Below are 576,716 nucleotides of genomic sequence, written 5' to 3'. Positions count from 1 at the left end.
GTTATAAAACTCTAGTTTCCTCATGGTTGAGGTAGATGACTTACTCAAAATTTTAGGGTACAATTATTTGTCATGCACTTTTCTGTGTAATTATAAGTTTCCATTCAAAGACCCCATTAGGAATTTGAATGTTTTGCAAGCTTCTTAAAGGAAAAAGTTTAACCAAATACAGTAGAGCACTCCTCTCCACACAGAATGCAGTCTGACTTTCTGATGGTCATAACAGCATGTGAAACTTAAAGGCTCTCATCTGAATCAATAAGAGCACTCAATTAAATGGAACTAATTAAGTGCCATATTTGCATTCAATCTTAGCTTGAAGCCTATGGTTGTCTCTATTTTTACCTCCATTTTGTAGAAGAGAATACTTAAGCACTAAATTCTTGCAACTGAAACAGGAAGAATCTTAGAAAATTGTATCTATAGCTGTATCTCATACTGCTGCACTAAACTTCTGAAGGATAAACATTTTATGGCAGAATGTCAGTGCTAGCCACTGTAGAAACACATGGTTCTCACAAGTCTTGAATCTCAGGATTTGGTCTAACAGTGACTACTCACGCATGGCATGCTACCATTGTATTGCTTCCCACATAAGTTTAAGTGCGACAGCCAAACAATAAATTGAGAGGGGACCTATTGCTCAAGACTGACACATTCTAGGAACCTGGAAACTGTTAATAACCACAAGTTAATAGAGACTGGGGACACCCTCCCAACTTGTGTGTGGGACATGGCTACAGAGACAGTCTTAGAGAAGAGGGGCATTGGATACAGACCCACTGAGAAGTTTCAAGTTGTGGGCAAACAAGGCTTTCAAGGATGCAGTGATCAGTGGTCCTGCCTTCTGTGTCGATAAGTGGGATTTCTGCAAGATCTGAGCCCAGAGACAATGGCCAGCAGATTACTCAGGCTCCAGAACTACCACCCAACCATGTGTGGTTTCTCACCATGCAGTATGAGGGCTCTGAGTCCAGGTTCATCAGATCATTTGATTTCCCCAGTCTTGTCTCTCCCACAGGTTGGCTTAATGCTGAGTAGAGTCTAAAAGTACTCATACAGATAGGAACAGTTCCTGACTCTGCCTCAGTTCAGCACCAACAGTGCAGAACTTAATGCTCTGTTTACTTCCTCCACTGTCTGATGCATTTAGGGGAACACCCCTTGACGTGGACACTTGCCACTCCTAGGAGCCACTGAAGTAAATGGGAACCTACCATTCCACAGGCTACGAAGTTCACTGGGTCCAACAACATCTCCAAATATGAAATGTAGGAAAGCATCTAAACACATACATGTCCTTGCCAGCCTAGCCCTCAACCCACAGACAGAAGTAACCCATACTGTGGCAACAGAGAAATATAACAGACTCCAGATATGAACCATCATCACCCCTACTCCTGACAGATTGTAATATTTAAAGACCCCAAAAGAACCTTTAAATATTCTTATTTTCTTTGACTTTTTTACTGCATTTTGGGTATTTTAATTTTATTTTTTAAATATTTCATTTCTCTTCTTACCGCTCTTTAATTTTATTTATGTATTTTTTTCTTTATTTTGTAATTGAATCTTTTTCCTTTTCTCTTTCTATTCCCCACATTTTTTCCTTTTTCTTATTTTTCTTCTATTTAACCTTGCTTCTCTGTCTTCTCCCTTCTTCCTCCATTCTTTTATATCATTCTTTCATTATTGTTACTAGTGCCTTCATTAATATTCAACTTCATAATATATTGTACATTATGTATGACATTTTCTCTTATATGGTTATTAGTAGTACAATAGTTGTATTTAAATGATCTTTATTGTATCTGGTTTGTTTTGGTGTTGCTGCTGTTACAGTAGTATATTTTTTTCTCTCTGAGTACTGGGGATTGAGCCCTCAAGAGAAGGGTGCTCATAAAAAGACCCATACATAAAATCAGAAGAGATATCCATTCCAACAGATTCACAAATTGCAGAATGGAAATACAAGGAATATGAAAAACCACGGCCACATGACTTTTCAAATGCTCCTAACTCTTCAGTAGCTTTTTCTAAATATATTGAAATGGTTGAAATGCCAAAAATTCAAATCTCTATTTTTAAAATGATCTGTAACCTCAAAGAGGATTCAAATAAACAGATAAATGAAGTAAATTCAAGAAATGATGTTGCTATGGAAATGGATTGTTCCTGCATATATTGCTGTTGGCGGTATTCAGTCTTGTGTTCTTTTTCTTAAAAAATGAAAGAAAAACAAACAAAAAAACACAGCCAAAAAAAAAGACAAAAGAAAAAAAAAAACAACTGTACAGGTTTGTAACTGCCAAAATTTGATGGTCAAAACAAGTTTTCAAGTAAAAAAAAAAATGAAAAAAAAAAAAAGAAATGAGTGAGAAACTCAACAATCTGAATTAGAAAGTCAATAAAGAGTTAATGATTCTAAAGAAAACCATCATAAACCTCAGAAATGAAAATGTTCAATACAGAAATTTTTTTAAAAAAATCAGTGGTAAAGAAAATGTAATATATATCATAGACGATTACACAACTATAAAGAAAAATAAAAGTATGTTATTTGCAAGAAATGGATAGAACTGGATCACTAGGCTGAGCAACATAAGCCAAGCTCAAAAGGCCAAATATTGCATGTTCTCACTCATTTGTGGAATTTAGACCTAAAATAATGATGATGGTGGTGATGATGATGGCATATGAATGTATTTGAGGGACTGTCTGGAGTAGATTCAGCAAGGGGGAGTAGGAAAGGATACTCAAGAGTGAAGAGGATGGAAGAGTGATGCATATATATGTACAGATATGCAACATAATGAATCCCACCAAATACTGTTTGAAAGATGGGAGACTATGGAGAAGGCAATGGGAATACAATGAAGAGAATGAACTTGTTAGAGGTACACTGTACGCATGTACGCAGTTATAACAATGAAATCTCCTCATATTATTGATGTATGAAAAATAAAAAGTAACTTTATTTTTTAAAAAATCAACAGAAAATGTCATCTATAGAATAAATCAGGTGGAAGAAAAATCTGAGAATGTGGACTAGATTGAAGAATTATAACATTAAGATAGCAATAAAGAAAACAAAAAGGTAATTATGACACTATTCAAGACCACTGGGACACAATTGAGAGACTATCCTATAAATCTATGGTGTAGAAAAGGGAATAAGGACAGAATGAAGGCATAAAAAGCCTATTTAGTGAAATTTTCCTTTCTAGGAAAATATATGGCCATCCAATACAACAGGCATTTAGACATGACCTGAAAAGAACATCTCTATGTCAATTAAAATTCCAATAGTACAGACAAAGAAATACCAACTTACTTACAAAGGCAAACCTAAACAACAAACCTCTCAACATAATCCCTAAAGTCCAGGAAAACATGGAGTCGTGTATTTCTAGCCCTGAAATAAAGTAACTGCCAACAAAGATTACTATGTGCAATAAAGATATCCTTTCAAATCAGAAGAGAAATAAAGACCTAAATGAGGATAAACTAAAAGAAATCCATGACCACTAATCCACCATTACAGAAAATACTACACAGAGAAGAGAAAGAAATATAGTCACAAGCATGAGAACTTGGGAAAGAACCAATCTCACTGAAGAATCAATAAATGATAATTAAGAAAGAATCAAATACTATTAACTTACTAAATCAGCAACACTCTAAGATGTAAAGGGGAGAAATTGCCACTGTACAGTTTACAATAATAACCCTAAATTAAATGGTCTTAACTCTTCAATAAAAAGACATAGAGTGTCTGAATGAGTTAAAAAAAAAAAAAAAGAACCAACTGTTGGCTGTCTGAGTGAAACTTGCCTTACTGTCAAAGGAACACAGACTGCAAGTGAGAGAACAGAAAATGATATTCCAAGCAAATTAAAGCAAAAGGTACATAGGAGTATCTATAATCATATTTGAAAAAGCAGACTTTAAACAAAAAAATAGAAGAGATAAAGAAGTCACTACATATTAATAAAGTGAACAATCCATCAAAAAGATACAACCATTGTAAATATATATGTGCTAAAAATTGGTGCACTCAATTTCATAAAACAAACAGTAATGGACATAAAGGGGCAGACAGGTCCACATGCAATATTAGTGGGTTACTTCAATACTCCACTCTCATCAATAGGGCATCCAGATAAAATATCAGCAAAGAAACATCATAGTTATGCCACATCACAGATCAAATGGACTTAATGGACATCTACAGAATATTCCATTCAACAACTACAGAATGCTCATTCTTCTCAACATCCCATGGATCTTTTTCCAATATAAATCACATTTTAGACACAAAGCAAGTTTGAACAAATTCAAAATATGGAAATAATTTTTGTATCTTATCAGACCATAATTGAATAAAATTTCGAATCAATGGCAAGAGAAACTGTACAAATATACAGAGACTGAATAATACAACTTTGAATGATCAGTGGGTTATTGAATAAATCAAGAGAGAAATTTAACAATTCCTAGAACCAAAGGGAATTGAAAATGCACCTTACTAAGACTTTTGAGATACAGTGAAGTCATTTCTAAAAGGAAAGTTTATAGCTATGTGTGCCTACACTAAAAAATCAGAAAGATTTCAAATAAATATCCTAAAGACGCACCTCATGGTCTTAGAAAAACGAGAACAAATCAAACACAAAATTAGCAGATAGAAAGAAATAATAAAGATCAAGGTAGAAATTAATGAAATGGAGATTAAAATAATAATTCAAATATTCAATGAAACAAAGAGTTGCTTTGTAAGAGAAACAAGATCGACAAACCTTAACCAAACTATCCAGGAGAGAGAGGAGGCACATATTAATAAAATAAAGATGAAAAGGAGAATATTGCAATAGATATCTCCGAAATTCAAATGATCATTAGGGAATATTCTGAAATTGTATATTCTAATAAATTGGAAAATCTATATGAAATGAATAACTTTCTAGACACATTTGACCTATCAAAATTGAACCAAGAACATATAAACAACATTAACATATCTATAACAAGCAATGAGATTAAAGCAGTAATTAAAAGTGTCTGTACAAAGATAAGTCCAGGGCCAAATGAATTCACTGATGAATTATTCCAGGGCTTTAAAGAAAGTGAAGGAATGTTCCCAAACTCTTTCCACATAGGCAGTATTACCCTGACACCAAGGCTAAACAGAATGGAAAAAAATAAAATCATAGACCATTATGCTTGATGAACATAGATGCAAAAATCCACAAACTGAATTCAGCAATATATTAAAAAGATAATGCACAATAATCAAGTTGTATTCAACTTGAAACACAGTCAATAAACATTACATGATCCATAAATAAAATCAGTGACAAAAGTCACACGATCATCTCAATAAATTCAGAAAAAAATCCAATATCACGACATGATAAAAATCCCTGAATAAACTAGGAATGGATTAATCAACCTCAACACAATAAAGGTAATATATGACAAATCTGTAGCCAGTATTATAATGAATGGGAGAAAAAAGGAGAGCATTTCCATGAAAATCAAGAACAAGACAAGGCTTCCACTCTCTCATATTCAATACAGTATTTGAATTCTTCAAGCAATAAGGCAAAAGAAAGAAATAAAAGGGATTCAAATTGGAAAGGAAGAAGTTAAATTATCCCTATTTGTAAATGATAACATCCTATACTTAATCCCTGAAAGACTGCATCAGAAACTTCTTAGAGATATTATACACTTTCAGCAAAGTAGCAGTATAAAAAGTCAATATAAAAAACTGGTAGCATTTCTGTATACCAATAACAAACAGGCTGAAAAAAAAACCGGATAAAATAATTCAATTTATATTAGCCTCAAATAATGAAATACCTAAGATTAAACCTAAGCAAGGGCATAAAATACCTCTAGAATAAAAACTATAAAACACTGAAGAAACTGAAGATGATACTATGGGGTGGAAAGCCTTTTCATACTCATGGATCAGCAGAATTAATATTGTGCAAATGGTCAAATTACAGAACGCCTTCTGCAGATTCAATGTGATCCCCATCAAAATTCCAGTGGCATTCTTTGCAGAAATATAAACAACAATCCTAAAAAAAATGATACTATCGAAGTTTAGTAACAAAACAGCATGTTATTGGCACAAGAATGGACATGTAGATCAATGGAATAGAACAGAGGACCCAACATACACCACCCAGTTACAGCTCTCTGATTCTTAATGAGGAAGCCAAAAACATACATTCAGAAAAGAAAACAAATTGTGCTCAGGAAACTGGAAATCCACATGTAGCATACTAAAACTAAATTTCTATATCTCACCTTGTATAAAAATCAATTCAAAATTAATAAGACATTAATGTAAGACCTGAAACTTTTAAACTACTGGAGGAAAATTTGGGGAAAATACATGAAGATACAGGCATAAGCAATGACTTTCTGAATAGGACTCCAATAGCTCAGGAAATAATAACAAGGAAATAATAAGATTGCATCAAGTTATTGTGCTTTGGGGGAGAGGTTTTTTGTTTTGTTTTGATGGGATTGGGGTTTTAACTCAAAGCCTTGTGCTTGCTTAGGCAAGTGTTCTACCTCTTGAGCCAAGTAACCAGCCTCAAATTATTGAAGTAAAACTTTCAAAATATTCCCTAATGAGCCTCTGAATTTCAGCAATACCTGTTGCAATATTCATTTTATCAACTTAATTTTATTAATTTGGGTCTTCTCTCTCTTCTAGCTACTTTGGCTAAGGGTTTATCAGAAAGGAAACAATTACTAGAATGACGAGACAGCCTGCAGAATGGGAGAAAAATCTCTTCCAGCTGATCATGTGACAGGAGATTAAACTGTAAAATATATAAAAAACTCAAAAACTTAAGACATAAGAATGAATAATCCAGTCAATACATGGGAAATAAACTAAGCAGATGCTTCTCAATAAAAGAAGTACAAATGACCAGTAAATCCATGGAATTATTGAGATTACATATCACCCTATCACCCCAGTCAGAATGGCTATGATCAAAAATAAATAAATAAGTAAACAATAAGCAAAGCAACCAATGCTGGCAAGAATATGGAGGAAGGAATTTTTTTTTAATGGGACTGGGGTTTGAACTCAGGGATTTAAGCTTGCAAAACGGTCTCTCCAGTGCTTGAGCCACACCTTCAGTCAAGGGAAAGGAATTTTTAAGTACAGTTGGCGGGAATGTAAATTAGTGCACACATTAAGGAAATCAGTATGGAGGTTCCTTTAAAACTTAAAAATGATCATATGATAATACATTCAAGCTATACCACTATTAGGTATATACTCAAAAAGGTCAAAGTTGGCATACAATAGAGATACCTGCATACTCATGTCATCATGGCACTATTTACAGTAGCTGAGTTATGGAATCATCTTAATAGCTCATCAGTGGATGAACAGGTAAAGAAAATGTGAATAAAGCCATAAAAATGAACAAAATCATGTCATTTCGAGGGAAAGGGATGCAACTAGTCACCATGATGTTAAGCAAATTAAGGTAGACTAAGAAAGACAAATATGACATGTTTTCTCTCAAATACAAAATCTACATGTTTAAAAAGACATAAAAGTATAAGGGGAACTGTTTGGGAAAAGGAAGGGGATCAGCAAGAGAGGGACAGAGGGACAAAAGAGGATAATGGGTATGGATGTGATAAAAATATATATGAAAATGTCATAAAGAAACACATTATTTTGTATAATTAATGCATGTTAATAAAAAGGTATGACTACCACTAGATAATATCAACATGTTTATTCAATGTCCCTTACATATGTTTCTTTTTTTAGAATTAAGTAACCAATAACATCTGCATTTGAAAAAGTAATCTATATCTTTTATAAGAGAATGAGTTATGAAGTCCATCCTCCTTTCCTTGTTTTTGGCTGCCAAGAATTTCTGAGTGAAGTGTAAGGCTTAATCATAGTTAATATATTTCCTTCTATAATAGTCTATATTCTACTCCTTAACAATAAGTCTTTATCTAATTTAAGAGCATTTTTTGTACATATCTCTGTTTATAAATTTTCCTAAATCCATTTTAGAAATAAGTAGATGGGATTTTTAATATAATTTTGAGAAGCATCTTCCTCATGATTAGGATTTTTAAAATATACTTGCTTTCTTATAGACTAATGCTGAAATTTTTAAAAAGCCATTTCACATACAAGAGAGAAGGTACAATATTTGTCATCCTCAATATGGCTTATTTTGCCTAACATGATGAATTCCAGTTCCAACCATTTTCCTGTAAACAACAGAATATCATTTTTCTTTATTGATGAACAACACTTCATTTATGTATATATACTACATTTTCTTTATCCATTCATTTTTCTAGACACTTAGTTTAATTCCATAGTTTGGCAATTGTGAATAGTGCTACTATAAACAACATTGATAAGTTTGAAAATCTCATTTACTGTTAAAATATCAACAAAACTAGAAGTAGGAATGATAAATTCAAGACTTACTACTTTGTTAAACACTTCTCTCAGTGTCATAAAGAAAGTAATAGCTTTGTCTTGTTCTTTGCATTTGTCTTCCATTGGACCTCAAGTAGCATACTATCAATGAGTTTTATATTTGAGTATTCCACAGCCTGAAGGTTCTTCTCATCAAATTGAATTAGAAATACCTCCCTCATGGTACCTGATTGTGTGGAGATTGCATGTGTCATATAAATTAACCTAAAATATATATGCTTTGGCTCATCTTAAATACTGGAAATTTGTATATTGCATTTTCTTTGTGTATTTATGTGGATGCCTTTAAGGATAGGGAGAGAAACTATCTTCAGTTTAATTACCCTTAACATTTGGAAAATAAATAAGAATTTAATTAACTTAAATTCTTATACTTTTTGTCCTTGTCAAACTTGTTGTTGCTTTTTAAAAACACACCCTTGGCTTGGGGATGCAGTGCTACCAGGGATAGAGCTTTTGTAACAAGAGTGAGACCCAGATTTCAATTCCCAGCGCCACTGTAAAATCTTCTGATTATTGTTAAATATGCATGTTATCTCAATTCTTATGTTAGACACTCAATATTTATTGCTTTATTTCTCTCCTCTGTTACTTTCACAACCTCAGGTTAGAATCTTTATGACTTTCCCTTGCTATCAAAATAGTTTGCTTGTAAGTCTATTTCTGAGCATATCCATCTTTCCCTCATAGTATCTAGATTTCTTTAGGACAAAGACCATCTAGCTGCGTCATTCCAGAACCTGGCTCTAAGTCTTGTACACAGTAGATCTTCAGTAAATACAAATAGCTGTTACTTCCTAGGACTATTAATAGAAGGATTTTATTAAGAGGATTATACAATGTCATTTTCCTTATTTAATATAAATGGTTAGGCTGACCTTGTCCTTAACTAGGAAATAAGTTACTAGCAGGTGTATGGTATAGCAATGAAGAGCTCAAAGCTAGAGCTAGACTGTCTGATTTCCTAATCCTGACAAATTATTACCTGTTCTCATATTCTCATTTCTAAAATGGGATAATAATTGTATGTAACTTATATAAAAAATTAATTGTTTAATACATACAAAGTACTTAGCACTAGGCATAAACTAAACTTCAGCAGTGAAAATGAATGGGAAACACAGAAATTCTGACTTGAGACTCAAGAAAGTATTGAAAGAATAATTTACAAGTGGTGTCCAGAATTTTGTTAAATCACAGTTCAATGAAATATTGTTATACCTTAGCATAGATCTTATATTGACTTTTCAGGAACACTATAGGTTATAGTATCAGTATTAAAACACTATCTAATATACTGACAATAAAGGGACATCTGAAAAGAAGGATGGAGACAGGAAGAATATAAAAAACGAAAATAGCCTATTTAGCATTAGAGCAAATGATTTACTGTTTCAATTCAGAATTCCCTAAAGTATTCTCAGTATTTTGTGATATAGTATGATAGGTATTACTAGTAATAGTAAGTCATCAAGAATAATTTAAAGTATTTCACTCATTTCTATTTAAGTTAGGTTTTTTTGTTTTTTTGGGGGGTGGAGGGGCAGCCCTGGGGTCTGAACTCAGGGCCTCACACTTGCTAAGCAGGCACTCTGTCACTTGAGCCACTACATCAGCCTCATTTCTATTTAAAAAGGCACATGGGTAACTAGTCAATCTTAAAAATATTTCTTTAAAAAAACTTTTTAAAATAAACAAAAGGTATAAGATTTGGTTGACTGAAAGTTTATGAATACAGGATAACTCACTTGTCTGAAGTAATGGGGGACTTAAATATTGCTATAGTGCCTATTTGGTGTGAAATACATCTAATTTTAACTATCCTCTTTGGGAAATATTCAGGAATTAATTTTAAAACAAATTAGAAAACTTCTGTACTTCTGATCTTGAATTATTCTTTGTAGACCTTAGATGATACCAATTGCTATAGGTGTTTTTTTCTCTTCTTGTCAAAAAAAGAATTATTAAATGAATTAAATTCTGAAAAAAAAAAACACTATCTAATTATATTATCAAAAATTCATTTATCATTAATTGTGCAAACTATGCAAAAGTTTTGGATTATTTTATTTTCTAATTGAAACTAAATGTAAATCAGTATTTTTAAAATTCAGAAAAAGAAAACAAATTTTTATTTCCAAAATTATATTTATCCTTCTTTATTACTCATCCAAACATTTTAGCCAACTAAAAGTTATTTGTTTTCATGTCCTTGGCTTTTTTACAGATCTTTTGTAAAAAGTTTTTTCATCACTACAGAAAGAAGGAATTTTTGAATTTATATTCTCCCATTCTTAGTCTAAGAGTGGAAGAACTCAGTCTAAATCTTGGTAATGAAAACACAAGTTACCTATTTATTTGCTTGTATTTTTTGTTTGTTAAAACTACTATGATTAAGAAATTAATTGTAGTTTTATCAATCATAATTTCTTATGATTAAGAAATTCTTAAGAGGAAGATAAATGAAACTATGAGAAATAATCAACTTTGCTAGATGAGTAGTTGAGAAAATTCTGAATAAGATCAAACATTACAAAACCAATAAAGTGACAGGAATTACTTTACACCTTTAAATTATAACTCTGAATGTTAATGGTCCCAATTCTCAAATCAAAAGCACAGAGTGTCAGATTGGAGTTTTTAAAAACAGAGTATTTTTTGCCTACAAGAAATGTACTTCGCAGGAAAAGACAGACACAGACTTAGAATGAAGTATGGGAAAAGATTTTCTAAGCAAATGGAGCCCAAAAGTAAACAGTGGTAACTAAATCATATCTGATAAAGCAAACCTTAAGTTAAAATTATGCAGTTGTACACAGAAGGAGACTTCATAATAATAAAAGAACAATCCACCAAGAGGATATAACAATTATAAACACATATGCATTGAACACTGCCACACCCAAGCAAACATTACTGAGCACACAAAAAAAACACATAGACCCTAATACAATAATAGTGTGTGACTTCAGTACCACACTCTCACAAATAAGTAGGTCATCCACACAAATATTAACAAGAAAATGTCAGAATTAAATAACATGACAGATCAAATGGACTTCTCATAATCACAGCTAACATAATACACATTTCTATCAGCAGCCCATGGAAATTTCTGCAAAATAGATCAGATCTTAGGACATAAAACAAGTCTTAACAAATGCAAAAACTTTGAAATAACTTCCTGTATTTTATTGGCCACAAAGGAATAAAAGTAGAAATCTATAACAAGAGATACTATAGAAAATATACAAACACAAGAAGACAAACAGTTCACTCTTGAATGATCAGTGGGTCATCCAAAAATAAGCATGAAATTTTTTTAAATTCCTAGAAATGAAAGGAAATGAAAACACAACCTGCCATAATCTTTACGACATGAAAGGGAGTGCTAAAATTTATAGTTCTGAGTATACTCATTTAAAAATAAGAAATATCCCAAATAAATAATCTCAAGCTCTTGGGGGGAAAAAGCCAAACCCAAAGACTGTAGATGGAACAAAATAACAAAGATCAGGGCAGAAATTAATAAAACAGAGTCTAAAAGAGCAAAACAGAGAATCAATGGAACAGATGGTTGGTCCTACGAAAAGATGAATAGTATTAAAAACCCCTTAGCAAAACTAACTAAAAGAGGAGGTAAAGACTAAAATTAATGGACATGAACAAGGGGACAGCACAATAAATAGAAAAGAAATCCAAAGGATCATTAGGGAATACTTCAAAAACTTATATTCTAATAAACTGAAACATCTGGAAGAAATGGATAAATTTATAGATGTGGATGAGTTATCAAAATCAAACCAGGGAGGATATAAACCACTCAAATAGAAGAATAAAAAGCAATGAAATTGAAGCAGTAATAGTCTTCCACAAAGAAAAGTCCAGGACTGGATACATTCACTGCTGAATGCTAAAGATCTTTAAAGAAGAGCTAACACCAAAGCTCCTCAAACTATCCCATAAAACAGAAACAGAACGAAGGTTACTAAAATCATTCTGTGATTTCCCAGCCTTTGACAGAATTCAACATATCTATATAGTCAACACCATGCTAAGGGGAGAAAAACTGAAACCATTTGCTCTAACATCAGGAGTAAGACAAGAGTGTCCAGTCTAATTCAGTATAGTACCTGACTTCTTAGTAGAACAATAAGGCATAGAAAAGAAATACGATGGATACAGATAAGAAAGGAAAAAATCAAATTATCCCTATTTGCAAATGATATATCCTATACATAAAAACCCCGAAAGACTCCACTAAACAAACCTGATAAAGACTTTCAGCAAAGTAGCAGTATATAACATCAACATATATAAATAAGTGATATTCTCTATATCAATAATGAATATGCTGAGGAGGAAATAAGGAAAATAGCTACCTAGCAAGTGTGAGGCCCTGAGTTCAAATGTAGAAGAAGCCATGGCAGCAGAAGACCCCATTCACAATAATCTCAAAAAAATTAAATACTTAGGAATAAACCTAACAATGGAGATGAAATACCTCTACAACTAATATTATAAAACACTGAAGAAGCAATTTGAAGAAGACACCAGAAGATGGAAAGATACATATTCATGGATCATCAGAATCAACACTATGAAAACGACTCCACTATCAAAAGCAATCTACAGACTCAATGCAATACTTACCAAGATTCTAATGTTACTTTTTTCGCAGAAATAGAAAAATCAATAGTAAAATTCATTTGTAAGCACAAAAGACCATGAATAGTCAAAACAATCCAGTGCAGAAAAAGCAATGCTGGAGGTATCACAATACTAGTCTTCAAATTACACTACAGAGTCATAGCAACAAAAACTGCATGCTACTGGGATGAAAGCAAACACACAGACTAATGGAACAGAGTAGATGACGAGAAATAAGACCACATGGCTATGCTATCTGATTTTCTACAAAGGCATCCAAAAATATGTTGGAGGAAAAGCAGTCACTTCCACAAATGGTATTAGGAAAACTTGATATCCACAAATAGAAGACTGAAAGTAGATCTGAATCTTTTACCCTCTACCAAAATTAATTCAAACTGGATGAAAGATCTAAATGTAAGGTCTAAAACTTTGAAATTACTATAGGAAAGCATAAGGAACACCCTTAAAAATATAGGCATAGGCAATGGTATTCTGAATAGGATTCCCTTACTCAAAAAGTAAAAGCAAGAATTGAAAAATGAGATTTTATCAAATTAAAAAGCCTCTGCACAATAAAGAAAACAATTACCAGAATGAAGAGACAACCTATAGAATGGGAGAAAAATCTTTGTCAGCTGTCCATCAGATTAAGGATTAATATACAGAATATATAATATACAGAGCTTGAAAAATTAAACACAGAAGAACAATCCAATTAATAAGTGGACAAACAAATTGAACAGAAAACGTTCTCAGAAGAGGAAATAGAAATGGACAATAAACACATAAAGAAATGTTCAACATTCTTTTTTTTTCTTTTATTATTCATATGTGCATACAAGTCTTGGGTCATTTCTCCCCCCTGCCCCCACCCCCTCCCTTACCACCCACTCCGCCCCCTCCCTCTCTCCCCCACCCCCTCAATACCCAGCAGAAACTATTTTGCCCTTATCTCTAATTTTGTTGAAGAGAGAGTATAAGCAATAATAGGAAGGAACAAGGGTTTTTGCTGGTTGAGATAAGGATATCTATACAGGTAGTTGACTCACATTGATTTCCTGTGCCTGTGTGTTACCTTCTAGATTAATTCTTTTTGATCTCACCTTTTCTCTAGTTCCTGGTCCCCTTTTCCTATTGGCCTCAGTTGCTTTTAAGGTATCTGCTTTAGTTTCTCTGCGTTAAGGGCAACAAATGCTAGCTAATTTTTTAGGTGTCTTACCTATCCTCACCCCTCCCTTGTGTGCTCTAGCTTTTATCATGTGCTTAAAGTCCAATCCCCTTGTTGTGTTTGCCCTTGATCTAATGTCCACATATGAGGGAGAACATACGATTTTTGGTCTTTTGAGCCAGGCTAACCTCACTCAGAATGATGTTCTCCAATTCCATCCATTTACCAGCGAATGATAACATTTCGTTCTTCTTCATGGCTGCATAAAATTCCATTGTGTATAGATACCACATTTTCTTAATCCATTTGTCAGTGGTGGGGCATCTTGGCTGTTTCCATAACTTGCCTATTGTGAAGAGTGCCGCAATAAACATGGGTGTGCAGGTGCCTCTGGAGTAACCTGTGTCACAGTCTTTTGGGTATATCCCCAAGAGTAGTATTGCTGATTCAAATGGTAGATCAATGTCTAGCTTTTCAAGTAGCCTCCAAATTTTTTTCCAGAGTGGTTGTACTAGTTTACATTCCCACCAACAGTGTAAGAGGGTTCCTTTTTCCCCGGCATCCTCGCCAACACCTGTTGTAGGTGGTGTTGCTGATGATGGCTATTCTAACAGGGGTGAGGTGGAATCTTAGCATAGTTTTAATTTGCATTTCCTTTATTGCTAGAGATGGTGAGCATTTTTTCATGTGTTTTTTGGCCATTTGAATTTCTTTTTTTTTTTTTTTTTTTCTGAATGCTGTAAACTGTTTTATTTTCTTTTATTTTTTTTTTCATTTTTCTTTTATTATTCATATGTGCATACAAGGCTTGGTTTATTTCTCCCCCCTGCCCCCACCCCCTCCCTTACCACCCACTCCACCCCCTCCCGCTCCCCCACTCAATACCCAGCAGAAACTATTTTGCCCTTATCTCTAATTTTGTTGTAGAGAGAGTATAAGCAATAATAGAAAGGAACAAGGGGTTTTGCTGGTTGAGATAAGGATAGCTATACAGGGCATTGACTCACATTGATTTCCTGAGCGTGGGTGTTACCTTCTAGGTTAATTCTTTTTAATCTAACCTTTTCTCTAGTTCCTGGTCCCCTTTTCCTATTGGCCTCAGTTGCTTTAAGGTATCTGCTTTAGTTTCTCTGCATTAAGGGCAACAAATGCTAGCTAATTTTTTAGGTGTCTTACCTATCCTCACCCCTCCCTTGTGTGCTCTCGCTTTTATCATGTGCTCATAGTCCAATCCCCTTGTTGTGTTTGCCCTTGATCTAATGTCCACATATGAGGGAGAACATACGATTTTTGGTCTTTTGAGCCAGGCTAACCTCACTCAGAATGATGTTCTCCAATTCCATCCATTTACCAGCGAATGATAACATTTCGTTCTTCTTCATGGCTGCATAAAATTCCATTGTGTATAGATACCACATTTTCTTAATCCATTCATCAGTGCTGGGGCATCTTGGCTGTTTCCATAACTTGGCTATTGTGAATAGTGCCGCAATAAACATGGATGTGCAGGTGCCTCTGGAGTAACAGTCTTTTGGGTATATCCCCAAGAGTGGTATTGCTGGATCAAATGGTAGATCCATGTCCAGCTTTTTAAGTAGCCTCCAAATTTTTTTCCAGAGTGGTTGTACTAGTCTACATTCCCACCAACAGTGTAAGAGGGTTCCTTTTTCCCCGCATCCTCGCCAACACCTGTTGTTGGTGGTGTTGCTGATGATGGCTATTCTAACAGGGGTGAGGTGGAATCTTAGTGTGGTTTTAATTTGCATTTCCTTTATTGCTAGAGATGGTGAGCATTTTTTCATGTGTTTTCTGGCCATTTGAATTTCTTCTTTTGAGAAAGTTCTGTTTAGTTCACATGCCCATTTCTTTATTGGTTCATTAGTTTTGGGAGAATTTAGTTTTTTAAGCTCCCTGTATATTCTGGTTATCAGTCCTTTGTCTGATGTATAATTGGCAAATATTTTCTCCCACTCTATGGGTGTTCTCTTCAGTTTAGAGACCATTTCTTTTGATGAACAGAAGCTTTTTAGTTTTATGAGGTCCCATTTGTCTATGCTATCTCTTAGTTGCTGTGCTGCTGGGGTTTCATTGAGAAAGTTCTTACCTATACCTACTAACTCCAGAGTATTTCCTACTCTTTCTTGTATCAACTTAAGAGTTTGGGGTCTGATATTAAGATCCTTGATCCATTTTGAGTTAATCTTGGTATAGGGTGATATACATGGATCTAGTTTCAGTTTTTTGCAGACTGCTAACCAGTTTTCTTCTTTCAAGAAAGTTCTGTTTAGTTCACTTGCCCATTTCTTTATTGGTTCATTAGTTTTGGGAGAATTTAGTTTTTTAAGTTCCCTATATATTCTGGTTGTCAGTCCTTTGTCTGGCTGATATATATATATATCAGCTGGCAAATATTTTCTCCCACTCTGTGGGTGTTCTCTTCAGTTTAGAGACCATTTCTTTTGATGACCAGAAGCTGTTTAGTTTTATGAGGTCCCACTTATCTATGCTATCTCTTAGTTGCTGTGCTGCTGGGGTTTCGTTGAGAAAGTTCTTACCTATACCTACTAATTCCAGAGTATTTCCTACTCTTTCCTGTATCAACTTTAGAGTTTGTGGTCTGATATTAAGATCCTTGATCCATTTTGAGTTAATCTTGGTATAGGGTGATATACATGGATCTAGTTTCAGTTTTTTGCAAACTGCTAACCAGTTTTCCCAGCAGTTTTTGTTGAAGAGGCTGCTATTTCTCCATTGTATATTTTTAGCTCCTTTGTCAAAGACAAGTTGGTTATAGTTGTGTGGCTTCATATCTGGGTCCTCTATTCTGTTCCACTGCTCTTCATGTCTGTTTTTGTGCCAGTACCATGCTGTTTTTATTGTTATTGCTTTGTAATATAGTTTGAAGTCAGGTATTGTGATACCTCCTGCATTGTTCTTTTGACTGAGTATTGCCTTGGCTATTCGTGGCTTCCTGTGTTTCCATATAAATTTCATGGTAGATTTTTCAACCTCTTTAATGAATGTCATTGGAATTTTGATGGGAATTGCATTAAACATGTAGATTACTTTAGGGAGTATGGACATTTTTACTATGTTGATTCTACCAATCCATGAGCATGGGAGATCTCTCCACTTTCTATAGTCTTCCTCAGTCTCTTTCTTCAGAAGTGTATAGTTTTCCTTGTAGAGGTCATTCACATCTTTTGTTAGGTTTACACCTAGGTATTTGATTTTTTTTGAGGCTATTGTAAATGGAATTATTTTCATGTATTCTTTTTCAGCTTGCTCATTATTAGTGTATAGAAATGCTAATGATTTTTCTATGTTGATTTTATATCCTGTTACCTTGCTATAGCTATTGATGATGTCTAGAAGCTTCTGAGTAGAGTTTTTTGGGTCTTTAAGGTATAGGATCATGTCATCTGCAAATAGGGATATTTTGACCATTTCTTTACCTAATTGTATTCCTTTTATTCCTTCTTCTTCCCTAATTGCTTTGGCTAGGAATTCCAGTACTATGTTGAATAGGAGTGGAGATAGTGGGCATCCTTGTCTGGTTCCTGATTTTACAGGGAATGGTTTCAGTTTTTCTCCGCTAAGTATAATGCTGGCTGTAGGTTTGTCATATACAGCTTTTATAATGTTGAGGTACTTTCCTTCTATTCCTAATTTTCTCAGAGCTTTTATCATGAAATGGTGTTGGATCTTATCAAAGGCTTTTTCTGCACCTATTGAGATGATCAAGTGGTTTTTGTCTTTGCTTCTGTTAATGTGGTTTATTACGTTTATTGATTTTCATATGTTGAACCACCCCTGCATCCCTGGGATGAAGCCTACTTGGTCATGGTGAATAATCTTTTTGATGTGTTGTTGAATTCAGTTTGCCATTATTTTGTTGAGGATTTTTGCGTCAATGTTCATTAAGAAGATTGGCCTATAGTTCTCCTTTTTGGAAGTGTCTTTGCCTGGTTTTGGGATAAGTGTAATACTGGCTTCATAAAATGTGTTCAGCAGTTTTCCTTCCCTTTCTATTTCATGGAACAGTTGGCGAAGCTATGGTATCAGTTCTTCTTTAAAGGTCTGATAGAATTCAGCAGAGAATCCATCAGGTCCTGTACTTTTCTTTTTGGGGAGACTCTTGATTGCTGCTTCAATTTCATTTTGTGTTATAGATCTATTCAGGTGATTAATTTCCTCTTTGTTCAGTTTTGGATGGTCATATGTATCTAGAAATCTGTCCATTTCTTTAAGATTTTCAAATTTATTTAATATAGGTTCTCAAAGTAGTCTCTGATGATTTCCTGGACTCCATGGTGTTTGTTGTTATCTCCTCTTTTGCATTCCTGATTCTACTAATGGGTTTTTTCTCTCCTCATTTTAGTCAGGTTTGCCAGGGTCTATCGATCTTGTTTATTTTTTCAAAGAACAAACTTTTTGTTTCATTAATTCTTTGTGTGGTTTTTTTGGTTTCTATTTCGTTGATTTCAGCTCTTATTTTTATTATTTCTCTCCTTCTATTTGTTTTAGGATTTGCTTGTTCTTGTTTTTCTAGGAGTTTGAGATGTATCATTAGGTCATTGATTTGGGATCTTTCAGTCTTTTTAATATATGCACTCATGGCTATAAACTTTCCTCTCAGGACTGCCTTAGCTGTGTCCCATAGGTTCCGGTAGGTTGTGTTTTCATTTTCATTGACTTCCAGGAACTTTTTAATTTCCTCTTTTATTTCATCGATGATCCATTGTTCATTAAGTAATGTGTTATTCAGTTTCCAGCTGTTTGCATGTTTTTTGTCTTTTGTTGTTGAGTTCTACTTTTACTACATTGTGATCAGATAATATGCATGGTATAATTTCTATTTTCTTGTATTTGCTGAGACTTGCTTTGTGCCCTAGGATATGATCTATTTTGGAGAAGGTTCCATGGGCTGCTAAGAAGAATGTATATTGTGTAGAAGTTGGATGAAATGTTCTGTAGACATCTACTAGGTCCATTTGATCTATTGCATATTTTAGATCTTGGATTTCTTTATTGATTTTTTGTTTGGATGACCTATCTATTGATGATAATGGGGTGTTAAAGTCTCCCACAACCACTGTGTTGGCGTTTATATATGCTTTTAGGTCTTTCAGGGTATGTTTGATGAAATTGGGTGCGTTGACATTGGGTGCATACAGGTTGATAATTATTATTTCCTTTTGGTCTATTTCCCCTTTTATTAGTATGGAATGTCCTTCTTTATCTCATTTGATCAATGTAAGTTTGAAGTCTACTTTGTCAGAGATAAGTATTGCTACTCCTGCCTGTTTTCAGGGGTTATTGGCTTGGTAGATCTTCTTCCAGCCTTTCATCCTTAGCCTATGCTTCAATATTCTTAAGCACAAAGAAAATACCAATTAAATGTCACTGAGATTCCAGTCAGAATGGCAGTCATTGGGGGAAGGGGGGAGAAATGACCCGAACATTGTATGCACATATAAATAAAAGAAAAAATATTAAAAAAAAAAGAACATTGTTCTGAGAATGGCAGTCATCAAGAAAACAATAAAGGGGGTGAGGATGTGAGGGAAAAGAAACCTTTAAATGTTATTGGTGGGAATATAAATTAATCCACCTAAAACAGAAATCAATATGGAGGTTCTTCAAAAAAACTAAAAATAGAACTGCAAAATGGTTCTGCTACTTCACTACTGGTCATACATACATACAAGTCAGAACACATTAGACATACCTGCATACCTGTGTTTATACCAGCATCATTCACAGTGGCAAAGCTATGGAATCAGCTTACATATCAATTAACAGATAATTGGATAAAGAAAATGTGTTATATATAAACAATGGAGTATTATTCAGCAGTAAAGAAGAATGAAATTATGTCACTTGCAGGAAGATGGATAGAACTGGAGATCACCATGTTATGAAACATAAGGCAAATTGAGAAAGAAACATCATTTCTTCTGCCTTATAAGCATAAAAGAGAATGACATGAGTGTAAAGCAGGGACTTTTGGAGAGTAGGAACCAGCTGGAGCAGGAAGGTGAAAAGCGAAGGTGAACAAGGGTGAAGACGATTGAAGTACTTCATACATTTGTATGAAAATAGCATAATGAAATCAATTTTAAAATTTTTAAAAAGGGAGGTGAAGGGGAGCAAGAAAAGTCAGTGGAGGAGGTGCATCTAACCAATGTACATTATTTGAACGTGTGGAAATGTAATCACAATGAATCATCTCTTTGTAATTTCTATGCACTAATAAAAAGTGCTAAAAGAAATTCTTGTTTCAAAGATTTATTTATTTTTTATTTTATCATTTTCACTTTTATTCACATGTGTATACTTTGTTTGGGCCACACACCCCCCCCCCAATTTTTTTGTCATTTTGTTTTGTTTCTTTTGGCAGTACAGGGGTTTGAACTCAGGACCTTATACTTGTTAGGCAGGTGCTCTACCTCTTGAGCCACTACATCAGTCCAGGAAATTCTTATTATTTTTGAATAGATTTGAGATATTTTCCCCTTTACTTTGCAAAGTGATAACTTTTTGTGCGTAATATTGGGGATTGAGCTCAGGGCATCATATAGCTAGGCAAGTGCTCTACACTTGAGTACTATGTTCCCAGACCTCTGTTTTCAAGTTAGGGTCTCACTACCTTTTTGCTGGGGCTGGCCTTGAACTCATGATCCCCCCTGCCTCTACCTCCCAAACCACCAGGCCTGGCTCTAAATTTGCTAATTAGTTTGATAGGGGTAATCATTTCTCAACATTCACATACATCAAAATATCACCTCGTATACTTAAATACCCTGCAATTTTTTTCAGTTGTATCTCAATAAAATTTGAAAAGTATATTGGTTTGAGTAAAATAAAAATTCTTATACAGTATGGCATTTAAAATGCATTAATTTTTACACAAAAACAATTATTTTTATCTTTAGCATAAACATATCACTATTTGTTTTAGTTTATGTTTGCTAACTAAGCATGAAGATGATGGAAAGGGAGATAATTTCACAATTTAAAAACTCATAGCAATGACAATTTTTCTTTCAATACTTTACTTCACATCAGCATGTATAAAGCCTCAGACTAGACAATGTATTATTTTATCCATTTTCTACAGCACCCTCAGTCAGAACATTTAATATGGAGCTTTTGTCATTGTCACAATGGTCAAAAAAGTTTTTGAAATTTGACTGGACTTTGTACATTGATAGTAGATGTTCCTATATTCTTTTATAAATAGTAAAACTATTATTTCTTATAATTCCCTTTAGTAATTGTGGAAAATGCAAACCTATTAGTTGCTGTGAATTTAATGACATGCTATTTTAATGTGCACTTCTTAACCAAAGATTTCAAAAGACTAGAAGATTGTCAGATATGAAAGGAAATTAAGGGATGGATTTCAAAAGGCATTCAAATTAACAACAAATAGAAACTTTTCCTTTAAACCCTTTTAAATAGCTGGGTACCACTAGAAAAGAAATACTAAACACAAAAGGAAGTTTATTTTCCATATTAATATTAGAGATTAAAAACCAGATGATACTGAGTTCTAAAAAAGTATGCTAATTCTAAATTATAAAATGTTAAGTGGACAGGCTTGATTAGTGAATTGGTTAGCTAATTTCTTTATGTTTTTAGCTCTCTCACAAATATGTCAAAATCCAAGAGTAGTCTGGCGACAATAAGCTAGAAATGTTTGAAGAGTGACAATTTCAATCTGAACAAAGGTCTATCATTTAGTTACAAGGCAGACAACAGTAAGAAATTGAAATGAAAATGCTAAGACTTGAGATATGACTAAGGATACCTCAGGAATATGTATAAATGTGTACGTAAGCATCTGTTAAAATAATGATGTGTGTTTTCAAAAATAGTAAAGGTTATTTAAAATACTGACATGTCAACTTATAAAAGTTTAAGATAAATATTATACTACATTTTAAATAGTCCATCAACAATAAAAAAGTAAAAAATAATTTATTTTATAATGCTTTATTCTAGAGCTTTTGCATATTAAGGCAAAAAGGCTTCATTATTGCCACAGGGAAAAAAATTACATAGACCCAAAGTTGAGATATATGTGCTTATAATACATTCAGTATACATTATTATACATATAATATATAGTATATATAACAAATTATCCAGTAAACAATTAAATGATGGACTACAAAATCATTATTGTAAGATAAGAAATACTTCTGTTAACATCTTGAGGTCATTTCTGATGCTGTCATTTCCCTAAGTACTCATGTTCTTTGAGTATGAGATGCAACATTTACTTGAAGCATTTCACTTTAAACATGGCAGCATCGATTATTCATGACAGTAGGTATTGAGATAGTACTGTCCTAATGACAGTAAAATGCCCTTATCCATACCTACCTCCTCACAAAGCACCAACTTTAAAGAAACAAAATTCAGAATTTAGAAATCTGACTATGTAGCCATTAGTTATTATGGAAGGTGATTACTACCTTCCAGTGGAAAACTTAGCTTCCAAATATTGCAGACATTCACATATTCTCTGATCCAGTTCACATGCCCAGTTGATACTAAGGATGACTTAACTCTTGTAGGTATGAAGTTTGCGTTATACTCTTGGAGTAGTGAAAAGCCATTAGAAAGTATTAAGCAGGTGGTGAGATGAGACATTTAAAAGTCCTCTCCTCAAGCCCTGTGAGGATAAGGATGAAGAGATAAGTATGAGCATAGAGAGTAAGGACTCTGTTTAATTCTAGATGAGACATGCGGATGGATTTACCAAAAGTGAACAGCAGCAAAGATGGTGAAAGGTGAAAAAATTCTGGATTTTTAGAACTCATGCTATAGAGACTTTCCAGGGGGTTAAATTGTAGAGTTAGAGAATGAGAAATACTTTATTCTTTATTTGAGCACCTATGTCATAAGGTAAGGAAGATTAGAACACAAATAAAAGCTATCAAAAGCTGTGCTTCAGACATGACAACTTACATACCTTTTAACCATCCCTGTGAGGTATGAGAGGTGGTCAGTAACACAGGCCTGGATTTCATGGCTGGAGAAGTCCAGCAGCAGGTTATCATTTTAAGATCATCAACATATAAGCAATATTTATACTTTAAGTCTGAAGTCATTCATTCATTCACCTATTCAACAAATTTTTTTGAGCACCTGATGAGAACCAGGTACTGTTCTCAGTTTTAGGAATACAACTTTGAAAAAATCAGGTAAAAATCCTTGCCCTTATATGACAAGTTCTATGACAAGATTCCCTGGAAAGACGTAGAAGGCAAGAAAATGAGCCAAGATGACATTCCGATGCTGACGGGAGGAGAATGAGGAGGAGCTTGGGAGAATAGAGGGGTAAAGCAATGCAGAATGGAAGATATAAACCAAGAGAGTGTAGAGTAAGCAGAGTCAAGAGAAAAAAGTGATTGTGTATTTTAAATCCTTTTTAAACAACTGTTAATTTGAGACTGCCTATTGAGGATGGAGAAAGAATAGATACATTAAATTATTTTTTCATTTGGTGATCAGGTGATTGTGTCTTAAGACAGTGAAACAGCATACAGAACCTATTCAAATGAGTTGAGGCAAAATGGAGGCAGAATAGTGTACATGGCAGGAGTGTGCTACAATTTTGATCAGTTTTACTATTAGTAGGAGCTGAGAAGTAAGCAAGTGACCAGGGCTTTCCATCCTGCCTGGCAGCAAACATATGCCAAGACTGGAAGATGGCAGATTGCTGACAGATACCACTTCCTGTATCTCCACAAATCTGAAATTAAACCTGAGGTACAACAGCACACACAGAAATGGACAGTTTAGTACACTAAAAAAAGAAGGTGACCACATGAAGGCAGTTAGTTGCTATAAATATTTATTCCTAAATAATTTTCTAAAAGCACAAATCTACCACAGGTGTGAAAGTATAGTACTATACCCATTCCATCCCATGCACTTCCCCTCCCCAAGGTTTTTCTTTTTTTTTTTTTCTCTCAAGACCTGAATTGCTTCCCACAAGAGCCACTCATGAGAACCACCAAGCCAACTGCATGGAGAGCTAACAGCAGATCAGCAAACCTTGCCCAAGCTAACCATCATGTGTGTGTCCGCACCTTAACTAGAAGAACAGGATTGTAGCCCAACTACATGGGTGAGGTGGTTTCAGTCCCAAGGACTAACGCATAAGCCAGCTCAGCATATGGGGGCAAATTTACTTGATCCCCAAGAAAACCTCTGGCTAAGCGGGCTGTCTAAACCCACACGAGGCCTTGGCAAGACAGAAACCAACTGATCCTCATTGTAACACAATGGGTAGGTGGGAATTTAGATATTTTACAGACATTGATTTATACAAGTGCAGTGTGAGAGCCATTTACTACACATGACTAAAGGGCCTGAACAGTAAACTTGGTAGCAGAGGGCAGCATAAATCTTGGGAAGAGGGTGTAACTAATGTTCTGAACCCATGGAATGAGTGATTGTATCCATTCAGATCTGTGCTTTTCAACAGGAAGTTCATCCCCCTATCTACAAAGGCTATGCAATTCCAAAACAACTCCACCTGCCCAGCCTTATACTGAAAGAATTGTCCTACAGCATGTCAGTGATGCAATCCAAACTGATCCCCTCCCAACGACTCCCACCTACACTCTAAGCTGGGAATTTCCTTTCCTTGCATAGACCTCCTTACTGGAAAAGCTGGCTTGGCAGGCTGGAAACTTCCAGAGGTACAATCCAACACTTTTGAGGCTATTTCCACAACAACTACAACAAGAGGGACAAATTTAGGCAAAGTGCATAGAGTATCAGTACTTCAGTGAGAAATATAAACTTTTTTCTTTCACCTAATTTGTTTTCTCCTTTTTTCTTTTTGTTGTCTTATTGTCAGAATATTTTTCCTACTTCATATTTTTTCTCCTTATTTCCCAAATCATTCTCTGTTTCTGTTATAACTATATAGTGCCCCCATACTTTTTCTCTTATGACTACCTCTCCTTCTTCCTATCTTCTTACTTCCTTTCCTTCCCTATCCATGTCCATCCCTTATGTTAAGCAGCCAGATTCTCCCCCTACAAACCAGAGTTTTGCTCCTATACAACCTTTATGGGGAGACAGATAAGGATTCCAATTATTCACTCAAATATATGTCTTACAGCTAAACTGTTGACCTTGTTTCTGCAATAAGTTCTCCACATATGCAAAAAAAGTTAAAGAGAAAGTTAACCCAACAGATTCGCAAATCATAGCATACAAATTTAGATATGAAAAGCCAAGGCAGTCTCTCCCCTCCAAAAACCCACAATGCAACAACTGAATCCAAAGATAGTGAATTGGCTAAAATGTCTGATTAAGAACCCTACTGTTAAAAATAATCAATGACTTCAAAGCAGATTCAAATAAACAGATAAATGAAGTAAGAAAATCAAGACCTTGACCTGAAAGACAGCAACATGGGATGGAATGGAAATGTTGAGGGGCAAAAAGTAGAAGTGTTAGAAATGAAAATCTCAATAAATCAAATAAAACCATAGTGGATAGTATTAGGAGCAGATAGTATCAAGCACAAGAAAGAATATCAGAAATTATGGACAAGATAAAGGAGATATTGCATATAAACAATCACAAAGAAAAAATGAGTACTTATAATAACAACATATAATAACTCTAGGACACTATCTAATAACCAAACCTAAGAATTCACAGAGTAGAAGAAGGGGCTGAAATATTAACTAAAGACATAGGGAGTCTATTCAAAAAATCATAGCAGAAAATTTTCCAGGTCTATTCACTAATATAGACACCCATCTACAGGAGGCATTTTGAACTCCAAATAGACATGAACAGAAAAGAACAATCCCACATCATATCATAATTAAAATGACAAAACTAGAAAACAAAGAAAGGATACTGAAAATCTTAAGAGGAAAATGCCAGCTTACATAGAAAGGTAAACACATGAGAATCGCCCCTGACCTCTCAGCACAAACTGTAAAAGCCATGGAGCAATATAACTCATGTTCTGAGAGAGAATAACTAACAACCAAAAAAACTATATCCAACAAAGCTGTCCTTCAATCTCAGTGGAGAAATGAGGACCTTTCAAAATAAGAATAAACTAAAATATTCATGTTCACCAAGCCTACATTATAGAAGACACTCAAGGGACTATTTCACACAGAAGAGGAAGAAAATCAATCATAAACATGAGATGTCAGGAATAAATAAAACTCAAAAGGGAGTCTGATGAACCCACAAGAGCTAGGAAAGTATCAAGCATGATCAACTCAGTAAACCAGCAAAACACAAAGATAAACAATGACAAAAGTAATGAATAAGCAACACTAGACTCAAACTGGAGAAAAAAGCAACAGAAACAAGGAATCAATACCTCTCAATCATAACCCTAAATGTAAATGGACTTAACTCTCCAATCAAAAGACACAGATTGTCTAATAGGATCAAAAAGTAACATCCAACAATCTATTATTTACAAGAAACATACCTCACAACATAGACACACATAAATTAAAAGATTGGAAAAAGATATACCAGGCCTGCTAAAACTGAAAACAAGCAGGAGTAGTATTCTCATATCAGACAAAGCAAATTCTAAACAAAAATCATTCAGAAGAAATAAAAGTCACTACATTCTAATAAAGGGAACAATCTAACAAGAAGATATAACAATTCTAAATATATGGCAATGAAAATTGTTGTGCCCAAGTTCATAAAACAAATACTTCTGTGCATAAAGGAATAAATAGTTCCAGATATAACAGGAAATCCCAACTTCCCACTCTCATCAATAGAAATAACATCTAGACCAAAAAATTCACAAAGATATCCTGGAACTAAACAGCACCATGGAGGAAATGAACTTAACAGACATTTATAGAGTATTCCATAATCCAACAGCAAATTACACATTTTTCTCAGCAAGCCACAGAACTGATTCCAAAATAGATCATACTCTAAATCATAAAGCAAATCTCAATAAATACAAAAAAATTTAAATAAACTTATTTTTCCAAACATATCATAATGGAATAAGATTACAAATCAATGACAAAGAAAACTACAAAAACTCTTCAGACACATGGAGATTGGACAACATACTCTTAGATGATCAATGGGCCATTGGAAAAAATCAAAGAATTCATAGATTCAAAATGAAAATGAGAACACAACTTACCAGAACCTATGGGACACAGCAGAGGCAGTCTTGAGAGTGAGTTCCCACATCAGAAAATGAAGAGATCTCAAGTGAATGATCTGATGCTGTACTTCAAACTCTAAGAAAAATAAGAACAAGCCAGTTTCAAAAAGCAGTAGACACAAAGAAATTATAAAAATTCAGGCAGAAATTAATGAAATGGAGACCAAATGAATGACATAATAAACGAAACAAAAAGTTGGTTCTTTGAAAAGATAGATAAGATCAAAAAACCTTCACCCAAACTAACAAAAAGAAGAAAGGGGAAGACTAAAATTAATAAAATCAGAAATGAAAAAGGGAATATTATAACAGACAGCAATGAAATTCAGAAGATCATATGGGAATATTTAGAAAACCTAAACCCCAACAAACTGGAAAATCAAGAAGAAACAGACAAATTTCTCAACACACATGGCTGACCAAAATCGAACCAAGAGAACATAAAGAACTTAAGCAGACCTATAGTGAGTAATGAAATCAATAGTTACAAAGACCCTACCAACAAAGAAAAATCAGGCCCAAATAAGTTCATTTCTGAATTCTATCAGACTTTTAAAGACCTAACACCAGTGGCTTTTCAAACTATTCCAAAAAAATACAAAGGGAAGGGATAGTACCAAACTCTTTCTATAAAGCCAGTATCACTTTAATACCAAAACCAGGTAAAGATGCATAGGAAAAAAAGTTACAGACCAATATTCCTGGTAAACATTGATGTGAAAATTCTCAATAAAATACTTGCAAACTGAATTCACAGCACATTAAAAAGATCATGCACCATGATCAAGTTGGTTTCATTCCAGGGATGCAAGGATGATGCAACTTATGCAAATCAATATATATTCAAGGACAAAACCTACACCATCATCTCAATAAATGCAGAGAAAGAAACCTTTGAAAGAATTCAGCATCCTTTCATGATTAAAGCTCTGAAGACTGGGAATAAAAGGAACATACCTCAACATTGTAAAGGCTATGTATGGCAAAACTAGAACGAAATTATACTAAATGAGGAAAAACTGAAACCATTTGTTCTAAAATCAAGAATGAGACAAGTGTGTCCACTTACTACGTTCTTATTCAATATACTACTGGAATTCCAGCCAGAGCAATAAGAGAGGGGAAAGAAATTAAAGGGATTCAAATAGGGAAGGAAGAAATCAAATTATCCCTATTTGCAGATGATATGTTTTTTTTCTGAAAGACACTAACACTCAATCAAAAAACACTTAGATCTTATAAACATAAGCAAAGGAGCAACACACAAGCTCAGTATACCAAAATCAGTAGCATGTGTATACACTATCAATGAACAGACTGAGAAAGAAATCAAGAAAATAATATCATTCACAATAGCATTAAAAAAATTAAATGCCTAGGAATAAATTTTATGAAGGAATTAAAGAACTCTGTAATGAAAAATCTAAATCACTAAGAAATGAATCAAAGAAGACGTTATTAGATGGAAGGACATCCCATGCTATAGATCAGCAGAATCGATATTGTGAAAATGGCTCTACTACCAAAAGCAATCTGTATGTTTAATGCAATCCCCATCAAGATCCCAATGACATTCTTCACAGAGATAGAAAAATCAATCCTACAGTTCATATGAAAGCACTAAAGACTCAAGTAACCAAAACAATCATGAACAAAAGAGCAATGCTAGAGGTATCACAAGTCCTGTCTTCAAACTATGCTATAGAACCATAGTAATAAAAACAGAATGACACTGGCACAAAAACAGATATGAAGACCAATGAAACAGAATAAAAGACCCAGACACAAATCCACAGCTACAGTCATTTGACCTTTCACAAAGGATTCCAAATGATGCTAGGAAAACTAGATATCCACCTGTAGACAATTAAAACTAGATCCTAGTCTTTCACCCTGTACTACTATGAATTCAAAGTGAATGAAAGATTGTAATTTAAGACCTCAAACTGTGAAACTGCTTTAAGAAAGAATAGGGAAACACTGGAACATATAAGCATACATGATAACTTCCTGAATAGGACTTCCAAAGGAAATAGTCACTGGACTGAAAAGAAAGCTTACTGAGTGAGGAAAAAATCTTCCAGCTATACATCTGACAAGGGATTAATAACCAGAATAGAAAGGGAGCTAAAAAAAAAAAACCCCTTAACCTTGTAAAGGATCAACAACCCAATGAATAAATGGGCAAACAAACTGAACACACCGTTCTCAAAAGAAGTACAAATGGCAACAAATACATGAAAAAATGTTCAACAACCTTGGCCAAAAAGGAAATGCTAATCAAAATGACACTGAAATTTCACTTCACTCCAGTCAGAAATTAAAAATGATAACTTACTTTTTATCAAAACACAAACAACAATAAATGCTGGTAAGGATGCAGGGGAAAAGGAACATTTATCCACTTGTTGTGGGAATGTAAATCAGTGCAACCACTATGGAAAACAGTGTGGAGGTTGTTCAAAAAACTAAACATAGACCTACCATAAGATCCAGCTATATTACTAGTGGGCATGAATTTAAGCCAGGATATAATTAATAGAGACACTTGTACACCCATGTTTATTGCAGCGCTATTCACAAGAGCCAAACTTTGGAAACAGATGCTCTACAACTGATAAATAGATTAAGAAAATATACACAATTGAGTATGATTCAGTCATAAAGAAGAATGAAATTATAACTTTTGCAGGTAAATGGATAGAGCAGGAGATCAACATGTTAAGCAAAGTAAATCAGGCCAGAGAGACATGTTTTCTCTCATATATGTAAGCTAGATCTATAAGATAAATGTACACACAGACATATATGATCTTACATACATATACATACACCCACATATATATGTACGTGTATACATACACATATGTGAGTGAGAAAGAGAACATGATTATAATACTGGGTCTCTCTGAGAGGCGATGACAGGAGAAGAAAAGAGAATGATAGAGAGGGAATAATAATAAAACACATTGCATCTGTGTGAGAAGATGGAATAATGACACACACCAAAAGCTATTGAATAATAGGGGTAATAGGGCGACAGATAAAAAGTAAGTTATAAAGAAAGTTAATCTGATTAACGTACAATATAAGCATGTGTGATACCACGGTGAAACATCCTTGAAAAATCAAAACACTTTAAAAAATGAAGGACAAGAAGGTAAAATAGGTCCTTTCTGGAGGTGGGTACCGGGGGGCGGTGGGGGGGGGAGAAAGTAAACAAAGAGGGTAAAGAAGGGTGAATATGGTCAATGTGTTTGCAGATGTGTATAAAAATAGAACAATGTGGAAACTGTTCTAAGGGGGAGGGGATGAATCTAAGTAAGATGCGTATAAGCACACATGTAAATGTCACAACGAACCCCTGTGTACAAGTAGTATATGCTAATAAAATGCTTTTTACAAATCCAAGATCCAACTCCAAGTGGTTGTTTGGTACAGTGCTTTCAGACTGCCCAGTTCACCTCCCAGTAAAGGGAAGAAGTTGTGGAAATAATGTGATTTGAAGGGCCTGGGCTTGTAGCTGTCGTCCCTCCTGTCAAAAACACTCACTAGAATGCAATTCCCAGAGGTGGGTCTCAGTGCTTTTAGACCCTGCTTCACTGTGGAAGTCACATGGTTCAAGGGCCTGGGTTTCAGACTCTCAAAACCATCTATCATCAGCTCCTCACTAGCATGCAATTCCTGGAGTTTGGTCTCAGTGCTTCCAGAACCCATTCAGCAGTTTACCACCACATGTTAGGGGTGAGATGTGAGGTGCCATGGAGGTTACTGTGCTTGGGGCTCCTGGCTGCCAACACACACCCAACCAGAAGGTCAAGCAGTATCCTGGCTACAGGCTTGGTGCTATGTTTCAGCAGTGACTCCCTCCTAGGGTGACCAGGGTTTCTGACCACTGTGCCCTCACTTCACAGGCTCCCTGCTCCCTAAAATTTCCTGCGGCACCATATCAGGCCTTTTATTTCCCCCAGTCCCCTCTTGTGGTCATCTCCCACACTGACACTGTATCAAGTTGTCCCAAGACTTCCTGAGGCTTGATTGCTCCTTGTTTTCAAGTCCCCAGAGTTGCTCACTCTCAACAGGAACCCTCTCATGATGATACCTGATCTGTTCAAAATCAAGGAAACAAGCAGGGCTCAAATAGTAGAGTGCCTGCTTAAGAAGCATGAAGCTCTGAGTTCAAACCCCAGTACAGGCAACAAAATGTCTTTCTTCACTGAAGTTAGCCTTCCACACCAGAGAAGTCACTGTCTCATTAAATCCTAAACTGTGTTTAAGGTCTGTGGGAATTGTGACCTTATTCCTCAGCTAGAATTATCAGTCAGTCACCAGGGCCCTCTGGCTTACCGCATGATTGCGTCTTCAGCTTCCCCTGACCACCTTCCAAAAGAGGCTGGAATGGAGTTTGGGACTGTTCTCTACTTTTCTCTGTCACTGCTCTTTTGCTCTTTCATGATTCCCAGTACTTTTCACTTTCTCTCTCTCTCTCTCTCTCTCTCTCTCTCTCTCTCTCTCTTCCTCTCTTTCTCTTTTTTTTGGGGGGGGGGTTGTAATAGTGTTGAACACAGGGCACCATGCCTGCTAGGCAGGCTAGGCAGACTCTCTATCACTTGAGCCACACCAACAACCTTCTTTCTCTCTGCAAAATATATTCTGTACTTTGTTTCCTTACTCCTCATTCAGAGTCAAAACTGAAAATGCTTCTAATTTGTCATCTTGCTTGATTTTATTGACTGTGTAGAAATGTATTCTTTCTTAAGAGTAAATCCCTATGTCTCAAGAGCCTTTAAATATGTTTACTTTAGTCAGTTTATTTTTCTCAATTTTATTGAGGAGAAAATTATTTTTAAAATAGCAGAAAACTCTGAAATAAAAAAAAGAAACTAGAAATATGCACAATTCCATGAAAAATTCAATGTGATACTATTAGTATAAACTGGTGAAATACCCATCTTTTCAGACTTTTGACACCCCTGTGCTGACTGTTGTAAGGTTCTATACTTCATGCTAACTTTAAGCACTTCCCAGAGTTTCCAGCAGGTGGGACTGCAGTAGAGTTGAGTATCTAGGAGCACAAATACCTGAGTGCCATCTCTGGACTGATTTTGCTTGTGTTTCCTATTTACTGATATAGATCTGGTTTTCCTACGAAGTCTTTGGCTGCTTTTTTTTTTTTTTAGCAATCCTGTTCTTAAAACAATGCAGTTCAAATCCATGGTGACTATTTGAGTCTCAGAGAGCCATAAAAATGATTTTGGTATGTGTAAAATTTAGTGGCCTTGAATAGAGTCACCAAGATGGAATATTAAGTGAAAGATGAAGAATTCCATAAACATAATTCTGTAAACATATTAGTCATTGAAGTGCCATAAAGTCAGTCCAGTATCTTGGAATGCAACAATTCTGTCATTATGGTATGTACTGCTGACCCTAATAGCATATGCAATCTTTTAGTGTCTCATATCACAGCGCAGGGAGGCTGTCATTTCTTCTCAAAAAACAATTATTTTCAATGCTTTGGTTAGAACACAGGGCCTCAGGCATGCTAAGCAAGTGCTGTGCTACTAACATACACCTCCAGTCTGCAAAACTAATTTTTTATATCAGCCACACAATATCTGATATTTAGCACTTCACAAATTTTGAAATCTCTTATTGCATTCAAGCTTTAAAGTAACCTTATCCCCAACTAAAATTTTGAGAACTTCAAATTTCACAGCATTCTTTGTACAGTTATGAGACTTTGCTTCATGAAATTCACTTAAACCTCTGTGAGCATAATTACCAAATGTGGCACAATGAGCCCCAAAAATCTACCAAGTAAGAGTAGGTACAAGAGTGACATGTCAAATTTACCTCTGCCCTTTAAAAGCCATTGGGAATGCACCAACAGAGCTGTCTTTGCACTAGCTCCCTCTTACATATGGCCCAGAACATGCTTTCTGCTCCTGTATTCTTGGGAGAGGTGTGAAAAAGACTTAGCTGTGAGTCCAGGAGAGTGGGCTGTTCGAATCCTCCTGGAGACAAAAGAAAGAATTGGTTCCAGTGCCTTTTTCAATCTTAACAGCTTTCAGATGACACATTGAGAGTCATTTATACAGACTTGAATATACCCAGAAGTATTCCTCGCCAAGCTTTCCCACAGTCTTCATGAGCCAATGCAGATCACTTTATTTTAAAAGGTTACATGTTATATAAAACCCACACAGCTAGCTGTCTTAGATTTTTCTCTACCACTATTGGACTTCTGTGGGGTTCCCTCTAAACTCCCTATATTTAACTACAGAGTAAGTGATTTATTGTCACGCATAGAGCAATGTTCATTTTAGTAAGTCAACATCCAAAAGGTCAGAGTCATTGAAAACCCTGCTCAGTTCATCAGTAAAACCAATTAGTTGTCACCTGCCTGGCCAGTTGACAAGATAACAATTCAAAAGACAACCTTCTTAGGAGTGTATTTTTCTTTTGACTAGTAATCAAACCAATATGCTGTGCAGCTTGTCCCAAATTGCTGTCTTCTTACTAATGAAAACTCTTGAAGTCATCTTTGAATCCTTCCCTCGACCTATGAATCAACTGTCTTTAACCCCTGCTTCAGGTGGATGCTTCAACAGAACGGTTTCCTAGTAGTTCAACTCAGCAACCATGAAGATATATATCTTGAAAGGTGAGGACTTCTTCCATTCACAATGTTTAGCACCAATAGACCTTGGCAGTGATATAATAGAGTGGGGAGATACTGCAGGCTATGTCTAGATTCAATGTCATACCCCCATGAAACCCCTTCTCTCATTTTTAAAAGATTTTGTAATACATAATGAATCTGGAAGATAAGTTTTTATTCCAAAATATCACTATTGTCATCATTTTAACCCTACAAGGTGCCTTTCACTCTGTTATAATAAAGACAAAAATCTATAAATTTCTTGTTCTTTACAACTAAACACCCATTAAGTAATTTTAAATGAGAGTTACATAGATTATAATTTAGAGATAGAGATTATTTCCTTATCATAATACAGCCTCAGCCTGTTTCATGAACAAATTTTTGAGAACTAGCAACAAGGAAACAGGGACAAAGCATTCACTCATGGTCATTTGGTCACCCGTTATAATAAGCTTCTTTTATTTTTTCTGCTTTCTAACATCATTTTTACTCTTGTTTGATTAAACCTATACAATGCTCAAAAATTACAAATTCTTTGAGTGAATAATTCTAGGTTCAATTATTGTTATGCAATTTCAATATCAGGTTGCTGTTGGACCTGAAATCCTATACTTCATCTATGCAAATAGAATTAAAATGTAATTCCTCCATCTTGAAATATATATAGTGAAAATAGGTCTTTATAATACAAATATTTAAAATTTATTAAAGTGACCTATATATACATATATTCATAATTTTTTTAAAACAAAAGTATAAATTTATATCATGAAAAATAAATTTTACAACAGCACAAACCAAATTTTATTTATAACTAAGAATATAAGTTCACATACATAAATATATATATATATATGTGTGTGTGTGTGTTGTGCATATTTTTTTCATAGATTTTTTTAAATGCAGTCTTAGCAAAATATGTATACATATTCAATTTTTAGATTTCATGTTTGAGTCTGCTCCTAAATGCAGTGAGCAATTTTTTCAAATCAGTTTTTATATTATTTATTTGCTAGAAATGAAAACAACATGAAATTATACTTTAATAGTGGATTGCCAATGCAATTATAACTTATTTTCCCCAACCATCTCTATTTTTGGTAGATGATTAGTGCCCCGTGGGATCCAGAGACTTCTCTGATCGAGAGCTGTTTGTTTTCTGCATGCTGCAATTATATATTATACATACACCAATGATGAGTAGCCTCATGTGTTGGGATAAATATGTTATTATAAGTTCAAATGCTTAGATACTTTTTCGATGTTTATTTGAGCTGAGCAAAACATAGTGGTTTGAGTTCACAGGGGGCTTACATAAACCTTTTGGGGGAGAATTTCAGCTCACAGGGGTTTGTAAGCAGATGGCATATGCAAGCAGTCACACTTCTCTCGGGTGGGAGGGATGGCATTCTCAGGGTAATAAAATAAGAGAGGGAGGTGCCATGACAAGTCTGTTCTCAGAGTCTCTACTCGGGCTTTCCCCACAAGGCAGAGACACTTAGTATAAGTTTAAAGGATAATATGGAATCAGAACACAGTGATTTTTTCAACACCTCCACACTGGCCTGCCCCCATTCTCCCTCTGGAATTCTTGGAACCAAGTTAAAGCATCCCACTGTTCAGAACTGAGGTGAGATTTTTGCAGGCATTTGGTAGGATTGTGTTCAGGGGTACTAGAACCCTGGACACCAATTATTGGCCCTCACAGTGTGAAACTGTAGGAAAGAAATACTTTCAAACTGGAAATCAAAGGACTAATTTCATAACCAGCACCCAATTGTCCAATGTACAGAACTCAGGAAAGTCTGAGTTAAAATACATTTGAGAAATGTCCTATACCTGTATCTTGGAAGAGTCATGCTGCCCAGTTTATAAAAACTCAATGGCCAGAAAACTATGGTGAAAAGAGAGGGAAAAATAATCTGGCCTCAAAGAAAGCCTTAAACCTGTTTAAGGTATGTACAAAACCTGTTTGAGGAATGAGTAAGGAGTGGAGTAAGAGGGAAAGAAAGAAAACAAACCATATCAGGCCAATAGATATAAGGAGAAATAAACTTGAAAATAATTTATGAAGCCAGCTGTAGTGACACACACATGAGCACTTGGGAGGCTAAGGCAGGAAGATTGCAAGTTCAAGGCCAGCCTGGGCTACATAGACAGACCTTGTCTCAAAAAAGATTATTAGTAAGTGTCCTAGCATAAAATATTCAACATATCCAATTTGAAATGAATAATTTGACGAAGGTTTAAGCTATTTATAAAGAATGGACAGGGTGCAGGAAAACCAGCCCTAATTATAGCAGGAAATTATTGGTCCCTCTGAGTGGATAAGAGCAGGGAAGTATTACCAGAACCCAGAAACTATAAGGAGAAGGCCATTTGAACAGAGCTGTGACCTCAGTCAAAATCTTCAGGTATGTGGCAACTCTACAAGGAAGAAACCTGCACAATAAGTAGCTCAGGTTCATTCTACCCGCTCCCTGCTCCCTCCCTGGGTCATTCTGCCAGTGCCTCCCTTAGTCAGAAAGAAGGAACACCTCCTGATGTGGCCCATACAAATCAGTATCCAGAAGCACATGAGATAGAAAGGGTAGAGAGTGGATCTGGGGGAGAAACCTTAAGATTTCCAACACATAAAATAACAAAAGATAAAGTAAAATTGCACTTACAATCATTAATAGAAAAAAAGGGAATTTTCTAATGTGAAAAATGTCAAAGATACATAGCCAGAAGTTTTCAAGCATAAACAAGTATATGACTAAAATATACAAATCAAAATATAACAGCTATATAAAAGTAATTTGGTGAAATTCTGATTGTGGAGTGACATAATTAAAAATTCGATTTGACCAGAATGAAAGAGTAATTGACAAATGCATTCAGAAAACATATAGAGAATTTTGTGCCTGAGAAATAAAATTGTTTTCTAAAGATTCAGAAACAAATAATTACCCACTAAGAAATAAAATAAGCCTAAACGAGCTCCAGAAGATAGAACATTTATAGAACACATTCTGTTGTAACAATTCAATAATAACTAGAACTTACTAAGCATGAATTTTATATTCTAATTCAATTCAGATACTACTACAAGAGAAATGTTATTACGTGCATTTCAGAAATAAATTATAAAACTAATGGAAAAATATGCTGCATTTTAAAATGCTGCGAGGATAGTAAGAAAATCAGATATCAGAGATGTATATGTGTGTGTGTGTGTGTGTGTGTGTGTGTGTGTGCGTAGTCTTAGAGCAGAATGAAGTGCTAAAGATAAAAGGGAAAAGAAGATAGTTCCAGAAGATTATGCATATATATGACATATATACAATCATGTATATGTATATATATTTTTTCTAGAAAGATGGAATAGAAGAATCAAATAAAAATGGAATTTCTTGAAACTAAAGATGCAGTTGTTCAAATTGAAAGAGCTTATTTGCTACCAGAAAAAATGAAAGTCATGACCAAACAAACCTTGTGAAACTTGTCTATTTCAAAGGTTGTTAACCTTCTAATCACAAGCCTAAACCTATACAAATCTAATTTTAATCATAGAGATGCCTAACATTTAAACAGAAGAGAATGATCTCCTAAAGGTGACTATTTAAAAGCTCACTATTATCCATTGTCTGAGGCACTTTTTTTCCTGGACAAACTCACCTATGCATTGAGATTGATGGTGAATTTCTTGAGGTCCCCTGCCAATCATATTCAAGCACCCCTATCAAGAGCTACAAATAGGACCACTTGAGCTCTATTACAACCCTGGTCTGAATTCTTATTAGCTATCTTTCAAAACGCATTGATACTGTAAGTGATTATTTACATACATTTTTAAAATTTATCTTTGAGAACAAATTACAGAATGATTATTGTTGCTGTTGGGTAAAAAACTATATGTACACATGCACATGCATCTGCTCAAGTAAGCAGACATGTATGTAAACCAACAGAATGAACCTGGAAGGATTAATAAGTACAGTAAAAGTGTCTACCTGAAGAAGGTTGTCAGCACTACACGATGACTCAAACTGTTGAACTCAAGAACATTCACAACCTTGACTAAGACAATAGTCACAGACACTCATGCTCAGCAATCAACCAACACAATTATACTCAAGTGAAATGTACAAGCACCTGCATTCAAGCCAGAGTAAGTTTGAGGCAGTATCACTGCATAGATCAATGACTGGAAATAGCATTTAAAAGATCACTGCATTCCCCAACTGTGCTGTGGAGTAGAGTGATACACAAATGTCTTCTGAAATTTTTTGAAAAATTTGTTGCAATATTTGCAGTGTCCATGCATTTGTGGTTCAATCAGCAGTAGCAATTGTTCCTGATTCCCTGTGGTTCCTAAGACAGCCCACTGAGTTGAGAGAGTTGTTATTTCTGAGTCCCTGCGGTTCACATAGCTACCTAGAAAGTGATACATGTCAACAATCACATCTTATTCATTTTGCATCCATTCATAAAAACAGCATTTGCCGGGCACATGGGCTTTTAAGGTTTTTTTCCAGCTTTATCATCAATGTATTTCCATTATTGAATCTTACTGTTCTATAAATTCCTTGAAGATAGTGATCAAGTTGTATTTACTGATAACAGAATCTACCTATCTATGTCTGGGATAGGGAGACTGAATTTAAATATTTTATGGCTGAATGAATGATGTGTGGATAGATGGATGGATGGACAGATGAGTAAATGGGTGGGTGGATGGGACATAGTGACTCACAACTTTCAGCTTTGTTTCATCAGAAAAACTACTTCTGTACAGGATTTCCAAAGAGATAATTTGTATACGGCCTTTGCTAACTCTTAGGAAATGTCCTGATTTTATTGTGCTAATACATTATAGTGAGAACATAATTGTATCCCATTCAAAAAATAGTTAATCAAAGTAATTGATAAGCAACCCTATTTGTGAAAAATATAATATATTTCTATGTTTCTGGGCAACCATTTTCCTTGGTTCTTACAATTCCAGTGTATTCCCCAAAAGAGAATTTATCTATTTTCCTTCTAACAGGAGTCAATCAAATACTAGGATTTCTTTTCCAAAAGGTGTTTAAAATTGTGCTTTTAGAAAGCTACTCTAACACAGGCATGGTATGCATGCCACTAATCCTCAGGAGGCAGAAGAATGATAGACAGTTCCAGGCCAGCCCAGGCAAAGTAGGCGAGACTCTCTCTCAAAGACAAAAGCGAAAGGTCTGGGGCCATAGCTCAAGTGGTAGAGCATCTGCCTAGCAAGTACATGATCCTATGTTCAATTTCCAATATCAAAAAACCTACTCTAATCAACATTTACATTAAGAGGTAGAGCCTTCCATAATGCACCATTTCCAGGTGACAATCCATAACCTGACATAGAAAATCCTGCCACTCTCAAGAACCCTTTAATGAAAACTTAAAGTAATTTTTACTTTAGTTCTACATCAACAGCCCAGATATGGATTGAGTATCCGATGACATCTGTTGCTCCCTGAATTACTGCAAGATGACTTCAGTGGGCAAAGCTGAGTAAGAAAAGCACATATATCCCCAAAGTAAGCAGATCATTTCCATTCTGCTCTCAATCTTAGAAAAGGAGAGATGATAGAAGAGTTGTTCCATTAAAATTTTCACATGAAAAATACACTTCTGGCTACTTCCCCATTTTCTTTTGGTCAAATTGTTTCAAATTGACATTAAAAATCAGTAAAAGAAGAGACTGGGGTGTGGCTTAAGTGTTAGAGTACTTGCCTAGCAAGTGCATGGCCCTGAGTTCAAAAGCCAGAATCACCAAAATAGAAAAAAAAAATCAGTGAAAGAATAATGATGAAAGCCCAAATCTAAACCTAGATCTGTGAAATTAGGCTCACTGTCTACTGAGTACACCCTACACCTGTTACATTTTGCCACCGGAATGGGATAAGCATTGTAACTAAATGGATTATGCTGCATTTTACAAGAAACAAATTACCCAATACCACCATTTATGAGTTAAGATTTCCTGTAAGAAAATAGTGCAGGAAAAAAAGAGGGATTATTTCATATCTTTGAAGGGTGTTTTATCACACTGTGCAATTGCATGCAATTTAACACCTAAACTGCTTAAAGTGCAAATGATATCAACTAGTCCACCCTAAGGGCCTGGTAATAGTCCTGCCGTTTGTGCTGCTACAGCTGGTTTTGTCAGCACTTCCATTATAAGCCTGGTCTTTCAGGATTTTTTTCCACTCAACCATGAAAATTTGCTGTAGTTTACAACTTGGCATAGAAGGTTTTAGCTTAACAGCACCTATTTTTCTTCTAGCTATTTTGTTCCAAAAGAAGTCAGCTGGCTATCTCTCTGGATTGTAAAGAAAAGAAGGAAAAAGAGAACTGTATGCCCTAAATAGAAAATAAATTTCAAATTAATAATTAATTCATGAAGAGTTTTATCTAACCTCATTGGTATTCAGGTAATTTTGACTCTCTATTCTCATCACTGTAATATTTGGGGAAGTATAATGAATTATTTCCAAACAAAGCCCAGTCTGCCAAGTTTTGCTCAGTTCATCCATGCTGTAAGCACATACAGTCCTGGACTTAGGATGATTCAACTTAAGATAATTATGATGGTATGAAAGTGACATGCATTCAGTGGAAACCACATTTCGAGTTTCGAAGTTTGATCTTTTTCCCAGGCTAGTGAAACATGGTAAGATACTTTCTCTGAATGCTGGGCAGTGACAGTGAGCCATGGTTCACAGTGAGCCATGGTTCCCAGTCAGCCACAGGATCATTTGTGAGGGTGAACAACTGACACTCCATAGTGTACTATGTTGACAGAAATTTTAGAGATGGTGTTTTTGTTCTTATTCGCCATCCCCATCTGCAAAACACCCACCCATGTCTCCTGCTCCTGGTGATAAGACAAAGAGGAAGATAATTACTCTGGAATGAATTTAAGATAATGGCCCAAAGTAAAGATTCCTAGCCAATAATAGCCATTGCATACAAGGTAGAATGTTTGAAATCAAAGATCTGGACCATATTAAAGTATAAGGGAAGAACCAATGAAATAGTAAGCATCAGCTAAAGCCACAGTCATCATAAAGAAAAGGGATGCACCAATTGATGAAATGGAAAGATTTCTTGCCACACAAGTTTCAGAAGTGCACACTGCATAGTCTACTGATCATTCGGGCTACAGCAAGAAGTCTTTCTGATGTGCTGAAAGAGCACATTAATGACGTAAATGTTTATTGCAAGTCATGGGTGGTTACAATACTTCAAAAGGCATCATAATTTGTTATACAGTCAATACTGAATATATGGAAGATTTAGTAAAGCACTGCATAAGATGATTGTGGAAGAGAAATATTTTGCAGAAGAAATATGCAATGTCAATGAAATATGTTTTTTTTTTCCTGGAGGCAAATACTGAAGCCCACATGTGTTTATCAATATTCCAAGACACCACCAGGATTCAAGCCATTCAAAGACCATGTAACATTGTTTTGGGTTTTGGGAATGTTGCAGGGTTCTAGGTAAAGCCTTTCCTAACCCACCATGTGGAGAACTCTAACATTCAGAATGTGAGTATATATGTTTCCTGTTTATTATTATCATACCAAGAAAGTCTGGATAACTTCAGCATTGCTTAAAGACTGGTTTTTAAATCATTCCATTCCACAAGCAAGAGAATATTATAAGCAAAACAAAATACATTTAAGATTTTTCTGATCTTGGACAATACTCCAAGGTATGCACTGCCTGTGGGTGACATGCATCCTGATATGAATGTCGTGCATTTACCTCCTCATTCAACCAACAGACTAAGGTGTAATGTCTGTGCTCAAAGCACACTGCATTCAAAGGCTGTTGAAGCAACTGATACCAATCAAGCACTCCAAGAATTCCAGAAAGACTTTAACATACTAAATGTTCTCTGGAACATCACTACATTATGAGAAGAAGCTACACAGCAACACATGGAAGAAGTGCAGCTGGAAGAAAGACATGCGATCACATTAAACACTTTAACAAAATGCTGTCACTGATGAAATAGGAAGCAAGAAGATATTATTACTTGGGGAACATCTAGAATTGGACATTGATGATGAGGATATTCAGGAGCTTGCTGACTTTGAGGCTAAAGCTTTCTAGTGAAGAGCTGATCAAATTGGAGGAAGAAAGAAGTACAGAAGTTGAGGCAGAGTAAGAACAAGTTATACCCACAGCACCAAAAAAGTCGACAGCAAAGAAACTGTGACAGCGTTTGCTGCCATCAGATGGATGGCAGAAGAAATGGATGTCAATTTTAAGATCAAGAAGAATTAACCTAGAAGGTAACACACATGCACAGGAAATCAATGCGAGTCACTCCCTGTATAGCTATCCTTATCTCAACTAGCAAAAACCCTTGTTCCTTCCTATTATTGCTTATACTCTCTCTACAACAAAATTAGAGATAAGGGCAAAATAGTTTCTGTCGGGTAGCGAGGGGGTGGGGGGAGAGGTAGGGGAGAGAGGGAGGGGGTGGGAGGGTCAGGGAGGGGGTGGGGGAAGGGGGGAGAAATGACCCAAACATTGTATGCACATATGAATAAATAAATAAATAAATAAGAGACTGGCAATAGCTGAGAGGCATATATAGTATGTTCTCGCTTGCTGTAGATAATAATGAAAAGATAAAAACAAACTGTACAGTAAAAACATGGTATCTTCCTGAAGAACACTGTGCCTAGTAAACCATCAACAAGTGGTAATGCCTCACTGCCTCCACCAGCTATACTCCAGTCCTGGAGCCTCTCCATCATTCAGCAACTAATTTTAATTCGATACTTCAAACTTCCTTCAGACCGTGTGCCTTCACCTGTGCATGTTATTGGTCAGTACCTATATGACTGTTGTGCTTTTCATTTTCAGTGTAGTATTCAATAAATTGTAGGACATATTGAAGACTTTATAAAACAGGCCTTGTATGAGATGATTTTGCCTAACTGTAGGCTAAGGTAAGTGTTCTGAGCCTGTTTTCAGAAGTCAGGGCAAAACTATTATTTTGGTAAGTTAAGTTATGAAATACATTTTTGACTCATGACATTTTCAACTTGGAATGAAATTATTGGGACAAAGACCCACTTTGTCCCAACAGAGGAGCATCTGTAAAATGGAGAAATAGGAAATGTTTGAAAAATTATCAAATGAATTTCAGCAGGTTATTATAGACAGAGGCAGAAGACATAATTACTTCTAGTTATTTTCTATCTTAGACCACAGGTAGGCACACACACACATACACACAAATCCTTAGAACTTTTAAAACCTGGCCACTGAAATCTGATTTCTTAGCTAGCTCTTTCAACTTCCCTCATTCCTCTTACAGATCAAGACCACTCTCTTCAGTGCCTTCCAAGAGAAATCCCCACAATGTGAAAAAAATATATAGTGAGCCCTTTCTGGATTTATTCTCCACAACTAAGCATAACTACACATGCAGTAGTTCAGTCTCATGACTGTAGATGAACAGCTATCATAACTGCTGCGACCAACTCCACTGAGCCATGTCACCTCGTTTCATGCCTTGTTAGGGACTTCATTCCTTTTATTATTTTTTTACTGACTGCATTCCAAAGCCTCTTTTCTGACTCTTTCCCATGAATTTATAAAATAAGCCACATCTTAAAAAAATTTTGGCCAGGCATGGTGGTACACATCTGCAATCCCAGACACTCAAGGTAGAGATTAGGAAGATTGCAGTTGGAGGCCAGCCAGGGGGGAAATGTGAGAACCTATTTGAAAAAAATAATTAAAGTAAAAAGGTCTGGGTATGTAGCTTAAGTGGTAGAGCACTTGAAAGCCCAAGGACCTAGTTCAAACCTCAGTACCATCAAAACAAGGTTTTTTTATTTATTAAAGAAAATATTTGTACTTATTTCAGATACTATATACAAATGTATTTATACAGTTAATGAACCCAGAATTTTAATTTACATATGCAGGAACATAGAGATCCAGGTTCAGTTTCTTCTTCCCAAAGCATTTATTGGGAAAGCTGTCCCTCTTTACTGGACATGAAATCCTCTTACCCATTTACTTATGCCAATAAGTGTGTCTTTCAGGAAAGTTTTGGAATGATAGGCACCCATGTGCAAAGATGTGGATTATGTATAGGTACATATGCATCTTTACATATTATCTATTTTTTACAGAACTTATCCCTGTGTATTTCATAGGTTTTGGTACCAATGTGATTGGGATTTTTTTCTCATGCTTTACTTTCTAGCTCATTTCACTGGTATAAATAAAAAGCTATTCATGTTATGAAAAACAGGTCGTGCTAAAGGGAGGTCATTAACAGGACAGGGAGGGTACAAGAAGGAAGTTAAGAAGATGACTATAGTTGAAATACCTTCTATATAAGAATGCATATAGAATTTTTAAACCAGTTAAAATCACCATAAGAAGTGGACTAAGGTAGAAAGGAGAAAAAGAGAGGGATGAACTAATTTGGGTTATAATACATATATACAAGGAAATGAAACAATGAAACTCCCTGGATAGCTATCTTAAATAAACAAAAATATCTTTTTTTCAAAAACAGAGAACAGGAAGGTAAAACAGGTCCTGTCTGGGGTTGGTACCAGTGGGAGGAGGGACAATATAAGGAAAGGGTGAAGGAGGCTGAATGTAGTGGAAATATTATGTACTCACGTATGAAAGTGGGAAAATGAGACCTGTTGAAACTATTCTAATAATTATACCATTTAAAAATCTTTCACCTTATTAAATTATCTGGAACCTCCAGAGGTGTTAAATATTAGTGATCAAATGATCGTAGTGAATATCTTGTGATGCAAACTAAAGAGGAATGTATTTAATATTCCAGAGTTGAATAATTCCAAGCATTTTATGTTAGGAAATAATACTTTTTTAATTTTTATTTTAAGGTCCATTTATTAATCCCATTTTGCTCATAGGCAATATTTATCAGGATTTAATTTATGAAGATTGTCAAAAGGCCAATTTTATCATGATTTATAAGGAATAACTGAATGTCATCAGATGCTTTTTGGATCATTTTTGTATAATCATGTTTTTTGCCATCAGTGTGTTGATAATTGTAACTGCTAATGCTTGTGGCTTTGTCACTATCTGCCAGACATAATTAAGCATTTCATATTTATGAACTCACTGAGGTATGCCGTACCATTGTCCTCAACTTTGAAATGAGGAAGCTGGCCGTACAGAGGCCACAGCTTTGAATGGAAAAATCAGGACTCACCACCGGACGTCCACATCCTTTGCCTAAGAAATGCTGAAAATATTGCCTCTGAAATTATCTGGAATGTAGCAGTCTATATTCCTGGAATAAACTACACTTTATCGTTATACTTAAACTTTTAACAGTACAGAATATAATTTATAAGCTACATTGGTAGTTCTATATAAGTAAATGATATAGTCTATAGAGTTTGTGTGAAAAGTAAGTGTTTGAGGTTCTTCTATTAATGATAACTCACATTTTCATAAACTTAATTTGAGTATTTTCCATCTTCATCTGTTAATAGAAATAACTGAAACAATCTAGGAGATACTAGCTTCTTAGAAAGTAAATACAATGCAAAGGTAAATCATTTTTCATGTGCAATCTTTTTGTTTATCTTTGATAAGATTTAAAATTTTTCCAGTTAATATTCTGTTCAAATGTACTGATGTGTTTGTAAATCTCTTCATATGACACTGGTAATATCATATTTGTGATAATTATACCTATTTTTACCTCTAATATTGTAAATCTGCCTCCTCTGTCTTGACCTACTGTCTGTTTGATGCAGAAGAGTGATCCACTGCTGAGTCCTCATCCCACATATACTTGTCAATAACTATTGAGGCATGGATCAATGAAGGAAGACCAATTACGCATTTGCACAATGCTGCCATTTTTCAAAGTATCAAAGATCAGATTAACTCAAGTATATTACCTTTTCTCAGAATGCAGTGTTTATAAAGTTAACAACTAGAAAACTTCCAACTTAAAATCAGTAGCTTGTCTCACATCACCTCAGCTGATGACATAATTAAGAATTCATTCCTTTATCAAAAATGCTAACATGTTAGTTGACATTGGTTTTTTGCAGAAACCCTCTCAAATTGTGGATGATGTTGATTTGGGCATTATTGTACTTAGGAATTATTACTCCTATAATCTGATCAAGACAGAGAATAACGAAACAAATAGTGAAAAAATATTTACTAAGTCTCTCTATTGTAGCCATGTTTTGGTATTGTTCTAGGTGCATAGGAAAATCAGTTAACAAAACAAAGTCTTGCCTGTCTGAAAGGAGCATGTAATCTCACAGAATGCTCATGAAAGAGACTGTTGCAATAAAATGGGTGAAATATACATCAATAACTAAATTTAAAAGCCTTACTGAATATTTGTTACAATCAAGACTTTATGCAATAAGAAAGAAAGGTAAGAAAACTAACAAATTTTATTAAACATTACATTTTAAAATAAATTAGAGTAAGAATCAAGATTACCTCTAGAGGTCTGTGATGTTTTGTATCCCATTATTTTTCTGGAATGATACTAGGGCAGCCTACTTGGGACTCCTCCCTTCCTGCAGGAGCTTTTACTCTTTCCCTTAATAAACTTCCTACCTCTATGCTCACCCTTAAAAAAAGATGAAATTAGATTTAGGACATGCATAATATTAAACATGGGTTCTACATGTAAACATTATTAATTGTATCTGTTATAAGAACAATATTGTTGAGGACTAATGTATTAAATGATTAATTCAATCAACAAATAACCATTGCTATGGGAACTTATATATGGCCATGGTCCATTAGAAGGAGGGTTCTTGAATAAGAAACTAATTTTGATTTTTATATATACATGGAGATATATATATATATACACATTAATTTTTCACCCAAGCCTTATTGAGCAAGTATTTTTCAGATAGTCTATTCTTTGATTCACACTGGTGGTTCTCACACAACTACAGCACTTATGAGAACTTTTAAACTATATCCTTGCCAGGAACCCATGTCCAGAGATCCTGTTTCACTTGGCTTGCTTATTCATCCAGTGGCTACCAGTTGCAAGATTAGAAATCACCTAGATGTCTTTTTCAGATATAGATTTCGAATGCCCACTTCCAGAATTTCTGATCCAGTGATTTGGGGTGGAGTATGAGAACTGACATTTATTACTGAAATCGATGGTTTGGATACCATATTTTGAGAATAATGTATTAAACATTGCCACAAAAATTACCAGATAACCATAACACAATAAACAGTCTCATGAAAATGTGGATGCATACTCTTTGATGTAGACTGGGGAAATTTTATCTTGACATTTGTTCTCAGTGATTCTTCTCAAAAAGCAAGTTTGGAGACCTCTACCATTAACGGTCTTTTGCCAGAAAGTAGAAATGGTCAGTAGGAATGACATTCCCATTTTTTACGTAGTGCTGCTTCATGGACTGAAACGATGTAGCCAGTACCATGTGTTATCAGTCCATACTTAGGTAAAGGTCAGGAGAGATTTTGCTCCACCATGACCTATTCTCTGTGGCCTTTCCCTCTCCACGACTTTCTATCTGCTTTGGCTTCCATTCATGGTTGACTCTTCTGTATCTCAACCCTGTGTGAGTCGATTGGTTTTACTAGAAATAGCCCTGTTTTCATCCTGTTTTTCCATTACATTGCTCACAACAACCACTATTTTCTCACAAAAAGCTTTCCTTGTGTGAAAGAAATCTGGATTTCATCCTTATATTTTAAAAAATAAACTCTAAATATTTTTTAATATTTGAGATAAATATTCTTTGACATGGAAGCAATGCCTAGGAATCTCTCTGTATAGCTATACTTATCTCAGTTAGCAAAAACGCTTTGTCTTCCTTATTATGCTTATGTCTTCTCTTCAACAAAATTAGAGATTAGGGCAGAACAGGTTCTGCCTGGAAGTGCTGGAAGTGAGGGCGGTGAGGGAAGAGGGAAGGGAAAGGGGAAATGAATGGCTCAAATAATGTATGCACATGTGAATAAATGAATAAAAAAATTTAAAAAGATACTACAAAAAATTCTTTGAGCAGAATATTTTTCTAACACATTGCACTATTAAATTATTTGTATTTTCATGTTATTTTCATATTTAGAAATATAAATCTAATTTAAGCTTACTAGAATTATTATCAGTTATGATAATATAACCATAATATGATAAATTAAATAAACACTGCAAACCTATAAATTAATAATATGAATTTAATATACTAGCAATATACCTGAGAAATATTTAATTGTGTTTACTAATAAAATCATATAGCACAATATAGGCCTTTATATCTAAACTCTGTCTCTATGTTGCTAAATAATACTTATGCCTAACTTTAGAATATGTATGAATAATATCAAGTCTTTGCATTCAGGTTCGTTATAATTAGACCTTATGCATAATCTATACACTCTGAGAAAACAATGTATTAATGCCAATTTTCATTAGCTCTCCATTGAAGCCTCTGAATTAGATCAGATTATTAGTCAGATTAGGCTGTGTAATGCTGCAATGATAATTTAACACCTAAGCATCAGTGGCATAAGACAACAGATATTTACATTTTGTATGTGCCAAATACTGGTCTACAGGATTGTAGCCTATTGCACCACTCAGTGACCCAGCCAATAAAGACCTGGTTATATCGAGATAACACAATCTCAGAACCACATTCCAAGGAGCACCATGGTAGAAGGAGTGCACCCTTGAGCAATGGTGGACTTTGTAACTTTTAATTGTCTGGGTCTGAAAGCAACATCCATCGATCCTACCATACTCAATTGGTGAGAAATATTCTCATGGTCCAAAGTAATAGCAAGAATGTATGGGGGGAAGGCAGGAAGAAGTGGGAGGTGACCCAAACAATGTATACATATGTAAGTAAATATTAAAAAAAACAAAGAAAAAAAAGAGTGTATGAGAAATGCAAAGGGCCACCCATAATATTTTCTGATCATTTCTACATCTGCCATAATCTCAAATTTCTCAATAGCGATCCTAAAGTCTGTGGCTCTTTAATTTTAGAGACTGACAATTTGCACATGTTAAAACTTACTACCCAGAATCAATCACTGAAATAGGCAACATTATCCCAAATTTTATAGATGAAAAACAAGTTTAAAGAAAACAGTTGTCTCAGAATTCAGGGCTGTTGAATTCAAAGGGCTGACAGTTCTTCCATGTCTGTCTTCCAAGAGCATGGTGTAATGGAAATGACTTCTGGAAGCTTCTGCTTTGGCATAAGTAGAGAAACAGACCTGAAATGTGTTATAATCATGTTATAATGACTGAACAGTTGTATGTTCAAGAGGGGGAGCATCTAAGAAGGAAGTTAAGAAGGTGATTACGGTTGATGTACTCTCTGTATAAGAATGAATATAGAATTTTTAAACCTGTTGAAACCACCATAAGAAGGGGACTAAGGCTGAAAGAAGAAAGATAGAGGAGATGAACCAATTTGGGTTATAATGCCTTTGTACATGGAAATGTCAAAATGAAACACCTTGTATAGCTCTGTCTTAAACAAACAAAAATGTCATTCTTCTTTTCTTTTATAAAATCAGAGAACAGGAGGACAGAACAGGTCTTGCCTAGGGGTGTTGGTACCAGTGGGAGGGGAAGGGAGGGGAGGTGGGGAAAAGCATAGGAGGGTGAATATGGCACAAATATTGTGTGCGCATGTATGTAAATGCAAAAGTGATATCTGTTGAAACTATTCCAGGAATGGGAGGGAGGGTAAAAGAGACTGGTGAAGGGTATAAATTCAAGCATGATAAATTTAATATATTGTAAGAACTTTTGTAGATGCCACACTGTGTACCCCCACTCAGTACAACAATAAAATTTTTTAAAGGAAACTCAGAAAAAAGTAAATAAATCAACCAAATACACAGCTAAAAAAAGAAAAAGTTGCATGTTTTCCTCTAACAAGACTATAGATTATCTGAAATGTCTCATTTCTGTACTTTTGACTTAAAGTATATAAAATCATGTTTGCAATGATAATATAGTGCTTATTAAAAGTCCTAATAGCCCATTACAGGTTTTTTATGAATAAAAAGAAAAGATTATAAAATGTTAGATCAATGGAGTAAAAGCAATAGGGATCCTTCATGATATAAATTGGGTGTTATTGGGATAAATTAGATGATCATAATGGTATACACAGTTCAAGGATACCCAGACTGCAGTATACTTAGAACCTCTTTGTGCTTGCTGACTGAACGTATAGATACCACCACCTTGACTATCCTGGTGTGCTCTTTATATGACAGCAACTCTGCAGCTATTTGGAAACCCTAAGTAATTGAATGATGTTTTCCCTTTGCATTTGAAGATTTGACATCAATTATTGCAATAAAAAAGTCATTAATTAAATTAATAATCACTGAAAATTCTCCCTGTTCCATCACCTCTAAATTTATCGTTAATTAAGGAGATGCTTTCATTTATTCATTTACCTACATTAGCTAAGCACCTACTGTGTGCCTAGAACCACACTGTGATTGGGATTGCACAGATAAATGACTAGGGAGCCTAACCCTTGTAGGGCTCAAGCTATCATGAGCAAAATTATTTTAATGTTTGTTTCACTTTGTTATTTCTTTAATTGTGCACCACACTACTCTCTTTCTAGCAATTTACTTAACCTATTTCCTAATAACTAAGCTTTTCATGGTTGTATTAAGACATTTGTGCTTGTATTGTCTAAATGGCAGCTGTTTTCAAAATACTTCAGAATATTAATTAGCTTGTTTTTCAACACAAAAGAAAAAATTATGTTTTAAAAACACAAATACCTTTTATTAGTTGTAGTAATAAGATTTATTTTACATATTTGTTTTTCAACAGCACATAAACAAATGCAAGAAAATATGAGGGATTTTGCTAATGTTAATTTTTAAGAGCTCAGTATTTTGGAGAAGTTACTGACATCTACAATATAGAAATACATGCCACTTTTCATTTCACAGAAACTCCTGAAAATCTCAGCCTATTTTCTAAAGAAGAATTAATATAAAAGAAAAATCTTAGAGACTTTCTTTTTCTCCCTTTCAATTTTTATTAATTACTTATTTATAGTGTGCTTGTAAGAGTTAGAAATGCTTTGTAGTGTTTTCAAATACAGAAAAAGGTAGTTAATCCATAAACGCCCTCTTGTGGCAGTCTCCAAAAACGCAACTTGTCATGCTTTCATTTTATTTCCAATATAATTTTATATATCTAGACTGCAGCCATTTTGATAAGAAAAATTACCAGTTTTATGCTTTATCCAATTGAAGTAACTTTCTCTTTTGCAATAAACTATATAGTGTCTTTAAACCGAAGCAGAAAAACCTGTGCCAATAGTCTTGCCTGTGCCTGTAGCTCTTGGAAAGCCCTAGGAATTATTCTTGTTTTACTCTCAGCTTACTCTACCCTGAGTACAGGGAGAGAGGATTCTAGATGTGAATCTTTTTTTTCAAACTTTCTTGCAAAGTACCAGGATCATAGAACTACTTTTCCTAGTGTGGTAATTATAACATAATAAATACACTGAGTTATTTCTAGCCTTTCCTTAAATTTCTGATAATTGAAATCAATTATCTAATTTATGTCCTATGGTCATGTTTGGAGTGCCTAAAAGCAGCTGTTATACTTTACATTTTAAAATAAAAGATAATTAATTATTAAAACAATTAAATGATTTGCCCAGAATTAAAATTACCTCTCAATATGGCCCAGGAGTCAACACATGGCCTTAAAAGTCAGATGACTGCAAAATCTTTTTCAAAGGGTTTTAAATGTGTACATCTTAAAATACACTGCTAAAACTTTGTTTTGGGACTGGTATACATAACTTTACTCTAGTTTCAAAACACAAAAAGAATGTTGGAAAGCGTTTTCTTTCCAAGATTCAGTCTGGAATAACACTCCATAAAAAAATAAACCATGGAGTTTCTTCTTAAGAAGATGGCAAAACAGAGCATTGAAGTTAGCCAGACCTATGTTTGGACAAGTTACTTATTTTTTTAAAATGTGTATCACTTTCCTTTTCTGAAAAGTGGGAATAATAGTAACATACCTCATAGAGTTTTAGAGTTTGATAAGATTTATATATCCCTTCCTCTTTGTAGCCATTATTATCAGGAAAAAAGTTTAAACTTACGATGTGGACACAAAAGAAAACGTGCCTGAGATGACCATGTACCAGTTCAGATACATATTTATATAAATTCAATATTTTATTACTTCTTTCTCTTTCAAATTAAAAAATAGTATAATTACATAGATATGCTTAATGTTCAAAGTACATGAGAATAAGGAAAATAATGTGAATCATATTTATATTTATATTAATTTGTTTGAACTAAACATTTTTGATAATAAAACCTACCAATAAGTAACAAATCCACTATTTTTTCTGAGACTGATATAATCCTAAAATATGCAAACTCTTGTCTTCACCAACCAAGGGTAATAGGAGTGGGAGAAAACAAATCAGTGATCTAAGGTAGAACTCAGAGACATACTGGACAAAGGAAGGTCTGAGGAGCAAGAGGGCACAGGGACATTTGCCACTCTTACCCCAAAGAGGAAAAGCTTGGGACCAATGGATCCTGAGTCTCCTGTCATTTACAAAACGTACACAATGCATTTTGGAGAGCTACTAAAGGAATAAAAGATTCTTTCTTAGAAGCCTTTGAAAATAATCATGTCATTTAATTTTATAATCATATAAGAATTTCAAACTAGAGCTCAGGATGATATAAGAAAATGTTGGTATTTTTGTTTTGTTTTGTTTTTGCAGCGCTGGGGCTTGAACTCAGGGCCTACACCTTGAACCACTCCACTAGCCCTTTTTTCTGTGATGTTTTTTAAAGATAAGGTCTCACGAACTGTTTGCCCTGGCTGGCTTTGAACCGCGATCCTCTTGATCTCTGCCTCCTGAGTAGCTAAGATTACAGGTGTGAATCCCAGCACTTGGCGATTGACTTTAAAATTTGAAAGAAATGCTCCATTCCAAGAATAGCCTTTTAGCATCCTCCTTTCCTTCACCTTCTATGCTATCCATTACCATTCTGATAAATTTTATTTCCTGAATATATCTTGAATCTTCCTCTACATATCTTTACCAACACCACCCTAGTGAAATATACCATTTTTTTTGTGATTTTCTTGCAATGCTGGGGATCAAACTCAGGGAATTGTGTATACAGCCAAGCATTCTACCGCTGAGGTACATCCCCAACCATAAGATATCACCATCTTTATCTGTCAATTATAGCTCCCCAATTGGTATTCCTGAATCTACTGTTTCCCACTACCACCACTTGCATTACCAATACACATACTGAATTCTGTCTCCAAACCACAGTCAGGTGGATGCTTGATAACACAAATACAATGATATAACACACTAGTTTGGATTTTTCAATTATTTTTCTATCTCTCATAGGATAAAATGCCTAATACTCACTTCCAAAATCCCTTACTTACACTTCTGTGTGGATTTTTCCAATCTTGTGTCTATCCATTCCCCTTAACAAACTGTGGGCCCCACTAGCCTTTGTCTAGTTCCTCAAATACTTTAGTCCCTTTCTGCCTTAGGGCTTTCCTGTATATTTTCCTACTACCATCTTTTGCCTAGTTAGTATCTACTCATCTAATCTTAGCTCAAACATGACTTTCACAGTGTAGTCTTGCTACTCCAAGAGCAAGTATAGCATGTGTGCTATAAACTAACACAGTTCTGATCTCTCTGCTCACGACGACTTCGCACAGTTTGTACTTAGATTTTTATTGATGGTATGTTAATAAGTCCAGGCTATTAGCTTCGTTAGACTTTCAGTTCCATTCGGGTGCGACTGCGTACTACTTTAATTCCAGGGCGTACAACAGGACTCGATACTTAACTGATATACAAAAATTGTTTGTTGAATGAATTAAATTCCTTATTTTTCTCTCCACCAGAGAAATCATTCTGTGTCTAGTCTTTTTCTGGAACAAATGTGTCCTACACAATATTTTCATTCTTCTTCATTTCTTTCCAAATCTAAACTGATCCCCTGCATTTGCCAAACAAACTAAACTGTCTTAATCCAACGGTGCCACCTCTTGGCTCTTCTCTGTCTCACATATATTGCTCCATCTTTTCCTTTGAGAGGTCTTAGGCCCCTGATGTACACTCCTTATCACTCTCTCTTTAGAACATATAACTAAGTTTATCTTTAATTAGCCTCTTTTTTCACATGTACACAGACATCCTTCTAAACTTCCTGTCTTTTTCCCTTCTTTATTTCAAGTTTTGTTCATTGTTCAGGAAAATTTCCTCCATTTCCTTTCTTGTTCCTACTTCCTCTTCCTTCCTCTCCTTCCTGTCTCTCAGTTTCTTCCTCTTCCTACTTTTTTTACTATAATAATATTTCTGGAGAAAAATACATTCAAATTTCCAGAAGTTTCAAGATTTTAACTTAGAATTTGTACAGTAGAACGTTGCAAAAGATCCTTGGGCTTACCAAACCAAGGTGGTGTTATTTCTCCCAATATTCCTAATAAAGTCTAAAATTCTGGAATTTTTAAGGGGATGTCATGTTCTGTGTCTGCTTTAATGGTAAACTTGTGTGGCCAAGCTTTAGTAAACATATAATCTCAATGACTTATTCTGTTATTAAGCAATGGATGAAAATCATACATCTGTGATATTGTAGTCAGTAAAATACTTCATTATGTATTTAATAGCAGAAAAAGTAAAAGAAAAAAGGTGTTTTATAATTTTGAAAGTAGATATTTTACTTCCTAATCCCAACCATACTGTTCTCAATGTAAAAGTTTAAGATTACAAAATGAAATAATTAATTATATATATTCCAAACCAAAATTTAGAATTTTGGGTTGTATTTAAGTTATAATCTTGACTCAACCATCTAATCTTTCAGAAATTACATATGAAACTCAACAGGCTAGATGCTCTTTTGAGTCAAACTTCTTTAATCTAGGTATTTTACAAACACATTGAAGGAAATTAATAATAAAGAAAATATACTAAGTATGTTTAATGTTAAACACACATGTATGTACACATACTTAAATAATTATCAAATGTCAAATTTAATTTCATCAAAATTATTTCATAGCTGAGGATAGGGTGCCTGTGATACCAGCACTTGGGAGGTAGAGGCTAAAGGATCATAAGTTCAAAACCAGCCTTGGCTACATAGTGAGATACTATCACAAAAATGATAATTACTCATATGAGCATTGGTTTCTTGGCTAATTTTGCATGAGCTATTTGTCATTTTATATTTCTAAAACCTTTAATAAATAATCTATTGTATACTATTTAAAATTTTACATAGGTTGACAGTTCAATAAAGCAATTAGTTTCAAAATTACTCCTCCATTAGATGATAACTAAGAAGAGGAATTAAGTCTTGTCTAGGTTTCGTCTATGAAGTTAGTTGTTTATTATTTCTTTAAATTTCATATATATTCAACTTCAGTTACAGCATCACCTCGTGTAAAGAACTACAAACTCTCCTTCATCAAGTTCTAGTCATAGGACCTTTCGTGAGCAATGGCTTGACTTGTAGGAGGTAACGATACCTAGATGAGGAAGTCAACCTCTCCATTGTCCTGGAATGTGAGAAAACCACACAGGAAAAATGGACATCTATTTTCAAACAAAGAGGGAAAGCAGAAAAAAAGATTTCTTTGCAAATATTACCCTTCCACAAAACAGAGAGCTCACCTCTTAAGATTTTATGATAAGTCTTCAGTGAGGCAATCCTTTCCTCATATTCCAAATCTGAAGTAATTATTTATTGATTTGAGTAGTGTCATCATAATTTGTTCAAAAATTTTTCAGTAAAGAATTATAACCAAAAGTTTGAGAATTAGCTAATAAAATAATCCTGAAAGAACTTGACTAAAGTGGATTTATAGAAAATGTCATGGTAAACATTCTGCAAATCATATGAATCAAGTATTCAAAGTTCCAGTTCTGACATGAATGTAATAGCATATACTCTTTGTGTTTGAAGATGTTTGAGTTTATCAAAATAGGAAGCAGATAGTTTGTGGTAAAATATTTTATTTATATGCCTAATTATTATTTTTCTATAGGAGAATTCAAATTTAGTGTTTTACTTTACTATGTTATTTTCCTCCAAAGTGCTTTTGGTTTGTGTTTTTTGTTTTCTGTTTGTCTTTTGGCAATACTGGGGTTTGGACTCAAGGCCTCATACTTGCTAGGCAGATGCTGTACCACTTGAGCAACACCTTCAGTACTTCAGAGTGTTTTTTAGGCATAAGATTCTTTTTCTGGTCTTGCACGGTGGCTCAAGTGGTAGAGCACCTGCCTCTCAAGCATGACCTCGCGGTATGGAGTTCAAGCCCACATACCACCAAAAACAAACAAAGAAACTAGGAAGTAAAAGCAAAGAGAAGACATATTGGTCTGGTTACAACTTAAGACCTCCACAAGAAAAAAGCCCCTTTTTTAGATTAGATAACTCCATATGACACTTTTTTGAAGTTGGCCTGCTAATCTATTTGTCCAAAAGTTAAAAGGAGTCAAGACTCAAAAAAATACATGGTGACTTTTTTTTAACAATTGTATAGTCAAGTTGGAATCAAATTTCTATCTCCAGTACGTTCTTTTCATGTTCACTTCAAGAAATCCATGAGGTAATATCTTAGGGGCCAATATTTTTAAATAAAGCATGTTTATATACTAGCTATATCTATGAAAGTATAAGTTTTATGTGCTGGAATGTGTCCTATATCATATATGGTAAGATTAGAAAATAAGATCTCAGGACTAGATTCTTTAGAATACCCTAATCATTGGAATAGTTAGAAATAAGTTAATAAATAAGAGCAGCATATTCACAAGAAACAAGATATGGAATCAGCCAAAGTATTCATCAGTTGATGAATGAATAAAGAAAACATGACATATGTACCTAATGTAATACTATTTAGCCTTTAAAATTGAGGAAATCCTGTCATATGCAGCAATATGGATGAACCTAGATAATGTTATTCTAGTGAAATAAGCCAGCCACAGAAGGACAAGTACCATGTGACCTCACTCATATGTTGAATCTAAGAACACTAACTTACAGAAACTGAGAGTAGAAATGTGATTACCAGAGCTTTGCAGGGGGAAGGACGGGAGTTCAGAAGATGTTGGTTAAATGATTCAAGAATTAGTTAGGAAAAAATAAATCCAAAAGATTTGCTATATAACCTGGTGACCATTGTTAACAACAATGTACTCTTGAAATTTGCTATCAGAGTAGCTTTTAAGTGTTCTCACTACAAAAAAAAGACAAGTATGTGAGGCAATGTATATATTAATTAGTTCAATTGAGTCCTATGTCTACATATTTCAAAGAATCATGTTATATACAATAAATATGTACAATTTTTATTTGTGAATTTTAAAAAGGAAATAAGTTAATAACAGTAATCATACATTCACTCATGTAAAAAACAAATGCTATTACATATGCCTTCTAACACATTATAGCATGTTTATTAATTTAATATACATCACTTATTCAGTACATGTTATTCATGCAGGATAAAATAAATAAGAAAATTTAAGACAAGAATCTGAATTATCCCAGAAATCAAGAGCCTGAATCATATCTCATTCTCCTTAACACATTTTTCTGTCTTTCTTCCCATAATACATTAGGCTAGTTTCTTTATTTTGACTATTTAAAGTTTATTCATATCATAGTGTAAATTTTATGTTAAATATATTTTAATACAGCATATCTTTGGTAAAAATACCTTTTAAGGATTTAAATGATAAAATCAAGGAAAATTTTCATTCTCATTGTAATATGTAATTTTGACATAATTTTAAATAATTTTTGATAGAATATAATTTTATGACAAAGTGCATGTGTAAAATTTATTCACACATTATAAGATTATTTCCTATAATATAAGGAATTCACAGTTTAAGGAAATTTACAGTATATTAAATGATATGTCCTGAAATAAAAGTAAAAATAAAGATTGGAGAGGCATAAAGGTGAAGACAAAATTATTTAGTCCTTCCAGTACTGGCATTTTAATCATCCAAATTTTAAAATTCCAAAGGACGTGAGAGTTCATGTCATTCTGTCTCCCCTTCCTTACCACTTAGCAAATTCACATTGAGTTAAACTGGACTGAAACATGATTCCATAAATGTTTAATTACAAAAGCTAAGCCTGATTAGATCCTGTTAAATTTTAAACACAGTCAACACTCAAACATTCAAAATGCTCAATTGATAAGATTATTTATACAATTAATTTGGTGAGTATGTAATGATAGAGAAGGAATGAATGCAAGTATGAGTATATGTGCAATGTTCATTCATTTACTGCCCAAGTCTTTATACAGCATTATTATTTGACATGTATCATTTTAAAAATACTTAATGTTGGCTTATTTTTATCTATTGACTGTCTATTCCTTTGTAGTTATTAAAGTAAATATACTCAAAATAGCTAATTTTCCCTCTTGTGTATTGATATGTATATATAGTAAAGTCTTTTATAATAAATGTTATTATCATTTAAGGACAAAGCCTATTTTATAATATCATGAACAAGTGGGTATGAAACAACATAGTAATGTAATGTTGCCAGAGTTGGCCTCCTTAGACACAGATATGTTAATGTGTGTGTATGGCTGGTCTTGAACAGTGGTCCTCATGATCTTCCTCCTGCAAAAACATGAAAATAAGGTAAAAACAATCAATGCTCCAGCAGAGGAATGATATGACTACCATAATCAATTAGGGGATACAACAGATAAAAATATAATAAATAATTCTCTGAATTTATACACATCTTTGTTTCAAAGTCACATAAGTACAATAATATCTTTCTTTATTTTTAATGTTAAATGTGGGTTTGTGAGATCATGCAAAAATTTACTATGGAAATATTAGCTATAAAATATGTTCTTTATCTATCAAAATGTGACAATGATGACACATTAACAGTAGAAAATATAATCATATGCATATATATGTAGATGAATATATGCATACATCCAAACATTTGTATATTTCCCCTTTTCAAACCTTATTTTCTCCAGTGATTTTTTGATAAAGAGATTGACTTTAAGAACTTTGCCTAACATTTATGAAAATGAATGGACAGGAAACAATTAAACTGTTAATGTAAAAAGAGTTCAAATTTTGAGATTTTTATATACCCCAAGACAATTTTTTCATTTAACTACAGTCACAGCAATATGTATCACATTATTTATAGTAAGCCTAATCAATGAATTTCATTATAAAGCTACCCATAATTTAGTGTACTTAAAACATAAATGTGGTGTCATTTAACTGCTAACAATTCAGTTTTATTGATAGCAATAGCTTGAGCTGAAAGAAGAATCTTGAAAAGTTTATAGCTTTATTTTTTCAAGCACCACAAACTAATAAGCAAAAACATATGAATTAGATAAAATACTTCATTAAGTTACTTTTATTGGGTGAGTCAATGTGGTATGATTACATTTCAGAGACATTTAATTCCCCATCATATAAAATCATATTGATGTTTGGTTATATTTTCTCTTCTGGTGATGTAGCTTTTCAAAGTATTTTATTCGTATCAAAGCAGAGATAATATGAAGTTAAAACTAAAGTCATTTTCATCAAAGCTAATCATAAATTTTATTTTCTTAAGTGTTTCCTGGAGTAATCGCATTGCAGGTCTGTAAAGGAGACTCTTAAAAGTACTCTTGGGTCTTGGGTTCTAATTAGAAAGAATCCCATCAAACTTGGGAACATTGCTATGATGATAGTCAGAAGAGCAAAAACAAAAACACCCACATTTGGTTCATTAGGCTTTGCATAACCCATTGAACATCGATATTTCAGGAAGGTAGATCTTAATGTTGAAAGTATAATTGGCCATTCATTACTTCGCTGGCCAGCTCTGCAGTGGTTCGCACCCATTCGTGTAACTCATGTAAATGCATAAATGCGCCTTTTGAAATGACATAAACCTTGAATCACTACATAAACTAGCAAATGATAGTTGCTCGCTATCTTGCACACAGATTCCTTTTTATTGATTAAAAAAGGTAGGTGAACATCACAGATGCAAAATGTTTGTTGTTAAGAATGTGTGTTTACAGGTGTGGAATACCCTAAGGATGGATAGAACTGATACCCTGCTGCAGGTGCAGACTTTAATAAACAGGAACTTGTTTTTCCTCTAATCACTTCTCTCCTTTATCATGCTTTTGGATTATCTCAATTCACATTAAGTATCACTTGTGCATAAAGCATATACAGTATACTATATTTATTTAGATATACATGTGACTAGATCTTCTGTGAATAAAACCCAAAATGCATTCACATGAGAAAATGGAGTGGTTTAATTTAAATATTTTAGGAGTGCTAGAATACTAATAAACATCTGGAAGAACAGATAAAACTAGATAAATGTTTAGCCTTGTTATGAGTAACACACTAGCATACGATTAGGTTTGTAATGGTTGTAATTGAACAAAACTGTTGTATGAAATATTTTGTTTAGCATTCATTAAAAACTGTTAATGCACTTGTGTTTCTCATGGACTAAATTTTTGTAGCAGACGTACATGATTAGTATAATACAAATATGCTAAAAAGCAAACAGTTTGGTGTTAAAATGTTTTAAGTAGGATTGTGAAAGGGAATTTTACACCAATCTTTATTTTTTTTTCATTTTTACAGGGAAAATTTTACCACAAATTCCATATTTTAATGATATTATACCAACTCTATTTTTTAAACTCATTTTGTCACTGTTTTGTAACAGAAACACTGTAAATATTATAGATGTGGTAAACTATTATACTTGTTTTCTTATAAATGAAATGATCTGTGCCAACACTGACAAAATGAATTAATGTGTTACTAAGGCAACAGCCACATTACATGCTTTCTCTTTCACAGTAGGCAGCAGAGCATATGGTTTTCTCTTAATGGAACGCTAGCTTCTCATTAACATACCAGTAGCAGTGTCAGAACTTACAAACCAGCATAACAGGGAGATGGAAAAACTTATAAATTAGACCCTTTCAGTACTATTGAGAAGGAAATGACTGATGTTCTAAGGTACAATATTTAGCTAATACTCTGCCCTTTTCTGCACCTTCTTTCCACAAAAAACTTTTTTCTTATAATAAATATAAATATAAATATTGGAGTGCAAGTAATTTTTACCCTGCTTCTAAGAGTGATTGGCATCCTGATTTTGATAACTCTTCTTTAAAGTAATATTTCACTGCCTTTCTGTTCACAGTATGTTTTAAACAGCTGTATTTTTACCATCCTGTTTCAATACAGTGAAACAGTTGAAATATAAAGCTAATTTCCTTGTCTTCCTAAATGAAGAAATCCATAAGGTAAACAACAAAAATGAAGATGAGTAGGAAACCATTTTTATTTTCCAGAGGCTAAGGAGAAATATTCCAGTAGCTGCAGTGGAGCCTCCAAGAGGTTATGATTGGTAGTGAAAGGAAGAGAAGAATTACTTTGTTTAGTCCCCATGTCACTGTGTATGAGTTAAACCATATTAAGCTATTGCATAATAATTGTGGTGGTTTGAAACTGTCATCTATTTTTCCTTTATTTCAAGCTCCTCTCACTGAGAACTCAGCTATTTTGTAGAAAGAATATATAAATGTCATGTCTTAAGAGACATTTTAAAATTTAAGCCTATCCATATGGCCTAGAAATTATATTTACATATATATATGTAATCATGATACACTATGTAACCTCACATTCCAGGAATTCCATAAGCTGAACTGGCTTTTTATCATTTGTGTTTTTAATTTTTATAATATTCATCTACAGTTAGATGATTAAGCACTATAAAAGTGAACTCTAAAGTCCTGCCAAAGTGACCAATGCTTAAATGCTGCTGTAGAATAATTGCCTGAAAGAAATCCTCAAATCCTCTGATAACCAAAGATTTTGGTGAAGATAAAGTGGGTTCATGGTCCAGTCCAAAGATTTTAATGTCTATACTAGCCCAATTCACTACAAGGAAAATTTTGCTTCTACCAGTCTAATCATTTATGTGTCCCTTTCTGTAATGATGCCTGCAGATGCATTCTTTAGATTGGCAGATCAAGATAAATGATAGCAATATCTTTTTTAAAATAAGTCAGGAATGTGTTAATAATACAAGTAGCATTTGACTTTTAACCATTAAAAATTTGTACAAAAATTCTAGTCATCTCTATTATCAGGTTTCCATTGATATATGTAGTTTTCGTAAATCATTTTTCTTCTTGAGGGAGTTCTACATTTCACTGAATTTTAATGGCTACCCAATGTTACAATATTTTTAACTGGGCTAATTTTTTGCAAATAATAACATTTGACTTTTAACCATTAAAAATTTATACAAAAACTCTAGTCATCTCTATTATCAGGTTTCCATTGATATATGTAGTTTTTGTAAATCGTTTTTCTTTTTGAGGTTGTTCTACATTTCACTGAATTTTGATGGCTACCCAATGTTACAATATTTTTAACTGGGCTAATTTTTTGGAAATACCTGAAGACAGAGCCAGAAATCAATGATGTATAAAAAGCTATCTACATAATGTCATTGCCAGAGGTGTCATCAGAATGATTTTCTAGAAAGTGACTCCCAGTTTTTAAAATACAAGAACTTAACTTATTTTCCTTTTGCAAATAGAAAGATACTAATCCTTCTCTTTCCCATACACCATAGACATGACAGTGTGTTTATATTGTAATCATTTTCTTTTTCCTCTTGTCCAAAATTTCCCATTATTTCTAGCATGATTGCAAACACTTTCAGAACTAAGTTAATAAGTATAATTGATTCAAGTCCAATGTTATTAATACAAGCTGTTAATTTAAGGGGTTTTTAATCACTTTCTGAGGGGTAAGCAACCAGAGAACCATGGTCTATGCTGGGGATTTAAGAGTGTCAATGGACCCAGATTTGGTAAGCAACTTTTTTAAAATTTCATTTTACCAAAATCCAAGACACTCACAGAGAATACCTGACAACTTGGCATATCCCGTTCAAAAACCATGACAAAGGTGTGTGAAAAGTCGTTGCCTCTCAATGTGGTTTTCAGCATCACTAAATCAGAAACATCTGTATATACAGGTGCTTAAAAAAGCATCCATGTCTAGCATTAAAACTTAAACTGATGGCTGTTATTCAGCTGAAGACAGTATCAGTGTAAAGTGCCACTGATCTGGTCACTATCTCTGGGAGGCTGCCAGAGCTTCTGCGTTGGCTTCATAGTGTTGTCTGTGAAGGAAGCCAATTAAGATCACAAGATAGTGGCTGGTAATAATAAACTTCTAATGATGTTCCTGACTGAAAAGAGGTAATTAAAACGTGTATATGGATGACCCCAGCTTCTGTCAGCTCAGTGTAGCTATTATACTGACAATGTCCCTGTTTTGTTTAGGAAAAGGAGTTAGTGTTGTCTAACAACCATACAATAAGCAATTTAATAATATAGAAAGGAATGCCTTGGAAATCCACAATACTTTCAATTTTGTTGCATTCCTGATAGAATTAAGTTGACTGCTGTCGCTTGATTTGTCAATATTTTGTTGTTTTGATGACTAACTGAAACATCTCCTTCCTCCCTTCTCCATCCTCCTGGGGGTGTACTGCTCTCCCAACCTTCAACCCCAGCCCCAACGTGAGCTCTTTGCTTGTTGTATTTCACTAAGTCTGTCTTACCTTCTTCAGGTGCTTCTTGACTATGTTCTGAAAAGAAAGAAAATTAATTAGATACCAAAGGAAGCCAGTTCCTCTTATCACTCGATCTGGTCATGGACATAAGTGCTTCACACTTTTTCCATTCCCTAACCCTGAAGCCCAAAGCTTTCCTGTACACCTGCTATGCTCAGCTCATCAATTTTCTATGAGCCAGTTAAGTTCCTTTAAGCCTGTCCACTGAGAGGTGGTGATAGCTATCTGAGAAAAAGAAGAAAGAGAAAGAGAAACAGAATGCAGCTTCAGTCCTTTATCTTGATCACACTGTTTGTTTTTGCATTGATGTCTGTAATGAAACAAAGAGGATTTAATCATGTTAAACAAAAGCCTGTTGGTACCCAGAGGAAATTCATTTAACTCTACTTCAAGTCTTGGAGTTTCAGGTTTCTTGTCTTCCTTTTTTGCCGATCCACCAGGCTGAGTTTCTTACCTGGGGCTTAAAATTGTGAGGTGTGAAACTCTTCTTTTGTTTTGACAGGTGCTCTTTGCTAAACATCAGCCTAGCCTTGATGGTGATAATACACAGAAGGAGGAAAAAAACTTCAGAGAAGCTAATGACTGTAGTTACCCAACTTCTGCTTTTAATGGGTTTTATTAGTTTCTCTCCTTGGAGTTCTTTAGTATAAAGCAGGGAAAACAAATTGGGCTGTTGGGAAGAGAGTGTGAAAAGATAGCATCTAAGAGAAGACCCTGGAACCATTCCCATCTTGGAATACCAAGAAGGAAAGAAAGGTGAGGAAAACAGGCCTGAAACAGCTCCTTCTTGATCAAGATGTTAATTGGCAGGGCCAGCACCTTTCATTGTTAATCTGGTGGAAGAAAAAATTCACAAGTTGCACCAACAACTTGACATTTGGCCAAAAAGTATGCAAGCATGATCCTCACTTTAGAGTGCTAGACTAGTTGTCAAGAGGGTGGGAAACACCAAACTGACAGAACCCCTCTCTTTTCCTCAGGAAAGAGTCTCCTGAGGTGGAGAGAGAAGGCATGAGGCTCCCTTCAATAGCTTGAACCCAGGCTAGTGTGTCTAGTGTGTGTTTTTGCTGGCCACTTCCTTGCTGTGGTTCCAAAATGACCAGAGTCCTACATTAGATCGCTACCTGCTGTGACATCTCTCGCTGTGCCTCCCACCCTACCCCCAAATATTTTTTCCTTGGCATCCCTCTGCTGAGACCTGAGATCTTTCTCCCTAGGCAGACAGCAAAGATCTGTTGATCTGATCAAACAATTGGGGTCAAAGACAGCTGAACCCCATTTCTAAATGGTGAATCAATGTAGCAGTTTTGAGCTTTTGACCAACCCAGAAAGTTCCGCTGCCCCAAAATTAATGAAAGAAAAAGCACCATCTTATTTTGCTTTATAAAATTCCAGCATTTCTTCTCCATCTTTGTTTAGACAACAGTGATAGTAGTAGAGTATGGCTTTCTCTCAGAAACAGTTTAGTTCTTATAAAGTTTCTGAACAATCATTAGAGAGATGGTACAGATCAGTGATTACAAGTAGGCCCAGATCACCTGTGTGATTTGGGGTAAAGCTGTTTGTAAGGCAAATCTCTCCACTTTAAAAATGTATGTACTATTGCAACAAGAGCACAACACTGTTGTATTATTTAATCAATTCATGTAGAATGCTTACAAACCCTCCCTTACTTGTTTTCCAAAGCTTTAGTGAAAATGAACTTCCTTCCTGTGAAAGGGCTTTTTCTTTAACAGCCGTACTGTCAGCAAGAGAATCACTCAGATTCCTTGATTTCTCCCTCACCCATCTTATTCCTAAAATAACATTGGGCTGCTCAGTCTTTCTCTATTCTCAATCAAGGTCTTAAAGAAAATGGAATTATATATTTAATTACAGTTCTTCCCATGAGGCCTAGAAGAATTAGGCCTATAGGTAGAGGCCTAAAAGGCAGAGAAAAAACAAGAAAGCTTTTGTAGCTCTAAGGGCCTTTACAACTTGGCCACGTCTTCTTTTGGAAACCAGCTGAACTTAACACTCCAAACTATTGCGCCAGGATATGGACTAGGCCTGAAGGTAGATTTGCTGCTTCCTAATACCTAGACTTTCCAGGTCAGAGAGGATGGTTGCAGATCCTGGCTAGTTTTTATAGCAAAGCTTGCCTTGTTTATTACAGTTCCTTTCATAGTTAATTATAAACTGATATCTTTATAGAAGATAAGAATTATTTCTTTGGAGACTGAAGCAGATGAAAAAGCTTTGTAAGAAAGACTAATAACTTCAGTCTGCTCTTTTCAAAGCTAGAAGAATGTTAGGCAAATTGCAAATCTGGTTGATTTCTTAAATCAAATAACTAGAATTAAGCAAAGGGATGACAAAAGGAAGAAGAAAGAAAAAGTAAAAACTCAGACTCCCTTCCAACCAGAAATACACTCATCCCTATAGTGCCATTTGTTCATGATCTTGACATAATATCCTCTATCTGCTTTAAAAATAACAGCTAACACAGGATAACAAGGGGGAGGGGAACATTCAAACACCAATTACCTCACCGGAATAATTCAAACTGAATAAGTGTGACATTTGAAGTGGGTATTGTGGCAAGTGGCTTCAATGAAAATTTAATGTTTAATTTTTCTCAATTCAACTATTTAAAAAATTCCATATCATCTCTGACATTTGAAGCATTCAATTCAAAAATATTATTGGTTTCTCTAAAGTCCTTTTCTTTGGCTGGAAAATATATGAATCAGTCCAATTCATTCCTTTCAGCAGACTCACATTAATTGTTATAGTTGGATTTTCATGTAGATTTATAGAATTTTATTTCAATAATGGTTCAAGGTTACCTAGGTATTCTTAAAATGAAAAATAACAAAGAAAAATTTTTTTCTACTCTTTTCTCCCCAAATAAAAATCATCTGATTTGAAAAGAAAAAGTCTTATTTTTGGTTTTTCTCTTTTCCACCCTGCATGTCCAGAAACATGGGTTTACCTTGCATTTGAGTGTTCAGCAGGCTGTAAAATGTTAACATATGACACACAAATTATTTTGTTAGGGTGCCATCTGCTGGTGTGAGGCAACTGAGGACTTGAAAACTAAATTTAAGTTATTTGACTCAATTTTCCATCTTTTCTTATTCTGAATTATAACAGAGACAATTTTTAAATGGTCACCTGATGCATAATAATTCTGAAACTGCCAATGAGGTAATATAAATATAACTTTATTCTTAAATTAGATAAATAGAGATACAAGCATTGCTTTGACTTACTGCCTTCTGACTTCTTTGAATTCAAGTTTATTTTTTAGTTTCCATGGCTTCCCTGACTTAAAAAAAAAATTCTGTTAAATTATCCTCTTAGAAGAGCAATCTATTGTACTGTTTGTGATTATATCAATTTCACTGTGAAAAAGGCTTTATATAGCTATTTGTTAAATTTGTTCTCTATGCCATAGTATAAGGACTACATACAATTTGTTGCCTATCTCTAAAGCAAGCTTATCAAGATACTCCTTATCACTCACGTTCAAGATCAATGCTGTTTCTTGGTATTTTTCCCAACCTACCTTCTTTAACAGGTGAGGAAAACAACTACTGCCTCACCTTCTTTTATCTTTAATACTTAGTAGCTACGTGACCTTTAACAAGTCAATCAAACTTCATGTGGCTTTTTCTTTATCTGTAAATTGCAGATAATAATGGTATTCACCTTAATAGATTATCAGGTTATCCTAGTTGTTAAAGCAAATGAAACATATATAAAGTTCTTAGAACAGTATGTGTAACATCACGAATACCCAATACTTGTTAGCTATTTTGTCATAGTTGTTCCAATCATCCATTTTGTGTTACCATAGCAAAATACCTGAGACTGCCAAATTTCATAAAAGAAAAAGTTTATTTAGCTCACAGTTTTGAATATTCAAAGGCAGTAACCCTTGAATATCAGCTGGCATTGACTCAGCTCCTGTGAGTGCCCTCTTGGCTGAACACAATCTGTGTGAAGAAGAGAGAACAAAACAGGAAACCAGAGAGAGAATGGGGTCCTATAATCCCTTCCTAGGCACACTCCAAATTGACCTAATGACTTCCCACTGGCTTTTACTTAATACAGTTTCCTTCATCTCCCACATCACTACAGTGGGACTAAACTTCCAACACATGAATGTTTGGGGAGACACATTCAAACCATAGCAGTTGTTATTTAAGCATGTCAAAGCATATTGGTTAATATCAACTACAGAATCATAGCTTTACAGTAACTCTGGGTACTTAGCTTCTTCCCAACTGGGAGATAAAAATATGTATGTGGTATCTATATTTTGGGGATAGAGGACATAATAATTATTTCCCTTACCTTCCCCCTCTCCGTTCTATGAGTGCTTCACTGGCTTGAGATTCCAAATCTCCAAAAGACTTTTACGGTCTGATATCTAACTTCTCCAATTTCATTTCTCAATATTCTCTTTTTCAAATGCTACATTCTAGGCATATTGAACTTTCTAGTTGCCTAACTGAACCATGCTTTCACTCTTCAAAACTTTGTGTATATGCTTTTTGTCTTACAATACTCTCTTTCCTCTCTGCCTTCTATGTCACCAAGACACAATTTCTTATCTCTCAGCTCCCATTTTAGGAAGTTAAGATATGGATCAGATAATCCTTTCATAAGCTCTCAAAACACTCAGTACTCCATCATGCTCCCTATTTCTAGAATCAGTGCAGAGACTCAGTTGGGACCTGATAAATATTTATCAAACAAGGGACAGTACAAGTAACTTGTTTATTTTGAAAGAGTTGAAAGAAAATCATGAACTATCTCCCTCCTGCAATGTTGAATTATGTCTTTGAGTAATAAGCATCTTTTCTCCAGTTATTTCCTTTAGGGCATTGCCAGTGTCATTCTCCTTCATTAATATCTTTTTATTTATATATTGGCAGCAAAATTCAAGTCGATAAAAAAGGATGTGATTGGGGAGGATTGTATTTAGGTGGAAATTTGCTTTCAATTTCTATGTTGGCAAATTGTATCAGTTATCTTCACTAAACAAGTATAACTTTCATAAAATGTATGCATATAACAATTCATTCAATACATTGAGTCCCACTGTGTGCCAAGCAAGCTAGGTCCTGAGCAAAACAGTCAAAAATTCTTGGCCTCATTTAGTTTAACTAGCTATATGTTTTGCTTAGGTTTTCCTGTATCTATTCAAGGGTCCCAAAGGGAAACCAACTCTCCCTGCTTCTAGAGGCAGAGGGAAGGAGGAGGTAGGTGATTGAATGGGGAAGCAAGTTTGAAGTAAGCCTTGGCCTTCCTCAAAGGCATTCATCAAGTGGTGTCACTTTAAGACAGTGAACCTAGAAAATTATGAGATCTTTCTCTGCCTCCTCCTTCCTTCCTTTTTCTCCTCTTTCCTTCCTTTAGCTGAAGCCAACTGAAGCCAGAGGGAAGAAAGCCCAGGTAATGAGTCCACAAGCTTAGCCTCCTAAAACACAAAATAGGGGCCAAGAGCAGCAGAGTAGCTCTGGAAGGACAAATGGAGAATATCCAACATCAATCCTGATCAAGAACTTTTTAATTATTGTTATTTTTTAGACTCTGAATTTTTTCTAAATGCAGAGTGTTCTTTCAAATAATTGGCAGTTTTTGTGCTAAACAGTGGGTGCCACCTGTTGGAAATTAGGGCTTACTTTTATAAGCCCATGCCTTTTCTGCAAATATTAATGTTCTGTATAGCTGGAGGCATTTTTTTATTTCAAAAAGAGAGATTTAGGCAGTCTGATGTTGAATGAATAAAGTTGTTCTAGATTGTGCCTCTGAAGCTCATGCTAGAATTTTAAAAGTAGGGTGAGAAGATTAGAAATTCTGTCCCCTGTGGAAGAAGTAGTGATGATGCCTGTCATTTCCATCATTTCTGAGCTTCTCCTATAAATGCAACAGATGCAATCATAACTTTGTACAGTAGCTCCAGACCTGAGTGTCAGCCACAGGTAAGTCATGTGCAAACAGAAAGAAGGGTACTGATATCCCACGGACCCTCTGAGGAGCAAGCTGTCTTTGTATCAGTGGAGTTTCAATCTAAATATATTCAAGATCTAAAGCCACAAAAAACGAGAACAATTATTCATTCCTCTCTTTTTTCCATTTGTTATAATATATTTCCTGAAAATCTTATTAGAATTTTATTTGTCAAGTCTTCTATATTTAAGCCATTTATCCCTTTATAGTAAGTGCTGTTTTCATTCATTTGTAACACAGATAGATACCCTTGCTTTTAGGTAAACATTTTCAGAACAACTTATTCACTTCTTTTCAACACCCTGTCTTTGTACTTCCCTGCCACCAATTTAAATGTGAATTAGTTAATCCAATAGTATGATACTTAGCACCAACCATGTGTTCCATGTTGTGGGGATACAAGTTTGTATGACTTCCTTCCTGCTGGCATTTAAAACATACATATATGGGGAGGAATAAGAACATCTTTTAAATTTGGTACTTTGAATTTTCCATAGCATTGTCTTGCTCGTTTTTGAAACTGGACTCTCACAATAGTCTTTGCAGTTGGAATATAACTCTTTAAAAAAAATACATAAGAACTAAATGAAGCCTGAAAACAAATAGATGTATTGATGACCTCTGACATGAACACATTATCTGGTAGGTAAACAATGCTCACACAGATGCCAGAAGCCCTGGATTCTAAACTGGCAACTCCATTCTGAGCAGCTTTCTCTGAATCTCAGTTCCCTGGTCCATACAGTGAAGGGTTGTACCAGATGCTTCAATTCCCTTCTGAGAGTTTTGATATATTGTATCTTTGGATTTTTTAATCTTTTACATCAAAGTCAACATAAGGGCTGAATCCTCACCAGCACAGTGCCTATAAAATGCAGTCAGTAAATTTGTGCAATACTCCACTACAATGTTAATGTTTCCAGCTGCTAACAGTATACAAAGATGCAGGTAACTGTTCTGAATGTTTAAAAAAATTGGTCAGTGTTAGAACTCTCCATTTGATCATATTTCTGGAAAGGGGATTAAGTCTGTTTATCTCAATTGGGTAAGAGAAAATGTTTGTATTTTATATTTTAGTTACAATTTTACCAAAACAAAACAAAAAACCACCAGCTACTTTGACTATCCTTAATACCCTTTTAAAATCTGGTCTCTTTGCAAACAAAATCTAATCTCATGATAAGAAATTTGGGGTTGTTAATGGATTCCTTAATGTGAAATCTAACATTATGATGATGGGGGCATGAAATACTGACGTCAATGGTAAAATGACCATCTCAAGCAACCCACAAGTTCAATGCATGTATCCAGTGACAGAGATATTTCCACACCAAGGAAGACACTTCCAGGGTTTGCTAGACCGTGAACCTCTGCTACTGGACTCAATCTTATTACTGTTCTTCTATAAATCCCTGGAGAATATTGGTTCTTTATAATTTCTATAAACTTTAAAAAGAAGTAATGAAAACACCCTTTGGTGTATCTTGGTTACATCAAATCATACCAACAGAATCCAACTCATGTTTCATCTTTACGCCCTCTAAGAAAATCTACTATGTTTGTTACACAACGCAGGAAAATGATACAATGAATCATTGAAATGAAGTGCCACCAAATGATATGTTACCCAGGACTAGGGCTGAAACCTCTTCATGAATTGGAGCAGTTATTTGTCCATTTGCCTTGGCCTTTCATGTTTACCTTTCTCTCCCATTCTACCTTCTTTCTTTATCATTCTTCCTCTTTTCCCTACCTTTCCCTGATAAGATAAACTACTTAAGTTAAATGCTTGGTTTTATACTGTTATGTTATAAAATGCAAACATTTATCACTGATTTATTTCAAATCTCCAAAAGTATACCCCCAATTTTGTACTGTTGTAGGGGGAAACATTTTTTTGCCAGTCCCCAGAATCTTTACCCATTGACTAGAGCATTCCAGGCCCTGATTTTCATCAGCCCTGTGTCATGAAAGGTCAGGCTTCCAGCCCAACCTCTGAATCATCCTAACTAGAACCAGGGAACCTCCTACACATCCAAGTTCTTTCTAGTAAGGCAAGAGCATCTGGAATTGGAAATTCTTAACCCTTGGGCTCAGTCTTCTGTCCTATTTTATAGACCACTAGAAATTGGAGCATTTTTATTACAAAGTGACAAAAATCATGCCAAGTCAAATAGGTACCGTTCTTCCAGCTCCTCGCTTGTAGTTATCTACCACCTAGCGATTACAGTAGAGTAACAAATCACTTATTATAGACAAAAGATAATGAGCCAGGCATAGTGATTCACCCCTATAATCCCAGCTCTTGAGAGGTCAAGAACATCAGTTCCAGCCCAGCCTTGGTTACATGGTTAGATCCTGTCTCAAAACAAAATAAAACAATAAATAATAATAATAATAAGGAGCACCTTTTAAACAGGTATATGAAAAACTTTCCAAAGTTTTCAAACATCTATTATGTTCCAACTTAAAAGGTCTGCTCCCTGGAATGTTCAGAAACCAATAATGAGTAATTTCAGACTAGCTGGTCACATCTCCAAGGCTCCTAATTCCAAGACAAGGACCTTTAGTCTTAGATGACAGAGACTCAAATTAAAGTAACTCAAAAGAAAAAAGTAATCACGTTAGAGCATAAATTTCCTTAAAATATAAGAAAATTAGAGATGGACTGTAAAGACGCCCTGAGGACATTATCTTACAGATAAGCTCCCTGAGAGAGTCTGTTTTCTGAAATATTCTCATGTTCTTCTCTCCTCTTTGAATACACATGGTCTCTCTCATCTCTTAAGTGTTTTTCTTCCTTTCTAATCTGACCCTTCTGCTTCCATCTGAGCCTATGTTTCCATCAGACTTGTACTGGGGATGACAGGGAAAGCATGAGTCGGACAAAGTCACTGTGAGCTTAGAGAGTAGCAGGAGACAGAAGGTAAATACAGCAGGACAATGCAGATGATTGTCTGTACAGCACTACAAAAAGACTAACGTTCAGGTATGTTCATTTCCCCTTACAAAAATGAAACAATAGATTTCAAAGAGATTATTTATAACAAGAGCTGGAGATTATCAGTGTTATAGAAGGAAAATTATAGAAGCAGGCAAAATTCAGATTATAGATGTCCCTGTATAAGATCCTAGGGAAAACTGAGAGAATTCCATGATCTAATTTGCTTTTCAAAAATTCATTTTAAGAAACAGTGTGGGAGATAAGGTGTAGTCAGATGAGAATGTAGATCAGGAATTCCATGGTTCTGAACAGCAATAATAAAGTGAAAGAAGAGCCCAAATCCAAATATATAGAAAGAAGTAAAAAGAGAAGGAGGAGGTGAAGAGGAACAAGAAGAAGAGAAAGAGGAGGAGGAGAAGGAGGAGGAGGATGGGGAAAAGTTGATGAGCTTTAACTTTCTGTTATTGGTGACTGACCATGAAACCACAGAATGCTAGGTAAGTTTGATCTGTCGGATCATGAACTTCTGATGGTCCCTCACTCTGGCAAGGATGAATGTTTTTATTTGTCTTCTTATTTTCAGACTGTGAGCCTCTCCTCTATACTTTTGGCACCATTTCAGAGTCTCAATAGATAACTTTGAGCCTCTATCTCATTGCCAGTTTCACTGGCTTTTCCCCTTCCCTCTGAGCATCTTACATCTCTACCTTCTTTTTTCTGTGAACAACTTGAACCTGAATTCTAGTTCTCAATTTTCTAATCTTCAGTCTCTAGGTGCCCATAGGCTGGAATAATCATTGTATGGGAAGTCTGTAAATTTAGAATTTAGGTTTCATTAATATGTATAGTTAGATTGTATCAAGTCTACTTCACCTTGGTTTTCATATCTTCAAGTCAAGAGTCTTTCATTAGATAATTTTAGGAGATTTTATAAATATGAAAATGTTAAAACTTAGTAAAGAACTATATTATGCCTGGAATAGAGACCTCAAAATTATTGGGGAAGTGTATGGGAAAGAGAAAAGTTGGAAGCAAAAAGACCTGAGTTCCAAGTCTAGTTCCAGCTAGACTTGAGCTTTACTTTCTTGAGCTTCAGTTTCTTCATTCGTCAAATGAAGCTAACAAGGTGTTGCCTTTTTTGTGTGTGAAGAGGTGAGGTAGAGCACCTACAGAGTATGGATAGAGAAGACAGATAACCAATGGAATCTACTGCTATTATTGGAATTTAATTCAATGAAAAATACTTAATCAAATTTTATGAATGTTTTCATAAGCCTATGAATAGTGTGTTCTATAATCTCTATCATTAAAGAATTAAATGTTTTTATAAGAAATTATTTTAACTATTGAACAATTTACTCTCTTTATGCAAATTTATGTTATATTTTCTATATATGTCTATATTCTTGTTTAATATACAATGAAACATCCACTTTTACATTAAAAATTAGAAAAGGTGATAAAAGTTCAGTCATTTCTTCTATGTCCACTGGACATCAAGTCATAGGAATTTTTGATGTATGGTTTCCAAGTAGCCACTTATTTCTGCAAGATTCATAAGAGGTGATAGTTTATAATTTTCGAAAGTAAAGGGTTTGCTTTGTATTAGTTGTAACAGCTACCTGATTTGAGGTGAGACTAGAGAAAGAAAAGTAAACTTGCCTGAGCTGCAATTTGTTTCAAACAGGAATATAGAATTTATTCAATGCTGCCATTTGACTTACTGCATATACAAATGTCATTAGGAAACCATGAAAAAACACACACTTTAGTTTGGCATCATGAGCAGCCAGGGAAATGCATAACAGATTAAATGGACCTTTGCACTGCTACCTCTTTTGCCAAGGTCTGCAGAGCAAGTATTCTCAGTCTGAATTGGACTCACTGGCTCATGACCTTGGGTAAAGTTGTATCAGAAGTAATCTGCTGACAATTATTACTGAAGTATGTAAATGGTGTGCACTTTAAGGAAATTCAAGCAGATAAGTTTGTTTCTACATTGGCACTTTAGTCCCTAATTAGCATGCTTTTGTTGAGTGAAACATGAGTAGAGTCTCCAAAGAAAAAAGAAACACCACTTATTGAAAATCCACATATGGATCTGTACTTATTTCCAAAAATAAAATCATATTGCTTGTAGTAGAGGTACATTTCCATGTGCTCCTCTGTATTTCTCAGCTCCAGAAGGTCATGTGATACATCTCACCAAGTAAACCTTAGAATACATCATGAGTCACTTCCTATCCTGTCCCAGGCAGCAGAATTGAATGTGCTTCTCACTGTGTATTTTCTACCATTTGTGCTTCTTGAAAACCCAGATCTCTGGGTCTCCATTGGAGAAAAGCTTCATCAGATTTGTATCAGACTATATGAGCAAGATGCAAATCTTTTTTTCTATAAAGCCACTAAGACTTTGGGGTTCATTTGCTACTATGGCTCAGTATTATCCTATCCAATAGATTTGTGTAATTTTTTTTCATCCCATGTTCATAAGTTCAATTGAGGTAAATTATCATTATTTTCATATTACATATGAGAAAGCTTAAACTTGGAGAGACTGAATAACTTCCCTGGATAGAAAATAGTCCAGCTGGGATCAAAATCCAACTTTCATTTGAACCAATATATTTTTAATTATATTATTCCTTTATCATAACATGTATGATGTGATTCACATGTGAATGGAGTCTTTTCATCACATCTTCCCAGAATGTGAACAAAACTGATTCCTTCCATCTCTATTTAGCTTTATGTTTTTCAATATATCCCTGTTATGATCATCCTTGCTGTATAGGTAAAACCTCTTCTTTCTATGAGGGAAAAAACCTTCCTTTCCAATGCAGAGTTTGTCATACAAGAGATTAATGGTTGTTTCCAATATCTAGCAGAGGACAGGCTTTCTCTCCACTCCAATTACCACTGGTGGGTAACTGTGAACAAATAAGTGGTAAAAGCCTGTATGTCTTGGCCACTTCATGATTCTGAAGGGAGTCTAATCCTTTACTGAATTCATGACCCAAAATGTTTCTTGAGAATTACCATTTAGAACAGGCCCAATGGACCAAAGAATGGTAGTATCTATAATTTGGGTTGGTTTTCTGGTAATAGAGATGAAAAGGCAATACTGCCTTTCCATATTTATCTTTTATGGTCAAGACTGTGTATTTTCAAGTTTCATACATGGCTTCTCAGCAATTTTAAAGCAAATCCCTTCAGTTGAGTAACATCTAATAAGCCTAAAGTGTGCAGACTTTGTTAACGAAAAATACGGAAATTTTGTCCAATTATTCACCTTGGTAGATTTGAATTGTGTATTGTGAGAAACAAAATCCAGTTTAAGAATGGCTATTTTGCTAGATGTAGTAGTTCATGCCTATAATCGCAGCTACTCAGGAGGCAGACATCAGGAGGACCACAGTTTGAGGACAGCCTAGGCAAAAAGTTAGTGAAACCCCACTCAACCAACAAGTTGGACATGGTGGCAGGCACCTGTCATCCTAGCTTCATGGGAGGCATAGGTAGGAGGATCACAGTCTGAGTCCTGAGCAAAACCACAAGACCATATGCAAAAAATAACTAAAGCAAAAAAGGCTGGAAGTGTGGCTTAAGTGGTAGAGTGCCTGCCTAGCAAGCACAAAGCCCTGAGTTCAAACTCCAGCTCCAGTATTGCCATAAAAAGAAAGAATGACTATGCATATGAAACTTATTGAAAGTCCAAGGAAAGGAGTTAGTAACTTGCAGTAGCAAAAACCTTTGTTTGTACTTATGAAAAATTACTAAAACCAACATGATGTTCTCTGAGTAGCTTTTAAGACAAATGTTCAAATATTTTGTAGATTTAAAAACATAGAAAATATAAAATCTCATGTGAAAAAGAATCAGAAAATGAAATAAATACATAAAATGCGCAGTAATAATCTTACAAGTGACTGTGACCCTTTAAAAATGCATCTGTACCACCATGGTTATCCTACAACAGTTACTGCACCTCTAGGAACACTTAAAAACTCATTTCTTCAGCACATTTGTTTCTTTGGACTGAATTAGCAAATGCCTTAACTAGGGACTACAGAAAATTCTCTTATTTATTCATACATATGCTTTCCAAGCAAGAAGTCACAACTTTTATTCTGTTTAAAACCAATGGTGAAATGCATTCAAGATTACGCATTTTCTTGTTTTTATGAACATTTATTCTGTGTCAAAATAATTACTGTAGAAATGCATGGGAAGAAAACATTTAGGAAAAGTTAACAATCAGACATATTAGCCCATAATAAATTCATCAGATAGGCATTTATCTTGGGCATGTCATTCTTTTATCATTGTTGTTCAAGCTTTTTCTAACATATTTTTGCTTGAATTGTTAGATATATAAGAACATAAGGCCATTTTAACAGGAAAATCTTCAAGCCACAGCACAGATGGAGTTATGCAAATAATCACAATGACCACAAGGTGGCAAAGCATACAAGTCTACCTCATTTAGATGAGTCTTCCAGAAAGAAAAAGTTGTCTTCCAATAGGGAGGATGAGATGGGGGTGGGCGGGAGGGTATTTTAAGATTGTCTGCTGGCTAGAGAATAGCAAAATTATCCTAATTTCTCAAAATTTGGTACTTACTCTAAATTCCTGGTTCCTGAGATGAGTATATGTATCATGCTACTATTCTAATTTATTACAAATTTTTCTGTTTTAGCATAAAATTGAATTACTTAAATCCCAACTGTATAGTTTAAAGGCAAAATTATTGGTTCTGTCTCCTATAGCATTTAAGTCTGTTTGATATGTATACATGAGTCAGTTGGAAAGTGAGCGTTATTACTACACAAATTCAGAACCATCGTGTGATTATATCATTAGTGCTAGTTATCACAAAATTACAGTTATTTATATTTCAAAATTTTTTGGTTTAGAGAAACTAGAGTATAAGACTTCTCCTTAATATTGTTGTTCTCCACACTAAAGTCTCACTTCTCTTTACCCTATAACAGACTCAAGTGATCAACCAGCTTTCACTGACCTAGTATACAATGATTATCAACTCTGCATCTGACATTCTGAACCTCTGCATTCTAGACCACAAATTCTAAAATATCCATCCAGGTGTGACGTACATAATTTATATTTAAGATATTTAAAATGAAGCTCATTATCTCTCTTTGAAAACACCTACCATTTTCATCTTATTTCTGTTCTGGAAATACAATGGACTATGACATCCAAGTCTGAAACCCAGACTAAATCTACTCTTTGTTCCCACTGTAACTTCCATGACTGCATCCTCTCGACTTCTTTGGTCCCAGCCTCCACTACTCCTCCATTCCCTCTCCCCACATGTACTGTGTTCATGCACCTTTCTGTTCCTTTGCCCATGCTACTTTTTGTTATTTAGCTTGTACTCCTGGGCTTGAAAACTGGCATGAACTTTCTGAAAGCTTTTGAAGTGAAGTATTAAATACCTTAGGAAATTCTTATTTCTATATTTTTTAATTTCACTTCTAAAGAGAAATCATGAAAAAGTTTGCTTAACATTTGTATAAATATCATTTACAATGAAAAAACCCCAGAAAACTCCAACTTTAAGAATGCTGTAAATGGAATTTTTAAATAATTTTGTGGTTTAGAAAAATATTTTAGTAGAATATCAAGTTAAAAAAAAGCATAATAAAACTTCATCTCCCTCATCGTCCCTAAAAAAAAGTCAGTTCAACCTTTATTTCTACACCTCACTCAATACTACGATTGTACTTGGCATTTTCTATTTAATTTGTTTATTGCACTATTGTTTCTCCTGACATGTAGATTATGACCACTTTATCAGAATTATATGCTGTGATTGTTTATTGTATTCAAATTCCAGACTTACAGAATCTAGCCAGATAAAAGATTAAGGTCAGAAATTTTGCTAGGCTTTTTTCTAGCTTTAGTAGCTGATCTCAGGGAGGTCATTTATTCCCATAAAGTACAGCTACTTTGTACATTGTTAGGGTTAAATCATTAGTTACCTATGTAAAGTGGTTAGCACACTGACTAGCCCATTATAATTACACTTGCCTTACCCCCACCCCAACTACTCTATGTCCCTAACCCATTTCTCACTTCTATTTACTCCGTTTTCTCCAAAAATGGAAGAGGGAGGGTAAAGGAGAATGATGGAGGAGGTGAATTCAACTATGATATATTCTAAGAACTTTTGTAAATGTTGCAATATAACCCCAGCACAACGATAATAAAAAATTTTTTTAAACTACCCTGAACCATATTCCCAGATTTATAGGTCTAACTGAATGTATAAATGTACAAAAGTAAGGTGAAGCTAGAGCACAAGATACATTTGTGTTGCGTCTCAGGAGGTGAAAGTCAATGGAATGAGAAAGTATTCTGCTAGAGACCAAGGCCACTGGGTTGAAGCACAAATCCTACCTTGACCCCATCCCAAAGACAACAAGAGGAAAGACCATGCCAGGAAATTTGAAATTGTGCTGACCCCGATTATCCAGAGTGGAGGTGTCCAGAAAAGGACCTCTGGAGGTTCCTAAGCAAAAATGAGACTTTTGATGATATGTGGAGACACTTCCCAGAGATTTCATGAATGGGTTGAGAAGACCCTGGAGCCAGGTCAATAGGTTCATATTTCTGCTCAGATACTTTTCAGTACTAGTTATTCGTTCTCTCTGCTCCTTGGTTTTCTCATGTATAAAAAGGAAATAATAATGTCAGAGCTGTTGTGAATATATGGGAATTAATGCACGTAAAGTACTGATAGTAGCCTGCACATAGTAAGTATTAAATAAAATCATATTAATGTTATTGTTGGGTAGAAGTCAAGACTGGAATCTGATTTTGCTGGGGATTATAAAGGCTAGTCACTTTGCATTGATTATCATCTCTACTTATATCCCTTTACTAGTTCCCTACACTAACGTAGTCTCAGGAAAATGCTAAGGCAAGTTATTAAACTTAGTTAAAATAATTCACCTTTTGTCTAAATAGGATACTTCCTAGAGGATTTGTTTATAATTCCATACAGTAATGTTACTATATTTCCAGAACTAGATCCCTAAAGCACAACGATCTCCTCAGAGAAAAGTCTTGAAAAGACTATCCCCAAACTGAACATTCTAGATAAAAGAAAGATTTAATGCTTCAGCTTTTGTTCTTGAAATAGAAACTATGATATACTTTCCCTAAATGAATATTAATGAATATAATTAAAGGCACATTATGATAGTCTTCTGATTTGCTTTGAGGATGGCTGACAATTCTTTAGACCAAAACTAACTTAGACAAGTAGGGGTGAAAAATTTCATGTTTCTTGTATTAATTATCTTCTGATATTAAAAGTAGTTAATTTTAGATTGATTGGAATATCATTTAGAAGTAACTGACATCCCAATATATGTGTGATGTTATAGGTCAAGATTTAAGACCTTAGTATTCTCTTATCCTTTCTTAAGCTCATTGAGTTATGGATTTCTTCCAGAATATGAAATAACAGTAAACTATAGGAATATGTGTTGAAATAATTCTCCAAGTGAATTCAGGTAAGTTTTAAGTCTCCCACTATGGAGTTTTTCACTCAGTTTTAAAATTTGTGTGTATATTTTTGTAATTAGAATGGAACTAATTTGTGATTATTCAAAAAGGGCTTAACTCATACTGGGTTTACCAGTGATGACAGTATTTGGTAACCAGATCAGCAATGATACATAGTAATATAAAGAATCCCCTTAAGGAAATAAAGTAGTTGCTTTCAAGTTCATAAGGCACCATTTCACTGATACTGGAATTCATTTAATAGATTCTTAGTTTTATCAAAAATATTTTATATACTAAAATACATTCAGGTTTCAGATTTTGTTACTATTTCACACTTAATCTAATTCCATCAAATTGGTGAATTTTACTAGAAAAGGTTACTTTTCCAATTCAGCTTATTCTCCATTTTTGGAATGGTAGTCCATTGATTTGGGGCTCCCAAATCTAACTCCTTGATTCTGTAAATATGGCCTTCTTTGGAAGAATGGTCATTGCAAGTATAATTCCAAATTGTCTCAAGATGAGACATGCGTATTCAATGACACATGTCCTTATAAGAGACACACAGGAGAGAGACACAGAGAAGGCCATGTGAAGATTGAGGCAGAGATTGGAGTTATGTATCATAAGCTAAGGAAATTCACAAGAAGCTGAAAGAAAAGAAAAATTCTCTACAGTCCCCTTCAGAGGGACATCTTGCTTTCAGACTTCTGGCCTCCAGAACTGTGAAAGAATGCATCTCTCCTGCTTAAAAATCACCAAGTTTGTGATAGTTTGCTAAGGAAACCTAGGTGTTATTGTTTGGATCTGGAATTTCCCATCAAAGACCCATGTGTCAAAGAGTTGTTTCCCAGGATGGTGCCTCTGTGAGGTAGTGAAGCCTTTAAGAGGATGGGCCAAATGAGAGGTCTTTAAGTCATAGAATTCTTGAAGTTGTAGAGATTGTGGTTCCCTAACCCTTCCCTCATTGTGTTTGCTTGCTGGCCAAGAGGTAAGAAGTTTTGCTGCACACTTCCTCCTTCCATGATGGTGCTACCTCACAACAGACCCAGAACAATGGAGCCAACTGATCATAGACTAGAAACTCCAAACTATGAGCCAAGATACACCTTTTCTACATAAATGTTAATTATCTCAGGTATTAAGTTATAGTGTCAGAATGCTAACTTAACACACTGTGAAAACTAATACTTGAGCAATCTCAAAAATTAAATTGATGGATTAGTTCTGTTAAATATTTTAAATCTTCTTTTTTCTTAGAGATCTATCAACATCATATTTTATTTCTTTGGAAATGTTGTCAACAAAATGTTAACTGGATAAAACATTAACTAAGTTTATAAGCAAGTAAACAAGGTTTACTCCTTATTCAAATATGCTGCTTATCAGAAGACTGGATGTGGCGCAATGGTGATGTTAATATTCTACATTACCTCATTCTCCTTGCTTCACTATGTCTTCATTTCTAGAAACAGTTTTAGATGAAAGCAAGTTATACTGTGGGAATTTATTGGCCAACCTGACTCTGCTGTTAAGGCAAGAGGGACCTGGCAGAGATACTTCAGTTTTGGAAGATGAGACGCTACTTCAAGAGATTTCTGGCCATATTCTTTTTCTTCCCTTCTCCATGGGACATTGGTTTGCATGAAACAAAGGAGGGATATAGAGAGGAATGAAGAAAATGAGAGAGAACACTGTTATTCTGCCGAAGTAACAAGTTGATGTGGAGATGTGGACAGCTAGATAGAATTGCAGGTTATGGAAGCAAATTTGACCCATGAATGAATAAACTAAAGGAATTTCCAAGGAATTTAATTTTATCTGCTATGATGTAATCTTATATTATTAGCCCTGAATAAATACTAGCAACCAACACTTGGTAGGAATTTATTGCATAGGCAATTCACATGAATAATAATTCACTTTAAACTCTTAACAGTTCTATGTAAAGAACTATTATAAATACTAATCTTTAGGAAAGGCTTATAGAACAAAATGCATGTGCCTAACGGAAGTGATAATTTGGGAAATGAAGATCTGTGTTCCACACTAGGGTAAGCACAAGATAGAGAAAACACAATAATAACCAAAAATACTTTTTTGTAGACAGGAGGAGAGATATTACTGGGAGAAATGTCAGACTACCCCCAAAATCCCCAGAAAATCCTGGATGAGACATTTCATTTCCTACCTTACAAAAAACATTTAATTTTTACTGGGCAGAGTGGTTCAAGTAGACAGAAAGATTTGAATATATTGAGGAACTGCTATCTGAAGGCTATAAAGCAACACCAATGAAATAATTCAAAGAAAATTGTATGTATATATATATATTCATAGAAATTTATATAATGGCTTACATTCCTTTTTTGTGTTTTGGCAAGAGCAGATTGAGACATCTAATCTATGTGTTCCATTTTTTCAGATTCTTTAAAATTTCTTTTTATTTATTTATATTATTGTTGTGTTAGGTGGGGGTACATTGGAGCATTTACAAAGGTTCTTTCAGTATATGAAATCATACTTGAATTCACCACTCCCACTGCTTTCTTCCATCACCAGCCCCCCCCCTCCATTCCTGGACCAGTTTCAACAGGTACCATTTTTGCATTTACATACATGTGTATACATTATTTGCACCATATTCATCTTCCTACCCCTTTCCCCACCACCTCCCCCCTACCACTGGTGCTAACTTTCCAAGTTAGAATGTATCTCTGTTATCAAAGGCATATTAACCAAAGTCAAACAGTTTATTTACATGAACATTACAAATATATATGAAAGACAATCAGAGAATGAGTAATTCTCAAAGAGGTATCTTGAATTTCAGCTTTTATAATATTTTCAACAAAACCAGTTAAATTTTTAAGAGAAATGACAAAACAAAGGAAAAGAACTTTGAGTTTCTCACTTTATCCTCTTAGCAGTTCTATGAACAGAACTTTGAGAAGGCAAATAAATGTCAGATAAAGCTACTTAGTAAAGCTACTTACTACAGCGTCCATTGGTGCCATCTGTAGGCTGTAAGGACATAAAAATGTCTTCAGTGGTTTACCTTTGTTCTTCCTAGTGGAAAAGAGGCAGGATACTTTTTGTCTTTGTAAATGTATGTCCTGCTTTTAGGCAAATAGAAGGAGGGCAGACAGCTTTTGTCTTCAGTTCATATTCCTTTGTATTTGGGGTAGCATATTCAGCTCTTCTACAAACTCAAAGCAGGAAGCTTACCTGGCTTCAGTGATCTATCCCTGCTATAGTAGCTTTCAGGCTCTGCATATGCAAAGAAAAGGCTTACATTAAAGCCTAAAATTAAGGAAAAGAAAGAATAACTACAAACACCAGCTTTAAGGCAACTCAAAGTCAGCTCTAATGATCTTTCTCCTGGATCTTTGACTCTGACAAATACAACCTTAAAATTCCGGGCACTCTTTTTAGAAATGTTAAGAATCCCTGAAGAAAAAGAACCATGGGATCCCATGTGCTAATTAATTTCACCCTTGCTTCTCTTAAAACTAGAAAACAGCTCCTGTGCTTTAATGTAGCATGTCTCAAATAGAAGAATCAGCCTTATGTTTGCTTTTTTTCAAGTTTTAAAAAAATTTTATTTTATTGTTTTTACATTTACTTACATGCATATACATTATTTAGGCTACCTCCTGACCTTATGCACTGCCAGGCAGAACTTTTATTTTTTAAATTTCAAATCCATTGCATAGTTATACTTTAGGAAAATATAATAAAAGCAAATTACTGTAAGAATAAAATAAAAAGAAAATACAATAATAAAATACAAGTCTAATATTGTTTTAGTGTTATACTTTACCACATAAAGTTACTATATAACATTGCTGTTAAAAATTTCTGAACATGGGCTTGTGGAGAAGCTCAAGTGGTAGAGCACCTGTGTAGCAAGCATGAGACCCTGAGTTCAAACCCCAGTGCCACTGATAATAATAATAACCTTTTAAAAATTCCTGAACACTTACTTCCAATTCCTGTACTTATCTTGTGGTGGCTGAGACCAGCCCTAACTCCAGATCTCAATTTGTATAGTGCTACTTTAGTGCCTTGACTGAGATGTTAATTTTATACATAAGAGAAAGTTACTGATTGTTTAAATTTTAAAAACTTTTTGAATACTTACAGAAACTTCCCACTTCATATACCTTGAACAATTAACATTAAAACTCAAAAATCTGGTGGGTAGAGAAAAATATGTGAGTATATTCAGCTGATACACATGTATTTATAAGATGAAGCTTTAACATTGTTTTGATTTCCCAAGACCCATGTCAGAAGTCTCTCTCTCTCTCTCTCTCTCTCTCTCTCTCTCTCTCTCTCTCTCTCTCTCTCTTTTCTTACTTACTCTTATAGGATCTCACTGTGCAGCCCAGGCTGCCTTCTCACTCACCATCCTCCTGCCTCAGACTCATGAGTCTGGAATAATAGGCATGTATCCTATGCCAAGTAATCTGTATTCTCCCTAAAGTCAAGATAAAATCATTTGAACTTGCATCTATAGCAATTATATTTAAAGTTCTCCCGTAAATACACACATCATGTATACTAAAACAAAACAAAAAAAAATAAAAATAGAGAACTAAGGTCACATGTAGTGATCAAGGGCTTGGGTTCTGGAGCGACACTTTGATGGCTGTTATTAGTCCAAGAGTAATTTATTTAATATCTTTAAACTCAGTTCTCTTATCTGAAAATATATAAAAATAGATAACATATAAGTAGAGATTTTAAATATATAAAAAATTACACAAGATCTAAATATGTAGAATCTAAACAAACATAACATAAGGAAAATATATAGGTAAAAATATTTAAAACACCTATTATATAACTCACATAAAGTTATGACAGGGCTAATAAAGTGCTTGAAGTTTTAACATTTTGGCTGCTTAAATATTACATTCTATTATTGTTTGGACATTTGTTTTAGTCACTGTACTGAAGCATACTTTCAAGATTGGTTTCATGACTCAAATTCAAGAAATTTAAACCTTGGTTTCTGGTTCTGATCAAGATGGAATAAACACATTCCACCCTGTCTCAACCCCCAAATACAACTAAAAACCCTGCACATAACATGTAGAACCACTCTCTGAGGACAATAAAAAGTGAATGGTGGCAGACAAATTAGAGAGAGAAAACAGAATTCATATTACCATCAAATCAGCAATTAGTTGTTTTTTGTTTGTTTGCTTTCGTTTTTATTTTGTTATCTCCTGGCAATTGACTCAAAGACAGCCTAAAACTTGGGACTCTGCATTAAATATGAACTTAAAAATCTCTGAGAGAAATGATTTCTTGAGTAAGATTAGTGTATTAGTCACCTTTCCATCATTCTAACAAAATACTTAAGATAATCAACCTAAAAAGAAAAAAGTTTGTTCTGGTTCACCATTTCAGAAATTTTAGTCCTTTGTTGTTTGGCTCTGTTACTTTGGGCCTGTGATGGAACAGTATATTATGGCAGGAGTATGTGGCAGATGAGAACTATTTACTTCCTGTTGGCTGGTTGGGAAGCAAAAAAAAAATAAGGGGCCAAAGTCACTATGTCCCTTTCAAGGGCATACCCTCTATGACATAACTTCTACCACTAGGCCTCACCTCTAAAGGTTGTACAACCTTCCAATAGAGCCATAGACTAGGGACCAACCCTTCAATACATGTGCTTTGGTTTCATGCTGTATAACACATCAACTGTGGGTTTGGGACAAACCTAGGCTTGTATCATTCTCTAGGATTGAAATAGTGACAACTTACCAATAGAAGACTCATCAAACCTAGACTTAGGGTACTATCTAGTGCTGCTATAGTGACTATAGACTCAGTGAAAATAAGTAGCCTGCTTAGAATTTCTGGAAATACAGGCACAAAGCTATATTATAGAAACTGGGCAAAATACTTAATCCTTCAATGCACAGAATGTTGCATAACAACAAGCATCAAAAGCTTTCAGGAAGCCATATCTTCACTTGTCAGTCAAAATAGGGACCCCAAGCTGACAAAACTTTAATTAGTATGGAAAGTTCTTAGAAAGAAAACTTGAAACAGTTTTTTTTTTTTAAAGAAATTCAAAAATCTTCAAGAAAACATGGAGAAATGGATTTTGTTGGTGATACTGGGGGTTTGAACTCGGGACTTCACACTTGTTGGCAGGCACTTTAACACTTGAGCCACTCTACCAGCAACATGGAGAAATAACTCAATAGTCTTACAAAGAAATTTAAAAGAGAGATGGAAGCAACTTGTTTAAAAGTTAGAAATCTTTGGGCAGAAATTTACACAGAAAATTTAAAAATATGCCTGAAGGCATCAATCAGTAGGAGGATTGATAAAACAGAAGAACAGATAAGTGAGCTTAAAGACAAGCTATTGGAAAATACAAGGAGAATAAAAAATAAAAGAGATTGAAAATAAATGAAGAAAGTTTATAATAACTTTGAGAATGTACTTAGAGACAAAATAGGCAAGTTATTGGCATTCAAGAGGGAGTTGAGTATGCCAAAGGGATAGAAAATATATTAAGAGATAATAGTAGCAAATTTCCCAAACGTAGGTAGGGAATATATAAATATACAGGTATAGGAAGGGGGAAGGTCATCAGTTAGATTGAATTCAAGCAAGTCAACCCCAAGATATCTTATAAACAAGCTCTCAAAGGTGAAAGATGAGAATATTCTTAATGGAGCAAGGAGAAAAACAGCAAATGCTTATTTGTGTCCAATTTGCTTAACAACAGACTTCTTGAAAGAAACTATGCAGGCCAGGAGAAAGTGGCATGACATTTCACAATACAGAAAGAAAACAAACTACTACCTAAGAGGACTGTACCCAGCAAAGCTGTCCTTTAATAATAGTGAGTGGCTCGCTACTGTAATCCCAGTCACTGAGGAGCAGAGACAGGGAGGATAGTGGTTTGAAAGCAGTCCAGGCAAAAAGTTAGCAAGAGCCCATATCAAGAAATAAAGAGACCTATGAAAGAAGATTGTGGTTTGAGAGTACAAGGCACCCTAAGTTCAAAAGTTCAGACTCCAGTACTGGAGAGGAGACAGAGAGAGAGAGAGAGGGAGAAAAAGTTTCTATCATTTCAAAATAGTTAATTATAGTTAATCTTCATAGTATCCACATATCAAAAATCTATACTAGAAAAGCCACAAATAATAAGCAAGGAATCTAAACACACTACTAGAGTAAATCACTTTACCACAAAGGAAAACTGTAAGAGGGGGAGAAGAAAAATGGAAAGAAAGGAAATTCAGTAAAACTAGGATACAAGCTATAAAATGGTTGTCATAAGTCATTACCTATAGATAATTACTTGAGTGTTAATTGATCAAATTCTCCAGTGAAAGAGTGACTGAATGGATGAAAAATGCAAATCACCAGTATATGTTTCTCACAAGAAACTCACTTCACTTCTACAGATACACATAAAGTAAAAATGTTGAGATGGAATAAGATATTCTAGGCAAATAATCCCAAAAAAAGCAGTAGTATCCATACTTATATAGGATAAACTTTAAATCAAAATAGGTAAAAGGAAACCACGAAGGTCATTAAATAAGCATAAAAGGATCCATTTAGCCAGTTGGAATACTTCTGAATATATATGCCCATACTATCAGCACTTCAAAATATATAGAGTAAATACTAAATAGACTTAAGGAGAGAGATAGATTCCAATACAGTAATAGTAAGGAACTTTAACATCTCATTTTCAGCAATAGGCAGATCACCCAGACAGAAAACCAATAAGGAAATATAGTGAAATATTACCCTAGACCAAATGGGCCTAACAGATATTCACAGAAAATTCCACCCACCAACTTCAGAAAACACATTCTTCTCATCAATACATTGAATATTCTCAAGAACAGATTACATGATAACCCACAAAAAAGTCTCAAAAAGTTTTAAAAAGGTGAAACTGAGTATATTTTGTAATTGCAATGCAACAAAACTAGAAGTTAATAACAATAAAAACATTGGAAACTACAAAAATGCATGGAAATTAAAGAACATACTCATAAAGACCCAGTTGATTAAGAAAGAAATCAAGAAATAAAATTTAAAATTTCTTGAAACAAATGAAAATCAAAACACAACATGCCAAATCCCATAAAGGGGAGCTTTGAGCAATTTACACCCACATCAAAAAGTAAAATAAATAAATAAAATAAAAAATCTATTGCTGTATCTCAAGAAACTAGAAAAAGAGAAACAAAGCAAACCCAAAATTAGTCAAAGGAAAGAAATAATAAAGATCAGATTAGAAATAAACAGAGATGAAAACAAAAGTACAAAACTTCAATAAGAAAGAGTGGTTTCTTCAAAAAGGTAAACAAAAGAGCAAAGCCTTGCTTGGATTAAGGAAAAGTGGTAGAGCTGACTAAAGTATACAAAATCAGAGATTACTAGGATTAGATTACAAATGACACCACAGCATAACAATGGTCATTAGAGATTATTATGAACAACTAGAGGCCAATGAATTGATAACATACAAGAAACAGAGAAATTCTTGGAAAATACACCTTAGCATGATTGAGTCATGAAGAAATAGAAAACCTGAATGAACCAATAGTAAGTAATGAGATTGAAGCAGTAACAAAACGTCTCCCATCAAGGGAAAGCCAGAACCATATGGCTTTACAGCTGAGCTCTATCAAACATTTAAAGAACAAATACTAGTTCTTCTTAAACTACTCCAAAAATTTGAAGAGGAGAAAATTCTTCCAGCCACATTCTATGAAGCCAGCATTACCAAAGAAGGAAACACAAGAGAAAAACCCACAATCCATTATGCTGGATAAACATAAATGCAAAGAAAAAAAACCCCTTAACATAATGCTTGCAAACCAAGTTCAATAGTACATTAAAAGATTTTTCTTTTTCACTATGATTAAGTGGGATTCATCCCAGTAATTCAAGGATGGCTCACCATATCCAATCAATAAATGAGATATATCCACATCAATAGAATGAAGGACAAGAATCATATGATCCTCTCACTAAATGCAGAAAAGGCTTTTGATAAAATATATTTCATGATAAAATGCTAACTAATTAGGCATAGAAGGAAAGTATCTCAACATAATAAAGGCCATACATACTAAGCAAACAGCTAATAGAATATTGAATGGGGAAAAATTAAAGGCTTTCTTTCTAAAATCTGCAACAAAACAAGGATGTCCACTTTCACCACTTTTATTCAACATAGTTCTGTTAGTCTAAGCCATAGCAATCAGGCAAATAAAGAAACAAAGGGCATCAAATTGAAAAAGAAGAAGTCAAGCTGTCACTGTTTACAAACTGCATGACTTTACATATGGAAAAATCCCCAAAGTTCCACGAAAATACTATTAGAACTAATAAACTAATCCAGCAAATTTTCAGAATACACAATCAACATACAAAAATCAGCAGTATTTCTATATACCAATAGAAAATTATCTGAAATAGAAATCAAGAAAGCAATACTATTTAGAATGCAAAGAGAAAAATTCACCTAGGAATAAATTTAATCAAAGAGATGAAAGATCTCTACAGTAAAAATTGTAAAACATTGATGAATAGCATTAAAGAGGACACACATGCACAGTGGAAAGACAACCCATGTTCATGGATTCAAAGAACTAACATTGTTAAAATATACATACTGTCCAAACCAATCTACAGATTCAGTGCAATCCCTATGAAAATACCACAAAATTCTGCACAAAAGTCCTAAAACTTTGTATGGAACTGCAAAACCCCCACAAGACCAAAAGCCACCTTAAGCAAAAAGAACACAGGAAGAGTTGTTACACTATCTGACTTTAAAATGTCCTACAGAGTGGTAGTAATCAAAACATGCCTAAGAACAGACACATAGACTAATAGCACAGAATAGATAGCTAGAAGGAAACACACACATCTCTAGCCAACAGACTTTCAGCAAAGGTGCTAAGAACATACTGTGAAGGAAGAAAGGCCAGACTTTTGTTTTTGAGACAGGGTCTCACTATGTAGACCAGCTTGCTTCAAACTGTGATTCTCTTGCATAAGCCTCCTGACTGTTGTGATTATAGATGTAAGCCACCACACCTGGCTTTTAAAGTCAGCCTTTTCAATAAATGGTGTGGGAAATCTGGATGCTTGTATGCAGAAGAATAAAACTATAGCTCAACCTCTATCCAGTCATAAAAATCAACTCTAAAAGGATTAAAGAATTAACTATAAGACCTAAAACTATGAAACTACTAGAAGAAAACATAAGGGAAATATTTTAGGACATTAAAATGGGCAAGAAGATTTTAAAAAGATAGGCTTTACAACTAGCACAGAGAACAGAGAAAGAATATTGAAGGCTATAAGAGAGAAAAAAAACAAATAGGGTATAAAGGTAAACCCATCAAATAACAGTAGATTTCTCAACAGAAACTTTCAAAGCAAAAAGGGCATGGAGTGAGATATTCCATGTGAGGTATATAAGAACAAGAAAACCCAAAACAAGCAGAAGAAGAGAAATAATAATAAGGCCCAAAATTAATGAAATAAAGGCCAAAAACACATGATAGAGGAAAGACAGTCTCTTCAACAAACGTGGCTGAGAAAAGTGGTTATCTGCCTGTAGAAAACTGAAACTAGATCCATGCCTGTCACCATGTACTAGTATCAACTCAAAGTGGATAAAAATCAGTGCAACTAAAATTTGGTTGTTTTTGAAAAAGTCAACTGATAAATCTCTCATTAGACCAACAACGGTAAAAGAGGGAAGACACAAATTGCCCAAATCAAGAAGGAAATATGGAGTGTAACTATAGAGTCACCATATTAAAAAGACAACAAAGAAACAATATAAATTATTTTGTACATAATTTTAACAACTTAGAAATAATGGATCTACAAAAATCATATGTTCTCCCTCATATGTGGACATTAGATCAAGGGCAAACACAACAAGGTGATTGGAATTTGATCACAAGAGAAAAGCGAGAGCACACAAGGGAGATATGAGGATAGGTAAGACACCTAAAAAATTAGCTAGCATTTGTTGCCCTTAACGCAGAGAAACTAAAGCAGATACCTTAAAAGCAACTGAGGCCAATAGGAGAAGGGGACCAGGAACTAGAGAGAGGGTTAGATCAAGAAGAATTAACCTAGAAGGTAACACACAGGCACAGGAAATCAATGTGAGTCAACTACCTGTATAGCTATCCTTATCTCAACTAGCAAAAACCCTTGGTCCTTCCTATTATTGCTTATACTCTCTCTTCGACACAATTAGAGTTATGGCAAAATAGTTTCTGCCAGGTTTGGAGGGAGTAGGGGGAAGAGGGAGGGGGCAGGGTGGGTGGTAAAGGAGGGGGTAAGGGAGGGAGGAGGAATGACCCAAACATTGTATGCACATATGAATAAAAAAAATAAAGAAAAAATAAAAGGGGCAATCTTGGTTGCAGCCCTGGAAAAAAAAAAAAGAAAGAATGGGTCTAGATATAAATGTGTAAAGGAATAAATAAAATCGTCTATATACACACAATTGCATGTGTAGCAAGTCCCAAGGAATCTTCAAAATGCAACAAACTCATACAAAAGCAAAATAGTTAACACTTTACCAATGCAGTTTACTGACTGAAAATAAAGATGGAAAAGATACAAATCATACTTAGCCATTATGGAAGAGCAACCCATTACTATACACTGATTAGAATGGGAAAAATATTTTTTTAAAAAATTGGTAATAACACCTATTGCTAAGAATCCAAAAAATCAGGAACATTCATCCCTTACTAGTAGGAATGGTACCATGATTCTGGAAAACAGTTTTTCCAATTTCTTACAAAATTGACATATATTTACTATATACCTTAGCAATCCCACTCAAACATCAGCCTAGAGAAATGAAACTTATTTTCTTGTAAAAACTTGTGCATAAACATATAGCATCTCCATTAATCATCAACCCAAACTGGAAATAACCTAAATGTCCTAAATAGGTTAATGAATAAAGATATTAGACACATTCATACAATGGAATACTACTCAGCAATAAAAGGGAATGAATTATTGATTCAAGCAACAACACAGGTGGCTCTTGAAGACATAATTCTGAGAAAAATGCAGAAAACTTCCAAAGCTGACATATTCTGTGTCAAATTTGTATGATGTTCTAAAGAAGGCAAAATACCCATAATAGAGAATACATCAGCATTTGCCAAGGGCAACGTGGAAGAAAGTTTGATGACAAGAGTAGCATGATTATTTTTAGAGTGATAGAATATGTCTGTATCCAAAGTGTGGAGGTAGTTATACTAACCTAGTTTGTTAAACTGCATAGAAATATACAGCAAAATTTTACAGCATGTAAGTTTTAAAATACTAATAGACTAACATGACTACTTCATTTATTAATAATTCAAGGTGCACCATTAGAAACAAGCTGCAGCATCAATTTCCTTAGCCAAGAGATCTAAGGAATTATTTTTTATGGCAGTAATCATAGGATTAATGAGATAATGTTTGTGAAATGTTTTGAGCTCCTTAAAAGGAAGTTGCTATGAAAATATAAAGTGTTATCATTACCCGGGCACTTTCTTTTGCTTGTAGGATGAAGTTTATGATCATCTTCATTTTTCACATTATTTTTAATGAATTGTAACAATAAAATGTGGTAGCCAAGATATAAAATGAAACCATGTGCTAATGAGGCTAAAATTTGTAATTAGAATTGGAAACATCAGTCTGTCTAAAGATAATTGGCTCTAATGATTATTTCTCTATGTACACAAGCTACAATTTTATGAAGTCCAAGTGTGGCTTATTCTGCAGTTTTTCCTGCAGAGCATACTTCAAGAAGGCATCTCCTCTGAGATGCTCTTAGCTTGGCTGGATGTCTGAATAGAGTGAAAGAAATATGAGGAAGAAATTCATGCTCATAACAAAAGACTATACTGCTTTCACAAAAGGTAATGAAAGTGAAATCAGTTAAATTTGGATTCTGCTCATATTACTTTTCCTTAAAAATCCATTTAACCTCTTTATGAACATAAGCATAATTTCAAGATAACATTTAAATTCTTGGACTCCGAGGAAAAAAATTTATAAATGTTTGTTTTTTCCTTTATTAAACACAAAATAAAGGATTCTACTATTCCTTTTGTCACAAACTGCCAATACTTATTTAGGGACAAAATCTGAAATCATCTGGCATTTAAAGTCTGATAATCAAGCTCTATTGAAACTATTGAATGTTAGCTCCTATATCCACCTCCACATTACCCATTTCTTCATTAGGACTTTTTCCTCCAGTCCTGTCAGGTTCATTCTGCCCTCTGTGATTTCATTTGAGTGATTCCTCCTTGTTTGCCTCAGCTTTGGGTGGGTGAAAACTCCTGCAAAGAATGCAGGTTGTTAGAGATTTGCATGAGACATACAGGTGGAGGTCACACTCATTTTCCTTTAATAATCACTGTCTCTGTGGAAATGAGCAGAATTCAAGAGTCGACCAATACTACAGTTATCTACTGTGTATGCAAAATTATGGGGAAAAAGTAAAAGTGAACCATTTGAACTTCATTGACAACTGAGATCACTCAGTGTTGAAGATTCAAGTAAAACTAGACAACAATCCCCAGAATAAGCCAATCACAATATATGAAAAAGAAAGGTCTGAAATGGCATGAGGTATGAAGAATCTTCCATTCCCAGAAAAAACATCTGATTCAATATTTTACCATTTTTTTCAAGATACAGAAATAAATTTCCAAAAACTGACACTTTTCAGTGAATCTGGTAGCCCAGATTCAATTTATTTTATTTATTTATTTTTTACTCATTTATTCGCATGTGAATACATTGTTAGGGTCATTTCTCCCCCTGCTCTCCACCCCCACCCCCCACCTCCCTCGCTTCCAGGCAGAAACTGTTCTTCCCTTATCTCTAATTTTGTTTAGGAGAAGACATAAGCCTAACAAGGAAGACAAAGCATTTTTGCTAGTTGAGATAAGGATAGCTATATAGAGAGATTCCTAGCATTGCTTTCATGTACAAATGTGTTACAACTTATGTTGATTCATCTCTCACTGATCTTTACACTGGTTCCTAATCCCCTTCTCCTGTTAACCTCTGTTGCTTTAAGGTTTCTGTATTAGTTCCTCTGGAGTGGGGACAAGCCACTTCCTCTCAAGAGTTCTGGGACACAACCCACAAAACAGAAAAGGAACATGGAAAGATGTGACTTCTCTTATTTAAAAACAGCATATGTCTTAGAGAATTAGAAGTTGTAAAGAGCTGATAATGTGCCCCACTAATCCCACTTCTGGGTCTATATTTGAAAAATTAAAATTGATATGCTCAAGAACTACTTGACTCTCATGTTCATTTTGTGTTTATTAACAATAGCCAAGATTTAAAAGCAACTTAAGTGTTCATCAATAAGTGAATGAAAAAAAAAACATGGTATACATCCTCAAAAGAACATTATTGCATATTACTAATACATAATATCATTACTAATATAAATACTGTTACAGTACTAATGCTATTATATAATTCCAATTTTCCTAAAAATATTCTGTCATTTGTGACAAAATGGACAAACCTGGAAGATACTAAGTGAAATAAGTCAGGCATAGAATGACAAATATTGAATGATCTCATATATATGTAGATAGAAAAAGTTGTCTTCATGGAAACAGGGAGTCAAAAGGTAATTACCAGTGAGTAGGGTAGGGAGGTAGAAGGTAAAAAAAAGGGAAGATGCTGAAGAAAGGGTACAAACTTTCAGTTAGGAGGGATAAAGTATGTGATCTATTGCATTTCACAGTGGGCACAGTCAATAACAACATATAGAATGTTTCAAAATTGCTATGATCATGGATTTTAGTGTTCTCTCATACATAAAAATCATAAGTTGTTGAAGTGATGGATATTTTAATTATGTAAGTTCACACAACAAGGCTTGGAGTTGAAATGGACCTATGTCTATCAAGCTCAAAGTTCATGACCTTGCTGGTACCCCATCAAAACAGATGAAGGTTAAGACATTTAATTTTTCTAAAGGTATACTTAGATAAAACAATACATTGTCCCCTATAAAATATATATAATTATTTATTGATTAAAATAGATAAATTTATAAACAATAAGAGTTGATAAAAGATATACATCATTGATACATTATTGATACTCATACTAAACCATGCCTTTCATAAAAACTATGTATTAGAAGACAAGAAGTCATCTCATCCAATTTCTTGTCTTAATATAGAAATAGGAAATGAACTAAAAAGAAGTGAAAATTATTTCTAGGCCCTGTTGTTGATATCTGCAGTCTAGAAATCCACAGTGTACCTAGAATCTTTATTGGCATAGTATTTTCTATGATTTAGATTAGTGTACCCCAAAAGGTTCAAGTGTTAAAAGGTATCAGAGGAGGAAAGCCACAGGGTATGTGGGTAATAATCACATTTGGTTTTTTTCATCTATTTATATCCCAGCACATAGAAAGCATTGGAAGTGTTCTTCCTTTTTCTTTCTTCTCTTTCTTTCTTTCCTTCTTTCTTTCATCTTTCTTTCTTTCTTTTTTCTTTCTCTCTTTCCTTTCTCCTTCCTTCCTTCCTTCTTTCTCTCTCTTTCTTCTTCCCTCTCTCCTTCCATCCTTCCTTTCTCTCTCTCTTTCTTTCTTTTCTGAGGTTTCAGCAATTATTTATTTTAGAATAGCAGAATAAAGTAGGAAGAGACAGGGAAAAAAGGAAAAATATTTCCTGCTCCCCACTCAAAATGGGGGTAAAGACTATGGGGGTTTTATTGATTCCCTAAGTCAACTCTGCTGTAAGAGTTTTATATGCATTATTCTATTGAGTCTCTTACAATATCCATAAAGCAATTTGAGTGATCATACTACATGGGAGATTCATGGGCATCCACAATTCAAGCTTTGTCTGTTTTCAAATCTGGAGTTTTAACTTCTACACTATAAATTTTGAATTAGGGGCCACCGATGAGCTTGTAAGAAGACATAGAAAGGATGTTATTCTATGAAATATAAACATTGATATCAAAGGAAAAAATGTGAGAAATTTGGTAGAAAAAGAAAAGAAACGTATGTTTTCTAGATCAAAAAGCAAAGTCTGACTTGATTTGTGTATTATTTTGTTGTTTTATTCAAGCTAGGAAGATGAGTTTATTATAAGTAAAAGTTTAATTTGTTATTAGTTACCAAACAGAGCACATATAATTCAAGGCTGTAGTGGTAGTCTGCATTGATGGGTAAGAATCAGGAGAACAGTCAGGTAGAAGGGACAAGCAAATTAAGCAGCAACAAGAGCAACAACAAGCCTCATTTCTGTCTTTGAAACTGCTAGAAAAGTTCAGATTGCAGAAAAAGAGAAACACTTCTAAACAGAGGGACAATGGAGCAAAACAGTTCAAAATGCTAAGGAAATTGTACAGTTATCCCTGGGGCCATATTTTTTGCACATGGACAAATAATTTTTTGTATATGGCAGAGTCTGCTCAAGCAGTCTGCTGCCCTTGGCTAAGATGAGCTCTAAGGGATACACACACCCACTCATGTCTCCTTATGGGGATAAGGAATTATTTTATTCTCTTGGATACAGGGAGTCATACTGTTCAGACATTCACAGCCCAAAAGAAGAAATGCATTAAATGTAATTTTTAAATTGTATGTTTCATGCTTACAGAGATAATTAAAGTACTTGATTGTTCAGCAGCTTATCATAAGAAAGTGAAGAATGAGAAAACTTGGAATTCTCAATTTTCCCTGATAATCTTTATATCTTTTATTCATTACATATAAGCTTTGTTTAATGTTCTATGGAAATTCTCCTTCCTCCCTCCTTTCCTCTATCCTTCCTCCCTTTCTTCCTTCCTTCCTCCTTTTTTATACTACTGGAGTTTGAACTCAGAGCCTGGCATTTTGCTAGGCAAGCACTCTACTAATTGAGCCATACCCCTAGCCCTTTTTGCTTTTGGTTTGTTTTTCAGGTAGGGTCTCATACTTTTTGACTGTGGTTAACCTCACACTGATTTTCCTTTTATGCCTCTCATGAGCTGGGGTTATAGGCATGAAACTCCATGTGTATCCCTCTATGGATATAGAATAGTGGTATGAGCAGCTCAAAATATCCCTTCCCAAAAAAACAATGTTACAATTGGAAAAATTATCCAAGACAACCATTTCAGGACTTGAGAAATTGGTGAATGGCTTACAACAAATTCATAAGCATATATTTGAGGATGACTACTAAAACTCAGTGAGAAGAATGATGGAAATATATTGCCTTTTGTGCCACTTTCATCTTCCCTTATCCTTTGCTCCATGGCAAGACAGTTCCACTAGGTTGGGGCAGGCTGGGTTAAACCTCTTTAGTGATGGAGGGAACTGAGAACAGCAATGCCAACAACTGATATTCAGGGAAGGTCAGTGCTTCAGCTCTCCTGAGGTTGTATACTGATTGGAGCAGTGAACAGACTGTAGAGGAATGAAGAAATTAATGTATAGAGAGAAAGTTTCTGCATATCCCTGGTGACTGAAAAGCTATGTGAACGTGCAAGACTGCATGCTACTTCAGGAGATACTGGAAAGCCTTAGGAATCTACTATTCCTTGGCTTAATGTAAGGCCTGACATCTATTTTTACATGACCCAAACAATGTATGCACATGTGAATAAATGAACAACAACAAAAATACCCTCCCCAAATTGAAATAAAAAATTCAGTAAAAAGATTCAACAGCAAATTTTATGTGACAAAAGAAAGAACCAGTCATCCCAAAGACATATCAAATATAGACTATCTTGTCTGAAGAACAGAAAGAAAAAGAATAAAGTAAGATGAACAGACTCAGAAAGTTGTGGCACTCATTCAAAGCATACTAAGTGGTAGGCAGTGGGAGTCCCAGATAAAGAGGAGAGCAATAAAGGGACAGAAAAAAGCACTTAGAAAATATTGCTGTAAACTTTCTCAAATTGGATAGGAAATATTTATCTATATATCCAGGAAAACTCTAGTAAGAAAACCACAGAAATTTCACAACTAGACACATCATAGTCAAACTGTTTAAGACCTAGGGAAAATGTTGAAAGCAGCCAAGAGAAAAATCAATTCATCATGTATAAGGAACCACCATATGATTAAAGGCAATCTCCCATTTGAGACAACAGAGGTTGAAAGAGAGTGGGATGTCATTTTCAAAATACTAAGAGAAAAAAGAAAAACTTGACTAGTCAGTCAAAAGTTTCAGCCAAAGTTTCCTTCAAACATGAAGGTTAAGTAAAGACACTGCTAGATATACAAAGATGGAGAGACTTCATTACTAGAAGGCCTGTCTTGAAGAAATACTAAATAAAGGAAATCATTCAGGCATTAGATGTGAATTCACATGAGGAAATTAAGAGCAATGGATAGAGAATGGATTCCAAGATGGTGGCTAGAAGGAGAAAGCAGAAAGCATGCTTCCTAAAGTAAAATCTTGTAGAGACGCTGGAGATACACCTTACAGGAAAAAACACTGAGAAGAGGCAAAACTTTGACTCCTCCACACCCCCAGCCCATGCATAGCATCCCCACTTCATGTTAAATGGAGAAACCAGGAGGGCTCCCACACTGCCACCAGACACCAGTGGCCAGACCGCTTGGGAAGACGCAGACCACAAGGTGAGCTAAGCAGCACATGGTACTCCCACAGACAACCCTGGGCCAGATCAGCATAGCCCCCTGGACAGACCAATCCCCACCCAGGGAAAAAAGAGAAACTGAAAAATAAGCAATAACAAAAAAACATGTTGCAAAGAGGGCGGGGTGCCCTGAGCACCAAAGGGGGGGAGGGGCAATCCCTCATGGAACTGTAAATAAACAAGCCAGCCAGAGAAGGCAGGAGTAGTGGCACATGCCCAGCAACCAGGAGCGGAAAAGCTTGTAAAAGTGGCGGTAGGAGGAAAACTCCACAGGAGAGGGAGAAGGCCCATTTCCCACATGAACTGTGAAGAAACATGCTGGCCTGAAAAAGTGGGTGCAGTGTCACCTCCCCCAGTGTGCTTGGAAAGGGAAAAGCTTGTAGCAGTGGCGGTCTTGCCCAGGAGAACTCTAAGTAAACAAAGCCTGAGGGACTAGGTGAGTGTTAAGCTCACTCCTGAGATCTGCATAAATAACGCCTCCAGCAACAGCAGGCTGACAGCAACGGGCAGGTGTGCCGCAGCCGCAGATAGCCATTCACAGAACTATCTCCAGACTCTTTTTTTTTTCTCTCTTCCTTTGATGAGACAACAACAGAACTTCACCTGCATGCTGAAAAACTTACTGAAACTGTATTGCATTTGAACTTGGGACACTTTGTGGTGTTTTGTTTTCTTTTGTTTTGTTGGTTATTTTCCCCTTTGATGAGACAATGACAGAACTACTTCTGAGACACCATCTCCAGGATTAGAGGCTGAGGGACTAACACCAAAATTATTAAGACTGAAACTTTATTGCATTTGAACTTGGAGATTTTGTTTTCAATCCTCTCTCTGTCTCTCTAATGCCTGTTTAGCTTACTGTATATTAGCACACTATTTCTCCCTGTTTATATCTTTGAAACTTTTTTGTTTGTTTTTTGCTTGTTTGTTTTATTTGTTTTTCTCTTTTTCTGTAACTTCTTTGCTTTCCCTCTCCTCTCACCCTTCCATCCTAAATATCACCATTGTTAATATTACAAGCTAGAAAATACAAATTGCACAAAGTACAGGGACAACAACACCAAGGGCAATGATGGGAAGACAGAAAAAACAGGGAAACCAGTTTCCCCACAGCAAAAAATTAGTACAGGAACCAGAGGGAAATGAAGAAAACAGATACTCAGATCCAGACTCCAACAAATGAAGATAAACTATTCCAAAGAACCCAATGAAGTCCACAAGAATAATTTAAAAGAAGAAATCCTACAGGTAATCAATGAGAATTTTATAGAGATGATACTGGATATGGTCAACCAAAATGTACAGGAGACACTCAAGAAATTCCAAGACAACAAAAATAGAGAATTTGAGAAGGCACAAGAAGAAATAAAAGAAACCATAGAAGCACCGTATAAACACCAAAGTGAAACAAAGAACATGATTAATAAAGAGACAAATGAACTCAGGGTGAAAATAGACAACATTAAAGAGGAAGAGACTCAGGATATGGAAAACCTCAGAAAAAAGAACGAAACAGAACTGCAAAACAAAATGGAAGGCCAATCCAGCAGAATAGAACAAACAGAAGACAGAATCTCAGAACTTGAAGATGAAATGTAAATTAAAGGAAAAACTGAAGAACTATTAGTTAAACAACTCAAGACCTGTGAAAAGAAAATGCAAGAACTCACTGACACCATCAAAAGACCAAACCTGAGAATCATGGGCATTGAAGAGGAGAAGAGGTGCAAGCAAAGGGAATGCATAATGTATTCAACAAAATAATAACAGAAAATTTCCCAAATCTAGAGAAATATATTCCCATACAGATGCAAGAGGCCTCCAGAACACCAAACAGATCAGACCAAAATAGAAATACCCCATGGCATATTATCATTAAAACAACAAATACAGAGACCTGAGAAAGAATATTGAAGGCCATGAGAGAGAAAAATTAAATAACATACAAAGGTAAACCTATCAAAATCACAGCAGACTTCTCAACAGAAACATTAAAAGCAAGAAGAGCTTGGGGTGAGATCTTCCAGGCACTGAACGAAAATAACTTCAACCCTAGGTTACTCTACCCAATAAAACTATCATTCAAAATAGATGGAGAAATAAAAGTCTTCCATGATAAGCAGAAACTAAAACAATATGTGACCACAAAGCCACCACTACAAAAGATTCTTCAAGGGATTCTGCACAAAGAAAGTGAAACCCAACATAACCAGGAAAGGGCAGGCAGCACCAAACTACAGGAAAAGAAAAAGCAAGAAAGTAGAGAGTAACCTCAACTTAGGTACATACAACCAAACCTTCAAACAACTAAGACAACTAAATGACAGGAATCACCACATACCTATCAGTACTAACACTTAATGTTAATGGACTTAATTCACCCATCAAAAGGCACCATTTGATGAACTGGATTAAAAAGGAAGATCCAACAATTTGTTGCTTGCAGGAGACCCATCTCACTGACAGAAATAAGCATAGGCTTAGAATGAAAGGCTGGAAGAAGTTTTACCAAGCCAATGACCCCCCAAAACAGGCAGAAGTAGCAATACTTATTTCTGACAAAGTAGACTTCAAACCTACATTGATCAAACAAGATAAAGAAGGACATTCCATACTAATAAAAGAAGAAATAGACCAAAAGGAAATAACAATTATCAACCTATATGCACCCAAAGTCAACATATCCAATTTCATCAAACATACCCTGAAAAACCTAAAAGAATATATTATATATATAGGGAACTTAAAAATCTAAATTCTCCCAAAATTAATGAACCATCAAAGAAATGGGCAAGTGAACTAAACAGAACTTTCTCAAAAGAAGAAATTCAAATGGCCAAAAAACACATGAAAAAATGCTCACCATCTCTAGCAATAAAGGAAATGCAAATTAAAACCACACTAAGATTCCACCTCACCCCTGTTAGAATAGCCATCATTGGCAACACCACTGACAACAGGTGTTGGTGAGGATGTGGGGAAAAAGGAACCCTCTTACACTGCTGGTGGGAATGTAAACTAGTACAACCACTCTGGAAAAAAAATTTGGAGTCTACTTAAAAAGCTAGATATTGATCTACCATTTGATCCAGCAATACCACTCTTGGGGATATACCCAAAAGACTGTGACACAGGTTACTCCAGAGGCACCTGCACACCCATGTTTATTGCAGCACTATTCACAATAGCCAAGTTATGGAAACAGCCAAGATGCCCCACTACTGACGAATGGATTAAGAAAATGTATTTATACACAATGGAATTTCATGCAGCCATGAAGAAGAACGAAATGTTATCATTCGCAGGTTAATGGATGGAATTGGAGAACATCATTGTGAGTGAGGTTAGCTTGGCCCAAAAGACCAAAAATCGTATGTTTTCCCTCATATGCGGACATTAGTTCAAGGGCAAACAAAACAAGGGGATTGGACTTTGATCACATGATGAGGCGAGAGCACACAAGGGAGGTATGAGGATAGGTAAGACACCCAAAAAACTAGATAGCATTTGTTGCCCTTAACGCAGAGAAACTAAAGCAGATACTTTAAAGCAACAGAGGCCAATAGGAGAAAGGGACCAAGAACTAGAGAAAAGGTTAGTTTAAGAAGAATTAACTCAGAACGTAACACATATGTACAGGAAATCAATGCGAGTCAACTCCCTGTATAGCTATCCTTATCTCAACTAGCAAAACACTTGGTCCTTCCTATTATTACTTACACTCTCTCTTCAACAAAATTAGTGATAAGGGCAAAATAGTTTCTGCCGGGTAGCAAGGGGGTGGGGGGCAGAGGAAGGGGGCTGGGGGATAAGGAAGGGGGGAGAAATGACCCAAACATTGTATGCACATGTGAATAAAAAAAAATTTTAAAAAAGAGCAATGGAAAGAACAGGCAAAAAAGAAGACAATGTATTTTCTTCTCGACTCAAGGGAAAATTGAATAAATATTGCAACATGTAGTTAGGTTTATATATAAAGCTGTACCATGCATAACAATAATATCACAAGGATGGTGGAGGGAATGGAAGTATAATGGAGCAAAGTTTGTATATTTCACTGGAATTAAATTAGTATTAATTCAAAGTAGACAGTGATAAGTAAAGAGGCAAATTATAATCCCTAGAGCAATCAATAAGAAAAAAACTAAAGTAGTAAAAATCCAACAGAGGAATTAAAGTGTCACACTAAATATATGTATCTAGCACACAAAATAATGTAGTTAAAGAGAATTAGAGAAACAAAAAGAGACAGGAAACATAGGGCAAACAAATGGTAAAAGGATTTTAATAGTTAACGGCAAAGAGGGTGGGATAGAGAGAAGATTGTTTTAGGCAATGTGAAAGGTTCAGAGATATGAAAGGCTCAAAGATGAAAGAGAATGCTGCCTTTTGAGACTAAATGTAGCAGGTTCTTCTCCATGGGCCTCTGCATATCTTCAGGTGAACCAGTATTTGGTTACTTAAGATAGGTCTAAACAAAGAGTACATACTTCACAGAGGTAATCAAAATACTGACAGCATAATGTATGGAGAGAAATGGATGGCTGTAAATTAAATTGATGTACTTATTAAACACATTCAGGAAAAAAGGTTGGCCATACATAACTCAAAATAAGTCAGATGGTAATTTCCTCCTTTGGAATAATGAACATAACAAACGCAGCACTGATGGAAATATTTCTCTATGCACTATCTTTCTCTTGCTTATGGGCAAAGAACAGTGGTAGTTTGCTCTGGTGGCTGAGAGTAGTCAGAGATGAGCAAATTTTTATGACATATTAGGTGGGCAAATACTGTTATTGCTTAAAGATTATTGCTTATGTGACAGAATATCACATCTTTCCTAAAATGGGCATCGTTATTTTTCTTATTTTATCAGGATGATAAAAGATAACTTTTTTGTATCAAAAATGTTAGTCTATCTCTATCTCTTTTATTATACGTAGACTGATGACCTGCCCATGTTATTTGATACTATAATATACCGATGGGAAGTTTGAACAATTTTATTAATATTTAGCAAAAAAGAAGTGAGTGCTGATTCACTGAAATTGGAGTTTTTGCATTTACTGATATTCTGAAAGGAAGAAAGTAGAATGGTTTTTACTGGCCTGCTTTTGCTTCCTGGAAACTGACAATTACTTTCTTTTTCCTATGTTTGATGATAGTACAGAAGAGGTTGCATCCATCAGAAATCCTTTTGACTGGCTACTCTGAGTACAGCAGGAAGAGAATCCTATTTACTACAAACTGCTAACAAGGTTGGTAAAGGGCACCCAAAAAGGCTGAAGCCATTATCTACCCATAGCATTTCCTACTGGCTACCCACTTTATGCTTGAAATTATTTCTTGAGTTTCACAGTATCACTGTGTTTGACTGTCTATAAACTTTCTTGATCAGTTTTTCTTTTATGACTGATCATCCACATGGGTATCTGTCAGGTTTGTGGCTTTCCTTCTTGTAATCTTCATTTCTTTCTAGGGATCAGTCATTCAACATGTTGTCAGCTGCTAACTTCCAACTCCAGAATTCTTCTCCAAGAAGGTAGCTAGATATGAATTCACATCTAACTACCTACAGGATAGCACAAACTTGCAGCCCGATATCCAAATATTTAAATGTGAGCTCACCATTTCTAAATATCTAAACTTGGTCACCCAAGCCAGAACCTATGGTTCATTGTCAACACTTTTAAATTCCTTGTTTAATCAGTAGTCAAATCCCACTGATTCTACATACCAGATTTCTCACACATACTTCTTTACCTGTCTTCTAGTTTACTACTACTTTAGCTCAGGCTCTTACCATCATTTCTGTGTTCTGACAGGAGGCGAGCTGGTCTTGAGATCCTGCACCTTGCCTTGGTACTCATTCAGTCTTGGTGCTGCTAACAGAGTGAACTTGATAGTACTTACTCTTCAGTTTAATGTTTGAATGTTTTCCTGAGATCCGTAAAGAATAAATTTTAAATCCTTGGAATGGAATAGAAGAGTCTCTGGACCTACACTACTACCTGGCTGTACTGGGTGTACCTCTCCAGTTCTCTTTCTTACCTTTGTTCTCCTTCTGTAAAGAACCATTTTTGTGTAATGGTACTCTTTATCTTCATGTTTTAGTCATGTCATTTTCTCCTACTTTTAGCTTGGTGTACACCTATTAGTTTTTCAAGTCCTGCTTAAACATCACCCTGTGGATTTCCTTCATACTTTTACATATAATTTTCTAAATGCAGCAGCAATTTATTTTGCTTCTTTTTTTTCTGGTAGAAAGGAAGTTCCTTTGACAGGAACCATGTCATATTCACTCTTAAAAACCTTTGACATGTAGAGGAGTGATGTAGAACAGAAGTTGAGTAAATATTTTCTGCATGAATAATTAACATCATGTGGTTTTATAACTTAGAATAACTCATATTAGGCTCCTCTTTCCAATCATCAAGGATTCTAGGATCTTCTATAACTTGTGGGTCATATTATCACAGCTTCTCATATTATAATCCTTTTAGGATCATAACAAATGAGAAGTTATTAATTATATTTCATATTGTAATTATAAAAGCATATAAATTTAATGCAAAATAATTATAATTTAAATTATGACCTTCTAGTTTATACTATGTGCATGCTAAGAGGAACAGAATTGTATGTTTTTACTCTGTGCCTCCCTGAAATTGATTACTTAGTCTCTTATATGCCTCGGTTAGCAACAGAATCACTGTCCTACTGGTTAACATATTCTATTCTTTGGTTTGATGATACATCTGTGTGTTTATGTATGCATACTCACTTGGATGTGGGAATGCATACATACATTCATTTCCCATCCTAGGGAAATTGAGGAACTTTTAAATTTTTGGACCTATTTGTATAAAATTCAATAATAATATAAAGCAAAGATTAACAATGGAAATACCAACTATTCATCCCCCTCCCTCCAAGTTGAAATAGTGTACAGTCTTAACACATTAATCTATTCAAGTGTCTCCCCAACACTTATAATATTCCAAAAGTTAATTCCATTTTTCTCTGTTGCTTAATATACCACTGTTGTCTTGCTAGAAAGAAAATTGGCCCTATTTATCTACTCCACACATGAATAAATCTTTTAGGTACAATGTTGTTATCTCTTCACCAGGCTATAGAATCTTACTTGAACTGACTTTCTCTTATGGGATTATTGTTCAGTCTTTGTATGTTTTATAGCTCACCACAGAACCATGTTGCTCAGATCTTATGAAAGGAAACTAGAATCTCTGGTTTATACTGACTAAATCAGGAAGCCACAATGAGATTGCAATGTGCAATATTCCTGTTTATGCCTCAAAGTTCCTGTTTGGCTTAGGTCATTTTTCCCTTTGCAAGTTTCCTTTTCAACTGGAAGCCTGATGACATGCAAGGCAGAAATGCTTCACTATATTTTGAAACATACTTTTACTACTTCAGAGAAGAGCAGGCTAAATTCTAGACGAGACTTTTTCTTTGCTTTTTGACAGATATCTGTGCACCTAATCAGTCTGAAAATTGATCTACAAATAAAAGAATTCAATCATATGGACACATATTTTGTCAAGAATATTTCTTTTTATTGAAAAAATTACACAAAAAGGCAAAAGGTTGCTTAGCTGCTGGTTTTCCACAGTACAGCAGGATATTGTAAGAAAGGACGAAACATATCTGTTGTATATAGCAGTTTACATTTCTAAGGCATTTAGGCTTAAGAGCAGTAGGCTCTGCATACCTAGGTGCACTTACTTGAGATAAATATATTTTGAGGCACACCAGGCAAGCAAAGGGCTTGAATCATACAATAAAACTCTTCCATGCATTTGTATCTTAGGGCTTTATTTCCTTTCTCCCCAATCTTTCATTTTTTTTCCATGTGAGTTTTGAGTTGTTCATAGAACACTGGTAATATTCTACTCTTCAAGAGTTTGCTTACAACAACACGAATGGGACACATAGAACAGAACTGTCTCACGGATAGGTTCAGTCTCTTATCAAACTGAGGTTCCAGTAAGAACAACATTGATTTGCAAAGGCACAGTGGAGACAGGTTTAATGCATTAAATATAACATGAATCATTCACAATAACAAGTTTAGTGTTTCAGGGAACTTTTGTTAATACAACACAGTTGGTCACACAAAATATAAATGCTTCTGTTGATTTGTCTTGGCGACTCAGACACATCAACAGTGCTAACAGTTTAACAGCTTTGTTCTCATCTGACAGAAAATAATGGCAGTTCTGCAAGGCAAATGTTAAACCTGACCGTATGTATTTATTAATTCCACAGTGTTTTGACAGAATAGAGGGGATGGAACTCAGAGGATGCTGACACGTTCACTGAGGGCTTTCATCTCTGTTTCTTCAGTCTCAGGACCATCAGTATGGCTGGTGCTTGGAGTGATCAGGTGTGCCGGGTACTGAAGCCCCTGTTCTCCTGCATACTGCTCCCACCTAGAGTCATCACTTTCGTGGGTGATGTAGCGCTCCCCAATTTTGCATTCCAGCTCTCGTAAATCTAACCAGGTCTGATAGTCCTGAAAAAATTCCAAAGAATTACCACAGAGATCATTATGATTCAATACACTGTTTCATATGGCGTCAGTTCTCAGTCTATGAGACTATTTTCCCCTCTACTCCAACAGTGCTAGTGCTGTATCATTCACCATTTGTCCTCAAGTGACAGCATCAGTACCAGAGCCATCCTATTTGATTAACCTTTGAAAAGGCATACTGCTTGTAGTACCATGGCTGAAAGCATGGGTGACTAATGCCTGTAGTTAAGCAACTAGGAATCATGGTATTTCTTTGGAAATTAATGTCTGCAGATAATCCTTTGATATTTCAGAATACCAATTTTCTACACTTTAACGCCAATGTAACACATATTTAAGAAAATACAAGTATATACTTTCCATATATTTGTCTTTATTTATCTATTTATTTGGTGGCACTGGGGTTTGAACTCAAGGCCTTTGGCTTGCTCAAGCTCTACTACTTGGGCCACTCAACCAGCCCTTTGCCATATATTGTATCCATGAATAATATCCTAAGATTTTAAAATACAGCTTTCAAATGAGCATAGTGCACGATCAGATAGGCCTCTATTTGGACATTTATCAGGATTACACACACAGACCCTTTTGAACTCTGGTCCTTTGAGTTCTGTTATCATCTTTTATTTTTTTATTCAGTGTTTGGTCTGTGTTTGTGTGTATGTGTGTCCATGTCCAATTTCCCTGGTACAAAAAGAGAAATTTAGAAATATTAAACTGGCCAGACACTGGTGGCTCACACCTACAATCTTAACTACTTGGGAAACTGAGATCGGAAGGACAGTGATTCAAAGCCAGCCCCAACAAGTAGTTAGTGAGATTCTGTCTCCAAAATAATCAGACAAAAATGATGGACTGGAGGTGTGGCTCAAGTGCTGGAGTACCTGCTTTGTAAGCGTGAAGCCCTGAGTTCAAACCCTAGTCTCATCCCCCCCACACAAAAAAAGAAATACTAAACTGTTATTAAATCCAAAGAAGCTGCCTGCATTCTGGCAAACAAATTAACATTAGGATAAATGTACTTAAAAATATGACAAAAGATTTTTTTCTTTAGATGTTTTATTTTGTAATCCCAACTTCATATTCTGGCTTGCATTGGTTCAATGTCACATGTCCCTATTTTAGTCTGCCTGTTTTTCCCTTAACAAAAGATTTTCATATTTAGTATTAAAATATAATAAGGATTTTGAAACTCATCAATCCAAAAAAAACCAATGATTGATTGTTTTACCTGCAGCCAAGGGTGACTTAAGGTCTTATCCACGCTGTAGCGCTTTCTCATTTTTACTTGTAGCAAATTATTGATAAGATCAATAGCTGAAAAAAATTTAATTATTGGTAAAACAGATGACAAATATGAAACAAATGCATAATTCACTTAGTTTATATCACATCTGCTATTTTACCAAGTTAAATGCAGCATAGTGGTATGTTACCTGAACCTGAAAAATACTCCACCAGAGTTCTAAAATCTCAGCCTTCATTTTATTTTGGGTGTTAAAAAAATGAGATTGGAAATAATTGAGGATGGGAGGATTAGTGTCTACCATAGGATGATGTGAATTTCCACTGGTTTACTCACTAATACATTTTTTTAGTGTAGTAATTATGTTTAAATATACATCATTTAAGTATGTCTTACACCAATGTCAGGATAAAACTAATATTCAAAAGAAAGTGCATTTACTTATTTTGTTATAAAATGTGCTTACTATTTGATAGACATAATAAGTTTCAGTTTTGAGTTAAACTACAGACGTCTGGACATATTTATATGAAAAAGACAAAGCATAATATAGGTCATGTTTCTCATGATAAATTCACAGCCTAAAAACCAATGTTCCAAGAGAAAAACACTTTCCTCTCTTGTACTTTTAAAAATAAACAATGAATTGGGATTATATTGGCCTTCACTGCCTTCCTAGAAGACAAAAATGTTCTTTGAGCAGTCAGAACTACAGTCTATTCATCCTAGTGCTTTGCCTGTGATGAAATTTAGGAAGAAAAATTGATTTTTCTAGTTATCTTGCCTACAATACAATCTAGTTACCCAGAGTACAAAGTGATAGATTTCTTACCTCTTCTAGAAATTATATTTTCAACTTACACCTTTAATAGTGTATAATTTGTTTACATCATTACCTTGTACTTTTTACTCATAATTTCCATATTTATTGCTTTTATTTTTATCATTTTCTGCACAAAAGGAACTAAATGAAATATGTTGGCACAGTGAAAGCACTTACATTTCAGGGAGTTAGTTAATTCTTACCTTTAACCTACTCTAGGCATTAAATGGTCTGAGAAATGGATTTTTCTACCAAAAATCTTAATCAGAGGCAGCTGATTTTTAGAAACTGAGAATTAAATTCCCAACTTCCAAGTCCTGAATCAGGCTGCCTTGATGATCTCATTGTTCAGCCTACATCAACCTGCGTGGAACCCAAAATACAAACTGCCACATGAGTCCAGAAAAGCACAGCTCCATCCAATCAGAAAGAATCAGAATCCCTTCACTATGAAGCGAAGAGTAGTGATTTCTACAGTCTTTTGGTAATCTAGCTTGTATTTTCTGGTGCTAATATTCCAAGTATTTGCTTGCACCAAAGAGCTATAGAACCAAACATCAAATAATTCTTTGGTTGGGGAAATTAAATTCAACAGCATGCACTTAAATGGCACCTATGTCTGTACAGTCCTGCCTCAGCGAGGATACCCAAGGAAACACAGTACTTAGTACAATTTCATATTCCAGGCATGTGTTCTCAGAGAGCTTTTGACAGTACAGTTCTCTCCATGAGCTGCGTATTGGGCATGTGCTTTAAAACATCCATTCACACGATTTACTCACTGGAGAGTAAAGTGCACCTTCCACTCTTGCTGCTGTGAAGCAGCCCAGCAAAAATGGAGGATGAGGGGCGAAGGTAAAGCTTATGTGCCGCTGTAAGCATGCTGCAGCTTCCCCAAACGCTGCAGGGAATAGATACATGTTATTAATTCACTCATTCTGCTTTGAATTCTGTAATGAGGAAGATAGGAGTACAGGAACTCAACAAAAGATCTGGTTTGTGCTCAGATGGGCCCCAAGAGTGAACCACACTGCCTAAAATACTACCAGAGGAGAAACTAGAAGTGTCTGAGGGGAAATGGAATGTGTGAAGATGAAAAAATTGTTCTTTTGAACGAAGCATACAATCGTAAGTCTGACTATGCTATGGCACCCTTGTGACTTGAATAAGCACAGCAAGGCAATGATGTATCGCCAAGAGAAAATAGTTTAGGACTCAAGGAAAGAATCAGAGGGGATGCGTGTGTATAAATATATTTTGTGGCTCTAGAAGTCAGATTCAGAAATAATTACTATTAAATTAACATGTAGTTAGATGTTAGGAATCTTGGTGTTATTGAGAAAATAGGTCCACCATTAGTATTTGAGATTACCATTCTATTCATTATTATTTCTGAAACTCATAAAACATTCTTTTTATTATTCAAGTCTCATATAATCCAACATTAACTGAACCATCCCCAAAGCACTAAATCCATTTAAAAATAAATCAAAATTCTTTTTGGTTTTACAATATTCTCTTTATTGTCATGTCTAAACTGCTACAATAACCATGTAATAAAGAGTTACTCACATGTATGTGCCAATCACTCACTTATCTGTTCATTCACCAAATCTTACCTGAGTTGTTACTTTTGGTAATTGCTTAGGGAATAAAAGGTTTATTATTATAAAGCCCTGTCCTGAAAATCTGCCAATCTACTCACAAAGGCAAAAGACGGGGATTTATGTCCTCCCCTTCCCCAGAGATTAATCTATAATGCATCATATTAAATCTGATTTTTAATTAATATCCTATCCAAAGAAAAATGTTTTCCTTTTTTATGACTTATCCTCGTTAGTCCTATAAGGGTAACTGGTTAGTAACTAATTAGTCCTATGAGGGTAATTATCCTACAAGGGCAACATGGAAGTATCATGGAGAACTGATTTGACTATTCCACATGAAGTTCTTCACATCTTTGGGCACAGTGATGGTGAGTCCCCCTAACCTTACCTTCTACAGCTCCTTCACTTGTCTTTTACATGCCCCAGTCTTTCCATACAGCCTTATTTTAATATTAACTACCTTTTCTCCATGCCCCTGCTAAAATTCCATGATCATTATTGACCAGAAGTTTGCTCATTATTAATGCCAATGCAACTTATACACACACATGATTTGTATGGCCTAGGACTGAGGGTTTCTCACTTATAGGAACAACTAAAACTTCAAAAAGCCATGTAGATTGGTCAGACATTTTCCAGGCAATGGAGTTGAGGTTGAAATCCAGGCGGACCTGAGTTCAAAGGCTGTACTCTTATACAGTATGGCACACAGGAGCTGTATTATGTCATTAACTTATTATTAACTGATAATGTTAAAATTTAACCTATTTTTTTTTCACTAGTCACAAACATTAAATTATTCTGTTATGTTTGTGCTACATTTTTATGTACTGGAATGAAGAGGTTCATGTGACTAGAGTCCACAATTCAGGTCTCAAAGACAATTCTGAATGTGACATGATTCCCTTCAATCAGAGGGTAAATCCTCTTGGCTTTACACCCCCATCTGTTATATGCAATAATCAAATTATTAGAACCTTTTTCAGGGTAAGGATTATACACAGGGCTGGCTGGCTCTATTAAATACCACACTCCCAACTGCCAGACATATTAATTATGCTTCAAGCAAGGTTTATAAATGAACAATATTCCCTCCCTCCAGGAGAGTTCCCAAACAGTCCATATTTTATCATCTTCTCCAAAGGCTATTGTTGGAGTTTTCTCAAATGTTTTATTATAATAAAGACACATTAATCTTTGATACTACTCGCCTACCAAACTGGTGATCCTACTTAAAAAGGAAGAGCAGTTATTCTGGTATAATATATTTCTAGTAAGCTAAAATAGACTAATACTGAATTTTAATAATTTCCTTCCAAGGACCAGGATGTGTTTTCCAAATTTGCAAACCATCTATTCAATCATCAATTATGTGATTTTGTCAGGAATAAATATTAAGTTTTAATCCTGAGTGATTTCAGGATTCATTCTTTTTTCCCTTTAAGAAAGTCACACAACTTGGGACTGTGTTAAACATTGTAGTATCTGTCTCATTTTCTCCATGATTTATTAAAAACAATAGCTGTAAGAGCCTATCTATTAGCGTCTTCAGTACTCAGTATTTACCCATTTTATGTCTGACACTGAGTGCCATTTCTCCCCAGTGCTAACTTCCAGCAGAGACTACCATGTGTAATTCATCAAGAATAAAGGATCCAACACATGGGAAAGTGGAAGCCATAGTAAAAAGAGTAACACTAGTCTCAGTCATCTTGGAAGGAACCGACTTAAACCTGTTGAAATCACTATTAGAAGGGGACTGGGGTAGAAAGGACAAAAATGGAGGGATGAACCAACTCAGGTTATAATACATATATACATGGAAATGTCATAATGAAATTCCCCGAATAGCTATCTTAAATAAACAAAAAATTGTTTTTTTCAAAAACAGAGAACAGGAAGGTAAAACAGGTCCTGTCTGGGGATGGTACCAGAGAGAGGGGGACGACACACGGAAAGGGTGTAGGAGTGGAAATATTATGCAGTCAGGTATGAAAATGGAAAAATGAGACCTGTTGAAACTATTCAAGGAATGGGGGGGGGGGGAGGGGAAGGAGAATGGTGGAGGGGCGAATTCAACCACGATATATTGTAAGAACTTTTGTAAATGTCACAATATATGTACCCCCAGTACAACAATATTAGGATAATAAAAATGTTGAAAAAAAAAAAGGAAAACAAAGTCCAAATGGGGTCTCAAATCCAGTTCTAAAACTAGAGTCAAAATTCAGAATTGTAACTTACAGGAATTGTGGTAATCTGGAGCTCTGAAGGAGAGATTGGAGAAAGAATTGGTGACACAGATACTAATTGGGCCAGTCTGTGAACTCCTCTCAAAAACACAGCAAAGGAGAGAGGGAACATGGTCTGGCTGTGGGAAATAGGAGCGAAAGAAGAGGGCTGCAGCATAATGGAAGGTCAGATGGAAAGGGGGCATGCTGGTGAAACAGCAGAATAGGATGCTTCTACAAGGATCCTGAGTCTATGAACAATCTGGAGTCCCATGAGAAAAGGGGTACTTGGGGAAGTAGAGAATGCCTCACAAATTCTGGGTATCTAAAACTTTCTTCCAAAAAAATTATAAAAAGACTCTATCCAAATAAATGGATTTCACGGGGTGTGTTCTGCTGTAACACAGACATGGTCTTTCAGCTATTTGGGGCAATAAGCAGATGCCATTTTTAACAGCTGGATTTGGGGTAGTGTCAAAGCAGATGGGAAATGAGAATACTCTGGTCCTTTGGATACCCTTTTTGTTTTACATCCTTCTCCCCTATTCTCTCAGTTAAAAGAATATTTTCTTCCCCAAAAAATCAGGAGCAAAATAAGTAATGGATAGTTCCATCTCTTTGAAATAAATGTGGCACCAACTTTTAAAAAGAGCATTATGATTATTTTCTGATTGTACCTGCCTAGTTATTCCGGGAGTCTGTCTTTCTAATAATATTCTGAGAACTTTGTTCTCTTATTCATCCTTATATTCAATCCTTTCCCTCCATCTTACTACTATATTACCATAATTCTAAACTCTTTAACAATCACGTTTTCCTTTCCTTTTCACAATTTCTAAATCCCTTTTAAATAATTGTATGATACAACGTTCTATCTTTAACATTTTCTTCTAATGAGCAAAGATTTTGGTGCTTTCTAAAATGTCTTAGTCATGGATTCAGTTTCTTATAAATTAAAAAGAAGACTGACAATCTACTATCTTAAGTGTAATATTTCCTCTTTTTTTGTGTGTGCTACAACAAATTCTTGGCTAACAACTACCTACGTAGAAATTTTTCTCCTTACCCCATCAGTTAAGAGAATAAAATGTCAGGAAAGTGCAGAGAAAATTTCACTGCATATTCCCTTTGAGCAGAATGGGGTCTTTGGCACATGTTAGGGCAGCTAAAGTTCTGTGTAGCCTATTTTCCAAGTGCATAAAGAGACCCGAATAAGACAAAATTAAACAGCATATATAGGTGGTGAGAGCTTTATGTTCTAATAGGAAAAGAAATGTTCCACTAGAATATAAATATATAAATTCTATTTTATCCTGGTATCAAAATCCTGAATTATGTTTGAAACTGTACAAACTACATCGCAGTTATCCTCAATTTCAAAACAACTTCCAAGTGTGAAGATGCAACAGTTTTGGGTATGCACAAGGTACATTAGCCAATGCTGTGGCTAAAGTGAAGAGTATCCCAAGCTTGAAGGAAATCCTACAACATGTAACTGGACATGTCGCACGGGCCCCTCAGGTCACACCTCTCAGGCGTACTCCATGTATTATCCAGTATGCCCTTCTTATTATTTCAGTGCATGCTTGTCCCTCCCAACTACCCCTCCCCTCCCACACTAGATTTTAGCTCCTTTTAGGTCACATACATAGGGCATTGATTTTTGCACTAATTTTCATAAAATCTTTACAATAAAAGTTGCATTTAAAATTTAATGCCTTTGAAAATTGCTTAGTAAATAGCATTGGTAGCTTTAATGCATTAATTAGAAATTTAGGTGGCCTTTTAAACAGCTCTGAGTTTTAATATCCATATTGTGTGCATATGGTTTATATACTTTGGCTATAAATATTCTGGGATGGTAGGAGATCACAATTCTGCAGAATATAACAGGTTATAAGATCAGTAGTGACTCCTATCAGAAAATCAGAACGATGCTGAGAATATTTGCAATACAGACTGTTTATTTTATAGAAGGAAAATTATTTAGGACTCCATAGATCTGATCTCTTTTGTCCAGATACACAATTCTTATTTTCATTTTTCCTACCATGTATTTTATCCACCCCCAAATTTTTCAGGTTCATAATTTCAAATTAGGTACCAGATCAGAGTGATTATTGTTTTGACAGAGTCATCACCAATCAACTTCCAGACTATGCCTTCAAGTCAGTGCTTCCTTTTCTTTTTTAATCTCCTTTTCCAATTCTGCTTTACTGCATGCTTCAGTGTAGTGCTTAGTACATCTCTCTCTTTGCTTTGCTTCATGCTGATGGTAAGTTGTGTGTTTATTTTAAAAATCGTTTTGCAACCCTTCACATTCCAGCTCTCAACCCAGCATGCCGTTGCTGAGCAACATTAACTGGGATGCTCCTCTCAGGAGCTGAAACCAGAGGCTGCCAGCAGCAAACAAGGCCACTGGAAATCATCATCTCACTCGTTCCTCAGTCAATTACTGGAATCCAATGAAGTGCAAGACCTTTAGAGACTCAACTCGCTGTCTTTCCGTTTCCAGTTCTTTCCTGGGTGGAAAGTTATTCTATCAATGGTTACTCTTTTGTTTCACATTCAATTTCATTTCCTCCTGAAGACGGCAACACAATCTTGGAAATCATGAATTGTTTCAACACAAGTATATAGATGTCACCAAACTGATGTCCAATTGATTCAAAATTTGAAGTAGAATCCAAAATATATTTATTCTCAGTGTGGACATTTTTTTCCCATTTTCACTGTCATGAAAATTCTTTGAAGAGTTTTATTTTTAAATACTTATACTTAAACCAAAGGTAAAGTGAGTATCTTTAGGGAAGAAACCTCCAGGTATTTATTGATAGTTTTGGAAGTGCTATGGCTGTTCCTAATTTGTGCAGCTGGAGTTACACAACAAAGCTAAGTTGCTTCTCAGATTTTCACATACACATGAATAAAAGTACAGATATCTTAAACTGAAGACTCTGACTCAGTAGGGGATGGAGCCTGACAGTGTGTGTCATTAATGGCTCCTAGTCAGTGCCAATATTGCTGGTCTTTGGACTAGATTTTGAGTAGCAAGGGGTTGGAGGTATGAGAGCTTTGAAAGGGTTAATAACTGGCTTAATATTGCTCAAAAGGGTCTCTAACTAGACAGATCTAAATATACAGAGAGGTATCTAGGCAAAGAGAAAGGTATCTATTCTCAGGCCCATCTAGTTCAGTATTTTGGAATGAAAACTTAGGCAGATTTCAGGATAACTTCTGCTTAGATGATGATGAAAAGAGCAATTATTCGGATCACACAAATAATTTCCAAAAACATAATCACAGGCAGGAGCAATGGGTTACACCAGTAAGATAATATTTAACAGAGACATAGGAAACCAAGTCCTCCTTTTAGGTCTCACTGTCTCAAACTCTGAGTACAGAGTGGGAAAATGTGGCTTATCAATAACATGTATAAGAAAGATTTATGTTTTTAAGTCCACAGTAAACTTATTGTCCACAAATTAAATGTGATGCCACACTAAAAGAATTGTTCTTTATAAAGAAGGAGGTGATGGTTTCACTTAGACACATTTTACCCTGAGTTGGATCCATTCTGAGGTCTAATTTAAAAAAACACAGACAAGGAAGATTGTGTTTGGACCAGAACGAACAGTAGGTTAAAGGAAAACTGACTGTCCGGGAGAGGAGAAGGCTGGGGAGACATGATGGTTTCTTTCAAGCCTTTGAGACCAACCTCTATTTGGAAAAGGCCTTGTTCTATCAGTGAACATAAATACAGGATACTTTTGTTCACTGTGTTTGGGTCAAATGATAAGAAACTGTGTTTTCCATCATAAATAATTTAAGACTATTTTATATAATTGCCCAGTGGGCTGTGAAACAATAAAAGGGTTGGATAATATCTTTAACATCCTGTAATTTGAAATATTATTCACTTTTGTTTTTGTGGAAGAAGTAAACTTATCAGGTATTTAACCTTTGTTGATTTTTTTTTTTTTTTTGGTGGCTCTGGTGTTTTTGGGCTTCGAGCTTGAAAAGCAGGATTTCTACCTCTTAAGCCACACCTTCAGTCTATTTAGCTCCAATTGTTTTGGAAATGTGGTCTCACAAACTGTTTGTCCCAGCTGGCCTCAAACCATGGTCCTCCTTATCCCAGTCATCCAAGTAGCTAGGATTACAGCATGAGACACAGGAACCCAGCTACCACTGCTGATTCTTTAGTCAGGTATCTCCCCATTCCCAAATATTCGGATGACATCTTTCAACCCAATATGATGTATATTCAGTAGTGAAAATTTTACTTTATAATTGAAATATGTAGGCTATATATGCATATATATATGAAATATATAGGATATATATCCTATATATATATAGGAGCTATATATGTATATATAGGATATATATATATAATTTTGGGGGGAGCAAATAAACAACCAACTTTTGAGAATTTACAATGCAAACATTCTTGCTACAATCTGTTAACAGTTTGTCTCTACAGAAGATCAATTATTAGAGAAAAATCTCATTAATTATATTTTACTTGCCATCAAAATAAATGAATCCTTTCCTAGTAGGACATGACATCAGATATTACCTCATTAGATTATGAAATACATACACACACACACACACACACACACACACACACATGCACATACACAAAATTGACTACTGGTACTTTTCAAATCATTATGTGCCTTTGGTTCACAATTATTAAGTTATTAATGAATAAAATGAGTGCTTTTTAAAACACAATTCCAGAATTTTAAGTTGAGATTGTCTAAAATGTTAACACTCCATAGGAGATCTGACCCACAGTTCACCTTACTTCGTCAGTCGTGATTGAATGTTCGGGCCCCAGTCAGCATTTTCAAGCAGTTACTGGCTCATCCCCTCGCCTCTCCTGTGTGCTGTTATGTCTGACAGTGGTGTTAATATGTTGACAAATCAATCTATTCATTAATATTCAGCAGGCTTGCTGGATCTGCAAGCTTCATAAACTGTTACAAACACAGTTTAATTATTAAAATGACAATTGTCTTTCTTTTGTTTCTCATACTATTGGATTTCTGGGTCTCATCTACCAAAGGCTTATTTTCAATGGGGTTATTTTTTGTTTTGAACAATATCTAGTGAAAGAGGGACCTACAGCTGGTTCCTTTTCATGGCAAAGTGCTACTTCCAACTTAAGTGTTTAGCATTCTGGAACACTGTTGGATTATGAAAACATACCACGTGGTAATGGTGCTAGGCTTTTATTTAGCTTTTCTTTGTGTTTGTACTGGCTGTATTTTTCAATCTCCAATTTCTGGGGAAAAAACACACTTGTGACCAATTTTACTTGAATTTGCCAAGTTGAATGGCAAAAAAATTGCTTTTCAAATAAAATTTAGATGCTTTGATAAATTTAGTGGTATATTACAGCAATTTTATGCTTTGATATTGTATATATTCTACACTGGACAGGTGAAGATTGAGACCAACTGGGAGAATAATTTATAGTTGTGCTTATCAGGAGAAAGAGATGTATAAACACAACCTTTGGAGCTGTCAATAGTACACACGTGGAGGAAACCTGTGTCACTGGTCCACCATCTCAATTTGATAATTAATTCTGCACTATAGACAAGGGCATTTCCTTTCTTTTTCTTTTTATCTATGGTATATCAAGGCTTCCTGCTTGATTTTAATTCTTGAGAATACCAATGAACCATGTGACTTTGAAGCTGAGCAGTAACAACACAGCAGGTGGCTTGGGAATAGGTGCTTCTTCAGCTTTCACCTGTGAACACAGAAAATGATCTTGTGTCTGCAGGGGTCAGGGGCTCATTGTGAGACAATTTCCGAGGATTGCCTCTGTGTTGATTACTGCCTGCTTGCCTCCTTAATGGCATATGAAGGAATATCAAAACTCCGATGGGAAAAAAGTAATTTCTTTGGTGATCTTCATGGACTATCGCTAACCTTCCCCAAGTTTACAGTACATCTTTAACTGAACAAATCAATCTGATGATGGAAATGTATTATTATTCTAACAAGTGTTTCCCATCCATGCTGCAGACTGGTCTTCATTCACTTAATGAAGCAACTTGCACTAAAGCAAATTATATCTCACTTCAGCAACTACACAATCCACATATTACCTGTGTTACTTCTCTCCCTTTAAGAATGAACTCTTGGGAAAACAAAAGTTATGTGATATGATCAAGTCATATATACAAAAGAATATGTAAGACGTGTGTTATGATTCTGAGCAAGTGAAGAAATGTAGGAAAAGAAATTTCATTTGACTTTCACACTTAAAAATTCTCCTTTGTGTGGACATGATGGATTTAGAGACTTGAGATAACATCTTCATCTGCTCAGCTACACTGAAGTGACTGGAGTTACAAAAAAGGAAATGGAATCCTATAGCTCTTCAGTGAATAAAATATCTATATAAAATTAGATACATTGTTTACTATTTTGGCAACTTTTAGACCACGCATGGGAGAACATTACACAAAAGCTAGTACTCCATTTATTCCTGGAGTCTTCTTTCACCCCCAAGTATTTTTATGTTAATTATTTTTTTTTACTAAAGTTATCATATGCATCAGGAAAACCCTAAATCAGTAAGAATTCAATATCAAAATTAAAACCTCTCATCTCCCTATCTAGAAAGTACTTATTTTAACAATTTAAAATTTTTCTACAGATTACCTCTATCTCTCTAAATAATGCAGTATCTTTTATGCTTGATTACCTAGTTCTAAACCAGTGCTACACAAAGCATGGGCCACAGATCAGGACTAGTCTATGATCTGTTTGTTATTAGTCTATGTGAGATAAGTACAGAAAGTGAGACTAAGTCTTTGGAAACTTTTATAGGTTTACACTATTGACATATTTTTATTACATTTTATAAAGTACTAGTCCATATTTTTAGAAATTAGAGAAAAACTGATTCCTGGAACCACTTCAAAAATGTGATTCTTTTCCATTGATGATAATGAGTCATTTATGTCAGTTTTATTATTGCTTCCTTCCAATTTACTTTATGTATATTAAGTTATTGCACTGGCCACCTTCGTAACTTAGAGTAGGGGCTGGCACAGAATATGGAGACAAGTATACCTGGATATATGGTATAGTAAATATTGAAAACTATATGCAACATTTATTCCTAATTTTTAATTTTGATTAAATTGTATATTAAATGATCACATATGTATATTACTGCATCCATTCACTCAGGCTGAATCTCACATGCTCTCTGGAAGTTAGGGCTTTTATAGCTCTCTTTACCTCTTTATTCTCAGTGTTATAGAGATTCGATTATTTACACTCTTTTGCATAATTGTAATTAGTCAGAAATGTTTGGTTTAAAGATTATCCAAAATTTAAAATTAACAAGCAATATGTGGAATAATTAACATAATTATGATTAATTGATGAGCTCTAGGTAGTAACTCATAGCCTACTACCTAGAACCACAAACCTCTACACCTATGCCTACTCAAAGAACTCAGTGTTCCAAAGGTTCCCTTTTCCTGTATTTTCTAACTGTTCAAAACCATTGCCCATGTCTTAGTTGCTTCTTTATTATACATCTTTTTATATTGCCCTTGGTTTTATGTATTTTCCTCTTGATGAGTGCTAATCCTAACTGAAATGAGATAAAGCTGGTGGTGATAGTGAGGCTATGTTTAATTATTCATGGGTTGTGACAGACAAACTGGATGATGAAAACAGCCACCCAGATAGCAACAATGAGAAGAAACACAGTGGAACACACAGCACTGCCTCAGAAAGAACTGATAAGCAACTAGACTCTTTCTTCAAGATGACTGACAGTATCTTCTTTTGTAATTGTTTGTAATCTTATGGTTCATGCTGGAGTGTTTAGTTTGCACAGATATATTGTTACATAGATACATATGTACAACTATATATGAAAGATGTATTTAGTTACATATGGATTTATATATATCTTTACATTCTTATTTTATTATATCAGCTATAGTTGAATACCTACAAATGTGCTTAGCTGTATAACTTTATAGGTAATTGTAGTTATAGATGTATATATGTGCGTGTGTGTGTATGCATACATATATAAAATCCAAATATATACATACATGTTTGACAGATAGATAGATAAATGACAGAAGAACCAGCAATGTAAAGTGACTAGGAAAGAAAAAGTGATCAAGATATATTAATTAAGATAGTTATGCAATCACAGTGCTAAGCATTTCTACTGAAATCTTGTTTAATATTTACAATAACCCGGGAGGCAGTAATTAATCTAAGACTACTTTAATCTGTATCTCATATTAGAAAACTGGGACCTAAGAGAATATGAAACTTGAATGAAGTCACTAAGATATTACATGATAGAGCTCTCAACTGTTTTTTTTATCACAATCTAATACTGTTTTCAAGTATTTTTTGAGATTATTAAAAATTGTGTTGTTCCTCTAATAAGATAGAGAAAGCATGTTTAAAATTAATGTGGCAGGTGGGCAGGGGGGAGAAATGACCCAAACAATGTATGCACATGTGAATAAATGAATAATAAAAAAAAGAAAAAAATTAATGTGGCAGGATGGCTGTATCCATTAGAAGGGTAATCAAGGGGTATGTTGTGGGTAACAGCACCTGCCCTGGAGCCAGACTGTTAGAATATGCAACCTTCTCCAACCCAGGCAAATCCTCAACCTCCATGCTTGCATCATTTCACCTTTAATGTGGGAACAATGATAAGATCTACTCAAAGGCTGAAGTGGTGAAATGAGTTCATGCATGTAAAATGTTTAGAGTAGTTCTTGACTATAGGGTAAATGTTTTAGAAGCATTAGTCCTAATATCTTAACTTTTTTTCTTTAAAGTTTTAGTTATTTTTATTATCTCTACTTTACCTTTGCCAAGTTAAATTTTCCATAAATTTTCTCTCGTTTTTTAAAAACCATACGTTGATCCATCACCCCCACAATCTATTTTTTTACTAATGTTTTTTCATTTGTTTCTAGCCTGTTATCTTTTCCCTGCAGGAACTTCCCCTTTCCTTCTTAGGTAGGCACGTCATGGTCTGTAGGGTCAATCAGAGCCAGGCTCTGGGATGATTCCGTGATTGTTCCCAGGGTTTAAACATAGTCAACTGGTGCCCCTTTCAGCATCTTTGGGTATAGAGAAATGGTCATCCTTCTATTCTGAGATCATAGACAACAATAAGAAGCAGGTAAGCCTGCAGCTCCTGGGGATCACTTTGTACCATATGAATAGTCCACCTGAGCAGGAAGTTCTCACAAGGCGAAACTGAGCTGAGATGGAGAAGTGTAACACCTGAACTACAGGATACACCTGAATCTGAGGTTTACCATTTGGATTTGAAAACTGTGTGTGCCAAATTATCCTACTTGTTTGAGGTAGGTTTGTGTTATTTAAACACAAAATCCTGGTTAATTCACTAATATATTATTAGTAAGCATCTTTCTATGATGTCAGTAATTATTATATTAGTAGAGCAAAGATAAATAATGAGTATAAAGCCCCATAGATTTTTAAATATCAACCCATAAGAAATAAACACCTTTTGGTACACAGCAATACATAGTATAAAGGGAGAATAAATGATTTCGTGTCCAAGCCTTAATTTCAAGGTCACTAAGGGACCTCAGGTAAGACATTAAAACTTTCTGGTTTCTCTCTAATGCAGAGACTAAAGTAAATGACTTAGCACAGAATTTTTGTGAGGCTCAAACAGTATAATGACTGCTCAGTCACCATAATATATAGGTATATATTAAGTCTGTGTCTATAATAATAGAAAAAATACATGATATAGGAATTTTTTTCTTCTGACACATTTATGTGTGCTACAAAGACTTTATAACATTTTCTTTTGCCTTTTCATGCCAAAAAAGTTCAACCAGCAATATGTCTGCAGAACACTGAGAAACATGCACATCAGTCTGCATATGATTTCAAAAATTATACAAACGATTCTTGGTTATCAGCAAGATCAGTTTCCTAGCTTAGTGCTCTGTGGTCCTCCTCCTAATTCAAACCCTTTGCTGATCCACACTTGCCTTGATAGAAGCCTCTCACATCCTTCATCTCTTTCAGTCTTTATCACAACCTCATTCTGTAGGAAGGAATCATTACTCCATTTTACAGATGAGGGATTAAAGTCCAATGAAGGTAGGTGGTAACCAATTAGAATGACAGACAGTACTGGACCTCAAACTGCTAGACTATTGACCTTTACCTTGGCTTTAGAATCATTGCAATACCTAGACTTTTATTTCTGGGCATCTGGGTTCTTAATGGTTTAAAATATTCTGACACTACAAAGTGATCCAATTATAGATACTAGTTGTTCTTGCCAGTTCCTATATGCTTAAAATTCTTTATTATTGGCCCCTCTGTACCTTCTACTCAGAGAGTTATCTGTTCTCATGAGACACTGGGATAGAACTGGGCCAGTAACTATTTTAGTAACTTGTCAGGTGATATGATGATATGATTTAATTTCTATATTCAGCATTAGGTAGATAACTCATTTTCCATTCAGAGCTTTAGCAGTGAGCAGTACAGCTCCTGAGCCTGAAGATGAGGGTGAGCCAGAGGTGGCACTGAGTAGAGGCCAGCTAATTCCCAATCAGATATGGAGTCCTTTAGAAAATTCAGAGTTTTATCTTCCACCTGAGCTGTTTTCCATATCACTTTGTGTAAGTGGAAGGAAATTTTCAGTGCTTGGACATTTCCCTAGTCAAGTAAAATGTATATTTCCTGGTCAAATATAAATGGTTTTTGAATTACCATTTATAATTCCCTTTTAGTAAAATGCTGTATCTAGTCTTTTCCTTTCTTCACTGACTGCCATTGTTCCGCATTTTCTGAAAATTCAATTCATACTAGTCAAATTCACAGTGATACACCCTCATCTAAACTAGAAATCCTGGTTTTACATTTAGCTGGCAATTCAAGGAAATAAATTATCACTTTTTCATGTTTTTGAGACACATTGTACGTTCTATCCTTTATTTTCATATTCCTTGTGATGGATATAAATTCTGATTTCCCAACAACAATCTCAAGCCAGTGAAATCTATATGTATGATGTCTGTTACCAGTGACAATAACAGGAAAGTGGTCTGAGTGGCTTTAGGAATATTACCTATTTCCAGTACAGTAACAGAATCAAGTTATTTTTACTGGGTCTGGACTAGAGGTGCCTAGCATAAGGGTTAACTCTATTTAATGGCAAGGTTTACTAACAAGAGTACTGATCACAGGTTACTTGAAAATGCCTTCTCTTCTACGTTCTGGAAAAGAAAAATAATTACACTTTACTTTCATCTTTGTTGAGTTACCCTAAATATTTAATTGTTCTATTGCCATACATTATAGCTCTTTAGTAGACCACAGACTCCGTTAAGATATATGCATTTAGCTATGATTTACAGCTAATTAGAGGATGTTAAAGGTTGTTGCTAATGGTAACTTAAAGCTCTGAAAATGGATAGCTCTTGCCATTTAATATTATCAGTGTCTCACAACTTAATCTACCTTAAGCAGTTTATCCACACTCCTTTCCCATTTCTATACCAGCACAGACTATAGCAGGTATCAATGAGAGGTTAATCTATGAATGTATTAGCCTTTTGAAGTGGTGGAAATCTGAAGAGTTACAATGAACTTCAAACGAGGCACTGTCAGATACTAGCAAGGAAGCAGGGCTCATGTGAACAGATGCGCCCACACTAATGGCCTGTGAGCTCTGGCCCTGCCACTGACCAGTCTGTGATTTTGAGCTGTGCTATCACTTCTTTTGCTTTGGTTTTCTTACCTAAAATACAAGTATAATATTAAAACCTATCTTGGATTTTCATGAGAATTAAATAAGCTCCAAAGTATGTTTACAGATGAAGAATTGATGTCCTTTATTTTGACCTTTTTTTAAAAGCACTGAATAAGTCATTTTTCTTTGGCCTATCAGCCTTTGCTATTTATTTTAAAGCATTTCTTCCACTTTAAGAAGAAGGAAATATTTATTAAGAATATAGATTTAAATATTACAATATTGCCAAAGTAACCTAACCTAAGAAGTTATCATAAGATATATATATAGAAAGCATACACAAGGATGTCCCAGTACTGAACAAACAGAAGCAACATCTAAATTCCAAGGAAATGGTCAAATAAAATACTATACATGCTTTGGTAAACCAATATATGTGATATAATAATTAAAATATCACTGCCATAAAGTTCTTGTGCCAAGTGACACATTAAAAGTGCTTAATACAAAGGGCCCAGCATGTGGCCATACTTGGAATCCCAGCTAGTTCACAGGTAGAAGTAGGAGATGGCAGTCCAAGCAAAAAAGCAGAAAATTCTGTCTGAAAAATAAACTAAGAGCAAAAGAACTGGGGGTGTAGCTTAGTTGTTACAGTACTTGTTTAGCAAGTACCAGGCCCTGAGTTCGATCCTCAGTACCATCCAAAAAAACTGCTTAATGCAAAACCAAGTACATGTTAAGATTACTACTAAAAAGATTCATTGCCACTGCATCAATACATAAATATTTACATACCCCAAGGAAATATACCAACATAGGAACAACTGTCCACTGATTGTCTCATTTACATTTTAATACATAGTTCTCAATTCCTTCAGGTTTTGTTAAAGACAGTATATACAGTATACTGTATATACAATATACTGCTGTGTATTGGTGACATCATTGACAGAGGCATCATTGTGTGATGTATGACATTTATACATATACGTAATATATAAAGTTTCCCAAAACCATACACAAGGTCTGTATTTATTTCTAGTCTATGGTGCATTTTGATTTTTTTTAGGGGTTTTTTGGTTTATTTATTCATATATACATACATTGTTTGGGCCATCTCTCCTCCCTGCCCCCACACCTCCCTCTCTCTCCCAGTCCCCTCACTTCCAGGCAAAAAACTCCTTCGTTTTAAAAATACACACACACATATTTTATCACTAGACATTTTTTGACTCTATTTGTTTTAGTTCCCAACCCACCCCAATCACTTTTTGCTTCCAACCCAGGGGGTACAACTTATCAATTCACAAATAAGTTAAAAACCTAACCTTAAATCATGAAATCACTGTCATTCCTGACGGAGACATTACCTTCATGAGAGATTTCCTTCCAGGGACTGGGCGGGTACATGAAAGCTGCATTCTGGATTTGGTCGTGTATGTCTTCATCTTCGTTGAATGGGAAAGTGCCACTCAGGCTCACGTAGATGATAACCCCCACAGACCACATGTCTAGAGAGCGATTGTAACCCTTGTTCCTTAGAACCTCAGGTGCCAGGTAAGCTGGGGTGCCCACCACAGACCTCCGGAAAGACTTCTCTCCAATGATCCGGGCAAAGCCAAAATCACAAAGTTTCACCTGTTGTTGACAAGAGGCGTTTGAAATAAAGAGCTCACAATTATGTGTCTCTATCTGTGCTAGCTCGTGTCTGCCAGAGACACCTGTAATAGTTTAAGCAGAGTGATGTGTATTTGAAGACCGTGGTTTACGTGTTGACACAAAAGTATTTATTTATTTATTTTTTGGTGGTACTGGGGCTTGAACTCAGGGCCTTCACCTTGAGCCACTCCACAAGCCCTTTTTGTGATGTGTATTTTCAAAAGAGGGTCTTGCAAACTATTTTCCTGGACTGGCTTCGAACCCGCAATCCTCCTGAGTAGCTAGGATTATAGGCCTTCAAAAGTATGTTTTCATTTATAAAAACGTCATCTAAATATTCTCCTCTCCCAGGAAACAAAGAGACAAATGTAACTTAGAGGTGGGTAATATTGTTCACAAGACAGAAGACATGCAAATCAGAATGATGAACTTAACCGCAGCTTATAAGCAGACAATGAAGGATAAGTAGAGAGATGAGTCACCTCATCCACATTAACCCTCAAAATGAGCTCTGCATGGGCAGGTAGGCAGGACCGGAAGGTGTCAGAATAGCAAGGCAAGACAGCCACCTTGTGCAGGTCACTTCAGGTTTATGATTTCCTGGGAAGAACTCCAGTTGTTTTCCACTCTGCTGAGTTAAGGAAAGGAAGAAATCTCTGCCCTTGTCCTTGAGAACAGCATTGAAGTTTAATGTCCTGCCCAATCTTACAAAGCTGGCAGCATCCCTGGAACTTTAAAATGTGCTCAAACTCAAGGGCAGTTCTTTCATGTCTGAGCTAAGGCTGTCAGGTCTGGAGAAGCCAAAAAGCATAATGAGAATTCACAGGTGTGTATTATCAAAACAGCTGAAAGGAGAAGACAGTGAGAGGGCACAGTTGCAAAAATATAAGAATATCACAAATGGATGAAAATGCTCAGTAAAACTTGAAACAAATAGAGGTTTCGAGGGGAAAAAGAAGATGACAGACTGCTACATGGGAACCAGTGGTGCTGTCAGCTGGCTTTTTGCTGAGAGAAGCTTTTATACTTGCCTGAGGGAAAGGATCGGCTGATGCGAGCAACACATTTTCTGGCTTGAGGTCACAGTGAACGATATTTTTAAAATGAAGATGCCGCAAAGCCACAAGTATCTATAAAGGAGGAAATCACCAAAATAATTCCATTTTAGTCTATCAGTATCAATGTGTTTTCTAATAAGACATAAACTTAAAAGGCCAAGAAGAAACCACCAAGGATCAGTCAGTGGGCTAGGTTAACATCGTGGGTTGTTAGGAAAACTCCAGTGGAAGAGTAGTGGATTAAGGTATCCGTATAGCAACCACACAGGTGTAGGCAAAGGAGTTCAGTTTGTGTCAGGGACATGAATTCTTAGTATTTTCATTGAACCAGTACTAAGCCAATGTAATTTTTAAAATTTAACAAGTGGTTTTAATACATGGGCCTGCTTATATGTTACTAATTTAGTATACTTGGACTCTGAATAACACAGATATAAATCAGATAATACAATAAGCTTCTGCAACCTTTTCTAGTGTAGTTTAAAATGGGAAGTAGAGACTAAACAACAAGGCTAGAAAGCTGTAGTTAAACAGTGACAACATTTGATATTAAATATTATTTTTTTCTGCCTCTAATTGATTTCTTACCTGAGTAATTAAAAACTTCGTTATGTGCTCTGGCAACCTGCCCTTTTCACTTGACAAGATCATCTCCAGCATGTCTCCATGGAGTTTTTCCATAACAACAAACACTCTTTCAGGCGTCTCAAACATACACTCCAAATTTACAACACCAGGGTGATGAAGGTTCTATTAAAGATAAATAAAGCACTTGAAGAAAATGAGTTTTTTGATACTGTTTGGCAAGCTTGCTGATTATACAAAACTGTTAAAGCTTAAAGCAATGGAGAAACCCACACTTATGATTTTTAACACCTCTAAATTCCACATGTGCTGCCTTATAGTTTTGAAATTCTAATGTTTCCAAAAAATACATCTTTACTTTCCATGCACAGTGAAATTATTTCTATGCTAAATTCCAAGTTCTAGCACAGTGAATTGCTAATTAGGTTTTAATTAGAATACCATATTTAAAAATGTGCAATTTCTTAGGATCTCTGATATTAAGCATACTGTCCTAAAAATGCATTTGGGCCATCTCATTTAATGCAGAGAAGAAGAAATTCACACATGCAGTACACCTGATTGCACCAAAGGAGCACCTTAGTCAAAACCTTCTGTAATTGTTCTGCGATGGGAACTGTAGTGGTTTGTCACAGAAGCTCTTACATACAGTGAAGATCACTAGAACACAGCAACCATGCTACATGGGTAGACACACAAAGTGTCACAAATGTCAAGTAAAATTACTTAGTGTTTTATGATTCCTTGTAACAATGCTTAATCCCAGTGTTGTTTTGAGTCATCAACAAAAACCTTTAGTCATTTGGCCTTTTTTTTCTGTGCAGAAGAACAAAAAAAGAATCCTAAAACTACACAAAATTATATACTTCAATGATAAAAAATATCTCATAAACAAAAGTCACTTACACCTTAAATACCCAGATAGTAACTTAAATATGCTATTAGCTAACAGAGAAAAAAATGTGTTTTATTTTAGAAAAAAAAACTCAGAGTGACAAAACTGTATTTAAAATGAACTTTTCACAAACTACTTAAAACCTGAAATGGCTTGCTATTGAGCAATTTCACAGATGGATGGGGTTGAAAGCAAAGGGGTTGTGGGTAGATCTACACTGTTGGAGTTGTCCTCCATGATTTTGTTTGGGAGAAAGGCTGGGTATCCACCAACCACACTGTTTATACCAGAACCTGCCATCTTTGTCCTTTTTTCTTATATTCCGTTTCCATGATAGAGGAATGCCACTGAGTGTTCAGATTTCTGGTCCCCAAGGGTCAAAGGTTTTTTTTAGCTTTCCCTTTTAAGCCAATGATAAAACCTTTACAAATCTCAGAAAAGAGTTCTGCTGAAGTTATGATTCTCATGGACAAGGCCATTTGCTAAGACCACCTTTCTCTTTGAACATCTTTGTAACTAATTTTGTTTTTTCTTTTCTTTTTAAAAATCTATTTAATCTAGCTTTAAGCCCCTAGGTAGTGTTCTAGGGAGTCCGTTTTTCTTAGTTGACAAAAGCCTGGTGTCTGGGTGAGGAACAGGGTCAATGAGTAACAAAGGAGACCAAAGGCAATGGGCAGCAAGGCTAGGTGGTCTCCTGTGTGCAGGCAGAGGGAAGAATAGAGTGGAGGGGATAAAGGTAAGGGACAGTGACTTTGGGGCCCAGGAAGGGCAAGGGTGTAGTGCTGTAACTGTTACTTTTGCTGGCCTCATCTTTGACTCAGAAGGTTGGAGAAGAAGGGACAGTCTGCAAATGACCTGGATGCTCTTGTACCTAAGTATCTGATTATATATGCAGTGTCAATCTGTATGTGCCTCTACCTATATTCCTCCAAGCACATGAGTTCTTAAAGGTACTAAATAAAACCCTTTACTCATCATATTCCTTTTTCTTTTTCCCTACTCTACAACATGACTTGAGCAGCCCCTATGCTGGGGTCTCATAGGCTTTTCTGCCTGGACCTCAGTCCTCCCGATCACACCTGCCAAGGATTAGAGCTTGAGCCACTGGGCCTGATTGTGGAGTCTTTCTTTAGCGTAGAGAATATAATATCTGAAGACTAGAAACAGAAAAAAGTAAAACTGTTATCTTTCTGTCTTCATGTATATTTGTTATTATTTTTAACACCTTATGAACAACTTTAAGATAAGGGACAACTGTATGATTTAATCAATCTTAATTTTTTGTATAAAAATATGAAATTGCTTTTTAACCTTTTCCTCCTAATGCCCAAAGTAACTGAATTTTAAAAAATGGGGTGAAGATTGCATCATCAAATATTAACTTAGTAGTGTGCAAAAAGAATCTTTGCTAACATCTCAGGTTTACTGCAGGAATTCAGATAATTTTGTAGCAGAGCAAGCTTCTACAGGACTCTTTGACCATCTGTTTGTTGCATTTAAGTAACTTAATTTTCAGGAAATGAAACATTTGGTCAAGGACAGGAAAGACTAGTGTGCATTCACACATAACAGATTGATGACATATCCATGGGGTGAATATAAGTTGCTTCAAAGGAAATATCATTCAGAGATCAAGAAGAAAATTTTCTTAACCCAAGTTGCCTACAAAATGTTCTAGTGAATGGAAATTAGATACTAGAAACACAAGCTTTTATAAAAGCAATATTTTATTAAAAATGAATTAATAAGTCCTAATTTTTAGTTCATGTGTATGTTCTAGTTTAGTTTTGGTTCATGTCAAACAATATACTTTAACATTGATATATAAGTGCTTATATTACTTAATACTAATGGTGTCACATTATTGTAAATCTGGAGTTATTTTCTTCCATATACTTAATTCTGATAAGTTAAAGTCGCCATGTGTTTTCTTGTTTCTTTCATCTTCTACATTTGGGGCTATTCTATTCAAACACAGGAAAGATGTAAAAGAGGAGAATTCAACATACCTTTTCAATGGGTTTTTAGGAGCAATGTAGCCTAAAGATGAGGACTTTTTTTTTTTAATCAAAGGACTAAATGACTCAGCTCACATCAAGACAGGGAAAACTAAACATAAAAGTGACAAGTTCAGAATCATTCTAACTGGTAAGCCAAGCAGAAGGAAGACTATTTCATGGTATAGCAATATAGATGAAGCATGAGGAGACTTTCTCAAAAGTACAGTAGTGACACAATAGCTTTGTTGATTCACATTTCTGCTAGTATTTCAGAGCTGAGAAAAGAGCACACTATTTTATCTTTTTTATAATTACACTTTCTTACAATTTCTGCTTCATTTAATGGTCCCAGACATCACAATCACCTAATGCCTTATGAAAGGTAAATAGCCTGTAATGAATGCCCTGATAGATGCTAAAATGTCACCTTCCACAGAGCAGATGATTATAAAAATACTTGTTAAAATAATACCAAAATTGATATGGTATGCTCTCCTGAATTCAAGAATTTCATATCTATATCTATGTGTCTTCTCAGCATGTACATTTAAATGAAAAATATCCCACAATGAATCAGTGTCTCTCCATTCAAACTTACTCTTCTGTTTCCTCTCTTGGTGAGTGATGAACTACCTAGGTCAGAGAGCTGACAGTCATCCTAAATATGTACTTCTTCCTCACCCCAACAACCAGCTGGTCTCTAAATCTGGTCCGCCTTCTTAACCTATCTCACACTGACCCCTTCACCTTCATCCTTATCACATGCTTTGGTTTGAGCAATCATGTCCTTCTTTGAGATCTGCTGCAGCCTCCCAATTGATCTTCTTGTCTTAGATTCTATTCTTCTTCAGCCCATCCTTCAAAAGGCTGCCACTGTGATTTTCCCAAAGGTGATTCTGATTATTCATCATGCTTTTAGTCCACAAACAAATCACTACCAACTTCAGGATAAAGTGCCTGCCTTTAGTAAAGCATATGATCAGTTGTTTTTCTTCCTCTCACTCAAATATTTCTCAAATTTCTTCTCTTCTTCCACATATCTGCCCTTCTCTGCTCATAAGCTAAAACATTTTCATAGTAAGCCATATACTTTCTCCTTTCTATGTTTTCATATATACTGTTCCTTCAGCCTGAACCAGGCTGTAGGAATATTCAGCTGTCAGACAGCTTTCACCTCAGTCTACTTGGATTCCTGGCCATTCTCAGTCTTTAGTACACTATTCTTTTATAACATTTATATGATCCTTAGTTATTGAATCTAAAGCTCTTACCTTAAAAGAACAAGCTCCTTAATGTCTATATTTTATCAACTCAATTCCTCATCTAGTGCCTGGCACACATTAGATGTCCACATCAGTTAAATTTTATGGATTGAAAGATGAGGAATCCCTGTACCTCCTTAATTTTCATCAAATGAATAATATTCTGTAAGGTTAAAATGATTTTTGATATGCTAATACATGTTTGACAGTTGTAGCGGTGGCAAATTTTGCATCAAATATGATATATAGTGATAGCCTCTGTTCTGAAAAAAATTTAGTAGTTTTTATTGTGGGTTTAATTGACTCTGCTCGTAAGAAATCTCAGGATTCTCCTGATAAACAGTATGAATATAGCTAGTGGATTTTGAGTATCAGAGATGCCACGATATGAGTTGCAACATGATTTTACCTAATGCTGAGACTATGACATAGTTTCCTTTACTTTCCAGGTACAACCTCTGAATATATACCAGATTTGGCCACTGTTTTGGAAACATTTTGACATCTTTGAGAGGAAGAAATCCATGATTTCCCCCCTATCTGGGTGATTTGTACTGTTTTGTGCCTTATTCTCAGCAAGGAGATATCATTTTACATCATTCTCAAAGGCATTAGGAAGTTATCAGCAAGAGATCAGCTAGGCAGCAAAAGCTAAGGGGACACAGTCAGTATATTCCTTCTAAAGTGCCCTTTTTCCCATCAGGCCAGTGCTCCCTAATATGATGTGTGAAAGTCTTACTATGATTTCATTATTTTCCTGAGGATGAGAAAAAAAATTATTGAAAATGAGCTGTTCAGATGATAATGTTCACTATTCCCTCTTCCCCTTACAAAGAAAAGCCCTTCCTTTCTTTGGATTTTTACTTAGTTCATGTCTACAAGGAAAGTCTCAAGGCCTGAGCATAATTTCAGGAGCTAATCATTTAATACAGTCTGCCTGAGGCTGAATTCTAGCTCTACCCCTTCTAAGCTGTTAACTTCCATGAGTTGGGGTCTCTGAAGTGCTTCTTCCAGTTTTTATATGTAAAGCAGAATAATAAACTAACAATGAAGATTTATTATTTAATGTTTACAAAGTACTTAGAATTGTGTCTAGTACAAATGTTAGTTATTATTATTATTGGGAAAATCTTGACATTAAAAAAGATCTGGGCCAAATTTCCTTCTTTAGTTCGATAACTGAAAGTTTACAGTTAACAGAGAAAAGAAAACGTCTTTTTGCAGTTCTCTTCACAGAGGTTACATCAAATTATGTACCAATTGCCACAAACATACACACCTCACCTTCTAGTTTGTCATCCTATATCAATCCCCTCACTGCTTGTGTATATTAAAAACAACACAAATTCATTATTTCACAGCTCTATGGGTCAGAAGTCTGGTGAGCTCAGCTGTTTTCTCTGATACGGTTTTCCTAGGCGGAATCAAGTTGTTGGCAAGCTTCTGTCTTACCTAGAAGCTTAAGGAGAGAATTTGCTTCCAAGCTGAATTAGATTTTTGTCAGAATCTGATTATTTGGGCTGTAGAGATGAGCTCCCTGTGCTCTTGCTGGCTGTGAGCCAAGAAGTTCTTTCCTGAGGCGCCTGAATTCCTCAGCCTCTTGCGCCTCCATCTTCCACCAAACTATGGTGTGTAGCAACAGGATTTCTGCTGCATCTCTTCTGCTACTAGCTGCTTTTAAGGACTCAACGGGATAGTCTAAACTGATCTTCCTATTTTTAAGGTCCGTAAACTCAGTCACATTTGCAAGTCCCTTTTGCCAGCAAAGTAACATTTATTAGTTCTGGGGGTTGGGAGTGCAGATTTTTGGAGTATCTGCCTACCTCTTTATATAAAGCCTCAATTACTTAGCCAGGTTACCACATTCCTCAATTCTGTATCAGGAATATGAGCTCTTTGGCTTTGGAAACTGAGAGAAAAAGTCCACAAACATCTGTAATAACATTATTTGTTATTTATTTATAAACATATTGAAATATATTGTAAAACAGAGTGAACATTATAAAGAAGTCTGTATATATCACTCAACTTCAATAATTATCAATATTTTGCCAATATTGATATGACTACATTTTACACCCTGATTTTATTTTATTAATTTTTTTTTTGGTGGTACTGGGGTTTGAACTCAGGGTCTCAAGCTTGCTAGCCAGGCACTCTACCACTTGAACCACTCTGCCAGCCCTTTTTTTGTGTGTTATTTATTTTCGAAATAAGGTCTCATGAACTATTTGCCTGGGCTGGCTTTGAACCTAGATGTTCCTGATCTCTGCCTCCTGTGTGGCTAGGATTATTATCATGTGAGCCACAAGTGCCTAACTACACTGATTTTTTATTTTTTTGATGTATCTTCAGATGGAAGAAAATGTCTATCTGTAAAGACTAATAACTGCATAGATTCAGCTTAACACAACTACAGCCATCTTGAAATGTAACTGCCTTGACTGCCCCAGAGTCATTCCACTCAGGTTGTCCTGCATAGTTTCCCAGCACACTATGAATTGGCCAGACCACTAAAGTGGTAAGTGGAGTTTTACAACTGGACCCTGTGACCAATGATGTACCTCACCTTGATATTGGCTTAAGATAAACCAGGTGCATTCTGCCTTAGACACAATCACTTTTGTCCTAATGTATGCATATATAAATATCCCCTAAATATAACTCTCCTTTAGACCCAAACTGCAGGGATCTACTTGGTCTCATTACCATCCAAGTAAGCCTTCAACCTAATGAAACTCAACTCTGCAATCCTGGGTCTGCTGCATGTTGGGGTTGGTCTCATATGCTGGGGCTGAGTCATTCTGAAACAACTGGTGAGTCAGGAGACTGAGGAAATGGGTGAGGAGAAGGAAGTTTACAAGGGTGGAATCGTGGGGCCATCTAACTCTGAGTTGGGATGGATGGTCCATATGTTAAATGCTTATAGATATATGAGTATGAGGATACCCAAAAACACTGGGTTTGGAGCAGCTGTTTGCTGAATACTGTTTATCCAACAGAAGTAAGGAAGGGTGCCATCTGAGGGTAGTTTAATTGGTCATCAATGCCCAGCTAACTGTGGATGATAGGATAATGAAATTGGAAGAGTTACATCTTGAATGAAATTTCAGTTATAATTTGAAAGATATCTGCATCTTTCTACCTCTATGTTAGCCTCTAATCTAAGAAAGTGGGAAGCCCTAGCTTGTTGCTAGGGAGGAGGGGATTAGAAGAATAAACAGGTTATTATCTCGAGATTAGAATAGGATGCTAAAATTGGAATCCTTGTGAGGAAGGAAGTAAGGAAGAAGCTGAGGCTTAGTGCTAGAGAACAGGGAAGGACTCCCTGGCCTAAAAATCTTGCTTTTTTGCTCTACCATTATTGCAATGCAAAATAAAGGTACAGAATATTGAGATGGAGATGGGGGGGCTCCCATTCAGAACACTACAATTGTTCAGGATTATACTGCTGCAGAATTGCTAAGTATGGCAGGAACTTTTAAACAACTGCTACATTAGAGTCTGACTGCCTCATCATGAGACTTTTGGACACAGGAGGGAACGTAATTTCTCTAGTAAGAAACGACCCAATCATTAGGAAGTGCATACATAGTGCCCAGGTCCAAGGAAATCATTCCCTTGTTGACTGGATCATCTTGGGCACAGAAAGAGGCATGGCCAATTGAAGAAGCTCTGTCAGGACTAGTACCCCCATGATATCACCATAACGAACCAGATAATATATACTAAGGACATTTTGCATAAATTTGGCATGCAAAAAGCCATTTATGCCCAGGTGTTCCAAGGACCTTATAAAGCTGTTTTAATGGGCAGAATGAAAACAAACTTAGAAAAAATTCCCTCAGGAATGACATGGCCCTTCTCACTCTGTTCTCAGTATAGCTGACAGAATACTTTTGATTTTGATGTGGGTGAACCTATTGCTGACTTGGGGGAGACTAACATGGCAGGGACAGGATGCAACTTGTCACAAAGTCTGATAGGAAAAATAAGGGGGGCAAAAAATGGGAGAAAGAATAAATGGGGCAGTAAATAAGAAACAGAAGTGGTGTGATTTGCTATATGCTGGTACTCTCAGCAAAAAGGTAAACAACCTAATGAAATCTTGGTGGCACTACAGGAGAGATTTAAGCTGGAACAACAATTCTAACCCTTATTATCTATCCTCCAGCCCCCAATAGGGGAAGGTGGGGAATTTCATGCTCCTCTGGCATTGATGGCTATAGGATGATTTCTCCCACTTCTTCTGATTAGGGGTAGAGCCAAGTAACCCCAGAGTAAGGGGTAGAGAGGGAGACCAGAGGTTCTCCAAGAACAAGACCACTGCTTACTATTTGTTACTAATCTCTCCAGTCCCTGAAAACATTCTAAGGATGGATATTTCACTAGGGAAGAGATTATAGACCTCTGTGGGGGAATCAAAACTCAAGATTCAGGTGGTAAGGGCAATAGGGAAGTGGAAACAAAATAAAACTCTACTACCTTTTCCAATTCTCAGCAGAGAGTAAATCCCAGTTAGTATAAACTGCTAGGTGGACATGGTGAGATTGAAGAGACCATAAAAGAATTAAGCAGGTTGGGATTTTACCACCTGCACATATTCCTATGTAACTGGTAAAAATGACAGATTGGCTGCTAGAATATAGGGAGTTAAATAAGGTTACATCTATTTATGCTGTGGTTCCTGAGATGACCTAAGTACTGAAAAAAAAAATCACATCCTCTCTTGGATATGTGTATACTGTTCTGGATTTAGTTAATGCTGTTTCAATATTCCTTTCCAACCAGACTGGCAAGACCATTTGTTTTCACTTGGGAGATAAGATGATAGACATTCTTCGTATTGCCTCATGGATGTGTTATCTGGTTCCATTATGGCAATGATGTCATGCTAACATAATGGGTGAAGATTATATTATGCTATAGGACACAGTAGAACAACTCTGGACTCACTATATGCATAAAGGGATGAACTGTTAATGCCAAGATTCAAGACCTCAGGCCACCCATGAAATTCCTAGGACTAATTGTCTGGTTGGGTTGGGACATGGTACAAACATTCCCCATCTCTCATAATATGGGGATAGCCCATGCACAGACACTGGGCACTCCTTAACCAGGCATGTCAGCTCACTAGATGTCACCAGTGCAGCAGATGACATGAGTTGGACTCTTTGGCAAGAACCACAATTACAAAGGTACCTTCAGGGTACCTTCACAGCTCTGGAAAGGTGATGAAACTGGATACACCTTCTTTGATCATCAGTTTTCTCACAGTATATGAGGCCCTGCTACAGGTGGAGTCTTTGACCAAGACTTTACTGGTCATAGTGAGAACTGATCTATAAAAGAGCAGGTAGATGACCTGTTTCACTAGTCTCAATCCACCACAGCACAGATCCTTTCTCTGAAGAAGTGGCATGCTATTTACAATAATGCAGTGTTCTTTCCAACAATGTATTGACTCCCAAGCTGCAGACAGTGTTGGGCAAACTTCTCAAGTGGCTGCTCCAGTGTCGGTGATTTCACAAGTACAAGATGGGTTTGGCCCCATACCTGGAAATGCTTGGTATACAGATGGCTCCAGCAGGGACATACTGAGTGTCTGAACTGCTGCTACTGTACTGCCTGCGACAGGTATTATCTGATTTGAGCTAGGAGAAAAATCAAAGGAGCCAATGGTAAGAGCTACAGGCACTATGATTGGTAAGAACTCATGAGCTGTGGCTGCTGGTTGTTTGTATTAACAACTGGGCAGTGTGCCATGGCCATACATTGTGCGTGGTACAATGGCAAGTGCAACAATGGTCCACCAGCCTTATGCAACCTTTTCTAATGAAAGAAAACTAAACTGTCACCATCAAAGGTCTTGAGATGCTAAGTGTGATGTATGGCACCTGCACTGAATTGAAAGTGATCAGGGCACCCACGTCACAGGACATGCTATCCAGAATTGGGCCCAAACACATGAAATATCCTGGCACATTCATCTGCCACATGACCCTCAGGTAGCAAGGCTGATAGGGAGAGAGACAGGCTTATTAAAGCAACACCATGGGCCTTATGAGGCAAACCCATCTTGGCCTACTGGATTAAGTCCTTGGAGAAGCATTAATAAATTTAAGTACTCATATAGGTGTATGCCTGGGAGGCCCTGTCCCAAAGATCATTCATGTTCAAGCTCTACAACCTGATGCTACACTGCCAGCACTGATACTTGGACAGGAACACGCTGTTTTGCATGCAAGCATTAATCCAGAGCAGGGAACAATTCAGTGGGGGATTAACTGGACGGTTCCCCTGCATGGGTCAGCTATTACTTACCAATGTGAGGACTCTCCAGTCCTCCTAATTGGTTCTCATTGATCCTTTTGGACTCTGAACCCATAGTTTTGGTTTATACCTTGAGTGGTACAAGGAAATAAATATTTCAGGGAAAGAGTTGGCCTCCTGGTCTGGCATGCCACTTCATTGCCAGTTCTAGGAGTCACTCATGTACCCCATCCTGTTGGCCATCATGTGTTATGTTCCACCTCACCAATCCATACCTAATGTCACTATGTTGTCTAACCAAGATGATTCTACCAGGAGTATCTTGCTGGATGGTGCAGATATTTTCCCTTTATAAGTCACTATTAAACTTTTTTTTTTTCCTGGCCATAGCTGCAGTCTTTTGCTGTTTTCCCTGGAACCTGTGCTGTTATCATGACAAAATGCTGTGCATATATTCTTGATGTCATACACCTCACGTCACATATAAAAATATAGACTAATGCCTTGTCTTTAATTCTGTCCCTGCTATAAGAGAGATGCTAAGCTCCTAGTTTGGTTCCTGAGCTATCTGGTGGGAAAAATTGGTCATTATTTTCAGTTGCATTAACTGTTTTCTGTCTCTTCATGCAGGTGCCTCAACTCTGCTAGAGATTCCACTTAGAAGCCAAATAGGTTTCACAATGCTAAAATTCCTCACAGGCTCAGGGCTCTCTGTGGAAGAGGGAGGCATGTGAGATCATAAAAGCCAGTTACAAAGGGTGAGATGGACAGGCTCAGCTTCACATGACTGTAGCCATCTTGAGTTGTAACTACCATGATTACCCCACAGTAACCCCAGCTGGGTTTTTGCTGCAGACCTTCCCAGCATACTATAAATAGGCAAGCTATCGGCGTGGAATGTGGAGCTTTACAACCAGAGAAGATCCTGGTCATGAATGTGCCTGACTCTTTGATGTCACTTAAGATAAACCAGGAACATTCTGGCTTGGATGAAGTTACTTGTCTTAACCCATATATATGACTATCCTTGTGACCCAAATTGTGGGGATTCATTTGATTTGGCTGCTGCCCAGGGCCGCACTTTTGTCAGAAAGTTTCTGGATACATTGTGATCTGTGCATTCCTAGGTCTGTCTGCTTTTTTTCTTTGTTCTCATGACACCTTGGGGCCAGTGGTTCTCGCACAGTGGGCTTGGGTAGTTCCAAAATAAAGGCTTCATATTTTATTAGGAATGAGAGTACCTTTAAATGATACAAATTAAAGAACAAAAGGATAATAATTTAACAGAGGGAAGATATTAGTGCTTTCCTTTCATTTAGTAGATGGAAAATAAGCTTTGGGGGTAATAAAATATTGCTTAAGTAATTGTCATGGTAATTCATTGACATTTTGCACTAATGATCTCAAAACATAAGTCTTTTATTTCTTTCTTATGTTGATATGTAAGAGAAAGCTGAATAAACAGGAATGGCAGGGTAGGCTTTTTCTCAGGAAATCTAAGAAATGAAACCCACACTGCAGAGTATTTTTTTCAAGGAAGCTATTTTCCTCTTTTCTTTTGGTATTTGCAAGGTGAGCTATTACTCACTTATTTAAGAAAATATTGCAGGCCAGGAATGGTGGTTCACACCTATAATCCCAGTTGCCTAGAAGGCTGAGGTAGAAGGATCATAGGCTGCCTGGGCAAAAAAGCAAAAAAGAGCTGGAGGCATGGCTCAAGTGGTACGATGTCTGTAAGTCTGAGGTCCTGAGTACAATCCCCAGTACTGTCTCCCACCCAAACAAGATGATGTTATACTATAATGACTACAGTTACTTGCCATCATTGGGTATGCTGCTTTGTTTTCAGACCTGATAACAACACAGGTACTCCTACTCTGAGGTCAGAGGCAAAGGCTATGTGTTGCTCCCTTGTTCTAAGTGAGTATAGAGATTATTTGGTTGTTGCATGTGAACATGTTCCCATTTCATATTTACTTAGAAAAAGTCTACAATTTAAACAGGCTCATATTTCAGTTGTTATCTTTTGGGAGATAGCATATGTTGTGAAATTTCATCTGAAAAATTTTAGAAATTCACATTGATGTTAAACTAAAACAAAATAAAGCTAACATATATTATCAGAAGAATAAATGCATACATTATTACTTTAAACAAGAGTAAGTAAATAATCTAACTATGAATAGGCAGACCTGGCTGATGTCTACATCAATGGAGCCACAATCAACTTTAGCCTATTGAATGCTTGGAACTCAGAAATACTCATAGCATTCCTGCTAAATATGTTTTTTTTGCTTATACCATCCATTAGAATTGAAGAATAATTTTATGTTTGTTCCAGCCATAGTGAGCACAGATTAACCTTGGTTTAATACAGCTCAAAATTTTGTGGAAAAAATAAATTGAAACATCTCTGTTAATTACAAAAAACAATAGACATGTCATACCCTGATATTAAGAAAGGGAACCAACTTTCAAGTAGCTCATGATGAACAATTCATTATTATGCATTTTTTCATGTGCCCAGCTATAAGTTCTGGGCATTCTATTAAGAAAAATTGGCACAGTGATGGGGTCAGGGAGGAGGTAAACCAATTTAATATTTGCATAACAAAAATTAAGTGAGGCCTATATTCATGTATATCCATAAACCTATCCATGTAGGACACATCACTTCATTTCACCAATTCTGGAATGATTCGATATTATTTTAGATTCTAGGGTTGCTACAGATACATGATAACCATGATGATAATCACAATGAAAGGAGAATCAGCTAAATTATAAAGGTTGGAGAACAACATGTTGAAGGCACATTTATGAAAACCCTCCCATTACCTCTCATGTTGTCTCTACCCTGTCTTCACTTTACAACAAGGAGAACTCAAGAAAGATTCCCACACAAGAATCATGTATATTTCACAGTATACACCTCCTATTCCCAACAAAGCTCAGAATTTTTATTGGAATTTAGGCAAATTATGTAATGTTTGTGAACCAGCAACAATGACTACAAAGACAGAAATTAACAACTCACCAATATGTTTTTTTTTTTTTTAAATCTGTGTTAGTGAACAATCCACCAATCAAATATGCCCCTCTTCCATTCACACCATTACTGGGCTTATGCTTTGGGGAACAGCAAGAATTAAAGTGTATCTTGTATAGAAACAAGAATTTGTACATCATTAAGCATCTTATTGCACATACAATTGAAAAACATATCAGCTCTCTAGATTTTTTTCTATTTGATAATAAATTGTACAGAAATGGTGATACATCAGGAAACTTTTTTCATTTTGTGTTAATCTACTTGGCTGCAGACATAAACACATAAATCCAATTTCATCTTGGTGTTAGATTTAAGTGTAATTTTAAACAAATCATATCACTGCTGCCTGGCTTCTATATTTAGATGTCAGCAGCACTAAGGCAAGCAAAACATTCTATTATAATGTTAAATTACCTGTGCAGAATCATAAAGCATAATAGAAACTGGAGTAAGTATATAGGGTTTCCTGAACAAGATTAGAAGAAGAACATTACCTGTCAAATTATAATATCTTACATTTGTATATGGTTCTGTGGCAAAATAAAGTTAACTGGCTTATTCTCAAAATTAGATACGTTCTTAATTATGAGACTTCTCAGAATTTTTAATAAGTGAAATGATGTGTTCACTTTCCAAGATGGATATAGAACAAAATTTCCAAAACTATGTCTATAAGAAAACCATCCACCCCAACCCTCCTTCCATGAAGAAGCTTTTAATATGTTGGAAAACAGTGGTTTAAAATACATTTTATATATTAATTTAATTCCCAAAATATTCTTGTGAAGCAAGCATACTAAGACAGCATGATTTTTAAGTCACAATTAAGAAAATCAAGATTGAAAGAGATTTACTGAACAATGGAATAGCTTTGACTTGAAGCCTGGCCTTTAAACTGTAGTTTTCACTCCAATTAACTTATGCCCTAGCACATAATCTATTTGAACAATATTCCAGATTTGTTTTCATTTTCTTATAATTGATGCTTATTTTCCTTTTGCACTATATTTGATGTATATTTCATGTAATCAAAGGGCTTTATTTGTTAGAACTTGCAGAAGACACAAAGTTTATCATGGGGAGGCAAAATATTTCTTGCTTAAAGTTAATTTCATGAAAAATTCGTCATGCAATAAAATCCAAAGAAAGATTGAAGACATACAGTATACATATTAGATGAGACAGAAATATAAGCTAACTTTTCAATACACACTAAAAAAGAAAGTATCTACATTTTTCTCTAGAAAAAGGATTGATTTCTTAATGATTAAAAAAAAGTCACCAATTTGCAAAACTTTTCATTTTCTCACTCATACTTAGCAATGCTATTCTCTGCTTTTGGGTCATGATTATCTCCTCTCCACCCATCCCTACTTGTTCCATGAGACGAATTATCATTTTTTACACAAAAAAGCAAGGAATATTTTATTTTTTTATTTTCAGGTTCTGTGTATCTGTAGCATTCTGCATTTTGGCTACATAATTCACTCAACAAATATTTGCTGAGTGCCTACAAGGGTCAAACATTATGCTAAGGCATGTTCAGCCCCACCTCAAACTGTCAATCAACCATTATAGAGAAGAAATTTAAAAATATATTTTTATTTTTATTTTTTATTGTTGCTCTACTTGGGGTACATCGTGACATTTATAAAAATTCTCACAATGTGTCATAGTTGAATTCATTGTGAAGAACTACATAAAAACACATTATACTGGAATATAATCTAACCTTTAATATAAGGTAAAGTAGGATAGATTCAAGAAAAACAGAAATCTGTAAAATCTAATATTAAAAAAAAACCCAGTTTGTGTAGTTCTAAAATGGTTGATAAATGATATAAATTGTCTATAATATTTTGATTTTATTATATATACTCAAAGGGGTTCTATAACAGCTTTATCTTCCAATACCAATATTTTTAATACATTTGAATTTTTAATACATTTTTAATACATTTGAAAGTTAAATCTCTTTAAACCTTTGATACAATAGTACTGGGTATTAACTCAAAAATACACAAGTGGGTACAAAGTTTCCAGAATTCTTTTTGGGAGTATGTGAAGAAAACTCCTTGAACATCACTTCTTGAAAGTGATTCAAAGTTTTCTCCTCATTTTCTGTGAATAATTTTGTTGAGGTGGCCGCTCAGTCCAATGTCCCTCTCCACCAGCTCTCTGATTATGGAGCACCTATGAATCTTTCACAGCTCTGCTACTGCTGCCTCCCTTTGAAGCTCTCCCTGATTCTAATGCCCTGGCCATAGTTATAACCTATGACATCTTTAACTGTGCTTTCAACAGCTATTGTGACATGTAGCTCTTTACATCTGACTATCCAAACACCTTAAAGGTTTCATTTTGACATAGTCCAGAAGCCCAGAACAGTGGGCTTCCCACATATTGTTGATTGGCTTAATATTTTCATTAGTTGAAGGACAAAGATTCTTGACTTAGAAGCTGGAAGAATAACAGAAAAATAGAAAAAGTCAGGGAAAGTGTATCTTGCAGGGAAAGACATTAGGATTAAATGTTTGGTGTTAGGCTGGTTGGTTTGGGATGACAGGCTGTTTTTTTGGCACAGAAAAGTGTAAATGGCCTAAGGACAGAAATAAGAGACCAAATTGCCTTTGAAACATCATACCTCAAAAACTAACTGGTGGGACTCATGACGAGGTAATAGATGACTTTTCAAAATGGGAGATCTCATTCTGGCAATGAGTTTCAAATCTACGTAAGACATTTAGATGAACTGAAGGACAAGTTCAGAAAGCTAGTCAGAGGAGATGGCAGGGAAGGAACAGTAGAACCTTGTAAGCACAGGGGTGCAGCAAGCAGGGAGATGCGAACAGGAACAAATGATCAATGCTGTTGAAGGAGTGAAATCAGTCAAGTGGGATAAAAACTAACAAATACTAGAGGGTGATAGTAGGGTAGAGAAAGAAAGCAAAGGAATGGCAAAAAGAGCCATGAATTTACTTTAAGAAAGGTGTGTATATTTTTACTGTGTAGCCATAAAGTCCAAGTACTTTTATACATTCTTTATTCTGTACTCAGTACTTTCATAATTCTAAAATGCTTTCACATATTGTATCATAAACAGAAGTTCTAGTATTATTCCTTATTAATAAAAATTGTACTTTAATAAAAAGAAAAAATAATTATGTCAATTAGAATTATATTCATGTGTAATACACTAAAGATTTTTATGCATTGTGATATTGTAGCATCAGAAAATAAAAACCATTTGATTGAATAAGCTTATGTCAATAACTTAAATTGCATTAAATATATCAAGCCAATATTATTTACATTTGATTTTAAACTTCTTAATGTTCTAAGATACAACTGCATGTCCTTATAAAGATCAGTTTTCAGTAATATCTCTAATAATTATAAAACAACTATCTTCTTATGATCTTGTTGACATGAAAAAAGTCTAAATAACATAAATAAAGTCCGTTGAGGATTTTATAAAATAATTTTATCATCATTAGTTAATATCCTTCAAAATATATAATAGTAGTGAAGAATTTATAGATAATGAAAAGGTACTATCTAAATGATATAAGGAAGATATAAATGCTATGCTTTAGGAGTTGCACTTGCCTAACCTTCAGCTATTCAAGCTCTTTAGCTTGCTTTCCTAATAAATGAATCACATCTTGGAAAGCCTTCATCAGTTACAGACAAAATGATATGGAAAAAGAAAGGAGAATTGTACTTTTTTTCCCATTCTATATTCATGTAACATTGAATTCTTCTATAATCTAAGGTGATTTTTTTTTCTTGTTTTTACAAAAACAGAAACAAACCAAACTTTGATCAGAAGACCCAACAGAGTTGTCCAAGGAGGTTTTTCTCCCACTCCAACCCAGTCTCAAGGGAGCAATGGGCAGAACTTGTCTGCTTCTAGGTACAATCGTAAGCGGGGGCACCCGTTTCAATAAGCTAGAGGACTGTGAGGTAGAGGATTCTAAAGGCCTCTCGGTATTACTTTTATATCCACAGCAACAGAATTTTGTTTCTCAAGATCAGTGACAAAAATGTCTTCCACTCAACTGACTCCAATCGTGGTTCTTTTTCTGAAGTTATCAGAGTAAGTTGAAATTCCAACCCATACTTGTACCCTCATTACCACTTTTGTCTTTTCAGGTCCAAAATTGTGAGCTCTTCTTAATAAGAAATATAAAATAGAGAAAGAAAGGCCTTTTTAGAGCAAACCATGTATAATATTTCTCAATTAACCAACCAATTAACCATTAATAGCAAATCCAGTCTAGCCTTTGGCCTTGGTTGAATATTAAGTATGTCAGCTATGCTATAGGATATTGTTTCTGTGTGATTTTAATTAATTAATTCAACAAGTAGCTAGTAGGCACCTTATATGTATCAGCAATAATTTCTGATACACTAGTAAACAAAAGAATGGTATCTGCACTCTTGATTTGTGTATTTTGGTGGTAGAGGTGAGATTAAGAATAGGAAAAGAAGCCCACAGAAAATATATCAAATAAAAATTTAATTAATAAAATTACATAATAGATTAGAAAATGATATGTGCTATGGAAAAAAGAAAGTGAAACAGAGTGAGAGCAGTGTGGGGCTAGGGATGGGGACACTGATCTCCGTGGATTGCAATTTTAAATAAAGTTCAGACATACAACCAAAGCCTCAGAGAGTGAGCTTGAACTTTAGGTTTTGGAGGGTGAATTACCTTTCCTGAGAGGCTGGTATGTCTGATTCTTTTTTTTTCTTTTGGATTTGTTTCATTTCAGTTGGGGGGGCATGATAAGTTTTCTAATTTTGATGAATACATCTAGAAATGAATGGCTGTTCTATGGTAAAGTAAGAACTACTGAATCTGGTGTCTTAGCCAAGCCTAAAATGTCTGACTGTATGACTACATGATTAAAAATAAAATAAATATGTTGCAAATGTCCCACTAATGCCATACTGATACAACTTAAAAGATGTGCAACGGCAAGGACCTGTGTACCTCAGTCCATGTCGTGTGGACTGAACCTACAGTGCCTCACTCATGATTATTACACTCTACTAAATTAGTATCATTTCATGAATAGGGTGCAGAACGACGTGGGACAAAGGAGCTAAGTAATAAGTGATGAAAGTTAAGCTATTAAAGGGAAAATGTTCATCCTCTTCATATACTCAAGAGGCACAGTTCTGGGTTTCAAATTAACTAAATTCAGTATAGAAAACTAAATCATAAAGAAAAAATTTCCCTGTCTGATTATTACACCTGAGTTGTTGCATCTAATATTTTAAAGAGGAGATAGGAGGCAACCTGTGCTCCAGTGTAGTTATTTTTCTATGTCATTACAAAATAAGCACCTGATACTACCTTGGCACACTCAGAAGAGCCAATAAAAGGTGTAGGCACCAAAAATTAGAGTCTCAACATCTAGTCAGTCTTCTGCAATTGCAACAAAATGTAGAAATCATATCTTTGTTTTCCTTTTTTGAGGCACAGTCTCACTATGCGTCCAGGCTGGTCATGAATGCATGATCCTTCTACCTCAGCCTCTCCACTGCTAGGATTACCAGCTCGCACCATCAACACCCAATTGAGATCATATCTTTTAGCTTATTTATGAAATCCAACGAACAGCAATTAGATGAAGCAATAAATGAAGAAATATACTGTTTTGTTTTGTTAGTAATATTCAAATGAAAATTGTCTAACAAAACTATGATTTAGAAATTAAGATTAGCTTGCATAAATAGAAAATTATAGCAGTCATATAAAATTGGTATATCTCAATGGTCTAAATCATGTGTACTCGATAGCTATGTTGACCACATTTAGGAAATGAGAGCTCAATTTCTCTTTGGTCTGCCAAAAAAATTTAATTATTACACACATAATACATATATACACACACATACACACACACAAACATATATATATGTCACATAGTAACTTCTAATAACAAATTCTGATTAGAAAGGGGACTATTATTAATAAGAGGAGTTAATGCTAAAATGAACATCGTAAAAGCGAGACAAAGAGGACATTAATAAAATCAAGATGATCTGATACTTATATTTACCTTACTCACAGACTTGACATCTTGACAGTTCTGCGACCAATTCATATAATTATCACACTATAAAGGAGCAGTATTTATGAAGGAAAGGCCATTTGTAATGTAAAACAATATGGTCTCAGCATGTCTGCTAGGAGCAAATGCCCACTTAATGAATATTAATAATATATTAAAACCTAGAATTAAATACATAAAAAGGAACAAGTGCTGCCCAGACTCAGGAAAGTACTACTCAAGAAGTAGTTTGATACTTGATCTGCCTTTCCAGTTACTTTAAATTATTCTGAAATATGTATGCTGTAGATATTTGAGTAATTTTTCTTTGTTTTGCAGAAGCAAAGTAGGAGACCTGATAGCCTATAAATAAGAATGGAAGAAGTTACCTGTAGAATGGCAACCTCATTACGAAGCTGGCTTTCTTGTTTTGTGGGAAATCTTAATTTGTCAATGATTTTAATAGCTACATCTCTTCCTGTTTTACGATGTTTTCCTTTAAAATAAAAATATGAAACAGAGCATTGTTAAATATCACCTATATTAATGAGAATCAAAACTTATAAGGATATTTATATGTAAAAATTTATGTATAAAATATTTCACTGAATAAATTCTAAATAATACTAACATATACCCATGAAGATTACATATCTTGGTTCCATTATTCTAAATAGTGTGTGTAAGTTAAAATTAGCCATAATGTAGAACACAAAAGAACTAGGGCATGAAAATCTTTATGTATATTTTCTGATAAAAGATATGCTTTAGAACTAGGATAGTGATCTACTTAATTTAGAAAAATCTTAAACCATCAGTAAAAATGGTTTCCTTAAGAAAACATAATTTTAAAGTTCTGATAAACTAATGTATGTTAGAGGGGAATGCATTGGAGTCTCAGCTCTGTCATTTACTAATTGTGTGATCAAATGATCTAATCTTTCTAATTTGAGGTTCCACATCTTTAAAAGTAGTATTGTTGTGAGGATTAGATGACGGAAAGCACATAAAGCACACAAAGTGCACACCTAACTACACCCATCAAAACATGTCAGTTATCACTGCCACAATCTTCATTATCATCACCATAATAGGTCCTTTGCATACACTAAAACCCACTTAATTCTCACAACAAACCTTTTAGGAGATTTATGGGACACCCCTACGTTCTCAACTTTGTACCACTATATTGTTGTAGGTATAGAATATAGTAGCACTAATTGAATCTGAAAATGAAAAATGAAAATAAAAATGCAGTATAGATCTAATTACTCAAAAGTTTAGTAACATACTAAATGCTGTAGCATTTATTGAAAATTCAGTGTTTCTTACCCTATATACTATTCTCACTGTCTGACTTTTCCAGACTGCCTTCCTTCACTGCCCTATTGCCCATTTTCATGATCTCTGCTTCCTCAACACCATCCCTTACTTTTTTGACTTACTGAAAGTCACTACTTCAACTCAGGAATTTTACCAGAACTACTGTCTACAAGGCCATGGCTTTTTTTAACTCTACTTTCCTGTCACGACAGTAACAGTATGGGACTGTTCTTATCTGTTTCATTCCATGTCTGGTCCTAGTCTTCCTTAGTAGCCTCCTTCCCCCTATTCCCAATGTTTCAGTGTTGGATGTTACAGACCATGTGGCACTTGCTGGTCTTTCTCACATCATTTCTCACCCTGCCTCAACTCTACACTGCATGCAGTGTATATTTACCATGCTTATCGTGAGTGGTTTTTTTTTAATTTTTGCATGAATGGTTACTGATTTAGTAGGATTTCCATCAAAAAATCACTGGTGCATTTTTACAAAAATCAAAATTACCTTATAAAGTAGAATAGAATTTAGTTTTTAAATTAAACAGTATGATATATGAAGATGGGTAAAAATGGGCTTCCATAAGAGTCCTGATGAAAGGTGCTGAAAGAAAATGGAACTAATTTGTTTATGAACTGCAACTTTCTTGTTTTTTCAATATTTTGTCTAACTCACTCAAACTGCTTCAGGATTGTGCAAATTTGTTAGTATTTAAGGTAAAGAAATTCTTTAGGAGGTAGAAAACTTTCTCTTTCAAAACAGAAATTTACCAGTTTTCCAAAGAATGACTATATCAAGATAAATTAAAGGATAAAACTGGTATACACACACACATACATAAATCTTGCTTTTTATGTTTTTCTTGCATTACTTTTCTACACACAGGTTGCTAAGATTTTAAAGAAATAAAAATGCTTAGTATATTAACCTACCTCCATAAACAATCCCAAACTGTCCAGAACCCAGTACTTCATCAGGAAAAATCTGATATACTGTGCTTATGTCCTACGAGTCCAATGAAAAACACAGATGAGAGGTAACAAACTAGCAAATTATATAACTAAAATTATAATTATTAAAAATTTCAATAGTAATTGTGAATGTTAAATAAAATTTCAATGACTATAATGTTCAAATAACATTAATTCACATATTATAAAATCTTGAAAACTGTTCTGATCAAGGTTTTCTAATGTGCTATTAAATATGTTTCAATAAGAGTGAAAGGAGACCTAAAACTGTACAATGTCATTTACTATAAGTATTTGAAAAGAGAGTTGCTGGTTGAAATGGCTATTTAGACATTTTGCTAAATATCCATGGATCCCAGTCACACATCTGTGTGAATCCTGATCCACCCTTTGCCTAGAAGGATGACGCTAACCCTTGTTGGCACCTACATCCAGATGGACTTAAACTGAAAGAAGAGGGGCAGAATCACTATGCATGACCTGTAGACAACTGTGAAAGAAGACAGCCCATAATGAAATTCTCATCTGTGAGGTGAAAGCATTTTTATTTTTAACACTTCTGAAGGCAACAAGGTACAAACGTCTACTCCTTTCTCTTTGAAATAATAGTTGCTGAATAAAGATAGTTTTACTGCCATTTGATGACCACTCATGAAAACCTAACACAGTGCTTTTTTACTTTATGTATTCATATTACAGTTCATCCTACCATAGTTTCTGCCTATCCTCCACTCTTACTCTTTTTGTTTCTTCCAAAAAAGTACTTTTGCATCAAGTCCTACTCTTTCTAAATCCTATCTACCTCCATTCTTTTTCTTTGTCCTTCTGAAAACAGGATAGAATAGGTCTATCCTGTGACCCATTTAAAGGGTGAGTTTAAGGCTATCTGTAGATAAGAAAACACTAATTGGATTCCATTATTCTGAGTCCAACTACTCCATCTTTTTTTTAATTGAAAATGTACAATTTAGTACATAGTAAGGAGTTTCATCATGACATCTCCATACATGCAAATAATGTATTTTGATCTTATTTATCCCCTCTATTACTCTTGTCCCCTCCTGTACCCTACATCTATTAGCAGAATTATTCTTTAGGCTTTCTTTGAAAACCAGTATCAACTTGAAAATTTCAGTGGACAACAATGGCCAAAAAGGATAGAATGATCTCACAGCTATCTGAGACTTTCCAAGAGTCTTTAGAGTAACCTACATTTCCCAAAGTCTTATCTGGCTAAGCAAGAGCAATAGGAATCTGAGGTCTTTAGACACCTTCATGAGTGACAGCCCAAGAATTCATTTAACCTTCATGATGAAGTCGTCTAATTTTCTCTAACTAATCTTTAGCTTTCTCTTTCATTATGTCAATCCAGCAAAGGTTATAATGATGATAGTAGTGGTGAGTACAGTTTCAAGGATTTTTTTTCTTTAAAAAATAAACAGAATAGTGTATTACAACATACTGCTCCCTTTCGGTCATAGTATAGTGAACAAAATAGCAAAAATTCTGTGTCACAAAATAAAGGTGGGAAAGTACTTAGTACTTTAGGCTACTGGCTATCATCACAAAGTATAACAAATAAACATGATAGAGTATAAAATATTTGATAATATATCTGATCTATAACTTCTGAAAATTCTGCTGAAAGGATAAAGTTATATGGCTCAAGACACTAAGGGACTAGAATATGAACCCATAAAATCCAAATTATGCAACTTTATTGAGTTCTTCTTGGTATGTACAAGTGACTAAGGGCAGCTATAATCCTTTTTATTTTACAGCACTCCTAGGTAGCAAGGGATGAGATAAATGGTTTCTATAAGCTACTCATGAACATCAAGGAATTTTTTGTTTCTGCATTTGTTTTGTTGTGTGACATAAACCATTAAAATTCCAGTATTGAGAAGGGTAAATGTATGAGAAATCAGACATCACAGAATACATGCCTATCTGGGATGAAAAAATAGGCTTTTGGCAATCACTATATATTGTAGAATGATTATAGCAAAATTGCTAAACAAACAAGGTAACATCTCTAAAATTTTATGGAACAAAAATATTCAATAGATGCTATCTTATTTTCTTGAAAATACTGAAAAATTATGTTAGGTAAGGTAAATTCCAATAATCATACACCAAGTTTTTATTAGTAAATTCATACTCACCACATTTTCTTGAATCTGGCAATTTGATACTGAAATGCTCACCAAAATATCTTCTGGAAATGTATGTTACACACACACACACACACACACACACACACACACACACACACACACAAAGAGGGAGTCAGTTAGATAGGTAATAACAGCACAAGTGAATACATACTGATCAATCATCCTATAGAACTGGTTTCAAATAAATCATAGTAACTAGATTGGTCTACAAAAATTTCTATTAGAATATTTCCTTTAAAATTACAAATGTAGTCTATAGTTGGTTTTCAAAAAATAATATTCTGTCAGTACATACAAGCTTTGTTACTTGATAGTTCTGATATAAGCTTAGACAACTAAAACTTTCTAGAGACTCACCTATAAAATAAGAAAATCATTAACTTGGGGTTGCTTTAGGAATTAAATTACAGATCTTATGTGAAGTGCTTAGCACCAAAATAAGAATATATATTCCACTGATATGCTGGTTGAAGAGATAAACAAAAATTACGATAGACCAGCAGATATACACTGTAGGTACTTGTAATGTTAAAACCAGGTTAATTCACAGGTTTTATTATTAATAGCCATTATGAATCTTAAAATCAAACTTTTATATAAACATTCCACTAAAATTTCTTTTTAAAATCTTGAATCTGGTATATTTTGGCAAAATCTATCTCGCTTTGCAAATGAACAGATTTTTTTTTTTCTTGGAATAAGATTGTCAAGGCTTTCTAGGGGCTGGGGTGTGGCTCAAGTGACAAAGTGCTTGTCCAGAACATGTGAGGGCCTGAGTTCAATTAGGTGGAGGTTCGGTACACAGGAGGACTGGTACATGTAACATGGTACACAGAATACCATGTTTGATGGTTTGGGGGAAGTATGTTAATTCATGTTTGTAGCATGTCAGGGGAAGCCCAAACTGACTAGATGACTTATTTCATGACCATCAGCTTTAGAGAGCTGTACTTGCTTATACATCAATTTGTAAACATTTTCATATAAAATACAGATAAGGAAATATAACAATCTAATAAATGGAATATTTTAGTGTGCAGTGCAGATTTCAGAGATCCTATGTTCTCCAACGAACTCAGTCCATCACAAGGAGCCTTCTTCGTTCTGTGCTTTGGAAGGAAGTCAGCACGCATGGTTACAGGGCCAGGGGAGGCACTGAGCTCCACGCCACATAGAAAACCAGAGGACTCACTGTGAGAATTGGATCCTGAACCCACAGAGGAGCGCTGGGGAATGACAGGCATGAGAGCATGCTGGATGGCCAGCTGCCACATCCTGGCCACATCTGCACCAGCACCACTGGTGACGACGCTGCTATTCGGCGGGGGGCTGGAAGGACTGCCCATGCTCTCTCCCACGTAATACACCACATTTGCTGTAGTGATTTCAAAACAATGAGGATTAGCTCCACTGGGAATTAATGCTGAAGGTTTTGCTGGTTCCAGAGATAAAATTTCTGATAAAGGAATTTCCTGTGGAAGAAAGAGTGTGTTAAATGTAGTTTACCAAAAGCAAGTAAATTTTTAAACAAAATCTGTGCCAGGAACATGTTGAGAAATGCTCTCAGCTAATCACCATTTAGGGCAGGTGGTGTAGCTCAAGTAGTAGAGACCCTAGCAAGCATGAGGCCCTGAGATCAAACCTGAGTACCATCAAAAAAAAAAAAAAAAAGTAAAGATAATCACCATTTAAATAAAATTTTTTGTAAAATGCAGACTAATAAACAAAATATAAAAAACACTTTTATGATGAAAAATGTCACAATCATCCTTTTCTGGGAAACATGACTTTTTTTTACAATGTTCATGTGGTAGGAATAAGAATGGTTAAGAATAATAGTCTTGAATCTTCACCAAAATCAAAGACTTTTAATATGAATTGTAATCTTTAAAACTGTGAAGTACAATTATACTATTTTTGAAATGCATTTGGGTATGCATGGCTGTTCTTAAATTTCAACTGTTCTTTAAAGTACTACAATGAAACAGGATTTGATTCCGTCAGTACTTGTTAATATAATATAGTAATACAAACTAATGAATAGTTACAGGAAGGAAAACCACAGCAATTAGTTTTAAAGGTAGTTGTTTTAAAGACCATTTAAGTATTGAAAAGATTTATTGCCACATACTCTCCCAAGAAATATGAAATGACCCAAAATGAATAACTTACTGCTAGGCAACAGTGTATACTACTGATAATCCCAGCTACTTGGGAGGCAGAGAATGCGAAGGTCATGGTTCAAGGCCAGCCTGAGAAAAATGTTAGCCATGGTGGCCCATGCCTGTGGTTCCAGTTGTGCTGAAGGCCATAGGTAGGAGGATCGTAGTCTATGACTGCACTGGTCAAAAATACAAGAGCCTATCTGAAAAACAACTAACGCAAAAATGGATTGGAGGTGTTGCTCAAGTAGTAGAGACCCTGATTAGCAAGTGTGAAGCTCTAAGTTCAGACTTCAGTACTGTCAAAATAATAACTTGTATAACAAAATTTTTTCATTTAAAAATTAACGAGGCTTCCTTTTTTGTCACAGCTGTGTAAGTAGCCATAAGTATGAGCTCAAATAGGCTGGATGGAGTCTGCATTCATATTGAAGGAATAATGATCAATTGTTTTCACTATGAATTCTTTGGAGCTATGTTTTCTTGTGAAATATATTATGCCACATCTGTATTATTCAATATAAAGGGATAGAAAGAACATTTCTGCTAAATGTTTCTCTACAGGAAAGTCTTCCTTGGGAATATCAACAAGCATGCAGAAATCATATGATGCTTCTTAACCTCCTGTGACATGCTGGGTACAGAGGCCCTCAGAATTTTCCTTTAGTTCATTGCTATGATGACTAATTTTTAGTTGAATCATACACCTCTGTTAACATATTCAATTAGCCTTCCCCTCCTTTCCACCTCTCAACACCCATTAGGGCCAGAAACATTCTTAAGGAAGATATGAGATTCACAAATAAGTAAGAGGTCATAACCTGATTCCTAACAGATTTGTAAACTACAGAGGAAACAAACCTATCTCTTGTTGAAACTCAGAAACAGCCATGTGGGACCACAACCAAAGGTGCTACCCTTACCTTGTAGTACCTGCTCCCTGTGTCATTTTGAAAGAGCGTAATGCATTTGCTATCCAATCTCCAATAGTGCCGTTTCCGCTGAAATAGAAGTTAAATTAAGGATCTTTAAAAAACTGAAAAAAATACACAAGATTCATAAAATAAGTACATTTTCTCAATGAGAACATCAGATTTGATTGTGGAAGTACATAAGCTTTAGGCCGGGCAGACACAAGCACGCGCGCGCGCGCGCGCACACACACACACACACACACACACAATCTGTCTCGAGAAGTTGACTATTTAGCATACGTCTTGAGATAGAATTCTCCATGGGCATCACAGGGTTATGAATAACAAAGGAGACGATGCATTATCCTCCAGTGAGCGCTCGCATTTAGCATGCACACAGTAAATGGCAAACACCTTTTTAAAATTTAATTGACTGCTTAAAGAGCTAAAGGTGTATTGGTAGACTATAACAAAACCAGGCTTAATAGGAGGTATAATGTTTATACGTGCTCATAATTCTAGAACATAAGAATATCACGCTGATCCAGGTAGGTATTGTGGCTTCCATTAACCATAGAAGAACTCTGAATGTTGTAACAGAACTAAAAAAATATTCATTGGGTGGCAGGTTCAACTCTATGGTACCAAATTGTCGAAGTGGGGAAGGCACGAAATAACTCTACGTTCTCTTAAGCTCACTCCGGAGTGATCAGGCTCTTGCTCACGCTATGTGTATCCCTCAGGGTTTCAGTGGTGGTGGTGTGTGTGTGCGATGCATGCTCATTTTCAACATGTAGGCCCAAACTAACATTATTTTTGTTCTCTTTTATAACTGATCTTGGGCTAGTCAAACACATTAAATATACTTTAAATATTTTATGAATGTCCAAGAAGAAGTGGACAGCATTCAGTTGAGTCCTACAGCAAGTCATGAATGTCTTCTCTCTCCAGGAAGAAGGGTGAGATTACAGATAATCAATTAGGTTATAGGTGTCTAAAAAGCGAGGGGATGAACCAATTTGGGTTAAAACACACATGGAGCTGTCATAATGAAACACCCTGTATAGCTATCTGAAACAAACAAGAATGTCTTTTTTCTTAAAAAAGATGGACAAGAAGGTAAAATAAATCCTGTCTGGGTGTTGGTACCAGTGGGAGCCAGGGGGAGGCCAAAAGGAAGAGGTGAAGGAGAGTGAATAACTTGGAAGTACTGTTTATTCATATGTAAAAATGGAACAATGAGACCTGTTGAAATTAAGGGGAGATAAAGGAAATGACTGACTGACAGAGGGGGTGCTAACTAAGGTATGTTGTGAACACTTTTGTAAATGTCACAATGTACTCCAGTACAACAATATGCTAATAAAATATTTTTAAAATGAATTAAAAAAAGGAAACATGATAATAGTGGTACTTAAGCTTATTGAGCAATTAGTCTGTGTCAAATCCTGTATTAGGCACTTTGTATGCAGTATTTCATTAAATACTCAAATCAAAAAACAAAAAATGTTGAAAAAATAAAGTGCCTTAAATTTAAATTTTTAATTTAATTTCTATTTCAATTAATTAACAGAATAAAATATGTAGCCTTGGAAAAAGCTCATAATTTGTTCAATGAAAACTGAATCTGTAAATCAGTATGGTCCAAATTATATATTGCTTGTGTATATAGAGTCAAGGAAAAGAAAATATACCAAAACATAATTAGTGACTATCTCTGGATGTGGCATTATTATGTGGCTGTATTTTCCTATATGTTACAGTATTTTTATAGTGAGTGTATATTATTTTTAAAACAATAAAAAGGCATTAGGACAAAGAAAAGAAATAATAGGTACCCTACTGATAAGAGGAAATGAGGAAAGTACTACAGATGACCAAAATTCAGCCTGTCACCTATAATCAATTAGTTCAACTTTGAAGTGTTTTTTTTTTTTCTTCCAATCTCTTTCAACAACTACTGTGTAATTCTAAAAAAATGAATAGACTCAAATAAACTGTAGGATTACTATACTCATGATGGGTTATTTTTTAAATGAACATTTAACTGAGAATTTAAGTAGTATGCAATAGTCATCATTATTTTTTTTCTCTCCCTAAAGTACAGTATTTCTTTTAAAATTCTAAGTCACAGAGGAGTGTTTTGGAAGCACCTACTGTGGCTTTCATGACTATTATAAAATGACAGGCAGGCATCCCAGTTGTTTAGAGATCATTTCAAGTAATCAAAGTAAATGATTTTGTTTTCTCGAAATTGCTTTCAACATTTTTTCTAACTCTGTTGCTTGTTCAACTATATCTGACACCCAGATAGTTTAATGTTTCCCACCTGATTCTATGCCATGGCTGAGCCAACATTTATGCCCAGTAACTCACACTTCCCATAGTCCTAACAGGGCATCACAACTCCTCTAATTAAAGAATGACAACAAGAAAATGCTTGCGGCACTCCTTACCAGTGTGTCCTCGCTGGTGTAATGGACCATCCATCCTTCCTTCATCACCGTGCTGCCTTTCCTCTTTGTGTGTTTAACAGACTGCACTACCCTCATGAGTGGGATATTGTTGCTTGTTGATGGACTTGAAAGTCAAAATATTTTAGGAGAGAAATGTTTTCAGATACAGATCTTCTTTTCATGAATAAAACCTAGTTCTACTGTTTCAAAATGTATGTAAAAAAACTCACATCCCATTTTCAGTGAAATGTATTGTCAGAGCCTCATGGTTCTGAGTCTGAAGAGTGACAACACTTCATTTGTACACTTTAAAAACCCCAAGGCAAGGTACTAAAATTTGCATCCCACTTTTTAAGTTGAACTGTATGGTGCTCAGTTTTGAGGTAAACAGCAGACAGATTACTGTCAGTGCACTAAGGCCACAGTATTCAGAATCATACAGAAAAAAGTTTACTTACTAATATATATTATAGGCACAACACTAATCGTTTATAGATGATATTTTTTGACATAAATTTTATTCTTTGAATAACTTAAAAACCAGAATCTTTCTTTTAAACTGCCTTTTCTATAACTATATTTATGGAATTATGCTTTCATGTTTTTAGCATGATTACTGTTTTCATTAGTGTATATTAATTGTGCAAAGGGGTTCCACTGCGATATTTCTATACATGTTCTTTGATCATATTCATCTTCTCTATTACTTTTTCTTACTCCCCTCTTCCACCTTTTTAAAGCAATTTTTAATGGGTTTCATTATTCTATTTTCATACATGTATATAAAGTACTTTACTCATATCCATTCTCCCATCATCCTTTCCTTTATCTCCCCACTTCCGCTGATCCCCCTCCTTATAGTCCTCATTTTACACTCAGGTCATTCACTTTTTTTTTTTTTAGGACTTGATATGACAGAGAACATGTAATATTTGTCTTTCTCAGTCTGACTTATTTCACTTAACATGATGATCTCCAGTTCCATGCATTTTCCTTCAAATGAGATTAATTTCTTTTTCTTCCCACTTTGTCCTTCTCTGTTTCTTCTTCCCTTTTCATCCTTTCCTGCATCCCCATCAAACCTTAGGTACTAAAAAAAAATGTATACTTTTAATGTGAAGGTTGAGTCATAAAACTAATTTTTTTCAGCATTTTAAAAGTGTTCATTGCACCATTAAATTGAAAAAGATAACCATTACATTTCTCTATGCTCATGAACAATTTTGGTTTGTCAATAAATTTGGCATTTGTAAAATGAACATAAAGGTTTCAATATTGCTTATGATACAGTGATTAGGAGGCTTTTTTTGTAAGGGACCAGGTAATAAATATTCTAGGCTTTGCAGAATTCCTAACTCTTTGTGCCATTGTAGAACAAAAGCAGCCAAGGACAATATGAATGGTAATGGCTATATTCCGATAAAACTTAATTACAAAGCAGGCAGCAGTCCAATTTGATCTGGTGATCTTATTGTGCTGATTCCTGACATAAAAAATGAAGGTCATCTAGTGGTTAAAAAAACAAAAAGTATAGACCGTTAGATACCAGATATAACATTATACATTTTTCTGAGATAAAATGAAGAGCAATAGGTGTGGACAGCATGTGTTATCTGTCATGGGGCCAACTGTAAAATAGATGGTGTCTGCTGAGGTGGGTTTGTAATCTTTGTATTTCCACACAATGAACTCTAAATTCATAAATTTAGTAAACTTTTGAGTGGCAAATATGAATACCACTCATATGCGTAAGAAAATGAATGAGGTAATGCTAGGAAAGGATGTAAATCACACTTTTCCCTGGGGAAGCCAAACCTCCTAATTCCAAAGGCTCTCATCTTCAATATGCAGCTTTTTGTTTTTATAATACATTAAAATACCAAAGAGCTCAAGAGGAAATACCCCTTGGGTTCCACTGCTTGGCTAACACTGGGGTTACTGCTCTCACCTGATGGTTCTATTGGAGTCCTCGTGGTCCGGGTCCTGGTCTTGCATTTCCCCGCTGTCATTCTGGCCCTCTGCCATGGCCATCTCTGCATCTTGGACCAGTGCTTCTTCCATATCATCCACAAAACCACTGTTCCTCTCACTGTCATTGTCATCACTCCCTTCTTCCATGACCACGTCAGATTCTGCCCCAGGGCTAAGCAAATCTAGAAAATTGTTTGAGCCATGAAGATAAGCATGGAATCCTGGAGCCAGGGCTTAAGAGAAAGGCAACCCTAAAACAAATCGATTGGAATCCCTAAAAAAAGCAGTCCTCCAAAGAATTTATCATTTTCCTTTTTCATTCTAATTCATATGCATATGATTATATGAGATGGTGAATATATCATTTTTATAGACAGATGCTGGTTTTCCAAATTACTAAGTCTGAAAACATGAAAAGTCATGGAGACCTTTGGGAGGAAGCCAAAGATGGGAGCTCATAGTGCTTAGGCAAAGTGATACCAGGCACAAGTAACCAGGAAACTGATCATAAAAGAAATACATGGTGGGTGGGTGGGGGCGGTTAAGGGAACTTTTCATACAAAAGATGATTCAGGGTTTCTGGTTCTTGATACTGAAGTAACTTTTTAAATCACAGTTTCTAATTATAAAATTGGTTATACAAACAGCAACTTTTAAATATCTACGGTATTTTATATTTTAATATTGAACTCTGTCATCATGAAGCTGATGGTCTTGCAAAGATTTTAATTACTTAACTCATGACAATTACTCATTTTAAAACTAGAAAAACAGTGCCAGGAGCCAGCGGCTCACGCCTGTAATCCTAGCTACTCAGGAGGCAGAGATCAGAAGGAGTGATTGCAGTTTAAAGCCAGCCTGGGCAAATAGTTACCAAAAACCTATCTCGAAAAACCCTTCACATAAAAGCACTGGTGGAATGGTTCAAGGTGTAGGCCCTGAGTTCAAGCCCCAATATTGAAAAAAAAAGATCCCAAAAAAACCTAGAAAAACAGATCCATCAGAAACCCTGGTCTGCCAAGCTTAGAAAATGACCATTTTACCAGATTTCTCTGACTACAGGCAAAAATGAAATTTCAAAGTAAACAACATCAAAAGTTTCCATTTCCCTTCAGTTTTCTTGTACACAATGAAATTCCCCAGGCTGGAACAAAGTATCACATGCTGCAGAAAGTAGGAAAGTTGCCAAACTTTTAGTTTTGACAACTGATTCATGAATTTCCATATAAGCAATCCTTAGGTTGAGAATGTTTTCCTGAAAAGCTCTCCTTCTTCTTCTAGGCATATATGTTTTCTGGAGAAGGAAGCTCTAGAATAAATATAATGATTTATGCTTCCACTCTTTAGTAACAAAGATACTTAACTTGTTCCTCTGGTCTTCTACAGACATTTTTATGGCCAGTGGAACCAGAAAACTGTTACTAGACTGAAAGTATAAAGCAGTTCAATATTTATGGGGAACCCCTCCTAAAATTCTAAGTCAAATATATGGTAGCAATCCATTAGAGTACTTATGGATTGAACATGTCAGCTGGGAAGAACATAGCAATTTTTTGAATGTTAATTTATATGGAATTTTCCCAAGAAAGTATTTCCAAATATAGAAAAGATATATGCCTTTCTTCACAGTTAATTTAAAGTTCCTCTTACTATTAAAAATACAGGTCCACCATCACACATGTAATGGAAATGGGTGACTATTTCCCAGTGGGTCAGTCTCTGTACTCCTTCCCTTCCTCTGCAAACAGGAAAGAAAGTTCTTGTCTCAATGCTTGGAACAAGAAGGACAAAGACCACAAAATGAGAGCTGTCACATATAGGCATTCCAACAAGGTCCATATTTCTGAACAAATAATGATAGGAGTATAAAATAAGAAAGGCAGGAGAGAAATTATGGACACCCACGTTTATTATCTATTTGCCATGTTAAAGATCAAGAAAGCCTCTGCATTTATCAAAACTCAGTGACTTGGGATATATGTTTTTCTATAGTAAAGTAAAACAAATTTTTATTTTGGGCTCAGTTCTAAACATCTTCACTGGATAAACCAAAGTAAAAAAAAAAACACTGCTAGATCATAATTGTCCCCTCTGAATAGGGTAGCAGCCCAGACATGACTGCTGATCTGTTACTCACCTCCATTGATGGTCACTTCGCCCAGGCAGTTGTTGGGTACTTTTGGTGCACAACGTTTATGACAGTTGAATCTGCAATCTAATAGTGATTTTAAGTCAAAACAAACAGAAACCAGAATTTATCAGCAAGAGAGGTTGTGGAAGAAAAATTAGTAGTTTCAGATGAGTGAGGATTCATTTAAGGATAAAGGACTGTCTGGAGCAAAGAATTTGGTGATGGACTTGCCATACCTTTACACTGCAAGCCCTGCCGGAACAGACCCTTGAGGAGCTTCTTGCAGTGCTGACACACCGTGGGCCGTGTGTATGAGTGGATGACGAACGTGTGCGGCACCTTAACCTTGGACATCAAGATCTTGTCCAGCTGAATTGGCCGTCCAATGTATGACTGAGAATTTGACCTTTTCTCTCGACCAATAAATGACTCTGATGGTGACTTTTGCTACATGTTTGAGAAATAAAAAGCAAAAAGAAGACAAGATATAAGAGACTAAGATGAGATTTAAATATTTATGGATTTTAAAATCTCATTGTGTTTTACTATTGTATTTAGATATGAGATAATCAGAGACTAATTTTCTGTTAATCAACATAATTTACTTCCCCCTTATTTCATATCTCAGTTACTTGGTACTGTCTAAAAGGTAGAGAATTGGAAATGAGAATACTTGAAGCTAATAGGTAGGTCTTTTAAGTAATTGTTTACTTTAAAATATTAATTTAATTGCCTTTAACACAGAAATATAAAGTTGAGAGCAAAAAAATTGTTCATAATCCCGTTATACCTCATTGGCATTTTCTAGAGTTCTAGACAGACATGGCTAGAAAATGTAAGCAGTTCAGAAAGACAGAAAACGGCAAGTAAGTCTCTTTGTTTGCCCTATATGGTACTTGTTCTGAAAAAACACATACAATTCTGTTGGAGTCCCTTGGGAAAAATTAGCTTAAGTCATTTTTCAACAATATAAAAAGTAAAGGGTTAAACTTATCATTTTTATAATTGAAAAACATAGCAAGTAATGGACTATGCAAGGCACAGTGGTGCAAACCCACCATAATGGTGGTTTTGGTAATAATTATATCTCTGTGTTTTTTTTATCAGTACTGGGATTTGAACTAGGGGTTTTATGCTTCCTAGCCTCTAGTCCTTCAGCACTTTTTGCTTTATTTTTCATAAATGGCCTCACTTTTTGCCCAGTCTTGTCTGCACTGTGATCCTCCTTCCCTGCACAGTAACTGGGACAACAGGCCTGCACTACTACACCCAGATTTTTCTGTTGAGAACGAGTCTAGTGAACTTTTTGTGCACTCTGGCCTAGAACTGTGATTCTTCTGATCTCAGCCTCCAGGTACACAGGAATACAGGCATGATCCACCAGCCCCAGCTACTACTTGCTCTTTATTTTGGAGTTATTTAATAAACCCAGTATACAGACTTTAAAAATAAAAGTAATTAAAATGAACTGTTATTTCAATGCTTTTGGACAATTTCATGGTATCTCTTGATATTGTGGAAATGTACCTCGGGATTAACAGAATAAAATATGAATTGAATTACATCTTAATAGTTAGTAAAATTACTTATATATATGTATATATTTCCTTTAAAATGCTTATTTCTGAACTTATTATTTTGTGAAGTGATTTATTATATGTACCATTTATTATACTATAGTAATAACTGTGTTAAATGCATTAAACAGAGGTCTTATTATCTGTAGTTAAAACATCTAAGTTCATAACATTGAAATATATCCCTTTAGGCCAAACGGCAGAAAATAGTAGCACCAAAACATGAGTCTGCATTTCTTGCATCCAGAGCCTTGCATTACCACCTTGCCCATGGAGCATCTATTGACAGGGTAAAAAATAAATCCTATTTACATATGGTTTCACCCACTTCAATCCTTATGTGACAAAAAGGTAATACCACTTATTACCAAATGAGAAACCTATTTGCAGATTCACTTGCTGCCATGAAAAGAGATTTGAGAGGAGACTCATAGGGATATGATGTCTACATTTACAATAGAGTTCCATAAAGGAAATCTACAAAGCATAATTACTCTGGAAAGCTTAATTCTTACATATATATTCCAGGAACCATAAAAACAGACCAAAGATTTGCCAAACAAGAACCATGAAAATATTAAATTAATGCCTTAAATAGGACTGAAGAATAATTAAATCCACAGGGTTGGTCCCTATTCCAGTGTCCTTTAGCAACTGGGCCAGTTTTAAAACTAGACGAAATGAAAGTGATATTCTTTCATTGTTGGAAAGTTTCAACACAGAATAAAAGATGATTGATGTCAGACTTTCTTAGCAGACTTACAATGGTCTTAGATTTGGAAAATCCTACAAAAATGTGGCCAAATCACTCTTTAATTTATTCTCGATAACTTAAGATACCTAACTCTGAGCTGTGTTAATACAGCCAGTTTGACACAGAACTATTTTCTCTACCATGGGACAAAATCTCTTAAAAGAGAAGGAAACTAACACACGAAATGCTTTACTCTCACCCAACATGGTAACATTCACATAAATACCGCCATAAACTGCAAGAACCCAAATTATTACTGAGAAGTCATTTCATTTACTACCTTCAAGGCAGGATTATGTAAGAATTTTTTTTTTTCTTTTTGGTGGCACTGGGGTTTGAACTCAGGGTCTTGTGCTTGCTAGGCATGCGCTCGTCCATTTGAGCAATGCCCCACAGAAATTTAAATAAATATTATAATGCCACGGGAGAGATACTGGCTGTCAGTGTGCTAGAGACTGTACCACACACATGAGCAGGAAGGGATGAGATCTACACAGCTACAGCAGAGCAACAACTCAGAGACTACACAGTTTATAGTCAGAAATTGACTTTAATAGTATTAATAAAGTGTGCCTTACTGTCATTCATGACATTTTAAAGTATAAAACCAGACAGCACCTCTACCAGAAAACTTATCATTATGCTTTCTTATAGTCTCAAATATAATTAATCATTTTTTATATGGCTTATATCTCTAGAAAGCAAAGCTTTAAAAACCTTGAGATAGGGCGCCTATGCATGGTACCTTCTCATGTAGGAAGTGATCTACTGCTGACAGGTAATAGCTTGAGTTGCTTAATTTTACTAGTAACAGACCCCTTGGGAAAGGGAGAATAGATAAATGATCTGAAGTTTTGTTTTCAGTATTATATTCTAGGTTTCTGGAAGTATACACATTTAATGAGCTTTTCCCTGTCATTAAGGCAAACCCAAGAAGCCAAGACAAAAAGAAAGATTGAGTCACTTTCTGAAGACTCTCTAAGTACTTATGTGGTATTTGTCCATCTACAATCAAAATGTAAAATGAGGACTCTACTGATACACAACAAATTAAAACCAAAAACTCCCAAGAGCTTATAGAATAAAGACTGTACCCTGTAATATATATTTATCATTATTTACATGAATAACCAAGAACCAGCATTTCTGCAATATTGTTGATCATCCCTTTAAAATAGTTCTAATGTTGTGAATAAAAATTTAAAACTAAAAACCTAAACTGGGTATTATGACATACACCTGTAATCCTAGCAATTGAGAGGCGAAGGCAAAAGGATTGTGCTTCGAGGACAACCTGAGCTAAATAGCAAAATCTAGTTTCAAAAAAAAAACAGCTAAAAATATTGAGAATCAGGGAAATGTTGTTTTCATTAATAATTACTGTTCAGACACTATATTAAGCAAAAATACGTAATTTCAATTATGTGAAGGAGATAAACCATAAAGCATAATTACAGTAAGTGAAAATTCAGAAGACAGTATTTTAAGGGAAATAGATGCTGACTCAAGGCATACTCTTAGCTGAGTGCATATCTCACACCTGTAATCCCAGTTTTTTGGGAGGCAGAGATCAGGAGGATTGTGGTTTGAAGCCAACCCAGGCAAATAGTTTGTAAGACCCTATCTCAAAAAAACCCAACACAAAAAAGGGCTGGTGTAGTTGACTCAAGGTGTAGGCCCTGAGTTTAAGCCCCAGTACTGCAAAAAAAAAAGCATAATACTGACAGAACTCACCAGACATGTTTGCATATAAAGCATTATTATACAAAGCAAAGATAGCATCTTTTTAATCGTTCACTAACTTATTTCATTTTTTGATAATTTGTATATTTAATTGCAATGTATACAATATAATACTCTAGAGTTTCTAATTAATTAATTAGTTAATTCATTAATTTTGAGATAGTGTCTTGCTCTGTAGCCCAGGCTGGCGTCAAACTCACTATGTATCCCTGACCGATCTCAAACTTGTAATCCTCCTGCCTCAGTATAGTGAGTGCTGGGATTATAGGAATGTGCCACATCAGTCCTCTAGACTTTCAATAACACATTTCCTTAAGGTTAACTCTAGTAAAGAAAATTCTTCCTTATTTATTAACACCAGTAAAGTTTTACAAAGTTTATTAGGTTGGTCAAGTGGTGTCACTTCCTATTGTTATTTGTGGTTCCAGTTTGTCTTCTTGGAGTAAGTGAACCTGGACAATCTGAAGCATATTTTTTTTTTTGCTTTGTTTTGTTATTAAATGGGAACAGGAGGGAGTTGAAATGCTTTGGAAAGAGAGAAGCTGTACTTTGTTTTATCCTGCTTCATTAATATGTTCACAGAAAAAACTGACTTAAAACTTATAGAACAGATCCAAAATTACCTTCTCCATAATTACAGGAAGCATATACAGAAAATGTACTTCTAAAAATTTGTATTTTTATACTACGCATCAGTCTTAGGAATTGTCCTTTTCCTCACTGGAGGAGTTTGGATTAAATTCCAAGTGTAAAATTTATGTGGGAATTGACATAGCTGTAAAATATGGCATTAGAATAGATCCATATAAATGATTTGATTTGCCAAATTACAGATTATGAAAAATATAAAGGCTTTTTGCTTTTCTTGGTATAAGAACTATCCCATCATGGATGGGAGAGTGTATGGGAACATAGCAGTGATCAGAGCAGAATGTGAAATCCAGCAATAGGGCTAAGTAGAATAAAGATTATACAGATACATTCTTTTAAAGTATACTTTTGTGAGGTGTCTGTAACATCCTTTCACTAACAGCATTTCATTTGAAATCACTGCCAAAGTCAGAGCTCTCTACACTGAATACTGACTTAGAAAGACAACATAACCTGCTTTTCCAGAGATGGAATTTGCTTTCAACCTGGTTTGCTAAACCAATGACTCATCAAGTGTGGCACTTTCCCAGAAAATGAGGGCTGAGATTACATTATGGAAACTCCAGGAGCCAGCTTGTCTTTAAACACTTAATAGGACTCAAACAATTTCCCAACAAGGTATATTCCATTTTGAGTTCAAAATGAACTCTTCATTAGTTAAGGTGAAAAACTGAGCAGAAAAGTTGCCTATATTTGTGGTTTCTTTATTGTCACTCACAAATATCAAACATAAGATTTCCTGACACATAAAACTCACTTTATAGAAAACCATGGTTCAAATGAAAAATTCTACAGAATTAAAATACTTATATTTATTAACTAAAATTCATCTCACATCCCCACATTAGGACTGGATTTTGAACACACACACCCTTCTCAAGTTAAAGAGAAACAGAAAATAGAGACTACCTTAACATACATGTGGACATCATTTATGGACTTATCTCAATTGTTAGATGATAAACTCCTAAGGAAAGAGCACTTTCTTAACAATATTTGTCTTCTATTAATGTAAAGTGTGTCTGGTGTATGACTAATAGTAAGCATTTTTTGACCTGAATAGAATGCATGCTGTCAAAAGATAAATAAATGCATGAGGATAATGGATGGGACATTTCAATAGAGATATTCAAAATGCACACTTTAATGTAAGTCTTCTTTAATGTTACAAGAATTGTAATTTTGACATAGTTGCTTCATAGAATTTCAATTTTAAGAGAGGACAACTGGCTAAGGAATGCTTTCTACTGCAACTGCTCTTTGTACTTGTCTGCCTGCAGCTCTCCCCTACTTGAATAAAAAATCTGTGCAGAACCCTGCTCTGGAAAAAGAGGGGCAGCAAGCTCAAACAATTCCAGGATGTTAAATATAAAGGGTACCCATAGGGGTCAAGGCTGCAAAAGGGAATGAATGATAGAGACCATGTGAAATTGGAGACAGACTCAGTGCTAAAGGGAGGAACCCTGCTCAAATGCTGCTCACAGTTGCCATGTAAGTACGCAAGGCTGATGTTGCCAGACCATTTAGATTTTGAAAAGAAGCAGGAAATCCAGGTATATTATGAAAAAAGCCTATCTAGATGTTGACAACATACATAAAAATTAAACATATGCCAGTCATCTTATCTGTGGATTAAATCTAGTCCATAGAGAGTAACTCTTGTAATCTTATAGATGCAAATTCTTTCTAAAGCACCTCATGTGCACTGATTCATTTGACCTCCATGGTTACTGGCATCATGATATCCATCATATGGATAAGGAAACTTGAATTGCAGAAAGGTCAAATCATATGCCCAACGTCCGCACAGTTCATGAATACAACTGAACTCTATTAGTCTTGCTCTAGATAATCTTTCTCTCTTGTTAGTTGGTCCTCAGTTCCTGCATTCCTGGTTGTATGCTAATAAAGAAAACAGGAACTATTTTTCTCCTCATTTAAGCCAGTAAGGAATGTAGAGGAGACAATGAGACTAAACATATGTCTGTATGCCAAAATGCAATGCAAAAATATCATGAACTCCTGAATCTTGACACACAGAAGAGATTTCCAATCAGCTCATCTGTGCTCAGAGCACAGCATCTTGAGTCATGAGAGTTTTCTAGAACACAATAACTAGGTAAATAAATAGCATTTTATCATATGAGCATCACTCAATTGACTGTATACTTTCCCATTCAGGTGTTATGCTTTAAAGATACTAAAACAAGGTGCATAAAAGCTGATCCAAACAAACATTAGTCCTTTATTCCAGAAGTTTAAGATGCAGCATTTTGGACTGTCATTCAAGGAACCATGCTGAATAGCACAGGTTCTCTCCTACTGCCATCATGATGGGTAAAAGTCCAGGAATAGATTCCAAAGGATATATAAAGACTAGTAAATAACACTGTCTGAATTGAAGGAGTTTAATATCCATGACAATTCTGGATACAATATAACTATTATTACCATCCTTTATATCTGTTCTACCTTTCTTTTCTGTATAGACAGTGCTTCCTTATTCATATTTCATTTCATATGCCATCGTCTCCAAGAGACTCCTGACCACCTAACTTATTGCTCACTTTTCCTCCACACTCTGTTGTCTCTGTCACACCATCTTGTCTTCTGCAGAGTCATTACTGTAGATAGCAACTGACTTATCTACCTGTTCATTGTTTTGTAATTGTGTCCCTTCAATAGAATATAAGCTCCATGAAGAAATGACCTTGACTGTCCTGCTTATCACTGACCATCAATTTCTGGAATACTGCTTCACACAGGCCAAGTGTCTATATAGAAAGGTTCAAAGAAAAACCTCATTTATGGGGGAGGCAAAAGGTCATTCAGAGTTTTTCCTGAAGAAAAGCATCTGGTGGACCACAAAGTGAATCTTGCCATGCAATGACTTGTTAACCACTATTAGCAAGTAAAATTCTGTTCTGTTACAATGGAATCCTTCCAGTCTTTAGACTACACACATGGTTTTTGTACCTCCTCTGAAGCCCACTTATCCCATTTGGGAACAATTATCTAATTTCACTCAAAGCTACTGGTAGTAAAACATTGCTGTGAATGCTCAACTTGAGGCTGACTACTTTCTGAATTCGAAAGAGCCAATCATCTCTTTTCAACAACATGAGCAAATTACCTTTCACATAGGGAGTCAGGGATTTTCCCACACAGAGCAGTTCTTTGGCCACAAATACGAAGACGCTGAGGGATGAGGTTCACATGGGATCACATGTTTCTCTGCTGTATAATTTGGTAAGTAGAGGGTGTGTTTCAAATTGTTTGGTACTATTCTGACTCTGTACCCCCTCGAACTATATGCCAAATGTGCCAGATAAATGAGTTTAGTTTCTCAGTTGGATACCCTGAATGTATAGCATAAATAAAAGCTAATCAACACCTTTTCATAACAGTTAAAAGGGTTGCTACAGGGCAGGAAAAAAAGTGTGCCCCCTGCTTTGTGGTGATGGATGCTGTGTTTTTCAGTGAAGAATCCATTTCTTAATGTTTGTAACAATCTGTGAAAGCTTTCAAAGTAATAACATATATAAACTCTTTTTTAAAATACAAAGTGATCTAGATTTGTTGAGTGCTAAAGTAGTCTTGGAAGTTACATTAACTTTTATATTGCTTCACTCTTTTTGAGTAAACAGAAGTGAAGGGTAAAGCAACCTTACTATTTCCTTAAGTGATCCACCCTTATAGGGCAGGCTTCAGAACTGCTGAAGAATTGTCACAAATTACATGCACTGCTCTTTCAAACTGTCATTTACCAACATCCTACAAATCTGGGCTCCTAGTGGAAAGGGAAGATATAACATAAGTAAGAATACCATTTTTATTTTTCCACATGAAGGCAATGCAAACTTAGTGCTATGCACTTTAAATCTATAAAAGAAGAAGGGGCATTTCCACTGAGGAAGAAAATAACTGCATTGTCTACAACCTCTGCTTTGGGTCTAAATATCAGGCTGAATCTACACACAGAAAGTGAACTGAAGGGTAAATCAATTTTGTGGGGACAACAGTGGCAGTCATTTTAGAGACATGCAGTTTGGCCTGGGTTCATGTGCTCACTGAAAAGCTGAATGAAACAAGCACTACACACTGTAGGAGACACACACTAAGGAGACTCTGGGAAAAATATAAAGACAGCCCAAGGCCTCCAAAATTATAGCCTCTACCTCCAACAATGGCCCATAAGGATACTTTTACAGTATTATTATAGAATCCTAGCCTATAACAGTCAACGGTGAACATGTAGTACTCTCTGTGTGTGTACAGACATTTACTTCTGGAACAGTATAGTAGGACCAAAGAGCAGATTTCAATGCAATTCAATTAAAATAAAAAGGAAGACAAAAAAGATGAAGAACCTTTTCCTTTACCTATATCCCTACTTCTCCCTAAAAAAACTTGAGGAAAGCACTAACTCAATGAAATTGTATCATTCAGTGACATTTTCACTGCACAGTTAAGGAAAATAGATGTTAGTAAAAACTTGGCTATTTAGAGAAATGACACATTAGTTTATAACTTCTAGTCATAGTCTCATCCTGTGTTTTACATTATTCTCAAAATATCAAAAAAATTTTAATAATAAAATATTTTATTATCAAAAATAACTAAAATTATTTCTAGTTTCTAAAAGTTTATAAGTACCAATTTCAGCTTTCTACTCTCTTCTTTCCTCCTTAGTATAATTTTTTTATCAGTTTTTGTCCCCTGCCACGGGTATACATCCATGAGCTTGTGTGCAAAGTGAACATGGGTAGCTTTTACTTCACAGTGCTCAGGTTGGAGCTCAGTAGTTATAAGATGTCAGAAATTAAAGAAGCAAAACTATGGCCAGGCCTGGGAAGACAATCAATGGTCACAAGTGACACTGGGTAAAAGTCTATTGCTGGTGACAGTGGAGGGCTGGGTTTTGTGTCTTGGGCAGTAATATGGGGTCCATGGCACCTTGCCTGAGGGATGAGCAGGCTCTTTAGAGCCTTCGTTCAAAACCCAGGCATTTCTAAAACTTATGTAAGTATGGACAAGGGATGTGTGATGTCCCCGTCCCCAAGTGGGGTTCACAAAAAACTTTCCTATAATAGTCACATATACAATTACACATTTGAAAGTCTTCATTGAGAGCACAAATTAATTATGTACGCTTACTATAGAGACCCACTGAATAATACCAGGGAATAGTAAATCAGAGTAGGCCTCACAATCTTAATTTTATTGAAGGGTACCTTCCCCACAAATCCACCACAACACATCCTGGTCTGACCGTCAGGAGGCAGGGAAGTGCTGGTGAAAGAATTCTTGGATATCTTTCCTCACTCAAAGTGCACACTGCCCAGGACTGAATTTGGAGTTTAAACTAGTTTATACAATCATCAAAGGAAATCTTGTGATATCTGGCAAATGTTCTACAGAACTGTCATAGTGCATATTTAAATGGAAAAATGACTTTTAATTCAGATGAATCACCAGGATTCCTGGAACTGCAGAACTCAGTTTCTGCTTCTAGATAGACATTGGAAAATACTCATTTGGATAGAAAATATCACCATAGCTTTCATCAGAATTAGGAATAGCATTTCTCCATTATTTGCTCAGTTGAAAAGAATCTAGTTTGACTATTATAAGGTATTTTAGGCCCATATCCAAGTACAGAAGACAATTCCATACTAGTATTCTCTTGTCTTCATTAAAAAAATGAAAATAGTAAATAAATGAGTCATCTTGGGGAGGTTTCAGGAAAGTATGGAGCCAAAACTTTCTTTTAGTACATTGCTTGCCTTCATTGAATGGGAGACACAATACCTTTATGAAAATAATGAGTTTATGGCAAATTACTATTTAAAAATATGTACCCTCACATAAAAAGTCAAATTGAATATTGTCTAAATGTCACAAAAAATAAAAGATGCGAAAGGTGAGGATATAAAATGGTCAGAAATGGAAAGCTTTCAGAATGAGCAATTTATTGCCTAATAATTTCTGTAAGGCAGTCTGAATGTTAATAATAACAAACAAGATTAGGTTAGGAACATTTAATTTTACTAAAAATAAATTCTCTGCAGAGCGTCTTAATCCCAAAACTATATTAGTAGATGAGGCTTTAAGGACATTTAAAAATATTTGAACTTGGTAAATTTATTCAAATTTTTAAAATTCTGTGAGTCCTAACTTCGTAAAAATTGAATCTTCAATTGCATCCTGTGGTCATAAAGATCATCCAGAATCTTAAATTCTGCTTTATTTTCTACCTTGATTTCTCTTTTTTACCCATGAAAACATCATTCTCCTTAACCATTTGATAAGAATGTTATGTTTTGTCTTCTCAATTAACTTATTTTCAATATTCTGTATATGATAAAAGAATGGCTGAAAACATTTTCTCCATGTCAAAAAGGAATCTTTCTATAATATACAGGTAGATAAAATATTACATTGTACCCCAGACACAACTATCATAGGCCAATTAAAAACTGAATTTAAAAAAACATTATGAGAAAAGACATCAAACACACACACAAAAGTGAAAATATACTCCCATAATAGGGTAATATAAGGGATTACTGTCATAATATACAAATACTCTAAGCTACAATAAACAACTGAAAGAGAAAGGTAGTTTACCATATGTGAAATATGAATGCCTCATAAATACATGAAAAACTGTCAATCCTCACTAACAAAGAAATAATATTTAGGCACAGCAAATTATTTTTTAACATATAAAATTAGCAGAGAGAAACCTTTTAAAATATTGAAAAAAACCTATTTTTGGGAAGTATAAGAGAAAGTGTAAGCTATTTTCAGTTGAGTTGTAAAGGTAACTATTTGTCAGAAAAGGTATATAGTTTGTTTGGCTGTTAAGAATATAACCGCATTCAACAGATTCTTTAACAAACATGCAAAAGTGCATATAAGGATTCTTATTCTGATAATTTTTAGTATTTAAAAACGGAAATGTCCTTATTAGCAGGAGGTGAAATAAGTTAAAACCTATTATTGTAATAGAACACTAGGAAATTTGTAAAAACAATTGTATATTTATTTGTAGGCAGATTGTTTATCTATGTAAGTTCTATAAGGGCAAATTTTATCTGTTTCTGTAAACTCTGGTACTTCAGGGTTATAAACCTGAAAGGGTAAGTTGACCAGGGCATCCTGAATGAGCACAGAACAGTGACCAGGTTCGTAAATAATTCGCATCAGGTCAAATTTTATGTATTCTTCTATTTGAAGACATTTATGAAAAGTCTGGTCATCTTTTTGAAAAACTAGATAGACAAAATGCATCCAATTTCTATCAGGAGCTGTCCTGTGAAGGCCTGGCTGCCTTTCAGATTCACAACCTCCATTGAAAATCAGATGACTCTTCAGTCCTTCACAATTCCTTCCCGATTACAAAGTGGGAGAAGGAAGTAAAGCATGCTTCCTGCCTGTGTTTGGATTAATGCTCAAGGGATTATTTGAAGGGAAAGATATGAATTCACATTGAAAACTATGTCTGGAAGGTACTTTAAGAAACAAATTTAGAAAATATGAAGAGTTACATTTGCCTAATTTTCATAGTGGACTTTTTGGGTGTTTTTATTATTATTATTATTAGGATGATGATGGTTGTTCTAGGAGGTACATTGTGACATTTACAAAAGTTCTTACAATATATCATAGTTGACTCACCCCTTCCATCATTCTCCCCCATACTGAACTTTTCTAAGTAGGGCACTTTTTGAATGAGGATTTTTTTTTTTAAACAAGAATTTACTATTAGTGAAGGAGACCTCTTAACTTTATATCTTATGAATTACAAATCTTGACTTGTCAGTTTTATTTAACCCAAAACATGTTCTGGTTCTGTTTTCAACAGCTTCCTTTGTTAGGGTTTCTGTAACAAGACCATTGAAGAATGGACATTAATAATGGTATTTAAATGTGTATTCTTTGGAAGGAAAATAACAGTTTCTCAACCACAAGTTAGCTAGGGGTACAGAAAAAGAAGAAACTAAACATTAACAAGTCAGCTAGTCAAAACAAGTCCTTATAAGAAGAGCTTGGCTCTTTGCTCTGATTTTAATACCTGACCTAAATAAGTGTGTCTCTCTCCCATATCCAGGCTATGAGTTACTTATGACAGATAAAAGGCCAATTTTGGGGTTGTGGATATAGCTCAGTGGTAAAGGACTTGCCTAAACTGGGCAAGTGTGCTCCATCCCTAGTAGTAGAAAAAAAAAAGGCAAATCTTGGAGGGATGGGTAATTAAAACCTTTTTGAAGGAAATTTGTGTCTTTTCCCATAATTTCTACTTGGGTTGGGAGCTTGATATTCCAGTTGCATTTTAGCCTTTAGAAATAACTAGCAGATTGTGATGACACATAAGTATTAAAAGATCTTTTCTTTGAAAAGAAACTAAGTTCAGGAGCTGAACAGCAGTTATATATTCATTTCCAAACAGTCCTTGTTTTGCACATTGGGCTAGTGCCCTTATTTTGCATGGATACAGATTCAATATGTCTCAGTTTCAGCTAATATGATCGTACCAAGTAAAGTGAGACTGTATTTTGTTTTATTCTCAACTTATTTGGTCATTTTCATAGAAAAGGTATGCTTGTTACATTATTTGACTCAACAAGCCAAATTCTACTACTTTAATAACTGCATTGCTCTTTGTCTTAAGGATTATGAAAAGTTAAGTTGCTACCACAAAAGACAAAAAAAACAAGAACCTGTGGGCTTTCTGCAGTTCAGCAGGCTGAACTCTGATATATACTCCGACCTGATTATTCTCCTGTAGTCAGCACAGATTTCAATTTAATATCTAATGTTTATTTGAAAAAAAGATGGTGCTACACATTTCTAGTGCCTGGTAGATTAGTACCTACCTCAAAGCCGGGACTCACAGGACACTGAAACATGAAGTTGTAAGAGCGAAAAGCAGGCAGAGGTACAGAATAAAGGAAAAAAGACAGGAAACAATGTTACTGGACAAAAGAAATATACATTCTTCAATAATGCTTAATACAGGTGTGTTTTCACAATGAAGAAAAATGACACAATAATCACTCATTATGGACACACAGAATTAGAAACCACTTTTAAAATTTAAATAAAACTAGAGATACTAATTTAGGACTATAAAAACAGTTTGTAGTTGTGAGCTGGTAGGGTTAAAAAAAATTAAAAAAAGGAATCTTGTCCTAGTCTCAGTGCTTTCACCTTGTTGAACATAAATTATAGTCCAAATGAAGAAGCATTTTTGACCTTTAAGTGAAAGATCAGTCGTTCTTCACAATAATTCTTCTCAATGGGAAAAGAAAGAAAAAGGTCATCAAAGCAATCAAATGTTCTAGTTGGTCACCCACCTGCAGGCTAGAATGCCTGCTAGGACTCAGCATCAATCTCTGGTGAACAAACTGAAATCCCTTAACTAGTGAGAGTTTTACTAAGACAAACAGGACTACAGCTTATCCTTTGCTCATTTTAGAGCCCATGTTGTTTTCTGGTTTCATTGAAAGTTGAAATATCATTCAAAAGTAAAACAAAAATACTATCCAGATTTTGTCAAGAGGAAGAGTATCACTGAAAAGTACAAGCAAAGCTTTTTTTTTTCTGTGAAGATGGTGTTTTATTGTTACTGTTCTTTTTTTTTTTTCTTTTTTCTTTTATTATTCATATGTGCATACAAGGCTTGGGTCATTTCTCCCCCCTGCCCCCACCCCCTCCCTTACCACCCACTCCTCCCCCTCCCTCTCCCCACCCCCTCAATACCCAGCAGAAACTATTTTGCCCTTATTTCTAATTTTGTTGTAGAGAGAGTATAAGCAATAATAGGAAGGAACAAGGGTTTTTGCTGGTTGAGATAAGGATAGCTATACAGGGCATTGACTCACATTGATTTCCTGTGCGTGGGTGTTACCTTCTAGGTTAATTCTTTTTGATCTCACCTTTTCTCTAGTACCTGTTCCCCTTTTCCTATTGGCCTCAGTTGCTTTAAGGTATCTGCTTTAGTTTCTATGCATTAAGGGCAACAAATGCTAGCTAGTTTTTTAGGTGTCTTACCTATCCTCACCCCTCCCTTGTGTGCTAAAGCTTTTATCATGTGCTCATAGTCCAATCCCCTTGTTGTGTTTGCCCTTGATCTAATGTCCACATATGAGGGAGAACATACGATTTTTGGTCTTTTGTGCCAGGCTAACCTCACTCAGAATGATGTTCTCCAATTCCATCCATTTACCAGCGAATGATAACATTTCGTTCTTCTTCATGGCTGCATAAAATTCCATTGTGTATAGATACCACATTTTCTTAATCCATTCATCAGTGCTGGGGCATCTTGGCTGTTTCCATATCTTGGCTATTGTGAATAGTGCCGCAATAAACATGGATGTGCAGGTGCCTCTGGAGTAACAGTCTTTTGGGTATATCCCCAAGAGTGGTATTGCTGGATCAAATGGTAGATCCATGTCCAGCTTTTTAAGTAGCCTCCAAATTTTTTTCCAGAGTGGTTGTACTAGTCTACATTCCCACCAACAGTGTAAGAGGGTTCCTTTTTCCCCGCATCCTCGCCAACACCTGTTGTTGGTGGTGTTGATGATGATGGCTATTCTAACAGGGGTGAGGTGGAATCTTAGCGTGGTTTTAATTTGCATTTCCTTTATTGCTAGAGATGGTGAGCATTTTTTCATGTGTTTTCTGGCCATTTGAATTTCTTCTTTTGAGAAAGTTCTGTTTAGTTCACGTGCCCATTTCTTTATTGGTTCATTAGTGATGGGAGAATTTAGTTTTTTAAGTTCCCTGTATATTCTGGTTATCAGTCCTTTGTCTGATGTATAGTTGGCAAATATTTTCTCCCACTCTGTGGGTGTTCTCTTCAGTTTAGAGACCATTTCTTTTGATGAACAGAAGCTTTTAAGTTTTATGAGGTTCCATTTATCTATGTTATCTCTTAGTTGCTGTGCTGCTGGGGTTTCATTGAGAAAGTTCTTACCTATACCTACTAACTCCAGAGTATTTCCTACTCTTTCTTGTATCAACTTAAGAGTTTGGGGTCTGATATTAAGATCCTTGATCCATTTTGAGTTAATCTTGGTGTAGGGTGATATACATGGATCTAGTTTCAGTTTTTTGCAAACTGCTAACCAGTTTTCCCAGCAGTTTTTGTTGAAGAGGCTGTTATTTCTCCATCGTATATTTTTAGCTCCTTTGTCAAAGAGAAGTTGCTTATAGTTGTGTGGCTTCATATCTGGGTCCTCTATTCTGTTCCACTGGTCTTCATGTCTGTTTTTGTGCCAGTACCATGCTGTTTTTATTGTTATTGCTTTATAATATAGTTTGAAGTCAGGTATTGTGATTCACCTGCATTGTTCTTTTGACTGAGTATTGCCTTGGCTATTCGTGGCCTCTTGTGTTTCCATATAAATTTAACAGTAGATTTTTCAATCTCTTTAATGAATGTCATTGGAATTTTGATGGGAATTGCATTAAACATGTAGATTACTTTAGGGAGTATCGACATTTTTACTATGTTGATTCTACCAATCCATGAGCATGGGAGATCTCTCCACTTTCTATAGTCTTCCTCAATCTCTTTCTTCAGAAGTGTATAGTTTTCCTTGTAGAGGTCTTTCACATCTTTTGTTAGGTTTACACCTAGGTATTTGATTTTTTTTGAGGCTATTGTAAATGGAATTGTTTTCATACATTGTTTTTCAGTTTGCTCATTGTTAGTGTATAGAAATGCTAATGATTTTTCTATGTTGATTTTATATCCTGCTACCTTGCTATAGCTATTGATGATGTCTAGAAGCTTCTGAGTAGAGTTTTTTGGGTCTTTAAGGTATAGGATCATGTTGTCTGCAAATAGGGATATTTTGACAGTTTCTTTACCTATTTGTATTCCTTTTATTCCTTCTTCTTGCCTAATTGCTCTGGCTAGGAATTCCAGTACTATGTTGAATAGGAGTGGAGATAGTGGGCATCCTTGTCTGGTTCCTGATTTTAGAGGGAATGGTTTCAGTTTTTCTCCGTTAAGTATAATGCTGGCTGTAGGTTTGTCATATATAGCTTTTATAATGTTGAGGAACTTTCCTTCTATTCCTAGTTTTCTTAGAGCTTTTATCATGAAATGATGTTGGATCTTATCAAAGGCTTTTTCTGCATCTATTGAGATGATTAAGTGGTTTTTGTCTTTGCTTCTGTTAATGTGGTTTATTACATTTATTGATTTTCGTATGTTAAACCACCCCTGCATCCCTGGGATGAAGTCTACTTGGTCATGGTGAATAATCTTTTTGATGTGTTGTTGAATTCGGTTTGCCATTATTTTGTTGAGGATTTTTGCATCAATGTTCATTAAGGAGATTGGCCTATAGTTCTCCTTTTTGGAGGTGTCTTTGCCTGGTTTTGGGATAAGTGTAATACTGGCTTCATAAAATGTGTTTGGCAGTTTTCCTTCCCTTTCTATTTCGTGGAACAGTTTAAGGAGGGTTGGTATCAGTTCTTCTTTAAAGGTCTGATAGAATTCAGCAGAGAATCCATCAGGTCCTGTACTTTTCTTTTTGGGGAGACTCTTGATTGCTGCTTCAATTTCATTTTGTGTTATAGGTCTATTCAGGTGATTAATTTCCTCTTGGTTCAGTTTTGGATGATCATATGTATCTAGAAATCTGTTCATTTCTTTTAGATTTTCAAATTTATTTGAATATAGGTTCTCAAAGTAGTCTCTGATGATTTCCTGGACTTCCATGGTGTTTGTTACAAGCAAAGCTTGAGAGAATAGACAACACCGATCTGGAATTTATTTGAATACATTCTTTTTTCTTTCATGCTTTTTCAAGAAGCTCTATCTGGTAAGTAAAAACCAAATCAAAACTAAAACATGGTTGATGCTGTCTTTTAAAGAATATGTGACTGTTCTGAAATTGGTGATTTCTTTCCAGTGTGGAATCAATCACTGTGCATTGAGAAAAATCTCATTGCTTTCTGAAACTGCATCTTTGTTTGTAATCTGTAGAGATTTGGGAGCTGTGTACTTTTAGACTGAGCTTCTGTCAAGATTAACTGTTACCAGTTCTACTAGAAATTTGCTGGATTGACATGAAGCACACGGAGAACTCAGGGGTAACAATCGCTCTCCTGAAAACAGATCCAAACATGGCTTTTGAGGAAAAATTTTTTTAAAAGACCCTTACAGGACAGAAATCAATTAAGTCTGTCAATTTCCAAAACAAGATACTATCCTTGCCATGGATACATCTGGTATCCAAAGGTCAAATTCCTAAAGTTACTAGCTCTGAAGACCGTCTTTTACTGTAGTCTCTCATCAGAATTCAACTTCTGCTAAGTGCTGTTTAGCTCATGAGATCTGAAGATGGACTATGCAACACACATTCATTCACTATTTCTCAAAGTTTTTATTTCCTAAGTTTTTTTTTTTCCCAGAAAATATTTATGGGTTCATGCAGATAAAGGGATTCCACATTTGAGTTAGTTTAGGAAAATTGATTTCATTTCTGTAAGACTTCTTAGACCTTTAATTACGCTTAATAACTATTAAGCAATTTGGTAGTTATTAATACTTTGATGGACAAAGAAATATTTCCCAATCTTATTTGACCAAGATTTATTTATTTGTTTGCAGAATTTTTAACAGATGATTATTTTCAGAAGAATATTTGGAAATAAACTGAGTGGGAGCTCATATCTATAATCCCAGCTACTTGTGAGGCAAATATCTGAGGACTGTGGTTCTAGACCATCTTGGGCAAAAAAATGTAGCAAGACTCTATCTCAAGAAATAAGCTGTGTGGTGGCAAACATCTGTAATCATAACCTTGTGGGAAGCACAGGTAGGAGGACCACAGATCAAAACCTGCCCCAAGCAAAAAGTATGATACTCTATCAAAAAAATAACCTAAGAGATGTGATTTAAGTGGTAGAGTGCCTACGTAGCAAGAGGAAAGCCTGAGTTCAAACTCCAGCACTGCCAACCTCCCTCTCCCTCCAAAAAGAAAAATAATTAGGAAATATACAGACTTCTGTTTTTTAATATTGCTATCAAGTTATAATCATCAGAAATGTCAACAGATCACAAAGAAAGAAAGCCACCTACTCCACTGGTAGCCAATTGTAATACTATAGCAGTTTTGCTTTTGTTTTGATTTTCCCTTGAAGAAATACCATATGAATTACAGTTTTACATCTGGGGTCAAAATAACCATAGAAAACAATGTTTATTATGCAATACTACATATCCCAGGATTCTGTGGCACATTGCTTTTAATTTAACACACAAAGAATTTGTTTCCTGTTATTGAATAATTTATTTTATAACCCCATCTCCTTTGAATTGACTGAAGAAATCATAGAGCTCAACTTAAGAATTAAGAGATAACATTTCATTCTTTTTCTCACATAACCTGCAATGAAGAACTCTAATGACTTTATAATTTTCTATATGGATAGATATGCTATTATAATTTTAAAATATTTTATCAAGGTATAACTTATTAAACTTTGATGAGGTGAATAAAGTGCTAGATGAAATGTTTGATGAGATTTTGCACATATGTACACCTGTGTAACCTTTTTCCCAAATCAAGATATAGAATTTGTCCAGCCTCCTACATAGCTCACTTCTGCTGCTCCCAGCTGGTGCCACATTAAAAGAAACTGTTATTATAAGGTGTTTTGCTTGAATCAGACTTCATAAACTGAATTCCTAAGTATACACTCCTGTGTGTCTGACTTCTTTTTTGTGTGTTGTTTTTGAGATGGGGGGGGGATCTTGCTTATGTTGCCCAGGCTGGTCTTGGAACTCCTAGGCTCAAGCAATCCTCCTGCCTCAACTTCCTGAGTAGGTAGGATGCAAGATGCATGCCATTGCACCCAGTTTGCCTTCTCTGTTTAAACATTATTTTATGAAATTCATCTTTGTTGTTGAGCAAATCAGTAGTTCATTAATTCTATTGTTGTTTCCAGTTTTTAGCTATTATGAGCAAAGATGTTAAAACATGCTTGCAACATATCTTTCTGCATGTGTGTCTACCACATTTCTGTCCAATATGTACCTAGAAGTAGAACTGTTGAGTCATAAGATATGCATATGTTCGGCCTTCCAAGATGACTGTCAGCCAGTTTTCCAGAGTTGTTCAGCCTGTTTACATTCCCAGGAGGACAGAATGGAAATTCCAGTTGCTTAGTATCTTCACCAATACTTGTTATTTTCAGGTTTTCGCTCAGTGTTATTTATGCTGGTGTGGGTAAATTTCCCTGTAGACTCAACTTAAACTTCTGGTAACTAATGGCATTAACCCTATTTCCACATTTATGAGTTATCGTTTTTTTGTTTTTTAATTTTTTAATTTTTTTTTTCATTTTTCTTTTATTATTCATATGTGCATACAAGGCTTGGTTCATTTCTCCCCCCTGCCCCTACCCCCTGAGTTATCATTTTTTAAATAAAGCACTGTTGAATTATTTTGCTACATTTTAAATAAGGTTAGCCTTCTTCCAACTTTTTCGTAAATGTCTGTTAATACTCTGGAAATGAGTTTTTAAGTATAGAAAAATGCCTTTGCCTTGCTTTTCCACTCTTAGTAGTATTTTTTTCATGACATAAATTCTTAATTTAGTGATGCCCAGTGAATTAATCTTTTTCCTTTGTCCTTAGTAATTTGAGTCTTGTATAGAGAGGCTTTTCTTATCTCAAGTTCTAGTATTTATTCTTTTATGTTATTTCCTTGAAACTTACAATCTATCTAGAATTGACTATTATATTTGGTATGAGGGAGGGTCGAGATTCATATTTTTGGTGTTGATATCAAATTGTTCCCAGAAATATTTATTGACAATAATATTATTTTCTAACAGTTTTAAGTCAATTTTCCCATATATACCCAGTTTCTGGACTCTTTTATTTCATTGGTTTATTTTTCTATCCCTGTAATACCACACTGCCTTAAAACTTCATATTTAAACATGTGTAATACTACATTGTTTTAACTGTGGCTTTATTTTGGCAGTTCTCCAGTTTTGTTCTACATTAGGGTTCTCAGGCTTAACACTATTAACATTTTGGGCTGGATACTTCATTGTGGAATGCTACCCTGTACATTGACCTCTCTGTGATTGGTCCTTCAAATGGTAGTACCATTTATTTTATTTTATTTTTTTAATAACCAGAGAAACTTGTAATTAAGGGGAAATAGATGGCCATTCTTCAAAGGAGTGTTAAAAGGATTGGGAACCTTTGGCTGCCCTCTATCCCAACAGACCCAGTCACTCAGTGACCTTTTCTTTTCTTTTATTATTATTTTTTATTTTATTCATATGTGCATACAATGTTTGGGTCATTTCTCCCCCCTTCCCCCTGCATGGTAGTACCATTTAACCTTGACTGCTTTCTCCACAGTTTTCCAAAAGGTTATAAAATTGACATCATCTTGGTAAGTATAATTATGTGTAATGATACAATATATTATTATGTTTTACTTAAGGATCTACTAAATTTTTCTTCTGTTTCTAATACTGGTGATAGTTTCTAGAAAGAAATATATCCCTGAAAAATCTGGTATATCCTAAATTGACTAAATTTGGGTTTTTTCTTTTTGAAAGATGGACTGCTTTATGGTTACCATAATGGTATAGTTTACTGCCAAAATTTGATGATAAATAAGCTTGTTGTGTGACTCAGTATTATAATTTTTTCTATCTTAGCAGCATTATAGGAATCTGAGGATAAATTAGTAGAATAACATGTTTTAACCTGCATATGAAACAGAGATTGTAAAATCAAAATAGGTAATTATGGCAGAGAAAATTTCGTTCTTTTACATTTAAGGGAAGATTCATATATGTATCAACAAAGAGTTGCAAAATGGACATTCTAGAGGCATTTATTAGTGATGCATCTTTTACACAGGTCACAATCCTTTTCAGAAACAGGAAATATTCTTGATTAAATATAGAACCAAAAGGTATTACTATTACTATTATTGCCATAACCTCACCTCTTGCCAGACATTTGCTATAATTTTAAACTAGTTACTGGCATCTTATTAAACTATAGTTTCACCTAGGGTATAAAAAGACTTACTCATTTTACTCCAAACATGCCTGGGTAGAACAGGGTAGTTTTAACTTTAAGTAAACCAACCAACATATAAAAGGAAACAAAGACCACAAAGAAATATGTGTTCTACTCAAGGTGGACCAATGTGTCCTATGTTCTCAGAAACTGGACAAAAGTACACAGACTCCACAGAGGGAAAGGGCCTGGATATATGGAAAACATGATCTGAAGAGCCAATGTGACAATAGTGTCACAAACATTATTTCCAAGGGTATTTCCACTTAAATTGCACCTGAAAGACATTTCATAGACAGTTATGAAAGCTTGTAACACCAGCACTGATCAAAGTCTTTCATGACCCTGACAATGGCAGAATGAACATCTTATCTGATCAGTTTTGTGAGCCCTCTTAATAGAAATGGTTTACATGTAGTTTTAAAATGTATAATTTCAATATATTTTTAAGCATTTTGCTACAAAAATTTCCATTCATCAATGAACGATTAATGAATTTCAACATTTTATGTAAATACAAAGTGTAATCAAGTAATTCAAATAATTAAATAATTATTTCATTTTGTCAAATAAAGCAATTAAGTAGTTTGGTTTAAAAACACAAAAATATATGATAAAGATTACACTTATATAACAACCTAAGTTACATTTAAATATGAATTCCATATTTATATTTATGCATATTGGATTTGATCATGCAAGTTAATTTATATTTAAAAAGTCCAAATTATATACATATGTTTTGAGGTATGCACATACTTATATGGATATATGTATACACATCTGTCCAAATATATGTAAATAGTTACATATATTAGTAAGATATGGTAAAAACAAACAATATTTAGCATTAATTAGACTCTAATCTATTTTAATGATGAATGACTAGTGTAGGCTTGAGATTTCTTGTAAATTTTTAAAATTTTTTAAATTTTTACAATTTTTAAAAAAGCTTTTCCTGACAAAACTGGAAACAAGACGTAATTAACTTAAAATTTTATTTCTAACATATTTTAATATCTATATTATAAGCATTATATCTCTCAATGACTACATTTAAGAATAAGAGTAACTGCTATAACTTGTAAAATCACTACTTGCAAAAATTCAAATCAACCAAAGACCTTCTGAGATGGGAAGGTAACATGCGAGTTATTTAAAAAAATAAATATTGATTTAGGCACCTTTCAGTAAGAATAGCATTTATTCCAATTAATAGAGGATTATAGAATAATATATAATCACACACAAATATTCCGATTAGTTACAAAAATATAGTCTCTTTAGTGGAAGTTAGGACTTACCTTTTCCTAATAGGGTCATTTAAAGAAGAACTGAAAGCATAAGACCCCAGTGCTAAAAAGGGACACACATTCATTGCAGGGTGGGTTTAACCCTACATAAACTAGCCAAAAAAAAAAACACTGAAAAACCAGAATATGGTGTTTACCTATTTATAAAAATGAGCATTCATTTGTGATGTGTCTGTTTTATTCTGTAAAAAAATTTAAATGATATAAAGATCAAAAGTACTTTCCTAACAAAAATGTAATTATACAACTTTTCGATATTTTCAAAACTTACTGCCCCTCTCAACTTCAAGTGGAATTTATTTGACCTAAATATTTTAGCAGTTCTTTGAATTCTCTAATTTTAATTTTAGTTATATTATAATGAGGGAATAAAGAATAAATATGGGAAATTTAAACCCTCAAACCATTAGTTATATCAGAACTTTGTTTTTATTTTAATTAATGCATAAAATCACAATTTTAATTTTTCAAATGTTTGGAAAATTAAAATTTAACTTTCTTAAAAAATTTAAACCATATCTATATTATACTTTAGAAGAAATAGACATATTTAAAGTATTAAGTGCTATTTTTCTCATGGGATTTGTTAGTGTATGCTAAAAAACTTGCACTTATATCAGCAGTACCAACCAATATTTTCATAAAAGCAAATTTCAAATTTTATCTAGAAACAAATATTCAGTATGCTATAAATAACTTGAATAATCTTCAGAGGAGAGTAATTTTTTTTTAATCTCTGGTTTCCAAATTTTGACAAACTAACAGTAACAGTAGTTTTGTAACACTAGCATATTAGTTTGTGCTGCTCTGGCCCTATGACCATGATGAAATCTCACATATTTTATGATTTCCCTGAACTCAGGAATGAAAGCAAACGCAAAGTTTTTGGACATTTGGATGCAGCACTGACCAATTGACAGCAGAGGCCCCGAAGAAACAGTCCTCAACACCCTAGTTGTGCTCTCCCTCCTGCAAACTGCACAATGCTCTACAGACTTCTAGAACAAATGCGGAATGGAAAACCAGGAGGCCGTACCAGCAGAGGCTCATCAGGGGCACCGATGGACAGCTCAGCAGATGATGTGCGCGTGGTGCTGAGCCCCGTGAGGGAAACATTTGAGAGCCTTCTTCTCCTCACGCCACTGCAATTGTTAGGGATTTTAAATGCACATCTCTTATGGTAATTTAGACCACATCCTACACAGCAAAAAAAAAAAAAAAAAGATAGCCTTTGTTTAGCAATAAATTAAAAGCTATTCCACTATTAATTACAAATTATGAAGTTTTAAAAACAGTACGGGTTCCATTTTTCTTGAAGCTATTTGGAACTCAGATTTTCTTTTGCGCTTTCTCTGATTTTTTTTTTTCCTCCCAGTTTGTAAATGTAGTTCCTGGAAAAGCCCAGCAACTACCCTGACTGTCATTTTTTAAATTTTCTGAGATATAATAAAATTGGGCTTTGAAATTTTCAGTTCCCACAAGATCAAATGTAGGGGAATATTAATCACGATCTATCAGGACTTTAGACTAGCACTGAGTCTTGGCTTTACAACTTGTATGTATACAAGGACCTAATTCTTTTTTTTATTATTATTATTATGCTGGGGGTACATTGTGGCATTTACAAAAGTTCTTATATCAAATATGTCATAATTTCACCTCTGTTTCCCTGTCTGTAAAATGAAGATAAAACTAACTACTTTGTAGAATTACTGCTTGCTGGCTTCCACATGGTGGTCTGCAATGGGAAGCCTACTTCCCACTTAGGAGAACTATCATTTTTTTCCCCGATATTTCCAATATTAACATTCCTCACACAGATGTGTTCATTACTTAGAATTTCTCTGTTTTACATAACAGGCCAGACAAATGTCCATAAAACACATGTCACAGTTCAGACATCCAGGCACTCAGAGGCTGCTGTAGCCATGGTCCATGAGGTGCTAGCTATGACTTACCCTAGCACCAGACATTTGTGTCACTCACATGTTGCTGAGGTTTGTAGGTATGCAAAATATAAGAGTTGGAGAGTTATAGAGGCATTCATGAGATTTCAAAGTAAAGCCTGGAAGGCCACACAGTATGAGGCAGAAATAAAGTCCTTGCAGTCAGCCGGAGAAGTTGATGTGTTAAGCTGTAGGAGTGGAGCTGAAGCTGCGGTGGTGACTGCATAAAGTCTAGAGATTCCAGGAACATGGAATGTGTGCCGAGTAAAGCTGTAGTCAGCGGGCAAAACCAGCACCAAAGAGATGCTGTGTGTGCTGCAATTCGCAAGGCCATGAGGCAGGGACACTCACACCTTTGGAGATGACCTCACACCACGTGCCCTGAATGCTGGGCATGGAGCTGCAGCATTTAAAGAATGCCCTGCTACGTTTTGGTCTTGCAATGGTATAAATCGTCCTTGTTCTTCAACTGTTCCTCCCTTTGGAATGGGAATGTTTATCCCAAGCCATTCTATGTTAAAAGTACATACCTTATTTTCTGATATTGTAAGAATACAAAACTCTTAGCTTACAGTTAAGAGTTTGTCCTGAGACCTTGGACTTGGGCTTTTAATCAGTGCAGAAACTAAGAATATGGGAACTCTTGGAGATGGACCGAATGCATTTGCATTATGAGATGGACATAAGCCTGAAAAGGCCAGGGGTGGAATGTTATAGTTTGGATCTGGAATGCCCCCCAAAAGCTCAGCTTGGTTCTTAGCTGGTGGCACTATTGGGAGGGGTTGGAAATGTAAGGATATGGGGCTTAGTTGGAGGAAGTAGGTCACTTGGAAGTATACCTTTGAAGGATGTATTTTGTCCCTGGCTCTTTTGTCATCTCTCCCCTTCCTGATGGCTATGAAATAAGCAGTTTTGCTTCACCAAAGACCTAGAAACAATGGAGCCAAGAGTTTCTCTTAACTTCCCTGCTTATAAAAAGAAATTAAACAATTGTGGTGAACTTATTTATATGTTACATCATAAACCCTTGGTCATACTAGCCAAACTTCAAGAGCTCTATCTTCCTCAATCCAAGGAGACCAGGAATGGTTGGGCAAAGTCTTCAGATTTCATCATGGTGTTCTAGAGCACTAAGTGAACTTGAAGGAATTATTTCATATATTAAAGGCTTACACCTTTAATCCCAGCTACTTGGTATGCAGAGGTAGGAGGATTATGCTTAATGATCAGCCTGGGAAAGATAACATGAGACCCTATCTGTAAAATAAACTAAAAGTATAAAGACTTGGGCCGTTGCTCAAGTGGTAAAGTGATTATTTAGCAACTTTAAGGTCCTGAGTTTAATCTCCAGTATTAAAAAAGCTATGGTATTAATGTAGAAAATACAGTCTACCCAATTCAATAGCTAAGTGATCTTAGATGGTTTGGTTACCCTTCTGATCTCTCCTCATTCCAATGCTTACTATTACAATTTCTGGCTTACTTAAGATGTGAATTTTATTTTTTAGTGTGTTGTTAAAACATCCCATATAATGTAGGAAAGAAGTAATTTACACATCGGATAGGAGAAAAGACGTGAGAATCAGAGTTTTCAGATCAGGCCAAGAATGTTTACAAAAGTTTAAATACTGAACAAAATACCCCAAAATGAATCCATGTACCCCCCAAATGCCTAAAGAATACATCCAAGGGACCAAATACACTGTTGTAAAAAGCGCAACACAGGCATACAAGTTCAGCATGCAGTTAACTTGACAGGGGAAGAAACTCACCTTCACATTTAAGGCCCTGCCGCACCAGCCCCCAGAGCATTTCTCCACAGTGATCACAGAAAGCTGGAGCTCGGTAGGAATGAACAAAGAGTGCATGCGGACGAATCTGGAAGTCTTCAAAAGTGGCAGAAGCTGTAGAAACAGTAACATTAAAAAAGAGATTGAATGGATTTGCTGGTCTGCAAATAATAACCTTATAAGATATTAAGTGTGCAAGTATGGATATAACTCTTGGCAAAGTTAGGGAAGATGAGATGGAACATGGCTTGCATTTTCAGTCATTAGATTTCATTCTTCGCAGTCATAGTTTTACAAGTGGTGGCCTAGCAACCCTCTCTTCTTTCTGCATGTCAAACTGTTAGGCCATTTTGAAAATATGAGAATGCTAGAAGAAAGCATAAATGAAAGGATAACTCAACACAGTTTACAAATACTTGATACTAGTAGAAAATAGTTTCCTTTTTGCCTTTCAAAATGAACTAGAAAGGTATTCCAAAGTAATAATAAAATTTTTACTGAATTTTTGATGAACTCAGACAGATCTGAAAATAGCATATTTGTATATAGAAGGAAGGCACAACCGGACGACACGAATCTGAGCAGCCTATTTTGGACAATAAAACTAAGCATTAAAAATGTGACCTACAAATAACCAAGCAGACTCTCCCCCAGTAGACCAAACACACACTGATAAACTGCAGTCCACTCTGAGAAATACACTTCATTATAAACTATATTCACACAGGAGGCACTCTCTATCATTATTTATTATTGCTTATTTTTTATGGTACTCACATAAACTATTGAAATCCACTGTTCCAATTATACTTTTCCACAATGTATTTTTATCACATGATAAAAATAGCTCATGCTTTTGCTGCCCTTATTCAAAAGGTACATAAAATTGGAAGTTAAAGACCAGCCCTTCTCTCAACATTCTAATGGACAGGATGCATGTTTCCAGGCATCTCATATCTCTATATGCCTGAGGTTGAGGCTTGGAGCCCATGTTGTCCATCAGTGGGACTGGAAAAGGCTTTGCCATTGCTTGCATGACATCTCACTCAATCAGTATGAGACTTATTTTCTTATACCTGAAAAGAGAAGGCCTTGGCTAATGATGATATCTCCAGTCTCTTAAAAGTTTAAAATTTCACTAATGTTACAACAGAACCCTATACACTTCATTTCCTAAGGCTTTTATTCTAAGAAAACTAGGAGGAATACTATTTTCCCTTCCTCTTCAATTGAAATAAGCTTAGGCAATTGTATATTATATCTCACACTCCCAGATTCACAGTATTGTGGACAATGACAATACTTTTACTAAATAAGTAAAAAACAAGCAAAAACAAACAAACAAAAAAACCCTGTGACTTGGGTACCAATCATATACTTAAATGATTTGGCCAAAACGTGTCTGATTTTCAGAATGCTAAATCTCCTTAAAACTGTCTCCTCAAACCCATAAGCAAAATTTGTTCTTAAAACATCAAAGAAAATAGTTCAAAACTTTGTGCCATCCATTAAATCCTAGCTTCTCCCCTCATCTTCAAAACCACCCCTCAGGATCAACAACTATGACAATACTATGAAATTAATTAATTGACTAATTATGGTAGTTTTCAAAATAAGGAAGACTAGAATTTGACAATACAAATACTGCTGCGTTCAGACATTTTTGGAATTAAGCAAGAAGAACATAAATAATTAAAATAAAGATTTTTCAATGGCACCTCCCCTTCTAATTTATGTCAGGTAAATTTGTTTTTTTCAGTTTTTAAAGGGGATTAACATTCATAAGCAGTTAGCACTCTTGACTTATGCTTAAATGCCATATTTCTAAAGTTCAATTTTAATATTCTCCTGTTAATTTTAGAATAATTAAATACATTTTTAAAATGAAACTACCAAGTGCAGTGAGGTTTTACATCCATTTGAAATCAAAGCACAACATTCATTCATTATGAATTTACCTGTTCTGCTCCCTGGGGGAAATCAGCATTAGCTGAGCATATGCATGCCGTCTCGCCTAATCACAAAATTGCACTTCAGAGATAATCACTTAGCACAGGAAAACAAAGTGAATGCTGTAATTCCATTTCATTTAAGTTTTAGAATTGAAATGGACGGATAAGAATAGGAATATTAAAGTGTCTAGAAATTCAAGAAGGAAACAATGTGCCATCTGTCAATCTGTCATACTCAATCAACCGACCTAAATTAAAACCATATGACAGGGCAACAAACTAAACACAATGGCCCCTTACATTGGTATTTGTGTCTCTTTGATTTGCTCTATTCACAGTCTATTGTTACATTCCAGCATGCAGGAGAGGAGAAAATGACATGCTTTCCTTAGTCATTGAGTATTTGAAACAGGTAATTGAACCAAAAACACTAATATAATCAGTAGTTCTTTTAAGGTTTATTATAAATTGTTGCACAAAATGGAGTAAACTGGTTAGCAGTACAGAAGAAATGGGGCTTCTGAAGCAAAATAAATAATCTCTGGAGGTCAAAATTATTTGCATAATAAAAAAATGTCAGACCTTCCAAGATTTTCAGTAATTTTTTAATGGAAATTTTAGCAATTTGGGAGAAGAATTAATACTTTCTGGCTACGGGAAGTCAGAACTGATGTAATATGAAGAAATGCTTAACACATTGAAAGCATCTTCTCATTCAATTATTCCCAAGCAATGTAGGAAGCAGATCTTCTTCTTCTTCTTCTTCTTCTTCTTCTTCTTCTTCTTCTTATTTCATTTTATGTATGAGAAAATCGAGACTCAGAAAATAAGGTACCACATGAGGTAATAATCTGGACCCAGTCTCGACACTAGAATCACATGAACTCTCTTAGCTATTATGATAAAACTGATCATATTTCTTTGGCTACTAAGACATAGACCATAAGGTGTACATTTATTTTATGTATTACTGAGAAATATTTTCAAGAGCATTGCAGTTAAGTATAACATACTGCCCACTGAAACATGCACACCTCAGAAATGTAAAAATGCCTGGTTGGGGAATAAAATTTTCATGAAATAAAGTATAGAATAAAATTATTTCAGTTCTTTCAAAAGTTTTCAGTACATGCTCTGCATGGAATACATGCTTTGAAATTCCTGCCCTCTAAGTAAATTAGGGTTAAGAACAATAAATGTTTCTTAAATTTTTTAAAAATCAAAGCTTAAAACCAATTGGAACTTGGTGTCTACATGATAAGCAGTCACCACACTGAATTGACAAGTCTAACCCAAAGCAAAATATTTTGAAGATTGTTATGGGCAAATTTGGTATTTTTCTTTATCATGTAAAATGTTGAAAGTAGCTTCTGGATACCAGTCTCCCCCCAACACTCATTGTTATAAGGTACATGAAAGTCTCCTTTAACCTCCTATCATTGATCTACACATATGAAAATCAACCTCTGCAATTTGAGAACTTTCACTGGTGGGTGATCACTGCTCACAATCAATTTATTGCATTTGGGACTATCTCAAGTAACTAGAAATTTCATTATATTGAGGCCCCAATACTCCTCTGTAATTTCTACTCAGTTGTCTCAATTTTAAACTCAAGCCTTTAATGCACAGACCATTTTCATGTCTTTCTAAAATCAGTTCACATTAAGCCAAAACAATCCTAATGACTTCAAGCATAGAGTTTGTGTATATCATTTTATTACTATATCTAAAAAAGCACTATGTAATATATATTGGAATTAGAAAAATTACTAAGGAATAGTATCTTTTATTGAGAGTTCAAAGTCAAAATGAAAATGGTAGTCCCACAGATAATCATAATACAAAGTTCAGATGGGAAAACCTAAGAAAGGGTAGCTGAGAGGAATGTGTCTGTTAGGGAGAGCTTCATGGAAAAAAGGCCCTACACACAATCCTGAAGGATGAAGAGAATTTTAAAAGCAAAGCATGAAATAAGGAGAAGAGAGAATATTTATATAGTCTGATTTTATTTAATTGTAGCTAATTTGTAGGATTATATAGTTTTGTGTTTTATAATTGCTTTGGCTTCTTGACACTTCATCTTGGTGCAGTGTTAGGCTAGCCAGCAAATGTAAACCAGATTGTCCAGGAGCTAGGTAACTGAGTGACAACCACAGATCTCTTCCACGTAATGCGGCCCAGGTCTTTGACAGTACTGGTAAGATCCAGCTGGACATGTCTACATGCTCCTCCCTACCGCCCAATACACAGAGGTTCACCATATTTTCATGCTTCTCCAAGACACTTTTGTAGGAAGTTTTCCTTTCATGCAACCATTGCTCAAATTAATCTCACCTTTCACATTTTTATTATTACTGGAAACCATCTAAAATTTGGAAGACCCCACAGCTCTACAATAAGGAGAACATTCAATAAATTCTTAGAGTCCCTTATAATAGCACCTTTCAGATGGTTGAAGAAACAAAGAAGGAAATCTCTATTTTTGACTTAATATAAAATCGGATCAAAAAAAAAAATTAGTGAGGTGCACTGACAAGAACCTGGGGGCTATTTATATATCATCCCAGATCTCACAAGCAAGCCAGGCTAGATTAGGAACACAGCACTAACAAGCTACTCTAGTAAGGAAGAAAAGAGGTGGGAACTAGATAAACTGAACTGGCTGTCAAGGGTACTGTCTGACGGGCTCTTCTTCAGAAAGAAAATGTATCCATGACAAGAGAGCCACAAAGTTGGACTAAATAGACTGGCTCTGGACAAAGACCTGCCCAAGAAGAGTAAGAGAAGGAAAAAGCTGTAAGAGAAAGAAGTCCTCATGGCTGTGCTTCATGTAGAAAGAATGAGGTAAACAGAGGTCTGGCCCACAGAAAATAATTAACACTCACAGACGGACAAAAAATGAGTCTAACTACTTAAATATACTTTTGTTTTCTATCATTTCAGAAAAGTGGGCTGCTGAAACTTAAAAAAGGAAGTAAAACATATGCTTAAGAAGAAAATGAAGTCTAAGATGGATGAACAGATTATCTAAGAAATAAAGCCTTTAAATTATTTAGCAGACACAAATAAATTATAAATGAGAGCTCAAAAGTTTACTTTCAATCTTAAGAAAGCATCTAATATTTTAACATAAATCTTATTGAGTTTAATGAAATTATCAGAATATTAATATAAGAAAAATGTTCTAATAAGAATGGAAATTTAATAGGAGAGTAATAAAGATATTTAGCCCTACTTGATATAAAACATTCTGTGAAATGATGAAATTTAAAATATGTGGTGATTATATAAGACAAGAGAGAGAGACACAGAGAAAGAGGGAGAGAGAGAGAGATCGATCAATGGGAAGGCAGAATTGCTAATCCAGAAATCTATTCTTTGTATGAATTTAAAACACAATAAAGGTGTAAAAGATTGATACAGAAGAGAAGCATCATTTAAAAATAATTAACAAGTAGCAACATTTAGCAACTTAGAATCTTATATCTTATACCAAACTAATTACTTGTTGAATAAAAAGTAAAGAGATATAAAACTATAGAAAAACTAGAAGGAAATAGACTGATGTTTAGCCAGCTCCTGGAAGGAAAATGACATAGAAAGCAGAAATTCACAAATCTGCACAGGGATGGAAGAAATCGAGTGAGAATGCATCATGAGACTGATCATTCAGCAGGCACTGCTGGCTGACCTGCTCAACAGCCATATAATAGTGTTTTTCACTCAGCATAACTACAATGGGTTTATTTATAATAATTACATATTCTAGGACACAGAAAGCTAATTACATTCAGTGCTTTCAGGTATATGGAACATAATTACCCACATTTAAAGAAACATTTCTATGTAGTTAGATACCAGGCAAGCATGTGACAAGGCCAGTGTTCCATCAGAAAAATAGAGAAAATTAACATTCATTCCTTCTCAAAAAGAAATTCTTCTTTGTGTTTTTACCCTTTTACATAAACCAGAATCAGGTAGCAGCACTGTATGAGTGTTGGCTGTTAAGGCTAAAACAATCCTCAAGAAGCAGGTTCTGATCCGTTCACGAGCCCAGAGGGTTACAGTTAACATGTGAGGGATCCTTTGGTCCCAGGAAACTGACCTCTGTGGCTACTGCAGAAAATCTGCTCTAGAAAGTAATGCTCTTTCCAGGAGGAAGCTACTAGTTACCACAGCTAAAATATACAATGATTATTCTTTTTACTACATTAAAAAATTTTGTCACTTCAGAAAATGTTGTTTAAATTTGTATAAAGATTTGTAGGTATACATTTTGCAGAAATAATTGTTTATGTGTCAGAGATTTCAATTTTGTTTTCAACAATAAAGCATGGATAACAAATATGTTGTGTAAAAAAGATCTTCTACAGCAGCAGCATTTAAACCCTGGGATTTTAACAGAACAGGAGAAAGGTTAAAAAGAACAGAAGTGGAGCAACAAAGATACATTATTTTAATATATGATCTATAATAATAATCGATTAATTTCCAATGGTTGTAATAACAAAATTTGCCAAATAAAATATAAATTCATTTAGAAATAGTTGTAAAAGTAGACTCTTTGTACTGAGAAGCTAGCCAAGAACACTCCCCTCAAAATACGCCCTGCTTCAAATATTACTGTCTGTACCCCAAATCTTTCCTTCTCTTTTGCATGTGGCTACTCCTTGCATAGATAACTATGGTTAATAGGCTTCCTGGGGTACACCAACCTGCAACTGCTGTCTTCTCTGTTCTCTACCCTTGCAGGCAAGGTACTTCTATCATGAAACACGTCAGTGTACACTGCCACCCCTCAATCACTTATCTGTTTACACATGACATTACAGACTGCAGGAGGATAGAGACCACAACTTTGCTGAGCATATGTTAGTAGTTAATTAATGCTCACAGTAGAATAAAGTCATGACTTTAAAACTCATGTTGGTGGCAGTGGTGCCAGAAACTCAAAGCTGTAATCCTAGCTACTTTGGAAGCTGAGATCTGGAGGACTGCAATTCAAAGCTAAGCATGCAAATAGTTCACAAAGATCCCATCTCAACCAATAGCTGGGCACAATGGCATGCACTCATCATCTCAGACTATGTGGGAGGATCAAGAAGATGGTGGTTCCAGACCAGCTCAGGCAAAGAAATTCATGGGACTCTGTATCAACAGAAAAAAGCTGGGTGTGGTGATGCATGCTTGTCATCCCAGTAGGGAGGAAGCTTAAAATGATAGAATTGTGGTCCAGGACAGCCTGGGCAAAAAATGAGACCTATTTGCAAAATAACCAGAGGAAAAAAGGCTGCAGGTGTAGCTCAAGTGGTAGAGTACCTAGTAAGCATCAAACCCAGAGTTCAAATCCCAGTATCCTACTCCCCTCGCAAAAACAAAAAGTTAGTTACTTTTTATACTTCATTAAATCCTAATAATATGTAAATATAGTATTTCAAGTTCAAAAGCAAAGCTCATTAGAGTCACACCTTTGTTCACTTTTTGAAAGGTTTCTACCAATGCTTTCCAAAGATACGGTTGCTAGTATCTTTTGACCTTAAAGTCAGCAACATGTTGGGAATGAGGAAAACCATGGGTCATAGCAAGTAGGTGATATGGGATTAGGAACTTCATCTCTTTGAACCTCAGTGTTCCTTTGTGGAAAAGCTTCTTAATGATAGTTGCCTGGTTAAGACTATGAGGAGGACACAAAGTGATTATCATAGTCCTGGCATACTGGTGAAACTATCATAAAACATGCATAGAAAAATGAACGTACACTTGGAAGTCAAAAAGACTTAAGCTTGAATCCCAATGTTATTAATTACTATTAATAATAACTGTTACTGTGATGATCATCAATACTAATGGTGTGGAATACTGCTTTAAGTCTATTACCAACTCAAGACACTTAAAAAATAAGGGTCTTAAAAACTACGGTTATTTGTTCTATTCCTCCATAAAGAATATGTTTCCACAGCAGAGGAAACTGCTTTCCTTTCCACTGTTCTGGTTAACACTAATTAAATGGAACTAGTTCCATAGGGCTGTTTCTGGTTCCTTCTCTAAAAATGAATCAATTAACAGTTGGGAACTGCATTGAGGAAAGAAGGGTCACCATATCCCGATGTGACTGAATGACAAATGCCACAGCTGGAAAGAGATTAGAGAGCATCTCAGGTCAAGAAAGAATGTAAATGGTTGCCCCATGTGTCCAACATAGAGGAAAAAGAAAATTAAGTAAAAATGTCATGGACTCAAATTCTAGCTAATGAGTGCAAGCTCTGCAGGCCCCCTGAATAGTGGGAAAGAAAGGTCAAGTCTGTTTCTTAGAAAGCTCTATGGTTTACAGGAGACTTTATACCTTTAAAAGGATAATGACCTAATTTACATGAGGAACACCAGCATACAAATTACTCTTTAGACTTTTTAAAAAGGCTACTAGACAAAGACTAGGTACCGTATTACACAGAAATGTTCTGTTAGACAGCAGGGTTTCTCTGGACAAATAGTATTACCATTGTCAAATACATTTATTTTATTTGCACACAGAGATGCCAGGCTGAGGTTCTGTATGCTTTGCTTCAAGTTTCTTAAAGTTTCCCTTTACTTTTCATAACAAACAGATGTTTATATTTGATTCATGAGCACAAAATCCTTAAAAGCTATGAAATCTAGGAGAAGCAAGTGTTTAACAATTGCTGAATCCAGTTCCATACCTGCTGCCCAGGCACCTGCTGAGTGCGGGAATTTTTCTGGCTGTGGCTCAGGATCCCAGGGAAAGGAACGTGGTCCTGAGGGACTCCATGTAATTTTTATGAAGAACCAGGCTGACAGATTGAGTTGGTTAATTCTGGTTTGTTAGAATAAGTTTTATTAATCATAAATCCGAGCTTACACTTTCTAGCAAGGTTTACTGGAATATATTTACTTAAAGTAAAGTTCACTCCTTTGTGTGCACAGACTTGGAAAGTACATACAACTGTGTAATCAAGTCCACAAATGAGACATACAACAACTCTATCACTACCACCCCCTATTTTCCTATGCCCCTTTGCAGAGAATCCCTTCCCGCTCCCTCCCAATTACAACCATTGATTTATTTTATGTCCCCTTTCCAATATATCACACAAATGCAGCCATGCAGTGCTGCTTAATTCAACAGAATGCATTTCAAAACTATCCACATTGTTGTGTGCATCTGCAGTTCAATCCTTCAATTGCTGAGCTGTATTTCATTCTCTTGATATGCCAGTTTCTTTGCTGGTTCACCAGTTCACTGCTATCTACAGCAGCATCTTATCCATTCACCAGGGCATTAGAGTGGAGGAGCTGGGAGCTGAGGTGAGGGAGAAGGGGGACAAGAGACCAGACTGGCAGGATCTGGTGAAGAGGAGGTGGAAAGGTATATTCTAAAGATTATTTACAACATTAGAACTTTATTGTTGAAAATAATTTCTCTTTTTTTGTAAAATAAAAAATAGAAAAAAGTTTCACTTTTTTTTTTCCCTGGTGGGGATTGAACCTAGGACCTTAAGCATGTTAGGCAGTCCACCAGTCCCTCTGCTACTGAGCTTCATCCCCATCCCTTTTATTATATATTTTTAAAATTAGGATAAATTCATTATACAGGTGGGATTCATAGTGACATTTCCGATTAGGCTTATATTATATATTTGTTAGATCACCCCCATCATTCCCCTTTAACTTCATCCCCACCATACTTAAAGCAATTCCAAGAGGTTTCGTTGTTCTATTTTGTATAAGTATATGAAGTCCATCAACCATATATTCTCACATTAATTAATCTCCTTCATTCATCCTCCCCTCTCCCATTGGTATCTGCCCCCAACACTCTTCCTATTTTATAGTCCTGTCTTTCATTATTAATATAATATAAGGGATTTTTCAATGTATCCTTGTTTTCCATAGTGCTTTCAGTAATTTGCATTTCCACCAACAGGGATAAGGGTTGCTGTTTGTCAAATCCTCACCAACATTTGTTGTTGATTTTGCCATTGAATAAGGCCATTTTAACTGGGGTGAGATGAAATTTAAATGTAGTTTTGATTTGCATCTCTTTTATAACCAAAGAAGTTGAACACTTCTTCATGTATTTACTGGCCATTTGTACCTCTTCCTTTGAGTATTCTCTGTTTACATCATATGCCCATTTCCTCATTGGGGTATTGATTATTTGGGGGCTGAGTTTTTTGAGTTCCTTGTAGATTCTGAGTATTAGTCCCTTATTGGATGAGTAGCTAGCAAAGATTTTCTCCCATACTGACGGTTGTCTCTTGAGTTTAGTGGCTATTTCTTTTGTTGTGCAGAAGCTCTTTAGTTTGTATCAGTTCCATTTGTTCATTCTTTCTCTTAGACGCTGAGCCTTTTGAGTTCTACTTAAGAAGTTGTTCACCATACCTTTATGTTCCAGCATATTTTCTGGAGTTGTTTCAAAGTTTCAGGGCTTCTGTTAAGGTTTCTGATTCATTTCGAGTTGATTTTGGGATCTTGTTTCTGGGTTCTACATGTGGATATCCAATTTTTCCAGCAACATTTGTTGAAAAAGTTTGTCTTTTCTCCATAGTGTGTTTTGGGCTCCCTTGTTGAAGACCTTTGGCTGTAGATGTACAGGCTTATGTCTGCCTCTTCTATTCTAATCTTTGATCGCCCTGTCTGTTTTTGTGCCAATACCATATTGCTTTTATTGTTATGGTTCTGTAGTGTAGTTTGAAGTTGTGTATTGTGATACCTCCAGCCCTGGACATTCTGCTCAGAACTGCTTTGGCTATTCATGGTCTTTTGTGTTTTCACATGTATTTAAGGATGGATTTTTCTATTTCTGTGAAGAATGTCATTGGAATTTTGATACAGACTGCACTGAACACGTAAATTACTTGTGGTAGTATGGCCATTTTCACAATGTTGATTCTACCAATCCACAAGCATGGGAGATATTTTCATCTTCTGATGTCTTCATGGTACTTCATTATTATTGAAGCTATAGTAAATGGGATTACTTCCCTAATTTCTTTCTCAGTCTATTCACTGTTGCTATATAGGAAGGCTTTTGATTTCTGTACGTTAATTTTATACCCTATTTGCTGAAAGAGATTTCTAATAGTTTTTTGGAAGAGTTTTAATGGTTTTTTAGGTAGAGGATCATGTCATTTGCAAACAGGGGTAGTTTACCTTCTTCTTCCCCTAGTTGAATCCCTTTTATTTCTTGCTCTTGTCTTATTGCTCTGGCCAGGAATTCCAAAACTATATTGAACAGGAATGGGAAAAGTGGGCATTCCTGTCTCATTCCTGACATTAGTGGGAATGGTTTCAGTTGTTCTCCATTTAGTATAATGTTGACTATAGGTTTGTCATATATAGCCTTTGTTATGTTGAGGAACAGTCCCTCTATTCCTAATATCTTCAGAGATTTTCTCCTGAAAGGGTTTTGAATTTTGTCAAAGCTTCTTTCTGCATCTACTGAGAGGACCATGTGGTTTTTGTTCTTGCTTCTCTTTATATGCCGCATTACATTTATAGATTTACACATGTTGAACCATCGTTGCATCTCTGGAAGGCAAACAACTTGGTCATACTATATGAGCTGTTGATGAGTTGTTGATTTGTTTGCCAGCATTTACGTGAGCATTTTTGTGCCTATATTCATTAAAGTAATTGGTCTATAATTCTCTTTTTTGGTTGCATTTTTATTGGGTTTGGAATGAGTGTAATGCTGGATTCACAAAATTGAGTTTGGTAGTACTCCTTCCCTTTCTATTTCCTGGAAAAGTTTGAAGAGTATTGGTGTTAATTCTTCTTTAAAAATTTGGCAGAATGCATAAGGTGCTGGGTTCTTCTTTGTAGAGAGGCTCTGTTTGTACTACTTCAATTTAATTGCTTTGGATAGGTATATTTAGGTGGTTAATATCTTCTTGGTTCAATTTTGGTTGGTTATATGCATCTAGATGTTTATCCATTTTGTCTACATCATCCAGCTTACTTGAGTATGTTTTCAAAGTACTCTTTATGATCCTCTGGATTTCATTAATTTTTGTGGTTATGTCCTCTTTTTCATTCTGAATTTATTAATATGGGTCTTTTCTCACCTTATTTTGTCATGTTGGCTAATGGTTTATCAATCTTGCTAATCTTTTCAAAGAACTAACTTTTTGTTTCATTTATCCTTTGAATAGTTTTTTTTGTCTCAATCAAATTGATCTAGGCCCAGATCTTTACTATTTCTCTCTGTGCTTTGGTGGTATGTTTGACTTGTTCTTGATTTCTAGAAGCTTAAGGTACATCATTAGATAGCTTATTTGAGAAGTCTCTGTTTTGCTAAAGTAGGCACTTATAGCTGTAATCTTTCCCTCTAGCAAAGCATTTTCTTTGTCCCACAGATTGTGGCAGGTTGTATTTTCATTTTCATTAGGTTCCTGGAACTTTTTATTTCTTTGGTTCCATTGGTCATTTAGTAGTGTGTTGTTTCAGCCTCCATATGTTTGAATATTTTCTGTAGTTTCTTTTGTTGTTGAGGCCTAGTTTTATTCCATTGTGATATGATATGATACAGGGGTTATTTCAATTTTCTTGCACATGTTGAGACTTGCTTTGTGTCCTACAATATGATCTATTTTGGAGAAAGTTCCATGAGCTGCAGAAAATAATATATTGGGTAGAATAGTGTATAGATGTCAATTATGCTATTTGTTTTCATGTGTGCAGAAGCTCTGAAGTTTCTTTGTTGATCATTTACCTGGATGACCTATCTACTGGTGACAGTAGGGTATTTAGGTCCCCCACTATCACTTTGTTATGGTCTATCTGTGCTCTTAGTTCTATTAGAGTTTTTTTTCTTTTTAAATATAGATGTGTGCCCCTATGTTTGGTGCATATATGTTAAGAATTGATATTTCCTCTTGATGAATTGTTCTTTTAATTTATATGACATGACCCTCATTGTCTCTTCTGACTGACTTTAGTCTGAAGTTTACTTTGTCAGATATGAGTATGGCTACTCTTGCCTGTTTATGGAGTCCATTTGCTTGGAAAACTTTTTCCTACCCTTTGACTCTAAGCCAGTGGTTTTTTTGTTTACTTGTTGGTTTTTTTGTTTTTGGTTTTTTTTAGTCAGGTGAGTCTCTTGTAGGGCAACTTATGTTTGGTCTTGTTTTATAACCCAGTTTGCTATTCTTTGTCTTTTGATTGGGGCATTGAGACCACTTACATTCAGTGTTAATATTAAGAGGTGTTTCCAGTCATTTTTATTCCTGTTGTTTACTTTTTACATATTCCTTGCTTACTGGTCTGCTTGGTCAAAAGGCTTTATTGTTTCTTGCATGTTCCTGTATCATTCTAGTTTCTTCTTTGTATAAGAGTCCTTTCAGTATTTTCTGCAGTGCTAGCTTTGTAGTTGTGAATTCCTTTAGTTTCTCCTTATTGTGGGAGGTTTTAATTTCTCCTTTAATTAGGAAGGATAGTTTTGCTGGGTAGACTAGTCTAGGTTGACAGTTGTTTTCTTTCAGGGCCTGAAATATGTCTTTCCATGACCTTCTTGCATTTATAGTTTCTGTTGAGAAATCTGCTGTTATAGGTTTGCCTTTATATGTGACTTGTCTTTTGTCTTTTGCAGCTTTCAGTAATTTTTCTTTGCTTTGTATATTGAGTATTTTGATTATGATGTGTCTGGGGGTGTTTCTTTTTTGGTCCTGATAATTTGGTGTTCTGTAAGCTTCCTGCATCTAGGTGACTCTCTCTTTCTCAAGGTTAGGGAGGTTTTCAGCTATTATTCTATGGAATAGGTTGTCTATGCCTTTAGTCTGTATCTGTTCTCCTTTTTCTACCATGATTCATAGGTTTGGTCTTTTCATGATCTCCTAGATGTCCTGCATGTTCCATTCATATTTTCTTAGCATTTTTTCATGATCTTTTACTGTTTGATCTAATTCATCTACTTTTTCTTCTTTTCCTGATATTCTAGTTTCAACTTGCTTCATATTGTTTGCCAAGCTTTCAATACAGATTTCTATTTGGCTATTGAGCTGTTTATTTCAGACTGATTATTTTTCAGGATTTCCATATCTTTATTGATTTCCTCTTTTATATCCTTCATAGACTTCTTAATTTCACTATCTGTTTGTTTGAATTTTCTTTGACCTTGTTTAGCTCTTTATTCACATCCTCTTTGTGCTGGGGGTACACTGTGACATTTACAAAACTGCTTACAATATATCATTTTATTTGTGGTATAAAGTATGTGGTAACAAAGTTAAGATCACAGAAGAGTATATGTTCTGAAAACCATGTCTGTACAACCAGCCCCTCAGATTCATGTTCCTGCCAACAAACAGGCAATCATTTTTCACATATGTATTATTTGTAAATTCCTAAATAATTGAATTTCTTTCATTCTTTTGCAAAAGGTGGTCTCTTTTTTGCAGACAGTATTTAATCTCATAAATTTTCAATGAATTTAATGTAAAATGTTATTTTTCTAGGAGAGTTGGCTTCTAGGACTATTTGCTTACATGCTATAGGATCTCTCTGTAGGTTATTTTTTTCACCTTTGAAATGTGTATGATTATTAATTCTATGAGTAGTTTTCATAAACAATTAAATGAAATACAGTTATAGTGTTTGGCTATCTTTTGTAGTAACACACTATGTATGGTAAAATACAATACACATGTTTTTGCGTATGCATATGTAAATTTATAATAAATGTTTTTGCACCATTCGCAAAATTTAACTTTAACTATATCATAGAGTTAAACATAAAATGAAAACTATAAAATGTCAGGAAAGAAGTCTAGGAGAAAATATTTTATTCCCTTGGTTAAATCAAAGATTTCTTAAATACAAAAGCAAAAGTGAAACTCATTTTTAAAAACTGATAAACCAATAAAATTGAAAATGTCTGGATTTGAAACACTTGCTTAAGGAAATAAAGAGAAAAGTCATATTCTGGGAGGAAATATTTGTAAAGCACATTTCTAATAAAGGAATTGCATCTAGAATATAGGAAAAAGAAAAGGATGCAAACTACCAAATTAAAAATGTGCTAAAAATTTGAAAATATAGTTGATCAAAGAAGCCACCATGATGGCAAATAAACACAGGAAAGCTCATTCAGTGCATTCACACTGCAAGTCAGTAGATTTGTAAAGTAGCTTGGGAATCATAATAGGCATCAATGATATCCTTTAAATCTTAAAATCATTATGTGTTAAATGCTTATAAATCAAGGTGTTTGGGGACACAACTCATAAATTTTACTCAGGACATCTGTATTAATTTTAAGATCTTATATCACACTTCATATTTAAAACTGAAATTGCAATCTTTGGTCCTATTTACAGGAATATTTTTGAAAGTCAAGGCAACATTACCAAAACATTTTTAGAAAACACCACAAGTAATTGTATATTATGATTTTCAATCTACAAGAAGTTATGTGGGGATAGTCTTTAATTCAGTTTATGCAATGATAATTATTTTTTATCAAAGTGCTCTGCATGTGTGTGGTGGTAAGTGGATCATTATTACAAACTTTCTTCATTTATTTCATACATATTTTGTTCTCATATAGTATCTCTATGATTGTATCTGATTTTAGTATTTATTTTAATTCCACTTCCTTCCCCTTTCTAAATCACAAATTACAATGCCATTATTATCACAGGAAAAAGTAGCTATTTTAGCACGATATAAATTCTGAAAGTTATGTAGTAATTTCAGGATTACAAAGGATAAAAGTATAAAAATGATGTTTTGAAAGAAGACACACATAAATTTTTATCTAAAACTGATGGCTTGTTTAAGTAATTCTTACATAGTAGCTATGTTTCATAGTGTGAAACACCAGTATGGAAGGAAGTGATAAAACAGTTTTCACATTTCAGATGCTCTCCTTAGCAGATCCTTAGCCTAGAGGAATATATCCCATATAATAAAATTGCCTTGTGCTTAGGACATTCAAGACAGTATAATGGGCTAAAATGGCCAGTTCGGGGGCAAGAGTGCCTGAGTTGAAAACCCAGCTTACTACTCACTGGTAATCTAAGCCTGGCCGTGTTTGTTACTTCTATGGGTCCTACATATAGGTCAGATGTTACCACATCTGCAACATCGAGGTGACTAATACAATAATAATTCCTCTGGGTTGCTGAATAGTACATATGTATAAAACACTTAGACCACAGACACATATCATGACTGTGTCATAATACATGTCTGCCAAAACATGTAGGCAATCTTTACATTTCTTATACTTACTGATCTATTGTTAACACACCATAGTGTTTGCCTATGCCAGTTCTAGCTTATTCTGTCCATATTCATTGGGTAGTTCATTTGTTATATGAAAATACTGCAAGCCTGGAACAGTAGGACTTTATTTTTGGTTTTCTTAAATAAAGGATAATTTTTAGAACTGTGTATCTAAAGTGAAAGCTTTTCTCAGTTAACTCTAATCAACATAGCAGATGTTCAGTGAGACAAACTATATCCAAGTACTAGATTCTAATTTCTTACTTTTGATGTTTATTTGTCCTTTTCAATTTTGTTTTATTTTTATTCTTCAGAATAGAGACATTGCCTGGAATTTCATGTACTCAGTAGATATTCATTGGATGAATGCATTACCTCTATCTTTCTTTAACATTTATTCATTTGTTAAGTATTTACTGTTGCTGTGATAAAGAAAAATTATTTAATACTTAGTATATATGCCAGGTAAAGTGCTAATCAACATGCTTATTATTACTTGATATGATATTCTACTTATTCAACTTCTTTAATTGCCTTAATATAAATAATTTTCTTGTATTTATCTCAGAATGTGATTATATCTGCATGTTTATTTCAAAGAAACCAAAAATTATATTGGTCTGAACAAGATGAAATGTGCTGCCCTCTCACACAAGGAGACAGGCAACTCCATGCTGTTAATATCTACTCCATGAACCCAGGCTCCTTTCAGGTGATTACTCTTATAACACCTCAGTTTTGTTTTTATTGCAGGTCCAAAATGGCCATCAACTCCAGGCAGCAGGATAGGAAAAAATAGGAGTTATATCAGTAAGGAAGGAGGAAAGAATAAATATTGAAAGACAACTACTCTCTTTCACAGTGAATTTTTGTTATACTTTTCTGTACCTTGAATTTCCATATGGAAAATTCATGAGTTCAGTTTTGGATGTGCTAAGTACAAGATACAACTGGAAAAAAAAAAAAAACAACAAGCTCGTCAATGAGAACAGATGAGGAGTAAGCAGATGAAAACACAGTGAAGTATAGATCTGGAGTAGGTTATGAGCTGGCGAGTTAATGTGACAATCTTCAGCCTAACAATAGCAAGTCTGGTGAGTCATGAGATCCTCCAGGGTTTAATTTACAACATGGCAGCCACTAGTCACATGCTGTTCTTCCAATTCAAATTCATTAAACTGCAATAAAATACAAATTCATGTCTTCAGTCATACTCCTTATACTTCATGTTTTCAATAGCTACAGTTGATAGTTGCTACCATATTGGAGAGTACAGAACATTTCCATGAATGGATGTCACGGCTCTTAAGAGATAGGGGGAAAGAAGTGGACCTTGTAGGTGGTACATGAGCAAGATAGTGACTATGATTTTTCTACACTTATGTACTAAGCTTGAGTTTCATTTTTATTACTAGGCTTTATTATTATTCTCATACTTAAAAAATCTAACATTTATTAGTCAGGTTGTGCTAAATACAGTATAATATTTATTTACTTAATCCTCAAAACTCTCAGAATAAATGCTATTATAATCCCATTTTATAGATGATGAAATTAAGGCTTTGAATATGGACAAATTATAAAGTAAGAACACAGAGGTACTGGAGAATAATTTAGGTTAATCTGAATCCAGACCTACACAGGGATTTTCCAAATAATTACAATAAGTGTTACTTTGCTTGTTCTTTTCCAAATTTCTACTTCATTTCTTTTTGTGGTGTTATTGCATTTGCTAAGAACTCACTGAATAATGTTGAATCCAGATAGCTCTTTTCTTCCTAACCTTTATTGGTTTGAGCCTCAGATATAGTTAAGTGTGATGCAATTGAATTGAGTTAGCTATTCCTTATTATTTTAAAAGAGGGTATTTTTAAATCTCTAACTTTCCAATAATTATTATGTAAAAACTTGATAACGTCAAACCATCATATTCCAGGAAAACATACTTGGCTGTTTTGTATTATTCTTTTACAAACATGTAGATTCTACTTTTTCCAAACACTTTATTTAGGAGTTTTATATCCAAGAAGCAAAAATGAAATGTCATTAATTTCATGATCTGATAAGGCCTCTACATCTCAGTAAAAGGTTTATCACTGCCTAGTGAACAGTAAGAGTGCAAAGCAGTCATTACTGGATATGATGTATATTTTTCTTTTCTTTCTTATAATTCTACTTCCATATTTTGGCATTACAATTCTATTAGATTTGTATAATTTATTAGATGAGATTTACTGATTTAATGTACTTTGAAACACATTAAATGTGTTTTATGGAAATTTCATCTAAAACTGCTGACCCATGTTCCTTTATTTAGATGAGGCATTAGGAAGTTGGTACATCTTAACCAAATTTCAGTTTCTATCAAAAAGTGTGTGCGTGTGTGTGTGTGTGTGTGTGTGTGAGAGAGAGAGAGAGAGAGAGAGAGAGAGAGAAAAGAAGACATTTCAATAAATTCTTACATTCCAAATGATGTGAGTGATCATCTCATTACAATAGAGTTTAATACTTAAGGTAATTTAATTGTATGTCTGATGAAAAGAAAGAATTTTCATATAAATATGCATATTTAAATTAATAAACTCTTAATATTTGAGTCACAACATAATTAGCCTACATTTAAAATGATACTCCTTATCTTAAATCAGAAAATATTATTTGAAATAGGTAAGCATTAAAATAAGTTTTAAAAATATACAACAATTTACATATTAACTTTCATCTTTAGGTAAGTTAGGTAACTCACAGATTGTGTCTGGCCTGCGACATTTTTTGGCTCACTCTACATTTACAGTAACATTCTCTGGATTATTTCAACACTCAGCATGATTAAATCAAACAAATACAGCATCCTCCAACATATTTAAAAGAAAGTAGCAGAAGATTCATGGTCATCTGGCTAGCACTTCCCATTCAAGCTGAGGACAAATGATAAATAACTATCAAAATAAATATACAGAGACTCTAATATAGAATGTAACAGAAATATGTAGTGGGAAGAACAGTTGATAGTTCATGTGGAATCAGCTGATGGCTATCTTTGGTATTTCAAATTGAGTATCCAATTTGGTATTTCAAATTATTTGGTATTTCAACTCTTGGGGATATACCCAAAAGACTGTTACTCCAGAGGCACCTGCACATCCATGTTTATTGCGGCACTATTCACAATAGCCAAGTTATGGAAACAGCCAAGATGCCCCAGCACTGACGAATGGATTAAGAAAATGTGGTATCTATACACAATGGAATTTTATGCAGCCATGAAGAAGAACGAAATGTTATCATTCGCTGGTAAATGGATGGAATTGGAGAACATCATTCTGAGTGAGGTTAGCCTGGCTCAAAAGACCAAAAATCGTATGTTCTCCCTCATATGTGGACATTAGATCAAGGGCAAACACAACAAGGGGATTGGACTATGAGCACATGATAAAAGCGAGAGCACACAAGGGAGGGGTGAGGATAGGTAAGACACCTAAAAAACTAGCTAGCATTTGTTGCCCTTAATGCAGAGAAACTAAAGCAGATACCTTAAAGCAACTGAGGCCAATAGGAAAAGGAGACCAAGAACTAGAGAAAAGTTTAGATTAAAAACAATTAACCTAGAAGGTAACACCCACGCACAGGAAATCAATGTGAGTCAATGCCCTGTATAGCTATCCTTATCTCAACCAGCAAAACCCCTTGTTCCTTCCTATTATTGCTTATACTCTCTCTACAACAAAATTAGAGATAAGGGCAAAATAGTTTCTGCTGGGTATTGAGGGGGGGGAGCGGGAGGGGGTGGAGTGGGTGGTAAGGGAGGGGGTGGGGTCAGGGGGGAGAAATAAACCAAGCCTTGTATGCACATATGAATAATAAAAGAAAAATGAAAAAAAAAAAAAAAAAAGAGGCTAGACACACTCAAAAAAAAAAAATTATTTGGTATTTCAAATAAAGTAAGACTTAGTTGGGATTTAAAAAATTACTGTAACTTATTTTTGTTAAGAGTATCACATAACACAAAAGAGCACAAGCATGTATATAGTTTAAAGAAGAATAATACAATGAAACTTCTTTGTGCAATTAATGTATGCTAATAAAAAATTTTAAACAAGAACAAACTCCCATTATACTTCATCTAACTGAAGAAAAAGGTCACTCCATTATCTTTGAAGCTGCCTTGTGATCCCCTTCCTGGTTGGGTGACACTTGATAGAAATGGCTCAATGTTTTGGTGAGATTGGTGGAGTATTTAGGAGCATATACAGACAGACACAGAAAGGCCAGAGGAATTTCAGGACTAAGAATCCTGGGCTCCCTAAGGTAAGAAAATAGCAATGGGATATGAGAAAGGAAAAACCCATGAAACAATGTTATGAAAATACAAGGCAAATATGACTCCATTTGTTACTATTTATTTATGTTGCTTTAGTTTGGCTTATTTTTTATATGGAAGAAACAAAATATTGGTATCACTAATAGAAATAGGAAAGCAAGAAACATTTAAGAGAAACTTCATGTTTTACAAGCACAGTTGAAGAAATAATACATTCAACTATGAAAACTGTATCAGTAGAAGGAAATGTACAATGAATCCAAGATGGACTGAGGTTCAACAAATGATAGCAAAAAAAAAAAAAGACCATTGATGGATATGAGATGTAAGAAGTAGAGCAAAGAGTTAAGATTTGAGGCTTGCAGGTCAAGAAAAAACTAGATAAAAGGAACTGTTTGTGAGATGTGGAAACAGTGAATAGAACCAGGAGTACACAGTGCCACAGATGAAAAAAAAGGAACACCTTTGAAGATGGCTGAATTGTGTGGCCAGAGAAGTTATCTCCATAATTTTTAACATCAGGTCAGTTACTGACATTCGTCAAAGGTAGTGAAGGGGCAGAGTCCAGTCTGCTGAACTTGAGAAAGACAATGAAGTGGTAGGGGTAGAATGGTGCACACACTTCTTCCTTTATTTGGCATGTCAAAGGACTGTCATATATTTAAACTTCTTTTATGTAGCACAGTAATGCTTTTGAGTCATCAATACATGAATAAAATGTCGTTATATTGTAGCCATATATGCCATCACTGTGAGGCAGCCATAACTAGCTTTCTAGTACCTTTGATAAACCCAGGATAGTGCTGAGACATCTGCCACCTCTCTCTCCTTTATGCCCTAGGAAGGAGAAACAAAAGTAAATACATATTTCCTATTCATTTTGCTAAAGTAGTTGGTATTCCTAAGCCTCTCTATACTTCCTTACTATAAACTGCCTATACCCGGAGCAGATATTCTTGAGCTTGGCCATACATTAGAATCACCTGACACATTTAACCAGGGTAAGGTGTTTGGACCTACCCTCTAGAGAATTTGCTGCAATTGTTCTGAGTTGCAGAATGTACACAGATTAAAAAAAAAAGTGCTCTTCACTGATAAGGTTAAGAGTCATGGCTTAACATTAACCTCATTGATTTTTACAAGTCTCCAAAAGCTAAAGAAGTGAAAATGCCTATACCTGGAGTGAAGTTCTTCAATGTCCACTATATCGTTTTTTACCTGATCAGTGTTGAGTTAAAAAAAAAAATCTGCCTTTCATGGGCAAAGCTGTGAACTGCTCATGTAAGAACAAGCAAAGATGAGGACAAGACACAGATCATGCAAGCTGGTCTCTCTACCTTTTTCAGTTACTGAGACAATCAAAGGAGAGAATAGAAGCCATAACTGTTTCCTCTCTCTCTGAATTACAACATAAACTTGCAAGAAGTTCTTTGCTTTGGGTCATCATGAAATATTATAAGATACCAAAGAGTCTGTTCTCAAAGTTATGGTCATGTTCTATTAAAAATACCAGATATGGATAGCTGACAGTCCATTCTAGACCCTAGTGAAACTCATCCTAAACAGCAAAAAGCAAAATTATACCCAGCTGAGTCTTTCTGTGGGATGAGCATCACTGAATTCTCGCCCAGTTGCCTTAGTTGGTGTCTACTCTCTGCCTATTTTTTATGACCAATTCTTGAGGTTTGAATTCAGCTTGTTCACTCAAACTGAAAAGGTAGGCACCCAGTTGTGCCCTAATGGTCTCTAAGGGAAACCAAGGCAAACATTTCCCGTCAATTTCAGCACGTTGGTCTATAGCTCAGGGGAAACTTCATCACAAATAATTTATCAGATTCCAAAAAGCCCTGTAGGCTACAGCCCTACGAATGGGTAGACCATTCAGAGAAACAAAGTTTGCTGAGGGTAAAAGCGTGGTCTCTTTGCTAGTCTTTCTTCCTGTCAGGCTAAGAGATGATGACGTTGAGGACAGCCTTGCATGTAGTCTCTGATCAGTTGTAGCAGCCCACAGCCTAAGCAACTGCCCTATCTCCTCATACCTAGTATACAGACTGACCTTGACATGCTTGCAGTTATCTTGACATAAGTACCATGCTTGCCCCTAGTTGATTCGTACTGCGTAGTTTCCCAAAAAGTGATAAACAGACCAAGCAATGAGAATGGTATGTGGAGCTTTACAACCAGACTCTGGTACCATTAATGTGCTAGACCCTTTGATATCAGCTTAATATAAACCAGGAAGGAACATTCTGGCTTGGATGAAATCATTTTTGTCCTAACCAGTATATATGCCCCTCTTTCCAACCTAAATGGCATGGATCCATTGGAACTTGTTGTTTTCCAAGACCATGTTTCTGTCAATAAGTTCCCCAATAAATTGCACACTGTAACGTCCTAAATCTGTCTGCAGCTTTTTCTCAGAGTTATGGCACCTCAAGCCCAGTTCTCGTATACTGGGACCAGGACACTCCAGAACATCTGGCATGGGGACATCCACTGCAGTATAGCAAAGGCAGTGTGGCAATGAAACAAATATGAGAATTCTATGTCATGGCCAACATCACAGGCTCAGAGGCCAAAGTTCTAGGCATATGCTTTCATCCTTCATCACTCACCTGCTAGGTGAAATTAAGTAAGTTAATTGACTTGTCTGTGCTTTATTTTCTTCATCTTACAAAGGAGTTAATAACAATAATAATGATGATGATGATGATAATAGGACCTAACTGGGTTTGAGGACTAAATGAGCTCTTAGACACAGTGCCTTGGCAAACAGCAAACAAGAGTAAGTATAAGCTCTTTTTTGCTACAGTTATTTGCTATTTTTTCTTCTTCCTTCCTTTCTTCCATTCTCCTTCTCTCTTCATCCACCTCTCTTAGCTTCCTCACTCCTTCCCTCCTTATTTTTCTCTTTTTTTGTATGTGTATGTACAACCAGACAGCATCATGTAAAGTTTGTCAAAGTCCAAATCTCATGAAAAACTGCCTAAGACCACTCACTGGGACTTTTGTGAAAAATTAAACTCTTGCTATTCAAAATATGGTCTATGAAACTGCAGCATAATTTGGGCACTTGTTAGAAATGCAGAAAGTCAGACATCTACTCCATCTTTCCAGACTTACTGAATCAGAATTCACATTGTAACATGATAGTCGGGAAATTTGAAACACATGTAATAGATTTGGGATTTCTGAATAAATGGAGATCATGATATATGGTGAACACATTTTGGATGTGAGATGGACATGGGTTTTGGGGGGCCAGAGAGAAAACAACTATGCCCCTTGCCAATGACATCTAAAATGAAATCCCCTGAACTTGTGATTATGTATAACAAAAAGGAATTAAGGCAGCAGATGGAATTAAAGTTGCTAACAAGTGGATCTTTGACATAGAAGCTATTTAGGATTATCCTGGTTAGCACAATGCTTTAACAATAGTCCTAAAATGTGGAAGAGTGAAGTAAAAGGGTCAAAATCAGAATGATACAAAATGAGAGCAATTCAACTAGCCATTGCTGGTTCTGGAGATGGAAGGGGGCTAATGAACCAAGGCAGGCAGCCTCTAGAAACAGAAAAGACAAGAGGATATTCTACCCTAGATCCTCCAAATAAAGTATTCTTATTTGTCTGCTTCCTTACAAATTTTCTGACTTCTAAACATGGGGAGGCTAATGTGTTGAAAAAAATCCTCAATATCAATTTAGCTACCACCCTCAAATTTCCCACAGTAAAATTTAGTTTTCTTATGTTATTCTTAAGTTGACTTCATGACCCTTTATGTCTTCTCATGAAAATGAGAATATGTAATGAGTTAAAAAGATCAAGAAAGGAAAGATGAGAAACTAGATTTATAGAAAATTTATTTTGCTTCTGAGTAATCACAAATTATTATAATTTTATGTGTCCATAACAGACATGACTAATATTGTCACACTGGGTGAAGGAGAAAGTGACTGGGCTGTCTGTGTCACTTTATAAAGAATGTCCACATGGGATCAACTCTACTTTCTCCATGTAAATGAATGGGCATTTGAGGGATTATTACGGCAAGAATTATTCTCCATTGCATTCTGAAGAATATGAAATCAAGCACAGATATATATTATGCTGAAATTCTTAGAAGTGTACTTATATATGTTAAGTAATTATACACTTAATTATGTTTAAATAAAATAAAATACTCACTAAGAAATGCTTCCCTTTTATCAGAGTTATATTGTCATGTATAAAAAAAATAACCAAACCTGCCCTCATGGGTCATAGTTTTGTTTCTGTACTTTTGATTCAGATTGGCAATTTGTATTGCAGAATTCACATACTTAATGGTGAAATGCTTTTAAAAGGATTAATGCAAGCCAACAGTGTGCTGAGAAAATGAGCAGTTAAGCTTTCAAAATTGCTGAGTATAGATGGTAATTCTCAATTACACCACCAATGACATTTTCCAAAGCAAAAGAACTGCACTGAGTCTAAAGATAATGAACAAAGGAAGTAAAAACTAGCAAAATAGCCATGGGTGATTAATATCCACTGAATCATATAGTACAATTAAGAATTTAGGCATGCAATTTAACTATGGCTCTCTATTATACTGGGTTATCTAGAAATGTAAATGTCATATCTAGAAATATCAAATGGTTTGATGATTATTACATACTTACATATTTATCATCAGTTAACATGAGGATACTGAACTATGAACGTTGGTAGAAGATAATATACAAATTAGGAGAATTTCTTTTAATATCTACCTCAAAGGCTTTTTGCCTAAGCCTGCCTTTGACTGAAATGATAAATTAGGATCAAAGTCTATTAAAATACTTTTATTCCCAGTGTAACTTTCAAATATTCTGAAAACTAGCTTATATCTTTATGTAATTAATATAGACTAATCCTTCTGAAACACCCCTAAATATCCCTCTACTGCGTTACTAAATGGCTTTGTTTCTGACTGAATTATTAATTCAAGAAACATTTTTTGAGCAGCAATTACATGACAGAAACACTCTTGAAAAGCAGGTAAGGAAGAAGGATCAGGGATGCTAAGAGAAGTAAGTTGTAATTCAGGTGCTCATGAAGCCTATGATCAAATAGAAGATATAAAAGGTTGACAAACACAATTATAGGTAGAATATGACAATAGCTGTAAGCGTGGAAGGAGATTTTAATGTAAAAGCTGAATCTTGAAGGGTAAATGTGAAACTTACAAGGCACAGCTGTAAGGAGACAGCCATTCTAGACAGAAAGAAATGCCTAGAATCAAAAAGGAAAGGGCAACACCACTGACGAATGGATTAAGAAAATGTGGTATCTATACACAATGTAATTCTATGCAGCCATGAAGAAGAACGAAATGTTATCATTCGCTGGTAAATGGATGGAATTGGAGAACATCATTCTGAGTGAGGTTAGCCTGGCCTAAAAGACCAAAAATCGTATGTTCTCCCTCATATGCGGACATTAGATCAAAGGCAAACACAACAAGGGGATTGGACTTTGAGCACATGATAAAAGCGAGAGCACACAAGGGAGGGGTGAGGATAGGTAAGACACCTAAAAAATTAGCTAGCATTTGTTGCCCTCAACGCAGAGAAACTAAAGCAGATACCTTAAAAGCAACTGAGGCCAATAGGAAAAGGGGAACAGGTACTAGAGAAAAGGTTAGTTCAAGAAGAATTAACCTAGAAGGTAACACCCACACACAGGAAATTAATGTGAGTCAATGCCCTGTATAGCTATCCTTATCTCAACCAGCAAAAACCCTTGTTCCTTCCTATTATTGCTTATACTCTCTCTACAACAAAATTAGAAATAAGGGCAAAATAGTTTCTGCTGGGTATTGGGGGGGGAGAGGGAGGGGGCGGAGTGGGTGGTAAGGGAGGGGGTGGGGACAGGGGGGAGAAATGAACCAAGCTTTGTATGCACATATGAATAATAAAAGAAAAAAAAAAGGAAAGGGCAACTCTAGGAGTGGAAGTTGTTTGGTTTAGCTGGATCATCAAAAACCCAAAAGTTAGGTGAAAAGTGTGCTCCTGCAAGCCAGGGAGGGCAAGCCAGGGCTTTAAAGAGGCTTGAATGCCAGCTTAGGGAAACTGAATTCAGCAGACTGAGAACAGGGAGACATTGCAGGCTTCTAAGCAGACATGGTACCAGATCATGGAAGGTGCTTGAAGAGTGACACTCAGAACAGACTACAAATAGGATGCACTGCAGAAGAATGAGGTCACTAGGGAGAAATAGTTGTGGGATTTCCATATGAGACACTAGAAACAGAAGAAAGAAAATAAATGCACACTGTAGACTTGACAACCCACTGTGATGAGAATTTAGAAAAGCAGTTGACAGTGACAGCGATTCCCTACAACTGACTGGAAATCACCTAGTATCGTTAATGATGACAGATCACCAGTAGGAGATGTGAATTAAGTAGGAGGAGCAATGGGTTCTGTTCTAGGTATGTTGATTTCCAATGGAATATGCATGAGGAAATGTCTAGCAAATTGTTAAAAATGTGCCAAAGGAGAGAAGTTACAGGAAGCACTGAAATTAGAGAAGTCATTGGAGAGGTGGTTCTTAAGTCATGAGTGTGAAAATGTCGCAAATGAAGACACTGAAGAGGCCAAGTAGAGTCCTGCAAAATAGAAAAGACATAGACAAGGGCCAGAGTTGAGGAAGTCAAGGAAAAACAAGGAAGTAGCAAGCCATGAACAGAAGAGTTTTAAAAAGCACGATCAAGTCTGAAAAGATGTCTATTGACTAGAATATGAACCAAGAAATAAGAGTAAGTAATGTTTACTATGCACGCTGCATGCATCAGGCACTGTTTAAACACTTACTACATGTATGATTTCATTTAATCCTGACCCCCAAAGCACGGAGAAGAACATCCTAATGCTTTCGTCATCAACTAACAAATAAGAAAACTAAGGTTTTAGCATGTAAGGAATTTGAATTTAAGGATACAGTGTTAGTTGAACCAGAACAGGGATATTCCCAGCAGGACTCTGACCAAAATGCCTATTCTTCTCATAGTTAATAAATCTTAGTGTCCACATTTCCCAAGGCTGTGGCTTTTCTTAGCTGAAACATCACTCACACTCCTTGAAACTAGCCTCAGAGACCAGCTCAAGAATCTCATTTGCAGGAAAGTCTGGCTGACGTTCACAGTATCTTCTTTTCAGACTGTCTATAGCATTTATTTTCAAGACACAGAACACCATATAGTTTTATGTTAATTATGCACCAATCATTTAACATGATTGTTCTCTCATCAGCTAAGTAGTCGGTTCCTTCAGAGATTTATCACCTTTAATATTTCTTCTTATCCTACACTGCAATTTGGTGTTAGAGAGACGCATATTGCTAGTGAGAAAACCTTGTAACGAATCAAACAATCTCCAGGCTCTAAAAGAAATCAGAATAGGCCTAGAAGCAGGCTTTCCCGTTTTCTAAGATGATTCTAAGAGAACGAGGGACACTCTCAGCCTGCTAAAATGGGCAGGCATAAATGGACCATAACTAGGAAGGGAAGACACTGCTCACTGGGTGGGGTTGAAGCAGGCCGTTCCATGCTACAACTTCTGAAAATATTCTTGGCTTCCTTTGCAGTTATCGCACCCCTGAGATTGTCAGCAAATTAAGGAATACAATTTTTTTCCAGTGGACTAACAGTTTAAGCTTATTTTATGATTTTGTGCCTTTCACAATATGAGCTATGAATTCTGAAAGAACACTTCCCCTTACACACATAAGGAATAGTCTACGAAAAGCATCTTTCCAACAAAGATTTTCTTGCCTTGATTAAAAAAAAACCAAAAGGGAGTCCTTCTTTGGAGTAAAGTTCCAACTCTAAGCAAAAGCCCTGGCTTGTAATTCATTTGGAAGCATTTTTCAGGCCATGAGGCTAATGTAACTCCTTGCCTTTCCCCCTCTTAAAGTGCTAAGAGCAGCCCACTGGGCAGAACTGATGGCCATTGGTTACAAACACTATTTGTATACAGAAGTTCTAACTGATTACTGCCAGGAGGTAACCTTTCCCCACTCCCCACTTCCAGTGCTTGTTTTCAGCTTATCTAAACACATGCCACAATGTTACTCCCCATGAATCTGAGGAAGCAAATGCCAAACTAATCCCATATAAAGGCACCGTTCTCATGATAACTTCATTGGACGCTCCTCTCAATTTCTTTAGAAGTTGATCTTTACTCAGACAGAAGACAGGATAGCACATACAAACATCTGAAAAGTTGTGTTTCAATGAAAAAAAAAAAAGATCCTCAGAAAAAGAGCTGATACTGCAAACTCCATTGGGGAAAGGGGCATTTCATTCATTTTTGACTTCACCATGTTTAAGATAACATTGATTAGATTGAACAAAGATGTTCAAAGATGGTTAAAACTCTCTTATATAATAAACATGCTAACATATTTCCAGTAAAGATGATAGATCTTTGAGGCAAAGTGTATCCTTTTTTGGAGCTTTAATTTAATATTTTAAAAAGAGTAATGATTATAACACAAAGAAAAACCTCTCTTTCTCTCTCACCCTTTCTCTGTCTCACTCTCTCTCTCTCTCTCTTCCTCTCTCCCTCTCACTCAGTATCTGTGTTTGTGAGTGTGTGTGTGTGTGACAGACTTTTCTATGCAACACTGGACCAGCTAACTATAACTCAAGTTCAGATGTTTATGCTTAAGAAAAAAAAATTTCTATTTTGGACTGTATAGCTCTCATCAGCATTTAGTTTTAGAAATAGAACTTTTTTAACTCAGAAATTCTAACAGTAAGACAGATTCTCATTTTGATGATGACAGCTGATTTAGGGAAATGTTTATTTCCATTTTAAAGTCTTCAAAGATGCACATATAATAACTTTCCTTAGTAACCATATTAGAAGGGGGAAGACACGACCAGTCAATTTTGGATTTGGTTTGCACAATTCTTATAAAAACACTTCCTAGTTTTCTTTGATAGTTTTGGGAGGAAGTACTGGGGATTGAACTCAAGGCCTCAAGTGCTCTACCATTTGAGCCACACACAACCCACCCCCAGTCCACTGATAGGTTTGAGAAACAGGATACAGAGTTTCCATCATCCACTGAAGGGTTGAAGCCTCTGATCTTCAGTCTCCTTCTCCTCCTAATTTAAATCTTTCTGGCTTCTCTCATTTGAATGGGGAGTGTGGTCCACAATTCAGCTGGTGATGCTCTTGCTTGATGTGCATGCCCCTGAATGGATGGATTCACAAGCACCAGGATTCTCAGACAAAGCCTAGGGAACAACTAGAGGAACGATTATGGAAGTGTAGTCAGTTTGGAGAGAGCTAGGGTTTTCAAGATGGTGCTCCCCACTCAGCTATGTTATTGAGCTACCTTGTAAATCAAATGTGGCTAGTATGCTTTTTTTTAGCCTTTTTCTCCTCACTCAGGGTGCTCCATCTACCTAGTTCTGATGGCTGAATTATTTTCCTATTGTCTGTACTAGGAGCCATTACTAAGTAATCCTCTATGTGTTGCCTCATCTCCACATTCACAGCTTTCCTAAGAGGTTCAGCCACAGACACTAAATGGGACCTCTGGTCTTATTATTGGCATATATCCTGCTCTAAAAAATGACAGGACATTCTTATTGCAAGTCAAGACTTTGCTAGTATTCCACGAAATTCGACTAGCTACCTACCAATTATATGATCTTAGCGGAATTAGTAAACCTCTTTATATCTCAGTTTTTCGATCTATGAAGTAGGAATAAAATTCCGAAGTAGGAATAAGATTACTTACTTAATGGAATATTTTGAGGATTACTTGTAACATGATTAAGACAGTACCTGGCACTCTGTTAAGTACTCAAGAAGGAAATCTATTATTATCATTGCCATTATCTGTACCTGAGGTTAGACATGGCTGACACTAACTACAGGGAAGAACTTATCATCAGCTGACTGTCAACAAGAAATCACAATTTTATTGTGAGAACCTTCTTCTGCCTGGTTTCTGAAGCTTGGTGTCCAAGTCTGTCTTTGATTATCCTTCTGCCCTTCCCAGCTTCTATGAGTTGCTAGCCTGAGCCCTCTTCATACCAACTCAGCCACCCCACTCTTTGTAATTCTTGAGACCTGGTCACTTCACTGTCTGCAGTGTCTTTCTTTTCATAACATGGACTTTAAAACATGATGACAAAAGAGAACTCAGATCGTTTTAAAAAGGCACATTGTAATCTCTTATGATGGCATGTCAAGAGAAGCAAAGGGCCTCATTATTTTACCAGCTGTATTGAAGCCCAGTTGAAACCAGTGATATTTAGAATTTGATGGAAGGGGAAACTGGCTGAGAAAAGGGGAAAGGCAGAAAAGACCCTCTTACCACTTCACAAGGTATTACCAAAGACACAGAAAGTTTTGCTAACTTGTTCAAGACCAGCAGTGTGAGGTCCACGCTCACCTCAGACTCTAGCAGAAGTTGCTGCAGAGACAATCAAGCCTTGTCAGCTAGAATGGGGCCTTGAAGGTGAGAAACCTTCACTGGAGGTTTGAGAAACTATCTTCACTTGACACAACCACTTTGACATGACATTTAGCACTCCATAAATACCTAAATATCAGAATTCTCATCATTAATGTGTCTGTATGTCTTTATCTTCGAGCATCTTTCCTTTTATATAATAAGTACGGCAAGTAAGAGTCAAATGCTACACCAAACACACCTCGGACAACGACTCATGTCCATTTGTCTCGGACAACGACTCATGTCCATTTGTCTATCTATTTGCTGTCTTTAAAATCACTTCTAACCATAATCTGACTGAATTTGCCCATCACTTCTATTAGTTTCCTGTTACCTCTATACAACAAACGTAATGGCTTAAAATAGCACACACTTATTTTACAGTTCTGGGAATCAGAAATCCAAAATGGGTGTCGGGGTTAAAATTAAGCTGCCAGCAGGCTGAATTTCTCCTCAAATCTCAAGGAGAGAATCTATTTATCTTGCCTTTCCAGCTTCTGCATTTCTTGGTTCATGGCCCATTCCTCCATTTTCAAGACAGTAAGATCAGGCCAAGTCCTGTGCATGCTGCCATCTTTCGAATTTTCTCTCTTCTACCTCCCTCCATACTTTTCAGGACCCTCGTAATTACTTTGGGCTTACCAGGATAATCTGCATACCTTCAAACTGCCTAATTAGCAACCTTAATTCCATCTGTAATTTTAATTCTCCTTTTCCATGTAACCAGACACATTTATAGGTTCCAGGATGAAGACACAGACATCTCTGAGGGATCACTGTTCTGCCTACCATTGCATTTCATGAGGTAGATGAGGGCTGGGGTTTCCCATGGTATGAATCAGGGAAATCAAATGAGAATAATTAAATCACTGCCAATGCAGAGTTATAGTAGTGCCAAAGCCAGAGTTACAGCTTAGATACAGTGGTGTCCAGTGAACAACTGTGATGCCTAATGTACACAGTACCCCCATAAGAATTCTTATATAACCTACAGTGTCCTATGCACTGTAGAGATGTCTAATGCACACAGTACATTCAGTTTGGAACTCATTTGTAACTTAGTTAACATGATGTCCAGTGAGCAATAACAATGTCTGGTGCACTCAGTAACCCCACTATGAACTCCTTTATAACTTACAGTATCCTGTGCACTACAGTGATGTCTAGTTCCTCCCCACCATGACCTTCTTTGTTCTATAAACTTTTGAGTAAAAGCGTCCTCCTCTCTTTTCACTTGTGTATGAGGTCATCCATTCCCATGGTTTAATTATCTTCTAAATGTTCATATTTCCCAAGACTATCTCTAGCCCCTAAATATGTCATGAGCTTTATGTTTGCATTGCCTGCTACATCTTCCACAGTTCATTTGTTCAGTTCACAGAACAAATGTATATATTTGTAATATATTCAAACCAAACTCAACAAAACCTGTTTTTACTGCTAAGGTTCTTATTTTAATTATGTTAAATTTCCTACATCCAAAACATGGACAACATCTTTTTTTTTATCCTCTCTCGAAATATTCAATAACAAACTCCTATTCCTTATGTCTACCTTTATCCAACTCTACTGCTGTAATGGAAAAGGCCTTTATTTCTTAGCTGGATTTCTGCTTCATCATCTTTTTTCTGCCTTCACTCTTACCTCTTTTCTCAATGTATTCTCAATGATGTTGTAAGAGTTAAACTTCAGTGGTTGTCTGGCATGGCCCTTTATATAACATTCAAATTTGATAAACTGGTTAACCTCATGTACCTCTCTTATCCTTGCACTCATCACTCCAGTATCACTGAAGTGCTTTAATTTTGTGACATGCATAAGCACCCCCAAATCTACTCCCCATTCCTTCCCTCTAACCTGGCTAAATCTTCTCCATCCTTTCTGTGTTCAGCTTAAACTTCACCAGACCTCCTTTGATTTCCCCTTTCTCCTTAGGCTGGGTAGATGCCTTCCCCATGTGGCTTACCTTTACTGTGGCACTATATGAGGACTATCTGGTTGTTACTTCATCTTGATTGGGTTCTAAGTCCTGTATTGGCAGTTATATATCTATAATGAAGCACCATGTCATCCTTATGCATGGCAGAGAGTAGATGGTCAATATGCTTTGTAAAATGAATAAATGGCATGTTTAATTACATTAACAGCCAAACTTAGATGGTGTTGATAACAACAGAGTTCACTGGGGTCTTTTATATACATGATCTCACTTTCTAATACCCTAATTTCATACCCAAACCACTTAGCCCATTAGGCCAGTTCCCATGGCCCATAGTTATTCATTCCACCCTGGTAGTGATTAAACTTATGGCTTCACATTAAAATCAGTTGAGGTACTCTGAAATTGTGCCCATGCTAGATTATATCTATAGAAACTGAATAGATTTTGGAGGTAGGAAAGGATATATTTAAAAATGTTTTTCAGGTGATTTTAATGAGCAGTCAAAATTAAAAACCACTTATGTGGTCTAACTTTTAAAAACTCCCTTAAGAACTGAAAATATATGGTCCATAGAGAACAACAGCATGAGGTTCACATTTCCCTGCAGTGGGTGGCCAAAAGATAAGCACTAAGAGAAATGTTCTATTCACCCAGACAGTTGCTCAACCTAGAGCTGGAACTCTGAGAGATAGAATTTGGTTGAATGAACAGTGTATAAGGGTAAAAAGCAATGTTATGTTTTTAGCATATATCATTTATATAAGTTCTATTAATGTTTATATTTATTGTCCTGCTACATGTCAGTATAACATCACAAACTCTGAAGGTATATTCAGGATGGTCTGAGCTAGTGTACAAGCTATGTGAGGCTTAAGAAGAAGGCTTATCTCTCCCACTCTCTTCTCTACTTCCTGCAGGGCTTTGATGATGTGCAAAATGATTCTAGGTATATCACCACCAGAACAAATAACGTTTTAAACAACTGTGTCAATGCAGTATTTTTCTCTCTTTTGCATTAATGTATACTAATTATACAAAGTAGTTTCATTGTGACATTTTCATAATGCATAAAATGTATTTGATGAAATTCTTCCCCTCTATTACTCTTTGGTACCCCCACCTCGCACTTTCAATTAATTTTTAATTTGTTTCATTATTCTGCTTTCACACATGCATATGAAGTACTTCAATAAAATGTAGTATTTTCAATGTGAAACAACCCATGCAGTTAAGCTTTGAATATAACTTAAATCTCTCAATCATGGTACTCTGTACTTGAGATAATTTAATATATGTTAACCCCCTTATAATAATTCAGATGGGCCATTTTAGAAATGTAAAAATCTCTTTGCATGGAGTTCACAACACTTTGGATTGACTTTCAAAATAATGCTCTAAAAAAACATAGGCTAGGCACAGTGGTACACGTGTGTACTCCCAGCTAATCAGGAAGCTTAGGTAGGAGGATATGGTCCAAAGAAGATCCAGGCAGAAACCCAAGACCTCATCTTAAAAACAAGCTAAAAGGAAAAGAACTGGGGGCATGGTTGAAGCTGTAGAGTGCTTTCCTAGCAAGTGCATAGTCCTGAGCTCAATCTCCCCCACCACCAAAAATAATAATAATAATATCAAGAGTTCCAACAATCTAGCAATTTTAGCCCAAATGTATTTGTTGATTTCATTCTTGCCCTTAAATCTCTCTCTGCACACAGTTAAATAAAAAAATTAAATGTCCCTAGCTTTTTTTTTTAATCACTTGGCCTCACTGTGTTTAGAAAGCAAGAAAACTCTATGATTTAAGGACTAGATATTAATTAAAGATAATCCCAAGAAAGACCTTTCTTTAATTCCTTCAGGGAAAGGATTGTTTTCATTTAAAAGGGGAAGGAATGTGAATGCAAAATTTTGTAGTTACAAGAAAAAGGGACTTATTTTTAAAATATTTGTAAGAGACAGCAACAGGGATATTTTACTTTTGTAATTAATGTTTAGTTTAAATGCAAGTTGCTGAAAACAACAAGGATGACAGATATTTGATGTAACGTTACTTACCATCCTAATCTTCCTCTACTTCAGATTGAGAGCTACTCCACACATTTAATTCACCCATCCTTTCCCTTTGCCCTTTCATAAACAACTGTCATCATTTCCTTATAGGAACATGACAAATAGAAGATTTTTTTGATTTTTGGAAGTTATTTGACATATAATTTTCCTAAATAACTACAGTGACTTTCTCTGTGTTGGATAATATTGATTCATTCATAGTTAAATAAATTGTACATGACAACCAGCTTACACAAAAGAGGTTAAGTATATATAATGTGCATTAAAACATTAAGAAATTGCCCTGTCTAAACTATTGCTCATTAAAGAACACAGGTATACAAAAATCGGTTATTTATTTATGAACTTGTACATTTTTGACACAGATGAGAAAGAACTTTCATTTATTTAGAGACAATGTCTGGGAACAATTTGAGCTAAACAGTGTAGTTCAGCTATTCTTACTGACTGATTAAAAATCTAAACATGTCATAAACCTGCATTGTCACAGTTTGAGGTTGATATTCAGAACACACCTCTTCTAGTTAGAAAAGGGTAACAGAGTTGAATTATGGTGGCTAAAGACTGTTGAAAACTTAGTGAAATCTCATATTCTTTGCTGCAAGTTTGGGTCAAGTCCATTTATTTCCCTAGAGGTCTAATGAAAATTAAGCTCCACATTACATCAAATACTAAACTCAAGCAATCCAGAAATCTATGCAAAAATAAGTAATGAAAACCATATGCAAAGAAATTATTATTTAGATTGTTGAAAGGTATCAACACGCTGAATGTAGTCACACTGTAATTGGTTTTCTTCTTTGCTAAATTTGAGGTAGACATGACATATTGTTAGTTCATCCAAAATATGTATCAACTAAACCCACTATTTATTTGTCATGCGTATCAGTTAAAAAGTTAACATGCCCAATTATGAGACACAGGTGTTGCTTAGCAACAGTTCATATATTCAAGGTAAATTTCTTTTGGGTCATTTCTCAATGTTCTGACACTCAGTGAATGAATAGGTTACATTCTTTAAAATAGCAAATATTTACTGAGCACTTAGTATGTTCCAAAATTGTGAGGCACTCAGATGAATTAAGTGAATCATTTCAAATTATTCCAACAAATTTTGTTTGAAACACTCAGGCATCTAATTTTTTCTTTTCTGTCATTTACTAGACATGATTTCTAGTAAATATTTCTGGAGACATAACTTACAACTGTAAAAGTGAGAGGTAACTGATAGTTAGACTCAGTAATAGGAGGGTAATAGAGAGGAGAGGTGACTGTGGTGGACTGTAGAATTCAATATCCATCTGTGAAGTGGCCACCTACTCCAGATGGTAGCTGCCAAAGGGTGCTGAGCCTGAGTTCAGACTTCTTTGGATTTCACCGCAGACTCCAGATTTTCATATGAAATCTCTACATCCAATCTAATTTTCCAGAAAGAAAAGTTTCATTGGGTCAATAATACATCACTGCAGGTCATATCTGGCTCAAGTCCTGGCAGTTTGGGGCCAAATTTTGTCAAACAAAACAATGATGTACACAAATTCAAATCCACTCCTAGCCTGATTATACTATTTAAAATCTCAGTATATGATACATATGACTGTATTATTTGAAAACTATTCCTATACCATGCATCCAAGGCAGATGGCCTCTTTTACTCAGATGACAAATAGTAACATTAACTCCCAGTATTTCTATAGCACAGGTGAATATATATACATAAGATTAGGTATTTAAAAGTTTAACTTCATCTGACTTATGATTTTCTAAACTCAGGATGGTCTGCTTTATGTATGCAGATCAGCTTTTACTAACATTTTAAATTTTGTAGAGCTGTTATAGGACAGCAACCGATAATTAACCAGTATATTAAGCCACTGAAAACATGTATTTTATCAAAATCTATGTGCATGATAACTTGTGGAGCAAGGCAACGGTGTTACAGTATAAAATTTTATTTCATGATCGAACTAACAAAATTTTAAGTAATCACTCCAGCTCTATTTTATTTATTCATTTATTGACACAATTGTGCTTGAGTTTCTCCAGCAATTTCAGCAAATGTATTTTTAACTTTAACAAACAGTAAGCGTTAATGTATTCCTGTTTGACATATGAAATTGTACAACTCCCACAGCTTTCTACTTTTTTGATATTATATAAGAGCCCTGTAATTTTATATGCCAGAGAAGACAGAACACCTGAGAATAAATGCCTATTCAAACCTGGAGAGTACTATCTGAAGATACACTAAGCTTTTTCTAAATTAGCTTGGGTCAAAATTCACCAGACAATAAGAGATGCTCAAATATACATTATTAAATGTGTTTTCCTGATTATACCTTGTATTTCAAATTTTCCTAAAAACTGTTATCAGTACTTATATGGGATCTGCCAATGTGTAGATATTTACAGCACTAACCTGGTGTTTCCCCACTTCAAAGATCTGGGTATTTGAAACTATGGTTTGAAAAAATTGAAAAGTGACATTCAAAACATAAATAAATGTTTCTAATTACTATTATCTGGATGATAAGACCAGATATAAAACTTTATAAATCACTAAAATTAAATAAAGTAGGCATGGTTCTCCAGTATGTCATTTTTTAATGAAGAGAGCAAAGTAACAAGTATAACAGTTTTACTTACAAGAAACACTATTTGGCAGTTCTGAGATTTTATGAAGAAATGTTATCAAGATCTATCAATGCTGATAGTATAAATGAAGTCCTTTTTTTTTTTAATGGTAATGTAGTTTGAACTCTGGGCCTCATGCTTGCTATGCAGGTGCTCTGTTATAGCTGGGAGGAAGGCACAAAAAAAAAAAAGGAAAGAAGGAAACAAGTCTGTGGTCTGATAGTGTAGCAAGGGGAAGAGATGACATAGCAAAGAGAAAAACTTAAAAATCTAAACATGAAGAAGGTCACAAAACACTGGGGGTAAAGTAGCCAGCAGAGTTACATGTAACCATATATGGGTAAAACTTTGCTTTTTGCTTCTGTAACTTGCTTGCAAGGGTACATAAGGTGAGACCTCTTTGTTCTCAGGGCTGAGTTTTTGGATATGAATCTGCTGAGCCACTACCAGCATGCTAGTAAACCTTGCTTCCCAAAAAACCTTGGTGTCCTGTGTCTCTATTTGAGATTCCCATAACATTTATGTGGGCTTGTAAAGGATTCGGAGGTGTTTTCACCTCCTTTTCGCCAGGACTCGGCATTCCCAGCTCATCAGGAGAGCATACTAACAGGCACCAGCCTGTTGATCCAATGGAGGGTCTTGCCTCTCCTGGCACACCAGAGAGTGATTCTCGGTTGCACAAAGGAATCCAGAGAGGGCTCAGGAAACAGTTGGGAATCCTGCCCATCAGACTGGTAAGAACCCAGGTTCAAATAATAGGCCTGCCTCTGGGAGGCAGAAGGGAGATTGATCACCTCCCAGAGACCCCCTAGTAACCTTACCTGGGGTAAAAATGGATCTCTCAGGTTTAGGGAGTGGGATGAAAGTGTGTGAGACACCTCCAGGAATTAGGGAGGTTAAGTTTTTCCTGGGAAATAGCCACAATGGAGGTTAAGGGATGGGTAACAAAAATTCAGTTCCAAAGACAGACTCATAAGAGAACAGATACATGTAAGCATCTTCAAAATGGTTCTTAAACTGCTGTTATAAGGTTAATGTGATATTCAAGGTAACAAAAAACCAAGGTGTTCATTTTAAAGATGTCATAAACTCCATAAGTTTTTTACGAGGAGGTTCTTATTAAGAGTTAATGTAAAAAATAGTATTACTCTGCTCTACTGCTACTTTTAAGAAAACTGGTTTTTAAAAATACTTCAATTGGGTCTCACTAGGATGCAGGTATTCAGGGGTTAACACTCTGGGTCAGACAGAGGAGAAAAGAAAGCAAGGGGCACAGCCTACAACAGGAATCTTAAAATTTGAGTAGTTAAAAATTGACCTTAGCCTGTTTCATTCTGTCATAAATAAAAGGTGGGATTTAATTCTCTCTTATAATACATGGGTCTATTAACAAATGGGCTTTCTATAAATTGTTTTTATACGAAAAATAATTTAAAGGTTGCTTTCTTTCTGTTTTTTTTACTACAAATATTTTTACTACAAATTTATTTTTACTACAAATATAAGGCTCTAAGTTAAAAGGGTTTATGAGTTATTTTCACCAAGTAACAAGTATGTATTAAGGATATGATTTTGAAAAAATAAAAGGTTAAAAAATACTTTAAAAAAATGGATAAAGACAAGCTCCCCCAGAAGATACTACATAACTTGTCATAAAGGTACAGAGTAAGTTCTCATAAAAAGATGGAGCTCACAAATACTTATATATATGACTCAGTTGACTATAATCCAGTTACATTAAAGGTTTTGTAAGGTCAAAATTTAATGTACTGATATTAAACTAAAACTTAATTCTCTAAGCTCATAACAACAAGGCTATCTTTAAAATGTTATACTTTTATTGATAACATTTACAAAAAACTATCTTTAAAATGGTTTTTGTTTTGTCAATATAACTGCCAGGAATTTGGGGGGGGCTACAGGTTAATACACAGATTTATCAAGACAACAAGAGTTTATTAAAATGCAGAGAGGCAAGAGGCAGTTGAGCACAGGGAGTGCTGCTGGACTGATGTGAGGATTGAGACAGATTTACTTATGTAAAGCAAAGTAAAAAATATATAAATAAATAAAACCCAAAATGCACCCTCCAGATACGATAAAGAAAAACAAAACAAAACAAAAAAGTCAAAAAGGAGCACTACACTGGAGGTCAAGACCTCCAGTTTTTAATTGGAGTCAACAGTAGAGATGTTAGTACTACTCCTTCCACATGGCAGGCAGATGGAATTTGGGGCCTGGGATGGCCAGATTGGGCCTGTTATTTTAGGGGGGAACTCCATTGACTACAGGTTGGTGGAATCCTCATATATGTCATGAGCCATGTGTTACTGTCAACAATCGGGATATGATCCCTTATCAACATCTGAGCCATGATTCTTGGCCATTAGGTTTCCTAACTCCACATTTAGTCTCCATAAATATTTACCTGTTTTCTCTGGTGATTTTTGTCAGGGTTTTGACTACTAAGGTAACTGAATCACATTCATTTAAGAGTTGAGGTTATGTAAAATGTTCTAGATAACCTCATGGTTAAACAACTGTTGTCTTGGGTATTTCTAATACAGTCAGTATACTATATGTGTCTGTGACTGGACTATTTGGGGTCACTGACACTGTTTCCCCTTCAACTGATGAGAAAATCTAAGGTTTTACTTCAAGAGCAACAACTAAACTAATATGTATATATAGCCTCCATAAAGCTGTGATGCTGTTGCTTGTTCCTGTATATTAAATATATTTATGTTTTTCAAGTATACCTAGTCTTCTAAAATACAAATTTAGATAAACATGATAACAAAAAGTTAGTGGCACTGATATACTGCTCTATTAGTTGCTAAATTGTCCATCAGACTTTTAACCATGGCTTTTAAGTTTTTGTCATTACAGTTCTGATCCTTCTGAAGCATTTACAACCAATCCATAAGAAATGACTCTAATGAGTACTTATGTGTCAAGCAGGTTAGCTTGTCCTTGTCTAGAAGCCCACTACCTAAGAGCCACTCCTTCTAAGCCTCTTTTTGCTTAAATTTGGCCAAAATGTCTAGTTGGGACTGACTCCCACCTGATCTGCTCATTATTCCCCCACAATGTGGGACCAAAACCAATCAAACAAACAAAAATCCAGGAAAGAGCAATTCTCATGATGAGGAAAGAAAATGACCAATCGAAAAAGATCCTCAGTCTATGGCCATACCACCCTAAACATGTCCAATCTCACCCAGTCTTGGCAGCTAAGCAGGGTTGGATCTGATTAGTACTTGGATGAGAAAAAGGTCTTCAGAAGAGACAGCTCAGAGACAAACAGTTGGGAGACAAGAGGGAATGCTGTCAAACTTCAAATGGAGTCACTCGTGGCAGACCTCTTAAAAATAACCAGTGCTGAGAAGATGGAGAAAATGGTTATTATACATGTGTGGCTATCTGGCATTAAAGCCCTTTCAGACACAAGCTTATATTTTTTAGACAGGGTCTTCTATTTAAATAGAGACAAAATGACTATATTTACTGGTTCTACCTATGTCCTTTGATACTTAAATATGGTGGTTTTAAATTTTTTTAAATGAGTTTTCTTAGACATATATACTGATAATATATTGTTGCCATGGTAATTCTACTCAGTTAAAAAGAAAAAAGAAACCAAAAGACACTATCTGGGTAAAAGAATAAAATGACCAACCATTAAAGCCCAATTCAAGGGGCCCTTAAGTTGTTATTTTGTCTATCCCCACTGCAGTTAAAGGAGCAAACATTGTTCCTGGATCCAGCACAGTCAAGTAAAGCTAGCCTCTCCAGAGTGGGAGTGTGACCTGACCCAGCCTCACCAAACAAGATCACCCTCTGTAATGCCTGTGCCCTTCCTCAACAGGACACTGCTTCTTGGGAGACAACAGGGGACCATGAACAATGGGACAACAGCCCTGCTCTAGTCACTCTGGCAGCTGAATAGTCTACAGAAAGCGGAAGCTGAACATGGGACACACCCCTGCTTTGTTCTACACACTTAAGACTCTTACTTTTGGGTTGGCCCTTGCAAGGTTTTCCCCTTGTAGTGAATGTTATAAGACAGCCATTGTTGGGACCTCTGCACAGCCATACTTTGCATCATACACCTACCAACAGATCATTTGTTACATTGGCTCATATACTCCCCAGTTTTGCAAGATTGATGATAAGCAATACTAAAAGTCCCAGAGTAAAGAAAACAATACAGGCTACATTTGTCATGGAAAGTGGGACTATGAGTCCTGTCTTGGGAGCATGTTTGATATTACCCTGCCTGGTTCCCTTGGTATTGCAGTCCATCAGGTCCATCAGAGGCCATTATAGAGAGAAAAACAGTCACCCATGTAATGATGCAATGAAAATACAAACCTCTAAATCAAGATAATGCTCTTTGACCCTAAGTGGGTCTGAGCATCAAAGAGGGGAATAGTGTAGCAGGGAGGAGAGCCAAAAAAAAGAAGAATGAAGAGAAGAAGGAAAGAAATCTGTGTTCTGATAATGTAGCAGGGGGTAGGGGAAAACTTAAACATCTAAACATGAAGAAGGTCACGTAGCACTGAGGGTAAAGTAGCCAACAGAGTTACATGTAACCATATACGAGTTAAACCTTATTCTCAGAGCTCAGCCTTTGCATATGAATCCACTGAGCTGCTTCTGGCACACTAATAAGCATTGCTTCCTGAAAAACCTTGGTGTCCTGTGTCTCTATTTGAGATTCCCATAACACTGTCACTTAAGCCATGCCCCCAGAACATGAAATCTTAAGAATCATTTATTAAGGAAAAAGTCCTAGATGGTAGGTACAGTTTAGCCTTCTAAATTAATTTATGCCTTCTGGTTGTCACAAGTTTCAATGCCACAGGAAATTCTAGACTTTCCAATTCTCTGCTAGCTTTCTGGTAATGAAATCATTACTAGTCCTTAACGGTGGAGAGAGCTGGCTCTCCTGTTTGGAAATACAGCATCCCAAACCTCCAAATGATGAATTGGAGCCATTTGATAATGTGCGGCTCCCAGGCAGTACTTGTCTTTTTATTCCAGACGTATTTCACCTAACATAATGACCTCTGATTCACTGATATATTGTCTAAATGACAGGATTTCATTCTAGTTTATTGCTGAATTGTGGTCCATGTATGACTTTTTTTTAGTTCATACATCAGTGTATGTATACCTAGGTTTTTCCATTTCATGGCTATTGTGAATAGTGCTGTGATGGACACTGGAGTGCAGACATCTCTTCAACCTAGTGATTTCATTTCCTTTGGCTACATACCCAGTAATGGGACTGATTAATCAAATGATAGTTTGGTTTTAATTTTTTGAGGAACCTCCATACTGTTTTCTATATGGCTAGACTAATTTATATTCTGTGGGTTCATCTTGTCTCTGATTTAAATCCTCCAACCTTTGAAGAAGCATAAAAGGCCACAATCAGGATACTCAAGATATTCTTATTCTTGCACATTTCTCCCAACAAATCAGCTTTTCATGTTAATTAAACTCCTCTTGAAATGTATGAGGATTATAATAAGCTCATGACCAATCTGGGAAGAACTGAAAATGTTGAATCTTATTGAACCTGATTATGTAGGAACATGGGATGATCTTCTTTGTCTTCTTTTAATACTTTTCAGCAATGTAGCATACTTTTATTTTAAGACATTGATATTTCTAAGGCTTATAGCTAATTGCTTTATGGAATTCACTGATAATACATGATTTATCATCAAACTCTTTCTAAAGTCTCCAATGACTTACAAGAGGTTTTCCATTGAATTTCTTAGTTTTACCTGTAATACAATCAAATTATTCAGAAAAAAATAGCAGTTGACCTTTTCTTGATCTATATTAACACACATTTTGTTTTCCCTGTTTCAGCTAGATATCCTACATAACTTTTTTTTCTCCTGTTATTATTATTATTTTTTTTCCTTTTTTCTTTTATTATTCATATGTGCATACAAGGCTTGGTTCATTTCTCCCCCCTGCCCCACCCCCTCCCTTACCACCCACTCCGCCCCCTCCTTCACCCACCCCACTCAATACCCAGCAGAAACTATTTTGCCCTTATTTCTAATTTTGTTGTAGAGAGAGTATAAGCAATAATAGGAAGGAACAAGGGTTTTTGCTGGTTGAGATAAGGATAGCTATACAGGGCATTGACTCACATTGATTTCCTGTGCGTGGGTGTTACCTTCTAGGTTAATTCTTCTTGAACTAACCTTTTCTCTAGTACCTGTTCCCCTTTTCCTATTGGCCTCAGTTGCTTTTAAGGTATCTGCTTTAGTTTCTCTGCGTTGAGGGCAACAAATGCTAGCTAATTTTTTAGGTGTCTTACCTATCCTCACCCCTCCCTTGTGTGCTCTCGCTTTTATCATCCTACATAACTTTTTAAAACACTGGTATGAGACCATTTTATTTTTTATTCCAGACTTTTAGGAAACCACTTCTAACTTCGTGGTTATATAAGATGCCGGATACAGGGTATTAAAACATGCCTTATTAGGTTACAGAAGTTTATTTTTATTCCTAACTTGCATTTATTTATTTATTTTTTTATTTTTTTATGAAGTGCTATTGAAATAGCCAGCCCATTCACTCCTTTAAGAAATTTTAGTTCTCTATTGATTCTACATGTTCATGGTGGCACTGGGAATTCAAAGGCGATATGCCTGGGGTCCTGCTCTAAGGATTCCTGTCATAAGCCACATACTTGGAGTGGGATTTTATGTAAGGCCACCTACCAGGCAGGTGTAGAGACAGGTGCAAAGTATTGTGGGACCACTGAAGAAGGGGAGCAAGAGCATTGTAAATACTACTAATTTTTACATCTTAAATTCTAAAATTTCTCTTAATTAATGATGTCTCTATATATTGGGCCTGGCATGTGCTTGGGTTGATTTATGTGTGAACTTAATCATGATCTTATTTCTGAGCCCTGTGTTGATCTCTCCAATATTATATATTTCTCTTTTCTTTTTTTTTTTCTTTTATTATTCATATGTGCATACAAGGCTTGGGTCATTTCTCCCCCCTGCCCCCACCCCTCCCTTACAACTCACTCCGCCTCCTCCCTCTCCCCCCCCAATACCCAGCAGAAATTATTTTGCCCTCATTTCTAATTTTGTTCTAGAGAGAGTAAAGCCATAATAGGAAGGAACAAGGGTTTTACTTGCATGCATTTATTTAAGCTTTTCCAGCACCCGTTGAGATGATCATAAAATTTTTTTCTTCTTTAATCTAAAAACACAGGATATTACATTAAAATTTTCTAGAAACTGTACTATACAATAAAAGGCTATGCCATACCTATTGAATGGTCTGTCATCTTTGTACTACTAACAAGAGAATCCATCCTTTATAGCTATGCAAAAAGCATTTATTGTCTGGTTCACCATTTTTTATTTTTTGGCAGTACTGGAGTTTGAACTCAAGGTCTTACGTTTGCTAGGCAAGCACTCTACTACTTCAGCAACTTTGCCAAAAATAATTTTTATCTATCTTGCCAAAAGAAAATTCTAATTTTTCTTCAGTTTTGGGGTTTGAACTCAGAGCCTAATGTCTTCCTAGGAAGGTACTCCACATTTGAGCCAACCACCGAGTCACTAAAATTCTAAGATACAACACACACAATCCTACTTTGAATGAGAAGGAATTTCTGATCAGAGAAGTACACTCTAAGGGATCCTTCAAACAGCCTTCAAGAGAGCAGAGAATCAGATGAAACTGTATCTAACTCCAGAGCCCACATAATGGCGCCTTCCACTACTCCATGTGTTTTAATGCAAACCTCTATAGCATTCACATGGATCCTGCATGTCCTCAACAGTAATTGGGTTTTTTGTTTGTATGTTTCAATAAAACCCCAAATATCCATTTCATAAGTTAAATGATTTTATATTTATGTACATTGACTTATGCATGTTAAACATGTTCTGCTTAGTATTTTGGAATAATGAAAAAGTTTAAATGGTTTGAAAGAGCATGACACATGAATTCAGAGGTATTTGATCTCTTGTACACACACACACACACACACAAACACCCCCATATACAAATATAAACATAATACAGCCCATGTAATATTTGTCCTAGCAAGCTAAAGATGTAGTATTTATTTCATTAAGAATATGACCCCATAAACATGAATAAGTGGACAGAGCTCAGTTCCTGTAAGGATGGAAGATCTCTTCTGCAAATGAGCAAAGCACACTATCCTTCAGAACTGCAAGGGACAACATTCAGATCCTTTAAATTACTGACATTGACAAGTTCTTTCTACTTATTTATTTATTTGCATTATGGGGCTTGAACTCAGGGCCTTTTTCTTACAAGGCAGGTGCTCTACCACCTGAGCCACACTCCAAGCCCAACAAATTATTCTTTTTTAATTTCATATTTTTAAAATTTATTCATTTATTCATATGTGCATATATTGTTTGGGCCATTTCTCCCCCCGTCCCCTCCCTCTCCTCCCTCACTTCCCCAACAACTTATTCTTAAACGAGGATTATTTAAAGAAATATCTTCCTTAAGTAGGTCCTTAGAAATAAAGATTCTTAACACTCTAATTCTTATACTCTATAGAAGTTAAAATTGTGTTTGAAATACCTCTATCATATCCTCCATTTACCAAACTTTTATCCTTTGAGTGAACAGAAAAATCAAATTCTCCTTATGCAAATTTCCTTTAATTTTATTGAGATATATTTCACATATTATATAATTTTCCTACTTAATGTGCAAAACTAAATGGTTTTTAATATATTCATAAGGTTGTCAAACCATCACCACTATTTGATTTCAAAACAGTTTATCACTCCAAAGAGAAACCACATAACTATCAGAAGAAGTCATTTCACATTTTTCCTTCCTATGACAAGCACTAGTCTACTTTCTGTTTCCATGGGTGCAACTATTCTGGATATGGTGATTGGCTTCTTTCATTTAGCATAATGCTTTCAAGGTTCATTCCAATACAGACATGCCAGTCTTTTGCTTTTATTGTTGTTTAATAGTCCACTGAATGGATATCACATTTTGTTATTTATTTAATAGTTAATTAATGTTTGGGTTTTTTTCCTTACTTCTTTTGTCTACATGAATAATACCACCATAAACATTCATGTACAAGTATTTGTGTGAACATATGTTTTAAATTTCTTAGGTATATACCTGAAAGCATAATTGGTGGACGGCAGTTCCTTTGTCAATAATGGTGTCAGGCATGCAGGGTTTGCAGTTGTGACAGAATTTGGCATCCTCAAATCAGGTCCTCTTCCTTCTAATAGAAGTGCTCAATTAGCAGAATTAGTGGCCCTAACAGAAGGCCTAACACTGTCAAAAGAACAGAGAGTAAACATCTATACAGATTCTAAGTATGCCTTCCTGATCCTGCATGCTCATGCAGCCATCTGGAAGGAAAGAGAAATGCTAACAAATAGGAACAGCTTCCCATAGAAATAAAAGAGGTTACTTTAATAGTTTTAGGGATAACAGCATTAGTTGCAGCCCTTGGCTGGAATCAGCTATGGGGTGATTCCAATCGTGTAACTGCAAAAACAACCTAACCAGAGTGGTAGAGGACACCTCAGACCAGGTAGGCCTTGCTAGTAAGGACACGCAAAGGTCTTTGTTGTCCCTTGCCTGTATGGTCATGGACCACTGCCTGGTCCTAGATTTTCTTCTGGCCAAACAAGGGGGGTATATGCCATGGCCAATACCTCCTGTTGCACATATATAAACACTTCAGGCATTGTAGAGGAACGTGCAGACTATATTCTCCAACAGGCTAAGTGGCTCTGAGAGCAATCTCTTGAAATTCAGGTTTCCATACAGGTATGGGACCAAATAAAATCCTGGCTTCCCTCCAGGACTTGGTCCTACCCTTTCTGGGGCCTATAGTTGCCATTATTCTCTTGCTTGTGTTTGGGCCTTGCATTTTAAACTTACTTGTCAAGTTTGTTTCTTCTTCCTAGAATCCATCAAACTACAAATGCCTCTGGTGGAGATGAAAACAACCTACTACTGCGGTCTCCTTAACAACCCCTCTCATGGTCAGCCCTGATGCTGTGGGCCCCTTCATCGCCCCATCAGCAGGAAGCACTTATTGAACACACTTCGCCATCCCTATTCCTAACAGCAGTTAGGGCAGTCACTGACAGGGGAACTTGAAGGACAGACCACTACAGGTCAAGGAGACACTTCTCCTCCCTAGGAAATGCTCATTTGCATCTGAAAGGCATCTCCGCCCTCAGGCAATGCAAAAAGGCTATAAAACCCACTCCCCACCATGACCCATGGGATCACTAGGTTTTGTGTCCCTCTGCATTCCCCAATATGCAGTCTTTCTTTTCTCTTCTCTGCAAATAAAATCTTTCCAGCATCTGCTGTTAAGAGTCTGTCTGTGCTTTCATTCTCAGAGCAGGCTCAAGAACCCTAAGCACCTGAAATTCCTGTGCGAGTCATATGTGCATCATTATCTAAGATGTAGGTATTGCTTAGTAAGTGCTGTTAGTCATTTTAGTATGTTTATTCTTCCTTTGCAATCAATTAATACTTAGAGAAGCCCTCATCAAGTAAATAAAATGACATAGGAGGTACACCATAATGGGATGACCAAATCTTGTCCCTAAGTGATTTTAGGCAACTGGGCAGTTGAAAGAACTAAGAACTATCTAAGAAAACAAGAGACTTTAAGGGACAGAATATTCATGGATAAAATGAAGTGACAGTAAAATTGTTTTATACATCTTCAGTAGCAAAACTTAAATGAAATAGAAAAATAACTATTAGGATTTTAACACTGCAAGTCTTTATGTTTCTCATTACTGTTTTTTTCCTAATATATTCATTTTTTTATTTAAAAAATTTATTATTCATTTATTGTTTGGGCCATTTTTTCATCCTGCTCCCCTATCTCATTCTCTTCCCCCCTCCTCCCCTCACATCCAGGCAGAACCTGTTCTGCTCTTAGCTCTCATTTTGTTGAAGAGAAGACATAAGCATAATAAGGAAGACAAAGTGTTTTTGCTAGTTGAGTTAAGGATAGCTATATAGAGAGATTCCTAACATTGCTTCCATGTACAAATGTGTTACAATCCAAGTTGATTCATCTCTAACTGATCTTTACACTGGTTCCTGATCCCCTTCTCATGTTGACCTCTATCGCTTGAAGGTTTCTATATTAGTTCCTCTGGAGTGGGGACATCAAACTCTTTCATGTTTTGGGTTTTCTACCTATTCCCATATCTCCCATATGTGCTCTCCCCTTGTCATGTGATCCAAGTCCAACCACACTGCTGCATTTGCCCTAGATCTAAAGTCTGCATATGAGGGAGAACATACGATTTTTGGTCTTCTGAGCCTGGCTGAACTCATTCAGAATGATGTTCTCCAGTTCCATCCATTTATCTGCAAATGATAAGATTTCATTCTTCTTCATGGCTGAGTAAAATTTCATTGTGTATAAATAACACATTTTCTTGATCCATTCATCAGTAGTGGGGCATCTTGGTTGTTCCCATAACTTGGCTATTGTGAATAGCGCTGCAATAAACATGGGTGTGCAGGTGCAAATGTAAAAACATCTGAACTTTTAAAAGCTTAAGATTTCAAAATTTATATGGTATACAGATATAATTAACAGGTTTTTCCAAATGTTTTGTTCTAGCCTATTTGTTTTAGTAAGACAAAGAGATCAAGTATCCTCATCACTTAGATTATTTATTTTTAAGAAAAAGTGTTTAAACAGAGATCTAATCACTAAACAGAGATATAATGAGCTATAATCACTCATTAGAGTAGGATGGTAACAATCTTTATGTTTATCCAAGATGTGTTTATGCAACTTATTAACTTTTAATGTAGCATTAATGTACCAAGTTCTTCACTACAATGCCTGAGAATTATTAAACAAATTCCCTTTGTTTATGGCATGTGCAGATCTAAAAAGGACCTGCTGGCAGATTAGTTATGGAGTAAAGTTAGTAGATAAAACATGAGTTTATTCTTATTTTGAGTAAAGAATTAAGAAAGACATGCAAGTTCCTTCCCAAAATAAAAGGAAAAAAATCTAAAACTGTAAAAGAATTATCTTATAGCTTCTGTCACCTTAAGAACCATACCTACTTACCCATTCCAGAAAAATTCCAATTTACAAAGTTACAATCTCACCATATAAAAAATAAATACAAGAGATGATGGACATAAATTTCAAGCCAGCAGAACACAGTCAGGAAAGAGGCACACAGAGGTTTTTCAGAATTACAATATTGCTCTCCTTTTTCAGTGGGATGGTTAGTGTATTAGTGTTCTCCAGGGAAGCCAAATCAGAAGAAGAGACATAGATGATAGAAAGGTTGGTAGGTAAACAGACAGACATAGAAATATCTAAAAATCTTTGTAAGAAATTGCCTCACATAAAATGAAGTCTGAGAAATCCCAAGATCTGCAGTTGGCAATGGAGACCCAGGAGAGCCAATGGTATAGTTTCAGTCCAAGTCTGGAGTCCAAAGGCAGAAGATGCTCGATGTCCCAGCCGAATATCAGTCATGAAGAGAGAGCAAATTCTCCCTTACTCGGCCACCTTGTTTTATCCAGGCCTTCAATAGATTTGATGACATCCATCCACCCTATGGTGCCATCTGCTATAATCAGTCTAGCAACTGAAATGTTAATCTTATCCATACTCAGAGTAATTTTTAAGCAAACATCTGGTTACCCTGTGACCTGGTCAAACTGACACATAAAATTAGGCATCACATTCAGTTATACTGTTATGCACTAATGTTCACATTTGCTTTTTTTTGTGTGTGTGGGATTGGGGTTTGAACTCAGGGACTTCATGCTTGCAAAGAAAACACTTGAGCCACACCTCCATTCCATTTTGCTCTGGTTATTTTGGAGATGGGGGACTGACTCACTAACATTTTGCCCATGCTGGCCTCAAACTGCAATCTTCCCAATCTCAGCCTCCCAAATAGTTAGGATTACAGAAGTGAGCAAGTGCCTGGTTCATAATTGCTTCTTAAAACTATGTAAGTATGTATTTATGTTCTCTTTTTGTGGTTAGTAAGAAAAGCAGAATTGAAAAATATTACTTTAACAGACAGCACTAGAATTTGTACAATCCAATGCAGTAAAACAATTACTAAAGACATTTCCTTACAGAAGAAGTCCAGTTAATGTATGTAGTCATTTCCTTCTCCAAAGGTGAGAGCATATCTCTCCACCTTGAGGGTGGGCTATCCTTAGAATCAGAATAGGGAAAGGTAAAACATAGTAACTTAACAGTACAGAAACCAGGCAAACATGACCTTAACCAATTAATGAGGCTTCACAGTATCAGTGACATTGTGTGGATATCAGGTACCCCCAATACAATCTGATGAATACAGTATTTCACCTTTAGGCTTTTCCTCCTGCAAAATTAATAACACCAGTTTAAACATTAGCCAAACCAGACTCAAGGGCATCCTCAGCACTGTTAAGGTGATAAAAACCAAGAAAAGTCTGAGAAACCATCATAGACCAGAGAAGACTAAGGAGCTATGATAGGTAAATGTAATGTGGTAGCCTGCATTGGCTCCTGGGACAGGATTAGGATATTAATGGAAAAAACTGGTACGTTCACATAATATACCAATGTTGATTTCTTAGTTTTAACAAACTCACCATGACAATGCAAAATCATAATATTAGCGGAAACTAAATCAGGGCAAGATGCACTGTCGCCATTGTCTCTGCTGCTTTTCTGTAAACCTACAACTACCCCAAAAGAAAACAGCCCGGTCAAAAACATACTAGGTTTTGACAACTAACACCCTTGCTAGGTTCATATCATTTAGGAAGGACAGCATGAATTCAAAGCTAGAAAGATACATTTGTGCTGCCTCCTTCCTTCTGCATGTTAAATACTCCAGGACACCAGAAATAGATTTCTTTTCATTAGAGATGGCAAACCAAGCCCTCTGCTCAGCAGTAAATGTTTTTAAAAGCATAAAACCAGCAAGAGAAGAGATTTATACATGAGATATTCCTGAGAGTGCCATTGACCTTGAAGGACAACAAGATGAATCTACACGGCTCAATATATAAACACAACACATTTTTTTCTAGGTGGAAAAGATAGTCTATTGAGATTGTAGAATGAAAGAAACATATTCAATTAAATTTAAGAATAATTGTCATGATAGCATACAATAAAGTCTACAGTGTTCTAGAAAGATAGAGGGGCAAAGACATAAAGAAAATAAACCAAAGATCACATGGACTTAAAGTTACATTGTGCTATTAGGTAAATAAGTGAGTAACTGACAATCAGTTACTAGCAATAAAACTAGATCTAATGCAAAAACAATGCAATGAAAGAAGCAAGTAAGACAGTGGTCTGATGGATTTTTATCCCTTCATTACTGGTTAGAAACCACTGCATAAAAATGAAACATGTACATTTCCCAAATACACTAACTCCTTAAAACCAAAATTATTTTCTTTTCAAATTGAGATACAATTATAAAAAGTATTTTTTAGAGTAGCAACGATGTATCTGGCACTGTGCTAACTATTCAAGGCTTTTTCATGGACCATCACTTACTGTACCTATTCTTTTACTACTGCTAATCTTGGTGGAGTTGTAAGATAAATGCATATCAAGTAAATCCATTTTAGCAAGTCTGTGCCATACTCAATCATTACTTTTCATGCCCTGACTCCATAGGAAGCAGGCTTAAGTATTTGAAATTCACATGGGCAAAGATCTCACATGAGGTCAACATTAGCACACAGCCAAACAATTCAACTTACACCTTTATTTGATATATATGAACACCGAAGAATGAAGGATGAAACAAACCAGTTTCAAACTATTCAATTTTAGCTTTAGAACAGGTATATTTGTCATTTTAAAAGAAACAAAATAAGTGACTTTGGATGAAGTCATGTATACCCATCTTTATTACCTGTGGATACTACAGTGAAGCAATGGGTAGTTTTTGCTTTGCTTTAAATTTCTGTTTTTTCAGTGTTACTATATGGGGAAAAATCTTTTCTCTGTATTTTATTTTTTTTAAATAAGGGACCAAGTGCTTGGTCTCATTGAAAACTCTCCACACAGCTCTATATGATAACCATTCTCAGGATTAACAAGTTAGAATGTTCAGAATCTCAAAATCTTCAAAGGAAAATAAAAATAGAACAAGGTAAGACTCAGGGTTATCCAGAAAGTTTACATTACCTAGAAACTAAAAGGTAGAAATTGCTTCATAACATGAGAAAAGTTTAGAGCTGATTCAAATCTCAATTTTTACATTAATGTATATGAAGTAAACAAGATATTTGCTATATTTATGTATTGAGTTTACATCCACAGTCAGCATTTGATAACAGACTATCACTGTCATTAATGTACTTTAAAAAGTGTAGGTACAAATACATTCTGGTATAGTATTTGCTCTTTTCAAATACATCTTTCTATTTTATTCCTCCATGTGGGCATAATAAATAGTGCTATTGATGTTTAAGCCTTAAAACAACTGCATTTCTAATTTCAGCAGCTGATGAGAAATTTTTATATGGGTTGCATATTAAAAGCAAGTAAACAACATGCCAACCAGCAGAATGAGAGCACTGGGCAGATGGTGGCACGGCTGAGACACTGAACTGGAGTGTTATGTGACACCAATCATGGACATTTGGCATCTTTCCAAGTAAAGCAAGTTCCTTCACCTCAAGCAAAAGGAATTCATTCCCATGATGTGTTTAGATCAACAGTCACTACCCAGTCTTCATCTTGCCATTGCAAACACGGGCAGCCATGATGACTTATTTCATTGATTTTGACGGTATCTTCAGTTTTGTCTTTTCTTTCTTTCCTCCTCCAGTCTCTTCTGCTGTGTGTGCACGTGTGGTGGGGAGGAGAGGGGGAGGGAGAGGGACAGGGAGAGGGAAAGGGAGAGGGAAGAGGGAGAGGGAGGGAGAGAAGTCAAAGGGCATCCTAATATGTTCTCACAGCAAACAAAAAGAAACCATTTATTTAACCACATAAAATAAACTGGATCAAACTGATCTTTATTGATCAATACATTTCTAAAATTGCACCCAGAATGCTTCTATGCAAATTTCTCCCAAACACAGATTTTTTTTCCTAAGAATAAACAACAAGGAATTTAATAAAAGAAATTTGGTTTGCAAAAGTAGATTTTATTTGAACTCAAATCAGCTTATAAAGAATGAGTATGATAATGTATGATGATATTTTAATGAATATTCTAGAATTTACATACTTAATTAAATGTAGTCTTTCCTAAACTTCTATTCTCTATCACTAACATTTTATTATATTTTGCATCTTTTGTAAACCAATATAGCTTACAATATATGCTCTGGATATTTTTGAGAAAAATAAAGCCATTCATAAATGGTACAATAGTGAACATACCATATGATAATGCTGTATTACTGCTCCTGATCTTCATATCCTCATGCCTCAGAAATGTGGTAGGAAAATACATTATTATTATGGCCAATCTCAGTTTGAAGATGAGGAAATTTTGATCCCTAAACACTAATGAGCTTTCCAAATTCATTACAGCTAGTAAATGGGGCAGCTGAGAATTGAACTTAGGCAAAGTGGTTGTAGACCTGTGGTGTTCACCACTAAGGTATAGTCTATCTACCACACAATGAAATAATACGAAAAAATGAAGAAACCCTGAAGAAATTGAATATTGTGCCAGATACAATAAGTTCATATAACAAAAGAAATGCTGAATTGATTTGTTCCACTACTAAAAGTAGCCCATAGATTCAGAGTTGAGACTCTGAAGCCAAAGCAAAGACAAAAGTTAGATGTCATTAAGAGTAGCATTACTCATGAAAAAGAACTGTTTGGGGCAATAACATCTAAAGAATTTGAAATAAAAGAAATTACACGGTGATAGAGTGAAAAATCTCTCCCATGAGAATTCTGCAATAAATATGCAGTTGTGTTACTTATAACCTTCTCAATATGTCTCATCAAAGGTCACTTCAGTAAAGAATTTCTATAGGATGTATATGAAAACATGTAATTCAGGTTTGCGTTTGGGGGGAAGTAGGATTTTCCTAGCTGCTCTAACAGAACTATGTTGGGGGGAGAACTGGAGATTGAATTCAGGGCCTTATGCTTATTATGTGACTGTTCTACTACTTGAGCCACATCCCCAGTGCTCTTGATTTCAGTTTGTTTTTTCAGATAGGGTCTCGTGATTTTGCCCCAGTTGGCCTCGAAAGGTAATCTTCCTATATCTCTTAACAAGCTGGGATGATATGAGCTACCTGGCTTGTTTTTGAAATAGGATTTCAACACCTTTTGCCTAGACTGGCCGCAAACCGTGATTTCCTATCCCCATCTCTCCAGTAGCTGGGATTACACCACGCCCAGTCCAATAGAATTATCTTCGATGGTGAAAATGACAGCTATTAGTTTTGTGTCAATTGAACACATGAAATGTAGCTAGTGTGACTGAGGAACTGAATTTCAGTTTTATTTAATTTATTTAAATGTAAATAGTTAAATGTGGCCAGTTGCTACCACACTGTAGAGTGCAGATCTAGATGAACAGTTGGATTGCATATCTCTCAGTCAATTATTGCTATAGAATTTCATATCTTTGTAACAGACAAAAAGAAAACCTAAACATCTTCATTTTCTAGTTTAAGCCTGGAGCACAAGAGTTTTGTACTGTCCAGCTCAGTAGAAAGCTAGTAATTTTTCACAATTTTAGCTTGAAAAAAATCCTTATCAATTCTTTATAAAAATGAGCCAAGGGAATTCCTGTTTATAAAACAGCATTATTACCTAAAACATTTTAATTACCATGGTCAAATGCTGTAACTCATCTATTTCAGTATCTCAGATGTGTCAAGATTTCATTTTTAATAGAGTAGGATCACTTTGGAACTGAGTCCCAAGTAATTTAGTTAAAAATACTAAATAAGTTATATGAATAAGACTTTTGTGGCCTAGGAGTATAGCTCAGTAGTAGACAGCAAGCTTAGCAAACCTAAGGCCCTACATTCAATCCTCCTACAACAACAAAAGAAAAAACTTTTTTAGAAGTCGTTTATAAGCCAATTCAGGTTTAAAAAGCAAAACTAACAAACTAGTGTCTTAGTATACTTTTTAGAAGTATTATTGATACTCAAAGTCTTCAGAGTTCCTGTTGTATCATTAAGGACCTAACATGGTAAGATTTAAAAATCAGAGACTAACCTTCCACTCTATGAAGCCAAGCTTAGGATTTTTTTTTCCTACAAAGTAATGAGAGAATACAGAAAAAAAAGAATCCCTCATGTGTGGTTTTTCTTGCTCTTATGTTCTGTTCCTGTTTATCTGGATAACAGTTACAATTCTGTCCTTAATTAACACAGTAATAGATGAAAAGAGAAGGGGAGGAGAAACTGATTTCTGACTAGATATCTACTGGCCAGAAGGTGAAGAACCAGACCTTAGGCTACTTCTGTGTGAACCGAGGAGCTTCATATATTGTTCCCTGAAAACCACAGTATGGCCTCTGGCTGAGTTCTGTGAAGATTCTGACTCTACTTCTGGTGCACATGACTCAACTTTTCCTATACATCTTGCCAGTTGACCCTTAGGCAGCGACAGCTGTTCTGCAGGATGAATAAAGCTACAGAACTCCAATGTGGGGAGCAGGAAGGCCCAGTCAGAACCTCAGGATGTTAAGTCTTCATTCCTTGTAGAACCTGAAAAAGAGCCTGTGGCTAGCTTCAGGCCCACCACCAAGGGGAACCAGTGCATGTATGGAAAGCTGGGGCTTTCATGTGAGGCAGAAACAATGAATATGTTGATGAGGACAGGTAAGTATACCACTGAGGGATACATCAAAAAGAATGACTACTGAACACATTTTAGAAGGAATACTAATGAAGAAAAGAGCAATGGTTAGGAAAATTGATTAAGGGAGGAATGAATCGAGCTTGACAGCAAATAGGGTTACTTGGTGATGAACAGAATCTGTAAATTATGGGAATTAGGAAAATAATTGGTATTCTATGAATTGGGTCTCATTTTATAGGAGAAATGTGAAACAAAGTGCAATGTTCTGAAAACAGGACTGTTTTTCCTATAAAAAAACAATTTCTGAAACAAATAATTAACTTTAGACAATATGTAGGAAATTGCAAAAGTCGAGAAGAAAAGACTATTCAGTCAATAATAATATCATTTTTCCTAATAGATTAAGCCAAGGAAAGTCAATGGCAGGCACTGAAATTCAATTCCTACAAAAGAGCAGCAACTTTTGACTATCACATATGGAAGGCCAATTTAATCATTCGTCAATTTGTTCATTTAACTAATTTAAGTGTTCTTTCATTCACTCAACAAGTAGATACTGACTGAATCCTAAGGATCCAAATATAAAAATAATTTTTTTTCTTTACCTAAAGAAATATGTAGTCCAGTGGGGTGGAAGAGAGTGAGACAAATGTGATGCTTCACATTTGCTAGGCATCTTGTAAAATGTCTGTATTTGTTCCCATGAAATCTAAACCTCAACCCTACACTAGACGTATTATTGTCAATGTTATATTGTAGGTGTTGGAGACTCAGAGAAACAAAATGGTTACAGATCCTTATAAAAGAAACAAGTGACAGCTCTGAGACTCAAACCACAGCCCTCGACAGGAAATCAACCACTTATCAGATCGAAGTTATATGTAGTTATACTATGACATAAATAGGATGCACAGTTCTGTGTTAATATATATGAAACACTTATAACAGTGTCCGAAAACATGAGCAAAGAAATGTTTTAATGATTTTTTAATATTCTAATTATCCAAACTTAACCAGAGAAATATAATACAGCATAACAAAAGCATGCATAAAATTTTCATATGTACTCTCCATCTGATATGAAAAGAATGTTTCCTCTGACTTCGCACTTAGAAGAGCCTAGGGGAAGAAGCATGGAGAAGCAATGCGCTATTGTGGCATATTTCCCTTGGAGAATTTATCTCCACAAAGAGATAAATAACCAAGAAAAGACCAAAACAAGGAAGGAGGGCTCCAAACCCCATATTAAAATTCAGTCACAACTGGGAAAGGTGGGAAGTTAATCCAAACATTGTAACCTGTGTGCTCTCTGCATTGTCTTCTCCACAAAATGATTTAGTGAGGCTTAAAGAAACTAAAACCTAGAATACTTGAAAGATTTATTTGAAAGATAAGAATGGAAAGAGAATCAATACTAACAGTAATATAAAGGAGATGCAGACAACACACTTAACACAAACCATGCTTAGGAGAAAAGAGTACAGAGGCCACCCAGTATATGTAATTCCACTTTCTGTGGTTTCAACTACCCACAGTTCATCATGCTACAAAAACATTAAATGGAAACTTTCAGAAATAATCTATAAGTACTAAATTGCATGCCATTTGATTAGCATGATGAAATCTCAAACCATCCTCCTCTGATCATCCCAGGACATAAACCACTCTTTTGCCCAGTACATTTACATATATTCACAATCTGCCTAATAGTCTCTTAGTATCAGTCTCAGCTATCAGATTAATTGTCAGAGTACTGCATGGCTTATGTTCAAGTAATCCTTATATAGTGTCCTAATGCTGCAACGCAAAGCCTATGTCCTACACTTCATTCCATTTTATTAGGCTGCCACTGTATCATGTGTCATCATTACAAGGATAAGTACTGTGTAATACCTTGAAAGAGACTAGGTTCACATAATTTTACTACACTATATTATTATAATTATTCCATTATTATATTTGTTAATTTCTTACTGTACCTAATTTATAAATTAAAATTTATCATGTGTATGTACAGTTAGGGAAAAGTCATAGTTTACATGGGAATTGGTACTACTTATGGTTTCAGGCATCCCCTGGGGTCTTGGAATATATATCCACACAGACAAGGGCAGATGATTATAAAGACAAATAATATTACATTAAATTTTTCCATTGTTACAAAACCACCCACACAGATATTTATAACTGAAATTAGACAGGAATAGGCAGTATTCGGACTGGGACACTTAGATGTCCAAACACAACTACAAGAAATATAACTGAAAAAAAAAAAAGAAATATAAATGAGTACCAAATGCCAGAGTTTTTACAGCCTGTATTACCCAAGCAGTATTAGGGCTGGAGAGGTATTATTCATAATTAATTCTGCTTCTTTAAATGTAAACAAAATGTATGTACATAAATTACTCAGGGAAATTATACTGTAATGATTTATCATATCACTCTCCAAGCTTTTCCCTCCCACTTGTATTTGAGAGAGGGATGGAAATTTACTAAGCACGTACTGGATCTAAGGGAAATAAGTATGACTGACATGACAACATGTAAATCAATAATTGTACTCTCTGTAAAAGAAAGACATTATAGAATACTGTTATATTTTTTTCTGATTTATAGACAGATACTGAATCTCAGTAAGAGAAAAACATGGCTACTAACACACTATTTTAGTTTTGATCAGGGTTGTGAAATGATGATAGGACCCTAATTGTTACTTTAGTTCAAATATTACATTATACTTGTGTAGAAAAGAGCCTCCATGTAATTCCTAACCTGACTGAAGTTTAAGGAGGTAGATAAAATGTTTGTATTTTTCTAAGTTAGTGTTGTATAATGGTCTGTAATAAAAATAATGTGAAAGAATCTTGAAGTTCTTTGCTATTTGTCTTTTGTTGTTCCCAGTATCATCCATGGCTTCAGGAAATACAAACTGCCTTACTGGTCTTTTGGTTCCAGTTCAAAGGGCTAAACTGCAGATAAGGTTGTGTGAAGATTCAGGCTTTGGCACCTCCCCTACTCTCCATACCATGCGGGCAGGTGAAATTTATATTGTATAATTTTTTACATACCCGACTTCCCAGAATCATTGTGAAGGAAACAAATTTATGTATAATGTAAACTCTTTCAAAAATTGGTAATCTTACAGAAGCAAGGATTTCTTTCTTCTTAGGTCGCCCTTTTCTGTGGATGGAATCTTTCATTAGAGGGAAGTAGACATATGCTTCCAGATGCCTTCCATGGGTGGGACCCAGAGGAGCATCTGCAGTGTGGACCATTGGATAAACTGTCACTCAGACAAAAAGCATCCAGTGACACCAAGAAGCAATCTCTGTAAGTACAGTTTTATCTTAGTTCTGAAGACTGGCAATACAGGGTTCTTTTAACATTGGACACTTCTGGCCTGATAACATTTCTCAGGTAACAGGCCAGGCTTCTGGGAAAAGACTGTCTACAGCGTGAGGAGGAAAAGCAGCTAACATTAGAAACAACTAATATTTATTATACAGGGGGTTTGTGTAGAGATGCTCTCAAGTGTTCCACATGCCTTAATTCATTTTAATCTTTGTAATTACCTTCAATGGAGGTGCTAGTGCTATCTCCATATCATAGGTGAAGAAACTATGACACAGAATATGATTAAATACCTTGGCAAAGACAGGAGTAGTAAACAATAGAGAAGGGATATGAATCAGGTGGTCTGGCTCTGGAAACTACCCCATTATTATGCATGCCACTTTGCTTTAAACACAGTACAAAATCCATGGGTATTAGACTATGCTAGCATCAATTCCTTGCTTGATTAAAAACACAAACAAAAATTCCCTAAACCACAGGTTTTGCATGTTGTATAAAATCACTAAGGCAACCATGCTCCGGAAATTTGTTCTTCAGCCCCTCAAGAAAGTACCCAATCTATCTGGCAAACACACTGAATAATGTATGAGGACAATGCATGGGATGGAAAAAACGAAATGCCGCCACTCTCGGATGGATGGCTGGAGCTCTCCTTAGAGTCCTCTTCATTTTCTCCTCTTTAACTACATCTGAATGTCTCCTTAACTTTATCTCTGAAATACAGACCTCTCCGCCTCATTTTCAGCCCTTGTGTGAATCAGCACAGGCTAAGCGCCTTAGTATGGTCTACAGCATTAGCTTTCTAATCAGGCTCTTGACAGGAAGGAACAAATAACTAGAAGAAGAAATAAGTTTTTGCGAAAATAATAATAGCACACAATCTATTATTAAACTACAATGAAAAAAATCTAAAAAAAATATGAAATTTTACCAAAAGTGAAAGAGAGAGAGATTCAACATTTAGATCTCCGACTTTAAAACTGTGGTATCCTGGAAGAATTCTTATATTCCTTATCTATCCCCCACTTGACCACCCATAAGATAGCACACTGGTACAAACAAATAATTACCACAGAACAAGCCAAAAGCAAACAAAACGAATTTAGTCATGTAAATACAGGTCTGTTATTCATTTGTTTTGCTATGACTAAATTATCAGTCTTTGATTAGAAACTCATCATGAAGACTTCAGATAAATTCCATACCCTCAAACTTGAGTTTTGCTTTGGTAAGAGAAATTTCCCTACTTCATAACAAAGTTAATCTTTTGTTTACCAAACAAATAGAATTTGACAGTGGTGGGGTATGAGTGATGGGGGACTTTCATGAGGATTTCAACTTTTTCTCCATAACCCAATCCATCCACTCCACTTTTCCTGGCTTACTGGGCATTAATGTACTAGCTCATACAAGCCATGCTTTTCAAAAAAAAAAGGGAGAAGAAAATTCAGGAGTACCCTGCTTAGTTTTTAACTTCCAAAGCAGTTGGTCTCAGCAGAAAATGACATAGCAAGAGAAAATTCCTGATACTGTCTGAAGAGACAAAAGTAAATATTTATCCTTCCTCAAAATTATTTTCCCAGTTTTTTTTCTCATTTTTAATACAGTCCTATGTCACAAAGTGTTCCTGTTGGTGAAACATTACATATAAAAAGAACTAGGTTATGTTTATGTTAAATTACAGAGTGAAATTCAATTTGATATAGGAAAAAAAAAAGAAAATTTGGGTACAGTCTTGAAGGGGAAAATTTCTGCACTGTATTTATTTTAGAAAGAGGCAATTTGTCAAAAGGCAGCAGAGAGACTGTCCACTCTTGCTGCCCGGCCCCTATGACCCACTGCAGCTTGGGGGAAGCTGATCTTTAGCCACACTTCCAGGAATCAGCACATATCTCAGGCAACCATTCTCTTAGGGGACTGGGTGAAAAATGAGCATATATCATGCTCACCTGCACCTGTGGTGTGAAGTATCCTAGTAACTATCATTTGTTTTGTCTTAAATTAGAATGCAGTGTAATACTGTCCACCTCACAGATAGTAATTTTTTTATTGTGAGTCACCTAAATGAATAGGAAGGAGACTTAAACTTCAGCTTACTTTTATTTTTATTTTTTTATTATAGTGCTGGGTGGGGGTACATTGTTACTTTTACAAAGATTCTTAGATGTATCATATATATCATACTTGAATTCATACTGCTTTCCTTCATCCCCCCTCTCCTGATTCCTGGAACAGTTTCAACAGATATCATTTTTGCATTTACATTCATGTGCACGCATTATTTGCACCTTATTCATCCCCTCCCCCATTCCCTGCTACCTCTCAATCCTACCAGTGTCTACTCCCGCCCCCACTCCAGGAGAGCCTGTTCTGTCCCCGTTCTCCAATTTTGTAGAAGAAAAAACATAAAAGAGAAAAAGAGAAACGTGGTGTTTTTGCTAGTTTGAAATTGAGGATATCTCTACAAATAATACTTTAACCACAAATCAATCTTTTATAAAATTTCATGCATGAAGTAACTTCTAATATGGTAGCCACTATTCACTGAATGAACTAATGCATATTTATTGAGAGTATCCTATCTATGATTTTTAAAAAGGACTAGAGTGAGAACACTGCTGAACAAAATGACAAGGGCAGGTAAAAGATGGATGTGCATTGAGCCAAACGGTCAAGGGACTATGTGTTCACCACTCATGTGTGGCTCAGGAACAGAAATGGCTGGCAAAATAATTCAGATCACAAGCACAAAAGGCCCTGCTAATGAATAAGAGGATACAAATTTATTGAGACTGCATCAAAATGGTATAAGACAAGCACAAAAATGGATCACATGGTAGGGGAAAAAAAAAGAAAAGAGGGAAAATAATTTAAAAATTGTAGAGCTAGACTTAAACATAGCAAAAAAAAAAAAAAAAAAGACAAGGAGCACCTGTGTGTATCTGGTAGCAATGGGCAAGATAGATAGCCTTGGGTTAGAGAGGAGGAGAGATACCAAGTGAAGATCTGGGATCTGGAACCTTGACTTACTGGTAAGGTGAAGTGTGGGACTAGAGTGGTGGACATCAAAACAAATTCAAGAGGAATTTAAAGAACCAGACACAGGCATGCTAACAACCCTCAAGTTCATAAAATGGAAAATAAGATTAGGAGTCATCCACCAGACATTGCCATAGTCAAATGGAAATAAGTCTTCAAGAAAATCAATGCATCATGATAAGGAGAGTACACAAATATGTGAAGTGGACTTATCTGGAGGAAGTGTGCTATAGAAAATAACTCAACAGGGTACCAGGGAATAAGAAGAGAGCGAGGCAAAGCCTACTAGATGGAGAAAATGGAGCATCACCTTCAGAAGCCAGGCTGCAAGTATGACAAGAAGACAGGGAGGAAGGAAAAATAGCAGGCATTTGTTCACTATGGATTCAAGACCTACAAAGGATATGGGAAACTGTATGTAGAGGTGCACATCCGTAATCTCAGCATTCAGGAGGCTGAGGCAGGAGGATCATGATATTGGGGCCAGCTTGGACTGCATGGTGAGACCCTGTCTCAAAAAATTAAAAAGGGAAAAAGAAAAAAAAGGTATGGGAAAGACAAGCGGTATGAGAAAGAAACAGTGTTGTGATATGGAGGGACTAGGGAGATCTAATGCAATAGCATACAAATACACATACATATGTACGCATACATGTATATTATATGCATGTATGTATATGTGTGTATGTATATATATATTAGGTATGTGTGTACACACATACACATACAATTAAATTTACATCACTGAATAACTTAAGGTTTACTGGGGGTGTGGTATAAGGTTAACAATTAAAACTGGACTGTTACAACATGGCTCCATTAAACTATCAAGAAGAGGAGTAAGGGAGCTCTTCCTGAGCCTGACACTGGGAGAGTAAGTGAAAGAAAGGGATACTCTTAAATGTCTACTCAGCAACTGTGGCCAGAGAGACAGCAAAGGTGGAAATGAGTGTGGATGGCAAAGAAGAGGAGCACAAACACAGGGAGGCTTGGTTTGCAAAGATGACACAGAGAGCTTGTTCATCATGCAGCTTGCGCCAGGTTGACACGGGGAAGAATAGGGATGGCTCAGTGGTGCAGAGATGACATGCAAATAGGCAGCTCTCCTCACACACATCCCACCCAGATTGTATTCAATCTGCCTGTTACTATTACAATGCATTTGATAACAAAAACACAATGGAAAGCAAAATAAATTAAATTTACAAATATAACTTTTAAAACTATCATATAATTCTGGACATTTCCAAAGAGGAAAAGCACTCATAAGCATATTACATTATTTGAAAAAAAGCCTGGCTACGAGTTTAATATGAATTATGGCAAGAATAGGTCCAGTACATGATTTCCCTGTATGATTTATTTCAGGCAGACCCTGGTGTTCAGAAATGGGAAACTGAACAAATGTCATGTCTAATCAGTAGTTTCAAGAGGCCAGGTCTTGTAAGCAAATGTAAAAAGCGAAAGAAAAGGAACCTACAAACCATGTGATTACCTTAAACAATTTAATAAAATTCCAAAGCTAAGCCTGAGGTTCAAGTCTGTAATCCCAGAAACCTGGGAGCAGAGGCAAGAGAATTATGAGTTTGAGTTTGGGGACAGCCTGAGCAAAGCTAATGAGATACAATTTCAAAATCAAAAACTACAAAAAATGGAAGTGCTGGAGGCATAGCTCAAATGGTGGAGGGCTTCTCAAGCATGTGCAAGACCCTGAGTTCAAGCCTCAGAACAGAAGGGGTAGGGAAAAAAAAAAAAAACTAATCAAACCCTTTGCTGTTTTTAGTTTGTTTATTCGTAACTGATCAGCCCTATAAACAAGAGGAAAATTACTACATTTTATCAAGCAAAAAAAGTCATTTTATAACATGTAGCTACACAATCAAAATGAAAACAATAAGGACAAAAAGTGAACTGAATAAAGCCAAGTAAACAAAATAGAGTCACTGAATGGTAACCGGTGTGTCCAAGTACTGGCTCTGAAAGTTGAAGAACTTGAGGAAATGAAGTCTACAATCTTTGACCTAATGAACTTCCTTCAGTTAAAGAGACAGGGAGCAACAAAAGGCAGAGGGGCAAAGGGAGAAATGTAATCTGAGTTTTTCAATAAAGACTCTACCTTTAGCAAAATAAACAATAAAACCTGAACATGATCGTGTCATTGCATCAACAGTCATTGGAAGAATCACTGCTGCAGCTGTTCTTTCAGACTTTTAAAAAAAATTATATACACCCATTTTTTTCTGCATTGATAGGCGCAATCCCTTCACCAACTTCTAAATTTTAAACAAGAAATGTAAATGAGAGCAAAAGAAACAACCATTTCTCAGATGGAAATGAGTTGATCAGCATCACCTGTCATGACCTGAGCTCACCTAACTCCAGAGCTGTGGCTTCTTGGTCTTGGCTTATTTCGTAGGTACTGGACTTCTGACTCAAATACATTAATGGATTCTTTGTCCACTGTTATTTTTTGGCTTTCAGACACTCAGTACATTTAGGGCCCTGACAGATGCCTTACAGTTACTATTTTTGATTTTTTTTGTTTGCTTTTGCTGTTCGAGTTATTCAAGCCCCAAACTCTAATTAGGACCCACTTTGACATGTACTTTCTATGTTATCTTAATAATATGCCCACGAGCTCTCCACAAAAGAAGTGATTAATCTATAAACAAAGGAAACATTGTCCTACCTGACAAGACCACTTCAATAAGATCTCCTTCCTGGATATCACTAGCCGTTTTCACCAGCTGAAGGATGTTTTCAGAGGTAGGGTCGTGGCGAAAAAGCAGGATCTTATCATACATTCCATAGAAACCACATTCAGGGAACTGCAAATACAAATACCACAACGATATTAAATGTCAAAATTTTCCTAAATAATTTGCTTTAAATAGAAACAAAATAAATAAACGTCAAGGCACAAATAAAAGATAATTTACAAAATTCAAAGAATCTAGAACATCCAACTTTTAAACAAATGACCAGCAGAGTTTATAGTGACAAGACACCATTAACAGGGAAAAAATTATATATATAAAAGGCAATAAAGACCAAGTGGATTTCTTATTCATGAATAAAACAGAATATGAAATAAAACGCAAGGAGGTTTCAACAGCAACACAGTTAAGAAATATAAAGGGCAGGAAGAAGCATGCATTTTCGCAGCCTATAGAAAACAATGGCATAAAAATTGGAAATTTTTATTGCACATAATTGTGGCAATAGGTTGGCAAAAAATGAGATCAGTATGTTTTTGCATATTCAACAAAATAAGACATGATTCAACAAATCTAAGTGCATTGTGGGGCTGGGCAAAAGCAGTGTCTGGATCCTTTAATGCAGGAGAGGGAGAGAAGCCAGAGAAGCACCCAGGTCTCCCTCCTTCTGCTACTGCCCTCACCACACTGCATGTCTTTCTCCTGCAGCCTTTTGACCTAAGTCCCTCCTGTAGTGCAAAGGCCCATCACCCAAGCATGGAAAATTTTCCTTAAAACAAACAACATAGGCTAATTTGACATGTGGAAAAGGCTCCTTTCTTGTATATGACTTTCTCATAAAATTACTGAAAATTGTAACATATTTATTTTTATGAACTGATGTCTCTCATGTAGTGGGAAAGTCAAAAGGTAGGGAAAGAGAACATTTTCTTTCTTGATCCTGAAATTGGTGATGTGTCTAACACTTAGGTCAAACTATGTGAACTTTCTTCTATTCTCAGGAAGAAATGTCCCAAATCTGATACTTTATAAAGATAAATGCAACATATGGTAAATTCCTCTTTCTTTTTACTTATTCGTAAAATTAGGGCTACATTCAAGTGAGCCTTTTTCTATGAATTAAAAATAAATATATTCAGAACATTCTTTCGCTCTTGAGAATCTATGCTGATGACTAGGCTCAAAAGTACTTCTGCATCTCACTTATTAAAGTTGACTTTACTAAAATAAAGACAACAGCTGAAATGATGTCACTGCTTCCACTGTGCTAATTTGAAAAAATTAGCTCATTTTTTCTTCAATATTATTAGAGCACATGAAAACAAAGGGAAAACTAAAGCACTATTTTCCACAATCTTAAAAAGAATGAAAAATTTGTGGACTATTTTAAAAAATCAACTTCACTGAAGAGTAATTTACATGAAATAAAATAACTGCATAAGTCTATGAGTTTTGATGAACATCAATATCCATGCAGCCAAAATGACAATCAAGCCATAAAACATTTTCATCATCCCCCAAAGTTTTACTGTCATTGATGGCACCCAGAATCTTAATCCCAGGTACAAATCTACTTACTTTCTGTCACCATAGATTAGCTTGTCTGCCATAGCATTTCACACAAATAATATCATGCAGTATATTTCATGTACACACACACATATATATATGTATGTGCATATACATATACACACATACACAAAGTATCAGTATTACTTATTAGCATTTCATTTAATGGATCCATGGATCTAGCATAATTGGACCATTCACCAACAAATGCATATTTATTTTTATCCCAAGTCCTGGCCACTACAAATAAAAGTAAAATTTTATGAATATTTATGCACAAGCATTTCAGTGGGCCTATGTTCTCATTTCTCATGGGTAAAGACCTGGAAGCAGCATTGCTGGGTCATAATAGAAGTGTATGTTTGATCGTCATGTCTGTTCTCATGCCAGCACCATGTTATACTCATCACTGTAGCTTTACACTAAGCCTGGAATTCAGGTAGTGTGAGCCCTCCACTTTTCCTTTTCAACGTTATTTTGGATATTATATGCTCTGTGAATTTCTATATGTACTTCAGATAGACTTTTCCAGAAAGAATCACTTTGGTGTGATTTCGTAATGATATTACATTGAAAAATAGACAAATTTGGGAGAAATATTTTAAAAATAGAGAATTCTAATTAACTATGAACAAGACACGGCTCTTAGTTAGGTTCTTTTGGATTAGTCTTAACGATGTTTTATAGTTTTCACTGTATAGGCCTTAGGCATATTTACTAAACTAATCTATTAGGTATTTAATATTTTTATGCTATTGTAAATGTTACACTATAACTAACATGCAATAAAATTCAACCATTTAGTGGGAATTTTACAAATTTTGAAAAATGTATATGCTAACCACAAGCAATATATATACAATATTATAAATATATTATAGATTATAAAAAGTACAGCCAAGATGTAGAACAGTTTGACCACTCCAAAAACTTTCTCCATGTCAAGGAAAGTGGTCAACCATTCCCTTGGCACCCTGCTTTCCCCTACTTCAGGCAACTATTTTCGGTCTGGATAATTTGACCTTTTCAAGAATGTCAGATAAGTGGGATAATAGGATACATAATTTTCAGTCTGGCTTTTGTCACTTAGCATAATTAATTTGAAAATTATCCATGTTATTTCAATGCCATCAGTGGATTTCTTTTTATTGGTGAGGAGTTCCACTGTATTAGATAAATGCACAACAATGGATGTTCCGTTCCTCAACTCAGGGGCATCTGAGTTAGTTCTAGTTTTTGATGATTACAAATAAAGGTGCTATAAGTAGTCACATAGGGGTTTGGGTATGGGTGTAAGTTTTAATTTTTCTGCCTATGGCAAGTATGTGGATAAATCTGTAAGAAATTGCCAAGCCATGTCGAAAGTGACTATTTTATTTCACAATCCCCCCAGCAATGTATGAGCAGTACAGTTTCTCTGCATCCCTGACAGCACTCAGTTGTTTTGGTTTCAGACATTCTAATAAGTGCATAATGGCATCTCATAGTTTTTTTTTTCATTTTCCTAATTAATAATTATGTTCAGCACCTTGTCAAGTATTTCTTTGCCACACACAAATACACCCAAACTGATCAATTCTTTGCTCATGTTTTATATTGAATTATTTCTTATTGCCAGATTTTGAGAAATCTTCACATATTCTTGCTGCAAGTTTTTTATTAGATACATGTTTCAGAGATATTTTCTTCTACTTTTATCTCTTCATTTCCTTATCATTGCTTTCTTAAGTTCTTAATTTATATTGTTTTTAATTTATAGTTATCTACCAAGTATTCCTTTGTTAAGTATCTTATAAATCTTTGCATAACATAATGTAACACAGGTTTTTCTCCTAAGTATTATTCAACAAATTTTGTTTGAAGGGTTTATATTTAGGTCTTTGACCACTTTCAGTTAATTTTTGAATAGGGAAAAATATGGATGAAGGGGCTAGAGATGTGGCTCAAGCAGTAGAGTATCTGCATCACAAATGTGAAGCCCTGAAATCAAACCCCAGTACCACCAAAAAAAAAATGTATCTATACACATATGTATATATAATTTTACATATATGTGTATATATACACACAAAAACAGACATGCATACATTCCTTTATTGAAAGGATTAAAACTTCATGTTCAATGTTCTAGTCAATGTAGTGCTGTTTAGATTTCAATTTTCTTTTCAGAGAGCTTTGGGAGTTTGATCCTTTCAAGAAAAGTATTTTATCCACATTGTCAATTACAGGCTTAAAGCTGCCCAGAGTATTCCACCATTACCCTTTTAAAGTCTATGAGGCTTGTACTGATGTCTCTTTATTAATTTCTTGTATTTATAATTTGTTTGAATTTGAATTTAACTTGTCCCTGCTCGTATGTTTGAGACTCAGTCCTCAAGTGTAGTGGTGGCAAAATGGTAGGACCTATAAAAATGGTGACATAGGACAGAGGAGCTGACCTCGGTGTACTAAGTGGGTTCTATCATGAGATTAGAAGAGGAAGCGCTACAGCTGAACCTACGTGGCTTCCTGTTTTGAGATGTGATCTCAGTTTCCACAAATGCTCCTGTGAGGTCATATAGTTGGGGGAATTGCCAGAGCTAGGGCTTTGCCATTTTAAGTTTAAGCCTCCAAAACTGTGAGTTAAGTAAATCTCTTTTCTTAATCAAGTTATGAAGCCTCAGGTACTTCATTATGGTCGCAAAAATGTACTAATAAAATGTCTTTCTATTGCATGTTCAATCTGGGCAAGACATTTGTCAATATTATTTTTTTCCCAGTGCAACATTTTTCTGTTCTCAATTTCTTATATTTCTATTCCTATCTTTTTGATGTCCTTTATGAAACTTGATTTTTGATTTAATTTGTTCTTCTCTTCCTAGGTTCTCATGGTAGAAGCTTGTATTACTATCTTGAAACACTTAGGATTCCTTTTCTAATTTCATTATTTAACACAATAAATTTTCCTTTGATGGCATTCCATAACTTCTCATAAAAGTATGTTTTTTATTTTCATTCAACTCAAAATATTTTGTCTCAATCTATATACAAATTACAGCACAAAATGGATTAAAACTTAAATTGTAAGATCTGAAAATGTAAAATTATCAAAAGACAGGGAAAAAAAGTTTTAGCACTGATCTGGACAATCATTTGTTGAACATAATTGCCAAAGCACAGGAAATACAAGTAAAAAGAGAGAAATGGAACTACATCAAATTAAAAATCTTCTGCAAAGCAAAGCAAACAATCAACAGAGTAAAGGGTAAACCTATGGACTAGGACAAAACACTTGCAAACCACATGTCTGATAAGAAAGTAACACATAAGGAACTGAACTCAAAAAGAAGGAAACAATTGGATTTAAAACTAGCAAATGATCTGAGTACATATTTCTCAAAATATATACAAAATATATCAATGGATATAATCAAGTCCTCAACATCACCAATCATCATAGAAACAAAGATTAAAGCCATCATGAGATATCTCAAATTTATTAGAATGGTGACTATAAGAATATGTTTTGGGGAGAAAGTGGAGAAAAAAGAACCTTGCTCACACTGATGGGAATGCAAAAGACCACAGCTATTTTGGGAGTTACTCAAAATAGAGAGGCAAATTCAGCTTTTCCACTTATGTGTATCAGTATCTCAATGCAATGTCTGTAATCTCTGATTCATTTCAGTATTGTTCACAATAGCCACGATAGGTAATGAAGTTTTCATCCATTGAGGAATGGCTAAAGAAAGTGTACCATATACACACAATGGAATACTTTTCATCCTTTCAAAAGAAAGAAATCCTGTGTTTTGCAATAAAATGGAACCTGGAGGAAATTATGGTAAGTGAAATGACCTACACACAGGAGACAAATACTGTATGATCTCCCTTACATACAGCATCTGGCAAAGTTGAACTCACAGAAGCGAAGAATAAAATTACTGTGAGGTTGCAGAGGGCAGTAAGGTACATAATGTTAGTCAGAGGATACTAAATTTCCATGAGATAACAGAAATAAATTGAAGAGGTTTGAGTGACTAGAGCTAATAACAAAGTATTATAGCCTTAAAAAACAATCACTGAGAGAGTAGGTTGTAAGTGTTAATCATGAAAAATGTAAGATGGGGGTGAATGTTACTAGAGTCTAAAGACAGAGATTCAACTTGGGGGTCCCAACAAACCAGGTTTAGCCTCCTGCCCAGAAATCAAACAGAAAAAGCAATGCTGAAAAGCAGAAGAGGAATTTAATATTTAGTATGACCAAATTGGGAAGAAAATGTCTTAGCTCTGTCTTCAAGACTACATGGGAATGGGAGCAAGAAGTATGTATGATCAGACTTTGGTATGGGTGATCATTATGGCAGTTCTGGTCACGCAGTCTTATTGGTATCAAGGAAGCTGCTAATATCCCTGGAACAATTTCCACTTGGTGCTGAGGAAATCGCTGCTGCTCAGTGGAGCACTCAGGGAACAATCTCTATTTGCTTCACAGGATGCTTATCTACCAGACCTGTCATCCTGAAAAGGGGTCAACTGATGACAGCTCTGCCTAGGAGACAGGCTCATCGCAGCGTCATCTGCCTCCAAGGGTGTGTTGGACCTGGAAGGTGTAGGACAATGACTGAAGACCTCGAGGCATCACTCCAAGGGTCTGGAACAGGACATTGTAAAAGCTGGCAGTTGGCAGTATGTTGAAAATGCCTTAGTCACTCTTATCTTGGGGTGTTCAGCCTTGAAGGGGAAGGATCAAGAGCTTTAAATGACACTGCTTTCATGATGAATATGCCTACATGAAGATGTGAGCAGGAATCTGACCCAAAGTTTAAGCAAAGAAGGCAGAAACAAAGACAGATGTCAAGCTTTATCCTGTTTCTAGTTACCCTGCATGCATCTGTAGGCCCAAGTGAACAGACAGTGCTTTTTTAGCAAAAACAGCATCTGAGTCCTTGTTAGGATGGAATATGAATAGCACACATTCATGTTGCACATGGTAGACATTTCAATTTAAAATACCATGTTGTACATAGTAAATATGTATAATTTTTATTTGCGACTTTAAAACTTAACTGTTTTTAACACAAATATATTACCTGATTTCCCTTGTGAATCCCTCATTAACTCACGGATTTTTAGAAGAGTTTTATGCAATTTCTAAAAATTCAGGGGTTTTTGAGATATTTTTACATTCCTTATTCATAGTCTATTTCTGTTAAGGTCCAAAACTCTATGTTGTATAAATTTAAAACTTTTAAATTTGCTAAGGTATTTTATAGCTCAAAATATGGTAAATCCCAATAAATATTCCTTACTAAAAATGAAAAAAATATGTATTCTGTTTTTGTGTTGGGTAAGAAATTCAATAAATATTAGATTGTTGTTAGCATCTTCCATTTGTCATGTACCTAATGCTTTTGTGTTGGTACAATAAATTACCAAGAAAGAGTCACTGAAACCTTCATATATACTTGAAGGGTTTTTTTTCTATTTTCCTTTCAATTCTATAGTTTCTGTGAAGCACTGTGAAGTTGTGTTGCTAGATGCATAAATATTGAAGTATATTATTCTAGGAGAATTTAACCTATCTTCATGTGATACCATGTGTTATCATTTCTTGTCTGAGTGACAATTTTAAACTTCTTATACTTAATGTTCACATGGCATTCTTTTGTCATTCTTTGGATCTGCATCTTTAAAATTCTTGTAAAGAACATACATATGTCTTACTTTTTAAAGATCCAATCTGACAATCTCTTTTTAATAAGGTTTCTCCTATCAAAGTTACGTCACAAAAAATAAAGCTACTACCTTTTATCCCTATTTGTTGCATCTGTTCTTTTGTTTCTTTTTTATATTCTTTGGGATTATTTCTTGATACTTCCTTTCAATTCTTCTTTCCTGTTTTATTAAATAGCAACACTTCCTCATATAATTAATTTATCCCATTTCATGAACAACACAAGGACCACTCAACTGTATGCTTCCATTTCTCCTCTTCCTGTACACTATTTTGCTATGCCTTTAAAATCTACTTATGTTAGAAACACCAACCCATAATACTAATCTTTTTGCTTTAAATAATTACTTACCTCCAAAATAAATTTTCAAGTGGAAAGGACATTTTGTACTTAGTCAAATATTTATTGCTTTGCCACATTTTATGGTTTTATGTAGATTTAAGTTTTCACAGGTTATTGTTTTCTTATATCTAATGAAGTTTTGAAAGTCTTTATTTACCTTCTTTTCTGAAAGCTATTTTGTTGTATATGGAGCTATGTGTTAGTAATTTTAGCATGTTAAAATGTCCATCCATTATTTCATGCCTCCTCCAATTTCTTAATTAACCCATAAAATTTTACATATTTGTAGGTTATCATTTAAGAGTTCAGTATATGCATACATTGGGTAATATTCAAATTGGGGTAATCATATCTATCTAATCAATTAATTATCATTTTTGTGATGAAATCATTCAAAATTCTGTCTTCTGGAGTCTTTGAAATATACCTACAGTACACTGGGAGCCTGACTATGAGTAACTAATGGGAAGGACAGTGATAATGGGAAGGTGAATATGACCTGAGACCATTACATGAATGTATGATGATAGCATAATGAAACGCATTAAAAACTGGAAAGGGGGAAGAAGATCTAGAAAGAGCCATAAGGGGAAATGAATTTGATTAAAGTACACTATTTGTGTGAATGAAACTATCACAATGAAACTCCTTTTGACAATTAGTATATGCTAATAAAAATAAACATCCAATATATTATAGTTATTTATAAATAACATGTTGCACACTCATACAGCCGAATTTATTTTCCTTATCTAACCATAACTTAATACTCATTGAACAACTTTTGGGCATTACTCCCTCTTCTTTGGGTTCCCCAAACTCTGGCATAACTATAATACTCTCACCTTCTATGAAGTAGATCTTTTTGGATTTCATATATATGTGAGATCATGTAATATTTGTCTTTCTATGAAAGATAACATAATGCTTGGTGTGGCAAATGATCATTTATATGGCTATATAGTATTCTTCTTTGTACATATACTACATTTTTTTTATCCATTCATCTGTTGATGGATACTTAGTTTGCTCCATTTCTTAACTTTTCTAAGTAGTACTGCAATGCATATGGATTGTAGATGTGTCTTGGATATACTCATGTTCCCTTTTCTCTATAGCCTTCCCAGTGCTTGCTATTTTTTTACAAAATATTTTGACAATATAATATTTTGATAATGTTATATTATCAAATGATAATGATAATTTAATAATAGTCATTCTAACTGGATGGAGTTGCTATTTCATTGTAGTTTTGATTTGAATTTCCCTGATAAGCATTTTTTCATGAATTCATTGATCATGTGCATGACTTCTTTTGAAAAATGTCTATTTTTCCTAATAAACATTTTTAATCATGTTTTTGCTATTGAGTTGTTAGAGTTGAATATATATTCTGCATATTAATCCACCATCAGATTAAAATATAAAATACTCATCTTGTCTATTGAACACTTAGACTATTTAATCGTATATACATTGCATATAATAGAAAATTAAACTAAAGAAAAATAAAATCTCCATAACTTGCATTTTTAAGATTAATAATTAAATAAGAGTTCAAGTATAAATTTTAAGAATTATCACATCACACTCAGTTCCCAGTTTGAGTTACACTAGGCTAATCTTTAACTGTTAAAGGACTGACCCAGCTTGGAATACAAATGGCCTTCAAAATATAGCACATTAATAAATACATACAGCCCTGTTACCATATCTTCCCCAACCATGGGCCCCTCATTTTGATTTAAAAGAGTAGTGAAAGAAATTCCAAATTTGATTGCTTGGGCTGAAGTAAGAAAATAACAATTAGGAAAAAAAAAAGAAATGAAAGACCACATTATTTACCTGGATAAAAGGTGAGTTTTACAGAAACCAAACTAATGCCTCATCAGTGTGCTTGTTTGATGGAACAGTCAGGTGGGGAAAGTGAAGAAGGATATTGGGAGACAAGAACAAGCTCATCTCAGTTTCTGTGCTGCCTGGCCTGTCCACATGTCTCTTGCTTTCTTCAAGGACATCATGCTATTCTTTCTGGTCTTGCATTGCTGACATGTGAACATCACGTGATGTGTTATGCCTCTTTGTAAACCCAGGGATGTAATGTAGTAAGTGACTTGGTGTTCAAGTAAGGCTTGAATGCACCACAGCCTCATTATTGTACTGCCTTCTTAGGGCAATTCAGAAAACATTTCTGAAAATAACAATAACATCAATATACATATTAAAGCTATTATTAAAGACTAAATGTTTAATATGAAGTGTTACTGGTGCTCATGGAGGTATTCTGTGCAACATGGAAATGACTCAAGTGTGGTTTTCCTTCCTCCCACATTTCTTGCTTACCACTTAGTAGAAATGGCCTTTCTCTCTCCAAAACTTTTGGAAACAGGTTGCAAAGTCCTATGAAGGAGGACACAGGAGTGGACACAGAGGCATTCCCTCTCAGGACAGTTGTCCTAGTAGCATAAATTGAAGGTTCAGTTTTCTTTAGATTGTACCTTTTTTTATTAGCAGAAAAAATACGCATATTTTTTACTGTAAGAGAAAAGGCTTTTCTTTTATGGAACATAACATGCTGATTGAATAGAAACTATATACAACACGACTTTCAAGAATGATATTTAAAAATGATGTCTGGAAGGTGGAAAGTGTACATAACAATGCCTGACAACCAGAAAGAGAGCATATTGGGGGAAAACATTCACAGAACCACATTCCCTAATTTGGTCATAATCATCTGTTTTCATGTGAAGGTGTGTGAGCTTTGAAATCTGAAAACCCTCATTAAACTAAACAGGCTTTCAAAAAGGCTCAGAGGCATGTAAACTCAGCTGGGGCTTATTACAAGATCAGTTTTGTGTTCCTCAGAGGCTTTGTGGTTGTGAGCACAAACATCTGAGATAAGTGATTTCAAGCTCTCTCCAAGTTCGACTCTAACAAAACTGGCCACTGTGAAAATATGGCCAACAATCCCGGCACCGGTCCTAAACTCTTTAATTCTACCCTATGCTGGAAACCTCTAGGCTGCTGTGTGTATCATTTAGTATTTTTGACCACAGAGAACAATTTACTGTTACATTTCACTATAAATTCATGGCTGGCCAGACAATGTGCTCCAGAGTAGAATAAATACATGCTTTAATGAGTTACTGAAATGCAACCTGGCCAACGGGAAATCTAAGGAACAAAGAGTGCTTTTTCATAGTTGAGGCCAATCAGAAAGGGCAAGGCACAAGCAATACTAGAAACAAATTAATCCGTGACTCAGTCAAGTGGGAAAAAAGAGAAAAAGAAAGAGAGACAGGCCCAATTTAGGAAATGAAAATACTCAGCTGGTTTACTTTTGAAGAAATGTGAGGATTCAATGCATGTCCTGAAGTTAAATTACTCTGATCAACAAAGGAATATATCAGGCAGTTGAACACTACCGTTTTCTCATCAAGGGTGGTCCCCAAGTCATTTCCCAACAGCTTTTCCTGTCCACAATATTAGTGCCATGACTGGTCACCATTAATTAGCAAAGACATTAAAAAGGAGCTATCACTTCCCAGCTTAGTCAAAATATCCCCTAGAGGATGAATTCCCTTGTGATATATCATAAGAACTTTTGAAAATGTCTTATTTATAATATAATATAAATTTTTATATATAATATAAAAAATGAATATCGCTTAGAGCCATGCTCACATTTTAAAAAAGAAATCCTCTAACAGACTGAAATTTTAAGTATAATAATGAAAATAACAACAAATGCTTACTGAACTGTGTGATTATAATATAGAAAGCATTACAGCTAGAACAACAGCAAAAATTCATGGACAGCTCAAGGCCACTAACAGCATGAACCCCGACGCTTCACTTAGAAACACAAGTTATAAAGTGTAAATAAAAGGAAAAAGAGAGATGTAAATAATCTATATTACTTTAGGGGTGTATTTGTAAAATTTATTCAAATTTGGGCACAGCCTCTGTTATTAGGTGAATTCGTCTCCTGAAAAGGAAGCACATAAAAGGAATTCCATACTATGACCACACAGCTATGTGACTATTTCTGAATGTAATCAATATGAACTAGAAATCAGAAAAAAATTAACAACTTTTACTCCTTCTTTCCCTTTCCTCCCTTTCAGCTCTATGCCTCCTCTTATCACCACTCCTTGCTAAGCTAGGTAAAACTGAATGCCATTCCATCACACACTAACTGAAAACCACCATCTAACATAGTGGTTTATTATCTTTCCCGGGGGGTGGGGGAGGATTTTATGGCTGATTTTTTATTGAATTACTGGACTCTCAGTCCAAAAGATCTTTTTTATGAAGATAAATGTGTAATACCCATTTTCATAAAATATTTTTAAAGAATTTGAAAATTTCTTGTTTCTGAATGATGAAGGCCAAATAATATTGTACTGACATAAGAAGATTCATTATATATTTCCCAAACATGCTCAAGAGCAGAACTGTTCACTCCATAGTCAGAAACACATCTATTGTTTTACTTTGCTGTTTTCTGAACTGCGCTGTCTAAATTCAGAAAATCCTAACAAACAATCACAGCTTTCCCTTTTTTAATCTGTAGGTCCTTCTCTCATGCCAACACCTATAACCACAGGATTCTGCTCCATAAACACAGCACTTCCTTTGACAAGGGATGGCTGACACCAGCTTTCAGGTATCTTCTAAGTCCTAGCTTAGAGACACAGAAGTCACTCTAGTGAGGCCTCTTCTCTTAACCATTTTGCCAAAATCTTCCTGTTCCCATCCAAGGCAGAAGTTTAATTTATTCCACTCTTGCTTTCGTAAAGTCAGATCTAGATTCTGATCCATAGAATTTTTTGCCATTATCCTTTTCATTAAATTCAAAATCCTATTTAAAAAGTCATTATCATTCACAATCTTAAATTTTGAATTTACATACTATTTTTATTTAGAAATAAATAGGAAAAGATAACTAAAGAGTCTAAAAAAAATAAAGATTCTGAAGTCATTTATACTATAAGACACAGAAACATGCTTCACTTAATCTTTCAGAAATAAAACCAAACTATAAATTCTTCTTCCTTGAACATATAAATATGTTGATGTTTTGTATCAAATATTGCAAAAGACGTCTAATAAATTGTATGTTTATTCTTAAATCAGCAAACAGATTGACTCCGTATGATGTTTAATTTTTGGCTGAAAGTTCTCTTCTATTTTACTTTCAATAATATCATCTACTAAGAAGAAAAAAGTAATAAGAAATGACTTAATAGACCATTAACTATAATGCAGGAACTTCTCAGTATAGACTTCCTGGAGATGGTTTCAATCATTATTTTGCTGTCTATAATTTTTAAGTTTAAAAAAAAGATCACATAAAGTAATTACAGGTAGTAATAATTAATGAGAGCTTCACCATTGTTGTGTAAAAACATATTATCCCCCATTACGCCTTGATAGAGTACTAGTTCATGATAATCATTAGAATTCTTAGTAGATACTCTGAAATTATTCACACAATAATAAGCATATGGATGCTTGCCTTAAAAATGAGACATACTTCACACTCTCTTATACTGACTAAACTGTCACTATAATATACTGTAAAATTTTATATTTCATAAGGCTACATGTTTATTTCTTTAATACATTAAAAAATAATGGATGCATATACTACATATGCATGTTGTCATATTCTTCATATGACAACTAAAAAGACTGAACCGAAGTTTATGAACTTTAGAGGAAAAAGCATCCAGTGGTTATTTACTTTACCTTCTCTTCTAGAGATGGGTAAATTAATGCCCAGACATATTAAAGAAAATATCCTAGTTGCAATGCTAGGCAGTAAGACAACAGGGGCTAGTAGCCTGGTCTCCTGACCCCTCAGTTCTGCTTCTCTTAGAAAGGAAATACAGGAAGCACAGCCAAACAGAAATCCCTGGACCCAGGCTTATAGGTTTTGAAGTTTAAATAAAACTAAGACAAATGACTTAATGAGCTTTGTAGCAGCTATTCCCTGACACAATGCAGTTCTTATGAGATAGGCAAGCCCCTAAGAGAGTGGTGGAAGTGAAAGTTAGCTGAAAACAGGAGAGATAGCTAACAGCAAGAGAAAACCTGGCTAGAGTCATTAAGAAAAGCGGCAATGTGCTTCTGAGCCAGGGCACAATCAAGGCAATTCTTCTTCTCCTGAACTCTTCTTCTTCAAGGTTGCTATGCTCCTGATCATTACACATACATCCAAAGCTAATTATCATTTTTAAGGTAATTCCCTACAGTAAAAAAAAAGGAGATGGCTTATTTATTTATTAATTTATTTTACTGAAGAATGATTTATTTTTAACTGACCTTCATAAACCAGCAAACTGTTTTATGTATTGTCAAAACCATCTGAGGTTCAGCACCATCTTTAAGTTTAACAAAAATACTCTGTTACAAATCTGTACTATTAATATTAGCACTGTCTGGTCATTGGTTCATATATGTTAATGTTAAAATACAGTTTTAATTTAATGGAAAATTATACTTCATGTATCTTGAAATCCAAACACAAACTACAATGTTCTAGGAGTTATCTTTCAATTAATACCATGGTGAAGATGGTAGTCAAATACACGTACATAAATTTTTCCAAATAAGAGTACATTTTATTTTAGAAAATTACTTTGAAATCTTGTTAAATATGTTACTGAAGACTATACAAATGCTTCTTTTTATGTAACAGACAAATAATTCTACAGATATTAAATATAGTTTTCATAATATAGAATAATCCTTTGAATATGGAACTATACATATAGAAGCACTGATAGGAAGATTAGGAAGAGTTTGGAAGTAAAACACTTTTTTCTTATCAAAGATATCTGAATGATAACAAGGAATGCATATGAATAGCCTATAAATCACTTTCGTGTAGCTGAGAAGCAACTTGAAAGAGGAAAGATACATTTCGGTTCACAATTTCAGAGGGTTCAGCCCCTGGTTGCTTTGCTTCATGTGTTTGGGCAGAACATCATGGCAGTGGGAGCGCATGGGAGATGAGGCTGTTTACCTCATGGCAGAGGGGAAGCAGAGAGCAAGGAAGACACTACAGACCAGGTACAACTTTCAAGGGCACAACTCAGTGACCTACTTCTTCCAGCTTGGTCAAACCTCCTACCATTTCTAGAAGTTCCCCAAATAGTACCATCAGCTGAGAACCAAGTCTCCCACACATGAGCCTTGGAGGATGAGGAAACACTTCATATCCAAACCACAACAAATAGTGTCTTTTCATGTAGAATTGGTAAATGGATGGCACAAAGCAGTTACTGTGAGGGGTGGAGAGGCTTTTGCTCTATTCAGATGGAAAGCAGAAAAGAGCAGCTTTCTTCCTGTTGGCTTCCCTGAGCTCCTGAATGCCAGAGGCTTATGGGCTAAACTTTTAAAGCTCAGGCTATAATTCTCAGCCCTAGAACTAGCAACTAGTGTTACAACCCATGAGCTCTGGACATTGGAATTCTCAGCACTAACAGCAGCTGGTGTTATAACTCCCTTGTGTCTCTTGGCAGCTCTCTGGAACAAGTTCATCTAGGGCTCACTGTCTCAGTTCTTTGTAGCCTTTTGCCTTCCACAGTGTTAGCTTTCTTCAGCCTTCCATCTCCTTCCTACTTCCAGTCCTTCAGTCTCTACAGTCTTGGCTCCTGGCCACCCTCTAGAACTCATGAGCTGCCTCTGGAGTCCAGAGCGGTTAAAGTCTCAGGAGTCATTGTCAAGCCACCTTCTGGCTGCTGCTGCCAGGTGACAAGATCTGAAACTCCAGGGTTTCATCTTCTCTTAGTGTTACTATCCCGCCCATTCTGTCTGTCATAAGACCACAAGTAGGCAATAAAGGACCATTTGGGACAACCTTTATTGTGCTCAATATGGCAACATTCCTGGAAGTACACAGAAGTCTTTCAGACTAACCCAACAAAACCATAAAATAATCTACTAATATAAGTAAATGTACATGATATACTTGTGCTCAGATTTTGGGTTTTTTTTTTTTTCTTTTTTCTCTTTTGTTGTAATTACTGAGGTTTAAACTCAGGGTCTCACTTTTGCTAGGGAAGTATTCTATCACTTGAACCATACCCCAGCCCTTTTTGCTTTAGTTAATTTTTCAGATAGGGTCTTGCTTTTACCTGCCGCTGCCCTTAGACCATAATCCTCCTACCTCTGCCTCCTGTGTAGGTGGAATTACAGGTGTCAACATAATGCCCAGCTCTGTACTCAGACTTTAATTTCACTAATCACAGCCTTGCACACACAGTTTCTAGTTCTACCAATCACAAGCCTTACATATGCACCAATCGCAAGCTTCACTTATATACCAATCCCAATCCTCACATTGCACCAATCATAGACTTTTTGCTAAGTCACTTGGGTACTAAGTAAGAAGAGCTACAGGGTGAGCAGGGTCATTTAGAGTTCACTGAAGCTTGTCCTGCTCAGAGTGGAGTCTTCCAAAGCCAGTGTAAGTTTCCTGGATTGGTCGTGATTAGAGTAAGGCTTCCTAAAGCAAGCATTATGGCTTTAGCAATAGCCATGGTTGAGTGATTCCTGCAGTTGGAGTGGAGTTTCCTCAGAGTCACTGTGGAGTGTTCACACTCTGGGGCAGAGAGATCAGTTGCCAAAAGAAGGGACTGTCAGGCTGATAGCACCACATTCAAGGCAGCCAAGCATAATGGAAAGGCTTCAGCTGTTACATAAGGTGAAACCATAAAAAGTTCTTAACTCCCAGTTTTGCAAATTTCCTGGTACATGCACTCATTTTCTTCAAAACTGACCTATATTTGGTGAAAAGTAATAACTAATAGATTTTATAAATTCCCTTCCTTGTATTTATTACTATTATGAAAATTTGCATTAATTTCATATATTTTGCTAGAACCAAGCCAGGGACCTACATTTGAATGTTGGCCTTAATACAGTGGAATTCCATTGTTCTGACTTTGTTGCTAAGAATCCCTCAGTTTCATGGATAAAAATCTCATTTCCCAAAAGCCAAATCCCCAAGGAGCTGGTGGATTTCTTTTTTCCTCCTGATAAGCAGAGAGTGCATCTGATTTAAAGGAACAAAAGGAAAAACAAGTTCTCTCCTTTACTTTGATGTACTCTAAGATAGGAAAGAATTTCTTCTCTCCTTATAAAATACTATACAACTTCTGGAAAGGATGCTGGTATGTGGGAGAGTCAGGAGGAGCCAAAGATAATAAACCACCTGCTACCCCAGCAGAAATTGTACTTAATAGTTTGGCCTTTCAGCTCACTTCCAAGTGGCAGGATGTCCTCAGCTAAACAAACAGCCAATAGCTAACTGTGGCCCCACCTACAAAGACCTTTCTAAGGTTGTAATGAAAGGATACCTGCAAAGGCTCTACTGACTTGATAACTGGATCCTGATTTGGGTTACTAGGTCATAGAGAAATGTATTACTTTTCCAGTAAAACTAGCCAATGGTCTATTGCTGTCAATCTTAAAGTCAGCTAAAATTTACAAAGTCTAAATCTGAAGAATAGTGAGAGAACAAGTATACTTGATCCCAAGAAAGACTAAACTAAAAGTAGAGACACTGGAAAAAAATCTATAGATGTTTATGTTCTTTGTTTAAAGTGGTAAAGCAAAAATGGAAAAAAAAGTTGAAATGTTATACTATGACTTTATATTAAATATCTCAATTTCTTTCTATTTTCACATCTATAAATACATTCAAACTAATATGAAATAACCTTAATTTTGAGACAAAAGTGTAGCTAGCTTAACAATATCTATAGTATTACCCTGTGACCTAACTCATTCCAGTAAAAGTTCATATTTTTATTTTATTGAGTACCTGACAACATGGTAGCAAACCATACAAAGAGTCCCCATCCTCTTGAAGATCAATGATATGCTCCCTATTTTCTCTGGCTAAAATTTCTAAGTTTCATGAAGTTGTCACAAGCAATTTCCAAACAGCTAACTTGACATTGTCATCTTCCTTCCTTTGTTTTTCATACTAATTTATATGCTTTTTCACTGGGAAGGAAGGGTGCACATAAAAATTAAAACTATTGTATGCAAATGCAAAAAGGATACCTGTCGAAACTATTCAAGGAATGGAGGAGAGGAAATGGGGTAGAGCAGTGGAGAGGAGGAATTCAATTATATTTGATACAATGTAAGAAACATTGTGAATGCTACAATGTACCCACACCTAGCATAACAATTTTAAAAAGTTAAAACTGATAATTCTGAATTAAGCATAATTTTTGAAGCTGTGTGTGTATAAGGCAGAAGGGGGGGGGAGGGAGAGGGAGAGAATCACTTGTAGTTTGAACACAGAGAACCAAAAGAAAACAAATGCCTTACTCTTAATGGAAAGAAAATAAAATTCACTAGTTAAGATATGAACATATTAAAAATCACAACACCTGACCTTACAAAACTTCACATTACAGCAGTCAAATTCAGATTGTCAGCAAAACATTCACAATACACTGCACTCCCAACTGTACCCCTTTCATAGAAACAGAACAAGAAGTTATCTGTATGCCCTGCATCCTCTCACCTAAATGAAGTCAAGGTTGGCCACCTGCCCAACCTCTACTCTCAAGCCTGTCTACAACATCTGCTGATTAGACTTTTAGATCACGAGCAGGGACTTCTTACATGGTATTCACTGTATGTCCCAAAGGCCTAGGACAGTGCCTGGTACACAGTATGTACTCAATACATAATGAAGAATGAAGTCACAAGAAAGTGTACATCAAAGTAAATCATATCAATGTATGGAAATACCACAAATGGACACCTTATACAATCAATATATGCTAATAAAATATGATATGTAATATATAAATATGATAAAAGTATTAGAGGAATCAAGTATTTTTTAACATTATCAACCTAAGAGTTCTGAAAACAAACTCATGGCTTTTCAATAAAGGTTCCAGAATCTATCTATAGATTTTTTTTTTAATGTCTTTTTATCTACAGGTTTAGAGAGAGTTTTTCTCCATACAATTCCACAACTGAAACATTTCAGTGACTGTATTTACTGGGACAGTCTGTTCCCCTTTGACTCTTAAAATAAAAGCAACCTTTATTTTTAGAAATCAGGATTTCCTTTCCCTGAAGAGGTTACAGCCCAGACACATTGAACACTCAAATGTTTACAATGACTTTGGCAGGCAGCTCACTCTAGAGAAGTGTGTTTCCTAACAGAGAGCTTCCAGACCTCTAAGAATTAGTCTCATTTTGTGTGGCACTGGGGGAATGTCCTCTATAGCCTTATCACGGTATCTTGACCTTAGCACCTCTAGAAAACATTAGATAAGCAAGGAAAATGTCCTTTACTCAAAAAATCAATAAAGAACAACATGATCTTGCCTTATCCTCTTCACCAAGTACCACTCTTCAGAATCTCCCTTCAGTCATCCTTCTCAAGAACTTTCCACTAATAATACTCAATGTTTGGCACAATTAATAAAAAAGAAAAAAATTACAGCCAGAATTATGAGATTAATTCAGAAGAAAATAACTCATCCTTAAATGAATTACAGATTAAAGTCAAACTGAGGATTTTTATAAACTGATTTGGGTGTACAGACAGTCACAGATCACTGTGAAAAATCAGTCTTATTTTCAGAACATGCATTCCCAATTTAATCAACCTGTACATTTAAAAGGAATGGCTATTGTACACATTTTCATACACAAGTATTTATATGCCCCAAAAGAACTTCCCACCACCAAGCGCAGTGGGTTTAATGGCCTTAGTTCTTTCTGTTCTCTTTGACTGATGCTCTTCCACGTAACAGTCCACTGGTAGACATGTTCACCTGACTCAACTCTCTGCCCAAATATGATACTATTTATCTCATTGTGCCTGTATGTACAATCTCTCTACTTACTAAATGTGGGCTAATTTAAGCAACAACTGTATGTGTCAGGTTTTTTGCTATATCCCAACACCCAAGACAAGGCACACTCAGGACAGTGCAGACAGTCAATAAAGAGTCATGAGATGAACATTCAAAAAATAGCTAATATATTTTCATCAGCCCTTCCCAATTCTGCTCATTAGTCACTCAATGAATTTTCACTGAATTCAAAACCTATTAAGACCAGATACCTAATTAGGTACTTCGATACCTAATATAGCATAGAATTTCCTCTCTTAGCTATGACATGATTCACTTTATTGATTTGGAGATTACTGGAATATGAACAAATATTGTGGCTAAAAATATTAACATATTACATTAATCTGTGAATTGACATATGTTAGGCATTTATGATTTTTGTTTCAATGCTTCTCTAGAGTAGTTTATGAATCTTATTCTGAGATCCATTATCAATATACTCTAAATAACTTTAATGTAAGTAGCCTCAAATTTTTTCATTTTAAAAAAATTATTATTTTTAAGCACTTAACAAAATGCACTATATATATTTTATGTAACATGTCTGTGGACACTGTGCAATCTCACTATTGAATTATTATAAGCAATGTTTTCCCAATAGAAAATATCAATAAAAATATTCTGATTTGGGTAATAATTAAGGTTACAACTATAATTCTTAAAATACATGAAAATATGAGTTGGGATTTCAAAATATTTGGGGAAAACTAAACTGGTATCTCTAAAACCAACCAAAATGAATGCTAAGTGAACTAAAAATGAATAAAGAAATAATTCAGAAAGAAATGAGTATATTTATCTGATTAGGAAAGTTCGCTCAAATCATATCAGCAAGGAAAGCTTCCTGTTTGAATGACAGATGAAGCAAAAACACGAACATATCATCACAAATCTCACTACAGCAAAAAGTAAAGTACAAAAAAATCTAATCCATTGCACCCCTGAACAGGAGTGTGAGGAGAGCCATCCATGAACCAAAACTTAACAAAAATCTGGAAAATGGAAATCTGATGAAACACATCTTACAAAGGCCCCCACCTCTGCTGTGCATGTTTACGTGAAGACTCAGTGTCTCCATCACTCACTGCCATATCCACACACCAAGCACATAACAGATGCAAAATAGGGATCTGTCCACTGGATGAAGAGCCAGTGTTAGACTCTTAAAGAAATGTACCAATCCACTTTTCACATCCTATCACATATTAACTTTACAACAAATATGTTCTAAATGAATGAAGATTAAAAATAAAGTCCTTCATTATGTGAGCAATGGGACATGAGGTTCCAGTAAGTGAAAAGAGAACTAAAAAGCAGTATAAACAATATAGACTTTATTAAATTTAAAATTATGCATTCATAGAAAATGGACTCAAAAAGCAAAGATTTTTAACGGGAAATATATCCATTAATGGGATTATAAAAATCTACATTTTCTTCTATGTTTTTCTGCATTTTTGAAGCATCCCTATATATTTTAAGTGATTCCTATATATATATATATATATATATTTTAAGTGATTCCTTTGTAATTAAAAATAGAGAAAACAATTGCACAATCATTTCTTCTATTGCACTTTCAGCCAATCAGTTCATGGCATGAATGTGAAAACTGTTACATGAAAGCAGGAGAGGGAACCAGAGGAGTGGCACATAGAGAGCTACAGAAAAAGGCAAGAACCATGCTGTGGTTGTTATCTGTCTTCCTGGAGAGAATTATCAAAGCCAATTCAGGTTGGGATATGCGGCAAATATAGCTATATGGCAACATAGGGAGTGGTAGGAAGGGGTCAATATTCCTATGATTCATTTTCTACCAACCATTATGGAGTGATTCTACCACTGTACGATCATCAGCCTCAAAATGCAAATACAGAAAGAACCTGGCCAATGATAGGAAATGCAGGTCAGGCACACTTAGCTCAAATACTAACTCAATAGGTACTGCTGACCTATGCTTGGTGCCATCTTCCTTACCCATGTGCATATAACAAAGGTAACTTTCTCCAAATTCATTAGTACAGGGCCTGTATATAGCAAAGCTTAATAATTAACCACCTTTATCATAATTATTGCTAAATACAACAGAGTGATGATATAAAATTAAACACCAATAAAACCCTATCCCTCTAAACTCTTCTTTAATCACAAATCCAGTATTTATTTTCCTACTTCCACATTTAAGACTGCTTTAGAAAAAAAAACCTAAATTGCTGGCGGTTACATAAGAGTATATACCATAAAACACAAGCATGAACATAGCAAAATATATTAGAAAAATGTGTTCTGGATTGCAATAAAAGAAATACCAGAGTCTGAAATGGCAAAGAAATTTCTTCCTCTTTGCACTGTCTGCAGCAAGGATCACAGCATCACACTTAATTATAGGGCTCCCTCACCGGCCTGGTCACCATTAAAACAAATGAAAAGTCCTTAAGAGGATCCATTCATTGTAGTAAAGCAATTTTAAAGAAACATGTATGGATTTTAAAAAATAAGTTCTACATAACTCCATATCAAACACTTTTGTACAAGAGAGTACACATTATGGTATAGAAGACAATTTGATTAGTCAAAATATATATCTTTTCTTTTAAAAACTGTGTCCCCCATGATGGTGAACATGTGTTATGAGTATTATATATCCATTGCTTCTTTGGAGAATAGTATTTCACTTCTGGTGGAGGAAGTAAGTATTCCATTTTTAGTCCACTAAATGTACAAAAAAGGATCTTTGTCCTTCTTCAGTAAAGAGGTAAGGATTTGCCCAAGCTCAAGCCATGCAAACTGGACTCTGTTGTGCCTACAATCCTTCAGATAAGTGACACAAGGGCATAAGCAAAGACCTTGACTTTGACTTTTGATCAATTACAGCATTTTAGGACATTTTTTTAGCTCTCAAAAAAATATCATTAGTTGACTATTCATTCATAAGTTATTCACATCCTTTCTTTGAAATGCCTGAAAATTGCTATTCCAGCCCCCACAATTACAGGAGGCCATGTGATCTACTCTTTGGTAAACTATTGGTGGCTGCTGGTAAAACATTTTCCTCTCTGACAAAAGGATAAGAAATGTAAATTAAACTTGCATTTCCAGATCCTTCAGAAGCCTTGCCTTTATTCAGAGTTAGAAGGATATGATGGGCAGAATGTTGTCAGCCATTCTAAGACCAAGACAATAAAGCCAAGATAATCACAGAGATATCAAACCTGCAATCAGAGATGGTGCAACTGAAGAAAAGATTCTAGAACCTCCTTCCTCCAAACTACAGATTTTTAGAATGCAAAATACATTTACATGTATGTCCTTATAGCTTAAAATTATTATGCAGATTGTCTGTGACATGGGGCTGAGGCATCTCTCATGTATCGAATATACAAATGGCCAATAATTACTTCCTACTCTGTTTTCAAATCATTCCCGTACTCTTTAATTTTGGATGTCTTCTCACTCTAACTGTGACCTTGGCGAAGTGACTTGCTTTGGCCAATAGAATGTAAGCAAATGGGATTTATGGAGAGGCTTTAAAGTCCATGGATTACAATATGTTCCTTGTGCTACCCTTCAAACCTACCACTATCATATTAATAACACACACAAAAAAAAAATGTGAGAAAATTTTCTTCCACAACTTGAAACAATTATTTAACTTAGCAAAGAATTCACTCATGTCATAAATGAGCATTTGAAGTTCTAACACACATATTTGGTTTCATTTCATCATACTTACTAACAAAAGCAAAATTAATAGACAACAATTTTAGAACTACATTCATTCATAGGCTGCTTTCACATATAAGATAGAAAGACAAGTAAAAAAATGGACAAAATTATTCTGTGACATATAATTGGTTTATGGAATGTACTATAGAAATACTCCCCATTTAATTACTACTTAAACTATATGTTGCATATCTTTTATATCATTAAATTTTACATTAAAGTTTTTTCAGAGTGAGTTGCTAAATGTTTGCCAGTGCACCACTGAATGTAATATAATGTTCCTCTAAATACTGATGCTGAGTCAGAGAAGAGATTCTTCCATTTCTCCTGTCATTCAGAATTCCAAAACCTAATCCTAAATACCATAATCCCAAAAGCTGAAATCTTGAAATACCAAAATTCATAAAGTCTAAAACACCTAAAGATCAAAATCCCCAAAACTATAATCTGAAAAGGTTAAATCTCAAATACTAAATCCAAAAGCCAAAATCTTGAGAACTACAATTCCCATTGGGAGAAAAATAGATACACAAGAAGGGTACCTGAATTCTGGGGAAACGATTAATGCATTCTTGGTCATGTAAAGTATATGTGGGAAATAATTCAACCATGTACCTTTCTGCCCCTTCACACATACAGCTACTCTTACCTTCAAAAAAATGCCCTTCTTCAGTGAATAAAACGTTCAATAAGCTCAGTAAGTTTCTGTTCACAGATTCTTGCTGAGAGGTTCCTCCAGCATTTGCAAAGCACATTATGCTTAGGGATTTAACTTGTGAAGAAGGACTTCTTATATTTATCACTAAACCTCACAGAAAAAAGCAGAATACACTGACTTTGTCCATTGCATGGCACTTTCAAAACGGTCCCGTTTTTAAACAAACATATACAAGTCACCCTTCTCTTAGATCTCAAAATTCTAGCATTTATCTGCTTATTTGTGTATTAGTGAATAGAAATGGTAAAGCACTTTATAAATGCTTGTTTGAATATTTAGTGGTGCTCTACAGACTAAAATGAATTTCAATTAAATTCCCAAACCATAACAGACTTGGAATTAGCTGTGATCAAAATTTCTAAAAGTGAATTTTAAGGTGTTATGGGTAAAGTTGTTTTTTTTTTCCATTGGCCTAGTGGCTTTGGTGGAAAATCTGGATGAGTAGGTTGGTTACTGGATACCTTAATAGTGAAAACTCTGTTTGAAAAATATATCCTTTATCTGCATTGGTATTCTTCCAGTTGATGAAATTCCAGTAGGTTTTAATAAATTAAAAGTGCATTTTTCTGAAGAAGCCTGTGAAATTTCTGAAAAATTCAAAATAATTACAAGTAAAATAAGACAACAGACAAGCAATGGGCTTTTCCATCATCAATATTGTTTATATCAAATCTGTGGTCTATATCCGAATGTGCGTAGTATGTGAAGGGGTCATAGTAGTAGTATGGGATTGAATAATTTGGCAACTACCCTGCCTACAAAACTGCATTAATTTTTTGCTGAGAATTTTGCTTTCCCTCATTCTCAAATAGCTGCTTTTTTTTAAATTACTGTTGTGCTGCGTGGGGGTTCATTGTAGCATTTACAAAGGTACTCACAATGAATCAAATATATTGTACTTGAATTCATCCCCTCTACTGTTCTCCTTCATACCCCCTCCCCTGGATACAATGAGTGTGCAGGTTTTGAGATTTTGGTTTTCAGGGTCTTAACATTCAGGATTGTGATTTTAGGGATTTTGAAATATAGGGGCTATGGAAATTTAGGGATTTTGATCCTTTAGGATTTCAATATGAAGGATGATGAAACTCAGGAGTCTCTTTTAGGATGATGACCCAAACCCCAGTTCTCAATCATGCAGAAAGGTAATTATTTTCTCCTGAGAGAATGCTGTTCAACTCTATGGGAGGAAGATGATATAATGGGTGAAAGTGGTTGTTAACTTTCTTTGTAAACCTTCAGAGGAAGTTAAATTCACAGATGGAAGTAGTCAGGAGGATACTCCAAAAACAAGAACTTTTATTACATTCCCCTGTGAGTGAAAGATCAAGGTTTTGTTTTTTCATTATATTCATGCTTTCTGAAATGTTGAGACCAATAAAAGATGAGAAATTGGATACATTCTTATTGAGAGTCTATGAGGGCATCACCAACTTATTATGGTTAAAGACCAAAAAATAATGTTAGTAGACACAATGATTAAATTTTTAATTTGTGTGAAATTATCAAAGAACAACCTGCTGTACTAAAGAATGCAAAAGGAATATATTTTAAAATAAACTTTTCTGTTCTTTTCTTTATAACCTTTACTTTCTATTGCTAAAATACATGCATGAAAATAAGATCAAGAAGTTACTATTTCATTTATTCCTACCATTTTTCTTTTGAAGTCACATTAGAAACACAGGATGGAAAGTATGCAAGGTAGATCTATGGGCTGCAGAAAATCAGTCTGTGACCATTTAGAACAGAAAATCAAATAAAAAGACTCTGTGTGTGTGTGTGTGTGTGTGTGTGTGTGTGTGTGTGTGTGTGTGTGTGTGTGTGTAAAGAGAGATACAGAGAGAGAGGTGAAAAATGTGAATGATAGTATAGAAAAACTAAGAGGTAAAGAAATATAAGAGACTTAATTTACAATTGTAGCTTACATATTTAGTTCTTCCATTTAATCAGAGTATAACTTTGTATACTGTATTAAGTAAGTTTCAATTTTTTTAATACATTAAGCCAAGACTCCCAATGTCACCTACTAATCAATCCTTCTGTTCCCCATTGATTTATGGTGCCTATATAATTTTTCCTGTACATATCTGAGCCCTTTATTTAATCTCTTCAGTCTTTGCCTGTGCTTGTGCAAATAAAAATCTTTTAAATTTTTTACAAGACTTGATATTACATCTTAGAATCTGAGATCAAATATTTCTACTTGTCTGGAAAAATTAAGTATTTGTGGATTTTAATTCCTCCATAAAAATTTCATAATAAATTTAGTATATTTTTCTCCAACTGAAATTGAGCTCAAGATCTATTTAGAGATATGTGGTATATTTATAACTTCAGGATTTATTAACCAATGGCATGGGTTGTGTCTTTCTATACACATTGTCTTTTTACTTTAAAGCAAAATTTTAATATAGACATGTAGTATAAACTCAGTTAATTCCTTGATAGTTTATACTTTGGTATAAACTATCAAGGTTTGGTTTGATGTTTCTTCTATCATAATTTCTGATTATTATTGGTACAGAGAAATATTACTGATGTTTGAAAGACAAAAGTTGATCATGCATCCAGGATTTGCTTCACTCCTAGTTCTAATAGCTTTCTCGATGAATTCTAGGAGTGATACACTATATCTGCAAGTGAGAGCTTTAGGCTTCCTTTTCTGGGGCATGGGGGTAAGAGGGACTGTACTTGTGGACGGAACTCAGGACCAGGCACTTGCTAGGTAAGTGTTCTACGACTTGACCCATGACCCTAGCCATTTCATTTTTTTTTCATTTTATAAATTGTCGATCTTCAACTATTGCTTTTTCCTATTCCATGTTCTCAAAAACATACTAAACTTCCCCATGGAATCTAATTATTTGTGTAGGATTTTGTATGCCATATTTCCCAAATTAATAATATACTCTTCCAATCCTTTTTTCCTAAAATATATTTTTCTTCTTTTTTAATACAATATATTCATTATATGGGGTGGGGATTCACAGTGACAGTTCCGATTAGACTTGTACTGTTCTTTAGCTATGGTGCCCCACATCGTCTCTCCCCTTAAAATATATTTTTCATAAAATATATCAAACTTTTGAGTCAAAAGTATCAAACTTTTAGCCAAACAGCATACCAACAAAGAAAGAGAGGTACTTTGATGACACAAAGTCCTGAAGACATCAAATCTACCCTGGATGACACAACTTTGTGTACCAAGAAAGTCTCTCAAGAAAAACTTCTCTACTTGTTTCTGTCATTTGTAATCCCAGGATTCTTAAAACTGTCCCTACCACTTTGGTGTATAAGCTTGAGTCATCCTTAGCTCTCTTTGTCACACTTGTTCCAGTCTGAGGGAGACTGTTGAGGCCATGGCCCTTGATTTTGAGCCACACTTTCTGTGTGCTCTGACATGGGCTAAGAGAGACCACCTTAAACTGGAGTTTTGATCTCACTTTCAGACTCTGACTCTTCTGGGAAACTGTGAACAATCAGCTTTCTCTTCAGCTCTTCACCTGATTAGTAATTCGCACACCACCTAGTCACAGTTATCAAGTTGCAGATAAAATAGAGATTTACTATTACCCCACACATCTATCACTTAACTTCTATAATTATACCAATTATGACATTACTCTCTCAGAAAACTAATGAGAAAAAAGTAGAAAAAAACACATTTCTATATAGTTATAACTATATCTACATCTATAATCATTATACATATGCAATTTTCATCTAGTAAGTTCTGGCACTCTCAATACCCCATTGAGTTCCCAGAACATATGATATCATTTCAAAGACATATGACAGAGAAACAATGTTTAGAGTTCCCAAAATGACACAAACTGAATTCTAACTGTAACAAACTGTTGTACCAAGCTATGTTTAAATACTGTACATTTAGAAACAATGACACATGTTGCCAAAGTCTGTTTGGTGTTCTTTCTCTGCACTATGTATAAAAGACTCTCTGTGTTTTAAAATCAAAATTTACTAAGTCATCAACATATATTTAAGATCTTGATAGAAAATTGTGTGTGCGTGGAGTTTTAAAAAATGCATGTAATAGTTCATCTCCACAAATAAATTTTTAAGAAAACAACATTTTAAAAAACACTAATAGCACAGACAGCTCTTTGGAAAATTCAAATAAAAGGCAAGGTATCAAAACCTGCCCAATATTTGTTTTTATCTCTCTTGATGAATGCAGGATCACTGAGGATATTGGGTACTCCAGTGTTTTCAGGAACTTGACACTGCATCCCCCTCTTCACTGCAGGTCAGGGTCTCTACCGTAGAAGCAAAAAACTTGAGGTCCTGCAGGCAAACATCCAAACCCCAGGGTGGCCATAGACTTGGGTGATGCAGTGTTTTAGAAATTATCTGAAAGTCTCAGGACTCCATAAGTGATTGTCCTTTGACTTAGCTGTTCATGAATTTTACAAAAAAGGCAGAGTAGCTAGGACCCATTTCCATGTCTCTTTTAACTCAAATAGCCCCTGGTAGAATAGATTATTTGGGTTAGAAGTCACTTATAATCAACTCCATATTTTTAATTCTAGATGTATTTGTCTATGTGGTTAAGAGATCCAAAATCATTTCATTGTAACCTGAAGTTTTAAACTATATACAAATAATAACAGTAATTGTGAACAGGCATGGTGGTGCACATCTTAATCCCAGCCATGCAGTGGTAGGAGGATCACAATCTGAAGACATCTCAGGCAAAAGCACAAGACCCTATGCAAAAATAAACTAAGCAGAAAGGAAAAAGGATTGGACGTGTGGCTCACAAAGTAAAGTGCTTGCCTAGCAAGCAAAAGGCACTAAGTTCAAACCCCAGTTCAATAATAATAATAATAATGATAATAATGATAGATGGGCTACATAAATCAAATATATGAATAACTCTTAATAAAGACAATAAGACATAACAGGCCATATTCCAGTAAGTGGAACAGCTCTCTACTCTGAAGGAATAAGTCACTGAAGCATCAGCTAAACCTAATAGTTGTCGGATGAGGGATGTTTCTTGCATTGAAGGAACATAACAGTGTAATGAGAGCTGGAGAAGTACCCAGTCACTAAGCAATGATAAAGCTAAATGTAGGAACCATGAGAGGTAGTGATACCTATCCCTACCTGAAGACTGCATAAAAAAGGGATCTAGCCCACATTTTGAAACATACGGTGTGGCTGAATAAAAGAGAGAAGGGACAAGAGCAAGCACATAGCACGTCAGGAAAATGAATAACGGCTGAGTACAGCTAGAACAAGTCATATTTCAGGAAAATGGCAGTAATGGACAGTTCTTAGTGGCTGCAACAAAGACTCTTTGTTTTATTGTAATCAAAAAAAATTATTGGTTTTTTATCTACATAAATGATCATACCTCAAATGAGGTTCACCAAAGACCAGCTTAAAGGGAGTGAGATTAGAGACCAGGCTGAGTGGCAACCATCCAAAATAGGAAGGGTTGTGGGCCTTCGAGGCTGAGCTGGGGGTGGAGTGAGTATAAGGAGAAAGGCAGGAGATTTGAGATGGAGGGTGCAGCATCACAGGGAAATGGCAGAGGCAGGACAATCTTCCTACCTGGGGTTTGACTCATCAGATAGCTGGTAACTACAGGAGAAAGAGTGGACTTAGGTAAGAACATGAGGCCCTGCTGCCAGGAGCTATGAAATGCCAGGTTGCAAGGCTCGTTTCCTGGGTGTGCCTCTCTTTCTGATTGCATGGCTCAGAGGCCAGTAATTTTCTGCCCAAATTACAGTTTCCTCTGGGGTTAAATAAAAATCTCTTCCCACCAAGAGAGTAGGTCAAGAGCATGGAAAGAAGGAAAGAAAAAATAAAGCTACTTCAATGAGAAGAGTGTGACAATGTGGAAAAACAAGAAGAAAGTGACAGCTGCAGGAAATGGGGAGAAAAAAATTAGCAAGCCTTAGCAGGACACAGACCTGACCTCAAGGTGAGAGGTTCCCATACTTGTGATCCAGCAGCCCTAAAAGAAATGTTTCCAGAGATGTCTGGCAGTTGGGAATGCCTGTTTTCTCCCTCAGAGAGTCAAGTGGAAAGAACACAGCAGGGCATATCTGATTCCTCTTTCCACACACACAAACAGTTGGATGACAACTAGAAAAGTTTGACTGAACTAGGAGGAATTATTTACATCAGACTTACAAAGTCATTTCAACTGAGATTTGGAGTACAAGAGGTAAACTTCCAAAAGGTCTTAATGATACCTTATCATAAACCAACATCTTCATCATTTATTTTGTTTGTTTATGTATTTATTTATTAACTCAGAGCCTGTTCCTCAGTATGGTTATGCTAGGAGGTGACTGGGCCTCAAAGTAATGAGGTCTGGTGAGAAGTTCTTAGATGACTGTGGCTGCTGTCTGCAGGGATTACCAAAGTTCTCAAAGAACCCCCGAGTTAATTCTCAAGACAAGGTTGTTCTAAAAAAGACCAAACCTGGGCTCTTCCCTCAACTTGACTTTGCTGTCTCACAACGATCTCTGCTATGTGGCAACATCCACCATGAGGCAATGCAGCCAACAGGCTCTAACTAGAACTGGTGCTGTCCTGTTTGGACTTTCAGCTTATAAAACTATGAGCTAAGTAGACCTTTGTAAGTATCCAGCCTCAGGCATTTCATCATAGTATCAAAAAACAGACTAATAGAGAAAACATGTGAATTTTGAAGCCCATTTATCATTCTTGAGGAAAAGGACAACACGGATTGTCATACAAATTATATGACAATTATATTCACTTGATATAAGCACATTTACTTTCAGTAGAAGTACATTGTTAAATACAAGAGTTCCCATACTTATGAAGTCACAATTTAAAAATTTTCATATATTAGAATGAGGTTGCACTCCAGAGCATTCGTGTGACATCATTTAACAGGTGGTGTTCATTGGTTACATATGGTCATTTTGGTAGTTAGCATCACTGAACTCCCTAGTCTAAGGAAATGCTGTAAATGCCAGGTCTCACACAGTCACGGGATTGTAATCATAGTTATCAAGTAGTACAGAGACTCGTGGCAAAGGTGGCGAGTGTGGAAAGCGGTGAAGGCAGTATTACTGAGAGAATGCGAACAGAAGAACAGAAACAAATCAACAAAAGAGCTTCCCAATGCACCTGAAGCTCACTTGGAAAAGCATGTAATTCACCTGGTGCGTACATGTATTCACAGGGTGCATACATGTTAGGTCATGGTTTGCTTCTGTTTGCTCTTTTTGAAGGGCTGATGGAGTTGTTCAAGTGGCAGAGTGCCTGACTAGTGTGAGGCCCTGCGTTCAAACTCCAGTACACCAAGATCAACAACAAAACACATCAGTCATGAACTGGGAATGTTACTCAGTGATTGAGTATTTACCTAGCATTTGAGAGGTCCTGGGTATTGTTCATACCAATAAAGGCATTAGGTATTTAAGGATCTTCATAAATTAGACAACTGTAAATACTGTCTTAACAGAAAAATCTAAATATTCCAGAGGCGATTACAGCCTGGGTATCAACTGCATTCCTCGCCCCACCACCCCTCCGGTATTTGGGCAGGAGTTTGGAGGCTGCACACTTCAATGAAACTTACAATCAGTTTAGGAGCAACTTTCACACCATATGAGGGCTTCTACTAAACCTGAGTAATGCTGTACTTTGATACAAAAGCTAAGAGACCTCCCAAGCACACAGAAAGTAGAACAGCCTCAAGCCCTCTGGCTGAAACTGGCACCATATGCCATAAGCCTCATAGAAAGGGAAAGGTGGCAAACGATGACGACATTCACTAAGTGAGAGCTCTTAAAGAGAGCACACATAATTAAACGCTGTACATATGGTTTCCTTATGACTCAGGGAAACTGCGTATTAGTCAATGACAAATATTGTCTATTTATAAAACTAATGTCAACTTTTTCATATTTTGAAGTTATGGTCAAAGATGAAAACAGTCTGGTTAAACCATACTGTTGACTGTAAAACATACAAAGGCATTAGGAATGCATACTCCCAATGTTATTCACTAAGAGGCCATTGTATCCAGTTAGTAAGCCAGAATCACTATAGCAGTTTCAATAGCTCTCTTATTTTTCCCTTTAATAGGCAGCATTTCACTGAGCCAACCCAAAACTCCCTCCTCACTCCTACTGGAAAAATTATCCTACATTCTAGTCTACAAGGTCAATGAATTCCGCCAGGAAGAGACCACATGCAGTTCCAATCCTTTTGTACCAGTGGCTCATTAAATAACTCCTAGCTTTCAAACTCACTGTCAGGTGGAATTCTCTCACCTTCTTAAACATGTCAATTGAAACACATACTAGTGAAGTATTTCTACCTTACTACCCAATAACTCCATTCGACCAAGCCCTATAACATAAGACAACCCACTTTGCTCTTCTTATCTGTTTATGTTTTGGCAGTTTGCATTTATATAGTTATATAAACAGCAAAAGTTTATCCTAAACAAAGCTCTTATAAAACTAGAGGTCCTAGGTATAACTTTGTTAGCTAAATTTTATGTTTTACTTTCAATTACCATTTTAATCTCTCTTTTATGTAACAAATATAAAAATCTTTCCAATGCAGGAAACATGCCCCCTTACATATAGTTTGTTAAACATAATTTAAATTTTGAGCATTGGGTGGAAGTCATCAGAAATGAATATAAGTAATTACTGGAAGAAACATAGTGGAGCATCAAAAGCATTTTAAAGTTCTGGGCTTGACGCCAAATTAATCACATTACTTTGAACTGTCTAAGCCTTAGATTGCTATTCACAAAATGGGAATAAAAGCACATCTCACATGGCTGTAGGGATGACAGTGTTAGATTGTGAACATCACTGAAACAGCACAAGTCTCTGTCATGCTCTCAGGATCTATTCTAACCAGCTCCAGACTAGAGTGCACTTAAAGTTCTCATGTGACTTTTACTGACTATTTTCACAACTAAAAATGGTAATATAGGATAGAATTTTAACAAAAGGATCCTTCCTATATAAACAAGAAGTTCTCCCTTTTCCTCTTGTAAAAAGAGAAGTGGGTTTCTGTAATCAGAAATGTTCTTGAATGAAAATGAGGAAAGAAGAGATACTACAAACTGATCCCAAACAATCTGGCCAATCACAATAGTACAATTATTGTGACAAATATATTTATGGTTTTAGCTAATCAGCAAAATATGCTATTAATGAAATCGAGCTCTAGACTAAACTTAGTCACAAGTTCAAATATGCACAGAAAGCAGGCATAAATACCATCATTGACCTATAGACTCTTGAATTACCCTCTCTATCTATTTAGGCCCTCTAGCCACCACCAACATGAAAGATTCACCATTCAAGAAATATCATTTAATCTTCTTTTTAAATCAGAAGACAGAATGTTCCTCTGAGTGAACTCAGAGCACTTCATTAAGGAGCTCTACTTTGAAATTATTAGCTGACGGCTTAGAAGATTCATATGTGCCTCTCATGCAAAGAATAGAGAAAGCTGTACAATCCTTAATAAACAATACTCATCAGAACACTGAAGAATTATTTTAACACCCATTTCACTAATTAATGAATTTCAATATTTGAAGTAATCAGGTTTGGGTTCAGGTTACCAAAACCACAATTACAAATGCCATGTTCCAGAATATTGAAATCCCCAAGATAAAATTCCAGAAAATATAATTTTGGAGAAAGTAATTTAAGACATTTATTTACATTTTAAAGAAAGATTTACTTGAGAAATCCATAAAAACTGAAACAGAACTTTTGTAAAGCTACCTTACACAAGAAAATAGGCAATAATTACATATTTTTGCAAACAAGACAAGTATAACAACAACACTCTCACAGGTGTAACAGAAGCAGATCAACCATATTCATAAAGAAATAGGTCAAAGTTAAATGTATTAACCAATATCACCATAGTGGTAATGGCGTGCACTCAAACCTTATAACTGCAATCATCTGAAATAGCTCTACACAACCTAAGTTTTTCGACAAGACCGATGAGCGCCCACAATGGGTCACCTATGCACATTGACTGTGCATACTAGATTACTGATGTCCAAGGCACCAGAGGAAAACCTTGTCCTAGCTCACAGAGAGAAGCCAATTCAACTTCCGTATCTATTGTCTCTAGCAGATCAGAGGGCATCTACTCATTCTGATGACAAATCTTCCCCACCTAGTCCACTGCATTCACACACTCATCTCCTCTGGAAACTCCCCACAGACACACCTAATAATGCTTTACCCAATAAAACTTACCAGGTTTCTAAGAATATATTCTAGCTAAAATGATGCAATCATCCTGCGTAAACCTGAAAACACACTGATTTATTCCCCAGAGTGGGCTTTCATCCCCTCTTAAGCAGTATTTTTTCCTCCATGGGGATGGTGATTTTGGATATTTCAGGATTTCAAAATTGAGATTTTAATCTTTATTTTTAAGGATTTTTAACTTAAAGAATTTTTAACTTTAGGAAGCTTTTGTGATTTTGACATTTGAGATTATGCATTTGGGGACTGTCTTTCGTGATTTTATGATGGACACTGGAATTTTGTATAGTGTCATTTTTTTCTCTCCTTCCTTCTTCACTTCCCTTCCCTTTCCTTTCTTTCTGTCTTTCTTTCATGTTACTGGGGTATGAACTCAGGGCTTTGTGCTTGCTAGACAGACATTGTACTGCTTGAGACACACCTCCATCTCATTTCTTGATTGCAGACTCCCATAGGAAAGGTTCTCTTATATAACTGACTATGCCTATGATGGAGAATAAACTTGTCCAAACATGTTACTGTTCACTGTAAAGTATTATAAAAGCAAATAACAGATTAGTAATAGGGACAAACAGGGGATTTAGTGATTATTGCAAATTTTGTTTTCCGGGTGACAAGTGAAGGACAGAGAATAAAAGACACAAGTTGCTTCCCACACAAGATTTAAGTTCCTCATAATCTGAGAGATACCTCAGGACATTCCACAGATTTTCAAGGTAACTGAGGGTGCCGTCTGTGTCTCACAGGAGCCATAGCAAGGACATTAGACAGGGAAGTCACCTATACCCCCTCTTTCTGCTGTGGTCATTCTTCCTGCTGACTCCTCCCTCTTTCCTCTGGCTGTGCATCTGCATAGAGCAGAGAACAGCTGAGCATATCCTACTCTAGTTAGTATACCGTGTGTGTTTAATTTGGGCTCATCCTGGATCCAAATGCAATCTAGTAGACTAAATTACCCCTCCCCTCCTTGAATTTGTTGATTCTATTCAGTTCTAGATTTGTAAATTAGAATAGTCTGCATTACTTCTTCTGTTTGTGTGCATACATACACAAATATATACATAGCTATGTATGTAAATACATACTTACATGGTATGTATATAGTGATTATACATGTATAAAGATATATACATACACATTACACATACACACAACAATAACACTTTAATCATTCTGTGGAAAGAACCAGCTGAGAGAATTTTTAAACAAACTTCTCTTATTCCATAGATATACTGAATCAGAACAGTTGCAGTGGACCCAAACACTGGGGCATGTATAGTTTCTAAGGGATCCCCTGTGTCGGGTTCTGATGTAAATTTTTGGTGAACAACCACTGAAGAATTACTAGTTTCTAGTAATGAAAAAACTAGGTTTTTCTTCTGCTATTGGAAAAAAAAAATCTAAAAACAGACTTTTTTTAAAAAAAAACAAGCTCTTTAAAAGCATCATAGAGCTCCCAAGATATAAGAAATTATCAGGTCAATACTGAAGGAACAGCAGGTACCCAGACAGATGAGCTGGCATGGAAGGCACCATGGATGAGTACACCTGAGCTGCTATAACAGGGTACCTGACAGGATAATTTATAACTGACAGAGATTTATTTCACACAGTACCACAGCTGAGCAGTCCTAGGTGTCAATGGATTTGATATCTGGTTACTCTCTGCTTTCACATGGTTCCTTCTTCCTTTTTCCTCACATACCAGAAGGGACAGAAGGGTGAAAAGGGCTGAACTCCCACTGCCAACCCCTTTTATAGGGGCAGCTAGTGATCAATTATCTCCTAATGGTCATACTTCCTAATACTGTTGTGTTGGGATTAAGTTTCAACAAAACTCTTGAGAGGGATAAAAACACCCAGCTATAGAAACTGAACTTTACAATTCTGACAAATTTCAAAAGTCCTATGGGTTTGAACTTTTGGTTAGATGGCCTCACTATTAGAGAGTAACTGAAATCAGAGTCCCAGCTGACAAAGGGCTATAGATCTGGTAGATTATGTCTCCAGCAGAGGAAATATAGATTCCTTTTAGAATTCCAGCTGAAACTCAGGGTGGAAGTGAAACAGAATGAGTGACTTCACTGCCCAGACTGGCACTGCCAGAATCCCTCAAAGAAACTCCAGCCTTGAACGTGGTTGGTGCTTGAAACTGTTTCTGGGCACAGAAACACAGATCTCTCCTGGAAGTTTCTTTCATTGCAGAGCTCAATTCAATGTGACTATATTCAACTAAGGCACATTAGAGACAGAAAAAGAAAGAGAAAAGACAAGACAAGCCACTAAATGGAAGAAGAATGTGAAAGGTAACAGACAAGGGACAGTAGCCAGAAGACAGACAGACTTGCTTAAGATTTATATAGATACTTTACAAAAAAAAAAAAAAGAAAGAAACCTAAATTGCAAATAAATGCCTAGAAAGACGCTCAGCCTCGTTAATAATCAGAAAAATTCAAAACAAAACCATAACTAATGATGCTACACAACCACTTGATTGCTTACTACTGAAGAATAAGAACAGGTCGTGCATAGTGAACTGAGAAACACAAACTGTCGTGCCCTTCTAATACAAATATAAATTGGTTGTAAAAGAAAACACATAGATCACTTGGCCTTTTCAAATCTAACATCAAGAGACACAAGTGCACATAGCAGCACTGTTTTTAATGCATCACAAACTGGAAACAACCCAAATGTCTATCAACAGTAGAATGAACAAGTAAATTGAAGTACACCACATCACGAGGAAATATTATATAAACAAATTACAACTACACGCAAAAACAAAAAGCACTGCACTAAGTGATAATGAGTCATTATAGTATCTATCACATGATCCCATTTATATGCAACTCAAAACCAAGCAAAATTAAACAACATTGTTTAGGTATGCATACATAGGAGGTAAGATTTTAAAGAACAACAGAATTTGGGAGTAAGGGGGTCAAAAATGGGACAGAAAATACAGGAGAATGCCAATGTTCGTTTCCTTGACTTGGTGACTACATGGCCTTGTGGTTTGTAATAATAGGCCATAATTTCAGCTTTATAGACTTTGCCACTTTTAATGCTACATTTCATAATGAAAACATGTTAAAAGAATAAAAAGACTCCTAGAAAAAATAAAGACAAAAAGAAACAAAGCCAAGAGGATGAGGAAGAGTACAGGGAAGAGGAGGAGAGCAGGAGAAGCAAGCCTCACTTAGTTGGATCCTAAGTTCCAGGACACCAGTGGCCAAGTTCTTATTCTCTGCACACACTACACAGTGCCCTCAGTAAGGCCACCCTCTAACCCTCAGAGGCAGAACTGGCTATTGCCCTGGCTTACAGCTCTTTTTGATAGTTTCCTCAATCTGCAAAAAGCTATGATACATTAAGTGCTGTAATAAAAGTTCGAGGAGAAAGAGCTGGGTCAGGATATCACAGGATAACACCTGCTAAAGACAATTTTAGTCTTACAGACCACATTCTTACAGGTAGGATAAACAACCTCAAACTGTGTTTGTTTTTCATAGGTATTACTGAGTCTCACCAATGCTGAACAGTGCTGATAATATGCTAATCAATGCCATGATCACAGCGGATGAAGAAAATTACCTGTAATTTATATATGTGCTCTCCCCTGGGCTTGTTTTCTAAAAACTTTTTTTTTAAATGTAGTTGGAAATATAGTGGCCAAACTTAACCCAATTCTTAGCTTCTCAAAGATTCTGAGATAACATTTTAGAGAAAAAAAAATGAGATTATTTTAGATGTGGTACCTAAATTCAGAATTTATAATTATAGATGCTTCGCAGGTAGAGGAAGAAAAATTTTAATATAACATTTCTTTATATTCTGCACATTCTCAGGCGACACTGGTACCACTTAAAGGCAGGGGTTTAGATAAGACTAATCACTCCTTGAATGTCTTGGATTGGGGGGATCCTACTGAAGGTTAGAAATTTGATCCTTCTGTCAACTATACACACTCAAAAAATGCTTTATATTCCTATTATGTGTAAAGATTTGAGTTACTTGTAGCTCATCTTACTCTTTTTTAGAAATACATTAGTAATTTACACATAGTAATTTTATATATTTATAAGATAGTGTGGCATTTCCATACATGTATACAATGTATTGAGGTGTTATACTACTATCAATTTTGGTTCCCAACCCTCACCTGCAAATCAGACTATCCTAAATCTTATCTTCCCCTACAACACAAACCCTGCCAGATTTTCTGCTCCACATGAGCAATCCAACCAATTTCTTTTTAGCCTGTCTATACAGCTGTAATTCTGAGACAAAAAGTCTCCCAAACCTATGTAGCAATGCAATCTTGTTCATATCTAATGAATGTGAACCCAGCTGGATCTTTTTTGAGCAATGGTGGGCTCAACCTCCAGAAGAAGGATCCACAGTCTGTGCACCTTACCCTGCAAGGGAGATGCAATACTGGTTCTGCAGATAAGTACCAGTTGCCTTTTAAAATATATTTTTGAGCCACAGAAAGTATCTCTAGTCTTTCAATCTCATGCCTATTAAACAAAATTTCTGATGACTGTTTTATTCTCTTGTTTTCAGACTAAACATACTCCGTTGTTTCAAATGTTTTTCAAGGATATGGTTTTAAGATCTTCCAGTGGTTTCATCCTTCATTCCATTTGGCCCATGTTCTCTTCCACATAAGTTTTCAAACTGAACATATAGTATTTCATGTTTAAACAGTGTTTTTATTAACACAGCCTATTTTGGCAGCAATATTAGATGATTACCTGAAAATCAGTCAACAAACACTTTAGAATCTCCCTTAGGCAAAATTTTATTTTTAAAAGACCAGTTTCACTTATAAGTAATTCATTTCAATCACAATTATATTTTATAAGTGATTAATTTTATAAAGTAATATTTAATTTCATATTTGTACATAATAAATATCATCTTGTTAGGTACAAAACAACTTTTGAGTTGCTTGAAATATTTTATTCTTTCAACCAACAAGTAAATCACTTAACATTCGTTGAGCATCTACTATTTTGTAACACAACAAAACTGGTGTGTTACATATTTTGAAAATATGGCAATCCAATTTCAAAGGCTGTAAGTAACTTTGCCTTGCAAATAGCATTCCTACCTAGTCTGTTTCACTCCAGAATCCATGCTATATCTTCCTGAGCTTTACTAACCTTCCCTATACTTTAGATATGCACAGAATTCACACATATGCCTTCTAGTATTTTCTTCCAAAAGGAGCAGAACTTAAGGTTCTTGCAACATATAATCAGAGGCTTCTCACAAGCCTCTGTGACATACTGACCCATTACACAATAGTCACTAAATGGCTTAATTTTACAAGTAAGAATGAAGTTAATCATTTCTATTAAACCCATATTTTTCTATCTACTCTGTAAGACCAGCATAAGAAGTTTGGTAAAACCAACCAAATTCACCACACACAAATTTCCCTGCATCCCCAGTCAAGTAATTATTTTGAAATCAATGTCAATTTAGTATGGCATGATTTGTTTATGGATTCTGAAAGCCAAGTGATCTGCTGTTAATCACTGCTACTCTTCTAAGTGCTCACACAGTCTTTTTGAGTTTTTGCTGAAGTTTGAGATTACACTAAGTAATCTACAATTTAAAAATTCCACTATTACCCCCCCACACACACTCTGGAATATTATCTTCAATCTCTTAGAACATCTTCAGTTCTTTAAATCTGTAAAGATAACCAGTAATGCTACCTGCCAAGATCACATGGCAAATGGACTCCAGAATGGTCTACTTTGTTGCCTAAGGGTTCACTTGTGATTTCCATATCTTTTAAGGCATCGAGTTCCTGTTAAGCAGGTTATTTCTACCTTTAGAATTGAAAGCTCTTTCTCCTTACTTACAAAAACATCAAAGCAAAACAATTACTGTGTATTATGTTTTTTCTTTCTCATCCAAGAACAGCTTATAAAAGGCCTCAAATGTAAGCCTACCTTTTTCATGGTCTTCTTCCTCTAAAACTAGTTTTCAATGCCCTTTGGGACAGGATGTTGCATATTTCAGATTACTCAACACTTTAAATTTTCTAGATCAATACTAAAAGATTCCCCCACTCACTGTTAGGTTTTTCTTGGTTACATACTTGTCATCCAGCATGATGTGCATTGTCCTACATTTGGGAGCCCTAGTCACTTACAGTACCTGAATGCTACATTCTTACCCCCAATACCACCTAAATATTGTGATTCTGGGCCAAATGATAAGAAGGAAACCAAAAGCATTATAGTTACTTATACAGGAATATCATAGCAGGTATGGTAGGAAATGACAGAAGCATGAACAGATAAGACTCTGGGAAAAAAGAAAAGACAGAAATGCAGGTCATGAGAGCTCTGTCACTTACCATCCACAGAAGGAAGCCAAAGTACCTCAGGCCTCAGGGGACACAGTCAAGCTGACTCCTCCACATGCACCTCTTCACTTGCTTTTTTTTTTTTAATATGTAGTACTTGTAGTTCTCAGGAATTTTTATAAAAATTTCTTGGAAAATAGTCCATACTAATATTTTGCTTTGTGAGGAAAATAAGCACCAGTTAACTATTTCAACCCCTGACCTACCTGCCTGTGTAGGTAACTAATAAACTACATATGGGGTACACATGCACATAAAAAATGTATAGAAATATGGTAGAATGGAATGTTACAAAAAGAAATTTATATATGAATATAAACATTTATACATAATACACCATTAAGTGCTATGTATAATATGAAATAACAGTAATGAATTGTTATTGCATATTATACATCATATATAGGTATACCTCAGAGATACTGTAAGCTTAGTTCTAGACCACAATGACAGGAAAGTTGTGAACTTTTTGGATTTCCCCTGCATGTAAAAGTTATGCTTATACTAGACTGTAGTCTATTAAGTGTGAAATAGCATCATGTCTAAAAAAAAGGGCTGGAGGCATGGCTCAAGAGGTAGAGTGCCTGCCTAGTAAGCACAAGGTCCTGAGTTCAAATCCCAGCACCATCAAAAAAAATTAAATTAAAACATTACATATATATATTAATTTTAAAAATACTTTATTACTAAGAGTGTTAATGATCTCTGAGCCTTCATGAAATCACTGTCTTTTGCTGGTGGAGGCTCTGGCTCCCAAGTTGATGGCTATTAAGAGATCAGAGCAATTTGCTGAAATCTGGTATGTAGCTGTGAAGCTAGGCATTGACTCCACTCTAGCTAAGAAAGCCCTACATCTATCTCTTCACATTACAAGGCTGACTCATCTACACAAAAACCTGTTGTTTGGTGTAGCCCTTTCATCAATTACCTTTACTAAATCTGCTGGAGACCTTGTTGCAGCTTTTGCATCAGCACTTCCTGCTTCGCCTGTACTTCTTTCCTTAAACCTCATGAGCCAACTTCTGCTGGCTTCAAACTTTTCTCTCAGCCTTCCTAAAATTGAAGATGCTCATCACCTTGCTCTGCGTTAGGCTTTGGTTCAAGGGCATGCCATGACTGGTTTGATCTTCTGTCCAGGCAAATTTTCTACACATCAGCAACAATGCAGTTTTACTTTGTTAATTGTGTGTTCCTCTAACTAGCACTTTTATTTTCTTCCAAGAATATTCCTTCACATTCAGAGCATGGTTAATAGTGCAAAAGGCCCAACTTTCCACTGAGTTCAGCTTTCAATATGCCTCCACAGTAAGTTTAATCATTTGCAGCTCTTGATTTAAAGTGAGAGATGTGTGACTCTTCCTCTAACTTGAAAGCTTTAGGCTACTGTAGTTATTGATTCACCTAATTTCAATATTGTTGTGTCTCAGGAAAGAGGGAGGCTTGAGGAGAGGAACAGAAATGAAGGAACTGACAGTGGAGCTGTCAGAACACATACATCTGTCAATTAAGTTCACAGTCTTACATGACTACAGTTTATGATGTCCCAGAAAAATTATAATAGTAACATCAAAGATCACTGATAACACATCACCAAAACAGAAATAATAACAGTGAACAAGTCTGAAATATTGCTAGAATTGCCGAAATGTAACACAGCAACATGAAGGGAGCACATACTATTGGAAAAATGGCACCTATAGACTTGCTCAATGTAGAATTTCCACATACCTTCACTGTGCAAAAAAATGCAACATGTGCAGCTCAGTAAGTAAAAAATGATATACAATGAGTTACACCTGTTTTATACATCACAGACTATAAATTGTGTATCATAATTATGCCTGCTACAATCTGAATGCTTGTGTATTCTAAACCCATGTGTTGAAGCCTAATCCCCAATGTAACAGTATTGAGAAATGACTGCTTTAGGAAGAGATCAAGTCACAAGAGCACAGCCCTCATGAATGGGACTAATGCCTCTGTAAATGAGGCCTAGAGGAGCTCCTGTCACATGGGGGCCGCTATGAAGCATTGAGCAGGCCCTGACCAGTCACCAATCCACTGACAACTAGATCTTAGACTTCTCAGCACCCAAAACTATGAAAAATAAATTTCTGTAGTTTATAAATTAACCAGGCTAAGTGGTACATTGTTACAATAGCCTGAACTGACAAAGACAGAAATTGGTACCAACAAATGTATAGCAAATACCTAAAAATGTAGTCATAGTTTTGGAACTGGGTAACAGGTAAGGCTGGGAGAGTTTTGAAGTGATTTGAGAAGGTGACATAGCTGGGAGTAAATCATGGAGGATGATACTAATGTGAGCCCAGAGGAAGAGAGCTACAGAGAAAGATTCACTCTTCTTAGAGATTACCTAAATGGTCATGATCAGAATGCTAGATAGAAATATGGATGATAAAGGCATTCCAATGAGATTTCAGATAAAAAAGAGAAACATGGTACTGGAAACGGAAAGCATTCTCATCATTGTTATAAAGTGAAAAAGAACTTGGCTGATTTAAGTCCACATCCACCTAGTGTTTTCTGGAAGGTAGAGCTTGTGAGCTATGTTAACACAATGTTCAGCAGAAGAAATATCAAAGAGTAGTGTTGAAGGTGTGACATAGCTTCTCTTGACTCCTTATAGTAATATATTTAAAAAAGGAATGATTTAAGACAAAATTTATCATCAAAAAGGAAGCAGAACTGAAAGGTTTGGAAAATTTTCAACCTGAACATTCAAAGAAAAAAAGGGGGCATGTTCATGAGAGAACACAAGGGTCTAGCCAAGCAACCTTCTGATAAACAGATTATTCTGGATCTGAAGAAACCAGGTGTTGTTCATCAAGAAGAGAGAATGACCAAAGCAATGATCTGCCACTCCAATCACAGGCTCAGAGTGCTGAGAACTGATGAACTGAACAACATGAGACGTGAATATGCTCATGGGAAAGTCATTAACAAAACCAAGTCCTTTATCGTAAGTAGGACTGAGTATGACAAGGACAAAGGAATAGTAAAGAATGTGACCTGTGATGGAGCTAATGAGATACATTGGACCAGGAAGGACAGGGCAACAGAAGGATGAATTAGGATAAGATTATATTTACAAAAGTATTTCATGGTTTCTTAATTGCTCTCCTTATTATCAAATCAAACTTCCAGAAAGTGTGCGTATCAGTTGATTTTGTGGTATTAATAAGGAAGTGAAGTGGACCAAGGAAAGAAGAGAAGGAATTATCGGTGTTACCATTACTTAAAAGTTTTACCCTTAGTCATGACATTAATAAAAACGTTTACTGAGGGCTTCCTGTACCACCACTCCCCTGAGCACTTGACATGCCTGAGTTAGGTACTAATACTACCACCATTTTATAGCAGAGAAAGCAGCCCTGGTGAGGTTAAAACAGGCATTTGTGAGGCAAGACATAATGGTAGCAGCAGCATGTGGAGGAGGCAGCTGTTCCTATGATGGCAGATGACAAGGAGAACGCAACACAGGAAAGAGCCAGGGACAAGACACCCCAAGAACTCACCCTCAGTGAACTATTTCCTCCAGCTAAATCTAACTTCCTAAAGTTTCCAGAACCTCCAAAATAGGACCACCAGCTGGGAACCAAGTGTTCAACCATAAGCATGTGGGGGCATTTCATCTTCAAACCATAACAGAAATTCAAGAGATTGGTCCCACAACCAGTCACTAACACTCAGCATTTCCCAGTGAAACTCTGGCTGGACACTGCCATTAAAGGAACTGCCACTGCCTTCTCTAGAAACTGGATGAAAATCAACTGCGGGACAGCCAGGGAGGCCCCTGCTCTACAAGATCCAAGTTTACGTTTCTTATGCCAAGCTACAAAGTGGACTAAAAAGGCATTTCAGCTTGGGTAATGGCTGAGGGCTCTGCTTCAAAAGAACAAGAGTCTCCAAAACTCAGGAGGATCCAAAAGAGGGTGAATATCCATCACTGGAACCTTTAGAGTGGAAGCATTTTCAGTAGTATGTGAAAGTGGAAACATCTGGAAAGTCTACTTCCCTGTATGCATAGTCAGAGACTTTAGCTCACAGAAACACTTCCATGAAATAGCCATAGAACACAATGCTAAAGTAACTGGACAGTGAAAAAACATCTGACAACATATTCCTCCTAAAGTACATTTAAAAGGGGACAACTACATCCATCACTTGTGACTCTCTTGGACACTGCATTGAAGTATGCAATTGGCTCTACTGCTACTTCAAAACTGCAGCGGTTTCATATTCTTCCTCTTGGATTAAATCTCCATTTGTCTTGTCGACACCATCTACAGTTTGGGTACTCAGAGGTATGACATGTAATTTTTATGCTCTAATATTTCTTGAGCATCTCAAGACATTTGTTTCCCTAAAACAGTGCCTCTGACACTAGGTTCAAGAGGATACTGTAACTGTGCTTGTTCTGAATGAAGAGAAAAGATGTTATCAGTGGGACTGTACGTGTCTGACCACTTCTCTGTGTATGATAGTCAAGTGTTCCACTTTTTAAAGTACTTGTACAATGTGTTCTGGTCTGACACACAACTGCATTTGGGGCAATTTACTTTATCTTGGAGGTTATTTTGCTATTATACTTGCCCAGAGTTTTGAGTGTTACTAGTAACAACAACCAAAAAGTCCTAAGAGAAACACAAAATATGATTTCACATTGGGTAAGGGAAGTTATAACTATGAATCTTACCTTTAAAAAATTATTTTTATTAAGATAAAATATGTTAAAATATTTAAGATGTTTTGTTGTATTTGGTTTGGGAAATCTTCTACTCATTTATTAGTAAAGATGTAAACTAGTTAGAAGCATCACCTAGTAAGTTGCATTTAAAGGCAATAAGAGACATACTGGTAATAATGTATGCTTGGATCAGTGAGCAAATTATGAAAAAAAAGACATGTATATGAAGAGTACTATTTATTATTTCATTTTCATCATGTCAACCACATCAAGTTTTTCCTAATTTAATCAAAACCAGACTGATCATACCTCATAAATACTACTAGGTCTTCACTCTTACATTTTCACAAAAGAGTTGATACCTGTTATTGATGAAGGCATTCATCAATTAATTGAATTATCAATACCTGGAATTAGCCAGCCTGATTTGCCATATCTACAACATCATAATTTCCCAATCTCAAGGCTGGATTTCAACCTCATTATGTCACTGTCTGTTTAGTATTCTTCACTTCTTTTTGAAATTATCTGCAGACTAAATATCCTTATAAAGAACTTGGAATAATTGTATGGCAGGCCCTCTATTGCCCATATCACTAAACTAGAATGTTCTGATGATATTCTATTCATTTGCTCACTTGACAAACAGGACTAGGCTTTTATGTACAGTCCCATGTGAACAATGCACATTTAATTCTGTATTTTAAAGAGGAAATCGATAGCAATCTACCAATTATGCAATCCATTATATGACTGCAATAGTCACAAGTATTACAAAGGTGTACAGGATGCTGTAAGAACATACAAAATAAAGTTCTGCCTTCATTTGGGGAGGAGAGATAAAGAACAGGAATCAGGATGGGCTTCTCCGAAGGCTACTATGCAAATTAGAAGCACCTGGCCTGGAGCCCAGGGTATACAGCAGCCACTCACTGAAATCATGATGGTGGTGATGGAGATCACGATGATGACAGTGGTTACACTATCAAAACCATTCAGCACAAGATCTTTTCTAGTCCTTCAGGCCAAGTATGTTTGCAATCTACTATGAACAGAATCAGATATACCAGGAGCAACTATATGGTGTCTGCTTTCTCAGGAAAAACAACAGAGGACATTAGAGTTTGTAGCTGTTTCCTTGACCTCTACTTTATCACAGACTCTGCTCATCAGAGGCTTACCCAGGTGTGTCTTCCCAGGTTATTTCTGGCTTTCGTGTTCACATAAGTCATTTGAGATCTACGTGGGAGTTACCATACAACTTACTGGGGAGCAGATATGCTAGGGATGAGAGATACAGCTCCAGCTGTAATCAGATGTGTCATTGCTCTGGTTTGCATGAAACCATTCAGAAACTAGGCATTATTCACCTGAGCAATTCTGAACACCCTCCTCTGTTCCACACCCCCCCACACACACATCTCTACACATTGCTCAGCCATCAGTCCTGTTCAGCCTGGGCTGTCCCAGTGACTCTAGTCTAACTAGTCATTCATTCACATGTGTGATTAAACAGAGCATGGTTTACTCAATGACTGCCCACACAAAAATAAGTATGAACCTGTGTATAAACCTGTCCTTAAATATACACAGCAATTTTCTTACCAAAAGAAAAATGGTTGCTTAACCATTTTCCTTGTAGCTGAAGTGAAACTGTCTCTGATTTTCTCCCACCTCAACATTTTATTATTCCAATTTAAAAGCATTTGTAATGTTCTCAAGCAACACAGTAAGTGCTTTCATATGTGTTACCTGGTATAGCTACCCCACACCAAGACATGTCAAATTTGTCTTGAGTAAATACTCAGGAGTAGAATGGATGAAATACATGGCAGGAATTTGCTCAATTTTTAAAAAACCTGTGACACTGTTCTCCAGTGTGGCTACACCATTTTATATCCCACCCACAGTGGATAGAAGTTTCAGTTCCATTATATTGTCACACTAAGTGTGGTCAACTATCTTGATGTTAACCATTCAGAAGGTGCACCATATTCAATCCTCACTCTATGAAAAGAGATATTCAATTCCCAGGTCACAGATCAGAAAAGTGATGAGCTGTCAATGTTTTCTTCCTAATGAGCCAAATTACAAAAATCTCTTCGAGACATACAAAATAATGATCTAATATTAAAATATAAAAATTTTAAATGTCAAAATTCTTCTGTAAGTAACATTAAAATTGCACTTCCTTTATATAGATTTATGTCACAGCACAACTAAGTGAATTTCAATTCCAAGCACAGGGGACTAAATATTAAAATAAAATAGCTTTTACAAGGTTAGAAGGTCAAAATTTTGCACTAAAATCCTATAGAGTTAGGCAGGATGAGACACCTTCTCAGTATAATAATCAAGTATTAATAACATTAGGAATCTTTCACATATCAGTTTAGCTGACGTGTTACTTTAAGTGATTACTTTGTGTAAAGAAAATTTTTATTCAACATTTAAAGTTTCCAGGAACAACATTTGGTACATTTTGTGCCATATTTTAACCAGGACTCTGAAATCTGTTGACCATTAAGCCAGTAAAAATAAGTGAGGAGGTAATTTTCTGATCTCAGTGACGGCAATAGCCATGAAAACTGCTAAAATATTCTAAGTACAGAATGTGGCATTGTTGAAGAACTCAGGCAAAAAGACAAGGTTTATTATCTATATGGAAACTTGGAACTCACAAGTACATGGACACAGCAATACTTGAAAGAAAGCAGAAACATGGAAATGTAATTCAGATTTACTCAACAAGGTTTAAGTAAAATAGCTAATGTTAAAGTGCTGCCAATTTGAAGCCATTGCTTTAAAAAATCAAACATTAAAAAATCAAACATTACCCTAATATCCACTAGATATGTGGTCAATGTGATCTGACCACAAAATAAAATGCACTTAAAAATTACAAGGTAATACAATGGTAAAATCAAGACAATATGAATCAGATTCTATTTTTGAAAGATTTCACAATTGCATCATGAAAAAAACTGACAATGTGCAGGTGACTATTGTTTCCAAAATGGGAGAAAGTTTTTGTGGTTAAAATAAAAGAAAAATATGCGAAAATATATACAGGTAACAAAGGCTATTTTTTTCTAGTAGGAGCACTGTAATTTTATTTAAGTGGTAGGTGTTTCCATAGAACAGACAATGGAATTGCACTTTAAAAAGACATCCAATTCTATACCTCATATGCAGTAGTCATCTTTAAAATGTTGGCAAGAAAAAAATTGTCCACAGGAAAAAACTAGATGAACTTGTATTTTACAATCATCCAAATCACAATAACGAAAGAAATACTTCACCTGCTCACTTTGTCCCCCTTCAGGTAAATTCAAGATACATTTTCCCTAAAAGAATATAAAAACCACTAGCAAGAACTGATGTTTTCTAAGATAGTGTGTACCTAAATCCCACATTCTATAAAGAATATCATATCTATCTTTTTAAATGCATGTTTTATGGGAAGTTAGGAGGAAAAAACTTAAGCTACCTGGTTTGTACAATTTGGTTTCTTACATTCCAATAGAAACAATGCCCCATATAAACAAGTCTATGAACAGTATTTCTGCTTCAAATAGGAAAAAATAAATACAAAAGCTTGATCTTTTTTTAACTTCTTAAGCTTTAAAAATAATGATGCTCATCTTCCAGACTATTGTATATTAAAGATTTACTATAGATTATACTAGGTATTCAATACTATATACTAAAGGAGGAGATTTTAAATCACCTATAGTGCTATCTACATACAATTTCGTTAGAATTTTTTTCTTTGACATACAATATTAGTCTTCTTCCATATATACATATATTTTTGCATTAATGGTAAAACTAAGAGGAGAAAATAAAACAAGTTAGGGAAGTAACTTTTCTGAACAAAGCAATCCAGGGGCTGTGTTCTGAACTTACCGAGATCCATAACTGCCCTCCAACACAAATAAATACTTGAGGTGACCATTTTAGGTCAAGCTAGCAAATTTCTGGTGTGCCTGGTGATTTAATTTTGTTTTGTTGCCATAAAATGCACATGAGTTTCAAAAGATGTATTAGGTTAAAGTTATTTTAGACTAATTTGAAGTTTGAACTGTATTCGTACACATGGACCATAATTTAAAATATACAATGGAGCACTGCATACTGTAGCTGAGCACACTTTAGTATACAAAATTGTATTCTTTTGAAAGTATGAAATATGCAAACATTGTTATAACAAAAAGTAGAAATTATTACAGTAAGCAAAGACAAACAGAAATATAAATTATTCTCGTCAGTAAATAATACTTATGTTATTGGGTTTTTCAGGAGGGGTTGACCTATTCCTTTCATTTTTATGCTACAAATACACAAAAATATTAATAACAACTGTGTAGATAAAATGTTACATACTGATTTACTTATTTCAAACCTAGATTTTCATTAGTCTATACTTTGCCATCATAACAAACACAAAAATTTAGATACTGAGTTTTGACCTAACTTCTTAAGGGAGGGATAAAGAGAATGGTAGGGGGTGAATTCAAATATGATGTATTTGATATGTTGTAAGAACTTTTGTAGCATCCACACTGTACCCGCACCCAGCACAACAATAAAAATAATAAAATAAAAACAATACCTACTTATCCAATCTCTCTCTCCTTCCCTCCCTCCCTCCTTCCCTCCTTTCCTCTCCCTCCCTTTATCTCTCTCTCCTCCCTCTCCTGTGCTCCCCTACCCCATATTATGTGTGCCTTTCTGTTACCTAGGTTTGCAGTTACCTATATTTTCTTTTGGAGGTATTTTCCTGAGGAAAAGTCTCAAAAAATACAGAACAAATGAGAGATTCAACTGTCTGATTAGAAGAGTAACTCTCCCAATATCATTATAAATTCTTCTAGTTTACCAATAATGTACACTGCAGACATGTCCCTACATATTCATGAAAAGCCAGATTTAATACTTTCAATAATTTAGTAGGTGAACTGTAGTTCACTCACTAGATTTCATTTACCTATCTATAATATTATTAACATTTTCCTTTCACCTTCAAATTTGTGTTTTGATTTATACCAACATTTACTTAAATTCTATGAGCATCTGTCACATTGATAGCACTCTTTTATGTTTCTATTAATTCTCCAAATGACATCAATACCAATTTTCTAGTCACTAAGTATATCAATAGTTCATCAAACTATTAAATGTTTTGAAATTCTAAATGTACAGACAGCCAAGAAATGTCACACTTAATGCACTTTTATTTTGCTTTTTTATATATTTTAAAACATTTTATATGTAAGTGTTTAATTACGTACAGTCTATTTTAAATGTGAAATGTCATTCTGTTACTGAATCAAATGAGCCACAAGGAAAGTTCATTCTCCTCTATATTCTTATCCGACACAACGTGTATTACATAATTATCTCATATTATTCTCACCAAAGTTGTAATCTCTAATAAACATTTCTAGAAATCTCTAACAGTATCTTTTGTTGAACATGATTAGCATTACTTTAACTTAGAGAATGATAAAATACTTTGGTGACTTTGCAGCTGAAATTAATCACCCTAAAACTGCTTTCAAATGGGAGCTCTTTTTTGTATTATTGTTGTACTGGTGATACATTGTGACATTTACAGTTCTTACATGAATTTGAGTTAGAATTGAGCAATAGCAAAATAATAATCAATACAGTAATTGGGAATTTTCCTACTTTCAGGAATTAAAACAATCATCAACAACAGAAGGCAAAATGTTCTAGAACACTCATTATTATGACAATTTTGGACATTTTTAAGTTCAAAGTAAGAAGCATTCCATGGACTGCACATTCTGGTTATAAATTAAAACCTTCAACTTGACTGAAGCACTTGAGTTCACTGCTTATTGGCAGGCAAGCAAAAAGCACAAAGTTTACAAAAGAATGCAAGAAAATGAACAAACAGAATTACTCACATCACTTTAAATGTGTTAGCTGGTCATATTAGGATACTTGTTTCTTCCTCAATTACAAATTCTATACTCTTCTTTCATCTATTGATATATAAATAACAGTGATGTGCATATTTGTAACACTTTCCAAATAAGCAAATGATTTCTCTGGCTAAATGATATCTCCCAGTAGGATTACATGGTATATTATGTTGGCATGAATTAGTTTGTTAGGTAAATAACCTTAAATATGAAATAGCAATCAACAAGTATGCACAAAAATCATTTAAATGTGTATGATGTGCTTTCCTGAATTGAGTGATTCTAGTTTGTCTATCATAAATTCACCAACTTGTAAATATGGATATTGGTATGAATGTTTAATTAGAACAATATCAAAATTCTCAAATACATTCCTTAGTTATTTATCACTTTATACACAGTTTTTTCTTTTCAGTGAAAGATGCAGAACATGTTTATTAAGATTTTTGGATATAGAACCAGAAATTCCTATAGTTTCTGAAATAGAAAAATTGAATGTTTTGCAGAGAATTCTGGGTTAATGACATTAATTTGGAAATCATCATCCTACAAATGATAGATATTTAATGACACAAGACTGAATGAGATTCCCAAGAAAAAGTACAACTAGAGCCATGAACTCACTACTGATCCCTCAGACACTCTACCTTAAGAGGTCTGGAAAAACAGAATCAAAGTGAGCTCTGAGGCTAGGCATTTGGAAAGATCCATGATTTCTAATGTTTTGGGGTAGGTTCAAGTAAAAGAAAAACCAAAAACTGACCAGTGGATATAGCAACTTGAAGGTCACTGTTGAACATGACCAGGGTCCTAGTAAAAGGGTAGGATAAAAGACATTTAAAGGATAATCAGAGCCAAAACTTATAGATTTATCAACCAGGCTCATTGTAAAGGGGAAAAAAAAGAGTGGCACACAAGTTACAGGGGCAAGAAAGGAAAGGATGGAAAAAGGTTTTTTTTAAGACAAATGAAGATTTGTAACAATTAATTACTTATAAAGCTCCCAGACAACATATATTTAAACTAATTTAATGCCGTAATGGGGAAGGCCATTAAGAAGTGATGACCTGATGCAAAAATCCTCAATAAAATAATGGCAAACCGAATTCAACAACACATCAAAAAGATCATTCACCACGACCAAGTAGGCTTCATCCCAGGAATGCAGGTGTGGTTCAACATATGAAAATCAAAAACGTAATAAACCACATTAACAGACGCAAAGACAAAAACCACTTGATCATCTCAATAGATGCAGAAAAAGCCTTTGATAAGATCCAACACCATTTCATGATAAAAGCTCTAAGAAAACTAGGAATAGAAGGAAAGTACCTCAACATTATAAAAGCTATATATGACAAACCTACAGCCAGCATTATACTTAGGGGAGAAAAACTGAAACCATTCCCTCTAAAATCAGGAACGAGACAAGGATGCCCACTATCTCCACTCCTATTCAACAGAGTACTGGAATTCCTAGCCAGAGCAATTAGGCAAGAGGAAGGAATAAAAGGAATACAAATAGGTAAAGAAACTTTCAAAATATCACTATTTGCAGATGACATGATCCTGTACCTTAAAGACCCAAAAACTCTCCTCAAAAGCTCCAAGACACCATCAATAGCTATGGCAAGGTAGCAGGATATAAAATCAACATAGAAAAATCATTAGCGTTTCTATACACTAATAATGAACAAACTGAGAAAGAATATATGAAAACAATTCCATTTACAATAGCCTCAAAAAAAATCAAATACCTAGGTGTAAACCTAACAAAAGATGTGAAAGACCTCTATAAGGAAAACTATAAACTTCTGAAGAAAGAGATTGAGGAAGACTAGAAAGTGGAGAGATCTCCCATGCTTATGGATTGGTAGAATCAACATAGTAAAAATGTCGATACTCCCAAAAGTAATCTACATGTTTAATGGAATTCCCATCAAAATTCCAATGACATTCATTAAAGAGAGTGAAAAATCTACCCTGAAATTCATATGGAAACACAAGAGGCCACGAATAGCCAAGGCAATACTCAGTCAAAAGAACAATGCAGGAGGTATCACAATACCTGACTTCAAACTATATTACAAAGCAATAGCAATAAAAACAGCATGGTACTGGCACAAAAACAGGCATGAAGACCAGTGGAACAGAATAGAGGACCCAGATATGAAGCCACAAAACTATAACCAACTTGTCTTTGACAGAGGCGCTAAAAATATACAATGGAGAAAAGACAGCCTCTTCAACAAAAACTGCTGGGAAAACTGGTTAGCAGTCTGCAAAAAACTGAAACTAGATCCATGTATATCACCCTACACCAATATTAACTCAAAATGGATCAAGGATCTTAATGTCAGACCACAAACTCTAAAGTTGGTACAGGAAAGAGTAGGAAATACTCTGTAATTAATAGGTATAGGTAAGAACTTTCTCAAGGGAACCCCAGCAGCATAGCAACTAAGAGATAGCATAGATAAACGGGACTTCATAAAACTAAAAAGCTTCTGCTCAACAAAAGAAATGGTCTCTAAACTGAAGAGAACACCCACAGAGTGGGAGAAAATATTTGCCAGCTACACATCAGACAAAGGACTGATAACCAGAATATATAGGAAACTAAACAACTAAATTCTCCCAAAATTAATGAACCAGCAAAGAAATGGGCAAGTGAACTAAACAGAACTTTCTCAAAAGAAGAAATTCTAATGGCCAAAATACACATGAAAAACTGCTCAGCATCTCTAGCAATAAAGGAAATGCAAATTAAAACCACACTAAGATTCCACCTCACCCCTGTTAGAATAGCCATCATTAGCAACACCACCAACAACAGGTGTTGGCAAGGATTGGGGGAAAAGGAACCCTCCTACACTGCTGGTGGGAATGTAAACTAGTACAACCACTCTGGAAAAAAATTTGGAGGCTACTTAAAAATCTAAACATTGACCTACCATATTATCCAGCAATACCACTCTTGGGGATATACCCAAAAGACTGTGACACAGTCTTGTTACTCCAATGGCATCTGCACACCCATCTTTATTGCAGCACTCTATTCACAATAGCCAAGTTATGGAAACAGCCAAGATGCCCCACCACTGATGAATGGATTCAGAAAATGTGATATTTATACACAATGGAATTTTATGCAACCATGAAGAAGAACGAAATGTTATCATTTGCTGGTAAATGGATGGAATTGGAGAACATCATTCTGAGTGAGGTTAGCCTGGCCCAAAAGACCAAAAATCATACGTTCTTCCTCATATGTGGACATTAGATCAAGGGCAAACAAAACAAGGGGATTGGATTTTGATCACATGATAAAGCGAGAACACACAAGGGAGGTATGAAGATAGGTAAGACACCCAAAAAACTAGATAGCATTTGTTGCCCTCAACGCAGAGAAACTAAAGCAGATACCTTAAAAGCAACTGAGGCCAATAGGAGAAGGGGACCAGGAACTAGAGAAAAGGTTAGATCAAGAGGAATTAACCTAGAAGGTAACACACATGTACAGGAAAGTAATGCGAGTTGACTCCCTGTATAGCTATCCTTATCTCAACTAGCAAAAACCCTTGTTCCTTCCTATTATGGCTTATACTCTCTCTTCAACAAAATTAGAGATAAGGGCAAAATAGTTTCTGCCGGGTAGCGAGGGGTTGGAGGGGAGTAAAGGAGGGGGCGAGGGGGAAGTGGGGAGAAATGACCCAAACATTGTATGCACATATGAATAAAAACAAAAAGTGATGACCTGGAGGGCTGCTGTGGTGGCTCATGCCTATAATCCAGCCACTCCAGAGGCAGAGATGGGGAAGACTGCAGTCTAAGGCCAGTCTGAGCAAAAAGTTAGCAAGAACCCATCTGCATGTTTGCCATTCCAGCTATACTGGAAGTGGGAGGATCTTAGTCTGAGGCTGGCTACAGGGTAATACTACAAAAAACTATTGGAAAAATAACTAAAGCAAAAAAGGGCCAGGGGATGTAGTTCAGATGGTACAGCACTTAGCTGTACCACTAGCAAGTGGGTAAAGTCCCTGAGTTCAAATCTGAGTTCCACTAGAAAGTGATAACCTGGGTAAGAAAGAAAAAATACTTTTGTAAAAAACATTTGGCCCTCAATTAGGCCAGACCTGTTATCAAAGTGATTAGAATTTATAGGGATTCTAACTACATATCAAAAACAGCAGTTAAATGCTGTTTCCCCATTCCAACACTTATATCTCATACTCCCTAAGGGCACTACTCCAAGAACAGGTAAAAATGCAAGACTATTTCAGGTGAGGATATAAATATGCCTAATGTGCAAATTTTATGGAAGTCGTGGGGTAAAATCTCTTTGATCTATTTGATTGATCAAATGTAACAAGTTTAGTTCAATAAGGCAGAGCTGTAAGAATGATGTCATCATCTATCACGGCTCCAGAAGAAGTGTTTTAACATCTGCGTGGAATGTCAGCTGAGGACTGTCAGAGCATAAGAAATACAGGGTGATATGCAGCTCTAGTCAGACCCTTAAACCATGTGTCCCTAACTAACACAGTTTTGTGGAATGTCCTAAAACTTCTCTAAGGAGCTACTGATTATAACAGGTAACTAACTCAAACTACCAAGGAGGGTCACAGTCACTGAGTGTAAGCCCTTCATGCTCCCAATCCCAGGAGACCTGTGGCACTTCCACTGCTACAGAGACTCAAACAACCAGAGGAGCAGCTCGGTACCATTAGATTTCCAGTTCCTTCTCTTGCCCAGGTATGACCCACATGAAATGGTCATAGCATGCAACAGATTACCATGCTGCTACCATTTCCTTTGCATTTCTTTGCCAGGACCAGCGTAATTGTAAGGAAACCAGTTTTAATAATAAAATCCTGGTGATACACAGACATAAAACCTCCCACTAAAATTCAAGCTGGATGCAGCTAATATCTATCAGTTACAGAGAAGATACTCAGTCAGGTGCAATTACAACTACAGAACTAAATACCATGCAAATCTTGCCACAAACTAAAGCGTATGGCCTAGAAACCATGATGAAGATGTATGCACAAGCAAATACAAAGACTTGTCCTGAGAATACTTCTAACTTGTGAAAATGTCAACAGAAATTTCAGTCATTAACATGGACAAATATCAGCTTACTTCTTCTGGAAAATTTTGGCTTTGAAGACATGTCTGAAATTAAAATTTTCCCCCATAATTTTTTTCTTGAGAATTGCGCTTTTCTGACAGCAATATGCAGTTCCACACATATCCACCCACTTCCCACTGCTTTTCAGACTCATATGGCAGAAGCACCACCAAAATCCACATACATATTCATGAGCTGTCTGAAACATTAATTCCACACATGGCAATGTATACTTGCATCTGTGGTTGGAGCCTCTAATTTGCAAAAGCAAATATAATGTGTCTAAAAATCTTGATGAGTGAATCTTTCAAATTCAACCCCAGAACACTAAGCATCCGTGTATACTTAATTTCAAACAGCAATTGGATAAAGCCTCTGACTACCTAATATAATTCTGTCCAGGGGAGTATAACTGTATGAATATGATTATTGCCCATATAATTTCCCTAATTTGTTCTTTCTACATACATCAGGCTATAAATATTCATAATCAAAGTCCTCTGGTAGTATACCTTTCTACTCATCTGAACTAAATTATACTTGCTATAATATAAATCTATATTTACCATTCTGATTTATGAGACAGCCAAGAAAAATTGCTTGCAACATTTTATAAGTACAGAAATAACTTTTTTTCAGTATAGAATGGTCTACTGATCAAAACTTTGACAACAAAAAAAATTCAAATAGTCTTCTAAATCACTGATTCTTTCCTTTCCCCTTTCTTTGTAATAATCTTAGCAGTAGTCGAACTGATCTACCCTGACCTTGAAGTCTAATTTTGCTTCGGCAGCATAGCAAACAGCTCTCACTTTCACTCTTCTTTTTTGGGTGTGAAGACCTCCATGACCTGGTAGCCGCTTAAGTCAAGAAAAACCCAGGTCTGCTAAATCAAAACTCTTAAGCACAGAAATTCATACATGCTAAGTGTTAGACAAATAAAGAATTAAAGGACTGCTATCAACCTAACAGTACTAAAATAGTATGCAAGAATCAAAGTTGTAGACATTGCTAATTTCTTGGCAAATTTCAATATGACAAAAATCATTTAAAGATGAAAATCTCAGATAAACAAGTAATTGTTTTAAACATGTTTAAACAACTGATATTATACTAAATTAACTCTTACAGATCTTGGTAAAAGAAAACAAACTGCTTATAAACTAATATTTTAGAAAAGATAATAAATTACATTGCTTGAATATTATTATTTATTTGGTTGATTTTAATAATTATGCCAGTGGTCCAAAAGACAGCGGCTATAGTTGGAGTTTTATTATATTCAGAAAACATTTTCTTCTTCTACAAAGTTTGTAATGATAAGGATCAGAGATTTTTTCTTACAGAACCTCAAAAATGAGCATAATACGTTGGAAAGCAAAAAACACCTTTCTACAGCAGCATTACACACTCTTATAGACTATCTCTCTGGAGAGGTTATTTAGCTACAAATATGTTTATCTTCCACAAAGACCAAAATTACTTACAGTAGAGCTTCACTGTTTGCCAATTCCTTATTTGTGAATTCACCTACCCACTAAAATGTACTTTTAACCCCAAAATCAATGTCTGCAGCACTTTTGGGTCATTTACAGACGTGCACACAGAGAGGCCAGTATCAAGCTGCCTGCCACGCATACTCCCACCAGACCCTGCCCTCCACTTTCAGCTCACCTACTCTCAACAAGTATTCTTTGCATGGCCTACTTAGTGTCACCTGTTTTGCATCTTGTGCCTCTTTTTGGTAATTTAGCTGCTTAAAAGGAACCCCAAGCATAGTGCAGAAGAGCTGTCTAGTGTTGCTAAGCATAATAAGGCTGTGATGTGCCTTAGTTTATGCATATTAGCTTAGAGCATATTAAATAAAGTGTATTAAACAGAAACACACATAAACAAGATTATGTACTGATCAGCTGGCAAAATGTGCCCAGAGCCTCACAGGAGCTAACCCTGTATTTCTCCTAGCAATAATGACTCAATATTTGCTAATTCTGTATTTGAGGTAACTATAGAGAACAACGACACTAATGAAGATGGCTCTATATGTCCAATCAATTTGACTACAACATACTGTTCCAACAAGAAGCAGCATGGGAGCAAATCAGAGTACACCCACTTGTTCAGAACTCTATTTCTCAATCTGTCGATTTCTATTTAATAAAAATCTGTATTTTAGACCTTGAAGTTTATTGCAGGGTTAACTCTGATTCATAATAAATGAAACACTTCTGTGGATTGACCATTATGACCTTAGGCCTGACAATGAAAGTACTTTTCTACTCAAGTTCAAATTCCTAAAATCAATACTCTCCTTTTGAATGTCTTGTTTGGTAAGGCTATATGCAGAAAAATATCTGGTTTTCTCTACCTTGTAAAACCCAAAAATACAATTGTGACTACCACAGGCACTAGATATTGACATGTGCTCACTTTAAATCAGAAGAAAAAAATGAGGTTGGCTTTTGTTGTTATTATTATTTGATTTTTCTTGAAGTAAAAATCTTTAGCAACATCGTAAGTCTCTTCCTAGACAGCTATAACATGGAACATCTTCAAGTTGTAACAGTCCTCATTTTTACTGAGACTTTAAAGACACAATGCAATCCCTAATCCCTTTCCTTTTCCTCCACACTTGCTCTCTACCAGATAGGATTCCAGGCACTAATCCTCCCTATTTAAGAAAGAAAACATTACTACTGTATGATATACACACACACACACACACATATATATATATATATATTGAGCTTTAAGATAGAGCCTTAAATTTTTAGTGTAAGATAGGAAATAAATAATTTTGTGTAATATTTGTCTATTTATTTGTCTGAACTGGTATCAATTAGTCAAGTTCTCCATACAAAGAGAACCCAGTAGTATGTGTGTATATGTGATCTGATAAAGCCTACCGACATAATTAAGGTTAATGACTTTACGTAAAGATCACTGGTAGTAGATGTTAACCATACATACAAAACACCTCTACAGCATAACCCAAATTTGTGTTTAACCAGCAAGTAGGTACCATGGCCTAGACACAGTGACAAATACAACTAACCATCACAGTATCTTAAACCATAAAATTGCCTTCAATGACCAACAATAAATAGTTGGGACAAAAATACTTAAGACGACAGGGCTGGTCCCAAATCCCAGCTGTTTCACTGCATTGTAGTTTTAGGGAAGTCACTTTTGTTCTCTGAAGCACAGTGTGCTTATTTGCAAAATAAAAAATTTTAAAAGAGAGGAATAGAGTATTAATAATTACCTTTGGTGTCATTTAATGGACTATATGAATACCTTAAGGCAATTAATATGAGAGGCAGTAACTAGGCTGTTAAAATCGATATCATTTTATAACTATCCTCAGATATTAATGTGTTACTAGCAAGTAGGAGGTGTGGAAGGAAGGGAGGAAAGAAAGGAAGGAGGGGGTAGGGAAGAAATGAATGAATAAATAAGTAAATAAAGGAATTAATGGCCAACTTATTTTCTGGTTACATCATCACAAAGTCATTGTTCTTCAGACTACAGAAAACAAGAACAAAAAAATTTCATGATTTCAACAACCCAGAAGTGACTAGTAAATAAGGTCTGCATGCAGATAAACATAATACAAATAGATGAAGAAGAAATACGTAAGTGAATATATCTAATGCATAAAACAGCTTAAGAATCCATGTATAAGTTCAAACAAAAGGGACATTCTGAGACCATAACAAGTCAAAAACAAATATCTATTGGATCAGCCATCCAAAGATTCAGACACCATAGCAGGTGCACCTAAGCATGGTTTTATAAACATGGGATACTTTAAAAATTAATTACTGAGATAAGGCATTGCTAAATTTAAATTTGAAACAAGGTAATAAAGAGACATCTTTGGAATGACATTATTAGAATGGAAAATGTTGTGATAAAGAACTGTAGTTCAGTTAGGCTAAGGGATAAGAGACTGGAACCTGAGGGATCCATCAGTGTTTGTATCACATTATCCAAGTAAAAGAACAATATCAGGTGACCTGATAAGATAATGAGGTTTTCCCAAAACCTGGATAGAATATCCTTCAAGACTAACCAATTCCTTATGTTACAATTCTAAGCCAATTTTGAAACCCTCCAGTTTCTGCATCTGACTAGCAGGTATCTTCTTATGCAGAGACAATACTCTAGAGAAGTACGCCACTGTGAATTAGTAAATACGCACTCTAATTCATAGAGATATTCTCCATGAGGCTTAGTAACCTGCGCCTGTCTTCTAAGACTTATAGCCAACTCTGACTGGACAAAAAAATTAAAATTTACTGAACTTAAAAACAAGAGAATCAGAAACTGTACCTCACTGAACCAGTCATGAGATAGGCATACCTTTCCAGATGAAGAAAAGCATAGGTCAAGGTCCAAAAATTGAGAAACACAGTGCACATACAGCCTAGAACAGAGAGTACATTGATGACATATAATGTTCACACATATGAAAAGTCTAACTGTGGCCCATTTTGGAGAGATTTTAGTGACTGAATTGTATTTTTCTTTTTAATCTACTGCCAATGGAAAGTCATCAAGTTTCTACTATCTTTGAGCCTATGACTCTGGATTAGTATAATTAACTTGTTTAAAATATATCGGGCATAGTTTCTGAGGAAGTAACTGATCTGTAGAGTTTATTGCAACAGTCTAAGTAGGTGGTGATAATAATCCAACCTAGAAAGACAGCTATTATGACAAAAAACAGAGCGTGTGAACAGGCGATCTTAGGAGAAGGACAATCAAAGGGCTTCATTGAGCATCTGATTGGATGGAAAAGGGACCTGGAAAGTAAGGTGCACACTCCAAGGTTAGTAGTTCATAGTACTACAGTGAGTTTCTGTTTTTTAATTGCTGAACAGCTGTTCTAAAGCTTGCAAATATCATTTTATATTAATGGTTTGAACTTCTAAATACCACTACTTAACATCTACAGCTGGGTTCATTATTTAAAGCCAAATTCAAAATACCTAAACTCACGGTTTTTTTGCTACTCACTAGGATCCGAAGATTTCCCAAATGTTCCAACCAACCACAAAAGCAGACACATGCAAAAGGCAAGAGAACAAACTAACAGCACTGCTTTTCAGGGTTCACAACAGTAAAGTGGTCACAAAGCAAAGTTCTTTAACGAATAACTCTAGCACTTGTATAGCGCCTTCCCGTCTACTGACATAGATACCAAGAATCATAATGCTAGCTGGACTCGTCTGTATGCTCTCTACCTTGTAAAGTGTCCAACGTCCCCCTCTTCCAGAACCTGATTTCAACAAAGCAATATTTAGCAAACAACAACAAGACTAGACTCTCAGCAAGTAATTCACCAGCAGTACAAGAAATCCAAATGTTCTTCTTTGTGCTCCATTCTTCGTACACAATCTCAACCAGGAAAATGAATCCTAATGTTTAAAATGTTACCACAGCAACCAAGTGAACAGTTGAAAAGCAATGAACTTAATCAGTGTGGGGCATTGTTGGAAAGCTTTATCCCTTGAGACAAATCTCACACTGCGAAGATCATTGCTATTTATCTGAAGTGTTTTCTGAAAAGGTAAGAATGACTGACTGAGGGCTTCAGATCAATGAGATGTTTCTCTTTTCTTTTTTTTTTTCTTTCAATGAGCTAAAGCTCCCAGGAGACCAGAGTTACACTTTTAATCATGACATTAATCAATAACAATTACACCCAAGAGAATGCCAACACGGGTTTTCCAGGAAATCTCATAGGGCTTAAAGTGCTACACTTGTAGAAACAGTCAATACTACGTGTTATAAAATAGAATTCAGGTTGATTTCTTCCTGGTTCCCTGGATCATAACTATGGTGCTCTACCATAGTGCATCACAGTGCACCTCAAACTTTAATGTGTTTCAGAATCATGGGACATCACGTCAAAATGCACATTCTCACCCAGTTGGGCCAGGAAGGGGCCTAAGGGCTATATTTGTACAAGTTCCCAGACAATGTCCATACTGCTAGTCAGCAAACCACACTTGGAGTAGCAAGATGTTAACTTCATTACAGACTGGTCAGGAGAAAGTAAAAGTCATAAACAGTTTCAAAGAATGATTATAAAAGTAGGACATAAGAAAAGAGAAAATGATAACACTAAACTTACCTAAAAGAATAGCGTTTTTAAATGTATTCCAAGGAACCCTAGTTATTAAGGACATGTAGTGTTGTTCAAAAAAATAGTGTTACTAGGATGCTCAATGGTCATATAACTGAATTGAATAAAATTAAGTAATAATAATAGCTACCATTTATTAAGTACTCACAATGTGCCAGATATTGTTCTAAATGCATGATGCAGAATAAGCCATTTAATATAATCAGCAAATCTATGAGGCAGGAACTATATTACCATCCCCATTTTGCAGATGTAGAAAAGGGGGCAAGTCACTGGTCCAAGGTCACAATGTTGGTGAGTTGGTGGGTGGTGGACTAGGACTCACCCTTGGCAGGCTGTCTCTAGAGTATGGGCTCTGGTCTTTGGGACACAGATATTCTTCAGTATTGACAGGATGTGTGAGTCACTGCAAGGTGATGTAAGTTCTTGTAAGTGGCCAGTGAAGGGGAACATGCAATAGAAAGGAGAGAGGAAAACTTAAAAGTTGGGGCATGATCAAGCATAAGAACAAGCTAGAAAACAGAAGTAATTCTTGGAGAAGTAATTTTAAGAGTATATACATCATCTGTCCAGGCATGGATGCACTGAATGAAGACCAAGCTGCTTGTCAAGTAAGCATCCAGAAGAAGAAAGAAAGAAACTCACAGATCTCACCAACTACTGGAGGGCACAGTTCATTATTTCCATGAAACACACCAAAACAGCTCTCAAGGACAAGAGAATCATGATTATTCTGATATTAACCACCAGTTTACAGATTATCTGGGCCCCTTGCTGGGTCTCTTTCTTCTTCTTACAAGACTGATTGGACATTTTGTTTATAATTAGCAACATTGTGACAGTAAGCAGAGAGAAGGTTGACAATGAAATCTTTATTTTGCTCTTATTCGGGAATCTAGCAATAGATTTAGGAGGAGGTTAGAGTATGTAGCTAATGAAGAAAATACATTCTTATTAATAATTCTAGATTTAATAAACCTTCTTTTTCTGGCCTTCGGGTTACTGAAGGCGAAAACACTGAGTGGGCACAACCTGAATTCTATACACTCTGAATTAGAAAAGAGCCAATACTTTCTGCAGAGTATACCTTATGTCAGGTAGAACGGTAAACAACATGACTGTTTGCATAGATGAGCACTGGGAAATGGCTGGTTCAGATTGTTCAGATGAGCCTTAAAACAAAAAAACTGACATGGAAACTTCTGAAGGTCACTGATCCTTAAGGCCATGTGTATGCAGAAGTGTTCATGGAAAACTCTCCTGCTTGCAGAAGGAAAAGGAAAACCTTAACTGGAAACAAGGCACAGCCATTAACCATTCTGAGATGACTGGATGCATAAATGTATGTCCAAGCACCAAGGTGAACTTACTTTCTTTCTAATAAAACAAGAAGTTCTTTGGCCTCCGAGATTGAACTGTGACATAAAAGCTGTACTTACTACTCACCATCAACTCACCAATTCATTTTGTAGGGTGCTAAGGTGAAGCAATCTAATTTCATTACGCTAGTACTTCAACCTACACTTACAGATTTTCACGTTTTAATTTTATCAAAACGTTTTCCATCAACTTGCTCCTTGTTAGAAGAATCCTTCATTGTTCCAAGACACAAATCATATCCTTTTGAATTCCAGATGAAAACATTTTATTTCAATAGACATGTATACACATGTAAAGCACTTCAATGTTATTTTAAAATATACTTTACTGGGTCTTACTGTGTGTATATTAGCATTGCACTTAAGAAAATGCTTCCAGGTGGCAGACACCTGCTCTGGCTTTGGAACATCAACCCCAAAACCTATAGTCAGGCACCATAATGGAGAAAAGTAACCAACTATATATTTCACCACCTCATAGTTTTGGCAGCTTCTTTGGAACTGGTTATTGCCAGCTGGGCATTTTGCCATTTCCTTAAGGTGAAATTAAAGTGGAAGATGCAAGGGTTTTATTGTAATTTTCCACCACACATTTCTATCATTATGGGTTTTCTGCCATTCGATTCCCACACAGTCTCACTGAGTATCTTCTTATTATGTCACTGAATTTGAAGCAAACACAGGATGATGTAATGAAAACAAGTGGGCACTGTGTACAGCAAATGATTGCTGTGTATGTCAGAATGTACCACATAAATTTCAGGACAAAAGCAGAGGCAAAATACCAGTAAAGGTACTTAAATATCAAGCTTTTTCATTCTTCTGTAGCTTCTCCCTCCATGGTGGTGGTGTTTCTTTGCTATTTAAGGTTGTGATCCCTTAGGCACAGGGATGCCTATGCAGTAAGTGAAGACCTTGGGTTCTACCCACTGAATGGCCACAGCACACACAAACTGCCCCACTGGCCAGCTGTTCAGCTACATCTCCAACTAGCCACAAGAGCAACACCCCAGGTTCATCAACTAGCAAAGTCTGCCCAAACATCTTCCTTGTCCCAGGCCCATCCACAGGCAGCAGAGGACCCCCAGGAACATTCTGGTCTTGATGAAAGGGTGCATTAGGCATCAGAGCAGGGCTGAGTGAGGGCACCTGCACCCACTGTGGCACGGGACAGCCACATCCATGCTCTATTCTAAGACCTTTGGGACTCTTGCTCCAGACCTGGCCCTCCCTGCCTTAAGAGAGCACAGAGGCAGAAGTCAGGCAGGGCTCAAGGCACTGTGAGGGGCAACAAAGACAGCAACTTCTCTCATCTTTGAGGAATGAAGGCAGCACCTTGAGCCATGTGAAAATCAGACCTGTACTTACTTTTCCAGAACAAATACTATACTTGGCTAATTTCTTCACTAAGTAATTAGAATGATCCACATTTTTATTTTACATAATTAAATGCACACATACGTATACATAAAACTGGGTAACTGAGTAAACCTGGGGAAAATGGACTGACTGGATACATGTCTGTATCCTAGCAGCAATTCTACACTATAGTTCCGTAACGTGTAATTGGGAGAAAATGTGTCAAGTTACAAAATATTTCTATTATTTCTTACTATTGAGTATGATAACATAACTATCTACATTTTTGAAAGATCCCAAGCCTGTTAAATGGACATAAACAACATATTATTACCCAACTACCTATCTGTGGATATAATTCAGAACATTACATATTTGTTGACTTCTATACAATATAAAAGAGCAATCCCTTAAAAAATTTGCTCAGATACAAAATCTGCAATCACCATTCTCATATGAATTCCTCCTTTCAGGAAAAAATGGGTTCAGCTATATTTCTCATTGAAATTTCTTTTAGCTATTTATGATAAAATGAAAACACACATTCTAGAAACTACAAAAATACTCTGGAAACAGTCTATGTGAAAGCATTCCTTTATTCACAAAAGAAGACAAGTGTATGTGGAAAAGCCCTGAATCAAATTTAAAATGTTAAATTCTTGCAACCAGAAACTAGTTTTATGTACCATATATAACTGAAAATACATATCTGATGCTGGTACAGTTACTCAACTTTTATACACAAAAGACAAAAACATCTTGCCTATCAGATGCTCAAACACCAAAAGTATAATGTGAATTCTCAAGGCAGAGTTCCCAGGTGCAAATTCTGTGTTGCTTTTTTATGACTGTGTATGTGAGCAAATGCCCAAACGAATCCCTTCTGATAGAATCCTGGAGAATGTGTGTGGCCAAATCCCTGGGACCTCAGAGACAACAATACCTAAAGGAAACTTGTTCCTACTGAAACCCCATTAAGTTAGGTAACAGAAACTTGCTTAAACCACACAGCCCAGCACAGTAGAAATACTCAGTAGAGCATCAATGATATCCACAATGGCGATATGCTCCCAACATGAACTTTGAAGGGCCTGGCACCTGATTCTCAGTATCAACTGTGTGTCCATTTGCTCTATCTGCTACTTCTTTCCATGTCAGAGGGTGCTCACAGCCAAGCTCAGCCCATCTTTGGTTCTAGTCAGGACTCTGCAGACACCTGAAGAGCCAAGTAAACAGAGAAAGAAGTTGGGATCCAAATTAATTTTGCCACTGCTCACTCTGTACCTCTTGTAAACACTGGATTGCTCATTAGCAAAGTAGAATCTGAATTTCAAAGATGAATGAATATTCATTTACTCTGAGTAATTATATACTAAGGTATTCAAAATGTATTTGTTGAATGAAAGACTGAACTAATGAATGGATATGTGCAGACTTCTCTCCAACCTGGCATTTTTCCCCACTTCCTCACTAAATTCCCTTGCAGCTTCATTTTAGAGTTAAAATATCAGAGTAGAAGGGGAGATAACACATATAGCACAGAACCTTGTTCCTGATCTCACTTGACTATACCAAGCTGTCTGCTTCATAATTAATTGCTGCCGGCAGGAGTCAGGTACAGGCATGCCAACAACTCTATGGCATGGTTTGCCAGGTTTGGCAAATTATTGTAGCTTCATCTAGCTAGGCTTTGAGCCTGGACATCTAACAAAGAAGCACTTAAGAACGTCCTGAGGCAGGAGAGCTACTTTGGCTGACTATCAATGTCTCCTTGCTAGGATAGTGGTGCCCTAGTTGTGCTCTCAAAGTCTCAAATTCTTATGGATGCCTAGAATGTAGTGCCAATAAACAAAGGGAGTGGGCTTTTTCCTGCCCCATTCTGGACCCTGCCAGTTCTGAACAGCTTACCTCTTATGTCCACATGCACCCTAACCAAAGTCTGCACACCTGACTTCAGTGCACTTTCTCAAAGGTAAATTCACAACCTCTCCACTGGGCTTAGGCTGGGAGCCCAGGCTGGCCTCATGCCCTGTCTCGGTGGTGATTCCCTGCCGTCTCCATTGCTGGCATTGACACAAACACAGCTTTGTATCTGCTCACCACAGAAACTCTAAATCTTCTCCTCTCACTGATTCCTTAGCATCTAAAACTAAGTGAGGTATATCTCATGCAAAATTTAACTAACCATATGCAAAATTTTTAATGACTGCAAAATATAAAAGCCAACCTGAATTGTATCACTATACAAATAATGTAAAGGATGGCTGAATATTTAAGTAAACAACACTCTAAAAGAAGATGGCAAAATGCATGTTTTAACAGATGAACAATACAAAGGGTTGTGTCTTGGTTCTTAAAAACAAGTTTCTAAAATGTGCCAATAAAACTAATTGCAACACCCAAGTTCTCTGGTTAATTCAAGCTCTAGTAGACAGGTTTCTCACTAACTTTAAAACTTAAAAGCTAAAACAAAACCAAAAAAAAAAGTGCATCAAATGGCCCTTAAGTCACATTACCAGAATGGACTTCATACTACAATGTTAAGTAATCTTGATGTGGTGAAACTACCATTAAGAATACCTAAATTATTCAAGATAAATCATTAGTCATTTATTTCTAACCCACTACTGAATCATAGTCTAACAAAGTCTCATGGCTTATATCCACTCAGCATATCCTCAATGTTCCACCACAAAAATTCAGTTTTTAAATGTCCCTAGAGAGAAATTATCCAGATCAAGAAGTTAAACATGACAATGAGAGGAAAAAATCCTAGCATAAAATACATGGTTTTGGCACAAATTCAAATCTGAATAAGAAAGAGAAGATAGAAAATAGGGCAGACATTTATTGATAACAACCTAACCATTAAGAGATCCTGGAACAATTCACAGAATGATGCAATGGAACATTCACTAAGTGTTCGGCTTAGCATAGCTTATAACACTCACCCTTGCCTGGAAGTGTTCACTGTCTCAGGGTCCCTCCCAAGGGAACACTAAGAATGTACGTACTGTAAAAATCTGTAAGTGGACTCACAGTTCACAAACCACATCCAACTGTGCTTCTCACCAAGCACAACTCCAGCCCTCATTTCTACACTTCAATAAACTATAGATGATATAATGACACCTATCTCCACCAATTGAGATGTGGTGTCTCTTTTCTACCCATTAAAAATACTCATTTCTTCAGTAATTTAAGAAATTATTTCTACCTTTAGTGTAGATATAAGCAAATAGAGCATATTAATAAACAGAGCATTCTCAAGTCAACAGTTAAAACACAACTCTCAAAAGCTTTTAATCAGCAGCTTATAGAGCAAAACAGAGAGAAAACCAGTTGCCCTGAGATGCCAGTGAAGCCTAATAAAGGAACTATGTGACATACATCAGGAACAATAACAGAAACATGGTGGTAGGGAACAGATTTTCATTGATTTTTAAAAATATGTTTATCTGTAGTGACTCACATATGTAATTACTGCTTTTTGGGAGGCAGAGATGGAGGATCATGATTTGAGGCTAAACAGGCAAAAAGTTATCAAGATCCCATCTCAAAAATAAGCCAGATGTGGTAGTGTAGCCTTTAAATCCAGCCACTTAGGAGGCAGAAGAAGATCATGGTCTAAGGCAGACCAGGGCAAAAGTATGAGACCCTATTTCAAATAAACTAAAGCAAAAGTGGGGGGGGGTCTGAGAGTGTGCCTCAAATGGTAGAGTGCTTGCCTAGCACAAGAGGCCCTGTATTCAAATCCCAGTACTTCTAAAATAAATTAAACATATTTATACTTATTTCAATCCATTGCTGTAAAATTTATGACATAATTAAAGAGAAAAAAAGTTACCCATGAACACAATATAGATAATCTGGAAAATTATTTTTCTCTTAAAGCATATCCTCACCCACATCAATAACAATCATTGGAAGTTTCCCAATGACTCTGACCTTGCACTCAATAGAGACATTGGTTTAAGGATTTAATAACTTTTCTGATAAGTTTTACATTTCGATAAAATGTAGAAATTGTCAGCCATGATACAATTTCCTCAATGATGTAAATAATCTAGCCTGTGTATGTCTATGTATAATAAAAATGGTTCCACACACTGAAATGCTCTCAAATTTCTGGAAATACAAGAGGTCATGTTTTCTGTTTCCACCTTCAATAGAAAATAAACTACAGTGATCTACTTGCTTCAAACATTTTATTACATTTAGATTAGAAAAAAGAAATATGAGAGCCCAAAAGAGCATCTTTTCTTAAGGGTGAGGACATGCTTCCTAGGGTCATCATTGAAAGCATACATTCTTTCAAGTTTAAATACCTGAAATCTGTGAAATTTCAAACCACAATAAATATGCTGCACAGAAACTAGAGAGTCGGTCTGTGCCAAATCAACAGGCGAACATGCTGTGATTGGTCAAGGTCTGGTGCCATTTAAACACATGTATCCTTTTAATAACACCTTCACTCAACCAAGCCAAGGTGAGTGGATGAGACTAAATTGATACATTTTGTTTGTTGAGGAGCTTAAAAATAAAAAAAACATGTACCTTTCTTCAATGAAGGCATTACTCGTTCTATGGGAACTCTGAAGAGCTGTGGATTTTGGTTTCCACCAAGTCATGCCATGAGAGAAAAGGATGAGCACAGTAAGACTACGAGAAATAGAGAAAATTATTCACCATGTATTATATTACAGGCATTGTATGAATTAGCTCAAGTTTCAGCTCAATAAATCCTCATGACAACCTTATAGGTAGGTACTGTTATACTGATCCCCACTTTACAGATGAGAATACAGGAGGACAGAAGGACAGAGTGACTAGCCAGAGATCACTAGGTTTGTAAACTCCAGGATCTATACTTACAGCACCTGCCTTAACCTACCTCTGCCAGACACTGCTTCCTTAATTCCCATAAACTCTACCCAAAAGGCCAACAAAGAAAGAAAAGAAAACACTGTAATTACAGAGGAAAATAAAAGTGTCAGCTTTGGTGTTTCTTTTTCCCCTTTTCAGTTAAAAGCTACTTCTTCATTGAAAAAAACTGTCTTCCAAACACAAATGACAAAAACAGCAGGGAAGGAAGTGCTATTTTCAAGTTTCTAGGAGGTTATCATAAACAATGAAGAAAGAAAAACAAATTAAAGTTTTAAAAAATGGCATTTGACAGCATCCCTTTACCTCAGTGCCCATGACAATCTGACTGCACTCTATTTGGTGACTGTGCTGAGCACCCTAGGGTGTGAAAATGAAAGATGACCACACTTGGAAAGAAAAGAGAAGCATATTGTAAGCAAGTGTAAATGCACAGTAAGGTCTGACTGTTGTGGAAATAAGCCCAGGCTGCTTCTCAATTCATGAGTTTAGCTGAGATGGCAGAACAGATGACAAGCAACAACAAACAGAAACACCATACCATGAGGTTCCCTCCACTTGTAGGATAAATATCCATAGCAGCGTATTTAATTCAATGCTAATTTACTTTCTTGTTTAACCAGTCTAAATATTTGCTATCTATTAAATATTCATGTATTGTGTTTTAATACCTTCAGGGCTTTACTCTCCAAGGAATTAATTTATAAGTACCTATAATCAAAATAACACACTTCCCTAAAAATAACAACAAAAGCCTTCATTCAAAGACTTAGTATCAATTAATTGGTCAAAACGTGGGTCTGAAGGACAGTTCTGCCATGTTGGCATTTAAGACCTAATACTGAACAAAAGATCTCATTTGAGAAAAACAACTTTATCTGTTTTCCAGTACAACTATTTTCTTGGGTTGCAATATCAATGGAAACTCAATAATGGTATTTTATTTCTTCTTACAGTACCAGAAAGAGCCAATCTATTTATTAATATTGAAATAGTCAATCTACTTCTTTTACATATCAACTTTTTTTGAAGGATCTGTTTTATTTCTAAGGAAAGTTTCACAAATAGAACCAATTAACTGAAAGAAAATTAAGTCGTAACTTTAATGTAGTAATTACTTGTATTGAATGTACACTTGGGCGCTAAAGGAAGATAAGGGGAAGTAACAATCAAATGCAGTACCTTACCCTAGGAAGGATCTTGTGCTGAAGGAGAAAAAAATTCCCTCAGAGAAGCAAAATTGAAATACAGATGGCAGGCTGAAGTATTTTATCAAAGAAAATTTTATTGAGATTTATAACCATATTCTGCTTATGCACAAGAATACCTGATTCCTTGTATGGTTACAATAAAGGCACCTGCTCACCTATGTTTACTGCAACAGTATTCACAACACCTAAGTTATGGAAACAGCCAAGATGTCCCACTACTGATGAATGGATTAAGAAAATGTGGATTCCAAGATGGCGGCTAGAGGGAGGAAGCAGAAAGCATGGCTCCTAAAGTAAAATCTTGGAGAGACACTGGAGATACACCTTATGGGAAAAACCACTGAGAAGAGGCAAAACTTTGACTTCTCTACACCTCCAGCCTGCACAGATCATCTGCACTTCACATTAAATGCAGAAACCAGGAGGGATCCCCGGCCACCACCAGACATCAGAGGGCTTGGGAAGACGCAGACCACAAGGTGAGCTAAGCGGTACGTGGTACTCCCACAGACAATCCTGGGCCAGATCAAGATAGCCCCCTGGACAGACCAACCCCCACCCAGGGAAAAAAGGAGAAACTGAGTAATAAGCAATAATAACAAAAAAGACACGTAGCAAGAGGGTGGGGCGCCCTGAGCGCCGAAGAGAGGGGAAGGGAATCCTTCCCGGGACTGTAAATAAGCCGGGCAGGCCAGAGAGGCTCTGGTGGGAGCGGGGACACCGGCCCAGCAACCAGGAGCTGATCGCTGTGAGAGTGGCAGAGGGAGGAAAACTCTCCAGGAGAGGAGGAAGACTCACTTCCCACGTGAGCTGTAAACAAACACGGCAGCCTGAGAAAGCGGGTGCAGTGTCACCTCCCCCAGTGTGCTTGGAAAGGGGAAAGCTTGTAGCAGCAGCTGGCGCACAGGACAAGTCTAAGTAAACAAAGCCTGTAGGGCCAGGTGAGTGCTAAGCTCACCCCAGAGAGTAGGAAATACTCTGGAGTTAGTAGGTATAGGTAAGAACTTTCTCAATGGAACCCCAGCAGCACAGCAACTAAGAGATAGCATAGATAAATGGGACCTCATAAAACTAAAAAGCTTCTGCTCAACAAAAGAAATGGTCTCTAAACTGAAGAGAACACCCACAGAGTGGGAGAAAATATTTGCCAGCTACACATCAGACAGGACTGATAACATACGTACATATCAGGACTGATAACCAGGATATACAGGGAACTTAAAAAACTGAATTCTCCCAAAATTAATGAACCAATAAAGAAATGGGCAAGTGAAGTAAACATAACATTCTCAAAAGAAGAAATTCAAGTGGCCAAAAACACATGAAAAAATGCTCACCATCTCTAACAATAAAGGAAATGAAAATTAAAACCACACTAACATTCCAACTCACCCCTGTTAGAATAGCCATCATTAGCAACACCAAAGGAACCTCTTACACTGTTGGTGGGAATGTAAACTAGTACAACCACTCTGGAAAAAAATTTGGAGGCTACTTAAAAAATTTAAACATTGACCTACCACATATACCACTCTTGGGGATATACCCAAAAGACTGTGACACAGGTTACTCCAGAGGCACCTGCACACCCATGTTTATGGCAGCACTATTCACAATAGCCAAGTTATGGAAACAGCCAAGATGCCCCACTATTGATGAATGGATCAAGAAAATGTGGTATCTATACACAATGGAATTTTATGCAGCCTTGAAGAACGAAATGTTATCATCTGCTGGTAAATGGATGGAATTGGAGAACATCATTCTGAGTGAGGTTAGCCTGGCCCAAAAGACCAAAAATCATATGTTCTCCCTCATATGCAGACATTAGATCAAGGGCAAGCACAACAAGGGGATTGGACTTTGATCACATGATAAAAGCGAGAGCACACAAGGGAGATATGAGGATAGGTAAGACACCTAAAAAATTAGCTAGAATTTGTTGCCCTCAATGCAGAAAAACTAAAGCAGATACCTTAAAAGCAACTGAGGCCAACAGGAGAAGGGGACCAGGACCTAGAGAAAAGGTTAGATCAAGAAGAATTAACTTAGAAGGTAACACACACGTGCAGGAAATCATTGTGAGTCAACTCCCTCTATAGGTATCCTTATCTCAACTAGCAAAAACCCTTGGTCCTTCCTATTACTGCTTATACTCTCTCTTCAACAAAATTAGAGATAAGGGCAAAATAGTTTCTGCAGGGTATGGAGGGGATGGGGGGGGTAGTAAGGGAGGGGGTGGGTGGAAGGGGGAGAAATGACCCAAACATTGTATGCACATATGAATAAGAAAAAGAAGAAGAAAGAAAAAGAATGCTGAAAAAAAAAAAGAAAAGAAAATGTGGTATTTATATACAATGGAATTTTATTCAGCCCCAAAGAAAAATAAAATTTTGTCGTTTGCAGGTAAACAGATGGAACTAGAGAACATCATCTTAAATGAAGTTATCCAGGTTCAGAAGGCCAAAAGCTACATGCTTTCTTTCATATGTGGAATACAGACCTAATACAAATGCAACAATATGAAAAACAGGTCTTGTTAATGGGATGTCACATACAAGAGGGGGAGGGTAAAAGAAGAAAGTTAAGAAGGTTGAGTATGGTTGATGTACTTTCTATACAATAATGAATATAGAATTTTTAAACCTGTTGAAATCACCATAAGAACGGGGACTAAGAAAGAAGAAAAATAGAGGAGATGAACAAATTTGGGTTATAATACATATACATGGAAATGGCATATGGAAATTCTCTGCATAGCTAACTTAAACAAACAAAAATGTCATGTTTTTGTTTTTTTACAAAATTGAAAACAGGAGAGCAGAACAGGTGCTGCCTGGGGAGGGTATCAGTGGGAGGAAAAGGAAGTGTTCAGGAAAGGGTGTGGGAGAGGGAATATAGCACAAATACTATATACACATGTATGCAAATGGAATTATGACACCTTTTGAAACTATTAAAGGAATGGGGGCAAAGGGAGATAAGGAGACTGGTGGAGGGTGTGAATTCAAGTATGATATATTTGTTATATTTGTTAGAACTTTCATGGATGCCACAATGTAACCTCACTCAACACAATAAAAAAAAACCAGATTCTTAAAAAAGGAATGCACATTGAAAAAAGAGGATATGTTGTGTAATATCCTCAGAGGTTCAGAAAGAAAAAGAAGAAGGGGAGAGAAAGCACCAAATGGTGAAGCAAACAGGAAAAATATTTGGATGAACTGGCATAAAAGCCAGAGGAGTGGTTCTAATTTTTATTATTGTGAGTTTTTCTGTAATTTGAAATTATTTCCAAGCAATAAGTAGAAAAAAAAAAGGAAGAAGGAAAAAATTACTGACATGAATGAGCAATGTGAACTACAGGCCAAGGACTGCACTCAGTTTTCACAAATTACAGAAGCCCAGAGGCCCTGACACAGGCTCTAAGATGCTGATATCATATTGTAAACTATCACAGAAAATCAAGCCTCAAAGACCTTGGACCTTGTGGAGACCTTGAAGTCTCTCCACAAAGGCATTATTAGACAGACTCATTACTCAGTCAGGGCAAGGAGAAGCGTATTCACCCTAAACATAGTGGTTGCTAGATCACCACGCCCTGCCCCCCACACCCCCCACACACATACATGCACATGCACTCTAATCAGGGCAACCCAGAGGCCACACCTTCTGCATACATCTCCAGTGGTCTGACTCTGTGAACAATGAAGACTTACTTAGTACACTTACTAAATACAGGCACTGGGTAGATGCTAGGAAGAGAAAAACTGAATGAGCTTTGCACTAACCTCAATGAACTCAAAGTTCAAGGAAAAAAAGCATGTAATTCTGTAAGTACAACAGAACCTATAAAATGCTGCTGCAATAAAGGTATCAAGTGCTCTGAGAAGGCTTCAGTGAGTAGGTGCAAGAAATTTTAGCTATTCCAACAATATTTACTGAGTCAAGAAAAGGAACCTTTAGGATGAGTTACTGCTCCCTCAACTGACACCAAAGGAAGTGAGACAGAATCCCAGGGGAGGCAACTAATAACATAGAAAGTGTCAGAGTTCTGCAAGTGCAAGGTATTTCACTGAACGGTGAGAGAATCAGTGTAACTGGTTCTCTGAGGACGCTAACAATGGAGGAGGTAAAAACCAATTAGGGGCAGTTCCCCAACAGCCTCGTGAAGCATGCCGAACGACCACAGAATAATCCCATGAAGAGACTGGTGGCATATTTTCACCAGGGAATTTAAGTGATTAAATATTTGTTTGAGAAAGACCATTCTGGTTGAGATGGTGAGCATAAATCATAAAGAAGTGAGAGTTAGGCATAACAGGTCACATGTAGTTGCAACCATCTGAAAATGTTGAAACAACATTAACAAAAAGGCAGAGTGGAGGTAGAAGGGGTAAGGCTCAGTAATGGAGACTGATCGAGAATATACATGGTGGGTTAGGGAGTGAAGATGACGCAGCTTTGTAGCTCAAACTTTGGGGGTCGTTAACAGTGACAGAGGAAAAGGACAAAGTTAACACTGGATATGTTGAGTCTGAATTTGCAACATAGTAAGCACGGATTCTGAATTTAGGATTATGATAAATACACTGAAATTTCAGAGAAAAGTTATAAATGATGATTAGATACATGGTAATTTTCTTGTATTCTCTTAAGAAGATTGTGGAGATGGAGAAGACATCTAAGAACAGATATTTGAAGATGATCCGAAAGAAAGCAAGCCAAGGGAAGAAGAATGAGAAGTGGTCATGTCAGGCCACAATGTGCAGTACCTTGTATATGGGTTAGGCACCCAGTGAACACAGTTCAGCCAACACGCAACACATTCACTGTGGCCCATGAGGCACCACATGTTTTGCAAGATCCTATTAAATTGGCCCCAGTTTTTCTGCTATGTTGGCATGACATGATGACTTTTAGATTTGGATAAGAAAAAGAGTGCAGGTTAAGTTTTCATTCTATTCACTTTGCGTGTACACTGAACTTTAGAATTAAACAAAGGATTTTATTTAAAAGGAAGCATAATCATGGAGCCCCTAGACCCTTTATAGACATGCAGGGTTTATAAAACAACACAAAGGAAAAAAGGATCACAAACTAACTCTTGAATATATTCATCCCTCTCATTTAAATATTATTGGTGGGCAAAATATTAAAATAAACCATTGTCAATATAATGCAAAAGTTCCAGTTGCAACATAGCAATACTGGGAAATTCTAGATTAAACTATAGCAACTTCCACATGGAATGCCCATAGATGCACAGCCCAGAGCACATGTGCCTGTGCACACACACAACCTTCTCAAACAGTCAGACCTCACAGTCAGAGTAACCTTTCAAACACTTTGCCTTTATCACCCACAGCGACCATCAGTCTGGTGCAATCATCTCTCCTCTCATAGAAACAGTGATACCTATAATCAGTAACTCAGCATAGCAACCAGGTTTTGCAACTAATTCCATGAACCAATTTATTCTATATTTAAATTTTTTCTTGTTAAATTTCATGATTAACATACTGCCCAGATCGTCTATGTTTTTGACCTCCCAGGTCACTAAGGAAAGCAATGTTTTTCCTGTACAATCATTTGAATAAATAATACCCAGTCATCTGAGTACAAGTATGCATTACGCATGAATAATAGAAAATAATCAGTCACAGATCAAGTTCAGTAGATTCAAAACAAATGACGTAGGTATGATTTATACAGAATCCTTCAAGTGGCTTCTTTTTTTAGAAATGATCTGAAATTCATCCTTGTGCACTTTATAATATTCTTTTTTCATTCTGTAACTATTTCTCTAGGGTCAATGTTCACTTTATGCCTTTCAAGTTCAGCAAATAAACTCAGATTCAAAATGGCTTTGCCATTTGTCTAGCATGTTAACAGAGCAATAATTATTTTAGTGCTTCAATCTGGACAGTCAAAGGATGACCTTATGATGAACCTCCTGTAAGAGAAACTGTACTGTTTATAAATAAAATCTCATGCTGAGAGACCTTAGCTTTCAAAGAGAGCAATCACTATGTCTGGAGGCAGATAATGTTCTGCCCTTTCCCTTAGGTACATAATATCTAGGTTTTCATTAACATTTTTCTAAATGTTGCTCTAAGTACAGAATCCTGAGTTTTGCTCATGCATATCTGGAAACTATTTTGTTTCGGGAATATCCCACAAACAGCTATGATGCAAAAAAAAGTACATTCTCTACTACTTTTTCCTACTAAGATAATACTCCCAGAGTTCTTGGTTCAGTCCAATGACATTCTTAAGGAGACATCTGACTAAAGAAGAGCTAGACATTTCTGTGAAGAATGAAGGTATTCAAAAAAATCACCAAGGAAATTTCAAAGTTAAGCCAGAAGTAAATTATACCAAAAGTAAATTAGGCCAAAAACCAAGACTAGAAAGAGTATCATCAGGTTTAAAAGTCCTATTTTGAATCAAACAAAACTGAACTCCAACATTTACAGGCTGGGTGACCTTCCACAGATCACTTGACTTTCCTGAGACTCCAGATGGAAATCACTGGATATACAATGTGATAAACTATGCCTAGCATTTGGTATTCAGAGGCACTCACTTCCTCCTTGGCTTCTCACTTTAGTACTGCAAATGGTAACATCATTAGGGAATTCTACAACTTTCCATTATGTGTTTTACATTTCAATGATTACTTGCCAGTCTGTACACAAAGAGTATCACAAAATATTCTACTTCAATACAGGTTAAGTAACCATCGCAAGTGAATTCACAAGCTGTTATTTCTAATGTTTGTTATTTGCAGTGCCTATGTTCATAGCATAATGCAATATTTTAATATGTCAAATGCAGACATATTAAATCATATATCTTATTACTAAATAAAAATCATAATTTTAAAATACCCTTGGTCCCAACCACATTGAATAGATTGTTCCAAATAACACAACTGCTGAAAAAGTACCACAGCACCACTTCCTTTGTGTTACATAGTACACTGGATCAAATATAAAACACTTTTTAATGGGGTACTATCCTCATTACATACTTCAGCATTTACTATAAAAGTAAAGAAACTCAAGTCCACTTCTGTAACACTCTTAAGCAACAGGTCAGAGCACAGAACACTAGGATAATTACAAGATGCTGATGGAAAAAAATGGTGGTGTTTTTTTTTTAATTCTTGTGCTGGGTGGGGGTACATTGTGGCATTTACAAAAGTTTTTACAATGTATCAAATATATCCTACTTGAATTCACCCCCTCCACCATTCTCCTTTATTCCCCTGCCCCCATTGGTGGAATAGTTTCAACAGGTATCATTTTTCCATTTATACACATATGTACACGGTATTTCCACTGTATTTACCTTCGCACATCTTTCCCCACCTCCTTCCCCCTTCCACTGGTGCCCACCCCTTCTTCCCCTCCCAAAGCAGGACCTGTTCTGCCTCCTGTTTATTAATTATGTAAAAGAAAGGAGGAAAAATGACATTTTTGCTTGCTTAAGCTTTTTAATCTTTGATTTCCACCGTAAAGATTGCAAAATATATTCACATTAATAAACATTTTTCATCTTAGTGATGAATAACCACCTGCTGAAGTCGAAAGAAAAAGGAGTGTCCTAATTGGAAACAGCAAGATTGGGTGTATTTTCCATTGTGTATTTTGGCTCTCCAAATGTTCAGTTTGAGAACTCTAAGGCAAAGCATTAGGAACTGCCCCAGTCCTCCATCAACTGACACATTACTTAGACACACGCTGCATGCCCGGCGTATAATCAGAATACACACAGCTGGAAGACAGTGCTTCATCAGTTTATGTGAATTTTAAGTGAGTGATCAGACATGGTGAGGGTGCAGTAATTCTGCATTTGAGAGGCTCTAAAAGAAAAATAGGACCCAAATTTCCCAATGTCCCTCTACTCATTTCAGAGAAATAGCCTGTCACACTTGTAAACTTCTGCCAGAGTCTACAGGGATCAATAGTTGACTAAGCTAAACAATGTTTTGTCCAAGTTTCCAAAACAAGTTCTTACAATTTTCCATTTATGAAAATTAAAGGTAGGAACTATGCTTCACGTTTCAGAACAGTCACAATGACTTAAAAATAAATTTGGTTTTGAACTCACATCCCACTTCAAAACCCTGATCACCATTACTTAAGTAGCAACAGCATCAACAAGGAGCAGCTTACCCTCTCTGCTAAATGAGCTCTATCAATGAAAAGTTCATTTGGAGTCAATTTCATTTTCTAAAATCTGGGCCCCATACCAACACTCAGGGGGAAAATGTTGGGTTCTCCAATTGTAACCTATGTAGCAAATAATCTCTCAAAAATCTTGCCTGAAAAACAACCTGGCTGATAGCAACAGAATAAATTCACACACATACATTTATCCACTGTACTGATGAAATTATTCCACCAGAAACCCTATTAAGTACATTCTTTACTGGTTGCTAGTCTAGGCCAGTGATTGGAGATAGTTTACAATTGGTCAGTGAAATCCTTAGGTAGATCCATGAGGATGTGTCTAACTTATGTTTTTTAAGAATTAAAGAAACTTGCAATTGCAGGTACTTCAGCATCTGTCCGTTATGATGACATCATATATTAAGTCTAATTCAGTAGGGTACATACTGAAAGGTCAGAGAATTATCACCTCAACAGGAGACCCTTTCAGATTAATGCTGTATTTGATCTAAGTACTGGAATATCCATGCTTTAAATTTGCAGTATGAGAATTTTCCAAAGAAATACAACTTCTGGTTCAAAAGCTGCCCATTTTCCATAGTGAGAAATTCAAATATATGTGATCCTTTCTGGGTTTCAGAAGACACTTTTTGTTTGATTGCTTGGGTTCCCTCTCCCCCCATCCCCAGGTTACATATAACAGAAAATGTAGTAGGTATGTCCTAGTGAAATATAGAAGTATTCACGTGGTCCAGGAGCCAATAATATATAAAAAGATTGTTTCTTTGTAATGCCATGATTACTATAATAGTGTTATGCACAGGAAGGTGTAAAAATGTGGCAGACATTGAAAAAGACATATGAAGAAGTATCATTAGAGCTGAAACTTTATAGACAATAAAAGACATTCATTGCTCAAGCACAGTCATACGTGTGTGTGTGTGCATGTGTGCACATGTATGCATTTGAATGAGTGTGTATTTATGGAAGGTCACTACTATGCACACAGTTCACTGAAGTAAAAATAGTGCGAATTTTAGTAGGGTGGAGGATAAAAAGATATTTGCCATATCATCAAAAAATATTTTACAAGTTTATACCAAGACATGGACCTAATCCCCTCGGGAGTAATAACTAGAAAAATAATTATTCTAATAATTTAGAAATAATTAATTTCTAATAATAAATAATTTAGAAAAAGATAGTGACATGGTGATTAAGTTAGAAATTAGTCATGCTACATAGAGTGGGATTTTAAAACAAGACTATTTATCAACAATGCCTTTCCAAATAGGACTACCAAAATTTTATCAACATTGTGGTGTCTGACAGACACTTCTTGCTATTGAGTTGTGTTAAGCTAAACTATGAGATAAATTTTTATGCCATTCATTCTTTCCCAGCCATCATGAAGGTGAGCTTGCTTCTATTGATTTTGGGGTGTTTACTTCCCCCTCCCACCAAGCAAAAATAACGCCTTTACTTAGGTTTTGTTCTCTAAAACCAAGGTTTCTTGAGAACATTACAGTAGGTACTCCTAGAGTCAGAGGATGGAGAACAGCCATCAAACATTTATTGAGACCTCGTATGTCACAAATGGCAGCTCATAAAGCTACTACAATCCAGGTAAACATAGTAAGCTAGCCTTATTTGTGATCTATAACACATGGTTTTGACCAAGAATGGTAAAAAAAATAAATAAATAAACCAAAAAACAGATTTTTTAAAAAATCAAAAGAAATTTCAAAAACTAAAGTTTTTTAATTTTTGCATGTGCATCGTACAGCTTAGTTGGTACTCAGAAACTCTTACTCCCACAGTTATCAACTATGTTTAAATGGTTGTGTGACCCATGTTTATTGCAGCACTATTCACAATAGCCAAGTTATGGAAACAGCCAAGATGCCCCACTACTGATGAATGGATCAAGAAAATGTGGTAGCTATACACAATGGAATTTTATGCAACCATGAAGAAGAACGAAATGTTATCATTTGCTGGTAAATGGATGGAATTGGAGAACATCATTCTGAGTGAGGTTAGCCTGGCCCAAAAGACCAAAAGTCATATGTTCTCCCTCATATGTGGACATTAGATCAAGGGCAAACAAAACAAGGGGACTGGACTTTGAGCACATGTAAAAGCGAGAGCACACAAGGGAGGGGTGAGGATAGGTAAGACACCTAAAAAATTAGCTAGAATTTGTTGCCCTCAATGCAGAAAAACTAAAGCAGATACCTTAAAAGCAACTGAGGCCAATAGGAGAAGGGGACCAGGAACTAGAGAAAAGGTTAGATCAAAAAGAATTAACCTAGAAGGTAACACACATGCACAGGAAATCAATGTGAGTCAACTCCCTGTACAGCTATCCTTATCTCAACTAGCAAAACCCCTTGTTTCTTCCTATTATTGCTTATACTCTCTCTTCAACAAAATTAGAGATAAGGGCAAAATAGTTTCTGCCGGGTATTGAGGGGGTGGGGAGGAGAGGGAGGGGATGGTGTGGGTGGTAAGGGAGGGGGTGGGGGCAGGGGGTAGAAATGACCCAAGCATTGTATGCACATATGAATAATAAAACAATGAAAATTTTTTTAAAAATGGTTGTGTGAACTTCTGAGTGATTCCCTAGCCTTAATTTGGTAAAAATCTGCCTCCACAAAGCAAATTGTGCCCCAAAAGCAAGATAAAAGTTATGATACTCCTCCCAAGCCAAAAAGGGCATGTGATGTGCTTAATTTAAGTGATAAGTGAAGCATTAGATTTGCTGAAAGGCAGCATGTTTTGAGCAGAGGCAGGGCAGCAATATAGGAACGCCATAATGAATCAAGCCTTCAAAAGACAGCATTGAACTCCGGGCATTCTGAGCATGCATGGATTTTCCTTAATGGTGGGCTCCTTAGACATGTATATATCCACAGACACAGAGTATATGTAATACAGGGTGTACTGTATTACTAACTACTCTTCTGCAAAGGCAGAAACTGGGGCAGGTGGGAGTTCTGGTTCAAAAGCAGAAAGCCAAAGAATTAAGTAGGGACTTGGATTCTGAATCCAGAGAAGATGGCCCCTTCACTAGTGCTCTTTCCTGGAGCCTTCCTTCCACACAGTCAACTTTTTCTTCCCCTTCACTTTGCCCTTAAAACCAGGCTACTTTTAAGCATACTGACATTACCTGGGAACATTAAGAAGGTTTCTCCCCAGCTCACTAAGTACAAACTCCTATTTCAAGGATTCCTTCCTTTGTGATTCATTTGCACATTAGTACTAGGGAAGCACCACTTAAAACACAGCTTAACCAACAGAAAACAATTTCCACAGTGCTACAGTTCCTCTGGTTTTCCATTCCAGAACTATTTTAAAATTTTAATGGTTAGAGCAATAGGATTGTTTCTGGAGGGGAAACAAGACTTAAAGATCTCCCTGGAGGTATGGCTCAAAGGTAGAGTCCCTGCTTTGCAAGCACTAACCCTGAGTTCAAACCCCAGCTCCACCAAAAAAATAAATTAATAATAACAAGATCTCACAATTATAGTCCAAGGGCAGTGTTATCATTGCTTTGGCCTCATACAGTTCCCTGCAGAGCTGTTCTTCTGAGGCCTCCTCCTGCTTGGTCTCCTGTTCTTTCCACACCACACCATTTAGCACTTTCACTTCTTCTCTACCTCCTTTTTCTTGGCCTTTTTATTTCCCCCTTTTTTTCCCATTCAACTTTGATGCTCTTCTATTACTCCACTAATTCTCATACCACTTTCTTTTACTCCAATTTCATTCCGCAAATTCTCTTGCCTATGTAAATCATATTTAATTTCCTTAACTGACTTTGTTGGTCTCTGAGTTCTTGGAGAGGGAAGGGTTTTCTATCCCTGAGTTTACACACTCATAAAGAATCTCAAAAGATAAAAGAATAATGCATAACCCAGATAGTTAAAACATATACAACATAGCTTTATCATATAAATCTTACAGAGATAGGCCCAACCAAAATTTACTGAATTAGAACTCTGAAACCATCTGTGGAAGTTTCTTAAATGCCTACATGTTTTTTGACACTCCCTCATTGAGAAGTGAAGTTTACATCCTTTTCCCTAAAATCTGGACAAGTAATTGCTTCAACCACCAGCATAGTGGGAATGATGGCAAAGAAACCTCCTAGGCTAGCTCTTAAGAAACAATAGAACTTTCCCCTGGATCTCTTGGAACCACCTCACCCAGGTCCTCCTTCTTTGGGACCTGTGAGAAGCCCAAGTCATACAGTGTGGACAGATGCACAGAAGGCACCCAGTGCCCTGGTCCCAGCAAAGGCCATTCTTCAGTCACCTCACACACAAACCAGACTTCGAAGTGAAAAACCCTTAAGTGATTTCAGCTCCAGCTATTAAAGTCTTTCTGCTAAGAAAACACCATTGAATAAACTAAAAAGTGCCTTATACCCTGCCTTAATTCTTGACCTATAAAACCCACTAGCATAATAAAAAACAAATTGCTTTATAAAATGTCTCTAAATTTTGGAGTACTTTGTTTCAGAGCAAAAACTACTGAAGTACTGTATACCTTAAAAATACATAAATCTATTAAGTTCTTTTGGGTATTTCAACACCAGATCCTCCTTAAATAGGATTGAAAGTAAACTGCCTATATAACAACAGGGAAGAGTTTCACTGTGTGCTTTTAACCTTTTTATTTCACTTTTGTTATTATGTGCTTGTGAAAATCCTAAGCATTTTAAACACAATTTCTAATTTGGAGGGACAAATATATGTTTGTTTGTTTGCAGTTACTCTTCATATGATAAAAGACCTTCTTTTAATGAATTACCCTCCAGCATGAAGTCCACATAAAGTATTTCTCCACTAACACAGGAACTTACATTTAAGAAAAAGAGAACCTTGTTGGAGTTCATACAACACCCCCACTTAAATCCTACCATTATGCATACTTTGGACCAGATGTTGTTCCTAGCCATGTGCTATGCTTTTTTTTTTTTTTACCAAGTTCATATTTACAGCTAAAATATTTCTTTTAAACTCGCGTTTGCATATCAGGGAAAACAAACAAAACACAAAAAATGAAAGACAACTGATTCTCTTATTTCCTCTAGGCTGACAGATTTCATACAAATGGCTTTTGTAATAAAAAAAATATTAATGAAGTAGCAGTGCTTTGTGCAGACATTTGCTCCTCTGTCTACTTCATTTATAAATACATTTTAATGAGGTAACAGAGACGACACAGCTCCGCAAGTGTTCCTTTTTCCAACATTTGTTCTGAATTCAAAGATTAGAACCAGCTAATGTGCTGCATTTTGGGGGCTGGCTTATGAATGCAGCACTTAACAACACATTGTTTGAGCATCTGGAAAGCTAACATCTCATAAATAGCCCATCCTCCCAAACATATGATTAGACAATAAGGGTAATCTGAAATTTGTTTAAAATCAGTAGCCATAAAGTAGATACAGTGTGCTACAAATTGTCCCTCCCTCCCTCCCCACCCTCTACGCCAGAGTGTGTATTGAAACACGGCTTAATGGGACTTCGTTTGCCAAGAAGACATTCAGAGTAGCACTTGCCTTGGTACAATTAAATTATGCACATTGTCAAATCTTCTCATTTAAGAAATCTGTATTTTACTGAATTATATCTATGAACTAAGTCAGGTCTACTGTGGAGGTACTCTGGGTTTCCTCAAATGAATATTTATGTGTGTATTTATGTATTTAACCATAATATAAGCAGACATGATAAAAGGCATAGTTCAAAATAGACAAAGGCTACTTTCTAATCACTACCCCCCCCCAAAAAAAAAGAAAAAACACATACAGCACAACTGCCAAGAATACATAGACCAAGCTTATTGGAATACCATGGAGAAACTATCTAAAGCAAGTATCTACAGAGAAAATGATTCTTGATGATTACTGTAAGCCATAACATTTCATAAATTTAAGTTTTATAGCCATGGCTTTGGTAACTATCAATTATTGAGACATAATACCTGCCAGATGCACAGGTAATTAGGTAGTGGATTGGTTCTTCTGTGCCTCAATACAGTCCTAGAAACAGGTGCTACTGTTAGTCTCTATTTTAGAGAAGCCGATATATGAAATAGATCTGATGTCACACAAATAAAAAGATTGCAGAATTTTAAAGATGGCCTAATAAAACTCTCTTATTTTTTAAATAATGAAACTAAGGCAAGAAGAGCTTAAAACCACAATTAAGTTAATACAAAAAGAAGATATAAACCCAATTCTTCTCACTCACCATGCAGTAATCATTCAAATGTTTTCTATTTCTCATTCTGGACATGGGTTTCACTTGTTTACCCGAATTCACATCCATCCCCTACTAAATTAATTGTGCATACTTTCAGCTCACACTATAATCATTGGTGTTGTTTCTTTGCTTTTGGTTTTTGTTAATGTTACTGGGTTTGAACTAAGGGCTTCATGCTTGTCAGGCAGCAGCACTATCACTTGAGCCATACCCACAGACTTTTGTTTTCTTTACTCATTTTTCAGGTAGGGTCTCTAGGTTTTGCCCAGGGCTGGGCTTGGACCACAATCTGCCTACCTACAGTTCCCATACAGATGGGACCACAGAGGTATATCACCACATACAGCTTGTTTGTTGAGGTGGGATCTGATTAATCTTTTGCCCAGGATGATATCAAATCTTGAGCTTCCCTATCTCTACCTCCTAAGCATCTGGTATTACAGGCATGACTCACCACATCTGGCTCATTCATTGGCTTTTTAATAACATCTAAATACAACTCTCCACAACCAACATACATATAGAATTATTTTTACTTATATGCATGTTATATGCACTATTTTGGTTTATCGCTCAAAACTATTCTTTTTTTCTCATGTATTCATATGTGCATACATTGTGTGGGTCATTTCTCCCCTTACCCCTTCACTGTCCCTTGCATCTCCCCCTCGCTTTCAGCAGAATCTGTTCTGCCCTTATCTCTAATTTTGTTAAAGACAGAGTATGAACAATAAGAAGAAAGACAAAGCGTTTTTGCTAGTTGAGATAAGGATAGCTATACAGGGAGATTCCTAGCATTGCTTCCATGTACAAATGTGTTACATTCTAAGTTGATTCTTCTCTAACTGACTTTTTCTCTAGTTCCTGATCCCCTTCTCATACTGACCTCTGTTGCTTTAAAGTTTCTGTATTATTTCCTCTGCAGTGAGGACATCAAATACTATCATGTTTTTTGGGTTTCTTACCTATTCCCATACCTCCCATGTGTGCTCTCACCTTATCATGTGGCCCAAGTCCAATCAAATTGCTGTGTTTACCCCAGATCTAAAGTCTGCATATGAGGGAGAACATAGGATTTTTGGTCTTCTGAGCCTGGCTAACTTCGCTCAGAAAGATGTTCTCTAGTTCCATCCAGTTACTTGCAAATGATAAGATTTCATTCTTCATGGCTGAGTAAAATTCCATTGTGTACAAGTACCACATTTTCTTGATCCATTCATCAGTAATGGGACATCTTGATTGTTTCCATAACTTGCCTATTGTGAATAGCGCTGCAATAAACATGGGTGTGCAGGTGCCTCTGGAGTAACCTGAGTCGCATTCCTTTGGGTATATCCCCAGGAGTGGTATTGCTGGATCAAATGGCAGATCTATGTTTCGATTTTTAAGAAGCCTCCACATTTTTTTCCAGAGTGGTTACACTAGTTTGCATTCCCACAGCAGTGTACAAAGGTTCCTTTTTCCCCACATCCTCGCCAACACCTGTTGGTGGTGGTGTTTTTGATGATGGCTATTCTAACAGGGGTGAGGTGGAATCTTAGTGTGGTTTTGATTTGCATTTCCTTTATTGCTAGAGACGGTGAGCATTTTTTCATGTGTTTTTTGGCCATTTGAATTTTTTCTTTGGAGAAATTCTGTTTAGTTCAGTTGCCTATTTCTTTATTGGTTCATTAATTTTGGGAGAGTTTAGTTTTTAATTTCCCTGTATATTCTGGTTATCAGTGCCTTGTCTGATGTATAGATGGCAAATATCTTCTCCCACTCTGTGGGTGGTCTCTTCAGTTTAGAGACCATTTCTTTTGTTGTGCAGAAGCTTTTTAGTTTTATGAGGTCCCATTTGTCCATCCTTTCTCTTAGTTGCTGAGCTACTGGGGTTCTATTGAGGAAGTCCTTCCTATACTTATTACTTCCAGAGTGTTTCCTACTCTTTCCTGTACCAGCTTTAGAGTTTGTGGTCTGATATTTAGGTCCTTGATCCATTTTGAGTTGTTGCTAGTACAGGGTGATAAACATGGATCTAGTTTCAGTTTTTTACAGACGGCTAACCACTTTTCCCAACAACTTTTGTTGAAGAGACTGTCTTTTCTCCATTGTATATTTTTAGCACCTTTGTCAAAAATAAGGTGGGCATAGTTGTGTGGATTCATATCCAGGTCCTCTATTCTGTTCCACTGGTCTTCATGTCTGTTTTTGTGCCAGTACCATGTTGTTTTTATTGCTATTGTTTTATAATATAGTTTAAAGTCGGGTATTCTGATACCTCCAGCATCGCTCTTTTTGCCTCATTATTTCCTTGGCTATTCGTGTCACTTGTGTTTCCAAATGAACTTTAGGGTAGATTTTTCACTCTGTGATGAATGTCATTGGGATTTTGACGGGCATTGCATTAAACATGTAGATTGCTTTTGGTATTATTGCCATTTTTACTATGTTGATTCTACCAATCCATGAGCATGGGAGATCTCTCCACCTTCTGTAGTTTTCCTCAATCTCTTTCTTCAGGGGTTTGTAGTTCTCCTTGTAGAGGTCATTCACATCTTTGTTTAGTTTACTCCTAGGTATTTGATTTTTTTTTGAGGCTATTGTAAATGGAATTGTTTCCATATAGTCTTTCTCAGTTTGTTCGTTATTGGTGTATAGAAAAGCTAGTGGGTTTTGTATGTTGATTTTGTATCCTTCTACCTTACTATAGCTGTTTATGGTGTCTAGAAGTTTTTGGGTAGAGTTTTTGGGTCTTTAAGGTATAGAATCATATCATCTGCAAAGAGGGATATTTTAACAGCTTTTTTTTTACCTACTTGTATTCCTTTTACTTCTTCTTCTTGCCTAATTGATCTGGATAGGAATTCCAGTACTATGTTGAAAAATTATTCTTTAAAGTGTTTTATATGCACATATGGAAGCATCACAATGAAACCCCCTACATTCTCTCATTAACCTGCACTAAAAATGTGAAAACAAATATTCCTGTGGGTCTATCCATAAAACACATGGTCATCCAAGTAATAATTTTAATTCCTAGCTACATCCATCCTACTAACATATAATATTATTATTTACTCATTTCTATTTTTCTTCATAACAAACAATGCTACAATGAATATGTATGTATATATATATAATGTGTATATTTTATAAAAGTTTCTGAGTAGATATACATGTATATTTCTGGATTCAGTAGATTTGGCCAGTACTTTTCCAAAGTGATTGTACATCTATGTTCCCACACTCTGGAGACATTTCCCATCCTTTCCACCCAATGGAAATTAACAGAACTCTTACAGTTTTGTTGGCAGATATATGAATTGGTGTTCTCATTCTTAATGCATGCATTTCCCTGAGTACCACTAGTTTATTAATTAAAATTGTTTATAGGTTTCCTCCTTTATAAATTACTTTACCATTTACCCATTTCTTCACTGGCATGACTGTATTTTTCTAAATAATTTTAAATTTTTTCCATTCATCTGTTATGCTTATTTTCTCTCAAAGTAAGTTGGCTTTTAGCTTTGCTTATAGTATCCTTCATTATGCAAAAAATGTAATTCTGAGAAATAAAATTTATCTACTGCTTTCAGCATAATCATGTGAGCATTTATCTTTCATCCAAAAGTTATATAAATGAGCACCCTTTTATTTGTAATTTCCTTAGAGAAAATTAAGAGAAGTATAATAATTAATTTAATTCTTTTTTTGCATTGGACAAAATGCCCCAAAAATGTTGTACATTAAAATTTTTTAAAAGATCATTTGAAGTGAAATTTTCCTTTTATTTTCTATACTTTTAAGTAAACATTTAAAAATTTTAGTTTTTACTAACATAACGTAATCCATCCTTAAAAGAGTTTGAGTAACCTATAGTCCTAACTAAATTGTAGGTGGAAGCAGGAAGATCTTCAATTTGAGATCAGCAAAGTTAGGGAGACCCTGCCTCAAAACCAAAATACAAAGAAGAAAAAGACAAAAAAAAAAAAAAAAAAAAAAAAAAAAAGCTGGGTCATTGCTCAAGTGGTAGAATGCTTACATAGCATTCATGAGGTCCTGGGTTCAATACCCAGTACCACAAATAAAGAAAATGCATCACATTTTGCATATGCCTGCTTTCTTCTCTGCAGTCAGGTTTTTGCTGACTATTCCTTTGTTTTTTGGCAGTTTGAACCCAGGGCCTTGTGCTAGTGAGGCAGGTGCCAGGTGCTTTACCTCTTAAGCCTTGCCTCCAGTACTTTTTGCTTTAGTAAAGCCTCAAGTTTTTGCCCAGACCTGGGACCAGGATCCTCCTACCTATGCCTCCCACAAAGTTGGGACCACAGGCACATGCCACCAAGCCTGGCATAGTGACTGGGAGGGGTTTTGTTAACCTTGCTAACTTTTTGCCCAGGCTGGCCTTGAACTGATATCAGAGTAGCTAGAATTATAGGCCTGAGCCAGTACACTCAGCATGAGATCAATTTTTTTTTATTACTGAGGTAAACTACATGTTTAAGCATTCAGAAAAGTCAGAAGTGTAAACTGCATGTTCAACTAAAGAACACTACATGGAAAAGGAAGCCAGAAGGACAAAATCAAAAATAATAAAAATAATATGTTTTCCCAAAATATATTATCTGTAAGCTTTTCTGTTAAAATATATCTCAAAAGTGTAAAGGATGAAGAACAATCTAATTTTGAAAGGTGAACCCTTAATGAATGTTTTTTTACCCCAGATTATTCTTTTGGAAATCATGTGGATAAGTAAACAGTACTTTAAGTAATTCTACACCTTTAATAACCTTCCATTAGTTGTATACCCACAGGTAAATCACTCAACCATATTTTCATTCTATATAAAACAATATAATTAGGCAAAATGATCACCAAAAACACTATTCCTTTATAGTAAGTCTGTTTACACACACTCATACATACTATCTATTCTCAAAGCCTGAAGTGCATTTACAGTGACTATGAAATGGAGCATTCAGCTGCTCCATTCAGAACAGGATGGGTAATTTTTCCTGTCTTTAATATGTCTACTGAAATAAAACCCATTACTCACAAACTAAAGACAGTGGGTCTCAGTGGAAATGGACACTGATAATATCAGACATATTTACTGTTCCATCCAGAACAGACAGACCTGAACAGCATTTCCTTACCCATCAAGTAGGAAACATTTCAGTACAAGAATCTTTACAACATGGGATTCTACTTTACAAGTGATTCAAAATCCATTTTCTGAGTTATCTCCAAAGAACTCTGGTTGATTTATTTTTTTACACATTGAAATTGCTATTTGTTGAATTCAACCAATTTCAATTTCATATATATATATATTTTTTTTTTTTTAAAGTAATGCCTTTTATGCCTCTATCTTCTATCCATGAGACCCATTACTGGCTAGATAGCAGTAAGTCTAAACCTCTCCAGCAAAGGCAGCTCACAGCTCACTTCCTAAAGAAAAGTTCTTCTCCATCTTCCCCTGGTGGAGATTCCCTCACAGAATTTTTACAGCACAACCTTTAAAATAAATTACATGTATTTTAATAGTAAATTGTATGTGTTCATAAAGCTTTTAATTTCTTTTAAACTGCACAAACATTTTTCAAGCAGGGTTTCTCAGTAAAATCACTGAATGAGTTTATCAAACTGGCTCTCAGAGAGACAGAGCTATCAGCTTCTCAATGTTCTGGTGGGGAAATTCATTCATCTAAGTAGTGATTTGAGCAAGAAGTGCTGACCGGAGATGGAGTTTATGTTCACATGCTATTGTTTAACTCACACCTGGTGTTGTTTGAAACAAGTCTTTTTTAACTGATTTTTCTCTCTAATATAATTCGGTCTAGCTTCTTTCGCATAGTACAGACATTGCTGATATGTCAATAAAATATTTCTTTTCCCTCTAACATTAGTTAATACTTACACTAACTAATTCTGGGTTTAGCTAGCTCCAAATCTTAGGAAAAGAGCAAATTAACAGAAGCATATTCAGTTACTGAACACCTAGTCTTCCAGTTTATAGACAACTGAAATATAATTACTTTTCTCCCACTGCTTTTTTTTATTTAACTAAATATTAGTGACACTATATTGCAAGAAACTTATTAAAATGGCTATTACAATACAGGTTGAGTATCCCTTATCCAAAATGTCTGGGACCAGAAGTGTTACAGATTTTGTATTTATTTGGATTTTTGTATAATTGCATATACACATTGAGAAATCTTGGGTTGGAGCCCAAGTTGAAACATGAAATGGTTTATATTTCATATCTACCTTATACACAGAGAATGAAGGTAGTTTTATATATGTTTAATGTGCCTACGTTTGGACTTCAACCTATCATATGAGGTCAGGTACAAAATGTTCCACTTTTAACACCACGTTGGTGCTCAAAAGTCTTGGATTTTGGAACAGTTCTGCATTTCAGTTTTTCAGATTTGGGATGCACAAACTATAATTAACTACTAACATTTATAGAGCAATTATTGTATGTTAGCACTGTGCAAAGCATTTTACAAGGATTACTTCATTTAATGCTAATACAACCAATAAAGTAAATATCATCATCCCCATTTTAGGAAGAAGGAAACTGACTCATACTTGTGAAGTAATTAGCCAAAGGTCATACAGAAAAGGTGGTGGCACAGCACTTATATTTAGGCAGAGAACCCCAAAGTCAACGCTAAATGCCATGAATTACTGCCTCCTATTACATAGCTGTACTGAGACCTGTGTTTTCTTTGCAGAACTAATTCACCCTACTCTATTTGTGAGCTCACAAACTGATAAATTAAAATTTACAAAGAAAGACAAACAAACTTAAGAACACCAACTAATGAGTACATTTAATTTAAAAAGGTATCAGGGACATCATGACAGATGTGGATGCTCTGAAAATAATATTTTATAGAAATAGTGAAGTGCTTACAGAAAACAAGAAGCTTAAAACCATCTCTTCATTGCTTTTACCTAGCAGCCTGGTTGTGCTAGTGGACACTAATAATTTTTTCCATTTCATAATCTATTTCCTGCCTTCATTGGCTTGAATAACTGAAAACTGTGTGCCAAGTTCAGCTTTTGCTTTTTTGCTGAAAAATTAATTTGCTTAGCTTTAATGAAAAACCTAAGTATATAGTATACTTTACCTCAATATGCACAACAGTAAAAATCTAAAGAAATAGTTGTCATTTTAAACCAATTTTTATTAAAATTTATCACTTCTTTTTCAAAGATTTCTTTCCCCAATGTCCACTGACCAGACTCCTGAAAGCTGGCTGCCTCTGGGCTCAACTTTTTAATAAATCATTTTAAAATCCAGAAATAACCAATAATAGATCCTTCCAGTAGTCCAGGAATTCTTTTTTATATTTCAAATCATCATGAAACTCAATAAAATATATCAAACACGTGAGAAATAGCACGTAAAATTATGCAGTGAGTTCTACGGGAGAGGAGAAGGCAGAGAGGACTCTCCAGAGAAGGACCGATACAGGCATTGCTGAGGAGAGGGTAGTTAAGCCAGGCTTTCATAAGACCATAGTTGAACTGAATCAGACTGGAGAAAAGGAGCATGTATGTACATTCCAGATACATTTAACAGTCAGAAAATCAGGATGTTTAGAAAGTAAACAGGAATAGAAATGACGGTCTGGGGCTGCACACTCAGACTGAGGATCTGATGCTCTATTTGGTAAACCTTGAAGTTGTTGAAAATTTTTGAACCATGAAGTCAGAGCAGTGAAGTGTAGAGTTTATTATAAGTCTAGAGGTCAAAGAAGTGGTTACTGGTATGGAGAAGTTTGAGGAACTATGAAGTCTTGCTGTAGTCACAGAAATTCTCAAGAATGATGGCAGGTAACAGGAAAAAGACAGCTGTAGGGTGGATATTGGCAACCTTGGATGCTAGAACAGGATCTGTACAGTGCTCCAGACCATGGTGGTGAAGGAGAGCGATAGCTGGTGAGAGTAGGTAGTCAGACCTGCAACTGCTGAGACACCACATCACCAGAGTCTAGACACAGGCCTTGGAAGCAAAGGCCTGCCAACACCTCCTCCTCACCCTCAGTGAGAGGCCAGGAGAAAACCAGCCTTCCCAGCAGAAATGAAGACCTGTCTCATTAGAGCGCCCAACCTTCAGGTAGGAGAGCTAAGGCTGAATTATGAATGCCCTATACAGACTTAGCAATAGAACATACTTGGCCCAGGGCCCGCAAAAAGGCTGACAGTGTGAAGGAGGGAGCTGAGTAGGCCTGGCAAGGCTGAATTAGTCCATATGGAAGGAAGTTACAGGAAGAAATGACCAGCCACACAATTCCACAAAGCACTAATAAAGCCATGGTAATGTCTCAAACACACATCTACCACCAGGATGGTTAGCTCAGCTTCTGGCTTCACTTCTGGTAATGACAGTTAAAACAATTCCATCCAGACCAATGGACTGTAAGACATCTTTATGTCCATTGTAAATGAAGCTGGGTGTAACGGCACATGCCTGTAATCCCAGCACTTGGGAAACTGAAGCGGGAGGATCTCGATTTTAGGCCAGCCAGGGGTACATAGGGAGACCCTGTCTCAAAAACAACCAATCAACCAAAAAAAAAAAAAAAACCCTTAAATGTTCCTGAAAACTGAAAAAGGGGATCATATGCCTCTACCCTCCACACCGTAAGTAATAATAAATACACCAACTGTAAAAGAAGTGAAAGGCAACCAAGTACCTTCCTTTTTCATACTGTTCTTTCTTTAAATAATTTAAGTAATTTAAATTTAATTAAATAATTTTAAAAATTAAATTGTGTCCCAAAGTTGTAGAAAAACAAAAATAAACATGCAAAACCCACCAATTTTAGGTCTCCTTACTTTGGGTCAGCGTGATGTACATGATCGGTCTAACATAAAAAAACGTACTTGGGTTTGTAATCATTGCACTTCCAATCAACTGTTTTCTAATAAATATTAGCCATTAGCACTAAGGATGTTTATTCGGCTTTCTTATGTGTATTTAGGTAAGTTTAACATTTAACACTATAAAAATAAAAAGGTAATCAAAAATCATTTGTGTAAACTCTTAAGTAACTAAGAGCCTACTTTCAAGAAAGACAAATTATGGTGAAACATACTAGAATGAAAGGGATTTTTAATTTTTTTATTAGCATGAATTAATTGTACAAAGGGGTTTCACTGTGATATTACATATATATAAAATGTACTGTGCTCAAATTCACCCCTTTTATTACCCGTTTTGAATTCCCCTTCCTCCTCCCCACTTCTTTTCAACAGTTCTTAGTAGGTTTCATTGTGCTTTTTTCATACAATGGATATATAATGTAGTTCTGTCATATTCACCCTTTCATTTCCCCGTCCCCCTCCTTCCAGTTCCCTCTCCAAAAATGGTCCCCCTTTTACAATCATTTTATTATATTTTCAGGTGTACATTCCACAAATGAACAAAAGCATGCAATGTTTGTCTTTCCTAAGCTTGGCTAATACCGCTTAACATGATCCTGTCCAGTTCCATTCATTTTCCTGCAAGCGACAGAATTTCATTCTTCTTTATTGCTGAATATTTTTAATAAATATTCTATGACTTTGCCAGATATAAATTCAGTACAAGGTCTACATTTTATACCTAAAGCATACATCAGTAAGGTCAAATGTAAAACATTATCGTTACAGTAATATTTACAGTAAGGGTAATTCCTATATGGTCATAACTAAAACACTGATTCTTAATCACAAGTAAGATTCACTAAATTTTACTAACTATAATTATTGTGACAAACATATATAAAAGTGATTTGACTGAGTTTCAAGTGCTGCAGCAAAACAGCATTCCTCTTTAATTTTGGGTATGCCAGATTTACCTTATTAGTATGCCAATTTTTGGAAAATATTGTCTGTTCTCAGCTGAACACAAAACTACAAAACACATAAACTCCATTTGTGTTCACATACTAGATTTCAGATGAAGAGACTTAACAATGCTTTCTCAAATGAAAAGGATTCTGAAGATTTTTTTCTGATTTTACAATTTTTTCAGACAGTTTTCATGAGTGGTAAATTCTCTGGAAAATGCCTCTACTTTACCCACCCACATGAAGTTCATATACATAGGTACAGGGTTCTAAAATCATCCTTTTCATTTAAGATATTTAAAATAGAAAGCCACAGAGTGGAATAAAGCAAACACCACGGAACCACCATCTCGGTTCATTCATTCTGAACACTGGACCATTTCTGCTCCAGTCTCTTGTTATTAGGAAATAAAGATTATAGAACTCTTATAAAAGCCACTAAGAAATTACTTACTTTTAAGTACAGAGTTTTGTTGAAAGTAATTCCTAGATATATAGGGTTCTTTGGTTAGCTTTTTGTTATTTGTTTTTAATTTAATTATTCAATGATTACAAATGTTGTCTGTATGGTATCAACATTTGGTGCTTACTGAGTTGGCTCAATGCCACAGTACTTAGTCCATGTGGTAAATATCTACAATATGATTGCATCCATGGATTACTATCTAATTATTGAGTGCAAGGATCTACATATGCCCACTGGGTCAAGTTTGCTAATTGTTCTGAAGATCATATATGTCCTCACTAATTTCTAATTTTTGGTTATTTGACCCACTAGTTCTCAAAGTGTGACATCCAGAGCAGCAACTGCAGAACCCAATGGAAAATGTTAGAAATGGAAATTCTCAAACCCCACCCCATACCCTGTAGAACTAGAAACCCTAGAATGGAACTGGGGGTGAGTAGGCTCAGCAATTTGTTTTAGCAAGTCCTTGGAATGACTGTTATGCATGCTAAAGTGTGGAAAACCCTGGCTTGATCTACCAATTACTGTGCAAAGCATGTTAAAAACTCAATTTATTCCCATTGTGCTTTTGTCACTTTCTCCTTACAATTCTATTTGTTTTGTTTAGCTATTCAGAAGTTATGCTATTTGGTTACATGTAATCTCCAAGTAGTTATATTGATTGTCTGGATAAATTCATAACATCTTTTTAAACAACAGCCTTTTCTATATACTAATTACCTATCTTCGATCCACACTGTCTTCCAAAATCAAACCAAATTGATAATGTCCACAAGACTGTGAGCTACCAAGCATGAACTGAGTATTTCCTCTGAGCCTCTTTTTTGTTTTTTTTTCAAAGACACCTGGGAGTATGGACTGGGCAAAGGGTTAGGATTAGATATGGGGAGGGAAGTAATGAGGAGGAAGAAATGACTGGCCTGGAGTAAAAAGTCAGCAAAGACACTGTCCAAAGGTAAAACAGAAAGGGTCAGATTGTCCCACCAAAAAGCTTCAGAAGGGTCAGAGGGACGCCAAGTGTGATCAACTGAATTGTATACCCCCAAAATTCCTATGTTCAAGTCCTAACATCAGAATGTGACTGTATTTGGAGACTGTTCAACCAATATTTATCACTATGTATTAATATTTATTAAGCAACAACTAAGTGCAAGGTACTGCTCTATGAACTTAGGATACTTCGTTGAGCAAAGCCAAACACGTCTGCCTTCAATGAGGCTTCAAACAACAAATATACCTAATAAATCGTACAGTGTTAGAACTTGATAAATACTATAGATAAAACAGAGTAAGGCAGATAAAGAGTTATAGGTGAGATTTGCTTGCAACTTAAACACAGCTTCAAGATAAGCTAATTTAGAAACACCAGTTGAGCAAAGATGAAGTCAACAGGTTATCTGTTAATATGAACCTTGGGTCTGGGACTATACTAAGTAATATGTGTTCTCATTCTTTCATTTATTCTCAAGATACTAACAGTGGGGATAATATACCTACTTCGCAGATAAGGAACATTAAGCTTAGAGAAATCATAGGGCCACTGGGCAGAAAGGTTGGTACATCCAAGTGACCCAAGTATTTGTTCAGTAACCAAACCCAGACCTATTTTGTCCTCAAGGCAAGTGAGAGTAACATGGAAGACAATAAATAATTACAATAGGATTGCCAAATGCCACACCAGAGGCAAGTATAAGGGATTACAGGAGAATGAAGGTGCAGTAAAGCCATTAAATCTTTGGATTGAGAGGGATCTCTTGCTCTCTATACAAGAGAGAAATATGTAACAAGTTGCATGTGACATAGTAAAATAGGGTTTGGGGCAGAACATATACTCAGTACAAAATACTGTCCATCAGATACCCATTCTGGTCAGCAAAATGGAGGAAAGGGGGGAAAAGAAAGACACCCCCTTTCAGTTCAGATGTTTTCCCACAAAACCACACAGCACTTCTGGCTAGGACACAGCCTCCCATAGTGAACAAGAAAATAAACGAATAATGTCTATATGCATGGCCAAACGCCAATGTAACTGTTATGGTTGTTGATGCTTTATCTAATTAACAAAGAAAGGGAGAATTAAGAAGGCACCTAGTAGTCTCTGCCACAGCTTTTTCTGTTTTCTTCAAACTTTTGCAATGCATGAGCAATGTTTATAATTCTAAAAATATAAGTAATGTCTTACTTAAGATATGTAAAATTGTTAAACCAGACCAAAACAGAAAAGGCCTGTAAAAAAAAATGATTGAAGTTAAAGGAGAAAAAAATTAAATTATTCAGAGGTTAACTAAATGTCCTTTTGACATAAATGTCCATTTGACAGAAGTTACACCATCTTAGATACAAAACCAATGTGTGTTTAATGTATTTCCTTTCTATAAACAGACTTCCAAAATACATTCCCAGGTAGGCTTAATAGGTTTGTTAAAACATATTTTCTAAAAAACTTGCAAAATTACATTTTTAAACCTAAGTTCAACATTTAGAATAGACTAACACCAAGCACAAGATAATGTGACCAAAATAAATGAATAATTCTAAAAAATATGAGTAAATAGAAAATGACATATGATTGATTGCATATTATTTTAAAGATAGGTCACATTTTATATATCAGCATATTTTGCTAAACTGTTAAAACTAATATAATTTTAAAAATCAAAACCACCATAAACATAGCTTTTGTACTATGACTATCATTTATAGTACAATGGAAATAATACCTAAGAACATGTCACTGTATTAAGAATACTGTAGAGTAACCAACAAAAGTCCCTGCCCAGCTGAGGAAAAACAATACTTCCAAACAAGAAACTATGCATCTATTGCTATTTATTACACATCTGATGAGGTATGGGAATGTGTTGGTTAGTCTATAGGCCTAAGAGCTTGCTTAAAATTTATAATGTAGATGCTGCTGAATCTATTTAGTAACAGCTGAATTAGATAAGAATTATAAGATATGACTTCATTTTTAATAATAAAATGGGAAACAAAAAGCATTTCTATATTAAGGAAATGTGCTATATATGCATTATATTTAAAAGCTTCATATGTGTTAACATCTAAATAGTGATCGTTATTCATTCATTATCAACTGAAATCTATTTATTGACATCAGGCATCCTTCCAGGTCCCAGGGATACAGGTATAAATAATGCAAATCCATGATTTATGGAGCATACATTTTACAGTGGGCAATTAAGTAAGTATAAAATACAACTGCAGGTGATAAATTCTGCAAGAAAAAATAAGACTGGTAAAGAGAAAAAGGAGGGCCATTTTTCAATTCATTCGAATACTGAATCTGGGGAGAGGGTATTTACTGGACTGAAAGGATGGAGGCCACCACATGAATATCCAGGGGAAGGACACTAAGCAGAGGGCTCAGTGAGGGCAAAAGCCCTGGTGCACACATGCTTGAACAGCAAGGGAAAATATGGGAAGGGGCAAGGGAGAAAGTCACACACAACAGAGACAGCTGGATCATGCATGGCCTCGTGGGCCCCAATGAGGGCATTTGGGTTTTACTCAGAGAGAGATGGGGAGATGTGGGAAGTTTTATAGTAGAGAAGGTACATGGTAAGACACATGTTAGAAGGATCATTAAGTTTCTGAGAAAGAGATCAGAGGCAAAACCAGAAGCAAAAAGACCACCAAGTCAGTAGGTAGGAACGGCAGTGAAAGAGACCAGGCAGTGGTACAAACAAGATGGAATCAGAGTTGGGAGACATTGTAGAAGTGGAGCTGAAAGCTGCCTGGACTGGATATGGGATGAAAGTAAAAGAAAGAAGTCAAGCATGGTACCAGTATGAATGGAACCTCCTAACAAAGAAAGATGGCCACTCCACAGCTCCCAAATTTAAACAGGTTGCATGGTTCCACCTGTACACAGAGACCAAGTGCAGGGTCAGTACCCAAATTCCCAGAACAGATGATCTAATTGGCCCAACTTGGATCTACCTCAGCAGTTTCTGAGACTCTTGCAGGCCAAGGAGGCTGTGTTTCACATCACTGTCTCTGTGCCAAAAACATCACATCTCTTCCCTCAGAAATTGCAGTCACCAGCTAAGGTGATGTACACATGCAAAAAACAAGATCCATAAATTAAGGAATTAAGGAATTCCTAACACCATTGGTTAAGTAACAGAGTTTAGACTTTCTGACTCATGTGATGTTGTCTAAGATAAAGTAGGTATTTGTGACAACGAGGTTCTATGTTGTAGCCACTATCAACAGTCACAAGTAAGTGAAGAATCTACATTTCCTGCCCTGAAAACCATGAGAATGAACAAAAAGAAGCCAATACAAATTGTGATCCACCAAGACTCTTTAACACCAGGCACAAAAATGCAAAAAAAAAAAAAAAGACAAACAGAATATGACCATGAGAAAAAAGTTCCTTAAACTGGTTTGTAAGCAAAATAAAATCTCAACTTTCTATTCTTTTAAGGACTCTCATCATATATTCGATGCAATAAACTAACAGGAGGATTCACCAATAAGTTATCCTTAAATAGGGATCAAGCATACACCGTCCTCTGAATTATCTGCTGACCGTTTTAAGATTCACACTTCCATTGCCACTCTTGACATCCTCAAAGTTTCTTTGTATATGCTTGAAGAAAAAGGAGGTATCTCTAAGACACTGTAGCCAATCCACTGATCATGAACACCTCTTTCTGTTTAAAAAAATTTATAAACATTCTAGAATTCTTAACAATATGAGTAGAAAGGTTCAGGAATTCCTCTTCTCACATAATCACTCTGAGACTGAGCCTGGCTTTATTTTGGAATTCTGAAATCTTCTGAAAGCTTGCAACCTCCAGGAGAAAACTTGGAGGATCAATTGTGACAACTTTTGGTCAAGTTCAATCCTTAGCACAGTAGTAACTACTCACTGCCCTGTGTTAGGCAGCTATGCAGATGTGCCTGAAACAACTTGCATGTAGCTTGCCAGAGTCAAAGTAAACAGAAAGGACCCTGACCTCAATATCAAGAATCTGTACCCTGATACTTACTTCTGTTTCTAATCAAAGACATACAAAGAGGTGGGAAGGCATTGTTGCACCTGTCCCCATTGTTACAAGTTCCTCTCCCTCTAGCTGAAATGACTTCTGAGGACTAACATTCCTTCCTTCATTTCCCTTGTTTTCCCCTTTGAGAATCAGAAATTAAAAACACGGACATCCAAAGCAACTAAATATGGATGTGGTCATTCATGGCTGTAATCCCAACACTCAGAAGTTGCGGCAGAAAGATTGTAAGAGGCCAACCTGGGATACATAGTGAGACCTTGTCTCAAAAAAAAAGTATATATAAGGAAAATTAGAACATGACTGTTCATGCATGCCCAGGAATAAGTGTACACTTAGGAAAGACCTGAGAAGACCTTGAGTTTATGTCAGGCTGATTCGTGAAATAGAGATAGTCTACAACAATCAAAACAGAATGGTAATAACAAAACCAGTAAGCCCTGGAGAATGAGAGGATCTAATTACCAATGATACCACATTATTTAATTCAAATGTCCAGTTTTCTAGAAAAATATCTCAAGTCATACAGAGAAACAGGAAAGTATGGCCCATTCGAAGAAAAAATGACCTTGAAGAAGACCTGATGGCAGATTTATTAGACAGACTTAAAAAAAAATCAGTCTTAAAGATGCTCAAAGAACTAAAAACGTGGAGAAAGTCAAAGTCAAGAAAACAAAATGGAAATATTAATAAGGATACAGATGAGATATAGAAAACCTTACTAAAAGTGCCAGTAATCCCAGCTACTAGAAAGGCAAAGTTTGGGAGGATCACAGATCGAGACCAGCCTGAGGAAAAAACTTAGTGAGACCCCCACTCAACCAATAAATTGGGCATGGTGGCACACACCTGACATCCCAGCTACACAGAATGCATAGAAAGGAGGATCATGGTCCAGGTCAAAATGCAAGACACTATCCAAAAAATAACTAGACAGCAAAAATGGCTGAGGACATGGCCCATGTAGTTGCTAAGCCCCTGCCTAGCAAGCACAAGGTCCAGAGTTCAAACCCCATTACTGCCTACCTCCCACAAGAAAAGGAAAGAAGGAAGGAATTCCATACTAAATATGGAAAAGACCCTATGCAAATTTGAAGATAGAACAATGGAATTATTGAGTCTGAGGAAGATAAAGAAAGGACTGAAGAAATGTGAGCAGACACTAAAGGAGGTAAAGGACAACGAGACGATCAACATATGCATTGTGGAGTCCCAAAAGGTACCCTGCAGCTTCACGAAATCCAAGTAAGATGAACTCCAAGAGACCCAGACCAAGACACATTATAATCTAACTCTCAAAAAACATATTCAAAGAGGGAATCTTGAAAGTAGCAAGAGAAGTTATCCTTCACATACAGGGATACTCAAAATGACTGTCAGCAGATTTCTTATCAGAAGGCACTAGGCCCAATACATCCAAAGCACAAAAAGAAAATAAAGTGTCAATCTAGAATCCTGTATCTAGTAAAACTGTCCTTCAAAAGTAAGGGAGAAACTAAAACATTCCCAATAAAATCAGGAAGACTTTCCCCGCAAGAAATTCTCAAGGAAGGGCTGGGGCCTGGCTCAAGAGACAGAGCGCCTGCCTAGCAAACATAAGCCCTGGGTTCAAATCTTAGTGCTGCAGAAAAATTTAGAAAGGAAATTTTGCAGTGAAATGAAAATACACTAAAATGTAACTCAAACCATGTGAAAAAATAAAAACCTCAGTGAAGACAAATACATGGTCAAATATAAAAGCTAGTATTATTGTACTATTTTTTATTTTCTTTAGGATTTAAGAAACAAACATTTAAAAATTAGTCTAAAAGCTACTATTATTACAACTTGGGTTTATAATTCCACATTTTGTCTAATTAATTAAAAAGATTAATCACTTAAAGGAGTATTAGGTTATGTTTTGAGGACAAAAACGTTATAGAGATACAACCAAAGATCAATAACCAAAAGCGGTTGGACAGTGCTGTCAATGGAGCAGTTTTTGTACTGCACTGAAGTTAAGCTGATACAAAATCAATTAGAATGCTACAACTTTAGGACGTTAAATGTAACTCCGATGTTAACCACAAAGAAAACAGCTACAGAATATATATGAAATGAAATAAGAAAGGAACTTAAATATTTCACTACAAAATATCAAAAGAAGATAGTAATTTTGGAAATGAAGGGGGAAAGCGATAGGGCATATTGAAAATAAATCTCAAAATAACAAATTCTGTAGCTCCTTATCAGTAATTTCTTCTAATACACATATATTAAATTCTCCAATTAGAAATACAGAGATTGGCAGAATAGACAGACATGTCTACAAAAGACTTACTTTACATCAAAGACACAAATAGACTGAATACAAAAGGAGGAAAAAAGATAGTCCAAGCAAAAAACCACAAGAGAGCAAAAGTAGATGTTAAATATAAAAAGTTTACAAGAGACAGACAGGCATTATACACTAATAAAAGGTTCAAAATAGCAAGAAGACATAAGCCATTGTAAGTATTCATGCACCAATAACAGACTACCAAAATATAAGAAATCAAAACTGACAGAAAGAAGAGAGAAATAATCTTATTCTTTTAGTCCTAGAATATATTTCTCTCTGCACTGCATTTTATTTCAACCTTAGATAACAGAATGGAAGACCTGACTAGCCTTAAAGGCCATTTTGATAGCTTTAATTTATAAACTAAGACACTAAAACCCACAAAATAAAGCAACTTATCAAAGGTTGTATCTCTGGACAGTATGCATAGGCCACCTAGATTCCCATACTTGAGCTCTTTTGGTCTTCAGTGGTCATGAAGTTCCTGCTGTAAAAATAAGTACACCTGTGGCAATTTCTAACTTATAAATAAGTTACCATCTTTGGTAACACAGGACATAACATAAACTGCATACAAATCCATGAAAAGGAATCCTGCGATTCCTCCAGCTTTGAGCTTCACTAAAACAATGCATCTGCATGAAGGATGACCTAGTATACAGAGTGTTGTACCTCATACTTCAAACAAAGGAAAGTGGAATTAGCCAACTGGAAAATACTGCAAAACCAAAAAAATGACAACCAACCTATATAATCAAAGACTTTTACCAAGTCTACAGGAGTGTTTTACTTGAAACGAGTAGATCATCCTACATTCCAAATACAGCAACTGGGGCTGCACTTTCCACTACCAACTCCCACAAAAAGAGGGGTGGGGAGGATAAATGCAGACAATTGCTGACACACTTGAATAACTTGTTATATAACCACAACCAAAGACCTAACAAGGGCTCCAAGAAAAACAGCAAAAATATTAAAGTCACAGATTTCTCATTAGTGTTATAAGGGATTAAAAAAACAATCACTGAGAATATGCCCATGGAGAAGGAAATACAAATAGATAAAGGTGTGAATAGTAGATGAAACTTTCTCTAAAATCTATAGCAATAGGCCCAATTAATACTGATTGTGAAAAGGACCAACAGGTTGTCAGCTCAATTCACTACCTCGCTGTTCATGTTTTTACATTAAATACTCAAGAGAGGGAGGAATCCAATCACTCATAAGTCCAGGACACAGCCAACATCCAGGCTTTCTGGGTAGCTGAGATACAAAGAGACTTCTGAGTACATCCTTGAGTTTGGTGAGCTCACAGGGGAAAAATCACTCAACAAGAACTCCTCCGGCCATCCTTTTTTTTTTTTTTTCCCCTCTCTGTGGCTTAGTCCATCTTATCTTGCATATAGAACAAGAGCCACTTGGTGACCTGGAATTGGCACAGCTCAAGTCTAACAATGCACTACTTCCTATGAAATCATCACTCATTTATTTCTGGGATAATGATAGGGAAGAAAAAAAGACTTCAGGATCAAACAAACCCAAGTTTGAGTCCCAACTTTACTTACTAGCTGTGCAACCTGACCAGATGCCTTAACCCGGCAGCACCAGCCTTCCTTCTGAATGACGTTACTGTGAACTCTGCAAGACTGTGGTAAGGACGGATACGAAAAATGCACATGGCATTTCCAGCATACTTAGACAACCAGAAAGCACAGTCGGTAATTCTACCATTGTTACTGTTACTGTCTCAACACCTACATGTAATGGCAGGCCAGGTTTTCAGCCTCAGTAATATAAGCTCTATCCTTGCTACCCCCCACTTAAAAATACCCAGCTTTTGAAAGGTAGGAAATAAAAATGTCATCTGCTCCTGTTCTGTCACTCTTCCTTTACTGGCCTAAGTGCCTTGATTGAGAGAAGAGAACTCCAGTTTTTGGTTCAGGGTGTTTTTTTGTTTGTTTGTTTGCTTTTCCATGTAAACCTAGGCTGTTTACCTGGCCTGGCAGCAGGCTAACCAGAAGGACAGACCTTCCCAACCTGGTGGCCTCCTGCCCAGGACAGTTCCTCTACATTCTATTTTCACCAGCTTTGTTAGGCAGCTTAAATCCCCAGGAATAAGTAATTCAGTTAGCTTCCTTAGAAAATACGAATTCCTTTGTTCAGGTCAGGACTAAGATAACATTAACCATCATGCACCCACATATGAGAACTAGATCAACCAAACTGCTCCCCTCAGATGGTAAAGGTGGGGGTGGGGGTGGGGGGGTGATAGACCAAGACAAAGAAAATGCTGGATATCCCAGAGCACTTTCTAAGAGTAAAACAAGCTGGGGCTGGGGAGGCTGCTAAGGACAGAGAGTGAAAGTACGGGAGATTTAGGGTGCTGAAAGTCTGATAGAAGAACGTAAAACCAAAATCTACTTATTTAGAAACCTGCCCACAAGATGGCTGCCAGATGTACAGCACAGGGTTTGTTTCTCCTCCCTTACCCCAATCTTGGTTTCTTCTTCTCCCAAGAACCAGAATGCGGTCTCCTGCCATTAGTACTACACTCAAACTTTAACATGGGCTAAAAGGAATCTTAACTTCAGTTATTTAACATTTTTGGGGGGAGGGGGGTAGAGGATAATAAGTTCATACAAATCACTATTCCCTGAAAACCAAAACCCTATCTCTCTTATTTGAGATGAATAATTCTTTCTAATACTAATGAATGCTCAGATGCTTACATGTATGAATAAATGAAGGGGAGGCCTTCCTGGCCTGATGAATCTCCCCTATCATAGTTTGGTTTTCTTCTAAGCACATATCACAATCTTAACTTATCATTCATCCTTTGTCTTCTCCTTTAGAACATAAACTCTGTGAGGACACACACTTATTTCTACACTGCTACAGTCCTTACCTAAAGCAATATCTCACAAATTGTCCGTCCTCAGTAAGCATTTTCAGAATGAGTAAATGACTGAATTGAATAGGAAATGTCTTTGAAGTCCTTAAGAGCAATCCTGTCCCATCCTCACTTCTTGCTTCCCTCCACAAGGACCTGACTAAGTCATTTCTGCACTTGAGACCACTGCCTTAAATAATGTTCCAATGACCACTATGAAACACTAGAGATCACCTGTCATGATCTTTGGCTCTACTTCTCTCCTGAGAATATTTTTTTCAAAAAATGGCAAGCCTTTAAGAGTTTCCACCTGTACCAAAACTAGAAAAGCCCACCTTTTTTTTTTTTTTTTCTCAGTGCCCTAAACTCTTTATCTTCTCTCTTTGAAACCACTTCTGGAGCCAAATCACATGGAAACAGCTGTAAGATCTTCCCATTTCTTGTTCCGTGGGAAAAAATACTGAGATTTACAAAAATGGGGGGGCACTAAAATCTATATCACATATAAGTGTCTAGAAGTCACTTCCCCTTGCACTTCTGGCTTCCAATATTAGAGAAGTCTCTTCTATTGAATAGCAGTGCAATATCTTCTTTTATCCTAAAAAAACTGTAATTACAAAAAGAATATGAATATTAAAACCAATGGCAAAAAGCACATCAAGTCTATTTTTTTCAGACCAATGGATTCATTGTTTATACCAATCATTACAATATATAGTTTCCACACTTGGAAAATAATCACACATTTAATGTTTGGTAATTCTCAAAATAAATTAGGCCTCCAACAGTCAAAGCCCAGCTGCAGGTAGACCACATTAACAGGCCTGACTCCTTTATACACAGTCATCCAGCATTCTCATGCAAATAAATGAATGAAATACAGTAAGCTTCATCTTATAACTCTGATCTCATTATAAAACTCTAAAATGAGAAGGAGAATTCAGTGAAAACTAGTTATTAATAGTCACAAAGTTACACAACTGGGTAGAAAATATTCAGGGCCTAGAAAGAGACTCATAATTCCTCTTTATTTGGAGACCATGGTCATGAATATATATTTATATTTATATAAATACATAATATATTAGATATTAGATAGTTAATTCCAACATACTCAGTCTAAGATGCTTCTTTAAAACAATGCACAATTAATAATTTCCTTAACTATCTAAATGAGTAAACTGATTTTAAATTAAATCAATATAAAGAGCACTTGTAGGATTTTAGAACATTTTCTGACATAATTCAGCATTAGCCATTCTTAGAGAATTAAGGGCAAAACAGGAGCAAAAAGCAGTTTTGGGAAACAAACACTTTATTCAGGATACATATGAATAAATATACCCTGTGTAATCTCAAGAACAAGTCTACTTCCTTCTGCTGTGAGTGTATTCCTGAAAGAAATCCACAATAATTGTCAAAACAAGCACCTGCTTTAGACATGACAGACCCATTGTGTGGCACTGAAGGCTGTGGAGGAACAAAACTTCTTGTAGAAAATATCTGGCTACATTTCTGTGGAAGAATGAAATCCAACTAAATCACAGGTGAAGAGTTATGGCTCAAAAAGGGACCTGGAAGGAATCTTCTTAACATAATGCAAGACAGGTAACCTACCTCATACTAGTGAAAACTGAGAAAGGAAGTCAACCCCAGCTGCCCAGATTTGCTGTAACCAACCCAAGAAGCAATGAACCTGGATGTCCTGCCTGGTCAAACTTGAGCTCATTATCAGCTGAGAACTGCTGCCTACTACTGACCCAGGGATACTGCTGTAGTCATAACTTTAAAAACTAAATTTACATTACTGGCACCACTCTCAAATTTGCATGTATTACAAATGCCATTATCCATTAACAGTGACATTTTATATGTCTTTAAACATTGGCAATTTTGAAAGCGATTTTATAAATATTACCTCATGGCCTTTGAAGTGGGAATTTTTATTCTCTCCTTATAGATAAAGAAACTGAGGCTCAAATGATTTAAATGATATTCCTTAATGTAACCTGATAAGAAGTTGCTCTCAAATTCAGGTTATTTGACTCCAGGAACATGGATGTTGTTCTACACCAACTTTACAGTTTTTCCAGATCTGAATCTCACACAATTATGTTAATTCTCTAATTAGGGAGGTTACAAATCTACATATATTAAAAGAATAGAGCAGTCTAATTTTCAAGTCGAGGTGAACAAGCCCTCCTTTCCATTATTCACTTTTAATATTTTTATCAAAATTATTTGAAAATATACTAACCATGACAAATTAGATCCATCTCAGTCAGAACAAACTACACATGGCAAAAGTCAGTTCAGTAAGTGATAACCAGTACTTTTTGCATCAAATTCCACTCTCAAGGAGCAATAGCTTTGAGGAAAATGGAAAGAAGAGGGGGCACGAGGGTTTCTCTTTGATTACTGCCCCTTTTCATGAGATTAAGCTTGGCAATCGCTAATGAAAAGTACCTTGACTTACAAATTATACCCTACCCATCATTTCTAGAAGCATTTATTCTATATAAAACTCCACCTCACCTTCTTACCACGGGTTTTCTCTTGTAAAGCAAAATCAGTTGTGAGTTTGAAAAAGACAGTTACATTCCAGTTGGGATCTTGCTGCCACTGTTCGTGGAGAGTTTCATACTAAATGGCTGTTGTGGAGGCCAAGGGTTCCTTTTCAATAATCCCTCAAGTGGGAAAAACACATATATTAAAGTTGGCAGAAGGGAGACAATTTAGGAATCAGAAATTAAGGAACATATTTCATACCACAGGCATTTACGTAGGTCCTCTGAGTATCTTTTCAATATAATTCTTTCTTATGCTTTAATATAACAGGCAGAAACTCTTGTATCTCCTTGCAGTAGATTAGCATAAAAACAACTTATCAGATATAAAAGTATTTTGAAGTGTTTTTATCTGAATGCTTCATCAATACGAAGAAAATATATCACCCTCTTCGAACCTAAAATATGTCATCTGGAGAAACATAACAAAAACTGTAGGAGTTTTTTTGTCACACATGATAATGTGAACACCATTTATTTTTCATTCTCTGACAGTCTGTCCTTCCAAACTTTCCTATTGTGTTCTATTTTTAATCCATTAAGTCCCTGTGTATGCAGAGTTCCGTGAATTTTTTGTTTGCTTGCTTGCTTGTTTTTATGTGATGCTGACATTTGAGCCCAAGGCCTCACACATGCCAGATAAGCACTCTTCCACTGGCATATGCCCCCAACCCTTCGTGATGTTTCCTGAGAATACCAGTGAATACTACTACAATGTAGAAGCCAGACTGTCATTAAACAATTACATTGAGGACTGCAATAGTTGTCATGAAGGAAAAGGTCCCTTGAGCTATGAAAGGCAGAACAGGCATGTTGACCTAGTCTAAGAGGACAAGTGACGTTCCCTGAGGAAATAATGCGCTCCCTTCCCTATTTTTATAAAATCTCTCGTTTCTATTCCTTACAGTTCCTGCCATGCCCTTGCCCTCATCCTCTTCCAATCCTAACTTTATGCTATTGAAATCATTTTCACTTTTCTGAAATATTTATTTTCCTTTCTTGCCACATCTCTCACTCTATCTTGTTTTAAAACAAAGATTTTAGACTTAAGACTCAATTTGGCTTTTTAAATGCTGAAAGTTTGATGTATTCTTTGAGTATTCCTATCTGTTCTGGTCAAAAAGTGACTTAATATCACTGAAGAAAAAAGGAGAAAGGCAAATTAACAGATAAGAATGCATCAAGCAAAATATGTGGCAAAGAAAATGTAACCACCTCTCTTGACCTTGATTTCAAGCCTCCTTGAAGCATTCCACAGTCTTACTGCTTTCCACGTGTCAATATTCCCTTACATCTCTGAAAAATTTTAAATTTATCTCTGAAATGCAAACTTTCTCCCACAAAACTCAAAAAAAGTATATTGATTTTTTCAGAGAATCTAAGGTAGAATGACCTGATCTCAAAAGTCACAAAATGATAATAGCAATTTCAACTACAGCTAGAAAACTATGGAGATAAAGAATACCTAAAATAATATTTAGGTAAGTCTAAAGTCAAATGGTGCAGCATTTTTCTGTAAAAATATTTCTTTTTAAAATACAGATGTATGGTATCAAGACACAAAACTAAATGCTTATTTTATGAATTAAGTAATAAAACTAAATCACATTAATTGGGATTTTATTGTCACTATGGGCAATGATGGACAATATGTAAATTCAACTGGTAACAAGTTAATATTCCTGTCAGTATTACCTAGTCAGAGATATCCTATAACCTTTTGAAAGAATCAAACAAAGTATTATGCACATTGTTTCACTCCAACATCCAAACAGGAGTCTAACCCTCAAGTCCTTCAGAGCTTACTGATTTCCTACAGTTCCTACACTCAAGGTTTCCTGAAGTATAGAATCTGAATTTCTCTAACAATTAATCCAATGATCTCTGATAAATGTAGACAATGACCTTACCACCACTGCACATTCTATTTGACTTTTACATATGTTGAAAGCACATGTCACACAGCGCAGTGATCTGAATTCAATACCCATAGGTTCTCAGAATGAATAGCATGAGGAAAAAAAAAAAAGAAGCATAGCTACTTTTTCTCCTAAGAATGTCACACTGTCATCAGTGTGTTGCCATTTTGTATTGCAACAGTGTAAAACACACATGCAAAATGTCCCCTACCATACAGAAAAGCCAAACAGAAAGTGTGAGTGTGTAGGTAAGTTGAGGAACAGTTTAGTATCCAAAATGAATCATTTTGAAAATGAATTTGAGAAGAAGCCATCTAATCTAGTTAAAACTGCAACAGCCTGGGACTGACATAGAAAGGACAGGGAAATAAAAGAACTAGAGAAGGAATAGAATTAGCCTATGTGAATATACATCCACAGACCTACCACACCTCGCTCTACAAGTTATCAGTCTGCTGGAGGATGCTCTTGAATAGTTTTTAGGTACCAACTTGAAGCTACATTCGCAAATAATTACAACAGGTTTGTCCTTGAATTGCCAGTTCTTTAATGAACTGAGAAAATAGGGTAGGCTCCTAATATCTACAACCGTTTTCTGTGTTTTCCTGGGACACAAGTCACACATACAAACATTTAACTATAAAAGTACACACAAATCAGTCAATCAGGAAGGGCTTACAGGGCATATGACAATAACATGCAAAATGCAATGGAGCTGAGTCAAAAAGTCACATGCTCGATTGCATAAGAAAATAATGGAAGCATTAAAAGAACAGATAGTCCTTTTGTAATTATCTCTAGCCTCCAACACAACAGAATAGGCATGACAAAACATCTGCGCAATGAATAAGTTTAATAAAATGCAGAAAATGAGGAAATCAAACTGGTTATGGTTTTTTAGTTATCTGACTCTCTATTTACCATGTCCCTGTGCTGCTTTCTGGCAACAGCAGGAAATCCCAAATTCCAGATACTTACTCACCAGATTACCTATTACAACATACCCTCTGCTAGTCCTGTGCTTTATCGAACAGCTCTATTAACTTCTATACATGTGAGATACAATAATAATTACTGATAGTTAAGGCTTGTAAAGCAGTATCTTTTACCCTACAACAGCTACCATACGCCCAGCAGTCTTTGAATGTAATCTAATTTTTTAAAAGCTGTAACTCTGCATTATCCCCAAACTAAAATGAATAAAAAGTACTGTTTTTCAGTCATGCTAAATGATGGTGCTTCTTACACATTAATCATGCTGACAGTTCACATAACGAGAAAGAATACAGAAATGAGGCTTAGCAATTTAGAACTATATTGCCAATATTTCAGATCAAAACCAAATCTTGACTACCTCACTATGACATTTAAAGGTCTAACACATCTCTCTTCAACAGTTTCTCACTGAAATAAGAGGCAACTCAATCATTTTAGACATAAAGTAGGCAAAGTACTTGATTTCATAATTGGCTATGCATTAGCACTTTGCATTTCATATATACTAAATGGCTGGGTTTTACTTGTTAGCTATATATGAGAAAAATGTCTTACTTAACCTTCTCTCTTCCCATGCTCTCCCAATGTAACACTATTCACTGGAACATGACATCACAAAGACACATGGGCAATTTTGCACTCCGTGTGTTTAGGTCCAGCTGGGAAAGTAAGATCTGTGGGACAAAGGACAATACACAGTGGAAGCACAGAAAAAAGAGGCAAATACCACTCTGCACACACTCAGAGGGAGGCAGAAGACACACACCAATGGAAGTGAGGAAGGAGGCCAGTGAAAAGCACTTCTAGGAGTTGAAGCTTAGGAGACAGAAAAAAAGGAGATACAGAGCAGAGCTGAACAGGATATGGGGAGAAAACTGTGGCACAGGCAGGAGGCTATAAAAAGGCATTATTAAAAAACAAAGTTAAAAAGAATGAGAAAAATGTATGGTAGGTTTTGAGCTTTGTTTGGGGGTTTTTTTTTTTTTGGTGGGGGGGTATAGACTTGGGTGTACACACAAGAGTACTTGAGAACACAAATTGAGGTTTGTCTGCTAAGTGCCTAATGAACCCTGACTCATAGCAGACATTCAACGTTACCAAACCCCACTTCCCCTCCACTTGACACTGACTTCTTGCACTTACAGAAGCCTCACCCCAAAACTCATCCTAAGAACTGCTGCTTACTTAAAAACTTTAAAACCAATCTGGCCACAGTCTTCCATTGTTCTCACAAACCTTTATGCCCATGAACCTACATATTCTCTTCCATTCAAGACTTTTGCTCTACCTATAAAGACCACCCTGACACCATTCTCTAGAGTGTCCCACAGGGACACTATTATTATAAAGAAAGCAAGTAAATATAAACTTAGAACTGTGATTGTGCTATAATGAGTTAGTTACAGGGAAGGCCTATTAGTATGATTGGAAAAAAACTATCTGAGGAGTGACATTTATGGTAAAACATGGAAGAGAAGATCAGCTTGACATGGAAAGAAAAAGGAGGGTGTTCCAGACACAGGGAAAAACAAAGGTCCTTAGCACAAAGATTCAGATGAGAAAGATCCTGGCTTTCTCTAGGTAAACAAAGGTGGCCACCATGTCTGAAATTCAGTAGGCAAGGAAGGAATTAGAGTAAAATTAGGCTAGAGCAAATGGCAGGGGCCATAAGACACCACACTTTGTGAGCCATGATAAGGACTTTGGAATTATTGCAAATTGAAGTGCAACTTCATGGAAAGGTTTTAAGCAAGAAGGCAGCATGGTCAAATTTGTGTTGTTAAAAGATGACCGTGGCTGTGACATGAATGGTACAAATGGTACAGGAGGCTGAATGGGCATGGTGTTATCTATAGGGAAGTTTCTGACACTGTTTAGCACAGAGTCGGATACATGGTAAATGTTCCCAAAATAGACGATCATTTATTAATCAGCCAACAACTCTCGGACCTGGAAGAAACAGCCACAAATTAGTTTTAGAATGATTAGTCTGGCAATGCATTTCAGACTATAGTGAATCTGCAAGGAAGGGAGGGCATTGGTCATAGACTAAATATTTGAGCCAATGAACAATATGTGACACTTGGCAATGCTTCTGAAAAGTTGAAAGTCATAGGCTTTCCATATTCCAAAACATGATGCAGAACAGGGTTCTTAATTATGCAAAAAAGGACTAAATTGCTCCTTGTAAGCTGTTCCTTGAGTTTAATGAGAGTCTTTTGTTTGTTTATCTTATGTCTGGCCAATTGTGTGTGTGTGTGTGTGTGTGTGTGTGTGTGTGTATGCAAAGCATGTTCAGAGATGCTGAAGACTGATGGTCAATCAAGAAAAAACCCACACTGAAATTGTTAAGAGCTGGGAAGTGAGCCAGTGTGCAATCACTATAGGAACTGCTTAAACAAAATTCCTTGTTGCCACTCTGGTAATGAGCACTACCAGAGCACTACTCAAAGGATGCCACTTTGCATAGTTTAGTCCTCTCTGATGCAAAATATGTCTCTTCTGAAATCAGTCGGAATTGTTTTTAAAAGGGGTGTCAATAAAGTTAAGCACAACCTATGCACTGATGACAAGAACAATAAAATAAATAATGGTCCTTATGCCGTAAAGCAGCCCATTAGAAGAGATGGAGGTACACTAGGAAAGATACAGTTCTGACTTTCCACTGTTTTTTTTTTAAATCTGGTTTTTATGAAATCATAGAGGAATGAGGGATCAAAAAAAAAATCAAGGAATGTCTAGCAATATATTTTCCTCAGAAGTAATGAAGAAGAGATAGAAATTTTCTGAAAATAAAATGTAGCTTTTTAAAAACTGAGATTACTTAGCACATAAATTCACATTCTTTTGCTCTGCAAATGCGTTCTTGGAACAATGAAACTCTACACACAGTAATATCAACTTATTATTCTAGTTCCTATGGAAACATGCATTCTACTTACTGAGGCCAATCAATATGGACACAGTGCAAGGCAAATACACTTAGGAAGAAATCACATAATTTATCTCTCTCATAAAATGTTCTCTTAGCTATCAGGAATAATAGCAAAGAGGGCCCAAAAGTCACTGTGGAATGTTCTCTGAAGTTAATAACTACTAGTACCACATGGAAAACAAAAGCAAAAACATAATCCTACATTTTTGTTCCCTCTATTTGGAATTTCTCATGTGTAAACAAGCATCGAATACAGAAAGATGAAGGCTGAGAAAAAACTGGACCAAACTTCTATTTAAAAGAAAGTAAAGAGAAAAATGTACATACACTGAACACTGCCTTGTTCATTAAATCTCAGTACCCAAAATGAATACAAATCTCATAAATAAGATCATAAAAATAATACATGCAGTACTTTTTATAAGATTGTTTGTTTTGAAGAACTTGAGACCTGAAGAGAAAACAAGACAAAAGTATGCTAAAAGCAATCCTCTACATACAATGCTGAGTTATCTTAAAGGGAAAAATGAATCTTAATTCATATCACAAGAATTTCTGTGCATTTCTGTTGTGCTATGTTACTAAGACAGTCATTGGGAACCATAAAAAAGAGAAGATACCACTCTAGCAAAATGAACTGCATGTAATATAATTTATAAGCAATGCATGTTACTGAACTGGCATTACAAGATAAAGTGAAAAAATAGGCCAAATGAATGAACAATGCAGACATGTGTGCTAAGATTTCAGAAGAGAAATCAGGCCTAGTAGGTACAACTTTTCACAGATGGGAGTTTGGATTGCCAATGGAAAGAAAAAAAAAGTGAATGCAATTTTGAAGGGCAAGCAAATAATGATGGGTGGAGCCAAGAAGGGAAATGCCCCATTAATGAGTAAAATCTTACTGTGGAGTGAGTGGAATGTTTTAGAACTGGAGAGAAGTGATCGTTCCAACACACTATGAAGTTGTATTATGTGAATTTCACCTCAATCAATACTTTTTTAATGTTGATGACAATGATAAGTATTGTTTTGAACTGCAAAATAATGGAAATGTCCAAACACCCACCAATGCAGAAATTAGATATAAGAATGTTAGAAATTCCCTATGATGAAAAAAACTATACCTTCTCCAAATATAGGAGAATATTTAAGGACATGAAAATATGTTTATGATATATTATAAAAAAATTTTTAAAGCAAATCCTGAAACAGCTTACCATATCAGGGTTATTTTAAAGACAGCTGGTATTATGTACTCAACCATGTTAAATAGGTATTACGAGTGTGTCAGGATCGTGAGTGATTTACATTTTTTTCTTCTGCACTCTAGCACTTGAGCCATGCCTCCAACCTGTGACCTATTTTTCACTACAAACACCTAAAAAGTTATTTTTAAGATGATTTTTATTGAGTGTATTTTCATGTAGAACAAAGTGTTATTAACTGCTACAAATGCAGAATTTTATAAGATGATTCATTATATTTTTCTAGATAAAGCCTGGTATATGGTAACAGTTTCACACAGAATATGCTACTTTTAAGTAGCAACTTAAAACATTTGGTGGAATCAAACAGGCTTTAGGTGAGTAGCTTACTCCAAGGCACATTTAAATCATCAATGATTTTCTTCTGCCTTTTTTTGTTTTTCAGTCTCAGGGTATTTATTCTTAACTCTGCCCCAGAGAGACAGTGTGTTTGCCTGTTTTCTTATAATTTCCTTTCAAATATCAACAATTTCCATGTATTTCATGGTGTTCCCCTTTTTCTTCTGGTTTAAAATATTTGTTTTTCTTTGAAGGTGTTGCCACAGGGACAATGAGCTTACCTTCTCATTTCCTCATTCTTAATAATCCCCTTGCATTTGGTTAACTTTTAGCACTACAATCATCAACTCCAGCTGATTTTACCTCTCCTCATTATTACCAAGGTGGGACAAAAATAAAGGCAATCAAGTGAAAAGCCCTTGTTTCAGATTTCCTCCATATTTCATGAAATCCATCAAACAAATGCTCAGATTATATTTCATAGTCAGATGAGCAAAAGCACACCTCTTCAGCTGTAACCCCTTTCCAAGCGCATTCATGGATGCCAAAATCAGAACCTACAGTTTGGGAGCTGCACACAGTTGCATCTTGTTTTGAGTTCTTGTTTGCAAACTGTCAGTAAGATCAGAATAAATTGCATGATATGCAGTCCAATATGTATATTCTTGAGCACATCTCAATGTATCCACCAAAAAATATTCATAGCTGCAGGTGTACAAAAAAAAGGCAGAATTATGGCTTGATTTGCCTTGATAAGCATGGCAATTTTCAGTACACTTTTCATAAAGTGCTAATCAATTTCAGCTCAAAATAGATTGAAACACCCAACAGATTGCTGCCATAGTCCACAAATGTTTGTCATTCGTAAACTGTGGCAATAATGTGAATTCTGAGGAGGGAAACTGCAACTGAACTATACCTTGCAAAAATTCCTTTCATTTGCCTTGGAAGAACCCCTGAAAAAATGTTAAGAATTATTTTGAAACCCACATGTCTGAAATTTCCGTTTTTTTCCTGTTACATCTGAGATTACTGTTTGCCACATAGTAATTTTACATAACTATTATACACAGATTATACTTAGGAGTTGGGAAATCAGAGATCACATCTGTATTGTTCAATATTCCTTTAAGATATAAATACAGACTTCATCTCTATCACATACAACTTGGAACTGAATCAGACTATCTTAACCAATATATTTAACCATTAATAGTAGTCCCATTTTTTTGAAGATGTTTTGTCAATATTCTAGTCCCGCCACTGTTGCTATTTCACGAACACTTAGAGGTGCTAATATTCCCATTAATGCACCTTTTTCATTAACAGTGCTCTTGCCATATGAGTCACTCATCTGCCCAGGATATGTTGCCAAACACAAGTGCCAAAACATTGCTGAGGGCTGTCATACTCCTACACAGGGAGCCTCTGCTCAAAACCAAGCATAGACTTTCCTTTTTGTAAGTGTGAGCAACAATTGGTAACGACATTTAGATTTGGGTATAGAATATGCTCAATGGAAAGTAGGAAATTAAATGAGAATAGATAACATTTCAAATTTTCACACCTTCTTCATCTAAACTACAAAAGTGAAAATACACTTTTTTAGGATAAAAACTACACAATTTGACTTTAGAAAAAAGCAAGTACTTAAAAGTTGTGACTTTAAGCAACTTCTGTGATCACCATCTGCTAAAAAAATTTATTGCCAAAATGAGAAGCATAGAGTGTAGTAGACAGACTCTATAGGCAGAAAGCCTAGCTCTTATGTTGAATCTGCCATTTAGCATTGACCTTGAACTGACCTGCTCTGTCTCAGTTTCCTCATTTATAAAAAGGGGAGTCTACGCATAAGTAACTCAGGACTGCCCTGATGACCAAATGAAATAACATGTGCAAAGTTCTCTGTAAAGTAGGTCCTAGTAGTCTAAATAAATCTCAGCTGTCTTTGTGCCAGCATTTCAAAGAGCAGTTCTAGGCCCATAGCATGACAATTAATGCTCTCATCCAGCGTCATATGACTTGACAAAAAAGTGCTTATTTCCAGGTCCGGGTCCTCTGGTGTCACATATATTAACCTATTTTCCAAAAGAAAAGTCCACACTGCATAAGCTGGAAACCCATTTGGCCCCATTAAACTAAGGATGAGAAGTATGTGAAAGTGTGCTCACAACTCTCGCTCACAAATGGAAAACTGTCAGCTAGGGCTTCTTCCAGACCTAATATAGACACAGCTGGATTCACTGATAAACAGTTTCCATGGTCATCTATCACCTATTCATGTCTGGGAATTAAGCTAGATAATCAACTCTGCTCAGCTGTTAGATTTTCAGGAGCCACGGAAGAAAATGTTCATAGCTCTGACCTGAAAAAATTGAATTTTATGTTGTTTCAGGAGAGGAAATTCGTATTATTCACCTAACTAAAAACTAAAAACATAAATATTCAAGGAAAAATTTTAATGTACTTAAAATACAATAAGAAACATATACTTCACATGATCATAAATGATTACTAGAGTCCAAATGGAAATGGCTGACTGCCTGAGACAAAAGTGATTTGCAATATCCACACCAAACATCCTCACCTCTTCCTTCTTCCCCTTCAGAATATTTATATTTGGCCATTGTTATGGAGCAAATCCATGTACAAAAGCAGTTAAAACAGAAACATATTTATGTGAATGAAGGACATTAAAATGTACATATGTATTTTAGAAGTTTTTTATTTTCCTAAGATCACAAAGAACCATTTGCTAGTTTTCCTATGACATTCCATGAGATTTTACACATTTGTGCTAATTCAAAATGCCAAAACAGCAGCACAAACAGCTTCTGAGTTGAAAGACGACCATGTTCACTTTTCAATGGACAATTTAAATACAAGTCAGAGGAAGGGTGCAAACTCCACAAACCTTGTTTTTCAAGTGGCTTTCATTCTGCCAATACTATTTTTCTCTTACTATTGAATTTGTCCTTACTCAGGGACAAACTTTTGGAACTTCTATTAAGATATTAAGTCGAAAATTAGGTTCTGTAAGAAGTTACATTTCTTAAAATGCTTTGCACAGAACAGATATTACATGAGCACTTGTGAACTCATTTGAGTAAACAAACTTAAATACAAAGGACGTTTGTTTTAAACATTGGTTTTAAAAGTGAAGAACGTATTATGTGAGATGCCTTTCTAACATTTTTTATCATTACTATACACAGGCATGGGTATACCAATTCAGAAATGGACAAGAAACAAGAGACTATAAAAGGAGAGAAATAAGTAGGGGTTATGCTCATATTAAAGTTAATCTTAACTTTGTAAAAATGAGTATTGTGTATTTTATAAAATTATAGTAATGAAGTAACACAAGTACATAATTATACAAACACATATACTCTAGAAAATATTACTAAATTTGTTTCACCAGTAACATGTGTTCAAAAGATTATGAGACTATATAAAACAGAAAAATCTTTCTTCACTCACAAACCAAATCCATGTAATTATTTCATATGCTATTAAGATTTATTGGCTACAATTCTATTTTTAGCAACCTAACCAACATATCATTAGAACATACATCCATTGTTTGGTGGTATACATGATGAAAGTTGCACGTAACCTGAATAATCAGGCTATTTTGTAACCTCGCATGCTTCGGTTTTGAGTTTTAACTAATGTTTATAAAGAGAAAAAATGTAAAGCCAATGTTAAGTACATTCATTATACTTGCAAAGAGTTTACCCTGTGAGATTCAATATATTTATCTTAGACAAGCCTTTGAATTTTCCAAAGCCTTGTTATTTACATCTATAAAATGGAAATGATGATGCCATTCTCTGACACAAATTAATTGGAAGGGAGGGAATCCACTAACACCCAGATAGTAGGAAGTCGTGCAGGAATACAGACAGACCCCTATGGAGAACTGTCACCTTATAGAGTTTCATGCTTCGCTCATTTTTGAAAAGGCACAACTATAGAATGAGTAGCATGGTTTTAGGTGCTAACCAAGCATTGGGGTGAAGAGGAAGGTTTGACCACAAGTGGGACTGGGGAAGAGGGGACGTTTCATTAAAGCTCAGGAGTAACTTGAAAAATAATGCTTATAAAATAACAATAAAAGAAGAGTAAGTTAAATATTGAATATGACATAATTAGCAGATGAGCGCAAGTTGTATGTGCATGTGAACAAAGCCCAGTCATGCATACAAACAGAGGAAGATAGGTAATTTATTAGAAGGCTAAATTGTGCAGATTTTCCTTTTCTCATTTCTGAATTGTTGGCATAATATTTTGTGCTATGCATTTTAAATGAAAATTATGACAGCCTCGACAAAGGAATTGTAAGAATTAATTATTGTGTTAAATGTTCTTTGCAACAAATGGCATGTTTAAAGATAAGCAATTTATCTACTCACCAAAGGCAAATAACAATTTACTTTAGGCTGATTTCGTTTATGCACACTGATGTCCACTTAAACAACATTACAAGGTTTGCAGTATCATAAGGGGAGGATTTAAAAGCCTTGTCGATTTGTTGTTTCATGTTTATTTCATTGCATATTCATAAAAGTAGTAATGAGTTATTGCTACAATAATCTTGTTTTAATTTATATAAATTTCATATTTCTCTTGTTAACATTTGCTCTCACTTTCTACAACAGCTATTACAAATCTTGCCACACTCTTCAAACATTTAAGTCCATCCCCTCCTACCTCTCTCACAGCCAAAGCAATACTGAAGACTATCAGCACATTGGTATGCCCGTGGCTTCCCTAAGCCCAATTCAAAAGGGCACGATGACAAGGACCAAGGTACACAGCACACACAATGAGTTATGTACAGGAGAGGAACCCTGACCAGGGAACCCAAACTTTTTATAATCAGCAAGAAGTATGTCTGCCTTTGCTCCAGATGTAGGCACACACTATTTCTGTCCCTCCAGGCTCTGCACAGTTCAGGCATCCCTGAAAAGACAGTGTGGAACAAAGGCAGTCAGTGCCTCTGTTTGCAAGGCAGGCAGAAATACAGACTATGTCGAACTATCTCTTTACATATGGTTGCATTCTTATTTTTGAAAAGGTAAAACATGAGAATAAAAAACATGGGTCTCAGTGCTAACCAGGCATCAGCAGTGAGGGAAAAGTCTGACTGCAAATGGAACTGAGAGGCAGGAGATGGGACTTCAGTGTATCCTGATTTGGTGATAGGTATACAAATCTATGAAAATATCAAAACTCACGTAACTATACATCCCCCTAAAACAGCAAATTTCACTATAAAGTCACTTCTAAACTTAAAAATAGCACAAGACAATGAGTGAAAAAATCAGACAAATTAGAAGTTAATCAAAATTTAAAAATTTTATATAACCAAGGCAGTGAAAGACAACATATAAAATGAATTTAGAAAGAAAATATTTGTAAATCATATATACAGAAAGGGTTTAGTATCCAAAACACATTTTTAAAAACTACAACTTGATCACAAAAGACATACTCAATCAAAAAAGCAAGTTAGAGGATTGGCTAGACATTTCTTCAAAGACAGATAGACAACAAATACATGAAAAGATGCTCTATGTCATTAATCATTAGAGAAATGCAAAAAGCCACAATGAGACACCACTTCACCCTCAACAGAAAGGCTGTTATAAAAACAACAACTGAAAATAAACAGGAACTAAAGGGGTTTCACTGGGGCATTTCTATACTTGTATAGACTGAATTTTGATCAGATTAATCCCCTCTATTGTGCTCTCCATCCCCCAACCCCCACTCCCATCTTTAACAGTTTTTGGTAGGTGTCTTTATGCCATCCTCATACATAGACACAATGTACTTCAATATTATTCACCCCCCTCATTCTCATTCCCTCTTATCCCCCTCTGAAAAAACAGAAGTAGGGATTACCAAAACAGGAAGAAACTGTCACCCTAGTACTCTACTAGAGTCAAGACATAAAATATTGTAACTACTGTGTAAAGTTTGGCAGATCCTCAAAAACGTAAACATAAAATTACCATATGATCCAGCAATTCCACCCCTCTTATACATAGAAAAGAAAAACTGAAAAGGGATTCAAACAAATACGTGTACACGGATGGTTATACTAGCATTATTCACAATAGTAACTGGGAGAAATACCCCTGGTGTCCAAAGTTAAATTTACAGACCAATTGCAGTATACACACAAAGGAATATTATTCAACTATAAAAATGAAGTTCTGATACACACCACAAGACACAGAACCTTGAAAACATTATGGTAAGTGAAATAAACCAGACCAAAGAGAACAAATACTGTGTGATTCTTCTCATATAAAATATGTAGAATAGCAGATTAATGGAGACAGAGAAGGTAAGAGGTTACTGGAGTCCAGGGAAGGAGAAACTGGGGAGCACTTGGTAGCTACATAGCTTCCATTTAGGTCAATGACAAAGTCCCAGAGCTAGACAATGACTGCTGCACAACACTGGTACTATCCTAATGTCACTGAATTGTACCCTTAAAATGATTAAAATGGTAATATTATGTTTTATATACTTTACCACAATAAGAGAAATTTAACAATAAATAAAAATGAAAAATATCCTTAAACCCAGATTCCTATACAGGATAAATTTTTTGACTCTTCTCTCTCTTTTATAGAAAAAAAAATTTTGAAAAGGAGGTCTTCTCTCAGAGCCTCCATTTCTGATCAAGTGAGCAACCCATGGCTCCTCCTGGTGACATCCTCTCCATATGGCCCACTGCACCTTCCCCCCAAGGCTTTCTCTGACCACTGATCACTGACCACTGCCTCAGTCCAAGCACCCTGCTGCCTCAGGCTCTGGAAAGGACAGACCCTCTAGGTTTGTGCTCCTCCCTGTCTGACCTACTCATGCTCAGGTTTGCTCTCTGGTTTTTCTGTTTTGCCCATAAGTTTTGTTTGGTTAGGCTTGGCTGTGAGCTTTTCATCCTCTGGTATTCTCTAACTTTTATTCTCAGGTTCCATTTTGTGGATCTCTTCTGCTCCCATCCTATGTCTCACTAGGATTGTCCATTTCCTCTCCCAAAACTTCAATCAAAATGGATGTTTCCCCAAACCTCTCCCTCCTTTTGTGCCTTACCTCAGTGAACTATTCACTAATGCACTCAATACTCCAAGTCATAATACTATCCTCTACCTTCCCTTTCCCCAGATTTCACAGAGTCTTCCTCAAAACAGAAACCCTGAACTCCCAAAGCTTTCTACTTTTTCTCATCAGGTACATCTTTATTTACCTCTTTCACAGTTTTTACTGGTATTTTATAGCAGGGTTTTTTTGTTGTTTTTGTTTATTTTCCCCCACCACAAACACAACTGACTTTAGATTCCTTAAGGATAAGACTTATTTGTTATTACAGATCAAAACTTAAAGCCAAGTTACATGGTACATGCCTGTAATCCCAGCACTCAAGAATTAGAGGCAGGAGGCCAGCCTGGATTACATAGTGAGACTCTGACTCAAAAAAAAAGACAGTCCCTGACCAATAATAGTAAGACATTGATAAATTATGTGACTAATAACTGTTTCTGGATTAATAATTGATGACCATAAAAGTAAAGGAGCCAATGAATATGTATTTAGACATGATAGCAACACTTATTTAGCTTTGAGTTACTCTACAAATAATAATTTATGCTGTGCAACATTTCCACCAAAACAAATAACATAGGACAATTGAGAGAGTAGTGACTTGCCACTGAACCTTGATTGTTTCCTCACACACTTCCAGTTGGTCTGTAATCACACAGCCCACCAGGACTCTGATAAGGCTCAAAGCACAGCCCTAGGCATTTATTCTGCACAAACAAGTATGGCTAAAAATAAATAAGCTCCAGTCAAAATTACTCTACAGTTTCTTTCTTTTTTTAGTTGTAGTAAAATATATGTAATATAAAATTCACTATTTTCACCTTTTGCTTGTTTATTTGAATTGTTTTATTTTTTTGAGACAGGGTCTTGCTCTGTAGCCCAGGCTAGTTTTGAACTCAAAATAATCCTCACTCTGCCTCCTGAATGCTAGGATTACAAGAATGTGCCACAACTCCCAATCTTAACATTGTTAAGTGCAAAGTTCAGTACCACTAAGTATATTCACATTACTGTGCAAGAATCTCCAGAACTTTTCCATCGTGCAAAATTAAACAACTCCCCATTTTCCCTCTCCCCAGACCCTGGCAACTATCTTGCCTCCTGCTGTTTCTATGAATTTGACTGCACTAGAGCCTCACTTAAAAGCAGAAACATACACCATTTTTTGTGTGTGACTGGCTACTTTCCACTTAGCATAATGTCCTCAAGGCCCAGCCATAGTATAGAACAGGTCAAAGTTTTCTTCATTTTTGGGCTAAATGATAATCCATTATGGGTGTGCATATGTGTGTGAACGTCTCGCTTATCCACCCACCTGCCAATGGAACTGTGTTTGCTTCTATTTCTCAGCTACTGTTACCGTATCTCCAAATTTTATTAATAGAAAAATTTTAAATACCACAATATTTAAATAAAATGACTTAAAAGTTTACAGAAAAAAGGAAGTATTTTACCATGTGTAGATTTACTGATTTTTCTCTATAAATTATTTTTAGATGAAATTTTATCTTTGCAACTCACACTTTTACTAACAGACATATGTTTAACACAATCCAAACATCATGTCTGTTCTAAAAATGAATATTCATTCACTTTATTGACAAAGTGGCTCTTTTTAGCTACGTTAACAAGGAACTTACTTTGGGAAAAGACACGTTTCCTGATTTCTGATTTATTTTTGATTGACATATCACAAAATACCTTATTTCATATATGAATATGTAAACACGACTAGCCCCTTGGGGATAAATGGAAGATTTGCTACCTAAATTTGCACAGTCCAGAAAGAGCCCCAAAACTGGGAATAAAGACAAGTTAGATGAACAACTGAGAGTACAACTCACAAGCAGGAGACTTGGGCAATCTGTCTTTACCCGCTGCTCTCAGCACATCATTGTCAGCATCTTGACCCTGTTAGGTAGCTGGTAAGAGGATTTTGAAGGCCAGCAGATTTTATTTTTAACCTCCCCATATGGTAACCCTCTTGTTTCAATGTGAGCATCATCTATAGAGATGATCATCAAATAGCAGCTCTTCCCCTAAAATGTTTGGGTAATTTGGTCAACTCAAAAGTGATGCTCAGTTAATGAGCAACATGTATAGCATGATCTTCTTTGCCATTGTATTATAAAATGCCTGCAAGAATACAAACAAAAGTGTCAAGAGTGACTTACTGACCTTGGAATTAAAACACATTTTTAAAACTCTGTGCAATGTTCTCCTTATGTAACAAACACAATTTCTAAAAGAACTTTAGCCAGGAAGATTTTCAACCCATTAAGTTTTCTTATTTGTTTTTTGAGCTATATATATATATATCATATATATCTCTTTCATATATATATATACAGATATATATATGAAAGTTTATAGTAACATTGGTTATCACAGGAAAGTATTATCAATAACCCATTATGGTAGTCCACAAAAGAAAACTCTAAATAACCACAGGATATCAGATAACTGGATACTACACAGTAATGACACAGAGTGAACTACATGTGCCTGCACAATCATAGCTAACTCTCAAAAACAAAAGAAAAAGAAAAATATTACGTAAGTATTGCAAGCAGTAGGGTTTTGCTAATATAAATTCAAGACAATGATCAAGGGACACGTGTAGTTATGATAAGACCATAAAGAGCAAGAACGTGAATGACTCAATAACAGCATAGTAATCCATTATGTTGTCTAATGTAAAATATATATAATTCATATCACAACTTCAAATTGAATTAAAACCTAGAGAAGATAATAGGATTTTACAAAAATACTAATACAATTGACACATCCATATTTCAAGTCTACTATCTGCAGTACTAATCATCACTTAATACAGCATTTATATTTTCTAAATTAGAGGATCTCCATATATGAAGATTTTCCACAAAGTAACATAAAATAATCCATCTAGCCTTTCATTTCCGAAACATTTAATAGACACCTACTTGCCACAATGACAGATTGTCATTATTTTACAAGAAAACAAATAAGCCAATCCAACACATCAAAGACCAGTCAGGTGACAAAGACGGATATTGGTATATGATTAGAGCAGTAAGTAGGTCACTGTGAGCGAAGAGGGTAGAGGCTGATGGTGCCCACTGGAACTTCTTCCCTGAAAATTCAAAAGCATCCCGCAAGGAGGTGAGTAATTTAAGTCTTGAGACACAGTACTTGCCTAGCAAGCACAAGGCCCTGAGTTCAAACCCCAGTACCACCAAAAAAGTAATAATAAAATAAAACCAAAGAGCAACTTTAGATATTTATCCAGAACACTTATAAAAACAAAACTAAAAATTGCCTCATCTCCTAGCAAAACGAATAAACACAGCAGTTAGCAGGATTAAGGGAAATTTCCCATTCTCTAATCAGAGGAATTTAAATCAAACTACACATTTTTTCTGATACAATGTTTGGTGCATAGAGTAAAGCAAACCTGAACTCTGAGAAAATACTGTACCATACATAGAAAAACCCTTCAGGCAACCGTCCAGTGTGGCCTGCAAAACTTTTAAACAAGGACTTAAAAGAGAGAAGGACAGAAAGAGACTTGCTCTCCAGTCAGAGACACTCTTGCGCAAGGAAAAGTTTATAGTAAGTTCAAGTTTCTAACAAGCACTGTTATTCATTAATATTCTAGAAGTCGATGGAATTTTAAGGTATCCCTAGTATGTTCAACTGTTCAGACTATTTCTGGGCCCAGGCATTTCTGGTGCTTATGTAGTAGACAAAAGTGGCAAGCTATGAAACTGGAACACAAAGGATTTCTATTATTCCCAAAGGCAGACAATCCAGGCCCAGGTAGAACATGAAAAGACGTCTGATTTAAAAAAAAAAAAAGAAACACTTCCTACTCTCTTTCCCTTTCCCCCTAAGCCAAAGGAAAGGAAACCACAGCTCCCCTAAGTTTGTGGCAATGTCTTTTATGACATAACAATCTGGAGGAAGAGCTTGTCAATGTGTTCAAGTGAACAAGTTTATTTTTCAAAAATTGTATTTGGAGAAGCATTCCTAGAAGAGTATTCAACCATGAAATGAAAAAACTTACTCTGTGCCTACCACCATCTGCTGATACCCTTACAGCCAATTCTCGTCATAGAATAAACTGCACAAGCCATGAACAACTATAAGGTATTCAGCAGGATGTAGCCACACTCTCGGTAGTGTGTACGCAACAAGACAGCGTCTTCAAGAGATTATATGGCTACTTTACAACAGAACAAAAGGTAGACTGAACAATTACTTTTTGTCAGTTTTCCCTGTTAGTTATATTAGTTTATCACAGTCTTATTCAGATTGATAAATGATGTTAAAGAAAAAACATGGAGCCCTGGGAAGACGAAGGCAAGAGGACTGCAAATTCCAAGCCAGACTGGGTTGCATAGCAAGACCCTGTCTCAAAAAAACCCAAAAAGAAAAGAAAAAACATCCATTGGGATGGTTCTTCCTTTAATGTTAGGTACATTAAATGATTGACAAATGATTGACATTCAACATCAAGCAGTCTTCTGAAAAGGAACTTGTGCTCCTCTCAATGGCACATCTGGTGGGCGCAGATGGTATGGATTAGCATAATTTTCCAGCAATGACGTGCCAAAAGCATAGCACAAAATAAGGATTATATGTGTGATGCCAATTATTGTTCTTGCCAATGTTAATATAAAATCTTCTAGGGATGGTTCTAATGCTTACTATCAGCTAAAACTTCAGAAAAAATCCAGGAAACAATTCTGATAGTTCTGAGGTTGACAGTGAATTCCTTTTGTGGCAACCTACTACTCTCTTGCGCCCTTCCCTCTTGAACAAAGATGGTCAAGTATCCCACTAGGAGTGCAACAGGCACATGGGAGGAAATAAACACAATGTAACCTTCTATAACATAATGCATGAAATCTGATTGCATTATATGCATGTACTCGATACGTCCACTAGAAAACAATACCTTCGAATGAGCATTAAGGAAACTACCTGTTGTATGAAGATTAAGAATACTATAGAAAAACTGAGTACCTAATCTATACAAGGAGCAGCACTAAGCTCTATGACAGATACAATGATAAAGTATAGTAAGCCATTTCTCTAATAATTTAAAATCCAGGAGAAAAAAGAGTTAGTGTTATTAATATATAATGTAATATTGCATAATTGTTGAGGTGATGAATAAATGCATGTGAGTAGAAGAACACAGTAATGTAAGAAGACCATAGACAGATGTATCAACTTATACATGGAATGATTAGACAGGCATCATGAAACACCATGTTTCTGAGACTAGAACATAGGTTATATTTGAAGTAAGCAAGAGAAGGAGAAAAAAAATCCAGGCAGGCCTAAATGGTTTAAGTCGGGGTTAACAGAACAGAAAACCACAAGTGATACTTGTAGAAGTCTGTTACATCCATATTTACCGAAATCGTTCACACAGGCAAGTCACAGAAACAAAACTCCACATAGCAATGGAAGAGAAAAAAGTAGAGAGGTGATGGAAAGAAGGGATACACACATAAATATTCTTATTAGCCCTTGGATAATGCATAATTTATTATTATTATTATTATAACACTAAGCTATTTATAGCTTACCTAGCTCCAAAGTGCCTGTTAGAATTTATACATAATCTTATTTGTAGAATTATTTGAAAAGAGCTCATAAAAACATATACAACTTTGAATAAGGTGAAGATAACTTATTGAGTAAAGTTGAGCAAAAACAGCTCTTTAAGATAAATTGTAAGCATGTATATAAATATCACAAAGTAGCTACCTGTTTAACTATTATATACTAATAAAATTATTTTTAAAAATAAAATAAACAGCTCTTTACTACAAAATCAAGAGCAGGGGTCCACACTTCTGAGTCTCGCGTCCTCTGAGCTGTGCTCCTTGTGTAGGCAGACACCTATGTGTTCCACACTCAGTTCTCCTGAAATTACTCTAGTTAACAGCATTGGTCTTCTAATCCTTGAGTCCACAATACAATTTCTTAAATCATTTTAACTTGAATATAATTTAAAAGTATAAATAATGCTAGCAAATACAATTGAAACGAGTGTTTTTAAAGCAATTACATTTCTCAACTACATTAAGAGGAAGACTACTGCCAAACCAAAATATTCAAGACTTGAGGTTTCAACAGCCTCTACCAAGTGCTCCTTCAGGTAGTTCATTGACAACCATGAACACCAGGAACAGAAAACATGTTCACTTCAACAAGATCTACTTGAAACAACAGCAGCCACCATTACTTAACAGAGAAGAACTAGAAGCATTTTTCAAGAGCTACTGTGGCTGACATTTTAAATTTTACTTTCTAATGTTTTGACCAATGGCATAGACATAAAAAACTAGTAAACTGTACAGTTTAAGTGACATGAAGTAACTGCATATTTAAATACAGATGAACAACTAAAATATGACTACATACAGGTTTATTTTCTTCTTTACAAAAAAATAGATGAAAGATTGTAATGGTTCTATCTTGCCACTAATCATTACCTATGTGATTACCAGCTTTCTTATCTGCAAATACAGACAAAAGTATTAATACATTAGTTATTTTCTTCAAGAAAAAGGAAGTGTTAGAAAAATCAGGCAAGAAACCAACATATCTAAGTTGTTTTAGTTATGAATAAATTCAAGTAACTCAAAGAAGGAATTTCAAAATGTGAATAGGGGTATAATCTAAATAAAAAGCCTGGTAACTGACAATTCTATCTTTTACAATTGTTTGAGCATTTAAAAAACAATGTAGCCAGGGACACCGTAAAGTGAGTTCTTTGTCTAAAATTCACTCAAAGACCATTTCATTCATACAACAAAACTATATAGGGTACCTATTCTAAGCCAGACACTCATATAGGTTCTGAGGATACACAAGAAAGCAGAAATGAGCAGTGTCTTTGTGGAGCAAAAAGACATAGATATTACTTAAAGAATTATATAAACATATGCAAGATTCCATTGGGTGAAACAACAATGTGGTTAAGTGCCATCCAGAAAACAGGCATGTAGAAAAAAATCACAGTTCTACGACACAGTAACATGAAATAACTAAGATCATTTCACTATAAAAACTGTGCATTTGGGAACTGAAATAATATGTCATAGTCAGTCTTCCCCTAAAGTCATCACAAACACAAAAGCATACCTTAGGCCCCAAACTGAGAATAATGGCAATAAAACTGGCAATACTCAGGCATGTACTTCTAACTGCGGGAGTCAACCACCAAGATGCTCAAAAATACTGCAGAATCCCAGCCATTTTTACTGAATCCTCTAAAAAAATATTCCTCAGGGCCTTGTGCTTGCTAGGCAGGTGCTCTGTCACTTGAACCACACTACCAATCATTTTGCTTTCATTATTTTTCAAATGTGGTCTCACTTATAAGCCAGTGCCTGCCTGGACTGCAATCCTCCTATTTATGTTTCCTGTGTAGCTAGGATGACAGGCACACACCACCACACTCATCTTTATACTGGTTGAGATGGGGTCTTGAACCACAGTCCTCCCAGTCTTGGTCACCTAAGTAGCTAGGATTACTGGCATCTGCCACTGCACCCAGCTTAAAGAAAACCTTGAAAAAAATTTTAGCTCTACAAATATAGGAAATTACTTAATACTACAAATATTTCCTTGGTCATTCTCTAATGAAGTTCCCAAATAATCTGTGGCATTTTATTACTCATATGAACTTCCTAAACCCCAATGTGATTGTATTATTGATACTACCATAGTAGTCTTTTAACATTTTTGTCCATATTTTATCAAATGCAGTTCTGTCTAGATACTATTCTGTTCTCCTGAGAAAAGGCAGAGCTGCTAGCTTCCCACATACTCAGTTATTTCAAGTATTTTTTTTCCTTTTGCTAAGAACTTTGATAAATATTCCCAACCTTGTATAATTAAAGAATAAATCTCTGCGAGGCATCTTTTGAAAGTGATAGCCCCATCAAATAAAGAATATCTAAGCCGGGTACCAGTGCTTCACATGTGTAATCCTAGCTGCTCAGAAGGCAGAGATCAGGAGGATTGTAGTTCAAAGCCAGCCTGGGCAAATAGTTCACAAAACCCTATCTTGAAAAAACCCTTCACATGAAAGAGTTGGTGGAGTGGGTCAAGGTGAAGGCCCTGAGTTCAAACCCAAGTACCACAAAAAAAAAAGTCTAGATTTAATTCCTACCCATCACTCACTAATTGATGATTCTTGAATATGTGAGCTAAGGAACCTAATCATGGGTTCTTCATGTATGAAGCAAAACTCTATGAGAGATAACAAATGTGTCACAGTAAAAGTACTGAAAAAGAGAGAGACAGAAAGAGAGACTCCTGACCTTCTGACTCGATGCAGAGAATGAAGGCCAGTTATTAAATCACCTTTAAAGAAAAATCACACATACTTTAAGGACCATTGTGTGGAGAGTAGAGTATGAGAATCCTACAAGAACTTGACACAAGCACAGCTATGCCCAATAATCTGCAGGCTGGGATGACATAGCCCCTAGCCACAGAAGGGGGCAAGGACAAAATGCAGCACAGCTGCTTTTCCTAAGATGTTTACATCCAGAGAGTAGCAGTTTCCTCCTGTTCCCAATAACTACAATGTCATGCCCCCACACCCGAGAACTGCTGCTCTACTTCCTCGTTTGCCACTGTATATAATAAACTCGCTGGAGGTGGTCAAGGCTGTTATGTGTCTCCATTAGAGTGCCCAGCCCACCTAACCCCAGCTTTCTGCATGTTTGTCTTCTGTCTTTTGTCTTTCTCAATCTCCCGTCACTACCAGTGAGGTTTGTAGGACAAGCTCACACTGCCAGACTATTGTAGGACTGAAAATGACTCTAGACTTCACACTTTTTTTCAATATAGTGACTGAAGATAATATATGCCAACTATTTTCCATAGAAAGGGAATTTTTCAATACAGTAATTCCTCTAAGGGAAAAAAATTACCCACATGGCATATTAATGGATGGATAAAAGTGAAAGCATTGAAACAAATTATATAAAGAAATCTAAATGCTATTTGACACTGCATATTCTGACGGATAAATAAAGATGTGTAATTTTTAATTAAATGTTGATCCCCTGTTGTGAAAGCTAATGCTTCATATGAGGTTGAAAACTCTATCACCAAAGTCACAGTTTCAGTTGTGCTTGCATTTTATACAAAGCATAACTGATATTAAACATTAAGAAAGACTATTCAGCAACTATTTTTTAAATGCCTTCTATGCAGCCAATACTGTTCAACACACTGGGGATTTATCAAGAGAGAAGTTCACCATGGTGTGTTATCTCCCATCACAGAGCACACACAGAGCAAATGGATGGTAGCAGTTTGCCCGCAGACTAATAATCACAACAAAGTGGCTTTGTTTTCATATACAGAAGGACTATCATGAACAGTGACAGCCTCTGTGGGAAGAAGGGAAGAAAGAAGGGGAGAAAGTAGGAAGGGAGGAAAGAGTGAAAAAAGTAGGGCAGGAAAGAAGGGAGAGGAGGAGGAATGGAGGGAGGGAGAAAGGAATAGTTAGTACCAGTTTCCCTTCTCCTCTCTCTCTCTTTCATGTATGCACACATGCATATTGTACTATGACAGACCACCATTTTGCAGTCATGATGACTCTTCTGCATCTTCACATTAGAAATAATCCTCCCCATTCAAAGTCTATTTTAGTGCTTACTCTACCATGAAGGCCTTCCCAAATGCTCTAATTGAACAGGATCTGTCTCTGCTGTGAATCTCTAAAGCAAATCCTCTCAAAATCCATCTTTACTACTGGATAGTAAGCTTTTAGGATTTTTTTGAGTCTCCTTTTTGTTTTGTTTGCCATATTTGTGGTAAGTTTTTAAACACATGTACCTTCCCTCTCTTTTATGCTTTACAGAAAATATATACTGCCATAAAAATAATACGTGGAATTCAATTCAAAAACAGAAGTTACATGTAGCTAGCTATTTATAAATATACATGCATATTTAAACATAGAAAAGAAATCTAAACTCTTTATAAAAATTTCCCAAGCATTTCCCTATTCATTTCTTGAAATTTGTGAAATGCTTTCATCAATGCTGGATGTGGTGGCAAACCCTTATAATCCCAGCACATCACAAACTGAGGCAGGAGGATTTTGATTTTGAGGTCATCCCTGCCTACTTAGGAAGACCCTGTCTATAAGTAAATAAACAAATACATGCACACATACATAAATAAAATGACCTTCGTCAAAAGTTTACAGTCACTGATGCTGATGAGTTAATTCACTTAATTGTACTCCACTTTGGCATAAATTAAGGTTTACTTAGTTTCATCAAACTTCATGTCCTTTCATTATATGGAAGACGTTCCATCACACACTTCTTATAGATTACACATTTTTTCAGATGATTTCCTTTTTCCACACACGGCTCAGCTCTTCGGCATTCCTTTCAACACCATGTCTATGGAGACAACCATTCCTTCTTTCATTAAAAATACACCAATGCACTGAGTAGAATACCTTGACAAGGACACAGCAGAGATTAGACAAGTACTTGTTAAATGAGCTTGCTTTTTACTTTTAGGGATTCAAAGTTTCCAGACACCTTAGCCAAATTATTGACACACTGTCTCTTTGTATCAAGAACAATCTTCTGTGCCTTTTTTCACTAAATGTGGAATCATATCTGGGCCCCCCCATAAAGAAAGGAAAAAGGGTATTAGGCCTCATCTCTTTCAAGAGTTTGTTTTGCAGTTTCCATGGTGACAGACTTCTCAATAAAAGTTTTACACAAATCATTGCCCTTTCACTGCCAAGAATGACTTAATACTACAAGGGCTAAGGTCTGACCTTCTATCTTCTACTAATTCATGGAAAAACAGAGGTGCAAAGCTGAATCATCTTTCCAGGTATGCACTGTGCTGTGGTTTGAAGAGATTTGTCCCCACCAAAACTCATGTTCAGTCTTGGTCCCCACCCAATGTGACAGTGTGGCAAGGTGGTAGGCCCTACAAGAGGCATGTGGATCACAATGAATCAGCCCTCATGAATGGATTAGTCTTGCTACCACAGGCGTTCTGCGCCTTTTCTGTCTTGCGCTTGCACTCACACGCCATTCTGCTTTGCTGTGTGAATTGAAGCAGCACAGGACACTCACCAGGAGCTGCCTGATGAGCTGAGATCCAAGCCTCTAGTGCTATCAATCAAAACAGAACCCTACTCTTCAAAAAATAAATTCCCCAGTCTCCAGTACTCTTACAGCAACAGAAAATAAAATACACATTGCCAAGATGTAGAACTTTTAGAGTGAAATAATCAGAATGACATGGAAAATGGTGCCCCATTAACATTCTAAAATTTATTATTATAAGAATGATAAGAATAAATATAACTAGCCATTCATTGAAAGGGAGGTCATGAAGATTCTACATGGCTTCATTCATTGCTTAAAAAATAAGAATCTATCAATATTTCTATCAAACACAACTATTTCTAGAATGTTACATCCAGAAAACTTATTTTGGAATAGAAGCACCATTAATAATATCCCTCAAAGACTATTCCTCCATAAAGTTAAAAATAAATTTCTTTCAGCTCTATGAATTTGAACTACTTAGAATACCATGTGCATTTCAGTAACATCAGTTTACTTCCTTCTGAAATGCTGTTGGTAGACCCTCTCAGGATATTACTCACTTTTTAAATGAATCACTAAGACAAACTAAGTTGTAACAATCTGAGAGTTAGAAAAGTAAAATTTCTTGACAACAAAAAAATTAAAAGATCAAATTTCAAAATATTTCATGCTTGTAAGAATAGTTCATGGTTGGGAAGAGCAAACTTTCTTACTCAAAAGTTATGCCTTAAGAAGAGTATTAATAATCAGTTATTTCTTTCAAAAATAATTAGAATATTTGTTATTTCTAAAATAACTATGGTTGTCTTTAAATCTTATTAATGTCATCCTTTTTGTATTCACCCACATATTTGGTGCCAAAGCTTTACTAAAGTTATGAAAAAGACATCAATAATACTAATCACAAGTTATAAATAAGCATATGTAATGGGAAAACTATATAAACACTTTCAACTTCAAAATTAAAAGATGAAAGCCAACTTGACATTATTTTATTTGGTACATAGTTCTTATGGGTCTTAAATACTATTGCTGCACTCATGAATATCAGTTTTAGCATAGAAGCAAACACAGGTCCTAATTCTGAGTTCAAGTTTTGCTCTTTGGTATGGCTCCACACTAAAACATGAAAATTTCATTGATAATTTCTGAAAACTACCTGTGAAGATATCTTTACTTTCTGAATGTATTTGTTGAGTAGCTAGTGAATCCTCTGCATATACCAACCATTGCTTCTGAGGTAGAGATTTTATATGTTTGACCTCATGGAGTCTGGAATCTAGCAGGAAAGAGAAATTTTATGTGAACAGTTACAAGGATGTTTAATGTATAGTCATACCACCTGCTGCAACGGAAAAATTCAGTGAAATTTTTGGGAGTATATAACTAGGAAAGGTTTCTCTGGAGAAGTGACCTTGAAGTTGAGATATTCAGGAAAAGCAAAAGGTGATAACAGAAGTGAAAGAAAGTAGAGGAAAATGGTCCAGTCATCAGAAATGGAAAGTACAAACCCAATAAGGCTTAGGGAGTGTAAAGGAGTAAGAGGCAACTGTCCAAACCAGGGATAAAGAAAGAAGTCTTCTGGGCACATCAACAAGATCATGCAGAATCTTTCTTGCACATTATTTACTGTCTGTATTATGATTATAGAATTCATGCCTAGGTACAAAAGGAAGTATACCATACTCCATGGGGAGCTAGAAGCCTAAGGAGTCCTGGGGATGTCTGCAGTTCCTGGGATCCAGAGTAGGGCAGAGAAAGGCAGAGGATTAATGGGAGTCTGGGGAGAATAGTCTACAGAGGACATCACTGAAGAGTTTCATAACAAGATGAGACTTGCACTTGTAACTATTCTCTGTCTGCTAAATAAGAACAGATGAGGGTACTTGTGATGGTGCAAGCAAAATTGATAAACATGTAAGACCACAGAGTTAACAGTACAGAGGGACAAAAGTAAATACATTTCAGACATAATTTGAAAACATAATAGACAAGACCTAGCAATTACATATAGTAAAGAAATGACATTGAGAGGGCAGTGTTGAGAATGACTTCTCAATTTCTGAAATAAGCAAGGGCAATACTGAATCATCCTTGGAATATACGCTATGTAGAATGTCAGAGGAAGCACAAAAGCAATCTTTATCAAGCCTGAAACTTGATTTCTTCACAAGGTCTTTAGTAAAAACATTCTAAAACTAAGATATGCACTTTAATTTCTAGACATATGTTGTCAAAATATGTGTTGTCAAAGAAGAGTATATGTTTAAATTCTAAATCTCCAAGAAAAGAATTGATAACTTTTAGAAGCCATAGCTTAACACCATGACTATAAGAACAAACACACTATCATTTACCTTGTGCTTCCCGGATTTCTCTCACCATTTTGCTTACTTTCATCCAAGCCACCATCATTTCTCACTGGAGTTCCTCTAAAAGCTCCTAAACTAGCCTCCCTGTTCTCTCTCTCACTCACACAGTCTGGTCTCAAAACAGCAACCAGGAGTGATCCTTTGCAGATTTAAATCAGGTCATAGAACTTCTCTTCTTAAGGGAATGCGAGTTAGAGTCCTTAAAGCAGCCAACAAGGCTGATCTACTTGTAGAACTTGGACAACAAACATGAGTAGTATTTGCTTAGATGACAGAAGAGAAAGTAGAGTTCACTGGTTTTATTTCCCTCTGATAATCAGTAAGTCATCAGGAAAATAAAGAGAGAAGACTAAGTTCTATCTCCATCGCAAAAATGTCAGATATTGTTATAAAGCTGAGCAACTAAAAATCAAAACAAAGAAAAGCAAACTGCATCAGGGTGGCCAGGCCTTAGCTACACAAATTATTTTAAAAGGCTGGGCAACAAGCATATACTCACACCTCCTTTCTCTCACCATGGGATGCCCGAGACCACCTCAGGACTCTGCCAGAAAGAAGGCCATCGCCAGAGCCAGGTATGGTGGCATAAGCCTGCTCTCCCAGCACCTGGAGGTTGAGGCAGGAGGGTTTCAGGTTTCAGGCCTGGAGCCTTGTCTCAAATAAATAAATAAATAAATAAATAAGATAAAAATTTAAAAAGGCTTAGCTAGCTTCAAGAAGTTCTGCTTTATCTTGAGAAGTAAACAGCTAAAAAACCAGGGAGGAGACAGAAATCTGTTTGCCTCCTGTCACCACAACTGAGATACAAATGGACTTCTTAAGTATAAGTTCTCTAAATATCTTATACTTGCTAGATAGGTACTCTACCACTTGAGCCACTCTCCACTCTGCCAGCCCTAATATTTTCCTTTTAAGAGGAAAAAAAAACTTTCTTGTATTTCTCAAATTATAAAAATTTATAAATTGTTCATATTTTATTAAAAATCCATACAAATAAAAACACCTATATTCCTAAAAGCCAGAGAAAACCACTTACAATTTGAGATGATCAGAGTACCTCTCCAGACTTCTATGCATACATACAAGGTTTTTTTGTTGTTCTTCTTTTGGTTGGTTGGTTCCGTTTTGAGTTTGTTTGCTTGCAGTACTGGGGATTGAACTCGGAGCCTTGAACTTGCTAGGCAGATGTTATACTACTTCAGCCACACTCTAACCCTTTTTGTTCTAGTTACTTTTTAGATAGGGTCTCATGATTTTGCCCACGATGGCCCCAGGCCAACTACTTATACCTGCCATCCATGCACCACCATGATGCCCAGACTTATGCAAATTTTTAATTGGCGCTATGCATGTTTTATAAACCTTTTTTCACACAGATAATACAAACATCTTTCCTGTAATTACAAATATATTTCTACATCTACATTTTAATGTCTTCCTTTTTTTGCATGGACATAACATACTTCATTTACCTACTGCCTGACTCTGACATATTTGAGTTGTTGCAATTTGTTTCCTTTCAGAAACAACTATGCAATGACATTCCCACATCTATGGCTTTGTTAGATTTTCAGTTTTAAAAAATTCAAGATACAGAACAGCTAGATCAAAAGGTAAGCATATTTCTATGTCTTTAAATACATATTCCCAGACTATTCTCCAAAAAAATTGATGCTCACAAAATTACATTCACATTAATGACAGAAACACAACTGTCATTTTCCCATACTAAGTATTATTCTTTCCATCTTTGCAAATCTGATAAGTGAAGACCAGTCTCTGAAAGATCTTCTATCTACATTTTTATTACAAAATTTCATATGCTGACCTTCTTTTAAAAAAAACAGTAATAATGGTCTATTTCTATTCCCCAGATCCACAGAATTAGAAACACTGGAAGTGAGCCTCAGGAATTTGCATTTTTAACATCCTCTACAGATGATCCTCATAAACACAGAGATCTGAGAACCACCAGTCTATATACTAAATGTTTCTAGAACTCAACAGTTTATAATCTTTGGCCTTACACTGTCTCGATAGAGCTACATAATAAGTGGAGCAGGGTCAAGAGACACTTCCTGAATTTCAGAAAGAAGACAGACTTAAAGAGGTGAACTTGCCCAAGATCTCATAGCTAACAAGAAAAGGAATTCTACATAATATGACAGAACAGAGATGATAAGTCATACTCCAATTTCAGAAATCTTGAAATGTGAACAACTGGGTGTACCAAGTTGGAAAACATTTACTTTTAAACTACATGACTCAGGCAACTCACAATTAACTTATGATTAAGTTAACTCACCAGGTAGGGAATCTTACATAACTTTTTACATTTCAAAATCATATTTTTTAGAAAGAAGTAACAAGGAATTCTCTGAGAAAGGAAAACAAGAGGGCATGTGTTAGGTAGGAATGCATGACCCATACCATCCTCTCTACACTGACAGAAACCCACACATAGTTGTATTATTTTGATAGGAGAGTGTTCTCCCATGAGACCACAAATATCACACCTTAGACAATCCTGCACATGGCCGAGTAGTTTCTAGTGTGGGACCACGACACAGTGGAAAAGCCAGCATTTTGGAGCAAGCAGACTTTTGTCACTATGTGGCCCTGTTACAAAATGCTTTGTGTCACAGTTTCCTAATATATAAAAGGAGAACAAGCTTAACCTCATAGAATATTTATAAGATAAAAAAAAAGTAAACAAGTAAAGTGCTAGGTAAGTACCTAATTATTCTGGAGTTTTTTCCCTAAGACATGACCAAGAATTAATTATTCTAAATTCTTGCCATTTTTCAAAGACGTGACTTACTCACTTGGCAAAAATTGGTTGGTTCAATATGATATCACGGTATACTGAAAATACAATTAATTCTTCAGTACACAGTATCGGTAGTAAGCTAACATGCAAAATAGGATTCCACAGAAAAGCCTGTTAAATCACATGAGAAAAGCCAGATTATCAATGAAGTGGCTAGGATGCATAATTCCAAGAAGAAGAAAAAAATGTTTTGTAATACTCAAAATTACTTCTAGAGTAAGTGAATTTAAAAGATAAACTTAATTTTACATACTGGTCACATATGTTACATCAGTAAAGTTAAAACTCTGAGGAGAAAATGTAAGACTTTTTTAACAGTTTGGTAATGTTTTTTTTCTTAGCTCCTCAAAACTTTTTAGTAAAAGATAAATTTGGAATATTAATGTTCAAGAGACAGTAATTAGCATTTTCATATACTGTAGTGCTTTTCTCAAAATAATCTTGTTATACTAACATATAGCTGCCTGTGTTTCTTATATTTCTTAAACTATAAACGAAAATATGTTATTTCTTTAAGTTTAAAGCAAGTGAAAAATTAAAATCTATGCACCCTAAAACAACAAAATGTTTCTTAATTTCACAAATTTATAGTTTTTTTATTCTTCATCCTTCTGAAGTCTGGGATATAAATAGCTCCTTGATTCTGGATTTTAAATTTTTACATTTATATGTATTTTTGCACATTAAGACAAGAAAATGAACTTCAGTAATGTTTACAATGGTCATTAAATATAACAATCACTTAATCATGAGTTAGCAAAAGAGACCTCAGTCTACTTTTTTAAAGGACTGAAAGCATTTCAGCTAGTGTACTAAAAACAGTCTATGAGCTACTGAGGGAAGGATGTGTTATTTTCCCTCAGGTCTATGTGTACATGGAGTAATAGAGACATATTACAAAATGTTTACAGAATCAGTAAATCCCATGTTATTCAAATACCAACACTCTTGATAGAGAAAATGGAGCACATATCACATTTTGTCTCTTCATGTGGCTTTTAGACTTCTCAACTTAAGACAAAGTAATCATCAGTTTATTCTTACCGTTATTTCTTCCTGCACCAAAAGATTACTGATTCTGATCAAAACAGAAGCCCCTGTTATTGCTGTTCACACTGTTTTTGTTTTTAATTGAGCTGGCTGAGAATCTGAGAAAACTGGCTCTAATAACACTCAAATGATTTCATCAGTTGTGCCCACAGATGCAAACTGACTGGGCCTTCCTTTGTTATTTAGGACAAACATTTTAAAATATTTTTTTATAAATAAAAAGGAAGTGAGATAAAATTTAAAGAAAGAATCAATATTAAAGACTCCTATCTGCATGCTATTTTAGAGCACAGAAGGAAGAAAATTTCTCTGTGTGCTGGCAAATGTTAATACTCATCCAGAAGGTTGAGTCATAAAATCTCGATCACTGAAGTGTTCTGAAGTTTAACTGATTAATATTTATGAAATGTTCAAAGTGCAAATTCTCATATTTCTGATGCAAGTATGAAAATATTTATGTCAAAGTTAGCACTTGTTATTTTAAATATGCAATTCACTAAGAATCAATACAAGTGCACATCAATAGATCATAATTTACATCAAATAAATATACTATTTTAATGACACCAAATTTAGATACATTTGTAAATAAAGTTGAAACATTTATTTCTTCATGAGAAATTTCATGAATTCATTCATGATTTAACCTATAAATCAATTTACTAGTTAAAGGAAAGAGAGACCACTGTTTTATCACAGTTATTAATACACACAGAAATATTTAAGAAGTTCTATATTTACAGTCTGGTATTAAGGTATATAAACCTTCAATCCAGATGCCTAAATTTAAATCCCAAGTCTGACACTGCTATGGAATCCTGGCCAATTCTCACCACAGGCATCTCCTCATTTGTAAAATGAGAGAAGTAGGTCTCTACTTCTTAGGTTCTTCTGCATATTAAATGTATAAAATAGTTATGTAGGATCCTTCAAAAATTATCTGGTATGGAAATAGTTGATAAATATTAGCTATTTATTAATAGCTAATAACAGAAATAATAGTTATCAATGTAATTGAAAATAACTATTAATTAACTTTGTTATTTTAACTGACCTATCAGAAGTGATTCCTACTAATGTTTATCCCAATGCCCCCCTACTAGGCAAAGCTATATTCTGCATACAAATGGCATAGTTCACCATTAATCCTTACCCATGGACTCAAAGGCAAAAGGGAGATTAACAAAACCTGAAAGCAATATGCTATTATTTATGGTTAAAAGACACGACACAATAATGATAGCTAAATTCTGACTACTCCCAGTGTAAAATGATTTGCCTAAAATATCCAGACTTGGATTTTCAGTTGAAAATCAGTTTGAACAAAAAGCCAAAAATCTATGGGAAACACATGGCCTCTCTTTCTGAAAATAGTTTGAAAATAGTTTAACTGGACTCTGGGCTTACCAGATGAGTGATGGGACTTCTAAGCTGATTTTTAGGTGCTCATCCACACTGTGAGTAGATATCTACCCCACCCTGAGGATGAAAGAGCATATCTTCACAGAAGTCAGATGCAAAACTCAAACCTGGGAAGGTCACCTAAATTGTCAAACTGTAGCATGGCCTAATTTCTAAAATTTAACTAAGTTTTCCTCTAGGAACTCAGAAAATGAACAAGGGAATGCTTTTTGTATATCAAGAATTCTACTCTTCAAATGTCCAAACAAAAATATATTTGTTGACTTTTATAACCATTCGCCAGTAGGTAAACAGATTCCGTTGTGAAAATTCAAGTTGGGATAATCTTTGTTCTTAATAGCTTCTTAGTTCTTCATAAAATCTTTCTAGGAAAGAAAGTTGAACATCACTGTAACAAATGAACGCAGAATAGTTTTTAAAAAGTACTAGAAACATGGCTGCAGAATCACTACTGTTCTACCTCCCATGGATGAGGGTTACTTAAGGGTACCAACCCCCACTGGCTTAGCCCTCTCCAGGAATGACTGTGGAATATACAGGCACTTCAGGCCTACTTGTATGCAACTGTTTCCCCAAAATACAGTGGTAATATATGTGAGAGAAAGGCCACAGATTCCGGAATCATGCCAGCAGTGGATGTTATGTTAACAAGCAACAGGGTTCCAGAAAATCAAATATGATATCCACGCAGCAGGGATTATTATGACTCTGGACAAAGCCAACTCATGAGTATCCCTGAGACGTTTAAGAATGTCTGAGAGTCATAAAACTGCATGAGAAAGTAAACTTTGAAGGAAAAAAAGATAAAAATCACAGGGCAGAAAATGTAAAACATATGAGGTGTAACTCTGGGTTGTCAAGAGCTAAAATCAATGAAGAGACAATATAAAAGATTAAGGAAAGACTAAAACTTCCAGAAAAGATAAAACAGAGAGAGAGACTTATACATATATACAGTTTAACACTGGCCACTTATTGTACAGTAAGTAAGTACTGAAAGTACAAAGGAAAAGTGACTTTTAAAATAAGGATAATTTAAATCATCTAAAAAGCTGAATTCTGACTTAACAAGAAATACAAACAGTAGTTGAAATGTATCAGAAATTAAAGTAACTAAGGTTAAGAATTAAAAGAGTTAAATGTTTTAAAACTGTAATCTTACTGACTCACATCAAAGCAGTCAAAATAGTGACTATTAACTATTTTTAAAGTTATTCTTTGCTGGAGGCCTTCCTGAATATTCTCTGACAGCCCATATAAGTTTCTCAAATTCACAGGTGAATGGGAAGCAAAAAACAGCAAAGGGGCTTCTAACTAACAGTGATGTGTCTGTGTAATTTTCTGGTGCTTTTCCTGCAAAAACATTAGTCTTTCCTCTGCATTGCTGTCTTATTATTTGCATAATTATATTCTTAAAATCTATGGGTAAATTAGGCTTAGATTTGACAAAGAAAAGCATTGAAGTGTCTTTCATATTTCAAACAGGTATCTACTAACAACCACAAAGGACTCCTTCTGTTCCAAAGACTCAACTCAATTCAACAAATATTTATTCAGGCCCTACCATAAAATGTGTTCAGGAAGGAAGGCTTTTTCATTCGCTTTAAATCCTTGGCCAGAGAGATGAGAGGAATACCAATTCCTCTGAAGAGACTCACATCCCAGGTCTTTTGCTTATTGTTTGCTTTCTGGAATAACAGTCTAACATTTTCTACCAAGAACTTCTTATCTCCCCAAACACTTTCAATTCACTTTACAAAACAGTTAACTGGGTAATAAGTATGGATCAAAGTAGAAATGAGAACTTCCTAGAAAGCAAACAGCTTATATATAACAAAAGATTTAATTTGTATACAATCAACCACACAATTCTGTTTCTAGGAACATATTTAAAAATAATGAGACAAATAATTCAACCATTCAGTGCTAGCCACTGCCTAAATATCCAGGATATAACAGTGAAAGAATAGGAAAGACCCTTGCTGGGCTGGTCTTTACATTTATTTGTGGTTTATCCAATCTTATTTAATTTACCAAACAAAGATGACTCCAAACAAAAGTTTTCTCAATCAAAACACATTTCAAATTAGCAAGGACAGCTCTACAGTATTTAATAAGCAAGGCACTGTTTCTTTTACAAAAGAAAGGACTTCAGAGGAAAGACAGATGTGTCAAAGACAGCATTCATACCTACGCTTCTAAAACCCTCCGATTTTTTTGTACTTCAGGTTTCTAAAAAATAGTATAGAGTAGAACAAATTGGGTAAGAATAAAACGAGGTGAAATTTTATTTTTCAGTAATTATATTATGGAATTTTCTTAAACATTTATATGGATGTGTGTTTTTCAAACTTTCTTTAAAAAGCAAAGTAAATTGTGACATAAAGAGAAAATATCAGACCTTATGAAAGAAAAGCCAAAAACTTAAGAGAGTATGTTTTTAAAATTTACTATTTGTTTATTGTGAAACTGTTGCGAATTTGCTAGATGTATTTCATAGGTAGTCTATACAACAGTAAGTGTTGGCTATTAAACAGTTCATTCTCCTCTTCCTACTTTTATTACTTGATTTTCAGCACAGAGACAAAGCAAAAACAAAAATCATGACACTTGTGTTTTTCAAATTGAAAAGAACAAAGGATATACTTCTGAAATAAAAACTACAATATAAATTAATCCTAGGAATACTAACAGACAATACCAAAAATTCAAATGAAAGCATCAACATAAATGCATAAGAAGATTTTAAATCAAAAACAAAATACAAATCCTAAATTTCCCAAAGTAGGGGCCAAGTTAAATCTATTGTGACAAATCTACATTCCAATTCTGTTCAGACATCAGAAAGTGGTAGCATGAGTGTGTTTGTTTGTTTGTTTGTTTGTTTACACAGGAGAATAAGGAGTTAGAAGAATGATCTTGTAAATTGTAATGATGCTGTTAGACAAAGCCTGGGGAAACTGCCAACTTTCAACCACATATCTGATACCTCTAAGAATTATGAGACCCTAAGGGAAGAAAGAATATGAAGACACAGTATTCCATTAAGTTCAATGGTCTTTAATACATAAGAAAGCAGACTTATCAATCTTAAAAGCAAAAAAATTCTAAATCTAATTAAATGACCAACCTAAGTGGTAACATAGGAAGTGAATCCAGGGATATGGGATACATGATTACCTTTTCTTGAAGCAATGGAATCACTGCCAGAAATAGAGTTCTGTGGGGCCACTCTACAGTTCTGACAAGAATCCAATCTTTTGCATTCCTGTTCTCCATTTCTGAGAAAGAAAAAAAGTGACTTTTTGTTTGTTTAACATACAGGGTCCTGTCTGGGGGGTTGGTACCAGTGGGGAGAGGGGGAAAATATAAGCAAAGGTGTAGGAGGATGAATATCATGGAAATACTATGTACACATGTATGTAGATGGAAAAATGAGACCTGTTGAAACTATTCCAAGCATGGGGGGAAGAGGGATAAAGGAGAATAATAGTGGGCGTGAATTCAACTATGATATTTTTAAAATTTTTGTGAATGTCATAATGTACCCTCAGTACAACAATAAGAAAGAAAAAAAAAAAACCCAATCTTTATCCCAGCTAAAAACATTGGTACTTATGTAACCTTCAGCAAGCCAAGACGACAACTACAAAATGTATATGGGACAGGAATTCCACAGTTGTGTAGGACCACGTAATTATTTCTTCAGTAGAAAACCATAATTCAATCATGGGAAGATTTGAAATAAAATGTAGAAAAGTTTAAGCAAACCAAAACCATTATGTTGACACTTTTTGCATAGTACATAAAATAACTGATTTTATCTTCTGTGTATGGTACTGGAATACGGAAAAGAACTCACCATATTTGTAAGTTTAACTTATTAGATGCACAAGAATAACTTAAGAATATGTAAAATGTTATTAAGCAAGTGACTGAGGCATTTAAAGGAAATAATATTAAATTTAGAAATTTAATTTAAAAATTTTAAAGTATTTAAATAATTCAGTTTATAAAGGATACCATAATTCTTTAATGGCTTATTAAATATAACTGTTAAAATCTTCCAGCCTTACAAAAAAAAGTATTTTTAAGTTGTACTAAAAAGATTAAGAACGTCTGAATCTGCATTAATAGCTTTAATATTACATTCTAAAGTAAATTTTTTCTCTTCACATAAAAACTACCCATAAGGGCACTGAACAGTCTATATTTAAAAACTGACATAGAAAGGCAAAGTATCAAATGAACAGAGCAAATAAAAGTATATGCAACTTATGATGATCATATTTTATTACAGAAAAAGTCTGATAAGATATTCATCAAAATGTTGTGTTTACTCCTGAGTGACACCTGAGGTTTAATCTAGATTTTCTCACCTTTCCTGCAATTTTATTTCCTATTGTTTCTGTAACAAATTACCACAAACATAAAGGCTTCTAAAAACACAAATTTGTTCTTTAACATGTCTAGAGATCAGAAGACCAAAATCAGGTTCCCTAGGCTAAGATCAAGGTGTGATTCCTTCTGGAAGCTCCAGGGGAGAAAACTTCCTTACCTTCTACAGCTTCTAGTTGCATTCTTTGCTTCCTTTCACCTTTCTCCAATCACTCATACCCCTTGTGTGTATGATCACATCTCCTACTGCTATGGCTTAACTTCTGTTTTCCTCTTAAAAGGACCCCAGCATTCCCATTCATGGCCCATCTCCTCTACCTTCAAAGTCAACAACAGGGAATCTAGTCCCTCCCATTCTTAAAATCTCCTGCTTTTCAGTCTTGGGCAGAAGAGAACACAGTCACTTTTAAGGACTCATACAATTGAATTGACTCCACTGGAATAATCCAGGACTGATTCTCTGTCTCAAAATCCTGATCACACCTGCACAGTCTCTTCTGTCATATAAAGTAATATTCACAAGTTCCAAGGATTCGGATGTAGGCCTCTTTAAGGCCTACCACACATTGTAATTTTCAATATTCTCTTAGAAAAAGTCATTCTTTATTTAAAGTATAAAAAGTTGTAATTTTTCACACAGGGAAAGTTCTAAACAAAGATGACTGTACAAAATCACGTTCCTTTCCAAGTGGCTTTAGAACACTGACCTGCATTTTTTTTGTTGTTTCTTTTTTTTCTTTTAGAGCCAGAACATGTACTGGTACGACTTCCAAACCCCCGTGTGTGTGTGTGTGTGTGTGTGTGTGAGTGTGTAGCCTTTTTTGGGGGGAGGAGGGTCAGTTCTGGCTTTAAACTGACCCTCCTCCCCCCAAGTGCAGTTCAAGTTCTGGCCTGCACTTGATAGGCAGGCACTCTACCACCTGAGCCATGCCCCATCCTTAAACCTGTACTTCTTAATGTTACCTCAACAATATATTCCATCAATAGCAACCATGTGTAGAGTAAAAGATGTAACGCATACATTTGCTTCAACTCGGCTATGCCTGTGAATGTCTTAAGAAAATATAAGCTATAGCTGGCAGAGTGGCTCAAGTGGTAAGAACACCTGCCCAGCAACTATGTAGGCTTTGAGTTCAAACTCCAGTGTCACCAAAAAATAACAATAATAATGATGATGATAAGCTATAGCCTATACATTGTTATTTTGGGACAATGCAATTTCCAAAATTTTATCTATCTTGTTTGCCTATTTATATTTTTAAAATAAAAAACAGGTTTTCTGAATAATCAAGAGCACCTGTGTATACTTTCTTTCTTTTTGCTCACTTTTTCCTGCACTGCAGAAAATATAGTAAAGGAACAATTAGAAACTATGATAGATAGTGTTGTCTGATCTGTATCTAAGTGAGTGCATTTTACCTTTGTGCATTTTACTTTTAAGACTATTGAAGCTTCCAGGTGTGCCTTTGTTTACCTATTTTAGTTAGTAAAGTAAGTACGAACTATCAGAATGAGCAGAATGAGTTGCTCTTTGATGCAAACATGAACAGTTCTATTGTAGTATCTTGGTTTACATTGGTTGGAACAGAGCTAAAGTTACTTTAGGTGCTACATTAAAAGAGATTTTATCAATTAGTTTATGGTAGCAATTATAAATGTTGACTGCCTTTTCATCTTTAAGCTATACAGAAATTTTTGGTCAGAAGGTAACATTCTAACCAAGGAAGATTTTTATGCATTTTTGTTTTTAGCTTGAATTACTTAGAAAGATCTTCAAAATGACATTTTTCACATTCCTTCTATGAAATAAATTCTGTAAGTTTCAGTTTTATCTTTGAATACACAGGATTTGGAGCCAAAAGGTAATAAACTGTCTAAGCTAAAAAGTTTTCCTTTCTGTTCTTGTTTGTTATTAACTTAAAACTCCATAGTTCTTTTCACTGAACATAGTATCTGAAAGAATCCCAGAACAACAGGCACACACTGCAGTCTTGGACAAGGTGGGCACATATTTAACCTGGTGTATGCTTGAGTCTGCTCCATCAGTCCATCCTCACTGTATGCTCACTATGCTCCCTATTCTTCCCAAAGAAATGAGGAAAAGCAAAGATTGGACAAGACCTAGTCTTTTATTCTTCAAAAAACTTTGTAAATTATTGGATTTATGTAAATGTTCCAAAGATCTATACACAAAGTGACAACAGCTCATTCCATATTAGTAGATGAAAGTCACATCCGTCAAGGAGAAGGGCACAGAGCTTTCTGTCGGGAGGCTGCTCTGGAGCTCATTGATTATTTCTCTGCACTTATAATTTGGCAAAGAAAAGTAAGGCCGGAGATTCCAAGATGGCGGCTAGAGGGAGGAAGCAGAGAGCGAGCCTCCTATAGTGAAATCTTGGAGAGACGCTGGAGACACACTTTGCAGGCATAATCACTGAGAAGAGGCGTAACTTTGACTCCTCCACATCTCCAGCCGGCGCAGAGAATCTCCACTTCACGTTAAACGAGAAACGAGGAGGCCCCCGGGCCGCCAGTGGCCGGCGCCCATACGGCTTGGGAAGACGCGGACCAGGTGAGCTTCGCGGTACCGCGGTTCCCCCACAGACAAGCCTGGGCCAGAGCAGCATAGCCCCCTAGACAGACTGACCTCCACCCGGGAAAAAAGAGAAACTGAGTACTAAGCAATAAGAACAGTTGACACGCTGGAAAGAGGGTGGGGCGCCCTGGCTGAAGATTGGGGGAAGGGAACCCTTCCCAGGACTGTAAATAAACAAGCCGGGCGGGCTGGAGAGCCTCTGGCGGGAGCCGGGCGCGCCCAGCAACCAGGAGCGGGGAAGCAGGTGAGAGTGGCGGAGGGAGAAAAACTCCACAGGAGAGGAAGGAAGACCCACTTCCCACATGAACCATAAACAAACATGGCAGCTGGCAGGAGCAGCAGCACTGCCCAGTAATCAGGAGCAGGAAAGCTTCTGAAAGTGGCAGTGGGAGGAAAACTTCAGAGGAGAGAGGGGAAGACCCACCTCCCACATGAACTGTAAATAAACACGCAGGCCTGACAACGCGGGGCAGTGTCACCTTTCCCAGTGCTTGGAAAGGGGAAAGCCTGTAGCAGAGGCTCCCGCACAGGAAAACTCTGAGCAAACAAAGCCTGTGGGACCAGGTGAGTGCTAAGCTCACCCCAGAGATCTGCATAAATAACTCTGCAAGCTACAGCAGGATGAGAGCAGCAGGCAGGCAAGCCACAGCTGCAGATACCACTCTCAGAACTGTCTCCAGATGCTTTTTTCTCTTTTTCTCCCTACCTTTGATGAGAGAACAACCAAATTACACCTGCAAGCCGAAAAACTTACTGAAACTGTATTGCATTTGAGCTGGGGACACTTGGTGGGGCTTTTGTGTGTGTGTGTGTGTGTGTGTGTGTGTGTGTGTGTGTGTGTGTGTGTGAGTGTGTAGTTTTGTTCTACCTTATGCATCCCCTTTGATGAGACAACTACAGAACAACATCTGAGGCACCAACTCCAGGACTGGAGATTGAGACGGACACCCAAATTATTAAGACGGAAACTGCACTGCATATAAACTTGAAGTTTTTTGGTTTTTTGTTTTTGTTTTTTTTAATTTTCTATTTTCCATTTTATTTCAATTCATTTTTATATATAGATATATCTTTCATTTACTTATTTTTTATTTTTTTATCTTTAACTTTCAATCCTCTCTCTGTCTATCTAATGTCTGTTCAGCTTACTGTCGATTAGTACACTAACACTCCCTGTTTATACCTTTGAAACTCTCTTGTATGATACCTTGTTCTGCTTTCTCCCCCTTGTCTGTATATTTGTTTTCCCCTTTTCTTTAACTTCTTGCTTTCCATCTCAGCTCACTCTTCCATTCTAAATATTACCATTGTTATTATTACAAGCTAGAAAATACTTAATTGCACACAGTACAGGGACAGTAACAACACCAACGACAATGACGGGAAGACATAAAAAACAGGGAAACCAGTTTCCCCACAGCAAAAAATTAGTACAGGAAACAGAGGGGAATGAAGAGAACAGAAACTCAGATCCAGACTCCAACAAAATGGAGATAAACTATGCCAAAGGAACCAATGAAGCCCACAAGAATAATTTAAAAGAAGACATACTACAAGTACTCAATGAGAATTTTATAGAGATGATACTGGATAGGGTCAACCAAAATGTACAGGAGACACTCAAGAAATTCCAAGACAACAAAAATAGAGAATTTGAAAAAGCAAAAGAAGAAATAAAGGAAACCATAGAAGCACTGTATAAACAACAAAGTGAAAGAGAGAACACAATGAATAAATGGATAAATGAACTCAGGACAAAAATAGACAACAATAAAGAAGAAAACTGCCAGGATATGGAAAACCTCAGAAAAAAGAACAAAACAGAACTGCAAAACAAAACAGAAGGCCAATCCAGCAGAATAGAACAAACAGAAGACAGAATCTCAAAACTTGAAGATGAAATGGTAATGAAAGGAAAAACCGAAGAACTATTAATTAAACAACTCAAGACCTGTGAAAAGAAAATGCAAGAACTCACGGACTCCATCAAAAGACCAAACTTGAGAATCATGGGCATCGAAGAAGGAGAAGAGGTGCAAGCGAAGGGAATGCGTAATATATTCAACAAAATAATAACGGAAAAATTCCCAAATCTAGAGAAAGATATTCCCATACAAATGCAAGAGGCCTCCAGGACGCCAAACAGACCAGATCAAAATAGAACTACTCCACGACATATCATCATTAAAACAAGAGGTTCAGAAACTAAGGAAAGAATATTGAAGGCTGTAAGAGAGAAAAAACAAGTAACATACAAAGGTAAACCCATCAAAATCACAGCAGACTTCTCAACAGAAACATTAAAAGCAAGAAGAGCGTGGGGTGAGATCTTCCAGGCACTGAATGAAAATAATTTCAACCCCAGAATACTCTACCCAGCAAAGCTATCATTCAAAATAGATGGAGCAATAAAAGTCTTCCATGATAAACAGAAACTAAAACAATATGTGACCACAAAGCCACCATTACAAAAGATTCTGCAAGGGATCCTGCACACAGAAAGTGACACCCAACTTAACCATGAAAAGGCAGGCAGCACCAAACCACAGGAAAAGAAAAAGCAAGACAGTAGAGAGTAATATCAAGTTAGGTACACACAATCAAACCTTCAAACAACTAAGACAACTAAATGACAGGAATCACCACATACCTATCAGTACTAACGCTTAATGTTAACAGACTTAATTCACCCATCAAAAGGCACCACTTGAAGAAATGGATTAAAAAGGAAGATCCAACGATTTGTTGCTTACAGGAGACCCATCTCACCGACAGAAATAAGCACAGGCTTAGGATGAAAGGCTGGAAGAAGATTTACCAAGCAAATGGCCACCGAAAACAGGCAGGGGTAGCAATACTTATCTCTGACAAAGTAGACTTCAAACCTACATTGATCAAACGAGATAAAGAAGGACATTCCATAGTAATTAAAGGGGAAATAGACCAAAAGGAAATAATAATCATCAATCTGTATGCACCCAATGTCAACGCACCCAATTTCATCAAACATACCCTGAAAGACCTAAAAGCATATATAAACGCCAACACAGTGGTTGTGGGAGACTTTAACACCCCATTATCATCAATAGATAGGTCATCCAAACAAAAAATCAATAAAGAAATCCAAGATCTAAAATATGCAATAGATCAAATGGACCTAATTGATGTCTACAGAACATTTCATCCAACCTCTACACAATATACATTCTTCTCAGAAGCCCATGGAACCTTCTCCAAAATAGATCATATCCTAGAGCACAAAGCAAGTCTCAGCAAATATAAGAAAATAGAAATTATACCGTGTATACTATCCAATCACAATGCAGTAAAAGTAGAACTCAACAACAAAAGTGAAGACAAAAAATATGCAAACAGCTGGAAACTAAATAACTCATTACTTAATGAACAATGGATCATCGATGAAATAAAAGAGGAAATTTAACAGTTCCTGGAAGTCAATGAAAATGAAAACACAACCTACCGGACCTATGGGACACAGCTAAGGCAGTCCTGAGAGGAAAGTTTATAGCCATGAGCATATACTAAAAAGACTGAAAGATCCCAAATCAATGACCTAATGATACATCTCAAACTCCTAGAAAAACAAGAACAAGCAAATCCCAAAACAAATAGGAGAGAAATAATAAAAATAAGAACTGAAATCAACAAAATAGAAACCAAAAAAACCATACAAAGAATTAATGAAACAAAAAGTTGGTTCTTTGAAAAAATAAACAAGATCGATAGACCCCTGGCAAACCTGACTAAAATGAAGAGAGAAAAAACCCAAAATAGTAGAATCAGGAATGCAAAAGGGGAGATAATAACAAACATCATGGAAGTCCAGGAAAACATCAGAGACTACTTTGAGAATCTATATTCAAATAAATTTGAAACTCTAAAAGAAATGGACAGATTTCTAGATACATATGATCATCCAAAACTGAACCAAGAGGAAATTAATCACCTGAATAGACCTATAACACAAAATGAAATTGAAGCAGCAATCAAGAGTCTCCCCAAAAAGAAAAGTCCAGGACCTGATGGATTCTCTGCTGAATTCTATCAGACCTTTAAAGAAGAACTGACACCAACCCTCCTTAAACTGTTCCACGAAATAGAAAGGGAAAGAAAACTGCCAAACACATTTTATGAAGCCAGTATTACACTTATCCCAAAACCAGGCAAAGACACCTCCAAAAAGGAGAACTATAGGCCAATCTCCTTAATGAACATTGATGCAAAAATCCTCAACAAAATAATGGCAAACCGAATTCAGCAACACATCAAAAAGATTATTCACCACGACCAAGTAGGCTTCATCCCAGGGATGAAGGGGTGGTTCAACATACGAAAATCAATAAACGTAATAAACCACATTAACAGAAGCAAAGACAAAAACCACTTGATCATCTCAATAGATGCAGAAAAAGCCTTTGATAAGATCCAACATCATTTCATGACAAAAGCTCTAAGAAAACTAGGAATAGAAGGAAAGTTCCTCAACATTATAAAAGCTATATATGACAAACCTACAGCCAGCATTATACTTAATGGAGAAAAACTGAAACCATTCCCTGTAAAATCAGGAACCAGACAAGGATGCCCACTATCTCCACTCCTATTCAACATAGTACTGGAATTCCTAGCCAGAGCAATTAGGCAAGAAGAAGGAATAAAAGGAATACAAATAGGTAAAGAAACTCAAATATCCCTATTTGCAGACGACATGATTCTATACCTTAAAGACCCAAAACACTCTACTCAGAAGCTTCTAGACATCATCAATAGCTATAGCAAGGTAGCAGGATATAAAATCAACATAGAAAAATCATTAGCATTTCTATACACTAACAATGAGCAAAAGGAAAAAGAATGTATGAAAACAATTCCATTTACAATAGCCTCAAAAAAAATCAAATACCTAGGTGTAAACCTAACAAAAGACATGAAAGACCTCTACAAGGAAAACTATACACTTCTGAAGAAAGAGATTGAGGAAGACTATAGAAAGTGGAGAGATCTCCCATGCTCATGGATTGGTAGAATCAACATAGTAAAAATGTCAATACTCCCAAAAGTAATCTACATGTTTAATGCAATTTCCATCAAAATTCCAATGACATTCATTAAAGAGATTGAAAAATATACTGTGAAATTTATATGGAAACACAAGAGGCCACGAATAGCCAAGGCAATACTCAGTCAAAAGAACAATGCAGGAGGTATCACAATACCTGACTACAAACTATATTACAAAGCAATAACAATAAAAACAGCATGGTACTGGCACAAAAACAGACATGAAGACCAGTGGAACAGAATAGAGGACCCAGATATGAAGCCACACAACTATGAGCAACTTATCTTTGACAAAGGAGCTAAAAATATACGATGGAGAAATAGCAGCCTCTTCAACAAAAACTGCTGGGAAAACTGGTTAGCAGTCTGCAAAAAACTGAAACTAGATCCATGTATATCACCCTATACCAAGATTAACTCAAAATGGATCAAGGATCTTAATATCAGACCCCAAATTCTTAAGTTGATACAGGAAAGAGTAGGAAATACTCTGGAGTTAGTAGGTATAGGTAAGAACTTTCTCAATGAAACCCCAGCAGCACAGCAACTAAGAGATAGCATAGATAAATGGGAATTCATAAAACTAAAAAGCTTCTGTTCATCAAAAGAAATGGTCTCTAAACTGAAGAGAACACCCACAGAGTGGGAGAATATATTTGCCAATTATACATCAGACAAAGGACTGATAACCAGAATATACAGGGAACTTAAAAAACTAAATTCTCCCAAAACTAATGAACCAATAAAGAAATGGGCATGTGAACTAAACAGAACTTTCTCAAAAGAAGAAATTCAAATGGCCAGAAAACACATGAAAAAATGCTCACCATCTCTAGCAATAAAGGAAATGCAAATTAAAACCACACTAAGATTCCACCTCACCCCTGTTAGAATAGCCATCATCAGCAACACCACCAACAACAGGTGTTGGCGAGGATGCGGGGAAAAAGGAACCCTCTTACACTGTTGGTGGGAATGTAGACTAGTACAACCACTCTGGAAAAAAATTGGGAGGCTACTTAAAAAGCTGGACATCGATCTACCATTTGATCCAGCAATACCACTCTTGGGGATATACCCAAAAGACTGTTACTCCAGAGGCACCTGCACATCCATGTTTATTGCGGCACTATTCACAATAGCCAAGTTATGGAAACAGCCAAGATGCCCCAGCACTGACAAATGGATTAAGAAAATGTGGTATCTATGCACAATGGAATTTTATACAGCCATGAAGAAGAACAAAATGCTATCATTTGCTGGTAAATGGATGGAATTGGAGAACATCATTCTGAGTGAGGTTAGCCTGGCCCAAAAGACCAAAAATCGTATGTTCTCCCTCATATGTGGACATTAGATCAAGGGCAAACACAACAAGGGGATTGGACTATGAGCACATGATAAAAGCGAGAGCACACAAGGGAGGGGTGAGGATAGGTAAGACACCTAAAAAACTAGTTAGCGTTTGTTGCCCTTAATGCAGAGAAACTAAAGCAGATACCTTAAAGCAACTGAGGCCAATAGGAAAAGGGGACCAGGAACTAGAGAAAAGGTTAGATCAAAAAGAATTAACCTAGAAGGTAACACCCACGCACAGGAAATCAATGTGAGTCAATGCCCTGTATAGCTATCCTTATCTCAACCAGCAAAACCCCTTGTTCCTTCCTATTATTGCTTATACTCTCTCTACAACAAAATTAGAGATAAGGGCAAAATAGTTTCTGCTGGGTATTGAGGGGGGGGAGCGGGAGGGGGTGGAGTGGGTGGTAAGGGAGGGGGTGGGGGCAGGGGGGAGAAATGAACCAAGCCTTGTATGCACATATGAATAATAAAAGAAAAATGAAAAAAAAAAAAAAAAGAACAATGCAGGAGGTATCACAATACCTGACTTCAAACTATATTACAAAGCAATAACAATAAAAACAGCATGGTACTGGCACAAAAACAGGCATGAAGACCAATGGAACAGAATAGAGGACCCAGATATGAAGCCACACAACTATAACCAACTTATCTTTGACAAAGGAGCTAAAAATATACGATGGAGAAATAGCAGCCTCTTCAACAAAAACTGCTGGGAAAACTGGTTAGCAGTCTGCAAAAAACTGAAACTAGATCCATGTATATCACCCTATACCAAGATTAACTCAAAATGGATCAAGGATCTTAATATCAGACCCCAAACTCTTAAGTTGATACAGGAAAGAGTAGGAAATACTCTGGAGTTAGTAGGTATAGGTAAGAACTTTCTCAATGAAACCCCAGCAGCACAGCAACTAAGAGATAGCATAGATAAATGGGACCTCATAAAGCTAAAAAGCTTCTCTATAACAAAATTAGAAATAAGGGCAAAATAGTTTCTGCTGGGTATTGGGGGGGTGAGAGGGCGGAGTGGGTGGTAAGGGAGGGGGTGCGGGCAGGGGGGAGAAATGAACCAAGCCTTGTATGCACATATGAATAATAAAAGAAAAAGGAAAAAAAAAAAAAAGAAAAGTTAGGCCAAGAGTGATCCTCATTACTACTCCTTGAGCAACAACTGATGCCCTGTGTCCTTCTATTTAAAGATGGATTCTCTCAATATAAGCTTTACAAGGCATAATCCTTGACTAGTCGGCATTTAGTAATTTCAGACTTTTAGAACAGCTGGACAGCTCTGCTATCTTTGTGTAAGAAACTACAAGTGACTTACATAAAAAGGGTTGGTCTCCATTAATTCATACATTGGATTGAAGCTACAAACGTTCCAATATATCCAAAAACAGAGAAATATATCCAAAAACAGGCATTATTTGAGGCTCTTGCCACTCCATTAGGGATAGCCAGTTCATTATATGCTATACAATAATCATTCAGGGAAGGAACCTTTAGAATTGAATTGAATAGTGGGTTTACTTTAGGTCAATTCAATACCTGTAATATACTGCTACATTTTTTGTAAAGCCTAAGAATACTAATTCATCTACCAGCACAGAGCTGGTCTTAGCCCTACAGTGACAGATGAGAAAGCAAGGCAATTCCCAATTCAGATTGCCTAGCACTAACTACTAAATTGGAAAGAAAACCTCCATTTGGTTTTTAAGTGGCCATGCACAGATCAGTTTAACTTAAGATGTGTCCATTCATAATTGACAAATATAAACAAAATAATTTTTAAAAGAATAAAAGTATTTGCAAAGCATGACCTTAGTATTCAAATACAACATTTCAAATCAAGACACCTTTCTTCAGGACCCTTCATTACCTTCTCAGAATCTACCAGAAGCAGTGTACCATTCAACCATGATTCACTGATTTATACTAGAAGCTAAGATTCTTTACATCCACTAGCTCTGAGCCACAAAGATTATTAATATACAATCTTAACCATAATCTCTTCTTACAAAATACTTCTGTGTGCACATCTCATTGGAAGGAATTGTTTTGAACACAGTAAGCCAATTTCATCACAGAAGGTAATTAAATTGTTTGGATAAATGGCAGTGCCATCTGAGAATGTAAAGATGGATGGGGACCCGTCGTCCCCATAACTTTTTGTATGTTGTGACAACAAATTCCAAACCAATTCTGCTACATGGATATTTATTATTTTTTTAAATTATTAACAATTATATGAATTCTAAGTTATATGACTCCCAAGGGTAAAGAGTGTCTATATAGCAAGCAACATCTAAAACACTAATTAATATTCCCCAGAGGGAGTCCACTTCCAATTTCACTACATCACATAACAATGTCAAAGGTGTGGGTGACAGAAGTATCTTGCCATTGATAAAAGAATCCTTGTAGTGCTGGACCCTAGCTGACAACTAAGTGGTATGAGAATTCCAGAGGAAGGAAGTCTTCTGAAACAAGGAATAATTTAAACATAAAAATAATATCACACTGTCAAAGCTGAAGGGTTTTTAAGTAATTCTCAGCCAATATAATACAAAGTTTAGCATTACCACCACATGCAACCTGACAATTCAAAACTCTGCACAAATCTATGGTCATTTCAACAAGTGCATACTTATGGGGGCGTGTTATTTTTTACTTAGTACCTTTGTGGTTTGGGGTAAATGACTTAACCTCTCTGATGTTTAGCTTCATCATCCTTAAAATAAAGATAAGCTGACTACAGCAAACGGCTGCTGTAAGAATAGGAAATGACAAAAAGAAGCTGAGTTACACACAGCATAAATGTCAGGAAGGTTTTGTTCCTGGAGGCTCCCCTTTGCTAGCCATTACACCATGACAGAAACTGCCAGTGCAAGGTCCTCTGCCACTCATGGAATTTTCCAGAGGCAGTCCTGGAGTTTGTCAACCATGACTCAATGCTCCTGGGACAAGCTCTTCCTAAAACTCTCCCAGCAAGTCATTATGGAGTTACTCCATACAGCTCTCACCTGTGACATTCATAAAACATACAAAAGCGGATACTCTGATGACCAAGAGCCACCTCCTGATGTCTCCCCAGCACTATTTCTGAGCTATTTAGTGGGGCCATTCCTGCTGACTTAACCCACAGAAACGTAAGAGCTTGGCTATCAGCATCCTTTGCTGCCCTCACATCCTGTATCTCAAAATCCCACAGGCTCAGCCAACTTTAGTGTGCTCAGGTTTATTCACCACCATTAATTCAAAGTCTTCACAAAGGCCTGACTGACGCATTCCCCAACTCTCTCCTGCTCTGGGCAAAGGTTTGCCTCAGAACACTCACTGCTAGTGATCAAATGGTCTTGACCTCTTGTGTTTCTATTTGGAGGGTGTAATAGGACTAAACAATCTAAATCATTACAACTCTGTTGCTCATATGTGTTCTTAGTTGCAGCTTCCTGTATTGGGGATACAGACCAAACCTTTCAAGGCTACTCAATACCAAAATTACCAGCTTTGCACACAGACACTATACAGATGACTCAGATGGACACAAAACAGTTTACCTGTCTATAAGGTGAGAAATGTTCTACTGTCCCATCCAATCATCTGTTTTCTGTGGCAAAGAAATCACTCTTAGGTGTCTCCAAATTCCTGCTAGTTCCTATGCTGAATGCTGCCAAATGACATTCTGGAGCTCAGAGGAAGATGCAGTCCAGTTATTATAATAACTCCCTGGTCTCATCCAACAGATTTAGATGACCTAGAAAAATATTTTGATTCTTTGGTGTGTCCAACACTCACAGTTTAAAAATCTTTAACACTTTAAACTAATGGATTAATCTTTAGCAATAATTAATGGAAAACATTATAAAAAAGTTTGAAATTTACAGCAACACAACTACAGCTGAATAAATTTCAATCAAAGAATTCTTAAAGGCAAGTTTAATCATTTACAAAAGATACATTAAAACAATCTCACTTAACAGTGCATGGGTTTCACACTAGAACAAATTACTATTTTATTTGGTATACAAATATGTTTTTGTTTATAATATGCCAAATTCAGCTTTGTCAATGTTCAAATTCTTTTTTGTAGTGTTTATTTTAAAAAGGAAACAGCCACAGATCTTTAAAATGCTGCTCTTTTGATTCTGAACCCTTTATTATTTCTCTGATTAAATCTTGTTGAACTAAACAAGCTTCAGTTGTCAAGGCATAACACATCATAGGTTGCCGAATCTCTCCAATGCCTGACTGAAAGAAATAATTTTTTAAAACCACAGTAGGAACTGTGTACAAGCATGAAAAAGTGTGTCATAAATGGAAGACTATGATCTTACTAAATCTTCACACCTACAGTTATGTTTAATTAAAATATGATTTTTTAAAAAATAACATACTGCTAAACTGAGCTCTCAATGAACATTCGGAGCTTTTTATACACACTTTATTTTATCCCTTTTACACAGACTGTGTCCCCATTTTATGGAAGGAGAGTTAAGTAACAACTATGAAATAAGCCAAAAATGAAAGTCAGGTAGGCCTCCATCATCCAAAAGCTTGCGATTTTGAGACTTTTACATGGACTAGTCCTATTGTTACACCACTGGAACAGTAATTAGTTCCTTCCTATATTTTTAAGAGTGACACTGAAAAACAGAGCTGGACAGTAATGAAAAACTGAGCCAAAAATGAGTCAACTGTCTAATGGGTTATTCCGATGAACGAGGATTAGAGTCTGATGAGGAGTTAATATCCAAAACATACAAGAACTCATACACTATAATATCAAGAAAAGAAATGACTTTAAAATTTTTTAAATGGACAAAGGATCCGAATAGACATTTCTCAAAAGAAGACATAGAAGGATCAATAGGTGTGTGAAAAAATGTCCTACATCACTAATCATCAAGGAAAAGCAAATTAAAACCACAGTGATATCACCTTATATCTATTAGAACAGCTATTATCAAAAAAGACAAAGAGTAACAAGCATTAGTGAGAATATGGAAAAAGAAAACGCTGAACACTGTTGGTGGGAAGGTAAATTAGTGCAGCCGTTACAGAAAATAGTATAAACCTTCCTACAGTAAGTAAGAATAGAACAGAACTACCATGCAATCTAAAAATAGACACCTCAGTCTTTATTTTTCAGTATCACTCTTAAAAATATAGGAAGGACCTAACTGCTGTTCCAGTGCCACTTCTGGGTATCTGTCCAAAGGAAATGAAATCAGTAGGTCAGACTACTGCCATGTTTACACAGCCTTATCCACAACAACCAAGACATGGAATTAATCAAAGTGTGCATCAACAACTAAATAGATACAGGTGCATGCACACACATACACACAAACACACACAGACACACACGACAGAACACTACTCAGCCTTAAAAGCAGAAAATCCTACCATGTGCAACAACATGAGTGACCTGCTGGACATGAAGCTAAGAGAAATAAGCCTGACACAGAAAGACAAACACCATCTGACTTTCCTTAAAGATGGAATCTAAAAATGTGGAACTCCCAGAAGCAGAGAGTAGAATTATAGTAGGGAGTGGGTAAGGGTTGAGCAAAGGGACTAGTCTGCACAGACAGCATGAGTGAGTTCTGAAGGTTTTTTGTACAGCATAACTACACATAAAAATTATGTATCGAATGCCTGAAAAATCACAAGACAGTACATCTTAAATGCTCTCACCACAAAAACATGATAACTATGTATGGTATACATACACTGATTAGCTTAAATTATTTCATGTGTACAGAGATCAAAACACCACATTATACACAGAAATATGTACAATTTTTATTTGTCAATTATACCTTAATAAATCGGGGGGGGGCAATCTTGTAGGATAATCCAGTGCTACAGTGTTAGAAAGGAAACTCAATGAAAAAAAGGTTTTTCAAACTATCAGAGCTATGAAAACATCAACTATTAATTTACAAAACTACTAACTTGTAATGACCCAATGAAGCCAAAAGTGTGCACTGTAAATGCAGTCCGATTAGAGGCTACTAAATGTCTTCTTCAAATGGTGCTCACCATCAGGTCCTAAGGGTCACCTGCTCACAAGAGGCTGAAATATTTCCTGAAAGAAGAAATGGTGACCTTTTTATCTAATGTTCTGTTGTCCTGGTCTTTGCTATTGACCAGAGGACTCCTTATTTCTACTCTTTTTAACTTCCACATCACTCCCTCCCCTCCCCCATCTGCACTATTAGGACATCATGTGAAACAAAGTCAATGCTTTCTCAAAACCCTTTATAGTATGGCACTTCCTAAGCAGAACTGATAGGGCACCACCAAACAAATAAAATGAAAAAGAAATCATGATGACAATAAGATATTTATACCACTGCAAACAAGCAATAAACTTTTCACAATAAACTAAGCAATTGTAGACATGGAATACAGCAAAACAGTGAAACTGAACTTCAGAATGACTTTGATTGTTGAAGCCAACCTTAGCAGTCACAAATTTAACACTTTTGGTGTATTTCACAGTACCTTCAACCATCAGAACCAGTGAGGGCAATGCATAAAATTTTCCATTTCTTTCCACAATAAGTTAGAGAAGATCCCAGCTACCAAAGTACACATTTCTTTTGTTAACAAGAGCCTCTGTTATCAACAACGTATTACCCACATTCATCCTTTCAGTAATATTTCCATTATTGCATTCATACTTTTCAATCATTTTATGATGTGTATGTGAAAAAAGTGACTGCTGACAATGAAGGAGACAAACATTCAGAAATTCTTGAAATTGTGCTCACGTACAAGTAGTAAGTAAACTCAACAAATTCATCAGTCAGTGCTTTCATCGGAATAGAAGCCAATGAACCAGTGAAAGACAATTTTTTTTTCCATTTCACCAAAATAAGTCAAATGAAATCTCCACGTGATTGCATATTTTAAAATCTAAACTTCATATTTGCTAACATTGTTAAGCTGCCATATCAACTGTCTAGCTTCCACCAAAAAAAGAAAAAGAAAAGAAACTTGCACAACTTTGGAAGAAACTTCTACACAGGTAAAGTATAAATTTAGACATGCAATTCCAAGCATAGTGGCTCATGCCTGCAATTCCAGGTATGCAGGAGGCAGCAATCAGAAGGATCATGATTTGAGGCCAGCATAGGTAAAAAATAGAGGGGCCCATCTCAACCAACAATCTGGGTATGATGGTATTTGCTCAGCTATGCTGCAAGCATAGCAAGGAGGATCACAGACCAAGGCTGACCTTATCTGAAAAATAGGTAAAGCAAAAAGGGCTGGGGGTATGCCTCTAGTGCTGGAAGGCCACCTAGGAACTGCAAGGCCCTAAGATGGAACCCCAGTACAGCCAAGAAAAAAAAGGAAAGAAAAGAATTTGGACAGGCTTAATGATTTCTCACTGTGTGGTATTTTCACATCAATTTTTACTTTGGCAACTTATATGATATTCCACATATAACTTAAGACTTTGTATTTTAAGTTATCTTTTTTTCTGTGTAAGATTAGAAAGAGTAAGAATCAGCCTGATGTGGGTTTTTCTACTGCCACATAACTTCAAGTGTTTCTATCACTATGTGTCTTAATGGTAAAAAAAAATTTGTCTGACAGTATCAGAAGAATTCCTGAGAAATTTTTCACATATTCAGATGGAGTACATATGAGAAAAATCTTCCATTTTCTTTGTTTATGCATCCTACCAGAAGGAAAAATAATGACCTCCTTACTTACTGTTTTGTTTTCTTCCCACAAGCTATAAGATACATGCAATGAACTTATAAAGAATCAGTAATAGTAAGTTGGCAAAATAAAGTTATAAATTTCCTTAACAGCTATGAAAGAAGTTTGTGAAGACAAAACAGCAAACAGCACAGTCATCGAAAATGGTCTCATGAGCTAAGTTTTTAAACTCTAGTAATAATTGTCTAGTCCTCACCAGTACTAAATGCAGTCCCTTTATTGTTTCAGATATTTCACTGCTGAATATCATGGCCCACAATTAATACATGTATTTGTCGAAACAGTTAATCACTCAACTCTTCCAAGCCCAAATATTGGTTTAATGCTTTGAACTTGAGAGTCTGAAAAGATATTATTCTAGTGAAAAATGTTACATAGTTTATATCTGTAAGAAAAGACTTTCGGGTCTCTTTTCAAACAGAAAAATATAAAGGAGACTGTTCTTTTGCATTGTGAGGTATTTAATAAGGCCCCACTTTGTTCAGGCTATAATATAAATAAAATATGAAACATTAGTACTGGAAGCTATTTTTACCAGGCTCTTTAAAATATATCTCAAAAAACACCTACACTCTTAGATCATATTATATATATCTACTACATACAGTGTGTGTAATACTCCCAAAACTCTAACACAGGAAACTTTTGAACATCAACACATTGCCACACTAGTGAGAAACTCCATACATGTCCTCATGTAACTCAGTCACACTCAAAATGAAGGTGTACTAAAAGTATTTATAAGTAGGAGCCAGGCACAGTAGCTCATGCCTCTAATTTCAGTTACTAAGAAGATGGAGATTGGGAGGATCTCAGTTTCAGGCCAGGCAAATAGTTAGCAAGAGCCTCATGTCAACAAAAAAAGCACACACCTGTCATTGCAGCAAAGTGGGAGGCATATGGACAGGATGGAGGTCCAGGCCCCCTGAGGCAAAAACTCAAGACCCTCTCTGAAAAATAACTAAAGCAAAAAAAGGGCTGAGAGCATGGCTCAAGTGGTAGTGCACCTATCCAGCAAGCACAGGGCCCTAATCTCAAAAAGAGCATCACATAAATTTACTTTTAGGCCGTGTGTACAAGAAATTTACAAAACAAAAGTGAATTTTGTGCTTAGACTTGGATCTCATCCCCAAGATATCTCCTTATGCATATGCAAAGGTTCCAGAATCCAAAAGACTTTAAAGTTGAACACATTTCTGGTTCCAAGCATTCAGTTATGGGATAGTTAACCTGTATACTTACATACAGTATATACAATACAACTCCAAAATATAATTCTGTTATACTATTAAATTTGAAAATAAATTCAAATTTTAAATGTACAGTATCAGTAATATATTTCTTAAGAATTACTTAGTGAAAGACAAATTCTATACCTTATCACTGAATCAGAAACACATAAACCTATAGACATACAATATGGCTAATATAAAATTAGAATAAAATATACACCTAATATCCAAAATTATCATGGGTTTTAAAAGGATTTTGTTGTTCCATGGATATTGGATTGGTCAGCCAGCTAATTACTTCCAGTTTTCTCAATCTGTGTGAAGGTGGAGTAGCTAAAGTAAACAATAAGGGCTAAAATGACATAGCAACTGTTAGGAAAACAATGCACAATTAAGAAAGTGAAACAACTGGGAGCAAAGGAATGCCCCTCTCAAGCCAAGGCACCAACCTTCTTATGCTTTTAGCAAGCCATCTTCCACTTAAAAGCACACTCTCCAATTTCTTTGTCCAAAAAGATGATTGTGCAAAGTGAAATAATATGCGAGGATTTTTACAAATCTCATTATTTCATTTATATGCAATTAATAAGAAAATATTAATTGCCTTTGTAATAAGATAAAGGAAAAATGAATAATCATATTACTGTACTACACATCCCTAATACTTCTTGTTTAAAAAAAAACAAACAGATGTGTGCCCACAAGGGTGTGGGTGTGTGTGTGTGGGTGGGTGGGTGGGTGGGTGTGGGTGTGTGTAGGTAGCTAAGGTAGGATGAAACCAAACCAATGCATTCTGATGAATGATATTCCTTGCTTCAAAACTATTCCTTCTGAATCTATATATTCAAGGTCTCTTATGTAGTAGAGAGTAACAGGGAATTATTTTTTTACTCTTCTGCAAACAATAATCGTGTACACTAATTAACAGAATACATGTCATTATATACAACCAGCCTTCAGTGTTACATACTTGCAAAGTAAAGAAATAAGCACAATGTAAATAAAACTGTGGGTCAATACTTCCAAAAAAGAAGGAATTGGTAACACCTTATAAATCCATACATTGTAACCAAAAAATGCAAGAACAGATCTACAGACTACATCTAAACTAAAAGATAAAATATTTAGTTTTATAATTAAATGATTAGCGTACATTACTTAAAAGTATTTTTGTTGAATTACCAACAAACTTTTCAAGTATAACCATATACCCACTACTCTCCAAACCTACATAATTAAAACAAAACTGTACCCTAAATTCTAACAGTAACAACTTGAAGCTAAGTTTCTCAGGGAGAATTTCTCCTATTCAGCCCTGTACACCTCAACTACTCACCCCACAGAGAATGTCCCAGGAATGTAGCTGAAATCAATGGAACTGCCAGCTAATACTTCCAAAAATTTAAGCAAGAATGGTCTAAGTTAGTTTTTAGGGAGCTCTTGAACAATCTGGATGCAAATCCTCTTAATGTGTTTTAAAATAATAAATGTGGAAGACTCAGAAAATCAAGAGTCACTTCTGCTGTAAGCTCCCCATGTCCACAGCTTACACAGTAAATTGTAAATGCCTCCAAAAGCTCAGCTCTCACCTGACATTCATTTTCTTCCTTCCCTCCTTTTTTTCCCTCTCTCCTATCACCCTTTCTATCTTAAGATACTCGAAAAAAAAACCTGAAACACAGGACAAAAAGTCCTCCTCCCACTTCCTATATTCCACACCAACACTGTCTGCTATCCCTACTATCATGATGCAGAAAGATTCCTGCTACCTGTGACAGCTGTTCAGCTCTCTCAATCTTGTTTCTGCCTAGGGCAAAAGTGTACTCCCAAAATAGATGATAAAAGACAGATGAACAGATACAGATGATGATGACAGATAGATGATAGGTAGGTAGATAGATAGATAGATAGATAGATAGATAGATAGATAGAAAGAATTGAAAAAATCTTGTTTAGATCCACTATCCAGTATATATTTATTTACAGTATTCCATATAAATAACTCTCAAATTCACATTTCTAAATCTCTCACTTTGTTATGTCCTTTAAAAAAATTAAAATGGCATCTGTATCCTGGCTGTCCCAAGCAAACTTTTCATTATTTTCTAGAACAAATACAAAAGGAAAGGATTTGCCTCATCAGTCAGTCATCAGAGCAGATTTTCCCTTTCCAATATTTCTCCAGGATGTTCCCCAAGTCTTCTCTCAGGTTCCAACAAGCTCATGACTGAAGTCTAGTTTTCTTTCTGTCACATTTTTTGCCACTGTAAAACATCCTCTACATACAAATGTGGCTTTCAGATATCCTTGGTATGATGATATCTCTATGAGAAGACTACTGAGGCTTCTAGTAATGTAAGTTCATATCATCCCCAGGCCTTTTCAGAATTGAACTTTTCCTACATATCCTACTTACTACTGTCAGATACTCAGGGCCCCTCTCCTTCTGCCTCACATCCCCCACTCCATGGATCACCTCCCTTACTCCATTAAGGGGTGTGTGCCTGTGTGTTAAAGCTACTCAAAACAAAGTCCGTCCACATAACTTGAGCCCAGTTGGAATATTCTGACACTATCTCTTCCTTTAGAATCTAGGTGATTTTAGTACACATTGTGTAAATGCTTATGCAGTATTGCTTTTTAGTTAACTGCTTTTCATCCAAACAGAGATTGATGTGGCTATGATATCCTTTAAAATAAGGCACTGGGCTGAGAAGGTCCTTGTTCATCCATAATAGACACTCGGTAATATTAACCATCCATAGACAGAATAGATCACTTCCATGCAAGCTGCAAACAGTTGAGAGTTACAAGTAATAGAAAATACCACTGGTCAATAAACAAGAAATTCTGGCACTCACTGTTACCTTAGTGTAGCCTCCAGAACTTCCGCGACCTTCCTCGATTAGTGATTTCCCCCCTCCCATCCTACCACCCGGGTTTGCCTGTACTCAGAGCCACAACTCACACCCTCAAGGTTTAGCAAACTGTTTCAAATAGTTGAAGGAAGTAATTCATGATTATTCAAGTGACCATTAAAAGGTACCAGCCATTCCTCCAGGGCTGAAATTCGGCACCTTTACATACTTCTGTCTCCTCCCCCAGAACCCAGGCTGTTTATACTAAGAAGCCTGGCGCCAAGGCCCCCTCTCCTTTACAGCCTTATCACCCCATTCCAAGCAACACCCCTCTGTGTGGCTATAGAGATAACCTGAAATTCAAAATTACACGGGGGGGGGGGGGGAGGAGGGGATGACCTCTCCTCCCAGGGTGGCCTAACCCAGGATAATAACCCTTTTTCCAACCTGCCTTTGGTGACTGTGGTCCAGAGTCCCACATCCTCAAACTTAAGAGCACAGGAGCATGGGGTGTTTGTTCCTAGACCCCACCAGTTCAGTTTCCCACCGTCGTCAGTGCCCGGGGAATGAGAACTAGAAAGGCTGTAACTTTCAGATTTTATTGCTGGAACATTTGTTTCCATGCTCACACAGAGGTGGGACCAAAAGAGCAAGGACTGGGGTGGTTGGTCTGGGTTCAGTTTTCACAGCTGGCATGTCAATCAGCCCTTCTTAAAAGCTTAATTGACAGGTGAGAAATTCCTGGTCTGCAGGCCACTCCAGGAACTCTTCAGCATCCATCAGAGCTGGGAGAGAAGGCTGAAAATGTGCAGAGCGCGTCCCGGGGGAACTCTGGTGCAGGAAGGGGGAATCCGGCGACAGGGACGCGCTGGACCAGGGTGCAGAGGAAAGAGAAGGGACAACCGGGCAGCCTCAAGGATACGGAGGAGCCGGGGGGAGAGAAAAGTGCAAGATCGCTGGAAATGTCACGGAAGGATGGGGGTCGGGGGAGGAGCAATCGGGAACGGTAAGAAGATGGGGAGAGGGGAGGCCGTAGCCACAGGGAGAGCAGCCCCGGGGGCGAGGGCGCGCAGCCCGGCAGGCGGCGGCCGGCTCCCCGCGGATCCCGGAGGGCTGCAAAGTTGGCGCGGCGCTTACCTTCTGGTCCACGATGGAGCAAGCCATCTCGCGGACGTGCGCCAGGCTGTAGTCCCCGGACGAGTCCTGCAGTAGCAGGACGGGCTCGCGGCTCAGGCCGATCTGCAGATGGAACGAGATGCCCCCCGCCGGGACAGCCAGCGGAGCCAGGAGCGGCGCGGGCCCGGGCCCCGATCCCGGGACCAGCGCGGCGGCCACGGGCAGCAGCGGGCTGGGCGGCCGCAGGAGCGGAGGGGCGCTCATCGCTCGGCGGGCCGCGAGCGAGCGGGCGACAGCGAGGGCGGGGGGCCGGGGGGAGAGGGAGGTGGCAGCGGCAGCCCAAAAGTTTTGCAGCCGCGGAGCCCGGCGATGTCTTCTCCAAGAGCCCAGGCGGAAAATAAAAAACTTTCCGGAAAAGTCCCGGCGCGGGGAGGGAAGGGGAGAGGGAGAGGCTGCGGCTCGGGACGGGGAAGAGGGAAAAATGGCCGAGGCGGGAGGACCGAGCGGCCGGGAGCGCGGCAACCGCGCGGGGGAGGCGCCGCCGCGGAGGAGCAGCCGCCACCGCGCGCCGGGGGTCAGCGCGGCCGGGCGCCGGGCGGGGCGGGGCGGGGCGGGGCGGGGCGCGGAGGGAGCAGGAGGCGGGGGCTCCGCGCAGCCCCCGCCCCCAGCTCTCTCCGGGCCGCAGCCCCCTTGGCCCGCGATTCCCAGGCCCTGCGGTTCCGCCGGGTGGGGCGCGCCCCTCCCCGCGGGCGGTGTATCTCCGCCCGCCCCGCCGCCCCGACAGGGCGCACCGGCTTCCCTGGCCTGCAGGCCTCCAGGTCCCTGCAGTCCCCGCCACCTATTCCAAGTGCTCCAGGAAGACGCACTCCTGCAAGTGAGGTGACCTGTGATGCGCCCAGGAATGCGGAGCCTTCCGTTTTCCGCGGGTCTTACCTTTGCAGTGCGAAGGCAGGATGAAGGGAGTGATCATCCCGACCCTTTTAGTCCAGGCGCCCTCTGGGAGCCCTGAGTGTGTTACCAAAGGAGTGTAGAGAGCCAATGCACAGAAATGTATTTAAAACTGACACACCTTCACACCCATCCCCGCCTTACTCCACCCAGCACCTAGGGCATCAGATATACATAGCTGAGTACTGGAGATGGGCTCTTTTGAAAGAAAACCCATGTCTCCTTAAGAACAGGCAAAGGAAGATCTGATGCAGCCTCTTTCCCATGACCTTATTCTCTGTTGTCTGAGGCTTCTGCTCTGGGGCCTCCAAAAAGGCTTGCTCTCCTCCCTGTCAGTCTTAAATCAGATATATTCCCGGCTGCAACCCAGCACCACTATCAATTTCGATCCAGTATTTTGGTGGTGTGGGAACAAGGGTTCCTTCCAGTTCTTGGACTTGACCTCTAATCCTGACCTCCTACCAGGATGGGCTTCATGGGCATGTGACCACCACTGTACAGGGTCTAGTTTTCACGGGGCCCTGGTCAGCTTAATGCCCTACAAGCTGTCTCTTTTGGAATTCTTAAATTCTGGAGAACGAATTACACATTTTCTATTTTGCAGATTCTTTGCCTTTTCCCCAGTGTTTTCCTCTTGTGTGTGCAAGCACACACAAACATTATGAGGCAAACCATTAGATATGTTTTTTTCCATAGTGAGTTAAATTTTATTTTGTTCTATTTTATTTTTTGGTCCTGACCTCTGGTTCTGGCCCAGGATATTGCAAGGTGGTTTTCCCTAGAGTGTATTCAGTCAGTAATGGAGCCTTGACATGCCCAACTACTTTTTGTCATCCACTGTTCTAGAAGAGATTTGAATTTACTCTTTAGATTTGACGTCTTGATAAGGTCTATGTATGTTGGGTTTTCCTTGCTTGATTATTTATCCACGATGGTGTATGACTTTTCAAATGAACCAACTCAGCTGATGTAAGGGTGGAATTTTTCTTCATTTGATGACCATGTGAGTTCTCTAGGAGGGTTGTGTTGTTGTTGTTATTGTTGTTTAATGTCAGAAAAAATATCTCATTTTCTTCCAGCGTTGAAGTAAGATCAATATTCTTTTGCATTTCACTATAATAAAGGATCTCAGATTTCTTGCTAGCAATGGAAACTTGTTATTTTCAAATAAATTTGTGGGACTCAATAAATTAGCAGATGAAAGCAAAGGTGCTTGGTTGAAAGTGAGGCAGGATGACTGGAACCCTGCCTTAGGATCTAGAGGGAACACTAAGTCCTTTATAAATAGCAGTTTATAAAACTTTGTTTTATAATATGCAGTGTCCCAATGCAATGCTAAACCATTGAGAAGTTTTTCGCCAGGAGTAGTCAGTTTATTAGCATGTTTTAAATGATCATTCTCTGGCTTCTGTGTAGGAAAGAGATGATAAAAGCAGAGACATTGATTAGGATACTACTGATGGTATCCAGTGTAAAGGACTACTGTGGACTATTGCAGTGTAGTAGAGATGCTAAGAAATAGAAAGGTGCAGTGTCTAATTTGGAGGCAGAGCTGAAGGTCTTGCTGATCAACTAAAGGTATATAAGGAGTGAGACAATAGAGGTGTCATGAAAGACTCCTAAGTTTCTGAACTGCTGGTGATGGTGCCAGCAGTTGAGACAGAAGATAAGGAAGAAGTAAGGCTATGGAAAAATAATATTCCTGATTTGAGCATGTTGAGTTTGATATGCCACTAGACTTTCAACAAGAAATAGCAACTAGGGCTGGATAATAGCAACGTTCAAGAATGAGAAGGACAGCAGAAATGCATTTGGAAATCATCAGTGTGGTGAAGCCATTCTAAAGTTAGATTAGATGAGCTCTCTAGAAAGAGAGGGCTTATGATAGTTATATGAAACTTACAGGAACTCAGGTACCTACTTAGGGAGAAAAAGAACTGTGTTAATAATTGCTGATTCTATGTCAATAATATGAAAGAGTCTTGTAAAGTATTGGAAATAATTGAGACAAAAGCAGAAGATAGAAAGAAGCAGTCATGGAAAATTAATTTTTTTCAAATGAATCGATTTAATTCAAGGTGATACAGAATTCAGAGTACAACAAAGACTAAAAAGCAGAGTCTGACAGGATTCTAGGCTGGGTCTACTTATAAATCAACTGAGGTACAAATGGCTGACATAGTGGTTGACAAACTAGACACATTGAGACGCTGTATTATGATTGTTTTTTACAAAAATTGCTTACTACTAGATGTACAACAGACTCCAAGACAACACTTCATTCTAGCTATAAGGTAGCAAGAGATGTTATGGTAGGAAAAAGATGTTTAAATAGTAATGGAATCGCTGGGCGCCAGTGACTCATGCCTGCAATCCTATCTACTTAGGAGGCAGAGATCAAGAGGATCACGGTTCGAAGCCAGCCCAAGCAAACAGTTTGAAACCCTATCTTGAAAAAATCCTTCACAAAAAAAAGGGCTGGTGTAGTGGCTCAAGGTGTAGGCCCTGAGTTCAAGCTCCAGTACTGCCAAAAAAAAAAAAAAAGAATGGACTTTTAGCTCCCCTAGTTTCTTCTGTTCTCTTTTTGTTTCTGCTTAAAAGCCTTATCTTCCTCATCCATCTCCTTGGCCTGTTTTTTTGGGCTGTTTCAGGGGCTTCTTCTTGCCACCTTCTCGGCCACATGAGGTGCCTTCTGCCCCTTCCCCAAGACCCTGATTCTCAAAATTATTCTTAAGAAGCTGAAATATTATGGAATGTACAAGAGTAAATAAAGACAAACAAAATTTTTAAAAATTCTTAAAATCAATGTTATGGGAACTCCCCATGACAAGCAAAAAATTCCCAGAGTTGGATAACCAACTCTGATTGAAATAATTCAATTGAAATAATTCAATTTCTATGGTAGGCAACTGAGAACTGACAGTTTTTCAGCTGCTACTAACTTTTACTGAATGGCAAGAGAATGAATAGATGGTATCCTCTGCCCCAAGAAATCTGGTATGTATCTCTGATAACTGCAAAATTACACAGATAAGTTTAAGGATTCTGGAGAATATTGATAGTTTTAATCTCTCCTGGATGTTGCTATATATTTATGAAATGAGCATTTTTTAAATCATAGCTAACATTATTAGAACAATGGCTCTCTAGTAATGGCTGGGAACACCATCTTACAAAGATTGAAGGCCTGAATCATGATTCCACGTAAAAGTGACTGGGATAGGAAGAGATACCTGCAATTTCCAAAGATGAGTGCTAATCCTGCCAGGTGTTCTTCAAAAGAGGGTTTTATGTTCCAGGAGTGTAGAAATTGTCCAATAATTCACAATCAGCAAGAAGAAAGAGGATTGAACATAGACCACTTGAGTAGAAGACAGAGTAGGAGCACTATATGCTTTGTCCAAATGAAATGAACAGCAAAGAAAGGAAAGGGAATTTAAAAATGCAGTTCTATGGCTAAAAAGATCATGTCCTCTGGTCCAAACATTTTATGGTTTAAGAAACCAAAGATTAGGGAAATTACATGGCAGTGTGAAAATTGGAAATTTGAAGGAGAGGGTATGGTTCCAGGAGATCCTTTCTTTTTATAGTATTAAGCACTGAAAGCTGTGTGCATGAGGATAAAGGTGGGTGGGTGGGTGAATGGATGGATGACTAATGTACATGATAAACTCATTAATTGTTGCTTGTTTGAAAACGTTCATATATAACCACCTGTCAATCCAGGTTAGATAAGGATAATGGCACAGAACTGGCACAAAAGAAAATTTAAGGTTCTAATGGAGATATTAATCAGACATCTTCCAAAAATCTTGTGCTAAAACCTGATCATGTGACCAAAATATTATCTTATCTTGCTGACAATTTTATGGAAAATAAAAAGAGAAAAAAGGGAAACTTGTGAACTTAATGTTTTACCAAGAATATAAATTATTTGTTCTTTAAGTAAACAGATTTGAAAAACTCAAAGAAAAGTTAACTATGAACCTAGAGTCAGAGACCCCAAAAAGGACAACAGGCCCTTGAAGATAAGCTTTCAGCCATTAGATCACAAATGCCTCAAGTGATCAAAGACCTCAAAAACCAGCGTTAACTACACTGTAAGCTCGGATTGAGTGTAGGTCTTTGAGGAAAATGAATAAAACTAAACATAGCTATATGAGCAAGAGTAAGTAAAAATGAAGGTGATTATAAGCTAAAAACAAGTGGGTTAGCAAGGTCCATTTTAGATATTAACAGTGCTCTTGGGACATGACGTGTCAAATAAAATGCTATTTATAAAGAACTTAGGTTTCTATTTCCTAACGTAGGGTTCCAGCCACCCTGCCTCACTTTTAACCAAGCACATCTGCTTTCATCTGATAATTTACTGGTGTGTTGGGGGGGGTCCACAATTTTATGTGAAGTGAAAGTTCCCATTGCTAACAAGAAATCTGAGACAGTGTGGTGGGATGGGAATGGACTCTGGGGAGAAGACTGATGTAGGTTCAGACACTGGGTCTCCCACTTCCTGGTTTGTGGCTCTGAGGAGAGTGACTGCTTTCAGACATTACCACTTCTACTCTTTGTGAAGGAAACCCCAGACACTCCATTTAGAAATTATGCTTGTTGAGTAATTGCAATTTCGTGTATCCAGAAGTATGGTGCCTCCACATATTAATCATCCTCAAAATAGTAGCTGGCATAAAACATGTTAGTCCAAACATCATTTCTGCCAGCCACACCCTTTATTGTATTGTTAAAACAACAGAGCAAACTAATTTGTTTTCTTTGTTTCTCTAGCAAGGAAAAAAAGATATAAAGAAATTGAAGCTCAAAATAAATAGAAGATAGAAACTACCTGCATAAAGGATGTGGATTTAAACAATTACTTTCTAGGACTGAAATGATAGATATATTGTTAATATCTCAAAATATTTTTGAAGTATTCTTAGTATTCTAGACAACTGGAAAGAAACAAATGTTCCAATTTTCAAAAAGATCCAACAGAAGTACAGACCAATGAGTTTTCTATTATTCATCAGCAAACTTCTAGATTGAATTACTCAACAAGTGGTTCATAAAAACTTATGAATTAAGGGGCAAAGAATGTAACACCATGGAGAGAATGTTTGCGTTGCATGCATTAGGTTCTGTGTTTGATCCCTACCACCACAAAAAATATTATTAATTAAAAGGAGTTCCAAGTTCACTAAATAAATATTGCTACGCCTTGTCTTTATAACTTCAAATTGGAGAATGTTTGGTTTATCTGGATTTCAACCAAAATTGAATATTTCTCTTAGTATCCTAAAGATCAGAGTAAAAAAAAAAATCTAGTGAATGAGAATAAATTAATTAAAGTTGTTACAGCTGCTATATACAAAGGCTGATTCCTCCTCCAGTCCTTACTAGAACAAAAGAAGTACTGTAGAAAATGACCATGTGAAAAAATACCTGTTAATGTGCTGATGTCACCCTGGAAGGGAGCTGGGATGGTTGCTTTTCATGAGTATTTCAGTCAGGAATTTAGAGTTGGAGCACTGCATAATAGAAGACAGGAAGGCATGCATGCCATTTGGAGATCACAAATTGGAAGGGATTGCTAAAAAATTTTGGTAAGATCATTTTTTCAAAAGTCATAAAAATGACTTCGAACAAGGTAGTTATGGAACAGTAATAAATATTATGAACTGATCTTTGATAATTATTAATTGAGTATTAATTACTTAAAGTAAATTCCAACAGGTAAACCTTACAAGAGTGCTGTGTGTATTCTTAAGCTTTTTAATCATTTTGGCAAGTGGTCTCTAGAGGAAAAAAAAAAAGAAAACTGTCCTATCTGTATAGGTTTGAAATACCCTGTCCTCTGATAACTGATTAGTTAATAGAAAAATTTTGAATTTTTCATTTTGATATGAGGTTAAACATTTTAATGTACATATTGATCACCTGTATATTGTCTTTTTTGAGCATTCTAACTTTCTTAAATGTTTTCATTATTGGAACATACCTTTCTTAGTTATTGATAAATAACAGGCAATTTTGCATAAAAGATACCATATCTTTGTTATTCATAAAGACATGTTTTTTATAGTTCATCTTTGAATGTTACAGGGTTATATCTTTTAAGTAGCTTCATGAATGTCAACTTTGTCTTGGTTTGTATTTCTTAGAAAGGCATTCCTTAATCAGAAATCAGATAAATATCTGCCAATAGTTTTTGTTTTCATACCATAGTTTTACTATTAATTTGCTTTTTTAAGAACTTTAATCAACCTGTAAACTATATTTTCCAGAAAGTCAATCATTTCAGCTATTGCAGTTCATTTTTATTTGCTTTTATATTCATCAGTATGTTGAAAAAAATGCATCCAGTCTCTAGGGGTTAGCTTTAAGTTTTTACAAGCATTCCTCAAGCTCTATTTCTCTAATTTATACACTCATGAGTAAACTTTAAGTTTTTTCAAAACGTTAAAGTTTTATTTGTATACTTTTTGCACACATGCAAACTACATGCACTTACATCTCTATATTATATCTGGTTTTTTTGGTTAGACTTGATTTCTGAAACATCATTCCATCCCAAGCAATAAAACCTTTGACCTTGTTGCTCTAATAACTAAAATCTGCTGGCTCCAAGGCATCCTGAAGCAGAATAAAATTACCACTTAAACACTCTTTTCTGTAACTTCAATAAATTCAGAAGGCTATTGCTTAAAGTTGCCAACTTGAATTGCGCACATTGGCTTTTATTAAGCCATTCCAGCATTCACATTCAGAAGCATTAGCAGGAGCACATTTATTTTTTACAAGTTGCAATTCTTCTAGTCATATTTTTAAGGCCCCTTGGTCCCAGGGATACAGGTTTTTTTCCTCCAGTTGTACAGGGTCTGGAGCATAGCCAATCATTTTCCAATATGAATATCAATACAACCCATTATAGCCTATAAGCTAATCTATTCTCTTTAATGCATGTCATTTTGTGAGACTTTACTTTTTTGATTCAATACATTTTTAAAACAATGACTAAAGTCTGAAAACGTAATAAGAAAGAATTTTAAAAGTACAATTAATCCAAAGTGACTTTTTGGGTCTCTTCCTGGAAAAAAATATTTGTGAGCTGAAATTTCTTCTGTGTGGTTTCTGAAGCTTGATTTGGAAAATGAAGAATTTTAAGGAAAAGAATCTGGCAGATTTATTTCTTACTAACATAACCAGGAAAAACAGTTTTTAGTGGCTTAAAAAATAATTTTATTTTCTTGGCTTAGAGAAATTTAAATGGCACTATTTCTAAAACTCACTTATTGCTAGAAATGTGCATTTTTCTAGGATAAAACTTTGCATAATTAAGATGAAGTCATTTGTATAGCATTGAAGCCATATTTATCTGATCATCAGGCTGTATCTCTTTGCTAATTCTTTTGCTCAAACATATGATCAAAAATTAACATAAACACAATATATCTTCTTTATCCTTTATTTCAAAGTATGCATTGAATTATTTCATATTTAATCTTATAAACATTCAAAGTAAAAATCTTTGCCATGAATTAATTTTCTTTTGGCAGCACTGGGGTTTGAACTCAGGGCTTGATGTTTACTAAGCAGGTGATCTACCACCTGAGCCATACCCCAAGCCCTTGTATTCATTTTAACTATGTGAAGTACTTCTATATTTATATATTCTACATACATTTATATTTTCTCTTTTGTTGAACCAGTTAGTTACCCAAGGTGTCCAAGAGTACTGAAGTCCTCATAAAATGAAAAAAGAAAAAAATTAAATTTTAGATTTGTTTAGGATTGATTCAGATAAAAGACAAGCATCTGAGGATGTGTTCCCCTTAGCACTTGGACTACAGAGCTCACAAGTGTGAACAGTGGGTCAGAATGCCTCTCAATGTCCAGCGTGTCTTTGTCTTCTTTTTATTTCAATATGTATTCATCTAAATCTGATCTTGCAAGTTGAACTTTTAAAAAAACGCAGTTTTACTAGCACTGGAAAAATAAAACAATTTAAGTTAGCAGTGAGAAAGACTTATTCTAACCTTTATTTCCTTTGCATGGTTGTTTTTACAAAGAAATCTAAATATTCATAATTAAATGATGAATTCATTTATGTGGTTTTAGTTTATAATTTAGCATTTGTTTTGCAAAAACAATAAAGCCATTTTAATGAATAAAAAAGTTTTTATCAAAATAAATAAGTACAACAAATATCTAGAATAATATGCATGGTTGATGATATAACATTTAGGTATGATGGGATACTTCACACCCAAAACAAGAGGATGAAAACAATTTATTTTCTAATTCACATCTGATTTTAAACAAAAAATTTAGATGAAATTCTAAAAAGTTTCCATATATTCTACATGAAATATAGAAAAAAAAAGCCTGATTGTGCTTTGGATTTCCTGAGGCAAAACCCTTCTTTTATTCATTTTTGTACAAATACCCTTTAACACAAGAACACAGAGTGTTCATTAGTGTGCTTTTTGAATAAAACTGTTCAACCATGGTTTCAAGATGAAAAACTTACTTTTTTTTCAAGATGGCAGTCTTTCTGAGTGTAGCGGTTCATACCATAATCCCAGCTACTCATGAAGATGTTGGTTCAAGACCAGCTGGGGCAAAAAGTGAGACTTCACTTCAAAACAAGCTGGGTGTGCTGGTGCATGGCTGTAATCCCAAGTAGTTAAGTAGGTGAGTCATGATCCGAGGCTGGCCCTGGGCAAAACTTCAAGACTCTGTCTGAAAAATAACTAAAGCAAAAAGAGCTGAGGGTATGGCTCAAGTGGTAGAGCCTATCAGGCATGAGGTCTTCAGTTCAAACCCCATAACTTCAAAAAAAAAGATAAATAAGTAAAATAAAGATGGTAATCTTTTATATCTACCCTGTTCAAAATCTCAGGTCACAGAAACTAATTATTTGTCAAATAGAAATGTCCTCTGTGACTAGGTTAAGCTCTATCCCTGCAGTTCAGTTGGACACAGGATGCCTTAGCTCTCCTGTCCTGACATGCCTATACCACTTTCTTGGGACAATTCCCCTAGCACCTCTCATACAGCCTGGCTTCCTATCCCCGTGGGAACCATTTTTTAATCATCTGCACATACCTGTTTTCAAGTGACTCCAGAAGCAGAATCTTGAATGTGGCATATTATAGGTTTTGATATTTGGAATTAGTTCAGTAATTGTTTTCTGAATGAGTCAGTGACTTGAGTTTAAAATGATTCAAGAAACTCCATAACATCGTTTAATGGTCTCACCTCCAACAATAACAACAAAGCAAAGGCCTCAGCTGCACTTTTATTTTTGTGATAACATATATTGTTCTTTTTTCTGACTATAAAACTATAATATATGTTAATTTAGATTATTTGGAAAATCAAGTCTAAATCAAAACTAAAAATTATCAATCATCTCCTAACTCAGGGTTGATATTAACCTTCTGTTTTAATTCATTTTATATATGTGCAAATGATGAATCATCTTGAAATTATTGAAATTTCATTTTTAAACTTATTTTCCCATAGGATTTTTCATTAAATATTCTTGAGAAACATGACTGATATGATGGAATATTCACTTTCTCTGTCTTTGCTAACACACTTTTAAAACTAAATAATTTCACTATTACTTGATCATAAAATATACTCATTAAATAAACATTTAGACACTCAGTTTCAGGGAAAAAAATACCTTACTAAAATTTTTTTTCTAGAGGTTTTAAAAATAGATTTATTTAAACATGGAAGAAGGTTTCAAGAAATTAGAATGGTGAAATACATTAAAATGACATAAAATCTTACAAATCATTTTTTAATTAGGACATTTCATGGGTTTTTAAATTGAATATTCAAATCAAGTTTGACATCTTTGGAGAACATCAGTTCTACTGTCAACATTCAAAACAGTGATGTATGCTATATTTGGAAAGTGATAGGAAATATACATATATTGTACTCTATTTTATTATGACAGACATTAATTAATCTGATGAAATATCACTGTCAAATGAAATTATAAAGTATTTGCTTTGCTGCTCTCCATCTTGTTCCCAATCATAATTTTTCTGGTCCTTTGTTAATTGTCTAGAAATGAAGATGCCAAGCCAGTCTTTTAAATGCTAAACGTACAATACTTTAAAATGATGAACACATGGTTCAAAGGTAGACAAAATATAGGATGGTCATAATTAATTTATAAAACCATGTTAAAATGAAACTTTCCATTTAACAAACTAAGCCTACTCTCCACACTTACAGAGTCATAGCTTACTAAGTAATGATACAATTGATAAAATAATCTTCTATACTTTTTTCCAATTAAAAATAGTTAAGCAATACAAACAATTTGGCCTATAAAATTTTCTTGGTTCTTCTCCAAATTGTATCAGTATGATGTCTAACCCACTTGTAGTCTTAGTTAATGTTCATCTCCCTATCTGGTGAGCAATTTAGCAGCCCATGTCCTTGAAACAACCCAGAGAAGGCTAGCATCTTTTGAACAAATGCATTTAAAACACATACACACATATCACTCCTGTCCTGTATTAGCAAAGTAAAGCTATAGTCACTAAAAAACATCCTTCTGAGTTTAATATCAAGATATTAATTCATAGAACATTTTGTTGCTGCTGGTGGTTTGGTTTTGGTTTATTTGTAGTACTGGGGCTTGAATTTAAGGCCTAGGGAACATTCTACCACTTGTTTATATGTTGTTTTGGGGAGGGTCTTGCTAACATTACCAGGGCTGGCCTCAAGCTCATGGTCCTCCTGCCTTTGTCTCCCCAAGTACTGGGATTTCAGAAGTGTACCACCATGCCTGGATAGAATGCATTTTTTTTTAAATAGCAGAATGATAAATGTGGCTATTATGGGATGAATTTTGTCCCTGCCAAAATTCATATGTTGAAGACCTCAACCTAATAATTCAGAATGTGACTGTGTTTGGAGATAGTGCTTTTATAGAAGTAACTAAATTCAAATGAGATTATTAGGATGGGCTCTAATCCAATACAACTGGTGTCCTTATAAGAAGAGGCATTTAAGACACAGACACAAAGTGTGCATATGCACGGGACAACCGTGTGTTAGGACTTAAATAAGAAGTGGCCATCTGCAAGTCAAGGAGGGAGACCTCAGAAACCAATTCTGCCAGCACCTTCATAGTGGAGGTCCAGCCTCCAGAACTATGAGAAAATAAATTTCTGTGGCTTAATCCTCTGAGACTGGTATTTTATTATAGCATGCTAGCAAAATAAGACAGTAGCATATAATGTGTTACAGTAAAAAGAAAGAAAAACAAGGAATAAAAGGAAATCAAAATGTAAAATGGCAGATATTAGCCCTAATATATCAATGGTTATATTAAAATACATGGTCTAGATATACTTATTAAAAGATAGAGATTTCAGTGGATTAAAAATCATTACTATAATTAGGCTATCTAAAAGAAAATCACTTCAAATGTAACAATATAGGAAAATTAGAAGCAAAGAATGAAAATTATAAATCATATAAACATTAGTGAAAAGAAAGCAAGAGTACCTTACATTAATGTAAGATAAAGTATACTTCAGAGTGAAGATTTTCAGGGACAGAGACAGACATCACATGCAATAAAAGGGTCAATCCACCAAATAAGATATAATAATGCTAGAGATATATACCTCAAACAACAGAACACAAAATAACTAAATGAAAAAGCCTGACGTATGTGAAAGAAGAAACAGACAAACTCACACTGAGAGTTGGCAATGTCAGCACCCCATCCTAGCAGCTGAAAGGGCATCTATACAAAAATCAGCAAGTATATAGAAAAAAAAAATGACCTCAGTCTCAACAGCATCAAATCCATAATTATAGAAAATTCCACCCAGAAAGAGCAGAATACACAGACTTTTCAAATATCCAAAAAACATTACACAAGTTATGCCATGTCCTGGGTAAACACAAATCTCAACAAGTGTAAAAAGTTGAAATAAGATGTGCATACATACAGAACACAAAAGACAAATATCTGTGTAGCTCCCTACTTCTCTTCATTGCTTGCAATTTAGTTGCGAAATCTGCTGGCCTATACCCTCACTCTACCCATACTCCCACAGTTACCATTTTATCTTCTGGACCACTGGCCTGCACTTTCACGTGATCAAACTCACTAATTGTGCCATGTTCTCAGTCACCGTGTAATTCCTCCACAAATTTCATTGCCCTTTCTTCATTCCCAACGTTTCATGCTTTGTGTTTCCTTCTGGAATCATTTCCCTTCTGTCTGAAGAGCTTTCTTCAGCAATTCTTTTAGAGTAGGTTGGCTAACTCCATTTGAAATCTCTCAGTCTTCCTTCACCTGACACTTTGTCAAACTTAATTCTCTAAGGGTATTTTCACACTATAAAGATTTTTCACTTGATACTCTAATAAGTGCTCCATTTTTACATGGGTGATGTTGATAGAACTTAGCAAGAAGCTGAGCAAAAACACTCATCCAGTCTTTGGGCTATACCTCACTAGGGTGTTGCCTTCTAAAAAAAATTGAAATGATCCAGAATTTCAAGAAACAGCATGGAGAATACATAGGACACCATAGAAAGTCACTCATCATACTGATCCAGGAAGTCACAAGAAACAATCAATGGATTCCAAAACTAAGAAGAATCCAATGTTGAAATTACCTGACAAGAATTGTAAAACAATCATTATAAAAATCTTTCAATGAACCATTACTATTTTCTAAAAACAAATGAAAAAGTAGAAAATCAGCAAAGGAAAATGAAGTTATAAAAATAATCAAATGGAGATTATAGAGTTGGAAAATATAACAGAAAAGAAAAACTGTACGTGTTCAATAGTAGAGAAGAAATGACCGAGAACAGAAGCAGTGAATGTGAGAATAGATCAATAGAATTTATGTCATCTAGACAGCCGAAAGAAAATGTACTTTAAAAAAGAGCAAAAACTCAGATGGATGGGACAATATACAGCTACTATTTGTGTCAATAGAGTTTTCCGGGGGGGAGAGTGAAACAGTGGGACTGAAAAATTATTCATAATTTTTATTCATAATTATGAATAATTTTATTTTGTTCATAATTATTTTCATAATAATGGCTGAAAATATCCAAATTTAATGAAAAAGGAAGCCTGCAGATTCAAGAAACACTGATGTACCCCAAGAATTTCACACCAAGATATGTCATAATTAAACTTCTGAAAAGAAAAACAAAGAAAACATCTTGAAATGACACCAGGCCCATAAGGGAAAACAACAAGAATGACAGTAGATTTTTAATCAGAAGCCATAGAAGGCCAGAAAGTAGCCACATGCTTTTAAAGTGCTTCCTTGAAAGAACTGTCAGGAATGGAGAATAAGCACATTCTCAGAAAAAAGAAAATGAACAGAATTTGTTGCTGAGAAATCTGCCCTTTAAGAATAGCTAAAGAAGTTCTCTAAACAGAAAGGAAATTAGAGCAGAAGACTTGAAGTTTCCAAAAAGAACACTGGAATATGTATAAATAAGGGTCAAGACAGAATTTCTCATGAGTTTATTAAATCATGTGTTATGGTTGAGACAAAAATTATAACACTATTAAATGAGGTAACTGATCTATATAGTGAGAAATACATGAGATGGCTGCATTTTAAAAGTACGAGAATAAAGGGACCTAAATGGAAGAAAGGCTTGTATACTTACGATGTTAAGATGTCAATAATAGTAGACTATGATAAGTTACATATTTATTTATAAGGGAGGAAGACTGAGAGAACAATAACTAGAAAATTATACAAAGCAATATAAGTAAATCAAGATAAAATATGCCACTTTTGTTGGGAGGCACAACCACATGACATTACAAAGGATCACACATACTCGGATCAAGAGAATAGTGACCATATTTTGCACTTTAGCACAATTATCAAATTACCACTGTAGGTAACTAGATCTTAGTTTGGAGAAGTTGGATAAAATATGCTTCTCAGACTTACCCTGTCGTAGAAGAAAGGGAATTGCGGCGTTCTTATACAAACTCCCATCACTCATTGGTTGAAGACTGCTCCTGAAGCAAGAGGGTATTAATTTGTAGACATGTCCAGCATTCTGTGAGTCCAAGCAAAGTGGTTTCTAATTGTGAAAGAACTTATGGAAAGTGAGGCAGTTGTTGGTAGGTATATGTTGAATAACATGCACTGCAGAGGAGCAGAAACCCCCATAGACACAAGGAATGAGAGCACTGAAGGCATCAGTGCCAGCAGGCCTTAAGTTTTGTTAGTGGGTGATGGTTGCATTATTCACTGAGGGAGCAAGCATGAGAAGACAAAGGGTGGAAGGGAAGAACGACAGTTTGAACATGTAGAACTTGGTGTGTTTTTAACATATCTGATTGGATACATGGTTCTAAAGTAGAACAGAGAAAAGGGGTTCTAATATTGAATCTTGAAAATTACTTTTCAGTTAAATTTTAAGCTTTCTTATAAAGTTGTTTGGAATTATTATGTTCTAACAGAAAAAGACTACTTTTTTCACACTCATCCACTTATGGAGCTAGTATACATATGTATACATGTGACAGTGTATGTATTTATCTATGTATATTTAGGCTACATGGAACATACAGATTTTCCAATTGTGTTGAATTCTTTCAAGTAGATAAAATGACCCATGCTCATAAAGTACATCCATCCTCCATTTATATGTTAGTGAATGACTGTAAATCTTATATTGATAAGTAATATAGCAATGATAAGTGTGGTGATTTGTCACCTACAAGCTTGTATTTCTGTCAAATATAAACCTGAATGGTAAAAGTGAAGAATCTAAACTCCTGTCACACTGATAAAATCTACACATGTGGTGACATTGTTTACAGTATTACATCTTGCATGTAGATATTCTTAGTAAAACTGTGGTCATTGTTACCTTGCAGAAGGTACAATACTGATGATACCACACAGAACTATTTCTGTGTTACAAATTCATGAAATAAAGGCAGATATGTGATTATTGAAATATTTTTCCAATACATTTTATGAAATGTATTAAATCCAGTAGCCATATTTAACACATATTTATCAATGTGGGTCACATAACATCTTTTGAAAACTTGCCTAAAGTTTGGTATTTATAATAAGATGAATCCTGCTTTCCCAAGATAGAATTCAAAACTTCATTTCCCAGCTTCCTTGCAGCCAGAGTTACAGACAAGAAGCCAGTTTCTACTGATCATTTCCACCCACATGAACCTTCAACTTGGAAGTGATCAGGGAAGGAAACACTCTGGCATAACACATATTTTTTTCTCATCTCTGTGGAGTTGTCACTGTCATAGGCAGCTTCTCCCCTGGGACCATTTTTGCAGAAGTTGGCAATTGACTATGGGTACTACTCTGATGAGCTTAGCTTATTCTCCTCCACCCCATTTTATTTAGAATTCATTAATAGTGCAAAGGGGGTTTCATGTCAAAATTCCATATATGCAGCCTCCTATCCCTTCTAATGAATATAGAAGCTATCTAGAAGAATTAATGTTGCTGCTTGCGACAAATGTTTGTAGCAATGGAATAATTTATATTAGAAGTGTAAGGAACCCTCAAGGAATGGGTATCTGGGATTCAGTATCCAACAGGTTGTATTTGAAAGCTCTGAGAATACAATCAGTTTTAGAGAAAAGAGCACTGGTCCTGTCTTAATCCACTTTCTTTTGCTATAACAAAATAACTGATGATAGATAGTTTATAAATAAAAGAGATTTATTTTTATTTAGCTTACAGTTTTGAAGGCTGAAAGTGCAAGTTTGGCCTCTGATGAAAGCCTCATGGCAGATGCCATTACAGTAGCAAGAGCAGGAGCACATATGAAAGGGATCACATGGCAATTCAGGAAGCCTGAGAGATTCAGGGCCCAAGCACAATTTTTTTTTATAAGAACGTACTTGTGGGTACTAACTGGGATCCCATAAGAAGTACTTTAATCCATTTTGAGGGCAGCACCCTCAATGACATAATCACCATCCAATGGACCCTTTCTTAAAGATTCTACTACCTTTCATCATCCCCACACTGATGACTGAGATTACAGCACATGAACATTTAGGGGATGTGCTCAAACCATACCCTCACCACAGTAGGTACCCAGGGCATTCTCAAATTATCATCTGTGCTCTTGGTCACCTGGACCAAAGTGGCTACTGATGGCAAGGAAGTAGAAGCATGCATGTTTGCCACCTGAGAACAGTGTGACGGGCATAAAGAAGGAAGGGATATAGGGTGAGCTAGTTGACCACGTTGAAAAGTGCTGCACCTTTGAAAGAAAGGAAACAGCATGTTTAAAGTTTTAAATTCCCAGCTCAAAATAGTTTAAAAAAAAGTCAAGGTGATAAAATGATTACCCTAAAATTAGCTTTCATCTCTACCAGGCTGATGAAACTGAAAATTAAACACACAGTCCAATCCTGTGGTTTCTGAATTACATCAGTGAATTCAAATGGTGCTAGACTCTAATTGAAAGTTAAGATATCTGAATGCAATTGCAATTGGGAAAAATGGAAAAACCTGAAAACTCAGAATACTTTTACTTTGCATACTCAAATCCATTAAATATCCCTTACTCTAGAAATATCTTTTCATCCAGTATTTCATAATTGATTCCTGCCTTCCTGGAAAACTGTGTAAATCTTTTGCCTAAGGCAGTTACCTCACTAGGTAATGATATCTTCCTCACAACCTATTCCTGATATCCTTTGATTCCGTGGTCCCATAACTACAGAGTCCAAGATGCTCAAAGAAGCATTGAGAAATTAAATCCATAAGTAAAGTCTCATCCACCAAAAAGAATGAAATATTTTCCTACATAATATTGGCAAAAACCTGCAAGAATATCTGTGGGAAAGCACCTTGAAGTAAGAAACATTGCAAAAAAGAAAAGACTTATCTACCAAAAAAAGGAATGTAATGCTTTCCAAGTTATATTGGCAAAAACCTACTGCACTGTGTATGGGAAAGTATCTGAGGTTCTACACCAAAATAAATGAAATGTAATTCTATATTGAGGTAAAGTTTCAAATAGGAGTAAACAAGAAAAATCTGAGATTAAGGAAAAAAGCAAACAGACAAGGCTCTTGGAAAGGTGTGTGATGTGTGTACTCCGTGGCTCCTTAAGTCCATTCACAGCAGTTTCTTGAATAAAGACTAGGCTGGGAATTCTTAAAGAAGAACCCGTGGCAATATGTTCTTAGACTGAATTTCTCAGGAAGCAGATTCTGAGGTAAGGATTCCTGTGCACAAGATGTATTTTAAAAGGATTCCCAAAATAAGCCAGTAAAGGAGAAGAGAAACTGGACAGGGAAGAGGAAGAAGCCAGACTAGGGTACAATTTCAGGCAAGTTTGTAGTCCAGGCTGACCCTGTAGGGATCTTTGAATCACAATGACCTCGGAGTTTATTTCTACTCAAGACAAGAGGATGAGGGAGCCAGGCTTTCATGTTTTTGCATCTACAGACATTGGCTAAAGGCCACCCTTGATGGTTGAAGTACGTATGTCCAGATACTTTGGTCCTCTGCACCTACAGAATAATTGGCTCCATTAGCCTAAAGACAGTTTCTAGAAAATGAATTACAGCTTCAGACCATTAGATTCAAATACACGTTGTTGGGGGAGGGGGGCACAGAAATTATTTTTAAAAATCCAAGATGGAGATCATAATGATAATGTCCATTACAAATATGAAACAAATCACTCTAATTATCATTGTTAGCCTTCCTCCAAAGGACCTGCAACACATACTATATTTGCACATAGAGAGTTTTATGGTCAGATGATCTGATGTAATGCTAATCCCTGGAGACTAGCTACTGTAGCGTTCCATTGGGCAAAGAGGATCTATATGGGAGTATAAAGGGTCAAATGATTCTGAAGTCAGAAGCATCGGAAAATTAAACCCAGAAAGAAAAGTCCTATTCACCAAAAAGAATATGATATTTTTCCAAGTTATATTGGCAAAAACATGTGGGAAAGTATTCTGAGTTTCTAAACCAGAACAAATTAAACTTTTGGCTTGAATTCTTGCCATGGAAGCACCAGTGGTCAATGAACACATTCCTGTTGATATGCCCACAGTTTCTGAGTTTATTAGAGTAGTTATCCCTGGCAACTGGAAGAATCCACACATTGGATAACTTACCTGTAGAGTGAAACCATAAGTAGAAGTCAGCTAAGCGAAAGCTTTTGCAGTTCTAACTCACTATTAAAATAGCAGAATAAAAGCATAACTGTTCTTGGAGGAATTGTAGAACTAAGTGCTTCTATTAGTCTTGAAAGCTCAGAGATAGTGACATATATCACATTCCATATGATACACCTCTAGTACATCTAGATAATTCTTGGAGAATTTCACTGGTTCATTGTTCTTCTAATCCAGTTACAACTGTTACTACATCTGTTATTTTTACTGTAGCAATGAATTATTGCTTCTTGTAGTCATCTCCTTTATTTAAAAATACTTATTTATATTTGTAATTTAAAAATAAAAACTGTAAACATTTATTGTTTACAAAAGATATTTTTAAACATGTATAGATTGTGGCATTGCCTCACATATTTAGCTCTTTTAGTTTTGATTTAGTTTACAATGGTGGAGGTTTTCAATAACACAATACATTGTTATTAACTAGAGATGCCATGTTGTACAATAGATTTCTTGAACTTAGTCCTCCTAACCAACTGAAGTTTTATATCCTTTGACCAATATCTCCCTGACCAGCTCCTATCAACCACCAATCTACTTCTGTGAGCTCAACTTTTTTAGATTTCACATGTAAGTGACATTATGTGGCATTTGTCTTTTCAGTGCTTGGATTATTTCATTTAGAAAAAAATCCTCCAGTTTATCCATGCTTTTTGCAATCTCAAGATTTCCTTCTTTTCAAAGACTGAATACTGTTCAATATAATGTTATATGTAGAACATAAGTCTGATGATTATTTAGGTTGACCATGTCTTGGCTATTGTGACTAATGCCACAATGAATATGGGAGTGTAGCTGTCTCTGAACATAACTGATTTCATTCCCTAGGTTTCATACCCAGAAGAGTTATTGCTGGATCATGTCGGAGTTCTACTTTTTTTTTTTTAAATTCATATGTGCATTCAGTGTTTGGGTCATTTCTCCCCCCTTCCCCCATCTCCTCCCTTACTCTCCAACCCCCTGCCTCTCCCCCTACCCACCTCAATACCCAGCAGAAACTATTTTGCCCTTACCTCTAATTTTGTTGAAGAGAGAGTAAAAGCAATAATAGGAAGGACCAAGGGTTTTTGCTAGTTGAGATAAGGATAGCTATACAGGGAGTTGACTCCCACTGATTTCCTGTACATGTGTGCTACCTTCTAAATTAATTCTTCTTGATATAAGCTTTTCTCTAGTTCCTGATCCCCATCTCCTATTGGCCTCAGTTGCCTTAAGGTATCTGCTTTAGTTTCCCTGCCTTGAGGGCAACAAATGCTATCTAGTTTTTTTAGGTGTTTTACCTATCCTCATACCTCCCTTGTTATCATGTGATCAAAGTCCAATCCCCTTGTTGTGTTTGCCCTTGATCTAATGTCCACATATGAGGGAGAACATATGATTTTTGGTCTTTTGGACCAGGCTAACCTCACTCAGAATGATGTTCTCCAATTCCATCCATTTACCAGCGAACGATAACATTTTGTACTTCTTCATGGTTGCATAAAATTCTATTGTGTATAAGTACCACATTTTCTTGATCCATTCGCCACTAGTGGGGCATCTTGGCTGTTTCCATAACTTGGCTATTGTGAATAGTGCTGCAATAAACATCGGTGTGCAGGTGCCTCTATAGTAACCTGTGTCACACAGTCTTTTGGGTATATCCCCAAGAGTGGTATCATATGGTAGATCAATGATTAGCTTTTTAAGTAGCCTCCAAATTTTTTTCCAGAGTGGTTGTACTAGTTTACATTCCCACCAACAGTGTAAGAGGGTTCCTTTTCCCCCGCATCCTCGCCAACACCTGTTGGTGGTGGTGTTGCTGATGATGGCTATTCTAGCAGGGGTGAGGTGGAATCTTAGCGTGATTTTAATTTGCATTTCCTTTATTGCTAGAGATGGTGAGCATTTTTTCATGTGTTTTTTGGCCATTTGAATTTCTTCTTTTGAGAAAGTTCTGTTTAGTTCACATGCCCATTTCTTTATTAATTCATTAATTTTGGGAGAATTTAGTTCTTTAAGTTCCCTATATATTCTGGTTATCAGATCTTTGTCTGATGTGTAACTGGCAAATATTTTCTCCCACTCTGTGGGTGTTCTCTTCAGTTTAGAGACCATTTCTTTTGATGAACAGAAGCTTTTTAGCTTTATGAGGTCCCATTTATCTATGCTATTTCTTAGTTGCTGTGCTGCTAGGGTTCCATTGAGAAAGTTCTTACCTATACCTACTAATTCCAGAGTATTTCCTACACTTTCCTGTATCAACTTTAGAGTTTTTTGTCTGCTATTAAGACCCTTGATCCACTTTGAGTTAATATTGGTATAGGGGATATACATGGATCTAGTTTCAGTTTTTTTGCAGACTGCTAACCAGTTTTCCCAGCAGTTTTTGTTGAAAAGGCTGTCTTTTCTCCATCGCATATTTTTAGCACCTCTGACAAAGACAAGTTGGTTATAGTTGTGTGGCTTCATATCTGGGTCCTCTATTCTGTTCCACTGGTCTTCATGTCTGTTTTTGTGTCAGTACCATGCTGTTTTTATTGTTATTGTTTTGTAATATAGTTTGAAGTTAGGTATCGTGATACCTCCAGCATTGTTATTTGACTGAGTATTGCCTTGGCTATTCGTGGCCTCTTGTGTTTTCATATAAAATTACCGGTTGATTTTTCAATCCCTTTAATGAATGTCATTGGAATTTTGATGGGAATTGCATTAAACACGTAGATTACTTTTGGGAGTATAGACATTTTTACTATGTTGATTCTACCAATCCATGAGCATGGGAGATCTCTCCACTTTCTACAGTCTTCCTCAATCTCTTTCTTCAGAAGTTTATAGTTTTCCTTGTAGAGGTCATTCATATCCTTTGTTAGGTTTACACCTAGGTATTTGATTTTTTTGAGGCTATTGTAAATGGAATTGTTTTCATATATTCTTTCTCAGTTTGTTCATTATTAGTGTATAGCAATGCTAATGATTTTTCTATGTTGGGTTTATATCCTGCTACCTTGCTATAGCTATTGATGGTGTCTAGGAGCTTTTGAGTAGAGTTTTTTTGGGTCTCTAAGGTATAGGATCATGTCATCTGCAAATAGGGATATTTTGACAGTTTCTTTACCTATTTGTATTCCTTTTATTCCTTCTTCTTGCCTAATTGCTCTGGCTAGGAATTCCAGTACTATGTTGAATAGAAGTGGAGATAGTGGGCATCCTTGTCTAGATCCTGATTGTATTTTATTTTATTATTCATATGTGCGTTTTATTTGATTGAAAAAAATAGTTCATTCAGATTTTCTCTTTCTTCATGACTCAGTCTTAGTAGACTACATGAATTCAGTAATTTTTACATTTCTTTCAAGTTATCCAGCTTGTCAACATATAACTGTTTACATTGGCTTGTTATGATTCTTTGTATTTCTGTGGTATCATTTGTTACACCACCTTTTACATTTCTGATTTTATTTATTCAGGTCCTCTCCTTTTTCTCTTGAGTTAAGCTAGAAGTTTATTTTATCTTCTCAAAAGACAACTCATTCTTTAATATTTTCTATTGTTTTCTTGCATCTATTTCATTTATTTCTGCTCTGATTATTATTTTTATCCTTCTGTTAACTTTGTTCTTTTTCAAACTTCTTGAGATATAATGTCATTTATTTGAGATCTTTCTTGTTTGATTTGGGTGTTAACTGATATATGCTCACCTCTTAGAACTGCATCCCTTAGTTTTGGTATATTGTGTTCACTCATATTCATTTCAAGATATTTTTAAATTTTGCTTTTAATTTCTTCTCTGACATGTTGCCACCTGTTATCTATTTCTTGTTTTATACTATTGTAACCTGAAAAGGATGCTTGATATAGTTTCAATTTTTTAAGTTTGTTGAGTTGTTTTGTGGCCTAGTATGTGATCTAGCTTGGAGAATGTTCCATATGCACTTGAGAAGAATATCTATTCTGCTTCTGTTAGATGTAGTTGTCTGTATATGTCTATTAGGTCTGTTAAGTCTAAGTTGTAATTTAAGTTCAATGTTTCTTAATTAATTTTCTAAAGTTCAATGTTTCTTAATTAATTTTCTATTTGTATTATATGTTTATTGCTAAAAGTAAGGTATTGGTTCCTCTGCTATTACAGTATTATACACTATGTCTCTTGCTAGTGCTGTAATATTTTCTTTATATATTTACATGCTACAATATTGAATGAATATATATTTAAGATTGCTATATTATCTTGAAGAATTGACTGCTTTATCATGACAATGGCCTTCTTTGTCTCTTTTTTTTAACAGTTTTTGACATAAAGTCTGTTTTATCTGATGTATGTATAACTGTCCCCACTCTTTTGGTTTCCTTTACATGAACTATCTTATTCTAATCCTTAACTTTCCATCTTTATATGTACTTAAAGGCCAAATGTGTCACTTATAGGTATCACATAATTGTGTCTTTCACTTATATGTATCACATAATTGTGTCTGTCCCTTCAGCTATTTTATGTCTTATTGGATAAGATAATCTTTTTACACTTAAGAAAATTACATAGTAAGGAATTACTATTGCCATAGTTTTAATTTTTTTGATTGTTTTACAATTCTTTGCTTCTTCTTTTGCAGTCTTCTATTGTGATTGGGTGATTTTTTTCTAGTAATATGCTTTGCTGTCTTATTTCTTACTTCCTGAGAACAGACTGTAAGTTTTGTTTTACGGTAACTGAGAGGCTTACACAAAACATCTTATTTATAACATCCTATTTTAAGATGGTAGCAATTTACATTTGATTTTAAAAGACCCTATGCTTTAATCCCTTCCCCACCCACATTTTCTATTTTTTGTGTCATAATTTTTTACAGCATCTTTTTCTTTTAGCTTTTCTTTTCTTCTTCTTTTTTTTAGATTCCAGCTTTTTTTATTTTTCCCCTTTTACACAAAACAAAATAGAAGAAATACAGGTTAAAACTGCCAAAGTAGTTAATTGGTAGAACAAGTATTCACAAAAAAACCCAGATAGGAAGACAGGCTTATTTACAATGAGAAAACATGTGAAATTAAGGTAGTTGTCATAGGAAACATTAGAAAAACAAATCAAACCACAATGCAATGGGTATCACTGTTTACAGCAATATGGAAGAGCAGGAAACACTCACTAGGTACAGAGTCTAAGCATCAGTGCAGTAAATCCACGGAACTATATTACAGCCAGTTAGTTTAACAACTGTTCCCAAGTACATCACATTTTTGGCCCTTGGAAGTTTAATCCTACAAATTTCAACTACTCTAAGTTTCTAGCTACAAAGATAGAAAAAGAGTGATAAAAAGCTTTCCAAAAAGTTACAAAACCTATGCAGACCAGAGGCCAACTGGCCCAAGTCTGCTCCAATCAGCAGCCCCTATGCTATTTTCCTGAGAAACATCAAAGGGAAGTATAGTCTCCAATGCTATGAAATGAAATGTAGCCGGTGTCACCCCAAAAGAGAGGTTTTCTCAGGCTTATTCCTGGAGGCATTTTCTGATCTTAAAACTTAAGGAGAAGGTTATTTTATTTTCTGCTGCAATGAGTCTTGACTATAAGCATAGAAGACTTCTGCCCCTTACTGGTTGGTCTTGGAGTAAAGGTCATGTGTGTCTGAACCTACTGTGTACTTGAAGTCAGCTGGAAATCTGAAATGAGAAATAGGCTAAAAGTCCTCCGTATGATTTTTTTGGAAGTATGCTATTCAAATGCCTTTAAGGATGGACTAACTTGAAGTAATGTCAGGGAACAAGAGCTCTAAGCCTGCCAGATTCCCCAAGTGGGACAAGGGACTCATGTTTCCTAGAAATTGCTAAGTTTTGCACAAGAGAGAAACCTACACACACTACAGCATGGAATCAATTTCATTTTATTCCACAGGAAATCCCTTCCATGGGCAAGAAATAATGAGGAATAGATTTCAACTGATCTCTCCATCAGAAGTAGTAAACTTGGCTTCTATTTCAGACAGTTTTTGAAGCCAGTTTTATGGAAGCAGATGGTAGAACCAGCTTCCTGTAGCCACAGACCACTACCTTGTATTCAGCTAAAGCAACATCAACTCAAAGTATTATCCAAACTCACTGTTAATTGTACTAAAGAATAAAGTTCTCCACTGGATTATTTTAAAGAAAACTGTTAAAAATAAAACTTCTATTAACCCTGGGTGAAAAAATTCAAAGCAAGTCATACTCACTAATAAGTTGTTCATTTAAGAGAATGCACCAGCTGCACTTGACTTGAAGATGCTATGCACAAAGCCATACTTGGCAAGTGAAAAATTCTGTTACCTAAGGGGCAGACAGAGTGAGGGAAAGCAAGGAGCTATGTGTGCCACTTCAGTATCTAGACAACACAGTAGAAACTGTTCCAGACAATGCAGGTTCCATTACCCTCACTGAACAAAGCAGGTGCATTATTCATTTTTCTTCTCTTTTTGTTTGAGAAATTTGTTGATTTCCCTCTTGGCCATTCCAATGTACTTCAAAATGATGCCATGTTGGTTTAGTCCAGGAAGCAATAGTGAAAAAGTCACGATCAAGTAGGTCAGGAGGAGGTTGTGGACTTGCTGTCCCACCCAGGCAACCGCAGCAAGAGGGATGATCATGGTCATGAAGTATATTTTAGGGTTCTTCCTCCTTCAGCGTAAAGAGGTGTTTCCACCAGCCCACAGCTCTGTGCTGAGTTTTCATTAGATTGCTGCAGATTTCATGGAATCTGTGCTATTGTGCAGTGGTCTTTTTATTGGAGCCAAAAATTCTAGTCACTAGAATGGGAAAAAGGTAGTCAGCCAAGCATAACATAACAAAACAGGAAACACTGGAAAGCACAGATGGATTTAGGTAATAGATAATCAGAAACACCAGGGAAACCACACCCATGATGGCAAGTGGAAACCAGGCTCTTTCCCGTAGCCTTTTCTGTATTAGATCTAATTTGAGACCTTTAGCTTTCCTGAAACCAGATATTTATATCTTTCTTTATATTTGGAAGGTATTGCATTATTTCTCTAGGAATTCGTTTTCTTTGTCTCTTTTTGTCCTCCTTTATTATATTTTCAATATATATTCTTCTGATTCTGTCTCATAAATTCCATAAGCTTTCTTCATTCTTTTTCTATCTTTAATTTTTTTCTCCTCTGACTGTTTATTTACAAATAGTTTGCCTCCAACTTCACATATTCTTTCTTTTGCTTGATCAAGTCTGCTGTTGATGCCCTCTATTGAATCTTTATTTCATTCTTTGTGTTTTTCAGCTTTAGAATTTCTATCTGATTTTTAAAAATCATCAGGATATAAAATCAACTTACAAAAATCAGTAAACGTTCTGTAAACCAACAATGAACAAATTGAGAAAGAATATAGGAAAACAATTCCATTTACAATAGCCTCAAAAAAAATCAAATACATAGGAGTAAACTTAATGAAGGACATAAATGACCTCAACAAGGAAACTACAAACCACTGAAGAAAGAGATTAAGGAAGACTACAGAAGATGGAAATATCTCCCATGCTCATTGATTGGCAGAATCAATATAGTAAAGATCGCTATACTCCCAAAAGCAATCTACATGTTCAACACAATTCCCATCAAAATCCCAATGACATTCATCACAAAGATTGAAAATTCTACCCTAAATTTCATTTGAAAACACAAAAGACTGCAAATAGCCAAGACAATACCAAGGAAAAAGAGCAATGCTGGAGGTATCACAATTCCTGACTTCAAACTATACTACAGAGCCACAGCAATAAAAACAGCATGGTACTGACACAAAAACAGATATGAAGAACAGATATGAATCCACACAGCTATGCCCACCTTATTTTTGACAAAGATGCCAAAAACATATGATGGAGAAAAGACAGCCTCTTCAACAAATGGTGCTGGGAAAAGTGGCTATCTGCCTGCAGAAAACTTACTAGATCCCTGTCTGTCACCCTGTACTAGTATAAACTCAAAGTGGATTAAGGACCTTAATATCAGACATAATAGTGATACAAAAACAAACACATACAACAATGGAATAGAATAGAAGTCTCAGAAATTAGCCCACTCAGCTATGACCATCTGATTTTCAACAAGGGTGCCTGAAACATGTTGGAGAAAAGATAGCCTCTTCAACAAATGGTGTTGGGAAAACTGGATATGCACATAAAGAACACTAAAGGTAGATCCTTCTCTCTCATCTGTGCTAAAACTAATTCAAAATGAATCAAAGACCTTATTGTAAAACCTGAAAATTTGAAACTACTCCAGTAAAACATAGGGAAAAATAAAAATATAAGCATAGGCAATGACTTTCTGAATAAAACTCCAGTAGCTTAGGAAATAAAAGTGAGACTTGGCAAATGGGATTGCATTAAATTAAAAAGTTTCTGCACATCAAAGAACATTTTCCAGAATGAAGAGACCACGTACAGAATTAGAGACGAATTTTAACAAATTTATTTGCTTAACAAATAAGCAAATAAATGAATTGAACTGTCACTTCTCAAGAAGTAGTACAAATGGCTAATAAATACATAAAGAAATGTTCAGCATCCTTAGTTATAAAGGAAATGAAAATCAAAATGACACGGGTTCTTTCTCACCCCAGTCAGAATGACATCATCAGGAAAACAAACAACAAATGCTGGGGAGGATGTGGGAAGATGTGAGGAGGGAAAAGATTCCTCATGCACTCTTAATGGGAATTGTAAATTAGTGCAGCCACTGTAGAAATCAGGATGGACGTTCCTCAAAAGCTTTTTTTATGGAGAAAAAATAAGATAAGAATATTCTATTTTTCCTGGCTACTGCTTATATTTCCAAAACTGCAATTTGAAGGCTTGATTAATGCAATCATCTCTTCCCTTTGCTTTCTTATAGGGTTAGGTAGGAAGAATGGAAGGAACAAAACCTTTGCAGAAAATGTGAACAAATTGGATTTAAAAAATAACAACTTAGAAAAACTTTTGGATATTTAGGTAATTATGGAACCAGGTTATAGGGTCATAGAACAAAAAAATAAAAAGGAACAGAAATACTTTAGAGAATAAAGAGAGTTGACTGAACCACTGTGGCAAATTAAATATGGTCACAAATTCTTTGACAACACTCTCATTGCTTTTTGCCAATAAAGTATAATGGAAATGATGTGATGCTAGATCTGGGCCTAGCCTTTAAGAGGACTATCTACTTCCATTCCCTTCCTTTTGGAGCCTTGAGCTACTATGTAAGAAGTCTATAAGGAAGTCCAGAGAAAGATTGATTCTGAGCCAGTCTCTAGCTGTTTACTTCCAGCTATTAGAGTCATCTAAGCTAAGGCCCTAGACCTTGTGGAAGAGAGGAAAGCCATTCCTTCTATGCCCTTCCAATCTCCTTACCCTAAGAATCACAAAATAACATAATAATTTCTTGTGGTTTGTTAGCCACAAAGGTTTGGAGTGGTTTGCTATGCATCAATAAATAATAAGAACATCATGCCATCTTCATTAATTTCTTCATTAATCAATTTAACAAGTGGCATATTAGTTTCTAGGCTTAAAATACATTTGAATAGGTTACTCTTCAACTGGGTTGTAGTTTGTCTTTTCACAAAGAGAAAGATTGTTGTAAAAACCACAGAAGTTGATTATTTATAATTTGAAAAGGGAAAAGGCGAATAAGCAGAGGAATTTAGAGTTTGGAGGACAGACAGTAAGGAGAAGAACAAGTCAAGGTATTAGTTAGTGATTTGCAGAGATTTCCTTCCCCAGAGGGCCCAGCACAACTGGGTGCTAGCAATGGTTGAGAGGAACAAGAAGAGGGCTTTCAGTTCAAGGGAAATAATGAGCACTGAGCAGAGGATGATGGTAGAGGTAAAGCAAACAAACAGAAAACAGAATAGCAAAGAGGTAAAGAGTTATATGACATAGCTACACCTAAAAATAAGTTCTGTGATCTTCTCTGACCTGGTAAAAATTGTAATGAATGATGTAGGCCAATACCAGATATGTTTGGAAGCTTTAAATTCACTGCAGAGGAGCTAATACCGAAACCTTAAAGTGACAGAGGTCAATATGGGAAGTGGATCAGGACTTAGTGAAAAGGTCAGGTAGAGATAAATCAACTTGGGTTGTAACACACTTGTGCATGGAAGCAATGCTAGGAATCTCTCTGTATAGCTATCGTTATCTCAACTAGCAAAAACGCTTTGTCTCTCTTTTTATTGCTTATGTCTTCTCCTCAACAAAATTGGAGAAAAGGGCAGAACAGGTTCTGCCTGGAAGTGAGGGGGGTTGGGGGGGAGAGGGAGGGAGCGTGCAGCAAGGGCAAGAAATGGCCCAAACAATGTATGCACATGTGAATAAATGAATAAAATATTTTTAAATTTTATATTAAAATAATTGTTGCATTTACTATATATTTCTTAACAGCTCTTTCCAGAGTAATTATACTCTGTAATCAAATACATTTACACTGTTGCTTATTGCAAAATGTACAAATATGGGGAGTGATATAATAAGCTTCATGTCAGTCCGAGTCAAATTTTGGTATCAAATGAGTACAATTTGGGCTTGATTCTGGCACTTAATGAGTTATAAAAAGTTTACAGTTTAAGGACTTCTTGAATCTTATAAATGTGAACAAACAATAAATTGTCCATCATTAAACATATATGATGTCTCTAAGAAAATATACTTTCACTTAGGAAAAAAGCTATTGTAAAGTCCAAGTTAACAAAAAATACACTTGATAATTTTGAAGATAAATTGAAGATTAACTTTGCTATTACGGTGAAGCAAAATCTTAAATCATATCTGTTAAAAAGTATTTAAATTATATCCCCCAACTGATTTTGAAGTGTTATAAAATGCCACAAAAATTTGAGACAACAATATAATTTAGACCAACCATAAGACTTTACTACAATATAAATTGGACTCTACTACTTTGGAAGTAAATATGATGAACAAAAGAAAGGAGGGAGACCAAAAATATTGTAAACTTCTGACTGCTATTATTGTGAGAATAAAAATAGTAATGAAAGCAACTTAGACTTTCAAAGCATTTGATGATAATGTGAAATAATGATTCTCATTAAATTCCAAATTTTTTATATTCCAAAGAAGTATTTAAGCATTTGTACTTACCAGTGTTATACAGAGAAACAGACTATCTATCTATCTAAAGATAAATAGATTTGGAGTTTTACACATATATATGTATATAAATGAGATTTATAAGGAAATGGCTCACACAGTTATGGAGGAGAAGACCCACAATGTACCATCTACAAGCTGATGACCCAAGAAAGACGGTGGCAGAAATTCTAGTTCTAAAAAGGAACTGTGAACCAGGAGTGCCAATGGTGTAAGTCCCAGCCCAAGGGCAAGAAAAGGCAGATGTTTCCCTTAAACAGTCAGGCAGAAAGAGCCAATTCAAACTTCTTTTACATTTTTTGAAAGCTTACATATCCACAAGCTCTCATTAGATTGGATTACATCTAACCACTTTGTGGAGGAAATCTTTGTTACACATGCCACCAAGTTAAACACAAATTTCTTCAGAAAATGACCCCAAAGAGACTCCAAGAAGCAATGTTTAACCCGGTATCAGGGCACCTCTGGCTCAGTCAAGTTGACCTATCAAATTAACCCTCAGGGAACTACACTGTAGTCCTTTGCCTATGGTAGAACTGTGAGGAACAAAAAATAATTATATGCCATGGATATTTGTTCTTACCACATTGAAGTAATTAGATAATTAAGAACTAGCTCTTTGGGCTGTTGGACAGAGAAAGCCTTATCTTCCTTTTTCAGATAACAATGTAAATTTATACAAGGATATACAATACACTATTATTAAAACCAATTTCCTTTTCATCTTTCTGGATTTCTGCCCACTCCCCTATCCTTGCCTCCAGAGAAGTCTTTGAAAGTTGAGTAGGAAAGTAAGACAAAGGACTGATTTAAAGGACTGCTGTCTCTGGCAGTGTTTAAAGAACACTGAGAAAAAGGGATTCATTGGATCAGAGATCCCATTGGAATAAATTTTCTAACCAAAAAATGAAGAGAAGCTATGATAAGGAGGAGGCACAAGCCTCACAATTATCTCTTAGTCTTATAAAAAATGATTAAAAATGTTATGCTTCACCTGCAATGCTCAAGGTTGCAAAAAAACTCTGATAGAGTATGCATCATATTTCATTTTTCCTTCTATAAATGAAACAGAACATAAAAACTGCCAGAGCAAGGTCATTACTTTCTCTGACGAAGTCCTTTGGCAGAAATTGGAACTCATCTCCTGACAAGTTTTTAGAAGATAAGTTTCCATTTGTGACTTTTAAAGTTTATTTTACAGAGAGCTCTTAATGATAGATTACTATACTGCAAGGTCAGTCAGCTCATTCCACTTTAAAAAGCTTACCAAAGACTGTAACAAAATCTTTGAGCACACAGAATCCTGCAGCTGCTTCAGAGTGTGCTACTTGGAATAAAGTTAAGAGATAAAAAGAAGGTATAATTATTAGTAAATGATCAAATCATTTTAAATGACTGTATATCATCCCTACTTGCTTTGCTTGAACTACAAATTCTTGAAAAAATTAAAGACATTTTATTAATGTAAAGGTTTTCATCAATAACTCTTTTTGGCAAACTTCCTTTGTTCACTATCTACTAGAAATATAGAATTACTTTGTGTGTGGTCTTTTTTGCATCCTAAGTTTTTGGATTTTTCTCCTTATATCTTCATTTCCTCTCTACCAGTTTTAAGTGCTTTTGCCTTTTACTTGCAAACAAACAAATGATTACTTTTGTATATTTGATTTTTTAAAAGTTTCTTATTGGAATTTGCCTAATGTTTCAGGCAGAACTCATGACCTTTATTATTGACATCCCAGAGCCAAAGTATCAATTTCTTTTTTGAGAAATCATACGATTCAAAATGTAAATGTGTATCATTTCCCCATGAAAATATTATGCTTATAGATATTATTTGAACTATAAAATACATTAAATATAACACACACACCCTCCACTATGAATTATTATTTTAAATATTCTGTAATTTAAGTACTGGAGAGGTTTTTAAAAGTTTCCAGTTTGCTTATGCTTAAATTTTAAAAGATTAATTTCTAGATCTATTATAACGTTGTCAGAAAATGTGGAATGTATTGAATGTTTTAATATAAGATAAGGTTTTACAAAGTTTCCACAGATGTTGAAAACTGAGTGTTCTCTGTTGTGATATACAAAATGACACTTGTAATGTGTCAAATAAAACTTCCTAATTACATTATTCATATCTTCCCTTCCTTAATTTACATTTTGTGTTAATTTGTCAGAGTTTGAGAATGTATTCTTCTACAGCATTTTTTCTGTTTTCTCCTTTTATTTTATTGTTTTTACATTTACTTATATGTGTATACGTTATTAGTGCCACCTCCTCACCCCCCAACAACCTCCCCCCACTGTAATCTCCCAAACCCCCCTTCCAGGCAGAATCTGTTCCGCCCTCTTCTCCAGTTTTGTTGAGGGAAAAAACTTAAGAGATAATAAGAAAGACATATCGTTTTTGCTAGTTTGGGATAAAAATAGCTATATAGAGAGATTCCTAGCATTGCTTCTGTGCACTTGTGTATTGCAACCCACATTGGTTCATTTATACCAGCCCTCTTCACTACTTCCTTGTCCCCTTCCCATAGTGACCTCTGCCAATATAAAATTACTTTATTTGCTCCTCAACAGGGAGCACATCAACCACATTCAAGTTTTAGGTTCCCTTTCCTTTCCCTATTTCTCCCATGCACAGTCTCCCCTTAGTGTATGACTCATGTCCAATAATATTACTGCATATAACCACGTATAAGGGAGAACATGCGATTTTTGGCTTTCTGTACCTGACTAACTTCGCTTAAGATGATGTTCTCTAGTTACATCCATTTATTTGCAAATGACAAGATTTCATGCTTCTTTGTGGCTGAGTAAAACCACATTTTCTTGATCCATTCGTCAGTTGTGGGGCATCTTGGCTGTTTCTATAGCTTGGGTATTGTAAATAGTGCTGCAGTAAACATGGGTGTGCAGGTGCTTTTGTAATAACTTGAGTTGCATTCCTTCATGTATATCCTTAGTAGTGGTATTGCTGGATCATATGGCAGATCTAGATTTAGTTTTTAAAGGAGCCTCCATAATGTTTTCCAAAATGGTTGTTCTAGTTTACATTCCCACCAGCAGTGTATGAGGGGTCCTTTTACCCCTTCTTACATTCTTGCCAGCATCTGTTAGTGGTGTTCTTGATGGTAGCCATTTTAACAGGGGTGAGGTGGAATCTTAGTGTGGTTTTGATTTGCATTTCCTTTATGGCCAGGGATGGTGAGCATTTTTTCATGTGTATTTTGGCCATTTAAATTTCTTCTTAGAAAAAGTTCTGTTTAGTTCAGCTGCCCACTTCTTTATTGGTTCATTGGTTTTAGGAGAATTTAGTTTTTGAGTTCCCTGTATATTCTGGTTATCAGTCCTCTGTCTGATGTATAGCTAGCAAATATTTTCTCCCACTCTGTGGGTGGTCTCTTCAGTTTAGAGACCATTTCTTTTGTTGTGCACAGCTTTTTAATTTCATGTAGTCCCACTTGCCCATCCTTTCTCTTAGTTGCTGGGCTGCTGGAGTTCTACTTAGGAAGTCCTTGCTTATTCCTATTGTTTCCAGGGTGTTCCCTGCTCTTTTGTGTACTAGCTGCAAGGTTTCAGGCCAATATTAAAGTCCTTAATCCACTTTGAATTGATACTGGTACAGGTGACAGGCATGGATCTAGTTTCAGTTTTCTGCAGGCAGATAACCACTTTTCCCAGCATTATTTGTGGAAGAGGCTGTGTTTTCTCCATCATATGCTTTTGGGGCTTTTTCAAAAATAAGATGGGCATAGCTCCTACAGTATTTTTTTCAATGAATCTTTTCATTTCTCAAACATTTTGCTGTAAATATTTTAATGCTTTCTGTACTTAAAAGTTTCACAACAAATTTATTTTCATTGTATGTTGTATATATTTCAATGTGTCTCTTTTGCTTTGAATTCTCTACAATCTACCAAAACTACTTTTAATAGGTATATGTATATATTGTTTGGTATAGTTTTCTACTTTAAGAAAGGCAATTAGGCTCAGTTTCAATTATAGAGAATTATATGTTACTAGGTGACTATCACATCTGTTACTTGAAGCCATCTTGACTTAGAAGCAAAAATGTATGGATTGCAAATTTACAATACAGGTAATTGTGAGAAAATGGACAATTGTAAACATTTTTTATTGCATATGAAAATCTTTCTATTTCTTGGATGAGTTTAAACTTTTATATGTTTATGTCATAAATTATTTGCTATCTGTTTTATCATCTTGAATTTTTAAAAATTTTTTTATTATTCATATATGCATTCAATGCTTGGGTCATTTCTCCCCCCTGCCCCCACCCCCTCCCTTACCACCCACTCCACCCCCTCCCTCTCCCCCCCCACCCCCTCACTACCCAGAAGGAACTATTTTGCCCTTATCTCTAATTTTATCATCTTGAATTTTGTACCTTCTTCCATTTGGGTTCCCCAGCCATACACAGCTCCTTGTTATATAATCCATTTTTGACCCAGGTAATTTTATTAAAACATAGTTTTATATTGTATAGCTTCTTTTGCAAAATTCATTTTTATGTTAGTGTTGTATTGAAATTCTGAAGCATTTAGACTACTACTTTTCCTGTGTTTCATGACTCGTTATTTTAAGTTCTTATAATTTCCCTATTTTTGAGCAATTGATGTTGCTTAGTTTCTCAATTGAATTATGTTATTTTGAAGTGTTTATTCCTGGAAATATGGCTTTTCAATTTTCATGTCCCTTGATTATCTCAGAATGTCTTTGTGCTGCATTAACTTGGCTAGTTAACATTCTTGAATTTTAACTTTTCTCTGAATCAAGAAAGCATACATCTGAGTATGCTAGTAGATCTCTCCTTACTTTTGGGATAGAGACTGTCTTTGGGGGAAGGTTTCATGGCCTGTAGACATGCCTCACTATGATGTCTAAGTTGCCTTTCTCCTAATTGCCCCATCTGGAGACCCAGATTCAATTGCCATTTGACAGCCTTTAACACTGTGTCCACTCCCCATTTCTTTAAGTCATCTTATTGATGACCACAGTGAGTATTATGTAACATGCTAGAAACAGAACCCAGACTGAAAAGGGAATATGTGACAATAAATGTTGAGGAAATGAATTCAATCAATTTAGACTACCTTTTCTAAGAGGCTGATGGTAAAGGGAATGACAGGAGAGGTGGTAACTGGAGGAGGAGACTGACTGAGTGAGGGGCTTGTCTGATGGATAGCTCTGCATGACTGAAGGATAATGGAAGGGAGCTTTGGGGGCAGAATGGGTTGGAAATGGCCAGGAACAGGGAGTAATGTCTGAGGCAATTGGTCACAGTTTGTGCTGCTAGAACAGAATACCATAGGTTGGGTGAAATAAAGAAACAAATTTATTTCCCATAGTTCTGGGGACTGAGAAGTTCAAGCTCAAGATCCCCACAGATTCAGCACCTGGTGAGGGTCTACTTCTTATCCTCACATGGCTACAAATCCCATGCATAAGATTCTGCCTTCATAAGCTAATCGCTTATCAAAAGCTTCACCTCCTTTTATTATCACATTGGGTTAAGATTATGACACGCAGACACAACAAGCATTTAGGAAGCATAGCTTTTTAAATAAATAGTGCTGATGAAATAGGACATAGATATGCAGAAGAATGAAACTACAATACAATATAAACATCAACTCAGAATGGATCAAAGATCTAAATGTAGTATCTAAAACTATGAAATTACAAAAAGAAATCATAGGGGAACCACTTTAAGACATTGGAATAGTCACTCTTTTTGTGTAATACTCTCAAAGCACAAGCAACAAAAGTAAAAATAGACAAATAGGATTACATCAGACTAAGAGGTTCTGCACAACAAAGGAAACAATCAACAGAATGAAGAGACAATCATCCGAATGGGAAAATATTGCAAACTACTTTTCCAGAATATGTAAGAATCTCAAAAACACTCACCAGCAAAAGTCCGAATAATCCAGTTTAAAAATGGGCAAGTGATGTAGACAAAGAAGACCTACAGGTGTCCAAAAATATATTAAAAAATGATCAATATTACAGATCATCAGGGACTTAAAAATCAAAACCACATTGAGATAACACTTCATATCAGTTAAAATGGTTATTACAAAAAAAGATAGAAAGTAAACAAAAGCTAGTGAAGATGCAGAGAAATGGAAGTCTCTACTTCCCACTGTTGCTGGGAATGTAAATTAGTACAGCCTCTATGGAAAACAGTTTGGAGATTCCTGTAAAGACTAAAAAAGAACTGTTATATAACATAGTAGTCCCACAAGTAGGTATATATACAAAGGAAATTAAACCATTATGTCAAAGAGGCACACACACTCCCATGTTTATTTTACCAATAATAGTCAAGGTATAGAATCAACCAAGGTGTCCATCAATGGAAATGTGGAATATACACATAATGGGATATCATTCAACCATAAAAATAATGAAAACCTGTCATTTGCATAAAAGTGGATGAAAATGGAGGACATAATGTTAAGTGAAACAAACTATTCACAGAAAGAATAAAACTGAATATTTCACTCTTTTGTAGAAACTTAAAAAAATTAATGTAGAAGAAGAAAGTGGAATAATGGTCACTAAAAAAGACTAGTGGGTAGGGGTTCAGGAAAGAGCTCAGATAAGAGACACTAAAGTAGATTTAGAGAGGAGAAATTAGTCCTGATGCTCAGTAGTGCAGTGAATAGCTCTAGTCTACAAGAATCTATGATATATTTCAAAATAACAGAAAAAGAGTTTGAAGGTCTCCAGTTCATAGAAATGATTGATGTTTGAGGAAATGGAAATGCTAATTACCCTGATTTGATCATACATTGTATAAATGCATCAATCTTAGTGTTGTACTTCATGACTATGTACAAATATTATATGTCAAAAATTTCAACAAATGAATTTCCAGGGAACATGAATAGTATCTAGCAGTGTCAGTATACAATTTTCAAAGATATGCTTTAAGATGCTGAGGGTGGGTATTTACCACAAAAGTCTACACTTCTGTAAATTTTTGGAGTCATTTGGCAAACCACACCCCTCAGTATTTCTAATTTTGAAGTGAATGCCAGCCACTTCAAACTATGTCAGCCTATCTCAAAGGGAAAAAAATCCTAAAAATTTATTATGAGAAAAAAATAATGCCAAGATGTTTGTCTGCTGATTTTATATAGTTTGATAATATTATTCTCACCTTTTATAGTCAACCATGAACATAACAGATTTGGCTCTAGGGATGATTCTAACATCATATATACCACATAGTTTGAGCTGAGAGCTTTAAAGATAATTAAAGAGAATTACCATTATATTAACAAAGACTAAAAAAGTATTGCTTTTTCTGGTAGCTCCACATTTTTTTGCTTAAAAAAGGGAATTCAAATGAACAATGAAAAAAGTACACTTTTTTCTTTTATATTCACTTTTTTTTAACTGTTGGTGTATATGCCTGTGTTTTTGTATATAGGTACAACTCTTCTCCCAGGATGCATATAATGATATAATGAAAAATACGTTCAATGAATGTACATAGGCTTAGTGTCTGTTGCTTGTATTTGTCCACATTCAATATGGAAATGCTTAACTGTTATTGATAGTTCAGTGTATCTGAAATATAATGTAGAATTGAATACATGTGGTGTTAGAATCATTCTCATTATTTTTAAAACTGAAATACTATTGAGTTTTCAACTTAAATAGAAAGTTTTTAGAAGCAAATTTTCTGATCCATTGAGGTGGGCCTTTCCATTAGCATTGATGGAGCTATTGGCATCAAGCAGTATCTAAAGTAATCCTTCTGGAAACTAGTTTGTTAATTTTAAAAAGAAACAAATGTGATTTTATGAATTTATTTAATATATTTACTTTAATCAAGAATTGATGGGTAAAGGAATCCACTAAAGAGAATACAAAAGTAAGTTTATGCTGTTCAAGTGGACACAACGTCTACATATTTAATTATTTCACTGGGGCACAGTGAAATCATGAATACTATATCTATGATGTTTTGTCAATAAATTTAAGAACAAAATTTATGTTCCTACTTAATAATTTTTAGCTACAAAATAGCACAAGGGGTACTTTAGAACTAAATAAGAGAAGTACAGATTTCAATGGAAATTTTTTAAATGATCATAGGTGTGTTATAAAAATTAGACTGAAAGTCAAGGCTTTATTCCTAAAATAAAGGAAAGTAATGACAGTGAGTAAACAAAAGCATGAGTTGGATGCACTTTTCCAACAACTAGAACAGATTAAGCAAAAGTATATTTACTTGTATAAGCATTTGCACAGCTCAAACAACCTAGACTTTCTTATTAAGTAAAAACTCAGACTAGATGATGACTAATTTGTGAAAACCTAAGTAAGAAAATTGAAACTGAAGAGGTTATGGGTAAATAAGCTCTTAAATGATAAATAATAAATTTGTTTTAAATAATTAATAAACAAGTGGCTCAAAGAGAGGAAATTGGCCTGAAATTTTGGCTACTAAATCTATCATCTATCTATCTATCCATCTATCTATCTATCTGTCATCTACACACACCTATATGTATATACATATGTATACAAACACACATACAATTATATAAATATAAATATGTATGACTTTTCCTCTTCTTTCACTAGTTTGTAAGTCTGAATATTTTTTGAAATTATGTGCATCTCTGGCTTGCAGCAATGTTTAAGATACATCTACACAGTAAAATGATTGCTGTAGTGAAGTAAATTAATAACACTATCATCTCACATAGCTACCTTTTTGTGACAAGAAGAGCTAAAAATCTACTTATTCAATAAAATACCTTAATACAATTTTATTAATTTTAATGCTCATATTACACACTGGATCCCTAAACTTGTTCATGCTACATATGTGCTGATTTGCATCCTTTGGTCTATCTGTTCCTATCTCCTCTGCCCTCCTTACTAACCTCTCTTTCATTCACCATCTCTCTGTATTTGAACTCATTTTCTATTTTTTTAATTCTCCATTTATAAGTGAGATCATTCAATGTTTTTACTTCTGTGTCCTTCTTATTTCACTTCGCAAAATCTCCTCCAGGTCTGTCTGTGTTATGGAAAATGTCAGTATCTCCTCCTTTTTAAAGGCTGGATAATATTCCATTGTACATATACAGCATATTTTGGGTAGACTTTTTGAGACAGGGTCTTGCTGCATGGTTGAGGCTCTCCTTGAGAGCCCAGGATGGCCTCAAACTCATGATCTTCTTGCCTCCGGAATTACAGACATGTTCCACCATGTCCAGCACCACATATTCTATCCATTTGTCCATTGATAGACCTTTAGGTTGTCTCCCTACCTTGGCTGCTATGAAAAATGCTGAAATGAACTTGGGGATACAAGATACCTTTACAGGTGATGATTCCATCTTCTTCGGATGCCCAGAAGAGGAATTACTGAATCTTATGGTGGTTCTATTTTTAAATTCTCTTAGGCCCTCCATGCTGTTTTCCAAAATGGCTGCACCAATCTACATTTTCCACCATTGTTTGACTAGGGTACTCTTTTTCTCACACTCTTGAAAACATATATTATGACTTGTATTTGATAATAGTCATCCTTAAGGATGTGAGATGATATATCATAGAGGTTTTAATTTTCATTTTTATGATGATTAGTGATACTACACACCTTTTCATATTGTTGTCCATTCATATGTCTTGTTTGGGGAAATGTCTACTCATGTCCCTTGAATATTTTTTAATTCGGTCATTTGCGTTTTTGCTATTGCATTGTGAGAGTGCTCTATAAATGTTGGATATCAACCTCTAACTAACCCCAATATTGTTTTCCCAGTTTGGAGATGCATCTTTTCTTTGATGACTGTTTCCTTTTCTGTTCAGATCCTTTTTAGTTTGATGTAGTTCCATTTATTTATTTCTTTTTGTAGTAGAGCTTTTGGTGTGATATTTTAAAAAATCATTGTTGAGGCAATGTCAAGGAGGTTTCCCCTATGTTTTCTTCTGGAGGTTTTATGTTTGGAGGTCTTGAATTTAATCTTCATCTATTTTGAATTGATTGTGGAGGATGGCATAAGACTCCAAACTCATTCTTTTGCTTGTGGAAATCGTTTTCCCAGTACCACTTATTGAAGAGACTACTCATTCCATATTCTGTCTTCTTCACATTCTTTTCAAAAATTAGCTTACAAGACTTTGAATTTTAACAAGAAGAAGATCAAAGAAAATATTACACAATGTTAGCATCCAGTATCTTGGACTCAGACAAAAGTGGTAGTGATTACATGTTTCCCTGTTTTCTGTAACTATCTATTTTCTTGGTAAAAGGATGAGTGAACTGTTTCCATCTATCAGTAGATTTCTTTGATAGTTCTGTTGATGTGAGAAAATTTGAATTCTGATGGGGCAGAGTTGCCGGCAAATGTCAAATCAGACACTATCATCACTATATACTAAGGGAAAGAACAGAGATACTCTTATGTGTTCAGTGACCAGAGAAACTGGTACTTATATCACTTCTAAATAAGGATGTAGCGCTTTCTTTTCATTATTAATCTTTTAAATTAACTAGTGGTATTGGTTGCTCTATTTATGAAAATAGAAAAAGATGTTTTAGAGATGCGAAGCAAATACCCCTGCCCAATTATCCTGTGTGGCTTGGAGTCAGAACAGTGAATCTATGCCCAAATTTTGCACCCTTTTTTGCCTTTATCAAGTCAGTGTGTCTAACTGAGATTCAGATTCCCTATGTATAAGTGAGACTAATTAGCTAAATTATTTCCAAAGTGGTGTTTATAAATTTAAACTATTCAAAAATTGCTTAACAAAAGCACTCAACTTAAAGAAATGTAGAGTTAGAGCTTGAGCTTGATAAAGCAAAGAGAGGCCTTTGGAGTACCTTGCAAGTACAGAGGTCTGTGTTTTGCAACTTGAGGAATTTTTCAGGTGTTTATAGGAACAAGTCAAGCATATTTTTAAAATGACAACCCAACAGAGAACACTAATTTTCTCCAGTATGCCTTTCTTCAAAAAATACCTGAATTCTCACCTTCTATATAAAATATAAAATGAAAACCAATTTTGAATAACCACAACTTTCACACAACATCATTTTAAGGAAATGCTGGGGAGAAGATAAGATGCTAGGAACAAGGTAAAGTGGGCAATAATCGCCTTCCAAACACCAATCTTTCTGTTGTTTCAACTTCTCCTGCCTCAAGTGGTCAGCCTTTCTCTCCAAGATGCAGTGAGTTTCAGGTTCAACTGGGAGACTCGAGGCGGGTATAGCTAGTCTGGGCTCATTAATGGAAAGTCCATATTGTTAAGTCCATGTGTGTTCTCCACTTCTGTCTTGTGAGCAGTTTCTTCATGGGCCCACACAATAAGCATTAAGAGTGGCTGTAATTTAAAACTGCCTGTTCTTTATGAGGCAGAACATTGTATACACTAATTTAGTAAATATTCTCTCCACAATGGATCCCTCTGGGGGACAATTACATGAAATATATGCTCATTCCAAGAAGTTCGTCCACATATTCCTCTATCTTGTTACCTTTCTTTCAATATTCTTTCTACATCTCTAACTAACTAAAAAACTTGTTAGCTACTCCCATGACTCGACATAATACTGTCTCTGACCACTTCTCCTTCACTACCATGTAGACAATTAAATGTTCTGTTCTTTTGGAGGATTTTCCTTAGCCACTGTCTTTCAGGGCCGTGTCTGCGTGGAGCTGTAATGCAATGACTATCTGCTTTCTGTCATGTCTCTACATGCAGTACTGAACCACAGTTACAAATTAAGTAAGTAGTGGTCAAAGTAGTTGAACTCTGAACCTTTAATTTGCTTAATTAGTAGAGCCTTCCGAATCTCTTAGATCTTTTTCTCATACATATCCTTTTCATTATTGCCACTGTACACACACAATTTAATAATTCCATGAATCATATCACAAACAGTTCAGATTGCATGGCAACTCAAAGTTCTGTGGTCAGGTCTTCAGTCTGTACCAAAGCAAACCAGAAGCTGATTTTCAAATAGAATGCGGTTGATGACAGCAAAGAACATAACCTGTATTGCCAACTTGAAGGACTTTCCTATCAGAGGTTGCCAAATATTCCACAGATCCTATCTCACTGCCAGACTCTTCAAGTGCTGATTGGTCAGCTGGGCACTAAGACCTACCTGGCAAGACAGCTTTACTGTAGGATAGTTTTATGTTCTTTACACCAGTCAAAACTGTCTTAAGGGTTACCCAGTAAATAAATTGGAGCTATGTGCCCACACTTGGTGTATGTAATCTCCAACATCCAAGAGATCCTCCAAATTATACTTCTGTATTTGTGGTGTATAGTATAGTACGTCTCTCATTTTATGAGGAACATCACAACAATCATACATTTTAGAAAAGCATTTAGGGTACTTGCTAGTTCCTGCTCACCAGATCAAATTGGTCTAAGACCTGATATGGTTGCACATTTACTACAACTTTCCAACTCTCAGAGTCAGGCCATAAGCTTGGTTCTTAGCCATATCTGCTACACAGCTACAGAGGTTAAGGATCACTTTGGAGCACCGTAACAGCTTTTTAATCTTCCCTGTGTACCTTGACTTTCACATTCAAAGCATTGAATTTGTCCTATTCTCTTGAGAAACTCTTTAGAATAGTCAGAAATAACCAGGACAACCCACAATCTTCTAATCACCATTGTTCTCATAATGGCCAACAGTCACGCACTCAGTTACTTGATCATCTTTACACTCCACTTACTCTATTCCGTGACACCCTTGGGTGATAATGTAATAGTGATGCCACTGCACGTCATGGATGACTTATACATTTCCCCACGACAAGGAAGTCACTTACATTCTCCTCAAATGTATTATCTATTTAATTAAACCACCCTCTTTTAGAGTTTTTTTTTTTTTAATCCTTAGGGTCACTCCTGATGCCAATTACTTCTTTCAGGATCTCAGAATAAAACAGGTTATTCTCAAAATAGGAAATGAGAGAGCTATTAATAAGAGACTACATATAAATTGGTGGGCAGGCTTAAGGGAAAACAACAGGGGATGCCATTGCTCCTTTGGGCTAGTGACAGCAGGAAGCTGACATTACGCCTAGATATAGGGTGTTTGTGTGTGCGTGTGGGTGTGCATGCATGTATGCACATACTAATTGACTTGTTTTTGTAAAGTATAGGCTCAATTTGAATATGAAGAGGCACCAGTAAAAATACAGCAATGCAAAATAGCAACATTAATTTGAGATTTTAGCAACAGAGTATGTACTAGCATTATTTAAAATGTGTGTGTATTCCTTTTGAGATCTATCTTTACATTTTATTATTTTTTTCACCCTAGGGTTATTTTTGAGGCAAACATTTGTGCTAGCAATTCATTTAATAGGTAGAATGGTAGCTTCCAAAAATGTTATGTTACCATGGATGGAATTGGAGAACATCATTCTGAGTGAGGTTAGCCTGGCCCAAAAGACCAAAAATCGTATGTTCTCCCTCATACGTGAACATTAGATCAAGGGCAAACACAACAATGGGATTGGACTTTGAGCACATGATAAAGCGAGAGCACACAAGGGAGGGGTGAGGATAGGTAAGACACCTAAAAAATTAGCTAGCATTTGTAGCCCTTAACGCAGAGAAACTCAAGTAGATACCTTAAAAGCAACTGAGGCCAATAGGAAAAGGGACCAGGAACTAGAGAAAAGGTTAGATCAAAAAGAATTAACCTAGAAGGTAACACCCACGCACAGGAAATCAATGTGAGTCAATGCCCTGTATAGCTATCCTTATCTCAACCAGGAACCCTTGTTCCTTCCTATTATTGCTTATACTCTCTCTACAACAAAATTAGAGATAAGGGTAAAATAGTTTCTGCTGGGTATTGAGGGGGTGGGGGGGAGAGGGAGGGGGCGGAGTGGGTGATAAGGGAGGGGGTAGGGGCAGGGGGGAGAAATGACCCAAGCCTTGTATGCACATATGAATAATAAAACAATAAAATAAAATAAATAAATAAATAAAAACAAAAATGTTATGTTACCATCCAGAACCTGTGAATGTGACCTTATTTGAAAAAGGGATTTTTGTAGCTGGAATTAAGCTAATGTCCTCCAAGTGAGATTATCTTGGATTTTCTGGGTGGGCCTTGGTGACAAGTATCTGTATAAGAGACACACAGGCTGGGTGCCAATGGTTCACATCTGTAATTCCAGCTACTCAGGAGGCAGAGATCAGGAGGATTGTGTTTCCAACACAGCCCAGAACAAGACCCTATCTCGAAAATACCCAATACAAAAAGGGCTCGCAGGGTGGCTGAAGTGATAGATCGCCTGCCTAGCAAGTGTGAGGCACTGGAGTTCAATCCCTCGTACCACCAATCAATCAATAAACAAACAAACAAGTAATGAGAGAGAGGCAGAAGTGGAGATGGCTATGTAAAGATGGAGACCAAGAAATACACAAGACCAGAAACTGTTAGGTTTTTGTTGCTGTGACAAAAATACCAGAGATAAATCCATGTAAAGGAGGAAATGCATGCCAGCTATAATCACAGCACTTGGGAGGCTGAGGCAAGAGGACTGTGTGTTCCAGCCTGTGCTACATAGCAAGACCCTGTCTCAAAAAAATAAAAATAAAAATAAAAGAGGAAAGGTTTACTTTTCCTCATGGTTTTAGAGGTTTTGGGCCTGTAGTGAGGCGGCACATCATGGTGAAAGCATGTGGCAGAGGAAACTGTTCACCTCTTGGTGGAAGGAAGCAAAGACAGAGGAAGGGTCTGGGTCCCAATATCCCCTTCAGTGTCACATCCCCTGTAACCTAACTTCCTTCCACAAGGCCCCACTTCCTAAAAGCACCAGGAGCAACCAAGGAGGCTTGGCAACCAAGCCTTTAACATATGAGTTTTTGGAGGAATTTAAGATACAAACCATAAGAAGTTGGAAAAGATGAGAAAGGATTCTCCCCTAAGCCTTTGGAGGAAGTAGAGCCCTGCTGACACCTTGATTTCAGACTTCTGGCCTCCAAACCTGAGAGAATAAATTTTCTGTTTTGAGCTGCCAAGTTTGTGGTCATTTCTTATGGCAGCCCTGAGAAGCTAATACAATCATCCATAAATATTTTACTTTGTATATCTTTCTGGCAGAAATGACGCTAATCTTTTGTGGCATAAAAATGATATGGCATCATTCTTTCAAGAGTTCACTTTCTAGAGGCAAACAGACATACAATTAACTCAATACAATAAGGCAAATTTGCTTGTGTAATGGGGACACAGAGGAAGTTCAATATTGAACTTCAGCAAGATTACTTATGAAATGTCAATGATCTAATGTGGCCAGAGTAGAGGGTGCATAATAGAGGGGGACAAGAGATAAGACTATAAAAGAACACAGAGGACAGACTTTGAGTGATCTTAATTACTGTTTAAGGAGTTTAGGACCTCATCTTGTGGTTTTGGGATGGTTAACCCTGAGTCAACACTCCCAGAGAAAGGTATTTTGTGCTTGGACTTGAATGTTTAAACAGATTGTGAAGAATTCAGGGGCTCATTTATTCGTTCACTGAAAATTTATCGCTGATATATTGTGTAACAATAGGACTAATAAAGGCAAGGTAGACACAAACTGACCTCAGCAGGCATGCAAATGAAAGGCAAAAGGAGATCCTTGATTAGGCGAGCCATGAACATGTACAGAGAGGATGTGCTCAGAGGATGTTCATCAAACATACTTTAAGAAAGGAGGAACTTTCAACCTGAGGGGTACTTCATAGAGATTATTCAGTCTTACGAAGGATGCATTACTCTGGGAAGAGATCAGAGGCAAAGAGATCTATCCAAGTCTATCATTAACAATCTGGAAAGAAATTGTGAGGCTCATAATTAAGGAAAAAGCAGTCAATGTGGAGAAGAATGGTCATTTTAAAATGACATCGCAGAAACAAAACTGATGATATCTTGGAATTAATCGAACTCTGAGGGTGAAGAAGATGTTGCAGAAGCCTCTGACCATGTCTAGCTTAGATTATTATGAATCTAAGAACTGTGGACTATAAAATGCACCATTATTTTATGCATATCCAAGAGAGGAAAGACTCTATTAAACTCTGACATGTTACTTTGCCATCACTTACAATTTTTTATTTTGACCCAACTGAAAGAACTATTTTAGATTTATTTAGACAAAGATTTTTCAAATCACATTGCTCCCTTCTGAAAAGGAAAGCACAAGCAAAGTAAATCTGTTAAAGCATTCCTACAACATTTTCACATTCAGAATCAAACTCTTAAAAGTAATTTTGCTGCTCTGAAGTGTCAAAATCCATATTTTTCCATTCAACATTGCCCTCAGTGACAACAAGAATTTGCCACTATTGTTTTTGAGATTTTCTTTGAAGTCATAAGCTTTGATGCTGGTAATTTGTTGACACAAAAAGGTGCCAAAGGCTTTTAGACAATGTTTGGGATATATATATATATATATATATATATTCTTAAAAATTTGCTTGACTAAAATGTCAAGGAATTGTTATTTTCCAGCTACATCAACAGGAATAATTATGATAGTCACATATGTACTAACAAGGAACCTATTGTAACTATATTCTGGACCAATAACAATTGAAAATTATCAATCACAGGATTTATTCTGATTCAGAGATGCTAAAGTGAGAGGGAATATACTTTAGAATTGGTGAAAAATGAGGGTGGTGATATTAGATAGCATAGGCAGCACAAGGATGCCAAAAATTCAAGTTAAATTTTATTTCATTGTCATTTCACCAGGAAAGCAAATGTCCTGACTCACTGTAAGAAAACTAAAGCCATTGTGCTTCTTCTTTTGAGAACTGGCTATTCACTTCATTTGCCCATTTATTAATTGGATTATTTGTTCTTTTGGTGTTTAATTTTTGATCTCCTCAGAATCTAGGACTAAAAAGTAGTAATATTAATAATAATGGGACATGAGCATAAAAGGGTAATTTTCTGGTGGAGGGTAACCAGAGGGAAGAGAGGGGGATAATAAATATATTCATAAAGCATGGTGAAACCCCTAAATACTGTTTGAAAAGGAGGGAGGAGAGAGGACGATTAAGAGAGTATGACCTAGGGGGTGAATTTGATCAAAGTATACTGTACATATCTGTGGAAATATCACACTGAACTCCCTTTGCACAGTTAATTTACATAATAATAAAAAGGAAAACTACAGAGCAATGAGTGATAGTGGACTTTTTTTTTTTGGTGCTGGGGATCAAAGCTAGGGCCTCATGTATGCAAGGCAAGTTCTTTCCCACTGCGCTGCTCCCCCAATTCTGATAGTGAACATATACTTCCTTAAACTACATGCTATAATATTTTAACAGGATTCCAGGGTGAACCTGTTAGTTATTAAAGCAGATGTCCATTTGACTGACGTGCATCCCGAGGCTCTGTGCTCCCCCTTAGGTACTCTTACTGGGGTGAAATGTGTCCCCTCTTTGACAAGTTGCATTTGGACCTGGTGGCAGTTACACAGAAGCACTGCTAGCTGCTTCTGTAAAGAATTATATCTGAAGTAAAGGGTCCATCTCCAAGCTGCATTCACTTGGGTACACTTGACACCTAGAAGGTTTTCACTTTTTAAAAACCATTAAACTCTGTTAGATTTGTCAGAGTCTGTCCTAAAAAGTACTTTTTTTTAAAAAATGAAGGTTACTTAGTCTGGTCCCTGTCACCTGTCATTTGAAGAATTGCAAGTGTCAGTATAACCAGGGCTGGAGGAAACCAAGTAGTGAAGAGGAAGTTAAAATGCTCTACTTTCTAAACTTTTAGCTATGTTAGCTAAGTTTTGCTACTTTATCAGTCTCAACTTGAATGCATGTATTTCAACTCTAGTTTCTTTTTCCTAGTTAACAATAGCAGTGAATCAGAAAGCAATTATTTTAAGTATTTCAAGTTGACACCTTGAAAACATACTAAAGGGAATGGTTTTTCTGCAAAATTGAATTAAACAATAATGATCTTATATGATTAGTGTGAGTGAATGTGGTATGTATACTTTGCTGTTAGAAAAAAGTTAAGTTCAAAGACTAGCTTTACAAAACTTGTAGTATGAATTTGGCAAATTAATTTCCTTGCTCTTTAAAAATGTCAATAAAATTTCATCATTATTAGAATATGAAACCAGTTTGTATAATAATTATCTTCTTAGCAGTCTGTTTTTCTAATGCTGTTTTATTTTTTTTATGATCAAACCAACTAGAGTAGTTACTATAGCAAATTATAAAAATTAAAGGAATAGCAAATTATAAAAATTAAAGGACCGATCAAGGAAAAACACAAAAAAATTACAATTTATAAAGAAGTGTACTCACTAGATTGGGCCTCTGATCTATTTACACCATTTTAGTTGTGAAGAGAAAAGTACTTGCCTATTAAATTTTTAAAGAAATATAGGTGATATTTAGCCACTAGGTTGGAAGGAAGTTGGATATTTCCCTTGTATTCTATGCATTCCAGCTTCACTGCTGTGTACAAATAGTCTAACATTCCTCACACGTTACTCAACAGTACATTCAGACCTTTACACTATGTTCTTCAGAAAAGAAGAATGTGGCTTAAGTGGGCCACCTTGTGCATAAGTATTTCTAGTGTGATATGGGATTCTCCACCACAGTTCTCATGTCTGAAATCCTGTCCATTTTCTATGTGTTGAATAAGATGAAGTCTATTAAGATGGTTTAGATATTGAGACTGTCTGGAGGGACAGAGGTATAAATAGAACAGGAGTTGAAGGTTGTCCCAAGATAAAATGGAAAACTTGCAATCACCTCATGCATTGCCTTGCACATCTCCCACCTTATTCTCTGATGTTTGTATCTGAAAACTAGAAGTGAACATACTGAAGGTGTCTGTTATGGTCTGTTATTTTGGGTAACTGCTGGAATTCTTAATTCTACTTACCAGAATTATACTGGGGGTTTTCAGAGTTCTATGTCACTCACTGACAAAAATTTGACTTTGGATACAATCATCCTTGTCCTGTTTGAGAAGAAATTTGTGAGTTTTGTGGGGACAAGGAGATAAACTACAAGTGCTTGAAAAGCATGCTTTATATATAGCATTTCATTTCAATTCAATTGCAGTTCAAAATGAAAACAAATTAACTACTGTGGCTTGATTACAGGTTTTTCAAAAAAGGTTGTACTTTTGGTGGCATAACTCCAGTTTAAGTAAGTTCTTTAACTTGCTTAAAAGGGAAGGGATTTACACCAATTAACTCTCCCCTCTCAGGAATCCAATCATTAATAAAAATCACTTTTAGTCCATGTTTTTCCTGGCTGCGGTAAAATGGAATACAACTGGAAGAGATTTGATGGTGAAAAATGACCTTGTATGTATTTTTTAGAGAAAGATTTAAGGTGTGTGTGTGTGTGTGTGTGTGTGTGTGTGTGTATGTGTGTGCATGTGTATGTGTTGGGAGATGACTGATAATGTAAGAAAAAATAAATGCTTGAAAATTAGTGTATTTTGGAGAGGGTAGAGAAACTAATGGGCATTAAATAAAAGTATGAATGTGTTTGTAAAGTTAACCTTCAGGAAACAACTAGATATTTTTGATGATAAATGTACTTTTTTGGAATATGTTTACTTTTTGAAATGGAAGTAACCTTGTTTTGTCTTCAATAAAACTTGATTATCTTGTTCTATGGCAGCCAAAGGCTCAGAAAGAAATATTTTCTCCAGAGTGCTTTGTTCTGAGAACAGGTCACTTAAACACTTCATAACCTGCTGAAGCCTCCAAACATTTGTAGCCTATACACAGATGAAAGGACTCTCAACCTTTTGATATTTACCACCATTTCAGCTGAGAAAAGAAAATACTTGCGTAATCATATTTTTAAAGAAATATGGGTATTTATTTAACCACTGGGTTGGAATGAGCTTGGATATTTCTGTGTATTCAGTGTACCCCAACTTCACTGCTGACTTTGTACAAATAGCCTAACATTTCTTAAAAGGGTTTCAGCAGTACATTTAGATCTTCATACCATATTATATAAAAAAGGCATATGTCACTCGAATGAGCTTGGCTTAGAGATTTTTTGTTGTTAGATGCTTGTAGAAACAGTGCAGTAAAGAAATTTACATACTTTGTTTAATACCATATTTCCCAAATGTCTTTGACCATGAAATACACATATACACATTTACATTTATATATGATATATATGTACATACAAAACTAATACAATAACTATATATGTATAAAAACAGATATTCTATCATATTATAAGAAAATACCTACCATAATTAACTTATAAAGAGAAAAAGGTTTATTTTAGCACATGGTTTTGGAATTTTCCATCCAAGATCTGGAGGCTCGTTGCTTTGGGACTCTGATGAACCAACAGATGATGATAGCACATGGCAGAGCAAAGCTGCTCACATTAGTCAGGAAGCAAAGAGAAGAGCTTCCTCCTGTTGGCAGGAGTCTACAATGCCCTTTGACCTAAAGACCTCCAACAAGGCCCCACCTCTTAAAGGTTTGCCATCCTGGGGGCCACATGGTTCTTGGGAGACACTTATCCAAGCCACTGTAGACATAGTCTGTCTTCACACAGTTTCTACTTTCCTTCCTTTACAATATTGTTCCTCTGCTGATAAGATAGAAAAGAAAAGGAAAATAAGAAGGCCTGCTCAAATAGACTGCATTAGCAAGTGGATATGGCTTTACTTGACTTATTCTTATCATCTCGATCTAAAGGATAAAGTAGCTTTCTTGAGAGAGAACCACTGGCTTTGGTGACCCATGTCAGACTCAGCTATATTTTTTTACTCACACTATTAGCAGGTCATATCTCACTGTGTACTTCCAAAGCATCTGCTTTCTGTGACAGTCTTCTGCAAGGCTAATGCCCAAATCTCATCTACCTACTGAGTGAATTCTTGAGTTTCAGTGTTTTAATTTCCAATGAGAACAGGTAACTTGAAGAAGGGAAGCCCTGGCTCATTACATCTGGTTTTTATGAATGCCACCTCTCAGAAAAAGAAACAAAAACAGAACAAAAAGTTTCCTAGAACTAACAAATTAGTTAAGGACACAAGATTTAAAAAACCAACTATATTACTGTATACTGGCAATAAACATATAGACACCAATTTTTGAAATATAATACTATTTATAATAACCCTGAAATGAAATGTTTAGATATAAGTTTAAAATATGTACTGGACTTGAATACTGAAAACTATTGATGAAACATGCAATTTTCATGGATAAATATTTAATATTGTAAAGATATTAATTCTTACTAATTTTATATATAGATTTAACACAGCTGCAATCAAAATCACAGCAATATTTTTGTATATATGGACAAAATTATTCTAAAATATATGTAAAATAGTAAATGAACTAGAAGAGCTAAAATAATTATGTAAACCAAGCCATAGTGGAAAAAATAAGTTTACCCAATTTAAAGATTTATTCTGTACTTACAATAATCAAAACTGTGTGCTGCCAGCAGAGATGAACAAGTAGTTCAATAGAACAGAACCAAGAATCCAGAAATACCAATTTTCCAAGCTGAGTTTTGACAAAGTTCATAGGGTAAAACAAATTGTGCTAGACCAACTGGACTTCCACAGATTAAGCAAAAGGACCCTTGTCATAAATCTCATAATTGTATAAAAATGAATTCATAATTGAGCACAGGCTTAAATTTAGTGTGTTTATAAATATATACAAAACAAAACAAAAAAGCAAAGATTTTCTTAAGGTTAGATAAATAGTTCTTAGATATGAGACCAAATACACAATTAATAACAGATTGAAATTCATCAAAATTTTTAAAAAATTATCTGCAAAAGACCCTATTAAAGTATATAAAGACACAACAAGCAGTCTAGGGGAAATATCTACAAACTACATATCCAACAAAGAGCTAGCATTTAGAAATCAAAAAAATAAATAATCACCTGTAATCCTAGCTACTTGGAAGGTGGAGGTGGGTTCAAGGCCAGGCTGGACAAAGAGTTTGTGAGATGCTGTCTCCAAAGTAACTAGACCAAAATGGACTGGAGGAATGGCTCAAGTGATAGAGTTCCTGCTTTGCAAGTTTAAAGCCCTGAGTTCAAACCCCAGTAGCACACAAAACAAAACAAAACAAAAAAAAACCAACAACAACATCTACCCAGGTATGGTGAGGACATCTGTAATCCTAGCTCTTATAAGCCTTGGCTTCATAGTGAGACTTTTCTAAAGAAAAAAAAGGGCAAACAATCTAATTAAGAAATGAACAAAAGAGAGACATTTCATTAAAGACATTGTACATATGACAAATACACAAATAAAAAGGATATTTAATATCCTTAGCCGTTAAGAATATCAAAATTAAAACCATAAGATATCACTACACATTAATCAAATAACTAAACTAAAAAACAATAGTTACAAGAAATGCTGGCAAGGGAGTAGAAAATTGGATCTCTTGCACATTGTTCTTGAAAATGTAAAATAGTATAGCAACTGTAGAAAATAATTTGGCAGTTTCTTAAAAAATGCTACACATCCAACAATTGTATGATCCAGCAATTGTACTCTTGAACATTTATAAAGAGATATGCAAAAGTTATGTCCATGCAAAAACTTGTACATGAATATTTGCAACGAATTTATTTGTAATAGTAAAAACTAGGAAAAAACTCAATGTTCTTCAGCAGGTAAATGGTTAATATGTAAATTGTGTTAAATCTCTATCCTGAAATACTGTTCATCAGCAGAAAGGATCAGCTTACTGTGCATGCAGCACCTGTGTGAACCTACAGAGAATTATGCTGAGGAGAAAAAGTCCATCCCAGAAGATTATAAATTACACAATTCTGTTTTCACAACTTTGTTGAAATTACAAGTATAGATAGAAGTGGAGAAAAGCTTAGTTGTTATGTGGTTTAAGGAGACGGGGTATAAAGAAAGTAGTTGTGGCTGTAAAAGAGCAACACGAGGGATCCCTGTGATGATGGAAATGTCCTTTTTTTCTGGACATGTTAACATTGGAAGTTAACATTGGAAGAAATTGGGCAAATAGTACACAGACTCTCTCTGTATTATTTCTTAATATTACATGTGAATCTAATAAAGTTTCTTAAAAACACAGTGATAGAATACTAAATACCACTAGAATGACTAAAACTAAAAAGACTAAAAATAGAAAGTGTCTATAAAGATGCTAAGCAATGGAAATTCTCATTGTATTATGGATGGGATTATAAATTGGTATAACACTTTGAGAAGCTGCTTCCTATTGTCTTCTAATGACCAGCAATATATATAGATACATATCTTAGAGAAATGTTTAGAAATGTGTTTCAAAATGCAAACATTTTAAAAATAATTCCCAAGTGGAAACAACCTAAATGCTCATCAACAGTATAATGAATATATTGTGATTGAATAAAGAAGCATTAATGAATCTCACAAATAAAATGTTGACTGAATAGATCTGCTATATGATCCAGCAATCCCACTCCTAGGGATCTACCTGAAGGAATGTGACTCAGGTTACAACAAAGGTGCCTGCACATGTTTATTGACACATTATTCACAACAGTTAAGCTATGGAAACAGCCAAGATGCCTCACTAATGAATGGATTAAGAAAATGTGGTATTTATTCACAGTGGAATTTTATTCAGTCACAAAGAAGAATGAAATTTTGTTCTTTGTGGGTAAATGGATGGAACTGGAGAATATCAACTTAAGAGAAGTTAGCCAGGTTCAGAAAGCCAAAAGTCACATGTTTTCTCTCATATGTGGACTATAGCCCTAATACAAATACAGCAATACTATGAAAAACAAGTCACACTAAGGGAGGTCACATATGAGAGGGGGAGGGTAAAAGAAGACAGTTAAGAAGGTAAATATGGTTGATGTACACTCAGTACAGGAATGAATATAGAATTTTTAAACTGGTGAAACCACTATAAGAAAGGGACTAAAGAAAAAGAAGAAAAATAGAGGAGATGAATCAAATCAGGCTATAATACATATAAACATGGAAGTGCCATAAGAAACTCTCTGTGTAGCTATCTTAAATAACCAAAAATGCTATTTTTTTCCTCCTTCTTCTTGTCTAATACAGAATTGGAGAACAAGAGAGCAGAACAGACCCTGCCTGAGGGGGGATTGGTACCAGTTGTGGGGGGGGAAGATGGGGGAAATGGTCAAGGAGGGTAAATATGGTACAAATACTGTGTGCATATGTACATAAATGGAAAAATATCTGTTAAAACTATTCCTGGAATGTGGGGAGGGAAAAGAAGGAGAATGGTGGAAGGGGTAAATTCAAGTACAATATATTTGATATATTAAAAGAACTTTTGTAAATGCCACAATGTACCCCCACCAAGCACAACAATAAAAAAAGAAATCAAACATATAAAATAGCATGTAATGTGTGACTCAATTTGTATGAATCTTAAAGATGGGCAAAACTAATCTCTGAGGTTAGAAGTCTTGATAATGGTTATTTTTGGGAATGAGGGAGGAGTTGGTGATTGGAGAGCATAAGAGGAGCCTATGGAATCCTTAACCTGACTGTGTTCAATTTGTGATAATTTAGGAACAAAATACTGTGAATACTCTGTGCCCTTTTCTGTGTGTAAATGTACAATTGAAAAGATGGTTTTAAAAGAAATAAAACTTTCTAAAGAAATTAGCAGATCTATTCCCTATGAGAAAGACTTTCATATGCCAGTGATAATAGATCAAATGGAAAAACATATTGAGAATATAGATTTGGGAAATAAAATTAGCAACATACTCAATAATCGGGGCACACAAGAAATGTTCACAAAATTTAACCATTTATAATGTCCTAACATTCTAATTGTAACCTAAATCCTTTTCCCTCTTTGGGGATAAGGATTTTGGCTTTCAAAGGCCATTTGAAGCTTATTTCTCTTTTCCACCTTGTAACATATTCTCTGAGTCAGTGAACTCAAAGTGAATTGCTTGAATAGTGGAATACAAAATTGGAACTCCAGGTAGAAAACTATTATAACTTAATACCTCAAAAATATTTCATAAATACCTCATACAAAGCACTGTTAGTTTATAGAGATACAGATACATAAAACATGACTCATGCTTTTGAGAAATTCATAATCTAGTATAGGAGACTGAGAAAAAATAATACCCACTGGTGTATACTGAAGCTGGATAATAAATGCTCATGACAGCTAGCTGTTAAACATTTGGGATTTTTCTTTTGTCAGTCAGTGTTGAACCATTAATTGCCTCAGAATGGCCATGTTGGGTATGTTTGTACTGTGGAAATATGTTACAAATATGGACTTTCTGTCCCCCTAGAGAGTTTCTTTACTAACACTCATCTGATTAGATCATAAAACAACCTGATGTGTTTTGCAGTATAAAATTAACCATGTATTGTAGGAGTACAGAGACTATCATTAATCAGGAGGAAGAAGTTTCAGAATATTCCAGTAGATAGGTTCAGTTTGACTTATCCTCCAAAACATGAATAGAAGTTAGAATGGTAATGGTCATCCTGGCATTTTGATCTGAGGGGATTGGCTATGAAAACTGCTGAGACATAATAGTCGTGTGTCAGGACGGGCTGTAGCATACAATTATTTAGGTTGTACACTACACAAAGTGCCATATCTAATGGATTCGATCCATATCTATATTGTTTTCAATCTTGTATATTTTCATTATAATTTTGTTGAAACCAGAGGTGGGCAATTTGTATATTTGTGGTAATTTTAAAGCCTTTACCATAGCAAATGAATAAAATAATCTTTTTCATATAGAGTTGAACTTGATTTCACTTTGACTTATGTAAGTAATGTGAGTTCAATAAAGATCTTATTGATCTCACAATATCTAGGGTAACCTGTGCTTCTAAAAAAGAAGTTGCTTTTTCTTTAACAGATGTACTTGTTGGGGCAGAGCTTTACATTTTAAAAAAATTGACCAATAGTCTATTCTGGATAATTCCAGCATTTCACTTTGCAATTAATATCATCTAGTATTCATCCTGACAGAATGTGTGCTAAGTTCCCAGCTTAAGCCTACAAACACTTTCACTGAAACATGAATCACATGTATTCATATTTAATAACTAATATTTATTTAATAATAATCATTTGTTGCATCAAAATCCAATTTGCATAACATTCACTTTGTTATAAAAGGTGGGGTGGGAGGGAGGCCAGGGTGGGATGTAACATGTAGTAGCCAAGGGAACCATGCAAGGTTTTATGTGGGCTCATGGGGACTGGAAATTCATTGTGTGGGGCTTTGCTGATATACAATCTTCAGACACTTTGTACTTAATGTACATTTAGATTCATTTTCATTCAGCAATTTTATCTGAATAGGCCCCAGTTGATGACTTCCATTATTTTCACATTAACTGTAACCAACTTGCTAATTGGTAATGGTTTCAGGATTCTGAATTAAGTTGGTAATGTTTAATTTTTCCAGAAATGCAGTGAGATGTGTAAACAAGATGAGTTCCTCAGAACTGTGGTTCTTTGGTACAATCACCCATGACCATACCCCTCCAGTTCACAAGCAGGGTAAGGCACAAAATACACTGACGAAAATATTTTTTCCTTACTTCCCACAATGGTGCTGTGTGGGCAAGAAGAGCTGGTGAAGGAGAGCACAGGTATAGCATACCTGTGATCAGGGAGTGGGAATGGGGAGGGGAGCTGAAATACTTTCATCTATGTGTCAGTTTCTTGAAAGTTAGAATATAATATTTCCTTTTCAATCAGTCCTTCATTTCTCACTTCCTGGCTGCCTCCCATATATGAACTAAATTCTATAGAAATTATGAAGCTCACAGTAGGGAACCAAGTGATATGTTATTGAATTAATTAATGATCATACAAAAACTTATTAGAAAACATTTGAACCCTTATAATCGCGGGGACTGTGCAGAAAGCTCATGAGATCAATACACATTAAATCTCCAACAAACACATGTTTGTTGTATCATGATACATGATATCATGATACATGTATTTACATGTATCATGTAAAGATATAACTTGTATCCAGAAGGCCTACATGAAACAGAAATGTAAAAATACATTAAAATTAAAATTTGTTTTCATATACCCTTGCTAGTTTTTTTATTTATATTTTATTTAATGATAGAACTACTTTTTTCTTCATTTTAAAAAAGAAACCATAGGCCCAAAGATGTGTGGGACTATCGAAGGTGATAAAGCTTGTAAGCACAGAAACACAGCTTGAAGTCTTTGATGGTTGTTAAACTTGCAGGCATCTCTTCAGATCTGAGCATTTCCTCTTCACAAAGAGAGTGAATCTGTCTGGAGCAATCTTGGCTGCTGGGTTGTACTGTAAAAGATGAATAGTTAGAGGGTGAAAGGAAGCTTGCTGCCAGGATGGAAACATAAACTAGTGTGTTAAATGGGAAACCCCCTCTCCAATTAGCTGGATTTCATGTTCATACTTTTGAAGATTGCTGAATATTGTGATGGTCAGTAAAGTCTCTGTGTGTGTGTGTGTGTGTGTGTGTGTGTGTGTGTGTGTTTTCTTTTCTTTTCTTTTTTTTTTGGCAGTACTGGTGTTTAATTAAACTCAGGGTTTCCTGCTTGCTAGGCAGGCACACTCTACCAATTGGGACACACCTCCAGCTGTAAAATCTTGGTCAGTGCATTTGCAAGTAATGATAATGAGAACAGATGGAAGAGGTTACATAGGGCCTAAACAACTAAGTCTGTTTTCTGTGCCCAAATTTCCCTTTGTATTCTGTATGAGAACTATAAACTTTTACTGTTACTTATAAAACCAGTATGCATTTGTACTATAATAAAGTGACTATTCCCAAAACTTTTACTGTTACTTATAATACCAGTATGCATTTGTACTATAATAAAGTGACTATTCCCAAATTGGGCAAATATTCATTTTAATTCTTACATAATTCTTAGAAGTAGTGTTTTTATTTTTTTGTCACTTGCTTTTTTAAAGAACAAATTGTCTATTAATTGGATAGCTTGAATGATAAGCTCTTTCATCTGACTGAGGAATTTTCTCATAAAACACATCATCTGTGATTTTCTGTTTTTTCACTAGCAGTGCTTATAGGCAAAGCGTGTTCAGTTGGATTGTCATACTTATAGGCAGGGGGAGGATAGAAAGAAGCAAGGTATTGAGATCCAGAAGCTGTGATGCACAAGTAGTACCATTGGATGATGGATGAGCTAAAATGAACTTGGGACTTACAGTGTGGGATACACTATCAATACTTATATCAACTTGTACTTAAAGAGAGTTATACCTAAGCAATTTGATTCCAGATTGTCAAATCAATTCTCTAGTGGCAAAAAGTCCCCATGGGTCAGAAATTAAAAATTACAGTAAGTCAAAAGATGCTGACTGCTGATTCTTCACATTTAGATACTTGGGGGTCAAAGTCAGGGATTCTGTAGGAAAACATAGTATAGAGTCTGTGCAGTTACCAAGATTGGTCCTAAATTTGCTATGCTGACCCAAATTTCCCTTCTCCCTCACAAACCTCTCTCACTTGACCTTTTTCATTCTTTAAGACACAACTCATCCCTCACAAAAAAAGAACATGATGTGTGATTTCATTTATTACATTCTTCTAGAGCAGACAAATCTAATCCTTGGCAAAAAAAATCTGTGTAATAGTGGTTGCCTCTGGGGTAAGTGAGTAACAGGTGAGGGCTGACAGAAGTAGCTTGAAGGGTCTTCCCAAAGTGATGTCAACACTCTTCATCTTTATAGGGATTTGGTTACATAATTGTGCATGTATTTGTCAAAACTCAGCAAATATTAAAGTTAGTAAGTTTTACCATATACATGCTTTATATCAAAATAAAAAATTGGGCACAAATATTAAACTCTGGTTAATGATATGACTGCTGAAACATTTCAGAAAAATGTACAGATGTATTTTCCTTTGAACTAATCAAAAATAACAAAAATTGATGCATTGGTAGAAGGATGGGCAGATAGCTATGATAAGACAAATGCAATGAAATGTTCATGGTAGATACTTTCATTGAACGCTGGCAATGTTTTCACATTGCTTCTTAATAAAATACTGGGAGAATGAAATAGAAAGGGAAGAAACACTGCCTAACTCATTCTATGAAGACAATATTATATTCATCCCAAAATTGGACAAGGACACATCAAGAAAGGAGAATTATAGGACAGTCTCCTTAATGAATATTGATGCAGAAATCCTCAATAAAATAATGCAAACCAAATCCAACAACACATCAGAAAGATCGTCTACCATGACAAGTCAGCTTCATCCAGGGATGCAGGGATTGTTCAACATATGCAAATCACTAAATGTAATACGGCACATTAATAGAAGCAAAGACAAAAACCACTTGATCATCTAATATTGAAGAAAAAGTCTTCGATAAGATTCAGCACCATTTCACAAGAAAAGCTCTAAGGAAACTAAGAATAGAATAAATGTAGCTCAACGTTATAAAGGCTATATATCAGCCTTTAGTTGTGGAAACACAAAAGACCACAAACAGCCAAGGCAAACTGAGTGAAAAAGAACAAGGCTGGAGGTATCAAAATACCCAACTGCAAACTATATTACAGAGACATAGCAATAAAAAACAGCATAAAAACAGTCATGAAGACCAGTGGAACAGAATGGAGGGCCCAGATACTAATCCATGTGGCTATGCTCCCCTAATCTTTGACAAAGTTGCCTAAAATTTACAATGGAGTAGAGATAGCCTTTTCAACAAATGTTGCTGGGAAAAGTGGTTACCTGCCTGTAGAGAACTGAAACTAGATCCTTGCCTGTCACCCTATACTAGTATCAACTCAAAGTGGATTAAGGACCTTAATATCAGACCTGAAACCTTGAAGCTTATACAGGAAAGAGCAGGAAATACACTGGAAGCAATAAACATAGGCAAGGACTTCCTCAGTAGAACTCAAGTGGCTCAGTAACTAAGAGAAAGAATTGACAAATGGGACTACATGAAATTAAAAAGCTTCTGCACAACAAAAAAAAATGGTCTCTAAATTGAAAGCACCACCTACAGAATTGGAGAAAAATCTTTGCTAACTGTACATCAGACAAGGGACTGATAACCAGAATATATAGGAAGCTCAAAAATCTAAACTCCCCCAAAATCAATGACCCAATAAAGAAACAGGCAACTGAACTAAACAGAACTTTTTCAAAGGAAGAAGTCCACATGGACTTCCCTGGCTATAAAGGAAATGCAAATCAAAACCACCGTAAGATTCCACCTCACTCTACCATCAACAATATCACCACCAACAAATGTTGGTGAGAATGTGGGGAAAAAGGAGCCCTCATACACTGCTGGTGGGAATGTAAGTTAGTACAACCACTATGGAGAACAAAATGGAAGCTTCTTTAAAAACTAAACATACATCTGCCATATGATCCAGCAATCCCACTCCTAGGGATATACCCAAAGGAATGTGACTCAGGTTACCACAAAGGCACCTGTATTCACATGCTTATTGAAGCACTATTCACAATAGCCAAGCTATGGAAACAGCCAAGATGCCCCACTATCGACTAATGGATTAAGAAAATGTGGTATTTATTTACAATGGTAATTTACTCAGCCACAAAGAAGAATAAAATTTTGTCATTCGCAGGTAAATGGATAGAACTAGAGAACATCATCTTAAGAGAAGTTAGCCAGGCTCAGAAGGCCAAAAATCGCATGTTCTCCCTCATATGCAGATTATAGACCTAAAACAAATGCAGTAATATTATTGGACATGGGTCACACACTCATGGGAGACCACACATGGGAGAAATAGGGAAAGGAAAGGAAATCTAAAACTTGAATGTGGTTGATGTGTTTGCTGTATAGGAATGAATGTAGTAATCTTAAACTGACAGAGGCCACTGGGAAGGGGACTAGGAAGTAGTGAAGAGGTCTAGTAGAAATGAACCAATTTGGGTTGTAATACACATGTGGTTGCACAGAAACAACACAAATAATCTCCTTGTATAGCTAGTCTTATCTCAAACTAGCAAAAATGCCATGTTTTTCTTATTATCTTTTATGGTTTTCTTCAACAAAATCCAAAAACAAGAGGACAGATCAGGTTCTTCCCGGAGACAGCCTGGGCAAGGGGTTGTGGCCCAAATAATGTATACACATGTAAGTCAATGCAAAAATGATAAAATTTTTTTAAATGCTGAGGAAAACACTTAACTCCCATATTAGTCCCTTCAGTGTACCTTTCCTGACCCTAACCCCCTACCCCAAGCTAGGAGAAGCTAGGTTATTTCCTCATTTTGTTTTACTATGATGCCTTGGACTTAATTTCATTATATTTTAGCTATCTGATTGTTTCTCTCCTTCATTAAACTGTGAAATTCTTGAGCATAGAGATTATGAAATTTGCCTGTGTCATCCCGATACTGGTTTAGGCACAGAGTAAGAGCTCAATAAATACAGTATTTATTACAATAAGTTATTACGAGCATCATGTTTTACCCTGGTCACAGAGGAATTTTTCTTTCATAATAAGCAGGTATGGAGGGCTAAGGAGTGCAAGAACAAATAAAGACATATAACATAACCACAGAAACCACTGATCAAGTAGAAACATAAATAATGTAGGTTATGACATACACAAAAGTATGGCTTGCTCCACAAAAAGATGGAAGAGGAAAGTAAAACAGAGGTACCTGTTGAGAAGGCAATACTGGATGACACTTAAGGGTTAGGCTATTAGAAGCAATAGGAAATTCACTAAAATCAGGGTTGTGTCTAGTGAACAATGAGAAAATAGAAAAACAGTTTACAGGGTAGAAGAACACAGCACAAGAATAACACACAGTTATAAAGTAGTGTAGAAGTCATTTTGCAGGACAGTGAGTGAATTTTTCCCTACATTTGTCTGCAAGATTTTTCATTTGCCTACACTGATAACTGGAATTAGAGGTTGTATGATTTGTTTAATGATCCAGAGACAGACCCAGTGTTACAGTCTTGTTAGAGCTTTAGTGAAGCATTAAAGCCGGTGGCAGTGGTAAGATCTTTAAGCTTAGTTTATGAGCACTGATTATTGAAACAAAGGTGAGACTGTTTGACCAAATGAACTGAATATATTTGGTAAACCAAACTCAAGGCACCAGGACATTCCAGATAATTCACATGTTAGAAAAACCCCATATATAGGTCTAGGGGAGTAGCTAAAGTAGTAGAGCACCTATCTAGCAAGCTCGAGGTCCTAAGTGCAAATCTCCACATGTCAAAAATACTTGGAACCTATGTATGATTACTTATCAGTATTTATGCTTATAATTAGCTCAATGTTCCTTATATCTAACCTTTAGGTGAGCATCCAAACGGTAAGAGCCTAGTACTCCTCAACTTTAGAGTTAGCTTGATTCACTTATTGCTTTAATGAAAGCTGCATAAATTCAATAATGAATTGCTCACTTATACCATCCATAAAATGGCACAGCTAAAATTTTCCAATGCCACTATTTTTTTTATTTAATAATGCACCTTACTCAAGTACTTAGTAACCTAAAACAAACTCAGCAAATTTACTTGTAATTACATAGCATTATCAAATTATGAGTGGCACATACTATATATTGTCCTGTTGTCCAAATAGTAATGCAAACAACATTGTATCTGTTACTTTCAGTTTCTTTAAATATAGCTTTTGTCATTTGTCTGAACCACAGTTTTAAGTGATAATTATATTTTTGAAAAATGAGGAGCTCCATGTTTTAGAGTTTTTTTCCTTTTTCTTCTTCACATAGATTTAATGACTTTGGTCTCTTTGTGTGACATCTGTGTGTGTGTGCATGAAGAGAAAGTCAGGAAGGACAGACTTCACCTTTTCCAAAGTCCTAATCAATATGGAAATTCTCTCACAGCATTTTTTATATTAACATGATAATTATTCCTGCCACCTTTGTTTATTAATTAACAGACACATCTATTCAGGGTTATAGGAATTATATGATAGATTTTTTTAAAAAGATAACAAAATTTATTTTATTTTTCAAATTGAAAAATAATATTTTTACATTGTAGAAAACACCTAAATCTTAGTAGAACAAAAGACCACTTACTCATAAATGACCTATCAAAAGAACCACTATTGACATTGTGGCACTTGGTTCTTTCAATTTCAAATGTCTTTCTTTGAAAAACAGCTATGATCCTAGTTAGCCTGCAACTTAGTATCTTACTTTATTTTGCTGAACTTTCTGAATGGTTCATGCTGTTTTTCATTTGTAGTTTTTAATGACAAATTCTTCATTTGTAGTATATAATTGAATTTGCTGGATATATTTCATTTATTGTTTAGTAATGAGGTGATTTAATGATAGTTATTTCTGACTTTCTAATGTGATCAGTTTATCCATAAATAATTAGAAATGTTTATAGCTATTTTATGAGGATATTGAATAGAAAAGAATAGATATTTTTAAGACTTTGGATGCATGTTGCCAAATCAATTTCCAAAAATATTATTCTAATGTCCCCAAACACATTGGGTTACTCATTTTTTGAGATTTTTGCTAATTTAATATGTTTAATATTCTAATTTTCATTTTTTGAATACTACTGAAGCTGGATTTTCTAAACATTTTTATTACTGTACATTAACAGTACAAGAGTGCTTGTTTGTGATAATTCCATATATGTGTACAGTGTTCTTTGAACAAGTTCACCCTTTCTAGTATATTCCCTTTTCCCCAGCATTCCTTTTCCCATTTTCAAACAGTATTTGGTAAGTTTCATTATGCTGTCATTGTATATACATATATGTAACAACACTCTTGTATGATAGATTCTTAACTGGAGCTGAAGGGTTTTTAATTCCTAGAAAGCCTTCTTAAAATGAAGCCTTTCCTGGATAAAAGCAGGGTAGCAAGATGACTGCTAAAACTCTTCATTGCTCATGCCCTGAAGTACAGAGTGCAACAACTATCTGACTGACCAGATGAGTCAGAAAAAGATATTAATGTATGTATAAGAGAAGATGAAGCTCTCAACTATTGGATTAATTACACTTTGACCTTGCCAGAGGAAGAAAAAAGCTTTATTCTCTACTTACCTAAATAGATATGGGATAAGATTCTATGTTAGGTGGTTATAATTTACACATTAGAAAATAATTTCCTAACATGACTCCCCTCTCCCCACAATTATCACAAAACATTGATGTCCTGGCTGTGACCATTTTTTCCTCTGTAAGTGGCTGACTGGATGTGTCTGAGCTGGACCAATCAAGTACTTGAAATAAGGACAAAAAGAGCCTGATTCAATTGCTTTGAAAGTCTAGCCCTAAAAAACATAGGCTCAAAGAATTTGGTGAGCATGGTGCCTTTCATATGGACCAGAGAAGCCATGACAGCAAGGATGCAGAGAGAAGAGAGGAGAATGTGTGAGATTAACAGACCAGGCCACAAGGAAAGTGCTCTGAATAGTGAAGTCATACTGCGCAGCATTCCATGCTCTAGTTCTTGTGCCTTCTGAGCACTACTGCACTTTTGACCTTTGAGTTTGAGCCATTTCTTTGTGCTTCAGCTAGCTAATTGCTTTGGGTTACTGGAAACCCAAAGAGTCCTAAAAGTAGATTGGTTCAATATGGAACCTAAGAATTTACTTAATTTTATGAATGATTTATTGGAGATGTCAAAGAAACAAAAAGATGAAATGTTTGCTGCTGATTAGCTAAAATCTTTTTGATGTCAACTTTTTTTATAATAAAAAATTTTAGAGAATTCCAAGATGGCGGCTAGAGGGAGGAAGCAGAAAGTATACCTCCTAAAGTAAAATCTTGGAGAGATGCTAGAGATACACCTTACAGGAAAAACCACCCAGAAGAGGCAAAACTTTGAATCCTCCACAACTCCATCTTGCATATAGCATCTCCACTTCACGTTAAACAGAGAAACCAGGAGGGCTCCCATGCTGCCGCCAGATGCCAGTACCCAGACAGCTTGGGAAGATGCAGACCACAAGGTGAGCTAAGTGATACGTGGTACTCTCACAGACAACCCTGGGCCAGATCAGCATAGTCCCCTGGACAGACCAACCCCCACCCAGGGAAAAAAGAGAAACTGATTAATAAGCAATAACAACAACAACAAAGACACTTTGCAAAGAGGATGGGGCGCCCTGAGCACTGAAGGGGGGGGAGGGGAAAACCCTCACAAGCCGGCTGGAGGAGGCAGGAGCAGCGGCACACACCCATCAACCTTGAGCAGGAAAGTTTGTAAAAGTGGCAGAGGGAGGAAAACTCTACAGGAGAGGGAGGAAGATCCACTTCCCATGTGAGCTGTAAACAAATACACAGGCCTGAGAAAGCGGGTGCAGTGCCACCTCCCCCAGTGTGCTTGGAAAGGGGAAAGCTTGTAGCAGTGTTGGTAGCACCCAGGAGAACTCTAAGTAAACAAAGCCTAAGGGGCTAGGTGAGTGTTAAGCTCACTCCTGAGATCTGCATAAATAAAGCCTCCCAGCAACAGCAGGCTGACAGCAGCGGGCAGGTGAGCCGCAGCCTCAGATAGACATCCACAGAACTGTCTCCAGACTCTTTTTTTTTCTCTCTTCCTTTAATGAGACAATAACTGAACTACATCTGCATGCTGAAAAACTTACTGAAACTCTATTGAATTTGAACTTGGGACACTTTGTGGGGTTTTTTTGTTTGTTTGTTTTGTGCTGTTTTGTTTTGTTTAGTTTTTTTCCCCTTTGATGAGACAATGACAAAACTACTTCTGAGACACCATCTCCAGGATTGGAGGCTGAGGGACGAACACCAAAATTATTAAGACTGAAATGTTATTGTATTTGAACTAGGAGATTTTTAAAATTTTTTTTTCATTTATTTTTTTTTAATTTTTTATTTTTTTATTTTCAATCCTCTCTCTGTCTGTCTAATGCCTGTTCAACTAACTGTTGATTAGTACACTATCTCTCCCTGTTTATATCTTTGAAACTTTTTTGTTGTTTGTTTTGTTTTTTTTCTACTGTTTATTTGTTTTTCCCTTTTCCTTTAACTTCTTTGCTTTACATCTCCTATCACCCTTCCATTCTAAATAATACCATTGTTATTATTACAAACTAGAAAATATTTAATTGCACATAGTACAGGAACAATAAAATACCAAGAGCAATGACAGGAAGACAGAAAAAACAGGAAAACCAGTTTCCCCACAGCTAAAAATTAGTACAGGAACCAGAGGGGAATGAAGAAAACAGATACTCAGATCCACATTTCAAGAAAATGAAGATAAACTATGCCAAAGAACCCAATGAAGCCCACAAGAACGATCTAAAAGAAGAAATACTATAGTAATCAATGAGAATTTTATAAGATAATACTGGATATGGTCAGCCAAAATGTACAGGAGACTCAAGAAATTCCAAGACAACAAAAAAAGAGAATTTGAAAAAGCACAAGAAGAAATAAAAGAAACCATAGAAGCACTGTATAAACACCAAAGTGAAGAAAGAAAAAAATTAACAAAGAGATAAATGAACTCAGGACAAAAACAGAAACATTAAAGAGTAAGGGACTCAGGATATGGAAAACCTCAGGATACTATACCCAGCAAAACTATCATTCAAAATAGATGGAGCAATAAAAGTCTTCCATGATAAGCAGAAACTAAAACAATATGTGACCACAAAGCCACCACTACAAAAGATTCTTCAAGGGATTCTGCACACAGAAAGTGAAACCCAACATAACCAGGAAAGGGCAGGCAGCACCAAACCACAGGAAAAGAAAAAGCAAGACAGTAGAGAGTAACCTCAACTTAGGTACACACAATCAAACTTTCAAACAACTAAGACAACTAAATGACAGGAATCACCACATACCTATCAGTACTAACACTTAATGTTAATGGACTAATTCACCCATCAAAAGGCACCACTTGATGAAATGGATTAAAAAGGAAGATCCAACAATTTGTTGCTCACAGGAGACCCATCTCACCGACAGAAATAAGCATATGCTTAGGATGAAAGGCTGGAAGAAGATTTACTAAGCCAATGGCCCCCGAAAACAGGCAGGAGTAGCAATACTTATCTCTGACAAAGTAGACTTCAAACCTACATTGATCAAACGAGATAAAGAAGAACATTCCATACTAATAAAAGGGGAAATAGACCAAAAGGAAATACAATTATCAACCTATATGCACCCAATGTCAATGTACTCAATTTCATCAAACATACCCTGAAAGACCTAAAAGCATATATAAACGCCAACACAGTGGTTGTGGGAGACTTTAACACCCCATTATCATCAATAGATAGGTCATCCAAACAAAAAATCAATAAAGAAGTACTACATCTAAAATATACCATAGATCAAATGGACCTACTGATGTCTACAGAACATTTCATATAACTTCTACACAATATACATTCTTCTCAGCAGCCCATGCAACCATCTCCAAAATAGATTATATCCTACGGCACAAAGCAAGCCTCAGTAAATATAAGAAAATAGAAATTATACTATGCATACTATCTGAACACAATGCAATAAAACTAGAACTCAACAACAAAAGTAAAGACAAAAAACATGCAAACAGCTGGAAACTGAATAACTCACTACTTAATGAACAATTGGTCATTGATGAAATAAAAGAGGAAATTAAAAAGTTCTTGGAAGTCAATGAAAATGAAAACACAACCTACCAGAACCTATGGGACACAGCTAAGGCAGTCCTGAGAGGAAAGTTATAGCCATGAGTGCATATATTAAAAAGACTGAAAGATCCCAAACCAATGACCTAATGATACATCTCAAACTCCTAGAAAAACAAGAACAAGCAAATCCCAAAACAAGTAGAAGGAGAGAAATAATAAAAATAAGAGCTGAAATAAATGAAATAGAAACCAAAAATACCATACAAAGAATCAATGAAACAAAAAGTTGGTTCTTTGAAAAAATAAACAAGATCGACAGACCACTGGCAAACCTGACTAAAATGAGGAGAAAAAAAACCCAAATAAGTAGAATCAGGAATGCAAAAGGGGAGATAAAAAATAAACACCATGGAAGTCCAAGAAATCTTCAGAGACTGCTTCGAGAACCTATATGGAAATACACTAGAAAATCTAAAAGAAATGGACAGATTTCTAGATACATATGATCATCCAAAACTGAACAAAGAGGAAATTAATCACCTGAATAGATCTATAACACAAAATGAAATTGAAGCAGCAATCAAGAGTCTCCCCAAAAACAAAAGTCCAGGACCTGATGGATTCTCTGCTGAATTCCATCAGACCTTTAAAGAAGAACTGATACCAACCCTCCTTAAACTGTTCCACGAAATAGAAAGGGAAGGAAAACTGCCGAAGGCATTTTATGAAGCCAGTATTACACTTATGCTAAAACCAGGCAAAGACACCTCCAAAAAGGAGAACTATAGGCCAATCTCCTTAATGAACATTGATGCAAAAATCCTCAACAAAATAATGGCAAACTGAATTCAACAACACATCAAAAAGATCATTCACCACGACCAAGTAGGCTTCATCTCAGGAATGCAGGGGTAGTTCAACATATGAAAATCAATAAACATAATAAACCACATTAACAGAAGCAAAGACAAAAACCACTTGATCATCTCAATAGATGCAGAAAAAGCCTTTGATAAGATCCAACATCATTTCATGATAAAAGCTCTAAGAAAACTAGGAATAGAAGGAAAGTACCTTAACATTATAAAACCTATATATGACAAACCTACAGCCAGCATCATGCTTAATGGAGAAAAGCTGAAACATTCCCTCTAAAATCAGGAGCTAGACAAGGATGCCCACTATCTCCACTCCTATTCAACATAGTACTGGAATACCTAGCCACAGCAATTAGGCAAGAAGAAGGAATAAAAAGAATGCAAATAGGTAAAGAAACTGTCAAAATATCCCTATTTGCAGATGACATGATCCTATACCTTAAAGACCCAAAAAACTCTACTCAAAAGCTCCTAGACATCATCAATAGCTACAGCAAGGTAGCAGGATATAAACTCAACATAGAAAATCATTAGCATTGCTATACACTAATAATGAACAAACTGAAAAAGAATATAGGAAAACAATTCTATTTACAATAGCCTCAAACAAAATCAAATACCTAGGTGTAAACCTAATAAACGATGTGAACGATCTCTACAAGGAAAACTATAAACTTCTGAAGAAAAAGATTGAGGAAGACTATAGAAAGTGGAGAGATCTCCCATGCTCATGGATTGGTAGAATCAACATAGTGAAAATGTCTGTATCCCAAAAGTAATCTACATGTTTAATGCAATTCCCATTAAAATTCCAATGACATTCATTAAAGAGATTGAAAAATCTACTGTTAAATTTATATGGAAACACAAGAGGCCTCAAATAGCCAAGGCAATACTCAGTCAAAAGAACAATGCTGGAGGTATCATGATACCTGACTTCAAACTATATTACAAAGCAATAACAATAAAAACAGCATGGTTCTGGCACAAAAACAGACATGAAGACCAGTGGAACAGAATAGAGGACCCAGATATGAAGCCACACAACTATAACCAACTTGTCTTTGACAAAGGAGCTAAAAATATACGATGGAGAAATAGCAGCCTTTTCAACAAAAACTACTGGGAAAACTGGTTAGCAGTCTGCAAAAAACTGAAACTAGATCCATGTATATCACCCTATCACAATATTAACTCAAAATGGATCAAGGATCTTAATATCAGACCACAAACTCTAAAGTTGATACAGGAAAGAGTAGGAAATACTCTGGAATTAGTAGGTATAGGTAAGAACTTTCTCAATGGAACCCCAGCAGCACAGCAAACTAAGAGATTGCATAGATAAATGGGAATTCATAAAACTAAAAAGCTTCTGTTCATCAAAAGAAATGGTCTCTAAACTGGAGAGAACACCCACACAGTGGGACAAAATTTTGCCAGCTACACATCAGACAAATGACTGATAACCAGGATATATATGGAACTCAAAAAACTAAATTCTCCCAAAATTAATGAACCAATAAAGAAATGGGCACATGAACTAAACAGAATTTTCTCAAAAGAAGAAATTCAAATGGCCAAAAAACACATGAAAACATGCTCACCATCTCTAGCAATAAAGGAAATGCAAATTAAAACCACACTAAGATTCCATCTCTCCCCTGTTAGAATAGCCATCATTAGCAATACCAGGTGTTGGCGAGGATGCGGGTAAAAGGAACTCTCTTCCACTGCTGGTGGGAATGTAAACTAGTATAATCACTCTGGAAAAAAATTTGAGGCTACTTAAAAAGCTAAACATTGATCTACCATATGATCCAGCAATACCACTCTTGGGGATATACCCAAAAGAATGTGACACAGGTTACTCCAGAGGCACCTGCACACCCATGTTTATTGCAGCACTATTCACAATAGCCAAGTTATGGAAACAGCCAAGATGCCCCACTACTGAAAAATGGATTAAGAAAATGTGATATTTATACACAATGGAATTTTATGCACCATGAAGAAGAATGAAATGTTATCATTTGCAGGTAAATGGATGGAACTGGAGAACTTCATTGTGAGTGAGGTTAGTCTGGCCCAAAAGACCAAAAATCGTATGTTCTCCCTCATATGTGGACATTAGATCAAGGGCAAACACAACAAGGGGATTGGATTTTGATCACAAGATAAAAGCGAGAGCACACAATGGAGATATGAGGATAAGTAAAACACCTAAAAAACTAGATAACATTTGTTGCCCTCAATGCAAAGAAACTAAAGCAGATACTTTAAGGTGACAGATGCCAATAGGAGAAGGGAACCAGGAACTAGAGAAAAGGTTAGTTCAAGAAGAATTAACTTAGAAAGTAACACACATGTACAGGAAATCAATGCGAGTCAACTCCCTGTATAGCTATCCTTATCTCAACTAGCAAAAACTCTTGGTCCTTCCTATTATTGCTTATACTCTCTCTTCAACACAATTAGAGTTATGGCAAAATAGTTTCTGCTGGGTGGTGAGGTGTGGGGGGGATAAAGGAGGGGGTAGGGGAAAGGGCAGAGAAATGACCCAAACATTGTATGCACATATGAATAAAAAAAATAAAATAATTTTTTAAAAATTATAAATTTTTTGATTAACACTTAATATTTGGGGTATAATATAATAGTTTGATGCATTCAATATGTGATGATCAAATTAGGGAATGAGTATGTCCACCTTCTTAACTCTATCATTTCTTCATGTTTGAAGTCATCAAACTCCTTCTTCTAGTTCTGTTTGTTTGGTTTTTGTGCTGGGAATCAAACCCAGGGTCTCATGTATATTAGCACCTCTGAACTACATTCTTTACCTCTTTATGAAATATATAATAATTTGTAAACTATAATGACACTGATGTCCAGTAGAATGCTAGAATTTATTTCTCCTGTCTAATAAGGTAGAGCTAGATGATGAAGAGATTTAAATTTCAGAATGAGGATTTATCTGCACTTTCTATTACTAAGTTGTAGATACTTAAGCTGAGGCATAAAGTGACCAAGTCTTCATTTAAAACTTTGAATCTAGTTGTAATATGCTGTATGTTTAGAGGCAAGTGGACAAAATTAGAAGATATCAGTTTCATTTCTTATGGTGACTAGAGCAAGGTAAAAATAAGATATGTGGAGGAAGAAACAGTGACTTAGATCAGTGCTTCTCAAAATTTACTGTATGCCTGAATCACCAAGGAATCCTCTCAAAATTCAAATTATTTTCAGCATTTCTCGGCTGAGGGAGGCCTGAAATTCTGAATTTCTAACAATCTGCCAGGTAATACCCATGCTGCTAGCATGAGGAGCCAAGATTTGAAAACAATGATCTAATCTAAGGTAATGAATGAAAGTAAGAAGCAAAGATGACCACAAGTTTTCCAGCATACAACACTAGACAGGACAGCGGGAGGAAAGGGGAACTGCACCAATCAAACATTTATTAAGTGACCATTGCCCATTATTTTCTTTTATTCGATGACCTAGCCTTATAAAGTAAAACCATTCATTCACTTAACATTTTTTGAGCTCCCACTAAATGTCAGGCATTATCTTAAATATTGAGGATTCAATAATCAATAAAACCACTGAAAAATACTCTGCTCACAATTTAAAGGGAGAGACTGTAAAAAGATAAAATATATAGTATAGTGCACTATATAGTATAGTACAGTATAGTGTAGTATAGTATAGTATCAAGTGAATATCCCAATGATACCTAGCTATAATTTTGACTGAATCTCAAACAAGTCACATGAAACAACTTCTGCATAACACAAATATGATTAATTTATAAGGAAGTCAAAATTTATGTTAAAATTAAAATTATTTATATATCTTTAAAAGCATTTTGCTGAGTTAATAAAAAGTATTTCTGAAAGTCTTGGATATTTCAGTGCTGTCACACCTGGATACATTTTTAATGAAAGTGTGTACATGAATAGGTAATGAAATATATTGCAGCTTTCACAGTCATCCACCACAGGAAAAAAAAAACCGTCAGAAATCTGTCTTACTATGCAGGGGATGTGTGGTCTGACTGAGTGCCTACTTTTCTATCTACAATGGACCTACCTACATATTCCTTATTGTTCCTTACTACAGATTACAGAGAAATTTCCTCCCATATACACCATAGAAATTCATTTCCATAGTAGGTTGTAAGAAACACTGGTACCAATTATTCAAAGAAAACAAAGGAATGAATTGTGACATCTATCTTGGTATGTACGTGTCTATCTGTATTTGTACTTTTGCCATCTACGAATCTGTTTAAAAAGGAATAAATAGAATGCAAATAGAAACCTATCCTATTAGACAATAATTGTCATAAAACAATAGTTTCTTATCCTCCAAAATTTATATTTTAAAATTGCTAAATGTATCTTTGTTCACTAAGCACTTTAATTAACATCTATAACATGGTGATTATATTATTCAACATTTAAGTGCTTAATTTGCAATCTTAAATTGTAGGCATTCCCTGATAAAGACATATTTTCATTTGTTGCATTTGTATTTTTAGTAGAAGACAAAAATGAGAAGATACTTATATGGTAATATGATAACTAGATCCATAAACAAAAGTTTTACTCCCTCTTTTTATTGCATTTGAGATTTTAAAACACAGTAGCATCTATTTTTAAGTATTGAGCTGTTGTGTTTTTTCATGTTATGAGAGGTTTGAAGTACTGTACCTGCCATCTACTGGAAGTGAATGGGAGCTACATTTCCCTATCAGCAATTCAAAGCCTCCAGAGTGACTAGAAAAATGCTATCATTGCTCTTTGAGGAAATTATGTCACAGGTTTTGAGGATCTTTACTACTGTTAGAGAAAATTAAAGATAAAATGATCTCATTAACCACTGCTGTGAAATGGACCTATTTAAATTTGAGCAGGCAAAAAGGAAAAAGTGACACACCTTCCAAATGTTAAAGCTACTAAAAGGCCTAAATCAAAAAGAGCAACAAATTCCCTTCCCAGCATTCTTATTAAAGGGAGTGCTCTGGCCATGGTTTTGTTTTTTTTTGTGTGTGTGTGTGTGTGTGAATCATAACTATTGCAACTAGCTTTAGCATCAGGGAGCCAGGATTCTGAAAGCTTCTCTAGTGACTCCCACTAAACGTTTCTGGGCTTACCTGAATTGTGTGAATAAGGATAAGTGTAAATGTGGAGAAGACAGGATAAGCAGAGACTACCTGAAATACTGAAGTCTTGCAAAGAATGAAATACTATACTTCCTTAATCACATGCTTTGTGACTATATTTAATTCCTCCAGCTATGCTCTGGGTGAGAATACTTAGCTCCACATCTTCATGTAACCTACACACCTCCATGACCAGTTTGCTGGACTTTTCTTATTCGAATCTTGTCAGTCCATTTTCTTACCTTAAATAATTTTATATAATGTATTAAAAACTTCTTTTTCTAGAGTTAAGGGAAAAAACACACAGAGAGATATGATTTTTTTCAAATTTTTATGAATGACTTTTAAAATTACTATTTAAAAACTTAAAAACATCCCTTCCAGATTTCAATCATTCCATACTTTTGTTAACTAGAAGAAATTCTCAGATGTAATGAAATAAAGAATTACATGGTCACACAAAGAGCTTGAGGGTTTCATACAGATTAAGATTAACTAGCACTAAGAAGTTGAATTATTTAACTCAAGGTCATACCATTCAATGGTAGGCAAACTATAATTCAGCCTCTTTTACTCTAATCACCACTCTTTCTACTACTTTGCTTTACCTCAAATGTAACTGTAAAGTAAACATAGGATTTGGAATTGAAACAGGAATGCCCTTGAGCTATTGTCATGTGAGAGAAGGAAAGGGAAAGGTAGACGATGAAATGTAAAAATATTTATTGGAGGTGTTCTTGACATTGTATGTTAGGACTATCCATGTTTAACTTTGAAATTCAAACAAGTAGGTTATTACCCATGTCAAAGTTTCAGACTTAAAATTACCATACTTAAGCATAGCAGAGAGAACACAGAAAGGCAAGAGGTATCCAAAGCTAAGGAGAGAGTTGCAAGGACAAGTGGTCTCCAGACAGTTCTAAGCTAAGTGATGAAACAGTAGGACTTCTATGCCTAGCAACATGATGGATTAGAGACCCAGACAATCCTTCAACTGCAAACACCTCTAAGTTTGGGATAAAAACACAATAACTGATGTTTAAAATACATAGCCAAATTCATAAAGAAATATGTGATGTCCTCAGAACTAAAAGCAAGAAGAAGATTGAAAATCAGACTAGTAAGCTGATGCTGACACTTTGGCAGCTACAGGTGGGAGGGGATATTGGTCTTGCTTTCAGGAAATTTGATGAACAAGACTTAGTTGGGGAATTGGATGGGCAAACCCTCACCTCACAGACACACTCACAACACTCAGATACAAAAGGTAGGGAAAAATCCATGTACTGGCAAAGTGCATTGGATGGAACTCTGTTGACTTGATCTGGGATCTGGAGAGGAAAGAAGTCTACACCAAAAATCATCCACAGGAAAAGTATCTTCAGATAATAAAACTGAACACACTCAAAAAATGGTGTGTTTAAACTCATCAAAATAAATGAGAAAAATCAAAGGTCTAAGAAAGCAATACTACCCAAAAAAGTGCTCATAAATAGACTACTTTGTAGGAATTAAGAGTAGTTAGTTCTATATATGCTATGTAAGGATTTTCAAAATTTTTATAATTTTTTAAAGCTAAGCATAGACGCATCATACAGTGCAATTCCATTGTCATTGAAAAGAGTTAAAAAGGCATTTGTGTGTATGCATTAAAGATATTCATTTTCTTATATCAGGTTCCAGTTAATTGCTTTATCCCCTATAATTTTTAATGAACCTACTAAAAGATGATAAAAACTGGACCAGGAAAATTTGGAAAAAATGAAAAATAATTTATAGAAATAAAATATTTATGTATTAAAAAGGATTAAATATGGCTGAAGAGTGAATTGGTGAACAGAAAAATAAGTTTGAAGATTGAAGAAACTATTAACAGAAACATAGTGAGATGAAGAAATGGAAAACATATCATATAGGTTAAAAGATATGGAAGTAAAAGAAGACAGTTCTACACACATCCTAAAGAAGTTTCAGAGCAACACAGAAAGAATGGTGGAGAGTCTATTAAGACAGTGGATGGAAAATTTCTAGAAGTAATAAAAGACTCTGGGATCTCAGATTCAAGAAATATCACAAGACACAAGTAGTCTCTACAGCACCAAAAGCAATACTTTTAGAAGCAAGGTAAGAGAAGAGACAAACTACCACCAAAAATTAAATACATATCTGATTTATCAGTAGCAATAACAAAAAAGAAGAGGAAATTACCCATCTCAGCAAGCTGAGAAAAAAGTTTTCATAAAACCAGTATTTTGTGATCACAACATTATTTGTAATAGAATCAAAATAAAAACATTTTCTTGAATCAAAGTGCAGTGCAATTTCTATCAGCGGGCCCTCACTGAAGGAATTTCTCATGAGTACTCTTCCTGAAGAAGGACGAGGATTCAGTAAAGGACTGAGGAGGAAAGGTGGGCTAATGAATTGGTAAATCTAAATAAGCACGAAACAACAATAGCAATGAATAATTTGAGAAGGGAGAAACACGTTAAGACATAAATATTCAACAAAAATAACATAGGTTTGGGTAACAGTTATTAGTATTAATGGTTCTAAGTCCATTTTATCTGGTGAGAGTCATTTCAACTATAATTTCATAAAAAGTATGTCAGGGAAAGGGGAACTAACCTTATATTAGTCGACAGGAGTCCAGGTAGTTTGCTCTGGTGACAGCCTGAGGTTCAGTACTGCTCCCTGTGATCTCAGCACCAGCAGTGGAAGCATGTCCTGCAGCAGGCTTAGGCCTGCAGGTTCCATACCAAGAAGGGTAGCACCTTCTTCTTTTCCTGTCATCTCTTCATTTTTGTTCCTATAGAAAAGTCTTCTCCTTATTTCTCCTTCTGCTATTTCAATGTTTTTGCAATAAATTCCCTGAATTAAGTGAGTTTTGTTTGAAATACCTGATATAGTTTCTGCTTTCCTGACAAACCATAGTTGTTACAGTACCGAGGAATTAAACAACAAAAAATTATTCTTCCACCATTGCTTCATGCTATATTGGAAAAAAAAAGAGAAAAGCCATGCATTGTGGATGAAAGAATGAAGTATTAAAGCAAAACTTTTAACCTTGTAGGAAGAAAATGTAGGATAATATTTTCTGACCTTGACATAGGAAACAATTTCTTCAATGAAACAAAATGTAATTCAAGGGAAAATTCTGGTGGATTTGACTATAGTAAATTTCAAAACTTTATTCATTAAAAAACTGTATACGAATTGAAAACACAAGCCACATATGGGAACAAGACAGTCCTACTTCATGTAACAACAACAACAAAAAATCTCAACAATATAAAGAACTTCAAATAAATGAGAAAATAGAAAAACAGATTTAAAATTTATGAAGAATAGGAACAGGTATATAGAGGAAATCCAAAAGAACAAAAACACGGAAATATTGTCAACTCTATTACTAATCTGACAAATGTAGATTAAAGCTATGAGATACTTCACTTCAGTAAAACGGCAAAAATTAAGTCTGGTAATGCAAAATATTGATGTGAATAGCGACCAATGGGAGTTAGCATATACTGCTTGTAGAGTGAGGCAAGTAGATATTTCAGCGAGCAGTTTGGCAATAGCTAATAAACTTGAAAATGCACATCTTTGATCCAATAATCCTACTCCTCGAAGAGATTCCAAGTCCCTGTCAACACACTGAACACTGTGGTGGGTTCCATGGGTGTGCTGAGATATTAGTTCTCCTAGCCCTTGGGGGTTGGGGACAGAAGGGGTCTCTTGAGCTGACTGGCTATGGCAAAGTTATACATTCATCCCAATATGCCGTATAAATATTATAATTTTATAACTATACCACAACTTTAAAGAGATTGAAAAATAGCTTTCTTTAAGATGTCAATTCCTTATTTGTTTTATGGTTATTTCTTTGTTACCATATATTCTGTCACTGCTCTGAGAACACCTCCAAACTTTTCACTCTCACAGTATCTCCATGAGAGTTTAAAGAATTGTCTCTCCATAGCTGTAAGGATGAAACCAGAGCCTTGGACAAGACAACAAAAGCCTGACAAATGGGACTTCCTAAGCACCCAACAGGCAGTATTTCTCAGTCATTTTACCGTGTTGTTCTAGCAACAATAATGAAAACATTATCAAGTGATCCTTGGAGAAGAGAATAAAATGCTTGAGGAACTTCATGGATACACTTCACTCCACAAAAGTAACCGGGAAGCTCTTAAACCTGATAGCTCCAAATAAATTGGATGAAAGAATATGCAAAAAATTAATCCCAACAAATATGATTTATTCTACAACAGACTAATTAAAGAAATCCAATATCCTTCAATCTCCTAGTATCTAGCTAGTGGCCATTTTCAGTCCACCCCCTCCACAAAACAGGGATCCCCCATTTATTTGACTCATGAGCAGAGTTTTTCAAGTTTGTACATTGGCTCTATGGATAAATAAAGCACAGTCCCCAACCCCTTCCATCAAATAAAATTCCAGGTATATTACTATTAAATGTGAAAGACAAAACCATAAGTGTACCAAAATAAAATATGAAGAGTGTTTTTATCTCTGAGTAAATAATACATTTCTAAGTTAGATATAAAAACACAGACAATTAAAATTATAAAAAATGAACATTTGGGTACAGTTTAAAAAGAAAAAATTGAAGGATAAACAGAAGACTAGTGATAATGCTGTAACATATACGTAGTACAGTGGGTTATTACTCCTAACATAAGAAACATTTATAAACCATTAAAAGGTAAGCAGGAATTTAAAAATGTAATGAAAAGATTATCAAAATACTATATCAAATAAATGTGTGAAAATATTTAGCTTCACTAATAATAAAAATTTTATTTTCAGCCGTAACATTTTGTTAAATTGGCAGTAACTTTGAGGGAAATCCCCATCTGGAAAAACTCCTGACATCTGCCATATAAAACCTTTTTCAGTGTAACAAACAGGGGTACTAGTAAATTGTATCCTTTGTTCTTAAGCATATAGGTTTGTTAGTGTCACAAGAGGAAAGATATGCACATTCAAATAAGGAACTGCAGGTATTAAATAAAGAAGTTACCAATATATGAGATGTGTTTAGGAAACGAACAAAAGATGACACACAGCTCCAGTGTTGGTGATAGTGCATAGCCAATGCCACTCTCAACCTGAAGGTAAAAGTTGCTAGAATCACGAGAAAGTCAGAGAATGTCAGTTGATAGGACCTTAGCTCTTGGAAAAGAAGAGCAGTCACTGTGAATAGAAACTACCAGGGAAGTTGCTGAAGGCAGACTACCCTGATCCCGTGATACTACCACCTTCTAGTCTTCTACCATTGTCTTCCCATTGCATGAACACACCTAGAAGCTAGAGAGCAGAGATCACAGCTACAGACTCCCGGGCCACACCGAAGGGTGGAAAAACACGTGAATCCAAAGGAGTAAATGGGAAATGCCTCCCATCTCAAGCTATGCTAACCAATCTCTGAGATTTTCAGAAGGACATTTATAAAAGCACACGAGGAAAATTTGCAAATCTTTGTTAGAACTGATTATTTTGATACAAATACCTTACTATTTTGGAAGAGACAGGAATCATTTTTCCTAAATAAAGAAAAAGAAAATCTAATGGGATTTTCCCATTGGAGAAAATGTAGTGACATTTTATCAGAAGATATTGTAAATTTTGTTTTTCATTTATTCTAGAGGGTTTCCTATATACTGCAGGAGAATATGACCTATTTCCCTAGACACAAAGTGAACAATAGCTCCTGAGACCAGCACAATTTCATTGATTGAATTTCATCAGTTTCAGGTGTAGAGATAAAAATAAGACATACTTAAATACTACTTGGAAATTACATTTGATTGAGACTTAAATGCATTAAAAATCATTGGTCAGTTTTAGGGTCCTAAATGTTTTTCCCTAATTGAGATTTAAAAATCAAAGCATAGTCTAGCCTAGATCTGATAAATAACCAGACACAGGGGTTAATTATAAGAATGACAGAATTTCAAAAAAGGCTGAATTCACAGCCCAGGGGAATCTGTGCTCAGTTGTCAGCTCTGTCTGCACTTTTGAACAAGTCGGTCTCTTCAGTGGTGACCAAGGAAGCATGGCTTACATTAAATTGCTGATTGAGCCTGATCCTGTGATTTTGTCTCTTTAAGGCATAATGACACTCAACAACAACTACCAGATTCCACAATTCATATGGTTATCATTTATCCTGAGACACTAAAGTATCAAGAACATTGCACAGGATAAGTTGATCTACGTTCCAATAACGATCACTACAGGCGACTGCAGCATTTGTATTGCTACAGCATGTCAGGAATGGTCCATATCCTACCAACCTCCTGTCATGGAATCTTTATTGCCATCTAGCTGGCAAATGACTAACTCCAGAATCCCACTTGCAGAGACTACTTCTAGGATCATTCCTGAAACCAACTGGCTTAGGTTAGGTTTCCTAAACAGGACTAGAGAGATTCTTGTGCAAATGATATGAGGGAGTTCTCCTAGGAGAAACCCTCTATAGTGAGGAAAGCAGGACACGGCTGGGGATGAAGCATGTCCTGCAAAGGTGTACCAGAAGTCCAGTCTCAGCCTGATCCCTTGACAAGCTACCACATATTTATGGCACATTGAGTCATCCCACCTTGAAGCAAGATGAACTTTTGTATCCCAAGATGAGCCAATGCCAAGAAAAGAGAACTTTTCAGACATTTCTAGGTGAGGGGGCTCCTGGTAGGTCATGGGCAATCCTAAGGTAAATTACATGAGCTTTTTTAGTGAGCTCTTGCTCACAGCTGAGTTGCGTTCTCTGGTCTGCTGAAAAGGATCTGAGCAGAGCACCGACAGCTCTACCGCAGGAGGAATGAAAATCTTCTCATTGAAAAATTCAAAAAGATTTTGTCATAAAGCTGACACTTGGCTTGTAAAGAAAAGAAAAGAAGTAATTAGGCTGAGAATGAGGTAGCTGGGGTTTTCAGGCAACAAGTTCACTTGAGTTCAACTTTGGAGGAGATTTGTATTCATAATCAAATACACCTGATTTGATAATTCTTCTGAATTCAGGAGAAGTTCATCTACTAGGAGTTAATTTTGATTTTGCTTCTTTTCTTTTCCTCTTTCTTTTCTTTCTTCTTGAATTATTTTCTTTAAGTTAATAGCCTGCCAAATCTTGCTGGCAGTAGTCTTACTGAATACAGCTGGTTAATGAGGTGTACAGGGGTTAGTTTACAACATTTGTGCCAATTAAGGTTTTTAAACATTTCACTGGAGCAATAATAGATACCTTATAAGAAGGCTGGATATTTTAGAAGATTTTTTTAAAATGTGTAACCAAAGAACTCTTGCTATTGGCCCCATATCTTTTGAAACAAACTGACATTTAAAGATTCAAGTTTAAAGTAAAAAAAAGATAGAAACATGGTCAAAGTGAGTTAGAAAAAAAGTTTAGATAATTTTGAATTAATCAAATTTATTATTTGTAGGAAATAAGAAGTGAGAAAAAGTTTAAAAGTTTACTCCATCTGTAGAATCCCAATTTTGACATCTCTATATTTAAGACTCTTGTAATTTGAGAAAAAGTAGTCTTTTTGTATTGATGTTCAGATAATTACCATTACTAAATTGAGTTACAATCCACTAAAATACAATTCAGGAAAGGAAGGATTCAGGCTCAGTGTTTGGGGAGATTTTCGGTGAGTGTACTATTTATATACATTCATATATGTATGTGTATCTGTGTATGTGAAGGAGAGAAAAAGAGTGAGAGAGGGGAGGAGACAGAGGAAAGGAGAGACAGGGAGGCAAGGAGGGAGAGGGCAAGAAAGCAAGAGAGAGAGAATATTTTTCTATGAGTGTCTTCATTTCAAAACCAAATATAAATTATTTAAATTCTAAATTGTGCATGCCTGTGTGTCTCTGGTGTAGTGTGTAGTAATCAAGAATTGACACCACAATAAGGCCAGCATTTGAAATTAGAAGATGAGAAAAGACTTTGTTTAGAATCTACTAACCAGGATCCAGTGTGTGCAGTCAGGAGCTATGGGTTATTAAATGAAATCAAAAGCACATCAGGCCTAGCAGCATCTTAAAAACCATTAGTGTTTCATTTAATGGGAGTGTCTTGTTTCTGAAATATTCATAGCTGGAATCCACCACCACTGCTGAGATTTACATCTCCTCTCTCCCCATTATGCTTGCTGAATCTCTTTACTTGCTATTGTAGGAAAAATATTCAAAGATTTATAGGCAGCAAAGAGAAGGCAGCAAATTATGACATCCATTATTGGCATCTGCTCTTGTCTGTATCCCCAGGAAATGCAAATACAAACGACTTCCAATTTTCTACTACAACTGAGTTGCAAAGGGAACTCTTATATGCAGATGAGGCAACTTCTATTTGGACAGAGATAAAATGGAAGAAATTTCAGTCTACTATACTTGGCATACCATTTGCATAACTCTGAGGAAGCTGTCACAAAGGAATAATAAAAAATCACAGGACTCTTAAAGAACTACATACAATGCCTGTAGCTAGACTGCTTACAACAGAAAAAGACACAGTCTTAAATTGTATGGGCTAGTGGAAGATCCAAAAACAAAAGGATGTCTAAATATACATGGTTCTATATTCACTAGTATAGTGATCCCTCTTTTTATGTTTGGCAAAAGGATTATACAAGGTTTGAAAATAACTTGTAACCCTGTATGCAGTAAAGACAGGCCCAACATTACCAATTTTTAAAAGTTTTGGCATAGGTTATTGCTTCTCTTGGAGAAATAACTAAGACGGTATTTCCCGTAGGTTCACTGAAGGTAAGGACATCTGGTATTAACTGATATTCCATATCTTCAGTGCCTAAAGCAGAGTTACAATGTAATAAAGCCTCAACACACTTATTGATCAGAATTGAAAGAATCATGATGATATATATATAGCAGTGGGACTCAGGAGATGAGTCTAGTCTAGTCTAGTCTAGCCTCTGCCTCTCTGTGAAACCTCGGTCAGGTTTATTTGTCTTTTTGGTCCTTGGCTCCCACGTATGAAAAGAGGAAATAATATTATGGTGCAGTGATTTGGATATGGTTTGTTCCCCAGAGGTTGATGTGCTAGAACTTGGTCTTCAGTGTGAGGTGGTAGAACCTTCAAGAGGTGCGGGTTAGTGGAAGGTAATTAGGTTATGGAAGCTCCACCCTGCTGAATGGATTAGTGCTGTCTCTCAAGAGTGTGTCAAGTCTCATGGGACTAGCCTACTTACTGAGAGCAGATTGCTATGAAAGAGTGAACCTCTCCCCAGTCTCTTGCTTCCTATCTTGTCATGTGACTTCTCACATGTACTTCTACCATGATCCCATACAACATATTGTTATGTAGCCAGAAAGCCCTCACGAGAAGCCAGGTAAACAGCTGCCAGATCTCAGACTTTCATCCTCTAAAATTGTGAGTTAAATAGTCCTCTTTTCTCTATAAGTCTTCCAACTCAGGTATTTTGTTAGAGCAACACAAAACAGACTAAGATATTTGGTTTAATAATAATTAAATGTAGTATCATAACTTGATTAGTGTTTAGCATAATATCTGGCATGAATTTGTCATTTGGGACATAGGTTCTTTTTTTCTCTAGACCACTACAACTCTCACAATGTCTCAAATTGAGAAATAGGAACATCAGCAGTTTCCAAAAATTGTAGACTCAAAGCATATGAATCAAGCCATCTTGATATTTGCCTTCTGCCTGCTCTTATTTTTAAGGCTCTACAGCCTCAAAACTATTTCCACACTTATTAACACCTTGACCCTTGATTCTCAACATCCCTCTTATCCAAGTCATAACTGTACCTGGTCCTCATAAAAAGGGTCTTTTGGGTAGGAGGTCTTATCTGTGGGAGAAGAGTGTGTAGAGGAGCCGTGGTCCAGCTGCTTGAGTGATTAAATTGACCTTAACTGTAAGCCATATGCTGCACAATCTCGTACCTCATCCCTCAGTTCTTTCATTTCCTAAACTCAAGGGGTTTTCATCTCTGTTCTGCCTTAGTAAGGCTTATACTTCCAGTCTCAGCTCCTGGATCGTAATCTCCAATGTCTTCCTCTTGACCATCCTTTAGTCTAATCTTATTGTTCTACCACCCCGCCCCCCAGCTCAGAATCTAACCTATCTACTCTGCTGAGAACAATTGGACACATATCCAATGATTTGGGTTGTTACATCTTCATAGCCCTTCACTGCAAGTGGGTTATTGATACTACTGAGAATATCACAACTTGTTCTCTAATCTGCAGAGCAGCTGCTTCAGATGTCACTGCTGTTCTCATGTCCCTACTAGACATTTTCTCCACTTATTCTTACTAAAGCATTTGAGGTAAAAATTCTATCTCTACTGCCCATCTACCTTTAGCACCAGAGGAAGGGATATCTCTCCTGCTTTTGATAACCAAGTATATGCATTTATGCTAGTGCTATGAATTCTTTCCTACCTTGTCTCCTTGAGAACCTTATTCCATCACTTTTCTCTTATTTCAATCCTTACTCTCTCTTAGTTGCTCCTTTTCCTTAGCATATGAATGTGTCGAATCTCTCCTATCTTAAAAAATCCCATCTTTCATTCGCTAATTACTACTATTTCTTTCTTCCTCTTATAATCAATCTACTCTAAAGAACAGATTAGATTTTAAGTGCCCTCCATCTCCCCTCATTGCTAGAGCATTAGAACAACTCATCTGCCAAAGCACATCCATAAACTGGCTTTAGCAGACTTACAGGGGAGTCTTTCAGTTCTTATCCTCTGTGAATCTTCTAGAGCACAGGACATTATCAACTCCACTGGCTTCTCCAAACTTTTGTGACATTTGTTTTCTAACTCTCTGTCCAGTCTCTCAGTCACCTCTTCTTTTGCTCCTCACCTCCTGCCAACCTTTAATTTTGGAGATCTTCAGATTCAGTCTTAGGCTGTGCTCCTTAGATAATCTTCCCCATACCTATGAATGTATCAAAGTAGTATCTGTTACTCAGAATCTTTTCCTGAGCTCTAGGTCTTTAATTCTGACTTCTTAGTAGTTATCGCACTAGCTTCTTTTGTATGTACCCAAAACTCAGGGCACACTAAATTTGACCTTTGTCTCATATATTCACCTTTTGTGTCACCCATCAAATGTGACTGTATTTCATTCCTATCCTCTATCTTGGCATTTTTACATCTCTGTACTTTCAACCACAGTCTTGTCTCTTAAAATAGTTTCCTAGCCTCCTCCAGAAAAGGCCTTTAGTTCTATAAGGAGTTGTGGATGTACTATAGTCAGTGGTTTTCAACCTGATCTAATTTAGCTGTCCCAGTAAAGTTATTTAAAAATACAGATTTATTATCTCTGTAATTATGTCCTATCTCCCTCACAACACACAGAAACAAAAGGGGGAACCGGAATGATCTGTATCTTTAAAGTTTCCCAGGTGATTATCAAGTAAGCCATCCTCAGATAAACACTGGATGTTAAAGAGACATTACAGTAGTGCTATTATAAAATATCCTGTTTCTGAAACATGGCTGTGGCAGCACTGTGCAGAAAGGATTGGAGGCGGATTAAATGCTGACAACGTGGTTTCTTGCATATAAAATTCAAAAAGGCATTAGAATAGCCACAACTACATGTACAGAGAATATTCCTATCAATAGTGACTCTATTTGTATTCCTATCTATCTATCATTATCACCTATTATCCCTTCTAACTATAATGATTGACAGCTGTGCTAACTCTGCCTACACTGACCAAGAAATTCAGAAATATTAATTGCCTTTCATAAGATCACACTGTAATGCAGAAACATAAGCAAAGATCAGGTTCTTAGGATTTTCTGACTCTTCATTTTCCATAATTCCTCCTGAACTGCTTCACTGTCTAAATTCTAGACATAAGGTTATCACCATATCTTCTTTAAATAAATCTTTCCAGTGGCTTATGGAATTAACCAACATCTCATTTCCTCATTATGAAAGTGTTCAGGCAATCAAATCTACTCTCGAGCCCGTGCCTTCCAAATCATAAGAAGGTTCAAATCTGAAAAGTGAATACATTTTATCTAAGCAGAGCCTTTCAGAAAATTTTTAATAAAGACCTGGCCCAATTTCAGAGCTTTCTTTTCATTAGGGCAGGTCTGAAAGCAAAGGCCTTGAAAGTGGTTAGAAAAACATAGTGTAATCACTATGGCACCATTATCCTGTCCTTGGGTAATCATTACACATCAGCTTGCCAAGTGAAGGGCGGCAAATTACTCATTTATTGTTACCTGAGCTGGGCAGAAGATTGAAATCTGGACTACTAATGATTTTTTTTCACCTTGTTTGGGAGATCTGTAGAAAAGTTCACATGTAGTACATTCTGGCTAGCTAGTGAAAGTGCTTTCAGACAAATATAAAAAGGAGCAAAGCATCACCTTCTTGTGAGAGTAAAGCTGATAAGCTCCCTGCCACTTCACAAAAGCAGTTCTAAAGAACAAACAGAAAAGTTGTCAAGAGCTATAACCACAGAAGAAACTAGTTAGTTGGTTTTTATTAGATTTTCATCTGCTGTAAGACACCAGACACTAAATACACATTGAATTTAACACAAATCAAGCTTGAGGTAAATATTTACCAACAGTTAGCAAGAAAAAAATTTATTTTAAACATCATCTAACAAAATGGATTTTTTGGTTAATCGTGTTAGCAAGTTTTATATTCAATAAAGACTCCACATCTAGGTGTGGTGAAAGACAACCAAACCATTCTCAATCTTTATTAGAGTGTGTATAAATTCTAGCCCAAGCTGGGCAGTCATTACTAACTTTGTATCTACACATAAAACAGATATCAGAAGTGACCCTCTGAGCAGTTTCTGATACTTACAACCAGAATAAAATTTTATACAACACAAAGGGGAATAAAACGATATCTCAAAAGCAGATTTGGAGTATCTATATGACTGCTCTAAATTAAGATAAATTTCTGAAAATTAAGATAAAATTTCTAGATTAGTATAAAAACCTTCATGTGAAATAAATATAACTTATACATTGAGTCTAATTCTGAGATGGAAAGGTACTAGGGATAACTGCTGTAGACCAGGAGGAGGGTTCAGATACTTTTAGATAGTTTTGTGAAGGCAAAATGCTACATTCAAAAGTACAGATAGAATGCCTCTCACTTCTATAGGAAATAGTACATTGTCTGGAATGGGGATGTGAGAATCAAAAGCATTGATTTCTATCGCTGGCTCGGCTGGTGACTGCTTCTGTAGTCTGAGGCAATTTTCTGAGCCTATTTGTGACTAAATCTCGACATCTACAAAATGAGGTTAGTAATCTTTTCTGTTTGAGACCCAGCTAGTATTATTATTAGGACTTTTGTTCATGTTATTAATGTTTATGATGCCTTTGGAGATTTTCAAATAAAAAGCATTATAGCAGCCCAAAGTGTCATTAATATTATTTTCCATATTATTCCAAAAGCATATCATGGAAGCTGATGAATTAACACTTGTGATATTCTTTAGAAAGACTTGAAGTAAGCAGTATTATTTTAATTCACAGATTTACCCTTGAAGAAAGTCTACAAAGATTAGCTTCCTGATCAACCTGATATTAGGCCCATACCAGACTTAGTCACCTAAAGTGTTTTCCAAAAGATTATGCATGTTTCTGTACTTTTTTGAACTAAAATCAAGGTCCCCATTCTATTCACACCATATAGAGAAATGAGATACCTACCATGAAGATTCATTTGTTCAAAACAGAGAAAGATCTTATTTGCAAATTATAATCTTTCCTTTTTTTCACTGTTGATTTTTAAAAATGCTTTGATGCATCATAATTCAGTTATTTAACTGACTGAATTTTAACATGATTGTATCCTTTGAGGTTTGGGAATTTGGATTTTTTTCAGAGGCTTGTCTGTCTTATAGGTGCTGGATGTATTTTACGGTAACTGGCTTTGACTGGCTATTAAATTGTGCATTACAGGCATAGGGCACCTTCGATTTGCAGCATTTTACCTACTTATACCATTTCCAGGCTCTCTATTGTAACATTATCATTAAGGTTTCTGGCCCTTTGCTGTTGACAACATGATTCAATCTTATTACAATTACTCTTGTTATAAAATCTTCTCGTGCTTCTTGGCACTAAAGGTGTGCAAAGCCATGCAGGTGGTAATATAAAGAGGAGCAATGTACCCTGAACTGAAATATTAGGAGAGCTCTATGTTGGAGAAGGAAAATAAACCCCTGAAGTAAGGTATTACTGTATTACTGCACTCTCAGGGGATGCATTTGCTTTGAAGTTTATCTTATAATACTAAAGAGGGCTTTGCTCTTATTTTGTTTTTCTCTCTAGGGGACTGGAAGACAGGGATGTCATCTGGAGGAAGTCTGGACAAAGAAAGGCTCAGAAAAATGCCCACTGATGATTAGAGAAATGACAGGCTGTTTTAAGGCAAAGAAGGGAGAATCTAATCAATGAAATGTCTCATATTTCATATACAATGATGGTTCTTCTCTACATCTGGGGATGATGAAATGTGAGTTGGAATTTTTTTTTCCTCCAGTGGTAGAAAAGGATTTGGGCAGTGCTCACATCAGAAGTGGAATCTTCTAACACAGGTGACAGCAGGTCAGAGAGACTCACTTTATGAACCCAAGTTATCATCCACATCCAGGACAAATTGCCTGGTCTTCATGAGGTATGTGTGGGAGGGACGGGAGCAGGCAGTGCAGCATGATGCTAAAGCTACTTGCCCTTGGCCAAACTTCATATGCTTACTTCCTGCCTCTGGAACTTAATCAGGGTGCTTTCCAGCAAAATGTTTGTGTCTAGGTTTTAGTTTCCTCATCTGCATAGGGCTCTGCAGAGCGTTGAATTAGTGGGTATTTGTGAACCACCTAGAACAGCACATGACCCACAGAAAGGTCCTATTTGTAGGTAGCAGTGGTGGACCATGCTATTAAAGTGTGCCCAAGGGTTGGCAGGCACATAGACATCTATGTTTGATGCACAAAGGGGTGTTCGTATCTTTTTCCTCCTATTTTACAAACAAGCAAGTGTGAAGAAATTGGGAAACAGATAAATGGAACATATAAAACCATGACCAATTCTCTGTAATGAAAAGTGTATTTCATATAGTAATAATAGCTAATAATTATTGGACAGGGACTGGGTTAGTCGAAGCCTTTCATATGCATTGTTTCACTGCATCCTCACAGGCATTATTGTTATCTTCAGTTTACCTGAGGAAAATGGGGCACAGAGAAGTTTAAACTGTTTGTATATGAGGAGCTCGGATTAGTTGATGTGACTGCTATCTTTCTACTTAGCCTTTTCCCTCTCTCTCTCTCAATCTCGTGTGTGTGTGTGAATATATATCTTCATACTTCACATATACGTATATATGAATATATTTATCTTCAGTTTATAGCCATACACACATTCAGTTTAGTCCACAGTTAACAATTCTTATTCTTGTTCATACATTACATAATCTTTCAGAAGAAGAACTAGAAAGTTACAAATAGATAGGAATTCATTTATAGACAGATAGCCCTAGATCTTATATTAGTATAACTATCTTTTTATGTTTGCATTGCCATTCATTTGTAATAGGTGCCTATTAATTGTCTACTTTCTGGGGGTTCAGTTATTCAGGTCTTGTGTATTCTCCTAAATGCACAGGGAATTCCAAGAGGAAAACTGTGTCTGTCCCAGGTATAGGCTATAAGGAGATGCACTTGTCTATAGAGAATTTTAAAACAACAATAAAACAAACTATAGGTCAAGTTAACTTTTCTTACCACCATGCAATTCTAATTATGTTGGTGATAAAGTCAGGCCCCTCACCAAGCAGTCCTAGTCCTTTTTCATTTCGCCCCTTTTTTGGTAACTCCTTATAGATAGCCTTTCGTGGTAGAAAATTAAAGTGTGATAAAAGTGACAGGACATCGTTTGAATGAAAAAAATCCCTACTAACTACTAGTTCAGTGTTTGTTTTGCACGTTGATGTTAGGACTGTGAATACACTTTCACTACAGACAGGAAAATAAAGCTTTTATGTAAATGAATGAATAAACTCAGAAACAAAGCAAGTAACTGCCACTCAGTCATCTTTGTTCAACCCATCCCTTCAAATCCAAGAGGCCTGGAAGCACCAACCTGCTGCATTTTGTTCCTGTTGTTTGGCAGGGGTGTTGTGTAGTTCTTGGATGATGAGAGGAGAATAGAAGAAGTAGTTAAGGATAAACCCTTTCCCATTTAACCGTGCCATTCTTTTCTTCTCCCCAAGGAGGTGTATGATGTATGGAAAGAAATAAGAATTCAGAACAGTGTGACTAAATCACACTTGTTAAAGTTAGAAAAGCCCTGAATAGGTCAATTTTACTGACTTCATAGAGGGAAAAAGCACAAGAACCTTTTCATGAGGGGTAAAAGGTGTTGCACCTCCCATGTGAGCTTGCAATTACTGTTTACTCACCTGCCTACTGCCATTATTGTCATCAAACTTTATTGATAAGGTCATCCTATGACAAAACCATAAAACATGGGGAGTTTTTCCTTGATTATCCTTCTTTTAGAAGTCTCCTACAACTATTCAGGGCCCCATCTCATCTCCTACTGCGTTCTATCACCTCCACCTCTACCACCACCAGTGGCAGTATCTTCTACACCGTTATCACCATACACAAGATTCTGAGGCTTCAGCAGCAATTCGTGTACCCAACATTTCCTGGTTTCTTTCTCTCACCAACGTTTTCCTCTTCTGTATTCTACTCTCTCAAAACCCTGCTGTGAGAAATGGCTGGTGATAAATCAATCAGATAAGCTAATTTCTGAAGCTAGGAAAGCTGGTTGTTTTTTAAAAAAAAACAAATAAGATTTTGCCTCTGTGCTGAGAACTTAGTTCTCAAGTTTAGAACTAAGATTATGAATTGAGAATATTAAATACAGACACCTCTAAAATAAATCCAGAATGAAAAAATAACATGTAGCAAATGCTTATCTAGTTGCCTACTAGGAGTGGTATTAAACACACACACACACACGTGTATATATACACACATATAATCATTAATTGTCAGAGAGTAAAAATAAAGCAAACCAAAGCCCACAATAAGTTTGAGATGAGGTGATTCCACAGTGTTAAATTGACTCTCCCAACACAGTGGTTGTGGGAGACTTTAACACTCCATTATCATCAATAGATAGGTCATCCAAACAAAAACTCAAAAAAGAAATCCAAGATCTAAAATATGCAATAGATCAAGTGGACCTAGTAGATGTCTACAAAACATTTCATCCAACCTCTACAGAATATACATTCTTCTCAGCAGCCCATGGAACCTTCTCCAAAATAGATCATATCCTAGGGCACAAAGCAAGCCTCAGCAAATATAAGAAAATAGAAATAATACCGTGCATACTATCTGACCACAATGCAGTAAAAGTAGAACTCAACAACAAAAGTAAAGACAAAAAACATGCAAACAGCTGGAAACTAAATAACTCATTACTTAATGAAGAGTGGATCATCGATGCAATAAAAGAGGAAATTAAAAAGTTCCTGGAAGTCAATGAAAATGAAAACACAACCTACCGGAACCTATGGGACACAGCTAAGGCAGTCTTGAGAGGAAAGTTTATAGCCATGAGTGCATACATAAAAAGATTGAAAGATCCCAAATCAATGACCTAATGATACATCTCAAACTCCTAGAAAAACAAGAACAAGCAAATCCCAAAACAAATAGAAGGAGAGAAATAATAAAAATAAGAGCTGAAATCAATGAAATAGAAACCAAAAAAACCATACAAAGAATTAATGCAACAAAAAGTTGGTTCTTTGAAAAAATAAACAAGATCGATAGACCCCTGGCAAACCTGACTAAAATGAGGAGAGAAAAAAACCCAAATTAGTAGAATTAGGAATGCAAAAGGGGAGATAACAACAGACACCATGGAAGTCCAGGAAATCATCAGAGACTACTTTGGGAACCTATATTCAAATAAATTTGAAAATCTAAAAGAATTGGACAGATTTCTAGATACATATGATCATCCAAAACTGAACCAAGAGGAAATTAATCACCTGAATAGACCTATAACACAAAATGAAATTGAAGCAGCAATCAAGAGTCTCCCCAAAAAGAAAAGTACAGGACCTGATGGATTCTCTGCTGAATTCTATCAGAAGTTTAAGGAAGAACTGATACCAACCCTCCTTAAACTGTTCCACGAAATAGAAAGGGAAGGAAAACTGCCTAACACATTTTATGAAGCCAGTATTACACTTATCCCAAAACCAGGCAAAGACACCTCCAAAAAGGAGAACCGTAGGCCAGACTCCTTAATGAACATTGATGCAAAAATCCTCAACAAAATAATGGCAAACCGAATTCAGCAACACATCAAAAAGACTATTCACCACGACCAAGTAGGCTTCATCCCAGGGATGCAGGGGTGGTTCAACATACGAAAATCAATAAACGTAATAAACCACATTAACAGAAGCAAAGACAAAAACCACTTGATCATCTCAATAGATGCAGAAAAAGCTCTAAGAAAATTAGGAATAGAAGGAAAGTTCCTCAACATTATAAAAGCTATATATGACAAACCTACAGCCAGCATTATACTTAACGGAGAAAAATTAAAACCATTCCCTCTAAAATCAGGAACCAGACAAGGATGCCCACTATCTCCACTCCTATTCAACATAGTACTGGAATTCCTAGCCAGAGCAATTAGGCAAGAAGAAGGAATAAAAGGAATACAAATAGGTAAAGAAACTGTCAAAATATCCCTTTTTGCAGACGACATGATCCTATACCTTAAAGACCCAAAAAACTCTACTCAGAAGCTTCTAGACATCATCAATAGCTATAGCAAGGTAGCAGGATATAAAATCAACATAGAAAAATCATTAGCATTTCTATACACTAACAATGAGCAAACGGAAAAAGAATGTATGAAAACAATTCCATTTACAATAGCCTCAAACAAAATCAAATACCTAAGTGTAAACCTAACAAAAGATGTGAAAGACCTCTACAAGGAAAACTATACACTTCTGAAGAAAGATTGAGGAAGACTATAGAAAGTGGAGAGATCTCCCATGCTCATGGATTGGTAGAATCAACATAGTAAAAATGTCGATACTCCCCAAAGTAATCTACATGTTTAATGCAATTCCCATCAAAATTCCAATGACATTCATTAAAGAGATTGAAAAATCTACTGTTAAATTTATATGGAAACACAAGAGGCCACGAATAGCCAAGGCAATACTCAGTCAAAAGAACAATGCAGGAGGTATCACAATACCTGACTTCAAACTATATTACAAAGCAATAACAATAAAAACAGCATGGTACTGGCACAAAAACAGACATGAAGACCAGTGGAACAGAATAGAGGACCCAGATATGAAGCCACACAACTATGAGCAACTTATCTTTGACAAAGGAGCTAAAAATATACGATGGAGAAATAGCAGCCTCTTCAACAAAAACTGCTGGGAAAACTGGTTAGCAGTCTGCAAAAAACTGAAACTAGATCCATGTATATCACCCTATACCAAGATTAACTGAAAATGGATCAAGGATCTTAATATCAGACCCCAAACTCTTAAGTTGATACAAGAAAGAATAGGAAATACTCTGGAGTTAGTAGGTATAGGTAAGAACTTTCTCAATGAAACCCCAGCAGCACAGCAACTAAGAGATAGCATAGATAAATGGGACCTCATAAAACTAAAAAGCTTCTGTTCATCAAAAGAAATGGTCTCTAAACTGAAGAGAACACCCACAGAGTGGGAGAAAATATTTGCCAATTATACATCAGACAAAGGACTGATAACCAGAATATACAGGGAACTTAAAAAACTAAATTCTCCCAAAACTAATGAACCAATAAAGAAATGGGCATGTGAACTAAACAGAACTTTCTCAAAAGAAGAAATTCAAATGGCCAGAAAACACATGAAAAAATGCTCACCATCTCTAGCAATAAAGGAAATGCAAATTAAAACCACACTAAGATTCCATCTCACCCCTGTTAGAATAGCCATCATCAGCAACACCACCAACAACAGGTGTTGGCGAGGATGCAGGGAAAAAGGAACCCTCTTACACTGTTGGTGGGACTGTAAACTAGTACAACCACTCTGGAAAAAAATTTGGAGGCTACTTAAAAAGCTGGACATCGATCTACCATTTGATCCAGCAATACCACTCTTGGGGATATACCCAAAAGACTGTTACTCCAGAGGCACCTGCACATCCATGTTTATTGCGGCACTATTCACAATAGCCAAGTTATGGAAACAGCCAAGATGCCCCAGCACAGACGAATGGATTAAGAAAATGTGGTATCTATACACAATGGAATTCTATGCAGCCATGAAGAAGAACGAAATGTTATCATTCGCTGGTAAATGGATGGAATTGGAGAACATCATTCTGAGTGAGGTTAGCCTGGCCCAAAAGACCAAAAATCGTATGTTCTCCCTCATATGTGGACATTAGATCAAGGGCAAACACAACAAGGGGATTGGACTATGAGCACATGATAAACGCGAGAGCACACAAGGGAGGGGTGAGGATAGGTAAGACACCTAAAAAACTAGCTAGCATTTGTTGCCCTTAATGCAGAGAAACTAAAGCAGATACCTTAAAAGCAACTGAGGCCAATAGGAAAAGGGGAACAGGTACTAGAGAAAAGGTTAGATCAAAAAGAATTAACCTAGAAGGTAACACCCATGCACAGGAAATCAATGTGAGTCAATGCCCTGTATAGCTATCCTTATCTCAACCAGCAAAACCCCTTGTTCCTTCCTATTAATGCTTATACTGTCTCTACAACAAAATTAGAGATAAGGGGAAAATAGTTTCTGCTGGGTATTGAGGGGGGGGAGCGGGAGGGGGTGGAGTGGGTGGTAAGGGAGGGGGTGGGGGCAGGGGGGAGAAATGAACCAAGCCTTGTATGCACATATGAATAATAAAAAAAAAAAAAAAGAAAGACCTATCAAATTCATGGATGGGCAGAATTAATACTGTGAAAATGGCTACACTTCCAAAAGTAATACACAGATGCTATACAATAACTATCAAAATTCCAATGATATTCTTCACAGAAACAGAAAAATCAATCTTGAGATTCATATAGAAACAAAAGACCCTGAATAACAAGTTATCTGGAGCAACAAGAGTAATGTTGAAGTTATCATAATACTGGACTTCAAATTATACTGCAGAACCATAGCAACAAAAACAGAATGGTACCAGCCCCAAAACAGACACTTAAACCAATGAAATAGAATAGAAGCCTCAGAAATAAATCCACACAGGTCCAGCAATCTTATTTTTGACAAAGGAGCCAAAACATATACTGGAAAAAAGACAGCCACTTCAACAAACAGTGCTGTGAAAACTAGATATCTATGTGTAGAAGACTGAATCTAGATGTCTATTTTTCACCTGTACAAAAAAATTAATTCAAAATGTATCAAAGACCTTAATGTGAGGTCTGAAATTTTGAAACCATTATAGGAAAACATAGGAAAAAAACTCTTGAAGATAATGGACATAGACAATGACTTTCTGAAAAAGATTCAAATCACTCAGGAAATAAGAGCAAGAACTGACAAATGGAAAAGCACTTCAATTACCGAATTACCAAAATCAAGAGACAACCTACAGAATGGCAAAAAAATCTTTGCTAGTTATTCACCAGACAAGGGATTAATATCCACAATATATAAAGAGCTCAACAAGTTAGGTACCAAAAGAACTAATAATACAACCAATTAATGGGCAAATGAGTTGAACAGACAGTTCTCAAAAGAAGTACAAGTAGTCAATAAATACATAGGGAATGTTGAACATCCTTACCCACAAAGGAAATGTAAATCAAAATGACATTAAGATTCCATCTCACCCCAATCAGAATGACAATCATCAAGAAAACAAACAACAAATGCAGGAGGAATGGGGAGGAAGGGGAGAAGGAGGAACTGTCTCACACTGTTGAAGGAATGCAAATTAGTGCAGCCACTATGGAAATACAGAGGTTCCTCAAAAAAAAAAAGGAGAACTGCTATATAATCCTGCTCTACCACTCCTGGGCGTATCTGAAGAAATGAAGGTCAGCATGAATAGAGATTCCCGTGCATCCATGTTTATAGTACCACTATTCATCATAACAAATCTGTGGGTTCAGTCTTGGTGCTTATCAACTGAAGAATAAAGGAAATGTGGTGTATATATCCAATGGAGTGTTATTTAGCCATAAAGATGAAAGAAATGTTGTTTGCAGGAACATGGATGGATCTGGAGTTCCTCATATCAAGGGAGAACATTCAGACTCTGAAAGGCACAGATAGTGTGCTTTCTCTCATGTTCAGAATTTAGGCCAAAAAATGAAAAAAGTAATAGGAATGTTATAGGGGCACTGTTTTATGGAGGCCCCAACAGGAGGTTGGAGGTGAAAAGAAGGCAGTGATGGGGGGTGAATATGATCAAAATATATATTATATGGATATAAGAAAATGGAATAATTTATTTTTGTGTGTGTGTGTGTGTTTTATTATTCATATGTGCATACAATGCTTGGGTCATTTCCCCACCCAACCCCCACCCCCTCCCTTACCACCCACTCTGCCTCCTCCCTCTTCCCCCCACCCCCTCAATACCCGGCAGAAACTATTTTGCCCTCATCTCTAATTTTGTTGAAGAGAGAGTATAAGCAATAATAGGAAGGAACAAGGGTTTTTGCTGGTTGAGATAAGGATAGCTATACGGGGAGTTGACTCACATTGATTTCCTGTGCATGTGTGTTACCTTCTAGGTTAATTCTTTTTAATCTAACCTTTTCTCTAGTTCCTGGTCCCCTTCTCCTATTGGCCTCAGTTGCTTTTAAGGTATCTACTTTATTATTATTATTATTACTTTTTTTTTGGTATCTACTTTAGTTTCTCTGTGTTAAGGGCAACAAATGCTACCTAATTTTTTAGGTGTCTTACCTATCCTCATACCTCCCTTGTGTGCTCTCGCTTTTATCATGTGCTCAAAGTCCAATCCCCTTGTTGTGTTTGCCCTTGATCTAATGTCCACATATGAGGGAGAACATACGATTTTTGGTCTTTTGGACCGGGCTAACCTCACTCAGAATGATGTTCTCCTATTCCATCCATTTACCAGCGAATGATAACATTTCGTTCTTCTTCATGGCTGCCTAAAATTCCATTGTGTATAGCTACCACATTTTCTTAATCCATTCGTCAGTGGTGGGGCATCTTGGCTGTTTCCATAACTTGGCTATTGTGAATAGTGCCGCAATAAACATGGGTGTGCAGGTGCCTCTGGAGTAACCTGTGTCGCAGTCTTTTGGGTATATCCCCAAGAGTGGTATTGCTGGATCAAATGGTAGATCAATGTCTAGCTTTTTAAGTAGCCTCCAAATTTTTTTCCAGAGTGGTTGTACTAGTTTACATTCCTACCAGCAGTGTAAGAGGGTTCCTTTTCCCCGCATCCTCACCAACACCTGTTGTTCATGGTGTTGCTGATGATGGCTATTCTAACAGGGGTGAGGTGGAATCTTAGTGTTTTTTTAATTTGCATTTCATTTATTGCTAGAGATGGTGATCATTTTGTCATGTGTTTTTTGGCCATTTGAATTTCTTCTTTTGAGAAAGTTCTGTTTAGTTCACTTGCCCATTTCTCTATTGGTTCATTAGTTTTGGGAGAATTTAGTTTTTTTAAGTTCCCTGTATATTCTGGTTATCAGTCCTTTGTCTGATGTGTAGCTGGCAAATATTTTCTCCCACTCTGTGGGTGTTCTCTTCAGTTTAGAGACCATTTCTTTTGTTGAGCAGAAGCTTTTTAGTTTTGTGAAGTCCCATTTATCTATGCTATCTCTTAGTTGCTGTGTTGCTGTGGTTCCATTGAGAAAGTTCTTACCTATACCTACTAACTCCAGAGTATTTTCTACTCTTTCCTGTATCAAATTTAGAGTTTGTGGTCTGATATTAAGATCCTTGATCCATTTTGAGTTAATCTTGGGAGAGGGTGATATACATGGATCTAGTTTCAGTTTTTTGCAGACTGCTAACCAGTTTTCCCAGCAGTTTTTGTTGAAGAGGCTGCTATTTCTCCATCGTATATTTTTAGCACCTCTGTTCAAAGACAAGTTGGTTATAGTTGTGTGGCTTCATATCTGGGTTCTCTATTCTGTTCCACTGGTCTTCATGTCTGTTTTTGTGCCAGAACCATGCTGTTTTTTGCTATTGCTTTGTAATATAGTTTGAAATCAGGTATTGTGATACCTCCTGCATTGTTCTTTTGACTGAGTATTGCCTTGGCTATTTGTGGCCTCTTGTGTTTCCATATAAATTTAACAGTAGATTTTTCAATCTCTTTAATGAATGTCATTGGAATTTTGATGGGAATTGCATTAAACATGTTGATTGCTTTTGGGAGTATAGACATTTTTACTATGTTGATTCTACCAATCCATGAGCATGGGAGATCTCCCCACTTTCTTTTGTCTTCCTCAATCTCTTTCTTCAGAAGTGTATAGTTTTCCTTGTAGAGGTCATTCACATCTTTTGTTAGGTTTACACTTAGGTATTTGATTTTTTTTGAGGCTATTTTAAATGGAATTGTTTTCATACATTCTTTTTCAGTTTCCTCATTGTTAGTGTATAGAAATGCTAATGATTTTTCTATGTTGGTTTCATATCCTGCTACCTTGCTGTAGCTATTGGTGATGTCTAGAAGCTTCTGAGTAGAGTTTTTTGGGTCTTTAAGGTATAGGATCATGTCATCTGCAAATAGGGATATTTTGACAGTTTCTTTACCTATTTGTATTCCTTTTATTCCTTCTTCTTGCCTAATTGCTCTGGCTAGGAATTCCAGTACTATGTTGAATAGGAGTGGAGATAGTGGGCATCCTTGTCTAGCTCCTGATTTTAGAGGGAATGTTTCAGCTTTTCTCCATTAAGCATGATGCTGGCTGTAGGTTTGTCATATATAGGTTTTATAATGTTAAGGTACTTTCCTTCTATTCCTAGTTTTCTTAGAGCTTTTATCATGAAATGGTGTTGGATCTTATCAAAGGCTTTTTCTGCATCTATTGAGATGATCAAGTGGTTTTTGTCTTTGCTTCTGTTAATGTGGCTTATTACGTTTATTGATTTTCATATGTTGAACCACCCCTGCATTCCTGGGATGAAGCCTACTTGGTTGTGGTGAATGATCTTTTTGATGTGTTGTTGAATTCAATTTGCCATTATTTTTTTGAGGATTTTTGCGTCAATGTTCATTAAGGAGATTGGCCTATAGTTCTCCTTTTTGGAGGTGTCTTTGCCTGGTTTTGGGATAAGTGTAATACTGGCTTCATAAAATGTGTTAGGCAGTTTTCCTTCCTTTTCTATTTCGTGGAACAGTTTAAGGAGGGTTGGTATCAGTTCTTCCTTAAACTTCTGATAGAATTCAGCAGAGAATCTATCAGGTCCTGGACTTTTCTTTTTGGGGAGACTCTTGATTGCTGCTTCAATTTCACTTTGTGTTATACATCTATTCAGGTGATTAATTTACTCTTGCTTCAGTTTTGGATGATCATATGTATCTAGAAATATGTCCATTTCTTTTATTTGAATATAGGTTCTCGAAGTAGTCTCTGATGATTTCCTGGACTTTCATGGTGTTTGTTTTTATCTCCCCTTTGCACTCCTGGTTCAACTAATTTGGGTTTTTTCTCTCCTCATTTTAGTCAGGTTTGCCAGGGGTCTGTTGATCTTGTTTATTTTTTCAAAGATCCAACTTTTTGTTTCATTAATTGTTTGTATGGCTTTTTTGATTTCTATTTCGTTGATTTCAGCTCTTATTTTTATTATTTCTCTCCTTCTATTTGTTTTGGGATTTGCTTGTTCTTGTTTTTCTAGGAGTTTGAGATGTTTCATTAGGTCATTGATTTGGGATCTTTTAGTCTTTTTAATACATGCACTCATGGCTATGAACTTTCCTCTCAGGACTGCCTTTGCTGTGTCCGGTATGTTGGTTTTTCATTTTCATTGACTTCCAGGAACTTTTTATTTCCTCTTTTATTTCATCAATGATCCATTGTTCATTAAGTAATGAGTTATTTAGTTTCCAGCTGTTTGCATGTTTTTTGTCTTTACTTTTTTTGTTGAGTTCTAGTTTTACTGCATTGTGATCAGATAGTATGTGCGGTATAATTTCTATTTTCTTATATTTGCTTAGACTTGCTTTCTGCCATAGGATATGATCTATTTTGGAGAAGGTTCCATGGGCTGCTGAGAAGAATGTATATTGTGTAGAGGTTGGATGAAATGTTCTGTAGACATCTACTAGGTCCACTTGATCTATTGCATATTTTAGATCTTGGATTTCTTTATTGAGTTTTTGTTTGGATGACCTATCTATTGATGCTAATGGAGTGTTAAAGTCTCCCACAACCACTGTGTTGGCGTTTATATATGCTTTTAGGTCTTTCAGGGTATGTTTGATGAAATTGGGTGCATTGACATTGGTTGCATACAGGTTGATGATTATTATTTCCTTTTGGTCTATTTCCCCTTTTATTAGTATGGAATGTCCTTCTTTATCTTGTTTGATCAATGTAGGTTTGAAGTCTACTTTGTCAATGATAAGTATTGCTACTCCTGCCTGTTTTTGGGGGCCAATGGCTTGGTAAATCTTCTTCCAGCCTTTCATCCTAAGCCTATGCTTATTTCTGTCGGTGAGATGGGTCTCCTGTGAGCAACAAATTGTTAATCCATTTCATCAAACGGTGCCTTTTGATGGATGAATTAAGTCTATTAACATTAAGTGTTTGTACTGATAGGTATGTGGTGATTCCTGTCATTTAGTTGTCTTAGTTGTTTGAAGGCTTGATTGTGTGTACCTAAGTTGAGGTTACTCTCTATTGTCTTGCTTTTTCTTTTCCTGTGGTTTGGTGCTGCCTGTCCATTCCAGGTTATGTTGGGTTTCACTTTCTGTGTGCAGAAACCCTTGAAGAATCTTTTGTAGAGGTGGCTTTGTGGTCACATATTGTTTTAGTTTCTGCTTATCATGGAAGACTTTTATTGCTCCATCTATTTTGAATGATTGTTTTTCTGGGTAGAGTATCCTGGGGTTGAAGTTATTTTCATTCAGTGCCTGGAAGATCTCACCCCACACTCTTCTTGCTTTTAATGTTTCTGTTGAGAAGTCTGCTCTGATTTTGATGGGTTTACCATCGTATGTTACTTGTTTTTTCTCTCTTACAGCCTTCAATATTCTTTCCTTAGTTTCTGAACTTGTTGTTTTAATGATAATATGCCGTGGGGTAGTTCTATTTTGATCTGGTCTGTTTGGTGTTCTGGAGGCCTCTTGCATCTGTATGGGAATAGCTTTCTCTAGATTTTGGAAATTTTCTGTTATTATTTTGTTGAATATGTTACGCATCCCCTTTGCTTGCACTTCTTCTCCTTCTTCGATGTCCATGATTCTCAAGTTTGGTCTGTTGATGGAGTCAGTGAGTTCTTGCATTCTCTTTTCACAGGTCTTGAGTTGTTTAATTAATAGTTCTTTGGTTTTTCTTTTAATTACCATTTCATCTTCAAGTTCTGAGATTCTGTCTTCTATTTGTTCTATTCTGCTTGATTGGCCTTCCATTTTGTTTTGCAATTCAAACAGAATAATTTAAATTTGTTTTTTAAAAAGTGGAGAGATGTAAGAAAAACTTTAAAAGAATATGTAGGTGTTTTATTTGAAGTGAGCACAAAAGAGGACTTTTGTATAAGAATTTCAATAGATAGTCTCATAATCCAAAAATAGGAAACAAAATAACCCCAGGTAGTTTATGACAGTATCTGAAAGCTTAGTACCAAGACCCCATGCTGGCTTTAATGGAGTTTAACACCAGTGAGTCTGTGCTTTCCTCTACAGAGCAGCTTGTTTTTTCACCCAGGTTCTCTCTGTTCCCACACAATACCATGTGCCTTTGGCTTGACATGAAATGACATTTATCTGTCTCTGTTGTCACTGCAGTTCCTTTGCCACATGGTACTTAAGTCACACAGTGCTCACTTTTTAATTCTCAAAAGAAATCATTCAATGCATCCGTTTGTTCCAATCATCTGTAGCCAGTGGGCCTACTATGCAATGTCATATGACTTTATACACAGCTCTACAAAATCTCTACTTCCAAATAAGGTCACATTCACAGATTCAAGGGTTAGACTTCAATAATTCTTCCTGGGAGACACAATAAAGTCTCCAACAATCTAAGTAGGAAACCATCCCAAATGGAATGGAAGACATGAGCTGTGGAAAATTCAGAATGATCATGAGAATGGAATCCATGAGATCCAAGTCATAAATATTCATGGTGCTTTGACTAACAAGTTCAAAAGGTATGTTTTCCAAAACAGGCTGTACAGAAATTTTATGTATGGAAGTATCTTGTCTAAAAATGATGATGGGATCTTTCTCAGAACTCTTTAATGATGTTGAATTTTGTTTGCTCATTGTTTGATGCTTCTGTTTCTTCCCACTTTTCTGAGAATTTCTACATTATCCTGCATTTTCTGATTCTTCACTACTACCATAGATTTATTGTTCATGCTCTTAACTAAAGCCAATCCCTAACTGTGTACCCTACATCCCTATCACTTTCTGAATATTCAAGGTCTTGCTTCACCATGACCCCTGCCCCTTTTATTGTTAGTTTCCACTCTCAGCTGGACCATTCCCATTAACACATGCAAAAATGCTACTGTTTTGCACAATTTTTTTAAAAAAATTTTCTCTTGGCTACACTTTGTCTACCAAATAATGCAAAAAATATTTTGCTTCCCTTTCTCTTATCTATATTCCCTTCTCCACATCCTCTCCTATCCACTCCAATTTTGCTTTCACTGCTGCAACACCATGTTCCTGTCATTGCTCTCCATACTTTCTTGACCTATCAACAGCATTTAAAACAGTTGGCTCATCTTGTTTCCTTGATTGAGTTGGGGTCCAGAATTCAAAGTCCCCTGAATTTTCTTTTACTTCATGAATTTTTTTCCCATCTTTTTTGCAGAGAATTCTTCTCCAAACACTTAATATTTGAGCTTTACAGAGCTCAGCCATTGCACCTATTAATAAACACATATAAATCTGTAAGTATATATGTGTATACATGTGTGTGTGTATGTACACACTTCTTTGGCACCTCATTCAATCTCTTGGCCTTAAATATCACCTATATGATAATGATTTCCAAATTTATATGATCTGTTAGACCTTTCTTCTGTTCTTTCATGTCTCATCGACAATTGCAATAACTCTGCATGAGTGTGTAATAGACATTTCAGAGTCAACATGGCCAAGGCTGAAGTCATCCAGCCACCAATCCTGCTCCTCTTGTTGGCATCCCCATAACTGATGGAAACATCATTCTTTTAACCACTTATGCCAAAAATCTCATTGTCTTTATTCTCTTTAGTTAACACCACACATCCAAACCAAAAATATTCATTGTTCAAAATGAAAAGCATTTCAAAATACAATTAGAATGTAACCACTTTCTACATCTCCATTGATATATTCTCATAAATCCAGTATCATCTCTTACTTGGATTATTGTTGTAAATTTTTTTTGCAGTACTGAGGGCTTTGCATTTGCTAAGCAGATGCTTTACACTTCAGCTATGCCCCAAGTCCTTTTGGTTTTAGGTTATTTTCCAGAAAAGGTCTTATGTTTTGTTGACTGGTCAGCCTCTGACTGCAATTGTCCTACCTATGCCTCCTGTGAAGCTGGGATTATATATGTCAACAACTATGCCTAGCTTGTTCATTGAGATGGATCTCACTAACTTTTTGCCCAGGTTGGACTCAAACTGCCATCCTCCTGGTCTCAGTCTCTCTTGTCGCTGGGATCAATAGGTGTGACCATTGCACCTGGCTGTGACATTTCCCTAAGTGACTTATTTCTACACTTGTCTTCCTACATCCCATTCTCATCACAGCAGCAAGATTACTAAAACTTGTCATGTAACATCTGAATTCTTTTCACAAATTCTTCAATGGTTTCCACTTCTTATGCAGAATAAATTCCTAGGTCTTTACTGTAGTCCAGAAGACCCCATATAGACTGGTGCCATGATAGGTTTAACCTCATCTTACTCTAGTGTCCCTAGCACTCACTGCACCAGCCATGTTGGCTCTTATCATTCATCAAGTATGTCAGATATTCCCTTGCCTTCAGTTCCTGCAGTGACTTTTCCTTCTGCTTAAAATGCTCTTCCCCTAGGTACTCACATTTCTAATTTTTCACCCTCTTCAAGTCTGAATAATTGCCATCTTATCATTGAGGCTTACTGGAACCATCATCAATACTCCATCAAATTACTAGTTATTTTGTACTTTTGCAATACAATAATGGGCTTAATTTATTATGTTTATTGCTTACCACCCCTCTCCTCTAGAATGCAAGGTTCATGAGGACAGGGACTTTTGTCTGTTTATTCATGGAGCAATGCCTGACACATAGCAGTTACTTAATGAATATCATTGAGCAAATGAATGCTTCGCTTAGCTTTTAAGACAAGACCAATGGCTTCAGAAAGGAAAAAGAGTTTCTTTTTTCCTCCATTAACTCTACCAGTTGAAGTATATGCTACTAGTACAACACTAAAAACTGCCTTCAAAAACTGTACCCATCACTGACAGTTGTAGAGAAGGGCTGTAGGCTGTACCAATGAACACGATAATTAATGGTCTTTGAAGGGTTAATTTCAGGAGGTTGAGAGCTGTGATTATTAGTGGTTGTTATCTTATTGTGGGAAGCAACACAGGAGAGAATGACACTATCTGTTCCTTGGTACACTGTCAGACCTAATTTCTCAGCTCCTTACTTTTTATGTAGGTTCACAAGAGTAGTTCTGGCCAATAAATAGCAGGTAGAAATGATGTTTTGCACTTCCTAAATTGATTCCTTAAATTTCCCTTATGATTTTTTTTTCCTCCTTTGTCCCCTGGTCAGGAAAATCTAGAGGCTGTAAAAGATGGTGGAGTCACTGGATGGAAGGATGCTGGGTATCTGAATCACAAGATAGGAGATCCCCTAACCAAATACCTTATTGGACAATGAGGACTAAAACTTTTTAAATTCACGATAATTGAATTTGATTGTTATGATTCCTAGTCTACTTCAACCAATAGAGCCAGTTCCTGATACCATCATCTTGGAGGGGTAAGATAAAACTTATGCATATCAAAGGTATCAAATAAACTTGGAATCTTTGGCAAAATGGGATTTCCATTTCTACAAAACTATTCTTTTTACTAATATGCTCAAACATGTTAGCATTTCTTCTCCGAACTAAATAGGTTGGTGCATTTTGGACCTGAGATGTGAATCTCTAGTCTAATCTAATCTAGTCTAATCTAATCTAATCTAAGTTAGGATTCATCTTTCAATTCAGTAGCAGTGTCAATAAGAGAGCAGGTTGGCTGTTTGTGCTTGGCACCACCTGGCTGCAGTTACATCGCTCAGCACTGAACACACTGACGTGTCAGAGTTGAGTACTGTCATTCTGATGAAGTGGGGAGTGTGTTGCCCTGGTAGGAAGCCTTTTAAATTGAATGACAAGGTTTTTCTTATTTGTTACATCCCCAGGCCATTGTCAAATCATATAATGCCAGCCCAGGAAAGTAATTACAGAACTGTAGTGAAGCTGTTAGCAGCTGCTTTTCATTTTTCCCCATTGTGACTGGGATGTGGTGGAGAAAAATTGGGATGACTAAGAACCACAACATAAACGCCACCCAATCTGCTGGCCAGTCACATGTGGCACTTACTTTCAGTCAAGGAGAAAGGAGTGGCCCCTGAAATGTTATTACACATAGGTGCTGAATATAAGGAAGAATCTAAAATCAGGAGTCAGATGCCAGGAAGCGAGGAAAGGTGGATTTCATTTATTAAAGCATTACCAAAAATCTTATTTCTTAAAACAAAATCTTGTGTTGATACCACTAAGAAATCCCTCATACTCAAAGATAATATTTTTCTTTCTGATGTTTTTCTTTTCATTTGTGTAAGAACCACAATGAAACTTGGACTAATAATATGTCATTCAAAGTTTCACAAATAAAGTTGCACAATAAATGCAGATCTTCAAAACAAAGGTAGGTATAGGATATTCAAAGGGGAAACAGGTAACATTACGTGTATTTTAATCTTGCCACCTTACCTTAATTTGGTTCTTCAAAACTTACAAACCACCAGCACTCACTTTCAAAGTCAACTTATTTCCTAAACGCTACTGAATAAAGAATGTTACTTTGTTAGGCTACTGATTTGAAATAAAATTATGTATTATTATTTTAAAGTTATAAGGGCTTAAAGTTTGTAGAAACTTCTTAAAATTCTTAACACAACTAGATGTTGTGTTTCCAATCAGGTGTCAATCTAATCAGGAGGAAACTTAAGTGATTATTCATTATTCATTTCCTTTGAATAAAATTGTTTAACTAGCATGTAGATAATGCTAGCAAGTTGTCAGATTCACATACAATCCTTTGTTGCTCTGAAAGTCATTGCTCTCCTCTCCTTGGCTACTGAGATACAACAAACACATTTGTATGTCTTCTAGAAATAATAGAAGATGATTGCTTCGCTACATTCTAGGCAAATCCCTTCCAGTCAGAAAGTATAACTCCTTTTTATAAAATAATTTATTTGCAAATGATGAAAGGGGTCAGATGCTTAGGATCTAACAACATCCCAAATGAAAATAATTAGAATTTTTCTAATAAAGATAAGAGTGAGGTTTGAAACCTGTCGGTACATATCAGTAAGTAGAAATAAATTATGGCTTGTCAAGAATGACAGATTTCAGCAAGGTACTTCCTTTTCACTTTGAGTAAGACCTTTTTCCACCTAGCAATTAACTTTATTCCCATTAATATTCAGTAGCATTGACAAGGCTGACAGAGTAAAACTGGGTTTTATAAAACTAAAGACAGATTGATGGAGACTCATTACTTTGTCTAATAATTTCATCATTGTGGGTTAGATCTTAATAAATAAAGAACAAAGCTGTTGACTGTAGCATTGATTTGTTGTGCCAGGTAAAGAACTCAGATTTTCTGTGTATATTTTCTTTTTGTGATTCATAAATTTATTTTTGGAAATAAACAGTAATTTTGCCTAAAGGGTTGCAGAGGTGACAAAATAATACATTTATACTGTACTATAATACTCTTAGTACTAGTACAGTTTTCTTTAGATATTTCTTCACAATCTGTAAATAATAATTATGCTACAGAGTTAAATTAAATAAAATGAGTAACTACACTTAAACGACCCTTTGATTATAGATTGAGGAAGGATAAAAGCAAGAATTTGCTTGTGGTGTGGTAGAAAAAGAGCTAAGGATTGATTAACAACCTAAGGGAATATAAAAACCAAACATTTTGGTCTTTCTTCCTTTAGATATAAAAAGTTAGAAATAAAATAGAGCAGGTTTCACAAGACTACAAGATGTGTCAAAGATGATGTTGCTTGGATATATAACATCTATTCTCTTTTTGCATTTGTCATATTTCCTAAAAAATGAAACATTGTGCTTTTCTAAGATTATGGACATAATTGGGGTTTTTTTCCCTTTTTTTTTTTTTTAAACAAGGACACTTTGGTTGAGTTCAACTCTGCCTTCTCTTTTGGAACTGTGAGGGGGAAAAAATTTCACAGTTAGTGAGACAGATGTAATATTTGCCTACAAAATCAACTTGTTTGTTTTTTTTCTGGAAGTTTCTAAGTTGTTCTTTCTCCCTGCTACAAGTGACTTCTTACAGGTAAAATCTGTCATTTTTTCCGAAAGAGTTCTTTTTTACTTTAATATTATATTATATAGCTCAGCAAACTTTTTGCCAGGGAAATATTAGTGAGATCTGGATGTATTCCTGACATGGAATTTTGCCACTTGTATTTATTTTCTGTGCTATGACAACCTACTGTTCTGTGGTACAAATGACACAATTTTAGTCCTCATCAAATTCATAGGTTCTGCAAAAGTCTGATTTTTCATAAGTGAAAATTCATGTAGTGAAAATGGAATCATTTTATGCAGTTTTTGCTTTGAAGTGCTGTCACCAAGTGCTGTGCTCTTTATTCCCCTTTTTGTTAGTATCAGTCTATAGATGGGTAAGTCACACCTGAACATGGAAGTAGAGGGCTTATAATTTTAATAAAAGCTTTCATTTGATTGCTGTATTTTCTAAGATTCTCTTTTTGGGTCCCCTTCTGATATTTCACATCCCCTTACATCACTACATCTCATTATTCCTTATCTCATTTCTTTATTCCAATCTATTACTCTGATTTGATCTTTATTCACTGTCACTGTTTTCTCTCTAAAATTTCCCTTCAAATTATCAGTGCTATTAATATCTTTCATAATTGTCTTGTTTTTCTTGTGATCCATTTTTAATCCATTTATGTGCTCCTGGTCTTCATCAAATATTTATTGAGAACTTACTATGTGCAAGACATTATGGGAGCACACAAAGATGCTTTATAGGGTGAATATGGTGCAAAGACTGTCTACACATATACATAAATGGAAAAATGAGACATGTTCAAACTATTATGGGAATGGGGGAAGGGAATAGATAAAGAAGAATGGTGGAGAGAGTGAACTCAACTATGATATATTTGATATATTGTAAGAACTTGTATAAATACCACAATGTAACCCCAGCACAATAAAAAATAAAAATTAACTATGTGCCAGATATTGATCTATGTGCTTTAGAAATGTTAAAGAATTCTCCCCCACCACAATAAACCCTATGTTTTACTATGTATGTTTTACTAATCTCCAGGTAGATAGTAAGGCCAAAAGATCAGAAGATTACTGCCATTAAAAAGATAGTTTACTGCTCACAGTTCTTAAGAAGAGGGACCAGGGCCACACAGTAAGACAAGTGGGAGGAAAATGTGGGTAAATTTTTATTGTGGTTGCATTGAGAAAAAACAAGGGAGATAGGTTAAGAAGGCTTAGGATCAGCTAGTTTGAATGAGTTCAGCAGACTCTGGGCTGTAGTAGTTATCCTGTGTTGCTTGATACCTTGCCCTGGAATGATTAGGGCAGGGGATCATTGGCCCAGAATGTAAGTCTGCTAGAGGAGTTGTAGGGAGATTGGGCTTTGGGTGGATGTATTTGCTTGTGAAAGGCATGCTAGAAAGTGAGTTGTTTACTATCTCTAGGACTTAGCCATAGGAGGAGTAGTCACCTTCGTTAGTTGAGCCCAGATGTCAGAATATTAGAATAAAAAAATAGGATTCACATTCCTTAGAGACAGGGTGCTATTATCATCTCCATTTTGTAAAGTAAGTGACTGAGTTCTAAATGACTTTCCCAAGGCCACATAACTAGTAAGCAGTTGAATCTAGATTTGACCTAGTAGATCTGGCTCCAGAGTTCACATTCTTTATTCCATGCCATGTTGCTTCATTAAAGAATTTGGATTTTTGCAGGCAAACTAAAAAATATGCCATATATACATATAAAGTAAGAAATATAATATTGTGCATATACATAAAATATTATATATGGGGCTTTAGAATTCAGATAAAGGAGATGTCAATCAGAAGGAGATGCCAATCAGATAGGTGCTCATGCAAAAGTTCAGAAAGAACTAATAATTGAGTGTTACATTGGAAAGATGACAAAGATTCCCACAGAGATGAAGAGGTCATTCAAAGTACAGGGAATTGCTTAAACAAAAGTGCAAAGACTTAAAATCAGTGAACCTGTTAAGGAGCTGCAAACCACGGGTAAATCCTATATACAGGCTTTTAAAGGAAGTGATATTGAGAAAATGGTTTGAAATCAGTGTTAAGAAGGTCAAGAATAAAAGGCTAAGGAAACTGTACTTAATTTATGTGTGGGGGGCAGTTTTGGCTAGTAAACAATATTCATATATCTCAGGTCTCTAAGCAGAAAGTTCACATAGTTACATCTATGCTTCAGGGTTAACCTGGCTTTTGTGGAAGAAAAGTTGGAAGAAGGAAAAACAGAAGGTGAAAATATCGATTAAGACATTATTGAACTAAACAAAAGTTGTTGAAATAATTGAAGTGAAACTTAAGACTAACATTAGAGACTATTAGGAGGTTGATTCCATAACTATTATAGTGGTAGAGTTGACAGCAGCTTGTTCCTGATGCTAAAATTGAGTCATTTAAAAGATGATTAAAGGAACTGGAAATTTTGCTGTGCAGAAGAGGAAGTCAAGGGGCTTGTGTTACTGACTGCTGAGTTCATCTAGACCTCACCAGCTACACTGGGCTCCATGACAGGAGAGAATGAAGACTTGTCCAAGCACAAGAATACCTGTACCTCAATTTGTTTCATTAGCTGATAGCAAGTAGTGAAAAAAAGCCTCAGCTACATCATGGTGCAGCATAGCTCAGTTACTGGAATCTAAAAATATATAATAAGATAATATGTATTTCAATGTATAAATACTCTGACAAGGCTATCTCTGAAGACTTGCGGACATAGATGGATGCTTAGACCTTCTGAAAATGACCTCGTGGATTTAAGGAGCATTAAGATAAGAAAAACTTTAATTTCTTTAGTTTTGTATTAATTTCTTTAATACAAGAAATTCAGGAAGGTGAAAAAGCAGAAATGTATATACCCGCTAAATAAAAATAAGTCTTAAAAAACTAGAATTATTTGTCTATAAGAAATAGAGGGAAATAATCTTAATTGAAATAAGATAACATGCCAAGACAAATTACAGACTTTGGAAACAGAAAATGATGAAGTATGATATTAGCACAAATGAGCTAGGCCTTATTTATAAGTGCAGTGTCAAAATAATTCCCAATGTTATGACGGAATAGTGACAAAGTATCTTTGAAAACACATCTCCTGATTCCTCCACTTATCAAGGCTCACAATCAGTTTCTGACTTTTAGAAAGACCCAGGCAACCAATTCCTTTGATAAGCTACAAGAGATCAAGAGTATATTGCAAAAAGAGGCAGAAATATAAGAAACCACAATAAAACTGAGATAGAGACAGAATCTATGTAATACTGGCAAAAGCAGACAACCCCAAATAAGTCAGGAATTTGGATGTACAACTTTTGTAGTCCTTATCATGTTATCCAGAAAACAATTTAAGCATATGCAGTGGTAAGAATATAAAATATAAAAATTAATCCTTACTAATAAGATTTAATGAACTTTCCGCATCTTTTCTATCTCCACTTATTTAATAGTATTTAATTCCAAGTCTGTTAAAAGAGAGTCTCAACTTCCCTTTGTTATATATTTGCATGTGGCAACTGTATATACCAGATAATAATGGCATATTATATTAATGACTTAAATATAGTCAGTGGCATTGCTTGCTGATATGGTTTTCTGAAATAGTAAACAGTGCTCAGTAGTTTAATATTCTCTTGATTTTAATAGCATTGCATTCCTGAAATTTTTAATTTATGTTATAACTGTGGGAAAAGAAACTTTGTTGTGAAATGTAAAATTATTTTCTAGACTTTCAAATAATTATAAATTGTTTTCCCCTACATGAATAAGATGATATTTAAAAGTCATGCATAATTCTCTATTGTATAAATCTGATACATACAGTACAGGAAATCTTATATCTCCACCCACCTGTATACTCTAAATAACGACATTATCTTGCAATTGCTGATAAAAATAAAATAATCACATAATTTAAAAATAATGCAGTTCAATGTGTGAGACCCCCTGCCACTGGACCGATAGAAGTATATGCTAAAACACTTAAGCAAGTGATCTGGTTTGAATGTCCATCCCTTTCAAAACTCATATTGGAATTTCACTGCCTTTGTAACAGTATTAAGAGGTAGAATGTTTAAGAGTTTGCTCTCATCTGGATCTGCGATAGAAGGGAAAGTCACAAAAATCCCTAGAATTCCTCGATTATTCTCCTTTTGTCTTGATGAACAATTGGCTTTTTTCTATTCATCATAATCTCTTTGTCAAAGGGTTGCTTAGCCATATCCTTTGCTTCTTCTCCTGAAAGTTCTCCTTTTTCTACCACTTGGGCAAGCTGATAATGCTCTAAGTTTCTATGTGCTGGTTCCATTTTTAATTATGAGTGCTATCTTCAAGTCATTTCTCTCTTTTATGGAAATAAAAGCAATACTCATGTTTAGTCCATCAGGGTAGAGCCCTCATGAATGGACTCATACCATTATTACAGGAATAGGTTTGCTCTCTCTTGTTCTGTCTCTCTCAGCCTTTCTACCATGTGATGGCTTCTGCCATGTATGACAAAGCCAGAAGGACTTTCCCAGATATGGGGACCTTGATTTTGGACTTCTCAACCTCCAGAAATGTAAGTCAACAAATTTCTATTCATTATAAATCACACAGCCTTAGATATTCTCTTATAGCAGAACAAAATAGACTAAAACAGAAAATTGGTACCAGAAGTAATGGCCTTGGAACTGGGTAATGGGTAGAGGATAGAAGAACTTAAAGGAGCAGGCTAGAAAAAAGCATAGATTGTCATAAGCATTAAGGGTAATTCTGGTGAGGTCTAAAAAGAAGAGGAAGCTATTGAGAGAGACTGAAACTTCTTAGCAATTACTGGAGTGGTAAATGATCAAAATGTCAGTACAAATATGGACAGTAAAGGGCATTCTGATGAGCCTGACATGGAACTAAAGAAAAGCTATTGGGAACTGGAGTAAAGGCCATACTTGTTATAAAGTGGCAAAGAACTTGCTGAATTGTGTCCATGCCCAAGGGTTTTGTGGAAAGCAGAATTTAAGAGCCCTGAACTAAGATATCTGGTGGATGAAATTTCTAAGCAGTAAAGCACTCAGGGCATGGAATAGCTTCTATTTGCATATAGTAAAATGTGACAAAGGACAATTTGCTTAATGATAGAATTTGGATGATATACTGTCTATACAAGGATAAAAATAAAATATTTAAACCTGGTGAAATCACCATAAGAACAGGTCCAAGGTAGAAAGGAGAAAAATAGAGGACTTGAACCAGTTTGAGTTACAATACATATATACATGCAAATATCATAAGGAAACTCCATGTAAAGCTATCTTAAACAAACAAAAATGCCTTTTTTTCAAAAACGGAGAACAGGAAGGTAAAACTGGTTCTTTCTGGGAGTTGATACCAGTGTGAGGGGGGAAGGAGATAAGGAAAGGGTGAAGAAGGCTGAATATACTAGAAAGAGTATAGTCATACATGTAGTCATGTATGAAAATGGAAAAATGAGACATGTTGGAACTATTCCAGGAATGCAGAAAGAGAGGGGATAAAGGAGAATGATGGAGGGGTAAATTTAACTTTTGTAAATGTCACAATTTATCCCCAGTACAACAATAACATAATTTTCAAAAAGAGAAATAAAACTTAGTTATATGATTCTTAGCCTCTCCATTGATAAAGAAAAGAGTATTTTCAAAGAAGAAAACAAAAAACCAAGGTTATGGCAAAGCTATCCATTGGTAAAGGAATTAGTGTGGAAAGAAGGAAGCCAGATGTTATTCATCAAGAAAATAGGTTAATTGCCAAATCATTTTGGAGATCTTTTAGGCTTCACCTCCTATCACAGGCCCAGAGATTCAGAAGTGCAGAATGGTTTGGGGCTGGGTCCAGGCTATACTCCATGGGCTCCCTGTTCAGGATCACCACAGGACTGCTCCCTGCATTTCAGTACAGTGCTCCTAGACTACACCAGCTGATTGGTACTAGCTCTTACACTAAAGAAAACAAACAGTAAGCTTTGGCAGTATTCCCATGAAGCTAACTCCACAGGAACAGAGAATTCACCAGCAGTGGAGGCATCACTACACTACCTGGATTTCAAATGATATATCAGACAGCTTGGGAGTCGGGGGACCCAGCAGAAATCTGCCACAGAAGCAGAGCTGCTGCAAAGATCCTTCTATGATGATGCGTAGTGGAGCTTCAGGAATGGGGTTGCTCTTGAGAACTTAGTGCTACAGAGGTACCAGCATGCAATGCCAGCCTTGGAGAGTTGCAGTCATGAAACCTCCACATGTGAGAGCTGTTGCATGGGCTGCATCCAGTAAAGTCATGGTGTGGAGCTGCCCGAGGATTTGGTGGGGGGGTCGCCTCTCCACCCTAGTGTATCCAGGAAGTGGGATATGGCACCAAGGATTATTTATTCTTGAGCTTTAAGATTTAACGTTATTCACCCTATTAGGGTTTGGGTGTACCTGGGGACAGGTATCTCTTTCCTCTTGCTTATTTCTCCCTTTGGGAATGGGGATGTCTATCTTATGCCCATTCCATCATTGTATTTTAAAAACAGAACTTGTTTAATTTTATAGTCTCACAGCTGGAGGGGAATTTACTTTTGGATGAATAATGATTTGGTTCTCACCCATGTCTGATTTAGATGAGACTTTGGACTTGATGCTAGAATGAGTTAAGATATTGGAGGATATTGGGATAGCATAAAAGTACTTTGTATGTGTGAAAGACATGAGTTTTGTGAGACCAGAGTAGGAATGCTATGGTTTAAACGTTTGTTCTCCCCAAAACTCATGTTGAAATATAATTGTCAGTGTAGAAGTATTAAGAAGTGAGGTTTTTAAAAGAGAGTTTAGGTCGTGAGGGCGCCACTCCCAAGAATGGACTAATGACTATTTCAGGAGTGGGTTCTTGTATTTCTTTCCTCTTCTCTCTTCTGCTGTCCTCTCCAGCTTCAGCTATGTGATACCTTCCATGTTAGAGCAGCAAGAAGGCCCTCACCAGGTGCTGGCACCTTGACATTGTACTTTCCAGTCTGCCAAACTGTTAGCCAACAAACTCCTGCTCATTATAAATTATCTAGGCTTACATATTTTGTTATAGTAGCAGGAAATAAACTAAAAGTGTAGAGAAATGACAGTAATGGGTGACAGGTTGGACTAGATCAAAGTTTATAAAAATCAAATGTTTATAGGCACAAGACTGGTATGAGAAATGCGTAAACTGGCTAAAAGGAGGACAATAGAAGCCACCTGACCTATGGCCCATTATATAGCCACCATTTTTTGAAAAATTATTCTTTTCTCATTGAATTGCCTTATTATTTTCAAAAATCAATTGAATATAAATGTGTTTATTTGTATGCCATCTGTATGTCTATCTTTATGCCAATAACACACTGTCTTGATTACTCTAGCTTTGTATATAAGTATTTTTTTAAGAAGTGGGTCTTTACTATGTTGCAAACGTTGGCCTCCAGCTCCAGAATTCAAGTGATTCTAGTGCCTCATCTCCTAAGCAGCTAAGACTACTGGCACGGACCACTGAGCCTGGCTTTTCGTAAGTTTTGAAATGAGTAAATGTAAACCTCCAACTCTATTTTCCTTTATCAAAATTACTTATTTAGACCATGTTAGGCATTATAGAAGCAGCATGTGTACTAATTATCAATGAATGTAACGTGGCAATAGAAAACTAAGTGTAGACTTTTACTTTGAGGAGTAAACAAAGAAAAAAGGTAAATGGATATTTTTATTTCAATGCCATAGCTAAGGCCAGAGACATATGCTCCTTTACACTCTTTTCCACTTATTTCAGAGATAATACCCATCATCAAACAGAAAATGTAAAGCGTGTTCTCCTCTAATTTTCTTGCTTAGTTTATAAACTTTCTGGCATCTTACATTGCAAAGCATACAGATAAATAACATCCAGATCCAGTACACAGTAGTCCCTTCTTATCCATGGTGGATGTGTTCTAAGGCCTCCCAGTGGATATCAGAACCGTGGCTAGTACCTAATCCTAACCACACTGTGTTCTCCTGAATCTTGGAAACCATCCCTTGCTTGCTGTCAATGGTTGGTGTCACTTGTTTTAGTGCCATTCATATAGGCTCAGTGCTTTCTGGCACAACACATTGCTGTCAGTCAGAATACAGTTTCTGTTTGCATCATCCACCTACAAATTTAATGCCTTTTCTACCTTAACTAAGCACTTATTACATACTATGCCCATAGCTTTTGTAGTTGGAGGCAGGACAGCAAAACTGTCACAAATTTCTTTTTCCTTCTTCCCAATCTCACAGGTAGGAGGTTTGTTCTTACTGTAGATCTTAGCAACCTCAGGATATAATTTTTTTCCTTATTAAGTCAAGAACTTTCACATTTCCCCATAAAAGAAACATTTTATAGCTTCTGTTTGGCATATCCAAATTGTGAGCGTTACTACTCTTGCACTTGGGGACCGCTATTAAGTAAAGTAAGGATTGCTTGAACACAAGCATTGATAACATGACAGTTGATCTGATAACCGGGATGACTATTTTGTGACTAATGGTCTGGAAGTATGTACAGTGTGGATAAGCTAGACAAAAGAATGATTCATGTACTAGGCGGAATGGAGTGTGAGATTTCATCATGCTATTCAGAATTACTTACTTTTAGAATTTCTACTTAATATTTTTAGACTATGGTTAATCACAGGTACCTCAAATCTCAGAAAGCAAAACTGCAAATAAAGGGGGACTATTGAAAGTCAACATTTTCTTCTTCTTCTTCTTTTTTTTTTTGGTGGTACTTGTTTTTAACTCAGGGCTTAGAGCTTGCTAGGCAAGTTGCTCTACCAATTGAGCCATGACTTCAGCACTTTTTGTTCTGTTTCCTTTGGAGATAGGATCTCAGTTTTTGCCCAGGTGGACCATCCTCCTATTTTTAGCTTCCTGCTGTTGCTAGGAGGCACATGCCAACATACCCATCTTTTTTTCATTAAGATGGAATCTCACAAACTTTTTTTGTCCATGCTGGCCTGGAACATAATCTTTCTGACCCCAGCCTCTCACATAGCTTCGGATGACAGGGACACACCACTGCATCTGGCTATTGGTTGACATGGGGGTCTCCCTAACTCCCCCTTCCCCACCCTCAGGCCTCCAACCTTGATTCTTCCAATCTTAGCCTGTCAAGTAGTTAGGATTATAGGAATGAGTGGCCACCAGCAACTGGCTTGGAAGTCAATATAAAATGTAAAATACAGCAAAATTTAAAGGACTGTACTCTAAATCATTGCTTCAGTTTGAAATGAAGTAAGAAACCTTATAAGCTACTTTTATTGTTATTGTTTCATTTTTGTATTAGCTAACCAGAGGAAAATAATGCGAAATGCTTTATGTTGCTTGACTTTTCCTTCTCCACAAACTACTGAAATAATTCTTTGTAGACATTTTATTTTGTTGATATTGGGGTTTGAATTTGTAATCATTTATTTTTTAAAAAAATTTCAAAAATTCTAGCAACCAGTAAATTCTAAGATAGAGAAAATGATAGCATTAAGTAAAAAGCAATATTTCATCTTTCTGTGCTTCATTAAGTTGAGATTCCTTAACTACAACCATCTTTCAGGGGGAAATATTTATTTTAAATAAATATATTACATTCTAAATAGAGCAAGTCAACAGATGTATTTGAGCAAATTAAAAAGTTGCGCATTCTTGGGCTTATCCTCTGGCAGCTATATTTTTTGGCTTTGCCCTCTCTGAGTGATGAGATAATTTTCAGTCTTTACAGAGATTTAAGCACACACACACACACACACACACACACACATGCACACATGTGCACATCTCAATGGTTATTATACATGTTCTGAGGAAATCACATGTGTCATCAGTCTAGTCAAGGAACAGAAACTATAGATTTTAATGAAGAAAACTGATTTGTTGGTTAATAAAAGAACTGAGAAACCAAACAGGGCTATGCAAAGATTCACAGCAGCAGAAAGTCACCCCTGCCCATGACTGGGGAGTGAAGACAATGTCACCAGTCAGTGGAAGCTGGACCATGGCTGGCCTGTCCACCCAGAGCTGGATTCTTCAAGCTGCTGGCAAGGAGTAAAGAAGAGAGGTACCAGGCTTGTTCCTTTCCTCCACAAGATAGCTGCACCCAGCTGAGCATGGAAACCACAGCTGCAGAGACTGGTGCCTCCCCACCCTGCAAAGCAGACCAGAAGAAGGAAGGGGAATGGGTAAGAGATAAGCAACTCTAGAATGCGCACACTGTGAGTTGCCTATTATTTGGAGGAGGGAAAGAAGGTGGGGAGTGGCAGGGGTTGAAGCAAGGGAGCACAGAATGAGTCTGGCCATTGACATTTTAGTAGAAGACATGAAATGAGCCCTGAGGTTTTATTCATTCTTTTACAGGACAATAATCAACATATTTCGTGAGCTATTCTGTCTCATGATTTTGTATTATACACTAGATTTATCAATGCCATATAATCTTACTTTCAGGTGGACACCAGGGGATAAATTACAGTCTTACTCTGTCTTTCCATAAACTTTTGATATCCCTGTATGATTTCTCAATATTCTGGTTGTGCATGCATGCACACACATGTATGCGCACACATTTTAGCTAAAAGAAACATGACAGAACATAAAATTGTGATAACTCTGTGAATCAGCTATGAAAATTGTGAAATACAAGTTAAAATTCAATGTTCTGTAAAATTCAACCTATTGTAAAATTCAAACTCATTCATCAAGATATTTTAAATATAATGAAAAACCATGGCTTGATGGAAGACCCATTACAAAGAGATCAGACTGCTTCTCAAGCTGTTTTGGTCAGGAGATGGTATCTGAGTCACTGAGGAATTTGCTGAAGTCAACAGAAACAGATTGAACAGGAGAAAGAAGAGTGTGTGGCTATAGCACATCCTGGGCAGAAGTGGAAAAGGGACCTTTATAGTCTTTAGAAAACACCAGCTGGTTCCTGTTCATTGAAATTTGGGACAGACTCCAGTATGGTGTGCAAATCCACTAAGGGTATATTATTACCCTTCATCTGATCTTGACAAGAGAATTTTTGGTGAAAAAAAAAAAGACAGAATGATTAAGCTGCATCTGGGTTAACTTTCCTAAATAGCAAATTGGCAGACAGCCTGGAAACAACATAAATTCTGCTTCATTAAAATTACAATCACAGTTGATTTTTTTCCTACCTAGCTGGTAACTGAAAAACAAAATTTCAATGGTTGTATGGCTAATTTTGAAAGTCAATGAATACATAGTAAACCTGCACAGAAATTCCTATAGGTGGGACTGAAGACAACTATGTAGGGGGATCGGTGACTAGGATAAACAGCTACAGAAAGTTCTGGGCTATTCCAGAGCTCCACATACTCACAACAAAAAATAAACAATGTTTTCTTAAAAGGTCTAGAAAGAAGACTTACTAGGAACCCTTTTCTTGGAAAGGCAAATAAAGAAGTTTGATTGCATATTAAAAACTTGTAGAAACATTTTATACTATAGCTTTTATTGACTAAAAAATGACATGTGATAGTTTATTTGCATAACTTTTCTCCAACTAAGAATTCAGAAGTCAAGGGAACACTTTGCAAGAAGAATGACAATGTAATATTTTCTTTATCGTGTTTGAAAAAACCAAAAATGATATCACAGTAAGTTTGGCTTCAGTTGTATATTAATTGATTGATTTTAGAAGGGCCCTAAAGGTTAAAAAAGTCAAAATTGCGTATAAGCATTTTAAGTCAATGCAGTGTCCAGTAGTACTCTGGACTACCACAAGATAGGAAAGTTGAGAAGAATGAGTCATAAAACAAAAGTAAAATGAATTCACTTTCTGTGTACAAGTAAAAATGTCCATTACATAGAAATATAGGATTGGCTTGTTCTTTCTCATTTCATCTCAGAGGTAAGCTCTACTTCAGGTTAAGGACAAATGTCTCCTTCTCAGCCACAAACTACCAGAAACACTGAAATAGATGCTTAACACAAACACCATATCTTTTCTAAGTGTATGGTGATGGAAGTTGCTTTTCTGATATTCTGCGTGAAGAGTGAAAAGGTTATTTGGTCAAATCAGTGATGGGAACTACAAATAAGTTTTCCCATGAAACAAAAGGTCTTGACCCATGGCCATGTTTGCCTATTACTGGGTAAGAGATGTTCCTGTGACATAGAAAGGAGAACTAGAGAAAGAAAGTATAATTGGATTACATAGCAGGTGTCCATTGAAGCTTGATTATTTTGAAAAGGGAAAGAAGGATATTCCTAGACCAACAGATAATATTGTGCCCCATCACAGAGGGCCCAAAAGATACTAGAGCCTGCAAGGTTTCCCAGTCTCTCTAAAAATGGTGTCCACTCATATGTTGTGAAGAGATCCCTAGTTGAAGAAGCTAAAAAATTCAGGATCAAACTGCCTGATATTCAACATCGTGTTATTCCAAGACTAATGCAATACACATCAGTGTACTCATCTGAAGAAAGAGGTTCCTAAGAAAAATAAAGTAAATATAACACACATTTGGGGTTTGGTTTGGTTTTGTTTTACAAAAGTGAAGACTAGGAAGGCAGAACAGGTCCTCTCTGGGTGGTTGGTACCACTGGGAGTGGGAAGGATATATGGAAAGGGTGTAGGAGGGTGAATATGGTAGAAATATTCTGTACACATACATGAATATGGAAAACTGAGACCTGTTAAAACTATTCCAGGAATGGGGGGGGGATAAAGGAGAATAATGGAGGGGGTGAATTCAACTACAATATAGTATAAGAACTTTTGTAAATGTCTCAATGGACCCCCAGTATAATAATAAAAATAAATAAATAAATAAAAGAATGGAAGAGAAAGAAACGCCAGGGACAGATTTCCAAGAGATAGAGGTTGGACTGTTCAAAAACTTCTTCCCTGAGTTTGCATCCAGCCAACAGCAAGATTTTCTAAGAATACAAAAAAGTAAAATCAACAAATAGAGTATTGATGTTTGGGTGAAAGTCTAAAGTAGAAATGTAGATTTTTTAAAAAAACATACACTATAGATGTTCCCATTCCAATGGTACTTGGAACAATTGGAAACTAATTTGGTTTAAATAAAATAAATAATTGCTATATTTCTTCCAAAATATATGATGTTAAATTCCAGTCAAGTTTTATTTCACTCTGTTTTTAGCATATTATGTAAAAATCTGTGGGAATGACACAGACTTTAAGGTTCTATGATTTGATAATGTTTCATAGTGGCTGTGATCTCTCATGGTTAAGCCAACAATGTTTAAATGATAAGTTCTCAATTATGATTTTTAATCTTTTTAAACTTTAGTTTTTGTAAGTATAAAATAAGAATCATTGTTAATCATTAGACTAGTGAGACAATGTTTGTAAAGTACCTAACACAGTGCTCCTAATCAGTGCTTCTTCATGGTACTTTCAGAGTAGTAGTCACATTATAAGAAGCTTTTGAGAAAAAAGAGGGAAAGGGAAAATGTCATCTGTAATCCAACCCCCCAGAATAGTGCCATTATTTTGGGTAACTTCCTTTTGTGGTGGAGTTCTTACTTTTAGAGGTCATTTTGTTACAGTTGTTCTGCTAGTTCTTTAGGGTAGAGCACCTAATAGTCAGTGGTGATTAAAAAGTTACATTAATGAATCAATCACTATATTGGAACTAATTTATATTTTCCATATTTTTGTCTACTAATATAATGCTAGGAATTCTACACTAAGGAGGAATATTCTTTAATACATTTTTACAAAATTTTTCAACAAATAATGAAGATTTTCATTGTCACAATTTTTCAAAATATCTCAAAAATGTGATGAAGCAGCCTCATATCTGAAGAATATTTCTGAACTCATCTTTAAGAACATCATAATTAAGAACTACATTCTTATTTTTAATTCATGTAAATAAAGATACATTGTATTGAGAGTCTAATTGCCTCATATATTTGAAAAACCAGTTCAGTTTCTTCGTTTTGTCTGTTTAAAAATAAAATAGGGGCTGGGATGTAGATCAGTGGTACAGCGCTTGTCTAGCATGTACAAGGCCATGGGTTTGATCCTACCACCACCAAAAAAAAAAAGACACCCCAACATAAAGTAAAATAAAATGGCAATATGCATGTGGAATTGCTAGCCAGCTCAAGATTCTTAAAAGCTGTGTTTTTTTCTCCCAAGATTTTCTTATATTTTTTTCAAATCCCAATGAAGTTTTTGCATTAGCAAGAGGCAAATCACAGCTTTCCATTATGCTCATTTTGTACTTTCCTAGGTAGTGTCATTTCCTTCCTGTCATTAGTAAGAGAATGACTCAAAAGCAGCTCGCACAGCTTATCTTTCAGCTCAGTACCCATTTACAGTGTCTGTGATATGGACAGGAGAAAACTGACTAATTTAAAAGCACATACACTGAATCTAGGGGAATTAGAACAGTATCTCAAAGACAGGCGGGTCTCAGATAGGAATAAATGCAACTAGTGACCCCTCCTTTGCCATTCTTTCTCCTCTCCTCCCACACATAACTAACAGAATCCTTCAGGAGGGGCAAGCCAGGCTTCCCCTTCCTGCCTCTAGTATGATTATAACTTCGAACTCCAGTGAAAGTCATTTTCCCCACCACATTCTCAGAGTCTCAATAATGTCATAGATAAAACCAACAAATACAATCGCCCCGGGCCCATGAATTAGTGCCTTTCTTTCTTGGCTTGTTAATATAGTTAGTCATTTTAGTTATAATTCACAGCTTAACAAACCTGTCTCCTTGGGAAAAGAAATCACAGATTAAATATCGGTTTTGGTTTTCATCATTGAATCTTGATTGAATAAAAGTCAACAGTATTATACATTTAGAGGAACACTACAATTTCTTTTTGTAGGGACTGGAGGTACAGAATGTGGTAGAATACATGGTCAGCAAGCATAAGACCTTGGGTTCAATTGTCAGCACCTCCTCCCTAAAACAAAGAATTGCATTTTGCAGAAGATACCCGAGTAATATGTGAAATTAAGATGTATAATTGGCTCATCTCAGAATTGCAAAACACAAAGTATATAAAGAGAAAGCATTTTATATTATATTAGTAAGTAGAAGCAGGTTATTAAGTGGTCTACAGTAAATCACTCCCACAAGTTGAAAAAACTAAAAATAAGCAATGATTTCATCTTTTGAATCCTTTCTATACTCCCCTTCCTCCATTGCTCTTTTTTATTAACATAATCTGAACGTTTAGTTTCCCATCACACTAAAATATTGTTTTCTCTTAAAAATTACTCTGACATTTGTGTTGTGCATTTATAAGTACAATAATTTTGGGGTCACTGCATGTTTAACTGAATACAGTCCTCATCAATAGTCATGTTATCACAGGAGTGGTTAATTCTTCAATTCTCAATTCTGATTCTTTTCTCAGTATTTATGTGCTTCTCTTTCAAGTATCACTTTTTAGAAGGACTATTTAAATTAATAGACTTTTTCTCTGTTACATAGTTCTTGAATCTGTTGCAAAATGACCCACACTGTTGGTTTTGCAGCACAGTTATTTTGTCTTAATGAAAAGTGCTTTAAAGGTGCTACTGATAGGTTAGGTGAATGACAGAAAAAGGTGAAGGCAAATATTCTTAAACTCAACTAGTTGGCATATATTTACTTATGTATTATTTATTTTTAATTGAAAAAACTGGCATATGTGTGTCATGAGCATGTTTTGATATGTGCATACATTGTACAATGGCTAAGTAAAGGTAAGTATATATGGATTACCTCACATATGTATTTTGGTTTCTTTCAGTTGTTGAGAACACTTAAAATTTACTCTTAGTGATTTTAAGTATACTATATATTGTTATTAACCATAGTCAACATAATGTACAATAGATATCTAGAACTTATTCGCCTTATCTAACTTAACTCTTGTGTCCATGACCCACTCCTCCCAAACTACCCCATCTTATTTCAGCTTCTGATATTTTATTTTCTGGCTTTTAAAAGTGTAAGTTGGGCTTTTTTAGATTTCACACATGAGTGAGATTATTTGTCCTTCTTGCCTAGCTTAGTTCACTTAACATAATATCTTCCTGGTTTGGTTCATCCATGGTGTCCTTTTTTAAAGGCTGAATAATATTTCATTGAGTGTATATACCATATTTTATTAATGTGTTCATCCACTGATATACATGTGATTCCACATCTTGGCTATTGTGAATAATGGTGCAATGAACCTGAGAATGGTGATATACTGATAATGTATCCTTTGGATAGCCTTTAGATATATAACCAGTAGTGAGATTCCTGTTTCATATGGTAGGTCTGTCTGATTTTTGAGTAACTTCTCTATTGTTTTCCATAATGGCTGTCATAATTTACATTCCCACCAACAGTGTGTAAGCGCTCCTTTCCCACATATCTTTGCCAACAGTGCCGGGATAATTTTAACAGGTGTGGGTGATGTCTCATTGTGGTTTTCACTCACATTCCCTTGATGCTCAGTGATGATCCATTTTTCATATGCCTGTTAGCCATCTGTATAGTCTCTTATGGGAAATACCTATTTGGTGGTAGATATGTAAGAAACAAAGTCGTCTTAAATTTTAGGCTTTTCAGAGATGTTTAATAGCTGAAGGAATAGATAAATGAATGGCAAAGTCATAGCAAATGAATAAAAAAACAGAAAAGGTAAAAGAAAAGGAAACAGGTAATAGTCTATAAATAATCATCTACAAAAATAGAAATGGAGACCTTGATCCAGTTAATAAGTATTTCTAAAGTTCTTCATTTAAAACACACTTTATTCAGTCCCAAACTCATGAGAAATCATAAATAGAAGAAAAAATGAAGAGAGTAAATAAACCTCCCTGCCTAACATAACCACAGACCAAGAATTTGTGGAGAACTTCTTAGTGTAAGTTTTCCAAGTTACATGAGTGGATATCAGTCTTTATTGGAAAAATCTTATTATTTTAAACAACAAAACTAAAGGTAGGATGAGAGTTTTCAGTGGCACTGAATCTCTTGGTGCTATGGACTGAATGTGTATGAGCCCCTAACCCCACTGCCAAGGTCCTATGTTGAAACCCTGAATCCCAAAGTAATGGTGTTAGGGCCTTTGGGAGTGATCAGGTTTTGAGGGTGGAACCCTAATGAATAGAATTAGTTCTTTATAAAAGAGACATGAGAAAGTTCTCTTGCCCCTTTTGTTGTGTAAGGATACAGTGAAAATGTGGTCATCTGTGAACCAGAAAAATGCCCTTACCAGACACTGAATATGTTGATGCCTTGAACCAATTAGCCTCTAGATCTGTGAGAAATAAATTTCTGTTGTTTATAAAACACCCAGTTTGTGGTCATTCATTATAACAGATCAAATGTAATAGGGAACTTTGGAAAACTAATAAAATAAATTACGTCACCTTTCTTTTTTTTTGTAGAGGTGAAAAATTTTTTTATTTATCATTTTTACATTAACTCACATGTATATACCTTGTTTGGGCCACCTCCCCTCCATCCCGATTTCCAGGCAGAACCTACTCCACCCTCTTGGTCTCTGATTTTGTTGAAGAGAAAGCATAAGGGATAATAAGAAAGATGTAACATTTTTGCTAGTTTGAGATTAAGATAGCTATACAGAGATATTCCTAGCATTGCTTTCATGCACATGAATATTGCAACCCACATTGATTCACCTCTATCAGACCCCTTTACTACTTCCCAGTCCCCTTCCCATAGTGGCCTCTTCCAGTTTAAGATTACTACACTCGCTCCTCTACAGTGAGCACAGCAAACACTTTCAGGTTTTAGCTTTCCTTCCTTTTCCTTATTCTTTCCGTGCACATTCTCCCCTTAGTGTGTGACCCATGTCCAATAATATTACTGCATTGTTTTAGGTCTATAATTTGTATGTGAGGGAGAGCATATGATTTTTGGCCTTCTGAGCCTGGCTAACTTTGCTTAAGATGATGTTCTGAAGTTCCATCCATTTACTTGTGAATGTTATGTCATCTTTCTAATTGAAATTTTTGGAAAGTCATATCCAGTCATCCAGATCTATATGGGTATAGACCATTCATAAACATATGTATGTAGTAGATTGTAGAAGGATAAATTATTTAGTTAGTAATGAATTAAGTGCTACTCTTGTCTCTACTATCAGAATCAAGGACAAGAGGCATATAAAATTATGCTTGTAAATAGAGATGGAGAAATAGAATGGTTAAGAAGTCCATTTTGGTTCAATACATATTGGATTTATAAATTTCTCTTTTAATGAAGAACTCAAAGATAATTAGTAGTACAGACAACATTAGATTTAAGGAAAATCAACTCACATGAGTAGTTATAAATTTTGGTAAAATTGGAGATGCTAATCTTTTGGATAACAATGCTAAAGTTTTGCTTTTATATGATTTAAATAATTATTGTATCTTAGAATACTTTATTACTTTATCCATTCTGTAGAACTCTTTCATAAGAAGAGATAAAACAGGCAAAGAATGTAGATCAAAGTCTATCTAAAATAGGGAACTGAAAAGGTAATATTTTCTTAGCATAAGGTGCCAACATTCAAGTAAAGCTGGTATTTTGGAGCCAACCAAGAAAACAGCCAGCAAATGATACAGTTTGAATGCCTCCTTTCTTCCCTAGAGGTGTAAAAGGATGCCATGTGGGCTCCTTCAGCTTTGGAGGAACTCCAGAGAAATATCTCACCAAGGTTTCATGACAGGAGGCCAAATGCATCCTGGATAATATGCTTTTGGTGTGTGAAGAAGGTGTTAAAGAGCCAAAGAAAAGTCATTTTCAGGTTTCTTTGAGCCAGATAAGAAAAAATTAAAAACACTATGCAAGATAAAAAGTCAAACCTAACAGATTACAGGTGAATTTTAATACTCTAGAATATTCAACCTGTATCAACCTCATTCCAGTTGTTAAAGGAGGTGAGTCTGCGTTAAAGCTAGACTCATATGACTTAAGGGATGCAACACAAGTCGGACATAGAGTGGGGAGAAGGGCTAGAAACATAGCTGAGAACAAAGTGAAGATGAGCAGAGTCATCTGGCATAGATGGAGCTTCTGATACCGCCATGGTGTATTAGAACTTATGAGAAGGTCAAGTAGGACTTGAAATATGTGTAAGATAAAGATCCTTAGAAAATTCTCCACTGAAGAAACAGGGGGCACATATCAAAGGCTTATTGGCATTGATTACCAACTCATTCTTCTATCGCATCCCTTAGACAGCTGTTTAAATGAGGGAGGAGGAAAACAGAGCATAGAAAAAGGAAGGAATCCTTTGGAAAGCACAAAAGCCTCCAAACAGCTCCAATCTTTGAGTGTTATGATGTTAAAATATGAGGCACATTATCAGGAGATGAAAGTTCAAAGAGGACTCAGCTTTGTGTTGGATAAACAAGAGCATATGCCCAGCCTCAGAAATATTTCAAATGTGTTGTGAAACTTCACTCAGTAAGGAGAGAAATGTTAGAGTTCAACTGTGAAAAATTCAATTGCATATTTGAAAAAAGCAGGTGCAGGAAAAGACCACAAACTTTCTAGGCGTGTCAGCACCACACACCACGATAGCAAACAGAAGTGAAAATGCCATTACAGCACAGAAAGATTTTTCTTAACAATGGATCAAATGAGTCTTAGTAGCATTTACATATCATCATGGATATGTACTCCTCTGAGAGAAAAACAAAAGTTGACAAGAAGAAAATGGGGACATTGGAAATATTCCAAAGTTGGCTTTTGTGGGGAGTTTATAAAATCAAGGAGAATTTGAACAGAAGTCATTCCACATGACAGAAGTGAGATATCTCTGTTGAGGACAGTTACTTAAAAGGATGATGCAAAGCACAAGGAAAATCCAATGTGCCCACAAAATCTAAGCCCAAAATTAGCACATTGGAGAAGTCCTATTTCAATGAAATCTAGCTGATTTATGGGTCCTAATGGCCTAGGAGATATGTATAGCTAATCAAAAATGTTTTCTAAATCCTATTGAAAAAGGGATTTTTTTAACATAGGTACACAAAGAGTGGCTTCTATTTCTATTACTTTCGTACCCATGTCCCTGAATATAGTATTGTAATCCTTGAATAGGAGCAGGAAATTCAATAAAGGTTGACTGATTAGTCGAATTAAAACGTAATACCTAAAACAAAGGCAAAGTCAAGCCTTTCTAGGAACCTGGGAGATCAGATGTGGGAGAGCAGGATGGCTGCATTTCAAATGCATGAACTGTCACCAGCTTCAGGTTGCAAGGTTGGCCTCCTCTTTCCCAACCACAAAAGGCTATCTGCTGCTGGGGCCACTCCATAAGCTCATTGCAGTGACTTGCTCAGCCTCCAACCCTCAACGCCAGCATCCTAACACTGGGCTTTCACTGTTAAACCTTACAATTTATACATAGTCTGGTATTGTATCCCTATAGAAACTGGTGAAGATTATCACAGTCTGAGTGCTGCCAGTTAAAATTAGTAGTTGGTCTGGGGCATGGCTCACATGACAGAGCACCTGTCTAGCAAGCATGAGACCCTGAGTTCAAACACCAGTACTGCAAAATAATAAACAAATAAATTAGGTAAGTAAGTAACCAATCATTATCTGTCCTTATCATTGAATCCTTGAAGCCAGGCATTGCTTTCTGTTAAACTGGAAAGTTGATTCTTATTACTATGACACTGGGTCAAAGGTTTACTTCCCGAATTAATATTAACATGTTTTTGTGAAAGAAAGTAGAGTAGGGGAGCAAATATTTTAAAGTAAACTTTTAAAGAGGTAGTAAAAATGCAAGAACACACACACATACTCCATCACCACCTATGCACTATCCACTGTCCAGAATTAAGAATTCAGCCAAATGCTTATGGCTTATCACTTTGGTTCAGATAAGCAGAGCATTTTAGGTAAATTTGAAACCACATGTGTTACCATTTTCCATCCCATTTCCCTCCCTCATTTACTCTCCAAAATCAATCTTGCTTTGCTTTGTATCCTTCTAGGTCATTTTACACATACACATCTATTCATAAGTAATGTATGGTATTGCTTTGTGTATTCTTCCTCTTGGAGGACTGACTTGAATTTCTGCTGCAGTACAAGTAGGAGGTGAGTGTAAGGAACAGGATGTTAAAGGGAAAAAAATCACCTGTTCTTCTTCCAACGGAGAATGAACTCCAGCTTATTTCCCAAGGTGTTTCCCAAGGTGGCTATGATTTGTGTTCATTATCTTATGCACTTTCCCTTGTTCAGAGACTTTCTCCTTTCAAGTCTTCAAATTTTCATCCTCTTTCATTCCCTATAACTCTAGTTTATTTACTTAAGCATCTATCAATTATAAAAAAGAAAAATGTTGCCATTAAACTTAGATAGAACACAAGCACTCATATATAGAATGGAATTTTATCACATATCACTCTTGAGTCTATATGGCAAGGAAAATATAATCAAGTAAATTGGATAAGGTATCCTTAAAACTTCATATTGACTTTTGATTTCTCAAGTACTCAGGACTGTTGATGCTATTTTACACATAAAATTGTCCTCTGTGTTATCAAGTATTGGTCCCAAGACTTCCTTCCAAGTACTTTGCTCCTCCTGTAAGCTTTGATATGAATGTGCTGGCAGTGACTAAAAGCCATGGCTGCTTCTAGTACAGCAATTGTAAAATGCACTCTGATTCTAGAGATATTAGACATAAGCAGAAAGGTGTATGTGCACCCAGAAATGGTGAAATATAGCAGATCATACTCCTGATAAAGTCATCCCATAAAGTGCCTGAGAAAACTTAACAGTGGAGGAAGGAGAAAATGAGGAAAAGAGGACAGGATCAAAACACCTCTCTCTCTCTCTCTTTCTCTCTCTCTCTCTCTTTGTCCTCTCCTCTGTTTTCCTCTGCTCTCCTCTCCTACCTTCTCTCCTCTCATCTTTTCAAACCAATAATGTGCTTGCCAATTTACTAACATTTATTTACAGTCAGTCAATGATTCTCATTCAATATGTTTAGTTTGTTCATTGTGATCAATATCATTTTTCTATATACATTACTTTTTGAAAATTTAACTAGATAAGTAAGTTTTTTCTTTCCTAAAATAAAATTTTTGTGGTTTTTACAGTCAAGGATTCACTTAAAAATACTTAAATATACTTTAACTCAGACAATTAACAGACTTCTGGACTACAGTATTAAAATTCTGAATCCATCTATATCCAATCCACTTTTTAATATCCTAATAATACTGCTTGGGACAAAAATGGTTAATGACTTTGATATATTATTTTTTATATTTTTTAATTATATATATTTAAGGTACAAATCATGATGTTTTGTCATATATATATATATATAGTAAAACGATTACTACAGTTAAGCAAATTAATATATCCATTGACTCATTTAGTTACTTGTGTGGTAAGAACACCTACTCTCTTAGCAAATTTTTATTTTGCAATTTAATATTAACCATAATTCTTGAGCTATGCATTAGATCTCTAGATTAAGTAATCCTGCACAACTACAACTTTGTACCTTTTGAGTTGGCTATACTTTACTTTCTCTTTGCAAAGACATAGTGGCAAAACTTACAAGATTTTAAACTAACTACTTCAAAATGTTCAGAAATTCAATTTGTCTTTTAGCTATTACTAGATGAATCTTTTAACACATACTTTAGCAATATTTTTATCATAGTAATTTATATATAAATTACTAATTTTCTCATTTCAGACAAATTGTTATATTGGCCTACCTGAATTCCTAAATTGTCCTGAGATATTTCTTCCAGAATAAAAGTCCATTGAAAAACAGAAATCAAAGAATCAGAGAAAATAAAAACTTAAAAAACAAAGATCCTTTTATTCCCCATCCCCATCTTGCTTGTAAGAGTACAAAATAAATAATATTATAGGTGAAGGTGTGAATAAAGGTATACGTCTGCTATTACTACACCAATGTAAATTTAAATTTAGACATCCATTCTGGAAGGTATTTTATTATGAAAACCTTAAATTGTGCAAGTGCCTTGACATAGCAATTCAAATTATAAAGATCTATCCTAAAGAAGAAATTAGAAAATTACTCAAAGATATAGATGAAGTATATTTGTCACAGTCATTTAGAGTAGTGGAGACAAAAATAATCTAAACATTCAGCCATAGATGATGAACAAATTACTATCCACTTAAAATTTTTAATCGATAAAAATTATGAGTTACAAGCAGCTCAGCAACTAAGAGAAAGGATCGACAAACAGGACTACATGAAATTAAAAAGCTTCTGCACAACAAAAAAAAAATGGTCTCAAAATTGAATAGGCCACCCACAGAGTGGGAGAAAATCTTTAATAGCTATACAGCAGACAAGGAACTGATAACCAGAGTATACAGGGAGCTCAAAAAACTAAACTCTCCCAAAGTCAGAGTCTTTTCAAAGGAAGAAGTCCAAATGGCTAAAAAATGCATGAAAAATGCTCACCATCCTTGGCCATAAAGGAAGTGCAAATCAAAAAGATTCCACCTCACACTTGTTAGAATTGCTACCATCAAGAACACCACCAACAAAAAATGTTGGTGAAGATGCGGGGGGAAAATGAACCCTCATATGCTGCTGGTGGGAATGTAAGCTAGTACAACCACTTTGGAAAACAATATGGAGGCGCCCTAAAAAAAGTAAACATAGATCTGCCATATGATCCAGCAATACCACTCCTAGGGACATAATTGAATGTGGCTCAGGTTTTTACAAAGTTACCTGCACACCCATGTTTATTGCAGCATTATTCACAATAGTGAAGCTATGGGAACTGTCAAGATGCTCCACTACTAACGAATAGATTAAGAAAATGTGGTATTTATATGCAAAGGAATTTTATTCAGCCACAAAGAAGCATGAAATGTTATCATTCACAGGGAAATGGATGGGAACTGGAGAACATCATCTTAAGTGAAGTTAGGTTCAGAAGGCCAAAAGTTGCATATTCTCCCTCATATGCAGATTATAGACCTAAAACAAATTCACACAAATGGAACACGGGTCACACTAAGGGGAGATTGCACACAGGATGGATAGGACAAAGTAAGGAAACCAAAAACTTGAATGTCATTGATGTGCCCACATCAATGAGGAGTGAAGAGGACTAGAAGAGATAAATCAATTAGGGATGCAATACAAATATGCATGGAAACAACACAAGGAAGCTTCCCTGAGTAACTATCTTTATCTCAAACTAGCAAAAGCATCATGTTTTTCTTTTTATCCTTTATGTTTTTTCTTCTACAAAATTGAAGAACAGGAGGACAGAACAGTTCTGCCTGGGGGATCTAGCACTGGTGTGTGGGAGGTGGCAGGGGAAAGGGTAGGAAGATAAGTATAGCACAAATAATGTATATGCATGTATACAAATGCGAAAATGACCCCTGCTGAAACTGTCCAGGAATGAGGGGGAAGGGATGAAAAAGAGCAGTAGAGGGGGTGAATTCATGTATGATATATCTGATACATTGTAAGAACCTTTGTAAATGCCACAATGTACTCTCACCCAGGACAACAATAAAAGAATAAAAAGAGAACTCAAAACAAGGTGTGGTGACACACCTGTAATCCCAGCACTCGGGAGGCTGAGGCAGGAGAATCATCAGTTTAAGGGCAGCCTGAGCTTCAAAGGGAGTTCGAGGCCAGCCTGAATTATATGTCCAGGAACAGGGGACGGGGGGGATGAAGGAGAACAGTTGAGGGGGTGAATTCAAGTATGATATATTTGACACATTGTAAGATCCACTGTAAATACTACAATGTATCCCCACCCAGCACAACAATAAATAAATAAATAAAGCATAGGGTTCCTCCCCCCAAAAAATATGAGTTAGCTCCATATTCATTGATGTGACAGAGTCATTAATGTTACTAAATGTTTCACTTCCTTAATTTACCATCCTTCTTGCAAGGTGGAGCTGTATAACACATTCCAGCCAATGACATGTGGAAGTGAGGTGTGCCCCTCCAGACTGAGGCAATTAAAGGTCCTCATGAGATTTTGCACTCTTCCTTCCCTTTCTTTGGAAACTGTGGAAGCAGGACATTCTGAACTTTGCAGCTTTCCAAGGCGCTCCCATCAGCCTGTGAACCTGAGGGAGTGTGCAGTGGAGAGCCCTCCACTAACTCTTTGGGATATGCAACATGATCATGAAATAAACATTTGTGACATCAAACTACTTAGAATTTTGTATTTCTGCAGCATAAATTGACCAAGCCCAAGCAATACCCATTCTGAAGGCTTATGACATATTAAATTAAATGAGAATCAAGCTATAACATATAGAAAAGTTATGTAATTTGTTTTTGCATAAGAGTTCCAGAATTTTATTTTGTTTCTTCTAATCTTTTAAAATATTCATGCTAACATGTTTTATGATGCTAATAAAGTTTTTTGTGTACAGTCCTCAATAAAAACCAGCTGTATTAATGATAGATACAAAGCACAAAAATCACACATAAATTTTACTAGCTCTTTTACAACATAATAGTTTTTAGATAGATACATGAGATTCAGAGCCAGACAACCAGACAGACAGATAGATTGTTTAGTTGATGTTTGGGTTGTGTTGCACATGGATGGCTAAGTTATTACCCTGAGGCAAAAAAAAAAAAAAGATTCTTGGTGGCAGTAGGAAAGTTATGTTACCATACAATTCAGGATGGAAAATTAAGAACAAATGTTCGCTCTGTGGAAAATGCCTTGGAGATAAACATGACTGGAGATGAAGACTAGAATACTTATTTATCCAAAATGCAGCAGAGGTAGCTGCCTGAGCAGCATTTAAATAAAAGTTTTGTTGTCCTGATGAAATTCTGGAGGTTGATGTTCTCCAACCTGCCCAGACACTGAACCCTGCTCTGGCTCCCCTCAGCTTTTCCTCCTTTCTTTGTGCCATTAGTTACCTTCTTTTTTCCATCTCTTTTTCTGCTTATTTTATTCTCAGAAACTATCATGGCTTCAGGATATTTTCCATTACTTGGAAAAATTTTCCATTACTCTACAAGCAGTGAGGATAACAGACATGCATGGCCTTTCAGATCAAAGTGAAGTTAGAAGAGCTTCCTTTCCATTCCCTCATGGTGAAAACAGAAGGTTGTAGAGAAGGTTAGAAGGCATAAATATCACTGATTTTGTGAAGGTTATTCCCCCAAAGGCAGAAAATCACTTTTCCTGTTATTGGTTAGTCCTGTGGGGTAGATGTTAGGGCCAGAAACTTTTCTCTGTGGCTGTGTAAGCAATGACTTATTGGTTTATTTGTTTTCTACTTACAGGGCAAATCCCTAAGCAAGGAGCTCCCCAGCTTTCTGACATGACATTAATGTAAAGCTTTAAAGATACTTTTCTTAAAAGCAGAGAGAAATGAATGGGGATTTGATTTTGTGCCATGGTGATAACGAGGATCAGCTAAGGAGGTCTGTTACTGGCAGAACTGGTGTGTGCTTTAAAGACACACAGTGGTGCCAAGAAACAATACAAGTGTGAGAACAAGCAGACTGAGTCACGATCTATTGCAGATTCTAAATTGTACACTTCTGTCTCTATATATAGCACGTCAAAAAATGTCATTTCTCCTGTCAGGAAAACTTTTAAAATTGTCACCACCAGCAGTACAGCAACAACAGTAACATTTTATACTAACTACATCTGAATTACACAAAAAATGTAGTTTCCTCTGACACATCTGACTTGGGGAGTATTAGGCTAGGAGACTCTCTGGGGAGAAAAGGGCACTGCCTCTTGATTCTATGTAGAGCAGTCGTTCTGGTTGACACAGACTGCAGAGTGTTGTACTTTTTTGGATCTGGCTGTCAGAAATCTCCAAGTATGGTGTGAAAGATGTATAATATTCTTTCAGCAAGACTATTTTTTTCAAGTGATATTATGTGGGGTTGAAAACAGAATGGGAGAGTTCTCGTTAATACTCCTTCCACATCCTGATAGCGCAGCTGAAGTGCTGGAGGCAAGGGGCTGTCATATTTTCAAACACCGGAGAAAGGAAAAACATTTTAAGGGGTCCTATGTATTTCTTCCTTAAAAAACAGACTTTGGTTCATTTTGGGCAAAAGCTCTTATTTATGTAGACACATTATAAAATAAAAATTTCCTTTGTTACCTAAGACAAAACAAATGTGGGGAATGCCTTGGGGATGCTTTAATGAATGTTCTTTCTTTTACTATGTGAATTTTTAAAATATCTGATAAAAATACATCTAGTTGTCTCAAGAACATAGAAGAGTTCAAGCATAGAGCTGTCACTATACCTACATTAGGTCATAGAAAACGTACTTTAAGCGAGCACTGGACACATACATACCTACTGTATGGAACCAGGATGAAATAAAGGCCAGAGTCTTCACCCTCAAGAAGCAATGTGACTTTTTTAAAACTCAAAGTGTTGGTTCATTCTTTTTTACTTTAAAATTTTTACTTATAATAAAACCTCTCCTTTAAGTCAGTTCTATAAGTTTTGACAAATGCATATAGTCATGAAGCTACCTCAATCATGATTCAGAAGAGTTTCCCAAAGCATCCTCCCAAGTCCCTCTGCAGCCAAACTCTCAACCCCAAACCTTCACAACCATTTATTTGTTTTCTGTCCTCATAGCTTTGCCTTTTCCAGAATGCCATATAAATTGAACATACAAAATATAATCTTTTGGGTCTGTCTCCTTTCACTTAGCAAAATGCACTTAAGAGTCATCCATATTTTTAGGTGAATTTATGGTGCATTCTTTTTATTGCTACACAGAATTCCATGATTTGGGTAGACCACAGTTAATCCACAAAGTAGGTGAAGGACATTTGGGTTGTTTCTAGTTTTTTGGTGATTATGAATAGTTCCTATAAATATTAATGGACAGGTTTTTGTGAAAACATAGGCTTTTATTTCTCTTGGGTAAAAACCTAGAGTTGAGATTGTAGGTCATATGGTAAGCACATGTTTCACTTTAAGAAAGACTGCCAATCGTCTTTCCCTGTGGCTGTACTTATGTGGTCCCATCAGTAATGTGCAAGACTTCCATTTGTTCAGAATGCTCACTGCCAGTATTGTCAATTACTTAAAACATTTATTCATTCTGATAGATAAATAGTGACAAATAAAATCTGACAGATGCATGGTATTTCATTATGACTTTAATTTGAATTTTCCTTAAGACTAAAGGTTGAATATCATTTCATGTACTTATCTGTGGTACACATATCTTCTTTGATAATGGATTTGGACAATTTTTGACCATTTAAAAATGAATTCTTTGCTTTCTTGCTGAGTTTTGAGAGTTCCTTATATATATATAAAAGATTACTACCAGACACATATTTTGTAAATATTTTCATGAAGTCTGCATTTTTTAATTCTCCTAGCATTATCTTTTACAAAATGGGTTTTCATTTTGATGAAATTCAATTTACCACTTTTTCTTTTGGTACTTGGGATGTATTTTCTTTTTTTCATTTATTCATATGTTCATACAATGTTTGGGTCATATCTCCCCCCTGCCCTCTCCTCTCCCCCACCCTGTCACTTCCAGGCAGAAACTGTTCTGCCCTTACCTCTAATTTTGTTGAGGGATGTATTTTCTTAAAGAATCTGTCTGACTCAAAGTCTCATAGATGTTCTTATTTTTTTGTGCTAGGAATTTGATAGTTTTAGATTTATATTTAAGTCTATGACCTATTTTGAGATACTTGTGTGAAAAGTATAAAGTATGGGTCAAAGTTCAACTTTTGATATAAATATCCAATTTTTTAACATCATTTAATGAAAATACTATGTTCACTTCATTAAATTGCCTTTGCATTTTTGGCAAAAATGAATTATTCTCACATGTGTGGGTCTGCTTGTATCTTAATTCTTCTCTGTTGGCCTATGTGTCTATCCTTTTACCAGCACCACACTACTTTAATTTCTGTTTATAGTAAGTCTTAAATCAAATTGTGTGAGTCTTCCAACTTGTTCTTTTTCAAAATTATTTTAGTATTCTAGCTCCTTTGGCCTTCCATGTGAAATTTAGAATTCACTTGTTGATTTCTGCAAAAAGTACCTCTGAAATTTAGTTTGGGATTTTGTTAAATCTCTATAATTTTGAGAACATAAAGAAATCTCTATAAAACACAACTAAAAATCCCAAGAGGCATTCTAGAATTGATCAAATGACCATTCCTGTTTGTGAACTTGACATTTCATTGTTACATAATATCTCTTTTAAAATAGTATCCATTGGTTAGAGCACTGGAGAAAATACTGAAATTAAAACTTATTTCTTGATCCAATGTATTCTAGTGGCAGGTTTCATTGTAGATCACAACTTGGTGCTCAGGTGTACAAATAGGCCTTAAAATTAATGTTATTAGGTATGTAAAAGACAGCTCATTCTCATGGCATACCCTGTTTACTTGTGTCAAAATAGTAAATTTCAAACTGGAAATATGATTCTCTCTGCCCAAGAAGATTGAGTAATATTACACAGAGAATCACAGTTTCCTTCAGTGTTCCTATTTGTCCTTTGAAGAATGACAACACAGCTGCTAAGGGACCCAGGCTCCAACTCAAATTATAAAAAGAAGAGATGTAAATGGGTATTCACCTCATACTGGAATAATTCCTAATTCAAAGGGAGCTTATGAAAAGGAGCTGAAATTGATGCTTATAGGGCTCTAAGAACACTACCATGATAATATCACAGAAAAGAATGGCACCGTTTTCAGAGTTTCCTCTACACCCTGCTTGTTTGTTCCCTTCAATTGGATTATTTGATGCACTGCCAGTTTTCTTGCTTTCCTGTAGATTTTCATTGTAGAAGTTGTAAAAAAAATCTTTTAATTGAACCGAACCAAGAACCCATCCTTTGTTGACACGGGGTTGGCTAATGACTTGAGAAATTTTCAGACAAAGTTTGTGGATAAAAGTATATCAGCATGTTTTGCACATGGAAGGGGGTAAAAAGAGAATTAGGTTCTTGTTACAGCTTTCTGGCATCATTTTAAATTTATAATACTGCTGTCGTTAATATTATGTTAAACTGGTTGAAATTATTTTGTTTCTCCCTTTGTAAATAGAATTGCTCAAGACTGACAAATACTAACACTATAGATATAGAAATAGATATAAATATAGATACATATATAGATCTCCTGTGGATTATATAACATTCTGATTAATGAGATATTCTACCCCAAAATGACAATCTTCAGAGCTTTGCAGATGTAAGCTTGTCAATTCAGTGTTTAAATTTGAAACATGAGTCTGATACATTAGTCAGTGGTTAATTTTGCCTTCAAACCTTTTTCGTAAGATAACCGGTAGCGTAATCAGGATGAAAAAGTTCTCATTAGAAATTGACCTTGTCTGTATGGCATTGAGCCAGACCAGATGACTCAACTCTTTCAAATTCAAAGATTTTAAAGAATATATAGAAAAATTCTGTTAAGGATTTTTTCTCCTTTGTCTAATTTTCAAACTGGCATAATAAAAACTATGATGGAGGTGGAGGTACAAGTGGGTGAGTTACTAAGGGGATGGGAGTAGAACCCAATTTTCTCTCCCTGTAGTTGCTCTTGTCCTGACTTTCCATCCAGTTCTAGGGACTGGAATTTCAGGCTGTCTTCCCCTTAATACTTTTGACTAGAAAATGAGGGGCTTCAGTTCTCAAGGCTCCAAACTATTAGCACACTAGGAAATTCTTGCTGTGCCCAGTTACCTATGTCCCACACCATCAGCCTCTCTTACCAGGGCACTGGCTGGGCCATGACCTGACACAGGTGCTCTTCCTCCAAACGTGCTGCATTTAGAATCACATCCACTTGGTCCTCAGTAGGCTGTCTGCTTCTCTTTGTCAAGCATCTTTCCACTGGCAGAGATTTTGCTAAGCTTTGTCATTGCTTAGAGAGGAAAATATGTATAATAACGAGGCATATTTAAACACTTAGATTCCTTAGTCTTTGTGCCTACTTTTTAATTAAGAGGCTAGGGAAGTTCTCAGGAAGCTAATAAGATGCAGACACAAGAAGAGCAACAATATAAACATAGAATAGATTTTCTATAGCAGTTTTTTTTTTAATTTTTTGGTGGTACTGGGGTTTGAACTCAGGGCTTCACACTTGCTACACATATGCCGTTTTGTGTGTGTGTGTTGTTTATTTTCAAGATAGGGTCTCACAAACTATTTGCCTGGACTGATTTGGAAACACTATTGTCCTTATCTCTGCCTCCTGAGTAACCATGAGTACCTGGCTGGAGCAGTTTTTTTTAAAGCTCCATGCAACCCCAAAGTCATCAAACACTCATGATATAAAGGAGCATCCAAAGGAAAAGAGAATTGAACACTGTTTCTCTCCACTACTATTCTAGGTTCTAAAGATTTCTATGTCCCTGGGTTCACAGTCTTCTAGTCATGTCAGCATTAGAAGAAGTAGAATAAATTTCCAGAAAGCATCATTTATTCAATCAGACATAACAGAATAAAGTCAGGCTACATCCATGCAAAGAAGTATTTTTATAGTGTCAGGAGCTCCCCTGCTCTCTCATTGAGTGAGGAAGAGGAAGAGCCCTCCTCACTGTGAGAGAGTTGTCTTCTAAACCCATATTCGATGCAGTCAAATATCTTGATGATTACAGTCTTCTTCTCATTAATGTAACAATATAATATCAACCTCAGCATCTAAAAAGGGGATGAAGACTGAAGACAGAAGAAAAGTGCTACTTCTGTTAGGAAGGAATGTGGAGAATTCATGAAAGAAGGAGAATGCTGGGTAAGATACTGGAGAGTTCAAAACCAGGAGCCATGAGGAAAGGGGGCAGCAGCAAAGAAAAGACTGGAAGCAGTCCCTCAATGGTACTCATAACTGGTGAGAGTACTTCATAGAACCTTAAGACAGAGTTTTTAGGAGAGAAAAGAAAAACCAGGAGTTCACACAATTAACTTGCCTCTATGTCTAATTGCCATTCCTACTAGAACATAAAACTAATATGCCAGTACTAGCTCTGGAAATGGGGAAAATGGCATTTAATGTTAGATACTTTGGAATTTCTATTCTATTGAAAACCACATGAAGGCCCAATTTGTGATTTTTCCATACCATGAGGTACCAGGGAAAAGACATACAAGAACCTGAATAAAGCCCACTAACACCCTATAACTAAGAGGAACAAGAGTAGATATGGGGCAGACAGCTAAAGTAAACAAAAAATATGTGTAGGTGTGCTTATCATCTGGAGCAGATGGCCCCAGCAGAGTTGGCAGAGTGGGCCTTCCTCTGAAAAACATGGAAAAGACCATCTGGAAGAAGCAAAGGAAATACCTTCCCTAAAATAGATTTACTGTGAGAAGTCTATTTTATAAAATGTTTAATTTGGGTTCTCAAAAATTTATTTCAAGTATAAAAAGTAAGAAGAAAAATCAAATTTCATGAAGGTAAAAGAGCAAAACTGTTCAACTAAAACCTGAGGAGGGGCAATGAACAGCAGACTGGACAGTGCAGAAAATTCACTAGTGAAACAGAAGAAAAGTTTTAGAATTTATTCAGAGGTAAAGGATAAAAAGAAGAAAATTTGATTTTAGAAAACTTGCATTCTATGGAAGAAAATTCTGATCATCCAATCTATACAGTAAATACTGGAATTGTAGGAACCAAAAATGAGTAATAAATATAAAAGAAATAATATAAAATTTTTGATTAGTAAAGACCAAATCTATACAATAGAAAATCACCAAGTCGGGAATAGAAAAGTACATTTTAAGAAAATTTAAGTACTTACATTTACCTACAATATTAGCATCCTCAAAAATAGTATAATTTTGGAGTCTGAGAAAAAGTGGCTGAGCACAATCCTTTGATGACATCTCCCCACCACAGACACACTATGTCAAACAGTTATTCGCACACCAAGGTAGCATCACAAGAGCTAAGGAAACCAGGTGAAAGAACGTAATGCCTGCTTTTAGTATAAGAAAAAGAAAAAGACACTGAAGAAGACGCTAAAGAAAGAGAATTAAGGACATAGACTTGAGACTCAGTACCAGACCAGCCATGCTGAAACTCAGTTCTAGGCAAAGCCCCATAACATGATAACTATGGACTGAGTTGTGAAACTGCATTAAGTTGGGAGGAGACAGGACTAACTTCACCATCCCTTCCCAAGTCCAGGGTGGCAGAACAAGGAGTAGGATTCCACCTGGTGGGGAGCAGAGCAGGAGAGCTAGCACAGGGCTTTGTCATGGAGCCAAGTGTAAGGCCCACCACATGAAACCAGTACCCAGTAGAAACTAAAGACCAGAGTTCACAGATAGAACCTCTAGATCACCTTGGTATCTAGGAGAGACTTGGGCATCAGTGAGATAGACTCAAGATTTGGCCAGCATCAGTTGCAGCCTAGAGTGTGCAGTGGGGTTGGGGTGAGTGGGGTGCCGAGATATGGGGAGTCTGAAGGTACTGGGATGGAGGGCACACCCACTTCTTCCAAAGAGACTTGGATGTCCCCCAGCTTAGTGCCAGCCTTGGTGGCCAAGGGACTGACTCCCTCAGGCAAGACACTACTTGAAATCTTTTCTTTGAAGTCTTTATGTTCTATTAGCATTGACCACTCTAAATAACTTTTTAAGCACTGCACTACCATTTAGCTCAAGACTATCCACAGTTTGCCCAGGTGCCAAATAAAATCTACCTGAGACCCAAGAACTATAAGACAACAAAACTAAGTGGAAACTAAATCTAATTAAGTAAACTAAAAATATAAGGCTAATTTAGTTAGCATGCACATCAGGTGGCCCTGACTTCCTGCTAGTAAAGAAACTTAGAAGTTAAATCTAAACTTGAAACTACTGAGTTTCTCAGATCAGGCAGCCAAAATGAAAGGGAAAAAAATAAGGAATTTATTCAATTCAAAATGGAAGTTACTGTTTCTAGTGTCCACTGTACCTTGGAAACACATACTCAGTGTCAGGATTTCTTAGATAATGTAACCAGAAGACTGGATCATAACTGCTTATCTCTCCATGTTTATACAATTAACCTCTGTCAATTTATGGAGCTATTCAGAAGAAACTTGAATTATCTACATAGAGTGAGCAAGTGAAATCCTGACCTCTTAATGTACTTGACTAGTTAACACAAATGTATACAGGAATATTCAACAAGTCTTTCACAAGTGTTGGCACCTTGTCTCAGGAATATCTCCACCACTGGGCTACATTTGCTTTTCCTTCCTGTTCTACACACTCTCTCTTCCCATGGCTTCTTTCATTCATGTATGTATGTAACCTGTTTTGAATGAGTCTGTTTGACCTCAGTTCCAGGTCACATCTTTCCCATGCCCCAGTGAATACTCTTTAACTGCACAAAATTGCCACCATGACTCCCGAATCTTGTCCTAAGCTACATAGTACCTCTCTTCCCAACCGTGGGAAGAAAAATCATTCTGATAGCTGAACTTCCATGATGTGGATGGAAATCAAAATTGGAGAAGTGATTTGCAGATAGACAAATATTTATTGTGACTTAGTTTTTTCTCCTGAAGGTATAAAAAGGAAAAGCTTCCCAATTAGTTTGAAATCTACAGCAGATTACATGGAACTCATTTAGTTGAGGGAGAATTACAGAAAATATATAGTTTTCCTGAATTTAAAAATGAATATGAATCTCAGAGTTGTTCTTTAATTTCTGGCTATGTAGCAAAAATATGGCTTTTATTTCGTTCTGCTTGGCTCTGTGAAAATGCCTCCCTTTTATGAATCTTGAAATTCTAAAGTGGGAGCTACCACTCGTGATGCAAATTTGGAGTGAGAACTGATGTATCTTAACTAAAAAATATCCCACAAGTTTTGAAACGAACTTAATTCTTATTAAGTAGCAGTATTGTCATTGACTTGGTGAAAAAATTATCAGTGACATGCAATATGCTTTTAAATGATAAGATTTTTATTTAACCAGTAATTTTTTTAAAAAAGTACTTCGTATGACTAGACTTGTTAATATAGCATAATCTATAATTTCTATTTTACAAAATTTTAAAATCCTTACATCCTGAATACGTGTAAGGACTGTTTGAATGGCCCATTACCAAAAAATCTGAATGCTCTGGCCTAAATGATATACTCTATGCAGTGAAAGACTTGGCAAGAGAAGAATGCTTGTTAGATTGTAACCACTTGTTCAAGGTGCTACTTTCATGATTATTTTCCATTGAGAAATATAGATGAACACAAAGAGACAGAACCTATAGACTCATTGTCCTGTGCATTACAAACGCATCTAATCAATGAAATATGTTCATTAAGTTAAGATAAAACTATAATCAATTGGAGAGGATAAAAACATAATGTTGCAGTGATTTTTTTTGTATTTGAACACATTTCATGAGTAACATTTTTTCTCTAACTCCTTAAATGGCTTGGAGCTCGAATTCTTTTGTGTTAAAAACACAGAGCTTGGTATTCTACAAATAATCAGGCCTGAAATAACTGCCCATGCATGGTGAAGAACAATAAGAGATTTAAAAAATGTGTATAATTTGAGTTAGCACTTAAACTGGAAGAGATTAGATTACTAATATTGAAAAAATATAAGGTATATATACCTGTGAGAAATATTAGCATTTTTCTTATAAAAAAGAGAATAAACTTCATTTAAAATGTTTTATATATCAAAGACTAGAAGGAAGTCATTCCTTTTGGGATTCATTTACTCACTGCCATGCCCTGAAGTCCTTCACCAAATATTTTTCTTATTTCTTATTTCCTATTATGAATCCCTCAATTCTAATTACCTACCTATCTTCTATAACTTCTTTTTTAGATAGTGTTGTCTTACTTTTTGGTGGAAATGGGCCTTGATAAGCTCTTTTTCCAAGGTCAGTTCTAATATTCTGTTAAAGTAAAAGCTTCTCTCATCTTTCTGGGCCAAATTTTCTATGGCAGTCTGGGTTCAAAGGAAGGACATGAGAAGAAACCCTTTTTCTTTATCCTCCCTAGATGTCTCAGCATGACAGATTTCACAGTGAATTTATGCTCCATTCATGGGACTGTGTATCTTTTTACATGGGTTGCATGAGCTTGCTTTTGCTGGTTTGTCCTTAAACCCCAGACATACCAACACAGGTAGGTTACTTAAGCTTTTCTGTATGTTCTATATTAGCAAGTAGCTTGAGTGTGGATATAATTATGGTTGTATTGTTTAGAAAATTAAGAATGGCACTTGAACAATTTTTTCAAGGTGAAAACAGAAAAAGACTTCAAAGCACCTATCTATGTATTTCTACCTTTCTGAGGGGATGGCTTATAATTTAGGATTTGCTGATTAGTGAGGGTAAGAATGCTAGTTTACCTGAACCAGCTGCTGCCACTTCATTTCATGTTCATAACAATGAAGTGAGAATTTTGGCAAGGAAAAACTGTTGTTTAAGACCTAAGAAACTGAAGCATCTGTCAAACAGTGCATTCAGGCCCAAGCCGAATGGTTTACAAATCGGATGACGAGTGTGTACATGTTGTGAATTGTTGTTGCATGTTGCTTTCCTAAGTTTCGTATACAAAGTGGTGAAAGTTTTCATTCTACTAATGTGACTCATCAACACACAGATGAAATGTTTGATAGAAACATTGCTGTCATTTCTAATAATTCATAAGTTATTGTTCCATTCCCCTTTATTCCGGAAGCCCAGCTGACAGCCCAGGAGTTTGTGTTTAATTAGGCACCGTGCCTTATCTGTCTTTCACAGAACATTGCGATAATGACCAATACCATTTTCAGGGAAAACCTAATATAAGTTTGTCAAGTTTGACTTAAGAAGACCCAGTTTGGGGATAAAGGTATGGCTTGAGTGGTAGTGTGTTTGCCTACCAAGTACAAAGCCCTGAATTCAAACTCTAGTACCACCCAAAAAAAGACCCAGCTTAACTCCTTAGAACAATAGTTTTTATGTAAACTCTTTCATACTTTCTATGTATTTTTCAGCATTTTTCACTTCCATTTGAATATAATCCAAATGTACCTCTAATGTAGTCCTAAAGATAACATACAAGAAGCTGCAGTTGATGGCAGGAGTGACAGCAGAATAATAGATACAGAAAGTGTAAATGGTGTTCGAGTTGAATTTGAGAGCAAAATTGAAAGGATTTAGAGATCATGTGCTGGTATCCATGACCTCCAAGGATGACAGCTTTAATTTGCATTTAGGTACCAGTTAGGGATGAGAATTGCTAGCTGGTCCAAAACAAGTGGTTTAATCATGTTTTATGTCAAGGGCGTGCATTATCACCCAACACAAAATAACAGGTTTCTCCTAATTGGTGCAAAGTTCAGTCAAATCTCTGGCTCCCTTCCCTCCTCTCCCCTCCCCTCTCTTTCCCTGCTCTTCTCTTCTGTTCTCTTTTTTCTCTCCTCTCCTCTCCTTTTCTCTCCTCTCCTCCTACCCCCTCCTCTCCTGCCCTTCTGACTTTTCTTTCTTCTTCCTCCTCCTCCCTCTTTTCTCTCTCTCCCCTCTTTCTCCTTCCTTTCCTCATTATTGTCTAACTGGAGACCCTTGTCTTTCAGTGTCATGCTGCTTAACTGCTTATGTACACATTTTTTTGGTTTAGTTAGCTCCACAGTACTTGGAGATTGCATTTGTAGCAAATTTAGCTTCTGCAGAAGAAAAGTCATTTCTTGACATGGATGTGTAAGTTAGAAACTCTTATTGTATGAAATATCCACTTTGTATTAGCTTAAACAGAAACAACAGCAAAAAGACGAGAACAGTATGGAATTTAGAGGCTTATACAATAGAAAATGCAAAGGTGAATCTGGTTTTAGTGACAATCACTGGAATGAAGAATTTGGAATGGCCACAAGAATCTCTCCATGTGTTTTCTCTGCTTAGTCTTATTGTCTCCTGCTGCATAGGTGTTTCATCCTCATGGGAGGGAGCATAGTTGCTGGCTATTCTGAACTCAAATAATTTTAATCTCAAGAAACCATGCAACCTTCCTGTCAGCTTGCAAAAATCACAAGGGAAAATGCTAACTGGTCCATCTTGGGAGTCCATGCTTTGACCAGTCACTATGTCTAGAATGATGGAGTACTGTGATAAGGTCAGCATGTACTAATCTGATTGGCGGTGCTCACAAGGTAGACATGGTTGGCATGGAAGGAAAACACTGAGATCAGAGAACATGAACAGTAATGGGAACAACAACAATAGCAGCTGTAGTTTACAGCAGGGAAGGAGCCTTGCAGAACAAAGTAAACAAGCTCAACACATACTGACTAAAACAGGAGACAAATTAAAAATGTAATTCTTACTGCCTCCAAGAACTGAATAAAATGTATGATTAAAATGAGAAGTTTATCATCAAAGGAAAATGCTAACATACCCTATGGTATAGGGTCACATGGTGAATGTGCAAGGAGCCCAACCAAGAAAATAACGTGGTTGATAGCATTAAGAAGTTTGAGTGTAATGCTAAATTGAGTTTATTTTTAAAACATATTTGGCAATAACCATATATGAAACATTATTCTAAGAATTAAGTCATTTCTCTATCACCTCTATTAGATATGACATTATTATTTCCATTTCACAGATAAGCAAGTGAAGTATAGAGGCTAAATGACTTTCTCCAAAATCAAAATCAGTAACTAATAGAGCCAGGTAGTAACTTCCAGAAATTGTGGTGCACCTCTAAAGTAAGACTTTTCTTCTTTCTTTTCTTTTCTATTAGCATGTATTAATTTGTACGGAGAAGTGGTTTTCATTGTGACAGTTCCATCCTTGCATATAAGGTACTGTACTCAGATTCACTTCTCTATTTTCATACATGCATATGAAGTACGTCAATTGTATTCATCCCCTTTACCCTTGCTTTTCACCCTCCCCAATGCTGCTGGTTACCACCCCCAAACAGTCCCCATTTCACACTCGTGTCAGTCATTTATGGGGAGTGTGTAGGTCTAGGTCCACATATGAGAGACAGCATGAGATATTTTTCTTTCTCTGTTTGGCTCACTTGTATAATATTATGATTCCCAGTCCTATATATTTTTCTAAATATGACACACATAGTCTCATTATGCTTTATGACTCAATAATACTCTACTCTGTATATATGCCACATTTTCTTTATTCATTCACAAGTTAATAGTTGATTCCATAATTTGGCTATTGTGAATAGTGCTGCTGTAAACTTGAATGTATCTCTATTATATGCAGCCTTATATTTCTTCTGATATATGACCAGGAGTGGAAGAGCAGGATCAAGAGGCATCTATTAAATTGATAAGTATCCTTGTGCTTCATAGAAAAGAACAAAGGAATACTTAAAATTAGGGTTCTTAGCTGTGCACCTGCCAGCCAGTTTGTTTGTATGGAATTCAGAGAGACCAGGATATTTATTTCAAGTGTCTTTTCATGTGGCCTACTGTTATAGGTTTGAACATAAATATTTTTGTCACATATTTTGAAAAAATAAGTTACTGTGTACTCTTGTATTGTTATTAGAATGCTAATACATTGAAATTAAAATTAGCTTTCTATAATTCAGCACTAGAAAACAGGCAAAGATACAGTATACGTGCTGAGACCTCACATCCAAGTCTCCAACACAGTATCAGCTCAAAATTCCAATAATCAGACTCGACAGTCATAATTGAGATCCATAGTAACTGCCAGAATGGAGGTGACCCATTGGTGAAACAACAAAATCCAAGGTTACAGTAGGAGTTTGAATGAAAGGAATGGCATCATTGACACAGCAGGAATATTATTCTGAAGATGTAAGTAAGTTGGTCATGCTAAAGTTGCATTCTTGAATATATTAAACCTATTTAAATGTACCCAGCTTGATTTATGTATGCCATTTATGTCTTTCACATAAATAAGGACTTGATGAATGGTGAGGAAGGCAGTGGGACTGGTTTTCAGTTTTACTAGGCTTGAAGTAGACTTTCCCACTTCATTTCTCTAGGGATCCAGGGAGCCAGGAGAGTTGTGCCATGAGTGTCCCTTTCCGTGATTTGTTATTTTATTTTTGTTTCATGGTAGTTATTTTAATAGAGTATATTTCATACATGGTACATTACACAGCTCTCAAGTATATATGTAGATGAGTTTGACAAATGTATACATTCATGTAACAACCATCTGAATTATTCAAATCAAGATATGGTTTCTTAATGTCAAGAACTAGGCTAAGTCAACTGTGAAGCTGTGACCTGTGGGAGCTTAATCATTACAGGCTATTTGAAAATCAAATCTAATAGTATCTTTACTTGTGAAAAATCAATGAGATTTGGCCTATGCCTTTAAATAATGTCTTTATTGTAAGAAAAGAACTATTTTTAAAATTTATTCATATGTGCCTACATTGTTTGGGCCATTTCTCCTCCTTGCTCCCCCTCTCCTCCCCACCTCCCTCGCTTCTAGGCAGAACCTGTTTTGCCCTCTTCTCTAATTTTCTTGAAGAGAAGACATAAGCAGTAATAAGAAAGACATATCATTTTTGCTAGTTTGAGATAAGGAAAGCTATACAGAGAGAGTCCTAGCATTGCTTCCATGCACATGTGTATTACAACCCAAATTGATTCATCTCTACCTGACCTCTTCACTACTTCCCAGTCACCTTCCCATAGTGACCACTGTCATTTTAAGGTTACTACATTAACTCCTCTACAGTGGGCACATCAAACACTTTTCAAGTTTTGGGTTTCCTACCTTTCCCTATTCCTCCTGTATGTATTCTCCCTGTAGCATGTGACCCATGTCCAATAATATTACTGTATTTGTTTTAGGTCTAAAGTCTGAATATGAGGGAGAAAATATGATTTTTGGCCTTCTGAGCCTGGCTAACTTTGCTTAAGATGAGGTTCTCTAGTTCCATCCATTTACTTGCAATGACAAGATTTCATTCTTCTTCATGGCTGAGTAAAATTACATTGTGTATAAGTACCACATTTTCTTAATCCATTTGTCAGTAGTGGGGCATCTTGGTTGTTTCCATAACTTGGCTATTGTGAATAGTGCAGCAATAAACATGGGTGTGCAGGTGCCTTTGGAGTAACCTGTGTTGCATTCCTTTGGGTCTGTCCCTAGGAGTGGGATTGCTGGATCATATGGCAGATCTATGCTTAGTTTTTTAAGAAGCCTCCATATTGTTTTTCAGAGTGGTTGTACTAGCTTGCATTCCCACCAGCAATGTGTGAGGGTTCTTTTTCCCCATATCCTCACCAACACCTGTTGTTGTTGGTTTTTTGATGATAGCTATTCTAACAGGGGTGAGGTGGAATCTTAGTGTGGTTTTGATTTGCATTTCCTAATGGCCAGAGATGGTGAGCATTTTTTCATGTGTTTTTTGGCCATTTGAATTTCTTCTTTTGAAAAAGTTCTGTTTAGTTCAGTTGCTCATTTCCTTATTGGTTCATTGATTTGGGGAGAGTTTAGTTTTTTGAGTTCCTCATATATTCTGTTGTATAGCTAGCAAATAATTTTCTTCCACTCTGTGGGTAATCTCATCAGTTTAGAGGCCATTTCTTTTGCTGTGCAGAAGCTTTTTAATTTCATGTAGTCCCATTTGTCCATCCTTTTTCTTAGTTGCTGGGCTGTTGGTGTTCTATTGATGAACTCCTTGCGTATACCTATTACTTCCAGAGTATTCCTTGCTCTTTCCTGTACTAACTTCAGAGTTTTGGGTCTGATATTAATGTCCTTGATCCATTTTAAGTTGATACTAGTACAGGGTGATAAACATGGATATAGTTTCAGTTTTTTGCAGATGGATAACCACTTTTCCCAGCAACATTTGTTGAAGAGGCTATTTTCCATTGTATGCTCTTGGTGCCTTTGTCAAAGATAAGCTGGGCAAAGCTGTGTGGATTCATATCCAGGTCCTCTATTCTGTTCCACTGGTCTTCATGTCTGGTTTTGTGCCAGTACCATGCTATCTTTATTGCTATTGCTTTGTAATATAGTTTGAGGTCAGGTATTGTGATACCGCCAGCATTGCTCTTTTTGTTGGGTATTTCCTTGGCTATTTTCAGTCTCTTGTGTTTCCAAATGAACTTTAGGGTAGATTTTCAATCTCTGTGATGGATGTCATTGGATTTTGATGGGAATTGCATTAAACATGTAGATTACATTTGGTAGTATAGCCATTTTTACTATGTTGATTCTACCAATCCATGAGCATGGGAGATCCTTCCACCTTCTGTAATCTTCCTTGATCTCTTTCTTCAGGGGTTTGTAGCTCTCCTTGTAAAGATCATTCATGTCCTTTGTTAAGTTTATGCCTAGGTATTTGATTTTTTTGAGGCTATTATATATGGAATTGTTTTCATATATTCTTTCTCAATTTGTTCACTGTTGGTGTATAGAAAAGCTAATGATTTTTGTAAGTTAATTTTGTATCCTGCCACCTTGCTGAAGCTATTTATGGTGTCTAGGAGTTTTTGGGTAGAGCTTTTTGGGTCTTTAGGTATAGGATAATGTTGTCTGCAAATAGGGATGACAGTTTCTTTACCTATTTGTATTCCTTTTATTTTTTTCTTCTTGCCTTATTGCTCTGGCTAGGAATTCCAGGACTATGTTGAATAGGAGTGGGGATAGTGGGCACCCTTGTCTCGTTCCTGAGTTTAAGGGGAATGGTTTCATTTTATCCCCATTAAGTATGATGTTGGCTATAGGCTTTCCATATATAGCCTTTATAATGTTGAGGTGCATTCCTTGTAAGAAAAGAACTATTGAACATAAAGTACTCAATTCAATAATGCACAATAAAATAGTCAGAAATTAGAAGAATAAATTAATAAAACCAGAAGCACTAGTAAGTTATACAGTAAGAATCACATACAATTAAACAAGAGTCAACCTGACTTTTTGAAAAGAAGAATAAACTTGTATAAACATTGAAAACACTCATAAGGGAGTGAAAAACAAATGCATGAGTTTAAGAAAGTGAGTATAACCAAATTTATGGAAGAGAGTTTAAAAAATATAATTATGTGAGTTTATGCTAATAAATATAAAATGCTTTAAGTCTAAAAATATAGACTAAAATGTTAAAAGGAAATTGTTATAAGTAGAACAAAACTATACAGAAGAATAGTTTTATGTCTTTTAGTGATAACTATCCTCTTAAGCATGACTCCAAACTCAAAAGCTATATAGGAAAAGATTTATAACAAAATACCTTAAAAAGCAAAGCTTCAATATGTACAAGCATACAAAAGTCAAGAACAAGCAAACAAACTAGTGAATTATTTTTGCAACACACATAAGGATCAAAATGTTAATTTTGTTGCTAAATAGCCCTTATTGATCCATAAGAAAATATTAATAACCCAATACAATAATAAGCAAATTACATAATCACAAGGAATCAAAGTTTTACCAAACAAGTTGAAAAAAATTGGAGATAAATTGTACCCAGTATTGGGGAGGATATGGAAAAACTGGCATTTGTATGGGTACACATTAGTATAAACTGGCCACTTCTTTAGGTGACTAACTTCGTAATGATTCAAATGCTTAAGTATGCATACACCAATTTGACAATTCAAATTCCAAAAGTTTATTATAATAATAAGTTAAAATAATACTCAGTGATAGTCCCTGAAATATTACTTAAAAGAGTAAAAGTTTATATATTATAAGAACTTTTGCAAATGCTACAATGTACCCCCACCCAGCACAATAAAAAAAAATTTAAAAGATGAGTTTGGGTTACATGTATGGTAGGGATAAATGATCAAATCTGGTCCATTGCCTATTTTTACAAATACGTTTTAAATGGATTATAGCTACAACCATATCTATTCTTTTACTCATTAGCTATGGCTGTTTTTGAACTCAAAAGTAGAAGTAAGTTGTTATGACAGATACTATGATCACAACCCCTATAATCTATTATATCTGACCATTTGCTGAAAGTTTGCTAACCCATGCTTAATGGACACAAGGTATACTGTTACTATGTGGCAACAACAACAAAAGCCAAACCCTTCCTACTCAAATATATATGAGTAGGATATACTCAAATAAAATTCTAGAATTTTTTTTTTGTGAACTCAGGGCCTCACACTTGCTAAGCAGATACTCTACCACTTGAGCCTCTCTGACAGCCCTAGATATTCTAAAATTCTTTAATAAAAGTATCATGAGTCAACTTACTTGAGTCTGTCTTGAATGGTTAAATACATAAAATATCTTTGAATCATTGATCTGAACATAAATTTTCAATACAGAGGTCACCATAAAGATATAAAGACCCAGTGCAAAAATGTAGAGGATATAGATGACTGAACTGAATCTAAACTTAGTAATAAATGTGCAACAATTTGTAGTCAGATGTCAGTTGATGACAGGGATATGTTCTGAAAAATGTATCAAATTTTTTTATTGTGCAAATGTCATAGGGTGTGCTACTCAAACCTAGATGGTATATACTGTTATACACTAAATAGTACTATATCTTATTGTTCTATCATATGGTACAGCCTATTGCTCCAAGGCTACAAACATATACTGCAAGCTATTGTATGAAGACTATAGGCTATTGTATCATAATATATCAAGCCCATGAAAACTTGCAAAATATACCATAAAAACACTAGGCAACAGGAAGTTTTTAGCTCCATTATAATCTTATGGAACCACCATCCTATCTAGGATTTAGATCAAAACATCGTTATGTAAAACATGTCAGTATTTTGCTGCATATCCTCTGTAGATGATTTTATTTGGTTAGATTTTTTTCTCTTCACAGTTAAATTGAAGAAAACTAAAATTTTTTATATTAACATATTAAGGACATGTTGTTAAATATGTATGCCAAAATGTACAATGGAACATCTAATCTGAAAATGGACATATTCTTGTTAATTTTCTATTCAAGCTGTTCTATTAAAATGATTATTCCTTTTGTAATGTAGTAAAATCTTAAAATGGAATTCATAGAAATCTAGATGTGTATGACTGAATTATCACCTAATTGAATGTGATAACTTTTGATTACTATTGACACCGTTGGAAGTACTGCAATTTATTATAATACATTTTATTGTAATCCTTTCTGTTGGAGCCAAAACAGTCTTGGAGTCATAGAGTTCAGAGATGAAAAAATATGAATGCAACTTCATTTTTGAAGTCTTTCAAGACCACCTTATTTACTCACTTATAGTTCCCTCTTGTGTATTTTACCACTTCCACTGTTTAGAAGGAAATAGTTGACATTTCTGTCCACAAAGTTCTTTCCCAGT

The 576,716-nt window shown here is 35.8% G+C and overlaps 1 protein-coding gene and 1 pseudogene across 8 annotated transcripts; both read right to left on the bottom strand.

The window, feature by feature from the left end:
* Window positions 1-106,786: 106,786 nt before the first annotated feature.
* Window positions 106,787-424,617, bottom strand: Prkd1 (protein kinase D1). 8 transcript variants are annotated; one of them, XM_074068229.1, is made up of 21 exons: window positions 423,623-423,754; window positions 324,806-324,910; window positions 321,347-321,464; window positions 254,875-255,013; window positions 189,256-189,387; window positions 186,574-186,734; window positions 176,021-176,044; window positions 162,650-162,860; window positions 162,420-162,497; window positions 160,260-160,464; window positions 158,312-158,435; window positions 155,865-155,942; window positions 153,972-154,251; window positions 152,768-152,820; window positions 150,564-150,636; window positions 148,700-148,806; window positions 128,764-128,925; window positions 128,149-128,247; window positions 126,829-127,096; window positions 109,007-109,092; window positions 106,787-107,757 (listed from the first exon to the last, which is right to left on the bottom strand). In XM_074068229.1, exons 4-21 carry the CDS (start codon window positions 254,987-254,989, stop codon window positions 107,539-107,541), a joined length of 2,475 nt encoding a protein of 824 aa, XP_073924330.1. In that variant the 5' UTR covers window positions 254,990-255,013; window positions 321,347-321,464; window positions 324,806-324,910; window positions 423,623-423,754; the 3' UTR covers window positions 106,787-107,538. The 8 variants fall into 8 exon arrangements, with proteins under 8 accessions (XP_073924330.1, XP_073924329.1, XP_073924332.1 ...); XM_074068228.1 differs by lacking the exon at window positions 423,623-423,754 and adding an exon at window positions 367,378-396,360; XM_074068231.1 differs by lacking the exons at window positions 321,347-321,464; window positions 324,806-324,910; window positions 423,623-423,754 and adding an exon at window positions 424,535-424,617.
* A 24,532-nt stretch (window positions 424,618-449,149) lies between these two features.
* On the bottom strand, window positions 449,150-513,903 carry LOC109674942 (ADP-ribosylation factor-like protein 6-interacting protein 1 pseudogene; annotated as a pseudogene).
* Between the last annotated feature and the right edge of the window lie 62,813 nt (window positions 513,904-576,716).

Source organism: Castor canadensis, chromosome 3, assembly GCF_047511655.1.
Source record: "Castor canadensis chromosome 3, mCasCan1.hap1v2, whole genome shotgun sequence".
Lineage (NCBI taxonomy): Eukaryota > Metazoa > Chordata > Mammalia > Rodentia > Castoridae > Castor > Castor canadensis.
Note: the sequence above shows the minus strand (reverse complement) of the source record. Positions and strands in the feature narration are given on the sequence as shown.

Coding starts and splice junctions, on each gene's coding strand:
- Prkd1 (XM_074068225.1), bottom strand. CDS start 423,865: ATGAGCGCCCCTCCGCTCCTGCGGCCGCCCAGCCCGCTGCTGCCCGTG. Junction 155,943..158,311: donor ACACCAGCGAGGACACACTG/GTAAGGAGTGCC, acceptor CTTCTATTTCAG/CGGAAACGGCACTATTGGAG. Junction 154,252..155,864: donor CAGGGAGCAGGTACTACAAG/GTAAGGGTAGCA, acceptor TTTCTTCCACAG/GAAATTCCTTTATCAGAAAT.